This window comes from Schistocerca serialis, chromosome 7 (genome assembly GCF_023864345.2).
Source record: "Schistocerca serialis cubense isolate TAMUIC-IGC-003099 chromosome 7, iqSchSeri2.2, whole genome shotgun sequence".
Lineage (NCBI taxonomy): Eukaryota > Metazoa > Arthropoda > Insecta > Orthoptera > Acrididae > Schistocerca > Schistocerca serialis.
This window is the reverse complement of record NC_064644.1, coordinates 259,286,912-259,863,627: the sequence shown is the minus strand read 5'-3', so window position 1 is coordinate 259,863,627 and position 576,716 is coordinate 259,286,912. Positions and strand designations below refer to the sequence as shown.

Below are 576,716 nucleotides of genomic sequence, written 5' to 3'. Positions count from 1 at the left end.
AATCTGGCGTACTATTTCGGATAAGGAGATATTTTATTCTGCAGATCTACCACAGGGCGTCCTCCATGGCTGTGCCGTCCCTAGCATAGAGGTGGGCAAAAACACGAATAAGAAATCGAGAACTTAGTTCTCGATGACCGAAACGATTCGCATATATATTCAAAAACCGAGAACTTTAACAGGTACAGCAACCCTACATATTTGTTAGTAACCCAGTTACATTCTGGCGCGCCTTTGTGCAGTTTAAACTAGGATGTGTGCCGTCCATACGCTAACTAGATACTGTAGTGCTACAAACGGGCAATACTGTTAGATTAGAATTAGTGTTCAAAGAAAGATAGATTGTAATATTCCCGCGTCGAGCACTCAGTTCGACTCCAATCAATATCCATTATTTTGATGTGTAATTCAATAAAAATCAATTGACGAAGGTAATGCTTCTTTATGATTTGAAATTATGTATCTGGACAGAGATTACTCATACTCACACATCTTATTTGTGCATAAAGGGTGGTCCATTGATTGTGACCGGGCCAAATATCTCACGAAATAAGTGTCGAACGAAGAAACTACAAAGAACGGAACTTGTCTAGCTTGAAGGGGGAAACCAGATGGTGCTATGATTGGCCCGCTAGATGGCGCTGTCATAGGTCAAACGGATATCAACTGCGTTTTTTTTAAAATGGGAACCCCCATTTTTATTACATATTCGTGTAGTACGTAAAGAAATATGAATGTTTTAGTTGGACCACTTTTTTCGCTTTGTGATAGATGACGCTGTAAAAGTCACAAACATATAGCTCACAATTTTAGACGAACAGTTGGTAACAGGTAGGTTTTTTAAATGAAAATACAGAACGTAGGTACGTTTCAACATTTCATTTCGGTTGTTCCAATGTGATACATGTACCTTTGTGAACTTATCATTTCCAAGAACGCATGCTGTTACAGCGTGATTACCTGCAAATACCACATTAATGCAATAAATGCTCAAAATGATGTCCGTCGACGTCAATGGATTTGGCAATACGTGTAACGACATTCCTCTCCACAGCGAGTAGTTCGCCTTTCGTAATGTTCGCACGTGCATTGACAATGCGCTGACGCATGTTGTCAGGCTTTGTCGGTGGATCACGATAGTAAATATCCCCCAACTTTCCCAACAGAAAGAAATCCGGGGATCTCAGTTCCGGTGAACGTGCGGGCCATGGTATGGTGCTTCGACGACCAATCCACTTGTCATGAAATATGCTATTCAATACCGCTTCAACCGCAAGCGAGGTATGTACCGGACATCCAAGATGTTGGAAGTACATCGCCATACTGTCATGCTGTGAAACATCTTGCAGTAACATCGGTAGAACATTACGTAGGAAATCAGCATACATTGCACCATTTAGATTGCCATCGATTAAATGGGGCCAATTATCCTTCCTCCCATAATGCCGCACCATACATTAAACCGCCAGGGTCGCTGATGTTCCACGTGTCGCAGCCATCGTGTATTTTCCGTTCCCCAATAGTGTATATTATGCCGGTTTACGTTACCGCTGTTGGTGAATGACGCTTCGTCGCTAAATAGAACGCGTGCAAAAAATCTGACATCGTCCCATAATTTCTCTTGTGCCCAATGGTAGAACTGTACACGACGTTCAAAGTCGTCGCCATGCAATTCCTGGTGCATAGAAATATGGTACGGGTGCAATCGATGTTGATGTAGCGTTCTCAACACCGACGTTTTTGAGATTACCGATTCTTGCGAAATTTGTCTGCTACTGATGTGCGGATTAGCCGCGACAGCAGCTAAAACACCTACTTGGGCATCATCATTTGTTGCAGGATCTGGTTGACGTTTCACTTGTGGCTGAACGCTTCCTGTTTCCTTAAATAACGTAACTAGCCGCGGAACGGTCCGGACACTTGGATGACGTCGTCCAGGATACCGAGTAGCACACATAGCACACGCCCGTTGGGCATTTTGATCACAATAGCCATACATCAACGCAATATCAACCTTTTCCGCAATTGGTAAACGGTCCATTTGAATACGGGTAATGTATCACGAAGCAAATACCGTCCGCATTGGCGGAATCTTACGTGATACCATGTACTTATACGTTTGTGACTATTACAGCACCATCTGTCACAAAGCGAAAAAGTGTTCCAACTAAAACATTCACATTTCTTTCCGCACTACACGAATATGTAACAAAAAAATGGGGATTCCTATTTTAAAAAACGCAGTTGGTATCAATTTCACCTATGGCAGCGCCATCTAGCGGGCCAACCATAGCGCCATCTGGTTTCCCCCTTCACGCTAGACGAATTTCGTTCCTTGTAGTTTTTTCGTTTGATGCTTATTTCGTGAGATATGTGGCCCGATCACTATCAATCGACCACCCTATATATGTAGGAAGATGGATGATTTCTCAGAACACAATAAAGTAGAGAAATTACGTCTTGGGTTTCAGTTCCTTATAAAATGCTAAAGAGTTCAGTTCTTTCCTAAAAAATTTCAGTATCTTATAAAGAAAGTTCTAACAATATGGCATTTAATTTGGGCTTGTATTGTGCCATGGACCAAGTGGGTAGAAGACGAACCACAGTCGTTTCTGGGTGGAGAACAAATGTTGATTAATAATACAATAAATTCAGATGTGGAAATAACACTGTGGCACTGACTTTGTGGATTCACCGCGTATTGCAGCAAAGGGTACAAAGACTGAATTGCAGTCAGGGTTTTGGTGTTGTGGTAAAATACTAGGCTGTGATTGGGAGAGCAAAGCACGAGTGTGTGTGTGTGTGTGTGTGTGTGTGTGTGTGTGTTGGCTTAGAAGCTCTCTTATTGGTATTTCTGGGATACAGAGATCGAAGTACCAGAAGAAGATCGCATATCTGAAGTACATATTGACTGGCTGTTTCATTTTTTATGGCAATAAAAGACTGTAAATGGGTGAGCAAAATATTTGTGTGCTAGCTTAGAAGTTCTCAGAATGGCCTCTTTTGGGTACAGAGGTCGAAACACAGTTAGGTTTTGCCGCGAAGTGTACCTTAACCGGTGTGTTATACCAGTAGTATTAACAAAATGACTGTGTGTATTTTGTACTGTTATAGAACAGTAACACAGCATTAGGACATTTAATTTGAGGGTCCATTGTGCCCTGCACCAAGTGAGTACAAACATCGAAATACAGTCGGATTTTGGTGCCAAGTGAAGGTGCAAAGAACAACATGACGAGCTCTAGGTTACGTAGTAATTGACTGTCTCATTTTTTATGACAGCAAAATACGAGACTGTAATTGGGAGAGGAAACTTTGCAAGCATATGCGCCATCTCCCATCCCCCGCTGCTTCCCTCGCCGCCGCTGCATCTTGGTGTAGGCAATACGAGCATCTGACGACGTGAGGATGGTACGGAATTTAAAACACTAACCTGGTATATTTAAAATGCTGTTACGTATGTTGCAGTAATGCTACATGATCATCAGAGCTATTGTAACCTAAGTAATGTTACCAGTTTATAAGATTAACGGAGAGTGATAGTGCTCCTAAGGAGTTGAGTGTTTGGACTATGAATTTAGTTTCCTGACATAACTAACTTTAATAATAAATACTACACCAATAACGAGAATCGATCAAATGTTTGTTAAACAATAGCATACTGTAAGGGTCAAGATAAACAAAAATGGCCGCCATCCCAAAAAGAACAAGTAATTTCAAAACAATATTTAGTGACTTTCAAGCTCCATTGATCAAATGTAAGCTTTTAATTCAACCAGCAGCATCAAACGTAAGCTGGCACCTTGCTTTTGTCCATTGATGAGCATGAATAAAGCAATAAATTTTGTCAGACTATCATGTACTAGCTGACAAATTACACTGAAGTGAGGAAATCCAGTAGCATCGTGCACACAAGGTATTAGAGGGCAGCGTATTGGCAAAGTAGTGGTGTGTACTCAAGTGATTCATGTGAAAAGATTTATAACATTACCGTCCGCTACTGCTTTACCATAACCTTAAAGTTGGAGGCAGGTCGTGAAACAGAACTACCTTGTTAAAGCAATCATGGTATAAAGCAACAGAGCAGTGTTACCCTCTGAGAGGAATTTTGTTATGTTGACCGTGTTGTACCTGACGGAGAGAGCCCGCATCTCGTGGTCGTGCGGTAGCGTTCTCGTTTCCCACGCCCGGGTTCCCGGGTTCGATTCCCGGTGGGGTCAGGGATTTTCTCTGCCTCGTGATGGCTGGGTGTTGTGTGATGTCCTTAGGTTAGTTAGGTTTAAGTAGTTCTAAGTTCTAGGGGACTGATGACCATAGATGTTAAGTCCCATAGTGCTCAGAGCCATTTTTGAACCTGACGGGGATGGCTTATCGGAAGTGAAAGTCAGAATTACGTAAATATTTAAACAGCAATAAACAATCTACACAGTTCAAAGAATAAAGAAAACGGTCGCTAGCCTAATTAGGCATGAGAATGATTGATATTCTTGTTCAAGAAAATAGGTATGAGTAGCTTTACCGGAGAAACACAACCTATACTTTGCCACGCGAGTGCAATGAACTCTGGCACCTGCATACAGTATGTTCACGTTAAGGTTGGAGCTGACAGATCAGAACAAACTAGTGGAGGGGGCCCCTTAATCTTCACCACTGTAGCTGAGTAAATTAAATACACTTTCAATACACTAGAGAATCAAGCCCTTATCAAGCATGAACATGTAATTTTCAACAGTAATAGTTCTCAACTTTTACTGCAGTAGAACACAACTTGACGTGGTTATAAGACAATAGCTCACCTTTGGGTGATTTTCAACAGGTTGCATGTGATCATTTAATTTGCAAAACTCTATAACCACAGTTTTGAGAACATTCACTTTAGAAGTTGGCAACAAAATATTAATAAACAGTTTTAATAGAAAAATTACTTTCAACAAGCATCATTTACTATATTACTCAGTTTTGCTACGTAAACTTTAACTTTATTTTTACTATGTTCAAATGGCATTAATTAGTAAAACACTGGGCTTTCCTTTTTTCACAATATGGACACTCGGTAAGCATTTTTGACATAGGAAGGACCCTAAGTGGTTGTGTGACTAGGAATAAAAAGTCAAGGTAGGTATAAGAATTCGCGTATAAGTTACCTTATATTTGCGCACACTAAAACATCCAATGAGCTGATCCTTCACTTTGCATATTTTCAATCCCTTGGTTCCTTTTCAGTGATTGCGCAGTGTGGTGGCGATTGTATGTGGGTAGGTGGATTTGCGGATAGAACTGCTAGACTCTGTCATTTCATGGTGGCGATAATAGGTACCAATTCCAGAATAGTTCCAGCTCTTTATCCGTCCATCCGAGACATTGGAAAGTGGCACGAAAACCCTCTCTCGGCACCAGCACAATACACAACTTTTACATGAGCAGTTGACAGATTGCATGGTCCCTCACCATGGACAACGCAATGACCGACGGGCCTCACTTAATGGCAGAGATCAGTGGCATTTGCATAGCGTTTCAGTGCTAACGGACAAGCAACAGTACATGAAATAACAACAGCAATCAATGTGGGACGTACGACGACTATATCTGTTAGGACAGTGCGGTAAAATTTGGCGTTAACGGGCTATATCAGCAGGCGACTGATGTGAGTGCCTTTGCTAACAGCCCGACATGGCCTACAACGCCTGTGCTGGGCTGCTGGCCATATCGGTTGCACGCTAGACGACTGGAAAACCGTGCCCTGGTCAGATGAGGTCCTATTTCAGTTTGTAAGAGCTGATGGTAGGGTTCGAGTGTGGTGCAGATCTCACGAATCCACGGATCAAAGTTACCAACAAGACATGCTGTTCGTGGCTCCATAATGCCATGGAATGTGTTTACATGGAATGGACTCGGTCCTCTGACTGAAAATGTGTTCCGCTACTTGGAGACCATTTGCAGCCATTCATTACCTTCATGTTCCCAAACAACGATGGAATTTTTGTGGATGACAAAGTGCCATGTCACCAGGCCCCAAATGTTCACGATTGGCCTGTAAAACATTCCGGAAAATTTGAGTTAATGATTTGGCCATCCAAATCGCCCGACATGAATACCATCGAACATTCATGGGACGTAAGTGAGTGGTCAATTCGTGCACAAAGTCTTGAACCGGCAACATTTTCACAATTATGGATGGCTATTGAGGCGGCTTGGCTAAGTATATATACTGGAGACTTCCAACGACGTGTTGAGTCCATGCCACCATAGAGTTGTTGCACTATGCCAAGAAAAGGAGATCCGACACACGGTGTGTGGTTTATGACTTTTTACATGAGGAAATTGTGATTGTGGACAGAATGTTCATATAAGCGCATGTGTAGCCTGTAAAGAACATGTACGCAGGGGGCCGTAGTGAAGGTAATGAAAAACAGCGAGAGAGATGGATTTCAGGCTGTAAATGCTGGTTCCAGGGACCTGGCTGTGCAGATGATTATAAGAAGCAGCATTGTACCTGTAGAGAGACTTCAGGCCATGGCACTCCCCTCTCTACAATTAGGGTCGGAGCAGGAGGGCTCTGGTTTGCAAAACATTTTACTTGGACCAGGCGACAGTCCATCGCGGAGATGGCCAGTTGGCAAAAAGTCGATGGAGGAAGCCATTTAAGAGACACTCTTATAATCTGAGCTTTTATGCAAGTGGCGTGAAAGTTATAAAACTCTGTGCGTTCTCATGTTAGAAATTGAGATGGTACAGATAGAGTAGCTGGTGCACGTGTGTAGTGGAGGCGACACTGTAACTCCCCTGACGCCAGGAAGTCGGCAGCTTCTTTTAGTGAGCGGGAAGAACATACATTTCACGGGCTTGACTGTCTGGGAAGCTTAACAGCCCTGGAAATGGTTGGCCTGGGAAGATTAGGCCTGCAGTCTTACATAAAATTAGATCTCTCAATAAATGAGGGACTGTGGTCTCATCTAGATATTTTGCTGAAACATGGCCTTGCTTACCACAGAACGAAGCCTCCCTAGTCTAAAATCCTCTTTTTTCAGACGAGTGAGATTTTACGTCACTGATTGACTCCTCTCAGGATATGCAAAGCAGAGGCTTGCTCCCCAGTGTGCAAACTGAGTGGTGTGTCTGTATTGGCTACCAGGCCAACAGGACAGTCAGGAGGGGAGTTTCAATGAGTAGAGAATCGTTCGATAGGTTTGTACAATGTGGAGGCTGTTTCGTTTTTGCTAATTTGGCTACCATACTAATGAGGAGGTATTGAATGGAATTGGGGAGAAGAGAAATTTGTGGCACAGGTTGACTAGAGGAAGGGATCGGTTGGTAGAACACGTTCTGAGGCATCAAGGGATCACCAATTTAGTATTGGAGGGGAGCGTGGAGGGTAAAAATCGTAGAGGGAGACCAACAGATGAATACGCTAAGCGGATTCAGAAGGATGTATGTTGCAGTTCGTTCTGGGAGATGAAGAAGGTTGCACAAGATAGAGTAGCATGGAGAGCTGCATCAAACCAGTCTTTGGACTGAAGACCACAACAACAACAACAACAACAACCGAGGATTGGTGGAAATTGGTTGTGATTATTGCTTTCTTCGTCTTCTGGTCCTCCCCTAGTGGACAACTTCATGTCTTTCACCAATGGGTGAGACTTGCGGCCTGGAGCTTGTGATGGACTAAGAGCCAGTGGCAGTTTCCAATTCTGGAACTGCATATCATTTGGACATATCATGTATCATGAGGGTGAACCTGTTCATCCTGAGTCAGCCGTCTGATTTTTGACAATTCCATCACACACCGTCGTGCCTGTGAGTCAAATTGGTTTGGCCATACCAGCGAACGGGTGCACCTTACACTGAAATCTGCCGGGTTTTCAGGGTGTTTCCCGCGTTCTAATAGTCAGAACGCCAGTCCATGTAATTTGCAAATTTTCGAGAACGCCTCAGAACATTGCAGATCCTGCAACGTGCCACTCATCGCCAACAGCGGGGCCGTTTTCTGAATCGAGGTGAAAGGGCAAAGTATTGCTGTACTGGCATAGGGTAATTAAATGGTATCCACAGCTCCCTGTTCTCTGGTGATACATAGTTTGTTGTGTGCTTGGTCGTAGTTGAGTCCATTTGAATAGAACTGGGCAACACCGTGGCTTCATGTAAACAAAGTCATTACGCGTTGTAAGAGGGGTTAATTCAGGGGAGAAATTGTATATCTGCCACTCCAATAAATGATTTGCCAATCAAGCACCATCCCATTTGTCATTTGTGTTTCTCTTTTTTTTTTTTTTTTTTTTGCAAGATTTGTCAGCTCGTTGTAGTTATAAAAGGATTAGTTAAAACTTGTTATTATTTTGGTAAAAATTACGCCACTGCTTTGATTCATAATCACTCAACTATTCAGTGTTTTTATTTTATTGTGGTGATGCATGGGTACACTAGAAATTCAAGGTTCAGTCTCATTAAATTAGTTCATTCCATTATTGTTTTTTTTCTGAAAGTGACCACAGACGTAGGCAACAAAAGTTGTTGCTGTTGTGGTCTTCAGTCGTGAGACTGGTTTGATGCAGCTCTCCATGCTACTCTATCCTGTGCAACCTTCTTCATCTCCCAGTACTTACTGCAACCTACATCCTTCTGAATCTGCTTAGTGTATTCATCTCTTGGTCTCCCTCTACTATTTTTACCCTCCACGCTTCCCTCCAATACTAAATTGGTGATCCCTTGATGCCTCAGAACATGTCCTACCAACCGGTCCCTTCTTCTTGTCAAGTTGTGCCACAAATTCCTCTTCTCCCCAATTCTATTCAATACCTCCTCAGCCTGCCGCGGTGATCTCGCGGTTCTAGGCGCTCAGTCCGGAATCGCGCGACTGCTACGGTCGCAGGTTCGAATCCTGCCTCGGGCATGGATGTGTGTGATGTCCTTAGGTTAGTTAGGTTTAAGTAGTTCTAAGTTCTAGGGGACTGATGACCACAGATGTTAAGTCCCATAGTGCTCAGAGCCATTTGAACCATTTTTCAATACCTCCTCATTATTTATGTGATCTACCCATCTAATCTTCAGCATTCTTCCGTAGCACCACATTTAGAAAACTTCTATTCTCTTCTTGTCTAAACTATTCATCGTCCACGTTTCACTTCCATACATAGCTACACTCCATACAAATACTTTCAGAAACGACTTCCTGACACTTAAATCTATACTCGAAGTTAATAAATTTTTCTTCTTCAGAAACGCTTTCCTTGCCATTGCCAGTCTGCATTTTATATCCTCTCTACTTCGAGCATCATCAGTTATTTTGCTCCCCAAATAGCAAAACTCCTTTACTACTTTAAGTGTCTCATTTCCTAATCTAATTCCCTCAGCATCACCCGACAAAAATAGCGTGAGTATATTCACTAATTTCATATATAATAATTAGGGGTGTAGCTCACGATTTGAAGGTTAGAAGGTAATACTTTTCTTTATGTACTCGGACGTATATTTACGGTTAAAGCAAGCGACGGCCTGCATCATGTATCGCTATCTGATATCAATTCATTTCACAGCCAGCATATTTTTCCCATTTTTACGTATGTGGTGTATTGGGCCGTGTATTGGGAGACAACCGCTTCACATCCAGCTGGTATTCACAAGATGAACTGGTGTCCTGTTTTAGCGACAGAGGGCCCGTTAGTGACTCTCATTGCGTCAACCAAGCCCCCTCTGTGGGTGGGCCAGCCTTTGCGTCACTCTGAATACGGCACTCATCGCCTAACCGTGTCGGCGAGTGGCGCCGAGGTTGGCGGCGACGTCGCACTTGCCAACCACCAGAGTCAAAGTGGGTACGAAAATGCGATACTTACTGCCTGACGTCCTGGTACCAGTAGAAGCTGATGACGCAGCAGATGCGGCAGCTCAGGGTGCCCCTGTCCATGCAGTTACCTCTCTATTGATACACGACACCGCGCGTTCTTGGGAGGAGGTTCAGAGAACGTGTTGATTTCCGTGAAACCAACAACACGACGCTGGCGTTTCTCCTTCCGACCACTAAGTCGGAAGCAAATACTTTTAACCCATCTCCCATCAGAAAGGGGATGGTGCTTAATTGGCAAAGCATTTATTGGAGTGGTAGCTATACAAATTCTCCCCTGAATTAATCCCTCTTACAACGCATAATGACTTTGTTTACATGAACTTTTAACACTAATGCATGGATTCCACCTTCTGCAGGAAGTTCCAATAGTTTGCAGTGCTTGTGGTGTACAGGTTTCTGTACGCCACATTTTAAGTGAAAGCGTTTCATCTCACACCACGTGGGCCACAACCCACTTATGAACTGACCTGCCCTCTATTTGAGGTGATGATGAATCGAATGTGATTCGCGTTTTAAGATTCTGTGTGATGTCTGGTCTTCTCAATAGTGTTTTAGGTAGAAGGTTTTAATATGTTCCTAGGATGCTTGTTTCAACTGATCCAACTGATCGTGTAGGAACAGTTTCGTGTTCCACTGTTTTAGATGTTGTGTGGTTATAGGCTATGTATTTTACTCACACACTGCTCTGAGGTATCCGTCTTCTGCTGTTTTGTGTAGCAGCGTGAGTGAGAGAGTCGCAGGATGACTGCGGAGTCCATTTCTTAATTTACGTTTTGTTCCATCTTTCTAACAACTCATAACCACATTTGTTCGGCCGCTGATGTCCTCGCTGTTGAGCGCCCTACACGTATCACCACCACCATCACCACCACCAGCAGAAGCGGTAGCAGAAGCTATGCAGCGGCAAATCTGTTCTCGCTCCAAAAATTTGTTTTAGTCAATGAGTTTGCTTCACTTCGCTTAAGGCAGGGATTGGACGAACCGAGCAATCGAAAATAATTCGGTTTCTGTCCAGTACTAACTTCGTTGAGATTACACGTGCTTTTTGTATATAGAAAGGGGGAAGATTTTTTTCCCGATTTTTCGAAAGTTTTGTGGCTTTTCCTCGCCGTGACATTGGGAACAGTAAAGTGTAAGGCCTTCCACTTGTGGCTTTTGAGAGAGTGTCAGTTGGGCAGGAGAGATAAATTTTCTGGGGAGTCGGGGACGGAAGTTCGAGACACGCGGTCAGAGTGCAACAGGAAAGGCAGCTAACGGCACATGTGGCTGTTTTGCAGCGCTTTGTTGACCTGGATCAGAGGTAAGTTTTCGCAGTCCGCGTTAGCGCGATCCGTAATCGGAGCAGTTCACCTCTCATTGGGACGTTGAAACAAAGTTGCTGACTTAACCCCAGTTTGAGTATACGGTTCTTTAATCTTGCATAGCGAGCTGCACAGATAGGGATAGCCTCCATGCAATCTCCCTTCCATAGTGTTCCTCCCGCAGAGCTAGTCTCATCCATTTTGGTGACCCTAATTCGAGGTTCAGTTGATTTTATTTCATCACTAACTTTTGTCTAATATTTGCGTTATTTAAGAGGAAATGAGATCCTGGAAAAGGCAATTCAAAGCAAAAATTAAAAATTCTGTTAAAGGCAACCAACTTTTGATTCATCTCGCTCAACTTTACAGTAAATAAAGACTTCGTTAAAATCAGACTTGACCTCCATTACAACTTGTCCCATAACTTAGGTAGGACGTGCGGCATGTTTACACGCAACGTTAGAGTAGACTTGTATAACAAATCACTGTGAAAACTAAAGCACAACTTCACAATGTGAACATCAACACTCTACTGCCGAGATTCGATAAATACGCTCACAGCAACCCATAGCAACACACGAAACGGAAATGCATTGAACTCAGCTGTATCTCTGTCCTCAACGAAACTGGAATACATGTTATATGGCATTTTTTATTGCAATTCGGCTGCGCTACCACTCCTAACATATTTGCGGCCTCCTCCGAGAGACCCCGTATAACGCAGGGGGCCCTGACACTGTTATGATACAAAAATTCGCTTCGAGCCAAACCTTGACTACGTACATGTGCGTAAAGCATAAGCAAGATATTCTTTAATGAAATTTGACTGATTAATAATGTGTACTATGCCTAAAGTGTGAGGACCATCAAACTGTTACACTCTACTACACACTGTTCAACAGGTACTTTTACTACGGACCTACTTGTAAAATACAGCCACGCAGCTCTATAATTAAAGTTCGCTGATGGTAAGCCTGCACAGTACGTAGAACATGAGGGAGGCCCTTAAACTGGTATGGCACACAAACTACTCCGCAAAACGCTTTTAAGGCTCAAACTTGCACAGCAAATAAAATATTCTCACCATTACTTCTTTAAGCAAAAATAAGTAAATATAATTTGGTATTGACCGAACTTATTCACTTTGATGAACTCATACAGCACTTCAAATAGCATTATCGTTCAGATTAGGAAAGTAGCATCACTTAATATTTAACGAACTTTCACTAATAAATTGTTAACTTTTTAAATAGCAGTTTTTGACTTTTAGTGGCATTCGGAACTGTTTGTGGGTAAGGAATAGGATTCTAAAGCAGGTGAAGCTATGCAAGTCAAGGATGTATGCCTGCCACAAATATTCTCAAGGAAGACTTACATTGAGTAAATGTTACGCAACACTGGTTGAAGCGTAATATTATGATTATAATTCATTACAGTGCCTGGAGATGATCGAAGAGTTGAGGTACTCTGACGCCAGTACTGGACAAACCTATGCAACCATGGCTCATGATGTAACATGTTTTACAAAACCTCTTCTTGGCTACGAGGTTATAAAACAGACCATACTACTATTTGGGTCTTGGCCATGAGTAAATGTCAATTCCATCTGACGCTGATTTAATACAGTTCATCTCTAATTTTGTCTCGCCCTCCCCTCTTGCTGCTTCCACATCAATGGCTGGCCACAGGTGGCTAGTTGTTCTAGTATTGGCGCGTAACTCAGCGTCCTGCCACAATCGTCGCTCTCACACGAGGCATAGTGGGACGCCCCTCCACCTTTTCGTATCATTACAATTCTGACTCCTTAAAAAGGAACCAGCTATATTACATACTAATTTTATCTATTTAACATAAAAAAGAACATAGAATTCCAAATGACATCCAGCAAAAATAGACAAGCGTGAAAATATACAAATCTAAGAGCACAGTCCCTATAAATACAAGACAATGTTCTGGCTGACTGACTCGTCCAAACCGCTATGGACAGAAATTTGAGATTTGGAGAGGGTGTTGATCTTATACTAGAGGCATCGCTTAGAAACGTATTTTCCGTAATTCCATCTCTAAGAAGAATTTTTGAAAGTATATCGCTATTGAGGTAATTTTGAAGCTAGAACTTCGGAAACTCGTTTCTCGGTCAGAAATAAAATCTCTAGTTGCCAGAGTCACTTTTTGGTGAGAAGTACATTCGGAAAATACCATGCTTCTGTGGCCTTATTTATTCTAGAAGATGGTGAAATTTCCGAAGATCACAAAAATTTGATTAAAGAAAAAGAAAAAAATATCCGTGCAGACCACACAGTCAATGCAAGCTAAACAGCGGGTGCTAATATATAATAGGTGATGGGAAAATAAGATACACTTTCTGCGAAGCTACGAACACAATTTATTGTGTCCACATGTTCAAGGAGAGCACGCAAACTTGTGAGTATGTGGGTGCTATTCTGTCATTCTGCGCAACGGATTAATCTGAGATGTACCCTTATCCCTGTGGCTCCTGCAAGATGCAATTTCCACCCCCACTCTACTACAGAAGTCAGACAGACGCTCCTAACGTTCTAAAGAGAATTGTCTGAAAAACTTTCAGCAATAAATATCTTCTGGAGTCGTGCGTTGTAAGGAACTGACACAAAAATTCACAAAATTTCTTACGTAACTAGTGGGATTCTTGGGTACTGGAGTAGAGCTAGTTAGTGTAAGAAAAACATGAAACTAACGAAAATTATTATTTATTTTGCAAAAATTCTGAGAAATCACAATGGCACTGTTAGTTATGAACTGAACACGTTATTTCCGGGTTGTTTTCGTAATGTGAAGTTACCTCTCAAGGATAGGATTCGCTAATGAAATTTCTAAACAAAGTTTAAGACTGATATTGACTTGGCAGAATGGCTGAGAGCCGCGTCTACTCAACTTGAATAATTATCCGGCAGAATGTTGCTAGGTACGGTCGAGGCTGTCGCTTGTGAAATGCAGTGAAGTGTACTGTTGTGGAGGAAATATGGGGCTCGCAAGAGCTGTAGTGCACAATACCGTAAGCTGCGATGGCTGCTGTCTGCGCCGCTCGCTGCTGACAAATAAGATAACTCTCGTTCTATCTGGATTGACCTTCGCCAATCAAACTCTCCCTACAACTGGATGAAATCAAGGACTCCTATTTGCCCTTAGTCTAACTATTGGCGTGGTACACCGGTCAGATAACTAATCCACCGCAATGCCACTCAAAAATTCGCTTGCAGGCGTTTAACTGTAACTCTGTCCATTTACACCGCACAATAAGTGTGGCGGCCAACACAGTGAACTACGTTTAACCGCAAGCACTCAATATAGAGTCGCACTTCGATTCGCTCTTGACAGAGGTGCTCTCCCAGTGAAGTATTGAAGAGAGACTTATTCCTCACTCTTTGAGTACACATACGAGTGCAGACGCTCTCGTTACGTGTTCTCGCTCCAAGAGCGACACCGGAACGGCCCCTCACCGCGCCAGACGTGAAGAGGTATATCTTTCGGTCTCTTCCATTACTCCTTCAGCTCAAGGCGTCAGAGATATCGTCTGCCAATCAGCATTGCTCTTCTAAAACGGGAGAATGATGTTTCGTTTAAGGCGACCAATCCGGAAATCCGAAGCATTGGCGTTTGGCGTTTGCTGTAACCCTGTGAAAATCTCTGAAGCTGCGTGCTATATTTGTAAAGAATGTGTAGCCTGGGCGCTCCCATACAATGTAGCGGAATTTGATTTTAAGCCGAACAAGGGGTCGTTCCTCCTTTCACTCGGGCAAACGCTGTCCGCTCCACGGGCGGCCGCCGGCCGACATAGATAGCTCCCTGTGAAAACCTCTGAAGGGACCGGCGTCCTGGCGTGTGGTGTTAGCCTCTCCCGAACTAAAAGCTTTTGTGACCGTCGTATCTTGAATGTGTGTGTGTACGCTAGCCTCGAGTATTTCAACCACGGTGCCCACTTGTGATTCATTAGTTATTTGCATATTGTTTACATGAATTCATACAACATCGACTTTATCTTATCGAGTTTGGGTTCGAATGAAGCGTCTTGATGTGCGGAATATGACTGTGAGGGCGGAATATGTCAGCAATGAAGGTCAGGAGACCACGACGTCTTACAAACTGTCATCTATAAAAGCCCGATACGTCTCACCAGACAGTGTACTTGTGAAGTAGTGTGGACCCGTGATTCCAGCCCCAAGGATTCCGCACCATACATTAATAGACCACCGACGTTGTTGTTCAACAGGTCATACCCACCGAGGATTGTCTGCGGCTACAAAGTACATGTCATGACCGTTCACGGCATCATAATTTGTGGTCGTGGACTCTTCAGAAAACATAACACATTGTAAGGAGTTTAGAGAGAAATCACACATGACCCACTCACAGTCAGCAACTTTCCGATTGAAATCGTTTCCACGCAACTCCTCAGTCAGTCGCACTCGGTATGGGTGAGACTTGTGGCTCTGCTCTATACGCCACACAGATGTAAGGCCGAAACCAGCGACTGCAGCCCGCATCTCGTGGTCGTGCGGTAGCGTTCTCGCTTCCCACGCCCGGGTTCCCGGGTTCGATTCCCGGCGGGGTCAGGGATTTTCTCTGCCTCGTGATGGCTGGGTGTTGTGTGCTGTCCTTAGGTTAGTTAGGTTTAAGTAGTTCTAAGTTCTAGGGGACTGATGACCATAGATGTTAAGTCCCATAGTGCTCAGAGCCATTTGAGCCAGCGACTGCAGCAAAGTCTCGTAGCTGACATGGGGATCGCGGTGTATCTCCTTCTCCTCACTTCTTGTAGGTCTTCAGGTGTTAGTTCTGCGCCTTCCCAAGCTATCTGTTTCCCGACGTTGTTGTTCAGCATGCAAGGACGTAATGGCTGCCGGAGCTCTTCTCCTAGAATATCTCGGGTTTTATGCCAGGCTGCTTAAGTCACAATGTGTCGGCATTCTCTGAGCATTAGCAACATGTCAACGTATTCGTTGTAAGTACAGGGTGATAATAATTAAAGTTAAACTGTCAAAAGGCTGTAGAAATAACACCACTGCTCAGAATGACGTCAAACTGCAACGGAATATTGTCGGAGAAGGGGGCAAACGAATGGTAGAAGAAAAAAAATAGTGTGCAAGTTGATCAATAGATAGCATTGTATGAGTCAGAATACGTAAATGAAAACACCTGTCATGCGCGCGACCCATTGAAGTTGGTATAAACACGCTGGATACACGACTTTTCCTCCTTTCGTGTCTGCGACGTTCGTCACGACTGTCTCAATGCAGGATCGCGCTCTGCTTGTGAAGCAATATTATTATAATGATGACTGTGCACACGTCGCCCTGCAGAAATTGCGGACACTGAAGTGTTTGAAAAAAGGCGTTGGTCCGATGACTGCCGTGGGTCTGGAGAAAATGATTCGGAAGTTCGAAAAGACGGGTTGTTTTGGTGTGAAACCTGGTAGAGGCAGGAAACGAAGTGATTCGACGTCAGTGGGAGCAGTGGTCAGCTCAGTGCAGGAGGAGACGAGTGGTGGTGTGCAAACGAGTAGTGCACGCAGAATTGCCTGAACATTGGACACACCCGTGCGCCCGTGCGTAGAATCCTACGAAACATCCTTCTTTGCTATCGAATCAAAATTACCCATGTGCGCGAGTGGCTTCATGTTGACCTGCCAGGAAGAGAGAACTCTGCTTTAGAATTTCTTGCTAGCATGGAAGTGGACAACGACTGGCCGTGGAAGATTTCGTTGTCAGACGAAGCCCATTTCCATTTAACAGAATATGTCAATATACAGAATTGTCGAATACGGGCAACGGAAAATCCACACACAAATCAACCAGTACCACTTCATCCTGAAAAGGCTGCTGTGTGGTGCGGGTTTACGGCATCAATTATCATAAGGCCATATTTTTTTCGAAGAGACAAGTGCTTCTGGTCCTGTTACCTGTACCGTCCCTGGTAAGTGCTAGGAGTGTCTTTTGCGTAAGCACGTCATTCCAGCGCTCCGACAGCGTGGATGTGTAGATGGGATTATTTTTATGCAAGATGGCACCTTCGCACATTGCAAATCCAGTTAAGCAGCAACTGAAACTTCATTTCGGAAATGCTAGAATTGTCAGCCGCCATTTCCGTACAGCCTGGTCGTCGTGATCATCTGATCTTAATCCTTGTGGCTTCTGGCTGCAGGGCTATCTGGAAGATGCTGTGTTCATTGTTCCGACTGCAAACTTAGCTGCATTGAAGGAACGCTTTGCGCAACACATTCTGAACGTGATCTCAGAAACACTTCGATCAGTTGTGGAACATGCTGTTTCTCGATTTAAACTTGTTGCGGAAAACGGTGGACAGCGTATTGAACATGTTTTGCGCTAGTCACACTGAAATTAATAATCTGATTTGATTTTGATTGATGCTTTTTGTGCCGTTTTGGCCTCAGGAGAGTTAAAAATCGATGTGATTGGTGCTTTTTATGCGGTTTTTGGCCTCAGGATAATTGATGCTTTTTATTCGTTTTTATGCGGTTTTTGGCCGTAGGACAATTAAAAACCGATTTCTCTCATCTGATGTGATATGACCTTGCTGTGGTAGATGGGCTTACGTAACTAACGGTATCACACGTGTACACCCATGCACACTGAGTAGTAGAGTTTGTTTAATGTCAAACGTACACCTTAGGTATTGTTATATGGTTTATTTGTCATTTGTAGTCGATCACTATTAAGTTATTATACTTACAGAACCATCTATTGCTACATCTACATCTACACCTACATGACTACTCTGCAATTCACATTTAAGTGCTTGGCAGAGGGTTCATCGAACCACAATCATACTATCTCTCTACCATTCCACTCCCGAACAGCGCGCGGGAAAAACGAACACCTAAACCTTTCTGTTCGAGCTCTGATTTCTCTTATTTTATTTTGATGATCATTCCTACCTATATAGGTTGGGCTCAACAAAATATTTTCACATTCGGAAGAGAAAGTTGGTGACTGAAATTTCGTAAATAGATCTCGCCGCGACGAAAAACGTCTTTGCTGTAATGACTTCCATCCCAACTCGCGTATCATATCTTCACACTCTCTCCCCTATTACGTGATAATAGAAAACGAGCTGCCCTTTTTTGCACCCTTTCGATGTCCTCCGTCGATCCCACCTGGTAAGGATCCCACACCGCGCAGAAATATTCTAACAGAGGGCGAACGAGTGTAGTGTAAGCTGTCTCTTTAGTGGACTTGTTGAATCTTCTAAGTGTCCTCCCAATGAAACGCAACCTTTGGCTCGCCTTCCCCACAATATTATCTATGTGGTCTTTCCAACTGAAGTTGTTCGTAATTTTAACACCCAGGTACTTAGTTGAATTGACAGCCTTGAGAATTGTACTATTTATCGAGTAATCGAATTCCAAGGATTTATTTTGGAACTCATGTGGATCACCTCACACTTTTCATTATTTAGCGTTAACTGCCACCTGCCACACCATACAGCAATCTTTTCTAAATCGCTTTCCAACTGATACTGGTCTTCGGATGACCTTACTAGACGGTAAATTACAGCATCATCTGCGAACAATCTAAGAGAACTGCTCAGATTGTCACCCAGGTCATTTATATAGATCAGGAACAGCAGAGGACCCAGGACGCTTCCCTGGGGAACACCTGATATCACTTCAGTTTTACTCGATGATTTGCCGTGTATTACTACGAACTGCGACCTTCCTGACAGGAAATCACGAATCCAGTCGCACAACTGAGACGATACCCCATAGGCCCGCAGCTTGATTAGAAGTCGCTTGTGAGGAACGGTGTCAAAAGCTTTCCGGAAATCTAGAAATACGGAATCAACTTGAGATCCCCTGTCGATAGCGGCCGTTACTTCGTTCGAATAAAGAGCTAGCTGCGTTGCACAAGAACGATGTTTTTGTAATAATTTATTTTTCTGCTGCCATATGTTTTCCCCCTTCTCCGATAATATTCCGTTGCAATTTGACGTCATCCTGACCAGTGGTATTATTTCTACAGCGGTTTTAAAGCTTAAGTTTAATTATAATCACCCTGTATATGCCATCATCCTCCATCGTCAGTAACCGTGGCACACTGAACCCTATGTGTGTGTGGTTCGACCTGTCGCGTGTTGGCGACAGTCGGCAGTGTAACAACACATCGAGGAAGCCTGCACTCCGTGACACCGGCGCCGTCACATGTCGACCGCAGCACCTTCAGAAGGCGCTCTGTGTTACGTACAGCGTGTGGTATCCGCCCCTGAAACTTTGGAGGGTTGTAGCTCCCAAACAAACGTGATAGGAATGTGATTCAAAATGATTTGTACACAGCTGATTTCAATGATTCCGAGGCATGACAGAAACAACTATTGTTCTGTTTGAAAAATTCTGTCCCTTTGCTGTAGATCTTTGGAAAATAATACAATAAACTATTTAACGTTGAATAACAAGTATACCATTTTTCTTTTACTGCTATTTGTTTCCTTCGAGCTAGTTTTCGGCTTGTTAAGACATCGTCAAGAAGTTGGCTTCCAAGATGCTACTCCGAGTGGGTGTAAAATGAACGTGTGCAACGGAAAATACTGGACGCGAAAATGAAGATTTGGCTCTGTTATACTACCCCTGAAGCGGGTATTGGGATCTCTTAATGGTGATATTATCTCCTCCTTCTTGCTCTTTAACATATAAATTACAACATAAGCATAAATGAATGATAAGGGAACTAGTGACTAAAAATGATAAATGCTGTTTCTGCTTATACATTTATAGTACATTTAAACCCCTTTATATATTACAAATATTTATATATCAATGTTCAATGGATATAAAGAGAAACTAATCAATTTTCTAACTAAAACGATTCATCAATTGCCCAAATCTGCCCCTTTTTATGGCTACGCGATCTAATATAAATAACGCGAGATGACTAATATCATCTACGTACCAAACACTAGAAGACAGTGGAAATAAAATTTACGTGATCACAGCTGTTTAGCTTCATAGCTTTAATGGTTCAAATGGCTCTGAGCACTATGGGACTCAACTGCTGAGGTCATTAGTCCCATAGAACTTAGAACTAGTTAAACCTAACTAACCTAAGGACAGCACAAACAGGATTCGAACCTTCGACCGTAGCGGTCTTGCGGTTCCAGACTGCAGTGCCTTTAACTGCACGGCCACTTCGGCCGGCTCATAGCTTTAATAAGCCGAAGCAATTAGCAATATCACCATATGTACTGCGTCTGGTGCGTCGGAGTGATGGTTCTCGTGCATATTCCTTGAGTGCAATAACTTAATTGCTAACTACATACAACATACTTTACTTTCGCCATTCAAGATCACTTCAATTCTTCCTACTCATTCTATAAATGGCTTGAGATGGCTCACATGATGGAGTCCCAAAGATTTTCCTGATGTCACAGACTCAATTTCAACCGCATTTGCGTGCACTAGTCTTCTTATACGTACAGGGCCGCTGTATCTCTCGGAGAACTTTTGACGCAGCTTCATTTGTTTGTTGGACAACCTATAAGACTTAAATTCCCTTACGTCCTCCTTTTGGTCTGCGCGCACCTTGCACTTCTCTCTAACGACCCGAATACGGCGCAAAACCTCCTCCACTATGACTTTATGTTGTCGGCGCGTCCTTTGTGGAAAATCTATCACTCCTCGAATTTTATCTGGAGGGTCCCTATTCTTCATAATCATCATAGGTGGCATCAATGTAGTACTATGGGGCAGCTCGTTTATCACATCCTGAAAATCTTTAAGAAATAAATCCCAGCTAGCGTGATTCTTCCCACAGTAGATTCCACATAAATTACCCAAATCCTTCATCGTTCTCGCCGCGGGGTTCGAACTAGGATGAAATCTACTATAAATATGGGCTTTATTTTATAATTTCTTAGTGTTCTTTTCCATACCTCAGATTTATATTGAGGTCCATTAACTGAGATAATACAATCTACAGTTCCCAATTGGTTTATGAAGTCTCTGCACAACGCTCTACTCACATTTGCACCAGCCGCCCAATGTCACGAATTTGGATGTCAGCTCCAATACTACCAATATATATTTATGGCCCCTCGGTGTGTTGGGTAATGGTCCCATTAAATACGTTGCTGCCATATGCCTTAGTTTCTCAGGAATAATTGGGTATAAAGGAGTCTGGATCTCTGCAGTTATGGATTTTGCCTTTTGGCAGTTTTTACCGACGGCTAGTACTTTCCTTATACGTTTCTCCACGTTTTTAAAATGGCAAACACTACTCATTTTCATAAAACATTTTCGTGGACCGAAATGTGCGTAACGTAGGTGTGTATACCACATAAGCTTATTTATTAACTCATTTGGTATGCACAGCACCCACAACGAATCATTAAACAGAATCCCTTTTCTCAAGAGGGGCCTGCGTCCGATCCTTCCATTTTTCCTTTATTTTGACTAAATCTGGGTCCTTTTCCTGCTCATTCTGGACATTCTGCATCGTTACAGTGACGAAGTTTTCAAATGGAACCCCTTTTCGGTAGACCAACGAAAACAGCTAATGCTTCAGCCGTCTCTTTTGTTATACCAATAGGTGAGCGGGACAGGGCGTCAGCAATGACGTTTGTCGGACCACGCATATAGACTGTTGAAAACTGGTATTCTTGAAGCACTGCTACCCATCTCGCTAGACTTCCATGCGGAAGTTTGGTGGTTAGGAGAGATTCTAGGGCCCTATGATCCGTATAGACTTTTGTTTTTCTACCGAACAGAAATTATCTGAACTTTTTAAATCCCTATACTATTGCAAGGGCTTCAAGTTCGGTAATTCCTTTCACTTTTGGATAGTACCCTGCGACCAAAAGCGATTGTTCTGTGTACTAATTTGGCGTCTTGTTCAAACTCCTGAAACAACATAACTCCCAGAGCGGTCTTCGCGCTGTCAGTGGCCATACAAAAATCCTGTGACAGTTCAGGATGTGATAAAATAGGAGCATTGACGAGTGCCGCTTCAAATTATTGATTTCTCGATCTGCACACTCATCCCACACCCAGAGTGTCCCTTTCCCATCAATTGACAGAGTTGCGGACTAGCTAAAGTTTCTACATAGATACTTTTTATAAAAATTTATTATTCCTAGAAATCCTCTCAGTTGTTTTCTGGTTGTAGGAGTGGCAAACATTGCAATTGCTGCCGTCCTCTCTCGGTCGGAACTAATCCCTTCTCCTGTTATCAAGTGTCCTAGAGAGCTAACCCTACCGCTCCCAAAACAAGACTTATCAGTATTTGCAGTCACCCTATACCTTCTCAAACTGCCTAACACTCCCTCTAAGAGTTCGTTATATCTATCCCAGGTATTTTCTGTTGTCAATATAAAGTCTACACAACATGTGAGCTTCTCTTTTAGCTCTTCACTCAATATTTTGCTAAAAGCCCTGATAAATGCAGCTGAAGATATATTCAATCCAAATGGGAGCCTTTTGAATGGAAAACACCTTCCGAAGCCAACAAAGGCCGTGTATTTTCGACAGTCAGGATCAAATCTGATTTTCATTTTATTCTCTTTCCCTAAAATTAACTCCCCTCTTCCTAGATCAATGATAGCTTTCTGCGCTGAAAGAAAATCTTCACCGATTATTATATCAGTTGTTAGTTTCGGTATTATGAACAGATTTGCAGTCATCAGGCGTCCTTGGCATTCAAAAGCTAGACGTGTTTGTTGCAACATTTCCATACCGTTTCCAACTAACGCACCCCGTACCTTTGTTTTTTGTACTGTGAGCGTCGGTGGATTGGTTCAAATGGCTCTGAGCACTATGGGACTCAACATCTGAGGTCATCAGTCCCCTAGAACTTAAAACTACTGAAACCTAACTAACCTAAGGACAGCACACACGTCCATGCCCGAGGCAGGATTCGAACCTGCGACCGTAGCAGTAGCGCGGTTCCGGACTGAAGTGCCTAGAACCACTCGGCCACCGCGGCCGGCTGTCGGTGGATTAACTGAATCCTTGCGCTTAGCGAACAACCTATCTGAAATAGCTGAGGGTTCGCTTCCACTATCTATTACAACAGTACCCATAGTTCCTCCAATTTGTACTTTTACCACCGGATAGATTACCTGTTTGGATAACTTTCCTTTTCAAAAATCAAATGGCTCCAAGCACTATGGGACTTAACATCTGAGATCATCTGTCCTATAGACTTAAACTACTTAAACCTAACTAAGCTAAGGACATCACACATCTCTATGCCCGAGGCAGGATTCGAACCTGCGACCGTAGTAGCCGCGTGGTTCCGGACTGAAGCACCTAGAACCACTCGGCCACCGCGGTCGGCACGTTTCCTTTTCTTCAAGTAATATCTCCCTCATGTCCTCATATTCTATAGTATTTATGTTATTACTACCGAGACGGCTTACGGGCGCATTTTCTCTAGTACCCGTCGTCTGGCCTAGTCATTGTCCACTTTATATGTCATTTTGGCGTACTCTCCCTGGGTAAGGTGGTCTAATTTCAATTGTTCCCGACTTCTGTTGCCATTCATTCCATCCCATCCTTGGTCAGGCCGTTGACGTGTTTCTTTATTGTCGCCCCATGATGCGCCATTATTTTGTGGCTCCCATCTGCTTTCATTTTGTTGCCTGTATTCTCTGCCATAGTTCTTCCACTGTACATTGTTCCCACTATGATATCTATGGTCCATGTTTTGATGAGGCGGCCGATTTACGTTGTTTTACCAATTATGGCCTCTATTATTCCCTCTGTTGTTCTCCCTTCTTTCACTTTGCGTGCCTCTCTGTCTACGTTTTTCTCGCGCATGCTGCTCGTTGAAAACAAACCCCAGTTCTCATAGGATACCCTTGAATCCTTCTACGTCACTTCCACATCGGCCAATGAGCGTTTGCTGGTAGGAAATTGGCAACTTCATGTAACACAATCTTATGATCTCAGCTGGTGTGCATGGGTCGTAATGCGTGTAACTGACGCGGAACGTGGGGACCAGCCCGGTATTCACATAGCGGGATGTGGAAAACTGCCTAAAAACCACATCCAGGCTAGCCAGCACACTGCGTCGTTAATCCGCCAGGCGGATTCGATCCGGGGCCGACGCGCCTACCCGGGTCCAGGAAGCAGTGTGTTAGCGCTCTCGGCTCAAGTTTCGTACAGAGATAAAATGTTTAAAATAGAAAATTTCTTTAGTATTTCTTCCCGCTCGGCCTACCACATTCTCACTTGGCGCTAACGTTTCATGTCTACCATTTCCTTGGACGTCCTCTCTTCTACTCCCTGTCACGTTTTCATCATTGGAAAACTGTCTCATGGTGCGCATTATTGGGTAACAATGCATATGAAATATCTCGTTGCTGTTCTCCGTATTCGTAATTTTCGACCCAGTCGTGCCCTGTGTAGACGCGGGAGCCATATCTTTAGCGATATTCCGTTGCTCTGCAGACACGCTTTCAGTCTGTAGTTGACGAGCAGCTCTTACATTCGAGCACATTCTAGTATCGTCTAGGCTTGGACATGATCGTGTAGAGTTTGAACTGATTCTTTCGGTTTCTGTTATTTCCAAGTCGCCTACTATTTCTTTTCTGAGATGTGATTTTTGACTAGGTAGCGATCTGACTTCCTGAGATAATTGTATAATTTTGCTTTCAATGTTTTGTTTAAATTGTGAGATCTCCAAGGTCAGTGCCTTATTTGCTTTGTTTCAAGCGTCTCTGCAACTTCGTTAATGCACCTCAACCTATCTTTGTCGTGTTTTCTGTTTTCTCTAATGTTTCAAGAGCAATCCGCTTTGCGCCCCTCGCTAATAGTCGCGCCTGGTTTGCACTTCTTCTGACCTCCGCAGTCTCTCGCTCTAGTTTTGTTCGCAGCGTCACTATCTCATTTTTCACATCCCTCGTTTCATGTTTTATCGACTGAATCTCGACACTAACGTTTTGAATTTTACTTCCCATTTTGTAACGTACTTCATCATTCCTCTTTTTTATTTGGCTTGCCAATTCAGAGCTGACCTTTTGAATTTTATTTCCCATTTCTGAGCTGACTTTCTGAATTTTACTTCCCATTTCACTTTTCATTGCTTTTAGGTATACAAGGATGTCCAACACACCTGTGTTACCTAAATCTCCTCTCCTATTGTGACATTCTCTTCCAATACTCTTAGGTGATCTTCTCCCCTTTTCCCTTTCCATTTATGCTCCGCATTCACTTGGACTTCCAACATTATAGTCCCGTATCTTTATGACTGCCTCATTGTGTCTCTGTTGCTCATCTTCGTTATCAGATTGCCTACCACGGGCTTGACTGTGTCTATCATCCTCTAAAACTTCCCTTGGATCAGTATTCTCAACACCTGTGCCTTGTGTTGCCAGCAAAGCTAACTCTTTCTCATCCCATAGGCTTTCTTAACTACCCCGCGTATCTGCCATTTCTATATTGTTACAACTAGTGATCTATTGTGCTACTAAGCGCACTGTCGCTCTAGTTGTCATGGACTGATCCTTGATAACATTTCACTCTTAAAAGCACTCACAATTTATACTACCATATTTATTACGTAACGGGCATGAAACATAAAATGTCTACAACAAACAAGCAGAGCTAATGGCAAAGTCGTGAACGAGCAGTGTCGTTAAAATACAAATAAAATATAACGACAAATGACATAACGTAAATATCAATAAATTACAGCCAGTGGGCTGAAGCGTAACTCCTCTGAAAAGAAATACAATAAAATAGACAAATATTATTTTTTAATATTATCGCGTCACATTACCACTGCAAAGTATACACCTAAACGTTATGAATGGGAAAAAAATTTTGGAAAATTTCCCAGGTTTCAAACCACTTTATGGCTACTGTCGGAAGACTCTAAATATGATCCTGGTAGGGTAAGCCATATCCATGCTACTGCAGGCGGGTGTAAAATGAATGTGTGCAACGGAAAATACTGAACGCGAAAATGAAGATTTGGCCCTGTTTGACTACCCCTTGAAGCAGATCTTAGGATCTCTTAATAGTGATATTATCTTCTCCCTCTTGCTCTTTAGCATATAAATTATAACATAAACATAAATGAACGATTAAGGGAACTAGTAACTAAAAAATGATAAATGCTGTTTCTGCTTATACATTTACTGTAGATTAAAACCCCTTTATATATTACAAATGTTTATATGTCAATGTCCAATGGACATAAAGAGAAACAAATCAATTTTCTAACTAAACCGTTTTATCAATTGCCCAAATCTGCCCCTTTTTATGGCTATGCGGTCCAATATAAATAACGCGAGATGACTAATATCATCTGTGGTGTCACCGCCAGACACCACACTTGCTAAGTGGTAGACTTTAAATCGGCCGCAGTCCGTTAGTATACGTCGGACCCTCGTGTCGCCACTGTCAGTGATTGCAGACCGAGCGCCGGCAGGTCTAGAGAGACGTCCTAGCACTCTCCCCAGTGGTACAGACGACTTTGCTAGCGATGCTACACTGACAAGTACGCTCTCATTTGCCGAGACGATAGTTAGCATAGCCTTCAGCTACGTCATTTGCTACGACCTAGCAAGGCGCCATTACCAGTTTATATTGAGATTATAAAACATGTATAAACAAGAGCGATGTACACCAATTATGGATTAAAGTTAAGTATTACATCAACTACGTACTTTATTTGCTACAATTAATTCCCTTAACTGTTCCAGACCTCACTCCAGTTTGCGTGAGCTTAAACGCGTGCCTTTCGGCTACTTGTCACTGTGGATTGGCTGTCTTGCCAGTCCACAACATCATCTACGTACCAAACACTAGAAGACAGTGGAAATAAAATTTAGGTGATCACACCTGTTTAGCTTCATAACCCTAATAAGTCGTTAGCAATATCATCATATGTACTGCGTCCGGTGCGTCGGAGTGATGGTTCTCGTATAAGTCTGCGACAACGGAAGAACTCCAGCCACAAAATATAAAAAAAATCCCATTCAAACACTAGAATGGCAGAAGACAGTCCTCTGACTAGTATAACTTAATACTGTCTTCTCTCTGTGTTCTACAGACGAGAAATGCGAACTCCCAGCCACAAGGACGTAGTTTTTTTTTTCACTCCGGGACTTAACTGCTGAGGTCATCAGTCCCCTAGAACTTAGAACTACTTGATCCTAACTAACCTAAGGACATCACACACAGCCACCTGCGACCGCAGCGGTTCCAGAGTGCAGCGCCTAGAACCGCTCGGCCACTCAGGCCAGCGGACGGAGTTCAGATAACTTCTCAACGTGAGTATAGGCATAAGAAGTCCTCTCAATCACTAAACGCTGTGCACTCAATGACGACTTGCTACCTGGAGGCGAAGTCCAGAATCATATGAGTTCACAACAGTACAGTGCCTAATCGTTCTAACTATAAAATCTCCTGAGAGCAAAGACAGCAAGTCCGCCTGTACCAACAAAAGTTGACACTAAGTGACCGTCAAACACGGGCGCTCAATACCGAAGACCCTTACTCTCCACCACTTGCTTCCAGCAAAGCTCGGCTCCCCTGTCTTTTAACTGCAGAAGGCGTATCATATTCGCGAAACCGCGGAATATTCTCCCTCTCTACAGGTTCTTCCAAACGCCGACCTACCATATTTTTGTCTTTTGTCGTCCAGCACGGAACGTTTGCGAGGAAATACCTATCCTCGTTGATTGGGAATACATACAATGGTACGCTTCTCAGAGTAAAAATCCTCGGAAATATCCCAGCCTGCGCCATTTCCGAGGTAACGCTTCCTCGTTCCTCTCTGATTTTCAGAGTTTCCGAAGTATTATCCGGTTATCCTTCTGGCCGGCTGCCGCTATATTGTGCTTCAGCGCTCAGGTGCCCCGACCTTCCGTCTTGACTACGTCCTGTGTCAAGCAGGACCAACACTCCTGTGCGGACTTTTCCACCCAGGGCTTCAGTTACACCTGCTGTTTCATTTCCACTGGCGTTCCAACCTCCAATAGTATAGGCAATCATTCATTAGTCCGTTTTAATAATAAAAACACTTCGTCCCCTTTCATGCAATAAGCGTTAACAACTATTTACAAGGTGTACGTGAGAATGTCAGTCCTCTATAAATGTTCATATATGCGATGTACAACCTATTAAATAATACCTAATTCCGGTTGCAAATTGCGGCAAAGTATGTAGATGAGTGCTTGTAAGGTGCAAGATTATAGCCACCTTACAGGCCTAATAAGCCGATAACTAGTTCGAAAGAAACAAAAAGTTGCAGGGGCAAACACGTTTTGTGTGTGTGTGTGTGTGTGTGTTTGTGTTTGTGTGTGTATGTGTGTGTATGTGTCTAATGTGAAGTGTCATTCATGTTATATCATAGGTATACTGTGCGATATAATACGTGGACCAGAATCTCCATAGATACGTTACTGTGAATGGATAGATGATTTCTGTTTTGAAGAAGAAATAAAAGTGGCCATTTAAAGATGATTTTGTAAAAAATTTACAGTCTTCCATGTGAAGAATGATGCATTGTACAATTTAATCATAAATTTCACCTTGGCCAGCAATAATTTTAGTTTTCTCCAGAGAAAAATATGTAAGGTGGTCAACAAGACGGCTATTTTAAATTCCCCATTGTTGTCAAATGACCAGTGGTGACAGTTTTTGCTATATCGTGCACTACGCACAGTGGAACCTGGTGTTAGTTTGACGCAGGATGCCACACTACCCACCTGGATCACTATGACCGAAAGTGGAAGTCGCGGCGCGCTCGTGTGGCGTCACGCAGAACAGGTCTCATCTGGCGAGACGGTGCGCTCACAGAGTCGAGGCACGTGCTCTGCAGTCTTTCTCAAACCGTTTTACAGAATCTATTCGGTAAAAAACAAATTCTTCTGTACTTGTAATTTTATGTGTCAGCTTCATGGTGATGTATCCTTCATTTCGTTAATGGTCATTCCTTTTCACATATTATACAAGCACGAAATTCGAAAACATTGAAATAAAGAATAGAAGTCGGTATGAATTTGTGTGTGGTGCATATTGGACTATATATTTCTGTGTGTAACAGGTAGCTAAGATTTCGGATTTTCCTTTAAAGCTTGGGTGGGGGGTGGGGGGTGGGGGAGGGGGAATCGACATCTGCCTCGTCTCGAAAAATATTCGTAACATCACTCACATCTCGTAAACCGTTCTAGACATCGAGACGAGATTTTGGCAAACGATAGCACTTATAGAGGACAGCATTTTACCATGCGGTTAACATACGGAACCTCCTTATTTGGAGCGATATAGCGGAAGCTATAATTTTACTTTATTTTTTGCAAACTAGGACCATAATATTTTAAGAGTCACTGACAGCTAGTGAAAAGTGAATTCGCTGTTATTAAAAACATGAAATTTCTTCAGTTTTGTTACTAAAAGTTCGATAGAAAGAAAGTTATCATTGGGTTTTCTTTTCACACATATGAAAAATTACAGTAAATAACGTACCATCTTCCCGTTCCTATACTTGCACGGACTGAGGGAGTGAAACTTTACTACAAATATTTCTTAATTCATTAGTGATATTGACTTTGATGAATAGTTGGTAAGCTTCTGCAATCTGTAGTGTGTTCAGAGTTTCAGACATATGAAAGAGTTCGATTGGGTCAGTTCTGGTCTGCAGTAATAAAATAATTCAGAGTTGTACCATTAGAAATAATAGATTTGTGGCCTGTTGATAAGGTTACGGAAACATGATAGTTGTTACTTTGTGTGTCTTTAACACATCTAAAGACAATTAGGGTGAAGACGTTCACTGTATCGCTCTGAATGGTGATGGAAAAAAATCGATGGTACACTATTTGCTGCGAATTATTTTCATATTTCTCAGATGAAGAACAGGAAGAAAATCCTTTGGGTTTCAGTCCCAGTTGTTCACTATTGAAAATACTGTGGATAAAGGAATTCCCCCAAAGTTGCAAAATATATGGCGATTTATTTTTGTCGAAGTTGTTAACCATTTCTCATTTGAAGCAGCATCATCAGTTGTGAGTAGTGGCTACATTTCTCTGTTCATAGCCACAGCTTAATTTGCAAAAACTCATCTTGCGGTAGCCATGGAACGGCATTGCGAAACAGAATGTCTTACTAAACAAGCAACTGGTGCCAGAGAGGTCAGTAGCTTATCAGTAGTTTACGGAAAACCACGTTGTGTCGGTTTGCAGAAAAATGACAAAAGAAATTTCATATATTTCGTACTAGGAAATATTTTTTCCCTAGCTGTCGATGACTATCATAAAAATTATAGTGCTGGATTGAAAAAATAAAATAAAAACTATAGCTTGTTCTATATCTTCCCAAATAAGAACGCTGTGTGTGTGAAAATACTCTCCTCTTTGTGTGCCAAAATCTCGTTTGATATCTCGAACGGTTTAAGAGATATGAGGGATGTTATGAATATTTCACTCTCACGCACGTGCGATCGCAAGAGACCGCGCTACATAAAATCCATTTTTTGAGACTGGTGGCAGATATTGATTCACCCCTCTTTCCAAGTTTAAACAAAAATTGAAGATGTTAGTTACATGTCACACTCAGTAATATATTGTCTAACGTAAACGCAAATTTGTAGTGACAGCTATTTGTCACTGCAACATATTCGAATTTCTTGGTTAAATGTGAAGTATCGTAATAACTATGACCATCAACGAAATATTGGGCATTTGAGCATGAAGCTGATGTATAAAAATACAAGTAATGTAGAGATCAATTTTTTTGCCTAATAGATTCCGTAAAATCGTTTTAGAAAGACTGCGGGGCGTACGCCTCTTTTCCACCAGTGCAGCACCCCGCCAAACATGGCCCGCTCTGCATGACGAGCGCGCCAAGACCTACTCTTTAGGTTGTGATTTGTGGACATATGACTTACTGCATATGAGGCCGCTTTCTGTCTCAAGACCCATGATGGGCGAGTGAGCAGTATTTTTGTCCTCTCGGGTGCTAGTCGCGTGTGGATCTTGAGATCCTGCTTGTCATTGATTATGGCCATCCTAAACATATCGGCTCCATATTCGCATTCAGTAGTGACATCTCAACCAACTGGAGGAGCAGTATCATGGAAGGATAAAATGCTGTCTCGATATGCATGAACAGCATTTCAGAGGGTGTTCTCCAGCAGGATAACACTCGCCCACATACCGCTGTTGTTATTTAACCTGCTCTTCTGAGTGTCGAAATGTTGCCTTGGACTGCTCGATCACCAGATCTGTCTGCAGTCGAACACATATTGGACACCATCGGACGAAAACTCCAGCGTCACTCACTACCAGCATTAAACGTCCCTGTATTGATCGACCAAGTGCAACAGACATGGAACTCGGTCCCAGAAACTGACATCTGGCACCTACAAAACACAATGAATTCATATCTGCATACTTGCATTCGACATTCTGGTGGTTACACAGATTATTAATGTACCACCATTTCACATTTGCAATGGCTTATCTCGCGCTTGCTGCGATCTTGCAGTGTAATTACGAGGGTCGCTCCAAAAGAATGCACACTATATTTTTTTAAAATCCATCTTTTATTCTATATGTTTGAAAGTCTTACAGTGTGTAGATACATCCTTCAGGAACAATATTTTCATTTCTCCACATAATTTCCATCCCTCTCAACTGCCTTACGCCATATTGGAACCAGCGCCTGTATACCCGCACGGTAAAATTCTGGACCAACCTGTTGGAGCCACTGTTTGGCATCGTGCACAAGGGAGTCATCATCCCGAAACCTTGTTCCACGAAGAGAGTCTTTCAGTTTTGCAAAGAGATTATAGTCACAATTCTTGCAAGAAATTCATCTCCACCATTCTCGTACTGTTCCAAAATTTTCCTTTGCACCGTTTTTCTTGTTTCGTTGTGAGCCACTGCCAACATCCTGGGAACCCACATGGCATAAACCTTTTTTAATGCCTACATTTTCAGTATTCTGCAAACACTTCCCCCATCCCAAATGTAGCGTGACAATTCGTTCACTGTGATGCGTCTGTCAGCATTCACCAATTCGTTAACTCTCTGCACATTGTCTGGAGTGTGTGCAGTACGAGGCCTGCCACTGCGAGGACAGTCCTCAATATTGCCGTGCCAGCTTTCATCACGTAACCTGCTTTCCCACCGACTAACTGTACTGTGTTCGCCAGCAGCACCTCCATACACCTTTTTCAACCCCTTGTGGATGTTTACCACTGTCTCGTTTTCACAGCACAGGAATTCTTTGACAGCACGTTACTTCTGACGAACGTCAAGTGTAGCAGTCGTCTGCTATGAAGACATGCTGTGACGGCGCCACTCACGGGAACAGGTTGAACTATAAAAAATGGCTCAGAGAACTTAGAACTACTTAAACCTAACTAACCTAAGGACATCACACACATCCATGCCCGGGGCAGGATTCGAACCTGCGACCGTAGCGGTCTCGCGGTTCCAGACTGAAGCGCCTAGAATCGCTCGGCCACAAAAGCCGGCACAGGTTGAACTAAGTTTGAAAATAAGCGGGAAGGATGTATCTACACACTGTAAAACTTCCACACATGCGGAATGAAAACTGTATTTTTACAAAAATAGTGTGCATTTCTTTTGGAGTGACCCTCGTATTTAACTGTGTTTGCTAGACAAATTGATTCCCGAAATTTCATTACTCTACATTATTTTTTTTTTTTTAGGTGTTCCATTTTTTTCCCATCACTGTACTTTGTGTGGGTGTGCTAATATGCTAATCAACTGCATGTCCAAACATGTTGTACATTTCATGCTATTGAGTCGTCTGCTACACTCCGCCTTCATGAAGTTGCAGTTTTAGTAGCCAGCAGTGTAATTTAATTTTAGCATTTTAAAGAGAGATTGGTGGCTGCAGTATCTCGTGTCACGTTTTGGAAACGGGATTTATTCGAAAAAACAAATTTTAAATACGTATTTTATTTTAGATAACGGCATAATGATTTTTTTTTTCAAAGGTTGCAGCAACGCTGCGTCGCTGAGTTTGTCGCTCACGGGCAGGAGAGACTGCGATGTGCAGCCGCGCAGCTGTAACAAAAACAGGACGAGGCGGGCGCGTTGAATAGACAAAGCGGGCGAAACCTGCCGGACAAACAGTCCATTGTGCGCGGAATTTCGCTGCCAGAGAAACAAGTGAGCCACGTTTCACAGGGGCAAGCGGCGCCGGGGCCGAGCAGCCGGCAGGCTGTGGTGTAGTGACTGCGTTTGCCCGCTCCTCTCGTCTCGTCGCTTCCCGCGCACGCCAACTTTTCGCCCAAAACCTGTCGAGTCAGCCAAGGGTCGTTCCCGTGTTTTCCACGCAGCGGTCAAGAACGTATTTTGAACCTCGTTCATAATGTACTGTAATTTAGAAACTGAGACTGAATATGGTAAAACGACAAGTTAAAACAACTTTCTGCATCATTTTTTTTTTGTTTAGTCTGGTAAGGACCACATGAACTAATTTATGTCTCCTTTTTCCTCTTTCTTTTTTTCCAGCAGGTTTTCATTCTTTCTCTTCTTATTTCTGTTCGTATCGCATGTGTCATTTTCTTTGCTTTCTCCTGTAAGCCCTTGAAAGTGATTTTTTCTCTTTCTCCCATTTCATCCTCCGTTATTTCCTTTTCTGACAGACCTGCTTGAAGTTCCTTCATCCACGTCATTGTCGTTTTGGGTTTGCCTTAAAAAGTTAAAAATTCATTTTACTATCCTCTTTTCACCTGGTCTTTGTGAGGTGTCCATGGAATATAACTTTTCTCTTCCTCATCGTGTGTGATATTAGTTCCATCTTTTCCTTAACTTATTGCTTCTTAATTTGACTTTCCTGACTGTTTCTCTTCCCTTCTTTCCTGTTTCACCTGTAGTTAACGACAGGCAATCATAAGCATAATGGCATTTTGGTTAAATGCCAGTTTAATAGCGCTGGAGTTCTGCATTTTTGGAAATAGATTTCTTGTTATACAGGCTTTTTGTTAGCTGAAAAGCCAACTCAATTTTCCTTGTTCTTGTTAAGTTAGTTTCTTTCTCCAAAATATTTTTGTGTATTTCACCTAGATATTTAAAAATTTGTAGTCTTTTTTCGTCTTCCACGGTCAGTTTCCAAGTAATCAGTGCCTATTTCGCATCTGTCACATTGTTTTTTCCTAAACATATACATATGTCTCCTTTTGAAGCTGTCTCTAATAGGAAATTCATCTACATTGTTGCAACTTCTATTAAATCAGCTAAGATGGCAAAATCGTTTGCAAAAAGCAAACAATCAAAACTCAGATTATCCCCTTTTCTCCCAGCAGTGATTTTTTGAATTCCTTATTCTCCTGCTCATTTCCTCTAATCCCCAGTCCCAACCGGAATAATGTTTGCTTTCATTTTCATTTTTTCCACAGCTCATTTAACGCCTTGCACCCTCATAATCAGGTAGATCAGTGGTTTCCATTAGCTTGTAACATCAACAGCAAAATTAATGAAGTTGTACCTATGTCCGGACACGCTTTTTCAGAGATAGAGGACGGGTAGACGTTTCGACATCTACATCTGCATCTACATTTACATGGATACTCTGCAAATCGTAATTAAGAGCCTTGCAGAGGGTTCATGAAACAATCTTCACAGTAATTCTCTATTATTCCAATCTCGAACAGCGCGCAAAAAACGAACACCTATATCTTTCCGTGCGAGCTCTGAGCCCTTTTTTTATTGTGATGATCGTTTCTCCCTATGTAGGTCGTGTCAACAAAATATTTTTGCATTCGGAGAAGGAAGGTGATGATTGACATTTCGTAATAAGATTCCGCCGCAACGAAAAACGCCTATGTTTTAATGATGTCCACCTCAAATTCTGTATCATGTCAGTGACACTCTCTCCCCTATTTCTCGATAGTACAAGGCGTGCTGCTCTTCTCTCAGCTTTCTTGATGTACTCCGTTAATCCTACCTGGTAAGGATCCCAGGCCGCGCAGCAGTACTCCAAAAGAGGACGGACAGGCGTAGTGTAGGCAGTCTTGTCTAAGGGTCCTGCCAATAAAACGCAGACTTTGCTTCGCCTTCCCGACAACATTGTGTATATGTTTTTTCCAATTTAGGTTGTTCGTAATTGTTTAGTATTTAGTTGAATTTACGGCCTTTAGATTTGAGTGATTTATTGTGTAACCTTTTAGCACTCACGTGGATACCCTCAAACGTTTCATTATTTAATGTCAATTGCCAATTTTCTCACCGTACAGATATCTTTTCTAAATTGTTTTGCCAATTTTTGCAGCATACAGATATCCTTTCTCCATCGGTTTGCAATTGGTTTTGATCTTCTGATGACCGTACTAGACGATAAACGACAGCATCATCTGCAAAAAACCTAAGACAGCTGCTCATATTGTCTCCTACATCGTTTATACAGATAAGGAACTGCAAAGGGCCTTTAACATTACCTTGGGAAACGCCAGAAATCGGCGCACGCACTGATGTAAATACATTGTATAGCGCATCTCACTTGAGAAGTTATTAACCGTGGAACACTAAAGGAGAGAAAATCTTACATTGTCACTAAACCATCACTAGAGAAAGGATGACGTTGTTTTCGAGGAAAACTATTGAGAAAATTTGGAGAGTCGGCATTTGAAGCTGACTGCAGAAGGATTCTGTTGCCTCCAATATACATTTCGCGAAAGACCACGAAGATAAGATCTGAGAAATTAGGGCTCATACGGAGGCGTATAGACAATCGTTTTTCCCTCGTTGTATTTGCGAACGTGTCATTCCTCTGAAGCAGGTTGCTTACGGACTCAATAACTCCATTGGGGGTTTAGTGGATATTGTGCTGAACGATGTGTTGTTGCTGAGTACTGTGGCAACTTTCAGGTGAAAATAAAGCCTAACTAATGAAGCTGTCTCTCCAGAACTTGGTGCGGTATCAGATGGAAGATCCTCGTATCATCACTGGGGACGAAACTCGGGTACATCACGTGTCACTTGGGACGAAGAAAGCACAAGATGTTGAAAACAACAGTGTCTGCGACGAAAGTTACAGCTACAGTCTCTTGCGTCTGCTGCTGGTTGCTTTCTTCACGCATGAAGAGATCGTGAATGCTATCAGTGCCAAGAATGTAGACTAACATATGAAGAAAACGACCAGGATTGGTTTCGAAAAGTGTCGTGTAGGTGTATGACAGTGCCTGTCCACTGTAGTTGTTGGATGTATAGTGAGCGTTACAGAGGGGTGGAAACTTTTTATTCTGATTGTCAGGATGGCTTTCGGTTCACCCACTAGGGATTGTGGGTGTCTAGGTTTTGTGCCTTTGGATGGGCGAGGGCCTTGGTTCTGAGTTGGTCCAGCAATTCCGATTGCCTGGGGTGGAACACCCAAAGTGCAGCCTGTATCTCGCACCATGAGCTTTTCACCTTTTTGGACGCTAATGGAAGGACTTGGCAGGTCTCCACTTCAGAAGTGAGTCTGATTGCATCCTGGCTAGCTGGCAGTTGATGGTTGGAGTGCTGACACCAAAGTTTTCAGATAGTCTGCGTAACCTATTCTATTGTCCACTGATGCGGTATATGTAGGGATCGTGTCAACCTCTTCAACATTAACTGCACCCTGAAGACGGCGCATTGAAGCATTGTAGCTACAAAATAAGTAAAATCATAAGGACGGCTGGAGGCGTTTCATTTTCTTACAACAGTAAACGGCAGTCGTCCCCAAGACCTCCTGTCAAAAGAATGGAAATACTGAAACCCGATTATATTAAGGCGGTTTTGACATACTATCGATGGGTAAAATTCTCAGGCAAATAAATAGACCCTACTTGGAAAAGTACCAATGCTTTACTAACTTTTTGTATCTCGTTGATTCAAGAGGACTTGCTTCCTTAATTTTTAAACTGATACCGGATAACAGATAAGTGGGAGGCCTTGGCTGATTTCATGCAGGATACTTTACTATACTTATTTATTAAAGATTAATCTCAATAATTATAATACTTATGCTGAGAGGTGACTACGTTTCTTATTCTGGTGGAAAGATATCATTATTCATTTGCAGTTGTTGGTTTTAAAAGTTCATTTGCTGGTATCATTTATTATCGGAACATATACTCAAATGGCTTGGTACAAATGGCTCTGAGCACTATGGGACTTAACATCTGAGGTCATCAGTTCCCTAGAACTTAGAACTACTTAAACCTAACTAATCTAAGGACATCACACACGTCCTTGCCCGAGGCAGGATTCGAACCTGCGACCGTAGCGGTCGCGTGGTTCCAGATTGAAGCGCCTAGAACCACTCGGCCACACCGGCCGGCGAACATATACTCTCCCACTTTAATGCGTCTAGGAGCATTTCGCACAGGTAGGAGATGTGGACTGTGGATGCTATTGAGGTCCGCTCAGTGATCTGCTCCCATCAAAATATTGACTTTTATGCGAAAAAACTCCGTCCTATCTGATTATAGAATTCCACTTACTTATAGTGGGCACCAGTTTAGCTATGCAACAGATAACGCTAACATGGAAATCAAGTGAAGCAATGCAGTGAACTGCTCAATAAATATGACCTACAGATCGTCGATATTCCACTTATGTATCCCAAAATCTTACATATTGGCGACTGAATTTTGGGACTGTGAACAATGTGGAATTGCGGGACAAAATGGCGGGCGGGTAAGGATCTATTGTGACCAGAGGACAAACAATATGGACGCCAATCTCTTCTTATTCTGAACGACTTGGCGACTTATTCAGCTTGGTAACCAGGTATATTTTGCATGAAAAGGATGTGCCAGAATAATAATCTAATCTTGGATAGGACATGGAAATATCGCTCCAATTTCAACTAATAATTTCATCGCCAATTACTACCGAAATCTTTCAAATACAGATCAAGAGAACACTGGTCAGGACTTGCCCTCATTCTTAGATGATGGAGACTGTTCACTCCCTCCTACACCCTCACATACATTCTCACATACTTGTACTGAATCATGCGTTAATAAAATGCATTCATAAAATATATTAAGTCCCACCTGTATATGTAATCAAAAGGCTGGCAACCCATTACTTCCATGAGTCCCATGAGTCCAATGATTAACTATAGATAGTGAGCAAAAATTCTTTCCCCCAATTAAACAAACCCCTTTCACACGTTATAAATCCTAAAACTATGTAAGATGGCAAGAACTATGCCCCTTACATGAAGTCATTAAAGATCACCTAACTCACGTTAAACGAACAGTAGGCCTCAACAAAATGACTGACAAGACACAATGCATCTTGTAGAGGGTATAGTATGGACGTATTGCAATAATTAATGTCGGGTGATGGCTTTAAAGTAATTCACACGACATGAAAATTTTGTGGAAACGAGTCGATTTACTGGAAGCTAGTTTACTCCAGGGAAGCATTTAGAGTTGACTGTGGCCGGCTGGGAAACGGCAAAGGGAAGCGACAATAGGCAGCTTAGGGTGGCTCAAGCTCTGAGAAAGTGGTAATGCGGCGCGGCCTCCAGCCGCCTTAAGATGAGTGGCAGTGAGTGGGTGGTTGACCCCGACTCCATGCTGGTGTACCGGGACGGAGGACTTGTATGCCTGTTGATAAATGTCCGTCGTCCCGTTTTCTGTGAAACATCTGAGAAAGCCGCGCAAAGCTACGGTGGAGCGGTCAACAGAGCTCAAAATATGCGTGTTCGTGACTATAGCGACTTCACGCTGAATTCATGGTCCGCAGAGCCTGAAGTAGATCAGGTGAAGAGCGACAGCATGAAATACACCGGCCTCCGATGGGAACGTAAGACCAAGGAATTTTAAGTACTCTCAGAATTCCGGAAAAATTAGTGTTTGTGCAGACGCTAACCTTGATGGGTGGCCTGGGAGGAGCTAAATAACAGAAGTTGAGAGGAAGGGAAATTTTGTGGGAATTTGTTCACTTCCCAGAGCAGGCATTGGCCGGTGCTGGGAAGTGAAGCATAATTAACGCGACTTGCGCTGCCATTGGCGTAAGTGATTCTGCTGGAGGGGAAACCAAGGCGAAGAGCAGACTGGAAGAAGTCCCTGTAAAGGTCTTCCGTTCCCAGCTTGCCTAGAGTGCGGATGTGGCGTTCTTGACTCAGCTTGCCTGAGAAAGAGTGAGCATCTCTGCAGTTTAGGACTTAGCAAAGGGAACGATTGAGCTTGGAGATAGGAAGTTTTGGTTCAGCTATGTACTGAGCAAGATAGCTAGGAGTGAATAGACGAGCGCAGCCTTGCAGCACCACAAGGTCGGCCCACATCCACACAACGACGCCGCTCCGCCACGCTGTATTCGGTGATATTGCGCCCGCTCCGGCCACTGATTAATTTGTTGGATCATGTCGGGAAAGTTTCCACGAGGGTTTCATGGGCCGTGTATTCATCTACATCTACATCCATACTCCGCAAGCCACCTGACGGTGTGTGGCGGAGGGTACCTTGAGTACCTCTATCGGTTCTCCCTTCTATTCCAGTCTCGTATTGTTCGTGGAAAGAAGGATTGTCGGTATGCCTCTGTGTGGGCTCTAATTTCTCTGATTTTATCCTCATGGTCTCTTCGCGAGATATACGTAGGAGGGAGCAATATACTGCTTGACTCTTCGGTGAAGGTATGTTCTCGAAACTTTGACAAAAGCCCGTACCGAGCTACTGAGCGTCTCTCCTGCAGAGTCTTCCACTGGAGTTTATCTATCATCTCCGTAACGCTTTCGCGATTACTAAATGATCCTGTAACGAAGCGCGCTGCTCTCCGTTGGATCTTCTCTATATCTTCTATCAACCCTATCTGGTACGGATCCCACACTGCTGAGCAGTATTCAAGCAGTGGGCGAACAAGCGTACTGTAACCTACTTCCTTTGTTTTCGGATTGCATTTCCTTAGGATTCTTCCAATGAATCTCAGTCTGGCAACTGCTTTACCGACGATCAACATTATATGATCATTCCATTTTAAATCACTCCTAATGCGTACTCCCAGATAATTTATGGTATTAACTGCTTCCAGTTGCTGACCTGCTATTTTGTAGCTAAATGATAAAGGATCTATTGTAGAATTCTTCTCACACTTCGCATTACGCCTGGGTCAGTCGATAGGAATTACTTTTGAGTTATCACGCTTTACTCCACGCAAACGCAATTTATTACCACTGCCTGATAGGAGAGTCTTGTAATGTGATGATTGAAGGTCAGGAGTTAAAATAAAATTGTGCTAATCGACTGCATCTGTTTTCAATCAAGTAGTTGAAATCCCAAGTCACTTTATTAATTAATTTTGGGTCCAACATTTGCATCTGGTGTTCAATAGCTGAATATAACATCAATGTGCACCCCTTTTCAATTAAAAGGGATCAATTCTGAATAAATTGATGTCAACACTGCCACCATAGTTCAGTCAGGATCACAGGGCCATATTACTTTTTTGCGTTATCCGATATTGCGGCAGTTTTGCACTCTGTGTTGATCTGTTAGTCAATTAGTTGGGGTGAACACACGCCAAAACCAGCTAAGTGACAGGTGGGGTGTTACATATGGCGTCCCTGCCAGGATATGATACTTTGGGATTTGCTAGGAAGTGGTCTTGAAAAAGGAAATTTTTCCACGTGATCCATTGCTTAGCAATTTTTTAATTAAAAAACGGGTAGCAGTAGTTACAATATGTTACATTGTCTTCTTCATGTGCTGTCCTTTCAAACTGAAATTTATAGGTGCCTGTGCATTGTATTTGTGATTCGTTGGAGTACTTATGATGTGCAGTGCCATAATCAGCCGATGCTGAGCACACAGAACAATCATTGGTATCAGCCATTTTGCCTTGCTTAGCCATTGTTAATTGAAAAACGGGTAGCATTAGTTACAATAAGTTACATTGTCTTCTTCATGTGCTGTCCTTTCAAACTGACATTTATAGGTGCCTATGCATTATATTTGTGATTTGTTGGAGTACTTATGATGTGCAGTGTCGTAATCAGCCGATGCTGAGCACATAGAACACAATGATTGGTACTAGCCCTTTTCGGGGAATGCTTCATGAACTATTTGTCGGGTCACTGCTCATACCCAGTGTATCAAGTTGTGTCCAGATATATGTTTTGCGTTATCTAATTATTGAGTGTAAGGGGTACTAGGGTTTTGAGTTTTCGTGTAACATAAAAGTGGAAATGACAACGAGGGGAAAAGCCAAGACAACGGCAGAATATAATCAGACTGTTACTGGGGAGAACATGGGTGATAGTAGGGAAAGCTCTACCGATAAGCGTGACGAACGCGAGTTGCAACTTCCTGAAACTGCGTCTCATGACTGGTTTAGTCCGCTGAATAGCAAGGACGTTGATTCAGGCAGTGGCTCGGGGGATGCAGGGAGTACAGGATTAATCCATAAGTATGGAAGATCCAGCCTAAGAAGCCAGAGTGTGTTGGAACGAAACGGTGTCCGACGAATATCAAACGATTCATTCACAAGTGATCCGACAGGGGCGCTGAGACGGTTCCTCAGAGCAGAGGAGAAGAGTCGCATTTTCAACCACAAAAGAACGAGGATCAAAATGCGGCTATTCTCAAAAACATACTGGACCTGTTGCAACAGATGCAAACGGTGAACTTAGAGCAGAGCGCCAACCTTAATGCCGAAATTAAAAAGGTGAATACGGAACTGAAAGAGCAGAGCGCCAACCTTAATGCCGAAATTAAAATGGCGAATTCGGAGCTGAAAGACAACCTTAATGCCGAAATTAAAAAGGCGAATTCGGAGCTGAAAGACAACCTTAATGCCGAAATTAAAAAGGCGAATTCGGAGCTGAACTATAGGCTCACAGAAGTTCATAGGGAAGTAAAAGAGGAAGTAAAGAATCTCGGCGTCAAAATAGAGAAAGAGATTGCCATCATCAAACGAACGGCAACTGAAGCCAAATTAATTGCGAAAGGTGCAAGGAATATAGCGAGAGAAACTCGGGACTCCACGCAAAGCACGGCAAAAGCAGGAAAGGTCATGTTATCAAGGCTACAAAACCGGATAAAACTTGTCGAAGAAAAGCAACAAGAGCAACCGGACATAGGGCCTAACGAGATGTTGAAAGAGGAGGTGGCGATATTAAAAAGAAATTTAGAGGACGAGGTAAAACGTCTCATTACAGAGACATTAGGAATGGAGAAAGGTGTAATTACTGCGTCGACTGAACCGTCACTTGCCGGAACACAGATAACCGCTCCACGGTGTGACAAAGTTGACACTATAAGCAACGGGAGCCACGCCTTCATTCACAGCTCTGAGGCAACGACCGAGGTAAACACGGACAGCGCGCAGCAGTCCAGTGAGCACAATTGCTGTCGGCTGATTAGATGTACCGAACAACTGTCGAACAAACAGAAGGGGAGAGATGACGATAGCGTGTCGGAACGAATTAGTCCACGTCCCGAAGTTCATACGAATCGTAAGAACGGGCGAAATAATAACTGGAATGATGACCGGTTTGACTACAAGCATTTTGTATCAGTCCGAAAGTTCCATCACTACAAGGACGAAGGTAATAGCTTGCATCCAAAAACTTATATGGGACAATTCGAGTTATCTTTGCCCCCACACTGGCCATTGATGTACCAGCTGGATTTTGTGTGCTCCCATATGGAGGGCGCGACCGCTGAGTACATGAGAAATGTAGCGAAGACGAGCGTCTCGTTCGAAGAATTCAAAAATGCCTTCTTGGGCAAGTATTGGTCTAGAGAAACCCAAGAAAGGATCAAACAAGAAATTATGATGTCCAGAGATATGGAAGGGGCAGGGTACCGGAGTCCGGTCAAATTTTTTGAAAATATGACAAAAAGGAACCGGTACCTAGACAACCCATGTAGCGGTGCGGAAATCATCAGATTATGCTACATGAAACTTCCCATCTCGTATCAACAATTACTTGCCGGTCGTTGTGGTAGCGATACTGAGGTATTTAAGGGCATTTTGCGCGAACTGTAATTCGCATTTCAAGAGGAACAGGCGCGGGAGAAACGCCGACAGCGTGAACAAAATAACAACCGTCGCAATGATGGACCTCAGTGGGATAGTAGGCCAGTGCCGAACTACAACGGCCACAATCAAGATAAGAGTAATGGAAACTCGAAAAGAAGGTACACGCAAGAAGAGCGACACTCTCCGGTAAAACATAATAAATTACAAAGGACTTGGGGCGGTAACCAGCAATCGGGAAGGAACAGGAATAATGGTTACCAAAATAACAACCAGGAAGGGGTCGAAGTCCGCCCTCCGAAGCCTGCTCCATTCCACCTTAACGGACAGGATTACGAGTGACTAGACCAGAGCGCGGACGTAGTAAATATAGACTTAGAATAAAGATTTTTGTTAAAGTGTCTTGTTTGTTTGTGTATATAGTGATCTTAGTGGTAGAATGTCTCGTTTATATGTGCCGATATTTTGCGTTTTTATTATTAACCATGATATCTCGCCTCTCGATGTTGCGAAAGTAAAGTCCACTAGAGTATTTTGTAAAGACACATGATTAAAGAATGGAAAACAAGTATTTCTGGGCGTATCCCTAGAGAAAGATTGATTAGGAGCTCTGCAAATTACAGAAAAGTTCCCCGTAATTGTATGTCCGTCATTGGAGAACATATTTAAGGTGGCCAGTCCCATAGGTCGTTACGAGAACGCACCGACGCATCTCGTATGCCCCTAAATACGTAAGGGATGGACAGCTATGCGCAGTTGCGTGAATTATCGCACCCAGTGCATGTTGAAAACAACCGGATATAACCATTTACAAGGTGACCATTGGTACGCCAGAAATACTTGTTGATACCAAGATAGTGTAACAACTGCGAGTGTGAGCAGTGAGCTATATTTGTGTTGTGCCATTGTGACATTGCTAATCCGAAACATGTTCACAGACCTTATAAAACCATTCGTGACAAAAGGAGAAAACGGGAAGAAAATAGAGGAGAAAAGAAGTGTCGCAATAGCACACGATAAAGGACGCTATCCAAACTTCCAACAAAAATCTTGGTAAGACTGACACATGTCTAAGTTTGTTGTGTTTTATACATGTTCGCAGGCACAATAAGGGGGACGTCTGTCACATAGGGAATCAGAAGAAAAAACAAGATTAGAGATAAAAAGTAGTAAATAGTAAATATGTAGTCGGGTTGGCCAACACCGTGTTAGTCGTAGGAATTGGTAGTTAGAAATTGTGATGGGATCCTGTCCAGATAATCTTGATTCCCTATCCCTTGATCGTGTGTGTGTGAATGACTGTGAGCAAGTTGTCTTGTACATTTTTTATGTTTATGTATAAAAAAAAGTTCTGTTTCATTTCAATTTTAATTGATCCTAAAGTTGATTTACAAACAAGAAAATCATTCCTTTTGTAATGAAACAATTTCATTGTCTTCAGAAAAAATAAATGTATGGTACTGATAGTTAAACATCAGCACTTTCCATGTACTGAAATTAGTTGTCTTAGTGCGTTAAGGTGGCGTAACTGAGCAAGAGGGAGTTGAAGCTACGACACCTGGCACACCACACACGAGCAAACAAGGAATGAGGACGACAGCAATGAGGGGAGCACACAGCTGACGATGATGATGGCATGCAGACCACGCCCTGAATCGACGGGGACGGTGGTCAACTCAGCAGTCAAGGAGAGGTGACATACAGCACCTCTGTGTACGACAAAGAGGTCGGTCCTGATCTCTGAACACGGTACGGATCGGGGGCAGCAATGAAGAGGTCCAAGAAGGTTTCTATATTTGTTGCTCGCCACGTCAGGTGGAGCGACAGCCCAGATGACACCGACTTTGAAGGCCTGAGCAAAAAATAGGCTCTTGTCTGATCACGGTCCCTCCCTTGCCCTAAAACGTCTATAGAACGAGCAATGACCTGTGGCTGAGCCGCGAGAGGTCACCGATCATAGATGCACCGATGGGGTCTTGTGCCTGTCGGACAAGATTTCGACAACGAGCCCTTAGGTGAGAACCATCCTGCCTCAAGAAGATGCGGGCGCCTGTGGCGCCATCTCCGTATTCGACGTTGCTCTCTTCTCAGCCGTTAGCCATCCCTCAACTTGCTAGTCAGAACTAATGTCACCTCCGTTCCTGCAAGAAACTTGTGCCGTGTGTGTGAGTGTGTCAGTGTGGAGTCAAATGAATAACATGCGCCTCAACGAAAGTACTCATTTGTCTGTTTTTGAATTATGTTATAAGAAGGTTATGATTTTATAAATGTGCTATTTGTTAAAACGTCATATATTTGTCATGCCACGTCTCTTTGTGTTAGAATAAGATTTCATACTTATACCTTGTTACAAATACACAACAGTGGTTGCTCAATGCGCAATGATTCTTGTTATTTTGGTTGTGTTTTATAGATATGTATATATAAAAAAAGGTACATGTGTGTACACAACCCCAGACACTGGACTGGGCCAGACCTTGTTGAATTGTGTAAAGATGACACTCACACCATGCACAATATAAACGTCCAGAGACAGTGAGACACAAAAAAAACCTTTATTTATAAAATGTGAAACGGACGTTCACATGTAATTGAATGAGAGCAACCACTATAAACTTCACAAAATGTTACACTCGAATATTGTCCATGTGTGTTTTTAGTTATTTAAGTCGAGTAGGGATGGATAACTCAGACAGAATGGACCTTAATTTATCATTGCGGGTCTTACCATTCAAATGACAAGCACAGAGGTGTTTAAACATGTGTATTTGTCCTTTGCGACGTGTGCCCTTGTAATATAATTGTAGTTTTCTTTTGAGTACTCTGACCAATAATTGTCTCAGGAATCGGCAGAGATAAAAGTAAAATTAGACTAAATAATGACCACATCTTTAACAGTAAATCCAATCATTGAAGGCAGGTACCCTAGGAGTGAGTGGGAGTTTGTATCAGAGAGGAGGCAGTGGTAATCAATCGCCCGTAACTAACCATGTGAACGCATTAAAATAACAGTTATGGAGATATTAATTTTGTTCCACAGGTGGTAACACCATAGGAGTCATCATCTGTACTACAAAACTGAATTGAAGAGAGGGGCTATGTAAGATGGCAAGAACTATGCCCCTTACATGAAGTCATTAAAGATCACCTAACTCACGTTGAGCGAACAGTAGGGCTGAGCAAAATGACTGACAAGGCACAATGCATCTTGTAGAGGGTATAGTATGGACGTATTGCAATAATTAATGTTGGGTGATGGTTTTAAAGTAATTCACACGACATGAAAACTTTGTGGAAATGAGTCGATTTACTGGACGCTAGTTTACCCCAGGGAAGCATTTAGAGTTGACCGTGGCCGGCTGGGGAACACCGAAGGGAAGCGACAATAGGCAGCTTAGGGTGGCTCAAGCTCAGAGAAAGCGGTAACGTGGCGAGGCCTCCAGCTGCTTTAAGATGAGTGACAGTGAGCGGGTGGTTGACCCTGACTCCATGCTGGTGTACCGGGAAACAGACGGAGAACTTGTACGCCTGTTGATAAATGTCTATTGTCCCGTTTTCTGTGGAACATGCGAGAAAGCTGCACAAAGCTACGGTGGAGCGGTCAACAGAGGTCAAAATATGATAGTTCGTGAATATAGCAACTTTACGCTTAATTCACGATCCACAGACCCTGAAGTAAATCAGGTGAAGAGCAACAGCATGAAATATGCCGGCCTCCGATGGGAACGTAGGACCAAGGAATTTGAAGTACTCTCCTGGGAGTCAGAATTCCGGAAAAATTGGTGTTTGTGCAGACGCTAAACTTGATGGGTGGCCGATCGTGGTTCAGCGATGCCGGAGCCTGAGCATTATTGTATAAGGTAAAAAGCAGCCTCGCGCATATGTAGTATTGTTATCTCAAGTCCCATGTAAATGTTTTAAAAATGTCCTAATAATAATCTTTCTCATAAAAAATAACTTTTAACAACCATTCATTTCAATTTAAAGAATTTACTAATTTCTCCAGTCCATGATCATCCTGATTATTGCAAAAGAAAAATCAGTTGTTTCCTTTCATAAATGACAAATCTATCGGCCAGCATTGCACACGACTGTGCCAGAAAAATTTATTGTAAGAGCAGATATATATGCGTTATCCGGCGACTTCATTGAGGTAAGAATTTTTCTTTTTTATTGAGAATGATCTTTCAGGGCCATGACGCAGCACTGCTGATGTCCAAAATTTACCAGGTTTAATTCGCAGTCAATTATTGAAAAGTTATAAGTGAGTGACAATTTAAGTGAGAGGCTAGTTACATTGTATTATTACCAGGTTACTGAATTTATTTTTTTGTTGAGACGTTACATTGAATGTGAACGACATAATTATAATTTTTTACTGTTGAGAAGTTTAGGAATTTTTCTGTTTTGAGGTTACGCTAAATGAGAATGATTTTTTTGGGAAAGTTACACTTGTCGACAACTGGCCAGGATCGTATTTTTGTGAATTTCTGAGAAGTATTCAATTATATATCTGCTCTTATTTACTTAAATGTAGTTTGCATCTGGCGCAAAGCATTTACTAATTTGTCACTCTTTCTTTCACAGATCATCGGCAATTTATTGCTCTTTGTTGTAATTGTGTTTGTTCCATTTTTGCTTTGTCTTTGTTTCATTTTGTGCTTAATTTTGATTTGTGAAAATGCCACGAAAAACTGTTAACAGTGCATCACGATGTGCAATGAGTGAAATAACTGACTCGAATAATTTGACCGATAATACTTGCGACACTCAGTGCAATAGTGATAATCCTCTAATTACAGATAATCAGTGCATGCCGATCACTAGCATTGATTTTGATCCTAATGATGAGCAAACAAATCCAATTATGTCCAGAGTAAATGTAACAATTGATGATGCAGCACATTCCGTTACAATGAACGCTGTCCAGTTTGACATGCCTAATTTGCAAAACTTACATAGCGAACAGATAATTGTTTCTAACGAAGGTGAATAATGTACTCAAAGTATGTCAGATTTATTTGATTCTGGTGTAGTGACCAACAGTGCACATCCAATTGGCAAACCTTTTCTAAAATCACACAATGACCAAATGGTTACACAAAACGTGACGCAAGCAGATACACCATCACACAGCACAGAGAATAGAGTAACTAATTTTGGCATGGATCAAGTTATGGCATTATTGCTACAAATTAATGAATCATACAAACAACTTAATGAAAAACAGGACAAACTTAATGAATCGTACAAACAACTCAATGAAAAATATGACAGGTCAATCAAACAATTTAATGAAAGTTTCAAACAGTCGAATGAAAAACGCGACAACCTTAATGAACAGAACAAACAACTTAGTGAACAGATTACAGCCATTGCCGTGCAACGACATGATACTAAAGAACAATTACGTGAGGAAATTAAGGCTTGTGCTAGGAACAGTAGTGATGAAATTAGATCTGTTGCACCACGAAATTACTTAGAGATGAAATTAGTGCAGTCGCTAAACCATGTTCTGAAAGCACAACACAGTTACGCGACGAGTTTAAATTAATGTCAGCAGAACTTCCACGCACTCTGGATGTGAAAGTCAATAAGAAATTTGAGCAACAGATCAGCCAAATAGACGAACGTTTTAAAGTGACAGGAATGAAAAATGTTTCAGCCTTTAACACGTCACAACATACGCCACATTCCGAACATTTGTCACATTCACACAGTCAGTGCAACTTAAATAATTTACAGAGAGTACGTGTCTTAGATTCCGAACAGACACAGACAAATAGATTCTCATACAATCCTGAATCTGTTCAGACATTCAGAGACGATAATTTTGATTACAAGCACTTTCTATCCGTGAGTAAATTTTTGGTGTTTAAAAATGACAGAGCATAGGTACACGCTTTGGACTGGATACGACAATTTGCTTTTGAATTTTCACCTGCATTGCCTGTAACGCAGAAACTAAATTTTAATTCCAGCGCGTAATCGACCTCAGGGGATTCATTACACTTCGATGGATATGTGCTGTAGCGTGCACAGGGCCCCGAGCCGTAGTAGTGCTGTTTCCTCTTTAGTTTTCTGCACTGCTGCCTTCTCTTTTACTATTCTTTATATCTATCAAAACAACTCTTCAACTTTCGATCTATCTAGAATTAAGAATGAGTAAAGAAAACCCGATATGACAAGTTTTACCGAAAGTGACAATTTTCATTAGACACTCCAGAACTACCAGCGTAATTTTAATAACAGACAAAATTTTAATCATCAGTATGTACAAAATTTCAGCTATCGCAGACGCATTTTGGCAACAATAGAGGGTTTTCCCCGCAACAGCATCAAAGCCAGCCGGTTAGCATACCTAACCAACAATGTAATGTGCAAGGTCAACCAAGCTTTAATGTTTCGCCGCCTACACGTATAGCGTCGGCTCCACCAAATAGTAACGCACAACAACAAGGAAACCACTATGTACAGAAGACACATCATTTTAACTCCTATCGCAACGCGCCGTATAGTAATGACTATCATGATAGACGTAAAAGTAATGAGCACAGTTTTCAGCGTAACAGTCGGTCTTACCAGCAGCAGAATCAACCACAACAACAGATAGTCATGCATGAACCAGACAGTAGGTATCATCCAGAACCTAATACGTCAGGACGAAGTAACAGAACAGTACAAATAGTTGAAATGTCACAGCATCCTCCAGCAAACAATACCACGTCAGAAAGAATTTGACTAGATACAGTACAGGTTGCATCTTCTAACAATGTAAGCACTACTTTTGACACTCAGAATGTTATTCACGAAAATGTTATTAGTTTTGACGACATCCGATACACACTTTTGCATGAAAGACAGAATCACAACGTATGTAGACGACATTCTTATTGCAGAAGCTAACTGGTCTGAACACAATCCGATTCTTGAACAACTGTTGCAAACTTCTCGTGCACAAAGACTCACAATTAATCTTAGCAAATCACACTTTGGCAAGACTTCTATAAAATTTCTTGGACATGTAATTTCAGCAGAAGGCATTGCGCCTGACCCGGAAAAACTTCAAGCTTTACGTGACATTGCTGTTCCTACGACGAAGAAACAATTACGCAGCATTCTGGGATTAATTAACTTTTTCCGTAAATTTATTCATTACGCTGCTTTAGACACCCCTAGATTATGCCAGTTGACGGGTAAAAACACTATTTGGTCCTGGGATAGCCAAGCACATTCTGAATTTGTTAATCTAAAACAAGCTTTGTTGAACGCACCTCTTTTATCACACCCTGATCCTACCAGAAATTTTTTCATTGCCACCGGCAGTTCCAACACAGCTTTAGGCGTACACATTTTTCAGGAAATTGAAGAAGACGGCACTACAGTAATTAAAAACATCGCCTTTGCAAGTCGCATTCTATCACTGCTGAACGCAATTATTCCGTCACAGAACTTGAAACATTATGTGTTGTATGGGCATTTACGAGATTCAGGCATTTTCTTTATGGAAGACATACTACCGTTTACACAGACCATAGAGATATCCAGTTTTTACTTTCAGCAAAATTTACACATGACAGGTTTAGCAGATGGAAACTTTATTGACAGGAATTTAATTTTACAGTTGTTCACATTCCCGGTACACAAAATATTGTAGCAGACGCACTATCCCGTTCTCTCAGCAACAATCAGCAAGACATCGCAACCAACTTCTGCCAAGCAAATTTTAGCGTCATGTACACTCCTGGAAATTGAAATAAGAACACCGTGAATTCATTGTCCCAGGAAGGGGAAACTTTATTGACACATTCCTGGGGTCAGATACATCACATGATCACACTGACAGAACCACAGGCACATAGACACAGGCAACAGAGCATGCACAATGTCGGCACTAGTACAGTGTATATCCACCTTTCGCAGCAATGCAGGCTGCTATTCTCCCATGGAGACGATCGTAGAGATGCTGGATGTAGTCCTGTGGAACGGCTTGCCATGCCATTTCCACCTGGCGCCTCAGTTGGACCAGCGTTCGTGCTGGACGTGCAGACCGCGTGAGACGACGCTTCATCCAGTCCCAAACATGCTCAATGGGGGACAGATCCGGAGATCTTGCTGGCCAGGGTAGTTGACTTACACCTTCTAGAGCACGTTGGGTGGCACGGGATACACGCGGACGTGCATTGTCCTCTTGGAACAGAAAGTTCCCTTGCCGGTCTAGGAATGGTAGAACGATGGGTTCGATGACGGTTTGGATGTACCGTGCACTATTCAGTGTCCCCTCGACGATCACCAGTGGTGTACGGCCAGTGTAGGAGATCGCTCCCCACACCATGATGCCGGGTGTTGGCCCTGTGTGCCTCGGTCGTATGCAGTCCTGATTGTGGCGCTCACCTGCACGGCGGCAAACACGCATACGACCATCATTGGCACCAAGGCAGAAGCGACTCTCATCGCTGAAGACGACACGTCTCCATTCGTCCCTCCATTCACGCCTGTCGCGACACCACTGGAGGCGGGCTGCACGATGTTGGGGCGTGAGCGGAAGACGGCCTAACGGTGTGCGGGACCGTAGCCCAGCTTCATGGAGACGGTTGCGAATGGTCCTCGCCGATACCCCAGGAGCAACAGTGTCCCTAATTTGCTGGGAAGTGGCGGTGCGGTCCCCTACGGCAATGCGTAGGATCCTACGGTCTTGGCGTGCATCCCTGCGTCGCTGCGGTCCGGTCCCAGGTCGACGGGCACGTGCACCTTCCGCTGACCACTGGCGACAACATCGATGTACAGTGGAGACCTCACGCCCCACGTGTTGAGCAATTGGGCGGTACGTCCACCCGGCCTCCCGCATGCCCACTATACGCCCTCGCTCAAAGTCCGTCAACTGCACATACGGTTCACGTCCACGCTGTCGCGGCATGCTACCAGTGTTAAAGACTGCGATGGAGCTCCGTATGCCACGGCAAACTGGCTGACACTGACGGCGGCGGTGCACAAATGCTGCGCAGCTAGCGCCATTCGACGGCCAACACCGCGGTTCCTGGTGTGTCCGCTGTGCCGTGCGTGTGATCATTGCTTGTACAGCCCTCTCGCAGTGTCTGGAGCAAGTATGGTGGGTCTGACACACCGGTGTTAATGTGTTCTTTTTTCCATTTCCAGGAGTGTATATTCAACAAGTCGCATTTGAATACTTCATTTCATCGTCATTACGAGACATGGCACAAGAGCAGAGCAAAGACAGCGTATGGAAAGAAATTAAACGCCTTTGGCAAGATAGAAATAATGTTACCATCAGATACCATTGCACTGTACGCAATAACATTCTGTTTCGCCGCTCTCACCCTGACAGCAACAATTGTTTATTATGTATTCATGACGAGCTTGTTAACAAATTAATTTGGTATACTCATTTAAGTTACGCACATTATGGAGCCAGAAAATGTTTTCTTATACTGAGAACATGGAGAAACGTATACGACGAGTTTTAGCGTCATGTAAAATCTGCCAGAAAGCTAAATCAGACACGACTTCACATATTCCTCCGTTACATCCTATTGTACCCGTTAAATTGAGACACATGGCCGCTGTAGACATTTTTGGTCCGATTCCCAGAACTAATAGAGGTTTTTGCTACATCTTTGTCGCTGTTGAACTCACTTCGAAATTTGTTACCTTCACTCCGTTACGCAAAGCTACTGCTAAATCTGTTTCGAATGCATTTGTAAAACATTTTTTATTTCATGTAGGGCATGTATTGAAACTAATTTCCGACAATGGACCAAAATTTCGATCTGCTATGTAGACACGTATGCTACGAGCTAGAAACATTTCTCCGATCTATATATCCAAGTATCACGCTTCTTCAAACCCTTGTGAACGACTAATGAAAGAAGTTGGTAAACTATGTAGAACATACTGCCATAAAAAACATATTGATTGGGACACACACATACTCTCATTCCAGGCTGTAATTAACTCCATACCAAATGAATCTACTATGCTATCTCCGACTGTTATATTGAAAAATGTTGAACCACCTAACAAAATTAAAGAATTAGTATCCTTTCCTACGTCTCGTCGACTACGCCACCATGAAATAATTGACATTGCACTCAACAACATCAAACGTGCCGCAGAGCGCCGGAGACAACAGCAGAAACAGGTTTGCACACGTCGTGACTTTCACGTTGGACAGAAGATATTAGTACGTACACACTATTTATCCAACAGAGGAAAGAGTAGATGCATTAAATTTGAGCTTCTATACGAAGGTCCATATAGAATACGCAGCATTCCTCACCCCAATGTAGTACACGTCGAAACTTTGAGAACCAGAAAAAGCAAGGGTAGTCACCATGTCTCCAATATTAAACCCTTTATTGAGTGAATATACTTTATGATTTATCACATTGTAATGCCATTTCCAGATATTTATGTGACTACTTCCTGATTATGATCGTATTTTTTTCTTGGCAAGTGCCCGGCAAGGTAAGGTTAGCAGGTCGCTTTTCTTGTCGTTACACATCAGAGCGTGCACATTTTTCCAGATAAACTTACATATTTTATGACCACTTGTGCAATTCTATCTATGTGTTTACTTACTGATGACGATCATATTTTTCCTTGGCAAGTGCCCGGCAAGGTAAGGTTAGCAGGTCGCTTTTCTTGTCGTTATATATCAGACAGTGCACATTTCCCATTTTTGGTGTATGTATGATTGTTATCCTATCGAAAGTAGAATTTTTGTCTGTATGCACCATGTAATCTTTAAGATATAACAAACACCAGTTGACTTTGACATTTTTTTCTTATGATATCTCAATATCTTGACCATTCTACACTTTTTGCCACTACATTATGATACTGTGTGTACATTTTTTGCACTTGAAAACTGTCTATGTTTTGACCTAATACGTTTTCTGTCATGCTATGCTGTATGCTTAGTTGTATCACTAGAAACAAGTTTTTATCGAATGGGTATATGATTTAAATGCAAGATATTAATCCCTATTCATCATTTTCAGAAAGCAATGACGTGTACAAGAAATAAATTAAACAAACCACAGTGGTTTACTCTGAAATGGGAATTTTACCATCGGAATGAACGAAAGAAAATGCAATACCTTGTCATGAAGAGTAAATGGATCAGAATTAACAAGCATTAACCAGAATATACTATACACATTGTATGATAGCAGTCTTGACTAATTATTTTTCTTTCAGAATACGAGGCGATTGATGCAGGCTGTCAGACAGAACTACACATCTTAGTTTTAATGATGAAATGTGCTAGAAATAAGAAACTCTATAGTATGAATAGTTGTATGAAGTAAATGGTAATATGAATAAAGAAGTGTCTATTTTTTGCAGATGATAATAAATGATTATGAATAGTTATATGAAGAATATGGTAATATGAATAACGAAGTTTTTCTTTGCAGATGATGAAAGTGATGACGTTATGGTAATATGAATAATAAAGTTTTTCCTTGCAGATGAGAATAATGATGAAGTTTATAGATTTACTATTAGTTAAGAGATGCTATGTAGTTATTTAAGTATTTGTTGCAGTTCGTTTTGACAGTATGTCTTATGTGGCATGGTATAATGACTGAATGTTTTGGAAAGGACAGCTAGAGTAAATACATATTGAGTACACGTTTCATTACCTGTTAATTCGAAGTTCACTGCTTTTCAGTATAATATGCGTTTCTTCTTTCAGCTCAATAATCCATTTTGTATTTTTCCCAGAAGAAGCTATTCATGAAATTAATGTGCTATAAGCAGTAAGTCATTAAACCTGTTCTAGTACTTGCATTTTTTTTTACCCAGTTGTGTCTGTCATTCATGAATGTGATCACATATACGGTACTTGTTTCATAATTTTGCTACAGCTGACTCATGACGAATGACGTTATTAATCCTTATTTCCAGCAATAAGTCAAAAGCAAAGATTTTCATGCCCCAGCAATCAATCATCGATCCCAACGCAATGCATTGCTAGCAAAAAGAAAAAAAAATATTACCAGTCCCAACTATTACCAGTATACAACCAAATAGTGCTACCAGTTTAAGATATATTTCTAGTTCTAAATATAATGCAAATTTCTCAGATGTATTGAATCCATTATATCTATGTATATAGATATAATGGATTCAATACATCTGAGAAATCTGCATTATATCTATGCCTCCCCCCCCCCCCATGAACCAAGGACCTTGCCGTTGGTGGGGAGGCTTGCGTGCCTCAGCGATACAGATAGCCGTACCATAGGTGCAACCACAATGGAGGGGTATCTGTTGAGAGGCCAGACAAACATGTGGTTCCTGAAGAGGGGCAGCAGCCTTTTCAGTAGTTGCAAGGGCAACAGTGTGGATGATTGACTGATCTGGCCTTGTAACAATAGCCAAAACGGCCTTGCTGTGCTGGTACTGCGAACGGCTGAAAGCAAGGGGAAACTACAGCCGTCATTTTTCCCGAGGGCATGCAGCTTTACTGTATGATTAAATGATGATGGCGTCCTCTTGGGTAAAATATTCCGGAGGTAAAATAGTCCCCCATTTGGATCTCCGGGTGGGGACTACTCAGGAGGATGTCGTTATCAGGAGAAAGAAAACTGGCGTTCTACGGATCGGAGCATGGAATATCAGATCCCTTAATCGGGCAGGTAGGTTAGAAAATTTAAAAAGGGAAATGGATAGGTTGAAGTTAGATATGGTGGGAATTAATGAAGTTTGGTGGCAGGAGGAACAAGACTTCTGGTCAGGTGACTACAGGGTTATAAACACAAAATCAAATAGGGGTAATGCAGGAGTAGGTTTAATAATGAATAGGAAATTAGGAATGCGGGTAAGCTACTACAAACAGCATAGTGAACACATTATTGTGGCCAAGATGGATACGAAGCCCACACCTACTACAGTAGTATAAGTTTATATGCCAACTAGCTCTGCAGATGACGAAGATATTGAAGAAATGTATGATAAAATAAAAGAAATTATTCAGACAGTGAAGGGAGACGAAAATTTAATAGTCATGGGTGACTGGAATTCGAGTGTAGGAAAAGGGAGAGAAGGAAACATAGTCGGTGAATATGGATTGGGGCTAAGAAATGAAAGAGGAAGCCACGTGGTAGAATTTTGCACAGAGCACAACATAATCATAGCTAACACTTGGTTTAAGAATCATGAAAGAAGGTTGTATACATGGAAGAACCCTGGAGATACTAAAAGGTATCAGATAGATTATATAATGGTAAGACAGAGATTTGGGAACCAGGTTTTAAATTGTAAGACATTTCCAGGGGCAGATGTGGACTCTGACCACAATCTATTGGTTATGACCTGTAGATTAAAACTGAAGAAACTGCAAAAAGGTAGGAATTTAAGGAGATGGGACCTGGATAAACTGAAAGAACCAGAGGTTGTACCGAGTTTCAGGGAGAGCATAAGGGAGCAATTGACAGGAATGGGGGAAAGAAATACAGTAGAAGAAGAATGGGTAGCTTTGAGGGATGAAGTAGTGAAGGCAGCAGAGGATCAAGTAGGTAAAAAGACGAGGGCTAGTAGAAACCCTTGGGTAACAGAAGAAATATTGAATTTAATTGATGAAAGGAGAAAATATAAAAATGCAGTAAATGAAGCAGGCAAAAAGGAATACAAACGTCTCAAAAATGAGATCGACAGGAAGTGCGAAATGGGTAAGCAGGGATGGCTAGAGGACAAATGTAAGGATGTAGAGGCTTATCTCACTAGGGGTAAGATAGATACTGCCTACAGGAAAATTAAAGAGACCTTTGGAGATAAGAGAACGACTTGTATGAATACCAAGAGCTCAGATGGAAACCCAGTTCTAAGCAAAGAAGGGAAAGCAGAAAGGTGGAAGGAGGATATAGAGGGTCTATACAAGGGCGATGTGCTTGAGAACAATATTATGGAAATGGAAGAGGATGTAGATGAAGATGAAATGGGAGATACGATACTGCGTGAAGAGTTTGAGAGAGCACTGAAAGACCTGAGTCGAAACAAGGCCCCCGGAGTAGACAACATTCCATTGGAACTACTGACGGCCTTGGGAGAGCCAGTCCTGACAAAACTCTACCATCTGGTGAGCAAGATGTATGAAACAGGCGAAATACCCTCAGACTTCAAGAAGAATATAATAATTCCAATCCCAAAGAAAGCAGGTGTTGACAGATGGGAAAATTACCGAACTATCAGTTTAATAAGTCACAGCTGCAAAATACTAACACGAATTCCTTCCAGACGAATGGAAAAACTAGTAGAAGCCAACCTCGGGGAAGATCAGCTTGGATTCCGTAGAAATACTGGAACACGTGAGGCAATACTGACCTTACGACTAATCTTAGAAGAAAGATTAAGGAAAGGCAAACCGTACGTTTCTAGCATTTGTAGATTTAGAGAAATCTTTTCACAATGTTGATTGGAATACTCTCTTTCAAATTCTAAAGGTGGCAGGGGTAAAATACAGGGAGCGAAAGGCTATTTACAATTTGTACAGAAACCAGATGGCAGTTATAAGAGTCGAGGGACATGAAAGGGAAGCAGTGGTTGGGAAGGGAGTAAGACAGGGTTGTAGCCTCTCCCCGATGTTGTTCAATCTGTATATTGAGCAAGCAGTAAAGGAAACAAAAGAAAATTCGGAGTAGGTATTAAAATCCATGGAGAAGAAATAAAAACTTTGAGGTTCGCCGATGACATTGTAATTCTGTCAGAGACAGCAAAGGACTTGGAAGAGCAGTTGAACGGAATGGACAGTGTCTTAAAAGGAGGATATAAGATGAACATCAACAAAAGCAAAACGAGGATAGTGGAATGTAGTCGAATTAAGTCGGGTGATGCTGAGGGAATGAGATTAGGAAATGAGACACTTAAAGTAGTAAAGGAGGTTTGCTATTTGGGGAGAAAAATAACTGATGATGGTCGAAGTAGAGAAGATATAAAATGTAGACTGGCAATGGCAAGGAAAGCGTTTCTGAAGAAGAGAAATTTGTTAACATCGAGTATAGATTTAAGTGTCAGGAAGTCATTTCTGAAAGTATTTGTATGGAGTGTAGCCATGTATGGACGTGAAACATGGACGATAAATAGTTTGGACAAGAAGAGAATAGAAGCTTTCGAAATGTGGTGCTACAGAAGAATGCTGAAGATTAGATGGGTAGATCACATAACTAATGATGAAGTATTGAATAGAATTGGGGAGAAGAGGAGTATGTGGCACAACTTGACAAAAAGAATGGACCGGTTAGTAGGACATGTCCTGAGGCATCAAGGAATCACAAATTTAGCATTGGAGGGCAGCGTGGAGGGTAAACATTGTAGAGGGAGACCAAGAGCTGAATACACTAAACAGATTCAGAAGGATGTGGGTTGCAGTAAGTACTGGGTGATGAAGAAGCTTGCACAGGATAGGATAGCATGGAGAGCTGCATCAAACCAGTCTCAGGACTGAAGACCACTACAACAACAACATATCTATGTATTATTGGACCACAGACCTTGAGTAATAGTTACAGTGTGTTACATTTTAAATATGTCCTATGACACTTGAATGATGAGTTCTGAGTAATACTGAATGATTTTTTGTAATAATGTATAAATGCTATGCCAATAATTTCTATATATAATATTTTTGTTATACTCTATAAATGCTATGCCAATAATTAACTCATTTTGAATGATGACTTCTGAATAATGCATAAAACAATGCTTTGTAACTGGCCGATGAGTGCCAATAATTACTATATTGAGATAACTTATGAGTAATGTTCTGTAATACTCCATACATACTACTTAAATGGTGTGTAAATAGCCAATGAATGCCAATAATTACTCAAATCGGTTGATAGAGTAGTGTAATTCCCAATGATGACTAGCATAAGACATAATGTCCTTCACCTTCTGACCTAATTACCAGAAATTACTGCAATATCAGTTTGTCCTGTCCATCCTCATGATCATGGAGCACTATATTTGGTTTTTGCACTAATTCTACGTTGGTGAATTAGTATGGATTCCAAAAGAATGTGGTGTTGACACATCATGCTGTCCACCACATTGAACGATGGAGATGTTATTATGGTCCTACTGTTTGGTGTACCTAATGTACTACATGAATATTAATACAACATTTCAGTGTCTTGGCTACACTGATAAATACTTCAGGGAAGAGAACTTCAGATTGTCTCACTTGGTGTTGTGCTTCTGTAGAAAGATATGGACTTTCGGTGCAACTACGTGCAACCTACTGTGCTACAACCATGATGCAATCCTTCTCATTCCTTTCCTAGTTCTTGAAATATGCTAAAGATTTTTACAGTGCTTGTGCTCTTTATTTTATTTGTTAATAAGATTAGTTGTCCTAAAATACTAAAGACTTATACAGTGCGTGTGCACTTTATGTCATTTGTTACTATATTTTGTATTCAGTGCGTGTGCACTTTATTTCACTTCATGATATGTTCTGTAAAAATGCTAAAGACTTATACAGTGCGTGTGCACTTTGTCATTTGTTAATATCTTTTGTACTCATTGCGTATACTTTTTGTCATTTCTTGATATATTCTGTACTCAGTGCGTGTGCACTCTATTTCATTACTTAATATGTTCTGCACTTATCAATAATGTACATGCTCTGTGACTGTAGACTTAGTAACTAAATAGATGTTAGAAAAATTTGGTGCTCATGGCAAGTTCAATTGACTCACCATCGCTGCCAAATTTTTGCCCCCCCCCCCCCCCCCCCAGTGGAGGGTTATGTAAGAGGTCCGAGCAGATGTAATTTCGATATATTGCTCACGCGCTGCCTGCGATATGTAAGGTATAAGAGAATCTCAGACCAGAGAGCAGTGTTGACTGCAGTAGGAACTGTGTAGCTGTAGCAGTAAGTTGTTGCTAGCGAGCAGTCCGGTCTGGTCTGGTGTATCGCGTTGGCTGTGCCGGTCGTGGTGCAGCGATGCCGGAGCCTGAGCATTATTGTATAAGGTAAAAAGCAGCCTCGCGCATATGTAGTATTGTTATCTCAAGTCCCATGTAAATGTTTTAAAAATGTCCTAATAATAATCTTTCTCATAAAAAATAACTTTTAACAACCATTCATTTCAATTTAAAGAATTTACTAATTTCTCCAATCCATGATCATCCCGATTATTGCAAAAGAAAAATCAGTTGTTTCCTTTCATAAATGACAAATCTATCGGCCAGCATTGCACACGGCTGTGCCAGAAAAATTTATTGTAAGAGCAGATATATATGCGTTATCCGGCGACTTCATTGAGGTAAGAATTTTTCTTTTTTATTGAGAATGATCTTTCAGGGCCATGACGCAGCACTGCTGACGTCCAAAATTTACCAGGTTTAATTCGCAGTCAATTATTGAAAAGTTATAAGTGAGTGACAATTTAATTGAGAGGTTAGTTACATTGTATTATTACCGGGTTACTGAATTTATTTTTTTGTTGAGACGTTACACTGAATGTGAACGACATAATTATAATTTTTTACTGTTGAGAAGTTTAGGAATTTTTCTGTTTTGAGGTTACACTAAATGAGAATGATTTTTGTGGGGAGGTTACAAAGTCCCCGTAGAGGTCTTCCGTTCCCAGCTTGCCTAGAGTGCGGACGTGGCGTTCTTGACTCAGCTTGCCTGAGAAAGAGTGAGCATCTCTGCAGTTTAGGACTTAGCAAAGGGAACAATTGAGCTTGGAGATAGGAAGTTTTGGTTCAGCTATGTACTGAGCAAGATAGCTAGGAGTGAATAGACGAGCGCAGCCTTGCAGCACCACAAGGTCGGCCCACGTCCACACAACGACGCCGCTCCTCCACGCTGTATTCGGTGATATTGCGCCCACTCCGGCCACTGATTAATTTGTTGGATCATGTCGGCAAGGTTTCCATGAGGGTTTCATGGGCCGTGTATTGTAGAATTCTTCTCACACTTCACATTATGCCTGGGTCAGTTGATAGGAATTACTTTTGAGTTATCGCGCTTTACTCCACGCAAACGCAATTTATTACCACTGCCTGATAGGAGAGTCTTGTAATGTGATGATTGAAGGTCGGAAGTTAAAATAAAATTGTGCTAATTGACTGCATCTGTTTTCAATCAAGTAGTCGAAATCCCAATTCACTTTATTAATTAATTTTAGGTTCAACATTTGCATCTGGTGTTCAATAGCTGAATATAACATCAATGTGCACCCCTTTTTAATTAAAAGGGATCAGTTCTGAATAAATTAATGTCAACACTGCCACCGTAGTTCAATCAGAAGTCACAGGGCCATATTACTTTTTTTTGCGTTATCCGATATTGCGGCAGTTTTGCACTCTGTGTTGATCTGTTAGTCAATTAGTTTGGGTGAACACACGCCAAAACCAGCTAAGTGACAGGTGGGGTGTTACAACTAACACAGTCAAGGGCGGGCATATTCTATAGTGCGTCGACCAGCGAGCCAATTCTGTTCTATCTCACTCACCTTGTCGTGACACAATTTATTTCTTACGTATGTGACACTCGCACGCTGCCCACCCACTATCATTCTGTGCATGCCCCAAGAAGGGCGCTTCACATTGCCTCCTGTCATGCCCGTCTATGGGTTGTGAGAGCAATGACATTTACTCACCGCGTGTCCGTCGTGGGAGTTCGAAAGAAGTCACTGGCAATCTTTACAACTTATAACTACACAGGAAAAAAATCACATTGAATGCAATTTTTAATGACCTCCGGAGGCAATGGCTCAGTTACTACAGAATCGAGCTCGCCCGCGCAACACTTACTTCAAATGCAGTTCTTTGAACTTATTACAATGCATTCTACCTTGAACTAGGGTGGAGCGAGCACGCAGCCTTCACCTTGTCTGTCCAGACGCCGACTACGAGGTCTACTACAGCCAAAGTAATCCATTACTCACCTGAAATTGTGCTTGTCCCGGCAAAATATTTCACACGCAAATTAAATCTAGGACTTATTCTACCACACGCAATATATAATTCAAACTTATCTCTACCCACAATGGATGGCGCCGCTCACCATGATGCTTGTCACTTGCCGTTGTGGGCGAATGTATTTTGGAATATAACTCTTCAGGCTTTCCCGGCGATCTAATGACATCTTGGGTTGTCGGGTGTTCTGCCGGATATCAGCGTCGTACCTGAAGGGTCTCCTGGCTCCATATGTGGGGAAATGTATTCACCACATCCGCAACTCAGAAGATTTCCTGCAACGCCTCAAGCAACTGCACATCACAGATTCGGACATCATGGTTAGTTTTGATGTGGTATCGCTGTTCACCAGGGTCCCACTGAAGGACTCACTAGAACTGATTGCAGAGAAATTTGATGGTGCTCTGTTGGACCTGTTCAGTCATACACTGACATCCACGTATTTCCTGTACAGAAACCAATATTACGAGCAAACTGAAGGTGTAGCTATGGGCAGCCCACTGTCCCCTGTGGTTGCCAACATGTTTATGGAGAGTTTTGAGGAGAGGGCATTGGAGACAGCCACATTTAAACCCACATGCTTCTTTAGGTATGTGGATGACACCTTCGTGATCTGGCCACATGGGATGGACAGGCTCAATGAGTTTCTTGAACATCTTAACTCATGCCACCCTAATATCAAGTTCACCATGGAACTGGAGAAGAATGGCCAGCTGTCATTTCTGGATGTACTAGTCCAGAGGAAAGCAGATGGATCAATTGGCCACAGTGTGTACCGAAAACCTACACACACTGATTTATATCTGCAGGCCAGCAGTTGTCACCACCCTGCACAGAAGAATGGGGTTCTGAAGACTTTGGTCCACAGAGCACGTGCCCTATCAGACCAAGAGAATCTACCCATAGAGATAGAACGTCTCAAAACAGTTTTCTCCAAGAATGGATACATGGACAGACAAATTGAGAGGGCACTCCGACCAGCCACTATACCACAGGTTCCTGAAGAAGACCAAGATGAAGCAAGGAAGGTGGCATATCTGCCCTATGCTGGCTCTATTTCTGCCAGAATCAGTAGGATCCTGCGTAAACACAATATCAAGTGTGTTTTCTGTCCATCCAACAAGATCGGGGTACTGCTGGGGAATGTCAAAGACGACCTGGGGTTACGAAAACCAGGGATTTACAATATACCTTGCCAATGTGGCATGTCCTACATTGGCCAGACGACAAGAACTGTGGAGATCAGGTGCAAAGAACATCAGAGGCACACTAGATTAAGACAGGTGATTAAGTCAGCCATTGCTGAACACTGTCTAGAGCTAGATCATGCCATGAAGTATGAGGATACCAAGATTCTAGCACAAACACCCAGATTTTGGGACAGTGTCATAAGAGAATCGATTGAGATTAAAATGGCTGACGATCTTATGAATCGTGACACAGGGTACCAGCTAAGCAGAGCCTGGGATCCGGCTCTGGAATTGTTAAAGGAGCAACGGGGCCAGCTGCAACACAACACAAACAGAAGAACCAGAGACATGGAGATGGTAAACGAGCCCCTGACGGACTGCCAGGAGCACCAGACCGAAGATGGAACACCCAGAAGTGGGACTGGTGGGCGCGGACCGCAGAGGGAACATCCAGAGCCGCAGCAGATGAAAAACAGAGCGGCAACGCTCCAACAGGTCGTGGTGAGCGGGCGCGGACCGCAGGGGGAACGCCTGGTACCCCAGACCGTAGATGAAACCCCCAGGAGCGGGTTTGGTGGGCGCGGACCGCAGAGGGAACACCTAGAACCGCAGCGGACGGAAAACGGAGCAGCAACGCTCCACCAGGTCACAGGGAATGGGCGCGGACCACAGAGGAAGCGCCTGCAGCCGTTGGTGGAGGGGGAAGTCCATAGGCATAAATACTGGACCAGATCCACTCGAGGAGCAGTCTCAGGTCGCACCTGATGAAGGTCTCGAGCTACGTGACCGAAATATCGTGCAAGTACGACGCTGATATCCGGCAGAACACCCGACAACCCAAGATGTTATTTTGGAATAGGCTGCTCACGAGGTCTTTTTCACACATATGTATGTCCATCACTCGTCTACGTAAAGAACCTTCTCTCATCACTGAAGACAACGAAGCACTTTTCCACTCTCCAGTTGCTGCAAGCAGACGGTTGTCTACGGCCCCTGACGACACAGCGTGTTCAACAAGTGTCCGTATCTCATCCCTGGATGATATTCGCTCGATAATCGCTGCTCGGACAATGGGTCGACCTTGACGTTGCGCCCAACATGAGCAGCAATCCGCCAATATGTCCATCTAGTTTCCCGCAATGCGAGTCCGTTAAAATTGCTGAAATTGTTCAGCAGGACGACGCTTCAAACCAACATCCGGCTGTCCAGATCTAGGTCATCCGTGATTTCCCTAAATAGCTCCAGGCGAATGCCGGGATGATTCCTTCGAAATGGCACGGCCTATTTCCTTCCCCATCTGACACCCTCCGAGCTTGGGCTACATCTTTGATCACGTCGGGACGTTAAATCCAGTCCTCCTTTTTTTGTTCAACAGTAGAACGTACTCGTCGGTGGGGAGTGGTTTTATCGAAGAATGAATGTAGCAAACGCTGTTGAACTCTAAACTCAGCACAGATACTGCTTACAGAGTCAAAACAGAAGGTGAACAGACAAAAATGGTTCAAATGGCTCTAAGCACTATGGGACTTAACTTCTGAGGTCATCAGTCCCCTAGAACCTAGAACTACTTAAACCTAACTAACCTAATGACATCACACACATCCACGCCCGAGGCAGGATTCGCATCTGCGAACGTAGCGGTCGCGCAGGTCCAGACTGAAGCACCTAAAACTGCTCGGCCACTCTGGCCGGCATGAACAGACAGGTGAGCACACAAGCCTCCGAGTACCATCTGATCTCCGGTGACTGTGACAAGTGAATCACTGACTCTTCAACCCCTCAGTACGCATATATTATACTCTGATGCTGCTGAACACAGTCATTGAGGATATTGCAATATATCTTGTCCAACGAGCTTGGAACTTATCTGTATAAGTAAAATCATACTGAAAGTTATCTAAATAAATAAAAATTTGTCTGTAGTACTCTGAGTAAATAAATGTATGGACTGAAGTACTCAGTGTCTGATTGCAAGCTAGCTGTAATGTCTCTTCCTGCTATAAGTTATATGAGGATTCTATTAACTTCGCGGAGTTAAATTTCGTAAAGCTATCTTTCATAAAACCTCGTAAGAAACAATTACAAATGCGCAATATTATATTTGCAGGTTGCCAAATTATACTTTAAATTCTGATTGAAAACGAGCGCCAGGCTCCCTACAAATAATATCTGATGCGTTAGCGCAATAAAATTTATGCAAAGAGGCATCTGACCTATAATAAATTGTGTCACAGGAAATAGTCATTTATGATAAAATAAATCTTGTGATTTGATGCTAATTAATTTTGATATTATTTTCAAATAAGTTCTTCTGCTCCGGCTTCGTAGTATTTCCTGTGGAAATAAAAAGTTTAAATGCGCCGCGTAATGGCGGCCAACTTTCTCAATCAAAGATGAGCGCAGCTAGCTCCGCAGCAGCTGCAAATAATGCTACACAAACTCTTGTTTTATAACAAATGTGTCGTGGGTTCCTTAAATGATTACTGTGCACTCCAGATTAGCTTATTATATTTTCATAACTCTTATACACCTCAGTTATGTTCTAGTAATTAAACGAGAGCAAGACAAAAGCTATCGCAATACAATCGTATCTGGCCGCTGTGGCCGAGCTCTTCTAGGCGCTTCAGTCCGGAACCGCGCTGCTGCTACGGTCGCAAATTCGAATCCTGACTGGGGCATGGATGTGTGTGATGTCCTTAGGTTAGTTAGGTTTAAGTAGTTCAACGTTTAGGGGACTGATGACCTCAGATGTTAAGTCCCATAGTGCTTAGAGCGATTTGAACCATTTGAATACAATCGTACTTTCTACACTTAAACAATAGCTAAGACACAAGAAAACATCAGAAGACGACTAAGTTCATTGTCTTCCAGTACTTTTATAATATAACAAAGATTATAATGTTCAGTTCTTTAGTTTACACTTATGATCTTATATCACGGAGAATAATGTCTTTTTTCTATTATCAGAATCGATAAATTGTCTTTGAAGTTATTTCGTCACTTTTTCCGTATCACAATTAGGCATTAAAGTTCACACAACATTACGCATGTATAGTTCTTTTGTAGTTATTTATATTGTTCATGTCAAATATATGGAAAGGGACACATACCAGCGCTGTGATAATAAATGAACTGTCGTAATGAAACTAGTACTATCGTAATGTAAAATACAAGCTGCACGATAACACTAATTAATTGTCGTAATTTAAACGGAAGGGTTTCATACTGTAAAAGTTTGTAATCTGACTGCAAGAATTTTGAACGGTATAAACTGCCTGAATAATTAACTTGGACATGAAACCTGGAGTAATTGGCTTTGCAAAATTTGATCACAAAAACTGTCTGTCAATAACATAATATTTTATGGTTACCACTATTCTGCGCAAATCTGGATAACGCGCTGCAGTTCTGCTGCCTAGCGCGCAGCTATGCTAGAGCTGCAAATTACTGTATCTGCACAGAGGCACTCGAGAAGTGCAATGAATTCTCTGTTAATTGCAAATCGATCTGTTTATCGAACAAGAATCCATTAAAAAGAATCGTAAGAGAAAGGTTGGTAAGAAAATGAAATATGCCCGTCAATGACAACACTATGGTTTTTTGTATACTGAGAGAAAGTGCTCAAGGCAGATTTTAAATTTAGTGAACTTCTCAACATCCAAACAATACGCTTTCCTATCTCTCAAATCTAACATTTTTCCGTGCAATAACCAAGTCAGTTCGATGGCGCAGCAATAGCGAAAAAAAGTAACATCATTATTGTATTTAACTGACATTCCATAAGATTTCTTTCCTCACAAATGATTTTCATAATCACGTTGATTGAACAAAATGATAAATTGAAACATTAGATTGGAATCATAATATTGCCATAGCTTCCTAACTAACACTGATGAACATTATCAGCCTAACTATAACACAGCTGAACTTCGACTCTTCTGTCTCTATAAAACTAACCATTGTCTTCTTCCACTGCACCCTCGCGCAACTCCTAGATACTCACTTAACTTCTGCGATACAGCTTACAACATCGCTTCTCGCTCACAATCGATTCAGATACCAAAACTTTATATAACAAAATAATACATGAGACCTACCAATCTTATGTACGCATTATCTGTCATTCAAACTTTAACTCTTGCCCAATACTTTAACAAAAATTTTAGACTTTACGTTTTCTGTGTCAATATTCCACACCCGTAAGTGGATCGTGCGTGATCCACCAACTGACAAGAGGCGTTCCTGTTGGGGTCTTGCAAAGGCACTGCGCTGCCATCACTGGGGGCTTAGAGCGCGTCTCGCCAGGTGGGATAGGAACGCCCACACCCTTTGGTAGTGTTGTGGAGTGCTGGCAGCGTGGACAAGGCACAGCAGCCGCCGGCCGTCAGGCAGCGAGCCGGCGCTGCAGTGGTAAGCAGCCTCCGCTTTCACTTGCAGAGCGGCCAGCAGGACCTGCATCGATCGCCTCTGTTCAAGGTCACCGCCGGGTTTCGGCGGTCGTCGCACCCCTGACGGACAGATGTGGCCGCGACGACTTCCGCTTACACTCTACATCTCGCTGTGTGGCGTATTCCGGCAACTCCAGTACAAACATTCGAATGCAGAGAGAAGGTACGGCACACGAAAGAGAATACAGGGAATGACAAACTGCCTGTTGGCTTCTGTCTCGGATTCTTTGGCCGACGTATGTCTGATGATCTTTCTGACGTTTCGCAAGCACCAGTGGCTGGCATTGTCAAAGCTTCACCCTCCATTACTAGTGGAGCACTCGAGCCGAGCTCACGGCTGCAGACTATAAGCACCTGGCGCGCCAACGTCCAAGGGCTTCCTCTGAGGTCATTTCCGGTGCAGTTCTCCTTTTGCTACATCCTTCGTTGCAGCACGAGAATCCAGAATCCGTTTACCTTGAGGTTTTCTTCTTTCTTGTAGAAGCTATTCTCGTGTTTGTGTATTTCTGTAGCTTCTCTGAACAAGCGATTGTGACAGCAGTTCTCTACAGCTAGTACTTCCGTGTCGGCGAATTTTACTATGTGTTCGGGCTCACACAGCACGTACTCTGCCGATTTACCCACCTGCCCTAACCTGCAAAGTCGCTTACGCTGTGATTCTGGTGCTGAGGGACCATCCAGTCATTCTAAAATAAATTTTTCCGCATGTGTGTGGTACACGGTATATTCCTCACGTTGCAAGACGTCTCTTTTCTTCTTTGCGAATCTGAGACACTCTTTGATCTTCTTTGTCGGCTTGTAAATAGTCTTTACGCCGTGTTTGCGCAAGATACAGCCAATTCTGTCAGTCATTCTAGGAACGCACGGCAGAAAGGCCATACACAACATTTCTTTTGCCCATATGTTGCATGGGGGCTTAATTAAAAGAATTAATGAATAAATCCAATAATTTTAGTAACTGTGTGACCGGTTACGAAGTCTCGTAACCGGTTGGTCTTGACTAGTATTAGCACGCAAGCTGACTGCATAAAATAAAAATAATGAATGACAAGGAATTTCCATTAACACAATTGATTAATTAAGTCCCCTGCAACTAAAAAAGCTACGAAACAACAAAGCACAAGTGTAACTGTTCTGTGTGTGGTAGTGCGACTCAACGTACATGTATCAGGATCGGTTCTTTCTCAATACGACAAAATATTTTAAACACCATTTACAATGAACTAACTGAAAAACCAGAAATACTATAATTGCACTAGAAACCAGAATTATGAGTCTATTAAATGAACATGAGCCAGATGCTTTGTTGACTGTACCTGTGAGCAAGAGGCATTGTCATTAAAGAAAACTGTAATACCATTTTACCTCATTATATATTGACGAAAATTTTCCATTACACCAGTATCATAAATCAAAAGCCCATCTCCTTTCTCAAATACACTGTGACAATTGCAACTTCTTCCCTCTACACATTACACCAACCAAACAGCATCTACTCTCTCGCCCAACACAACAACCGCCCTCGACATCGTCTGAACTACTACTGCACCAGTGGAGGCGGCGGAATAATAATCTTCGGCGCAATCTCTGGCGCTGTGACTCAGTGTAGCCACCTTTCATATGCCCCTCCTCCATGGGCTAGAATTTGGTGGTATTTTGCCAGCATTGGTGGTGAAAATACCACCAAATGCGTCCAAAAAACACAGACAAAAATAAAAGATGACATTAATAAGGAAATATCACATAACTAAATAAATTCTGGCTTTGCACTGATCCTTCAATAACCTAATATACAAAAATACAGTAAGGAATACAAATGCTTGCATAAATGTGATTTTACATAATAGTTTAAGCAAGTATCATTTCTCAGAGTAGTTAAACAGTTCAATCAATGGCACCAGCAATGACGAATAGGTGCGGATAAGTGTCTCATAACATTTCATAAACAGTAAATACACAATAAATAAGTTTACACAAATATTCACATAAAATCTTTTCAATAGTTCAATAAACAAGTAGCACTCCTCAGAGTAGTTGACAGTTCCAACAGTAGCACCCAGCAATGGTCAACAGGTGCAAATAGCAGCCCCATTACATTTCATCAGCAGTATTTGAAGAGCTCCAACAGCAGCACTCAGCAGTGGCGAGCAGGTGCAGATAGCAACAAGTGACAACTCATCAGTGGTAGAGCAGTTCCAACAGTGGCATCCGGCAATGTTGAACAGGTGCAGACAGCAACAAGTTACATCATTTCAGTAGCAGCAGTTCCAGCAGTGGCACCCAGCAATGGCGAGCAGGTGCGGATAGCAACAAGTGACATCTCATCAGTGGTTGAGCAGTTCCAACGGTGGCACCCAGCAATGTTGAACAGGTGCAAACAGCAACAAGTTACACCATTTCAGTAGCAGCAGTTCCAACAGTGGCACCCAGTAATGGCGAGCAGGTGCAGGCAGGAATGAGTGTCATCACATCAATAGTAGCAGTTCCAACAGTGGCACCCAGCAATGTTGAACAAGTGCAGGTAACAGTCCATAATATTCAGCGGCAATAATTAAACAGTTCACCAGATTTCATCAGCAGAAACTAAACATTTCCAAGTGGCACCCATCAATGATAACAGGTGTAAGCACGAACAACAGTTTGAATGCACACACAATTGCTTTTACAAAATTATTATCAATGCTCTTACACTAAACATACAAATTATAATAAACACACAAATGATATAAGATAATTGTCATATTAATTATTACAAATACACAAATATCAGTAAACCTATAATATTTATGGGTGTCAGTGCAAGCCACACAAATAAGTAAAATAATATTTAGGAGGTAGGTCGGTACCAATTATTTGGGATTAGGACAGGAAAACACACAAAACACACTCACTCATCTTTCTAATTGAATAGTGTTAACTGTGTAAATGCAATTCTGTCAAAATTTGTTGTTCAACATGTGTATCAATTAGTAGTGGCAGCAGTGTATAATAGTCAATAATAGTTAGTCAACGTCATAGTCATTATGTCAAGACCAATGTTTGCCAAGCCACATCAAAATGTACGGTTGCTAAACAATTGTCAGTTTGCCAAGATACGCAAATACTTCCTCCCCCCCCCCCAAAAAAAATTATATACTGCTTATTGATTTTACAATGTGCGTGTGTAGACAATCTCCATTCCACTGGAGTGTTCTAGTCTGCCATCTTCATCCTTCTTGTTCCATATAAACAAAACAGGAAAAAAAAATGCTTTACCTCGTATCCACCAAAACTCCAATAATCATCAGCGTTACATAATCTCAATACTTCAATAACACCTCTTCAATACGCCGATACATATAAACCTTATCACCAATATCATTTCACTTCCATAACAACTCTTTCTTCTAGTCAGTCTCGTCGAACAAGTACAGATAAAATCCTAGTGCATCCCATACAATCCGAAGACACAATGTCCACACACAACCTCTGTGTAATTCACCTGAGCCAAATCTTCTACTCATTATGAATTATAAAATACATTTTGGTTATCTTGTCCATCATAAAATAAAAGAAATGCATACATAACATCTAACAGCCTTCAGTTTGAATAACTTTCACTAAGTAGGTGCGAGTACACAGTGTTAATGATCGCATAGGAATTTGAATGAATAAATCGTAATATTTGACAGTGTGTAAACCACTTCAAGAATCATGGCAAAACAGAAGCAAACATGTGGAGTATTTCTTTGTTTCAAGTGTCACTTGCTGTGTCAATTGCTCACGAAGAATGCACTGTAATAAATGTCAATGGTCTAAAGGTAGTGTTGGTATTTCATGTCGTCAGCTTCCTTTCTATTATAATGAATTTATACAGCTTCCATAAAACCTCCAGTTCATGTGACTTCAATGAAGTTTCTTGTACCCATGTACCTCGTACAATTATAGCAGTTCATTTTCTTATCTTAAAATGTAAAGCACTGAGCGTAAGCAAAACATGCAACAGCGAGTAAATATACCAGTAGGGAACAGAATGTCAACGAGTGGATGCAGCACAAACACTACAACGAGGCTCTGGCAAGCGAACAATCTATAATTAATACCATAGTGTAACCTAATCTCTATCTTTGTACACAGTATATAAGTATTTCTCTATACTAAATTAAAGAGTAGTCATGACAACAAAACAGGAATGTGTAAATATGCAATCCATACGGAGAGCAGCAAGTATATATCTTACATAATAAATGGGTCATTAGCATCATATCAGCATAAGCAAATAATGTTCATATGTAAGCTCAATAAGTAAACATGAACCCGCAAGTAGATAAATCACAAAGTATAACTTACATACATAGCCATATCAGCGCAGCTAATCAGGTGACAAATATAATTTAAATAAATAGGCCCAGCAGGCACATAATAAAAAATATGACATCAGTGAAAAAGCATAGCAGCCAAGCGATGCATAATGTACACAAGTAACAACCCCGTTCATTAATAAAACATTGTCAAAATCAGTAAATGTACGCAAGCATGTCGTTTCACAAGTAAATTCATAGAGCATAAAATTTAACACAAAGTGTAAATCACGTAATCGCGAGCAGCAAATTACGTATACAGTACATACCTAAGTAGAAATATGTTACCTGAAAAATAAACTCAATTAATAGTTACCTTTTTAGTTTATTACTTTCTTCCTCGAAATTACATTCTTCCTGAAATTTTCTCGATATCAAGTCTTCTTAATGTCGGACACGCCGAGAATTTACCTGTAGTTCTCAAAGATTTTATACAACTGTATCCTGGAAAAACTGAACGTTAATAGCATAAGTTATCAAGTCACTATAGCTTTATACTGAATTTAATCGGATAAATTAGACTGTGTATTTGTCTACGGCTGTCACAGCATTCGCACTGAGCGCTGGATCAGCTGTAGGTAAGCGTGACGTAGGAAGTAATTGTTTGCGGTCAACGGCTCTTGTGCGGCGCGCGGACTGACTGTCGCTTTGTGTATGTGCTGCCGCTAGAACACGGCGCGGTGTCCCTGTATTCTCTACGTGTCTACGTGTAACTCTTAATTTCTCAAAAGTATGTCATTGCACAAAAATTTTAACGTTCGATATATGATGTATTCCCTCAGAGCGCCGTGATTTAAGAGTTTCTACCTCAACAGTGTTATCATGAATAATTTTGCGAACTCTATATGGACCGTTATAAAGCAGAAAAAATTTGCGACACAAGCCTTTTCCTTTGTGAGACAAACGATGAGACTTAATTAACACCTTTTGATCAACTGACAAAGTTTTTTAAACGGCCAAGACGTTTAGCTGATATCTCTCTTCTAGCAGCTGCAGATGCAATATTTTGTAGAGCCAGGTTGACAACTTCAGAATGCCGCAGTTTCCGTGTAGGCGGAAAAGGAACGATTTCAGAAATACGATTTGTCGGTGCTTTATTTTTTAATATCAATATAGGCGGTAAAGACGTTGAATCATTAGGGAGTTCATTCAGAATGTTTTGAAAAATTGAAGATACTGATCCCACGTTCTGTGATTATGATGACAATAAAGACGACACACTTTATTAATTTCCTTCATCCATCTCTCTGACGCGTTATATTGAGGGTGGAAAAGTGAAATGAAAATTGGTTTAATCTTACAACGCCGTAGAGTACGAAGCCAAATTTTAGAGCGAATTTGTTATCCATTATCTGATATAATTTTATCAACATGACCCACTTCTTAAAGAAAATGTTTGATGAAAGCTTTAGATACTGAACGAGCTGTTTCTTTGCGTAAAGGTGTAAAACACACATATTTTGATGTCAGGTCCACTACTACCATAATGTATGCAAAACCAATGTACGCAAAACCATTAGGAGAACGAACCACTGGACCTAACAAATTGACTGCAGCCATCTCCTTTAATCTCGCTGGAATGATAGGAAACATCGGTGCACTGTGAGGAATAGTTGGCGGCTTAGCCTTTTGAAATAATCTGCATTTAGCAAGAACAAATCGAATACGTTTTTCCATATTACTGAAGTAGCAGTTTTCTCGTAATTTATGAAAGCATTTTCTGGGACCAAAGTGTGCATAGCTGAAATGGGTATACCAAATCAATTTATCAACCCACTCATCAGGAATGCAAACTAACCAAACAGAGTTGTCAACCGATTTTCGTTTAAAAAGAATATCATTGCGAACTAAATAATACTGTCTAATCGCTATGCTTTCCTTTGTCATACGGCTGGTATCTATTGTCCTGTCTGTTTCGTATGTCATTTTCAAAATTACCGCTATAACGTCCGTTCCGATCATTATCCCTTTTCTCTTAAAATCTATTGCAATTACCGTTACTGAAAAAATTATAAGAAGTTCCGTCGTCGTTGTCATACTCAAGTTCTTGTAGCAAAGTCTTAAAAGTTTCAATGTCGTCTTTACATCTTCCGGCTAAAGCCATGTGTCTTATCGATTGTGGCAGCTTAGTTAAACAAATACGAATTAATTCAGTCGGCCTATTTGCAGAAAATTGTCAAACCCGTATACGACACATCAAAAATTAAATTCTACAAAAATGCCATCAGATGATTGACAAGACAACTACAAATGTTCACTTACAAAATACACATGTGCAATATAGACTACAACCACTAAACTACAAATTACTACAACAATACTACTGTCTACTACTTTTACTATCAAAAGAATTCCAAAGGACGATCCGAAGCAGCGGTCGCCACGTGCATGGGGCTTATTATAAATATTAATGAATAAATGCAATAATTTTAGTAGCTGTGTGACTGATTAAGAAGTCTCGTAACCGGTTGGCCCTGACTAGTATTAGCACGCAATCTGACTGCATAAAATAAAAATAAAGAATGACAAGGAATTTCCATTAACACAATTGATTGATTAAGTCCCCTGCAACTATAAAAGTTACGAAACACCAAAGCATAAGTGTAACTGTTCTGTGTGTGGTAGTGTGACTCAACGTACATGTATCTGGCTCGGTTCTTTCTCAATACGACAAAATATTTTAAACACCATTTACAATGAACTAATTGAAAAACCAGAAATACCATAATTGCACATAGAAACCAGAATTACAAGTCTATTACGAGGTGCATTCAAGATCTAAGGCCTCCGATTTTTTTTCTCCGGACTGGAAACATGCGCATTGTTTTAAAATGAGGCCGCATTCATTGTCAATACGTCCCAGAGATGGCAGCACAATACGGCAGATGGAATTTTACCGCCAGCGGCGAGAATGAGAACTGTTTTAAGTACTTAAAATGGCGACGTTTTCCTTACTTGAACAGCATGCAATCATTCGTTTTCTGAATTTGCATGGTGTGAAACCAATTGAAATTCATCAACAGTTGAAGGAGACATGTGGTGATGGAGTTATGGATGTGTCGAAAATGCGTTCGTGGGTGCGACAGTTTAATAAAGGCAGAACATCGTGTGACAACAAACCGAAACAACCTCGGGCTCACACAAGCCGGTCTGACGACATGATCGAGAAAGTGGAGAGAATTGTTTTGGGGGATCGCCGAATGACTGTTGAACAGATCGCCTCCAGAGTTGGCATTTCTGTGGGTTCTGTGCACACAATCCTGCATGACGACCTGAAAATGCGAAAAGTGTCATCCAGTGGGTTCCACGAATGCTGATGGACGACCACATGGCTCCCCGTGTGGCATGTTGCCAAGCAATGTTGACGCGCAACGACAGCATGAATAGGACTTTCTTTTCGTCGGTTGTGACAATGGATGAGACGTGGCTGTCATTTTTCAATCCAGAAACAAAGCGTCAGTCAGCTCAATAGAAGCACACAGATTCACCACCACCAAAAAAATTTCGGGTAACCGCCAGTGCTGAAAAAATGATGGTGTCCATGTTCTGGGACAGCGAGGGCGTAATCCTTACCCACTGCGTTCCAAAGGGCACTACGGTAACAGGTGCATCCTACGAAAATGTTTTGAAGAACAAATTCCTTCCTGCACTGCAACAAAAACGTCCGGGAAGGGCTGTGCGTGTGCTGTTTCACCAAGACTACGCACCCACACATCGAGCTAACGTTACGCAACAGTTTCTTCGTGATAACAACTTTGAAGTGATTCCTCATGCTCCCTACTCACCTGACCTGGCTCCTAGTGACTTTTGGCTTTTTCCGACAATGAAAGACACTCTCCGTGGCCGCACATTCACCAGACGTGCTGCAATTGCCTCAGCGATTTTCCAGTGGTCAAAACAGACTCCTAAAGAAGCCATCGCCGCTGCCATGGAATCATGGCGTCAGCGTTGTGAAAAATGTGTACGTCTGCAGGGCGATTACGTCGAGAAGTAACGCCAGTTTCATCGATTTCGGGTGAATAGTTAATTAGAAAAAAAAATCGGAGGCCTTAGAACTTGAATGCACCTCATAAATGAACACGAGCCAGATGATTTGTTGACTGTACCTGTGAGCAAGAGGCATTGTCATTAAGGAAAACTGTAATACCATTTTACCTCATTATATATTGACGAAAATTTTCCATTACACCAGCATAATAAACCAAAAACCCATCTCCTTTCTCAAATACACTGTGACAATTGCAACTTCTTCCATCTACACATTACACCAACCGAACAGCATCTACTCTCTCGCCCAACAGAACAACAACTGCCCTCGACATCCTCTGAACTACTACTGCACCAGTGGAGGCGGCGGAATAATAATCTTTGGCGCAATCTCTGGCGCTGTGACTCAGTGTAGATACCTTTCAATGTTGCTTCGCCGAGTGATTGACTCTGTGACTCTTCTAATATAAATTCTACCCATTGCTCCTCAGAACCTTTTTCAGATGTTACATTTCGCGTCTGAGGTACTGTGGCTCACACATCCATCTTGCTCGCATTGTTCTTGTTGTGGTCTTCAGTCCTGAGACTGGTTTGATGCAGCTCTCCATGCTACTCTATCCTGTGCAAGCTTCTTCATCTCCCAGTACCTACTGCAGCCTACATCCTTCTGAATCTGCTTAGTGTATTCAGCTCTTGGTCTCCCTCTACGATTTTTACCCTCCACGCTGCCCTCCAATGCTAAATTGGTGATCCCTCGATGTCTCAGAACGGGTTCTACCAACCAATCCCTTCTTCTAGTCAAGTTGTGCCACAAGCTCCTCTTCTCCCCAATTCCATTCAATACCTCCTCATTAGTTATGTGATCTACCCAGCTAATCTTCAGCATTCTTCTGTAGCACCACATTTCGAAAGCTTCTATTCCCTTCTTGTCTAAACTATTTATCGTCCACGTTTCACTCCCATACATGACTACACTCCATACAAATACTTTCAGAAATGACTTCCTGACATTTAAATCTATACTCGATATTAACAAATTTTTCTTCTTCAGAAACGCTTTCCTTGCCATTGCCATTCTACATTTTATATCCTCTCTACTTCGACCATCATCAATTAATTTGCTCCCCAAATAGCAAAACTCCTTAACTACTTTAAGTGTCCCACTTCCTAATCTAATTCCCGCAGCATCACCCGACTTAATTCGACTACATTCATTTATCCTCTTTTTGCTTTTGTTGATGTTCATCTTATACCCTCCTTTCAAGACACTGTCCATTCCGTCCAACTGCTCTTCCAAGTCCTTTGCTGTCTCTGACAGAATTACAATGTCATTGGCGAACCTCAAAGTTTTTATTTCTTCTCCATGGATTTTAATACCTACTCCGAACTTTTCTTTTGTTTCCCTTATTGTTTCCTCAATATACAGATTGAATAACGTCGGGGATAAGCTACAACCCTGTCTCACTCCCCTCTCAACCACCGCTTCCCTTTCATACCCCTAGACTCTTACAACTGCCATCTGGTTTCTGTACAAATTGTAAATAGCCTTTTGCTCCCTGTATTTTACCCCTGCCACCTTCAGAATTTGAAAGAGAGTATTCCAATCAAAATTGTTAAAAGCTTTCTCTAAGTCTATAAATGCTAGAATCGTAGGTTTGCCTTTCCTTAATCTAGCTTCTAAGATAAGTCGTAGGGTCAGTATTGCCTCACGTGTTCCAACATTTCTACGGAATCCAAACTGATCTTCCACGAGGCCGGCTTCTATCAGTTTTTCCATTCGTTAGTAAAGAATTCTCATTAGTATTTTGCAGCTGTGACTTATTAAACTGATAGTTCAGTAATTTTCACATCTGTCAACACCTGCTTTCTTTGGGATTGGAATTATTATATTCTTCTTGAAGTCTGAGGGTATTTCGCCTGTCTCATACATCTTACTCACCAGATGGTAGAGTTTTGTCAGGACTGGCGCTCTGAAGGCTGTCATTAGCTCTAATGGAATGTTGTCAACTACGGAGGCCTTGTTTCGACTCAGGTCTTTCAGTGCTCTGTCTAACTCTTCACGCAGTATCATATCTCCCATTTCAGCTTCATCTACGAGCGTATTAATCATGCCTCTTTTCTGGCTTGGGTAGTGATTTAACAAGTGAGCACATTTGTAGTATAGGGAATTGTACAAGGGGAGGAGGGAGGGAAGATTGCTACAGTTAATTAGTTATGTGTTTCATAGATCATATTCACAATAAAAGCTATGATGTGGAATGTGTTAACTAAACAAACTTAGAACATACTTTGTGTCTAAGTACTGGCCTTTCAGAAACTTGGAAACTCTTCTTGTCGTCGCCTCGGTGCTTCCGAGGCGTCGCGTGACATCACACTAGCGACCACAGCATGGATTAATGCTCAGCTCCGCTAATGTTCCTGTCATTCTAAATATGTGTCACCAGCCTCCCTCTGGGACTTGAGAAACTATCATATGCTACTGTAGACTGTCATAAGTAAGTGTAATAGTCTTGCTAGAAGCTTTGGTCAGTTAAGATAGTAAGCGTGTTATCTGTACATTAGGTGTGTTGCATACTTATCAAGTGTTACCTCTTATCAATCACATTGTTTGGGTACGCGGTCAGTGTCTTAATAGATTTCACTAGAAAGTGGTAACAGTCTAGTAGCTGAATGAGGATGCATAAAGGGCCACGTAACTTACGAAACATTTTTCTTCTACATAGTTATCCTTCTGGCTGTTCCATAACAATAAACAGTATTTACTAACAAAAAATTGTCAGTGCTTAATTCAGTTTTTATCGGAAAACTGCATATTTTTAAAGTGAACAGGTTTATCATACAGCTGTAGAAAACTCAGTTATCTCAAAGAAAAGTAAAACTTAAAAAAAATATATATATGTAAAACAAAAATGTATCGGACATTGCTTTATAGAGATTATATAAAGCATTTTTTCTTTATTAATAAATAACTTTCACTTGTATCAATAATCACAGCTAACTCTTGCCTTTGATCATGGTGAAGAACGTTCTATAGAGTACAAAATAACAACAATAATTATGTAGTTTTTTTCGAGTTAGTGCATCGAAAGTAACTGCTTTAGTTGAGAGGTGGCACGAGCCCCCTCTCATATTTCTGTCTTACTCTGAGAAATTCGATCTTCCTCTCTAATTGCATGCGGTGAAAAGTCGCTATTCCTTCACACATGGACTTCCCACGCAGCGTCTCTCGTCACTCAGGTGGTCCGGTGACAGGCGGGATCTGCTGATCTTGAGAGGGTTAAGCCGATGGGTGTGAGCGAGTCGAGTGAACGCTTTGCAGATGCCGACATTGTCATAAGAGCGGCGGCGACACGCCCACAGGGGCCTCATGGGGTGGCTGGGCTAGAGATTCCGTTACTTCGCAGAAACTTAGTGAAAACCGTTTCTGGCGGGCTACCAGCGAGGCGTGGGAAAGACTTTTGTGTTCCCAGGCAGTCTTGGCGGGCGAATTCCCGCGTTTTCTGAAAAATCGTAACTGTGATTGGCTTGGTCGGGGCATAGCTCCGTGACGTAGCAAAATCGGCGCAGAAATTGGCGCCAAGAATCTCCACTGGTGGAAAGGTAGTGCTTCGGCAATAGAGTGGAATTTTCCGCCGGGTTTCGAGTTGCTGATTGGAACGTTTAACCACAGCCACTGTCGTGGGGGCGGGAATGTTCTGTGTTCGGTTTGTACGGGTGCTCTTGTGAGGGTCGTCTTTCGCCTTTTCGGACGGAGTAGGTTGCAAGACTGAGCTCTCGCTGCTCTGGACAGCCTGCCTTCCGTTGGCTGTCTAATATACTTTTATTTAATTGTAACTGTTTGACGAAGTTGCTGGAGTTTCGACTTCAACGTAAGTTTCCGAGTACAGTTGGCAATTGAGCGTTCTGCGTACAAGCGGCCCATGTTGCTGTCTTGAGCAGTTTTGGATAAAGTTGACTGTATTGGAGTTACTGTGTGACTTCGCTTGTTAAAATCAATCACTGTACCGTCAGTGATTGTGTGGCGAGCCTTCTTCGTCTCCCTCAGAGGCGCATTTGTTTTGCTAGGAAGTCTTTAGTCGGGAACAACCAGACCTGGATAATTTGTTTCGGGCTATACTCGCGACATTATCATCACCATGACGGGATGTCGAAGCAACCAGCCATCGCCTCCGGTACGCCAGTTCGTGTTCTTGCAGTTAAGGAGAGAGCTTGGTAGTGTATGTCCGCAGCACCGGCAGATCAGGGATTTTCCTAGGTGATAATCAGAGCTCAGCAGAGCGCGCCTGTTCGTCTTTTTCTAACTTCGTTCTGTCTTGGGTGTTCATTGTCTGAGTTCTCACTACTGTAGCAGCAATTATGTTGCGTTGGCTATGTGTTTCTCTTAAGATTTGAGTTGCAAGGAATTGGCTCCACATACCACTTCATCATAAATGTCACAATCTAGTTTAGGGACAACTTTACCTTCACGGCATTTATTTGAGCATTCAATTTGAGCCAATTTGATGTATTGTAAATGTTTAATGTGTTTTGTTTATTATTTTGAGTTTAGTCACAATAAATCATATTGTTATTTTGGACAGAACTGCCATTCTGTTAATCGGTAGAGCAACCCTTTCATTTCTCACTACGTTAATGAAACTTTCCTTTATTTAACTTATTTATCAAATTAAATTATTGCCGGTGCCAAACTCTTTTCTACTCCACTTGCAGGGTCGATTACAGTCAGCTCGCGTTTCTTTTAAATCCATGTGCAACAGCAAAAGTCGGAGTGCTTAGAGCATCATTTATATATGAAGATTGTAGAAGAATTTAGTGTTAAATACACTGCTAGCCCCGGCACCTTGCATAGTTACACAAAAGCGCAAAAGTTACGCAATCAACTAATTTTTATTAGTTATAAAATGCAACCTATATTTTGCAAGGTTTTAAAAGACACAACTATGTGCTGTTTTAATTACGAGCAAGACAAATAAAGAAAGAGAAATCGTCCGCTCCTAGTTTCCCTAATAACGCTACTGATACTTCCAGTAATCCTATCATTTATTACATCGTTTATGTACTGCACCAAAACTACCGAAATTTATCTTTGGTAGGACGCAACTCTTCCTGCGAATCAGGGTTGAACTATTGACCAATCGAAGTCAGTCATTATAAGTGGAAATCGAAATGTTTCCGTCTTAGGGTGTTTCTGCAGCAGTTACTGCGTGTGAGATCGCTCTCTAAGTTTTCATCTATTTTTAGTTTTCAGATATATATTTTAACTGTTTTTGTGATAATATTTACTATATAAGTGACTTATTAGTGGTTTCTTCATTCACCTCTGCATTTCGTGTGTTGTGGCCTGATATTTGTGAGTGTTTCGTATCGAGCAACTTAACCTCTTACCCGTGTTTACATTCCGCGCTGACCAGTTGCAGCTGTAGCGGCGCATCGAAAGCTAAGTACTAATTAATTGTTTGTGTATAGTAGTTTATTTAGGAACTTTAGTAGTCTTCAACCGGTGTTCTTGGTGTTTTCCGGTGAAATAACTTCAGAAGAAATTTTTGCGAACTGCTTTCAGTTTCGTTACTGTCATTAGACGTTTGATTTTCTTTCTGTGTTAGTATTTTGTTATATTCTCATTTGTTGTTGATTAATACTGTCAATAATAGTAGTTACTTCCCTTGTAGAGCAAGTTTGTGATAATTGTAGTCAGTTTTTAACATCTTCTTATTGTAGTAGCGGAACTTAGATAAAGTTGTTTTCTTGTTTCAATAATTGTAAATTTTACCATGAGTGAGAAGTGTGGGCTTTGCCGTAGGTTCGTGAGTAGTGGATTGCGGTGTGAGACTTGTTCGAAGTATTTTCACTGGGGGGAATGCAGTGGGGAAGCCAGTGGGCATTCTGGTGAGATCCTCTCCTGGAACTGCAGGTTATGTAGCAAGAGTAAGTTGATAGAGGAGCAGGAGCGTAAGATCTGTGCCCTTCAGGTGCAGTTGAAAAACGCACAGGAGGAGCTAGATAGGATGAGGAGGGAGAAGGGGGTTGGGGAATGGGAGCTGGCTGTTGGCAAGAGATCTGCTAGGAGAAGGAGATTTTCAGATAGTTTTACTATTGGTGTTTGTAATAGATATGACCAACTGTCAGAGTCTAGTGGAGAGGAATCTCTAGTAGCTGTAGATGTAGGAAGTATGCAGCAGACCTCAGCAGTTACGGTGGCTAGGACAGTTGCAAAGTCTAAGAGAAAGAAGAAGGTTCTGCTGTTAGGTAGTTCTCATGGTAGAGGTGTAGGCCAGCAGTTGCAGGAAGTTTTGGGGAGTGAGTACCAGGTCACCAGCATTGTGAAGCCTAATGCAGGATTGGCTCAGGTGACTTTTAACATAGGGGGGTTATGTAGGGATTTTACTAAAGAGGATCAGGTAGTGATTGTGGGTGGGGCTGGTAATAGTATTGATAGGGATGGGAAGTATGACATAGATGGTGACCTGGAAAAGATAGCCACTCAGACTGGCAACACGAATGTGCATTTCGTGGAACTGTTTCAGCGTCACGATCGGCCTCATCTTAATATAGCCGTCAGGCGTAATAACATGAGACTTGGGGGTGCGCTGATGACAGAAGGCATGAGTCACATTTCAGTGGTGTCGGTGGAGTCTATCAGTAGGACGGGTTTCACTAGACATGGTCTGCACCTCAACAGGTATGGGAAGGGGAGGTTGGCAAAACTTATAGGTGACAGCATAGGTGGGGGTGGTGGGATCACTCATGGGAAAATTCCGGTAGTTGTGGGTGTTAGAGCTGTACCTTTTTTAGATTGAAGTCAGCTGATAGGTATTCCTGCTTAAGGGAAGTCTCTCTAACAAAGAAACCACTTTCTACAAAGCTTGGGTATCCGATTAATGAGGGAATTAGTATATTTCATCAAAATATACAAGGTATTCGAGATAAAGTTAGTGAACTGCTTATAGATGTTGACTCTGAAATTATTGGTATATCTGAACACTTCTTAAATAAGGAGATAATTCAGAGGCTTCCTTTACCAGGATACAGGTTGGCTGGCAGCTTTTCTAGGAGCTCTTTGCGGTGTGGGGGAGTAGCCATGTATGTGAAAAACGGTATCCCATTTGAGTCAATTGATGTTTCAAAGTACTGCACTGAAAAGGTGTTTGAATGTTGTGCAGGTGTAGTTAAATTTAGTGGAGCTAAACTTCTTACTGTTGTTATTTATAGATCCCCAGACTCCGATTTCACAACATTTTTGCTAAAGCTAGAGGAGGTTCTTGGTTCACTTTATAGGAAATACAAAAAGTTAGTTATATGTGGTGACTTCAATATTAATTGTATAAGTGATTGTGCAAGGAAAAGGATGCTGGTAGACCTCCTTAATTCATATAATCTTATGCAAACCGTATTCTTTCCAACGAGAGTGCAAGGGAACAGTAGAACAACCATAGACAATATTTTTGTTCATTCGTCATTATTAGAAGGGCATTCTGTTAGCAAAAAAGTGAATGGCCTTTCAGATCATGATGCACAAATTTTAAGTCTAAAAGATTTTTGTGCTTCAACACATGTTAAATATAGTTACCAACTTTTTAGGAAAGCTGATCCAGTTGCTGTACAGACTTTTGTAAACCTTATCAAGGAACAAGATTGGCAAGATGTTTATAGTGCTGATACAGTAGACGATAAATATAATGCTTTCCTCAAGACTTTTCTCGTGCTCTTTGAAAGTTGCTTTCCGTTAGAACGTTTAAAACAGGGTACTAGCACAAACAGGCAGCCTGGGTGGCTGACTAAAGGGATAAGAATATCTTGTAGAACAAAGTGGCAATTATATCAAAACGTTAGAAACAGTCAAAATCTAAATGCAGCAGCCCATTACAAACAGTATTGTAAGGTGCTTAAAAAAGTTATTAGGAAGGCAAAAAGTATGTGGTATGCAGATAGAATAGCTAAGTCTCAGGATAAAATTAAAACCATATGGTCAGTCGTAAAGGAAGTGGCTGGTCTGCAGAGACAGGTCGAGGATATAGAATCAGTGCGTAGTGGGGATGTCCGTGTTGCTGATAAGTCGCATATATGTACAGTACTTAATAATCACTTTCTGAATATAGCAGGTGAACTAAATAGAAACCTAGTCCCAACAGGGAATCATATAGCGCTCTTAGAAAAAAGTGTTCCGAGACTGTTACCTGAAATGCTCCTCCATGATACTGACAAGAGGGAGATTGAGTTAATAATTAAATCACTAAAGACCAAGAACTCTCATGGATATGACGGGGTATCTAGCAGAATACTGAAGTATTGTTCTATGTATGTTAGCCCAGTACTTAGCCATATCTGTAACTTTTCCTTTAGCAGTGGTCGGTTTCCTGACCGATTAAAGTACTCGGTAGTGAAGCCACTTTATAAAAAGGGAGACAGGGATAATGTTGACAATTATAGACCTATTTCTATGCCATCGGTGTTTGCTAAAGTTATCGAGAGGCTTGTATATACAAGGTTACTGCAGCATTTAAATTCACATAATTTGCTGTCAAATGTACAGTTTGGTTTTAGAAATGGCTTAACAACTGAAAATGCTATATTCTCTTTTCTCTGTGAGGTTTTGGACGGATTAAATAAAAGGTTGAGAACGTTAGGTGTTTTCTTTGATTTAACGAAGGCTTTTGACTGTGTTGACCACAAAATATTACTGCAGAAGTTGGAACATTATGGAGTAAGGGGAGTAGCTTACAATTGGTTCGCCTCCTACTTTAAGAACAGAAAGCAGAAGGTAATCCTCCGCAATATTGAGAGTGGTAATGATGTTCAGTCCCAATGGGGCACTGTTAAATGGGGCGTTCCCCAAGGGTCGGTGCTGGGGCCACTGCTGTTCCTTATTTATGTAAATGATATGCCTTCTAGTATTACAGGTGATTCAAAAATATTTCTGTTTGCTGATGACACCACCTTGGTAGTGAAGGATCTTGTGTGTAATATTGAAACATTATCAAATAATGTAGTTCATGAAGTAAGTTCGTGGCTTGTGGAAAATAATTTGATGCTAAATCACAGTAAGACTCAGTTTTTACAGTTTCTAACCCACAATTCAACAAGAACTGACATTTTAATCAGACAGAATGGGCATGTTATAAGCGAGACGGAACAGTTCAAGTTCCTAGGCGTACGGATAGATAGTAAGCTATTGTGGAAAGCCCATGTTCAGGATCTTGTTCAGAAACTAAATGCTGCTTTGTTTACCATTAGGACAGTATCTGAAATAAGTGACATTTCAACACGAAAAGTAGTATACTTCGCATATTTTCATACGCTTATGTCATATGGTATTATTTTTTGGGGTAATTCTTCTGATTCAAAAAGGGTATTTTTGGCTCAAAAACGGGCTGTTCGAGCTATGTATGGTGTAAGTTCGAAAACCTCTTGTCGACCCCTATTCAATAGTCTGGGAATTTTGACATTGCCCTCACAGTATGTATTTTCTTTAATGTCGTTTGTTGTTAGCAATATTAGCTTATTCCCAAGAGTTAGCAGCTTTCACTCAGTTAATACTAGGCAGAAATCAAATCTGCATGTGGAATGCACTTCCTTGACTCTTGTGCAGAAAGGAGTGCAGTATTCTGCTGCATCCATTTTCAATAAGCTACCACAAGAACTCAAAAATCTTAGCAGTAGCCCAAACACTTTTAAGTCTAAACTGAAGAGTTTCCTCATGGCTCACTCCTTCTATTCTGTCGAGGAGCTCCTGGCAGAGATAAAAAATTAAGCAAATTCCAGTGTTACATTCTTGATTTTCTTTATTTAAACTAACGACTTGTTTCATTTTATCTGTTTCTACAATCGTGTTATAATTTCATGTATTGACTCGTTCCATGACCATGGAGACTTCTCCTAAATGTGGTCCCACGGAACAATAAATAAATAAATAAAATAAAATATAATCAACATACCGCTGTTCCGTTGCGGGTATATAAGCACTGACATGTAGGCGTGTGGCATTCGTGTCTTTCTAAGGCGTCTACGATAAATGCGGAAACCTGCAGTAAGGCCACGTTACCAGCAAATGCGTCCAGACAGGATCAAGGTGCTGTTATTCGTTTCCTGGCACTGGCAGACATCCATTGGAAAGTTATGAATTATCTTTGGTAGGATGCAACTCTGCCTCCGAATCAGGGTTGAACTATTGACCAATCGAAGTCAGTCATTATAAATGGAAATCGAAATGTTTCCGTCTGAGGGTGTTTCTGCAGCTTTTAATCAACATACCGCTGTTCCGTTGCGGGTATATAAGCACTGACATGTAGGCGTGTGGCATTCGTGTCTTTCTAAGGCGTCTACGATAAATGCGGAAACCTGCAGTAAGGTCACGTTACCAGCAAATGCGTCCAGACAGTATCAAGGTGCTGTTATCCGTTTCCTGGCACTGACAGACATCCATTGGAAAGTTATGAATTATCTTTGGTAGGACGCGACGCTGCCTGCGAATCAGGGTTGAACTATTGACCAATCGAAGTCAGTCATTATAAGTGGAAATCGAAATGTTTCCGTCTTAGGGTGTTTCTGCACCTTATAATCAACATACCGCTGTTCCGTTGCGGGTATATAAGCACTGACATGTAGGCGTGTGGCATTCGTGTCTTTCTAAGGCGTCTACGATAAATGCGGAAACCTGCAGTAAGGTCACGTTACCAGCAAATGCGTCCAGACAGTATCAAGGTGCTGTTATCCGTTTCCTGGCACTGACAGACATCCATTGGAAAGTTATGAATTATCTTTGGTAGGACGCGACGCTGCCTGCGAATCAGGGTTGAACTATTGACCAATCGAAGTCAGTCATTATAAGTGGAAATCGAAATGTTTCCGTCTTAGGGTGTTTCTGCACCTTATAATCAACATACCGCTGTTCCGTTGCGGGTATATAAGCACTGACATGTAGGCGTGTGGCATTCGTGTCTTTCTAAATCGTCTACGATAAATGCGGAAACCTGCAGTAAGGTCACGTTACCAGCAAATGCGTCCAGACAGTATCAAGGTGCTGTTATCCGTTTCCTGGCACTGACAGACATCCATTGGAAAGTTATGAATTATCTTTGGTAGGACGCGACGCTGCCTGCGAATCAGGGTTGAACTATTGACCAATCGAAGTCAGTCATTATAAGTGGAAATCGAAATGTTTCCGTCTTAGGGTGTTTCTGCAGCTTATAATCAACATACCGCTGTTCCGTTGCGGGTATATAAGCACTGACATGTAGGCGTGTGGCATCCCCCATTCCGCTGCTCGACTCGCTGCGACTCACATCGTCACCGCGCAACGCCATGGCTGGGAAGCAGATTGCCGCCGCACTGGAAGCCTTCATCAATGCGATGGGGTTTACCGGCGGCCGTCAACGGCAGCCAAGGCGCAAGCGAACGCAGCGGAAGAGGACGATGCTCCAGTGCTACAACTGCCAGCGGCTGGGGCATACTGCGCGCGGGTGTAAGAACGACGTCGCGTGCTTGAAGTGCGCGGCGTCTCACGACACCCGCAGCTGCACGAAACCTCGTGGGGTGGCCTGCAGCTGCGCGAACTGCGGCGGCCACACGCCGCCAACTCGCGTAGCTGCGGTTACCTCCGCGAGTCACGCCGTCTACCAGCCGCACCACGCCCTGCGGCGACGTCATGCGCCTCGACGGCTGCCCCGCCCCCCCCCCCCCCCCGCTCCGGCGAGGGGTGCGAGCCGCACCGCCTTGGGGCCACCACCGATGAAGCTATGGCCGGCTTCCTAGCCGCCTTCGCGGCCGAAAGGGCCGCACTGAAGGACGAACTCGCAGCTGTGCATCGCCAGCTCCAGCAGCTGCGCGACGAGCTGCGGGCTATCAAGAAGAAGCCGCCAGTTCCCGCCGCCACCCCCGCCGTGAGTCGTTCGATGGGGGTCGACGCGGCCACGCAAACCACCGCTCCCCCTCCTGCAGCAATGCAGGAGGTGGCGCCCATGGAAACAGAGGAAGTGCCGCCTGGGCTGCCCCCCTCCAAGGTGGCAGCCACAAGCTAGGGTGCTACCGCGCCTCCTGACTGTTCGCAAGTCGAGCAACCAAAGAAGAAGAGGAAGGTGCGGCTACTATTTCCAAGAGTGGACGATGTGCAGGAAATCCTCAAGTACACTGCCGCGTCACCGAAGAGCGGGTCGTACCCCCACTCACACCTCCCATACCCCTACACCCCACCCGGCCAGCCTAAGCCTCCCCTCCCCTATCAACCGCTCGACCTACGGACATATAGATGGCGTACTATACTAGCGGAAGCAGCCACGGACAAAGAGTTAGCCATCATTAACTCTTACCCAATATTCACGCCCTCCCAATGGGACAACCTGGTCGACGTCATTGAATCGTGGGTGTGGGAAGAGGCCCGGTCAGGTAGGAGAGAGAAGAAGATTCCCGATGACATATTTCTCAGGAAGAAAATGAAATCAATGGGCCAAGTTCAGAAATGAACACACACCAGGCAACCACCAGGCGTAGCGGAGACTCCTACTATAACCACCGGCCAGTCACTTAGGCCGTTCGTTTTCCCTTTCTCTCACTGTCCCTCTCACTATCCTTTAATCTTTCTTTTATCTATACGGAAAAAAAATTGCACAAAGAGTCAAAAAATTGCACAAAGAGTCAAGCAGTACGATAAAGCCATGTAATTTCCCTAGCCAAACCGTCACGCCAGAAGGTGAAGCGCCTTGTTGCGCTAGTACTTCGCCACCAGTCGAGGCTATCTTCCTCATTCAATTGTGCAGGTGCGTGTGGCATTCGTGTCTTTCTAAGGCGTCTACGATAAATGCGGAAACCTGCAGTAAGGTCACGTTACCAGCAAGTGTGTCCAGACAGGATCAAGATGCTGTTATCCGTTTCCTGGCACTGGCAGACATCCATTGGAAAGTTATGAACGTATGGGGGCTAAATGATTGTAAATGATTAAATCACGCGTTTCTTTTTTTTTTTTTTTTTAATAATGGACTTGTAGTCCGGGGTGATAAGTTACATTACAGCATCACCGGTCTATTGCGGTCTAACTGTGTCGGTGAGGCAGTAAATTTCCACAGGGCAGTGACTGCGTCACTGCAATTCACTTTGGAGGTGTGGCGGTGGGACTTGTAGTCCCGTACCACCCTCTGACGGTGATAGTACTACATGAGTCAGGCAGAAAAATTTTGCCTAACATGGGCAGGTGAAGGTGTGGCAGTGGGACTTATAGTCCTGTACCGGGGACGATGTGCGGGCAGCGAATTATTAATCCTGAAAGTACTATAACCCGCCTGCGAGAATTGGACGTTCCGTGCTACGGACGCATTTCTCTGGAATAAGTAACCAAAGATGTATATCTGAGGACTCTGTGTGAAGCGATTACAGAGATCGGACGTGTTTCATGTTGGAGAGATTTTGCTATTGTTGTGCGACGCTGATAAGCTCCATTGTGAATGTTTAGCTAGTCGATGGCACAATAATCGAATACAAGAAAATAATACGCATTCAAGGTGTGTATTTGTCAATTTATAAAAAGATTTGACAAACATTCTTCAGATATCACGTGACGTAGATCGATCGGAGGTGGAGTGTCTAATGATAGTTCGAGCCTGCATCTTTACACGGTCAGTTTTCTTCGGGAGTTATCTCAGAAGCAATAAACTTTTCGTTGATAAAAAGTTGGACACATCAATCCATACGCATCATACAACATAGCACCTAGCCGTGCCGAACGATCTTCGTAGCGAAATAAACATTTTAGAGATTTCAGGTGGAGCAGTTCCAATGAGGAGTATCAGCGAGATCGACGCTGCGGGACATATATCTAGCTATCCTGTGGTATTTAAAACTAAGGACTTATATCCTTTAGCTTTTAAAAGACTGAAGCAAAAACCTAAATAAAACCACTAAATAAGTAAAAATGCTAAAATAAATAAGAAGCAGAGAATTATCTTATACAAATTTGTAATAAATAAATTAATTAAATAAAATATAATAAATGGGGCAGCACGTCTGTCGAAAACCATCGTTGTGGTATAGTGCGGCAAGTTCCGTGCTAGTCGCGATTCGACACAAGATACAAGACTTAAATGACATAATGTATGAAGATGGCATCTGTTCTTTCGGACATGTCCGAAAGAACAGATAGCATCAGTGACCATGCAGCGCTCTAGAATGAAATGTGGGTCTCACGGGGAGCGGGCAAAGGATAAATCCCTGCAATCGCACTATCCTCTGTGCCCTCGGTGGCTCAGATGAATAGAGCGTCTGCCATGTAAGCAGGAGATTCCGGGTTTGAGTCCCTGTCGGGACACACATTTTCAACTGTCGCCGTTGATGTATATCAACGCCTGTCAGCAGCGTAGGGCCTTGATTTAATTATCACTTCAACATGACATAAGGTAGAAGTTAGGCAAACTCAAGTGGGAGACATTCGAGCACCCGCCCTGTTGCCCTGATCTCTCGCCATGCGATTATCACATCTTCAGTCCCTTGAAAAAGGCCTTGAAGGGTCAACGATTCCTATCGGACGAAGATGTGCAGCAAGCAGTTACGGACATCATTGAGTAATATCGATTCTGGATTGTACGACCTTCAAACGGAAACTTGTTGACTGCCCATTTTAAAAGTTCTGCATAAGTTCGTATCTATTTTCCATAAGTTCAATAAACGCAACAGATACACGGAAAGAGACTTTATTCGTCAATAATATATTCTCCTTCACTATCTCCAACACACTGCCAACGCTGGGATGAATTCTCGATTCCGCGACTGTAGAAATCACGTAGTTTTCAGGCGAAGAGCACGTCGAACCGTGTTCGGAGCACATTTCCATTCGGAAAGGAAGTTCCCTGAAGAGTGTTCAGTGTTCGATAGAGAGCAGAAAAGGTGAACATCTGAGGGTGCAAGATCAGGTAAGTAAGGTGGGTGCGACATGAACTCCCAACTTCTGTATAGTGTTTTTTGTCGGTCTAGCAGAATGCCGATGGTGTTTATCGTGGAATAGCATCACTTCACGCAGGCCTCCTGGTCGTTGTTCTTGGACTGCGTATGCAAGGCATCTCAGTTGTTGGCAATAAATCTTAACAGTGATGGTTACACCTAGGGGAAGCAATTCGTAGTATATCGCACCACCGCCGTTCCAGCAGACGCATACTACATTACTGGCCACTAAAATTGCTACACCAAGAAGAAATGCAGATGATAAACAGATATTCATTGGACAAATATACTAGAACTGAAACGTGATTACATTTTCACGCAATTTGGGTGCATAGATCCTGAGAAAGCAGTACCCAGAACAACCACCTCTGGCCGTAATAACGGCCTTGATACGCCTGGGAATTGAGTCAGACAGAGCTTGGATGGCGTGTACAGGTACAGCTGCCCATGCAGTTTCAACACGATACCACAGTTCATCAAGAGTAGTGACTGGCGTATTGTGACGAGCCATTTGCTCGGCCACCATTGACCAAACGTTTTCAATTGGTGAGAGATCTGGAGAATGTGACGGCCCGTACAGGACCTGCAACATGCGGTCGTGCATTATCCTGCTGAAATGTAGGGTTTCGCAGGGATCGAATGAAGGGTAGAGCCACTGAAACTCCAAATAGAACGCTCTCTTTTGAGAGGAAATGCCAGCAAACGAGCGCCCACTCATTCTGTGGACTAGAGTGAAGCTGCAAACAGATAGTGTTATATATTGCGTTTGTTTTCACTTGAGATAACTGTATCAAAAAGAACGCATCGTACGAAAAAAATGTTGTAGGTGTAAAGTTTTTACTACTAAAGGGGACATCTGCTTGTGTTACAACTGGCCACCACCTAACCATTCCTCCTGATTTGGTCGGGTCACCTTTGTCTTTTCAAATGGGAACCACTCCTTTTTTTATTACATATTCCGATTAAACGCCAAAAAATACGTAAGGTTAACTCAAACCTTTGTTTTCCACGAGGCAGTTCTGGCTCAACGAACGTCCAAAAATACCAACTGCGCAAAAGTTGTTCAAATGTTCAAATGTGTGTGAAATCTTATGGGACTTAACTGCTATGGACATCAGTCCCTAAGCTTACACACTACTTAACCTAAATTATCCCAAAGACAAACACACACACCCATGCCCGAGGGAGGACTCGAACCTCCGCCGGGACCAGCCGCACAGTGCGCAAGAGTTTCGACAAGCGCAGATTTAGTGGATATCTTTTTTCTAATTTGGGAAAGGTGCTGGGAACGTATAGAATTGTGATAAAGCAAATTTGGCTCATGGTACTGGTAGAAAAAGGACTATCACTCGAATAGGAAGAAAGTACAAAATAAATCGAAGGTGTGAACTTCTGTCATGGTATGTGGAAAGGTTGCTGGTGAATTCCTCCAACTAAAGTACTTCAAGCCCTACTGAAATTTAATCTTCTGACGATGACAACGGAGAAAGTCGTCTAAAGCTCTAGACTGGCAAGTCTAAAGCGCCAGGAATTCCCCGAAGAATTTATTCAAGAATGTATCCGTGAGAAACATCGATCTCGTAGTTAGCAGAAGTGTTTTCAAATGAATATTACACGTATTTCTCCTTGCATCTCCTTTTTCGTCATAAGGTAACTCTTGAATAGAAATAATTAGTTTACACAGAACAAGCTGTAACACTTCATTTACCCGCAATACGGCGGCTGAACCCCGAAGGGGATATCCCGGCCAATAAATGCCATACGATCATTTCATTTACTAGCCACCTATGTGTGCTAGCCCTGTTTGCCGCTGTTCTCGCCTAGGGAAGTATCCAGATACAGCGGGAGCGGTTTCTTTTTCCGCTGGAGCTTAGGGGCTGATCTTCCCTAACCCTCCTAAATTCCTAAATGGGATGTGGATAAAGTCCACATACCTGGAATACAGGGAAAATACTTTCTCGTGGCGGCCAATGTTGCCAACATGCGTTGCAGAAGAAGTTCTTAATGTCCTGCCAAAAGACAGGATCCTACAGAAGTGTGCAAGCAGGAACAGGAAAGAGTAATGTCTACATTCCGCTCCTGATTTAAAGAATTTGTCGAATAGGTTTGGATCTTGGAAAATCTAGGTGGCGGCTGACGAACTTCTTGGGGTGTTCACTTCATGAGAACGTATTTTCCCTGTACGCCAGTCATGAAGGCCGTTGCCCCTGGCAAGTACAGAAGCAACCAGAGCTAGCACACATGGCTGGCTAGCAAATAACGTGTTACAGCTTTTTTTGTATAAACTAATTATTGCCATTCAAGAGTTAACTTATGACGAAGAAAGACAAAAATGTTGATGGAGAGGTGTGGCCCTCTGGGGCGGACTCTGTGTTTTAAGGCGGTTACCATTTCGGAGGTTAGTGATCCTTCGTGATCATCAAGGTTACTTTTCCGCTACAGTAAGCCTTCCAAGCATTCCAAAGTGTATTTCCGTGTTCGGTCGTCTGTTTCTGCCGAGGCACTCTGTTGTGCACGGCGTGTGTTGCGGGATAGAACTTGTCGTGAATTTCAGTTGTTATACAAATGCTTCATACGATGACGTGACAGCAACTTTGGGCCTGAAGATGACAAAATGAAATGCCGAAACTAGCTACTTTCAGAATAAAATAAATATCTTAAAGTATACGGCTGTTGGTGAATTTTATTGTCATTGAAAATTAGTCACCAGCCGATGTCCCTTGACCATGATGGACCAACAGAGATTGAAGTATAAGGTTGGCGCATAAGTTCGTAACGTTTTTGTATTGCATGTTGGCATTCCTGTTACTGTGGTTTATTTATTGACTGTCATTTTTTTTATTTGTAGTTCATTGTTGCTATTTGAATTGACATACTATCATTTTGTCATTCGGGGGAAGTGAGTGGAGTTGTGGGAGCTAGGAAATTGAGTACCAGGTGGATAAATCGGAACATTTCCGACATATTCTTTTGGTTGAGTTCAGCAGGGAGGTGACAGCATTTGAGGACCCCAAACACATTTGCGCCGTGTATGTGGATAATGCTACTGGACAGAGCGCAGCAAGAAAATGGTTTTCTGGTTTTAAGAAGGATCATTTTGACATTAGTTACTCTCCACGTTGAGGAAGACCTTCAGGGTTTCATGAAGATCGTTTAAAAGCACCAATCCACAATGATCCATTTCAGTGTACTCGACAACGGTGAAATGAGATGAACTATGATCATTCCACCATAGTGCGACGTTTTTATGCTATATAGAAGGTTCAAAAATCGGATGTATGGGTATCGCATGCTCTAAGCCGAAACCACAAAAATCAGCGGATGGCCATATGTGCATCTCTGTTGCTCATGAACTCACTAGTGAACAAAACCGACCCGTGTTACTGGCTTTGAGAAATGGTGTCTTTATGCTGATATAAAGAAAAGGAAGGAATGGTTGAGGTTGAACAAAGCAGCAACTCCCCGTACAGAGACCTGCGCGCAATCACAAAAGATACTACACTACTGACCATTAAAATTGCTACACCACGAAAATGATGTGCTACAGAAGCGAAATTTAGCCGACAGGAGGAAGATGCTGTGATATGCAAATGATTAGTTTTTCAGACCATTAACACAAGGTTGGCGACGGTGGCGACACCTACAACGTGCTCACATGAGGAAAGTTTCCAACCGATTTCTCATACACAACCAGCAGTTGACCGGCATTGCCTGGTGAAACGTTGTTGACATGTCTCGTGTAAGGAGGATAAATGCGTACCATCACGTTTCCGACCTTGATAAAGGTCGGATTGCAGCCTATCGCGATTGCGGTTTATCGTATCGCGACATTGCCGCTCGCGTTGGTCGAGATCCAATGACTGTTAGCAGAATATGGAATCGGTGGGTTCAGGAGGGTATTACGGAACGCCGTGCTGGATCCCAACGGCCACGTATCACTAGCAGTCGAGATGACAGGCATCTTATTCTCATGGCTGTAACGGATCGTGCAGCCGCGTCTCGATCTCTGAGTCAACATATGGGGACGTTTGCAGCAGCTTGGACTATCAGCTCAGAGACCATGGCTGCGGTTACCCCTGACGCTATATCACAGACGGGAGCGCCTATGATGGTGTACTCAACGACGAACCTGGGTGCACGAATGGCAAAACGTCATTTTTTCGAATGAATCCAGGTTCAGTTTACAGCGTCATGATGGTCGCATCCGTGTTTGACGACATCGTGGTACACGCACATTGGAAGCGTGTATTCGTCACCGCCATACTGGCGTATCACCCGGCGTGATGGTGAGGGGTGCCATTGGTTACACGTGTCGGTCACCTCTTGCTCGCATTGACGGCTCTTTGAACAGTGCTGTAGTGTGTAAGCTTAGGGACTGATGTCCATAGCAGTTAAGTCCCATAAGATTTCACACACATTTGAACATTTGAACAACTTTTGCGCAGCTGGTATTTTTGGACGTTCGTTGAGCCAGAACTGCCTCGTGGAAAACAAAGGTTTGAGTTAACCTTACGTATTTTTTGGCGTTTAATCGGAATATGTAATAAAAAAAGGAGTGGTTCCCATTTGAAAAGACAAAGGTGACCCGACCAACTCAGGAGGAATGGTTAGGTGGTGGCCAGTTGTAACACAAGCAGATGTCCCCTTTAGTAGTAAAAACTTTACACCTACAACATTGTTTTCGTACGATGCGTTCTTTTTGATACAGTTACCTCAAGTGAAAACAAACGCAATATATAACACTATCTGTTTGCAGCTTCACTCTAGTCCACAGAATGAGTGGGCGCTCGTTTGCTGGCATTTCCTCTCAAAAGAGAGCGTTCTATTTGGAGTTTCAGTTGCGACTTCTTCGTTGAGCTGATTGCACGTTACGAGCGCTTAATTAAGGGGGTCTAGCGCAGCTGCAGCGCAGCCCCCCCGGCGCAACACAGCGTTCCGCTAACTGGCGCTTTCCGCTGACATTTGATCCGGCTGGCCACGGCAACACAGCGAGACTGGACGCAAGTCAGCGCTTCGATCCTGGCTGTAATTGGACGGCTCTGATTCGTGCACAGACGTTGTAAGAAGAGGAAGGATCAGAGCGGATCCTCCGCGTCGGCTTATGCTGTACTCCAGACTGTATACTTTTCTTGAAAGAAATCACTTCCCTGCGTGAGGCATTTTCCTATATCATATAAAGTATTCAATTTCATTCGAGTCTACTTCATTTCGCCCCCTTGGGCATTATCAAGGGACAACACACAAAAATTATGATATACGCTTACAGAACGGTGTGAAAACAACAGCATCATGTATGGGCGCCCTTGCAAGAATGCTGCATAAACGTAGTGGTTAGGAGTCTGTCACAGCTCTGCAGTTCTATATGAAAAACGAAAATTGCGATTCTACAATTTTTATTTATTTGCTGCCATTTAATGAGGACCTATCCCGTTGAATTTTGTATTGCAGATCATATTAGACACAAGAATACATCAGTTGTTATTCAAATTATAATCATAACTTTATTTGAACAAAATAAAATTTTTAACGGTACATACAGAGTTACGTGAACCTAAACTGGTAAAAACAAAGACAAAAAACACCATCTCTATACTACTATTAGCCTATATTTTTGTTTCTGCAAACTGTCTCCATCCTAATAAGTTTCTATACTATCTATATTATTGAACGGCTAAAATCACCCAATTCACTAGCAGGTTGTCAATGTAGCGGCTTCCGGCAGCAACAAAAATTTTATCTAAATTGAAAATTTAGAATGCTATCATTCAAAGACATAATTTTACGTTAAATATTTACAGGAAATAATACAAAAACGTAAAGAATATAATAAACAGATTGCTTTTATTGATTTTAAAATTTTCACGTCAATAGTCAGGAACTTTTAAAATAATTAGGAATCGAGGATATGTGAAACATCTAACAAATGCGATAAAAAATTTATATCGAAATACTACTATCATTCTTGTTTTCAACGAAAAATGGTTCATGAGATACGAAGTAACAAACGAGTACGACTAGACTGTCATCTCTTCCCAACTTTGTTCAACATTTACATACATAAAATGGCGCATTTTTGAAAAAAAAAGACACGAGAATTCTTTTAAATTTTTCACTATATGCGGGCAATCTAATTACCCTGGCAGAAAAAGGAAAGGACATTTAGAACGGAATTTACTTGCTGAAACAAATAAATGCGAATCTAACATGGAGTGTCAATAGAAATACTGAGACAATGGCTTTCATGGAAAAGATCACATTATAACCAAGTTTAGATTTTGAACAGTAAACCATTTCAGTTAGCTAAGATACAAGGTTCAAATGGTTCAGATGGCTCTGAGCACTATGGGACTTAACTGCTGAGGTCATCAGTCCCCTAGAACTTAGAACTACTTAAACCTAACTAACCTAAGGACATCACTCACATCCATGTCCGAGGCAGGATTCGAAAGTGCGACCGTAGCGGTCGCGCGGTTCCGGACTGTAGCGCCTACAACCGCTCGGCCGCTCCGGCCGGCAAGATAAGAGGTGTGATATGGCTACAGCAAAAATACAGAAATTAAGTTTAGTAAATTCAGCCGAATATGTGGAGCCGGTCGATGTGGCCGTGCGGTTCTAGGCGCTTCAGTCTGGAACCTCGGGACCTCAACGGTCGCAGGTTCGAATCCTGACTCGGGCATGGATGTCTGTGATGTCCTCAGGCTAGTTTGGTTTAGGTAGTTCTTAGTTCTAGGTGACTGATGACCTCAGATATTAAGTCGCATATCGCTCAGAGCCGAATATGTGGAACGGTTAACAGAAAATTTAAAAATAAAACTACCGAAGGTGCTCAAATTAAATTCTACAAAACTGTTGACTGCCCCATATTGTTCTTTCGAAGCGAGACCTGAATGATTATCAACAAGGAAGAAAGCCGTATTCAGGTGTAAGAAATGAAATTCATGAGAAGAGTTAAAAGTTACTCAACTGAAGGCAGACTAAAGAATCAGGACTCCAGAGAATAACTGTAAATTTTGAGTATAAACAAGTCTAGATTATACAGGGAAATGGAAGGAAAACTTCGAATGACTGGAGAGTGGGTCACGCCCCTTAAAGGCTAGACATTATAATTATCAAGGAAGAAGAGATAGAGCAAGAAACTTGGAAAGAAGGGTACCATAACAGGCAATTTTACCTAAAGAGAAGTACAAGACGAAGAAGAAGGAGAAGAACAGGAAGAAGGTTTGACACAATACACTAACGTGAGAAATACATGGGATAGCGGTATGCACATAAGCAGATGGTTGTCGTCTTACGTATTCAAGGTGTAAAAGGACAGCACATTGGCGGAGCTGTCATTTTTACCCAGGTGATTCATTCGAAAAGATTTCCGACGAGATTATGGCTGCATTACGGGAATTAACAGACAATGAACGCGGAATGGTAGCGGAGCTATGGAGCTAGATGCTTAGAACATTCCATTTCGGAAATCGTTAAGGGAATTCAATATTACAAGATATACAGTATCAAGAGTTTGCCGGTAATACCGAATTTGAGGCAATATTTCTTTCCGCGGACAACACAGCGACCGACGGCCTTCACTAAACAACCGAGAACAGTGGTGTTTCAGTTGCATTGGTTGCCGATTTCGGGCTGACACGCCTATTCTCAGACCACACACGAAAAAATTGCAAGATTCATGTCTTACGATAGTATGTACAAACAGCATGTGTGTCTATATTACAGGTAGGCATATGCTTGTAGACATAACTTGCTGTAAACCATAATTCGTGCAGTATGGTACAGTGCCAAAAGACATGAATAGCTTCTGTACAGCCAAGTATAGAGTGGGCAGCAAGTTAGGTCATTGATTTTAGCCTGTGTGTTCGTTGCGACTGCCTGACACGACCAAAGTGATAAATATTAGCTACAGTACCAACGGAACACACTTATAGGTATCGCCCTCATTTCAAAGCGCACGCGCATATGGCTGCCTACCAGTTTTCTACGGTGCTGCGGCAACCTTTATAATTTATTGATGAGTTTTAAAAAGTAAAGATGTATCAAATTTACATCATATAAAATGCTGACAATCTTGTTTTACAAAATACCATAGACTTCAAATGAAATACGTCGGACGAAGTCAAAAATTATCCAATTTCCTCACCGCGTGAAATAACCGAGGAAATCAATGTGGGACGTTCGGCGAACACATTCCTTAGGACAGTGCGGCGAAATTTAACGTTAATGGGCTGTGGCAAAAGACAACCGACATCAATGCCTTTGCCAACTGCATGATATAGCCTGCAGCGCCTCTCTTGGGCTTGTGACCACATCTGTTGGACCCTAGACGGTCAGATGAGTCCCGGTTTCAATTGGTGAGAGCTGATGATAGGTTTTGAGTTGTCAGAAATGCATTGTACAAGCTGTTGGTGACCCCTAATGGTATGGGGTGTGTTTACATGGGCCCGCCTCTGTGACCGAGCGGTTTTAGGTGTTTCAGTCCGGAACCACGCGACTGCTACGGTCGCAGGTTTTAATCCTGCGTCGGGCATGGATGTGTGTGATGTCCTTAGGTTTAAGTAATTATAAGGTCTAGGGGACTGATGACCTCAGATGTTAAGTCTGATAGTGTTCAGAGCCATTTGAATTTTTTTTTTCATGGATTGGAGTGGGTTCTCTAGGACCAACTGAACCAATCATTGGCTGTAAATGGTCATGTTCGGCTACTTGGAGACCATTCGCACTCATTCATGGACTTCATGTTCCGAAACAACGACAGAATTTTTGTGGATGGCTATGCGCCATATGATCGGTCCAAAATTGTTCGCGATTGCTTTGAAAAACACAGCGTACAATTCGAGCGAATGATTTGGACACCAGATCGGCCAACAAGAATCCTATCGAACTTTTATGGGAGATAATCGACAGGTCAGTTCGTACACAAATCCCGCACTGGCAACACTTTCGCAGTGATGGATGGCTGTGTAGGCAGCACGGCTCAATATTTCCGTAGGGAAGTTACAGCGACTTGTTGAGTCCATTCCACGTCGAGTTGCTGCACAACTCCTGTCAAAGGGAGGTCTTAAATGACATTAGGAGGTATCCGATGACTTCTATCAACCCAGTGCAAGTCAAATATTTAAGTTAGAAACTGTAATTGAGTCAACATATTGATGTTACCCATTATACGTCTTACTAGAAAGGTTTCTTTCCATTTCACTTCACTCTCCCACTACTAGAAGCCGACCTCGGGGAAGATCAGTTTGGATTCCGTAGAAATATTGGAACACGTGAGGCAATACTGACCTTACGACGTATCTTAGAAGAAAGATTAAGGAAAGGCAAACGTACGTTTCTAGCATTTGTAGACTTAGAGAAAGCTTTTGACAATGTAGACTGGAATACTCTCTTTCAAATTCTAAAGGTGGCAGGTGTAAAATACAGGGAGCGAAAGGCTATTTACAATTTGTACAGAAACCAGATGGCAGTTAAAAGAGTAGAGGGGCATGAAAGGGAAGCAGCGGTTGGGAAGGGAGTGAGACAGGTTTGTAGCCTCTCCCCGATGTTATTCAATCTGTATATTGAGCAAGCAGTAAAGGAAACAAAAGAAAAATTTGGAGTAGGTATTAAAAACCATGGAGAAGAAATAAAAACTTTGAGGTTCGCTGATGACATTGTAATTCTATCAGAGACAGCAAAGGGCTTGGAAGAGCAGTTGAACGGAATGGACAGTGTCTTGAAAGGAGGATATAAGATGAACATCAACAAAAACAAAACGAGGATAATGGAATGTAGTCGAATTAAGTCGGGTGATGCTGAGGGAATTAGATTAGGAAATGAGACACTTAAAGTAGAAAAGGGAGTTTTGCTATTTGGGGAGCAAAATAACTGATGATGGTCGAAGTAGAGAAGATATAAAAAGTAGACTGGCAATGGCAAGGAAAGCGTTTCTGAAGAAGAGAAATTTGTTAACATCGAGTATAGATTTAAGTGTCCGGAAGTCGTTTCTGAAAGTATTTGTATGGAGTGTAACCATGTATGGACGTGAAACATGGACGATAAATAGTTTGGACAAGAAGAGAATAGAAAATTCCGAAATGTGGTGCTACAGAAGAATGCTGAAGATTAGATGGGTAAATAACATAACTAATGATGAAGTATTGAATAGAATTGGGGAGAAGAGGAGTATGTGGCACAACTTGACAAAAAGAATGGACCGGTTAGTAGGACATGTCCTGAGGCATCAAGGGATCACAAATTTAGCATTGGAGGGCAGGGTGGAGGGTAAAAATTGTAGAGGGAGACCAAGAGATGAATACACTAAACAGATTCAGAAGGATGTGGGTTGCAGTAAGTACTGGGAGATGAAGAAGCTTGCACAGGATAGGGTAGCATGGAGAGCTGCATCAAACCAGTCTCAGGACTGAAGCCCACAACAACAACAACTCCCACAGGGGGACTTCCAGCGTTTTGTTGAGACCATTCCACGTCGAGTTGCTGCACAACTCCTGTCAAATGGAGGTCTTAAATGACATTAGGAGGTATCCCATGACTCTTATCAACCCAGTACAAGTCAAGTATTTAAGTTAGAAACTGTAATTGAGTCAACATAGTCTCACCAGAAAGGCTTCTTTCCATTTCACTTCACTCTCCTACAGTCAATGAAGATTAGAAATGTTTTGATTTTATCATTTAAATTCTAAAAGTTCTGTGGTTACATATGAAGTGCCTTTAATGCAGTGGTTTCCATCGCCTGCTGTAAGCTCATGCCGTTGATCGCTGATGATTCTTCAGACTTTTAGGGCCAGTTTTCCCTTCCAATACCAAGCGGTTGGCGTGAACCTCTTTTCGCTCCTTCGCCCTTATTAATAAGGCCATTGGATGCTTTAACCGGAAACCTTCGCCTGCCCTTATCGGTGATTTTCCTTAAAATTTTACGAAGTGGGTTGGGGCTGGGATTGAACCCGAGACCCAGGCAGATTTTACACTAGTCAGGGATGCTCATACCCCTACACCAGTGACCTACATAACAATGATTTAAAGTTTAACATTTACTTTTGGCGGAAAAAAAGAAGAGAGAGTTGAAACATCAGTGTTGCAATAGCTATTTGTGCCCAATACAAACGTTGTTTTCTCAGTTCTGCAACTCTCTGTTTGTTGGCGAGAGCGAGTCAGGGCGGTAATCTGACGCGTCCTCAACTGGGCGGTTCCCACGTTCTCCTCTGCGTCATTGCTATCACCGTCCGGTGATCTGGCGGGTTCTGTGGGCAGACCTGCCCGTGTCGGAGCGTTGGCTTTCTTCTCTTACTCGTACTTTATGCCACAGAGAACTAGTTAATGTGATCCATCCAACAGAAAATTTGCATCGAGAAAGTGGCTACAAAACTATTTCAACTTCGAAAGAATCCACCTTATTTCTCCGAAACTTCTTCTTTTAACTTTTTCATGGCACTTTCTGCAGGGTGTGTAATCACAATTGACTTATCGATTAGGAGCTTATGATTAGAAACTTGGGTGTCGTAGGTCCTAAGAGCATAGTGATTTCATTCTGAATAACATTGTAGATTCAGGATGCCGTCCTTCTACCGATATTGTAATTTACCACGTGACAGAGCAGAACAGGAAAAGTGAAAAACATTCAAAAATTGCTCCTTCAGCGCGATACTATTTTCACAGAAATGTGTGACACCTTTTTTAAGACTTTTTAGTAAAGGATATGCAGTTGTGTCCAAAAATAAAGCAACAAACTGCTTAGATGGCATTCCAGTCAACGAACAACCAAGTCAACGATAATGCTAGTGCCGGGTAGTCCCTCATCCACAATCGCTGTGTACATTGTCAGTACGGCACGAAGCTGTCAGAAAGTAATGACGCAGGACAGTCGCAAACTGATGTGGCCCGATGGCTTAGCGTGAATCATTCTGTTTTTTTCCGGATGTGGTGACATTTTATAGAGACGGATACTGTATCACAAGGATCAGAGCAGGGCCGATCATGTTTGACGTCAGAAGAGAGGACCGTTATCTGGCTGTAAGGACATGACAGTACCGTCTTAGTATAGCACGGCAATTGGCATGGTAGCTCGCAGCGTCCATTGGACGTGTTGTATTGAGGCAAACGGTGTGAAGAAGGCTTCGGAAGAGTCGCCTTTATTGTCTGAGCCCTACTGTACGTCTACCACTGTCGCCTCTTCAGAGAAGGGAACGTCTAGGGTGGAGTCATCAACATGCCACCTGGACGGTCCAATAGAGGGCCAATGTTGCTTTCAAAGATGAGTCTCGATTTGGTCTGGAGAGTGATTCTCGATGGATTCACATCTGGAGGGAACGTGGAACACGATTTCGGGACTCAAACATTGTGGAAAGAGACCGATATCGAGGATTCCTAATAGTGTGGACAGGGATTATGTTTACCACTCGAACCCCTCTTCATGAAATTTTACTGGTGAATCGGCAAGGTTTAAGAACTGTCATGTATCGTGACGAGATCTTGTGACCCCATTTGCGTTTTTTGCCAGGTACTGTTGGCCCAGACTTCGTGTTGATGGACGATAATGCTAGACCTTATAGAGGACGAGTGGTTGATCTTTTGTTGGAAACGGAAGATATAGCACGCATGGCGTGGCCTGCACGCTCTCCCGATTTTAACGCCATAGAACATGCCTGGGATGCACTTCGTAGACGGGTAGACGGCTTGCATCACGTCAGCATCTACCAACCACTCTCCAAGACTGCAACCAGCTCTGCAAGAAGAATGGGCGCTATTGCCTAAACACAAGACTGATGACATCATTCACAGCATGCCCCGTCGTTTTCAGGCCTGTATTGCTGCTAGAGGTGGTCACATCCGATACTGAACGCACTAACCAGTATCGTAATGTGTGTGCAAATCCATTAAGTTGGAAAAAACGAACAATATTTTTGTCTACCGTTATGCATACTGCAGTTGTTTACGATCTGTATTCTTTACATTGTTTCTACTTAACTATCACCTGTGAATACTGTACTTTGGGAAAATAAAAGCAACTTGAGAAATTTCCGTTTTCTGTTTAATTTTAGACACCAGTGTATTTAGGCGAATAGAAGCGAATGTGCAAACTACAGGGTCTGGTGAACCCAGCATACAGCATCTACTCCAAAAGCTTGAACAACAGAATAACATTTATAGCTGAGACAGTTTGCCAGAAGTTCGGAAGGTATCTGGAAAATGTCGTATGTGTAGTGTCAATAATCCTAGAATAAAACGACTCATTTAACCGTGAAATTCGTATCGCTTTTATAGATTTTTGTTTGGGGGGGGGGGGGGGTGAGCCCAAATTTACATCGAGTTGATCTAAATAAATTATGAGCAATAATGAATGACACTGCTACGGTCGCAGGTTCGAATCCTGCCTTGGGAATGGGTGTGTGTGATGTCCATAGGTTAGTTAGGTTTAAGTAGTTCTAAGTTCTAGGGGTCTTATGACCTAAGATGTTGAGTCCCATAGTGCTCAGAGCCATTTGAACCAATAATGAATGACAGTGGCACCCACCACATCTCGCAAAGGAAACCAAAAACTTATATCGTGGAAGAAAACTGTTAATAAATACTGGAAAGAAATGGGCAAGTGAGGTATCAATCAATTAAGGAGTGAGACACGTGTGTTCTCTTTCACGTGTTCATTTTAACATTGAATTAGCGACTCACTCAGCTTCGCACGGGGAGCACTAAGTATCTACGTTGAGATAATTTGTCTGGCATAGCAGTAATGAATTATGTACTCTCCTCGTGAATCAGTCTATGTATTAGCGAAAAGTGTATCAAAATGTCTACAGTAAGTTCCTGAAATTAGTCTGAACATACAAATCGAAACTGAGCCACGGGATTTAAATTTATAATATGCATAGATGAAGATAAGTACAGATGTATAGACTGTGTTAAAAATTACGTGTGACTCGCTAGCTGGTGCAGGCTTTTAAACGGACAGCACTTCGGCAATTTGTGTGTTCCCAATCTACCCCAGCTATCCAGCCAGGGAAAAGCGACCTACAGTTTAACATTGAAGCCAAACCACGTTTCGTTGCTGGCGAATCTCTAAATCACTGAAAGGTGAAAGCTAGGTTAAAACGCAGGGTGAAAGATCCGTTGTCCAACGGGCATTCGAGCCTGCCACTTTTTAGTTTTCCTTCCAGACACATGCTAGACCACCAAGTCTAAAACAGGTTCACAGCTCTCTGTAGCTGCGGCGGCTGTTTGCTTTACTGCTTTTCCCAGCAGATAAGACCTCCTCTGTGGCTGACCAGCTCACGGTTCCCGTAATTGCCAAGAGATGTAATTACAAACGCGAATTAAACCTTTTTTAGTCATCAGACCCCCCCCCCCTCCCCCCTTGAACCATGGACCTTGCCGTTGGTGGGGAGGCTTGCGTGCCTCAGCTATACAGATAGCCGTACCGTAGGTGCAACCACAACGGAGGGGTATCTGTTGAGAGGCCAGACATACGTGTGGTTCCTGAAGAGGGACAGCAGCCTTTTCAGTAGTTGCAGGGGCAACAGTCTGAATGATTGACTGACTTGGCCTTGTAACACTAACCAAAACGGCCTTGCTGTGCTGGTACTGTGAACGGCTGAAAGCAAGGGGAAACTACAGCCGTAAGTTTTCCCGAGGGCATTCAGCTTTACTGTATCGTTAAATGATGATGGCGTCCTCTTGGGTACAATATTCCGGAGGTAAAATAGTCCCCCATTCGGATCTCCGGGTGGGGACTACTCAGGAGGACGTTGTTATCAGGAGAAAGAACACTGGCGTTCTACGGATCAGAGCGTGGAATGTCAGATGCATTAATCGGGCAGGTAGGTTAGAAAATTCAAAAAGGGGAATGGATAGGTTAAAGTTAGATATAGTGGAAATTAGTGAGTTTCGGAGGCAGGAGGAACAAGACTTCTGGTCAGGTGAATACAACATCTAATAGGGGTAATAAAGGAGTAGGTTTAATAATGACTAGGAGAGCAGGAATGCGGGTAAGCTACTACAAACAGCATAGTGAACGCATTATTGTGGCCAAGATAGATACGAAGCCCACGCCTACCACACTAGTACAAGTTTATATGCCAACTATCTCCGCAGATGACGAAGAGATTGATGATATGTATGATGAGATAAAAGAAATTATTCAGATAGTGAAGGGAGACGAAAAAATAATAGTCATGGGTGACTGGAACTCGATAGTAGGAAAAGGAAGAGAAGGAAACGTAGTAGGTGAATATGGAATGGGAGTAAGGAATGAAAGAGGAAGCCGCCTTGTAGAATTTTGCACAGAGCATAACTTAATCATAGCTAACACTTGGCTCAAGAATCATAAAAGAAAGTTGTATACTTGGAAGAAGCCAGGAGATACTGGAAGGTCCCAGACAGATTACATAATGGTAAGACAGAGATTCAGGAACCACTAAACTGTAAGACATTTCCAGGGGCAGATGTGGACTCTGACCACAATCTATTGGTTATGAACTGTAGATCAAAACTGAAGAAACAGCAAAAATGTAGGAATTTGAGGAGATGGGACCTGGATAAACTGAAAGAACCAGAGGTTGTAGAGAGCTTCAGGGAGAGCATTAAGGAACGATTGACAAGAATGGGGAAAAGAAATACAATAGAAGAAGAATGGGTAGCTTTGAGAGACGAAATAGTGAAGGTAGCCCAGGGTCAAGTAGGTAAATAGACGAGGGACAATAGAAATCCTTGGCTAACAGAAGAGATATTGAATTTAATTGATGAAAGGAGAAAATATAAAAATGCAATAAATGAAGCAGGCAAAAAGGAATATAAACGTCTCAAAAATGAGATCGACAGGAAGTGCAAAATGGCTAAGCAGGGATGGCTTGAGGACAAATGTAAGGATGTTGAGGCGCATATCACCCGGGGTAAGATAGATACTGCCTACAGGAAAATTAAAGAGACCTTTGGAGAAAAGAGATCCACTTGCATGAATATCAAGAGATCATATGGAAACCCAGTTCTAAGCAAAAAAGGGAAAGCAGAAAGGTGGAAGGAGTATATAGAGGCTCTATACAAGAGCGATGGTCTTGAGGACAATATTATAGAAATGGAAGACAATGTATATGAAGATGAAATGGGAGATACGATACTGCGTAAAGAGTTTGACAGAGCACTGAAAGACCTAAGTCGAAACAAGGCCCCGGGAGTAGACAAGATTCCATTAGAACTACTGACAGCCTTGGGAGAACCAGGCTTAACAAAACTGTACCATCTAGTGAGCAAGGTGTATGAGACAGGCGAAATACCCTCAGACTTCAAGAAGAATATAATAATTCCAATCCCAAATCAAGCAGGTGTTGACAGATGTGAAAATTACCGAACTATCAGTTTAATAAGCCCCTGCTGCAAAATACTAACACGAATTCTTTAGAGACGAATGGAAAAACTGGTAGAAGCCGACTTCGGGGAAGATCAGTTTGGATTCCATAGAAACGTTGGAACACGTGAGGCAATACTGACCCTACGACTTTCCTCAGAAAATAGAGTAAGGAAAGGAGAAAATACTTTTCTAGCATTAGTATACTTAGAGAAAGCTTTTGACAATGTTGGCAGGAATACTCTCTTTCAAATTCTGAAGGTGGCAGGGGTAAAATACAGGGAGCGAAAGGCTACTTACAATTTGTACAGAAACCAGATGGCAGTTATAATAGTCGCGGGGCATGAAAGGGAAGCAGTGGTTGGGAAGGGAGTGAGACGGGGTTGTAGCCTATCCTCGATGTTATTAAATCTGTATATTGAGCAAGAGCAGTAAAGGAAACAAAAGAAAAATTCTGAGTAGGAATTAAAACCCATGGAGAAGAAATAAAAACTTTGAAGTTCGCCGATGACATTGTAATTCTGTCAGAGACAGCAAAGGACATGGAAGGGCAGCTGAACGGAATGGACAGTATCTTTAAAGGAGGGTATAATATGAACATCAACAAAAGCAAAACGACGATAATGGAATGTAGTCGAATTAAATCGGGTGATGCTGCGGGAGTTAGATTAGGAAATGGGACGCTTAAAGGAGTAAATGAGTTTCGCTATTTGGTGAACTAAATAATAATTGATGATGGTCGAAGTAGAGAGGATATAAAATGTAGACTGGCAATGGCAAGGAAAGCGTTTCTGAAGAAGAGGAATTTGTTAACATCGAGTATAGATTTAAGTGTCCGGAAGTCGTTTCTGAAATTATTTGTATGGAATGTAGCCATGTATGGAAGTGAAACACACACGATAAATACTTTAGACAAGAAGAGAATATAAGCTTTCGAAATGTGATGCTACAGAATAATGCTGATGATTAGTTGGATAGATCACGTAACTAATGAGGAGGTACTGAATGGAATTGGGGAGAAGAGAAATTTGTGGCACAACTTGACTAGAAGAAGGGGTCGGGTGGTAGGGCATATTCTGAGTCATCAAGGGATCACCAATTTAGTATTGGACTGCAGCGTGGAGGGTAAAAATCGTAGAGGGAGACTAAGAGATTCATACAATAAACAGATTCAGAAGGGTATAGGTTGCAGTAGGTACCAGGAGATGAAGAAGCTTGCACAGGATAGAGTAGCATGGAGAGCTGCATCAAACCAGTCTCTGGAATGAAGACCACATCAACAACAACAACAGCTCATTCTCGTACCAGGAAAGTTACTCTTGTCTCTTCTTCTTGTCAAGAGTTTTTCGCATATTCCTTTACTCGCTGGCTCTGCGGAGAACCTCCTTACCTTATCAATGTGTGTGTGAAATCTTATGGGACTTAACTGCTAAGGTCATCAGTCCCTAAGGTTACACACTGCTTAACCTAAATTATCCTAAGGACAAGCACGCACACCCATGCCCGAGGGAGGATTCGAACCTCAGCCGGGACCAGTTACCTTATCATTTAAATATGGTACGTATAACAATTCATATATTACAAACTCATCAGTAATAAGCTTGTATAAACAAATCATCAAAAAAATGGTCAAATGTGTGTGAAATCTTATGGGACTTAACTGCTAAGGTCATCAGTCCCTAGGCTTACACACTACTTAACCTAAATTATCCTAAGGACAAACACACACACCCAAGCCTGAGGGAGGACTCGAACCTCCGCCGGGAACAGTCGCACAGTCGATGACTGCAGCGCCATAGACCACTCGGCTAATCCCGCGCGGCAACAAATCATCCTCAGGAACCAGTCTCTTAGTGAAAACCTGCGAAAATCAATACATTAGTTCCTGAGATTAGCCCGAATATAGAGGCAGAAATCATGGCGCAGGACTTTATAATATGTATAGAAGATATAGATATAAGACGAATATAGCAGAAGAAGATATATAACAGATATAACTGGAGTAGACCGAACATACATAGAGGATGACTGAATTAAAGTATCAATTTTCTTTTTCGAATTCCATAAGTCCCATCCACTGTGACGCTTAAGTTTGAAATCTGACTCAAAGGTGCATACAATTCTCATACAACCCTCCTCTGTGTAATGGTGGAAGAACGTGGCGCCCTGCGATGTCATCCTTGGGCTCGACAACGCTTTAAACAGCGAGGTGCCGACACTTGCAAAAAAAAAAAAAAAAAAAAAGTCTCAGCTTAGAAGTTCATGCGGCGTGTAAGGTGGGTTATTGATGCCACATTGGGAGCAGATTTCACCACAATGCTCTGCCCATTGTTATCGTGGACATATCACACGACGAGAAGTTTGTCAAGTCGCCCTCTTATCCACATCTCACCCCTTGTTTTGGCACCTCTGCGTTGAAGGTTAGAACCACGACGCCCAGCGTTGAAACCCAGCAGTTTCCTCATCGGTGACCGAGGAAAACATTCCTGCTATACCGCTGCTTGAAATCGTCACGAAAAGGCCGTAGGGGGTGCCATACATGGTGTCAACGAAACCACTCCTTTCTCAGGGGCGGCCGATATTGTTCGTAGTGCGATGAACAACAGGAAGAATTTCTTTACAATCTTTAACGTTGCTGACACCCTCGGGCGTTTGAACTTTTTTCTATGTACATTTTGGAGCTGAATACCCATCGAAGGTGAACACATCCATGTGGAACGCAGTGCGACGGAAATTTTTGCTCTCGTGTAGGACTACAGGTTGGAACCACTAGGGACCGTTTAAAAGCATTCGACAAGATTCGAACGTGATCCAGAGCAGCTAAGGGTGCTTATGGTTTTTCACAGTTCCTATTTTGCGTCATCGTGTGGCGTGATCGTGGAAGGCTGTGACATTAGCATACACTATGTGATCAAAAGTATCCGGAAACCCCAAAAAACATACGTTTTTTATATTAGGTGCGTTTTGCTGCCACATACAGCCAGATACTCCTTATCAGCGACCTCAGTAGTCATTAGACATCGTGAAAGAGCAGAATAGGGCGCTTCGAGGAACTCACGGACATCGAACGTGGTCAGATGTTTGAGTGTCACTTGTGTCATACGCCTGTACAGGAGATTTCCATACTCCTAAACATCCTTGGTCTCACTGTTTCCGATTGACAGTGAAGTGGAAACGTGAAGGGACACGTACAGCAGAAAAGCGTACAGGCTGACCTCGTCTGTTGACTGACAGAGATCGACGACAGTTAAAGAGGGTCGTAATGTGCAACAGTCAGACATCGATCCAGACCATCACACAGGAATTCCAAACCGCATCAGGTTCCACTGAAGATACTATGACAGTTATGCGGGAGGTTAGAACACTTGGATTTCATGGTTGACCGGCTGCTCATAAGCCACACATCATGCCGGTAAATGCCAAACGACGCAAGTCCCCTGCTGTTTTGCGTGGCACTACTGCAGCACAGGCCAACATTGATGTTTTAAGCACCTTCTTGCTTCCGACTGTTGAAGAGCAATTCGGGGATTGCGATTGTATCTTCCAACACAATCGAGCACCTGTTCATAATGCACGGCCTGTGGCAGAGTTACACGACAATAACATCCCTGTAATGGACTGGCCTGCACAGAGTCCTGACCTGAATCATATAGAACACCTGTGTAATGTTTTGGAACGCCGAGTCCTCACCAACCGACATCGATACTTCTCCTTAATGCAGCACTCGGCGAAGAATGGGCTGCCATTCCCCAAGAAACCTTCCAACACCTGATTGAAAGTATGACTGCGATAATGGAAGCTGTCATCAAGGCTAGTGGTGGGCCAACACCGTATTGACTTCCAGCATTACCGATTGAGGGCGCCACGAACTTGTAAATCATTTTCAGTCAGGTGTCTGGATACCTTTGCTCACATAGTGTATTCGTGAATAAAGCTGCAAAGGGTCTCTTAAGATCTCCCAGTTTGGCAAAACCCTCAGTGGCGCCCACTTTCTCAGACTAAACCCATGACGACATCTTAGGCGCTTGCAAACCGGCAACTCCTTTGACACATTCCGACTCTGGGTCGCCTATTATCAGGCGCAAGTGCAGCATTGTAGTTGCGAGAGCAGCAGCACAGTCTGGAACTGACTGTACAGGTGCATTTATAAAATTCTCAATAAAGGTGGGCAGTTGTGGCTGAGGTTTTGCCAGACTGAGGGGTCTTTAGTGGGACCCTTTGCGTTTTATTCATGACTGTGTCTATGTTGTATTCTCCCCTGGTCACGCCACAGTAGGACGTGAGGTAGGAAGTGTGAAGAAATATGAGTACCCTTAGCTGCTGAGTATCATGTTCAAATTTCGTGGAATAGTTTTGAATGGTCCATAGTAGTTCCAGCCTCTACACGAGAGCAAAAATTGCGGTTGTGCTGCTCTCCAAAAGGGTGGTACCACATTCGACAGGGTTGCAGCCCCACCATGTCCTTAGACAAGAGCTGAAATGCCCGAGGGTGTCAGCAGAAAATTGTAAGTTTGCCGAAAAATAAAAATCGATCTCAAACCAGATTTAAATATAGAGTCCTCTTTTCTTGGCACAATGTAGTTTCCCTATTTGTGTGCCTGTACATCTAACGTGCCCAGTGACGCCTCTAACTTGCAGAACCCAAAGAAGGAGCTTTCATTCCGCGAAACTTCTGAAGCATCATACTCTATACCACTTACTGGCGTGGAGGAAGCTGTGAACTGTCACTTTTATAACCGAGTTCTGGAGGAGCCCTGTAGATCTGTTATGCTGCCATTACCCGGATGGTCCTAACCACCTAAGTAACTCCCAACATATGTATTGCTGCACTAACAGCTTCCACTGATTTACCATCTTGGCGAAAGTTTGTTGTTGCAAAATGGGGAGACTTACATTAAAATTAATATCATACAAAAGTACTTGCATAAGTAACGTAAATATAATCTTTGCCAATTTCAGCTGTTCACTCTTACTAACTCTCTATCCCTCCACCCCTTCGAACTTTTACTTTGCTTCACGGAGACGTACGAGAAAACACTGCACAGATGTTTTTTATACAACAATAACTTATTTTCTAGACAAATAGTCGCATTTAAATTTAATCGAGTGTCCTTATCTTTCAGTTATAGTACAATTTCCATCTCTTTTGGTGTCCTGAGCCAACTCAGTGAAATTTTGTGGTTAGATTTTGACAAGCTACATCTTACGTTAATGTAGTAGCTATTTTTGCGAAAAATGAATGTACATTATATAAGGTTGTACGTATAGCCACTCGAAACTGTAATTACAAATATTATTGTTAGAAAACGTAGATTTTGCGTAATAGACAAATTAGTTAATTGAAAGGCAAATAAATTGTAATCTATAGTGACAACAGCAGTATTATGCAGTTTTGACAGGCAGGTAGGAAATCTGTGGGTGCTAAATTTGTGTAGGACAGCTCAAACGTTTGTGGAGGTTTTGCACTATATAAAATTTGCTACCGTAATATGATCTCTGCAACAATCTCTTGTTAAAAAGTAGAATAAATATTATGTCAGGCGTTTTGGATGTGACTCGGAGCCCTGGTGCAAGTCTTTCAATTAGACGCCACTTAAGCCGCTAACCTACCATGCCTTATCCAACTGGGGAAAGGGGGCCTACAGTTTAATGTGGAATCCGAACCACTTGTTATTCCTGGCTATGGCTCATAAAACATAAAAATCATATTTCGTACATTACTGCTTACATTCACTGTGAACGGAAACTTAACTAAACTTAACTATAAGTTTTATAAAGAGTATTTGCAACATTTCCAATAATGTTGTTAATATTTACTTAAAGAATATACAGGGTGACACAGGCATAAACGCAGATATTTTTATATGTGGTATCTTAACGTGTACACACATCACTGTGGTTAGTTTTTCTTTGTGTCAGACAGTCTTCCCACAAACATGTCACATAATTTAGTACCTGACGTTTTTTGTTTCGTAGGTGGACCACTAGGTGAACTACTCCTGTCAGTATAGACTAATCACTTTGCACTCATGCGTCCACACTTCATTGATGAGAACCAGGAAGTGTGGCAATAATTACCGTTGCATTTATTTTCTCCTCACCTTAAACCATTGAAAGACAGAAATTAAAATTAAAAATGTGTAGTCACATACTCATTCACATAGGAAGTGATATATATTGTTAATTCACTTAACAAAATGCTAGAGCTATCCAGAAAGCAGCAGACGTGATCTGTCGCGGCGATTTGGATGGGCAGGAATACAGACGCCATATTGGTGCCGTAGCGTCCCTACACTCAGTAAGCATCCAGCGGTGGTAGCGTGTGGTCTGCGTCTCTGTTGCTTTGCTTTCTATTCAAAATGGCTCTGAGCACTATGGGACTTAACATCTGAGGTCATCAGTCCCCTAGAACTTAGAACTACTTAAACCTAACTAACCTAAGGACACCACACACATCTATGCCCGAGGCAGGATTCGAACCTGCGATCGTAGCAGTCGCACGGTTCCGGACTGAAGCCCCTAGAACCGTTCGACCATCGCGGCCGCCTTTGATTTCTGTGGCGTGTTGAAATGTGCGGTGCAATAGAACATCTCGCTACTTGTGAAACGCGTTCTGGAATTTGGTTTTCGTTGGAAAAAAAAAAAACTGCAAAGCAATCGAAATTTTTCGTGATGTTTTTGGTGGGTGCGGAAAAGGAATAATGAGTGAAAGCCGACTGAGGCAATGGTGCACTGGTTTTAAAAATGGCTTTTCCAATGTTCAAGATGAGGACCGCAGTGGTGGACCTAGCCTTGTGACTGACGAACTGGTGATGAAAGTTAACGAAAAAGTTCGTGAAAAGCGTCGTTTCACGATTACGGAACTTTCGCAACGTTCTCCCAAATTTCACGGAGCTTTGTACATGAAACTGTGGCGGAGAGGCTTGGTGACCACAAATTTCGTGCTAGGTGAGTTCCCAAAGTCTAGTCGCAGACGGTAGATCTGTACAGAGATTGTAATGTGCCACGGTATGATAAGTGTCTCAGGAGACTATGTAAAAAAAAAAAAAAAAAGCATAAGAGTTTACCTTTAAAGTGTATATAATAAAATTTGGTAGTTTCCATATTGTTAATTTTTTATTTCAAAACGTCGATTATTTTCTGAACAGCCCTCGCATATTTTGAAAGGTTGATATTTTTATATACCAATTGGTTACTGAGCCGTGATGCGGTCGACTTTGCTTCGGGTTTAGTAGACGTTCGATATCTCGCTTTGGCAGCTCTGATATTAGAGAAACTATGGTGTCACTAGCCTTAAAAGGGGCGCGCAGGGGGAGGGGGGGGGGGGCTAGGGGAAGGCAGACAGGAAGAGGAAGAAGACAGGAACACACACAGAGAGAGAGAGAGAGAGAGAGAGAGAGAGAGAGCAAGCGACCACAGAGAGTGTGCTCCTCTCGTAGACGAGAAGTGGAGTCAAGTGCAACTAACCGTACGTAGAGCCGTGGTGTGTGGTGACCTTTGTGGACAGGCGGTTGTATATGCAGGTTGGCTTCTGCCGAGCTGAGTACGTAGTGTCACCGTGTCTGCAAGCGGGGTGCGTTAGCCTGGCTCAACTCACGAGTGGGTCTCACTTTCAGCAAAGTAGTTTCTGTTTACTTCTCACTGAAGGCACTGTTCCGAACATAGCATGGGAATCAAGTTGTTGATCGTAGTGTGTGCAACGCGCTCAGCTTTAGATGCATCTTGTAGTATGGCTAAAGTATATGAGAATGCTATTCCAGCACTAGCGAATCAGGACGCAGTGAAAGTTGTACATCTGATAAACACTCATCCTGCTCTAAAAATTTGTACTAAAGCAAACCTATGTGAAGTTCGCCATACTGGTTACCATGTATATCTTTAGTTCCAGTACCCGCGCAGTAACACTATGGAAAGACATTCTCAAATTTAAAGTGTGTAAAGTACCAAGCAAATGAGGTGCTGTTTATTCACACACATGACTTTGCCTAGCTCCTCGTTATGTAAATTTTTTAGTTATTTAATTCTCTCGCTTTAAATTGCACCAAGTAACTGAGGTGCTATGTTGTGGTTTTAATATTTGAAGGTGTTTTTTGGTTTGGGGATTAACTTGTCTAACTCTTTCATTGATTAATTACCATTTTGGGGTAAATTAAAAGTCTGCTCTTTAAAACAGCTAACTACGCTAAACTCTGATCTTATTAAGATCCAAGATATTTTATTCACTTTGCTTGGTTATTATAAGTGCTTAACAGTTGCAGTGTTGCAGGAGCTATTATTACTACGTGCGGAAATTGTGTTGAAGTAGGGCCAAACTAACAACCACAGAGGTGGCGTGCAAGAGCGTTGCCAGCCGACCTCCCAGTCTAAAGTTAATTCGCGATGTAAAAGGAGTTCTTTAGCAAACGAGGCGCTTCATGTTCATTTTTTGTAAAACGGACTGGCATATTTGCCATGGCATTGGTTGCGTTTTTTAAGTGATTGAATTTGTTCATAATTGTGAATATTTGTCCCCTTCAAATTTATTGTTAGGTTTACCTAAAGAAATTTTAAAACTAGTTAATGCTTTTTAGGTTTTAAAGTTAATGTTTTGATCTATTTTAAAGTTATTTAGATTTTTCGATGTTTGGATTTATCCGAGGTCTTGTGTAAAGTATACCTAAAGAAATTTTAAAACTGGTGAAGGTTTTTTAGGTTTCAGAGTTAATGTTTTGATCTGCTTTAAAGTTACTTAGGTTTTTTAATGTTTGCGTTTATCGCGAGGTCTTGCGTAAACACAGACTGTCATAATAATTAAATCAAGGCCCTAAGACGAATCATTTACAGAAGAATGAAAAACTGATAGAAGCCAACCTTGGGGATGATCAGCTTGGATTCCGGAGAAATGTAGAAACACGCAAGGCAGTACTGACCCTACGACTTCTCCTAGAAACAGGTTAAGAAAAGCAGGCCCACACTACAGCATCTGTAGACTTAGAGAAAGCTTTTCACAATGTTGACTGGAATACTATCTTTGAAATACTTGAGGTAGGGAGCAAAAGGCTATTAAAGATTGTACAGAAACCAGACGGCAGTTGTAAGAGTCGAGGGGCACGAAAGGGAAGCAGTATCTGAGAAAGGCGCGAGACAGGTTTGTAGCGTATTCCCGACATTCTGTCTGTACATTGAGCAAGCAATAAAGAAAACCGAAGAAAAATTTGGAGTAGGAATTAACGTTCAGGAAGAATAAATAAAAACTTCGAAGTTTGTGGATGACCTTTTAATTCTCTCAGATACAGCAAAGGAACTCGAAGAGCAATTTAACGGAATGGACAGCATCTTGGAAGGAGGATATTTGATGAACATCAACAAAAGCAAAACAAGAGCCGTCAGGGTGGCCGAGCGGTTCTAGGCGCTTCGACTGGAACCGCGCGACCGCTACGGTCGCAGGTTCGAATCCTGCCTCAGGCATGGATGTGTGTGATGTCCTTAGGTTAGTTAGGTTTAAGTAGTTCTAAGTTCTAGGGGACTGATGACCTCAGATGTTAAGTCCCATAGTGCTCAGAGCCATTTGAACCAAAACAAGAATGGTGAAATTTAGTCGCATTACATCAGGTGATGCTGAGGGAATGAGATTAGGGAACAAGACACTGAAAGTAGTAGATGTGCTTCGGAAATTGCCAGCGAAATAACAAATGATAGCCCAAGTAGACAGGATACAAAATGTAGACTGGTAATGGCGTTTCTGAAGAAAAGAATATAGACTTCAGTATTAGGAAGTTATTCGTCTAGAGTGTAGCCATGTATGGAAGTGAAACACGGACAATAAACAGTTTAGACAAAAAGAGAATCGAAGCCTTTGAGATGTGGTGCTACGGAAGAATGCTAAAGATTATATGGGTAGATCATGTAACTAATGGGGAGGTACTGAATAGAATTGAGGAGAAAAGAAATTTATGGCAAAACCTTACTAGAAGAAGGGATCGCTTAATCAGACACATTCTGAAACATCAACGGATCATCAATTTGGTATTGGAGGGCGGTGTGGGGAGTAGCAGTCGTAGAGGGAGACCGAGAAATGAATACAGTAAGTAGATTCAGAAGGACGGAGGTTGTAGTAGTTATTCGGAGATGAAGAGATCTGCACAGGGTACAGTAGAGTGTGGAGGTGCATAAACCAATCGTAGCAGGGAGGAGATTAGTGTTTAATGTCCCATCGACAACGAGGTCATTAGAGACGAAGCACAAGCTCGGAGCAAGGAAGTATGGGAGAGGAAATCAGACGTGCCCTTATCACAGGAACCATCCTGGCATTTGCCTTAAGCAGTTGAGTAAAGTCACGGAAAACGTAAATCAGGGTGGTCGGACGCGGGTTTGACCCGTCGTCCTCCCGAATGCGAGTCCTGTGTGCTAACCACTGCGCTACATCGCTGGGTCAAACCAGTCTTCGGCCTGAAGACAACATAAATGTGTTCCTATGGTTACTACAGGTAATGTGTGTAAGTGTTGCTGCGTCATGTAGCAACTTTTAAATCCATCAAAAATCGTTTCTCCTGCATAACTCCTACTATTCCATGGACGAATTTCTATTTAAAACTGGTACCCTTAAAAAAAGAACAAGTAACTGATGAGCAAAACTAAAAAAATCTTTCTCTGATCTTAACGCCAGTCATGTTCAAATATGTGTGGATTTCTAAGGGACCAGGCTGCTGAGGTCATCGGTCCCTAGACTTGCACACTACTTAAACTAACTTATGCTAAGAACAACACAAACACCCATGCCCGAGGGAGGACACGAAGCCGGCCGAAGTGGCCGTGCGTTTAAAGGCGCTGCAGTCTGGAACCGCAAGACCGCTGCGGTCGCAGGTTCGAATCCTGCCTCGGGCATGGATGTTTGTGATGTCCTTAGGTTAGTTAGGTTTAACTAGTTCTAAGTTCTAGGGGACTAATGACCTTAGCAGTTGAGTCCCATAGTGCTCAGAGCCATTTGAACCATTTTTTTTTAGGACACGAAGCTCCGGCGGGAGGGCTGCGCAATCCGATACATGGCGCCCTAAACCGCGCGGCCACTCCGCGCGGCTGCTACTCATAAGTACATATACTGTAAACCGAATCGTTCCACATCATTTCAATAAAAGAATCGTTTAAATGATTTATGGAACGTGTGACTAACTAACTAGGAGCCTTGTAAACGTTCAGTGTACACTGTTAGCTTCATCGCCTCCGCGGCTTGGACTGCATTTTCCCCGAAACGGCGCCCACCCCTCCTCCCCCCCACCCCCGCCACCCTTGCCACGACGGCCCTGATGGAGCGGGGTGGGGGTCGCACAACTTGCCACTTGGAACTTTACGGCCAGCGAGTGACGCAAGTGCTGCGTGGGCGGCCGCTGTACCCGCACTTTGCATGACACCGTCTGCTTTCGTCCGTTTTGGTCGGTCTGTGTAATTTTCCAGGCCGTCCTGGTACTCAGTACGAAATAATAAGTCTCACAGATGTGGTATGGGTTTATTGAATTGTATTATGGCTTACAGAATTATATTTTAAAAGTACATGCAGTTTAGTTGATATAAAATAAAATGTTATGAATCAGTACGTGCAGATACATCTATAGTTGGTTGATTAGTTAGTTTCTTGTTCCACGGATCATGTGGAATACGTCGTTTTACATTCATATTGCAAGTTAATTCGTACATATAATTACAAGCTGAACATTTGTAGGTTTACTTTCTTTTTCTAAAAAGGAAAAACGAAAGTAGGTACATAGATATAAGTTACTAGTTCCTACCTGTCATCTCTTACACATTAAAACAAAAAACTCTTTTTGCACTGTTTAGAAGGAGTTATCAACGAGAAACTTTTTTAGTTTCTTTTCAAATTTTTTTCCGTCTGTCAGACATTTTATATCATTGGGTAAGTGATTAAAAATTTTTGTTGGAGCATTGTGTACCCCTTTTTGTTTTAAAGACAACCTTAATCTGGACTAATGAACGTCATTTTTCCTTCTGGCACTGTAATTATTCACAGCATAGTTCTTTTTGATCTGAAACGTATTATTTGGAACAAACTTCATTAGGGAATAAGAATGCTTAAAGCAGAAGTCAGAATGCCCAAGTCCTTAAAGAGATATCTTCAAGATGATAGTGGGTGAGCACCATATATTTTCCTTATAGAACGTTTTTGAGCAAGTAAGGCTTTCTTTCTTTAATTTGAGTTACCCCAGAATATTATTCCATATCGCATTATATATGCAATATACGCCAACTTACTGATTTGCGTCTTTCCAGGATTTTCGATGATTTTAAGTGCAAATGTGGGTGAATAAGCTGTTTTAGAACTTCCAAAATGCACTTTCTCTAATTTAAATTGTCATCGCTACTGACACATGAGAACTCTGAAGTTTTCACTCTGTTTATTATTTCCTCACCGTGCGCTACATTTATCATTGGTGTAGTAACCCTAGATGTGCAGAACTGAATAAATTTTGTCTTTTTAAAAGTGAGGGCGAGACCTGTCAATGATAATTTTAAGAACTTAGTTTACTATTCTGCTTGTTGTATTTTGGTCGGAAGAAAGTTTACATACATGAGGTACAATAGTGGACCTAAGATTGAGCCTTGGGGAACTCCATATGTGATATTTCCCAACTCAGAATTATGTCACCAGACTCTATTGGTTGACTTACTAAGTACAATTTGCGCCATTCTTTTATGGATATGGCATTACCCGTTGGCTGGCTGCACCATCAAACACATAAAACGTCAGTTTATCTAGGAAAATACTGTGATTCACACAGTCAAATGCCTTATATACATATATAGACCTGTATAGGTAATAAAGGTAGTTGGAGAACCGGCAATGGATAAAAGAAATTGAGAGACCTATTTTTCATCATAGTTGGATATTCAAAGACTCCAACCAGTTATTGGCTACAGGTGTTGCGTCTACACAGTCTGAGTTGTTAGATCCTCAGACACAGAAAGACAATTACCTGCTATCTATTCCAGCATTTATATTGCAACGTTTCTGACCTTGAATATCGTTGCAGCGATTATTGTTTACACTAGGATGAGAATTGTTATAAATAATGGCTGTCTGTACTTTGTTACTCTGTACTCGCGAGAAACGTTCATTCATTTGCAGTGATCATAGTTGGCGTGTTCATCTGAGTGCATCGGAAACACTCTGGAACAACGAGAAAGACGAGGAAACCCTAACAAATCAGTGAACCAAGCAATTAAAAAAAATGATGTGTGTTCTTCTTCTTAGCGTGTCGATGACAACAATTTGGATAGCATTTAGAGGAAATGCAGCACCTGAGCAAGGTGCACTGCTGTTGGGATTGCTCATGCGAAATGTTCTTGCAACACGATGGCTGAGGAGATGGTAAATGGGGCAGTGAAGAAAATGGCTCATGCTCTCCTTAGCCTCATACGCAGAAGAAACACATTGGTAACCACAGAGTACCCATTTTAACATGGTAGTTTTATCTCGCTCTATTTCTACACGATAACGGTCAAGCTAACCCACACGCCTGCCAAGGGGGCTATTTTGTGGAGGTAGCTACTCTATTGGCGGCAACGAGTCACGGGTAACCCTGACCTGTTAGCGTTGAAGTTTCTCGTCTGCCTGTGACTTCACTATGGGAGCAATACTTGAGGTAAAATTTTTCCTGTTGGGTTGAGCAACAGGTTCATGCCTTTGAAGTGGTTGTCTGTAATCAGTGTGTGTGTAATCCTTTCGGATTTGTCTGTTACTATCCATTTGATGTCAGATGGTACTATTCCGGTCACAACTTGGATCTTCTAAGTTTCAATTGGTGTCAAGCACCCTATCACCTGGAAGCAAGTTTGGTGAAGTGCAGTGTCAGCGTGTTTCGAGTGATAAGACTGGTATCACATAGGATAGGCATATTCTCCCGCAGAGTAACTCAAGCCGAAGGATACTTGGGCTTGCTACCCAATGTTTGCCTTTGAGTTCTTCAAGATATTGTTGCCAGCTGCGACCTGCATTCTCAGTTACATTGCTCCTTCACTGTCAGACTCCTGTTAAGAATAACCCCGAAATATTTAGAAGTATAGCTGTGCCTGACAGGAGTTAACAGCCTTGAGACTTTGAACTCGGCATATTTGTCATGGTTGTGGGCTTGACTTCCGGCTGGTCGCTTCGTAATACTCTCCTAAGTCTTCAAGAGCGGACAAAAGTTGTCTTTAGAGGCCTAGAACTGTCTTTTGTTGGAGGGAGGCGATCCGACCGTCGTCATAAATAAATGAGGGGCAATTCTTGTTCCACAGTTTGTCGTTGATGTACAAGTTTAGTGTATTTACATTTGTCCTTCCAAACACCTGTAACATTTGTTCCAACAAATTGAAATTTGATCCATTACTGGTAATACACAACGTAACGATTTATTATTAAAAAGAAAAAGGATTCAGCAATTAGTCGCAAATCCAGTCTTTTTCTTACTGCAGATCAGATCTCTTACTTTTTAAAAACATAGTTTACAGTTGGTGCGCGCCACGGTTCCATTGGAATCAAATTTGGGTACGATTTATTCCGTTTTTCCTAGAGGCTCCATTTCTGAACTTCCAACAAAAGCACACTAGAGTTTGCAAACAGTCATTGTGTTAATGCCAAGAACTGCTGATATATATATACATATATATACACAACAGGTTTCGATCTGCAGAACCTTAAATTTATTTATTAAAACGTTTGCACCAAATGACATGAAAGACATCCTGCGTTAACTGTTAATCTTAGTATACATTTTACCAAAGCGATAGCGAGTTGGTTGGGTTGTGCAAGGGGTACTGGGACTACAAAATCGAGTATATATATTAACAACAATTTATTAAAAATAATCAACACAAATTTTAAAGTTCAAAAAACTTGCAGCACAAGCAGTGAATGAAGCGTAACCCGCCAAGAAAAATAAATAAATAAACTGCTTAAGGACAAATGACAAGAGTCTTCCACAAGTTCAGTAGAAACGAGTTATAAATCAGGTCCAAGGCGCCGGCAGGTACGCAACCATGTGAAACACACCTCTGACACCTGTCGCTTGGCTGCAGGTGCCCAGGAGGATTAAGCAGGTTTTCTTTGCAAAGGCACATTTTTAAAATTCTCAATAAATGCTGGAAGGCGCCAACGAAAGTTTTGCTGAACTGGGAGGGGGAGGGGGGTCTTGGATAGACATTTATCAGTCTCATTCAAACACCTGACAATGTTCCACCCCTCTGTGTTCACTCTACTGGAAAGCACGAAACAGAAGAATTGAATAAGCATAAGGAACCTTTGCTACTTCGGATCACATTCAGATTTCGTCGAATGATTCTGAACGTTCCCCAGAGGTTCCACACAGTAAACGAGATCAAAAATTGCTTTCACACTGCGTTCCAAAGCCGGCCGAAGTGGCCGTGCGGTTAAAGACGCTGCAGTCTGGAACCGCAAGACCACTACGGTCGCAGGTTCGAATCCTGCCTCGGGCATGGATGTTTGTGATGTCCTTAGGTTAGTTAGGTTTAACTATTTCTAAGTTCTAGGGGACTAATGACCTCAGCAGTTGAGTCCCATAGTGCTCAGAGCCATTTGAACTGCGTTCCAAAGGGGTGAGATCATGTTCAGCGTGGTTGCAGACCCGTGGTGACCTTCGTGAAGAGTTTAATCGCCCAGGTGGTATCAAAAGTGCCAGAGGTTGCCAAGAGCGTCATTCTTTTGTTCACCACACTGCAAACTGTCGTTTCGGCAGTGAAATTTGTGGATATCTGTGTTCAAAGGAAAGAGGTGGTATCACTTGTAATACTATTATTTAATCAGTCATCGAATTTGTAAATTCTGTTTGCCTTTAAATTTTGTCGTAATATAACTGTGATATGAAAAAACTATACGGAAAGTGTGATATATGTGATGTTAGAGTGTTTTGTTAATGTATGTTTGTAACTTACGTAAAGAAATATTTGAAATGCATAATTTACTAAACAATATTTTCTAGAAGTTTAATGAAATGTTAGTTAGTGTACGTAATTTTATATATTTGTGCAAATTGCCGTTTGCATAACATGATACACGTTTAGAGACAATGTTATGTAACAGATGGAGTGCTTTCCCACTGTACGAAAGGTAATCTGGGAAGCATAAAAGGGGGCTTGGGTTTTTGGGGCGTTACCTGTAGAGCGAACGGGAACGAGAAGGCACAGTCTGGGCAGCAGTGAAAGTGGCAACACTCGGACGGAGCAGGCGATGTCCTACCTGGGAATTGTTGCACAGTAGTCTCCGACGACGACTGCTGAATCGTTACGACTTTGGTACAAGTTGCTGGGCTATTTTATGGACGTTAAAACGACACCAAGAAGAATTAATTAGTCACACTTCAAGAAACTTCTACACCGTACCATAGGTAGTGTAGCCGCGATTGCCATCCGCAACACACAACGAATACAGTAACAGGTTACAAATTGTGTAATTAGAATTGTAGAAGCGTTAACCATTAAATAAAAATTAACGTTTTTTGAATAATTTCTGTGTTAAAAATAAAATTTGGTTCACCCCTGTTATTTTATTCGTAATCATTCACTTGTATTGAATGCTTTCCTGATGTTTGATTATTCCAGTAAACCTATTATAAAAACATTTGAAGTGATTAATTCAGTATCTACAAGCACTAATATTCATCTTTGAATAAATGTTCCAAAATAATTTTCCTGGACTAACTTTTAAAGCGCAGCTAAAAGTACTGTCTCATTTACGTAATGGAAGTGCTGCAGTGAGATTATGATTAAGTACTAAAGTAGAAGTTTTCAGACAAATTTAATGATTTTAGTATTCTTACTCTGTTTCTGGTAATAAGTAAAGAGAAGACGAACTTGTCGTACATAAATACTGAGGTTTTGGCAAGTTTGTTTTGAGTAAAATTAAGATAAAATTTTTCATTTATAAATGAAATTCGTAAAGTACAAAATGCTGCAAAAGAAAATTGCTTATGTGGTTCAGTAACATTGAAGTAGGATTTCATAAAAATACTGAAAGACAATATAGAGTGGCCACACCCTACCTATGGCTTTTGACAGATCATTTTTTAAGAGAAAGGTATAAACAATCCTTAATAAATTTAAACATGTGTATTATGCTATTAGAACATTTAAATATTTAATTTGTTGGTTATGCAAAATGCAAACATAGAAGTCCCCCCTGGCCATATTCTTTTTTAGAATTGTGGCCTTTCTAGATCAAAACTACGACAGTTGGAACTTAAACAGTGGCAACTATTTGTTCACAACCGATACAAAAGAGTTACGTGTTTGCACTTGTTACTGTCCTTCAAAGTAGTCACCGGCATTGTGTAGAACCCGTTGCCAGCGATGTGGAAGGCGTAGTATACCGTTGGCAGAACCTGTTCTGTTGAGAGTGCGAATGGAGCGGTCTAAAGTTACGGTGATTCTCGTGTATGACTGTGATGGTGTTATCCTAATGGATTACTTTCCTCCAAGGTAGACAGTCAGTGCACAGTAATACTGTTCGTTTTTGGATCATCACCTGCGACCAGATTTTCGAAAGAAGCGGCGGCACTTTCTGCGCAACACACCGATCATTTTGTACGACAATGCGCGGGCTCATACGGCGCAAGCTGTGGCTGCTCTGTTTGGTCGATGGGACTGGGAAGTACTGTACCATCCACCATACTCCCCAGACTTACTTCCTTGTGACTTTGATTTGATTCTGAAGACGAAGGAACCACTTCGTGGGATACGCTTCAGAATTGTTCCAGAGATGTGACAGGCAGTAGACAGCTCCATTCTCACCATCAACAGAACAGGCTCTGCTAGCGGTTAGCACGCCTTCCACATCGCTGGCAACGGGTTCTACACAACGCTGGTGACTACTTTGAAGGACAGTAACAGGCGAAAACATGTAACCCCTTTATATCGGTTGTGAATAAATAGTTTCCAATATTTAAGTTCCAACCTCCCGAATACAGGGTGTTACAAAAAGGTACGGCCAAACTTTCAGGAAACATTCCTCACACACAAATAAATAAAAGATGTTAAGTGGACATGTGTCCGGAAACGCTTAATTTCCATGTTAGAGCTCATTTTAGTTTCGTCCACCTACGCTCAATGGAACACGTTCCATGATTTCAAACGGGATACTCTACCTGTGCTGCTAGAACATGTGCCTTTACAAATACGACACAACGTGTGGTTCATGCACGATGGAGCTCCTGCACATTTCAGTCGAAGTGTTCGTACGCTTCTCAACAACAGTTTCGATGACCGATGGATTGGTAGAGGCGGACCAATTCCATGGCCTCTACGCTCTCCTGACCTCAACCCTCTTGACTTTTATTTATGGGGGCATTTGAAAGCTCTTGTCTACGCAACCCCGGTACCAAATGTAGAGACTCTTAGTGCTCGTATTGTGGACGGCTGTGATACAATACGCCATTCTCCAGGGCTGCATCAGCGCATCAGAGATTCCATGCGGCGGAGGGTTAATGCATGTATCCTCGCTAACGGAGGACATTTTGAACATTTCCTGTAACAAAGTGTTTGAAGCCACGCTGCTACGTTCTGTTGCTGTGTGTTTCCATTCCATGATCAATGTGATTTGAAGAGAAGTAATAAAATGAGCTCTAACGTGGAAAGTAAGTGTTTCCGGACACATGCCCACATAACATATTTCCTTTCTTTGTGTGTGAGGAATGTTTCCTGAAAGTTTGGCCGTACCTTTTTGTAACACCCTGTATACATACGTGCCTGTAGTAGATAAGAGTCCTGTGTCTTTCTGAGAACTACAGTCTGAAAAGTTATACTTGTTTGTAAAATGACGTTAGGGAACAGTAGGAATGTAGGCTACATTTACTTCTTCCACTTTAATGAAACCTAACCGTTTCTTTGCCTAGACCATAAATCCATTAGAAAATCCATTTAATGAACTTCGTACATAAAGGTCTAGATTCAGTATTATTTCATTTTTACTGCGTTTCTTTCTAACTCGTAGAAAATGAATTAAGTCTGATTTCCATATCCATTAGTCATACATCAAGATAAAATCCTGTAAAAGGGATAACATTATATGACAATCGTGGGAACTAGGCACGTTTATGACGAGTATATTGGATTCACAATGCCCCGTATAATAGTGTTATACGTGGCTTTTCTCGTGATAGGACTATTTTTTCCTGTGGGTGGTATAGTGTTATACAATGGCGCCATTTATGCCACCTCTTGAGGCCCTTACGTTTCGATTATGATCGGCGGTGTGTCTGAAATGTTTTCCTCGGCACGCAGGAGAAAACTGCGTGATTTTAACGCTGGGCTTCGCGGTTCTGACCTCTATCGCAGAGACGTTAAAATAAGGTGCACGATGTGCTTATGAGGGTCTGCGACCATCTTCTCATCCTGCGACAAATTGGCAGAATTGTGGTGAAATTTGGTGCCAATGCGACGTCATTAATTCACGTTACACGTCACACGACTGAATTCTGGCCTTTTTGTCACGTGTAGCTCGTTGCTGTTCGACGCGTTGTCGTTCCAACGTGACGTCGTAGGTGATGATGATGACGATGATGTTTGGTTTGTGGGGCGCTCAGCTACGCGGTTATCAGCGTCCGTACAAATTCCCAACCTTTGATCAGTTCAAACTCGCCACTTTCATGAATGATGATGGAATGATGAGGACAACACAAAGACCCAGTCATCTCTAGGCAGGTGAAAATCCCTGACTCTGCCGGGAATCGAACCCGGGAATCCGCGCTTGGGAAGCGAGAACGCGACCGCAAGACCACGAGCTGCGGACTGACGTTGTACGGTGCCAAGCTTTTGCACCATTCCAGAGAAAGGTTGCAGCCAACCTTGAGCTAAACTTACGCGTTGGAATGAGAGACGATTACTGGGTTTCGGAAAAGCGATCCTCTGAGTCGGTTGCGCAGTGTAGTTTGACAAATTTAGCAACTGTTAAATTAAAGGTATGCTTCTTCGGTAAGCCAAAAAAACTTTATGTTATAAGCAGGTGTAGTAAACTACAGCACAGTGCAGACAACAAGGTAACGGTACAACGCAAATCGAAAATTATTCTTAGCAAATGCACCAACTGCTTGTCTCCGTGAAGTAATAGATTAAGGACGTAAATACAAAAACTAAAAACAGAATTACTTCCTTTATGTCAGCCAGCACGAATTCCGAAAACTTAAGTTACGTGCAACTCAACTCGCGCTTTGAGCCATGAAAGCCATCGGCTAAGGCTGTTACGTGAATGCAATATTTATTGATTTCCGAAAAGCATTCAATTCGGTACTACACCAACGTTTATTAAAAACTCTATGATCATACTAGGTATCATGAAAAAATTGGAACTCGTTGGAATATTTCTCCGCAGGGAGCACGCCGCTTATTATCTTGGATGGAGAGTGATGGGCGGGAGTAAAATAAGCTTCATACTTGGGCCAGGAAGGTGTACTGGGAGCCTTGCTGTTCGTGCTCTTTGTTAATGTCAGACAATATTAACTCTAACTTCAGACTTTTAGCAGATAATGTAGTTGTCTATAACGACGCACTGTCTTAAAAAAGCTGTATAAACATTGGAAGACCTTGTTAAGAAATGTTTCAGTGGGGTTCAAAGATGGTAACTTGCTTTAAGTATTCTACAATGTAAAACTGTGCACTTCACAGAATTATTAAACATTGTACGCAGAACTACAGTACCCATGAGTCACAAGTGCAATCACTTAACTCTCACAAATACCTTGGTGTGAAATGTGTACGAATATGAAATTTAATCATCACACAGACCCAGCTCTTCATAAAATTAATGATAGACTTCGGTACGTACATAAGACCCAGAAGAATGCAGTCATTCTGCTAAGGTGACTGCTTGCGTAACACTGTGAGATCCATCCTAACAATGTGTGGGGTCCATACGTAAGAAGACTAACAGGGTTTATTGAACGTATACAAAAAGCATTATTTGCTGAAAAATTTGAATTGGCAGACGCCTGAAACCTACTTACACTGTATAAAAAAATCAGAATGAAGTCCCGTACTGCGTGTGAAGACAATATTAGACTGATCATTCTTCTCGCACTCCACACAATAATGGAACAGAAAGAAGCCTTGATAAGTTTACGCGGGCAGGACACACAGACACGCACTACAGGCAGTTCTGAAGAGTGTGGATGTGTACTGAGACAAATGCCACGGGGTGTCTCCTGGTGTCTTGTCGGATTGTCTTCTGCCCGGCATAGCGCAGCAACTCGACGTGACATGGACTCAACAACTCGTTGGAAGTCCCCTGCGGAAATATTACGGCCTCCACAGCCGTCCACAGTAGCAAAATTTTGCACGAACTGACTTGAAGATTAAATTCCATACATATTTGATGAGGTTGATGTTGGGCGATCTGGGTTTCCAAACCATTAGCTCAAAATGTCCAGAATGTTATTCAAACGAATCGCAAACAATTGCGGCCTGGTGACAATTCCATCGTTGTTTGCGATGAATGGCTGCAAATGGTCTCCAAGTGGCCAACCGTAACCATTTCCAGTCAATGATGGTTTCAATGGGTCTAGAGAACCAGTCAATTCCGCGTAAAAACCGCAATTTAAACATCATGCAGCCACCACCAAGTAGCACAGTGCCTTATTCACAACTTGATCCATGGGGTTTTCACCACACTCGAACCCCACCTCAGCTATTACCAACTGAATTCGAGACTCATCTAAGAAGGTGACAGTTTTCGAGTCGTCTAAGGTCCAACGATGGGGTCATAAGCCCAGGAGAGGCACTGCAGGCGACGTCGTATGGAACTTTTAGCCGCTAAACATGACTTAATTTATACAATCTAATTCTTATCTAATGTAAATAATGTCTAATGTAAATAATATATAATGTAAATAATGTAAATCTACTGTCACACGCTTGGACTGCGACCCGTGGGTGTAACTGTGTGTGTGTGTGTGTGTGTGTGTGTGTGTGACCGCGTGACTGCTACGGTCGCAGATTCGAATCCTGCCTCGGTCATGGATGTCCTTAGGTTAGTTAGGTTTAAGTAGTTCTAAGTTCTAGGGGACTGATGACCACAGAAGTTAAGTCCCATAGTGCTCAGAGCCATTTGAACCTTTTTTGTGTGTGTGTGTGTGTGTGACTGAATAAGTCTTTTAGTTACTAAAATAAGTTTTACTCACTATTATTTGTAGCCTGTCATGTATTGGAATCTGCCTGAGCAAATCACGTCCGATGGGCGCAAACAAGGGAGAACTGCAAAATTGCACCACCTCTGAAATTTTATTTATTACAATCTACATAGTAAGTTACAGAATTATTCAGTTAATACCATTTCCTGCTGCAGGATGTTGTTCGTGGTTTACCACTTAAAAAACGGAAATCCTGAGAAAAAGAAACACACTACACTGACTTGTCTAAACGTCTGTTAGTGGTACGAACTGCGATTCTGATTTCCTAATTTGTACCAGTGGAAATGGAAGTGAAGTCCCTTGCTTCTTGACAGAGCGTGGGGGAACGATGCGGGAGACCCGCACCGGCGTACTAGGCGAGGTCCTAATAGAGGTGGTTTGCCGTTGCCTTCCTCCGACCGTAACGGGGATGAATGATGATGATGAAGATAACACAACAACATCCAGTCATCTCGAGGCAGGTGAAAAGCCCTGACCCCGCCGGGAATCGAACCCGGGACGCTGTGCTCGGGAAGCGATAACGTTACCGCGAGACCAGTAGCGCGGACTAATTTGTACTAGTGGGCACATAAATTGTACCACCCTTAAAAACTATGCCCCTGAGCTGGAAAGTATGTGCTAGTCTAAGTAAATGTTCCATATGTTACGTCACTATTTGCAGGCACTACAGTATAGCTTTTCGACTCTTTTGTCCACCCCTGCACACCTTCTATGACTCCACATTCTGCATTTCCTGTATGTGATAACTGTTTTCCCACTTCTCCCTCGCAAGCTCGGAATACTACTCCTCTGCGTTACGAATGACTTTCTGTGATAGCAAACCCCGCTGTCTCCAAAACATTTCCTTTTCACAGGTGGAACTGTAGTTTTGGATTTTTTATGCTTTGCTTCGGTTAACTTTTCTTTGTTGTGGCATAGACTGCTGATCAACTCAGAGGCTCCATTGCTAGGTTCTGAAATTTTGCTTGGAGCACATTTCATTTGGATTCGGCTTCTTGGATGGACACCTTTAGTTTTCCTTTTGGCTCCTATGGCTTCTTCTGAGTTGAAATTATCTGGTAACCCATTTCGTTCCGCAACATCGAAAGTTAGTTTTTTTACGTCCAATGTGCATGAGCTGGAGAACACCTTTTCAAATGTAAGAATATGCTCCTCCGTTTCGATTTCAACACTTTACTATGGCCACAAATTTTTATATCGTTCGCATATTTATTTTCAGCATGCCTCTCAATGGTCGGCTTATGCATATTGTATATGTGTACGAGTTTATTTAATCCATGATCGCCATTTAGATGTACCGATACAAGTAAACGTTATTCGTTATTGGTCCACCTCCCATAACGCGTTTCTGTTGCCATATCGTGATACAAGTTAATTATTTGCTCAATAATTTATGGTAAAGAACGCAAAATTCACTACATTTTTTCTAAAAATTAAGTTTTTACTGGGAATGCTAAACGCACTTTTGAGAACTCACGATGCTAGGAAGTTTCTTAAATTGTATCGGTACAATATTAGAAACTTATAGCAATTAATTATAGTAAACGCCACTATTTTCTTTTCGTCTGTTTTCTACGAACGAATCACATGGAGTACGAATTTGTGACTGAAGCGTAAGGTTATCTCATGTACATTTACCTATAAAAACATTATCTTAGCACGTACGTTATAATAATAATTAGTTGCGTACTCAGCGTTACCCGGGTATTACTAATTCCAGTCTTTTACTAATTCAGCTCCTGCTTCCCCCTCTGTCTGTTCATCTCCACCACCCCCTCTCTCTGTCCATCTCCTTCTCGTCCTCCTCCTATCTCACGTTATGACATTAACCCCAGCAGGAGGCTGGTGGGGCTTACCCCAACGGTATTTGTTTCCAGACTGTGATTGACGTGTGTACCAAATTTGATTGGAATCGATCCAGGGGATTAGGATAAGCTTTTTATCCGTGGCTTTGCCGCATTCCAAAGTGTCAAATATATTTCAGACGTATTTAACATACTTCACGCGTATTTGTGCTTATATTTCACCTCTATGTCTATGGAATTTCGCCCTGCAGTTTCATTTTCACATAGCTCAATGTTTATGACGTCGTATCCTCTGAATTATGAGCTATACAATGATGTAACTGTGCAGCTAGATCCAGTGGTGTATGTGCCTACTGTCTGCGAAATGTGTTGTGAACAGAGGTGCCGCTAAAAAAGTAATAATGCGGCAGTTTGTCAACTATTCCATAAATTATGACGGTATATCTCCTGAACTACGTGCCGTACAATGATAACCTTTTGCAGGTGCAGTCAGCGGCAGATGTGGGTACTGTATGAGAAAAATGTTACGAATAGAGTCAGTAGCAATGAAGTAATAAATTTAAACGTGTTGCATGATGTGGTAGTGTTTCACGAATCTCAATGTTTATGATCTCATATCTCCTGAACTAATGTCATACAATGATGTAATTTTTCTGCTGCATTTAGTGGTATATGTTAGCTCAGTCCGCAAAATGTGCCAGGAATTTAGTTAGTAGTAAGGAAGTAATTAATTAAAACGTCGTGCTTCATTTTACAGTTTTACTGCATGAATAGCAAAAATGTAGTAAACGAAAAACTGTTTTCCTTTTATCATCTTGTGGGGCTCGTCAGCGAGAAAAAGTTTAGTAAATGTTTGACATTATGTTTAAACTTCGTTGAAAGTCTCTAAGTGCTCTCATTCCCAAATACTGGGTGACTAAAGTATGGGTATTCTCGCGTCGTGGACTACACTGCTTTTTCACCCCCACCGCTTTGATAGGTGGGTGGTTCTCAACCCCAGAGTGATTCTTTGAAGAGAGTAAATGACCTGTGTACCAAGTTTGGCTGAAGTCGTTCCAGTGGTTTAAGTAGAGATGTGGATCGAACATAAGTACGTACATCCATTTTTATAGTATGTATGGTTTCTCTTCGCGGCGCACAGAAAACGTTAGAGGAAAGCTATAACAAAATCAACAATGTCTTCAGACAATCTCTTCCTCACGCAGATCTCATTGCTGACAAAATGGCTCCTGAAGTATTATACGCTACTGGCCATTAAAATTGCTACACCAAGAAGAGATGCAGATGATAAACGGGTATTCATTGGAGAAGTATATCATACGAGAACTGACATTACATTTTCACACAGTTTGGGTGCATAGATCCTGAGAAATCGGTACCCAGAACAACCACCTCTGGCCATAATAACGGCCTTGATACGCCTGGGCATTGAGTCAAACAGAGTTTGGATGGGGTGTACAGGTACACCTGTCCATGCAGCTTCAACACGATACCACAGTTCATCAAGAGTAGTGACTGGCGTATTGTGATGAGCCAGTTGCTCGGCCACCATTGACCAGACGTTTTCAATTAGTGAGAGATCTGGAGAATGTGCTGGCCAGGGCAGCAGTCGAACACTTTCTGTCTCCATAAAGGCCCGTACAGTACCTGCAACATGCGGTCGTGCACTATCCTGCTGAAGCGTAGGGTTTCGCAGGACGCAGGGATCGAATGAAGTGTAGAGCCACGGGTCGTAACACATCTGAAATGTAACGTCCACTGTTCAAAGTGCCCTCAATCCGAACAAGAGGTGACCGAGACGTGTAACCAATGTCACCCTATACCATCACGCCTGGTGATACGCCAGTATGGCGATGACCAGTACACGCTTCCAGTGTGCGTTCACCGCGATGTCGCCAAACACGGATGCGACCATCATGATGCTGTAAACAGAACCTGGATTCATCCGAAAAAATGACATTTTACCATTCATGCACCCAGGTTCGTCGTTGAGTACACCATCGCAGGCGCTCCTGTCTGTGATGCAGCGTCAAGGGTAACTGCAGCAATGGTCTCCGAGCTGATAGTCCATGCAGCTGCAAACGTCATCGAACTGTTCGTGCGGATTGTTGTTGTCTTGCAAACGTCCCCATCTGTTGACTCAGGGATCGAGACGTGGCTGCACGATCCGTTACAGCCATGCGGATAAGATGCCTGTCATCTCGACTGCTACTGATACGAGGCCGTTGGGATCCAGCACGGCGTTCCGTATTACCCTCCTGAACCCACCGATTCCATATTCTGCTAACAGTCATTGGATCTCGACCAACGCGAGCAGCAGTGTCGCGATACGATAAACCGCAATCGCGATAGGCTGCAATCCGACCTTTATCAAAGTCGTAAATGTGATGGTACGCATTTCTCCTCCTTACACGAGGCATCACAACAACGTTTCACCAGGCAACGCCGGTCAGCTGCGCTTTTGTGTGTGAGAAATCGGTTGGAAACTTTCCTCATGTCAGCACGTTGTAGATTTCGCCACCGGCGCCAACCTTGTGTGAATGCTCTGAAAAGCTAATCATTTGCATATCACAGCATCTTCTTCCTGTCGGTTAAATTTCGTGTCTGTAGCACGTCATCTTCGTGGTGTAGCAATTTTAATGGCCAGGAGTGTACGTAGTTCACGCTTACCTTAATAAATGTCGTACGGTACAAGAGCTGCTTATTTTATAGCTGTGGTACAAATTAGGAGGTGGTGCTACGTAAGCAACTCTTCCCTAAAATAAAACAAAAATCTATTCTCCCGTTCCGCTGAACGCGCCAGGAAGCAGCTTCCCCACCGCGCTCTCCTTCCACGGTGCAGACGGTCAGGGTGACAGGGGACGTGAGCAGCTTTCTGAAACGGGGCTGATGGCTGGGAATCCGGCTGCCGCAGTACCTCACCGGCTCGGCCAGTTGTGCACACGGTGAGCCGGCCTGCAGCGGCTGGCGGTAAAAGCGCCAGCCTGACCGACTGGTTCCTGATCCATCTCTGGTGCGACCGACGCGGCTCTGCGCGTTGAACTCCACTTTCCCTGCGTTGCGGCACCGGAATTTCGCACGATCTACGAGGGGCCCTACAGTCTGCAAGCGAAATAGTCAAATCGCGAACCAAACTCGCAGCTCGTCTTCGGGCGTCCTGCTTTTGGTAACTGGGTGTGAATCATCACATTAGCTGCCCCTAAACGAGACTAACTTCCATCCATTTTAATTCAGTGACAGGGAAAAGCGTTTCTGCAAGATGTGATCCAGTTTGAATCTTTCACCCTGGACGAGGAAAACATTTCAGAACACCTTGCCACTCGGAACAGGCAGGAAAGGGCCCGAGGATACGGTATAAACGGTGCTATTTACACACATTTCGCGGTGGAAACTGACAGTTTCCAGTGCGATGTGCAACTGTACGACGTCCTTTACAACCCTAGAAACTGCTGACGTCCCCAAGACGATTCAGACTTTCTCTAAAATCCGGCTGTTGTGGCCGAGCGGTTCTAGGCTCTACAGTCTGGAGCCGCGCGACCGCTATGGTCGCAGGTTCGAATCCTGCCTCGGGCATGGATGTGTGTGATGTCCTTAAGTTAGTTAGGTTTAAGAAGTTCCAAGTTCTAGGGGACTGGTGACCTCAGAAGTTAAGTCCCATAGTGCTCAGAGCCACTTGAACCATTTTTTTCTCTAAGGAAAATCTGCGGTTTCAACCCCATTCCACACGATGTGACCCCTTTGGAGTGGAGTGCGACTACAAGTTTTGTACTCTGCAAACGAGTACAAAACTTGTAGTCGCACACCACTCCAAAGGGGTCATATATAAGGGGTGACACACACACACACACACACACACACACACACACACACACACCGCTCCCCCTCTCCGCCAGTTTGGCAAAACCCTCGGTTCCATCAACAAACCTTTGTTGAGCGCTTCAAATACGAACCTGTGCAGAGACAACCCTTGATCAGTTCCTAGGGGTCTGCAGGCCTCTTCAACACAAGCTGAAGGGTGCCGTCAACACACCTTTGCTGAGTACTTTAGAAACTTCCCTGTACAGAGACAACCCTTGATCAATTCCTAGGCGGCTGCAGGCCTCTTTATCTCAAACTGAGTGGTGCTATTCTCCTGCAGTTGCACCGTTTTTGGGCACACAGTTTCTGGGAATATGGAATGGATTTTTTGCCCACAGGCCCCTAAAAATAATGGTTGCCTCTGTGTGGGTACTTTTTTAAAGTGCTCAACATAGGTGTACAGGTGAAACCAAGGGTGTTGCAGAACTGGGGATCTCTTAGAGCGATATGTTGCCATTTTATTCATGCATGTGTCAATGGCACTCCACCTCCCTCTTGACGAAACCATAGAAGTGCGACAAACAGCAGGGGAGCTGAAAAAACATATGAGAGGTGGCATGAGCCCCCTCTCATATTTCTATCTTACTCTGAGTAATTCGATTTTCCTCTCTAATTGTATGCGGTGAAGAGATGCTATTCCTTCACATGCGGACTTCCCACGCAGCATCTCTAGTCACCTGGGTGGTCCGGTGACAGGCGGGTTCTTCTGATCTTGAGAGGGTTAAGCCGACAGGTGTGAGGGAGTCGAGTGGATGCTTTCCAGACGCCGACATTGTCATAAGAGCGGGGCAGCCGCCTGACAAAGTGGCTGGGCTAAAGATTCTGTTACTTCACAGAAACTTTGTGAAAAGACTTTCTGGCGGGCTACCAGCGAGGGGTGGGAATGTTTTGTGTTCCCAGGCAGTCTTGGCGAGCAAATTCCCACGTTTTCTGCAAAATCATAACTGTGATTGGCTTGCTCAGGGGATAGCTCCGTGACGTAGCAAAATCGGCGCAGAAATTGGCGCCAAGTATCTCCATTGGTGGAATAGTGGTGCTTCGGCAATAGAGTGGAATTTTCCGCCGGTTTTCGAGTTGCTGATTGGAACGTTTAACCACGGCCACTGTCGTGGGGGCGGGAATGTTCTGTGTTCGGCTTGTACAGGTGCTCTTGGGGGGGTCGGCTCTTGCCTTTCGGTCGGAGTAGGTTACAAGACTGAGCTCTCACTGCTCTAGACAGCCTTCCTACCGTTGGCTGTCTAATATACTTTCATTTAATTGTAACTGTTTGATGAAGTTGCTGAAGTTTCGACTTCATCGTAACTTTCCGAGTGCAGTTGGCAAGTGAGCATTCTGCGTACAAGCGGCCTATATCGTCGGTCTTGAGCAGTTTTAGCTAAAGTTGACTGTATCGGAGTTACTGTGTGACTTCGCTTGTTAAATTCAATCACTGTATCGTCAGTGATTGTATGGCGAGCCTTCTTCGTCTCCCTCAGAGGCCCACTTGTACTGACAGGAAGTCGTTAGTCTGGAACAACCAGAACAGAATAATTTGTTTCGGGCTGTACTCGCGACATTATCATCACCACGACTGGACGTCGAAGCAACCAGCCATCGCTTCCGGTACGCCACATCGCGTCCTTGCAGTTAAGAAGACAGCTTGGTAATGTCTGTCCGCAGCACCGGCAGATTAGGGAATTTTGCTCTGTGATAATCAGAGTTCAAAAGAGCACGCCTGTTCCCATTTTGTCTTATGTGGTTCTGTCTTGGGTGTTCATTATCTGAGTTCTCACTACTGTAGCAGCAATTAATGTTGGGTTGGCTAGGTGTTGAATTGCAAGGAATTGGCTCCCCATACCATTTGGTCATAAACGTCACAAGCTAGTTTACGGACAACTTCACCTTCACAGCATTTGTTTGAGTATCCAAATTGACGTATTGTAAATGTTTCATGTGTTGTGTTTATTATTTTGAGTTTAGTCATAATAAATCAAATTGTTATTTTGGACAGAACTTTCATTCTGTAGATCGGTAGAGCTACCCTTTCATTTCGCACCACATTAATGAAACTTATTTATCAAATTAACTTCTATCAAATTAAATTATTGCAGGTGCCAAACTCTTTTCTACTCCACTTGCAGGGTCCATTAGAATCAGTTCGTGTTTCTTCTTAATCCATGTGCAACAGCGAAAGTCGGAGTTAGAAAAGGGGGGGGGGCTTAAAGTATCATTTCCATGTGAAGATTCCAGAAGAATTTAGTGTTAAATACACTTCTAGCCCCGGCACCTTGCACATAAATACCATTTGGTGCTTCGCATCATGTTCAAATTTCATCGAATGGTTTTGAACGGTCGCTACTGGTTTTGCGCCGTAGACCCGAACTAACATTGTGGTCGCACTCCATTAAAAATGGATCATATTACATAGAATGTGCTTGCGGCCCCATGACGTGAGAAGTGTTGAATCGCCGAGGGGGGTTGGGGGGTGGGGGGGGACGGGGTGAATGTCAGTATTGTCTGCTGTTGCCAAGAACGACGTTATGTTGCACTCCCCAATGCAAAATATCCGTTTAAACTGCGAAATGTGTGTAAAAGAACGCCCAGAGAGAAGGGATAGTTTCATTCACGTCCTATTTGCCATCCCCCGAGGCCTTTTCGTGTTAACTCTGAGCGGTGGTGTGTCTGAAACACTTTCCTAGGTCAGCCGTAAGAAAACCGGATTATCTGCAAGTATACCTCTAACACACTGTGTATTGCTTCCTTCTACGTATCTCGTGTAAAGGCGATGAAGATAATAATAGAAATATTCGAGACAACACGAAAACTTGCTGCCAGTTGTTCTTACTTGAAACTATTCGCGATTGAAAGTTGGGAAGTGGCAGTAGTACACCAAGTATCCTCCGCCACACACCCAAGGTGGCTTCGAAAATTTAGTTGCAGATGTAGATGTAGGCACCTTTGAGCAGTTTCACACTTCTGTGTCGCAGTGGGAGGTGGTGACATGGTTTCAAAAAAGTGACCTTTTAATTCTTTTGGGCAGTGTAGTTTACAATCACGTTGCTCGATGATCTCAACAATTACACATATATGTGGGAATTACGATGGTAACTTCCAATCACGGACGCAGCTAGGCCACAGACGCCTGTATGCTGTCGCTAAGGTTACCGTAGATCTTCTACCTCCGCCTCCCATACGCGCTCTCATTTGATTTCTGTATACGTATGTGTTTCGATATTTGTTTGTGGTTTTTCCCTATTGACCAAACAATTGTGTCAGTCGATTTTCTACGGTAACAGGACTTTTACCGCTCATTTTAATTCTTTCAAGTTTGTTAAATTTATGAGCATTATTGTAAATTTATTACAGGTCTCTATGAAACAATGTATCTGATTATTCTGTAGCCGACTCTTATTTGAGCAGTGTTGTACTATCTGCCGTTTCGCTTAATTTTAATCTTGTGTGGCCACTAATCACTGCGATCAAGCATGAGGCCAATGCAAACTAAGCCTTCAGTAGGAAAAGAAGCCGACACTTAGGAAATCGTCAAGACAGCTAGCTGGGATAATGGGATGCCAGATTAAGCCTCGCCATTTGACACCGGCCCCGTTTCCACAGTCGTTAATGCAGCTCTCGTCGGCACTTACCTCCCGTGCAGTGCCTCTTCTAGCCCATTCTCCCAAGTCTTTCTTAAACGTGCTTACTCACTTTCTACACTTACCTTCTTTATGAAAGGACGCAGTCTTCTGTCTTTCGCTAGGCAACTCCAAACCCCTTTAGCTGTTCCTCTTAAACGGGCTACTTTAGAGCACTTGCATTTCGTTGTTTTTTTTTTTTTTTTTTTTTTTTTTTTTTTCGAAGTGCCTATGTTACGGATCCTGTATCTTCTACTCTTGTACTGTATTTTTACTCGCTCTGTTTATATGCTCACATTCCTAGTTGTAAGGGACTTATTATTCAAACATTCAAAGTAGATATACTCGCAGCACCACGAATATCTAACAAAGGCAGGCTTCGGACCATTACATCGTTCTTTTAGGACTGACGTACATTAAAATTTTTTTTCGAAAATTAATTTTGATGCATACCGCACACTCAGTGACATCGCCTGAACAAGTTAACGGTGAAAACGGACGGTGAATGATGCATCATTATTGGGTCCACGCGGTTGTGCGATTCCAAGTGGGTTTCCAGAAGTGAGTTACAACCCTTCTTGGAAGAAATGTGACGATGTGTAACAGAATGACTTAAAAGAGCGGTTGCAAAACGACCAGGGTTAGAATTCAAATTTGCACTAACCAAACTGTTTGAGAAATGTATTTACGTAATTTATTACATTCCTTGTTTTCAACATAGGGTTATACAGCCAACCGGTTGCAAATAACTGTTAGATACATTGACTTAGGTTTCGACACCTACTAAGTGTGTCTTAAGCAGAATGAAATTTTGATAAATACACTGAAACGCCGAAGAAACTGGTATAGGCATGCGTATTCAAATACAGATATGTAAACAGAATACGGCGCCTACACAAGACAAGTGTCTGGCGTAGTTGTTAGATCAGTTACTGCTGCTACAATGGCAGGTTATCAACGTTCAAGTGAGTTTGAACGTGGTGTTACAATTGACGCACGAGCAGTGGGACGCAGCATCTCCGAAGTAACGATGAAGTGCGGATTTTCCTGTACGACCATTTCACGAGTGTACCGCGAATATTAGAAATCTTGTAAAATATCGGGTCCCGACGTAGCTACGGCCAGAAAAAGGTCCTACAAGAGCGGGACTAACGTCGAATGAAGGGAATCGTTCAACGTGACAGAAGGGCAACCCTTCCGCAAATTGATGCAGATTTCAGTGCTGGGCCTTCAACAAGCGCCTTCGACATGGGCTTTTTGAACCGAAGGCCCACTCGTGTACCTTTGATGACTGCACGACACAAAGCTTAAGGCCTCGCCTGGGCCCGTCAGCACCGAAAATGGACTGTTGATGACTGCAAACATGTTGCCTGGTCGGACGAGTCTCGTTTCAGATTGTATGGAGAGGATAGACGTGTACGGGTATGGGGACAACCTCATGAATCCATGGATCCTGCATGTCAGCTGGGGACTGTTCAAGCTGATGGAGGCTCGTAATTGTGTAGTGAGTGTGCAGTTGGAGTGATATGGCACCCGTGATATATCTAGATACGTCTCTGACAGGTGACACGTACGTAAGCATTCTGTTTGAACACCTGCTTCCATTCATGTCCATTGTGCATTACGACGAACTTGAGCAATTCCAGCAGGACAATGCGACACCCCACACGTCCAGAATTGCTACAGAGTGTCTCCAGTAACACTATTATGACTCCAGGACACTTCCGCTCGCCACCAAACTCGCCAGACATGAACATTATTGAGCATTTGCCTTGTAACGTGATGTTGAGAAGAGATCTGAGCCTCTTCGTACTCTTACGGATTTATGAACAGCCCTGCAGGATTCATGGTGTCAGTTTCCTCCAGTATTACTTCAGACATTAGACGAGTGCATGCCACGTCGTGTTGTGGCACTTCTGCGTGCTCTCGGGGCCCTATACGGTATTAGGCAGGTGTGCCAATTTCTTTGGCCCCTCAGTGTAGCAAAAATTACATTGCTAAAAAGCAATGGTCAGAATTTAGAGCAACTATCTTCGTCAAAAGTGAAACAAAACGTTCCAGCTATTTCCATGTGTGCCTAGCCAGTGACAACATTGTTTTGTATACCTTATTAATCCACTAATTTTGATAAGAACAAAAATGTATGGAAAAAAATGAAAGAAAAAGAACCTGCAAAATGCTTTTGTGTATAGAGCACAGATCGTTTGATCCACAGCCAGACTCTTTGGTCAGTGTCAGTGCCGCTTGCGTTCAGAGTTGTTTATCTCATTGACAGCATCAAAAATGGTTCAAATGGCTCTGAGCACTATGGGACTTAACTTCTGAGGTCATCAGTCCCCTACAACTTAGAACTACTTAAACCTAACTAACCTAAGGACACCACACACATCCATGCCTGAGGCAGGATTCGAACCTGCTACCGTAGCGGTCGCGCGGTTCCAGACTGTAGCGCCTAGAACCGCATTTACAGCATCCTGCAGTAAGACGTCCCGTATTTGGAGAGGTCGCTGTGCAACTGATGTTGGAGTTATTGACTTGGGGGAAGTATCGTTCGATAACGGTGTAACTGTCGTTTTTATCAGGCGCAGTCACTTGGCTGGGTGAGCATCATGCGTTTGTTATGAAGGAATGGTGCTTCTGCGAGCATTTCACATTTGGTTCGAACTTGGCCGACATCATTCTGTTCGTGATAGAAAAACTATTCGAATTTCGGTATCAGACATTAAAGTATCAAGTTCTGCACTGACAAGAAAATCTACTACCCGACCTCGAACTGTAACAACACCGGGAAATGTACGCGTGTGAGAGTTCGTCCAGCAACCTCCAATCATCTACTAGATGATGTTTACCCAAGAATGAAGCTAGACAGATTTAGAAACTTGCAGGGCTGTGTGTGTGGAAACTCGTCAGAACATTCCCACCATTGCTTTTTTGACCTCCTGAGCCCACTTCCAATGGTCAGGTACCGTAAATAAACGTAATTTCCACTACTGGGCAGCAGAAAACCCTCAGGAATTACAGCGACCACATCACAGCCAAAGTTTGCTGCACCGCTGAATTAGATGTATGCATTCCGTACTTTTTTCTAAAAAATAGCGTAATGGTAATGGTTAATGTAGACTGTTACTGTCACATGATAGAGATCGAAGTCAAACCATTTGTTAGGGACCACGAAGAGGGAGAAGTCTCGAACGGGCAATATGGAGCTACAGCTCACATCTCTCGGTCATCTCTAGAAATTTTGACAGGGTTCCATTACTCACCCTTACTAAAGTAGCAGCAGCCATTCATTATTTCCCTCACCATTAGGTAACAAGCTTGTTATAACTGTTCCACAACCAAATGACATAAACTTATTTCTCCCCCCCCCCCTCCCTCTTTTCCAGTCTGTTCATCACGTTTACCAGTTTATACATATGACATACGAGGTAGCCTGGGCAATCATTCACTTCTACAACAACATGTTTGGCTCATACATTCAAATAGTTTTAATATGTGAATATATTGTAATATAAAATATTTTTGTTCAGAGTCTCTTTAGGCATTGCACTATTTTTGTATTTTGTATCAATATAGTAGACACAAAACGTCACATCTTGGAACAGCAATCTCTGTACAGCTATGAATTCTCGCTGAAATTGTATGGCTTCTATATTTAGTATTAAGTTATCTGACGATGGCCTTAGAAGCCGAAAGCCGATTCAAAGTGAACTATTAAATAAAAATTATTCTGGAACATTAGTACTGTGTATTCAAACTGCTAATATATTTATGTTCCTCCGAGAACTGACGGAATATGCCACAAATGCTTTTATTTTAAGAAAATGCAGGACTCCATGATATTTTGGCTCACGTTTGGTCTGTGGAATCGATTCGTCAGTATTTGATGTGGTTTACGAAATATATCCAGCGGTAATGTTAGGTGACTCACCCTGTATATCATCCTCAAATGCATGTTTTCCGAGACATCGATAAAAGATTTTACGACTGTCGCTTCTGTATCCACCAGTAATCGCCCCACCTTCAATTTCTTACAGAATCGAACTTCTATGTATAAATCTGTTTCAAACATGGGGTTACTTTACAAATGAGTGATTGTGCTAAGTACGGGACGTTCAGCAGGTTAAACCTTTGTGGCTGAAGGCACAAAACCATAATTATGTTCGTTCCATTAGTTACGTATTATTTATCAAGAGACTAATGAAAGTCAAAGTGCTCTCATTATAGTATCTCGAATTGGTACAATCTTGTTAATTTGCGCTGTTTTAAGAAAAGCTAACTTTTCACATATCTCAATTATTACGACGTCTTCTCTCCTGAACTTCGTGTCGTACAGTGATAAAAATTTTGTAGGATTGTTCAGCGGTTTACTGTTGGCAAAATGTGTTGCGGCTACAGTCAACAGTAAAGAAGTAGTAAACTGAAACGTTCAGTCTATTGCTGAAGTTTTACTCCACGGACAGTCAAATTGTAGTAAGTGGTAAACTTTCTCCTTTCGTCATTTTATGGAGGATGTCAGTAAGAACAAGTTGTGAAATGTTTGAAATTACACGTAAATGTTGCTGGAAGTTGCTAAGTGCTCTCATTGTCAAATGCTGGCTCTAATTTTTTTTTTTTAAATTTCAAATGGCTCTATGGGACTTAACATCTGAGGTCATCAGTCCCCAAGACTTAGAACTAGTGAAACCTAACTAACCTAAGGACATCACACACATCCATGCCCGAGGCAGGATTCGAACCTACGACAATAGCAGCAGCACGTTTCCGGACTGAAGCGCCTAGAACCACTCGGCCTCAGCGGCCCGCGTCAAACGCTGCATGTGTATAGTGTGGGTAATTTGTGCTCCTCGAGTTACAGTGTCTCAAAATATATACTTGGTTTCTAAATTTTATATCTGACTTACTGTGTTATATTTCAGTGTAAGATTACACCTCTTGATGAAGAAATCGTAACAACGTTTTCAATTTTTAAATTCGGTCAATAATTATATGAAACATTGAAAATCAAATGTTTGTTGCCCCTGGAAACCGCAAGATAGCAGCCTGCAAGTAGCATATGGTGATCTGATGGTCGTCTTGGGCGTTTAGTAATATACAAGGTCCAGGAAAAGACCTCCCGCATTTCGAAAGATAGTTACAAACAAGCAAGGAAAGACACCCAGAGAAAATACTTTTATTTGTTAGCTACAAATACTATGCCATTTTACATCAGCTGGTTTTAAAAATTGTGTTCTGTAAATAGACTCTCCATGGTTTACACATTGACGAAGCCTTTTCCCGAATTTGTTCATAGGTTTTCGCGTCATTTCCGGTGGAATGTCAGCGACTCCCTGGTTGATTGCTTCCTTACGTGCTTGCAGGCTTGTGAAGAGAAAAGACGTGAAGGAAAGAGCTCTCTCAAATATAAGTGCGTAGGCTTCCGCGACGAGAGTCAGCTGTCATATAAGTTTTCTAAGTGTCGTGCCTCATCACAGAGCAAGAAACAGTACTGGAGAAACCGACGTTTCGGCTATGGTTACAGTGACCCAGAGGGAGTCCACTGTAACCGTGGCTGAAGGGTTTGTTTCTCCAGTATAGCTTTGTGCCTTCAGCCATAAATGTTTTACGTGCTGAACATCACGTACTTAGCACGATCACTCATTTGTAAAGTAACCCAATGTTTGAAGCAGTTTTGTACCTGGAAATTCGATTCTGTAAGAAATTGAGGGTAGGGGGATTACTGGTGAATACATAAGCGGCAACCGTAAAATATTTATATCGATGACTCGGAAAATATGCGTTTGTGGAGGTAATATATGATGACGAAAAATACATAGTTGTCAATCGATTCTTTCAGTTTTGATTGGATTAGGCGTGGGTTTCTCAAACACGAAAACGGGAGAGGGGTTGGGGAGGAGGCTGGTGATTCAAAATACCATGGAGTCCTGCATTTTAGGTGGTACATTAGTCACCTGCCTGCCATATACAAGCCGAATCGGCTTGCCGTATCTAGGGCTTGCCCTTTGCCAGTTGGAATAGATCTTTCTTTTTTTTTTTTAAAAAAAAAACATCTTTTTGGAATATTCCGTCGGTTCTTGGAGGAAGATAAACATATTAATAGCTTGAATTCACGGTTTTAATGTTCTATAATAACATCTATTTAATAGTTCGTTATGAATCGGCCTTCGGCTTCTAAGGCGATCGTCAGATAACTTAATACTAAACAGATAGTGCATACAACTTCAGCGACAATTCATAATTATACAAGATTGTTGTACAAAGATATGTGACTTTTGTGACTTTATCGATTCAAAACACAAACTTAGTGTAATGGCCAAAGAGGCTCTGAACAAAAAAATCTTATATTACAGTATTTTCAGATATTAAAACCACTTGAATTTATAAGCCAAGTATTTTGCACAAGTGAGTAATGACACAGGCTACTATGTCAAATGGAGAAACTGATTAATGTGGTGAACAGAGAAAAAACAGGGGGGGGGGGGGGGGAAGAGAAATAAGTCTACGGAATTTGGGTTCAAATGGTTCAAATAGCTCTACACTCTATGGGACTTAACACCTAAGGTCATCAGTGCCCTAGAACTTAGAACTACTTAAACCTAACTAACCTAAGGACATCACACACATCCATGCCCGAGGCAGGATTCGAACCTGCGACCGTAGCAGCAGCGCGGTTCCGGACTGAAGCGCCTAGAACCGCGCGGCCACAACGGCCGGCGGAATTTGGGTGTGGAGCAGTTATAACGAGCTTGTTATCTAATGGTGAAAGAAATAATAACTAGCTATGGTTCTTTAGTAAGGGTGAGTAAAGACTACGTCAGGATTCTTTGACTGGTGTTTATTACTGGCCAGAATTTCAAGTAATGTTAGTTTCCTGCCTTTAGTTCCTTTACGGAGAATATCACATTTCACATCATATAATGACATTCAATTCATTCAGGGCATGTTCTACAAAGGTGGAACCTTTCTTTTTCATTCTCCAACTCCTTTCATACTCAGTCAGTCTAGTAGTTACAGCCCTAGCGGACTGACCCACATATAATTTGTCTCACAGATTGCAGGAAATTCTATTAATTCCACCCTTTTCTGAAGGTAGAATCTTATCTTTAATGTTGCGTAAAACGTGGGCAATAGTATTCACAATATAAAAAACTGGAGAATATTTCCTAGATTTTAGTTTCCTGGCAACAACCTGTAAAGTACTACCGACATATAGCATAGGGGCCCATTTATTATCAGTGTGGTTTTGGCTGTCTGAAGTAGATAAAGGAGGGCTGTTATCCTTTGCCTCTTCTTTTTCTGAATTATGTTGGCAATTATTGTAGAACTATAACAAATGTTGTATGGTTCAAATGGCTCTGAGCACTGTGAGGCTTAACTTCTGAGGTCATCAGACCCCTAGAACTTAGAACTACTTAAACCTAACTAACCTAAGGACATTACACACATCCATGTCCGAGGCAGGATTCGAACCTGCGACCGTAGCGGTCGCGCGGTTCCAGACTGTAGCGCCTAGAAACGCTCGGACACCCTGACCGGCAAATGTTGTATGCCACTTCTTTAATTATTTTCAGTTAATTTTCTAAATCTGGTTTGATTTGTGCTATAGACAGTACGCGGTGCACCATGGAGTTGAAGGCTGCATGTTTCTTTTTTCTTTTTTTTTTTTTTTTTAAAGTTTATTGGCTGTCAAGATGTGCCCGTAGAGCCATCTCAAGAGGTGAATGTCAGTTATAACTATACGAATATGAGGATAGCACAACATCCAGTCCCCGAGTGATGTCAAATCTGTTTGGGAATCGAACGCAGGAGCCTTCAGTTAGCAACCCGTCGCGCCGACAGAGCAGCTGCTGAGGTGGACATGCAGATATTGCCTTCCCACAAGGAGCATGTGGCGAGAGACGGGTACACAATGTCAATAACATACCAAGTGTTAAGTAATACAGTGACTTCAGTTTTGCATATTTCTTGTAGCAGATTTGCAATGCGTAAGTGGCTTCTCCATCAGTAAGCGTTTTGGATAGCAGTGTTGTCGGACAATTCGTTCTGTGCACCCTGAAAATTCACCGTTTGTGCTCTTAGATTCGCCTCTGCTCGCAGGTGACGTCCCACTGTTGAACTCGGGCGAGTGTCCTTTGCGTTCCGGCGCTGGACGCAGTGCGGTTACGACGCGCGCCGGCCGCCTGGCCCCCTCCCACGTCACACAAAGGCCGCCAGCTGCTCGGTTCCTCCTGAACTGTTTCGCAGGTCCCGGGGCGGGAATTGCGAGCACCCAATCCTATGGAGGGATGGCCGGCGCTGAATCGAGTTACGTCGCCCTGCGCGGCGAGGGCCGCGTCCACCTCAGAGAATCCATTTCCGCCCGGCGGCGCCGAAACAGACCTTTATCTCTCAGTCTTCTCGAGCACCGGCTCTGTCCGTGACTAAATCGTGTCTTCTCCAGGCGAGGTTTTCCGCGGTCGTTTTGCATTCCCTTCGGGTCGCTTTACCTCCTATTGCTTTACGTGGCCTGTCGATTTCGAACCAACTCCCATAGCTCTGAGTCTCATATCTCTAAACCTTCTATTAATTTAACAACAAATTGGAAAATGTCTAATAAAACTAGAAGTCTGCTTTTAATTTACTTGCTCTTAAACGTCGATATGCAACAGGATTTTGGAACATATATTGTATTCGAACATTATCATTCCCTCAAAGAAAACGGCCTATTGACACACAACCAACAGCCTATTGACACACAACCAACACGAATTTAGAAAACATCTGTCTTGTGAAACACAACTAGCTCTTTACGCAGACAATGTGCTGCGTGCTATTGACAAGAGATTTCAAATTAATTCCGTATTTATAGATTTCCAGGAGGCTTTTGACACCGCACCACACAAGCAGCTTATGTGCTTATGCAATACCTTCTCAGTTACGTGACTGGATTCGAGATTTCCTATCACAGAGGTCACAGTTCGTAGTAACCTGCGGAAAGTCACTGAGCAAAACAGAAGTGATTTCTGGTATTCCCCAAGGTAGTATCACAGGCCCTTTGCTGTTCTTTATCTGTATAAACGATTTGGGAAACGATCTTAGCAGCCGTATTAGGTTGTCTGCAGATTATGCAACAGTTCATCGTCTACTAAAGTCATCAGAAGATCAAAACCAATTGCAAAACTATTTAGAAAGGAAAATCGTATGGTGCGAAAATTGGAAAAACGATTTAGAAAATCGGCAGTTGACCCTAAATAACGAAAAGTATGTCATCCACATAAGTGCTAAAAGGAATCCGTTAAACTTAGATTACACATAAATCAGTATAATATAAAGGACGTAAATTTAACCAAATACCTAGGAATTACAATTACGAACAACTTAAATTGGAAGGAACACATAGTAAATTTTGTGGGGAAGGCTAACTGCGTTTTATCGGCAGGACACGTAGAAAATGTAGCATATCTACTAAGGAGACTGCCTACACTATGCTTGTCCGCCCTCTTTTACAATACTGCTGCACGGTGCGAGATCCTTAGCCGATAGGGCTGACGGAGTACATCGATAAAGTTCAAAGAAGGGCAGCACGTTTTGTACTATCGCGAAGTAGTGGAGAGCGTGTCACTGAAATAATACAGGATTTGGGGCAGACATAATTAAAACAAAGGCGTTTTTCGTTGCGGCAGAATCTTCTCACTAAATTTCAATCACCAACTTTCTCCTCCGAATGCGAAAATATTTTGTTTACGCCGACCTACTCACGAAGAAACGATCATTATAATAAAATAAGGAAAATAAGAGCTCACACGGAAAGATATAGGTGTTCGTTTTTTCCGCGGTCTGTACGAGACTGGAATAATAGAGAATTATTGAGAAGGTGGTTTGATAAACCTTCTGCCAGGCACTTAAACTTGATTTGCAGAGTAGCCCTGTAGATCTAGATGTAGATATAGATGTAGATGCTGCTCCTGCAGCTCCGAACATCGGTGACAGATGTCGTATATCGAGCTTTTACTGATGCATGCCCTGTTGAAAGAACCAAGGTTGTAGAGAGTTTCAGTGGGAGCATCAGAGAACTATTGAAGAGAACAGGGGAAAGGAATACAGTAGAAGAAAAATGGGTAGCTTTGAGAGATGAAATAGCGAAGGCAGCGAAGGACCAAGTAGGAAGGCTAGTATAGAAATCCTTGGGTAACAGTAAATGAAGCAGGGAAAAGGGAATATAAACATCTAAAAAATGAGATTGACGGAAAATGTAAAATTGCTAAGCAGGAATGGCTAGAGGGCAACTGAAGGTTTTAGAAGCATATATGACTAGGGGAAAGATAGATGCCGCCTGTTGAAAAATTAAAGAGGCCTATGGAAAAAAGAGAACTACCTGTGTGAATATTAAGAGCTGAAATGGCAAACCAGTCCTAAGCAAAGAAGGGAAACAAGGTGTACGTAGAGGGTCTATACAAGGGAGATGTACGTGGGGGCAATATTATGGAAAGGCAGAAGAAAAGGACGTAAATGAAAATGAGAGGGATATAATGATACTGCGTGAAGAATTTGACAGACCAATGAAAGACCTAAGTCGAAACAAGACCCTGGGACTAGACAAAGTTACGTTAGAACAACTTCTAGCCTTGGCAGAGCTATCCATGACAAAACTCTTCCATTTGATGAGCAAGATGTACGAGACAGACGAAATACCCTCAGACTTCAAGAAGAATATAATAATTCCAATCCCAAAGAAAGCAGGTATTGACAGACGTGAAAATTACCAGACTATCAGTTTAATAAGTCACGGTTGCAAAACACTAACACGAATTACTTACAGAAGAAAGGAAAAACTGTTAGAAGCCGACCTAGGGGAAGATCAGTTTGGCTTCCGGAGAAATGTAGGTACACTAGAGGCAATACTGACCCTACGACTTCTCGTAGAAGAGAGGAAAGGCAAACTTACGTTAGCATTTGTAGACTTAAAGAAAGCTTCTGACTGTGTTGACTGTAATACTCTCTTTCAAATTTTAAAGGTGATAGGGTTAAAATGCAGGGAGCGAAAGACTATTTACGATTTGCATAGAAACTAGATGGAAGTTACAACAGCCGAGAGGTATGAAAGGAAAGCAGTGGTTGGGAAGGGAGAGAGACAGGGTTGTATCTTATCCCCTCTGTTATTCAATCTGTATACCGAGCAAGCAATAAAAGGTAACAAAAGAACAAGTCTTCTCCAGGAAGAAGAAATAAAAACTTTGAGTTAGGCCGATGACTCTGTAATTCTGTCAGAGACAGCAAAGGACTTGGAAGAGCAGTTGAACGGAATGGACAGTATCTTGAAAAAGAGCATTTAAGACGAACACCAACAAAACCAAAAAAAGGATAATTGAACGTAGTCGTATTACATCGGGTGATGATGAGGAAATCAAATTATGAAATGAGACAATTAAAGTAGTAGATGACTTTTGCTGTTTGGGCAGCAAAATAACTGATGATGGTCGAAGTAGAGAAGACATAAAATGTAGACTGGCAATAGCAAGGAAAGCATTTCTGAAGAAGAGAAATTTGTTAACATCGAGTGTAGATTTGTTAGAAGTCTTTTCTGAGAGTATTTGTAAGGAGTGTAGCCCTGTATGGAAGCGAAACATGGACGATAAATAGTTTAAATAAGAAGAGAATAGAAGTTTTTGAAATGTTGTGCTACATATTCTGAACATTAAATGGGTAGATCAACTACAGAAGAATGCTGAACATTAGATGGGTAGATCATGTAACTAATGAGGAGGTACCGAATAGGATTGGGGAGAAAAGAAATTTGTGGCACATCCTAATTAGAAGAAGGGATCAGTTGGTAGGACACATTTTGAGACATCAAGGGATCACCAATTTACTACTGACGGGTAAGCGTGGGGAGTAAAAACCGTAGAGGGAAACCAAGATGTGAGTAAAGTAAGCAGATTCAGAAGGATTTCGGTTGCAGTAGTTACTCGGAGATAAAGAGGCTTGCACTGGATAGAGTAGCATGGAGAGCTGCATCAAACCAGCCTTCGGACTGAAGACCCCAACAACACTCCACTTACATGTTACAATTGTTTTCTTTTGTGCGGAAAACACGTACTCTCTACGAGTAAATTATTTCTAGCAGAAAACTGACATCTACATATATAGCGATACTCTGCAAGTCACACTTAAGTGTCTGGCGGAGGGTTCATCGAACCACTTTCACGGTAACTCTCTATTATTCCTATCTCAGACTGTGAGCGGAAAAAAAACACCTATATCTTTCGTGCGATCTCTGATTTCCCTTATTTTATCATGATGATCGTTTCCCCCTTTGTAGGTCGTCGCCAGTAAAATATTTTCTCATTCGAAGGAGAAAGTTGGTGTTTGCAATTTCGTGAGAAGATTCCGTGCAACGAAAAACACCTTTGTTTTAATAATGTCCATCCCAACTCTTGTATAATGTCAATGAGACTCTGTCCCGTATTTCACGATGATAAAAAATGTGTTGCTCTTCTTTGAACTTTCTCGATGTACTCCGTTGATCCTGTCTGGTAAGTATCCCGGACCGCGTGGCAGTACTCCAAAAGAGAACGGACAAGCGTAGTGTACGCAGTCTCTTTACTAGATCTGTTACATTTTCTAAGTGTTTGCGTTTTAATAGAACACATCTTCTTCATGTAATATGTAATGTAATATGTATCTCCCTGATGCTCCAAATTGTGATTCAGACCACTATGCTGTAAACGACGTAGTGAGGGGGAAATTAGCGGTAATCCACAAAACCTGAATGGGAACAAAATTGGAATATAGCAATGTTGAATGATCTCAAATCTGTGAAAACATACCAGCGAAGAACAATGGGAAATCAGGACAGATGAAATAGGATCCAGAAAGTGGTTAAAGAGGCAGCAGAAGAAACAGTGGAGATAAGAAGAAAGAAAAGAAATGAATGGTGTGATGATGAATATAGACCAGCAATACAACATAAAAATGCAGCAAGACAGAGAATGCCGCAGAAAGAGACAAGACGAAATGTGGAGATGTGTAAAGAATTAAGGTCTAATGCTCATATCATCTGTAACAAAAAGGAAATAGAATGGCTGAAAGCGAAGTTCTAGGAGATAGAACTATAGGAACAGAATGAAACAAAAAAATTCTGTCATGCAATAGGAAAGATGAGAAAATATTTCAAACATCGCAAAATGCATGTAAAAATAGAAAGGGTGAAACAATCAGAGAACAAAGAAATTGCAAATATGGGCAGGTGACTTTGAAGATATTCTCAGTACCAACTCAGACATGGTACGAAGAGATCCCAAGTACAGAATACAGAGGCAAGAGAGGATGAAAGCGAAGAAGCAAAGAAGACTGATAGTGGAGGAGTGGAATCAGTAATATATAAATTGAAAAATAACCGTGCATCTGGTGAAAATGGGGTAGTGTCAGAGGCAAGGAATATAAACACCCTTTAAGAAATCTACGAAATAATGGAAGCAGAAGGAAGAAAAATTGGACTTAAGGTAAACGAAAAGAAGATCAAATACATGGTAATGACCAATTCTAAGGCAAGAAGAACATCACATAACCTGGACGCCTCTAACAATTATTTTAAAGCTGTCAGCTGCTTCCATTAGTTAGGTGTCCTCTTAACCAGCGATGTTAATATGAAGCAGTACATCAAAGAAAGGATACAAGCAGGGAACGGAGTCTATTACGAAAAGTTACAGATATTACGGCGTTCTCTAATTCCTTGTAATTAGACAAATTAAAATTATACTATTCCCTGGTGCGATCTGTTGTTAGATATGGTTCAGAAATGAGGACGTTGACAGAAGCACATACGAACAACCTAAGGGCATTTGAAAGGAATATCCGACGAAAAGTTAATGGGCCCTTGAGACAGGTAGAGGTTTGGAGAATAAGGTAAAACCTAGAAATACAAAAGCTTATTTGAAGGAAAGAATACGTTGGTCAGGACATATTAAGAGGTTGGTGGGTGACAGGATCCCAAACGTATAACGAAAATCAGATTTTATTCCACTAGAAGGAAGGGCCGAGCACGACCTATATGACTGGACAAAGTACTAGCTGACCTTACCAAGATGTAGCTCCGAGGATGGAAGAGTAAAGCAGAGAACAGAGGTATATGGAGGAATATTATTGACGAGGCAAAGATCAATCAAGGGCTATAGTGCCAAAGAAGAAGAAGAATATTCTGCGCCATATTTAGTTCCAAAATTCGATACTAAAGTTTATTTTCATTCCCCATCACAAAAATTTCTGCATACGGCAGTCTCTGGAGAGATCTATTTTAGAAGTTCTGTATCAGGTAGCGATCTATATTCCAACAATCTTGTTACCTTCTGTATAGAACAGCACACCATTGTACAAAACAGGAGGGTAAAATACAATAATCATTAGACACATTGGGGGTGAGCTTTTGTGTGACTTTGTTACATGTATGCACTGAAACAGTCATAATGCTTAACTGTCATTAGTCTGATAACATTAATTTGTTCGTGTGTGGTTTAGAACTAATAGTGTTCAGTTTTAGGCGTGAAGGCTGGAAGTACATATAATTGTCCGATCCCCGTGTCCAACTTTGCTGTGATGTCCGTGCTCAAAAGTCGATTATCCCCGCTTTTGCTGCCCTTGTTTACCTTGATGAAGATCTTTTGGGCGAGTACAGTTTCAGCCAATGAGAATAAAGACTATTGCGCTGACCGCATGGCTTGCGGGTTTCAAGGTGAACAAAGATTCTTTGTATGTTTTTTCTGTTCTGGCTCTGCTGGTGTTCACTTCTTGTATGTTTTACAAAGTAGTAATAAGCGTGCCTGGTCTGAATTATGCTAAGAAGGAAAGACAGTGAAGTATGAAAACAACCTGGCTTTGTATATGTGAAGTTACGACGAGAATTGTGTACAACATTTCTCTGTGTTCCTGCGCTGGAAAACAAGGTGGTCTTGACGTGCCATATTGGAACGAGAGATTCCTGTCTGTACTGCACCAGCATGAGTAGCTAAGGGGGACTAGCAGTTACAATTAACGTCAACCAGCATCCGTTCGTTTGTACGGTGTATAAGGAGCAGTGAAATGCAAACCGATAACCCTCCGAATGGGACCATTGAATGGTACCATTCAAAAGTAAGCACCACGTGCGTTAATACGTGTATCCTAAAGGAAGACGAGATGATAAATTCCTGTTTAGTAGAACGCGGTCGGCCGCTGACGGATCCACAACCGTACTCTTGCACTTGCCACTTGCTCGTCTGATTGAAACCAACGTCTACGCATGTCTTTCTTCAACTCGCCGAAGATGTGAAAAGGACGCGCGGACTAAGCGGAGGCTGTTGCAGTGTTTGCCAACCAAATCGCTGAAGCGTACCCTTCATCAGATTGGCCGTGTGGGGGCAGGCGACATCGTGCAACAGGAGTCTTCTGTCCGACAGCATTCCCGGGCACTTTGGCTTTATGTCGCGTGGCAGTTTCTGCAAAGTGCCTTCATAGCGCCGTAAATTGATTGTGGTTCCATGCTAGAGGAACTCGACAAGCATAAAGCCCCTGCGGTCGAAGAAGAAGTTCATCATGTACCTAACGGAACTTGTGTGAACGGCGTTGGATTTCTTTGGCGAGGAAGATGTGGGATATTAACACTGCTGGCTTTACGGTTTGCGCTAGGGCTGTCGGGATGCTGTCGGACGGAATCATCTTGTTATACGATAACGCCTGCCCCCACACTGTCAATTGGACTAAGGCTACACTTCAGGGATTTTGTTAGGAAATACCACAACATCCTCCGTACAGCTCAGATCTTTCACCCTGTGATTTTCACATCTTTGGCTACCCAAAGAAAGACACTTGTGGACGTCAGTGTCAGTCGGACGAGGAAGTGCAAGAGTTGGTGCTGTTGTGGATTCGTCAGGGCCGACTACATTCTACCAAACAGGAATTGATCGTCTCGTCTTCCAGTGGGATAAATATCGCTTGTGGTGATTACTTTTGAACGGAACCTTTCCATGGTCCCGCTGTAGCGGGTGTTCCGTTTTCATTTGACTGCCCCTCAAGTTCCATTGGTACTCGGTTACAGAAAACACCTTCTTCATTCTCCTAAAGTTCCTTGCATTTTCTGTTGGTTTCACAAATAAGTTGTTGATGAAGTCTTTGCCTTATCGCGACTATGGGTACTACGTGGCTGTTGTGACAAGAATCGTGGTGTTATTTGTAAAGTGTTTGCACCTGGTGAGCTTCAGTAATTATCTACCTATATAACATCTTTTTCATCCACTGACAGCTCCTTTACTCAAAAATTACCTTATAAAGTTATTTGTCTTTGAAGGACGCTAAGGCTACGTGAAAAAGCACCACGCATTAAAGACAAGTACCATAATCTTGTGCCATCAACAAGACTATTTCTTCTATGAGAATTATATCCAATTCGTACAGCCTTTTCTACGGTGTGATTCAGTTTCCAGAAGATATGTTTCTGTAGTGAACTTAGGATCAGAAATAGTGGTGCCATGTTCCCTGAAAATGAGTGTTCTTAGTTTCTTTACAGAAAACTGCTCTGAATCACAGCCGAGAGCCAAGCATGGTCTTTGGACATATTTTCCCTTTAAGAGATAACATAGAAAATTTTTATATGATCAAGTGTTAGTTTCTGTGATAAGACGTTTTTTTCTTTATAAAACAATAAGTAATTAAGAAATATAATTTTACCGTTGCGGTTTATATGTGTACCTGTTTGAACTTATTCCTGAAGAATAGTCAGACTGGATTATGATATTGTTTTTGAGGGTCAGTGTAAATAAAACAAGGAGGGCATTTTCATCAAGACAAATTTCTCTAGCACTTCAGTGTCCACTAATTCATTTGTACAAAAATCACAGATAACCTATACAGATTACCTTTAATATTATTTTAGTTACTAAGACTATTAAATAGAGTATCTTTTTGAGTTGCGAGAGTCTTCATTAGACCTAATGAAACGTTTCGAGCCACTAATTCTCGTGGCAAGACGTGCAAACCACTTCTTCTTTCATCATGGTCTTGGCCTAGGATTAAGTATCCAGCCATCTTTTCTTGGTGTTCCTAAGGATCTTGTTCCTAAGGGTCTGAAATTTAAGGTTTGGTTAGCTACTCTTGAGTCTGGCGTTCTTCGTAGATATTGTACCGAGCTTTGTCGATTAGACTTGATTTTCTCATTTATAGCATATAACCCAAGCTCTGCTCTTATGTCTTCGTTCCTTAGTCTATCTAATCTTTTACAGCCCTTAACCTCTCTAAGAAATTTCATTTCTGCTGCTTAGACTCTACCTACTTGCTCTTTAGTAACCGTCCAAGTTTCACTTCCAAATAGCAACGTGAGATTGGCCTTTACCTTATAAAACATGATATTTGTGTCTTTTCTCACTTTATTTTTTAATGTTCTATTGACTGCTCCTCATGTCATTTGATATTTCTGCAGTCTGTTGTCAATGTCGAGTTCATTCTGGTAGCTTGCAATATTTCTCAGGTAACTGAAGTGACTAACTTGGTTCAAACGGCTCTAAGCACTATGGGACTTAACATCTGAGGTCATCAGTCCCCTAGACTTAGAACTACTTAAACCTAACTAACCTAAGGACATCACACACATCCATGCCCGAGGCAGGATTTGAACCTGCGACCGTAGCAGCAGCGCAGTTCCGGATTGAAGCGCCTAGAACCGCTCGGTCACAGCGGCCGGCTGACTAACTTGTTCAGTGGTTTGTTTCCTTTTGCGATCTTAGCCATCAGCGGGTCTTTCCCTCTGAAAGTCATCACTTTTGTTTTGGGAATGGATATTTTCATATTATATTCTTTAAAAATTTGGTTAAGTGTGTAGGTGGATCTTTGTAGCGAAGTCTCGCTATCCTGTACAACTGAAAGTCTTCTGTAAAAAGCATCATATTAAAAAATATGTCATGTCATAGTCTCAGGTCCATATCAATTTGTTGTTTCCATGTTTCAATTACATCCTCACCGTCTGTTTGTAGGACACCTTGGTTTATCGGTATGTCTTCTGATAGGGCATTGTTAAATATGAAATATCATAATTAAATATTAATAGTAATTAATGTATAACTTACGGGAATGCAATCGGGTGATGTCTTCGACAAAAGTCGATATTTCGACAAGTGGACCCCCTGATATTTTCAAGGAACAGATCCAACGAGAAAGCTCTGTGAAAGGAAATGTAAAAGCCCGGTATCAGGAGCTTATGTAGAAACATAACACGCTCATGCACGCGCAGACCTACACACCCACCCACCCACCCACCCACACACACTCACACACACACACACACACACACACACACACACAGAGAGAGAGAGAGAGAGAGAGAGAGAGAGAGAGAGAGAGAGAGAGAGATGACTTGAAAACAGTAGCACCACAACACAACCAAAGATGAGCATAGAGATTATTCCCTCTGTATTTAACATATGTTTATATTAATTTTTACAGTATGTGTGTGTGTGTGTGTGTGTGTGTGTGTGTGTGTGTGTGTGTGTGTGTGTGCATGTCTGTGTTTGTCTGTGTGTGTGTGTGTGTGTGTGTGTGTGTGTGTGTGTGTGTGTGTATGTGCGTGCTTGAATGTGTTATGTTTCCGCATAAGCTCCTCATATAGAGATTTTAAATTTCCTTGTACAGCGCTTTCCCGTTGCGTTGGGGCACTGAAAATGGCTGGGTGCGCACGTGTTGAAATATCGGCAGCTGTCGAAGATGTCAACCTGTTGAATTCCCGTAAGTTATTTAAACTTTTTATATTTTATGAAAGAGGAAAGTTTCACACTCAAATATTGCTGTTTACTAAGATTAGCATCACTAGGTTGTTGCTAGCGTCGTAACTGAACCCAACGACTCATCATAAGGCACCAAGTCATGAAAATCATCTAAATACTTTGTATTTTACCTACTATAGGTATCTTAATGCAGAGAGAGCCGACTATGAGCCAGGAAGGTGCGAGGGGCTGCTTGAGGCGAGGTAGGGAGTCCAAGAGGCCCCGGAGGAAGGCAGTTACAACTGTAACCAGTTCTGTACTACAGATCTGCACTGCTTGATACACCAGGTCAGTGGCTGGCTGCCGGCTGAATTCTGCTGGGCTGGCAGCTTGCAGGCTCCGCAGTGCTGGATATGCCTCGTTATCTACGCCTGCCGTGCGGTTTCCGCGCCACTGGCATGATCTCGATGACGTCGTATCTGCTGCAGCCTCTGTGTCACAGCGGGCGATACCCACCCAGCGGAGACACCCGTCCACCGACGGAGGTCGATGGCTGGTGTGTGCGGGGAGTGTCAGCTGCCTCCTGTCGGGAGTCGACCGTGCTGCTGGCCAGCTGCACAGTGGCTGTAATTCCAGGCATGGACTTAGTGTGTAGAGCTGCTGCCGTGCCATGGCCTCCAACCGGTGATTTCTACTGCCAGGTTCATGTGGCCTCCTCTTCCGGCTCAGCCCCGTCGTCCTGGTAGAGCTGTGATACTAAGAATAATCCTATTACAAAAATGACCAGTACCAGTACTGAAACAAGGCCCCGGGAGTAAACAACATTCGATTATATCTACTGATAGCCTTGAGAGAGCCAGCCTTGACAAAATTATACCATCTTGTAAGCAAGATGTATGAGACAGGCAAAATAGCCTCGGACTTCAAGAAGAAAATAATAATTCCAATCCCCAAGAAAGCAGGTGTTTACAGATGTGAAAATTACTGAACTATCAGTTTACTAAGCGACGGCTGCAAAATACTAACACGAATACTTTACAGACGAGTGGAAAAACTGGTAGAAGCCGACCTCCAGGAAGATCAGTTTTGATTCCGTAGAAATGTTTGAACACGTGAGGCAATACTTACCCTACGACTTATCTTAGTAGCTAGATTAAGGAAAGGCAAACTGTTATATAGCTAGGGAAGGCCGAAATGCACGCTATAAGCTCACGCAGGATGGCGTGAGGTCTGAAACAGGATACCTAATGAATGCTATAAAGAAAAGTACGTAGCTGCTGGAATACTTAACTTTAATCCATCATTTGTATACATCGTTCTTGTTGAGACATGCTTCATACGATAACTATCGATTGCTATGGCGCCTTGCTAGGTCGTAGCCATTGACTTAGCTGAAGGCTATTCTAACTATCTTCTCTGCAAATAAGCGAGGCTTCATCAGTGTTGCATCGCTAGCTAAGTCGTCCGTACAACTGGGGCGAGTGCTAGTAAGTCTCTCGAGACCTGCCGTGTGGTGGCGCTCGGTCTGCTATCACTGACAGTGGCGACACGCGGGTCCGACATGTACTAATGGACCGCGGCCGATTTAAAGCTACCACCTAGCAAGTGTGGTGTCTGGTGGTGACACCACACAAACCTATGTTTCTAGCGTTTGTAGACTTAGAGAAAGCTTTTCACAATGTTGACTGGAATACTCTCTTTCAAATTCTGAAGGTGGCAGGGGTAAAATACAGGGAGCGAAAGGCTATTTCCAATTTGTACAAAAACCAGATGGCAGTTATAAGAGTCGAGGGTCATGAAAGGGAACCAGTGGTTGGGAAGGGAGTGAGACAGGGTTGAGCAAGCAGTAAAGGAAACAAAAGAAAAATTCGGAGTAGGAATTAAAATCCATGGAGAAGAAATAAAAACGTTGAGGTTCGCCGATGACATTGTAATTCTGCCAGAGACAGCAAAGGACCTGAGCTGGACCGAATGGTCTTGAAAGGAGGATATAAGATATAAGGTGGCCAAAAGTAAAACTAGGATAATGGAATGAATTAAATCGGGTGATCCTGAGGGAATTAGATTAGGAAATGAGACGCTTAAAGTAGTAAATGAGTTTTGCTATTTGTGGAGCAAAATAACTGATGATGGTCGAAGTAGAGAAGATATAAAATGTCGACTGGCAATGGCAAGCAAAGTGTTTCTGAAGAAGAGAAATTTGTTAACATCGAGTATAGATTTAAGTGTCAGGAAGTCGTTTCTGAAAGTATTTGTATGCAGTGTAACCATGTACGGAAGTGAAACGTGGACGATAAATATGTTAGACAAGAAGAGAATAGAAGCTTTCGGCGGAATGTGGTGCTGCAGAAGAATGCTGAAGATTAGATGGGAATATCACATAACTAATGAAGAGGTATTGAACAGAATTGGAGAGAAGAGAAATTTGTAGCACAACTTGACTAGAAGAAGGGATCGGTTGGTAGGGCATATTCTGAGGCATCAAGGGATCACCAATTTAGTATTGGAGGGCAGCGTGGAGGGTAAAAATCGTAGAGGGAGACCTAGAGATGAATACACTAAACAGATTCAGAAGGATGTAGGTTGCATTAGGCACTGGGAGATGAAGAAGCTTGCACAGGATAGAGTAGCATTGCGAGCTTCATCAAACCAATCTCTGGACTGAAGACCACAACAACAACAACAACTAGTACTTACAGTTGGCAGTTCAAGCTTGTGCATATGCAAGTTCCGCACTGTTGCTTGCTCCAAAAAGTGCGCGCTTACGACCTATCCGATGACATATGCAGTTGGATAGATAGTTTTCTAACAGACAGGCAGCAGTATATCGTCTTGAATGGGGTGACTTCAGCAGAAACAAACGTAACTTCAGGTGTACCCCAGGGCAGCGTAACACGTCCGCTGCTTTTTACGATTTTCTAATCAATCTGGTTGATGGTATTGACAGCGGCATTAGACTGTTTGCCGATGATGCTGTAGTCTACAGGAAAGTAGTATCACACGAAAGTTGTGAACAAATCAATGAGGATTTGCAGAAAATAAATGCGTGGTGTAATGACTGGCAGTTATCTCTCAACATTAGCAAGCGTAACCTAATGCGTATAACGAGGCGAAAATCCCCATTAATGTACGAGTACAAAATAAATTCCCAGTCTTTGGAAGCGGTAACATCAGTCAAGTATCTGGGTGTGACTATTCGAAATGATCTCAAATGGAATGATCATATTACACAAGTAACGGGCAAGGCGAACTTTACATTGCGGTTTATTAGTAGAATGCTGAAGCGATGCAGTCCTTCAACAAAGCAAAATACTTACAATACGTTAGTTCGTCCAGTCTTAGAGTATTGTTCGTCTGTATGGGACCCTTACCAGCTGGGTCTGATTCAAGAGATTGAGAAGGTCCAAAGAAGAGCGGCAAGATTCGTGACTGGTACATTTAGCCATCCCGAGAGCGTTACAAATCTCATAGAAAGTTTGAAGTGGGACCCACTTGCAGATAGATGGCGCGCTAAGCGGAAGGGGCTGCTCACTAAATTCCGAAATCCGATCTTCGCCGAGGATGTAGAGCATATATTATTACCACCAACTTTCAAATCACGCAATGATCACCATTCAAACATAGGGAAATTAGAGCTCGTAGTGAGGCGTTCAGACAGTCGTCTTTCCCTTGCGCGATGTGCAAGTGGAACAGAGGGGGGAAATATGACTTTGGCGGGAACTGTGCCCTCCGCCACACGCCGCTTGGTGGCTAGCGGAGTATACAGGGTGTTTCAAAAATGACCGGTATATTTGAAACGGCAATAAAAACTAAACGACCAGCGATAGAAATACACCGTTTGTTGCAATATGCTTGGGACAACAGTACATTTTCAGGCGGACAAACTTTCGAAATTACAGTAGTTACAATTTTCAACAACAGATGGCGCTGCGGTCTGGGAAACTCTATAGTACGATATTTTCCACATATCCACCATGCGTAGCAATAATATGGCGTAGTCTCTGAATGAAATTACCCGAAACCTTTGACAACGTGTCTGGCGGAATGGCTTCACATGCAGATGAGATGTACTGCTTCAGCTGTTCAATTGTTTCTGGATTCTGGCGGTACACCTGATCTTTCAAGTGTCCCCACAGAAAGAAGTCACAGGGGTTCATGTCTGGCGAATAGGGAGGCCAATCCACGCCGCCTCCTGTATGTTTCGGATAGCCCAAAGCAATCACACGATCATCGAAATATTCATTCAGGAAATTAAAGACGTCGGCCGTGCGATGTGGCCGGGCACCATCTTGCATAAACCACGAGGTGTTCGCAGTGTCGTCTAAGGCAGTTTGTACCGCCACAAATTCACGAAGAATGTCCAGATAGCGTGATGCAGTAATCGTTTCGGATCTGAAAAATGGGCCAATGATTCCTTTGGAAGAAATGGCGACCCAGACCAGTACTTTTTGAGGATGCAGGGACGATGGGACTGCAACATGGGGCTTTTCGGTTCCCCATATGCGCCAGTTCTGTTTATTGACGAAGCCATCCAGGTAAAAATAAGCTTGTTCAGTAAACCAAATGCTGCCCACATGCACATCGCCGTCATCAATCCTGTGCACTATATCGTTAGCGAATGTCTCTCGTGCAGCAATGGTAGCGGCGCTGAGGGGTTGCCGCGTTTGAATTTTGTATGGATAGAGGTGTAAACTCTGGCGCATGAGACGATACGTGGACGTTGGCGTCATTTGGACCGCAGCTGCAACACGGCGAACGGAAACCCGAGGCCGCTGTTGGATCACCTGCTGCACTAGCTGCGCGTTGCCCTCTGTGGTTGCCGTACGCGGTCGCCCTACCTTTCCAGCACGTTCATCCGTCACGTTCCCAGTCCGTTGAAATTTTTCAAACAGATCCTTTATTGTATCGCTTTTCGGTCCTTTGGTTACATTAAACCTCCGTTGAAAACTTCGTCTTGTTGCAACAACACTGTGTTCTAGGCGGTGGAATTCCAACACCAGAAAAATCCTCTGTTCTAAGGAATAAACCATGTTGTCTACAGCACACTTGCACGTTGTGAACAGCACACGCTTACAGCAGGAAGACGACGTACAGAATGGCGCACCCACAGACTGCGTTGTCTTCTATATCTTTCACATCACTTGCAGCGCCATCTGTTGTTGAAAATTGTAACTACTGTAATTTCGAAAGTTTGTTTGCCTGAAAATGTACTGTTGTCCCAAGCATATTGCAACAAACGGTGTATTTCTATCGCTGCTCGTTTAGTTTTTATTGCCGTTTCAAATATACCGGTCATTTTTGAAACACCCTGTATATGTAGATGTAAACGTACAACTCACGTACCCTAAAACGCTATTGCCTCCGTTACTGTGAAAATCTGCTGAAATGCCGCACTGGTCTCCGCAGTACCACTGAGTTCTCTGTTCCAGCAAGCTGACCTGATTCACAGCATTGCCCAGGCCATGTTGTATAATTACGGTGACATCTCGCCCTCGCCAGCCGTCAGCGCTGCTGCAATACACTGCCCAGGCTCGCACTAATACGTCCGTATATGGCCGCTGCGCTACATAGCACTGGTAGCTAAATTATTGCTAGTTTAAGTTGCCACACATGGCGTATGGATGAACGACCGTAGCCACGAACATAACATGGTCCTGAAGCAAACGAACAGACGACCATAGTTGAAGAAGAGAAGATATAAACAACGCTTCTGTGTAGTTACTTTATCCGTACGACTTCCAACGCGTTCAAGTTCTCATGCTACGAGATCGCCACGCCAGATCACAGTCCTGCTAGTGAATTCTAGGTCTAAGCATTGAAGATCCATAGTTTAAATCTTACATATCATTTACGGATAAGATGGGATGCAGGCAGAGTGCGATAAGAAATTGCCAAAAGGACTAAGTCTGGTCAGGGCGGATACAAATCATCGAGCAATGATGGAAGCAAGACATCAAATTCGAATGTTCAGTAAGGTGTGGACACAATCTGTGGATGAAAGTCATACGTCCATGCCTTTTTTCGGAACAAATTAGCAGGTGCTCTTTATCAACAATTTCCGCGTACAGTGTACGCTTACTTTTGGAGAACGTTACACCTGTAGAGTGCTAATGCAACTGGTTTATAGGCGAGAGAGCACAGTCCTATTTCTATCCCTCGTACAACAGTACCTAAGACAAACGTTTAATGAGTGGTGGGTTGATCGACCATGGACAGTCACATGAGCTATCCGTTGACGTGGCCCTAATGGCTTAGATTTTTCGTTATGCGGGCATTCAGTGGCATCCATGTTCACCACACCCACCGAAAACTGAACAGTTTCCAAGAGCGTGCGTCCCATCCACTTGATCAAATGGAGGGCACCCAGGGGTATTCACATGAGTGTGTGATTCTTCGAGGTGAGTAACTACAGTGGGCAACTACTGTTTTAGTAACAGACAGATGTCTGTCATAGGACAGATTGGTTCATATCTCATATTTTTCATGCGAATCGTTCTTTGTGTTCGGTAGATACCATTAATAAGGAAGAAAAATATCGAACGAATCGACGTATGCATTGATAAAACACAATGTAGAATCTTAGTCTGTGTACTGTATTTACAATAAACTGTCACTATAGCTAATGGTTTTGAGGCTTAGGCCTGGTAAATTTAATCCAGTACATTAGAAATAAGGCAGCTACTTCGAAACTGTACCAAATAGCTGCAGTTTATTTGCTGCTGGTAGCTTAATATTAACTACATAACAACGGCTTTTTCATAGAAAATATATCTGTAAATACTGAGACCTGTTTACGGTTCGTTGATATTTGTAGTGCGGCTTTATAACAAATACTGCTACTAGCTATATAGCTAATACAGGTTTCCAGTTCTGAATCCAGATATTCAGATAATATGTAGAAGGAGGGGCTATGAAGGCTGCTTTTAATTTTGTTTGGAACTGGTGGGAATTTCCAGTTCTCTTTTCTGTTTTAGACGGAAAGCTGTTGAATATCTTCCCACCAGAATTCCATTCTGAACGGTAGACGAGAAGGCAAAGTGTGGATGAAAATCATTTTTGCGTCGTATTGTCACTGAGTAAATCACCGCCAATTGTACCTTCTTTGCCAACGACGACAACCATAAAGAAACGAGTGTAAGAATTACAAGGATTCTGCACAATTTACGGTTATCTACATTACATTCTTATTGCTTGGGCTTCTGCTGAATAACTACTTACTTTAGGTTCACCGCTCCACAAGATAATTCGAACACGAGAACGATGATATGCAAAATAAACCAAACTCCTATTCTGGCTCTACAGAATGAGAGCTACCTGTAAAGGGAAAACACGCTAAAGTGAGCTTCTTAATAAGTTTATTTACGTGTTGACTCAATTTTAAACATTTAAACAAATGGACCCCAATGAAGTTAAACTGTATTTATCACTTAGTGTACGACTATTAATGTCCACTTCTGGTACTTTATTCGTGCTAGCAGTCTTAAGACTGGTGATGCGGACCACCACAAATTCCCTTCCTGTGCTAACTTCTTCACTTCAGAATAACACTTGCTGCCTACGTTCTTAATTATCCCTCTACACCTCCCTCTACTACAATAGAGGCTATTCGTTGATATATTAACGCGGGTTCTATCAACCTGTCACTTCTTCTTATCAGTGTTTTCCATACGCTTCTTTCTTCACCGATTTTACGGAGAACCTCCTCATTCCTTGTGTTATTTGTCCACCGAATGTTCAGAATTCTTCTGTTGAACCACATATCAAACCCTCTGATTCTCTTCTGTTCCAATTGCACCACTGTCCATGATTCACTTCCATACGATGCTATGATAAAGCAATACATTCTCAGAAATTTCTTCCTCAAATTAAGATCTGTGGCTAATACCAACAGATTTCTCTTGGCCAGATATGTCCTCTTTGCTAGTGCTAGTATGCTTTTTATGTTTACCTCGCTTCGTCTGCCGTCATGCCCACCTTGCTTCGTCTGTCATGGGTTATGGTGCTAACATTACTTTTGCTTGCCTTGAAAGTCGCGAGCTCTATGTGTTCTTATCTCGTGTTTTCTACTGAAAATCTCGTTCTTGTACTCTTGTTAACTTTACTATTACAGAGATCGCCTGAACTTTATTTTTTTTATTGGTCCTGTGCGCAACAAATAACTTACTTGGTCTTTCTGCTGCCACTGCTTGATCTGCTGCATTCCATTATTTAACAAAAACATAAGAAAACCTATTATTCATGCTGAGTGCATTGCATATTCTGTATGGCGGCTCCTGCTGTTGCTGCGACTGCTGCTACTTACTACAACTACATATAATTCAAGAGAAAGGGTTTGGTCAAATCTAAACTCGATAAATGTTAACCCAAACAAAAAACTATATTCTGAAAGCGATTCTTTCTCATTCAATTAACAAAACGCTAGAAGCTCTTTGAACAATCGCTTCGTTTGTAAATCTGCCTCCAGTGCCATTAAAGCAATATTACAAATTAATCAAACTCTTGAGACAGACTGAAATACTTCTCAATTGAATACATAGTGAAACAATTCCCTGACAAGTACAAAAGAAATCAAAGACAAAAATCAAAACTTAATCTAACGATGGTTTCCCATAAGAATTCAACTCCCATCATTATCAAAATTACCGTCTGCTGCTACGCACATACACAAACCCTTTTCTTTAAATTAATAAGCGCGCTGCAAATTGTAAAAAAATATCAACTCACTACCAAATCCTGTGTCGCTGCTGGCGGACACGGCAGTACGGCAGCTCGGCGACGACCCCTCGCCCAACACAGGAGCGCACCAGAGCAGGCGGGCTCCTACACTGGCCTCCAAACAGCCACTAGTTAATTCGTGCGCTGCGAGGCGCGACAACAATATCTTAGTCCGCAGCTCGTGGTCGTGCGGTAGCGTGCTCGCTTCCCACGCCCGGGTTCCCGAGTTCGATTCCCGGCGGGGTCAGGGATTTTCTCTGCCTCGTGTTGACTGGGTGTTGTGTGCTGTCCTTAGGTTAGTTAGGTTTAAGTTCTAGGGGACTGATGACCATAGATGTTAAGTCCCATAGTGCTCAGAGCCATTTGAACCAATTGTTGAACCATTTTTTGAACAATATCTTAGATTACAGAGCTTGTGTATGCGTGCTGTAGCCAACCTTTACATCCTAAGATAGTATTGCCAACTCTCAGCCTGATCTCACGTGATACGAATCAGTGGGGGATTGAGATTTAAAATGTTAGCTATGAATCACTTTGAGGCCTGTTCAGCTATCGTTAGAGCTGTGCCCTTTAAAGTTGAGTTTGGATTATTGATCAATATACTTCTGTCATCAGCAAACATTGCAGTTTTGAACCTGCCTTTGAAGTCATTTTAAGATCATTTATATAAGTTACGAACAAGAGTGGACCCAATACTGATTCCTGTGGGAGACCGCATTTCATGTATCCCCTTTACGACTGTCACAGTCTGTCATTGAAATCTTCTGCTCTCTGTTACGAAGGCAAGCCTATCAATGCAAGAAGGATGTCATTAACGCATAGCACTTTAATTTGAGACTTTGAATTTTGTCACCCACACAATCGAAGGCTTTGGCAACCTCACAAAATATAACAATAGGATATCTTGTTAAATTCTAAAAACACATCATTTGTGAGGTTTTTGATTGCTTACTCAGTGGAGAATTGTTTGCTGGCACTATGAGGAAGTAGTCACTGAACTTAGTGACCAATAAATTGAAGATTTCACCATTTCTGCCAGAGCTATAATCTGGTAACTCAAATTTATTTCGATCGTTACTTTTCTTTGTTTCTCATTTAATGACGTACGAAACTCTTTTTCTGTTATTCTTGGAGTGTTTGACTTTGTGAGCAGAGTACATGAATTTCGCTTACTTAATAAGAGACTAAAGGTTTTTACAATACTGGCGACAATGGTGTTTCAACTACAGCATGTCCTCTGAATTACGTGTAGCTTTCTCTTCCTACCACAAGATACATATTCCAGGCGTTATCCACACATTAAACCTGGTTCTGTTAGATAAAACACGACCTGAAGTGCTATAGGAATATATTTAAAAATGGGTTAAACTTTCCCACAATTACTCTCTATACACTACAGTCGTGCCATTGTTAATGATTTTGCTATAAATACGTTTGTTCTATGATATTGCTAGCACTTGTCCTTTATGGTCAGAAAAACTATTGATTAGAGGTTTTACAGTTAAATAGCTGTAGATTGTTGAGTTTGCAAAACAAATTATTAGTGGCTGTTACACTATGTTCTTCAATCACCGTAAGGAATTTTACCGTGGGAAATAATCCAAAGCTGCTCATCAACAAATCCAGGTGCATTCGTTCATGCTCTCTGGCTGTCTGTCAATATTAAAGTATCCACAAAAAATGATTCTCCACTTAAATCTGCTAACGCTTGTTAAAAGTGCTCACTAAATGCAACTTCTTTAACTTCCTTGCCTTTATTCAAGCTGTTTTGCTACAACTTGAACTGTATGTCTGTTTATTCTTCAGTTATCTTTGGGCTGAATTTACGCTAAACAGGCTTAGGAGACCCGTAAGAAAACACTGGTATAGGATGGATACTGCTTCGAACAGACTGGATGCTCAGCATTTATTTCTTTCGGGACCAGTACTTCCTCCTGATATAATATGAAACACTTTGGTGAAAACAAAACCCATGTTGGAGCTACTTGCGCATATCATTGTCCTGTGTTGCCGATAGAGGAAAAAAATCATTGCAAAAAGTAAGTACTGCATATACTGCAGAAATAATTGCAGTTAGAGATGTAATTATGTTTGGCAGCGAAATGTGGATTAATCACTGATCCATCCAGTTTTCTTACAATGGAGGTTCAGGGGATTACAGAGGTTCTGAAATTTTTTTTCTAAATCCTTGGAAAAAATAATGCACGTTTTCAGTGAAATGCTATCTCTTACCATATCACATAAAGACTTGTCAATAAAATAAGATGGTCCACTAAATGAATAAAAACATCCAGTTCTAGAAAAAGCAACACAGGGAGCTAAAGCACAACAAAAGTAATGTCATCGTTATCTAAGTCAAAGATTACAAAATTATTTTTAGGAAGCCTCTAAAGAAAGTAAAAGATGTAGTAAATGATTAACAGATTTATTTTGGAAAGTAAATAAGCCAAAGGCACAATGGTCAGTCATGAAAGAAAAGCAGGTGCTACAGCTATCGATCATGATATTTCTGAAATCAAGGTACAGGACAAAGCAATTGGAAATCCCTTTCAAATAGAAGAACTATTTAATGGAGTCTACCTAAATGTACATAAAACAGACAATGATGTAGAAAATTACACAGATGAGGTTGATTTTCTTGACACTGAACAATCTGAAGGTAAACCTTCCAAAAAATTTAGAGATGAAGGTGTAGAAAATGAAATACTATCACTAAAAAATAAAACATCAGTAGTTTGGGACAGAATATCAACCAAAGTGTTAAAAACAGTCTCTAAAATAAATGTGTGGCCACTAACCATGATAGTTAATGAGTCCTTTGTAGTGAGTTGTTTTCCTGATATTCTGGAGGTACGTGGAATTAAATCACTAATAAAAAAAGTGCGCAAGAAACATATAGCAAAGTTTCATCCAATCTCTCTTCTTCCATTATTCTGTAAAATATTTGAAAACGTTGTTACAATGCAAATTCAAAACACATTATGTGTTTTTGAAATTATTATTTTTATGCAAAATTTAATATAACTTCAAGAAATCAGTATTTGTTTCAAGGAGGCAAAAGCATGGTATTTATAATTAACAAACACATACGCAAAATTTGGTCCACTCTCGGCAGCTCTTTGTATGCCAAAGGTATTTTCTTGTGACCCTGTGACCTAACAAATGCATTTGAAACTGGGAAACACTGCAATTCTTTAAATTGTAAAAATATGGAATTATGGGCTCTGTATTAGAACGAATTAGGCCTTGCCTAACTATCTAATGAAGGAGAGTGACTATAATGTTATAGAGAGGTAATTATGCTCCAGAATGGAAAACTGTTTCACAAGAAATCCTCACAGGATTCAATATTCTGTTTTGTATAAATGATCTACTGCTCAGTATAAGTTTTATATGTAGGTGACACATCTGTAATGATTTAAACTAAGTTCACTGACCAAATTCATCAAACTATCACAAATACCCTAGAAAAACTAGATAAGTAATTGAATCTAAATTGACTACATTATAGAAGAACTCAGCAATAATGTTTAAAGCAAATCAATGGAAGATAAGATTAGTAGGAAGCTAATAGGTGTGTGAAGTTCCTAGGAACGTAATTAGATAAAAAACTTACCAAGGGTCTTGCACATACAGTATTTCACAAATAAATTAAATAGTCTGGTATTTGCAGTAATGATTATATACAGTGCAACCAGCATGAAAACCAGGAAAATGGTATATCACAGCTAATGCAAATCATTAATAAGGTACACAATTATGTGTCCAGAATATTCACACATACAAAATCATCATTATAAATATGCACAACGTGAAGAAAATCAAGTTATCTACTTCTTAAAAAAATCTATATATACTAAGCATTCCCTTGCAGTACAACTATGAAATGAAAATCTTCGTTTGTAGTAGCCTTGGCTTATTTGCAGCAAATATAATTTCAGTGTGATTACAAGACCATGAATCAAAATAATTTTTTGCTATATACATATCATTTGGAACTTTATGATCAAACTCTGCAGATTATGGGTCCAAAAATCATTACCAAGTGCAATAAAACGATTTGTTCGATATTAATTTAAATCACTTAGGAAAGTCATGAGACAAATGGGTACAGAAGTATTGTTACTCAGTCTAAAAGTTCATGAAGGACAGTCAGAGAATTTGAGCAAGAGAACATATACTTCCGATTAAAGTTTGTTTCTTTATAAAGTCATCAATTATTATCCAGTACAGCACATTATACCAACGAAATATTAAGAAAAACAGTAAACAAATTTTTATGTCTTGGAAGTCTGCTCTACATTAAGTTAGTGACTTGAAATATTGTAGTCAAACCATAAACCTCTATCATATTCAGTTCTATTATACATGGCGTTCAAGGAGGAAAGGCAAATAGCCAAGGATATGAGAGAACGATCTTTTTAAGCAAAACATCCCAATAAACACAGACTCTACAATGCATCCTTAAGAGCTAGCTTCGAGCACATCTTCTATACTTTGAAATAAATCTCTTCTACTACATGCTCTTCACTTCCCATATGTTGAGAGGTAGTATTATGGACCAAAACATGAAGAAAATGTCTGGTAAACATGGGCTCTAAAGTGTATACATTCAGATCCGTGAGCAGTTTATGTGTAACACATAAATTTTACTGAACATGTGCTGATAGCTCGTAAGGTATGCATTTATAGGCCATCTTTACTCGACAAATTTTTCTTGTTTTCGTCCATACCACATTCTCCCAAAATATGGCAAGCAAAGAGCTTGTGGTAGAAAAGATTTGTTTAACACTACTGAAGATTAAGAAGCGCTCATAGCTGAGAAGGTATGCATTTTAGAGCTCATGTTTACTAGACGTTTTTGCTTTGATCTTTCCTGTCATATCCCTCAATGTTCACCATTTCTCTTGGGACACCCTGCTTAAGAGTGAGCAGCCCAAAGCCGACGGATATCTTAATCCTAGATTACTAAAACCTCGTAAAATTTACTATTGCAGTAGGGTATGAAACAGCACATTTTGTTCTTGATTGGTCTGTAGCAGACCACTGGGTACCTAATTATGCCATTTACTAATACACTTCCTATAAATTATGACTTATTTTGAATAAAATATGGAGTAGTAAACTTTGCAATGGTCTTGTGGCAATATAAAAGTTTTATCCCTTCAGTGTCCTAGGGTTAACAGCGTCATACATAGACTCCCCAAAAGATAAACCGTGGGAAAACCTTGCGAAAATGCGAATTCCCTTGCCGACAAACATTACAATGATAATGAGTGCGAACATTTCAGAAATTCTCGTTGAAATAGCACATTGCCTTCAAGAACTGGGCATAAATTTCTGCCATGTGAAATGCCGACCTTTCTAAAGCTATAAATGTATAAAATAACAATACATTTACCACTCCACTGTCTTAATTAGTCTCGAAAAGTACTTGTAAATGAATGCAGTGTTTCCAGCAGAAAAACAGTAAAATTTAATTACGAAATATCTCAAGAAACGAAGGGTGTATTTGCTAAGGGAAATAAGGAAGTAACGGCAGGAATCTTTCTTAATTAGCAGGCGTCCTGTAAAAGCCTTTGCTTCTCTTAGCTGGAGAAAAATTAAGGGCCTTCCTTATAGGCAACTGAGACTAAGGACGAGAGAATTTGTCTCCTGATTACCCAGAACACATGACAAATTGTGGGAGACTCTAGCTGACAATCATATGCATGACAGTTTTTATCACTGAGTGGATTTTCTTTCTGTGGACTTTCTGCAGAGCGGAACCGGGAGCTGCAATCAACGCGGGGCAACCGCGTGGAATGCTGTGTGTTTGCGGTCCCGGCTGGCGAAGCAAACAAACACAGGGAGGAATGTAAACAGTGCATCTGCGCCAGAGATACCGGCCGTATAGCGAAATGACGCGACGCCGGGAGGCGGTGGTGGGAGGGCGTGCCCAGCGCGCGTCTTCTGGACGACGTTCCAGCGACGTCTCGTCTTGTTTAAAACGGCAAATGTTTAATAGTGCTTTTTAAAAAGTCCAACAACGTATAATTGCGCAAGTTGTGCTAAATTCTAAGCAAAATAGGCGTAAGCTGATGGGAAAGGCGGGTAACATACAGTATCTACAAGAACTAAGTGGGAACAAAAGGTGTGGAAGACCAGTGCTCGGATTAAAAAGGTGTAAGATGGGGATTTAGTCTTTCGCCCTTGCTGTTCAATATATGCCTCCAAGAAGCAATGACTGAAATAAAAGAAAGTGTCAAGAGTGAAAATAAAATTCAGGGTGAAAGGATACCAGTGGTATGATTTGCTCATGACATTTCTATCCTCAGTGAAAGCGATGTAGAATTACAGGATCGGTTGAGTGGAATGAAGAGGCTAGTGAGTACAGTATACGGACAAAGAAAATGTAAAAAAAAAGACCAAAATGATGGGAAGTAGCAGAAATGAGAACTCGAGGAACTTCACATCAAAACTGGTGATCACGAAGTAGATGAAGTTCAGGAGTTCTTCTACCTAGACAACAAAATAATACATAATGGACAGAGCAAGGGGTTATAAAAAGCTGACTAGCACTGACAAAAAGGGCGTTGTTGCCCATTAGAAGTCTAATAGTATCAAATACAGCCTTCCATCGTTTGAGCACAACATTGTATGGTAGTGAAACATGGACTGTGGAAAAATCGAAACGGAAGAGAATCGAAGCATTTTTTATTTGTTTAAATACATACATACATGAATAAGCACACAGTTAACATTTTTGAAGAATAAGTATTAGATTCACAAAGGAAATATTTTTGTAGCTAAATGTGCAAAGTGCACCTTAGTTTACTTTATAAGAAAATTTTCTTTGTATGTGAACATATACTTATGCGCTAAATGCAAAACATTTCACATTTTGTATGAGAATTATGTACTTTCATCAAAATTACTTTTTGCACTTTATCCAATAATTTTATGCTAAACACTACTTTAAGTGAAGATTTCCTTTCATTGTAGTAAACTGTGGACCACAGGATAAATTAATCACTAGTATACAGATGGCAACACAAGGATGTTATGAAATAGCCTTTTTGAAATCTTTAATATTCCTCACACCACTGCACTAAACCACAATGGGCTGTTTAGTTTTCAAATCTTGAAATATTCTTGTTGAAAGTTTATTAGTTTTGTATATAAACATAAGGTACTGGTATTTGTAATGGTAGAGACAGGAGCTATCAGATTTCAAGCAATGCCCTGCTATTGTTCACAAAGTAGTCTTCTCCTGGATAGTTGAAACAGAAATTTTTCTTCTTTGTCTTCTTGTATTTTTCTTACCCTTTTCCGTAAATAAAAGAATGGTACCACGTTTGTATGACAAGTGATACCTGTCTTCAGATAGATGACAAGTAATCTTCTGATGATTTAAAATGTCTTCTTGTAGAACCTAAAATTGGGTCCTTGCCAAATAATGGAAAAAACAAGCCATAATAATTACTCCAACATGGGATCGTTCCTTAACTTTTGCATGGAGATGTGATGCTTCAGAAGAATGTTGAAAATTAGGTGGACTGTTAAGGTAAATAATAAGAAGGTTCTACGTAGAATCTCCGAGAAAAAGGAATATATGGAAAATACTGACAGGAAGAAGTGGCAGGATTATAGGTCATGTGTTAAGGCATCAGGTAATAATTTCTGTCTGTGGTACTGCAGGGAGCTCTAAACGGTAAAAACTGCAGAAGAAAACGGAGACTGGTATACAGTCAACAAGTAATTGAGGACATAGGTTGCAAGTGCTACTCTAAGGTGGAAAGGTTGGCACAGGACTGGTATTCTTGTCAGGTCACACCAAACCAGTCAAAGGACTAATGACATAAAAAGAAAAAAAAATTTCGTCGTAAAGACCGGTGACAGCGCTCGTGTTGATGGTTAAACCTGTTGTAGAAACGATGTCGTGTAACTCCTTAAGCTGCTGTTCAGTGTACTCTTTGCTGTGCGACCGGTATATTCCAGTACCTGTTATACGCACGTTATAGATAAAGGAAAATTTGGGATGAAAGTGTGTTTGAAAGTTGCACTATAAATGCAAGAAATATTACAGATTTTTTAACAGCAAGAGTTACATACATAATCTTACATCAAGAAGAACAATATCAACAGTATGGTATTTATAAATAATGTTTAGTCATGCAAAGACAGATGCATAGAGTGTCGATTACAGACAACCATCTAAGTAAAACATAAAGAGAACGGCAAAAATTTGTGACTAACCGTTAGTGACTAACCGTTAGCGTAAAACATTGCCAATCTGTAAATGTCATAGATTTATTTCTTATCAGTTGGCCTTCAATTTATTCAGCATACTACATCCAACAAAGCGATCTTCACACACACGGTCAATTTCTCGGATGTTTCTCTTTATGCGTACCGCTTTATTTCTCTTGCTTTCCTGATGAATAAGCCGATTCATCATATTTGTAAAATAACCATTGTTCAGATAGAATGAGATTTTCACTCTGCAGCGGAGTGTGCGCTGATATGAAACTTCCTGGCAGATTAAAACTGTGTGCCCGACCGAGACTCGAACTCGGGACCTTTGCCTTTCGCGGGCAAGTGCTCTACCAACTGAGCTACCGAAGCACGACTCACGTCCGGTACTCACAGCTTTACTTCCGCCAGTACCTCGTCTCCTACCTTCCAAACTTTACAGAAGCTCTCCTGCGAACCTTGCAGAACTAGCACTCCTGAAAGAAAGGATATTGCGGAGACATGGCTTAGCCACAGCCTGGGGGATGTTTCCAGAATGAGATTTTCACTCTGCAGCTGTGAGTACCGGACGTGAGTCGTGCTTCGGTAGCTCAGTTGGTAGAGCACTTGCCCGCGAAAGGCAAAGGTCCCGGGCACACAGTTTTAATCTGCCAGGAAGTTTCATTGTTCAGATAATTTACGGGAACGCATTCGGGTGAGATCATCGACAACCGCCGGTAATTCAACGGGTGCGGAGACTTTCATTTTGATTTAAAACCTCGGTTTCAAGAGCAGTAAGTTAATACGCACGCACACACATGCACACACACACACACATACACACACACACAAACACACACACACACACACACACAAATGTCGCGAATAGGATAGGGTTTGAAGGTGGATCCGCCACGCGCAATGTACGAAGTGGTGTTGGGATGCAGATCCACAGTATACCACATCCGAGTTAGCGTTCGAGTGTGGATCTGCTGCGTACTATATATCCAGAGCTATGTTCAGAGACGAATCCACCACACACCACATCTGCGATAGGGTTCGCGAGTGGACCAACCACGCGTTGCGTCCGGACACGTATTCTATGTTCAAAGTTTGGTCCACCAGCGGAGGGGGCTAGGTCCTAGGAGCCATCCACGAGGCGTGTATATACACAGACATACAGAAAACATAGCAAACGCTCTCCGGATGTGGAGGTGACTGGATACAGTCGGGTACGTGCCTGGACAATGTTGTGCAATAACAATTTCCTCGACTGTTGTAAGCGAGTGGGACTCTTATTCTCAGTACACCGTTCCTCCACAATGGTGATAGTCTGACAGATACACGACGTGCCACAACTGCACGGAATGTGCTAGACACCTACCTTACTCAAACCAAGATCATCATTTACGAAGCCTAAATGGATGCTAATCTTAGACGGTGGTCGAAAGGCAAATTTCACATCATATCTCAACGAACTACGACCAATCCTGTTGGAAGTGATCCCTGCGTGAGGTAAAAGGGCCGTAGACTTTGGTGTCACCTCGGTATTTCCATCACTTGTCCGGTGTACGGTTGGTCGATAGCGCAACATGCGTCTGATATGTCATTCAGTACAGCTATTCTGACGAAGGCTGGCCGAAGGTGGGCTAACTCAGTTACAACCTCACAGGTTCCGATACGAAATGTGCCATCTGAAGCAAAGTACGAAGTACTCCGCCACTCTGAGCCGTATGGTGACAACTGTCAGCAGATACTCGTACAAGGTAATGTGAGTAGGCTTCCTATAAACGTCACGTTCCAACGTCATCAAGGAATGGAAAGCAGCCATCCTTTTACATCTGCATCCTGAAATATATGTTCGAGTGGATTGAATTCAGCAGTTCTAAAATGTCATTAAATTTCTTGTTGCCATGAGGCCAAACGACAATAGTATCGTCCACATATCTGAAAAGACGCGCAGGTTTCAAAGTTATCGTTTGTTGGGTAGGTTCCTCGAAATCTTCCATCAATACAATTGGCCTCCCATCGCAACTCCGTGAATCTGCTCATAGTACTGGTCATTGAATAGAAAGTGAGTGGTAGATAGTTGTCATCACTTGGCCCAGCGTGAAGGGGTACTTCGTACCTTGGTTCACAGCGCCCACGTCAACTCGGATCTGATAGTTTTACAGCTGAATTAGTCCATCTTGACGTCATCTTTCGTCAGCATCATTATAGAGAAAGATAGATCAGACGCAAGTTGAGCTGACGACCAACCGCTCACAGGGCGAGTGATGATAATACCATGTTGACACCAAAATCCACGGCCTTTTTGACTCAAGCAGGGAACACCTCCAATAGGACTGGTCGTAGTTTGCGGAAATCTGATGTGACAAGCGTTTTTCGACCACGATTTAAAATTAGGGTCCATTTATTTTCCGTAAAGGGTGATTTTCTTTTGCGTGACACTGAAGATGTTAAGGAAGTATTTTTACTTTCAGGTATTTATAAATACGAATATATTATTTTTACAGTGAAAATGTAATGTTTTATTTAAACTATATAAATTGTAGAAATGTTAACGGAGTTTAACCGCTAATATAAAAAGTTAGCATAAGGCAGGTGTCTACCGTATTCCCTATAGCTGTGGCATAGCGTATATTAGTCAGACTATGCGGACAGTGGAAGACAGATGTACTGGGCATAAGCCTCACTCACGCTAACAACAGCCGAGAAAAGCTACTGTTGCAGAACGTTGTCTTGGTACCGGTCGTCAAATGGAATATAACAACACGGAGATTCGGGCACACTTTCTAACTGTTGGGATAGTATTATTAAGTCAGTTGAAATTAAATTAGGAATAAACCTTATAAACGAAGATGAAGATTTTTGTTTAAATAATATTTGGAATCCTGCTCTCTGCCTTGTCAAAAGAAAAGGAGGGACAGAGTTAATGCTACCTCATCCGATGGTGATTAATTTTCACTATCAATGACATGCGACGCTGATAATCTTGGGCTGTGTAATGACGCTAGTGTTTATAGTGTGTGTGTTTTTATTATCTTTCCGGAATTGTTCTTGAAACCGGTTTTAAATTTCCTTGCGCAGCTCTTATTGCTGCAGTTTTCCTTGAAAATGATAGTGTGTGCACCTGACGCAATAACGGCGGTCGTCGACGACGTTACCTGGGCGCGTTCCCGCAAGTTATCTCAAAATTTTTTCTACACCAGTTTCGGGTGAAAATATGTGGAATTTGTTGTGGGACGTTGTGGAATATTCCCGCTTCAGCCCCTACAGTTTCATGAAATTCCGATTGGTGATGGAGCTATATGTAGTCTTCAAAATGGCCTGTGACAGAGGTGCATTCCAAGCAGAAAGCTGTCGTATTTCTTTACGTACTACACGAATATGTAATAAAAAATGGGGGTTACTACTTAAAAAACCGCAGTTGATATGAGTTTGACCTAAGGCAGCGCCCTCTAGAGCGCCAACCATAGCGCCATCTGGTTTCCCCCTTCAAGTTAGACAAGTTTCGTCCTTTGCAGTTTTTTCGTTTGACGCTTATTTCGTGAGATATTTGGCCCGGTCACGATCAATGGACCACCCTATTTGTATATACAGTGTGGTCAGAAAATGTCTGAAACGCTTGTAGGGATGTTGCAGGGCACGCTGTACTGAGGTATAAATGTTAAGAAACAAATTCAATACGTTGCGCCGTTTCCTAGTTATTATCATTGAAGTTAGCCAATCAGGTCGTTGCGCGCGCAAATCCAAGTTTGATGTATCCAAACAAAGCACTCGTTGGGCAATACCGCCCCTTGCACGCTGCTTGAATGTGAGAGCACGATGCCCCCATTGGCTAGTTTGAACGCTAAATAACTCTGAAGCGGCGCAACGTATTGAATTTGTTTCTTAACATTTATACCTCAGTACATCGTGCCCTGCAGCATTCCAACATTTTCTGACTACCCTATATATATATAGTTTAGGTTCACCGGCTATTTGGCCATCTTCTTCTGTGCGGATGCACTAACAGTGCCCGAACTCTTACGGGAATCGGCAAAAAAACCCGAGTAATGAGTATAATGGACAGGGGCACTAAGAATATAGTGTGGGACAATAAGTTGGGAATGTGGGTCTCACGGGAGGCGTGGCAGATAAGTCTCTGCAGTCGGACTATCCTCTGGGTACTCGGTGGCTCAGGCGTCTGTCATGTAAGCGGGAGATGCCGGGTTCCAGTTCTGGTCGGGACACACATTGTTAGCTGTCTCCGTTGACTTATGTAGACGCCTGTATACTGCTAGGGGTATTCATTTCATTGTAGTTTCCTAACCTGCTAACAATCTGAATTATATCTCGAAGTTAATGCGATTTTATAACACTCCCAATATGAGGTGATACGCCTGAATACGGCTCCGAAATGAGATGCAAGTGGAGCGTAACACAGGCGGGAGTGTCAGGGTAGGTCGCACACTGGAGCTGGGAGCGTGGCAACCGGTGGGGAGGCTGGAGACAAATTTGACAGCTGAGTACCAGGAGACTAGCGGGAGGTGGATGCGGGTTGGCAGGTGCGGAAAGCAGTGCTTCCAGCGAGTCGGCAAAATCCAGCCGTGGGGTAACCGACTCATCCCACGGTAGCTCGTTTGACCTCGCTGTCAGCCGAGGCACTGAACTCTCTACAAATATTCAAAGGTCATGCTAAAAGTAAAGTACCTCGTTTCCCCAAACATTTTTATTCAAGACAATTAAATAAAGCTTATTTTGTAACATATTTTGATATTCTTCACGGTAAATGATAACAGCCAAACAGTTGCAGAATAAAGATTTATTGAAATCCTTTACCACGCTTTCGGTATATCTAAATATACCTTAACCAGAAGCAGAAATACACCTGAACAGGAAGACACCTTCATTAGCAAAAAACATTGCAACATAACTGAGATAGAAGAAAAAAAAAAGAATTATAGCTTTAAGTAACCACGAATATCACCAAAGTATTACAAGCACAAAAACTTTTAGCCACTTACTAAAATCTCATCCTGCAGTGGAGATGCATAAAACAATTGTGCCAAAGGCGTCGTCAGTAGTTAAAATTAAAATATCACCTCCATCTGTACAGCATAATTATAAAGAGATGGTCGATGCGAACACGGCATACTATCAGTATTTAGCCTGTGAATAAGCGTGAAAGGGGTGTTGAAGCACTGGGGCAGACAGTTTCACCGCCCTCTGTCTGAATAAATAAAACATATCAGAACCATTTAAAACACTCGCAAACATAGAAAATATGAACACCAATTTCATGGTGTCCTAGTGTCAAGCAGGTGAAGCTTGCGCTAAGAAATATATCCCTTTAGCACGATTGTTTTATGCATCTCCACCGCAGGATGTGATTTTAGTAAGTGACTAAAATTTTTTGTGCTTGTAATACTTTGGTAATTTGCATAGTTACTTAAAGCTATAATTGTTTTTTTTTCTTCTATCTCAGTTATGTTGCTATGTTGTTTGCTAACGAAGGTGTCTTCCTGTTCAGATGTACTTTTGCTTCTGGAAAAAAAAGTGTGTGAACTCTTATGGGACTTAACTGCTAAGGTCATCAGTCTCTAAGCTTACACACTACTTAGCCTAAACTATCCTAAGGACCAACACAAACACCCATGCCCGCGGGAGGACTCGAACCTCCGCTGGGACCAGCCGCACAGAATAGTCTACATTCCCGGAAAAGAGAACTTTGTTGCCGACGCACTGTCACGCGCACTGGCTGCGCTTGAGAAAAATAACACAGAAGGCGGCAACTTCGAAAAAAAATTCAGTATTCTTTACATTCAGAAAGTTGCCTTTGAAAACTTCATCACCACATCTTTAAAGGACATTGCTCATGAACAAGATAAAGATCCGATTTGGAAAGACATCAAAAGTAAATGGCATGAAAAGACACACACACACAGATTCGGAATTATTATCTCGTTAGAAACAACATACTCTTCAAATGCTGCAGTCTTGATGACAAACTATGGGTACTTTACATCCCTGACGATTTTGTTAATAAGCTCATTTGGTACATTCATTTCAGTTACGCACATTTAGGTCCACGAAAATGTTATCATATTCTTCGGACGACTTGTTATTTTAACAATATGGAAAAGAGAATTCAAAGTCTTGTCTATTTGTAAACTTTGTCAAAAGGCTACACCATCTACTATCTCACATCGTGCTGCGTTGTTTCCTATCATTCCTTCTAAATTAAAAGAATTTGCTGCTGTTGATTTCTTGGGACCCCTTGTCAGAACATCGAATTGATTTTCATACGTTTTAGTCGCTGTTGAACTTACTTCAAAATTTGTTTCTTTCACATCGTTACGCAAAGCCATTGGACGGTCTGTATCCAACGTTTTAGTTAAAAATTTCTTACTGAAGTTGGACACGTTAGTAAAGTCATTTCAGATAACGGACTGCAATACAGATTTGCTGTTTGGTCACGCATGCTGCGGAATCATAAAATCAAACCTGTTTTTATTTCATTGTACTCACCACATTATAGCCCATCTGAGCGGATTATGAAAGAAATCAATAAGCTTTGCAGACTTTATTGTCACAGAAAGCATTAGTATTGGGACAGATATTTACACTTATTTCAAAATGTGCTGAATGAAATGCCTCATGACTCAACTGCTTTACCACCTATTCTTGTACTGAAGAATGAAGAACCACCAAACAGAATCAGAGAGCTTGAACCTTTTCCAAATATACGTAAACTTCGACAGACAGACATAATGAATTTGGCTATTAAAAATATAAATTCTGCTGAAAACAAAAGGAGAAAACTACACAGTAAAGCAAATGCAAAGAAATTATACATTGGTCAGAAAGTTCTCATTAAAGCTCATTCATTGTCACATAAGAGGAAACACTTGAGTCACAAATTCTTTCTGGTTTACAATGGACCTTACAGAATCCGACGTATACCACATGATAATTGCGTTGAAGTTGAAACTCTGCGTACTAGGAAGAGTAAAGGTTTGCACCACATTTCACATGTAAAACCGTTTATTGGAAGATAATCTTCTTTTTAACTTAGTCTTTGCCATAAAATTTTTCACTTCACGTTACTAGTACGCTTTGTCACACTTAGAAACTGTTAACATGCAACAATGTTTGAAGTTAACTATCTAGTCAAGAACCAAGAGAACTTATTTAAACATAAATTTCGAATGCATTGTTATAGTGAACAGACGACACAGTGTTGTTGTTTGTACATTCTTGCTTGTTAGTTGCACGATTAGGTAACGACTATAAGACTTACATACTTAGAACGTATACTGCTAATGAGATTTTAATGCAACATTTTGGTTTACTTGAAGAGACATTGTTTATTTGAAGTACTTTCTGTGAGGTTAAAGATGACTTAGTATTTGGTTTATTTGACTGCTACACGATTACATCACGATGCTACTAATGTGTGACACAATTTACATTGTTGCTTTTGCGGTATATCTGTTTTATATCTGCACAGTTTTTCTGTATTATTCTGGAAAGTAAAACATGTTTAATAGTAACTTTGTTGTATAGCTACAATGAGATAACCTTTTCCGTAGCACAATAGTACGTTAAAGTACAGTAATTTCTTCATCATGGCAATAAGCGTAATAACTACGATATCTGTACGCAAAGCATTTCACTTTTGTTTATGATGAGGTAAGTACATTGACTACTGCAGAACTTTGCTTACAGAGGACGATAACTGCGATATTTCCACAGAATTATCTTACAGGAAGAAGCACATTTAGAGCTACAGGACATGTATTTGAATGATTAATTTTTGCACTTAAAACATTTATTTTTAAGATTTTTGAATCACAATGATACAAAGAAGATTTTCGGTGATACATTTCATTCGATTGCTGTAATCTGTAACACATGAGGGTATAATTACATTAATCCTCAGGGGTGTACACGCCTACTTTGTCGGATATTTACTGAAATGCCTAATGAAATGATGAGAAATATTATTGTCTTGCTAGTTGAGAGATTTTTTTATATCCTTAGGAGATGCCACATGGCTAGTGAATGACGTTTCGTGCCTTGCTTTATGTATATATTTGCCTATTTTGTTTAATATCTAGTTTCTAGTTGCACTGCACCATTAGTTAAAATAAAATGTAATAGATGTACTAATATCACTATTTTATGCCTACAGATCCATTAAATAATAATTATGTGGTCTACTTTTTTTTAAAAAAGGGAGGAGCACAAATAGACATTTCCCTTCACAGGAATTGTATACATAATTTTTCAACAATTTGGTAAAATTTTTGTCACAGTAAGTTTTTGTGATGCATCACTCTAGTGTTAAGATCTGACATAGATATTAGACATGTCCTATCTTTACTGTAATATTTTTTCTGCTTGAGCTTTGTCATGTTTAGGTTATACGTTATTGTATTTGCTGCTGCTGTTTGTCAGGTATTGTCCTACTGAATTTTACCTTGTGTTAAGCCAGTTTTACTACTGATTTATTTTTCTTGTTGCTGCACATTGGCTCATATTAGTTTTAATGTTGCATTTGGTTTGCTAATTTATATTTATTGGTACTAACTTTGCCAATTTGCATATTTTTGTTATAGCTGTTTGTGTTAATTGTTTTGTGCTGCTGCATTGCCTCGTCCCTTAGTTTATGCATCTGAGCTCAGTAGATTTAAGTTACCTTAAGTGGGGGTAGGCTATATAAGAGAATGAGCTGTGATGAATTGGAAGAAATGCATTGAGAAGTTATACGAAAAAAGTTTGCAAAAAAAAGGTACTGTACAATGAAGAATAATTATTTTGAAAGAGGATATGAATAGAATACAGAAAGCAGGTATAGATAGGACTTTTTGGGAATAATGATGAACGAAGGGAGATCTCCAAGAAGTAAAGAAAGTTTTGTTTGCAAAATACTGCAGTAAAACAAACCCTGTCCTTTCCTTTTGTGTTATTCCGCTATGTGTTTGTGTACCCTTGTGTATTTGTGTTCTTCCTGTCTTTATGTGTTTATCTGATAAGAGTTATGTTGTAGTATTTTTTCTAATGATACGTTTTTTACTTTGTAAAGATGTTTAGACATTATTTATTCTGTTTTGTTTTAATGTTCATGTGTAAAGTTGATGTTTCGAAAGTTATTCTGATATTTTATGTATGTATTTATGTCATAATTCCTGTAACACTGATGTATATGTTATTTCGATTCTTTTGTAAAGCCTGTATTACTACAAATGTTATCTGTATTGTTATGTTCTTTAATGATGTATTTTGTATCTTTGTAATTGTATTGTCATGTCGTAAATATATAATTGTATAGACACCAGTTCTTCACATTAAGTTTCATTTCACTGCACATGTTTCTGTTGGTCATAGTATGTCCACAATACGTAAAAAAAAGGGACTGTTAGTGCTCACACGTGTGTTGATAATTCAGCAAGGGACTGGTTTACAGCATTGCTGGTTCTAAGGACATACCAAAAAGTTTATGAGTGCACAAGTGGTGGTTTATGGACTTGCTATATTGTCTGCAAGACCCTTTAATGGTGATTGTGCACCCGCACAGTCGCAACAGATGGCTGCTGGCCATCTCTACAAGGACTACAGTGGGTCCACACCTTTGATGACCCACCAAAAGCATTATTTCTAGAAGCACGGCAGTGGGTCTGCACCTCTGGTGGCCCACCAATACCATAATCTCTACCAGGATTACAGTGGGTCTGCTCTGTGATGACCTACCTACCAATATTCTTCAAAACTTCGAATGACTCTGCTGTGGGTTTGCCCTGTTGTGGCCCACTACCTGTCTGCATGTCAAGAGTTGGCATTGTCTTTCTGTTGGAAGGACAACACTCCTTCTTCAAGACTGCATGGAAATCCACTACTCCCGTGTGCATTTTCTTTTACTGCTCAGATTTTGAAAAAAAACAAACTACAATTACTACTGTGATGTTCGAATATTTGCTATCGTAGTGTTGGGCAGTTGGATGTGAACAGCGCGTAGCGTAGCGCAGTTGGAGGTGAGCCGCCAGCAGTGGTGGATGTGAGGAGAGAGATAGCAGAATGTTGAGAGCGTGAGAGCGGACGATCTCGACGAATACTGTATATCATGAACTTATATATATATATATATATATATATATATATATATATATATATATATATAATGACTTTTGAATATTATTAAGGTAAATGCATTGTTTGTTCTCTATCAAAATCTTTCATTTGCTAACTATGTCTGTCAGTAGTTAGTGCCTTCAGTAGTTAGAATCTTTTATTTAGCTAGCAGTTTTGGCGCTCGCTGTATTGCAGTAGCTCGAGTAACGAACGTTTTTGTGAGGTAAGTGATTCATGAAAGGTATAGGTTATTGTTAGTCAGGGCAATTCTTTTGTAGGGGTTATTGGAAGTCAGACTGCGTTGCGCTAAAAGTATTGTGTGTCAGTTTAGCGTCGATCAGAATAAGTAAAGAGAGAAATGTCCGAGTACGTTCAGTTCTGCTCAGCTGTTTGAAAATCAGTGAACGTAAGAGGTTTATCAGCACAGTAATTCAATAATTATTCTAAGGGGATGTTTCAAAGAGTCCTAATTGTCAATACCTGCGCTTCCCTAGGCTCGTAAAGTCTAACAGAGCGAGTAGCAGGTACTTGTGGAAAGAAGTTTTATTAGTCAAAACCACAAAGACTTCACATGAACAGATGGGTGCCCATCATAAGCTATAAAATTTTCTTTAAACCGTAAGCGACACTTCGTATTCTTCTGGATAAAAAATGTCAGCTTCGTCAGACTTTCTGCACAAACAGTCCAGAAAAATATTTTCGAGATAAATTATGCGGGATGTTATGGATCGACCCCACAAGTTGCCAAGCTCCATCGTGTGTGGGAAAACTGAAGTCAGGCATAAACGCTGTCGCCGCATAGGCCACTAAATTAAGCAGAGCAACTTCTGAACGATTTACAAGCAACAATAAGCTGTGATTAACGACCTTAGCTGCAGGACTGACCCATCGGTTAAGCACCATTTACTTAAGACGACACTTTGCCGATAGGTGAAACTTTTCCCTTCCAGAGGCGTACACAGTATCGGTGTTAGAAAGTAATCTGGTAAAATCTTGTTTTTCAGAATTCAGAGTTTTACAATTAAATCAAGCGATTACATTAAAGACAATGTTAACACGAAAATATTACTGGTAAGAGCTATTTTACTCACATACAACTTTTCGAGGTTCAAGGGTTTATCGTCAGGCAGTTTAACTGAAACACAGTGCAAAGCGAACGTTCTTCCCCCTCTTTCTCCCTTTGTGCGTACAGATCATGTGCAAGATGATCATGTCTACAGAAGCTGCTGTGAAATGTGTACTGTTTATGATATGTGACATATACTTGAGATATGGACTCCAATACAGCATCAGTTTGTGGTATGATATTTTTTGACGCACTCGCAGGTCGGTGACAAATGGCAGTATTGTACGAGGGTGGTTCGAAAAGTTCTCGGAATCCCCACGAGAGGTCAGCGCTGGCGCAACACGTTGTTCACGTTATATTCATTGGCCTGTTGCCTGTAAACGCATGTCACGTCAGAGCTCTTGGAAGAGAGCTGTGGTGGTGACGTGACTATGTTTTGTTCCCGCGTAGTGATTTGCGAAGATGGAAAAAAATCGAAATTCGAGCACTGATTAAGTACTTCGTAAAGAAAGGTATGAAAGCAAAGGACATTCACGCTGATTCCCAGAATACATTGGGGGACTGTGCTCCTTCATGTTCAACTGTTGCCAAGTGGACAAATCAATTTAAATTTGGTCGGTAGAGCTTAGATGATGATCCGCACAGTGGTCGGCCAAGATGTGTTACTACTCCAGAAATCATTGCAAAAGTGCACAAAGTGGTCACGGAGGATCGCCGATTGAAAGTGCGTGAAATTGCTCACGATTGCCAGATATCATCCGAAAGGGCGTATCACATTTTAACTGAAGAATTAGAAATGAAAAAATTATCTGCAAGATGGTTGCCGCGACTCTTGACGCTGCGCCCGCACACATGTGCCGTCGCCATGGCAAAATTACGCGAACTAAGGTATGAATTGTTGTCACACCCGACTTATTCACCTGATGTGGCTCCGTCAGATCTTCATCTCTTCCCAAAACTGAAAATGTTTCTGGGTGACGAAGATGCACTTGAAACGAAGTATTGCTAGCTGGAGTTGACAACTATTTTGTAGGCCTGGAGGAAACTCATTTTCGAGATGGGATCAAGGCACTGGCAGAACTTAGGACCAAGTGAATTAATCTGCAAGGAGACTACATTAAAAATAAAAAAGTTTCAGTGTTGTAAGTACCTTTTTTCTACTGTAATCCGAGAAATCTTCAAACCACCCTCGTAGCGACTGAAAAAGATGAAAGTTCCTGTATCACTCTGTCACAGTTTCCATGATTCCGCAGGTGTCTGTGGGAAAGTCGAAAGAGATTAAAGGGATCTCTAATGTACTCTATCAGGCTTTCAGGGCATCATATCTGGAATGTTTGAAAAAGAACAGTGATGTGAATGGAATCGTGGCGCACACTGACAATCTTGTAGTAGAAATTTCGGTGAACTTGTAAATCTTCGTTATAGCCTTTCCCTAACTGTCGCTTCTTTCATCCCCCACAGATAAGTAAGCGTCGGAGTTCTTGTCTTCCTACAGGTATTTCTGCCGGAACGTGCTATATGCGCGTACTAAGACAGGTAGGTCGGCTACAGACAAATTTTGAACGTAGCTGAGGATATATATTTCAAAAAGAATGATAGCTGAGGAAGCCACTGACCCACAATTAGTAGTGAGAGGTGGATAGTTATTCCGGTTGGCAACATCTCATTCATGTACGAGATGATGGGGTGAATTGGTGTGTTCGTGACGAACTAGATAATCACACTTGTAATTAGAATGGCGGATATGCCAGTGAATACAAAGGCGCTCGTAACTTTCTGTGCTTTTTACATTCAGATTCGATTTCCTGCATGCAGTAGTAATTGTGTATTGAAATGAACAAGAGGCCGTTCGGGGCGAGCAGGTGCTCGAGGAAAGACACCGATCGCAATGAAGATCGACCCAAAATGCGGGCAGCGGCTTCCTTTTAGACTGGACACCACTTGGGGCCACGTAGAGGCACAAGGATGGGGGCACCGGGCAACGGGACCTCCAGAGCCGCGGGACAATATGCGAAGACTCCGTCACTGCGTTTAAGACGCAGTCTCTCCCCACTTTTCTCCTAGTTTAACTTGCCGGCAGTAGCAAATGCCCTCAGGGTAACGTGAAAAACCTTCCTGGTGGAGCGACAGATTGTTGTTGTTGTTGTGGTCTTCAGTCCTGAGACTGGTTTGATGCAGCTCTCCATGCTACTCTATCCTGTGCAAGCTTCTTCATCTCCCAGTACTTACTGCAACCTACATCCTTCTGAATCTGTTTAGTGTATTCATCTCTTGGTCGCCCTCTACGATTTTTACCCTCCACGCTGCCCTCCAGTACCAAATTGGTGATCCCTTGATGCCTCAGAACATGTCCTACCAACTGGTCCCTCCTTCTTGTCAAGTTATGCCACAAACTCCTCTTCTCCCCAATCCTATTCAATATCTCATCATTAGTTATGTGATCTACCCGTCTTATCTTCAGCATTCTTCTGTAGCACCACATTTCGAAAGCTTCTATTCTCTCCTTGTTCAATCTATTTATAGTCCATGTTTCACTTCCATACATGGCTACACTCCATACAAATACTTTCAGAAACGACTTCCTGACACTTAAATCTATACTCGATGTTAACAAATTTCTCTTCTTCAGAAACGCTTTCCTTGTCATTGCCAGTCTACATTTTATATCCTCTCTACTTCGACCATCATCAGTTATTTTGCTCCCCAAATTGGAAAACTCCTTTACTACTTTAAGTGTCTCGTTTCCTAATCTAATTCCCTCAGCATCACCCGACTTAATTTGACCACATTCCATTATCCTCGTTTTGCTTTAGTTGATGTTCATCTTATATTCTCCTTTCAAGACACTGTCCATTCCGTTCAACTGCTCTTCCAAGTCCTTTGCTGTCTCTGACAGAATTACAATGTCATCGGCGAACCTCAAAGTTTTTATTTCTTCTCCATGGATTTTAATGCCTACTCCAAACTTTTCTTTTGTTTCCTTTTCTTCTTGCTCAATATACAGATTGAATAACATCGGGGACAGGCTACAACCCTGTCTCACTCCCTTCCCAACCACTGCTTCCCTTTCATGTCCCTCGACTCTTATAACTGCCATCTGGTTTCTGTAGAAATTGTAAATAGCCTTTCGCTCCTTGTATTCTACCCCTGCCACCTTCAGAGTTTGAAAGAGAGTATTCCAGTCAACACTGTCAAAAGCTTTCTCTAAGTCTATAAATGCTAGAAACGTAGGTTTGCCTTTCCTTAATCTTTCTTCTAAGATAAGTCGTAGAGTCAGTATTGTCTCACGTGTTCCAACATCTCTACGGAATCCAAACTGATCTTCCCCGAGGTCGGCTTCTACCAGTTTTTCCATTCGTCTGTAAATAATTCGCGTTAGTATTTTGCAGCTGTGACTTATTAAACTGATAGTTCGGTAATTTTCACATCTGTCAACACCTGCTTTCTTTGGGATTGGAATTATTATATTCTTCTTGATTTCTCACGCATCTTGCTCACCAGATGATAGAGTTTTGTCAGGACTGGCTCTCTCAATGCCGTCAGTGGTTCCAGTGGAATGTTGTCTACTCCCGGGGCACTGAAAGACCTGAGTCGAAACAAGGCCCCGAGGACAGATTGTATTGAATCATATTATTTTTTCGTTCTTATAAACATAATGAGTTATGGACACGGCCAAAGGTAAATTAACGAGTTGTGTTGTGGCAAGGATAATGTTTTGAGATATCGTTAAATATCTGTATGAAACAAAGTAAAACATTCGCTCTTCAATTTATTAATTCATGTATTTTCACCCTTTTGTTTCGGGAAGTGGTAGCGTACGGACGTATGCTTGTATCTGTCGTTGTTAAAAATGTGTATTTTAACCGTTCATTAAAAGTTATTAGAAAAGGAATATTTGTTCGCAAGGTTATGAGGTCAACTCCTATTTGTTCATCATTTCACTCGACGCCGAGATCCTGCATCAAGAACTTCGGTCCAGGCAAGAATACTATACATGGTATCCGAAGGAGCGTTCCTGCATCGGCATTTTCACAATCAGGAATAAACATAATGGAATTAATGTGAAGGTAATGACTCAGACTTGATAAGCACCTTATTTTCTGTACATGAGTTCGAGCATCATTCAAAGGTGCGTCGAATGTTTCGACAATATATTTCCTTACTTTTACACAAATAATTTCACAAAAGATTTGAGTTTTATTGAAAGGTTTTTTTAATTTTTAAGTTTTTTTTTCAGAAAGTATGAAATACAATATATTTAAATAGTGATCTACATTCTACTATTTCATTACCTCCCCTGATTGCTTTCAACCAGTTAAATATTTTTATTTATTTATTTATTTTTTGCAAGACTACACCTCACGCTATTCAGTTTCTTCCCACATTTGCAAGTCCCACTTTCTTCTTTTGGCTACGAAAATTCGGACAAAACCCCACTGAGTAATTTCTAGGGAGTCTAATCTTCGCTCCGCTCAAACGTTTGACCGACAAAATCTACTCTGTGTATAATGTAACGCGATGGCCCAGCCAGGAGGATTAATGGCGCTTGCTAACGCGAGAAAGGCTTTATTAGGTTCAAATGGTTCAAATGGCTCTGAGCACTATGGGACTTAACTTCTGAGGTCATCAGTCCCCTAGAACTTAGAACTACTTAAACCTAACTAATCTAAGATCATCACACACATCCATTCCCGAGGAAGGATTCGAACCTGCGACCGTAGCGGTCCCGCGGTTCCAGACTGTAGCGCCTAGAACCGCTCGGCTACCGCGGCCGGCAGGCTTTATTAGATCAAGAGGCTGTGGGCACTCAAGGTGTCTTCTGTGCTCGGGAGTGGAAAAGTTCTCGCAAATTTCGGAAACTTTAATCTGGTTGTGGGGGAATTTTATGACAGTACCGTGTATGAGCCGGGGATTATTTTGAAAAATATGGAAGAGAAGATCTGGAAAGTATTTCGGTGAACTAAAACGGTTTGGAGGCTAGAAATGCGATCAGCGTGATGCCTAGTTATGCAAATGACGAAAAGTTCCGTTATTAAAAGAGACCAACCTTGGTAATTTAGACCGCGGATCGGGACTGTGAGAGAGGAAGGAAACCAAGTAGGACCACGTTGAAGAGTGTGAACAGTGACATAAATGCATTGAACGGCGTTTGACTGTGACCTCAGAAATAGAGGTATAGGAGAATGGAAGAAGCAAACGATTAATAAATACGAGCACAATAGCAGCAGACTAACATTACAAACGAAATTTTAAGGTCCCTTCACAAGTTTTGTTTTGTGACGAAAGACTGAATAAAAGCACTTCTCGAAAAATATCAACAGGAAGCGGCCACGTTTACATATAAACAGTGTTCCATTTGCATTTTTGACTTCACAATCCCAACCCGGTAATTCTTGTCACTATGGAAATATGAAGCGCGAGTGGAAGAACGCAGTCAACTACTTTACAGTGTGGAAGGGCAAAAACTAAATTTCATACGTTATTAATACGCACAAGTAGAAAAACTTCGCCATTGTGGTCGATCGGCATATTTTATGATCCAGCTTAAGAAACAGGGGTTTTTGCAGTATCAGAGAGCTGACTCCCAACGCAGACGCATGGGACGTACCATATGGGGAGATGGCGCTACAGACTTCAGCTGGGCGTTGCTCTGATGCCGGCGCCACCACATTAGGGGTTCCAAAACATTACCACAGTACCGTCTACCATTTCTTCTCGTTCTTTATCTCTGTCGTATGCAAGCAACAGTCGTCTTAAACGGAAAAATGTCAGAGCGCTTTCGAGAGTAACGCAGCTTCAGGAAGGCATTTTCAGACTTCTTTCTGGTTTTAAATGCATATTTGGTTCAGTAACACGACGCATTTCGTATCATTAATGCAGCTTTCTTTTTGTCATGCTGAGCCGTGTGGCTCGATCAACGATATTCCCGCCGTGGTGGCGCCTCCTATCGGGCAGATCGGGGAGCGAGGGGGAAGCTCTAGCAAGTAGCGAGGCTTTCGCTTTGGGACGCCTAGCAGCAATGTCGTTTGGGAAGTCTGGCGGACAGTACAGGTACCGTGCGAGGCAGCAGGAAGAGCACATCTGAAAGGGGCTGTTTACCTGTGTGACGGCGCCGTAGGACATATCGTCGGGGTGGAAGCAGTCACTTTATTGGGAAGCCGTTGGTGTATTTCGCTTGCTATACATCTCCTGGCACCGGGTTCTGCGGCGGCTGGCCTCGTCGAACAAGCAAGAGGGTGAGGGCCCTGCATGTGCTGTAAGTTGTGGCCGGAATCGACTGCTCGGTTCTGTGCTGTTGACTTCATTTTCTTGGCCGGCCGTTGCTACTCCTACCGAGTCTGTCCTCAAATGTGTTTAATTTCAACTTGCTTAGTGCGCAATTTTCTAGTGAGAGCTGTATGTGATGTGATGATTAACATTTACTAGGTCCTGGAGTGCTGCTACATTCTGTTCGTAGATTGCTACTGTCAGTGTTTAACCGTCATTGAAAACAGTTTGGCGAGTCCTTGTCTAAGTGCCGCCTGGTTATTGTATTTATATCACACGACGGAGTTAAGCTGGCCAATTGCTACAGATATACATGGAAAGAAATTTTCCTGGATATATTTTGCCGTGAATTGCAAAACGTTACTCTTATGTTTCTATTTGAAGTAATAGTGTGTCTGAAAGACACGGGTCTAATTCTGAATGAGTAGTTTCATAAATTCCTGACAGTTACTGAGAGGCCAGTTATTGTGTGTCTGAATAGTTTGAAACTGATTCTAATAATGAAAGTAAGACTTCCTTCAATGACAGTACGTGGATATTGTAATTAATTCTGATTTAATCATAAATTTAAGTGTGGCTATTTGTTATAAGTCGCTTTGTGTTTTGCATCGGGAGGGGGGGGGGGGGGAAGGGAGGGGGGGGGGGGAGGCGAGGCGAACTCGGTAGATATACCGTTAGCCTTCACGCTAGTTACTTGCATTTTGATTTCATTTTATCGGTTTCTTGTTTGTCTTGGCAGTGGGTGCGGAGTCCTGGGTTGTGTCCTGCTTGTACTGTTGTGTATTTTCCGCCCCTTTGCCCACACGTAACGGCTGGCCATGTATCTAGTTCGCTCGCGGCTTAATGTACACTCCTGGAAATGGAAAAAAGAACACATTGACACCGGTGTGTCAGACCCACCATACTTGCTCCGGACACTGCGAGAGGGCTGTACAAGCAATGATCACACGCACGGCACAGCGGACACACCAGGAACCGCGGTGTTGGCCGTCGAATGGCGCTAGCTGCGCAGCATTTGTGCACCGCCGCCGTCAGTGTCAGCCAGTTTGCCGTGGCATACGGAGCTCCATCGCAGTCTTTAACACTGGTAGCATGCCGCGACAGCGTGGACGTGAACCATATGTGCAGTTGACGGACTTTGAGCGAGGGCGTATAGTGGGCATGTGGGAGGCCGGGTGGACGTACCGCCGAATTGCTCAACACGTGGGGCGTGAGGTCTCCACAGTTCATCGATGTTGTCGCCAGTGGTCGGCGGAAGGTGCACGTGCCCGTCGACCTGGGACCGGACCGCAGCGACGCACGGATGCACGCCAAGACCGTAGGATCCTACGAAGTGCCGTAGGGGACCGCACCGCCACTTCCCAGCAAATTAGGGACACTGTTGCTCCCGGGGTATCGGCGAGGACCATTCGCAACCGTCTCCATGAAGCTGGGCTACGGTCCCGCACACCGTTAGGCCGTCTTCCGCTCACGCCCCAACATCGTGCAGCCCGCCTCCAGTGGTGTCGCGACAGGCGTGAATGGAGGGACGAATGGAGACGTGTCGTCTTCAGCGATGAGAGTCGCTTCTGCCTTGGTGCCAATGATGGTCGTATGCGTGTTTGGCGCCGTGCGGGTGAGCGCCACAATCAGGGCTGCATACGACCGAGGCACACAGGGCCAACACCCGGCATCATGGTGTGGGGAGCGATCTCCTACACTGGCCGTACACCACTGGTGATCGTCGAGGGGACACTGAATAGTGCACGGTACATCCAAACCGTCATCGAACCCATCGTTCTACCATTCCTAGACCGGCAAGGGAACTTGCTGTTCCAACAGGGCAATGCACGTCCGCATGTATCCCGTGCCACCCAACGTGCTCTAGAAGGTGTAAGTCAACTACCCTGGCCAGCAAGATCTCCGGATCTGTCCCCCATTGAGCATGTTTGGGACTGGATGAAGCGTCGTCTCACGCGGTCTGCACGTCCAGCACGAACGCTGGTCCAACTGAGGCGCCAGGTGGAAATGGCATGGCAAGCCGTTCCACAGGACTACATCCAGCATCTCTACGATCGTCTCCATGGGAGAATAGCAGCCTGCATTGCTGCGAAAGGTGGATATACACAGTACTAGTGCCGACATTGTGCATGCTCTGTTGCCTGTGTCTATGTGCCTGTGGTTCTGTCAGTGTGATCATGTGATGTATCTGATCCCAGGAATGTGTCAGTAAAGTTTCCCCTTCCTGGGACAATGAATTCACGGTGTTCTTATTTCAATTTCCAGGAGTGTATAATTGGCCTTACGCACATACGATAATAGATTTGTACTGCTTAGCTGATGTTCATTAATAAAAGAAAATATGTAATCAGAATGATTAATACACCCAGAAATGACGCAAGCTGGCATATTTTTTTTTATCAAAACACTTACACCAGGAACTGACGTTTGGGACAAGTAACAAAGTTGTGACATCTGCAGGACTCGGCATGAAGGTGTGTGTATGAAGTTCCGTGACTTCCCTAGAGCCAGCGGTTTCACCAGAAACATAACCAGTTATAGGAAATTTATCAGATTTAAGATGAAGGCTTAGCAGCTAGTGAATGACTTTTGATTCAAGAATTAATTATAATATCCTCATTCAGTTAAAACACTGTAATCTATTGTAAAGTGGAGGAACTTTTATAATTTTGAACACAACAAATTAATTTAACTTCACTAGGCCAAAACATACAGTAGCAGTGTATACATAGTGTCATACTTCAAACATTTTATTCAATTTTCTGAGGTGACGGTTTTTCATCAAATAAGTAATTATTGACAGGCATTTTCTCTTCCTAGATAACATATATTTAACGGACACGGTAGCAGATGGTAGAATTTTACAAGAAAATTCTTTTAAAACACGCATTGCTGCTTCAGTTACACACAGAATGATTATTTAATCTGCTTGGTAACAAAGCAACTCGTATCAACAGTTTTTAATATACTTTTCATTAAATGAATAAATTTTAAAAATTGGTATTGTTTCAATACTTATTTCATCAATTTTTTTACAACGTCTTACATACTAATATCACATCCGAGATAATCGTAGTGGGATACTTCTTCTCAAATCTTCTCATTTATTATTATTTTCGATCTGATTGAACTCTTTCCTTTGAAAGAAATTAGCTTTGTCACATTTGCAGGTATCGTTAAGTTGTAATGTATTGCATTTTGGCTCAATCTGTCCGCTGATCTTTGTAAATTGTTATCTGTTTTCCATATAACTATCTGGTCATCAGCTTATAACAGTATTTAATGGTACACTAGATACTTTTTTAATTCCGAAGGGTATTCCATCTTTCCACTTTATAACCAGGTCGTCAATATATAAGTTAAATAAAGTAGGTGATAGACTGCACCCATGTCGTACTTGATTTATAACTATTTTTGTATTTGCATAAAGACTCTTTATGGCATTAATAAGATGTTTATGAAAACAATTTATTGCCAGCATTTTCCACAAAATTGGTATTTTTATGTTGTCAAAGGCTTTCTCAAAATCAATAAATGCTAAATGCTCTTCTGTGCAAAATTCCTGAAGTTTTTCAGTAATTTGTCTTGTTATAAACATATCATTATATGAAGGTTTCTTTCTGAAACCTGATTATTCCTCTGAGATTATTGTATCAGTCATACTTTGTACCCTTTAATTAAAAATTTTCTCGTGAATTTTATATCATGCAGTTTGCAAACTTATTCCTCTAATTTACTGTATCTTTCCTATTGATTTCCTTAGATATAACAATTACTTTAGGTGCTGTGCTGTTCTTCTAATACATATTTAAAAGATGGAGGAAGAAAAATTCTAAAATGTTTAATTTAATATTAATGGCATCTAGGCCAGCAGCTTTTTTATTTCTTGTTACATTTAAGGCAGCTTTTAATTCTTTTATGTCTATTAGCTGCACAGAGTTATCACCAATTTTCATAGAATTGTTTTCTTCACTGTCTTCATCGTACCATAAATTTCTATAATGGTGCATCTATTGATTTTCTGTGATTATACTAATGTTTACACTATCATACTCAGTATTCATTTATAGGAACACCTACCCCACTCACTGCTCGTTTTGTTTGTTGGCCTCCACTGTAAATGAATGTATAAATACTCAAATATTTTGTTCCTCTCAGTTTCTTCTTTTTTTTCTATTATTACAGAAGTGTTTATACTTCTTTGTTTCAAGTCTTCTGTAAGGTCTAATTCCTTTGTATTAAAACCTCGTCTTTTATTCCAAGTACCTACATATTATATATCTTTTAATCTTTAACACCAACTCGTTTTCCTTTATCATGATCTTGTGATCGATTTTGAGAACTGCTCAGCTTATTCCTTACACATTGAGTTATGATTTTTTTGTGTGGTTGGGTAACTAGCGCATCGCACAAACCCCCACCTTGCGGGACCGGGTTTTATATCAAAGTACCATCTCCTAGGTAGAATATCTGAACAGCCTTTCTTCAAAAAGGATTTCATTATAGATAAGTCCATCATATGCAAAACGCCTGGTGTTGCTATTAATGCTGTCTGATGGGTCACTGACATACAACATGAACAGCGAGGGTGCCATTAAACTTGCCTGGGGGATGCCTGAAGTTTCTTTCCATCCAAGATAACATGCTGTGTCCTCCCAGTAAGAAGTCCTCAGTCGAATCACGAATTTTGTTTTATACCCTGTATGTCGTACATACGTTGGTGCGGAACCGAGTCAAACGCCTTAAGGAAGCCAAGAAATACTACATACACGTGATTGGTTTGATCGATATCCTTCAGAACGTAAGCCGAGAAAAGTCGAGTTGGATTCCGCATGTTGCAATTGAAATTAAGTTTTAGATTGCCCATATAATGATGCTCCAGCAACAGCTGAAGAGTAATACATATAGTGACAGTGGTTGTCATGTAGTAACCGAATGTCTGAACCCGTAATAGGGTAATTTCCCGTTTTGACGGTACTCGCGATCTGGGGTCGGAACTGCCTGTGCCTCTTGCTCATCCGCCCAGGCCTACGATCAGAGACTTCATACGCGCACTAGTACTTTCTCTGCTACTGCATCAACGTGTTGCTTTCAGTTTCTTGAAGTTGCAGAGTTTTCTGCAGATCGACAGGGCCACCAACAGGGAACGCCTCTGCTTTGCAAAGTGAGTACTAGAAGTTACGTCTAACTAGAATCTCTTTAATTTCCTGCTGCTGCGATTTGTCGCAGCCTTTAAGTTGCCTTCACGAATGGCACCGGATTTCTTCTCCAATTAAGTGTCTGTAGACTCAGTTTGCGGAAAATGCGCGGACTGCGTTTTGCAGCAAACGAGGTCCAATTAGAGGCGAGGTTTCCGGACCCGCTCGCCGGCTGAGAAGAAGCTACCGGGGGCTGTTTCCGTCTTACCTTTGTACGGTGCCCGCAACAGAGGGCTGTTTGGATGTGCTGACGTTCTCTTATTTGTCGGCCTCCAAAAGAACTGGCAAGACCCGCGGAACGGATTAATGTGGCGCACGTCGAAGCCTGTTCATATAGTTTTCTTATCAAAAAGAATGACGTCAAAGTTTGTAAATTCCGTGAGCGTCTCACGAACGCTGCTTTATAGTGACAGTTGAGGGGAGGTGGCTGACAATAATATCTCCATGCTGTCTGAAGCCAGTAGGAAAGCTGCACGCCTTCCCTAATGAGGTGCCTCCCCAAATAACAAATCTTGAATTACAGCAGCAAAATTCCTTTTCCAAAGACTCAGCACGTTTCCTAGGTTACTGCGAAAATGTTATCAACTGGATTTTGAAGGAGGAGCAGTATACAATAGTGGTAGAATGGAAAATATCGAGAGGTAATGACAGTTTGTGAAAGTCATTTCAGATTAAATATTTTTGGATATGTAACATCTTCTTCGGAAGAAGAAAAGTACAAACGTTTTGGCTGCTGTTAGAAGTATACTGTCGTTTAGCTTGCGAGGTGCCGGGGCTAACAGTGTATTTGACACTAAATTCTTCTAGAATCATCATATGGAATGATGCTTTAAGCCCCCCCCCCCCCTTTCCTAACTCCGACTTTTGTTGTTGCACAAGGATTAAGAAGAAATGCGAACTGACTGTAATCGACGCTGCAATTGCAGTAGAAAAGAGTTTGGCACCTGCAATAATTTAATTTTATAGAAATTAATTTGATAAACGAAAGTTTCATTAACATAGTGAGAAATGAAAGGGTTGCTCTACAATTTAACAGAATGAAAGTTCTGCCCAAAATAACAATTTTATTTATTATGACTAAACTCAAAATAATAAACTAAACACATGGATCATTTACAATACATCAAACTGGATACTCAAATAAATGCTGTGAAGGTGAAGTTGTCCATAAACTAGATTGTGACATTTATGACCAAGTGGTATGTGGAGCCAATTCCTTGCAACTCAAATCTTAAGAGAAACACCCAGCCAACCCAACATTAATTGCTGCTACTGTAGTGAGAACTCAATGAACACCCAAGACAGAACCACGTTAGAAAAGACGGGAACAGGTGCGCTCTGCTGAGCTCTGATTGTCACATAGCTAAATTCCCTAATCTGCCAGTGCTCCGGGCATACATTACGAAGCTGTCTTCTTAACTGCAAGGACACGATCTGGCATACCGGAGGCAATGGCTGGTTGCTTCGATGTCCCGTCGTGGTGATAATAATGTCGCGAGTATAGCCCAAAATAAATTATCCAGGTCTGGTTTTTCCAGACTAAAGACTTCCTAGCATAACAAATGCGCCTCTGAGGGAGACAAAGAAGGCTCACTACACAATCACTGGCGGTATAGTGATTGATTTTAACAAGCGAAATCGCACAGTAACTCCGATACAGTCAACTTTAGTCAAAACTGTTGAAGACGGACATCATAGGCCACTTGTACGCAAAACGTTCAATTGCCAACTGTACTCGGAAAGTAACGTTGAAGTCGAAACTTCAGAAACTTCGTCAAACAGTTACAATTAAATGAAAGTATATTACACAGCCAACGGAAGGCAGGCTGTGCAGAGCAGCGAGAGCTCAGTCTTGTAACCTACTCCGACCGAAACGCGAGAGCCGACTCCCCCAAGAGCACCCGTACAAGGCGAACCCAGAACATTCTCACCCCCCATCACAGTGGCCGTGGTTAAACGTTCCAATCAGCAACTCGAAAACCGGCGGAAAATTCCACTCTATTGCCGAAGCACTACTATTCCACCAATGGAAATACCTGGCGCCAATTTCTGTGTCGATTTTGCTACGTCACGGAGCTATCCCCCAAGAGAGCCAATCACAGTTATAATTTTGCACAAAACACGGGAATTTGCTTGCCAAGACTGCCTGGGAACAAAAGTCATTCCCACGCCTCGCTGGTAGCCTGTCAGAAAGTGTTTTAACAAAGTTTCTGCGAAGTAATGGAATATCTAGCCCCAGCTGCTCCTTCAGGCCCCTGTGGGCGTGTCGCCCCCGCTCTTATGACAATGTCGGCGTCTGGACAGAATCTATTCGACTCCCTGACACCCGTCGGCATAACCCTTTCAAGATCAGCAGTACCCGCCTATCACCGAACCACCCGGGTGACGAGAGGCGCTGCGTGGGAAGTCTGCGTGTGAAGCAATAGCAACTTTTCACCACATGCAATTAGAGAGGATAATATTCATATCTTCTGAGTTCTCAATATTAGCCTTGTAATGACAATACTCGGCCATACTTCCCCAGATCGAATTACTCAGGTAAGATATAAATATGATAGGGGGCAAGTCACTGTGTGCATCTAAAGGCAAGCCACCTCTCATAGCCCCTACGCCATTTTAGATTGTAATTGGTAAGTGGTTGGCTCACTTAGGTGCAAGGTAGTGAGTCAATCGCCCAAGAACAATCTTGGTAACTGACTCCACATACTGCACTGTATAAAAAAAAAAAAATCACTGCAACAGAGGATGCAGCTCAAAGGAGGAGGATTGATTATGACGTGGCCAACTTCACCTTCTTAATATGGAAATCTAACACTCACATCACTTATCTATACCCAGGGAGCCCCTTCCAAACACCGATTTACACAGATATTCACAGTATAAATATGTTACGCGCATGTGAGCCCAATATGGAGCCATTTATTCTTTACAATCAGAGTTGGAGTGCTCCGCAATTAAATGTCCAAGACGTTACAACTGTTTCAATCATTAAACTAACCTGAACTCAATCACACATGATACTATTTAAGTTAACAATCTCTTTGTGAGCTTTCAGAATCTAATTACAAGCCCTGATTCATTCTGTCTCCCTGCACCAAGAATAAACTTTACAGAATGTTCTCTGAACTACTAGACAAGCTGCACCTATAGCACTAGATACGAAGATAATTTGCTAATTGGATAATTGTAACCGTGGGCATCCCATCTTCAGGCGTTTTAGATAGTACAACCTCTACACAAATCTAGTTATGTGATTTATTGTGTCTAATGTTAACACAAAAGGGTTTCTTTGTAGAGTACATGTAAAAAACTTCATAATAAAGTAGATTTTTTCCCCAAAATAAACATTTTCACCAGTGTGGCGACGGGAATTAGCTCTAGAAACAAGGCTGCACAGTAACAGTTTCAAATCGTAGCTGTTATGGACGTTACGTGATGTAAACATGACGTTTCAATAAACTATGAATTGAAGTTTGCTTAGCAAGATGCTGTCATTGCATCTCTTACCACAATTAAAACTATAAACTTATAAAAGAAACGAATTATTACTTCTTATGACTGATACATTTCTGTTAGTTTCAGAGAATGGATGGAGTAACTATTTAATTACGGATTTTGTTCTTTATCCAATGTGTTTAAGAATTTAAAGCACGTCAATGAGCAAAAATGCTGACAAAAAATAGTTACTGGGAAATTCAGGCTTTACATTCAACAAATTATCATGTTGTTTTGACTTTGTGTAAATGAATTTCTAATCTGTCCGCGCATTCACTGAAAGGAGAACACAGAAAAACCCGACAGAGTGTTAAATCGTGCAGTAAAGTAGGAAACTCTTCAACAGGAGATGCACTTCTGAAGGTTTCGGATTTTATGAAACAGAAATAGAAAGAGCATTTTTTCTCATAATTTTTCTTCAGGGACGTTGCATAACCGTACAACAATTCTGAAATGATAACGCTTCTGTAATTATTGTTTGTTTTTCACTATTATCGAAATTCGGCCTCTAGAGCGCTGCAGTCGTGGACTGTGCGGTTGGTCCCGGTGGAGGTTCGAGTCCTCCCTCGGGCATGTGTGTGTGTGTTTGTCCTTAGGATAATTTCGGTTAAGTAGTGTGTAAGCTTAGGGACTGATGACCTTAGCAGTTAAGTCTCATAAGATTTCACACACTTTTTTTTTTTTTTTTTTTTTTTTTTTTTTGAAATTCGGCCATTATGCTGTTATCAAGGTCAAACTACAAAGCTGGCCAGGATGTCAAATTAAATACCTTTCAGCCGTCTAGTCTCCAAACTTATTTTATTTGGCTACCAGTTTCAGCGTTTCATTACGCCATTGCAGGCACCTGACCGACCTGTAGGAAGGTTCTACTTCGGTTCTGATCAAAACAAGTGTTAGTCATAATGCTGTTAGCAGATTTCTGCCAGGCGGCAGATGATCGCTATAGCAAGCAGAAATCTACTAACAGCAGTATCACTGGTCCTTGTTTTGATCAGAACCGCGGAAGAATCTTCGTAAGCGGCGGTCAGGGGCCTGAAGGTGGAGAAGTAAAACGGTAAAACCGGTAGCCAAATAAAACAAGTTTACAAACCAGACGGCTGAAAAATATTTAATTTGACATCCTGCATCGAACAGCCGAGACCCGCAACAACGTCTAAAACGATGCACAGACAGAGACAAAGCTGGCCAGTCACCAGCATATTGCAGACAGATAAAATTAACAAGTATCCCAAATGTACGTACGACTACTTGTTGAATGTTTTATGTTTGCCCTTCGTATGCTGATGGCTAAACAGCCTGATGGTCTATACTCATGCTTGTCAACTACCGCCCTAAAATGGCGTAAAAGCGGAAACTTACGCATAGTGAAAAAACCATATCTATAATACCACATAAAGGCAAGACGTTGTATAACCTGATTTCCAAAAATGTCGAAAAGGTTATTGAACGATTTATGTAAGTTATCACATGTTACTCAAAAAACACTCGAACGGGCATGAGTTATCTATCTTTTTAAACGATAATGTACAAGCTTTCTACAGCAAAGAAAATATTGTGTACTGAAAGTGTGCAGTTCCGTTTTCTTTCCGAAGCCTGTTTCAACTCAGATAGTAGGGTACTTAAATTACTACACAAATTATTTCTCTCCTATATACACGGACGTGGCTTAACTCATGGGATAGCGAAATGCACATATACAGATGGAGGTGGTATCATGTACACAACGTATACAAGGGCAGTGCATTGGCGGAGCTGTCGTTCGTACTCAGGTGATTCACGTCAAATGGTTTCCGACGTGACAATGGCCTCAGGACGGTAATTAACTGACTGGACGCGGAATGGTAGTTGGAGCTAGAAGCATGGAACACTCCATTTCGGAAATCGTTAGGTAATTCAATATTCAGAGATCCACAGTGTAAAGAGTGTGCCGAGGATACCAAATTTCGCCATGCGGTGTGGCCGCCCGGTTGGACGGCTCCATGTCACGGATCGCGAGGCCCTTCTCGCCGGAGGTTCGTGTTCTCCCTCGGGCATGGGTGTATGTGTTGTTCTTAGCATAAGTTAAAGTAGTGTGTAAGTCTATGCACCGACCACCTCAGCTGTTTGGTCCCTTAGGAATTCACACACATCTGAACATTTTGAACAATACCAGATTTCAGGCATTACCGCTCACCGCGGACGATGTAGAGGACGACGAGAGCAGCAGCGTTTGCTAACAGACAAGCAACACTGTGTGAAATAACCGGAGAAATCAATATTGGACGTAGGATGAACGTATTCGCTAGGACAGTGCGGCGATATCTGGCTATGGCAGCAGACGACTGCAGCGAGTGTCATTGTTAAAAGCACATTGCCTGAAACACATCTTCTGGGCTCGTGACCATAACGGTTGGACTTCTAGGCGCGCAGTCCGGAACCGCGGGACTGCTACGGTCGCAGGTTCGAATCCTGCCTCGGGCATGGATGTGTGTGATGTCCTTAGGTTAGTTAGATTTAAGTAGTTCTAAGTTCTAGGGGACTGATGACCACTGATGTTAAGTCCCATAGTGCTCAGAGCCATTTTTGAAATAACGGTTGGACCCTAGACAACTGGAAAACCATGGCTGGGTCAGATGAGTCCCGACTTCAGCTGGTTAGCTGACGGTAGAGTTCGAATGGATGCACACCCACAATGCCATGGACTCAAGTTGTCAACAAAGCACAGTGAAAGCTGGTTGTGGCTCCATAGTGGTATGAGCTGTGTTTACATGGGATGCAAAAAAAATGGTTCAAATGGCTCTGAGCACTATGGGACTCAACTGCGGAGGTCATTAGTCCCCTAGAACTTAGAACTAGTTAAACCTAACTAACCTAAGCACATCACAAACATCCATGCCCGAGGCAGGATTCGAACCTGCGACCGTAGCGGTCTTGCGGTTCCAGACTGCAGCGCCTTTAACCGCACGGCCACTTCAGCCGGCTACATGGGATGCACTACGCCCTCTAGTCCACCTGAACCGATCACTGACTGGAAATTGTCGTGTTCGGCCATTCATAGACTTCATGTTTCTATACAACGATGGAATTTTTGTGGATGACAATACACCACGTCACCGAGCCCCAGTTGTTCGCGGCTGGTTTGAAGAACCTTCTGGACTGTTCGAGCGAATGAGCTGGCCAACTATATCGCCCGACATGAACCCTAACGAAGTTTGCACACAAAGCCTGCAGCGGCAACACTTTCACAATTATGGACGGCTATAGCATGGTTCAATAGTTCTGCAAAGTACTTACTACGACTTGTTGAGTTCATATCACGTCGACTTCTGTCATATCAGTGTATTCTTACCCCCTTATATACCTGTTTAATTTTAGACCAAACTTGCATACGCAACAATGTGCTGTTTTGTTTTCTGTCTCTCATTCGGTTTTAACAGAAAACGAGGGAGTTATATGTCTGATCGGGTTATTATAAGAATAATATTACGGGATCTGAATCGTTCAAAACTTCATAATCTTACCCGTTCGCAAATTAAACCTATATGAAGTAAAGTCATTGATGCTACTATCCTCATAGACCCAGCGGATAGAGAGATCTCTCTCATATCGCGTAGACCAATGATCACAACCGATTTATCCATGCCGCGCGAAATTAGCCGAGCGGTCTCAGACGCTGCAGTCATGGACTGTGAGGCTGGTCCCGGCGGAGGTTCGAGTCCTCCCTCGGGCATGGGTGTGTGTGTTTGTCCTTAGGATAATTTAGATTAAGTAGTGTGTAAGCTTAGGTTGGTTGGATGGTTTTGGGGATCAAAGGGACCAGACTGCTGTAAGCTTAGGGACTGATGACCTTTGCAGTTAAGTCCCATAAGATTTCACACACATTGGAACATTTTTTTGATGTATCCATTCATTTTCAGCGGCTTCAGTTCCAAATAAAACTTTTGTCTGCAAGAACAACAAACAAGGCTAGGTCAGAGAGGAGGGAAGGGGCGAGAGACAGAGATGGGAGAGCAAATGTTCATAGCGAGGGGGTAAGGAAGATGCAGACAGAGAGTGGGGGAGGGAGAACATGGCGAGAAAGAGGGGAAAGGAGGTGATGCACAAAGACAGGAGGAAGTACGTGATGGACAGAGAGTGAGAGAGAGAGGGGGGAGGGAGAAGGAGGAGGAGATGGACAAAGAGAGGGGAAGAAGGAGGTGGATAGACAGAGGGGATGGAAGCAGATTAGATCGTACAAGTAATTCTCATACATTTTTAGCAATTGCGATGCATTGCCGAGTTCGCTAGTAAACAATAATTACAGTGGAAGGCGGGAGTGTTGTCATTTCAAGATTTCTCTGTAGATCAGTAATTTAATCGCGTTGCTCCATTTCAATTATCAGTTTTAGTGTGTGCTTGTGGCATAATGTGAAGGAAGTGCGTTAAACTAATACAAACCATTATCAGTAATAAACAGGATTTGTTATTCTGTGTGCTGTTTGTGGCTGAGCAGTTCTAGGCGCTACAGTCTGGAACCGTGCGACCGCTCCGGTCGCAGGTTCGAATCCTGCCTCGGGCATGGATGTGTGTGATGTCCTTAGGTTAGTTAGATTTAAGTAGTTCTAAGTTCTAGAGGACTGATGAACTGAGGAGTTGAGTCCCATAGTGCTCAGAGCCATTTGAACCATTTTTTTGTGGGGTGTTTCTGAACAAGTCGGCAGTCGAGAAAATTTATTCCGCGGTAACAAAGAGCAATGGTAAGAGGATGGGAAAATTAGCAGCTAAAGCACAGCTATTCTACTGTTTTCCGGCCTGGTAGCTGTAATAACTGTGTACTCGGGTGGCTGGGCAACTTGTCGAGTGCGGCGTCGCGCTTATTTTGATTATGCAAATCAACGGAGCAAGATCACCCTCTCAGAGCGTGAACATGCGCTACTCCTGCGCAAGAATACCAAAGCAACGCCCGAGCATCTGACTGTCGGATCTCCATTAACATGCTACGCTCTCATTCTGACTACGTAAGACACTGCAGAAATTTATGAACTTCATCCGTGGAGGGCAGTAATGCTGGTATCCACCGACTGATGAAGTAAAGTTGAGTTGATGCGTCGTATGTAATTGCGGAAAATTTGAGCATAAGCTTTATACTTTTCTTGAGACCGACAATAAATTATTAATACATAAGTAACAACTTAATGTTAAAGAAATAAGAGAGAAACTCTATACCTACATACTACTTCCCTCACAGAAATTAGGACCATTTAAAATTTCACACACTGAAGAATGACTACGAATATTGGTGACGAAGTGACAGAAATTCATAATCCAATAATAAAATTGAAAATGTGTGGGATTTTGTGAAACAACTGACACGTCAGCCAGTCAATGTAGAAGACATCACAACAATTAGACTAATTGAGAGTGCTGTAAGTGATAATTTACAAGTTTCAAGTACAGGGAGACAATTATTGAACGATGTGTAAAAAAAAACCTCAATTACTTATAAAATACGGCCTGTGCACACATTATTCAACATGTAAACGTCACTAGAGATATTCGGATTTAGGTTATGACATGTCCGATATGCCTGCCATCATTGACGATGATGTGGAGTAGACGAATAGCGAAATTTTGCATGACCCGCTGACGTGTCGGAACATCGATGCTGTCGACTACCTCCTGAGTGATTGTGTTCGGCTCAGCAATGGTTTTGAGTTTGTTGCTGTACACCTTGTCTTTAATATAGTTCCACAAAGAGGTGTCGTATGTGTTCAGATCCGTAGAATATGGCGGCCAATCGAGGCCCATGCCTGTGGCTTCTGGGTACCCCAGAGCCAGAATGCGGTCCCCAAAGTGCTCCTCCAGGACAACAAACACCCTTCTACTTCGATGGGGTGGAGCTCCGTCTCGCATGGACCACATCTTGTCGAAATCAGAGTCACTTAGGATAATGGGGATGAAATTACGTTCCAAAACCTCCACATATCGTTCGCTAGTCACCGTGCCATCAAGGAGTATCGCACCCATTGTTCTGTGACTGGTCACTGCACACCCGCTGAGGGCAACGAGATTACTCGATCGCAAAATGCGGGTTCTCAGTCCCCCCAAATGCGCCACTTTTGCTTGTTGACGAACCCATCCAAATGAAAGTGGGCTTCATCGCTAAATCAAACCGTGCATGCGCATACTAATTCCTATCACGCCCCACGTGCAACCGTGCAGTTTGAACGTCCGAACGCAAACCGTTCAGATGTTATGACAATTTTATTTCATATTGTTCAACAAATGTCATCCTGTATTTTTAACAGTCGCTTCCTAAATGTAACAGCAAAAGTAAGATTCAATGTTTCAGTTGAAGAGGCAAGAGAATGTACTTCAAATTCCATTCCACTAATCTTTAAGCATCTAGAAACATCCTTCACAGTAATTAATAACTGCTAAAAATTCTAAACAGCAAAAGTAATTTCAAACAAAATTATGAAAGTTATTCTAAACAAGTGCCAGTATGGGCTTAGTAATCACAAACTCCTTTTTTAAACATAAGAACATTCACCGGTATACTTGGGAAGGCAGGGAACCAGATCTGTCATTGACTATATAATAACAGATCAGGAATTCACACGTGTATTCAGGGATTCTTTGATGACACTGATCATTATTTAATCTGCAGCGAAATTGGTATTGTGAGGCCGAAAGTGCATGAGGTCAGGTCCATATGTAGGAGGATAAGAGTGGAGAAACTTCAGGATAAGGAAATCAGGCACAAGTAGATAACAATGATCTCAGAAAGATACCAGTTAGTTGAATGTAGTCAATTACAGTCATTGGAAAAGGAATGGACAAGGTACAGGGACACAGTACTAGAAGTGGCTAAAGAATGTCTTGGAACAGTAGTGTGTAAAGGTAGGATGAAGCAAACAGCTTGGTGGAATGACACAGTCAAGGCAGCCTGTAAAAGGAAAAAGAAGGCGTATCAAAAATGGCTACATACTAGAACTCAGGTAGACAGAGAAAGTTACGTTGAAGAAAGAAACAAAGCCAAACAGATAATTGCAGCATCCAAGAAGAAATCTTGGGAAGACTTTGGAAACAGGTTGGAGCTGCTGGAAAACCATTCTGGAGTGTAATTAGCAGTCTTCGAAAGGGAGGTAAGAAGGAAATGACAAGTATTTTGGACTGGTCAGGAAGACTGCTTGTGAATCCTGTGGATTCCTTGGGCAGATGGAGGGAATATTTGGAAGAGATGCTCAATGTAGGTGAAAATACGATCAGTAATGTTTCAGATTTCGAGGTACAATGGGATAGGAATGATGATGGAAATAGGATCACATTTGAGGAAGTGGTGAAAATGGTCAATAGATTGCAGTGCAATAAAGCAGCTGGGGTGGATGAAATTAAGTCGGAACTCATCAAATACAGTGGAATGTCAGATCTTAAATGGCTATACAGGATAATTGAAATGGCCTGGGAGTCGGGACAGGTTCCATCAAACTGGACAAGAGCAATAATCACACCAATCTTTAAACATGGGAACAGAAAAGATTGTAACAACTACAGAGGTATCTCTTTAATCGGCGTTGTGGGTAAAATCTTCTCAGGTATTGTTGAAAGGAAAGTGCGAGTATTAGTTGAGGACCAATTGGATGAAAATCAGTGTGGGTTTAGGCCTCTTAGAGGTTGTCAGGACCAGATCTTTAGCTTACGGCAAATAATGGAGAAGTGTTATGAATGGAACAGGGAATTGTGTCTAAGCTTTATAGATCTAGAAAAGGCATATGACCGGGTTCCTAGGAGGAAATTATTGTCTGTTCTACGAGATTATGGAATAGGAGGCAAACTTTTGCAAGCAATTAAAGGTCTTTACATGGATAGTCAGGCAGCAGTTAGTTGACGGTAAACTGAGTTCATGGTTCAGAGTAGTTTCAGGGGTAAGACAAGGCTGCAACCTGTCTCCACTGTTGTTCATATTATATATGGATCATATGTTGAAAACAATAGACTGGCTGGGTGAGTATAAGATGTGTGAACACAAAATAAGCAGTCTTGCATATGCGGATGACTTAGTTGTGATGGCAGATTCGATTGAAAGTTTGCAAAGTAATATTTCAGAGCTATATCAGAAATGTAAGAACTATGGTGTGAAGATTAGCATCTCCAAAACGAAAGTGTCAGTGGGAAAGAGATGTAAACAAATTGAGTGCCAAATAGGAGGAACAAAGTTAGAACAGGTGGACAGTTTCAAGTACTTAGGATGCATATTGTCACAGGATGGCAACATAGTGAAAGAACTGGAAGCGAGGTGTAGCAAAGCTAATGCAGTGAGTGCTCGGCTACGATCTAATCTCTTCTGCAAGAAGGAAGTCAGTACCAAGACTAAGTTATCTGTGCACCGTTCAATCTTTCGACCAAATATGTTGTATGGGAGCGAAAGCTGGGTGGATTCAGGCTACCTTATCAATAAGGTTGAGGTTACGGATATGAAATGCAGGAAGATCTGCAGCGGATAGGCACTTGGTGCAGGGAGTGGCAACTGTCCCTTAACATAGACAAATGTAATGTATTGCGAATACATAGAAAGAAGGATCCTTTATTGTATGATTATATGATAGCGGAACAAACACTGGTAGCAGTTACTTCTGTAAAATATCCGGGAGTATGCGTGCGGAACGATTTGAAGTGGAATGATCATATAAAATTAATTGTTGGTAAGGCGGGTACCAGGTTGAGATTCATTGGGAGAGTGCTTAGAAAATGTAGTCCATCAACAAAGGAGGTGGCTTACAAAACACTCGTTCGACCTATACTTGAGTATTGCTCATCAGTGTGGGATCCGTACCAGATCGGTTTGACGGAGGAGATAGAGAAGATCCAAAAAAGAGCGGCGCGTTTCGTCACAGGGTTATTTGGTAACCGTGATAGCGTTACGCAGATGTTTAATAAACTCAAGTGGCAGACTCTGCAAGAGAGGCGCTCTGCATCGCGGTGTAGATTGCTCGCCAGGTTTCGAGAGGGTGCGTTTCTGGATGAGGTATCGAATATATTGCTTCCCCCTACTTATACCTCCCGAGGAGATCACGAATGTAAAATTAGAGAGATTAGAGCGCGCACGGAGGCTTTCAGACAGTCGTTCTTCCCGCGAACCATACGCGACTGGAACAGGAAAGGGAGGTAATGACAGTGGCACGTAAAGTGCCCTCCGCCACACACCGTTGGGTGGCTTGCGGAGTATAAATGTAGATGTAGATGTAGAAAGTAGCTAGGATGATTGCAGGTACTAGTAGATGGGAACAATGGCAGGAGGGTGTCCGCAATGAGGAAATCAAAGAAAAACTGGGAGTGAACTCTACAGATGTAGCAGTCAGGGCGAACAGGCTTAGATGGTGGGGTCATGTTACACGCATGGGAGAAGCAAGGTTACCCAAGAGACTCATGGGTTCAGCAGTAGAGGGTAAGAGGAATCGGGGCAGACCAAGGAGAAGGTACCTGGATTCGGTTAAGAATGATTTTAAAGTAATAGGCTTAACATCAGAAGAGCACGGAATAGGGGATCATGGAGGAATTTTATAAAGGGGACTATGCTCCAGACTGAACGCTGAAAGGCATAATCAGTCTTAAATGATGACGATGATGATGATGATGATTCTAAACAAGTAATTTCCTTAGTGATGCACGTAATGCGTCACTGGCACAGGGAATTTTTCCAGATGAATTAAAATAAGCAATCGTTAAGTCTTTTTATAAGATTGGTAACAAGTAAGGCTTAAATTATCGCCCAGTTTCTTCACTGGAATCACTTTCCAAAATATTCCCAAAATTAATATACACGAGAGTAGTCTCACAGCTAATAAGAAACAATTTACTAAGCACATCAGAAATGGGAACCCAAAAGCGTTGCTCGATTGAGGAAGCTATTTATACATTCACTCACCAGATATTACAAGGCTTAGATCACAAAATATCGCCAGTCGGTTCTTTTCGTGACCTTTCCGAGATATGTGACTGCATAGATCACGTTACACTCCCAGAAAAACTTAAATGTTACGAGATTTATGGTTCGTGCAATTTCCGTAAATTGCTCCAGAAAAATGCCATGATGGTTCTTCTGAAAGGACACTGTCGATTTCCTTCCCCATCATTGCAGCTATCCGATTTTATGCTCCGTCTCTAATGACATCGATGTCAATGGGACAATAAAACCTAATCTTCCTTCCCTTCCTTTAAACACAACTGGTTTGATGCATACTTAACAGAATACAAAATTATTGTGTTGAATAATTTAAACAGTGGAACAGGAGAGAAAATTTTAATGACTGGGGAGAATTCACAAATGGACTCCCACAAGGTTCAATTTGGGGTCCCCTCCTATTCCTTATACACAGGGGATATGCAAAGTATTGCGAACAGTGGCAGTAATGGGATGGTTGTGTTTGACAGTCAACAACGCAGGTAAGGGACGTGTCACGCTAGACTGTGCGTGTTCAGTACGGACTAGGCATCAGTGCAAAATTGTTTAAGAATAGTGCACACTTCGTGTTTGCATTCACAGGTCGAGGTCGACGTCCAATGAAAGACCTAACAAACATGTCGGATTTGGAATGGCCATGTAAGTGCCTCACATATGTCGGTGTTGTTGACGGCGAATGCAGTCAGTCTGCGCTTGGGCGCTTTCAGCTGTCTTCACTTCAAAGACTAGTAGCAACAGTTTTCCTCGCCAATCTATCCTGTGGGTGCCCGTTCATCTCTGCTTAACAATTGCAACCTACACCCATTGGAACCTGCTTACTTGCAGTCAAGCCTTGGACTTCCTTCATTTCTGCAATACATCTTCCGTGCACGACTAAACTGCCAGTTCCTTGATGCCACGTGAAGTGTTCTGTTACCCGATTTGTTCTTTCAGTCAGGTGTGCCATAAATTTCTTCACAAGTCCCCTTTCCCCAACTGAATTTAGTATGTACTCAGTACTTATCCTATCTATTCAAGCAAATCTTCAACATTTTCCCGTAAACCACATTTCGAAAGCTGCTATTCTCTTCCTACCTAAAGTATTTGAAGTATCCGGACACCTGGCTGAAACTGACTTACAAGTTTGTGGCGACCTCCATCGGTAATGCTGGAGTTCCATATGGTGTTGCCCCGCTCTCAGCCTTAATGGCAGCTTCCACTCTCGCAGACATACGTTCAGTCAGGTGTTGGATGGTTTCTTGGGAAATGGCAGCCCATTCTTCACAGAGTGCTGCACTGAGGAGCGGTATCGATGTTGGTCGGTGAGGCCTAGCACGAAGTCGGCGTTCCAAAACATCCCATAGGTGTGCTATACCATTCAAGTCAGGATTCTGTGCAGATCAATCTATTACATGGATGTTATTGTCACGTAAACACTCCGCCACCGGCTGTGCGTTATGAACAGGTGCTCGATCGTGCTGAAATATGCAGTTGCCATCCCCGACGAACTGATTTCAACAGTGGAAAGCAAGTAGGTGCTTGAAACATCAATGTAGGCTTCTGCTGTGATAGTGCCACGCAAAACGACAAGGGGGCAAACCTCATCCATGAAACCATGAAAAACACGACCGCACCATAACACCACCGCCTCCGAATTTTACTGTTGGCACTACACACGCTGGCAGATGACGTTCACCGGACATTCGCCACACCCACATCCTGCCATCGGATCACCACGTTGCGTACCGTGATTCTACACTCCACACAACGGTTTTCCACTGTTCAATAGTCCAATGATTGCGCTCCTTTCACCAAGCGAGGCGTCGTTTCGCATTTACCGGCGTGATGTGTGGCTTATGAGCAGCCGCTCGACCATGAAATCCAAGTTTTCTCACCTCCTGCCTAACACATTACCATCGTCTTCAACTATTGACGGTTTCTGTCAGTCAACAGAAGAGGTCGGCCTGTACGCTTTTGTGCTGTACGGGTCCCTTCAAGTTTCCACTTCACTATCACATTCGAAACAGTGTACCTAGGGATGTTTAGGAGTGTGGAACTCTCGCTTACAGACGTATGACACAAGTGACACTCAATCACCTGGCCACGTTCGAAGTCCGTGAGTTCCGCGGAGCGCCTCATTCTGCTCTCTCATGACGTCTTATGAGATCGCTGATATGGAGTACGTAGCAGTAGGTGGCAGCACAATGCACCTAATATGAAAAAAAGTATGTTTTTGGGAGTGTCTGGATACTTCTGATCAAAAAAATGGTTCAAATGGCTCTGAGCACTATGGGACTTAACAGCTGAGGTCATCAGTCCCCTACAACTTAGAACTACTTAAACCTAACCTAAGGATATCACACACATCCATGCCCGAGGCAGGATTCGAACCTGCGACCGTAGCGGTCGCGTGGTACCAAACTGCAGCGCCTAGAACCGCTCGGCCACAACGGCCGGCACTTCTGATCACATAGTATATATATCTGTACCTCGGGTATTATCACTTATTTTTCAGACAAAATAACAAAACTCACGTAATAATTTCAGTGTTTTATTTCCTAATCTGATCCCCCAATATTTTCCGGGTTTATTTTGTCTGCATTCTGTTACCCTTTTTATTTTTTGATGTTCGCTTCTAACCCTTGTTGTTGTCAATTCCTCTGAAGTTTCCCAACTACGCCCTTTGTCGTCTTTGATAGAATTAGTGTCACTGGTAAACTTGTACTTTCTTTCCTCTGAGCTGAAATTCCCTTCACAAATTTCTCCTTAGTTTCTTTCACAGACTGCCCATGTCCAGACTAACACCAGAGCTAGTCTAAAACCCTCCCTCAATTCCTTCTTAGTTACTAGTTATCCTTCATGTCCTTTGATGCACATAACTGCGTTTTTTTGTGCTAGCTGCAGATTACCTTTCGCCCCTGTGTTTTAACCATGCTACCTTCAGAATCCGAAAAGCGTTTAATCCATTCAGCATTGCCAAATGTTCTCTAAACCTACAAATGCTATAAATGTAGATTAGTCCTTTAACCCAGCTTGGAAGTTCAGCCATAAGGTCAGTGTTACGTCGCGTGTCTATAAATTTTTCCGGAATCCAAACAGTTCTTCACTGAGGTCGGTTTGTATTAGTTCTTCAATTATTCTGTAAGTAATTAGTGTCTTCATAAGCTACTGAACTGCCTTTTGTATATTTGAAATTTTCTTTTAAGTCTTAGGGTATTTCGGCTCTTATATGTCTTGCTTACCAAGTGGAAGAGTCTTTTAGTAGCTAGCTCTCTCACGTAGCTCAATAATTCTTGATTTAGGTTTTCCAGTGCTCCGCCAAGTTCTTGTTGCAGTACTGCATTGTCTGTCTCATCGCCGTCTACTTCCTCTTTCCTCTTCCCTTTATATTATATAGCTTGCAAGTTTGTTTCTTTTATACAGTCTATCTACACCTATTCGGTCCATCTTTCAGCCTTTGCCCTCAAGTAAGTAACTGAAAAGTGGAATTTCTTGCTATTATCTACATCCTCAATTGTCATACTGCCTTACTGATGTTTGGGCAAAAAATTTTGGAAGCTGTACTCATGTCGGATCTCTAGCTGGAACGTATCGTCATCTGGACACAATATTTCGGTGGTCCACCTGGCCGCCATCTTCAGCTGAATAGCCCGTCGCACTATCACGCCGGAACTACAATCAAACACGACGCGGCGCCCCCTTCATACACCGACCGTGGGTCCACCGCGCGTGCGGCAACATAACTGCCCTCTAGCGCAAGGCACAACAGCGCACCGGTGGTGAAAGCTCGAGGAAACGATAAATCGATATCAAACACTACTGACATCTTTTCATGACCGAAACAAGGACCGTTGTTTCTTAATGTCAAACAGAACAGGGTTCCAACTCTTGCTTGAAGGAACAGAACACGATTTCAACTCTTACTTACGTATCTCTATTTATAATATTGTCAGATAGCCGGATTTCATTGGCTTCTTTCACTGCGCAATCCCAATTCCGCGAAGCAAGGACAAGCACTTGTGTCTGATCGTACAAAATTTTATGTTCTTCAGTAAGACAATGTTCGGCCACAGCAGATTTTTCTGGCTGAAATAAACGCGTGTGGCGATGATGCTCAACGCAACGATCCTGGTCCATACGAATCGTTTGTCCAATACAGGCTTTCCCGCAGTGGCAGGCAATCTTGTAGACTCCGGGTTTCTCAAACCCAAATCATCCATCACTGAGCCCAGCAGAGCTCTGGTCGTAGCTGGCGGACAGAATAGAGTTTTAGTATCAAATTTCTTTAAACTTTCCAGAATGAGATTTTCGCTCTGCAGCGGAGTGTGCGCTGATATGAAACTTCCTGGCAGATTAAAGCTGTGTGCCCGACCGAGACTCGAACTCGGGACCTCGGGCACAAAGTTTTAATCTGCCAGAAAGTTTCATATCAGCGCACACTCCGCTGCAGAGTGAAAATCTTATTCTGGAAACATCCCCCAGGCTGTGGCCAAGCCATGTCTCCCTGATATCCTTTCTTTCAGGAGTGCTAGTTCTGCAAGGTTAGCAGGAGAGCTTCTGTCAAGTTTGGAAGGTAGGAGACGAGATACTGGCAGAAGTAAAGCTGTGAGGACCGGACGTGAGTCGTGCTTCGGTAGCTCAGATGGTAGAGCGCTTGCCCGCGAAAGGCAAAGTTACCGAGTTCAAGTCTCGGTCGGGCACACAGTTTTAATCTGCCAGGAAGTTTCTTTAAAATTGTTCCTGTTTTTGAAGATACGCTCCCCGCAAAAGGTAGGAATGCCACCAATTTGCTTGTTATCTTCTCTTCGTTCCCTCGAAGGTCCAGTATACAGAACACTACGGATCTGATTGCCAGTATAACGACCGAAACAAGGACCGTTGTTTCTTAATGTCAAACAGAACAGGGTTCCAGGGTTCTGCTTGAACACAGCTTTTAGATGATCCAGTTCTTCTGTCAAACTGTCTGCATTTTTGTTCTTTGTTTATTCTTGACATTTACAGTCTGTTAACTGAGAAGCTAAAGAAGGCCATGCGATTCACATTTTCGTAGATTATAGTAATTATATGTGTGTTAATTATTTATTTCTGGTAGTTAATTAAAAAAGAAATGATAATATTGCAAACATTCTGATTCTACAATTGCTTTCTACCACCACAAAACTACGGTAGAAACCCTTAACGAATTAGCCAGCTAGTAGTGCCACTCTTAATACTACGGAATCCATTCAGTTTCTGTTAGTATATTAGGATGTATTTAAACTGTAGATGGTTGTTTCCGATTAGAGGGTCTGGCACGTCAGTAGTGTTTCCACTACAACAAGCTATTGCGCAATCCATTATAATAAAATAATCGTGATAATCGTAATAAAGTAAGGAAAATTAGTGGTGGCACGGAACGATATAGGCGTTCGTTTTTTTTCGCGCGCTGTTCGAGGCTGGAATAATAGAGAATTATTGTGAAGGTTCTTCGATGGACCTTCTGTCAGACACTTAAGTGTGATTCACAGAGTGTCCTTGTAGACGTAGGTGTACAATGAAACTTCTTAGAATCGACACTTGGGTGATCACTTGCACCAACGGAATGAAAATTCTTAAAAACCATTCCATTCAGTGGTCTCCGCCTTCAGCTGTCTTCTGTCTATCTGCAGAGTATGTTGTCTATCCGGGAGGGCAGCGTGCTGACGTGTTTTCGCATGCTTCGTGAAGTCTTTCTTGGCCTTCGTACATACAGTGGCGGCAGTACCGTCCAAGATGCGCCAAGTTGACTCGTTCCTAAGTGCTGATAGAATCCAACATCCTTAATACCTGACACCCATTGTCCGTCATTGCCGGCCGGAGTGGCCGAGCTGTTAAAGGCGCTACAGTCTGGAACCGCACGACCGCTACGGTCGCAGGTTCGAATCCTGCCTCGGGCATGAATGTGTGTGATGTCCTTAGATTAGTTAGGTTTAAGTAGTTCTGAGTTCTAGGGGACTTATGACCACAGCAGTTGAGTCCCATAGTGCTCAGAGCCATTTGAACCATTTGTCCGTCATCGTAGAGCACACAGTCCTATAATGTGTGCTCTGGAGTGTCCAGACTTGCCGCAGGCGCAACTACCATTCATCTGTCTTTCGATTTTGTACATATATATAGTATACCGACCATGATTGATGAGTTAACATATCACTACTCTCGACGGGTTAAGAAATATCATTTTTAGTCTCTCCCTGATATTAGGGAGAAATTCGCAGTTCTCCTAGCTATAACTGAAACGTCCCATTAATTTTGCCACAGTTGTAATGTGCAGTCCTGTATTATCTTTTCCGTTTTGGCCTCAGTTCAAAGTATCCTTCGTACTTCCAATTGACTGCATTTCTTTAACCAATAAAGGGCTCCCTCTTTCCTGATTTCCAAGTCCAATGGGCATATTCATAGAATTGCTAACAATGCATGATTCGGGGTAGTGCAGCAGGCGCTCGTTAATCTTCGTAGAATCTCTCTCTCACTTCTGACTAAAGAAGCTGCTTTCACAAGCTGAAATCTATGAACCTAAACGTTCGCGCCATGTCCTACGACAGATGCTAATAGATTTGCGGTATGCTCTCCTTGTTTCCAGTTGAAGTCGATACTGCCTATTTGCGATGGTTGTAGTTTTGTTCACCACTTTTGTACACTTTCTGCCTGCCTCCTCAAGAAGATGAGCAAAATTAAGATGTTCGTCCTGACTCTCAGATATGTCATTACTGCGCTTCTCCTAAGGGTTATATAGTTTGTTTTTCTTTCAGGAGTTCTTGCTGCGTTCCCTCTCACCACGAGGTACATAGGTGCTACAGACAGACAGTCATTCAAGTTTGCGGAGCCCTGCCTTACAAATGTCTTCCGTAATTCTTCTGGAGTCACCACTTACAACAAACAGCACGTCGCCTGCAAATGCCACCAGTCCACTTACGCTTTCGCTGTCGTGTAACTTCTGTAATATGAACCACTCTACATTCCAAAACTCTGGACAGTACACTGATCCCTGTGGACAGCCTTTTGTTATTGTATTCGTTATTTTCTTTCCTGGCCATATTAAAGACGCACGGTTATACAGCGCCTCTGGACACTCCAGCTGTTTCAGGCGACCAAAGAAAGGCAGTCGCTACGGGTTGTCGAGAGAATAAATGATTTTAGTGAACTGTTCGGTGTCAGTCATGATCCCATGAGCCCTCGCTCGGACAAGCGCGCGGACGTGCATAAGACGCTGGTGGAGTGGCCAAGCCACGCCCATTTCGTAAAAGAAAGGCAGGCGGAGCAGAGCAGAGCACAAAGGCAGCGAGAGAGACTGCGGGCCGGCGGTGTCGCGTCTCATGCGGGGCCAGCTCTGGAGGCCCGCATCCTCGGCTGCCGCCTGCCGGCTGCCGGCTGCCGCCTCCTCAGGTAACTCGAACTCCTGCAGAGTGGCCGCACCCGCTCCCACAGGCCGCCTTCCGCTGCCTGCATGCAATTGTAGACGGCCCAGCTCCGCCGTCGGCCGTTACACAATACTGGAGACGGCCGAGGCGCAAGCGGGCCGCGTCCACGCATCGTTACCCACACAACTTATAACCTCGTCACAAACAGGTCATTGGCCTCAAAGCGGCGAACGCACAGGTAACCGCTGGCGGAGGTCTCTATTTCCTTGCATCCGCATTTTCCGTTTGGCTTGGTTTTCAGAGCAATTATGCACACTGTAAGACGCAGTATACACCGATGAACCAAAACATTACGACCACCTGATGACCGGATGACATTGCTGCTGGTAAACATTTCGGCAAAACTCGAGGAGGAGCAACGCCTCTGAAGATGTCCAACGCATTTCTGGACGAAACGGTAGGAACAGCACTGTTTGGTGGACCATGACCTTATATCCCGAAAGGTTTACCAGCAGCATGATGACCATCTGTTTAATAGCGTGTTATTCCACTTTTCAAAGAGAGTACAACAGAGGTTCTGCGTGGCATGAATTCTACAGGTCCTTGACAGGATTCCAGAAGTATGGGGCACCAGATGTCTAAGCACAGGTCAAGGTTTAGGGGCATCCAGCTGGTGCCCTGTATGTGTTCTAATGGGTAGAGATCAGGCACATTTGCTGGACAAGACATCAATGTGAGTTCACTACAATCCCCCTCTAACCGCTGTAGCACGATTCTGACTTGCGACACTGACAGTTATTCTACAGGGAAATTTCATCGCCATAGGGGAAGGCTTCAAGCGTGAAGCCATGAAGGTGATCCGCAATAATGTTCACGAAGTTCACTGCTGTCGTGATGCATTAGCACCACACATCCCACCAGAAACACGTAGTGCTTGATATGGAGCTCCAAGTTCAACAATAGCTTGAAACTTCTTTATTTAAATGTGTGAATCTGTACTTAAAGTGCTGTATAACTGAGAAGATGAAACTTCTATGTTATTTTATTCTGAAACAGCTACGTAAAACTGAACGTACTGAGCCTACTTTCTCTTTACTTTTTCTTATCATGTCAACACTGCTCCACAATATTCTGGCACAACGCAATCTAACTTCAAGTAATTAATACAAAAAAATGGCCCTGAATATGAAGCAATCGCCGGCCGAGTGGCCGAGCGGTTCTGAGCGCTTCAGTCTGGAACCGCGCGACCACTACGGTCGCAGGTTCGAATCCTGCCTCGAACATGGATGTGTGAGATGTCCTTAGGTTATTTAGGTTTAAGTAGTTCTACGTTCTATGGGACTGATGACCTTAGATGTTAAGTCCCATAGTGCTCAGAGCCATTTGAACCATTTTTTAAGAAACAACACTGACAATAACCTATACATTTCATTAAGCACTTACCTCACTAAAATCTTCATTACACGAACTACTGCAATACAGCGAGCGTCAATACTGCCAGCTAAATAAAGGATTCTAAGTACATGAACTACTGCAATACAGCGAGCGTCAATACTGCCAGCTAAATAAAGGATTCTAAGTACTAAAGTCACTAACTACTAATAGACATGTGGTTAACAAACCAAATAATGTATTTTTTACCTTAATAATATGGCATCAAGTTCAAACACGAATGCAAACCGTCATTGACATCTAGGACATAGGTATATAATCATGAATAATATTCAATCTCCATTCGAACATGTACAGTTCGTTAGCCTACGCTAACACTTCACACCTCTACCCTCCATCAATGCTAACTTCTCACATCTAACATCCATCACTGTTGGCCGTTCACCTCCAACTTCCCAACACTACTTCCATCACTGCTGGCGACTAACTTCCAACTGCCCAACAGTACTGGCGATTAACTTCCAACAAGAAGTCCGACCAGCCACAGAGTCTCTTACAAAGAAAGCGCAGTCATAGATCCAATACAAAGTGCTACACAGCGCTGCCAACACAGAAGCAACCCACTTACAAGCTTTTGAACGCTGTGCTCCGAAACACTTGTGCCTGCACTGGATTACACAGTAGGGGATCTTCCGACGTCTACGTTTGGTGATGAGACGTGGGTGTCTAATACCATACAGCCTACTCGTGGTTTCACCGTCCTTCAACCACTTTTCATAGGTGTTCACGACAATAGTACATCAACAGGGGTCGGCATCGCCGTTTCAGATATTCTAGTTTCCAGCCGCAGCGCCACATCAATGCGCCCTATGTCAAAACCGCTTATATCGGTGGACTTCCACATTTGCGGGCCATATCTTTGCTATAATGACTTTCAATTGTTTCTCTTTCGCTCACATTCTTTCCTTACTGTGTATATACACGAGCGGTTTTGGCACGTTTTGTGTATTTGCATCTTTGCCTACTCGCGCGATCCGTCTCTGTCTAGTCGCCGGATGGCACTTCTGTCGCCTGTTAGTTGAGTCTTTGAATGTAGTTCCTTGGAGTAGCTTATTGACGACATCGGCAGTCAGTCGGTCGAAGACAGCGAGACACAAGGGGCACATGTGACGTGCGGTGAGCCGCTCACGGAGTTTACGGGCGCACGATTGTCTAAGCGGCCGGTGGTGATAAAGTGGTGTTGGTCAGCAATGCTTGGGCCCAATGTCGACGCAGTCAGTTTACCCTGTGGTAACCAGGCATAGTTGCTGGTGTGAGTGTTGAAGTGCTTTTAATTTTCTGATCCCATCTGTTCCGCCCTTTGGGGGTAAGATACTTTTTAATTGGTTGACACATCAGCTCCCATGTTGAAGTTGCTCTCGCTACAATGAATTGCGTGAGGTTCTCCATCACTGTGTATCGTGTTAAGTTCACCCTTTGGTGCCTCTGTTTGAAATTATCTGAGTGCCATAATTGAGTGTTTTAAAATTTCTTTTAGTTACAACTTGTTCAAAGTCTGCTTATCTCTCTGTTGCACCTGGAATTACTTGTCATATGTTCTAGGCCACCACATGTGTTAGTGACCACTGAGGTCGAAATTGAGTCTTATTTGTGTTGGAAGTTGTTGCTTCCCTGGATGATGTGGCGACTATAAGATTGCCTCCGGCTGTGGTAAGCAAACACTAGCGGCCTAGTAAATCTTGGCTCATTTGGGTAATTAAGTTCCATAACTCTGGGCAGATTTTTTCCCCTTTCAAGAAAATTAATATTTATTGTTTAAAATATAACTACTATTGTACTTGTTTGAGTGTTGGCCCTCAAGGTTGGCCTGTTACTTTTTAAGCCACTTCATGTGTTTGAGTACCTTTCGGTTTTCTGGTTACCACGATAACTTGTTACATTTTATTGTAAGATTAACCGGTTGACATTTTCAGTAAGTCTTAGTGTTCGTAAGGTTTGGTTGGGGATTGAAGACACGCTCACATTGAGCTTCTTGTCCTGGTCTGAGCATTTTCAAACGTTCTATGATAATTATGCATGAGTTATGTTTGTTTGTTTGCTCTCGGCCTTCCGAGCTGTTCGTAGTGTTTGGAGACGCTGCCCCGGGATGTCACACTACGTCACCAAAAGTATCCCGACATCGGGCTGAAAATGACGTACAAGTTCGTGGCGTCCTCCATCGCTAATGCTGGAATTCAATATGGTATTGGCCCACCCTCATCCTTGATGACAGCTTTCACTCTCGCAGGCATACGTTCAATCAGGTGCTGGAAGGTTCCTTGGGGAATAGCAGCCCATTCTTCCCGGAGTGCTGCACTGAGGAGAGGTATCGATGTCAGTCGGTGAGGCCTGGCACGGAGTCGGCGTTCGAAAACATCTCAAAGGTTCTATAGGATTCAGGTCAGGACTCCGTGCAGGCCAGTCCATTACAGGTCATATGGCGCGCTCCGCTATCCTGTGATCTTGTTTAGAGCGCGCGCTATAATCGATTATAGTTCGCTGTTCTGGTGCGGATGGCGCTCCGGTGGTGATTTGCTATTACGTCGCTGGCGTGTGTTTGCGGTGGCCGGCGGAAAGCGAGAGGGTAGTCGCTTTCCGGGTGTTGCACGGAACGTGAAGTTCGCTTTGGCTGACCTGCTGGTGACTAGCTCTAAGGTTGATGTGCTTCGCAATATGAGCAGAGTGGCCTCGGGCAGAGGCGACTCGCCGCTGTGCTGGCCATGCGGTGGTGATTAATTGGAGTCGGCGTACTTATTCTGCCTGCCTGTCTGATGTGGAGGTCCGATGGGGTCCTGCGATACTCTGGCCCGGAGACAACTAGTTGCTGAATTTTGGAGTCGTCTGCCAGGTTAGGATGTGGGATCGGTTGGCTTGTCAGATTTTCCGCTGGAAGCTCCAGCAGCGGTTTCTAAACTTCATTCTGATGTGGGACGGCATTGTTGGAAGCTTTTGCTGTGTGTGTGTGGCACGTTACAATATTTGTTGGCCGGCCGGTGTGGCCGAGTGGTTCTAGGCACTTCAGTTTGGAACCGCGCGACCGTTACGGTCGCAGGTTCGAATCCTGCCTCGGGCATGGACGTGTGTGATGTCCTTAGGTTGGTTAGGTTTAAGTAGTTCTAAGTTCTAGGGGGCTGATGACCTCAGGTGTTAAGTCCCATAGTACTCAGAGCGATTTTTGATATTTGTTGGTACTAATTTATGTGCTCAACTGGAGTATCTTTTGGTTATCCCGCTGAGTGGGTCGCTGCCCACCCGGTCTGCTCGGCGTTACCTTTGGTGGTGTCTGTCTGTTCCCTTTTGAAGGAATTCACGTAGGTGGTTCCTGCTACCCACCAGGAGTTGCGTTCATGTATGGTATATTTGGCATTTGATGTGTTAGGTAAAGTCTGCCTAAGAAAGGCGGTTTTGGACAGTATATGCAAGTGAATTACTGCTGCTTGGTATATGTGGTCTTCTGGGGCGTGAACAACATGATCTCGTCAATTTGGTTTGTGTAACAGCATTTAGTGGTATGTCTGTATTTTTATCTCATTGTGTTATTATTAACTTGGTGGAATAGTCGCGTTTGGTGTCGTTAAGGCACTTCTAAGACTGTGGTTTGACTATTCGTGTGTGTGGTTGGCTTTTATTGTTTTAAGAAGCGAGATTAAGATTTGTGTGTGTTGGCTTCCGGCACTTGTTAAGAGCGCCCGAGTTAACGGCGCCTTGGTTATCATGTGCTGTCGGGATGTTATACTGTATTTTTGAATTTTATCTTGTGTTGATATTATCTGTCGTGTGTTACAGAACATAACCAAGGTGCGTGAGTGATGGGCAGTTGTGGGAGGCATGTCGGGGAGCTCTCAGCGATTTATTTCGGGGACCGTATCTAGTGGGAAGGCTCCCAATTGTTGAGAGCTCGCTCGTCTGTGATTGCGTTGGGAGTTTTCCTTGCCCTTTGGTTGTATCAAATTATTATTATTATATTTATTGGTTGTATGTTGCGCTTCTCTGATTTTATGGTGCCAAGCGCCATTACTTTCTTAGTTTTTTTATATAAATGATTTTAAATTGTAATGCGGAGTTAACATATTATTGGATCTTGGTCTGTGGAGTAAAATCTTTTAAAGCACCATTGTAATTTGTTCTTGCAGAAGAAATTTCTCTTATTTTACGGTGCCAAGTTGCCATTATTATTATTATTATTATTATTAGTTTATTACTGCTCTTAATGTTTTCCGATTTTATGGTGCCAAGTGTCATTGTCATTCTTAAGTTTTTGTAAATGATCTTTAGTTGTATTGCCAAGTTAACGTATTATTCGATTTTGAGTCTTGGGTAAACTCTAAAAGCACTATTGTAAAAGATTCTTTGATTGTATGGTGGCATGCCGCCGTTATTGTTTTTAAAGCTCATTCTTTTAACCATTTGTTAAGTTTTGTAAGTTATATGAATTTGTTGTTATTTAAAAGAGTTTAGTATTGGCGATTTAATAAACTGTGTACAGAGTCTGCTGTTTGGATATTATTGAGTGGAAATCCTAGGACAGTTGTCCTACAAGATCACACATTCCAAATGGTAGCAGAGCGTGGTTGTGATCCACATACCTCTGGGTTATGGGCCCAGCACGCTTCCACCAACTCCTGGTGGGTAACAGGAACCACCTGCGTGAATTCCTTCAAAAAGGAACAAACAGACGCCACCAAAGGTAACGCCGAGCAGACTAGGTGGGCAACGACCCACTCAGCGCGATAACCAAAAGATACTCCAGTTGAGCAAATACATTAGTACCAACAAATACGTAACGTGCCACACCCACACAGCAAAAACTTCCAACAACGCCGTCCCACATCAGAATGAAATTCAGAAACCGCTGCTGGAGCTTCCAGCGGAAAATATGACGAGCCAACCGATCCAACACCCTAACCTGGCAGACGACTCCAAAATTCAGCTACTAGTTGTCTCCGGGCCAGAGTATCACAGGACCCCATCGGACCTCCACATCAGACAGGCAGGCAGAATAAGTACGCCGACTCCAAATAATCACCACCGCACGGCCAGCACAGCGGCGAGTCGCCTCTGCCCCAGGCCACTCTGCTCATATTGCGAGGCACATCAACCTTAGCGCTAGTCACCAGCAGGTCAGCCAGAGCGAACTTCACGTTCCGTGCAATACCCGGAAAGCGACTACCCTCTCGCTTTCCGCCGGCCACCGCAAACACACGCCAGCGACGTAATAGCAAATTGCCACCGGAACGCCACCCGCACCAGAACAACTAAGTGATTTCCCTAAATCGCTCCAGGCGAATGCCGGGATGGTTCCTTTCAAAGGACACGGCCGACTTCCTTCCCCGTCCTTCCTTAATCCGATGAGACCGATGACCTCGCTGTCTGGTCTCCTTTCCCAAATAAACCAAAACCAAAACCAGAACAGCGAACTATAATCGATTATAGCGCGCGGTCTAAACAAGATCACAGGATAGCGGCGCGCGCCTTATGAACAGGGATGTTATTGTCGAGTAACCACTCCGCCACAGGCCATGCATTATGAACAGGTGCTCGATCGTGTTGAAAGAAGCAATCACCATACCCGCACTGTTCTTCAAGAGTGGGAAGCAAGAAGGTGCTTTAAACATCAATGTAGGCCTGTGCTGTGATAGTGACACGCAAAACGACAACGTGTGCAAGCCCCTTCCATGAAAAACACGACCACACAATAACACCACCACCTCCAAAATTTGCTGTTGGCACTACACACGCTGGGAGATGACTTTCAGTGGGCATTCGCCATACCTTCACCCTGCCATCGGATCGCCACATTGTGTACCGTGATTTGTCACTCCACACAACGTTTTTCCACTGTACAATCGTCCAATGTTTACGCTCCTTACATCAAGCGAGGCGTCGTTTGGCATTTACCAGCGTGATATGTGGCTTATGAGAGGCGCTCGACCATGAAATCCAAGTCTTCTCATCTCCCACCTAACTGTCATAGTACTTGCAGTGGATTCTGATGCAATTTTGAATTCCTGTGAGACGGCCTGGATAGATGTCTGCCTATTACACATTACGACCCTCTTCAACTGTCGGCGGTCTCTGTCACTCAACAGACGTGGTCGGCCTGTATTCTTGTGTCCTGTACGTGTCCCTTCACGTTTACCACTTCACTATCATTTCGGATGTTTAGGAGTGTGGAAATATCGCGTACAGACGTATGACACAAGTGACACCCAATCACTTGACCACGTCTTCAGTCCGTGAGTCCTGCGGAGCGCCCTATTCTGCTTTCTCACGATGGCTAATGATTACTGAGGTCGCTGATATGGAGTACGTGGCAGTACGTGGCAGTAGGTGGCAGCACAATGCACCTAATATGAAAAATGTATGTTTTTGGGGGTGTCCGCATACTTCTGATCACATGGGGTATCTGTTACCCGCCGGTACATCGGCGTAGACTGTCCACGTCGGACGGGTACGTGCGCTAGGGCGGCGCGTCGCTTCCAGTCTCACCGTAGCCTCTGAGACGTTGCGGCCTTCTGGCTTGCTACGGCGTCCCTCGTAAGATGAGTTTCTATCTCGTAGCAGTCGGATGTTAATTTACCCAGTAGTGCCCGTTGTTCTAAACCATCTTATGCATAAATGGCCTGACGTACCTGTCCCTCCCATGTTTTCTCTGACTGAAGTTTGGTTTTTAAAGTAATAGTTTTAGTATGCTCAATTTGTTAAATGGTATTTTATTATTCTTCCACGTCAGTATCTTGAATATTCCAAATGCACTTCGCTGATTAATCAGATATTGGATATTTATGTTGATACCTAGGCTCGTCTGTGTTTTGAAAGCAATATATTAAAAATAAATAAAGATAGAGTGAAGTAACGGTATTTGAAGAGACAAAGCGATCAACGGGAATATCACTTTGAATGGAGAGCCCCTCAAAGTGGTAAACAGTTTCACTTATTTAGGGAGTGAAATATGTTGTGATGGAAGAATAACCAACGAAATTAATAGGACGCTACAGAAGGGAGGCAATTTCTACCAAACAATGAAACACCTGATTTGGAATAAGGAAGTTTCAGAAAAAGCAAAACTCCTTATGTATATGAGTTATTACTTCCCTATTGTCACCTATGGAGGAGGAACATGGACATTGACAGAAAGGAGCAGACTGCAAGCAGGGGAAATAAAATTTCCCAGAGCAGTTAAGGAAAAAACAAGAATGGACAGAGTAAGGAATCTAGATATTAGAAAGTACCTTAAACAAGGAAGTAGGAGAGAAGAAATCGAAAAAAAAGATATTAAAATGGTACAGGCATGTTAAGAAGATGTGTGGGCAGAGACTTCAAAAAAATTATGGAAGAACTAAAGATGGATGGGAAAAGATCTAGAGAGCGCCCAAGAACACGGTGGAAAACGGGAGTGAGAATATCTGTGGAAAGGAGAGGTGTGAACTGGCAGCAACTAGAGGAAGAAAATGTGGTGGGAGGACCGAGCCAAATGGAGAAGACTCGTCAGCAAATGTTGATACCAGACTTTTGTAAATTTGTGCTACTACACTTCTGTATGTTTATTAAGCACTTTTTTGGCCAGCCAAATTTCTGGACAGTCAGATTGTAATCTTCAGCGTCATTGCTGTCATTGATTGACCAGAGCTAAGTGCATATTTGAGGTATACTTGATTGTACTATTTTCTTGTTAGTCCTTCCTAAATTGGTACATTTTATTCGTTTAAATTAACTGAATAATCATCTGTTGGTTCAATTGAAGAAGTTGTATTTTATCAGTAGTCTCTGTACCGGTGTAATAAATGATTGTTGTTTTGGGAAGTAACAAATGATATGTGATGAATGGCCTGCACCTTTCTCGTGCCTGTTTAGTTATTTCGTTACCGAGGGCGTCCGCTGGCGTTTCAAAACGACGCACCACGAAAGAATATTCCGAACGGGACGGAAATCTGTAGATGTGATGTGCACATATTTACAAACAAAGGATTATGATTTCAGAAAAAATTAGATAATTTATTCAAGAGAAAGAGTTTCACAAATTGAGCAAGTCAATAATATGTTGGTCCATCGCTGGCCCTTATGCAAGCACTTATTCTGATTGGCGTTAGTTGAAGGAGTCTTTGGATGTCCTCCTGAGGAATATCAAGCCAAATTCTTCTTATTTAGTTCGTTCGATCTCCAAAATCCCGAAGTGGCTGGAGGGCGCTGCACGTAATGCTCCAAACGTTAGCATTTGGACCATTTGGAGAGTGATGCGGCGACCTCGCTGACCAACGTAGGTTTTTGCAAGCACAAAGACAAGCAGTAGACACTCTCACCGTCTGCGGGCGAGAGTTGTCTTGCTGAAATTTAAGCCCAGGGTCGCTTGCCATGAAGGGCAACAAAACGGAGAGTAAAGTAGACGTACCATTGTGCTAAAAGGTTGCCACGGAAGACAAGCCTAGGGGTCCTGCTATGAAAAGACATGGTAACCTCAGACCATCACTCCACCGCCGTATGATGGGCGATAGTCAGGTTGGTATCCCACCGATGCCTGGGGCGTTATCAGACACGTCTTCGACATCGAATCTCATGGACTGGAGCAGCATTGATTTCAGTAATGAGTCACGCTTCCAACTGAGTTCCGATGACCGCGAAGACTTGTCTGCAGATGCCGTGGGCAGTGGTGGAATACCGACCTACCTGTCGCCCGCCATACGGCCTGACAACTAGAAGTGATAGTCTGGGGTGAAATTTTTTCCTTAGCATGACACTTTTGGTTGTCATTCATGGCATCATCCATGGCACCAAAATGTTCAAATGTGTGTGAAATCTTATGGAACTTAACTGCTACGGTCGTCAGTCCCTAAGCTTACACACTACTTAACCTAATTTATCCTAAGGACAAAGACACACACCCATGCCCGAGGGAGGATTCGAACCTCCACCAGGACCAGCTGCACAGTCCATGACTGCAGCGAATATGACCGCTCGGCTAATCCCGCGAGGCTCCATGGCACCCTTGCAGCACAACGGTACATCAGCGGCATTCTAGGCCCCGTTTTGCAGCCCTACATACGAAGCAGCCTGGGCTTACATTTCAGCAAGGTTGCACATGGCGAGAGTTTCTACCGCTTGTCTTCGTGCTTGCCAAACGATACCTTGGACAGCTAAGTCGCTGGATCTCTCCCCAAATAAGAGAGTTTGGATCATTAAATGTGGGGCCCTCCAGCCAGCTCGGAGTTCTGACGTTCTGATGTGCCAGTTGGACAGAAGTTTGCACAGCATATCCCACGAGGATATCCAACATCTCTGTCAATGCCAATCCGAATAACTGATTACATAAGGGCCAACGAGTTATTGATTTGCTCAGTCTGGGAAGCTCTTTCTCTTGAATAAATCGCCATACTTTTCTGAAAGTGTAATCATTTGTTTGTCTGTAGATGTACATTACATCCACAGACTTCCGTTCCATTCGGATGATTCGTGTACGGTCCGTCATTTCCTTCTTTCCATTTTTTTGTTTTTCTTTAGAGTGCATTTACAATCTTGATTTTTGGGTAACTTTCATTCTCGTTGGTAGAGTGTTGATAATTATAAGGAAAAGATGTGTCCCACATGGTACCTGTGCCGGATCGACGAATATTACGTGAAAGAAATCATTTTACTTTATTAGCCAGTTTTATTCGAACATGCGCTTTATTTGAGGTCATCAAGATCCAGCAATGTTCTCAGCTTGGGTCGACATGTGTAACTTACGTTCCGAAGTTCGCTCGCTCAGCTACATCTAAAAATACATTCCTCAAGCCACTGTACAGTACATGGAGGGGATTCGTCGTAAAATATTACCAACTATTTGCTCTGTCTACTCACGTAATGAGAGAGGAAAAATGTCCATATGCTTCTGCAGGCATGTTAATCTCTTATTCCCACGATCAATCCACTAGACATACAACGATGCTGCATATTGGTCGAACGGTACCGTCGAATACAATCTCTCGAAATTTACCGAACAGGGTTTCTCAGAACTATATCTTCTCGTTTAAGATTCCGAGCATATCTGTTAAACTTTCGCTACGATCCTAGCTGCACGTCTCTCACCTCATCCGATGTTTGTTGTTAGGCCCACTTGATAAGGATTCGAATCACTGAAACTCTAGAACTGGTAGCACAAGTGTTTTGCATGCAATTAGCTGAGTCTTGAGTTCACCTTCCATAATCCTATCCCACTTCATATCGATTCTTAGAATTACCCTAAATGCTTTTATCATGGGATATGCTCAATATATTCTCTACTAACTGTTAATCGGGTACTTTTTTGTTTTTTGCGTCGTCAGTCTTCTCACTGGTTTGACGCAGTAGATACGGTCCGCCATAAATTCCTCTCCTGTGCCAATATTTTCATTTCAGAGTAGCACTTGCAACCTATGTCCTCAATTATTTTCTGGATATATTCAAATCGCTGTCTTCTTCTACAGATCTTACCCTCTACAGTTCGATCTAGAACCGTGGAAGTTATTCCCTGATGACTTAACACGTGTTCCTTCTTCTTGTAAGAGTTTTCAATATATTTCTTTCCTCGCCGATTCTGTGAAGATGCTCATCATTACTTATCAGTCCACCTAATTTTCAACATTATTATGTAGCACCATATCTCAGATGCTACTATTCTTCTCTGCACCGATTTTCTCTCAGTCCATGTCTCACTATCATACGATGCTGTGCTCCAAGCGTACATTCTCAAAAATTTCTTCCTCAAGATCTATATTTGATACCAGCAGATTTCTCTTGGCCAGGAATGTCCTTTATGCCAATGCTAGTCCTTGCTCCTTGTATGATAGGTCTTTTGCTGCCTAGTAAAATGAATTTCTTAACTTCATCTACTTAATGCTCACCAGTTACGATGTCAAGTTCCAAGATGCTACTCCAGGCGGGTGTAAAAATAAATGTGCGCAATGGAAAATAATAAACGCTAAAATGAAGATTTGGCCCTGTCTGACTACCCGTGAAGCAGATCTTAGGATCTCTTAATTACCTTTAACATATAAATTACAACCTAAACCTAAATGAATGATTAAGCAGCTAATACTGCTAAATGATAAACGTTGTTCCTGTTTGTATACTTATTGTAGATAAATAGAACCTTTATGTTACAAAGTTTATATATACTAAATGAAATTACTAATCAATTGCCCAACTCTGCCTATTATTATGGCTGCGCGATCTAATTTCAATAACACGAAATGACTGACATCATCTACGTACCAAACACTAAAAGACACTACTTTCAAAGATGATCTACGGTGGTGTGGAACCTCAGTAGAAATGAACTAACGTGATCACAGCTGTTTAGCTTTTATAGCTCTAGTAAACCGAAGCAATTTGCGATATCACCGTATGTACTGCGTTCGGTGCGTCGAAGTGATGGTTCTCGTACTCGTCTGCGACGATGGAAGGATTCCAGCCACAAATAAACGATTTCAAGCACTAGGACGGCAGAAGGCGATCCTCTGACTAATATACTCTAATACTGTCTTCTCTTCTCTGTGTTCTACAGACGAGAAACGCGAACTCCCAGCCACAAGGACGGAGTTCAGGTAACGTCTCAATGAAAGTATAGGCAGCGGAAGTGCTCTCAATTATTGAATGCTGTGTACTCAACGACGACTTCAACGCGGAGGTGAAGTCCAGAATCGTATGGGTTCGCAACAGTACAGTGCCTAACTGTTCTAACTATAAACTCTCCTGAGAGCAAAGACAGCAAGTCCGTCTGTATCAACAAAGCTGATATCAAGCGATCGTCACACACGGGCGCTCACAATGGAAGACCTCTTCTCTCCACCGCTGGCCTCCCAGCAAGGCTCAGCTCCCCACCGCCGTAATTCCGAAAACGAATCATATTCCCGAAACCACGGAATATTCTCCCTCTCTACAGATTCTTCCAAACGCCGACCAACCGTATTTCAGTCTTTTGTCGTCCAGCGCGGAAAGTTTTCGGGGGAAAAACCTATACTCGTACAATGGTACAATTCTGAGTAAAAATCTTTGGAAATAACCCAGCCTGCGTGGTTTCCGAGGTGCCGCTTCTTCATTCCTCGCACCTGCGTCCAAGATTTTCGTAGTTCCCGAAGTATAATCCTTCTGGTTCGGTTACAAAACCGGCCGGTCGCGACTCTATTGTGCTCCAGCGCTTAGGTGCTACGACGTCCGTCTTGCTACTTCCTGTGTTTAAGCAAGACCAACACACCTGTGTGGACCTTCCACCCAAGGCTTGAGTTCCGTCTGCCGTTTAATTTCCACTGTCGTTCCAACCTCTACAAGTATGATAATAAAGACCATCTGTCACCTTTCATGCAATAAGCGTTAACAATTATTCACAAAGCGTATGTGACAATGTCAGTCTCCTTTAAATATTCATATATACGATGTACTATCTATCAAATAACACCTAATGTGGTTGTAGATCACGGTAAAGTATGTGGATGAGTGCTTGTAATGTGCGAAATTGTAGCCACCTTACAAAGTTTCTCGTTATTCTCGGTTTCGCTACTTATTATTGCTTTTGCCTATATTCAGTTTACTCTCAGTCCACATTTTATACTCATTAGACTGATCAGTCGATTCAGCAGATCCTGTCATCCATTTCTGCTTTCACTGAGGGTATCAATACCGCCAGCGAACATTATCATTGATATCCTTCCACCTTGAATTTTAATCCCAATATTTAACCGTCATTGCTTCTTCGATATATTGTTTGAACAGTAAGGGTAGCTTACTGATTCCTCTTGATTCTTTTACCTATTTTTTGTTAGTCGTCTTTCCGTGTCGCTTACTACTATTATTGTCAGGATTCCGAATATTTTGCACCATTTTACACTGTCGAATAATTTTCCTGAGTCGACAAATCCTATGAAGATATCTTTATTTTTCTTCTGCCTTGCTTTAATTTTCGACTCCAACGCCGGAGCTTCCTCTTGGTGCCTTTACCTAAAGCCAAACTGATCGGCTTCTGACAGAACCTCAGTTTTCTTTGCCATTCTTCTGTACGTTGTCATCAGCAACTTGGATGCATGAGCTGCCAATGATTGTGCGATAATTCACGAAATCGTCGGGACTTGCATCTTCGGAATTGTGTGGATGATGTTTTCCCGAAAGTCTGATGATATATCGCTAGTCTCGTACATTCCACATACCAACGTGAACAGTCGTTTTGTTACCACTTCCACCAATGATTTTAGAAATTCTGATGGAATGTTGTCTATCTCTTCCGCCTCATTTAATTTTAAGTCTTCTAAAGCTCTTTTAAATTCTGTTTTTAATACTGGATTTCGTTGCACCTATAACTCCGCAATCAGAGCTGACTCGCTCTTTTTTTATGGAGTACAGACTATGACCTGCCAGAAAGTGTACCAGACTAGCTGATGGTTTTACGTAACCCATTTGGAATCTATTCCTGACGTTTGGGGAGAAACGTAGGTCCGCCTCATGGTGGTCGAAGAATATCTTTCCTTTTAATATGCTCTCTAGCTGAGACACTTATCATTATGAGTAACAAATACTTTATTTTGTGGCCTGCTTGTCTTCATCTAGCTGACGGCTCTTCCTTCTGTGATACGCAGACCAAGAGGCAGAATGCCAAACACTACTTGCAGCGCGTTCGTCGATATGCCCGACGCGCTCATATGCTTGCACCATAACCCAATGTGGCTGCATAGCGTACCACCTTCCAGTCCAGAGCTAGATATGAAGAACACGAAGCCGAGGAAGAGAGGGACTCTGCCGATTAACGGCAGCGGAACATCTAATGTTACCTGGATGACTCCGCGGTTTAATTGCGGTCTTACTGTCGAACTATCATTTTAGTACACATTGATCGAGTTGCTAGTTGCGAACAACAACTTGATTGAAAAGTCTGAACCCATCTCCTGAGTAGAAGACGCGGAGACACCGCCCCTTCTGAGAACCTAAGTCGGCCGTGATAGCCGAGCGGTTCTAGGCGCTTCAGTCCGGAACCGCGCAACTGCTACAGCCGCAGGTTCGAATCGTGCCTCGGGCATGGATGTGTGTGATGTCCTTAGGTTAGTTAGGTGTAAGTAGTTCTAAGTTCTAGGGGACTGTGCACAGCATGTTCACGCACCACAGCTCGAACCCTCCTGCAATGCTGGCCACATCTTCGACAGATGCCGGATAAACTGGTTTCCTCCCTCTACCACCTGCTTTTCAAAAGAACATGTTTTTTAGAATTTTGTATAAATTTTCTCCAGACTCATAGCAGCCGTCAGGCAAAGCATTTCTTCCCACTTTGGAGATTTCAGAAGTTCCGGGTGGCTACTGACACACAGTCACCATTCTTATAAAAGATCTTTACCAGCAGCGCGCAATCCTTCACGTAGTCACGTTGGGCGTCTCGGAGGAAAACTGAGAAACAGCCGCGGGCCGCACGTTAGTTGGTGTGCATACTCTGACACCTATAAACGCCATCTATTGGTCAAATTTTCGTTAAATTTGTTTCATGAGTTTTTCCACTGCGTCAATAATATGCTAATCAAATTTGACGTCATTTTGAGCAGCGATTATCTCTCTACACTGTTTCGAAACTGCAGCTTTTAATATTATGACCATCTTGTACATTCAGCACAACATCGTACCTTGGGTCTGTCAAGTGATTCGATGAGGATCCGAGACACGAGAATAATTTAATTAAAAATTAATCTGTCGAGGCCTGGACCTTGCCTTTCATGTACAGTAATTCTGATCTCCTCAAGCACGACTCACGAATCGCAACAGCAGTTTTTCTGGCAGTTTCTATTTCCTTAATTTCACACTTTACAGAAACAGTTCAGTTATAGCTTGCGGGACCGGACGTCCTAGAAGTAAGGTTGTTGCGGAGAAATGGGTTATGCGCAGACTAGCGGATTGTGTCCCGGCCCACCACACAGTTTAAATCTGAAGGGAGTTTCTAAGCAGCGCACATTCCGCAGCAGAGTAAAGACTCATTCAGGGACAATTTCATGAGCTGTGACGGAGACCCGCACGTTATGCAGCAGCTTTTCTGTGCACTCTGGAAAGTAGGGTAGAGGTGCTGGTAGAAGTAAGGCTATGAATGCGAGGTGTAAAGTCATACCTGAATACCTGATTCGTGAGAGCATTGCCCGCGGTAGCTAAGATTCTAGGTTAGAGTCCCTGTCATTCATACAGTGTTAATCTGCCACACCATTTCACAAGAGTGGATTTCAAATCAAACACCTTTCAACCGTCTCATTTCCAAACGTACACTACTGGCCACTAAAATTGCTACACAACAAAGTTGACGTGCTACAGACGCGAAATTTAACCGACAGGAAGAAGATGCTGTAATATGCAAATGAATAGCTTTTCAGGGCATTCACACAAGGTTGGCGCCGGTGGCGACACCTACAACGTGCTGACATGAGGAAAGTTTCCAACCGATTTCTCATACACAAACAGCAGTTGACCGGCGTTGGCTGGTGAAACGTTATTGTGATTCCTCGTGTAAGGAGGAGAAATGCGTACCATCACGTTTACGACTTTGACAAAGGTCAGATTGTAGCCTATCGCAATTGCGGTTTATCGTATCGCGACACTGCTGCTCGCGTTGCTCGAGATCCAATGACTGTTAGCAGAATATGGGATCAGTGGGTTCAGGAGGGTGATACGGAACGCCGTGCTGGATCCCAACAGCCTCGCATCAGTAGCGGTCGAGATGACAGGCATCTTATCTGCATGGCTGGAACGGATCGTGCTGCTACGTCTCGATTCCTGAATCAACAGATGGGGACGTTTGCAAGAGTACAACCATCTGCACGAACAGTTCGACGACGTTTTGCAGCAGCATGGACTATCAGCTCGGAGACCGTGGCTGCGGTTACCCTTGACGCAGCGTCACAGACAGGAGCGCCTGCGATGGTGTACTCAACGACGAAGCTGCGTGCACGAATAGCAAAACGTCATTTTTTCGAATGAATCCAGGTTCTGTTTACAGCATCATGATGGTCGCATCCGTGTTTGGCGACATCGCGGTGAACGCACATTGGAAGCGTGTATTCGTCATCGCCATACTGGCGTATCACCCGGCGTGATGGTATGGGGTGCCATTGATTACACGTCTCGGTCACCTCTTGTTCGCACTGACGGCGCTTTGAACAATGGACGTTACATTTCAGATGTGTTACGACCCGTGGCTCTACCCTTCATTTGATCCCTGCGGAACGCGACATTTCAGGAGGATAATGCACGACCGCATGTTGCAGGTCCTGTACGGGTCTTTCTGGATGCAGAAAATGTTCGACTGCTGCCCTGGCCCGCACATTCTCCAAATCTCTCACCAATTGAAAACGTCTGATCAATGGTGGCCGAGCAACTGGCTAGTCAGTTACTACTCTTGATGAACTGTGGTACTGTGTTGAAGCTGCATTGGGAGCTGTACCTGTACACGCCGTCCAAGCTCTGTTTGACTCAATGCCCAGGCGTATCAAGGCAGTTTTTGCGGCCAGAGGTGGTTGTTCTGGTTACTGATTTCTCAGGATCTGTGCACCCAAATTGCGTGAAAATGTAATCACATGTCAGTTCTAGTATAATGTATTCGTCCAATGAATGCCCGTTTATCATCTTCACTTCTTCTTGATGTAGCAATTTTGATTTGGCTACCAGTTTCGGCGATTTACTATGCCATCTTCAGGTCCCTGATCGACGAGTAGGAGGATTCCACTTCGTTTCTGGTCAAAATGGGGGCTAGCATTCGAAAACTGGGTTTGATCAGAACTACCAAACCAGAACCGATGAGGAGTCTTCCTACACGTCGGTCAGGGGTCTGAAGACCGCGTAGTAAGTCACCGAAATACAATAAGTTTTGAAATTAGACGCTGAAACGTGTTTGGTTTGACATCCTGTAACGAAACGTCGAGTCTCGCAACCATCTCTGAAAAGATGGAGATACAGAGATATCACGAGAGTAGTTTCCTGGTTCCTCAACCCACAAGTGCACGGCCGTATCAAGTAGGGCACAGCTAATGGCCAGTTGGATGTTCATACTTGGTTCCCGTAGATCGGCAATCGGGTGAGCAGTGAAAGATCAGAACAATTCTGCAACGATTCCGCGGTTAGAGCTTCGATGACCGTGCTTGTAGATAGATAGGTAATAAGATACGACTGCGGACAGCAGCATACCTGCTCAGTCTTGGGTAATGAAAGCGGAGAGAGGCGCGTTAAAGGGCCGGTACACGTACAGCCTGTGCTCACGCCCGTTCCGGGGGCTGACTGCAAGAAGCGGCCGGCGACCTTCGAGGCAAGGTCGTGGCGCGCAACTCACTCTCCAGTCGCGAAATCCAAGGCCGGTTGTCGACTCCTGGAGCAACGAGACTGGCGCGCTCGGCCGCCGTGCCAGGGAGAAAGTGACGTGGCAGGCGGCGCGACGCCGCGCTGTTGGGGCCCAGGAGGCTGCCCCCCTCGACCGCCCGTGGCTTTGGAACCTTTCAGGGTTGGTTTCAGGGGCTATTGAATTGAACAGCGGATTACTGTCGTTTAAACAGCAGTTTAATTACCGGTGAACTTCTTAGTTTGCAATGTTTCGACTGAGTAGCACTTGCAACCTTCGTTCTCAATTGTTTGCTGGATATATTCCAGTCTCTGTTTTCCTCTACGGTTTTTACCCTCTACAGCTCCCTCTAGTACCATGTAAATCATCTTAACAGTTGTCCTATCATCCTGTACTTTCTCCTTGTCATTGGTTTCCACATACTCCTTTCCTCTCCGATTCTGCGCAAAACCTCCTCATTGCTTATCTTACCAGTCCACTTAAATTTCAACGTTCGTCTGTAACACGACATATAAAATGCTTCGATTCTCTTCTGTTCTGGTTTTTCCACAGTCCATGTTTCACTAGACCCTAATCTCAATTTTGTGTACAGTGTCAGGGCTCATAATTTTTTATGTTACTATCTACCCGGCCGTGCTTCTGACAGGAAGCATTAAGTATTTATCATTCGGAAGGACGACGGTTCAATCCCGCGTCCGGCCATCCTGATTTAGGTTTTCCGTGATTTCCCTAAATCACTCCAGGCAAATGCCGGGATGGTTCCTCTGAAAGGGCACGGCCGACTTCCTTCCCCATCCTTCCCTAATCCGATGAGACCGATGACCACGCTGTCTGGTCTCCTTCCCCAAACCAACCAACCAACCAATTAAGTATTTATGGCCGGACAACGTGACTGGCGTAACGTATTTTGTTTGCGGGCTACGGAAGCAATTGCTCAGACAACAAGTAAATGTCACTACTTTCATAACTTACGCGATGTAAGCATCGCATGACACAAAGTTGTCTGGAGACATAAATATTGTGTGTTCCGTTTAGAATTGGCGTTTGGACTGACAACTCGTGGCAATGATGGAAACACATCGTGATGTAAGTAATAAGTTTACAATAAATGTAAATATCGTATGTAAATCGTGCGGACGCTCGTGTGTGTGTGTGTGTGTGTGTGTGTGTGTGTGTGTGTGAGAGAGAGAGAGAGAGAGAGAGAGAGAGAGAGAGAGAGAGAGAGACTGACGCAATGTGTATCGCAGGCTTGCTGTGATAGCACAAATAAAAGAGAAAATTAAAAACAGTACCACATGATGTAAACTTTTAGGTCGTGTTACGGCACACTTCTTGCGAAGCTTAGTATGCACTGTGATGCGTTGTTGCGACTTACTGCCGAAATCCTTTGTCGTGGACGCTTTAGGCAGACTTCTTCGCCGTGCCACGCCAAGAATCGTGTCAACATTTAAATTTTAGTCAAGGAAAACAGAAAGCTGAAAGTTATCTGCTAGGCTGTTTAAAGACATAATGCTTGTAAACGAAGCATAGTTGCTGAAGTACTTTTCCGAGAACGTTTTAGTTGAAGCATAAAATATAAAACACTATATATTTTGGATTCACATGTTCTTTCACAATGCAATCTTTCTCAAACTATTGCAGGGAAGCAATTGATTAAAAATATTCTGTTATTCCAAGCTGTAAGTCTCACCTCATATGATGAGGTGGCTGCCTTTTCATTTGTGGTCATATTTATTAGAGTACTTCAAAGTTGTGTAACACGCTACCAGCTGTATGAAGAATTTGCAATGAACTGAGAGTGCGAATTTCAATCACTACTGCGAGAGAAACAGAAATTGGCAGACTGTTACTGTCATTATTCGAAATGTGTCCATCTACAATCTATAAAAGTACTTCGAACTGTTGTGTATTCATCGGAACGAATTTTCTGAAACCCACTCAAGGATAACGTGCTCATGTCCTCATGAACTTTAAAAGGTCCAAATCTCTTTCTCGCTAGTGGAGATTCGTTTACGTCTTCTACACAATTTGAAAGTACCCTAACAACTACACTACCGGCCATTAAAACTGCTACACCACGAAGATGACGTGCTACAGACGCGAAATTTAACCGACAGGAAGAAGATGCTGTGATATGCAAATGATTAGCTTTTCAGAGCATTCACACAAGGTTGGCGCCGGTGGCGACACCTACAACGTGCTGACATGAGGAAAGTTTCCAACCGATTTCTCATCCACAAACAGCGGTTGACCGGCGGTGCCTGGTGAAACGTTGTTGTGAAAGCCTTGTGTAAGGAGGAGAAATGCGTACCATCACGTTTCCGACTTTGATAAAGGTCGGATTGTAGCCTATCGCGATTGCTTTTTATCGTATCGCGACATTGCTGCTCGCGTTGGTCGAGATCCAATGACTGTTAGCAGAATATGGAATCGTGGGTTCAGGAGGGTGATACGGAACGCCGTGCTCGATCCCAACGGCCTCGTATCACTAGCAGTCGAGATGACAGGCATCTTATCCGCACGGCTGTAACGGATCGTGCAGCCACGTCTCGATCCCTGAGTCAACAGATGGGGACGTTTGCAAGACGACAACCATCTGCACGAACAGTTCTACGGCGTTTGCAGCAGCACGGACTATCAACTCGAAGACCATGGCTGCGGTTACCCTTGACGCTGCATCACAGACAGGAGCGCCTGCGATGGTGTACTCAACGACGAACCTGGGTGCACGAATGGCGAAACGTAATTTTTTCGGATGAATCCAGGTTCTGTTTACAGCATCATGATCGTCGCATCCGTGTTTGGCGACATCGCGGTGAACGCACACTGGAAGCGTGTATTCGTCATCGCCATACTGGCGTATCACCCGGCGTGATGGTATGGGGTGCCATTGGTTACACGTCTCGGACACCTCTTGTTCGCATTGACGGTACTTTGAACAGTGGACTTCACTTTTCAGATGTGTTACGACCCGTGGCTCTACTCTTCATTCGATCCCTGCGAAACCCTACATTTCAGCAGGATAATGCACGACCGCATGTTGCAGGTCCTGTACGGGCCTTTCTGGATACAGAAAATGTTCGACTGCTGCCCTAGCCAGCACATTCTCCAGATCTCTCACCAATTGAAAACGTTTGGTCAATGGTGGCCGAGCAACTGGCTCGTCACAATACACCAGTTACTACTCTTGAACTTTGGTATCGTGTTGAAGTTGCATGGGCAGCCGTACCTGTACACGCCATCCAAGCTCTGTTTGACACAATGGCCAGGCGTATCAAGGCCGTAATTTCGGCCAGAGGTGGTTGTTCTGGGTACTGATTTCTCAGGATCTATGCACCCAAATTGCGTGAAAATGTAATTACATGTCATTTCTAGTATAATATATTTGTCCAATGAATACTCGTTTATCATTTGTATTTCTTCTTGGTGTGGCAATTTTAATGGCCAGTAGTGTAGAATCGCCCGTTATACCACGTAGAGAATCATGTTCGCGTATGTTTGTCCCGAGGAAAGCAGAAATCTGAAAGCTGAGTCATATGCTGCACTGCCGTACGACTTTATGTAAGCGAATCAAAGCTGCGTCCCGTGCTGCGTTTTACTTTTTGCACAAAAAACTGAAAACCACAGTTTCGAATACACACTTTTTTACGCTATGCAGTTTTTCTGAAACCATTGCAATGAACGACATGCCACTTTGACTTCCATGTTCCTTACCATTTATCCAAATGGGGAAAGGCTGCAGTGCAAAATGGAATCCGAGCCACGCTTCATTTCTGGGTAATCTCCACCTCACTGCAAGGTGAATGCTAGGATAAGACTGAGTGAAGAAACTGGGATTTGTAGATAGAACCTTAGCCAGACGCTCTCCCTTCCTTTTTCTTTTTTCTCTTTTTTTACTATACAAAGCCGAATTTTTTATTAACAATATAGCATGACTATGTATTTATGAAGACCGTTTTGCATTAGTTTGCAATTTTTTGGTTATTTCTCTTTGGGTTACAAAGAGCGATTCAGCTGTACTTACATCTAGATTTTATGCAGCATACGACGCCTTCAAATATCATGACAAAGATTTTCGATGTTCTCTCCTATGCTACATGTAAACTATTAGTCTCACAGGAAAATGAACATGTCGTTTTTTAAGAAACTCAATATAATTAAGTACTGTACTGGAATACGCTTCCGTCTTCCAGTACAGTGTGATTCAAGAAAGACGAATTTGGAGGTTACTTTCGTACATTTTTCTTAAATAATTCGAAGACTAGGGCCTCTAGCGAAAACGCATCCCGGTACGAAATTTAACTACATTAAATTTCCTGCAAAAAGGTTCTGTTCGTTTTTTGTGTAGGACTAACAGTTTTCATGTAGCAAGTGACAGCACGTGAAAAGTTTGCACGTGGAACTTGAAGGTATGATAAGTTGCATAAAATCCAGCAGTAGGGGCAGCTGAATTACCCCACAGAAACATGGTGACGTTAAAACATATTGTGTCTTTGTTTAGCCATCTCAGTTCAATATACTACTCCGGACTGTTACACTGCAGTTAGGTAATTGTAATGACATACAGCATTTCTAACAGTGACTCACAAATAATACTACAAAAGTAAGAACCATGTCTGTCATGACTTCCAGTAATACTAGCATGATACAAGTGTTAATGTCTGTAGATGGTAACAATTTATTTTCGCACGACTGCTTTTGCTGTTTGGATATTCAAACTCAAGGCAGTAAATTCCTTTCTAATAACAAATTACCATGAATATGCATGAAATACCTTCAGAATAAATGAAGTATCCGCACATGCTTACCTTCAGTGGTTGCTTACTGTGAGTGAATGTAAACCCATGTGCAGGTGATTACTGTGCACGTATGAGTGTGTATAACATGCAAAATGTGCAATATCACAATGAATTTGCCAGGGATACCACGAGACATTGCACTTGATCTACATAATGTTCTTACAGGACTGCCATCTGACGATCAGACTGCATTTAGTTGAATACTAATTATTGGTACACAAAGTAAATGTTACTAAAAATATTAAAAAGCGACTGTATGCATTTAATACCCAAATATATTGCCAATTGTCAAATGATCTGAATGCATCTTGTGTTCAAAATAATTGTGCATAAAAATTCAACAAAATAGCTCTCCAATATTCACCAATTCCGTACCAGCTGAATTTCAGTCAGTCATCTCAATGATGTTGACTTTTCCGTATCAGCTGAATCTGAACTAATCAGCCCAATATTATTGACTTCTATGAGAAGTCATCTTATTTTGGAAGGATAAATGATTCATTATCATTAGAAGTCTATTTGATCTATCACTTGTTCCGTTCCACGTACTATTCACTATGTAATGATTATTATGTTATACACAGTTCATCTGAATAACTGTGCAATGCAGTTAGAGCACAAGAGATCTTGGTCCAAATCCAAGGTGTAGTTGTTATAGAAGGACAAACATCATTCACTAGCTAAGTAGGAATTTAGTGTAAAGTCAGCCTGATTTAATGAGAAACTATTCTGTGCTTTCTGTCATAAGAGATAGATTCCATACTGCATTTTACCATAAGTAATCTTTCTAAATAAGCTGCTTCGCTGAAGAGACCGTTGTGAACTAGACGATCAATATTTTTTAGGCTTCCATATCTATAACAAGATAATTTCAACAGACCGTAATAATTATGCGTTAATTTCTTCTTAGATGTACACTGACACAACAGTAATCGTCGATAAGAAAGTCGTACTACTTTAATTTTCTTTATATGTTATAGAAGAAATATTTGAAGTGTAACAATCGTTGAAATTACATAAAATTGACACATCTAAACTCTCCCTTTTTACTATAAATCTTTGTGCAGCCTCCACCTTATTTAACCGGTAAGGTACTCCATATTACACCCACATTATGTCGTCACAATGCTTTGAAAAATGGCACATGACAAGTGCCAATCAAACATTCTGCAAAATGATGTTAGTAAAAACAATCTTTTTTGTGATTCTTAATTAAACAATTCTACTATTCAGTATGGTCATACTAGCACTTTTCTTTGATTACAACGAACTATTATCAGAACAGACGTATAGCACCTTGTTGCATGATACACTAATATTCTTTATGTCTGAAATATGCAAACATTTTTCCTCTCAACAGCAAATACTTGGCGAGTTCACAGAAAGTATAGAAAGTTTTAGGTGAAAGAGAACATAGAGAAGAAACTGCTAATTTCGCATCAAAATGTGGAAGATTCAATCAACAGAATCTTCTGATTGAACAATTAATGATTCACTAACAAATATAATTCACAACCTTCTTTCCAGCAAGAAAGAGCAGCTGCCAAACTCCCTCGAAGTAACAGTCATTACACATGCGGCATGAATGTACTGTAACTAGGTAGCCTACTGTGACATTAAGCTATAAATACACGGGAGAAACACCTATTAAACGTTGATCTTAAAACCATGAAACGTCCAAAGGATGAAAAAATATTAGCATCTCCCATTATTGTAAATCATCGCACAAAGTGGGGCCTTGAAATTGCTGGCTGCTTGCTGCTTATGCAAGTGCATGAATCTTGAAGCCATACATATGGGAGACAAACTGGTTAAGCGGATGCTTTAGTCGGTATTTCAGATGCGCCATAAAAAGTAAATGACGAAAACTACTTTCGAAATAAGCACCACCTGCCTGATGGTTGCGTGACGACTCATAATCTCTCGTAATCCGATAGGTGACATGGGTTGTTTCTCACAGTACACCAACGGCCAGTGGCCAAAATCTCCCGTCTGGTCAATATGTAAAGAGCGTGTAAGAACTTGCTCGATCACATCTGATTGGTTCATATTCTCCTCCAGCTCTTAGTCTGGCTCGAGTTCCAGTATCATGTCTAGAGCCTGTCGATAATGGGGCACTTGACAGCTCAAGGCAGTCAGATGGAATGTAATGCTCGTTCATCTTAGAGGAACACATTGCCCATTAAGCCACAAAATCGAGAGATTCAGGACACCTCTACTGAACCAGTCATCTTCAGTTTGTATTTGCTGCTGGGTTGTCAGGAACTCTGTTCTCTCATGAAGAATACCACCTTCGTAGATTTCCACTGAGATAAACTTCTGCAGCATCGTTAACGGTAACGCCCACAAAAATCTATGCGACACACAAACCAGTAGACCACCACACTCCATGCAAAGTGGATCACGCTTGTTTTAAGTCGCTATTGCTCTCTCAAGTCATATCGGCTACTCATTAGGTGGCAATGGAGTCGTTTTCAGAACTTAACTTTAACTGACCATAATTTAGACAATTTGTACGAAATGCTTATAAATTATACACAAAAACCTTCTACGTCAATATCTTAGTGTATCTTAGTCAAAACTGGATCAAAATCTCTACAACAATTCCTGAGATTAGTCTACGGCATCTGTATATTTCTTCTCAATTGCAATTTCTCACTGTGCCATTGTTTCAGCTAACCCATTTCCTATAGCGTAGTTTGTACAAAAATGCTGCTATCTCCATAGCAGGCTTTGTTTTCGAGGGAGATTGTTGGACGATAATAACCTGTGAGGACCAGTGCTATCAAGAACAATTTTCTTAGTACGGGGATCCTACGCCACCTCCCAACTGGCAGACTTCTACTCACCGCTAACAAAGGACATAATGCTTAGCTTGGCTGCAGCTAAGTGCTCATTAGTCACGTCACGTTTCGAAGCAAGTCGCCTTAAAAGGCGAGTGTTAGCCGTAAGCCGTAAGTGTGTTAGGCGGCACAGTTGACTGTTGGCTAGCTGGAAGTTGATAACAAAATGTCCGCTTCAAGTACAAAACATTTGTTAGAATAACTGGAATTTATCTCAGCACATAAGAACGCACAAGTAGTCTATTCAGGGTGCGATCAAAATCCTGCTCCTTCCTACAAGATTAACTGACCTCGTTGTACCACTTTATCGCTGAAGCGCCGCAAAAGAGCATATATCACGTCCCTTACTCATGCCGATGGTCACATACTGACATCCCAGCGTGACATTTCCACAGCGATCTTTATGATGAACTTGCTACTGATACGATTGTCCCTGATAAGTTTGCTCCTCCCCTCGATTGCGTGGTTACTCCCGCAGTAAATGATGACTTTTAAGTGACTTTACTTACGATGATGTATATCGCCTTATAGTTGATTCACCATCGCAAAAATCGCCGGGACTGGACGGTGTTCCTAAGGAATTTTATGTGCTTTTTGGCCTCTTATTGCTGGTACCATTACTTCACAGGTAAATGAGGTGATACAGGGGCGTTTGACTCCTGACCCCCTTCAAGGTTGGTAAAATCGTTCTAATTCTGAAGACAACTGGACATATAGACGCTGATAAATCCCGCCAGATCACACTAATTAATTTCGATTACAAAACTGTCATCCGGGTGGTTAATAGCCGTATGCTGATACTGCTAGAGAAAATTCTTGCTGTCCACCAAAGCTGTATGCCTGGGCGCACGATTATGACTTCTGTAGTCGAATGCCACGACATTGTCTCGGTCGCTGCAGCGACTTCGGCCTCTGGAGCCTCGCTTTTTATTGATTTTAAAGAGGCTTTTGATCGAGTTAGTCGCGGTTTCTTGGAGCAGGTGCTCAAGGCAACCGGTATCAATCATACTGCGTGACAGGTATTATCCAATCTTTTTGCTGGTATTGATGCATCTGTCGTAGCGAATGGACTACTTACTCACCAGATCACCATCATACGGGACTTACCGCAGGGGAGCCCCCTGTCCATGTGGGTTTTTGTCTTTTCCTTAGAACCTCTCCTTCTCTGTATTACTGATTAATCAAGTGGCTGGAGGATGTAAGGAGAAACCTTCTGGGTACGAGCGTATGCGGATGATGTTATGATATTGCTACGTCACGTCGATGATATATCCTTGCTAAGGACTTATTGGATTTCTTTTGTTCTCTCTCTCTGGGGCCCGTATTAATGAACGGAATTGTACCATGTTACCATTGCAGGGTTTTCAACACGTTGTCATTCATGGGCAACGGTTGTTGCTCGCCACAAATCGTTGGGAATTACAGTGGATCGCTCTATACGATGAAAATGGCTGCAATCAATTGGCGAGAGGTGACGCATCAAATTCCAAGGGGCAATTCGTGAGCACGAACGCCGTTCCCTTAGTCTTCTTCACAAAGTGCGGATCTTAGATTTCTACATTTGCAGCAAAGAGTACTATGTTGCGCAAATATTCCCGCTCTCCCCGACGAGGGCACACAAATTGATAAAAATCTCCAGGTCGTTTTCTTTGGAAAAGTAATAGTTTTAGACTTCGGTAAGAAGTGGCTGCAAGGACCCGTACTTGGAGAGTTGGTGCTTCACAATATCAAAGTGCAAGCTTCACTACTGTTTATACGGTGTACCGTTTTAACATGTAATCGAGCAACTCATTCTATTACATCTCGCTTGTTTACGTCTGACTCCACCTGCCTATGTTGGCCGTATCAAGTCTAAACTGTGGCACGTACGTATATTTTAGATTGTAATAAATTTTCTGGGAGCTGACATTTTCTCAGTGACACACTTTACAACCAGATCCTTCCTTCCCCATTGGGGAGTACAATCGCCCCTCTCCCCAGTTGAAATGGCCGCGCAGTTGGTACGAAACCAGTGTCGTTTCACGTTAGTCTTCCTATTCTCCCGATGGAAGTCACCTCATCGTGGTATAGGATAATTCTCAGTCTGATCCCGACCAACGAACACCTCCATCGCATTGGTCTTAGTCCGACTGGTCTTTGCGATACATCAACGTGATACTTCACTACACAAGTTTGTCTCTTGTGGACGAGAACACTGGCCCTGGAAATGCCGACAACTGGCTTTCCTTACCCGATCAGCTGAAGCTGCTTTCTCGGTTATCTTCTTCTGTGTCCAGACTTCCGTTTTCCCCTCTTACCAAGACTAATTCTATCGTATTAGTCAGGAGTGACAACGATCCCGACCCCCTTGTTTTCCACCAATACATGGTGAAAGTCCGTTGGAAGTGGCAGTCTTCCATGTTATCGCGCTTTATTTGCAAATATGTTGCACCTTGTCTTTAATCGTCAAGGAATTGGATAGCTTTCCTTTTTTTTCCCTCTCTGGAGTCTTCTCTTATTGTGGTCTTCGTACAGAAAAAAATTGTTTCCTTTTGAATCCAGGAACTGTGGAATTTTTGTTTATCAAGTTTTCTTTTCAGAAAACAAATAACAAAAATGAAGAACAAATTTAAGAAAATAAAGTAAGAAAGTGAACTAAAAACAAAAAATCTCCCTAGTACCTATGTGAGGGACCAGCACAGTGACAGGCGGACAGGCGTGGGGCGGGGGAAGGCATGAGTGTTAAAGCGTCGTTTGCGGGACGAGAAGTTGCACCAGCCTCTGACTAAAAAAAAAAAAAAAATTAAAAAAAATCAACAGCAAGAGAAAATGGTATAAGGGATATATGATTCGTAGGCTAGGGCAGAGAGTGAGTTACTGAGAACAGTTCAGTGATAGTGTTGTCCTCATCAGAATTGACAGTAGACCGACATCGACAACGGTCCTGCAAGTATAAAAGCCGACTCCGTTAGCCGAAGATGAAGAGATCCAGAAAGTATATGAGGATACTGAGCGGGAATTCGGTACGTAAAGGGAAATGAAAATCTAATACTCTTGGGGATTGGAGTGCAGTTTCAGGGGAAGGAGTAGATGAAAGAGTTACGAGAGAATATGGGCTTGGTAGCAGGCATGAGACAGGAGAAAGACTAATTGAGCTCTGCAATAAATTTCAGCTAGTAATAGCGAATACTGTGTTCAAGAGTTACAAGAGGATGAGGTGTACGGGAAGACTTCAGTTACATTACATCATGGTTAGGAAGAGATTTTGAAATAAGATACTGGATTGTAAGGCGTACCATGGCGCAGATATAGACTCACTCAAATCACGTTGTAGTAATGAAGAGGAGTGGGCTGAAGTTTAAGAGAATAGTCAGGAAGAATCATATCTCTAAGAAGTGGGATACGGAAGTACTGAGGGATGAATAAATACGCTTGAAGTTCTCTGGGGGAATAGATACTGCGATAAAGAACAACTCAGTAGGCAGATCAGTTGAAGCGAAAAGCACATTTGTTAAGGTGGCGTTATTTTACAACTTAGAAACCACATTCAAATCCAATACGACATAAGTAATCCCCTTCAATGATAGAAAAGACAGGTTTGTGCTCGTTCATTAAAAACATGTACTGTATGTGACTGTGCACTGGTCCGTGACTGGCAGTACCCGAGATCGATTGACGACGACAAGGGATCGTACTGTACCAACGTCTCTATGCCGTTACTGCAGAGTATCCTGTTGCGCAAAGTACTTAGGCCACCAGTCGACCACCACACCTTTAATTAGGTACAGTTTCTTAATTTTAAATAGATGTTAAGACTGCAGAACGCTAATTGCAGAAGATTCCAGTTGGAGAGGAGCCTCTGATGACGACAGGAATCTAGCCCGCGCCGCAATCACACTGGTAATGAACTAATCGGACACGAAATCAGCCTTAGTACAATTAATATTGCAGCCACCTCAACCGCTGACCATGCAAACAGCCTGTCTGCCAAATAATGGGAACAACACCCTGCCTAGACACGACGCCGAAATCGTACCAAGCAACGATAGAACTACGAATAATCACTTAACAATATTCACACACCAATGATTACTGAAGTTAAGCAGTAGTGAATAAATGGGCCTATTTAATGAACCACTCTCGTTGTCTACGATACTGATCTCGTCAGAGCAACGAATTACTTTAATTTCCGTAACTGATTACCTTGCGCGATGATAAATGCGACATCCAGCTAGCAATTGTCTTTCGCAACGAGCTTTTCACAACGCAGTACGTACACTCTGACATAAACTCGGGATTATTTTATTACTTGTACTAAAATGCCAATCTGTCTACCGTCTTGAAATGATTATTCTGTTTATGGACACTTCCATCACGTGTGTTAGGAATTAAAACATTTTTAATTCTCCCTTAAATATTTTTCCAACTCGACGCAGCGATAATATGTAAGTGACTTGACTTCGCATGCGTCACAGAACAACGAATCTTTCTTAGTACCAAAATCTTTGGCCTTTCCGTAAATAATTCAATTACTTCAATTAAACTTATTCATCATTTAGAAAACTTTTTCCCTTAATTGAAATCTTTTCTTACTATTGAGATGATCTACTTTCAGTAGATTATTTATAATTTCATTCTCTCAAGAACCTTTTACCAAGTACATTTAAAAACACCACATTATATGTGATATCGACTCCACTGTATCAATATCTCTGAATTTCACCCTTTATACTTCCGAAAATTATATAGATATATTCACACTATATACCAATTAAATAGACTGGATGGTTTCCTTTAACCCCAATAAAATTGGATTTATTTTCCATGTAGGTATGTCAATACACGTTGGTTTTCACCAGTGAACGAGTGCCAGCAAATATATTATCATTCCCCACAATACGGAAACAAGTAATAAAAAATATCAAACAAAAATCCTAAATGTCACCGCCACTTTTCATCTAACCTTAAGTTACATTTTAAAAGCAAATCTTGACCGCTTCAGGCGTTGACCACACACGACCCGCTAAGTTGCCTAACATTTAAATCGGCCACTCGTCGCCTTGATGAATCAAGTTTTGGTTTAGCTACGTGTAGCTAGTTAAATGGTTCCTTCAATTTACTATCGCTTGTCTATTCAGTGATACGTGCACACCATCACCGTATAGTGAAACAGTTCGTCGTTCTGTGAGCCAATTCGCTGTCTGCTGCAAGCTAGTGGTCTTGAAAATACAACTACCAACACGCGTTCGAGGCTTCCCTTCTCGATACACACACGCGCAATACCCAAACCACCTCAATAAAAACGAAAAGCAACCCAATTACCTCTGGGCGCGTCGCGACCACTCTACATACAATGCAGACGGGATATCGGTCACACCGATTCCACAAAACTCAGCACCAATCAAATCATTTTCTCAATAAAATCAGGCTCACGCGGGACTCACCCCAGCAAATTTTACGAACGAAACTGTTCCCACAACTATAATCGACAAAATTCCGTGCACTCTCCCAAGACTTAGGTGTCAACTGAGTAGCCTTACTACACCACGCAGTGAAACGCTATAACATCAGACCTGACATACACCACTACCACCACTTGGTCGGTGAGAGGTCTATCCGGGAACTAACTAACCCTTTTCGTTGTACAGTAGGAACCATTTAAAACGAACAAACACGCCACGCCAACTTTTAACAATTAATGTAATAATAATCGATGTTGTCGATTCTTTGCAATAGCCGGCTGCTACGCGTCGCTCAGGCGGCATCTCTGGATGCAGCGAGGGTGATATGGTATATCGCTGCTGCCGCGCATGCTCGCCACCTGCTATTCCGTAGACGCTCTCATATCATCTAGAACACAATTTGATTTTGGTTTTACCACATCATACACGTATATTATGGTGACCACCAGGTGTTACCACTGATGTATCATGCAGGACGCTCAGCACCAGCAGGGGCGAACGTACCCCGTGCGTTTTGACACAGCGCAACTAACATCGTTTAGTACACTTAGTTTATTGTTTAATGTCTGCATGTTGGGTAACTGGGGAACAAGCACAGCTGTGAAACTTTTGGTAGAACGGAAGGACACAGGAAGCTCACACATTCCTTCGGACAATAGGACGGCACAGCCGCTTCCGGCGCTAATCCCGAGATCCGCCCGTGAGCTGGACCACCTGCAAAACGGGAACGTGTGTCGGGCGGGCAGGCGAGAAAAGGCGGCCTGGCTTGCCAGTAACATATGGCAGCAGGTATTCGCGTTCTTTCCTATGGACATATAAAGAACTTCCAGAAACTTCGATCTGGATTCTAAACTGCCATTGGTCGGCATTCAGAAAAGAACGGTTTCCGGAAAGATTATTCACCACCCAAATTTAAGGGGGAGAAAAGACTTTGAGCAGCGAAAAAAGGAGGGAAGAAAGGAGAGTCGTTGCGGGGTCGTGGAGCAGGCGGGTCGCCTGGGAGGTCCACGGCAGTCGACGGATGTCTTCGACTGTAATTTTGGTGAAGCACAATTTTGCTATTATCTCGGTGAGGTGAAAGGTTCTGAGGTTATAGCTTCTGATCATTACGGTGATCTTACTTATGTACCGGCGTGTGGGAAAGTGAATTTTTATTGGTGAATCACGTGTTCTACTCCGTTCTGCACTGAGGTTTCACACTGCTCATTGAGATAGTAATTCGTTCTTGCTATTTAGTACACGGGGGATGTCAATTATTCCGCGCCTAATCATATATCGCGAGTACATCATAGGGCAGAGCCAGACAGTTTAAGGGACAGTATTAATACAGGGAGAACCTGAGATATGTAATCCTTACTTAGTTTGTTTTGATGATGAATAAATGATGAATAAATATATTAAAAATCACAGCATTTATCCTTTAGTTCATAGTATTTTCCTGTAAAACTTACTCTTGTCTCTTGTGTACATTTTATAACTTATTCATCAAAAGCGGGACAGGATTTTGTCGGCTTATCCTGACACTGAATCGTATCCACAGGATAAGATTAGGAAACGGCTGGGTTATCATATGACAATTTAGATAATCAATGAGAATAACGTACTCCTACTGGGGTACGTATAAGTGTCAGAGTGACTTCAGTAGCGTTAAAATGTCCACTGCGCAAATTATCACTTGTACGTACTCATGGCAGGTTTCCGCCATTAATAGCCAGTAGAAGTAGTGGAGGTACTCTAGGCATTTCTGAAAAGGAAGATGGTAAGAAAGACATAGTTACAAAGAAAGTAACTGCGAAGAAACCATGGATAACAGAAGAAATACTTCAGATGATCGATGAAAGAAAAAAGTACAAAAATGTTCAAAAAATGGCTTGGCTCTGAGCACTATGGGACTCAACATCTATGGTCATCAGTCCCCTAGAACTTAGAACTACTTAAACCTAACTAACCTAAGGGCAGCACACAACACCCAGCCATCACGAGGCAGAGAAAATCCCTGACCCCGCCGGGAATCGAACCCGGGATCCCGGGCGTGGGAAGCGAGAACGCTACCGCACGACCACGAGATGCGGGCAAAAAATGTTCAATGACATTCGCAAATACAGAAATACATGTCTATTAGGAATGAAACAAACACAGGTGCAGGGAAGCTAAGACGAAATTGCTGTATGAAAAAGTGAAGAAATCGAAAACGAAATTACTGTCGGAAGGACTGACTCAGCATACAGAAAAGCCAAAACAACCTTTAGTGAAATTAAAAGCAAGTATGGTAACATTAAGAGTGCATCAGTATTCCACTGTTAAATGCAGAAGACAGAGCGGATAGGTGGAACGAATACATTGAAGACCTCTATAATGGGGAAGGTTTGTCTGATGGCGTGATAGGAGAAGAAACAAAGAGTTGCGGTAGAAGACGATTCACGTTGGTGGGCAGAATTTACGAGTCTGGCTGTGTATCATCCGACTTTCGAAGAAACGTCATCCTGAAAATTCCGAAGGTTGCAAAAGCCGACAAATGCGAGAATTATCGCACAGTTAGATGAAGAGCTCATGCATCATAGTTGCTAACAAGAATAATTTACAGAAGAATGGAAAAGAAAACGGAGGATGTGTTAGATAACTATCAGTTTGACTTTAGGAAAGGTAAAGACACCAGAGAGCCAATTCTGACGTTGCAGCTGATAATGGAAGCAAAACTAAAGAAAATTCACCACCCGTTCGGTTAAGCTATAGGGAGAGATGGGTAATATACAATATGTACAAGAGCCAAGAAGGAACTATAAGAGTGGGAGACGAAGAACGAAGTGCTCGGATTAAAAATGGTGTGAGACAGGATATAGTCTTTCGCCCCTACTGTTCAATATATACGTTGAAGAAGCAATGACTGAAATAAATGAAAGGGTAAAGAGTGTGATTAAATTTCAAGAAGAAAAAATACCAGTGACATATTCGGTGATGGCATTGCTATCCTCAGCGAAAGTGAAAAAGAATTACAGAATCTGTTGAATGGAACGAAGCGTGTAATGAGTACGGAATACGGGCGGAAAGTAAATCGAAGAAAGACGAAAGTAACGAGAAGCAGCAGAAATAAGAACAGATAGAAACTTAACATCAGAATTGGTGATCACGAAGTTGATGAACTTAAGAAATTCTGCTTCCTCGGCAGCAAAATTATACATAACGGACGAAGCAAAGAGAACATAAAAGTCAGACTAGTACTGGCAAAAAGGTCATTCCTAGCCAAGAGAAATCTATTAGCATCAAACATTGGGCTTAATTTGAGGAAGAAATTTGTGATAATGCACATATGGATCACAGCTGTGTTTGATAGTAAAACATGCACTTTGGGAAAACCGAAAAATAAGAGAATCGAAGCATTTGAAATGATCGCAGCATTTGAGATGTGGCGCTACAGAAGAATGGTGAAAAGTAGTTGGACTGATAAGGTAAGGAAAGAAGATGTTCTCGGAAGAATCGGCGAGGAATGAAATATGTAGAAAACATTGACAAGAAGAAGAGGCATAATGGTAGGGCGTCTGTTAAGATATTACAGAAGAACTACCATGGTACTAGGAGAACCTGCGGAGGGTAAATCTGTAGAGGAGGACGGTGACTGGATTACATCCAGCAAGTAGCTGAGGATGTAGGGTGGGAGTACTAAAGTGAGGTGAAGAGGTTGATACGGGAGAGGAATTCGTGGCGGGTCACATTAAACCAGTCAGAAGACTGATGGAAAAAAAATGGAACAACTCCTCCCTCTATACTTCATGCTTAAATTAGAACAATAATGCTTTCTCTGCTTCACTTGGAGAAATCGGCGGAAACTAAGAGGAATTTTAAAGTCACATTGATAGATAATAAGTCGTGGGCTTACGTGACTAACTTCATGGTTAAGGATATGTTAATTAATGGTGTTCCGTACTGAGTGCCAAGCTTTTTTTCTGATTAGTCTCCAATGCGTTTCTGGGCAACGATTCCATTTTCAAGGATTTTATGGGAATAATTGACGTCATATCTGCTTCAGTTATTCACCTAACAGTAATAGAAAGACAGAGTTGTTACATTTTACTAGAAAACTGACTCAAACGTGAGTAATAAGAGAATTCTAAAGAATTCGGGGAAACAAAGGGCTGTAACATATTACTTGTGTTTCAAGACATGAAATTAGTCTTTTACATTGGTGAAAAACTTCCAGGTTTGCACATACGTTCTGAACCATTGGAGATGGTTATGACAGTATTTTGTATGACTTAAATGATGCCTAACTTACCTATGTCACAGTTGCTGAATCCGGACACACCTATGAAATGTGGAATTGACCGTAGGTGTCACGAGAATTGGACCAGCCAATAGAAAACCAGGCGGGGGTATTGTGTTGTCAGTAGAGAGGCAGTAACAGCAGAATGGTCGTCAGGGGAGTTTGGTGACTTGGAACGTGAGCCTGTCAAGGGACGTCGCCTGAGACGTTTTCTCTGTACTACAGCCGTCCGAGTCTACTGTTGGTGCCTTGATTTGAAGTGGAAATGGGAAGGAACAGACAAGCTAAACCAATAAGAGACAGTCTTCATGTGCTGACAGAACGGACCGACGAGCACTGAGTGACTGTAAAATGTCACATAAAATCTGAAGTTATCGCTCGTAGATTCCAAAGTGCTAACAGCAGTCCAGCCAGCATTATGGCTGGGCTTTTATTGTTTTTAGTCATCAGTCTTCTGACTGGTTTGATGCGGCCCACCACTAATTCCTCTCCTGTGCCAACCTCTTCATCTCCGAGTAGAGTTTACAGCTTACGCCCTCAATTATTTGCTGGGTATATCCCTACGTCTATCTTCCTCACAGTTTTTGACATCTACAGCTTCGAAGCATTCTGCTTCTTCTCCTTGTCAGTGTTTTCCACATACTCCTTTCCTCGTCGATCCTGCCGCGAACTTCCACATTCCTTACCGTATCAGTCCACCAAATTCTCAATATTCGATTCCCTTCTGTTTCGGTTTTCCCATAGTTCATGAATCACTGCCGTACATCTCTGTGGTCCCAATGTACATTCTCAGAAATTTCCTCCTCAGCTTAAGGACTATGTTTGATACTAGTAGACTTCTCTTGTCTAGTAATGCCCTTTTTTCTAATGATGGTCCGCTTTTTACGTCCTCCTGTTCCGTCTGCCGTGTGCTGTTTTCCCGCCTAGGTAGCAGTATTCCTTAACTTCATCTACTGCGTGATCACCGGTGCTGATGTTAAGTTTCTCGTAGATCTCATTTCTACTATTTTTCATGACTTTCATCTTTCTTCCATTTACTCTCACTCAGTATTCCGTACTCATTAGACTGTTCGTTCTACTCAATAGATTTTGAAATCTTCTTCATTTTCACTGAGGATAACAATGTCATCACAAGATATTGATATCCTTTCACGTTGAATTTTAATTCGTTTTGAACCTTCCCTTTATTTCCGTCATTGCTTTTTCAACGTGTAGATTAAACTGTAGGGGTGAAAGACTGCATACCTGCCTTAAATGCATTTTAATCCGAACACATTGTTATTCGTCTCTCACGCTTACTGTCCCCTCTTGGTTCTTGTACATACCATATTGTATATTACCCGTCTTTCCCTACAGCTTACCCCTATTTTTCTCACAATTTCGAACATCTTGCACCATTTGACATCGTCGAATGCTTTCTCCAGGTTGACATAACCTACGTACGTGTCTTTAGTGTTGCTTCCATTATCAGTCGCAACGTCAGACCATCTGATGGTCACGTTCCAATTTCAATTCTTCATTATTAGTTCTTTTAGTTTCTGTCTTCAGACCATTTTGAATCAGTCTTTTTAGCTACCTTACCTTAGAATCCTTCCATTTTCTATTTTCTTTCCCGAAAGGCCTCTCTGTTGTTTATATCATCTGTTTTTATATTGTTTCTTTCGAAATCCTTTTTCACATTGTTAACCAGGCTTGTTGTGGAATTCTTAACCCACAAATATTTGAAAATTTTATTAGGTAATCTACTGTCTCGCATTCGAAGTAATGAGTTTACTTTCCTCATAACGTTTGAAATATTTTCTATATTTTGGTACATTTCAGCATTACTTCGTAATTTCCAACCTCTGCTGTGTTTTGTGGTTCTAATATTTTCCGTATAATTCCCTTATCAAGTACTTCTAATTTATCTAACTTATAGTTTAATGTCAGGCATTCACTTGCATATAGGATTTCTGGCTTCACCGCTGTGTCATAATGCCTTATTTTTGCGTTTTTGGATAGCCAATTTTTATTGTAAAGGTCTCTGGTGATACCATATGCTCTCCCAATTTTAGGCAACCTTTCCTCTATTGCAGATTTTTCCAACACAATTTCTTGGATAATCTTCCCTGGATATTTGAATTCCCTCCTTGTTGCTTTTACCTTTTCTAAATCCAAACTGACCGTCAACTAGCTCATCCTCAGTTTTCTTTTCTATTCTTTTGTATATTATTCTTATCAGCAACTTGAATGCACGAAGTGTTAACCTGATTGTGCGATAATGCTCGCAGTTGTCGGTCCTTGCAATCTTCGGAATTGTGTGTGTATTATTTCAGAATCTTTTATGGTATATCGTCAAACTCATACAGTATACACACCAGCATGAACAGTCGTTTTATTGCCACTTTCCCCAACGATTTTTGAGTTTAGGGAGTGAGAAGGAATGTGGTCAATAGTCGATTCGACTCTGATAAGCCACACCATTGTGTAGCCAGTACTAAGATGTCATAATAGACATTTAGAGACACAATATCGTTGTTACAGTTTACGGAAACAAGTTCATAGTGTTGGCCACTGATGGAATCCTGTGTACGATTGGAATTAACCCCCTCAGCGTCAGTTAAATTCTGAATATGGTGTTGTGAATCACCGAAACTGGTAGCCACATAATAAGTAACACTGAAAGGAGGAATGTAGGTGTTCCATTTTATTACACTGAGAGTCTTGTCCGACACTGAGATAAATGTATTAACAGATATGTCGATTACTTTTGGAATAATAATCAGTTTACTTATTTTTTTCCAACAGTGCCTTTTTCATTTGACTGGCCATTATATACTGTGTGGAATATAATTTTGAGGACTTGTTACTCAATCACGATTTCAAATAATAAACCCGTTATTCGGCACTTTTTCCGTCAAGACGCAAATGATGGGAACGTCAGACATTCTCAATTTTATCGAATGACGGTAGAATTATGCGGACTATTGGGAGAAGAACGCCGAGGAGAGAATAAACGAATAAGAAGTGCGGTTCGATCTTGAGAGGAAACGACCTCGTCAGAGAAAATTCTGTTAGCGACAGGAGCCGCTCCAAATTTGCAGAATCGCGTTAGCTCGCTACGGACGTCTAACTGCGTCAGGCCAGAAGATACGGCCGCGGCGCGCGTTTCTCGGCTGCGGCGCTAAAGGGCAGTGGGCCATCTCCAGGGGCGGCGCCTGCCGTCAGCACGGGGACGGGGGGAAGGGTTTTCTGCACTGCCGGGGGAGAGGTGTGGACATTCCAACGACACCATATACCGGAGATTAGTTGTTTTTGTCTGGAAATGCACTGTGATGTCACGCTCTTCATTGGTGGAAATCTCTTACCGTCACATCAGAATTAGGACAACTAGAGACAAACAAGCCTTTGAGACTGGTTCTGTATGCCATAAGTAATTTTGAATTCGGTCTGGTTAGTGATTTTACACTGAGGTGAGAAATGTCATGGGATACCTCCTAATACACTACTGGCCATTAAAATTGCTACACCAAGAAGAAATGCAGATGATAAACGGGTATTCTTTGGACACACATATTATACTAGAACTGACATGTGATTACATTTTCACGCAGTTTGGGTGCATAGATCCTGAGAAATCAGTACCCGGAACAACCACCTCTAGCCGTAACAACGGCCTTGATACGCCCCGGCATTGAGTCAACCAGACCTTGGATGGCGTGTACAGGTACAGCTGCCCATGCACCTTCAACACGATACCACAGTTCATCAAGAGTAGTGACTGGCGTAATGTGACGAGCCAGTTGCTCGGACACCATTGACCACAAGTTTTCAATTGATGAGAGATCTGTAGAATGTGCTGTCCAGGGCAGCAGTCGAACATTTTCTGTATCCAGAAAGGCCCGTACAGGACCTGCAACATGCGGTCGTGCATTATCCTCCTGAAATGTAGCGTTCCGCAGGGATCAAATGAAGGGTAGAGCCACGGGTCGTAACACATCTGAAATGTAACGTCCACTGTTCAAAGCGCCGTCAGTGCGAACAAGAGGTGACCGAGACGCGTAACCAATGGCACACCATGCCATCACGCCGGGTGATACGCCAGTAGTACACGCTTCCAATGTGCGTTCATCGCGATGTCGCCATACACGGATGAGACCAGCATGATGCTGTAAACAGAACCTGGATTCATCCGAAAAAATGACGTTCTGCAATTCGTGCACCCAGGTCCGTCGTTGAGTACACCATCGCAGGCGCTCCTGTCTGTGATGCAGCGTCAAGGGTATCCGCAGCCATGGTCTCCGAGCTGATAGTCCATGCTGCTGCAAACGTCGTCGAGCTGTTCGTGCAGATGGTTGTTGTCTTGCAAACGTCCCCATCTGTTGACTCTGGGTTCGAGACGTGGCTGCACGATCCGTTACAGCCACGCGTATAAAATGCCTGTCATCTCGACTGCTAGTAATACGAGGCCGTTGGGATCGAGCACGGCGTTCCGTGTTACCCTCCTGAACCCACCGATTCCATATTCTGCTAACAGTCATTGGATCTCGAGCAACGCGAGCAGCAGTGTCGCGATACGATAAACCGCAATCGCGATAGGCTACATTCCGACCTTTATCAATGTCGGAAACGTGATGGTACGCATTTCTCCTTCTTACACGAGGCATCACAACAACGTTTCACCAGGCAACGCCGGTCAACTGCTGTTTGTGTATGAGAAACCGGTTGGAAACTTTCCTCATGTCACCAAGTTTTAGGTATCGCCACCGGCGCCAACCTAATCATTTTCATATCACAGTATCTTCTTCCTGACGGTTAAATTTCGCGTCTGTAGCACGTCATCTTCGTGGTGTTGCAATTTTAATGGCCAGTAGTGTATCATGACGAACCTCCTTTTCCCCGCGTAGCGCAGCAACTCAATGTGGTATGGCATTGAATGGACAAGTCGTTGGAATTCCCGGGCAGAAATACTGAGCTAGGCTGCATCTATGACCGTCCATAATTGCGAAAGTGTTGCTGGCACAGGATTCTGTGCACGAACTGACCTCTAGATTATATCCCATAAATGCTCGATGGGCCTCATGTCGGGCGAATTGAAGCTTTTAATTTTCACCAAGATGGCTTTTTCCTTTGTGAGTCCTCATATGCTAGGTGTGCACGGTCCTTCACACATGAGTACACCAGAGAGGCGGCAGATAAGAGGTTCTCGCCGTTAAAAGAAGTCAGTGTCTGCAGCCTAACGTAACTAGGTAGGCCGCCCAAAACCCTGAAAAGAACAGAGTTAGGCTGGCTCTGCGCAACTGCCGCTCTACAGTAAGAGTTCTGCCTCACTGGGAAGTTGGCTGGTACAGTTCGTACTGAAAACACATGGTTCCCCTGCTTAGGCGCCATGTTGAGACAGTTTAACTGTGTTCTGCAGATATCGGAAGGTCGGTAAAAGGGAGTCGTTTAATTGGGTGATCAGTTAATTATCTTGTTGCTCTCTAGCAGCAACAATCAGATCTTCCGGAATTACAATGGCAACTCGTAATTACTGACGCATTCACACCACGTTCTACGGCCATACGCCATCCTTAGAATCTCTGTCGCTCGCTCACAATTATGTGTTTTATTTTTCTTCATTTTATACACTGACGAAAAAAATCACAACTCCAAGAAGGAGTGGAGCGACATAACGAAATCTGGTAAATGTGTGTCTACATCTGAAAGATGATGTTTATTCAGTTTCCGCGCCAGCAGCATAAGAGTGGCGCTAGTGCCGCCCGATGTGGCCGAGCGGTTGTAGGCGCTTCAGTCTGGAACTGCGCGACCGCTACGGTTCAGGTTCGAATCCTGCCTCAGGCATGGATGTGTGTGATGTCCTTGGGTTAGTTAGGTTTAAGTAGTTCTAAGTTGTAGGGGACTGATGACCTCAGATGTTAAGTCCCATAGTGCTCAGAGCCATTTGAGCCAGTGGCGATAGTAGCATCACTATGAGGACGCAAGTCAGGCTTACTTTAAATACAGGCTGTAACGGTCGTGAGCGTTAGTCATCTTTGAATTTGGACTTGTTGAGCTGATGTTAGACAAGCCTTTAAGATGACCAAGTCGCTAGTATCAACACTTCACTGAATTTGAACCAGAGCTACGAGAAGCTGGATGTTCCTTCTGCGACATTGCAAAAAGACTTGGCAGGAATGTAGGCACTGTACGTGACAGCTAGCAGCGATGGTCACCGGAATGGACGGCCACAAGAAGAACAGGCACCGGCTGGCACTACCGAAAGAGAAGACCATCGTGTTCGGCGCACGGCTCTTGAGCCATGGTCGCCTCGCGCTGATGCCGTTTTTCTTCTTTGGAATTTTGTTACCATCGAGTGGGGTTTTACTGCTCCCTCAGTTACAACCTGTACGAGTTTCTCACTTGCCTCAGTCAGTGGCAGCAGCAGCGTTTATCGATACTAGTACTGCTGTACCTTCTTGTGTGTGGCCGCTATGTTTCCATGTCATGATGTGTGTGAGGCAGCTGGTCGGTTGCGACGATGCAGCGAGGAAGTCTCCGTCCCATGAGGTCAGCCCGGGGCCGCTGGCGGCGTGCACGCGCGGTCGGAGTTGTGAGGCACTAGCTGCGAGAGCTGCAAAATTCGTCGCCCACCGAACCTGGACACTGGAGTGAACCTGATTGAAACCTCAACTGCTGTGACAGCTCTTCGTTGATTGCAGGTTGTTGCTCCCTGGGCTGTTCCCACAATCAGCAACGTGATGATGTGCTGGAGTCGGCAAAATTTTGCAGCCGTCTTCCTGTTTGGTGTTGAATTTTTGAAATGATTATAATTTGTGAAGTGCATCAGCGATATTTTCTGCCTTGTGGTCGTTAACGTTCCTGTTACCTGCCCTGGTCTTCAGCGTAGTTTTCCAGTGTTGTGTTTTCCTCGCCATGTTGATGCTGTCCGGCGCGGCATGTAGTTCGACAGTTTGATGTTGTTCTCTCTCTTTTCCTTTGAGTGGTTGTTGTGCCTTGACTGTGTTTAGAAGCCGATTATTAAGACATAGCCCTGCTGCGATCCTCGTCCTCGCTGATATTTTTGGTTGTCGTCCTGTTGGTCAGGTGGAAGGGAATTGATTAGGTTGTTGGTTGGTTCTTCAGCCGCCCCTAGGTCGTGCTGCCACCCGATTATTTAGTGTTATGGTTGGCTGCCTGTCTCACCTAAACTGTTGTTAGAGTTTCATCCCCAGGCTGACCCTCGGAACACTTCCGAGCACAACTGTTCTGTTGTTTGTTATTGTGATTTTCTTTTGTTGCAAGTACTATGCCAGGCATTCAGCTGTGTATTAATTTTGTCTGTTTTATGTTCAGTATATGGCCTTCAGCCGAACCTTACGTGAAGTATTTTAAGATTAGGCTTTCAGCCGAGTTTTATTTAAAAATTTTGTTTGCTCTGTATTTAGGCCTTCGGCTGCATTTATTTTAAAATCTGTGGCTTTCAGCCATAATGTGGAAATTCCTGTCTGTAAGGTTTCTCTTTAATTATCTTTAATTCTTAAAATGGCCTTCAGCCATACTGAGTAAATGCATATCTTAAGGTTTGTCTTTAATTACTTTGAATAATTATTTGGCCTTCAGCCGTGAAGATGTTTCATGTTTTCTTAAGATGGTTTTCTGTTGTACTGTGTCAATGCTTGCCTTTAAAGGATGTCTTTTAGTATGTTGAAATATTATTGGGCTTTCAGCCGAGGAATTAATTTAAATTTTCCTTAATATGACTTTTACCCCAAATTAGTAAATGCTTGCCTTTTAAAGAATTTCGTTTGCTGATCTGAAATATTATTTGGGCCTGTAGCCGAGAAGATAATTTAATTTTACTTAAGTAAGACCTTCAGCCATTTGTCTAAATCCTTGTATTTTGGCCGTGCGGTTCTAGGCGCTTCAGTTTGGAACCGCATGACTGCTACGGGCATGGATGTGTGTGATGTCCTTAGCTTAGTTAGGTTTAAGTAGTTCTAAGTTCTAGGGGACTGATGACCTCAGGTGTTAAGTCTCATAGTGCTCAGAGCCATTTGAACCATTTTGAACCTTGTGTCTTAAAAGAAATTATTTAACTTTATTATTGAGAATTTACTTGGTCCCTCAGCCGTGAATTGATCCTTGTTGTTTTAAAGAGAAAACTGTGCATTGTGTTTTGGAGGAATTAAGTTTTGTGTTCTTGTCTAACAGTAACTGGTCTTGGCCCCTTTCCACAACCTGATCCGCTCTGTCCTGCGAAACAAGATTTCAGCTCTGTCGAGATTTCAGCTCTGTCGCCCAATGCCTCAGCAGCAGCAATCTGAGCAGCTGTTGGCACCACAGTGAAACAACGGACTGTTACAAATATGTTACTTCAAGAACAACTCCGAGCCAGACGTCACTTAGCGTGCATTCTATTGCTGCACCATTTACGACTTCAGTGGTGTCAACCGAAAGCTCACTGGAGGGCAGGGTGGAGGTCGTGATAACAACTGGTTCTGCCTCGGTGGCAGTGATGGTCGTGTGTTGACTAGGAGGAGGCCAATAGAGGACCTGCACACAACCTGTCTGCACGCTAAAAACTCTGGACGTAATCCTTGAGTTATGGTCTGGGGTGAGAGTTACTTGACTGCAGGAGCACTCTCGTGGCTGTCCCACACACTCTCGTTGCACAACTGTACATCAGTCTGGTGATTCGACTTGTTGTGCTACCATTCATGAGCAGCTTTCCAGAGTGTTTTTCCCAACTTGATATCGCTCGCCGACATACCGCTGTTGAAACCCAGCGTGCTCTACAGTGTCGACATGTCGCCTGGGCCTACTCGATCACCAGATCTGTCTCCAGTCGAGCACATACGGTCATCAGAGGGCGAAGTCCAGCGCCATCTACAAATAGCATTAACCGTCTCTGTATTGACCGACGAAGTGCAACAGGGATGAAAGTCCATCCCACAGGCTGACTTACAGCATCGTTACAACACAATACGTGCACGTTTGCATGCTTGCTTTTAATATTCTGGCGGGTACACCGGTTATTTATGTACCAGCATTTCACATTTGCTATAGCTTCTCTCATGCTTACATTATGTTGTGATTTCTAAATGTTAATTACTTAAATACATTACCTAGACAAATGTACTCCAGAAATTTCATTACTCTACATAAATTATTTTTAGTGTTGCAATTTTTTTCTGTCACTGTGTGTATCCTCTTATTGCCTATGTGTGTTTTTTGACTTAGCGTTTCCTTTCTTCCCAGTACAACTATCTCGCGTCGAGGCAGTTTTGACTCCTATTTCAGCACCTTTGTAACTTGTTCAGTTGTGTGAGCTAAATAGTTATTATATATGGTCACCATTATCTTTGAGTCTGTAGTCAGTTCTTATACACAGGTATTACGAGTACAGACACAGATTTTGTGATATTTGGTACCTTAATATGTACCAGCTTCAGGATGATAGTTTTTTTCTCTGAATCTGACAATTTTCCTGAAAACACTTCACATAATTTACTAACAGATGTCTTCTGCATGATCGCAAATCCGCTGTGAAGTGGACTACGCCTCCCATATAGACTAACCGTTCTGCGTCCATGTCTCCACACTTCAGTACCTGACCCGCTACCCATGGAAATACAAACATTTATGACATGCTTGCACCACACGTACTAGGAGGTACTAACTAATCTAAACTCGTTCTAGCAAGTTTAGCTAACAATGTAACAACTTTATCTGTAAAAACACATCATCAGAAATTTTGATATTTTTAAAACAGTCCTACTTGTAGAATGAAATATTAGTATGGTTCGCAAATTTTTTTGTACAGCAAAAGTCTGTACATAAGGTCTTGACTAAAAGTACTACAGCAAAGAAATAAATGTTTACTTCCTAAACCCCATTCACCACACTATTTAAATTTTGCTTTACATGCAATGGCGTCATGTAGTGCCTAGGGTGGAAGTATAATGCCCAAATCACGTGGCTGTTTAACAACAATAATGTTCAAAGTATTATAATTTCCACTTTCCCTTTGTTTGTCTGCAAGGCTACAACATGTGGAGGTTCTTACAATCTTCAGCTCTTTTTACTACTTGTCAAAGACATACAAGGTACTGTTCACTCTGCCTAAGCTTACGCTCACAGACATGGAAGCACTACGTCTTACAGTGCTATTTTCCTGTTCATAGTCGTCGATAACCGGTTTCGTTTTCTCGCAGGTCCAGTTGTTAAAGACAAGAATAAATTGGCTTATATCGCGGTGAGATGTGGTTAATGTCAGAGTCAGCTAACACAATGGATAGAGTCTTGAGAAGAGATTGTAGGACGATCATCAACAAAAGTGAAACAACGGTAATGAACCGTAGTCGAATTAGATTAGCTTAGGAAATTAGGTACTGGAAGTAACAGCAAGACATGCTGTTTGGTCAGTAAAATAACTGACAGTAGCCAAGTAAGGATGAGATTGAATGCCGACTTGCAATGAGGATGGAAGTTTTGGAAAGTAATGCTACAAACGAATTAGATTATGTGAGTAGGTAGAATTATGAAGCACTGAAAGAAATAAATTTACTACAAGTAAGGATCTATTAGTGGGACGTCCCCTCACGTAACAAAGAATAGTCAGTTTGGTAATGGAAGGAAATGTGGAGGGTGAAAACTGTTGAGGGAGATCAAGTCTTGAATATAGTAGTCAGGTTGAAATAGACTATTGCAGTAGTTATAGAGACATAAAGACGTTTACACAGGAAGAGCATTGAGGGGAGCTGCATAAAACCAGTCTTTGGACTGAAGAATACAGCACGAAACAGTGAAGAAGAGAAATCAGAAATGGTATGACAGTTACTCTCGCAGTAATGATGGTTACGATTCAGAACTTAAGTTGGCACCATTGGAACTACAGTGTCAGTAAGACTACAACTATGCGATTATCTTGTTGATATTTTCATGGTGACTGTGCCATTCCTGTGAATTTTGCTTAACAAGTGGGTGGTTGATGCCATTCGTAAAAAAAATGTTCAAATGTGTGTGAAATCTTATGGGACTTATCTGCTAAGGTCATCAGTCCCTAAGCTTACACACTAATTAACCTAAATTATCCTAAGGACAAACACACACACCCATGCCCGAGGGAGGACTCGAACCTCCGCCGGGACCAGCCTCACAGTCCATGACTGCAGCGCCTTAGACAGCTCGGCTAATCCCACGCGATACCATTCATAGCTTGGCATCTTGAAATAGCGATAGTGGCGTCTCGTTTCCTTAGTGTGTTCACTAACACCACTACGTTTGCTCGCCTTGTCTATCCGTGAGTGGCAGCTGCAGCGCTTATCGATGGGACGTACTGTGGTACCATCTTTGGGGCGGCCTCTAGTATTTCCAGCTCATCCTGTGTCGAGCGAGTTTGAGTTGGGACGGAGCAGTAGTGAGATCCGGACAGCCAGTAATCGCCCGACAGCTGGCGACACACATGCACTGTCTGACGGAAGGATGTGGTCGCGAGAGTGCACGACCACGTCAAGAACCGCATTGAGCGAGTTTTAGTTGAATGGACCGTGATATTCGAGTAGTGCAACTTCCACTGATGTGTGTATCTCCGCTCGTCGAAGTGACCTCATGGCGATAAGTTGCCAGTCCACAATTATACTGGGATCTTTCCCGTGTCTGAGCCGGCCAGGGTGACCGAGTGGTTCTAGGCGCTACAGTCTGGAACCGCGCGACCGCTACGGTCGCATGTTCGAATCCTGCCTCGGGCATCGATGTGTGTGATGTCCTTAGCTTAGTTAGGTTTAAGTAGTTCTAAGTTCTAGGGGACTAATGACCTCAGCAGTTAAGTCCCATAGTGGTCAGAGCCATTTGAACCATTTTTTTCCCGTGCCTGACTTGAGTGGGGAAGACCGTTGGTTGCTCGTTCGGTCGGTCGTCGCAGCGGACGACGTGCATTTGGTCATACGACCGCTTCTGGCTTCTCTGTGATTGTGCCAACTTATAATTCGTCATTGTTGTTTCACAGTGACTGGTTTTAGTATTGTGAGTTGTTGGTGGAACTGTTTTCCCGGATCCGTGTGTATCTTGTGGTTTTAAATGAGCAGTTATTTTAATGCTGTCTGCGTGTTGGATTTGGTGAGGAGTTGCTAACGGACATCAGTTCGGCTTCGGACGGAGCAGTGAGGAGGTCCGTAGAGTGAGGACATGCTGGGACCGCTGGTGGCGTGCAGGCACTGTCGGGCCGAGGGGCTGTAACCGACGACCGAACCAGGGCATTTGAAGCTGAGTGAACCGTGTCCAGTACTGAAACCTCCACTTTTTGAGATCTCGCTGTTGTTTGCATTTTGCTGTCTGGTTAGCAGAAGCTATTAGCCGCCTTCTACTCCTTGATGTTAGTTTGGATTTAGTATTATCATTATTAGTGAAGTGCAACTAGCGGTACTTCCTGCATTGCGGCCGCTAACGTCACAGTTACCTGTCCTGGAGGGTAGTGTACTTTTCCGGCAGTGTTCCTTTCTCGTCGTGTTTAAATTCAGAAGCCAATCTGTAGCAATTCTGGACGTGTGCAGGCGTCGCATTGTCCTTCTGGAATTGCCCAAGTCCGTCGGAATGCACAATGGACGTGAATGGATGCAGGTGATCAGACAGAATGCTTATGTACGTGTCACCTGTCAGAGTCGTATCTAGACGTTTCAGGGTTCCCATATCACTCCAACTGCACACACCCCACACCATTACGAGCCTCCACCAGTTTGAACAGTCCCCTACTGCCATGCAGCGTCCGTGGATTCCGTTGTCACCATGCCCGTGCACGTCCATCCGCTCACTATAATTTGAGACGAGACTCGTCAGACCAGGCAACAAGTTTCCAGTCATCAACAGTCCATTGTCGGTGTTGTCGGGCCAGGCGAGGTGTAAAGCTTTGTGTCGTGCAGTTATCAAAAATGGTTCAAATTGGTCTAAGCACTATGTGACTTAACATCTGAGGTCATCAGTGCCCTAGACTTAGAACAACTTAAACCTAACTATCCAAGGACATCACACACATCCATGACCGAGGCAGGAATCGAACCTGCGACTGTAGCAGCAGCGCGGTTCCGGACTGAAGCGCCTAGAACCGCTCGGTCACAGCGGCCGGCAGTCATCAAGGGTACACGAGTGGGCCTTCGGTTCCGAAAGTCCATATCCATGACGTTTCGTTGAATGGTTTGCACGTCGACACTTGATGATGAACAACATTAAAATCTGCAGAAATTTGCGGAATTTGTGGAATTTGCGAATTAGATTATGTGAGTAAGTCGAATTATGAAGTACTGAAAGAAAGAAATTTACTACAAGTAAGGACCTATTAGTGGGACGTCCCCTCACGTAACAAAGAATAGTCAGTTTGGTGATGGAAGGAAATGTGGAGGGTGAAAACTGTAGAGAGAGATCAAGTCTTGAATATAGTAGTCAGGTTGAAATAGCCTATTGCAGTAGTTATGGAGACATAAAGACGTTTGCACAGGAAGAGCATTGAGGGGAGCTGCATAAAATCAGTCTTTGGACTGAAGAATACAGCACGAAACATGTGTCATGTTGAACGATTCACTTCAGCCGTCGTTGGTCCCGTTCTTGCAGGATCTTTTCCCGGCCTCAGCGATGTCGGAGATGTGATGTTTTGCCGGATTCCTGATAGACACGGTATACTCGTAAAATGCTCGTACAGGAAAATCCCCACGTCATGGCTACCTCGGAGAAGCTGTGTAACATCGGTCGTGCGCTTATATAACACCACGTTTAGACTCACTTAAATCTTGATAACCTGCCATTGTAGCAGCAGTAACCGATCCAACAACTGCGCCAGACACTTGTCTTATCTAGGCGTTGCCGACTGCAGCACGCTGTTCTGTCTGTTTACGTATCTCTGTATTTGAATATGCATGCCTGTACAGGTTCTTTGGCTCTTCAGGGTGATCTATCCTTCATGTTGTACGGTTTGAATGTTGCTGGTAAGAAAGTAAAGAAAATAAACTGAGAAAGAACTGATTACATTTGAGTGACGACAGCGGAAAAAAATCGGCGTAAGTCGTGGTACTCGTTCCGTCGTTAATAAGCTGATGCAAGACCGTGAAAAGACAGTTAAGAATTTCAATGTCAGTGTTGACTTTGAAAAAAAAAAAACTCTAAAAATAATATCGGATTTCGCAGAAAAATTCTGAGTGACAGCAGGCTGTAACACCGATCCTGCGATAAGCAATTAAAGCCGCTACAACGCGGCTCATCAGTGGCTTTACCGTACTAAGACGTCGACTTGATTCACGATCTCCAACATTAATTGGTGAAAAATTATTTAGAAAATCAGGTGAGGACAAGGAATCGTTTAAAATAATATCCAAGCGCTGTATGTATCTCATCAAATGTGTAATTAGTATAAAATATACATCAAAGAATGAAGTCACCTTCTACCTAGTTTGCAGTCAGGAGGAGCAGCAAGAGATGGGAGACAGTAACAGATGCTGCCTCTACAGCGTACGTTCTTAAACAAAATACAACGGAAAAGATATCTCAGAATAATTCTAAACTATAGCATACGTTCGATCATGTCATCTTTGGATTTGGGAAACTGTGTATGTTTTATTATAACCTCCCAACGATGTGAGGCGTCGCCAGGGATGAAAAGTGATTCGTATTTCACGTAACGTGTCGGTCTACTTTGCCCAGTTGGATAACTGCGGTAGATTAGAGACACGCAGGCTGCCGAAGTGGCATCCAACTGAAATACTTGCAGCTGGCTATTGAACACACGAAATAATGATAATAATAATAATACGCAGCTGGTCATTTAACTCACGAAGTAATAATAATAATAATAATAATAATAATAATAATACACATAAGACAATCCCTTAGTATATCTGTCCGCATAAGTAGTTCTACGGAAACAACATTTTTTCTTGATTGCTCACTGTATATTAATATCACCAATGAATTTTAGACGTTGGCGGGCAGTGTTACGACACGTTGCGACACACACATTTGTCACGCTTCCACGTCCACCCCTGACGGTGCGACCGCTCCACGTAAGCAGCGCCAGACTGCCGCCGTTTCGGCGTTGCACGCGAGTGCCCTCCACAGCTGCAGCTCAGCGACGCGCTAAGGTCTTTCTTTGATGGCGCACTGCACCTCCGTGCGTCACACCGTTGCACCCTCTGGCTTTGTGCTAAACGTCTCCTCCAGGGTCGTCAATGGTGAATCGCTTTTCTCTTGTCTTTCTTTCCTCTGTCTGCCGGGGTACGTATTTTAATTTCACATCGATAATTTTTTTATTGTGTTGAGGTATGTTGCACAACATCGTAAATAAAATATAAATCTGTGTCTCTACTCTGAAACCAACCGGACGATATATGGTGGAGTGTACAAAGTGTATCACCCCCAGTCCTCCATTTCACTCTCTACTGCAACCGCGAATGGTATACATACGAGGGACGTTCTGTAAGTAATGCAACATTTTTATTTTTTACTCGGTCAATTTCGGCTGAAGAAAGGCGAAATTTGTTGTGGGGCTACGTGCAATGTTACCACTTCAATCTCCATATTTTTGCGAAGTTCCGAATGGTCGCGTCGCTATATGTGATCTTCAAAACGGTGTCTGTAACGGAGGTGCGTTTAAAGCAGAGAGCTGTCATTGAGCTTCTTTTGGCGGGAAACCAGAGCGTCGCAGATATTCATTGGTGCTTGCACAGACTTGGCAGTGAAGAAAAGCACGGTGAGTCGTTGGGCGAAGAGTCGGTCTTCACCGCAACACGGTCGCGCAAACCTGTCCGCTCTCCTTCATGCCGGCCGGCCATACAATTTTCGAACAAGCGGACTCACTCATTAGAGGTGATCGACGGATCACGGTCAAACACCTCGCTGCTCAGCTGGACGTCTTTGTAGTGCTGTAGTGCCGACACTCTCGCCCACCAGCTGAGCTACTCTGAGTTGTATGCCCGCTGGTTTCCTCGCCGCCTAACAGAATACCATAAAGAGCAACGAAGGACCATTTGTGCAGGATTGCTTGCGCGTTACGAGGAAGAATATTGATGCATCAAAACGTTGGTTTCGACGTCGACCAGCTACCACACTGGCATACAGGACCTCCCTGTTAGGTGGCGGAAGGCCGTCGCATTGAACGGAGATTATGTTGAAAAACAGGATTTTTCTGCCAAAAGAGTGGGGAGTAATATGGTGAATTGGAATCGTTGATAAAACCAACCAGCTTCTAGAAAAAAAAAAAAAAAATCTGTTGCATGACTTATTGAACGCCTCTATCACATTCTATAGGGGGGGGGGGGGGGGGGAGGGTTGGGGGTTAATGTTATGATTGCCTGCTATACGCTTTTAATTTAACACGAAGTACACTCCTGGAAATTGAAATAAGAACACCGTGAATTCATTGTCCCAGGAAGGGGAAACTTTATTGACACATTCCTGGGGTCAGATACACAGGCAACAGAGCATGCACAATGTCGGCACTAGTACAGTGTATATCCACCTTCGCAGCAATGCAGGCTGCTATTCTCCCATGGAGACGATCGTAGAGATGCTGGATGTAGTCCTGTGGAACGGCTTGCCATGCCATTTCCACCTGGCGCCTCAGTTGGACCAGCGTTCGTGCTGGACGTGCAGACCGCGTGAGACGACGCTTTATCCAGTCCCAAACATGATCAATGGGGGACAGATCCGGAGATCTTGCTGGCCAGGGTAGTTGACTTACACCTTCTAGAGCACGTTGGGTGGCACGGGATACATGCGGACGTGCATTGTCCTGTTGGAACAGCAAGTTCCCTTGCCGGTCTAGGAATGGTAGAACGATGGGTTCGATGACGGTTTGGATGTACCGTGCACTATTCAGTGTCCCCTCGACGATCACCAGTGGTGTACGGCCAGTGTAGGAGATCGCTCCCCACACCATGATGTCGGGTGTTGGCCCTGTGTGCCTCGGTCGTATGCAGTCCTGATTGTGGCGCTCACCTGCACGGCGCCAAACACGCATACGACCATCATTGGCACCAAGGCAGAAGCGACTCTCATCGCTGAAGACGACACGTCTCCATTCGTCCCTCCATTCACGCCTGTCGCGACACCACTGGAGGCGGGCTGCACGATGTTGGGGCGTGAGCGGAAGACGGCGTAACGGTGTGCGGGACCGTAGCCCAGCTTCATGGAGACCTCACGCCCCACGTGTTGAGCAATTCGGCGGTACGTCCACCCGGCCTCCCGCATGCCCACTATACGCCCTCGCTCAAAGTCCGTCAACTGCACATACGGTTCACGTCCACGCTGTCGCGGCATGCTACCAGTGTTAAAGACTGCGATGGAGCTCCGTATGCCACGGCAAACTGGCTGACACTGACGGCGGCGGTGCACAAATGCTGCGCAGCTAGCGCCATTCGACGGCCAACACCGCGGTTCCTGGTGTGTCCGCTGTGCCGTGCGTGTGATCATTGCTTGTACAGCCCTCTCGCAGTGTCCGGAGCAAGTATGGTGGGCCTGACACACCGGTGTCAATGTGTTCTTTTTTCCATTTCCAGGAGTGTATTATTATCTGTGTTGCCTGCTACTCGTGACATTTTTTGATCTCATTCGGTTTTCCAGCATGGTAAGAATGAATTTCAAAGCAACGATTTTCTTGATCAATCAGCCAGAAATACTATAAAAAAGATAAAAACACGAAAAGCAATAGTTTACGTACACACGAAAAAACTGAGCTATTACATTTTGAGGATTCCACGGTACGATACGGAACCAATAGTTTTATTAGCTTACACGCGGGGAAGGCAAGAGAATGTTTTTGTGGATAATCACGTATTTGTCATCGTCTTGGCCGACAATCGAGGAAAATATTCTGAGCAGTATACTGCGCAGCTAATTGCTTCCCATGTTGTAAAGTAGTTCAGGCATAAATCCTCCTTGTTACAGGAGAGAATACTGATGAATTTGCAGTTACATTCTGTTCGAATTCTGCTAATAGCCCCAGGACAGCGACCTGAAACAGAGTTGAAATGAATTAAAAACAGCAAATATCAAATTAATGTGAGCCGGCAATGGGGAATGAAATTATCGCAACGGGGCCGCTTTCAACACATACATACACGAAATTGATCAAGATCTGTATCTCATTTTCGTCTTTATTTCCACTTTATTTGTTCACATTCTGTCTGCAAAATTACTGAAATTTGATTATTCGTCATCATGCCTTATACCATTTGCTTGACAAAAACATCGACTGTAATGTATAAATGGTGTTGTTGAAATTTTATTTTGTGATGTTCTATATATTTATTTTAATAATCTATTGAAATAAAGCTCTTTTTCTTGAAATATTGGTATTCTCCTAATCTGTCTGTTGCTTACATCAGAAGTTTCTTGTACATTTCACTATCAAGACCGTGCTTGCATTCTTCATAACACAAGGTTCTGTGCCTATTTTATGTATGCCAAGCATGTAGTGCTGTTTGCTGGTTTCATACACACCCGAATTCTGTTATAACGTTAAATGGGTTGGAAAAAAGAAGTAGGGCTGAGCTGCTTGAGATGAGGAAGTAATGGGCAGAACTTAAATATTAGTTTGTATTGACACAACAACTTGCAACTTATAGCAGCACCTTTAGCTGATAACTGGTCGAAGGGATCGCCTTGCGTCTCACTGCGTCCATTACAATGGCTCATAAAATTTTGCCCCACTATCAAATATCCCTACTGTCTGTTATACATTGTTGTACGCAGCTAGGAAACTATCAATCAGTTCTTCTTGAATCATACACCACAGGCGTCCACTAAATTCAAAGGAAACAATCATAGGACTAGTGTCCAATGATCAATCTGGAAATGGTACAGGAGTTCCTCTCCCAATCCAAGGATGAGCATATCTGTTGTTTAGTTTTTTATGAGTATTAATATCGAAGAGAAGAGAAAATTCAAGTAAATGGTTGACAAAAATTAGCCCTATATTAAAAAAAACACTCGACATACAAAACGGAATATGAAATAATTAACAATATGTACAGAAAGAAAAATCAGATCGAGGAATGCAAAAATAACACATTATATTAGTGTACTGAAATTCCAAAATGTCTCTATTCTAGCGAATACAAAACACTGAATTATAAATAAGACAACTGGAAGTATTGAAAAGAAGTACAACAAGGAAGATTGGCCCAACATCAGGCACGGAAATCTAAAAGTTCAGGAGATATGATGAAAATTATCATGACACGGAAAACGAAAGACTAAAGACAACAAAAAGAAAACATGTCTTTCAGCTCTCCTGTTAATAAGAATTAAAAAAAAAAACTGAACCCTAGAAGCAAAAAAGATTTACTAGTACAGACAAGAAGAGGAAGAAGAAGAAGTAGCAATACGAAATGTTTACACAGAATATCGGTTTCTTAAGTAGAAACGGTAAATCAGGTACAGGTAACTGATACATATACACTATAAGGCAAAAATATTGCGCACCACGAAGGAATTATCCGAATAGGACGAAAATCTGTAGAAGTGATGTACATATACAGAAAAACAAACGATTACAGTTCCATAAAAATTGGATTATTTATTCAAGGCAAAGAGCTCCACAACCTGAGATGGTCAATAACGTATTGGTCTACGTCTGGCCGGCCGGTGTGGCCGAGCGGTTCTAGGCGCTTCAGTCTGGAACCGCGCGACCGCTACGGTCGCAGGTTCGAATCCTGCCTCGGGCATGGATGTGTGTGATGTCCTTTGGTTAGTTAGGTTTAAGTAGGTCTAAGTTCTAGGGGACTGATGACCGCAGATGTTAAGTCCCATAGTGCTCAGATCCATCTGAACCATTTTTTTTTTGTCTACGTGTGGCCCTTATGCAAGCAGTTATTCGGGTTGGCCTGATTGATAGGATGGCCGCACAACTCAATTTCGCTCAATATAATCTCCAAAACTAATAAAAATTAATAGCTATTCCAATTATTAATTTTTATTTTTAATATGTTCTGATTGAACTGTAACGTAGAAATAGCTGAAGTAATGTACAGATGCAGACTACGTAACGTGCACAGCAGCAAAAAATATTGAACTTTTTGAAACTAAGTAAACTTATTTCTGAACTGTTAAATAAATACATTATTTATAAAATATTTTTATTAGAAGACACATTTATTGACAGTGAGGAATGACTGTTTTAGTAACATACTAGCATGACAAACTATTAGTTATGAAAACAGTATAGAAAGACAATAAACTGAAATAAAGTTTTAATTTAAGACATTGCAGCACACGTCAGCCACAAGTTTGTCAAAATCTTGAGTCATATTTGACGTTGAAGTTCTTAGTATATGTTCTAAATGTTCATCAGTTCAACAAGAGCGAAATTTGCCTTTATTTAAGACCAGAACAGAAAATGTTTCTTCACATGTGTAAGTGCTGCCAAACATGCTGAATGCTTTTACAGCTGCATCTCTTACTTCATTAAATTTATTTTTGTCCACGTTCTTACCGAAATTAAGAAGACCGATTCTTTGTGCCTGGTTTTATGTATTGGAGAACACCGAATTTCTATGATTTACAGTTTGCGATTACAAAAAAAGGGTCTTCTACCACATGTAACACTTCTTTGGACAGTGCAAGCCTCTTGTAGAATTCTTGAACTAATTTATCAACGTCGCGAGAAAATTTCCTTCCTAGCACACCATTTTTATATGAAGATATTGTCCTGCAAATAGGAAAATGTGCCATGTCTCCTTTCAATAGTTGGTTTTTGAAGAATTTTATATTGAAAACTCTTACTGTTGCAAACAGATGGAAAATAAACAGTGCCTTTCCCTGTAGTTTTGATTTCAGCCCGTAAGTGAGCCATGTCATTGGAGAGTTTTACATGAAATCGACTATTTCTTCCCTAAGTACAAAAAAGTGGTGCTGTAGTTCCCCACGACGTAGCCAACGAATGTCCGTATGACACAATAAATCTCAGAATTTCGCGCCTACTGTTTCTTCAGGAAATTCACGAAATGTTCGGTGTTTAAGCCCTCTTGACCGGATGTAGCTGATAACAGAAACCACTGCTGACATGATATGGTCGTATCCCAGAACTTTGCTCCATAGCACTTGTTCATGAACAGTTTAGTGGAATTTGCTTATTGTTTTTCCGGCGTATTCTTCCAGTAGTGAAATTACAGCAAATTTCTTTCCACACATAATTACTCTACCAGTGCAAATGGTCACAATATTTTCAGAAGTGGAACACAGTTTCTTCGTAACAAATTGTTTCACTTCGTTAGAGAGTTCTCCACCGGGTGTTCACCCTTTCACATAACACAATGTTTCCAGTATTTCTATGGTACTAAAGTTGTTATCGATATTACTGATGAAAACCAAAAGCTGTGCGGTATCGTTTATGTCATCCATGAGAAATGAGTAATGAGTAGTACTCGAGTTCTTGGTTTATGGTTTCAAAAATTTGATACCTTTCTGGACATAATTCTGATACAGCGAACATCATGCATTTTTCTAAGAAATGACCTTCCGCGATAGGTTTTCTGTAGCAGTAATTTCTGTAGAAATTAAAAATCTTACGTTTCTAGCCACTTAAACCACTGTATTTGCTTTCTTGAAAAACTGCTTTTGACTAGACAAAGACTCTATCAAACCTTACGCCTCTCGATTTTTCTCCCGTTATCATTCAACTTAGCCAAATCAGCATGCTTCGATTCAAAATGACATCCGATATTATATTCTTTTACGACTGTGTTTGATGCGCAGCAAAGGAAACAAACTGCTTTACCGTTGTACAGTATAAAAAAATACCTACTTGTCCAATCCGTATTAAATACTCTGCGTTCAGACAATTTTTCGCTTGTGGTTGTTGTCACCCATTCTTTCCACCCACCTTGAAGTGAAAATTAATAATTAAAACTCTTACATTACCGTTCACCCAAAGCAGAGGGCTCGTGAAGATTGACACGAGCTGTAAGAAAAAGTAGTATGTTCATCTCAAGACATTTGAATGTGTACTTCTCACCAATAATTTTCTTCTTTAATCAAAGCTATACCAGCAATATTAATTCCACAATAATACAACCAATACATAGACGTATGTATGACTCAGTTCAGACGGTAAGATATAAACATCAGTCAGAAATCAAATTCAAATACAGTGAGACGACCTTACCATGGGACACATACAGTACAGTACCCTGGCAGTTTTTCCTCTTTCAAGAAGTATTAAGTACTAGAAACACTTGAAACGTCGCTTGAAAGCGCAAGAGTCGGGTGCAGTGTTTGCTTGTGCATGTGTGAAGTAACTAATTAGCTTATACCCAGGACTGTGTTCAAATGTGTGTGAAATCATATGGGACTTAACTGCTAAGGTTATCAGTCCCTAAGCTTACATACTACTTAACCTAAATTATCCTAAGGACAAACACACTCACCCATGCCCGAGAGAGGACTCGAACCTCCGCCGGGACCAGCCGCACAGTCCGTGACTGCAGCGCCCCAGACCGCTCGGATAATCCCGCGCGGCCTATACGCAGGACTCTGCGCGCTTGAGGTAGTAGGCGATCGAGCAGCTTCTCTCACCCAAGTTCACCATCTGTTCGCCACTTGGTAGGTGCGCATACAACCTGTTTAGTGGAGCGTGTTAGCAGCGCAATTTTGTTCCGACCGCTGTTTCATGGCAGCGCCACTGGACGCAATCCGAGAAGTGCTATCTTGTCGCAAACACTTCCATTACTAATAAATTTAATAATTTTAACTAATTTGCATCTAGCTGTCGTAGAGACTGTCTTTGCTACAAACAATTTTAAAATGATACCTAGATGTATTAGATTCGTGTAAAAATCACTGAATTATATAAAGAAATATGGAACCGATCATTTTTCAAAGGTTCTGCCGCGGACCACAGCGGGAGACGCAACGGGCCGTACGTGGACCGCGGACCGTATGTTGTGCACTCCTTATTGAGAGAGTTGTTGGATGTCTCCTGACGGATACCGTGCTAAATTCTACCCAGTTGGTGTGATAAATTATCAAAATTCCGAGATGGTTGTAGGGTTTTGCCCATGGTGCTCCAAACATTCTCAATTGGGGACAGATCCAGCGACGTTGCTGGCCAAGATAGGATTTGGCAAGCACGAAGACGCACTGTAAAAACTCTCACTGTGTGCAGGCGCGTATTACCTCGCTGAAATGCGAGCTCAGGATGGCTTGCCATGAAGGACAACAGACGCGGAGTAGAGTATAGTTGACGTATCGCTGTTCTGTAAGGGTCCCGCGAATTACAACCAAAAGAGGTCCTGCTACGAAATGGCACTCCAGACCATCCTTCTAGCCGGCCGGAGTGGCCGACCGGTTCTAGGCGCTTCAGTCTGGAACCGCGTGACCGCTACGGTCGCAGATTAGAATCCTGCCTCGGGCATTGATGTGTGTGATGTCCTTAGGTTAGTTAGGTTTAAGTAGTTCTAAGTTCTAGGGGACTGAAGACCTCAGAAGTTAAGTCCCATAGCGCTCAGAGACATTTTCGAACCATCCTTCTGGTTGTCGGGCCTTACGGCGAGTGACAGTCAAGTTGGTATCCGTCCGTCCCCAGACAGGTCTTTGGCCAGGAATTTCAATGACTGAAGTAGCATTGTCTTCAGTGATGAGTCCTGTTTCTAACCGGGCTCCGATGATCAGCGAACACGTGTTTGGAAACGCCCTGGACAGCGGCGGGATACCAGTCTGAATGTCGCCCGCCATACGACCTGAAACCAAGAGTCTTAAGAGCTTATGCATTTGTATCAGGTACATCTGATGATGAGGCTAGAAGCCTCGAAATGGATCATAGCTTGATAAATGAACATAATTTAATTGCATTCTGAGAATATTTGCTTTATTTGTAGTGACAGAATATTTTTCTAGTTGATTTTGTGATTTGGCAAATTTATTTTTCACTTTAACTTCGCTTTAACTTGGTGAACAGATTCACTTCGTGTCACCATAGTCATAAGGTAACACTTGAAAGTAAACGTAAATTACCCTGCAAAACGCTCCTGACCAAGCTTTACGGAGGAGGAGGATATTAGTGTTTAACGTCCCGTCGACAACGAGGTCATTAGAGACGGAGCGCAAGCTCGGGTTAGGGAAGGATGGGGAAGGAAATCGGCCGTGCCCTGTCAAAGGAACCATCCCGGCATTTGCCTGAAGCGATTTAGGGAAATCACGGAAAACCTAAATCAGGATGGCCGGAGACGGGATTGAACCAAGCTTTACGGGTCAGCATTAACTAAGGACACGACAAGATTAGAATAACTATAGCGATCACAGAGACATCTAAACAATCATTCTTCCCACTTTCGTAAGAGAGTGGAATGGAAAAAAAGCTGAAATAAAGTATCAAGAAATAAAAAAAAGTAAACCTGGAAAGAGGACGTCGATTTTGACCCGCTGACGGCATATACCATCTGGGGGATAGCAGATGTACTGATAATGGTTTCAACGTTGTTCGCCAACAGAAACCGTAGTGTCATAGCTAACAGAGTGCCATCTGCATCTACTCTTTGGTAGCGAATGCTCACTCCCAGAAGGCTCAGTGTGGTGCGAACTTGTGAAGCAAGCAGGCAACCATGCCACAGAGACGCATTCGTGCTTTCTACAGCCAACAGGACGAGTTTGAAAGGGGTCAATTTGTGGTCGTCCGAGTAGCGGGATGGTTATTTCGGATAACTACCACACAAGGTGGCGTGTTGGGTGTTGTGCAACGATGCTAATACGAGTGGTCACATGAACGTTCTCTCGCCCGTATACGAGTTTCTGGACGTCCACACAGCACAGACATCCTCTAGGTTCGTCGTACTGTAACGGCAGCAATGGCAGACCGCACAGCTACCACACCACAAGTAAGAGGGCTCGTGAGCCCAGAAGTGCAACGCGAACTGTTGCGAACCGGTTATGAGGAGTGGAACTACGAGCATGCACACGTCTATCCCGTCTTGTGCTCAAGCCACAGCATCGACGTGCACGGCTCGAGTCGTGCCGTCAGAGGATCACTTGGAAGATCGAATGGAGCGCGGTGGTCTTTAGCGATAAAGCAGATTGTGCCTGCACGAAAATGACGGTTGTTTGCTCGTACGACGTAGATCAGATGAGCGGTGTCTCGTGGAGAACATTCGTCCAAGACACACCGGCCTGCATAAAGTTGTTAGACCCATTCTTTTATCATTCTTGCAATAGGAAGGTGATGTGCTGTTCCAACTGGATAATGCACGCCCACAGACTGCTGGTGAAACTAAACGTGCTTTACAAGACGTGGAGCAACTTTCCCGGCCAGCACGATCTCCGGACTTCTCTCCAATCGAGCACGTGTACACAACATGATGGGACGAGGAGTGGCCGTGCGACTCGTCAACCAACAGCTCTTACAGAGCTACGTGAACAGGTCGAGCAGGCGTGGTATAAAGTATCCTATGACAGTACTCGCCATCTGTGGAATCGACTGCATGCCGCAGTCAGAGCCTTCACTGCCGCACATGGAGGCTACACGACGTCCTAATATAGGTGTTTCAGCACGGGTCGATGTCTTGTACCTCAGAACCACTTATACCATTGATCTGTGAATGTAATCATTTCATGTACTCCATACGCACTGTAGCAACACTCAAACTTGAGTGAACTGCAAACTTCTATCAGGCTGCACTAACTTTTTCCCGCAGAGTCGTTAATTCGACAGTGGAAGGAAGTGTATACAGGGAGACCAACTCTCAACCACTGTAAGCGGTTTAGATAATTATGGGTGAGATACTACAACCTATAGGAATGGTAAACATCATTGCTACGTCAGAATTAGGTCAATCGGAGGCCAACAAGCCCATCAGGTTTGCAGTGATATTGATTGATATTGAACGTAATCTGATTCACGGTACTGTATGTTTGGAGGCCGAACGAAAGATACCAGATAGTGAGTGATGAAGCCCCACAGCCGGCCGGTGTGGCCGAGCGGCTCTAGGCGCTTCAGTCTGGAACCGCGCGACCGCTACGGTCGCAAGTTCGAATCCTGCCTCGGTCATGGGTGTGTGTGATGTCCTTAGGTTAGTTAGGTTTAAGTAGTTCTAAGTTCTAGGGGACTGATGACCTCAGCTGTTAAGTCCCATAGTGCTCAGAGCCATTTGAACCATTTGGAGCCCCATTATAGAGGTACAGTCCATAATTTTTGCTACGCGTATTTGCAGTTAATTCAGGAGTTGGTAATTCTCGCCAAGATAATGTTTTCCTTTGTAAGGGAGGCAGTTACGCTAATTTCGAATCCTTCTTTGCTCATGAATACACAGAAAGACGCCACAAATCTGCTGTGGCCATTAGAAAGCGTCAGTGTATGCCAACGCAATACAAATAAGTAACCTGCACAAAACTGTGCACATGTGCACAGTTACGATATCTGCGAAAAGTCGTGTCCGCCGCACGGTCAGCCGTTTTCTCGGAAAGCCCATGATTTCAAAAGGTCCCACAATCACAATGGGATCCAAATTCTTCTGCCATCACGAGGCGTTTCCTTGGCTGGTCCAGTGAGTCTTCAGTCCATATGACTAGGCATGTTGAGACAGTGTAACAGAATTCTACAGGCCCAGAAGGGGCGGTAAAAGATTGCCGTTAGAGACGGTGAAACAGTTTATGATTTTAAATTTCTACATGTCGTATGGAACTGGTTAAGGTCGGCGATAGTATACGGAAACAGGTAGTTAAATTTTGAGATAGATAGTAACAGTATCATTTTCTTCATAAATTTCTCAATTGTGGAACGCTTGCTTTATTGTTATAAAGAGTTAACTGGAAAATAGTCTTAAAATACTGAAAAACCAAGAAATGCTAGACATATTGTTTAATATGTCCCATGACATAAATATGCTTGAAAAAATAGTTTTTTCATTGTTTGTATTTTCTTAGCAACTGCATCTTAGCCCTGATCAGTGTTTGGAATGTAAACAACTGAATCTGAGAGTGTGAAGTTACGATGCTGTGTGTGCCAGACAAATACATATGCAGCCAAAATATGAGTAAAAACATCACTGAGATGACTTAAACATACAAATCACATAAGGTATATACTGAAATAAATGAATGTTTCTGCGCAAGGTTAGATTTCCGTACGTAACCTTAGTGGCACACATAGCGAATAATCCGCAACACACTTTAGATTAATGTACTTATAACTATAATGCATCTGATGATCGTAGCATGCTGCTGAAACCCATCGCTCTAATAAATGTTAGTAAAAATTGACTGAAGCACAGAAAACTATTTCACGAAGTTAATGACCTCGTTGCTCACTAGGTGTGATAATCAGATCATCAGCAATTATGCTGGCGGCTCGTAATTACGATGGCATACTCTCCACCGATGCCTCATTGCGGCTGATAAGGTAATAACATTCGCTGATGGCACTGCTATCCTCAGTGAAAATGCAGAAGAATTACAGAATCTGCTGATGGAAAGAACAGTCTGTGGAGTTCAAAATATGGAGCGAGAGTAAAACTAAGAAAGGCAGAAACAGTAAGAATTAGCAGAAATGAGATCAGATAGGAACTTAACATTGTAACTGGGGATCACGAAGTAGATGAAATTAAGAAATTCTGGTACCTAGGCAGCAAAATATCCCATGACAGATTGAGCAAGGATGACATAAAAAGCAGACTAGCACTGGCAAAAAGGGCATTCCTGGCCAAGACCAAGAGAGGTCTACTCATATCAAACATAGGTTTTAATTTGAGGAAGTAATTTCTGAGAATGTACGTTTGGAACACAGCGTTATGTGTTAGTGAAAAATGTACTGTGAGAAAACCGGAACCGAAGATATTCGAAGCATTTCAGATGTTGTGCTACAGAATAATGTTGAAAATTAGGTGGACTGATAAGGAGGTTCTCAAGAGAATCGGAGACTATATGGGGAAAAAGGAGTATCTGGAAAAAAAGAAGGGACAGTATGGTAGGACATCAGTTAAGACATTACGGAATAACTTGCGTCGAACCAGAAGGATCTGCGAAGGGGAAAAAAATGTAGAGGAAAACCGAGGGTGGAATACATCGAGCAAATAATTGGGGACGCAAGCTGCAACTGTTGCTCTAAAATGAAAAGATTGGCACAGGGGAGGGATTCGTGATGAGCCGCAAAGGAAACTGTGGCAAGTACTGCTGCCGTGTCCCATCATTAGTATCTCTCTCAAAAATATGGCTGTTGTGAGTCCACCTTGATGCAAAACACTTCGTTATTTATTTACTTATTTATTTCCCCAGACTAGTTTCGGTGACAAAAATCACCATCATCAGTGTGTTCTTTAATCTTATTTATTGCACGTCATAGTACGATTTAAGAATTATTGTTGCTGTTTGGGGCATACTTTGTGCTTTTTCTGTTGCCCTTTTTTTTCTCTCTCAGCATACATAATGACATCCGCAAGTTCGTTGGACGGTAGGTAGCTGAATCTATACACAGAAAAACAAATATTTCGCACTTCTTTTATGGTCCAGAACATTACGCCATGCCGGCCGGAGTGGCCGTGCGGTTATAGGCGCTACAGTCTGGAACCGCGTGACCGCTACGGTCGCAGGTTCGAATCCTGCCTCGGGCTTGGATGTGTGTGATGTCCTTAGGTTAGTTAGGTTTAAGTAGTTCTAAGTTCTAGGGGACTGATGACCACAGTAGTTAAGTCCCATAGTACTCAGAGCCATTTGAACCATTACGCCATCTTGCTGTTGGCGCGTGTCACGAAAGATGTATCGCATGTTGCGATCATGTTATTGTTTTTCTATGCAAACAAGGACCAAATTGAATAGTTCCAAGCTAAAGTTATGGTATCTGTCTCGTTCGACCTCAATTACGTTTTCTCTGTCTCCATTTCTTGTCCTCTAATTACTTGTGTCAATGGTTTTTCTTGGCTGACCGGGGAATTTCTACCGGTTCAGTAGTAACTCTCTGGTATGCAGGCTCTACTTCACAACTTTTGTACCCTGTTAAATCCGTGAGCTTCCTTGTTAATGTTATCGTGGGACTTCATGAGGATACAGATGCTTAATTGAGTGTGTAGTCGACTCTTTTTCAAGCAGAGTTGTGCTCTCCCTTTCTGTACTTTACCCACTGATAACTGTGAAGACTAAGTCCAATCGCGCCTGTAGCAGGAGAAGAATTCGAAGCTTTACGCAGTCAGGCCAAGGAGTTGGGTAGAGAGGTGGTGGTTGCCAAGCCACACAGATGCAAACATAGTTACATCCATTCACAAAGATTGCGGTAGTTGAGGAGAGATGAAGGGGCTAACGCAAGACAATTTGGCATGGAGAAAAGTATCAAATTAATCTTCGAACTGAGGACCACAGTGAGCCTGGAAAACAGCCTAAAAAACACACTCGGTATGAAAAACCAATGGCCGTTACACCGCTGTCCAGCTTCTATTCTCTGTCTCTCCTACCTGTTTCGCAAGCTAGCCTGCTGCCGTTTAAGCTGCACGGCTAGTGAAAAAAAGTGAAAGAACCTGGAGGAGAATATGTCAGCAACTCATCGTAGAATGTTTTATTCGATATCAGTGACTACTGATAAACTATCAGTCAATGACGCACTCATTTGCATCAAGATAGGATTGCCGACTGTACGAGGCAAGTCCTTATTGGCGCGAGGAGCGGCTAGGATAGGAGCGCAGGCGCCAGCCTCGTCATGAGCGGAGCAGATGGCCCGGCGGCGGCAGTTACTCATGCGAGGCGCCCATATCGATCCATCGCAGCTCGTGGTGAGTCACACCGGCGATCGATTTGCTGACGTCTTCCCCAGCGAGGCGCCCGCGATCAGGGGAAGAGGTCGCGACGACCACTGCACCACCTCCTCATCTCCCACGCACGCTGACGCTAGTAAGTGGCCCAAACAGGAAGGTCTCTAGTCCACTGAATTAGCGTGCGTTGATGTCTTGCCTTGTATCTGTTTATTTTCGTTTAGGATTAGCAGCAGTGTGTGGCTGACGATGCTCTTGGTAACAAAAATGTATTTCTTGTACGGTGGTAAGGACTTGCAGAAGAACTTGGAGAACATATATTTAGGCGTAATGAATGGCATCTGTCTTTAAATAATGTAAAATAATGACTAAAACGTTAGTAAAATTAGTGGTGAACACTTTGAGTATGTCACACAGGGCAGGTATTTCAGAAGTGATATAAAATGTGACAATCATTTAAAGTCAGTATTCAGTGTTCTAAGGGTTCTGAAAACATGTAGTGCATCTGTAATGGAAATTGAGAACAATCACGGACCAGCTATAGGGTAATGTTCCTATGTTTGGAGTCCTTATCAATTAGGCATGACAACGGACATCAAATAAATCAGGTAGGCACTATCAGAATCCCAACAGATCGGTATAAACCATAAGAGAATGTACCATATATGCTCACGAACTTAAATGGGAATCCTTGGAAGAAAAGCGACGTATTTGATTCATAACCCTGTTATATCAGTTTAGAGAACTGCCTTCACAGTACATTGTGTGACAATTCTGCTGTCACCATCATAATGTCGCCCCGTGGAGCCAAGTACAAGATTAAGAAGCCTATCCCGTTAATGCAACAAACACAGAAGGAAGGAGTGTTAAGCAATGATCAAGCCAATGCAGCAAAACGATGTCATAGGAAGAGAGGTTCCATCATTTTGGTGACTACGTACAGCTGAGCAAGAATGGATCAGTCGGAGCACCAGTAACCATCCAGCACACTAACACTGCAGATTACACCTACCAGAGCGCCTGAAACGTAAATCTGCTACATCACGAACTTCAGGAAAGCTGACAAGATGGGAAAAGTAGGCCAAGTGATATCTTGCCTCATAGTAGCAAGACGAAATTGGGCCAGTCTCGCATGAATATTACTTATTTCCAGTGGGAGTATCTCAGTCTGCAGCTGACCAACCTGGGGGAGGGATCTATGGCGCTCTGCCATCTACACAACTAGCTGCCTTTAAGCTTCTTCGATACTGTTAGCCACACTGCCATCATCCACGCAGAGTCCGACGAGAACAGCTTGTGTGCCTTTGACTAGTAGGCCATTGGAGATCTACTATAACTACCTTCCATCCTTAGGTTGTCGGGTCCCTGTCCAGGTATGTGCAGTTGCTCTTCTGTCATGAGGGCTGAGCTGTTTTGGTTGCCCATCCCCCACACCTGAAGGCAGACTCTGCTGTCAGTGGCTGTCCTGTGTGTTGTCTACAGCGCCGTTCCCTGGTCAGCCAACTCCGAAGCAGCTAGCTGCCTTGGACAGAGCTGACGAAGCTGCGTGCTGGCTGCGTTGGACTGAGCGCCTCATTATGTCACTGGAGTTGATGGAACAGCCACCGCTGTGAGCCACACCTTGGTCAGCACATGCATGGTGGCAACCTTATTTCGGCACACCTGTCAGTGCTACACGCCTGGAACATCGATACTTCAATTGTTGTATTTTATCGACAATAAATGTTTGTTGTCTTAACATTGTTTTGCTAGTGCCCCTTGCTGAGTATCCAGGTATAACCACACTCCACACTGCACCAACGCAACCGACAACAGTAGAGGTCACAGCTCCAGTCTTTACATTTGATGTGAGAATGGTTATCACAACATATTGGTGACGGGGGAAGCATGCCTGCTGGATCGCTGAAGAAGATGGCCTTATTACTACTGGGTTGCGGGTTCATCGACATGCTGTTCGGTGACTGCAGGATTTTTTTTCTTGTTTTCATTTGACTGCAAGGATCATGGAGACTCAATTGGTTATTTTCCAGGTGGCCAGTTGTAACTGCATATGTAAGCGAAGGAAGTGAACTCAGATGATGTTCTAAGTTTGTGTGTGTCAATTTGTACTGTTTGCAACAAGCACTTCAATTTGCTCTGAGTAAGTGGTGTGGCTCACTGTATTTGCGTATGAGGCAACGATATTGATAAGTAGTCATTTGGGCAGAACATTATATTGTAATAACTACACTCCTGGAAATTGAAATAAGAACACCGTGAATTCATTGTCCCAGGAAGGGGAAACTTTATTGACACATTCCTGGGGTCAGATACATCACATGATCACACTGACAGAACCACAGGCACATAGACACAGGCAACAGAGCATGCACAATGTCGGCACTAGTACAGTGTATATCCACCTTTCGCAGCAATGTAGGCTGCTATTCTCCCATGGAGACGATCGTAGAGATGCTGGAAGTAGTCCTGTGGAACGGCTTGCCATGCCATTTCCACCTGGCGCCTCAGTTGGACCAGCGTTCGTGCTGGACGTGCAGACCGCGTGAGACGACGCTTCATCCAGTCCCAAACATACTCAATGGGGGACAGATCCGGAGATCTTGCTGGCCAGGGTAGTTGACTTACACCTTCTAGAGCACGTTGGGTGGCACGGGATACATGCGGACGTGCATTGTCCTGTTGGAACAGCAAGTTCCCTTGGAGGGCCAGGAATGGTATAACGATGGGTTCGATGACGGTTTGGATGTACCGTGCACTATTCAGTGTCCCCTCGACGATCACCAGTGGTGTACGGCCAGTGTAGGAGATCGCTCCCCACACCATGATGCCGGGTGTTGGCCCTGTGTGCCTCGGTCGTATGCAGTCCTGATTGTGGCGCTCACCTGCACGGCGCCAAACACGCATACGACCATCATTGGCACCAAGGCAGAAGCGACTCTCATCGCTGAAGACGACACGTCTCCATTCGTCCCTCCATTCACGCCTGTCGCGACACCACTGGAGGCGGGCTGCACGATGTTGGGGCGTGAGCGGAAGACGGCCTAACGGTGTGCGGGACCGTAGCCCAGCTACATGGAGACGGTTGCAAATGGTCCTCGCCGATACCCCAGGAGCAACAGTGTCCCTAATTTGCTGGGAAGTGGCGGTGCGGTCCCCTACGGCACTGCGTAGGATCCTACGGTCTTGGCGTGCATCCGTGCGTCGCTGCGGTCCGGTCCCAGGTCGACGGGCACGTGCACCTTCCGCCGACCACTGGCGACAACATCGATGTACTGTGGAGACCTCACGCCCCACGTGTTGAGCAATTCGGCGGTACGTCCACCCGGCCTCCCGCATGCCCACTATACGCCCTCGCTCAAAGTCCGTCAACTGCACATACGGTTCACGTCCACGCTGTCGCGGCATGCTACCAGTGTTAAAGACTGCGATGGAGCTCCGTATGCCACGGCAATCTGGCTGACACTGACGGCGGCGGTGCACAAATGCTGCGCAGCTAGCGCCATTCGACGGCCAACACCGCGGTTCCTGGTGTGTCCGCTGTGCCGTGCGTGTGATCATTGCTTGTACAGCCCTCTTGCAGTGTCCGGAGCAAGTATGGTGGGTCTGACACACCGGTGTCAATGTGTTCTTTTTTCCATTTCCAGGAGTGTATATGCTAGCAGTATATTTGAGTGCTACATTGCGCTTTTAGTATTTTTGTCTCTTTTTTGAGCTTTATATAATTCTTTGAGGGTAAATCACATCCGAGTCGGAAACGCAGGGAATTTTTCAAGCTTTAGTAGTGGAAGTAGCTGAGTTGCGGACGAGCCATGCTTGTACGTTTAAGCATTTATGGGCTACGTATACAGACCTAGAAGCTTTAGATGAGGAAAATAGTACTGAGTGGGTCATTGAAGGGAACAGCTCTGGTTTTACGAGTAGTTTACCTGTTTCCATAGTATATCCAAATAACTAACCTAGATAGACCTGTTGACACCGCAACAAGTAACAAATAGGGAGGCGTCTGGTGGATCATTTCATGACACATTGGAATGAAAATATTAGAGCTGTCATTGTGGAAGTTCGGGTAATTTAATTTGATGCTTGAAGTACGAACTTTGTGAAAGTTATTGAGAGTAATGTAAAAGCATAAGCTCCAATATCTTGGAACATGCAGAGTGTGAAGTACCTGTAGCGTAATTTCATTTGATGCGTGAAGTACGAACATTGTGGAAATTATGGAGAGTAATGTAAAAGCGTAAGCTCCAATATCTTGGGAGACGCAGAGTCTGAAGTAGCTGTAGTGCCAAATGGAGTAAGTGCGTGCTGTCTAAAGTAAATGAATATATGATTAACAAAATGGATGATACTGATTTAGAAGCAGTAGTTTCTACGCCATTCGGTGATAAAGGTGTTATTTTGAGGCCACAGAAACTGGGCCAGGTGCACAGGGCAGCACAAGTGCCACTGATTCTTGTATTGTGCAGACTGCAACTGTCAAACCCAGGAAGATAGTGTTGCGACCAAATGAGTCAGATGCATGTGTTGTATCGTCGAAAGGGTCTATTATCTCGGAAGTAGAACAACCTAAATAGTGTTTGGTATCTGTAGCATTCGATGCGCAAGGTACAGTGGCGAAGAGGACAAGGGAGTTGATCGTGAAAAGGTATAAGAAAGCACGACTTGCAAGGCATAGTCAGTCTGTTGGCAGCTGCAAAATAAGGGAATTAATTAGAGTTACGGACCAGTATGTAAGTAATATTTGTGTAAGAGTAGTTTTAAAAACGCGTGCTCTAGAAAAATGTGAGGGAAGCGTTAGGTTCAAAGGCAAATTTTTAGATGGTGTACGGAAACAGCAGGTTAAAAAGTCAGCAGATAGGCAAAGAAGATGCCAAACATGATAAATAACTAGTAGAAACATTTTCTGTGTAATAATTTGCTGAGGAGGAAGAGTTTTTGCAATCATATTGTAGCGGATATTTATATAATTATTTAATGTGGTGTTATTTGTATGTGGAAATGTGATAAGCTTATCAGTAGAAGTAAGTATTAGCTAAGTGAGAGAATAATGGATTACCTGTTAAGCAAGAAGTAAATTTGCTATACTGTTTGCGAGTTGAGTGGCGTGAGGAATGATTACACTAGTACACAAGTAAACGTTTAGAGGGAAATTTTCAGTAAAAATATGTGACTAAACTAGAGAAAATAATGCCTTAGATCTAAGTGCATAGCTGATGAACCATGTGAATCAAACCAGAGTAGAGTAAGAAAGAAAGCAATAACATTGTGTATAACTGCTTATTTATATGTGTGTTAAGGCTTTTTTTTAACATATCTTGACTAGAGTTTTTGGAGAAGAGAGGAGTACTGCGCAGCAAAATAACATATTGGTTCAGCAAAGTAAAGTATCTTCCCTGGTAATGTAAAAAGTCATGGAACGGAGAAATGTTGAGCAACGCCCATGTCTAGGGCATTGAATCATCTGGAGCCAGTGCAGCAAAACAGCGTAACAGGAAGAAATGTTCCATTACTTATGCGAAAATGTTTGACTGAGAAAACTAGCCCAAGTCGGATGTAAGACTATTAGCACATTGATTCTTCAGAATACACTAGTCAGAACGCCTGAAACATGAATTTGGAGCATCATAAAGCGTACAGGAAAGCTGAGCAAACGGGAAAAACAGGCCAGGTGACATCACGCCTCACACGTGCGTAACAAAAGTGGCCCAGTCTCCAATAAACAGTGCTCCAGCCTGTAGGAGGAACCTATGCCAATCTGTCGTCTTCTGAACTAGCTTCCTGAGAGCGGAATTTTTTTTCATCAGTTTTCGACTGGTTTGATGCGTCCTAAATTACATGATGTGTATATTCCAATCTCTGTCCTCCCCTACAGTTTTTGCCCTCTACAGTTCCCTCTAGTACTACGAAAAATAAGTCTTAACACATGTCCTATCATCCTGTCCCCCCCTTTTTTCAGTGTTTTCTATGTATTCTTTTTCTCCCCGATTCTGCGGTGAACCTCCTCATTCCTTACCTATCAGTCAGCCTAATTTTAAACATTCTTCCGTAGCAGCACATCCCCAAATTCTTCAAATCTCTTCTTTTCCGGTTTTCTCACAGTCGATGCCTCACTACCATACAATGCCGCGATCCAGACATACATTCTCAGAAATTTCATCCTCTAATTTAGACCTATGTTTGATACAGCAGACTTACTTTTGCCAGGAATGCCAGCTTTAAATAGCTAGTCTGCTTTTTATGTCCTCTTTGTTCCGTCCGTCGTGGGTTATGGTTCAAATGGCTCTGAGCACTATGGGACTTAACATCTCAGATCATCAGTCCCCTAGAACTTAGAAAAACTTAAACCTAACTAACCTAAGGACATCACACACATCCATGCCCGAGGCAGGATTCGAACCTGCGACCGTAGCGGTCGCGCGGTTCCAGACTGCAGCGCCCAGAACCGCTCGGGCACCAGCGGCCGGCCGTCGTGGGTTATTTTGCTGCCTAGGTAGCGGGATTTCTTAACCTCAGGTACTTCGTGACTACCAGTCCTCATGGTAACTTTCTTGCTGTTCTCATTTAAGCTACTTTTCATTGCTTTTGCCTTTCTTCGGATTACTCTCAATCCGTATTCTGTATTCATTAGACTGTTCATTCCATTATGCTGACCATGTAATAATTCTTTACTTTCACTGACGATAGCAACATTATCAGCGAATCTTATCACTGATATACTTTCACCTTGAATTTTAATTCCAGTCTTGAACCTTGTATTTGTTTCCGTCATAGCCACTTCGATGTGTAGATGGAACATTACGGGCGATTGACTACACCCCTGTCTTACGCACTTTTTAAAGTGAGCAATTCGTTCTTGGTCTTCCACTCTTATTTTTCCCTCTTGGTTCTTGTACATATTGAATAACACTCGTCTTCACTTACACCTTGCTCCAGTTTCCCTCGGAATTTCGAAGATCTTGCACCATTTTACACTGTCGAACGCTTTTTCCAGGTTAACAAATCCAATGAAAGTTCTTGATTTTTCTTTAGTCTTTCTTCCGTTATCAGCCGCAACGTAGAACTGCCTGTCTGGTACCTTTACCTTTCCTAAACGTAAACTGATTGTCATCTAACACGTCCTCAATTTCTTTTCCATTCTTCTCTATATTATTCTCGTCAGCAACTTGAATCCATGAGCTTTTATGTTGATAGTGCAATAATTCTCGCACTTGTCTGCTCTTGCTGTCCTCGGAATTTTGTGAATGTTTTTTACAAAGTCAGATGGCATATCGCCAGACTCATTCATTCTACACAACAAAGTGGACAATCGTTTTGTTTCCTCTTTCCCCAATGATTTTAGAAATTCTGATGGATTGTTATCTGCCCCTTCTGCCTTATTCGATTACAAGTCTTCTACCACGTTATCAGACAAGTTTTCCCCTTCGCAGAGGCCTTCAATTTTCTGTTTCCACCTATCCAATATCTCTCTTGCGTTTAGGAGTGGAAATCGTATAGTACTTTAATGTTACCACTCTTGCTTTTAATTCACCGAAATTCGTTTTGATTTTCCTATATGCCGAGTCAGTCCTTCCGACAATTATTTCGTTTTCGGTTTCTTCACATTTTTCATGAATCCGCTTCGTTTCTGTTTCTCTGAACTTCCTGGTTACTTCATTCCTAAAATTCGGAGTAGGTATTAAAATACATGGAGAAGAAATAAAAACTTTGAGGTTCGCCGATGACATTGTAATTCTGTCAGAGTCAGCAAAGGACTTGGAAGAGCAGTTGAACGGAATGGACAGTGTTTTGAAAGGAGGGTATAAGATGAACATCAACAAAAGCAAAACGAGGATAATGGAATGTAGTCGAATTAAGTCGGGTGATGCTGAGGGAATTAGATTAGGAAATGAGACACTTAAAGTAGTAAAGGAGTTTTGCTATTTGGGGAGCAAAATAACTGATGATGGTCGAAGTAGAGAGGATATAAAATGTAGACTGGCAATGGCAAGGAAAGCGTTTCTGAAGAAGAAAAATTTGTTAACACCGAGTATAGATTTAAATGTCAGGAAGTCGTTACTGAAAGTGTTTGTATTGAGTGTAGCCATGTATGGAAGTGAAACGTGGACGATAAATAGTTTAGACAAGAAGAGAATAGAAGATTTCGAAATGTGGTGTTACAGAAGAATGCTGAAGATTAGATGGGAAGATCACATAACTGATGAGGAGGTGTTGAATAGAATTGGGGAGAAGAGGAGCTTGTGGCACAACTTGACTAGAAGAAGAGATCGGTTGGTAGGACATGTTCTGAGACATCGAGGGATGACCAATTTAGTATTGGGGGGCAGCGTGGAGGGTAAAAATCGTAGAGGGAGACCAAGAGATGAATACAGTAAGCAGATTCAGAACGATGTAGGCTGCAGTAGGTACTGGGAGATGAAGAAGCTTGCATAGGACAGAGTAGCATGGGGAGCTGCATCAAACCAGTCTCAGGACTGAAGACCACAACAACAACAACAACAACAAGTGACTTGCATTTCTCTGTTCCTGAATTCCCCAGAACATTTTTGTACTTCCTTCATTCATCAACAGAAGTATTCCTTATGTTACCCATGATTTCTTCTCAGTTAGCTTCTTTGTACCTACGACTTTTTTTCCAACTTGTGTACTGCCCATTTTAGATATGTCCATTCCTCTTCAACTGAACTGTCTACTGAGCTATTCTTTATCGCAATATGTGCAGACTAAGAGAACATCAAGCGTAACTCTTCATTCCTTAGTTCTTCCGTGTCCCTCTTATTTGCAAAATCATTCTACCTGAAAAGTCTCTTAAATTTCACTATACTCCTTGTCAGTACTAAATTGTGATATAAGTCCATATCTGATACTGGATTCGCCTTACAACCCCGCGTCTGATTTCAGAATCTCTGCCAGACCATGATGTAATTTAACTGAAATCTTTCAGTTTCTCGAGGCCTTTTCCATGTTTGCCTCCTCCGCTTTTGATTCTTGAACAGAGTATTTGCTATTATTAGCTGAAATTTATTGCGGAACTCAATTAGTCTTTCACCTCTCTCATTCCTTTTCCGAAGCCCATATTCTCCCGCAATACCTTCTTCTGCCCCTTCCCTTGCAACCGCATTCCAATCCCCCATGACTATTAGATTGTTAAAAATGGTTCAAATGGCTCTCTGCACTATGGGACTTAACATCTGAGGTCATCAGACCCCTAGAACTTAGAACTACTTAAACCTAACTAACCTATGGACATCACACACCTCCATGCCCGAGACAGGATTCGAACTTGCGACCGTAGCGGTCGCGCGGTTCCAGACTGAAGCGCCTAGAACCGCCCGGCCACTAGCGGCCGGCCTTAAATTGTTATTTCCCTTTACGTTCTGAATTACTCGTTCAATGCGCTCATAAACTTTTTTTACCTCTTTATCTTCGGATTGCTATGTCGGCATGTATACCTGAACTAACGTTATCAGTGTCGGTTTGGCGTCGATTCTGATGAGAACAACCCTGTGACTGAACTGTTCTGAGAAACTAACTCTCTGCCCTACCTTCCTATTCGTAACAAATCCTACTCCTGTTACATTTTCTGGTGCTGTTAATACTAGCCTGTAGTCATCTGACCAGAAATCCTTGTCTTCTTTTCATTTCACTTCACTGGCCTCCACTATATGTAGATTGAGCCTTAGCATTTCCCCTTTTAGATTTGCTAGCTTCCGTACCACATTTAAACTTCTGATAGTCCACGCCCCTATGCGTAGAACGTTATCCTTTCGTTGGTTCTTCAGTCTTTTTCTCAAGGTCACCTCCCCCTCGGCCATCCCAATCTGAAGATCCGAATGGGGCTATTCCGCAATCTTTTGTGAATGGAGAGATCAGCATGACACTTTTTCACTTACAAGCCACATGTCATGTGGATAGACGTTATGTGTCTTTAAAGTAGCGGTTTCCACTGCCTTCTGCATCCTCATGCCATTGATTATTGCTGATTCTTCGCCTTTATGGGCGGTTTCGCACACCCAGAGCAAAGAGTGTGCCCCGCACCTCCGTCCGCTCCTGCGCCCTCTTTGACAGGGCCGTTGGGTGAATGAGGACGACTTCTTATGCAAGAAGTCTTAGTCCGTCATCTCTTGATTTTTATTCAGAATGTAAGCAGATGCGGGGTTCGAACCCGGGACCAAGGATCTCTTGACTATTAACCCAAGACGCTACCACTAGCAAGTCCCATCCTAGGGAACTTCGGTGGTATCGTATCTTATCAATACTGCTGGAGCCGGCGCCGCGCTGATTCCTGCCAACGCCGCGAGCAGCGCTTTGAACATCACCGACAATGAAGAAACTCCAGGCCGCCGACCAATGAAGGCCCACATTGCGGCACTGCAAGAGGCGGACACCTGGGCACCAGTTCTAGTTCAAGATACTCCTGTTTGCTAGCTGGTGCCGAATGGTACTCCGAGTTGCTGATATTTAGCTATTCAGGCAAACATTCAATGTACTTAGATGCACATCTGCTTATAGCTAGCCACGTCTGCCACAGGTTATGAACAGGGTAGCATTTCTTCACCCAAAAGCAGAGTACAATACATTTATTTACAGTGCGCTTGTCTCAACTAAACGCCGGCCGGTGTGGCCTAGCGGTTCTAGGCCCTTCAGTCTAGAACCGCGCGAGCGCTACGGTCGTAGGTTCGAATCCTGCCTCGGGCATAGATGTGTGTGATGTCCTCAGGTTAGTTAGGTTTAAGTAGTTCTAAGTTCTAGGGGACTGATGACCTCAGATGTTAAGTCCCATAGTGGTCAGAGCCATTTGAACCTCAACTAAGCTTTTGCTTATCTGTCCAGATACCTACGGGGACAGATCCCTTTGGCCACCTTCCACCTATTTATCATTGGCTGCAAGGACGTGACATTTAGCTCCTCGTAACATAACGGTTACCGACTCGTATGATTACAATTTCGAAGCTGTTAGTAATAGCGCTGTCGTCCAAGCAGAGTCCAATGAGAAGAAGTTAGACGCCTTAGTCCAGTGGACAGCTGGAATGCTCTGCTACAACTGCCTTCCCATCAGGTTCAGCTGCTCTTCTGTCACCACGAGCGGTGAGCCGTCTCGGCTCTCCACCTCGTGCTCCTGAGAGCCGACTCTGCTGGTTGCATGGGGGTCAATGATCTCAGAATGTAGCTAGACTTTTGCCGTCGCCTTGGGTGCGAGCCAAGGCACATACCTGGTGGACACCTCCGGCCAGTGCACCTGTCAACATTAACTGCCTGGTTCGTCGATAGCTTTATGAACAATAAACATTTGGTGCCTTGGTATTTCTTTAGTAGCTCCCCGTGGTAGGAGTCCAACAGGCATCAAACCACTCCGTACTGTAGCACTGCAGCCCACAACAGTAGAGGTCACACCAACAACCTCTACAATATATCTTGCATACGTATCATGAGAATAAGGGAGACAAAAATACGTACAGACGCACAAAGCCAATTTTCCATTGCTCAGTAGGCAAATTAAACAAGAAACGAAATCGATTATATTGGCATGATGTTTTCTCTGTTATCCGACGTAGAGTGGCTGGCGCCGTGTGGATGCACAGGGTAGACCAAAAGTCACAAAGGGCTTAGAACTGAGAATAATTTACTTATTTATACTTTTAAGCAATCTTTTGTTTCATGTTGTGACAAGAAGGACGAGAGACAGGGTTTACAGGGCGTTCAGAAACAGTTTGTAAGGTTTGTAAGGGTGTTTTAGGGTAGATTTTGCTGAGAAATAGCTCTTAAGAAAAAGATTCGATACATCGTGCCGTTTTCGAGTTAATTAGCATTACCATTAGTCAATCATGCCGTTGTACGCACAAATTAAGGCAGCCCATCAGATAAAATTAGTAGCAGTTGTTTTCATAGCATAAATAATAACACACGGGACTGCACAGTCTTTGGCTCTGGTTCGATCCTTACTTCAGTCCAGTGTCCAATTTTCGTATCGCTCAGTTGTTCGGTTTTAGGAACCCAAACTAAGAACACGTTTGGCGACACCGTCTCTGGCGGGCCGCCTGAATTTGCGCATGTGCAGTGGCCTTATTGGCTAACTTATATGCTAACGGTGCAATGTATCGAATTTTTTTCTTAAGAGTTATCTTCAGCACAACCTAGGTTGCAACATTCTTACAAGTCTTTGTTTCTGACCACGTTGCTGTGTCGTTCAAAGAACAAGGTCCTATGTGAAAGAACGACTGAATGACAAGTAAGGGCAATCGCTGCCTGACACAGCAACGATAGGGATGTCGGCATACACACATCCTCAAGAATTTGCATACATCGCCACAGCCGGAAGATTAGTTACGTCAGAATGCAGTGCCGCTAACCGCACTCCATGATTATCGCCTTAAACGACAGCTACGTCTTACTTCAGCCAGAACTGTATGTCAAAGTTAGTCAATTATACATTCAGAGGTGACCATGTAGTATTGTATCAAGTGATAAGTTAGCGATCAACAACAGTAACAAATGCCTGGATATTCCTGTGAACGTCGATTGTTTCCAAGTTAAATATTTCAAGCTGTTCAAGTTTTAATAAAGTGATGTAATATTTTGTGTGTGTTTAGTATCTGCTAGGCCTCTTCCAGAACTAAACCTAGACTTCGTAGGACCCGCTACAGTGCCGAAGCGCATGTCTGGAGTGTTATTTCGTCCGGCGCTACAAAGGCGACAAGGATGGTTGCTGGTATATGATAGTGTGTGTTCCTTCACCGTATGTCTCACAGCGGCAACAATGGTGTGTGCACGTTTATTCCAGTGCATTGTCACCCACCCTGGTTCTTAGTGTTCCGCTAGTCACAGCGACCCAATTGATATTATTTTATTTTTTCGTCTATTATAAAGTATTTAACAACGCCTGAGTCCCCGCGAAAAATGTCTCTGAAGGAAGTTATCGAGTTTCAGACGTAGCAGATTGAATGACTGCTGCTCAGTGTACAACAGATGGCAATCTTATTGTCGCAACAAGCAGCTCCACAACCGGTTGGAACTGCCAAGTTCCGCTAGTTTAGCAGTAAAGAAGAGGACTGCTCACAATATCGCACCTAACTCAAAGTCAATTTCACTGCATACAAAATTCAAGGTATGGCGCGCTTTGCTTACAATCTATCAACTATTGGTGCCAACGTGTACAGACAGTGTCTTAAATTGTGCTCTGTCTCTCATCCGGGAGATATTACTTATGAGGAACTTGTTCGTAAACTCGACGAACATTATGAGTCATTGCTTCGTGTGGCTGTGGCGAGATTTGCAATTTTTGTCTTAGGAAGTACCCTGAACAGTCATTAAAACAGTGGGTTGCTGAACTTAACTGCCCACAAGATATTGCAGGTTGAAGTACGAACCCATTCGTGCTGCTATCCTAAAATTCGGATCTGAAAACGGTTTTATAAATTGTATAGCCTCAAAGTATCATGGATGCAAATGTAGTTGACTTTTAGGATCCCTCTGTGTCTCTTGTTTATAGTGCACAAGGCACTCAGTGTAAAGTTCAAGCCAATGTTAAAGTGAATAAAATCAGGCCTCAGATTAACGGTAAAAGTAAAGGTAAAAGTTTTCAGTCATGTGGTTTGCAAGGTGTATTCAAGAATAAGATGAGGAATTGTTCCCAGTGCTTTTCAAATCATGATAGAAAATCTTATCCTTATTGGGACGCAAGGTGTTTCAACTGTGGTGAATAATGTCATACCCAGACAATTTGTTTACTGTGCAAGAAACAAGTCTCACACACAGCTTCAGTGTAGCTTTGAGAAGTGAGTGTCATGTCGGCACTGCCATTACAGCAGCACACACAAAGGCTCGGTTTCTCCGTCGCAGAAACCTTCTTCTGTAGCCCACAGACAGAATAACAAACTTTTTGTTCAATTAAGAGTGGCTCAAAAGACAATTAATTTTCAGTTAGACGCAGGTGCGTCTCTTTCCCTCATCAATAAATACACCTGTCCAATGATCGGTAGCTCAGTAGTGGTAGTTCAGTAGTGGTACATGAAAAATTAATCTTGCATCCAACAAATGTGATTGGACCAGTGAGTAGCTCCTCTTGAGAAACATTATTCGGCTGCAAGGTTAACACTTGCTTTATCACTACCTCGTACTACAGCAAGTGTTAACCATGAATTACCAGGAACAAGTTCAGTAGTGGTACATGAAAAATTAATCTTGCATCCAACAAATGTGATTGGACCATTTTCATTATATACAAGAAATAGGAGACGTGTTAATGCTAACGAAAGAGTGAATGTTTGGGCCAAGATTGATGGTACTTTATCAAATTATATTAAAGTACAAGGTGACATTACTGTATATTATCATTCCTAATAAAGAGAACCATCCTTATCTATCCCGTGAAATTTTTTTTTTTTTTAAATAAAAATACTAATTCAGCTACTGAAGCATCTTTCTCTTCTGTGGGTTGCAGGGGTTACGACCCCTGGGGAGGTGGGTGGGTCTTTTTATTTGCTGTGTGCATAATGCGCTCTAAGGCGGGTGACCTTGAAGGGGACTTAGCCGCTGAGCGAGGCAGCCGGGCAACACGGGCCCTAGATTTACTAGGCCCGTGTTGCTGGATATAATAGACATGAAATGCCAGCATTTGGCACGTGCAGGTTACTAGCAAATTTTCCTGACGTTACAAAGATTGTTTAATATCAGGTGCTATGTCCTCCAAACAGTGCCGTCATATGTGATTTAGATTTGTTTGATTGTTCAAACTGTGTGTTAGACGGTTTCTTGCCCTGGCTGCACCGTGAACATATTGTCTGGGTATGATCTTACTTACCATAGTTGAAACACTTTGTGTTCCAACAAGGATAAGCATACGTGAGAAGGTATTACAAATCAGATTTTCAGACCCCATACTAGTGTTTCAGACCTCATACTAGTGTAATAAGTGAAGTGAGATTTTTAAATCAGGGTTAGGAAGGGCTAAAGATTTTGAGGCCACAGTGCTATTAAAGGCTATGAGAAATCACGATTTTATCATCGTCGACCTCTCCCCCATGCCACACATGAGCAGGTGATGAGGAACTGCAACTAGGGAGAGACAAAGGCGTAATGCAATCCATTTCTGCAAGTCATTGGGAACCCCTCGTGGTCATTCTCAAAAAGCCATCAATAATTTTAGCCGGCCGCTGTGGCCTAGCGGTTCAAGGCGCTTCAGTCCGGAACCGCGGGACTGCTACGGTCGCAGGTTCGAATCCAGCCTCGGGCATGGAGGTGTGTGATGCCCTTGGGTTAGTTAAGTTTAAGTGGTTCTAAGTTTAGGGGACTGATGACCTCAGATGTTAAGTCCCATAGTGCTTAGAGCCATTTGAACCATCAATAGTTTTATGCAGATGGGCTGATCTGAAAGCAACAGCAAACTATTAACTGTTACGGATTCATTTCCTGTCCCAGAAGAATTAATGGACACATTGGAAGAGGGCAGTTCCGTTTTTGATATGGATGAGCACTGTAACCAATATTTTGTGATTGGCACTCACCTGGGATTGTTCCAGGTTCAAAGGCTATCAATCACAAGTGCTGCAACTCTTGGTATTTTTCTAATTGTCCTGGAACAATTAACAGCCCAAGTCCTTTCTTGTACAAACAGCCTGGACGATAGTGTTGTCATGGGTTGTATGCTTGCCAAACATTGGGCAAGTTCAGAATTATGCTTGAAGTTCTTGCTGTGGCTGGCCTAAAGCGTAACAAGGAGGAGTGCTCCTTCTTCCGCGAAGTACTTGAATGTCATAAATGCACAGACATGTATGTTATTCACGCTTGTCTGCAATTAAAGATCTACCGGTGCCCCATCACACCAAGGAGCTACAGGCAGTTATGCGGAAGATCATTTACTGCATTAAGTATATTGCAAACGCTGCGCTGACTGGTGCTTCTCTAAACCGGCCTTCTTTTGTAATGTCCCGAGGCTATCAGGATGCATTTCAGCGGTTAACAGAAGCATTGTTAAGTCATCATTGTCTGATTCATCTTGGTCCAGCTGAAACTGATGTGTTAGCTGTGGATGCGTCTTACAGGTTTGCAGCTGGGTTCTCCCATAGAATTGGTTCATCAACTCTATCTACTGCGTTTTTCCTCTAAAATTCTCAACAAATTGCAGTGGAATTACAATCAACTTGAAAAAGAGACGTTCGCTATTTTCTATGGTGTTACCCTCAGAAGTTCTATATGACTACGATCACCGGCCTTTAACGGTTTTCTTCAATCCTACTACGCCTGTTCCGCCGTTAGGCTGCTGTTGCCTAATTATCAGTACGAGTTGTTGTACACGCTCACTGCACAACATCCGAATGCTGACTTGTTGTCTCGATTATTGACCGGTACTGACACAGTATTTGATTCGTCTGAGGAATCACGTCATCAAATCGATACTCAAATTCAAATGGTTCAAATGGCTCTGAGCACTATGGGACTTAACATTTGAGGTCGTCAGTCCCTTAGAACTTAGAACTACTTAAACCTACCTAACCTAAGGACATCACACACATCCATGCCCGAGGCAGGATTCGAACCTGCGACCGTAGCAGTCCCGCGGTTCCGGACTGAAGCGCCTTGAACCGCTCGGGCACACCGGCCGGCTCGATACTCCAGATTCTGAAATTCTTCGAAAGTTTCCTCCCGATTTTCGGCGAATTGCTACCAACTTCCGATCCAGCTCTTCGGGTAATTTTCAAATAAGTGCTCCATGAGTGGCTATATATAATTTGAAACATATTCCCCATCCAGTGGTGTGTCGCTCGTTTTCTCATCATCAGGCACTATCTGCACGGTCAGGTGTTCTGCTGCTGCATACAGAGAATGACGATGCACAGGTTTGTTTCCTTAATCCCTCCAGCTCGAAGTTTTGTTTTTGTTGCATCAAGGTCACTGAGGTGTAGCTCGCACAAAGCAACTCACACGACGGACTAGGCAGGTCGTGGACGCCCAAATTCAGCAAATAACTTCTCGTTACAATGAGTGTGCGGGGCATCAGCTCGCTTCGCCGCACCGCTTCCCTTCAGTGGCCACATCCGTCTGGACGATTACACATTAATTTCGTGGGTCCATTCTGGAATACACGATATTTGTAGTCCCCATGACATCCACCACTCCTGTTATTACTGTATCGGCATTATCTTCTACAATGAGAGAAAAAAATCGCAACACCAAAAAACTGTAGGATAATGAAATTCCGAGAATACATTTGTGTAGATAACATATATGTGCCGGATATCAATTTGTGGGATGGAGTTCCGTGTCTGTCGCACTTTGTCTGTCTATAAAGGGACGATTAATGCTGTTGTTGGCTGACGCTGAAGTTGTCGTCCGATGATGTCCCATATGTGCTCGATTGGAGACAGATCTGGTGATCTAGCAGGCCAAAGCTACATGTCAGTACTCTGTAGAGCACGTTGGGATATGACAGTGGTGTGTGGGCGAGCGTTAGCCTGTTGGAAAACACCCTTTGGAATGCTGTTCATGAATGGCAGCACAACAGGTCGACTCACCAGACTGACGTACAACGGGTGCACGGAATAACCACCAGAATGCTCTTGCTGCTATACGAAATCGCACTGCAGACCACAACTCCATGTGTAAGTCCAGTGTGCCTAGCACGCAGACAGCTTCGTTGCAGGTTCTCAACTGTCCTCTTCCTACACAACACACGGCCATTACTGGCACCGAGGCAAAACCAGCTTTCATCAGAAAGCACAACAGACCTCTCCTCCTGAGCTCTAATGAGCTCTCGCTTGACACCATTGACACCACTGAAGTCGCAAAAGGGGGTGGTTTGGGGTCAGTGGAATGCACGCTACAGGGCGTCTGGCTCGGAGCAGTCTTTGATGTAACTGACTTGTAACAGTTCGTTGAGTCACTGTGGTGCCAACTGCTGCTCAGATTTCTTCTGTAGATGCAGCCACAGCCATACGACCAACACGATGGTCTTTCCTCTCGGTAATGCCACTTAGCCTTCCGGAGTATGGTCTTCTCGCGAACGTACGTTCCACTGACCATATACAGTGGCGACATTCCTACCAAGTGTAAAGTTTCTTTATTTCAGGCATATAGTCACAAATTTTCATCATCAGACAAAGTCTTTCTACAATATCGCAGAAGGAACATCCATCTTCTTGTAGCCCTATTACGCAATCTCGTTCAACCTCAGTGAGGTGTTCATAATGGCGTCTTTGTCGCCTTAAAGGCATTCTTCTCTAACAGCTCACCACAGCCAATCTCAAAGGTAACTAAAACTCACGATCCTTACAGCGTGTACTTAAAGCAAACCCGATTAGTATCCTCGTAGCATCGCTACCAGCGCCACTGATATGCGACTGGCGCGAAATCTGAATAGTCATCATCGTCCAGATGTAGAAAGACGCTTACCAAATGTCATTTAGCTGTTACAACTCCTCCTTGGTGTTGCGATTCTTTTTTCCACCTGTCTAGTTTTGTCTTTAACGCTTTCGTGGGACCCTTGTCCCGGACGATGGACCACAATTCATGTCAGCCGTTTTTCAACATACACCCTGTAACTATAGCACCTTTTCACCCTCATTGTAAAGGCGAAGCTGAACGCTTCGTTCGAACGTTCAAAAGTCACATAGAGAATCTCTGTTCCTCCTACTCGTGCGAGCAAGCTTTAGAGATTTTTCTTTCCTTCTGCCACTTCTTAGCACGTGGTGGGAAGTCTTCAGCAGAATTATTACGCGGTCTTCGCCACCGCACCCTGTTGCATGTTCTGCTGCTGCCTCTGAAACAGTTCCTTCCGGCGGGTGAGACAAAGTCTCAGCCACAGGGTAAAGTTTTCTTAAAAGTTTTTGGCAAGAAACAGCGTTAGGAACACGGTGTCACCGCACTAGTTTTCGGCGTTTGTCATACGTCGTTCACGGCACCACTGAGCTACATCCGCATGACCAGAACCAGCTGTGACGCTTTTACGTCAATGATTCTGCCGCAAACTTTTTGCCCGCAGGCCAAGCGTGCGGCTGGGATGCGCAACAGCAGTCATTTCCGCTTCTCCGAACGTCACGGTCGTCTCCGTCCACCGTGGTGCCGATGAAGACCGATGTCGTGCCGCCGCCGTCGCCGAAGCCCTACAGCCTGAGCCGGTAGCCCTCGAGGCACCGCTCCCCGACAACTATCTCGACGCCCCTGGAGTTCCGCTTGCAGTCAGTCCAACCACAGTGTTTGCGTCACCCGACGTGAGCGTGCAACCTGTGGCGGACTTTACCTCCGGTGTTCCCAGTCACTCAAAAGGTGGATACCGGAGCGCAAACAGGGAGCTGTCGTTGGCCGTCGTTTCGCTCCCTGTCTCCTGCCGGAAGATTACTTACGTCAGAACGCAGCGACATCCTATCCACTCTCTAATTGTCACTTAAGACGACAGCATCGTTGTACTTCAGATCTTCAGATGCAGCAGCACGAGCTGTATTAGAAGCCAGAACGGTACACCAAAGTTTGTGATCAATTATACATTGAGAGATGACTAGCATTCTGGATAGTATAAAGTGATAAGTTAGTATTCAGCGACAGGAACAAATACACAGGAATTCCTATTGACGTAAATTGTTTCCATGTTATGTACAAGGAATGTTCGGAAAGCAAGGTCCGATCGGTGGCGAAATGAAAAGCATAGGGAAAATCAAAAACGTTTTATTCGCAACAGTTAGCGACACCTTCCAACTACCTCTCGAAATAGTCGCCTCTCCGACTTAGACATTTATCGTGGTGTTATACAAACTTTCTGGTGCCCTCCTCACAGAAAGCAGCCTCCTGTGCTTTCCGCCAGTTCTCTACGCTGGTCTGCCTTTCGTTGTTTGTGCCAAAATGTTGCCTTCGTAGCCAGCGGTTCCTGTGAGCAGAGATGAACAAGGGAGGGAGACAATTAAGGGCTGTATTCAGGGTGATAAAACACTTCCCAACGAAAACGATGCAGGACCGTCTTCACTGCCCCTGCATAATGCTTGTCAAAATTGTCTTGAAAATAGAAACGCAGATCATTTATGGTCTGTGGGCTGCATAGCTTCAGGCGAAATCCCTCATCAGATCCACATACTTTACAGCAGACACTGTTGTTCTAGGCATTGCTACGTGATCACTTTGCGCTGTGAACTGAAAAGAGCGTCGTGAGGCGATCGACAGGCACACTAAACACACTGCCCAACACATCTGTTCAAAGTTTCAACGGATTTTCACAGTGGTTTCCATTTCGCGCCTAATCGGACCTTACTTTCCCAATACGGCAAGTATTTAGATTGTTCAAGATTTAATAAAGTGGTTAATTATTTTTTGTGTGCTGTTGCTTCTGCTCAACATCCTGCAGAATGAAATCTAGGCTTGCTAGGAAGCATTACAGTGCCAACGCGAATGTCCCAATGGTTTCTTCATTCGGTACTACATATGTGGATGTAGCTTTCGTATTTTCAAATAATAAAGCCTTTGTGAATGGTATGAAACTCCTCGTTAAATGCCACATGTCATTTCATTTCTATTTTATTTATAATCTTAACACTGTAACATCCAAATTCTCAACATAACATCCATTGCAAGCGGTTACTCGCGACCCAGGTTAAGCCAGTTCGAATCCCGATGGAGGCAAAAATTTTCCATTGTCAATATTTGGCCAACAAGGGGAGGTGAGGCGGTGGCGTTAAGTTCACAAGACTTCGCGTCAGTGTCCTGATTTAAATACCAAATCATTCCGATGTGTCTCATAAAATGAGACCATGTGACACAGTTGATGGCGAACCGTCCGTCGGATGGAGACGTTAACCTTGGTGGCTGATTTGGTGCTATTCGGAAGGCTGTGGTGCCAACACCTGGTTCGTGTGCTAGCACCTGGTTAGTTTTAGCGCTTGCTCCGTTCACCACTACCGCCTACCATCATGATATGAGATCTGAAGATGGTCTAAAACAGACCGCAACCGGTATCTCTCTCTCTCTCTCTCTCTCTCTCTCTCTCTCTCTCTCTATATATATATATATATATATATATATATATATATATATATATATATATATATATCGGTTCTGTGTGTTTATGTTTATTTTTAACTATTAGATGTGCTGGAAAAACTTTCGTAAAGCATGTCTACGCATTACGAACTGAAAGATGAAGTTCCTGGGAAAATAGTGCTCCAGTGACTCAACTAAGCAGAAGAATATAGTGACAGCAATTGTTGTACCGAAACAACTGATACTGTAAAAACTCGCGTGGCAGTGGAAACTCTCGTCGCTGAAAGAGCTTATCGTGTGTGTCAACCATCCCCAATTGCGGATTTCAGAGAGCATGTTGCATTTCACGACATTCAACGCAATACACCTGCGCATATGTTTCATGTAGAAGTTCACCATGTGCTGTGTCGCCAGGCTCCGTTTGTCGCTCTGCGCCCGTGAAGTTCACCAGAACCCGGCGTACTGAAAGGAAGGGGGAGGCGTGGGAGGGACTTGAAGGGACACTTTCCCCCTACCCTGGATTCTGGGGAATACACTTTCAGTTTGCTGTAGAATTCTCGCGCATTTCGAGAAATGCTTTCTGCTAGTCTACACAACCGTAGATTCAGCATTGCTGAGTAGTACTACAGATTTACCAATCGCTGTATAATTTGGATTTGTTAGATTTTCACGCTATTCACGGGAAATTACGCCACGTTTATCCGTAAGGGTGGTTTTTGCGCTGTCCAATAGTGAAGATGGATCCGTCTGTACCTTTACATCCGTGGAGACAGTAATTTATCTGATTTTTTTCAGGTATTCAAAGTATCCTTTAAAAATTAGTTTCGTTTGATTTTGAACTCTTATTGACGACGATAGTTCAGGCAAACGTGACGTCACAAATCGAACATGAAGAGATAGAGAGAGAAAGTATAGGACGATATTCAAAGGGTAATACAATACGTAAAGGGAAATGAAAATCTAATAGTCATGGGGGACTGGAGTGGAGCTATAGGGGAAAGTTTAGAAGAAATGGTTCCAGAAGAATAAGGGCTTGGAACAAAGAATGAGAGAGGGGCGAAAGCCTGAGATCTGTGATAAATTTAAGCTAGTAAAACCATATACTCTGTTCAAGAATCACAAGAGGAGGAGGTGTAATTGTAAAAGGCCGGGTGATACGGAAGATTTAAGTTAGATTACGTCATGATCAGACAGAGATTCCGAAAAGAGACATTGCATTCTAAGCCGTACCCAGGAGCAGATATAGACTCAGATTGCAATTTAGTAGTGATGAAGAGTAGACTGAAGTTTAACATATAAGTCAGAAAGAATCAATATGCTAAGAAAAGGGATACAGAAGTACTAAGGAATGGTGAGACACGCTTGAAGTTCTCTAAGGCTATAGATACAGCAATAAGGAATAGCTCAGTAGGCAGTACAGTTGAAGAGGAATGGACATTTCTAAAAAGGGCAATTATAGAAGTTGGAAAGGAAAACATAGGTACAAAGAAGGTAACTGCGAGGAAACCATGGGTAACAGAAGAAATACTTCAGCTGATCGACGAAAGAAGGAAGTACAAAAATGGTCAGGGAAATTCAAGAATACAGTAATAAAGTCGCTGAGGAATGAAGTAAAGAGGAAGTGTACGGAGGCTAAAACGAAAAGGTTGCATGAAAAATGAGAATAAATCGAAAGAGATTGCTGGTTGGACAGACTCAGTATATAGGCAAGTCAAAACACCCTTCAGTGAAATTAAAAGCAACGGTGGTAACATTAAGAGTGTAATAGGAATTGCACTCTTAAATGCTAGAGGAGAGAGCGAATGGGTGGAAAGAGTACATTGAAGGCCTCTATGACAGGAAAGATCTGTCTGATGTGATAGAAGATGAAACAGGAGTCTATTTAGAAGAAATACGGGATCCAACGTTAGAAACAGAATTTAAGAGAGCTTTGGAGGACTTAAGATCAAACAAAGCAGAAAGGAAAGGTAACATTCCACCAGTATTTCTAAAATGTTTGGGGGGAAGTGGCAACAAAACGACTATTCACGTTGGTGTGTAGAACCTATGAGTCTGGCTTCATACCATCTGACTTTGGATAAAAATATCATCTACACAATTGTGAAACTGCAATAGCTGACAAATGCGAGAATTATCGCACAATCAGCTTAAGAACACTTGCATCCAATTTGCTGACAATAATAATATACAGAAGAATAGAAAAGAAAATTGAAGATGTGTTAGATGACGATCAGTTTGGCTTTAGGAAAAGTAAAGACATCAGCAAGGCAGTTCTGACGTTGCGGTTGATAATGGAAGCAAGACTAAACAAAAATCTAAAGATTTTCGTAGGATTTGTTGACCTGGAAAAAGCATTCGACAATGTAAATTGGTACAAGATGATCGAAATTCTGAAAAAAAATAGGAGTAAGCTATAGGGAGCGTAAGGTAATACACAATGTGTACGAGAGCCAAGAGGGAATAATAACCGTGGACGACCAAGAACGAATTGCTCGGATTAAAATGAGTGTAAGACAGGAGATATGCCTGCTAAACCGCTGGGCAGAACAAGTAACAGGACTGTGGAAAGCACCAAAGGTTGAGGTCAGTTTCTCCTTCTAATTGTCATTTATTGTAATTTAATAATCTTTACAACCAAAGCGGCACATAGCAGGACCATTACCGAATGCAACTCTTTCACGGCTGAAGGCCTCCACACAAAAAATCTTAATAAATCAACAAGATAAAAATCCAATTAAAATTGCAATAAAATATTTTTTAAAAAAAGCAAACATGTGCAAAGTGCAATACAAATGGCTGAGGGCCACAATTAAATTTCAAAATTTTAGAATATATTACCACAGACTTTTAAAGGCAGAAGGCCAGAATGTTTAACAACAAGCAATCTTAAAAATCAACAAGATTAAAATGCAATTAAAGAGGTAAATCAGATAAATAATGAAAATGTATCACGGCTATGTGGAAAGCCTTAAGGCTAAGGAGATAAAACATACATATGTAAGGTGCAATACCAATGGCTGAAGGCCACAGTTAAGTTTCAAACTTTTAAAATATATTACCATAATCTTTTATAGGCAGTAGACTGCAATGTTTAAGCTTGAAAGATATTTTAAAAAAATTAAAATTCCAAAATTTTTAACAAAATAAAAAATAACCATAAGCCTTGAATTTAAAGTAGCTGACAACAGACAGTTAAACACCGGTGGCACTCAGAAGCCTCCAGGGAGGTCGGTCTGCCCTCTTTCACTTAGGCGTGGCAGGTGGTGAGCCAAACTAACTTGATCCGTTGAAACCCAACCAGGAGAAAGGCACGGACTGACCGACACGACTTGCTTCCCGTCAATCAGTACTTGAGAACTCAAACCGGAAATGTTACAAACGTGATAATCCCCAATGGAGTGCGTATTAGCCGTCAAAATTACACACAATGTTGGACAGCGAGACCAGGTGAGAAAAGGACGCTGCCTGAAATTATGTTAGTGGCCAAGGCAAGTAACAGGAACACTAACGGCCACTGGGCAGAAAATTCCGTTGGTACACTTGAATTTGAAACTCGGTAATATGGTTAACTTCACTCAAAAAGACATTGCCTGAACTTACGTCAGTGCCTAGGGCAGGTAACCAGAACACTAACGGCCACAAGACAGAAAATTCCACTGTTGTTGTTGTGGTCTTCAGTCCTGAGACTGGTTTGATGCAGCTCTCCATGCTACTCTATCCTGTGCAAGCTTTTTCATCTCCCAGTACCTACTGCAACCTACATCCTTCTGAATCTGCTTAGTGTATTCCACTGGTGCACTCAAATTGTAGCCGACCAAAATGGGTAATTGCACCGCACGGCGGCTAAATTTCAGCAGTAGAAACACTCGGTGTTGCTCACCGGAAAACCTCCCCAACAACAAACCACCGAGACGAACCACCACAACATGAATGGATGTGGCTTGGGTAGTTGAAAGCACTACTCAACTTTGAAGTCCTAGGTCGGTGAACCACAGCTCGTAGCGATCGGACAGCTCCACACACGCTCAGACACTGCGCAGAGGCTGCCAGCGGCCCCAGCCGACTGCACCGCGCGGAGAACTTCCCTGGTCCGCAACAACCGTCCGACTGCCTCCAGACCCCCCTAGCCGGAAACTATATGCACCAAACCAAAGATGGTACACGGCGCAAATATCGATACACATCACTGCTGCCACACGTAGTAGGAAGAACCACAACGTAACCGAGACAAGGTCGGGAAACCAAACACAGGTATATAGCTAAGTTCACGAAAACGCATAGTTGGGAGTGGGCACGGCTCAACATGGAACTAGTCTTTCGCACTTACTGTTCAATCTGTACATCGAAGAAGCAATGATGGAAATAAAAGAAAGTGAGATTAAGATTAAAATTTTATGTGAAAATATATCAATGATACGATTCGCTGTTCATATTGCTACCCTGAGTAAAAGTGAAGAAGAGTTATAGGATCTGCTGAATGGAACCCACAGTCTAATGAGTACTGAATATGGACTGAGAATAACTCGAAGAAAGGCCAAAATAATGAGAAGTAGCAGAAACGAGAACAGCGAGAAACTTAACATCAGGATTGATGGTCACGAAGCAGATGAATTTAAGGAATTTTAGTACCTAGGTAACAAAATAACACATGACGGACGGAGGAAGGAGAACATCAAAAACAGACTAGCACTGGCAAAAAGGGCATTCCTGCCCAAAAGAAGTCTACTAGTATCAAAGTAAGGCTTTCATTTGAGCAAGAAAAATTTTTGGGGGTGTAGGTTTTTGAGAGTGTACGCTTGTAGCACAGCGTTGCGTGGTAGTAAACATTGACTGTGGGAAAACCAGAAGAGAGTCGAAGCATTTGAGATGTGCTACAGACGAATGTTGAAAATTAGGCGAACTGATAAGGTACGAAACGAGGAGGTTCTGCACTGAATCGGAGAGGAAATGAATATATGGAAAACACTGACAATGAGAAGGGTCAGGATGAAAGGACACCTGTTAAAGACCAGTGAATGATTTCCACGATACTAGAGGGAGGTATAGACGGCAAAAACTGTAGAGGAAGACAGAGACTGGAATACATCCAACAATTAATTGAGGATGTAGGTTGCAAGTGTTACTATGAGATGAAGCGGTTGACACATGAGAAAGAGAAAAAAAATGGCTTTGGTTCTAACTTCGCTGTTGTTTAGCTTTGTGTGCCTTTGATCGTTTCCAACTGCGAGAGAAACTAAACATATCTGTCTGCGAGAATACAACATGAATTTGTCAATGTCTTTAAATCTATCCAAAAATGTGCAAAGTGATTTAAACCTGAACTTGACTTAATCTCTTTAATTAAACAAAGTGATCCCTGTGCGCGAATTATCTGCCTAATAATACTGTTCATGAAATGGCCCCTGTGCGTTAATAATTTTCGTAGCAAACTGATCCTGAAATTCGAAGTCTTACATCGTAATCCTTCCCCCATGAACCATGGACCTTGCCGTTGGTGGGGAGGCTTGCGTGCCTCAGCGATACAGATAGCCGTACCGTAGGTGCAACCACGACGGAGGGGTATCTGTTGAGAGGTCAGACAAACGTGTGGTTCCTGAAGAGGGGCAGCAGCCTTTTCAGTAGTTGCAGGGGCAACAGTCTGGATGATTGACTGATCTGGCCTTGTAACAATAACCAAAACGGCCTTGCTGTGCTGGTACTGCGAACGGCTGAAAGCAAGGGGAAACTGCGGCCGTAATTTTTCCCGAGGGCATGCAGCTTTACTGTATGGTTAAATGATGATGGCCTCCTCTTGGGTAAAACATTCCTGAGGTAAAATAGTCCCCCATTCGGATCTCCGGGCGGGGACTATTCAACAGGATGTCGTTATCACGAGCAAGAAAACTGGCGTTCTACGGATCGGAGCGTCGAATGTCAGATCCCTTAATCGGGCAGGTAGGTTAGACAATTTAAAAACGGAAATGGATAGGATAAAGTTAGATATAGTGGGAATTAGTGAAGTTCGGTGGCAGGAGGAACAAGTCTTCTGGTCAGGTGAATACAGGGTTATAAACACAAAATCAAATAGGGGTAATGCAGGAGTAAGTTTAATAATGAATAGGAAAATAGGAATGCGGGTAAGCTACTACAAACAGCATAGTGAACGCATTATTGTGGCCAAGATAGATACGAAGCCCACGCCTACCACAGTAGTACAAGTTTATATGCCTACTAGCTCTGCAGATGACGAAGAAATTGAAGAAATGTATGATGAAATAAAAGAAATTATTCAGATAGTGAAGGGAGAAGAAAATTTAATAGCCGTGGGTGAATGGAATTTCATCAGTAGGAAAAGGGAGAGAGGGAAACGTAGCAGGTGAATATGGATTGGGGGTAAGAAACAAAAGAGGAAGCCGCCTGGTAGAATTTTGCACAGACCACAACTTAATCATAAAAGAAGATTGTATACATGGAAGAAGCCTGGAGATACTGACAGGTTTCAGATAGATTATATAATGGTAAGACAGAGATTTAGGAACAAGGTTTTAAATTGTAAGACATTTCCAGGGGCAGATGTGGACTCTGACCACAATCTATTGGTTATGAAATGTAGATTAAAACTGAAGAAACTGCAAAAAGGTTGGAATTTAAGAAGATGGGACCTGGATAAACTGACTAAACCAGAGGTTGTACAGAGTTTCAGAGCATAAGGGAACAACTGACAAGAATGGGGGAAAGAAATACAGTAGAAGAAGAATGGGTAGCTTTGAGGGATGAAATAGTGAAGGCAGCAGAGGATCAAGTAGGTAAAAAGACGAAGGCTAGTAGAAATCCTTGGGTAACAGAAGAGATATTGAATTTAATTGATGAAAGGAGAAAATATAAAAATGCAGTAAATGAAGCAGGCAAAAAGGAATACAAAAGTCTCAAAAATGAGATCGACAGGAAGTGCAAAATGGCTAAGCAGGGATGGCTAGTGGACAAATGTAAGGATGTAGAGGCTTATCACACTAGAGGTAAGATAGATACTGCCTACAGGAAAACTAAGGAGACCTTTGGAGGAAAGAGAACCACTTGTGTGAATATCAAGAGCTCAGATGGAAACCCAGTTCTAAGCAAAGAAGGGAAAGCAGAAAGGTGGAAAGAGTATACAGGGTGTTACAAAAAGGTACGGCCAAACTTACAGGAAACATTCCTCGCACACATATAAAGAAAAGATGTTATGTGGACATGTGTCCGGAAAAGCTTAATTTCCATGTTAGAGCTCATTTTAGTTTCGTCAGTATGTACTGTACTTCCTCGATTCACCGCCAGTTGGCCCAATTGAAGGAAGGTAATGTTGACTTCGGTGCTTGTGTTGACATGCGACTCATTGCTCTACAGTACTAGCATCAAGCACATCAGTACGTAGCATCAACAGGTTTGTGTTCATCATGAACGTGGATTTGCACTCAGTGCAATGTTTACAAATGCGGGGTTGGCAGATGCCCATTTGATGTATGGATTAGCACGGGGCAATAGCCTTGGCGCGGTACGTTTGTATCGAGACAGATTTCCAGAACGAAGGTGTCCCGACAGGAAGACTTTCGAAGCAATTGATCGGCGAAGACATTCGAAGCAATTGATCGGCGTCTTAGGGAGCACGGAACATTCCAGCCTATGACTCGCGTCTGGGGAAGACCTAGAACGACAAGGACACCGACGATGGACGAGGTAATTCTTCTTGCAGTTGACGATAACCCTAATGTCAGCGCCAGAGAAGTTGCTGCTGTACAAGGTAACGTTGACCACGTCACTGTATGGAGAGTGCTACGGAAGAACCAGTTGTTTCCGTACCATGTACAGCGTGTGCAGGCGCTATCAGCAGCTGATTGGCCTCAACGGGTACACTTCTGCGAATGGTTCATCCAACAATGTGTCAATCCTCATTTCATTGCAAATGTTCTCTTTACGGATGAGGCTTCATTCCAACGTGATGTTGGTGATGATTGTTCCCCATGTTCTTCCACCTACGCTCAATGGAGCACGTTATCATGATTTCATATGGGATACTCTACCTGTGGTGTTAGAACATATGCCTTTACAAGTACGACACAACATGTGGTTCATGCACGATGGAGCTCCTGCACATTTCAGTCGAAGTGTTCGTACGCTTCTCGACAGCAGATTCGGTGACCGATGGATTGGTAGAGGCGGACCAATTCCATGGCCTCCACGCTCTCCTGAACTAAACCGTCTTCACTTTCATTTATGGGTGCATTTGAAAGCTCTTGTCTACGCAACCCCGGTAAGAAATGTAGAGACTCTTCGTGCTCGTATTGTGGACGGCTGTGATACAATACGCCATTCTCCAGGGCTGCATCGGCGCATCAGGGATTCCAAGCGACGGAGGGTGGATGCATGTATCCTCGCTAACGGGGGACATTTTGAACATTTCCTGTAACAAAGTGTTTGAAGTCACGCTGGTACGTTCTGTTGCTGTGTGTTTCTATTCCATGATTAATGTGATTTGAAGAGAAGTAATAAAATGAGCTCTAACATGGAATGTAAGCGTTTTCGGACACATGTCCACATAACATATTTCATTTCTTTGTGTGTGAGGAATGTTTCCTGAAAGTTTGTCCGTACCCTCTTGTAACACCCTGTATAGAGGGTCTATACAAGGGCGATGTACTTGAGGACAATATTATGGAAATGAAAGAGAATGTAGATGAAGATGAAATGGGAGATACGGTACAGCGTGAAGAGTTTGACAGAGCACTGAAAGACCTGAGTCGAAACTAAGCTCCGGAAGTAGACAACATTCCATTAGAACTACTGACAGCCTTGGGAGAGCCAGTCCTGACAAAACTCTACCATCTGGTGAGCAAGATGTATGAGACAGGCGAAATACCCTCAGACTTCAAGAAGAATATAATAATTCCAATCCCAAAGAAAGCAGGTGTTGTCAGATGTGAAAATTACTGAACTATCAGTTTAATAAATCACAGCTGCAAAGTACTAACGCGAATTCTTTACAGACGAATGGAAAAACTAGTAGAAGCCAACCTCGGGGAAGATCAGTTTGGATTCCGTAGAAATATCGGAACACGTGAGGCAATGCTGATCCTACGACTTACCTTAGAAGCTAGATTAAGGAAAGGCAAACCTACGTTTCTAGCATTTGTAGACTTAGAGAAAGCTTTTGACAATGTTGACTGAAATACTCTCTTTCAAATTCTGAAGGTGGCAGGGGTAAAATACGGGGAGCGAAAAGCTATTTACAATTTGTACAGAAACCAGATGGCAGTTATAAGAGTCGAGGGGTATGAAAGGGAAGCAGTGGTTGGGAAGGGAGTGAGACAGGGTTGTAGCCTCTCCCCGATGTTATTCAATCTCTATATTGAGCAAGCAGTGAAGGAAACAAAAGAAAAATTCGGAATAGGTATTAAAATCCATGGAGAAGAAATAAAAAATATTGAAGTTCGCCGATGACATTGTAATTCTGTCAGAGACAGCAAAGGACTTGGAAGAGCAGTTGAACGGAATGGATAGTGTCTTGAAAGGAGGATATAAGATGAACATCAACAAAAGCAAAACAAGGATAATGGAATGTAGTCGAATTAAGTCGGGTTATGCTGAGGGAATTAGATTAGGAAAAGAGATTAGGAGATGAGTTTTGCTATTTGGGGAGCAAAATAACTGATGATGGTCGAAGTAGAGAGGATATAAAATGTAGACTGGCAATGGCAAATAAAGAATTTCTGAAGAAGAGAAATTTTTTAACATCGAGTATAGGCTTAAGTGTCAGGAAGTTGTTTCTGAAAGTATTTGTATGGAATGTATCCATGTTTGGAAGTGAAACATGGACGATAAATAGTTTGGATAAGAAGAGAATAGAAGCTTTCGAAATGTGGTGCTACAGAAGAACGCTGAAGATTAGATGGGTAGATCACACAACTAATGAGGAAGTATTGAACAGGATTGGGGAGAGGAGAAGTTTGTGGCACAACTTGACTAGAAGAAGGGATCGGTTGGTAGGACATGGTCTGAGGCATCAAGGGATCACCAGTTTAGTACTGGAGGGCAGCGTGGAGGGCAAAAATCGTAGAGGGAGACCAAGAGATGAATGCACTAAGCAGATTCAGAAGGATGTAGGTTGCAGTAGGTACTGGGAGATGAAGAAGCTTGCCCAGGATAGAGTAGCGTGGAGAGCTACATCAAACCAGTCTCTGGACTGAAGACCACAACAACAAGAACAACCACCTCGTAATGTAATTGCTTGGAAACGCGGTGCTTGCTGTCTGTGTCACCCAGCTGCAAATTACTAACTGCAGTTGCTGGCAGCTAGTGCAATGCTCCTAACACAAGTGACCCATTTTACACATATCTTTGAGTGAGACACTCCTTAAGTGAAAATGACTTGGATCGAGGATATGGACAACGCTCTTAAGTGAAATATTTCTTTAACAAACTGTTTATAATGTGTATGAAATTTATGTTACAATATTCATTAACAATGACAAAGGCAATATTAATACCAAACTCTTACTCTCACAGATGTTAGACAAATAATTGATAAACATGGAAAATACTTTACAGTGAAAATTACTCAATCTTTAATGAAAAATGTGATGTTCCCTAGTATGGAAGTCTCATTCGATAATGGTTCCGAGCGATGTGCGACTTCAATGCGCCTAAATAAAAAGTATTACCTTTATTCCTCCCCATATACTTTTCTAATCTCATTACATCTCACTTCATTCTAAATCACTAATCGAATCTTTATCCTCTGTTTCATAATGCTGAAACACAAATAATTTTACTTAAACACAGGTGCACTTCACGTCTACATTGCCACCACTCCTCTGCTCGACGTCTGTCTCACTACTCCTCTAACGATGGAACTCACGCGCTCCTCGCTACCAAGCAGTGATGATCATGCAAGTACATCTTCCAGCGACAAAGCTACTCTAACCAAAGACTGCGCGCAAATAATAAGCAATTCAAAATTGTCGCTTCGCGATTGAGACATCCAGAGCATGTACACATTCCAAAAATGTAACAAATACACTCCCAATAGACCTGCTTCAGTACCCGCCCTTATCTATCTGCAGAAAAAGGACCAGTCGAACACCCTTGCGCTCTGGAACTGCAGTAGTGTTCTGTACATAACTCCCTCAAACAAATAAGATCTCTGGCGATTTGGTAAGACTAGATTCAGCTTTACGCTACTGAGGGGGCTCTAAGTAACATGAGTTTGCTATGCTGCAGGTGTGTATATCTGCTTCACCTCTCTAATGGTATCGTCTGGAAAATACCATGTTTTGCACTAGAAGAGAGGAAACAAACATTGCGAAATATAAAGGTGAAAAAGTGTCCTGTCCAGAATTTGGGGTTTTATCGAGTTACTCGTGCAACACGTAGCACATACAATGGTTTAGTTACAAGTTATGCTACCCAGATAGTACAGCTGCTCAGTACAGACGAGAACCACGTTGGTTCATCCCTAGGCTGTTAATTGACAGTGTCAAGTGACTATAAATAATTAAAAGTGTGAAGTCACCCACATGAGTACTAAATTGCGTCTGTTAAATTTTGGTTAAAAGACAAATCACATAATTTTAACAGCTCTCATTACAACTAAATACCTAGGGATTATAATTACTAATATATTGGAACGATCACACAGTTACTTTTGTGGGAAGGCAAACCGAAGACTGCGCTTGTTGTCAGAACAGTTGCTGTTAGAAGATGCAACAGGTCTACTACAGAGACTATCTCCGGTATGCTTGTCCGTCCTCCTTTTGGAATATTGCTGCGCGGTAAGGGATCCTACCAGGTAGGATTGACGGACGACATCGAAAAAGTCCAACGATACACAGATCGGTCTCTATTATCGCGAAATAGAGGAGAGCGTGCCACAGATGGCAGCATGTAATTGCGCTAGACTCGCTATGGTAGTTTCTGACACGGTGTCGCGGACGGGAAGCATTTGCTGGGGCACATCAAGAGCCCGGTTCGCCTGGTGACCGTGTCGAGAAGAAGGCGCGCCAACATCCATCTTCTGCAACAGCGACGGCCGACAATGAGTGACTGTCGCCGCCTCCCCGATCGACGACTGCAAACCTTCAATTAACCAACAAGGAAGACCAAAAGCACGTGAAGTTTTATAACTGTATGGCAGACCTCAGCTTTTAAAACTGTTGCATCACAAAAATACAGCAACTTAGCATGAATCTTTGTTGCTGATTGTCCCAATTGCATTACCAAGCAGGGTCCCTTCCTTTTCCGAAATGAACCCGAGTGTCGTTGAAATTCAGACGCCAGCGTTAAAGTAATATTCCATTTCACTGCTTTAATTTCAGAGTTCAGTAAAGGTATTCATAGCTGGCTACAATATTTAGATTACACAAGTACAAATTAAGAGTGGGAGTTTTGTTAGCATATTTTAGCTTACCTGTGACTGCAGCTCAGCTTGGTACGTACTAAATGTTACTGTTGTTAATTGTTCAGAATCATTTAATTCAAGTTCAAAGTTAAATCTCTTATTTCTAAATTGCGTAGATTCAAGTAGCTTTTGAAATGATTGTTGAGGTAGCCCGAGACTAACCTTATTTTACTGAATTTCGTAGTGCTTGAGAAACAAATCTCACTATTAATTTCAGTCACTAAATTAACTTTCAATTTTCCGGTTTTATTAATTCTTTTGCTAAATTAAGTCAGAGTGTAGCGAAATTTATTACTTCTGACAAACTTTCAGTTTTCACACACGTGTCAACCTTCAGTTGCCACGCTTTTAGTGCTAATTATATGTGCAATAACCTTTCTTTTTCAGTTATTAGAGTAGTTGTCCATAGGACTGGCGACCGTAATTTTCCCCAAATCTCTAATATCTAATTAACGCCAGTTAATTGTTAACGTAACGACCGCACATTTACTTTCTTTATTAACTTTACCCCTTTTCAAAAGCAATTTTCACCCATTTCATTTGCGGTTTTCCTTTCATTTAGATGTAAACCTTTCCTCCCTCTTGACCGACAAATTAACTTCGGGGACGATTGCTTTTCCCAAATTTCCATTAGGTGCACGCGGTTTAATTTTTCACTGTCATTAAGATCGATAACTGAGGGGGAGGTTACAAAGTCATGACAATAATGCAACATGCCCATTAACGCGATCATTCTGAAGTTTAGTAAGGAAACGTAGTTTGGCATCAGAGTTGCGCAAGCGCTTTATTAAAGTTTGCTTTACGTTTTATAGACTTCGAATAGTATTAATGAATATAAGTTTTTCTTGGTTATTTTTTATCATATGCATCAGAGGGTGAACATTTTCGCCTTCATTTCCTCACTCGTTCGATAAACTGGATTTAATCGTAGATGGATATAATTTATGATTCTTAACTAAACTTGTGGGATACCATAATCACATTTATGACATAAAAAGACTTACTTCGTTCATACTAATTAAATATTCTTGCCTTCTAGGTTTTAATCTATGTCGATCAGTCTCAACCTATTGAGATCCAATACGTTTCGTGTACCTCGGGTCAAACATAATACTTCCAGCAGAATACATCTTGAAGAACACCGCACCAGTTACATCAAAAATGGCCATTTTAGAGGTTGGGTTGGGTTGTTTTGCGGAAGGAGACCAGACAGCGAGGTCATCGGTCTCATCGGATTAGGGAAGGATAGGGAAGGAAGTCGGCCGTGCCCTTTGAAAGGAACCATCCCGGCATTTGCCTGGAGCGATTTAGGGAAATCACGGAAAACCTAAATCAGGATGACCGGACGCGGGATTGAACCGTCGTCCTCTCGAATGCGAGTACAGTGTTTAACCACTGCGCCACCTCGCTCGGTACCATTTTAGAATCTTGCCGTCTCTTCGGTAAATTTCTGTGGAAGCCCATGTCAGGACCTGTGATTTACTACCGGTTACTAGGCGGGGCTGACTCGTACGAATTACAGTAACTAATCTCTGGTAAATGCTGTTCATTTATTCAGTGAAGAAGTTGCACTGTAGTTGCACTGTCCAGAAGTAAATAATCAACACTGTGAACGGCCACATGTTACAAATCTGCTGGACGCTGTCGCCACGAGTGCGCAGTTCTTCAACTTTGCTATTTTTGCGCAGGCGATGTGACACTGTACTGATCTGAATAACTACTTCAGCACTAAAGATCGCAATCAGTCGTTGCTGCTTCACTAGGAATTTTCATAACCAGATCGCACTTAACAGGTCGTGACCTAGCCGACTGCTACTACAAGTAACTCTTTACTCGCAGTAATGTTCATACTTCCACAATCAAAGAAACCTCACTCTACCATTTTTGACACAGCATCCGTACTAATCAGTCTTAGATGCTACGAGAGTAATGACAGATTAATTATCTCCTGAAAACATAAAGTGATACAGTTAATGGTTTATTTGCAGATGCATATCTGCAGTCCTGGTACACCAGTTACGTCAAAAATGGTCACTTTAGAACCTTGCCGTTTCTTGGATAGATTTCTGCGGACTCCCGTGCCAGCACCTGTGATGCTCTTGAATGCCCGCGCACCAAAGCAAGCCATTAGTGGAACCGAAACAATACGTCCCATTGATTATGTGGAATAATATAGTCATTCGTTTTCTGCATTTGAAGAGCAACAACACTGCAGCAACGCATGCTGTCTATCTGGGAGTTTACGGCAGCTATTCATCATATGACGTAGTGATTAATGGGCTGAGCCACTTCCACTGTAGTCAACAAATATGAATGACGAAGAACGAAGTGGCAGATCACAACGATTATTACTTTATCTGCCACACAGGCTGTTTTAAGTAATTTTGTGATGTTTCAAATGAATTAGATAGTCGAAACGATGTATAATAAGAAATTATTTCCTCGGCAGCTCTTGGTGGTTCTGAAATATAACTTTTTTTCAGAGACGAAGTAATATTTTTCTTTCAAGCAAGTCAATAAATTCTTCAGATCAATGTACAAATGAACATCAATCCAGAAGATACCCACGTAACGGTACAGTTTGTTGTACGCAAGCAAATGGTGACACCAAAGTAAAAACGAAGGTCTTTTCTGAAGTTAGTGAAGAAGGCTTCGACTGTATCCAGCCTCTTCTGAAACTTCTTGCGTGGTCAGCAATAAGCGAATCTGCAGTGGCAGTGAAATTCGTAGACCGAGCGAAGTGATGCAGAAGCTAAGGCACGTGTTCACAGTTCGGCAGAAGCCGAGTTAAATCCCTGTCCGGTAATGAAAATTTCAGGTTTTCTCTGGTTGACCTCTGAATATCGGGTTGGTCCCGTGGAACAAACCTCTTCCGCGTCTATCTGACCTATCGTTATTATTAAATACACAGCGAGATACGCCTGTGTAAATAGGATTGCTACGTGTGTTAAGATGGTCAAAGACCACTTAAAAACCTGTTAAATAAGTCGAAGGAAAAAGGTTAGGCAAAAATAAAGCTGAGGAAGGAATTAAAAAGGTAATCGACACTGGGCACCATATCCTTTATTATTCATCAACCAAGTCGCCTACATATACACTAATGGTCATTAAAATTGCTACACCAAGAAGAACCGTGCTACAGACGCAAAATTTAACCGACAGGAAGAAGACGCTGTGATATGCAAATGATTAGCTTTTCAGAGCATTCACACAAGGTTGGCGCCGGTGGCAACACCTACAACGTGCTCACATGAGGAAGGTTTCCAACAGATTTCTCATACACAAACAGCAGTTGACCGGCGTTGCCTGGTGAAACGTCGTTGTGATGCCTCGTGTAAGGAGGAGAAACGCGTACCATCACGTTACCGACTTTGATAAAGATCGGATTGTAGCCTATCGCGATTGCGGTTGATCGTATCCTGACATTGCTGCTCGCATTGGTCGAGATCCAATGACTGTTAGCAGAATATGGGATCTGTGGGTTCAAAAGGGTAACACGGAACGCCGTGCTGGATCCCAACGGCCTCATATCACTAGCAGTCGAGATGACAGGCATCTTATCCGCATGGCTGTAACGGATCGTGCAGCCACGTCTCGATCCCTGAGTCAAGAGGTGGGGACGTTTGCAAGACGACAACCATCTGCACGAACAGTTCGACGACGTTTGCAGCAGCATGGACTATCAGCTCGGAGATCATGGCATCACAGACAGGAGCGCCTGCGATGGTGTACTCAACGACGAACCTGGCTGCACGAATGGCAAAACGTAATGTTTTTGATGTATCCAGGTTCTGTTTACAGCATCATGATGGTCGCATCCGTGTTTGGCGACATCGCGGTGCACGCTCATTGGAAGCGTGTATTCGTCATCGCCATACTGGCGTGTCACCCGGCGTGATGGTATGGGGTGCCATTGGTTACACGTCTCGGTCACCTCTTGTTCGCATTGACGGCACTTTGAACAGTGGACGTTACATTTCAGATGTGTTACGACCCGTGGCTCTACCCTTCATTCGATCCCTGCGATACCCTACGTTTCAGCAGGATAATGCACGACGGCATGTTGCATGTCCTGTACGGGCCATTCTGGATACAGAAAATGTTCGACTGCTGTCCTGGGCAGCACATTCTCCAGATCTCTCACCAACGGAAAAAGTCTGGTCAATGGTGGCCGAGCAATTGGCTCGTCACAATACGTCAGTCACTGCTTTTGATGAACTGTGGTATCGTGCTGAAGCTGCATGGGCAGCTGTACCTGTACACGCCATCCAAGCACTGTTTGACTCAATGTCCAGGCGTATCAAGGCCGTTATTACCGCCAGAGGTGGTTGTTCTGGGTACTGATTTCTCAGGATATATGCACCCAAATTGCCTGAAAATGTAATCACATGTCAGTTCTAGTATAATATATTTGTCCAACGAATACCCGTTTATCATTTGCATTTCTTCTTGGTGTAGCAATTTTAATGGCCAGTAGTGTATTTACTAACAGGTTACACATTCACTTAGAACATGCAAAAGGTTTGCGTATGTTGTTTATGACACAATCACATTTTCGTTAGTGTGATATAATAATCCAACAGTCTGGGTCCCTAGCTTTTGGCCTGTGCCTCTTTCATTTTTATTGTGCACATGAGACTTATTTGGTGAGAGTGGGCCGGTAAGTGATATGTAATAACAATGTGTGGGTACCGACGGCTCTGATTAATTTAGGTGATGGAACATTGCTTCGTTTCTCTGTTCCACTTCCGCTTTGTGCAGCCGAGGCTCGCTACAGACAGGTGCTTTCGCCAGATTGGTCTTGAGACGAATTCTCGGAAGGATGCGGTCCTCAGACAATGAGAGTGGCTGTGTGCAGCTGGAGCAGGCACAAGCGCTGATGTGAGGTCGATGGCTGACCGACCGCAGGGCGAAGCTAAGGGCAGGCTGTCGCTGTTGTCCTGTAAGTGAGAAGGGACCACTTCCCTTTCAGAGTCAGCCACACGCGTTGGGCCGCAGTGAAGTGCATTCTGGCTGTCTCTCTATGTTTGTTAGCAGAAACGGCCAGGGGTCCACCCGTGAAACTACGGGCATAATCTGTGTTGCTCTTCCTAGGACTGCGTATTCAGGACAGCAGAGAGGGTGATATACAGGCGCCCACGTAGGAACTCTTGTTTCGCGTATTCCATTTGCGTCTTCTAATGCCTGTGTCTTCGCGCCTGGGCTACAAGTGAGCACGCTGACTGGAGGACACTCTGACGTCAGTTGAGGCAATGAGGCGCTGCTAGCTTTTGGCGGCAAGTCACTCGATTGGGAAAGGATGTTTCGTTGTGCGTTAGTGGGAATTGTTATGCGGAGTTTTTGTTTATGCAATTGGCGTAGAGATTACCGCCCGACTGCTACTAGAAACCGGCCGGGGTGGCCGAGTGGTTCTAGGCGCTACAGTCTGGAACCGTGCGATCGCTACAGTCGCAGGTACGAATCCTGCCTCGGGCATGGATGTGTGTGATGTCCTTAGGTTAGTTAGGTTTAAGTAGTTCTAAGTTCTAGGGGGCTGATGACCTCAGAAGTTATGTCCCATAGTGCTCAGAGCCATTTGAACCATTTTTGCTACTAGCAGTCATGCGATTTGGTGGGATCGACGTGCTCTACTGCACAGAAGAGAGGTCAAGTCGGGTTTACAATCCCAACTGACAGAAAGAAAACTTTAATTTTCTGACACGAGATTCGTATGTGCACTCCAGTTGGAGTCCATACCTCGAGACTGACGACAGCTTTCCTGATCACCAGCTTGCAAAAATACACGGTGCCAACTGTGGGCTACACATGACGATGTCATCTGTATCTGGTAATGTGTTCGCTGCTCCGGCACGTTAGGAATTTTGTTGAATTGTTCTGTCGTCCGCAGCAGCATACGAATCCGCATAGTGGCAGCAACATAGGTCATCTGCATTAAGCACTGTAATTTGCTCCTGGGGTGCTGATTCACTTTTAAGCGATATTGCAGTGAAGCAGTCCGTTAGGGTTACTGTTCTCCTCATAATCGATAGCACAGTATACCACAGACAAAATTTGGCCATTAGTTCAACATCGCCTCCCGATGTGTTCCATTAATATCTATCTGCGATACCCATTCATTACTTTGTGTGTGTGTGTGTGTGTTTTCACATCTATGTATTTTTATATAATAAACCTATTGGTGCTATTGATACCCTCTATGATTTCAGTAGCAAGGACACCTAGTTATGTATCCAGTACATAATCGGATTTCTTGTGCGATATTAATATCAATACCAGCACGTGTTATATGTGTACAATGTAAGTTCCCTTAAAAACTCAGAAACGATCCCCGGTACGATCAACTCAGTGTTATGGTCTGGAAGCCCTCTATCCTCATCCATGAAGAAGGTCCTCGTTTTTACTGGAAGGGCGTGCTATTGAAGATATAATGGTTGAGAAATTTCGCCCTCTAGAAATTTCTAAAACATTCCACAACATTCGAGAACATCCCAGAACATTGGGGAGTATTTGAGAGCTTTCCACAACATTCCAGGATGTTCCGTAACGTTCCACAATGATCCTGGATGTTCTGGAATGTTGGGAATAGTCTAGAACATTCGGGAAGATTCCAGAATGTTCGGGAACATCCTGCAACATCCCAGATCCTTGCGAAACATTCCAGAACACTCTAGAATGTTGTGGAATGTTCTGGAATGTTGTGGACTACTCGAAGTCTTCTTGGAATGTTCCGGAATTCGCCACTGGTGGAATTACCCTTTGGTAGGAGTATCTAAAGCAGGATCCGTTGTAGGTTCGAACGTCAGTCTCTTATCAGCGACGAAGGGAGAAACCGAAAAAGTAGTGCAGTGAGTTAATAAAAACAAACAGTGAAGTGTGGGTAGTCAAAGCGATACAGTAACTGAATATAAATCGAAAATAAAGTATATAAAGTGTACTTAGTGTATTTGTTAACAAAAATTTGATTTGATTTATATTTTAGACAATGCCCAAACGTAAAAGCGGAGGAGATCATGCAGTTCTGAAGCAAATGGCGAAAACAAAAAGAACAGCGGAGAAACGAAACAGACGAACAGCGCGAAGCCGTTTAAGTTCCAAACGAACATGAATGAGCACCGTGAGAAGCTGAAAAACCGAAGAACAGGGAAATAAACGGACTGAAGAATCAAGAATTGCGACATAATCTGATAATAAAAGACTGACAACTCAAGCCAGTCATGAAAAGATTACCCTACGAGAAGCGTGGACGAGGACAAGTAAACAGTACAACCTAACAAATGAAGCATTCCACTAAGACCTGACGAAAGAATATAACAAGCATAAACACGTAGTAATCGAAAAAATGGATGACATTTGCCAATTTTGCATCGCGAACAAATTCGGTAGACAAACACCAGGATTCTGTTGCACGAGCGAAAAAATTCGATCACCACCACTGGAAACACCTCCGCAGGAATTTTTACATTATATGACCGGGAAACTCCAGAATTAAAACATTTTCTTCAAAATATAAAAGCCTACGGCGCCTGATTCCAAATAAGTTCTTTTGGTGTCACTTCGATCAACACTATCAGAGCTGAAATCGATTATGTTTTTTCCATTCAAGAACAAATCTATCACAACATGGAATCATTACTACCACTACCCAACGGCGACTATAAATTTCTGCAAGTATATTTCATCGGAAATGAAGAAACAGAAACTGATCAAAGAGGCACAAACATCAGTGAACTGGGAAGAGAGGTAGCCCAAGATGTACAGAGGATCTTACACAAATACAATCAACTGATTCACATATTCGAAACAACACTTGACTGAATGATTTCTGATGACTATAAAGTTATAATTCGAGCCAACAAAAGACCACTTGGAGAACACGATAGTCGATTTAACGCACTTCCGATAGACGAAGTCGCCATCGTAATTGTGGACAATTAAATCACAAGCCGTGACATAACTGTACAACGGAGAAGAGAATGACTACAACGTTCACATGATTCCCTCCAAGATCCATTAATATTTCTGCACGGAGAGGACGAATATCATTTTAATGTGAAACAAATACCCAAAACAGGCGTAGAAACAAAGAAAAAATTCACCTCCAACAAGTTCTATATTTACTGCTTGATGATCGGACACAATGAAACATACAATCACGTTCTGAACACTCGCCATTTATTCCAATAATTCCTGGTAGATATGTATGCAAACATAGAAGCGGAACTGGTGCTATACCTAAGACTGAACCAGAAGAAACTATGCACGGAAGAATACATCCGCCTTCGAGACACAATCATAAATGACGGAAACATTAACGAGATTGGAACAATTGTAGTCTTAATTGTTAAGGCTTTCGTGGCCACTTGTTGACAAACTGCCTATTGGCTTCTGTCTCGGGTTCTTCGGCTGTATGGATTACCCAAGATCCATAACAACAACGTTCCACTGAGACCGATCGTTAGCGCTCCTGGCTCACCAACGTATAAACTGGCAAAACACTTGGCCTCTCTGCTCCAGCCACACGTGGGGAAGACCGACACATACATTAAGGACTCAGGACATTTCATTGAGAAGCTGAAGGAACTGAAGCTTGCACCAAACGACATACTGGTCAGCTTTGATGTTGTTTCGTTATTTACGAAAGTGCCACTCAGTGACGCTCTGGAGCACATCGGTTCCATGTTCCCGTAAGACATCAAAAAGCTCTTCCATGCATGTCTCACCACGAGCTATTTCACGTGGAATGGTGATTTCTACGAACAGCTGGAGGGCCATGGGTAGTCCTCTCAGTCCAGTGGTGGCCAACTTCTTCATGGAACAATTCGAAGCACAGGCACTGGACTCGGCGACTTGCAAACCTAAGGTGTGGTACAGGTACGTCGATGATACTTTCGTGGTGTGGAGCCATGGTGAAGAACAGCTCGGTGACTTCCTGAGGCACTTGAACAGCCTCCATGCCAACATAACATTTACCTTGGAAGTAGAAGAAGACAAGAAACTGCCATTTCTAGATGTGCTGGTCACAAGGGACGGCGAAAACCTGGGACACAGCGTGTATCGAAAACCGACACACACGGACCGATACCTGCACAAACCGTCAAACCACCACCCGAGCCAGAAAAGAGGCATGATTAGTACGCTTGTAACGAGAGCAGGACGAATATGTGAGCCGCAACACCCCAAACGAGAAATGCAACACCTGGAAACTGTTCTGAGGAGCAATGGGTACTCCACAAATTACATTAGAAGTGTAACAGAGCCAAACACTCGGCGAAGTAAGGAACCAGAAGAAGAAATGTCGGGTACGGCCTTTCTGCCATACATTCCCAGAGTGACGGACAGAATCGGCCGTGTATTGCGCAAACATGGCGTAAAGACGATTTTCAAACCGACAAGGAAGATCAAAGAGTGTCTTAGATCGGTGAAGGAGAAAAGAGACCCACTTGCAATGTCGGGAATATACCGTATACCATGCACATGCGGAAAAGTTTATGTCGGAATGACTGGACGATCCATTAACACCAGGATCAAAGAGCATAAGCGACATTGCAGGTTGGGGCAGGTGGAGAAATCGGCCGTGGCGGAGCACGCACTGAATGAGACCGACCACGTAATAAAATTCGCCGACACGGAAATTCTGGCTGTAGAGAAGCACTATCACATGCGCTTGTTTAGAGAAGCTTTAGAAATACAAAAACACGCGAACAGTTTCAATAATAAAGAGGTAAGCCTTAAGGTAAACGGATCCTGGCTTCCCGTACTGCAGCGAACGACCGCCGCAGGTAGGAAGAGGAGAACCGCACCGGAAATGACCGCGGAGAAGCCCTCGGACGTTGGCGCGCCAGGTACATATAGTCTGCGGCCGCGAGCTCGGCTCCAGTTCACCACCGGCAATGGAGGGTGAAGCTTTGACAATGCCAGCCTTTCGTGCTGGCGAAACGTCAGAAAAATCGTTAGATGAACGTCGGCCGAAGAACCCGAGACAGAAGCCAATAGGCAGTTTGTCAATTGTAATCATACCCCCATCATACATGGAAAGTATGAGAACATACATGAATACTTTTAAGATACCATGACCCACATGAGGAAATATGGATGACCTGACCTAATTCACATGCAACTCGTCGTGGCCAGAAGTCATAGAACAACTAAGGTACGAACAAGACCCCACACATCGATATGACACAATAGCCCGTGTTTCCTACAAAAACAAATGAGATTAAACAAAGTTATCACAAAACAGCATGTCTTTGGAACCGTTAGACTCTGGATGTACACAATCGAATGGCAAAAACGAGAACTGTGTCTCACACAATCTCATATAGCTACACTACAGAATTCATCCCACGGATATCGACAAAATCATCCATGCTGAATTTTCCAATTCACAGGAAGATCTAGAACTGTGGATGTAGTAGTGAAAAACATGTCTCATGGACAATGCGGGTCATTAAACCACAGTTCACCATGTGTGAGTAATGGAAAACGTACAAAAAATATCCCAAACCATACTTGGACGACACACAAACCGGAGTTGATACAAATAGAGAAGACGATCACCCAAATGGGTGGCTTCACAGCAAAAATACGAATACGAGGCAGCGACGAACTGGAAATAGATAATGAGTGGGTAGCACCTTATAACACACAACTTACCAAAAAGTTTCAAGTACACATAAACATAGAATTCTGCAATACAGTGAAACCCATCAACTATGTCTGTAAGTATGTGAGCAAAGGGAGTGAAAAAGCAATATTTGACATAGCAAAAGACAGCGAACAACAAAAAAGGAACCATGAGATCCTCATGTACAAACTGGAAGATACGTCAACAGTACCGAAGCAGCTTGGCGGATTTTCGGTTTTCCCGTACATGAACGCGAACCAACTGTGCAACATCTAGCAGTAGATTTGGATAGTCGACAGAATTTACTTCACAAAAGACACGGCCAGAAAAACTGCCAGCAAACCACCTCAGAACACAACGTCAACAGCTTTTTACCAACTGTGCTAAATGGATCCATTGGCGAAAACATTATTATATGTCGACGTCCCTATAGTGGAACACAACAAGAAAAACGAAAAGACGAAAACAAGGAATTCCAGTAGAAGACCATCCAGGAATCATGACAAATGACAACTGGCGACATAGGTCGAGCATACACCGTACATCCGGACAACGCCAAATGTTTCTATCTCCTGATGTTGCCACACGAAATAAGGGGACCAACAAGTTTCACAGATCTCAAGACTGGTTACCGACACCAGTCGAACAGAGAAGCATGCCAACGCTTAGCACTACTGGAAAACGACGACCACTGGGATGTACAGTACAATAAGCCTCACTTACAGCCTCAGCTGGACAAATGAGAGACTAATTCGCCCTAATTCTAACAACATGTGATCCATCGAGTCCACAATAGCTATAGCACTCCTTCAAAGAGAATGTGAGTGATGACATACCGTACCATATCCGACAAGCTCACCCTGAACTGACCATCGAATTCAACGATGACATCTTCAATGAAACACTCATTCGCCTGGAAGATAAATGTTTAGCAGTAAACAACGAGACGTTAGTACAACTTGGGATTCAAGCACTACGAAAAGATGCTAACAGTGTGCTAAACTTCGAAATTACAAAGGAAAAAAAGCTACAACATCGACGAAACACTTCAATAAAATGCTCACAGCAAGCCACTCCTCGACGACAATCAAAAGGAAGTTTACAACTTTCTGATTTGCCGGATCAACACAACACTGGCGGAATTATTTACTTGGACGCACCGGGCAGCACTGGGTAAACGTTTCTAATAAATCTATTGCTGGCTGAAATATGTGCTAAACAACCCCACGTAACTGCACTGACATCATCCGGCATTGCAGCCACACTTATGGAAGGAGAAGGAACCGCCCATTCCGCGCAACTACTACCATTGAATATAACCAAAGAACAGTTCTCGGTACGTAAAATCTCAGTAGTATATGGACGGGGTGAACTTCTAAAGCAAATTAAAATTATTTTCTGCGACGAATGCAGAATGGCACATAACAATCCACTCGAAGCCATGGACAGAACATTATAAGACTTGCGAGGAAACTCTTAAGTGATGGGAGGAGCTCTACCCATACTCTTAGGAGATTCTCTACGAACGCTACCTGTTATCCCCAAGTCAACACCAGCAGACGATATCAATGCATAGCTAAAAAAATCACATCTCTAGCCACATTCACCTTTTAAAAATAGGTGAAAGCACATATCCTACTTACTAGACGACCGACCTCATTAAACTCAACAGCGATTTCTGTAACATAGCCACTGCCGAAAACGAACTCATCGACAAAATTTATCCAAACATTATTCACAACTATACCAATCCGGATTGGCAGTTCTGGCAACTAAAAATAATATTGTCGACGATATCAACTTTAATATTAAAAATAAAATTTCTGGTGAGGAGAGAATATATAAGTGGATCGAGACGATAGTAAACAGCGAAAGAACTGCGAATTTCCCTATAGAATTTCTAAACTCTTTGAAAGTGTCAGAAATGCCATTTCACGGCCATCGATTTAAAATGGGTTCTCCGATCATACTGCTCAGAAGTTTCAACTGTGTAAAGGAACAAGGATGATCGTCAAAGGGCTATCGAAAAACATCATCGACGCCAACTTTATGACAGGAAAACACAAATGACGCACACTATTTATCCCCAGAATACCACTGATCTCTACTAACTGCCACTCCAATTTAAGAGACTGCAATTTCCAGTCAAATTAGCCAACAGTTTTACAATTAACAATTCACAAGGACAAACTTTACAATATTGCGGCGTCAACGCCTGCTTTTCTCACCGTCAACTATACGTTGCTTATTCTCGAGCAAAAAATACGAAAAAATTGTACCTCAGATAAAAAAATGATAAATGTTGTAAATAGAATATGTTTTCAATAAAAATTGTTTACCTCTTATACTTTAACATGTATTGGAAATAGTTAGAATATGTTTCCAATAATTTTTTTTACCTCTTATACTTTAAAGTTTATCCTTTTATTCCAACTACAACTCATCTCATGTCAACTGCCTGAGCGAAGCCGGGTACCCCAGCTAGTTGACTGATAACCTACGACAAGGAGAAAACTCACGACACACTGCTAGGATCCGTACAGACTAATTTGCGTTGCTAAATCCACTATACAAACTTAAAATTGGTGCTGCTTCGGGTGATATGTATCGTGAGGGGAACTCTAGCACAAATTTTATAATATCCGGTTGTGCAATGCTCTCTCACCATTGGTACCTAGCAAGCGCTAGTGTTAAGTAGTATAGCAGATTTTCATATCAAATTTTTGAGAGCAATAAATATGACTGAAGTGGTAAGAAATGCTTTCTTTTCTTCAGCATAGGAAACAGTTTTCCAAACAGCTGTTTTTGTAATGAGTGATTAAAACTATCTCACTTAACAGGACCTGCAAAAACTTTTTATTTGGAAGTGTGATAGTAATGCCTGAGTCAAGGTTAATACAGATGGAGCACTAGGTTTACTGGGCAAGGCTGAGATTGTGGCGTCTGATAGACACCTACGCTGCCATTCTCGTAAAGTAGTTCAGATGAAACCATCAGTAATAAGAGAGCCATGAGAACCAGGCCTTTACAGAACACAAGTGTGGATCACTGCTGTGCCTCACACTGTAAGTTGGAGACTCGATCTCAGAACTTTATCTTTTCCGGGAAGCCACACATTTCAGTCCGCCAGTAAGTTACAGAGCAGAGCAAACTCCACTACAGAGTGAAACATTGTTTCTCTAAGCAATCACCTAGGCTGTAGGACAGCCACTTCTCTATAATATCCTTGCTAGGAATGCTAGTCCTGCAAGATAGACGGGAGTGCATCAGAGAGGTTTGGGAGGCAATAGAGAGGTACTGACGGAAGTAAAGTTGTGAGGGCAGCCTGGGTGTTCAAATGGCTCTAAGCACAATGGGACTTAACATCTGAGGTCATCACTCCCTATACACAGAACTGCTTAAACCTAACTGACCTAAGGACATCCATGCGCGAGGGAGGATTCGAACCTGCGACCGTAATAGCAGCGCGGTTCAGGACTGAAACGCCTGGAACCGCTCGGCCACAGCATCCGGCCAGCCTGGGTGTGATTCCTGGGTAGCTCTGCTGGTAAGAAAATTGCCCGCGAAAGTGAGGTCCCGGGTTCGAAGCCCAGTCCAAGTAGTTTTAACCTTCCAGGAAATTTCACAACTTGTGTACCTGGAAGTAATGTTTATATTTCGATTTAATTCCTGATCAGTTTTTGTATAATTCATTATTTAATAATTGCGTACGTATTTAGGTCATTTTGAATGGTACGTTATTTTCCGACGCATCAAAGGTATTGCATCCATCGTATTGGCCCGCAATAAACGCCTAGATTATAACTCTTATGGTGTGGCTTAGCTTGCTCACCGCCGTGCTCCGAACACCTGTTGCGACCCACCTGTTCGTGTCCTACGGTCCCCAATCAGGGTTCTCTCGTCCACTACGCAACACATTGCTGTAATTGTGATAAACATAGAAGATTCTAGTTCTCACCACACTTGAAGAGAAGAGGTAATGCCGAGGGGAAGTCTCTTTTCTTCTTGTCGTGCCTTTTACCCACATCGGTACAGAGTCGACATGGTTATTAAGGGATTTAGTGCGGCTGATTTAAGAAGTTGCAGGGAGCCCTTCCTGTCGCCACGCTGGAATCGTCTGGACGGAATATTTGCAGCATCTGGCTGTGAACAGTGGTGTTCATGTGAAAGTAAGCGGAAGTATTTAAAATGTTTGCGAATCGTGTAACTGAGGCAGGACTGAGGTATCGTACTGGTGTCCACCTGGAGGGCTGCGGGAAACCGCTGAAAAACCACATTCAGGCTGTCCGACATACATATTCCGTCGTTAATCCGCCAGATGGTTTCGATCTGGAACCGGCTTTAACACGCACGGCTATCTGAGCGGGTCGTAATGCTAACTGGAATACTGCCATTTTCACATTACTCTAGTGAGAAATGCAGTTTAAATATATAGTTGAAGCAATTCACTCTAGTTTCTGCGCACATGGTATACATGCGTTCTCTTTGTTTGTTTGTGTGTGTGTGTGTGTGTGTGTGTGTGTGTGTTTTGACAGAAATTATCAGGGTGAGCCAATAGATGAGTCACAAACGACAGAATATCGCATTCGTTTCACATTTTTGCGCTTACACTTATCTAGAAGGTGGCATCACTTGTCGTGTTGAAGGCAGCTGACAGACAGTATTTCGCGGCCAATGGCTAACGTTCTTGTTGTGTATTTAGTTCCGCGTAGTCAGTGCGTACACAACTTTCCCACTAGAGCGCGCCCCACTAAGCACAACAGCGCAGGCGCAGCTCTCGACCGTCTCCGCACTACGAGATGGCGCTGCCATAGAGACGGACCAAATTCTGCTTCCGCCGATCCGCGTATTAATATGTAACGCAGCCAATGAGATTGCTGCAAACGTAGAACCTTTGCTCCTCGCGGATCACACTCACGCAGTGATACATGAATGCCCGAGGTATTATAGTGAATATACAGACCTCTGATTAGTCAGTCTGCATTTGTCTGTACCAGTCTATAGTCAAGTTTCACCTAATAAAATTACCATATTCCTGTACATAGCCATGAAGACAAAAGTATAGACACTTTTGGCAAGTATCAGAGATATATGTGAGAATAAGATTAACGTACCAATACCAAAGGAACTTCAGATTGTCAATTATAAATAGCATCCAGAACCAAGTTAAGTAATTTTTATGCTTGTTATTATTTTCGTAAATGTGTGTGAAAATTAATCAAGTTCTGTTTAAAGTTGGTTACCGTCAATCTGCTACTCTAAGCGTGCAAGTGGCATTTCTATCGTCTGACCTAACAACAGAAGATAAACACGCCACGATAAGACCACGATACATAATTGCTGACACTCGCCTACTTCGTTAGAGCGACAAGTCAAATAATCTGATGGTGTGTTTACTGAAGGTCTTACAGTACGCACACCACAGTTCTGCAGCCAGACCAAAAAGACAGATGTGCAACGAGTGTGCACCCGACTAGAGCAACACGATTTTTGTGACGTGAGACTGTACACAGTGTATGTTCATAGTGAAATTTCGTCCCCTGTATGGTTAGAATTGTATTTCATTGAAATTTGTGTTTGATTCGATACAGGAGTAAGGCAAAGAACGAAAGTCACATACGAGGAGCGTCCTGGTCGCCCTGGTTCTCCAGTGTTGGCACGTTGTTTCCCCGTCTAGGGGTATTTTGCTACCCGCAGCACACATCGTTCTTGTGGGTTGCAGCAATGTAAGGAACCAAATAGACTTGCTATATCCCGAGGTTCCACTCGTTAGATGCGAACTCTGCCACAAGAATTCTATGTTGCAGGCTTTTAACGCTTTGTCAAACGATGGGATCATTAATTAGATTTACAAGGAGAGTATGTCGAAAAGTAAAATAAATTTCGGGCTGGTACACGCGGCTCTCATCTCTACCCCAGTTTGCAACTTACTTATTTACTCACCCTCGTACTTTCGTACGAGTGAAATTAAAGTGGTATAGGCCTAAACTTCTTTCAAACGTAACCCGTACATACTGATGACGAACATTTCCTGTAGGTAAAATGGCAACAGATGTCATTTTCCATAATATACCGTATGTCCTCACAGATGAAAGACAAACACCAGTAGACAGCTTGAAAAATGTCCAAGCATCTGTAAAATGCAGCGCAGGTGGACAATCGCCCGCGGCAAACGGCATTTTCACCGAATTTTGTCTTTTTTACTAGGTTATCACTGCTGACAATATCTCACACAAATGGAGATGAAGAAACAGGGGAAGTAATCGCAAGAAGTAACAAAATTCTGTTGCCAATAGAAAAGCCATGAACCGCAAAATGGAAGAGATAGGACTAACAATGGTGCCAAATGCTACCTACAAGATAGTGGCGTGAGGAAATTGGATATTTTTTTATTATTTAGTCCTTCTTAGTTGCACTGATATAAAATGCAGCTGTAGTGGTTACCGGTTTCGGGCTTACGCGGCCATTTTTAAATCTCACATCTTGCTGTTAACCACAGTTGCTCACACTATATGGTGCCGAAAGGCTCAGCGAAGTATACAGTGGACAACAAGTATACTCACTGATTTTAGACAGTGTCCGTTGCTACTGACTGACTGACACAACTCCAAAATAACAGACAATATTCCACGTCTGGCTTCACTTGCACGTATATGACAGACCGAACTGTCTCAACTTGAACAACCCAAGTATCACTTTCGCTACTTGTGGAAACCCCAACTCAACTATATTCCGCCTTACATCCTCTAGAGGCCATCACTCATATATATGTGTTATTAAGAAGTACGATTGTTCCTTTAGCTGAACGGGCTCGAGTTTAGGTGCGGCACAAACTTTCATGTCGTCATTCCCATACACAGCCGATGGAGTAATTGCGAATACATTTCCTGTATGTGTGTATATAATTTATTTTTGCTCCACTGGACAAGGCGTCCAGCTTTAGATACTTACTGCAACCCGTCCAAAGCCGAGGGGTGCCGCTACTGAATTTCTATATCAATATGTCATATCATTATGACTTTCCCTGAATTTTGTGCTTCTGAATTGCGAACGTTTTTAAATATAATGGTGAAAATAAATGTTGCGTATTGCTTCATTGTCACTACTGGACATAACAGGAAACAAAAGTGGTTCAAAAATGGTTCAAATCGCTCTAAGCACTAAGGGACTTAACATCTGAGGTCATCAGTCCCCCAGACTTAGAACTACATAAACCTAACTAACCTAAGGACATCACACATATCCATGCCCGAGGCAGGATTCGAACCTGCGACCGTCGCGACAGCGCGGTTCCGGACTGAAGCGCCTAGAAACGCTCGGTCACAGCGGCCGGCGAAACAAAAGTGATTTTTCTTTGTCAGGAAAGTCATAAGAAAACAAAAATAAAGAAGATGAACACCCTTCCCTTTTCCACTTGACAAATACAAACAAAAAACCAAAAGCGAAACATTACAAAAATTCCACATCAAACACTACAGTTTCTCTCACTGTCATCTAGCATAACATGTTGTTTATTAACCAATTGGCCTACCTCGTAATTGGAAACACTTCTGAAAGCAGTTAAGACTCTACTTATCTAAATGTCCAGATATGTCTATGGGATATTGTCCCATTCCTTCACAGCGGCCTCTATGATACCCTGTAAGATTTCTGGTGGTAGGACGACTGCAAACCTCTCGTTTCTAGGCATTCTCAACGCAGCTGACATCTGGAGAATATGGAGGCCATTCCATCCGACTGATTCTACGCTGTACTAGGAACATGTTAACAGAAGTGTAATGATGGGATAGTGCATTGTCTTCCATCACAGCGGGTCCCGCTTCAGTTAGTTCACCAGATAGAGCCACAATGCATGCAAGGACGTCGTCGTCCTGATACTTCACACCAGTCATCCACCCGTGAATTATCACGTGTCCTGCGGCAATACCCCAAAATGCGACTTATACGCCTTTATAAGGATGACGCCGGCGATACAGTTAAGGTATAAACTTAGTCGTCGTTGTTTCCACACATATATTGTCAGAGCAGAGACTGATACAGGCCTCATGAGAAAAGAACTTGTGTTCCACTGCTGCGAAGCCTACAAGGAGTGGTTTCGTACCCATGCAATACGAGACCGTCTCCGAATCCGATCTGAAAGACGAACCTCTAGAGGTCTTCTGGCACACAATCCACGTTTGTGAAGCGTATTTCATATAGTTTGTACTGACACCTGCACTCCTGTAGCTGTTTGGAACTGCCGCCGTAGACATGTAGCAGTGTGTTGCGGGTCTCGGCTTGCTGCGGTACACAAATATCGGCCTGTACACTTTCCGTGGCCACTTCTATGACGGTCCACAACTGATCCTGTCGCGGAATTGTACCAGATTCTAGAGACATCACTCTGATTCACAGCGGCATTCACTGCGACGTACACCTATAAAAATCCCTGCTCCACTGGAATGACTATACAGTCTCTGATCCTGCGTTATTGTTGTCCAAACCATCCTGACACATCATAAGTACTGCAATGTTTACAGGTGACACGCCATAGGCTCCACTTACTGCCCCTCATGTAAGAAACAGACTATTACAGGTAGAGCTGCATATCAAATAAACCAATATAGTGGGATCATAACACACTTTTATATCACGAAGTTCAGTATTAAAGTTTCGGAAATATGGAACATTTATTTTGACTATTGTGTGATTACATTCATGTCGTTAGGTCCCTGGAGGCTGAGGCTACTGCATAAGGTCCAATCGGAACTTGCGTGTCTCAGCGCACATTCCCGGCCACTGCTACCTTCCGCCACATTGGTGTTGGTAGCTCACCCTGCGCGCGATTTTTTAAATGACACGCTTGCTTGTGCTGAAGGCTTCACCCAGTGCAAAAACATGGAAATTGATCTGGTGTGTCCCAGATCTGAGTCGAGGGGCGTAAGTGCAATGCTCGCTATGAAACAAATCTTTAGTCATAGAAGACGAGCAACTGCGATACTCATTCTTTTCTCTGTAATCTTAATTTAACACATCACTGAGTTCCGTCACTGTACACGACGAAAACAGCCACCAGTGAGAGCAAAAAATTGGAAGTACAAAAGGCAGTTTTTTTGGTGACGAAACTTGAAATTTAAGTCAAGAATGACATGAACAGTTATTTATTTGCTTTAATGATTGACATAAATCACTTAAAATTAACAGAGAGAAAAATTCTCTAAAACTATGATCAAATTACAAAATGACTTACACAGTGGGAAGGTATCGAAATGTGTGGAAGGCTGTATGCAGAAAGCGCGACAAGATTTGCTCATATGGGCAACCAGCAAAATCGAAGTTAACGATACAACAAAATGCCACATATGTATTATAAGGAATTTGAACAGCACATGTTGCATGGCGAAATATGCAAGTAGTAAGTGGCTGAGAATGTAGGTCATACTATAGCAATTTGCGACACTTACGTTTCTCCAAATCAACTAACATGTGCCAATATGCACCATAAAGAGGCTGGAGCCAACTCACTCAACAATGGCCATCAGACGAATGGCCAAAAGTTAAGTTCACAGTCCATTCTATTCTTTCAAAAACCTCTACATGAAAGAGATGATTTCATGCTGGTGCCAAAGCGATTGACAAGAATGTCGTTTATTTCAGGCAAAAAAGCAGTAGATGACTTCATGCTAGTACCAATGTAATGGACAAGAATTTCGTTTATTTCAGGTAAAAAAGCAGGGGAACCCAGCAGACACGTCCCACTCTTGGCATAAAACATGAACATTACCAAACACGAGGTTGGTACGAGCCTGGAGCAGTGATTCCTTGAATGGTAGGTGTGGGATCCTGCCCACTCGTGTAATATAGGGTGCCTAGGGAGCTGTTTTCTCGGATAGCTGGACAACACACAAGCAAACCATATTAACGGGGTTTATTACAGTAATCTAATTGGCAAGTATTGAAGTAATTTGGCGACATGGCAATAATCAATGTCCTTCGATACGCAATGTCCATGCAAGCTAATCACACAAGTTCATAAGTCACTGCTATCGTTAATATCACTACTCGTGTTCTAGTGCGACTCTTCTAGTGCGGCCGACGATAGGCGGCGCATCGCTTTTGTTCTCTTCGTGTAGATTCCGCTCCTGTCGTGGTGACGTCCAAGTCAGCGTGCTATTAGCTGACGTCGTCTCACAGCCCCCTCTGCTCTATCGTTCTTGATCTTCGTGTCGTTACGCCCGAACAGTAGGACTCTTCACGCCAAGCGCTGTGGCTGGGCTACTCGATTCGACTGAATAACCAAAATTTTGGAGTACATGCAAATATCGCTCTCACGTTACCCTGGTAGTGCCTTGGTGCTTCTGCCTCTGATGGGCAAGAGGCAAAAATGTCAAACTCAGTCATTCTTTGGGGACAGCTGTGGCGACACGGTACCCCCCGCCAGGCTCCGGTCTGCCCCTCCCTGGTTCTATAAAGCCCTCCAAATCCTCGAACGCCATGCGCTCCGCCTCGCCTTCCGCATCCGCCTTCCGTCCCCCACGCGTATCCTCTACGACCTCATCCCCTTCCCCCACCTTCTCCTTTTCCTTGAATACGTCTGCACACTATATATTGTCCGCCGCCTTGACCCCCCTCACCCCCTGGTGTCTCCCTTCCTCTCCATCCCCAACCCGTTGCCGCGCCTTTACCGTTGTGTCTCACCCTCTCTCCATCTCCACACCCTCTGCCTCCTTTCCCAACGCAAATTCCACCATCTACCTCTCCCGGATGATGAGCTTCGCGCCGGCCGGTGTGGCCGTGCGGTTCTAAGCGCGTCAGTTTGGAACCGCGTGACCGCTACGGTCGCAGGTTCGAATCCTGCCTCGGACATGGATGTGTGTGATGTCCTTAGGTTAGTTAGGTTTAAGTAGTTCTAAGTTCTAGGGGACTGATGACCTCAGTAGTTAAGTCCCATAGTGCTCAGAGCCAGCCAGCCATGAGCTTCGCCCTGACATCTACCCTTCCTACCAACTTGAACCCCATCTTCCTGCCTCCTCCTCAGGGCTCCCTCTCCTCCCCCTCCCTTCTCCTGAGCGACTTCCCCCTCCTACTCCCCCTCCCTCTCTTGTGCTCCCTTTCAGTGTCTCTGCACTCCCTCCTGCCATGTCTTCCCTCTTCATCTCCTGCCCCACGTGTCTCTTGCCTCTTAGTGTACCCCTACTCTCTTCATCCCGCCGCCTCCCCTGCTGCCCCTTGCTCTCCCCTCCTTTTCCATCCTTCTGACCTTTCCCTCGGCAGGTCCCACCTGGCAGTTTATTCTTCATCGTGTATGCTCCAAGTAGGTTTTAAGTGTGTTGTTCTGGAGCGTTTTTAATACTGTGGCCGACTTTTAACCTGTGCATATGCATACAGTGTCTTCTTTGTATTTGAAGAATCGCCAACTGAGTTTTTTAACTTTCTGGCGACTTTTTTAATTGTCTTTCATGAACGTCTCCATGTCAGTGTCTTTTTACCTCCATTTTCTCCCTTTACTCTGTTTTATGTTCCCCTTTTTTATCGCCTTATGTATGTAGCATTTTCTTCTTGTTTTAGTTGTCATGTCACTCGGCTGAAGAGCGGCGGATTGTGCTGCTGACAGCTCTCCACTGCCCATATGGAGCAGGAGAATGAAATCACAATAAAGAAAAAAAAAAGTCTCCGGCTCTGTCCACAAGAGCAGAAAGAAGGCAGCAGCGTCACTTCCCAGAAAATTGCCTGTCTCGCTATGGAGGCGCGGCTCATCTAATGAGATTCACTGTCTTCCTTTCATCAGCAACAGAACGCTTAGACTGCGTCTGTAGGGTACCATCCAGCGCAAAGAAACACAAAGCTCTTCTTGCAAGCACACAGGTCCAGTACTCACAAATTAATAACCTTGTAACAGTGGCAGAGAATGAAACAATATCACATAGTAATAGGTGAATGTAATGCCACAAACTTTTAATAAAAATCGGAAACTACCATGACACAGGCAAGCCTTGTTTCAAAAGCCAAGGTTCACAATCGAGCCACTACTATGGAAAGTGTGGTTCCTGCCTAAAGGAGACGCAGATGACTACCTCCTCCGGTGTGGCGAAATTCCCACAGTAAGTGCACCATGTGCGTGAAGTGCGTGCCCAGTATGCAAGGAGGAGCAGAGCGCAGGATTGACCTGCAGGAGAAATGTGCCGCTCTGCTGATCCACCGACGGAGTACCACGCTCTAAACCAGTGTGAACTTTCTTCCTGCTGCTCTGACAAACATTTACCAGCCAGCCTGGAAAAGCTCCAGATTAAAATATTCCATTCTGTTAGCATACATTTTCGATAAGGCTAACAAGCCCCACACAAGTACCACTAAGAAGCTATGCATCAATGGACAACTAAATAGCCATGCACTGATCTACGAGGGAAGGTGCCAGGTACAAAATAAATCTAAAGGAGCCGAGTCGCCGGTGGAAACAAGTGTGGCGCTTCTCAAATAAGGGGGGACTTGGTATAAAGTGGTAACTAACAGTGCACCCATCAACACCAAATTCATTGCTATAAAACTGTGTCCTTAAGAGAAATGCTATACCTGTAGTGCATCTGACATCATTATACATCAATTCAAATGTTATGACAACCATATGGAAGACCTGCGGACAGATGCTGGTTCTTGTCAACAAAATCCGCCCTTGCCGACATTAACATCCATAAGTAAAACCGTTTCCGCGACAAAAAAAGGTAGGGAACTGTTTGAACTTGGGACAGACCTTCCAGCATTAAAATGCAGCATAAGGAGAGTATAGAGTACTTTTTATAACTATAGGTTGAACAAGAAAGCGATGACTTTCAAAATGTACGGAAAATGAATGAGATGGACAGTAGATTGCAGTTTGAGGGATGAAATAAGAAATGAAGACATCGGAGATAAGTTATGAATTTATTCAACTAAGAGAGTAATAAAACAGGAGAGTAATATACTAGAAAATATCGATAAGATGCTAGAAAATTGAATAAAAAAAACAAGTACTGAGCTACAAGCCACAGGCAAACGAGATTCCTGAACATCATGTTAGAGATGCGTAGACATCGGAACAGGGAAGGGAAGGAAGAGACAAAACTGAATTTGTGATGTTCCTACGTAAACCTCCCGAGGCAGAATTTAAGAATATGATCACGTTTGCGCAAAGCACCAAACCCTCCTCCGACTTCACACCTATCCCCCCGCCCCCTCCAATCGCCAACTAATCCACAATGTCCCACTCCTCTTCAAACACCAAGATAATAAAATAGGGTCCTGTTTAAACTGTGTCGTGTCTGTGTTAGTTCTTAGAAGGAAAGGTAAAAATTTACTCATTACCATGTTTATTTGGGCATCGGTGTGTGTGTTGTCCATATAGTAAGTTAGTTTAAGTTAGATTAAGTAGTGCGTAAGGTTAGGGACCGATGACCTCAGCAGTTTGGTCCCATAAGACCTTACCACAAATTTCCAAAATTACCATGTTCATTTTTCTGATTTCTCTCCGTTAGTTGAATTAAAAGATGTACGAATTTTGATCAAATTAGACGCAGAGCAAAAGCCAATGTTGTTTCCTTCACTGTGAACGGAGAAAGAAAGGCAATCATAATAAAGCATACAAACTGCGTAGATTGCGAAGTGAGTCAAATTTAATGACCTGGTACAAGTCATAAAGCCGTTGTTCCTTGTATCGCTTTTCCTATGTTTTTCTGCAGTCATTTCAGTATTACCATTTTGTTTATGTTTCCATCTATTTCGTTTAGTTTTCATTTAATCACGAGTCCATTTAGTGCTAGTAAGCTTCGTGTATCCTTCTTGCTTGGCCTGTGATCCGTTCACTATGTGGCCTCCAAGTTATCACTGATCTCTTACTGCATTACTTTCGTCTTTCTCAGTCCATATTATCGCTCATTATACTGTTCATTCCATTCAACAGATTACATCATTCTTCCTCACTTTCACTGGAAATGGCAGCGTCATCAGAGATCTTATATATTTTCACAACAAAATTTTAATCGCTCTGTCGAACTCTTCATTTATTTTCACCACAGGGCCGTCGATGAGTATACTGAACAGTAGCGGAGAAAGGTTCCATGCCTGACCTTTCTCTTGGTTTTCGCTTCTTATTTTTTCCTCCTGGTTCTTGTACCTACTATGTATCAACCGTCTTTCCCTACAGCTTATACACATGTTTTTTTTCTGAGAATTTCTATGCTCTGTCATTTCATTTTGTCGAATGTTGTTCATAAATAGAAAAATTCTATGAAAGTATCTGGATTTTCCTGAATACTACTTTCATTATCAAGCGTAACGTCAGAACTGTCCCTCTGATGGCTTTAGATTTCGTAAAACTAAACCAAGTCATCTTACTGATAATTTTCTATTCCTTCCTGCTGAACATTATTTACGTCAGCAGCATAAATCCATTCGAGTGGACGACTCCACGTCCGGTCATTCATATTTACGTTTCCCGTGATTTCCCTAAATGGTGCCGGGAAAATACCAGGGCGGTTCCTTTGAAAGGACACAGACGATTTCCTTCCCCACCCTTGACATTTTCCGAGCTTGTGCTCCGTCTCTAACGACTTCGATGTCGACGGGACGTTAAACCATAATCCCCAGTGCTTTCTTGAATCTACGAGCCCTTAGCTCCATGCGCTATTAGGCTGATTGTACGTTAGTTCCCTTATTTATTTTCCTTTTGGTCGAGATTGCGTGAACGTTCTTCCGAAAGTCCACTTGTAAATCACTAATTTCATAGATTAGACACAATACCTTGATAATCGTTTGGTTTCCATTTCCCCCAAATGACGACGTGGTCCCTGCTGTCTTGTTCGTTTGCAATTCTTCTGAAGGTCTGGTATCTCTGACTACAACTGGATCCCTTAACTCTTCAATATCCATACCCATCATTTCCTGTATCGCGTCATCAGTAATTTCCTACCCTTCGTAAAAACCATCATTGTACCGTTCCACCTATCTGCTTTCTCCTCAGCGTTCAACAGTGGAATTCATCTTGCACTACAGTCCCCTGAAAATTATTTTGACTTTTCCGTATACCGAACTTGTTGTTATGATTACTTCTTTCTCATTCTCTTCTTCTTTTTCCTGCAACAATTTAGCTACATCTATATCTACATAATTACTCGCAGAGTACGCTATGGTTCATAGCGGAGGGTGCCCTGTACCACCATCAGTCATTTCCTTTCCTGTTCCACTCGCAAACAGAGCGATGGGAAAACGACTGTCTATATGCGTACTTACGAGCCTGAATCTCTCTAATCGTATTTTCATGGTCCTTATGTGAAATGCACGTTGGCAACAGTAGAATCGTTCTATAGCCAGCCTCAAATGCCAGTTCTCTAAATTTTATCAATAGAGCTCTTCGAAAAGAACGTCGCCTTTCCTTCAGTGGTTCCCATTTGACCTCCTGAGTAATTCTCCGTTATACTTACGGGTTCTTTCAACCTACCAGTAACAAATCTGGCAGCCCGCCTCTGAAGCGCTTCGATGCCTTCCTTTAATACGAGTCCTTGCGTATCACCATCACTTGAACAGTACTCAACAATGAGTCGCTGTGGTGTCGTATACGTGGTCTCCTTTACAGACGAACCAGTTTCCTAAAATTCTCCCAATAAAACTAAGCCGACCATTCGCCTTCCCTGCTGCAGTTATGCTCATTCCATTTCATATCGGTTTGCAGCGTTACGCCCAGATATTTAACCGATTTGACTGAGTTACGCAGTACACTAACACTGTATTCGAACATTACGGGTTTGTTTTACGTATTCATTAGCATTAATTTACGTTTTTCTACATTTCGAGCTAGCTACCTTTCATTACACCAAGTAGAAATTTTGTCTACGCCATTTTGTACTTCCTGCGGTCCCTCAACCTTCCCACACACCACAGTATCATCCGCAATCGGTCACAGACTGTTACTCACCCTGTCTGCCAGATCATTTATGTATATAGAAAACAAGAGCGATCCTATTACACTTTCCTGAGGCACTCCACACGATGCCCTCGTCTTTGATGAACACTCGCCGTCAACGATAGCATATTGCGTTCTGTCACTTAAGAAGTCTTTAAGCCACTCTTATACCTGGGAATCTCCACATGCCTGCACCTTCGTTAACAGTCTCCAATGTGGCACCGCGTCAAATCTTTACTTAAATGTAGGAATATGGAATCCACCTGTTGCCCTTCATCCATGGTTGGCAGGATCTCTTGTGAGAAAAGGACAAGCTAACTTTCGCATGAGTGATGCTTTCTAAAACCGTTTTGATTTGTGGACGGAAGGTTTTCCTGAGCCATGCTGTGGCTCGCGTTTGTGCTGTTTGTAGGTTTCCGCTCTCTGTTACATGCCTGACGGTATCGTTTCGTTGGCATGGTTACGGTTGTTTGTCTTCTTTTCATGCTGACTGGCGCCATTCGGTTTCGCAATCGTTGCCTGTCCGCTAGTGGCAACAGCGTGGGTTATCGATGTGCAGTAACTGTTGCCCTGTCTTTGGGCGACTTCGTTGTTTTTCCGGGTCGTGTGAGTGTGCCAGTTCGTCTGTGGACTAAGGAGGAGCCAGGTCCGCGCAGTGCCAGAATACGCCGGGACCGTTGGCGCCACGCATGGACTGCCGGATGCAAGAGCTGTGGTCACGAGGGTGTACGACCTCCTCGTAAACCAGATCCCGCAAGCTTTAAGATGAGTGCATTTCAATACAAGTAGAGAAACCTCCACCATTGTGATATCTCGCGATTCTCCAGTGACTTGGTTCAAAATGGTTCAAATGGCTCTGAGCACTATGGAACTCAACTGCTGAGGTCATTAGTCCCCTAGAACTTAGAACTAGTTAAACCTAACTAACCTAAGGACATCACAAACATCCATGCCCGAGGCAGGATTCGAACCTGCGACCGTAGCGGTCTTGCGGTTCCAGACTGCAGCGCCTTTAACCGCACGGCCCCTTCGGCCGGCTCCAGTGACTTGGGTTCGTGGTGCTGCTCATAGTGTCGCTGAGGCGAAGAGCAGCGAATGGAGTGCTTGGGGAAGGCTGATCTGATTAGCTTTCCTTTACTTCTTATTGCTGTTTACTTCGTTCAACTTGTTACAATTTGTCAAGTTCAACCAGCGGTAATTTTGCTTGCCTGGTGGCCGCTAACGCCCGTTACCTGCCCTGGAGGTTAGTGTATGTAACGGCAGTATACGTTTCCTCACCTTTCCGCTGCTGTGCGGTAAGGCGTGTAGTTTTGACAGCTTTCTTGATTGCAGGCCGATTGGTGATCCTTCTACTCTGGTGGTAGTGATTCCTTCCTCGGTCCGGGCGCTCTAAACACGGTATTCCGGGGACGTAGTGCAGATCGCCGGTTCCGGCTTTGGCGTATTGTTCCATCGTTGCATTTGGTTTATCGGACGTCAGGTAGCTTCAGCAAGATTATCTTTAGTCATTCGTTAGACTGCCACTAGTCTGAGTTACCATCTTGCGTAGTGAATGCAACTCTTGACTGCGTATCTCATCGCTCGCGAAAGTGTTTGTTGGCAGACCTTCTCAGAGGTCGGTTCCTGGAGCACCGTCTGTTGCCCCTTGGTTCTGTAAGACATGTGTGTTCTAAAAGGAGGTCTGATGGCCAGTAGTTCAGTGTAACGCTCCTTCAGTCCACGCCTTCTGCGGGTATAATCTGCCTCAGTACCCTTTAGCGAACTTATGCACTGGTCCTTGTGTTTTATTAATGTATTATTTATTCAGTGCCTTGTAATGCCTACAATAAAAGTTGTATAAGTCTAGTTAAAAGTTCTGGTCGCCTTTTGGAATAAATCTATCAGTGTAGTGTTCAGTAGATGTTAAGGGTTGTGTTACAAAGTTTATCATCATCTTATTTCATCCGTTTGGTGAGCAGTTGCTTGTTTTTTTAATTAACCTTTGCTACTGTATTTGCTGTTTTACAGCAGATTTCTAAATTTTTATGTTATTGCCGTTCCTGGCGTGTAAGGCCTTCAGCCGTGATTGTGGTCACGTGCCTTAAAATTCTAATTTGGTATTTTTATTTATGCAGTAAGCCTTTAAAACCTTATTTACTGCTATTCCTGGCGTCTGATGCATTCTGCTGTGTTTGTGGCGACTTGCCTTTAATATTTAAATACCTGTCATTTGTAAGTTGCAGCGAGTTTGAAACAATTCTTAATTTATTGCCATTCCTGGCGTGTAAGGCCTTCTGCCCAGATCACAGTGGCTTGCTATTAAAAAAATTATCTGCTTTATCTGTGTTTAATGGTGATTTGCTAAATTATAACTCACTCAAACACTATTATTTACACAGTTGTTTATTCCTTCATTAATAACGTGTGGTATTTTTATTTATTGTTGAGTCTTGAATTACTGGTTTATGATAAATTGTGCGTAACTGTAAAAGGCAACGAACAGTAACTGATTACGCCCCGTCCACAATGGTAACCGAATCCATCCCTCAAAAATGTTCAAATGTGTGTGAAATCTTATGGGACTTAACTGCTTAGGTCATCAGTCCCTAAGATTACACACTACTTAACCTAAATTATCCTAATGACAAACACGCACACACCCATGCCCGAGGGAGGACTCGAATCTCCGCCGGGACCAGCCGCACAATTCATGACTGCAGCGCCATAGACCGCTCGGCTAAATCCACCCTTCCCTTGACTACCAGGTTTCATTTTCCTCTCAAGAAATTTATTACATTCGAACTGAGAACATGTTCTAGTATTCTGCAGAAAACAGATGTTACAGATATTGGCCTGTAATTTCGCGGATCCATTCTTTTACCCTTCATATAAACAGGAGTCAGTTGTGCTTTCTTCCAGTCGCTTGGATCCTTGCGATGGGCGAGAGATTCGCGATAAATGAAAACTAATTAAGGGACTAATGCTGTTTACTCTTTGTAAAAACGAATTGGGATGCCTGTTGATTTCTTTGTCAGGTGACTTATACTGCTGCATTCCTTTCCTTTATTGAAGTGGTTTGCACTTACATATTTCGTCCATCAGCTGACATATTTCCAATTGCTTTTATTTATGTATTCGTCTATTTTACCAACTTTTCTGCATTTTCTTCTTTCATCGATTAACTGTAGCATTTCTAAGTGGCTTATATTGCTAGGGTCCTTTCTTTTAGTCAATCTTCTGATTTCCTTCTTTGATCGATCAGTTGAAGTATTTTATAGTAGCTTACATTACTGTATTCCTTTGTTTAAGTGAACTTCCTACATTCCTTTCGACAATCAGTTCCAGTATGTACTCGTATTCCTTCTGTTACCGGAGCTACAAGTGGGAAGCATGTGGCCAGCACGGCACACTACAGTAGTGTAAGAGCGGCCCGCGCCGCTGACCTTCCAGTGACCGGCGCAGCCACGGGCCGGGCCGTCTGGGCTGCGTGCGTTCCCACACAGCCCGCCCAAGGTCGCCGCGCCTGACCGTCTCAACAGCCGCGCGGGCGCATCCCGGCTGCACACAGGCCGCGCCGAGCCCAGCCACGAGCGGAATGTACAGTCGCGTCGCGCCCACAACCTGTTGCTCGCTGCGCTCCACGCGTGGCGGACCAGACCGTACGCACGCACACACACACACACACACACACACGCAAAGAGAGAACGAGCTACAGAAAGAACTGCATCAAACAAAAAATGTCAACCAAAATCGATTACTAAGATTTCTGCTTTAATTTTACTTCAATAATTATGCTGACACTACATGCGGAAACCAGCAATCTACAGAGTAAAATTTGATTTGTGGAACATCCACAACTGTTCTGCAACATATTCATGGTAAACAAATCCGTCATACCTGTAAAATATTTTATTGACCAAAGTGTTGCACGACGACCGAAGCAGCTAGCCCGCACCCCTATGTGGGTTAGGGCTAGGTCTGGCTACCTTCTTTAACGTGGCTAACATGTACCTTATACACTGAAGAGCCAAAGATACTGGTACACCTTCCCAATATCGAGTAGAGCCGCCGTGGGCGCGCAGAAATGCCGCAACACGACAACGCATGTACTCGACTAATGTCTGAAGACGTGCTGCAGGGAAGTGACACCATGAATCCTGCAGGGCAGTCCAGAAATCCCTAAGAATACGAGGGGGTGGAGATCCCTTCTGAACAGCACGGGCAAGGCATGTTCATGTCTCGGGAGTTTCTTGGCCAGCGGAAGAGTGTTCCTGGAGCCAACCTCCAGCATTTCTGGACGTGTGTTCTGCTGGAATGCACAATGGACATGAATGGGTGCAGGTGATGAGACAGAATGCTTACGTACGTGTCACCTGTCAGAGTCGTATCTAGACGTATCAGGGTCCAAATTCAAATGGTTCAAACGGCTCTGAGCACTATGGAACTCAACTGCAGAGGTCATAAGTCCCCTAGAACTTAGAACTACTAAAACCTAACTAACCTAAGGACATCACACACGTCCATGCCCGAAGCAGGATTCGAACCTGCGACCGTAGCGGTCACGCGGTTTCAGACTGTAGCGCCCAGTACCGCTCGGCCACTCCGGCCGGCTATCAGGGTCCCTTATCACTCCAACTGTACACGCCCCTCACTACTAAAGAGCCTCCAACAGCATGAACAGTTCCTGCTGACATGCAGGGTCCGTGCATTCATGAGGTTTTTTCCACATCTGTACACGTCTATCTGCTTGACACAATTTGAAACGAGACTCGTCCGACCAAGCAACATGTTTCCATTCATCAACAGTCCAATGTCGGCGTTCGTGGGCCCAGGAGAGGCGTAAATCTTTGTGTCGTGCAGTTATCAAGAGAGCCCGAGTGCCATTATCGACGTTGTATCGTTGGATGGTTCGCACATTGTCACTTGTTGATGGCCCAGAATTGAAATCTGCAGCAATCTACGAAAGGGTTGCACTTTTCCCACGTTGAACGATTCTCTTCAATCGTCACTGGTCCCGTTCTTTCAGAATCTGATATTCACGGTACACTCGTAAAATGGTCGAACCGGAACATTCCCAATTCATCGCTATCTCGGGTATGCTGTGTCCTATCGCTCGTGCGCCGACTATAAAACCTGCCTTCGTAGCAGCAGTAACCGATCTAACAACTTCGTCAGAGACTTGTTGTCTTACATATGCGTTAGCGACCGCAGCGCCATATTTTTCGTGTTTATATATCTCTGTATTAGAATACGCATGCCTATATCAGTTTCTTTTGTCTTCAGTGTATGTCTTCCCGGTGTTAAGACTACGTACGAGGAGATTAACCAGGCGTAATAATTACAGAGCCTTGCAAGAACCCACAAGAAGGGAAAGTAATTTACCAGAAGGTTCCTTCCGTTGCCCCCTGCCCCCTGCATTTTCATATGAAAATATGGTCACCTACCTCTATTGTAATCTGACGTCTGCCTAGTTAAACCTGAGACGGTGTCTAGAATGGGCTAACTCGATATTTTTCCTTGCTTTCTTCCAGCTACAATCAATAACTCCCAGACTGACCTCCTCAAGCGAGACATCATGAAAGGACCACAAATTGCCAAGGAAAGAGTTAATGGAAGAGGACAACTTTAAGGAGACGGGGCTAGTAGCTTCAATGCCTTCGTGTTGAGTGGTGTTAAAAAAAAAATTAAGCCCAGGTATACAGGGTGGTCCATTGATAGTGACCGGGCCAAATATCTCACGATATAAGCATCAAACGAAAAAACTACAAAGAGCGAAACTCGTCTAGCTTGAAGGTGGAAACCAGATTGCGCTATGGTTAGCCCGCTAGATGGTGCTGCCATAGGTCAAACGGATACCAACTGCGTTTTTTTAAAATAGGAACGCCCATTTTTTATTTTCATATTTGTGTAATACGTAAAGAAGTATGAATGTTTTAGTTGGAGCACTTTTTTCGCTTTGTAATAGATGGCGCTGTAATAGTCAAAAACGTATGAGTACGTAGTATCACTTAACATTCCGCCAGTGTGGACGGTATTTGCTTCGTGATACATTACCCGTGTTATAATGGACCGTTTACCGATTGCGGAAAAGGTCGATATGGTGTTGATGTAAGGCTATTGTGATCAAAATGCCCAACGGGCGTGTGCTATGTATGCTGCTCGTTATCCTGGACATCATCCAAGTGTCCGGACCGTTCGCCGGATAGTTACGTTATTTAAGGAAACAGGTAGTGAAAAGTCAACCACGACCTGCAACAAATGATGATGCCCAAGTAGGTGTTCTAGTTGCTGTAGCGGCTAATCCGCACATCAGTAGCAGACAAATTGCGCGAGAATCGGGAATCTCAAAAACGTCGGTGTTAAGAATGCTACATGAACATCGATTGCACCCGTGCCATATTTCTATGCACCAGGAATTGCATGCCGACGACTTTGAACGTCCTGTACAGTTCTGCCACGGGGCACAAGAGAAATTACGGGACGAGACAGACTTTTTGTACGCGTTCTATTTAGCGACGAAGCGTCATTCACCAACAGCGGTAACGTAAACCGGCACAATATGCACTATTGAGCAACGGAAAAATCCACGATGGCTGCGACAAGTGGAAAATCAGCGACCTTGGCGGGTTAATGTATGGTGCGGCAATATGGAAGGAAGGATAACTGGCCCCCATTTTATCGATGGCAATGTAAATGGTGCAATGTATGCTGATTTCCTACGTAATGGTCTACCGATGTTACTACAAGATGTTTCACTGCATGACAGAATGGCGATGTACTTCCAACATGATGGATGTCCAGCACATAGCTCACGTGCGGTTGAAGCGGTATTGAATAGCATATTTCATGACAGGTGGATTGGCCGTCGAAGCACCATACCTTGGTCCACACGTTCACCGGATCTGACATCCACGGATTTCTTCTGTCGGGAAAGTTGAAGGATATTTGCTATTGTGATCCACCAACAACGCCTGACAAAATGCGTCATGTTCGCACATGCATTGTCAATACATGTGCGAACATTACGGAAGGCGGACTACCCGCTGTTGAGAGGAAGGTCGTTACACGTATTGCCAGATGCACTGAGGTTGACGGACATCATTTCGAGCATTTATTGCATTAATGTGGTATTTACAGGTAATCACGCTGTAACAGCATGCTTTCTCAGAAATGATAAGTTCACAAAGGTACATGTATCTCATTGGAACAACCGAAATAAAATGTTCAGACGTTCTGTATTTTAATTTAAAAACCCTACCTGTTACCAACTGTTCGTCTAAAATTGTGAGCCATATGTTTGTGACTATTACAGCGCCATCTATCACAAAGCGAAAAAAGTGGTCCAACTAAAATTTTCATATTTCTTTACGTACTACACGAATGTGTAATAAGAAATGGGGGTTCCTATTTTAAAAAAAAGTATCCGTTTGACCTTTGACTGCTGCATCTAGTGGGCCAACCATAGCACCATCTGATTTCCCCCTTCAAGCTAGACGAGTTTCGTTCTTTGTAGCTTTCTCGTTTGACGCTTATTTCAAGAGATATTTGGCCCGGTGACGATCAATGGGTCACCCTGTATACAATCAATATAAAGTTCGCCCTTCGGATGATCTTCATGAGTTGAATGGAAAAAGTCTTCCCGAGTATTGGGGTTAGATTTGGCTATTTTACGTTTTTCGCAATTCCCTACCAAACGCCGGACATCCTTGTGCAAAGAAGACCACCTAAGGCGTTCCCTAATTTTGGGAATGGTTTCATAAGTTCCCAAATGCCTCCTTCCCTCTGCTATAGTATTGTGGAAATAATGGAATACAGCAGGTACACTATGTGGTTAAAAGTATCCGGATACCTGGCTGAAAATGACTTACAAGTTCGTGGCGCCCTCCGTGGGTAATGCTGCAATTCAATACGGTGTTGGCCCACCCTTAGCCTTGAAGAAAGCTTCCACTCTCGCATTTATATGTTCAACCAGATGCTGGAAGGTTTCTTGGGGAATGGCAACCCATTCTTCACGGATTGTTGCACTGAGGAGAGGTATCGATGTCGATCGGTGAGGCCTGGCACGATGTCGGCCATCCAAAACATTCCAAATGTGTTCTTTAGGATTCAGGTCAGGACTCTGTGCAGGCCAGTCCCTTACAGGGATGTTATTGTCGTGTAACCACTCCGCCACAGGCTGTGCATTACGAACAGGTGCTCGATCATGTTGAAAGATGTCATTGCCGTCCCCGAACTGCTCTTCAACAGTGAGAAGCAAGAAGGTGCTTAAAACATCAATGTGAGCCTCTGCTGTGATAGTGACATGCAAAACAACAACGGCTGCAAGGGCCCCTCCATGAAAGACACGACCACACCATAACACAACTGTCTCCGAATTTTACTGTTGGCAATACACACGCTGGGAGATGACGTTCACCGGGAATTCGCCATACCAATACCCTGCCATCGGATCGCTACGTTGTGTACCGTGATTATCCACTCCATAAAACGTTTTTCCATTATTCAGTCGTCCAATGTTTAGACTCCTTACAGTAAGCGAGGCGTCGTTTGGTATTTACCGGTGTGATGTGTGGCTTTTGAGCAGCTGCTTGGCCATGAAATCCAAGTTTTCTCACCTCCCCACTGTCGTAGTACTCGCAGTGGATCTTGAAGCTGTGTGGAATTCCTGTGTGATGGTCTAGACAGGTGTCTGCCGATGTCTGCCTGTTACACATTACGACCTCTTCAACTGTCGGCGGTCTCTGTCAGTCAACAGACGAGGTCGGCCTGTAAGCTTTTGTGGTGTACGTGCCCCTTCACGTTTACACTTCACTATCACATCAGAAAGAGTGAAAATAGAGATGTTTAGGAGTGTGGAAATCTTGCAAGCGACACCCAATCACACCTAGAAAATCGCGCACACAATTGTGGCGATCCGGCAAGGGAAGGAATTCTCAGATAACCGTCTCATCGAGAGCCCATCTTCCACAACTGCTCGGAAATCGCGTACTTACTTCTTAGAAACCAAGAAAAGTGGAGAGGCATAGGGAGAGGTAGACGCCATATTAACTCCCTCACGGAACATGCCATTGATTAGTCCCCTCAGAGCTTCCATCTTGGGTGGAAATAACCTATAAGGTACGTTATGTTTCAAGCAGATCTTATAGTCAACTATTAGTTACACCAAGCCTATCGGCTAACGTGTTAGGGAACCCCTGAAGAAGCTGTAACACTTTCTTGCCCTGCCTGCTCACCATGCTGACAAAAAGAAATTGCCCTGGCAGGAACACAGGGAAATGCGTGCGCTCAGACAAAATTAAAAAACAAAAAGATAAAATCGTGTTACCACCACAGTCCAGAACGAAGCCAGCATGTAGTATAAAATCACGGGCGAACAATAACTTAACGGTAAGACACTCAAGCACCAAAAAATTAATCGGCTGTGGAAACCCCCGGATACTAAATTTGCCCCGCACACCCCAAATCTGAAGCAGAATCATATAATTCGTCGCAGAAGACCTCTGATCGGATGCACGTAAGGATGGCAACTTACAAATACCCTGAAATTCACTAATTATGACGAAGGGAAAAGGTACTACCTATATCAAGTAGAGCAAAGACAGGCTCCTGATTAAGCTGTGCATAAACATAGGGCAGTATTCCACCTACGACCAGCCTTATGTGAGAACGGTGTTTAGTTGGCTTGGAAGCACTAACCCACGCTACGCTTCTCCCGACATCAACTGATCGGACGGGAACCTCGCTTCCAGCAAACGCCCTCCATCGCCACAGCTATAACATCTATTAGCTGAGAGGAAGGGACACTTTTCGAATGTATGACACCCTAGTAAGCACGAGGGGCATGATTACTGGTTTCCTCACGGCTTTCATCGGCGAACCGCAACCCCACGATACAAACTACTAGTTCATCCAGTACCGGCTGGGAAGTAAGCTTATTGGAAAATACGACCCGTGGACAATCCTCGGGTTTCATGCCCCCTAAAATACTCTGAACAATATCTAACTTTGTAGTGGAAGCACTAAAGAAGCCACGGCGATGCGAAACCCCTCTATACAATCGCAAGTCCACTGTACACACCAAAAATGCTTGTGCTGAAGCTTCTATTTAATACGAGGAGGCTATTTAAGCTGTATCACTCGCTTCCTCGTCACTCAACAAGCCTTTATTTAATAACACGTCCAAAAAATCCTACTTAACTTTCCGCAGATTAATGGGTAAAGTACTTCCATAATGACTCTTTGCGAAACGCCTAACGCGTTCGCATGATATTCAAAGCGAACTGTTAACCACAATAAGCTTCCGACTTGGGCAAGCTGTTCAACAGAAGGATCAGCAAGTCCCCGCAACAGAATTGTAGAGGGGCGTGATTAGACAATATTTTGAATAGGAACCCATGTCCGAAAACTTACCTTTTTCGTTGTACTACGGTTTCAGATCAGATGTTTAACTTATCCACTTCCGCTTCTAACAATACCACCACTTGCAAAGTAGGTTAGAAATCAGGTTAATACTGTTGCTCACGCAGCATATGTTCACTTTATCGGGCAACAAGAAAATTATTGACTGTGGATGGTATCGTCAGAACTGAAATAATGAAGTCACTGTAAAAAAATCATTAATTTTGGCACTTATCTTGAATGGATTCCCACGTAGATTTCGTCGAAGTTGTTATGGCTCATCTTGTTGATTCTAGGGTGATTCCATTTTGACTGCTAGAAGGTCCAGATCTGTATTTTAGCAATATTTGCAGACCTAACAAATGCGTTTTTCAGGAAATTCTTAATGATCAAACAATCCCATCTCAGAACAATGGTATGGTAGAAATAATTTTTGACTTGGTGTTCACGATGCGCATTTTTATTAAACTTCTTGTAAATTCACATATACTTCTTCTTAATTGTCACATCGTCAAGAAAACAGTTTTGTATCAATCTTCATATATTTAATTTCCACTTTAACCAAACACAAGACTTGACTGTTCTTTTACAAAGCGAAAAAACAACTTAACTTCTGCAAAGTGAAAAAATGACTGCTCTGTGCGCATTCGCGCCAAAACGGTTACAAGGAAGTCAAAGATTATGACAATCTCACAGAAATGAATACACACAAGAACCATATCACTGTAATATATCGATACATCACAAAAATATGTCTGTTACTTCGCAGAAAGGTAGTACGATATTACTGGTATCGAGAACTGGGGTTGGAGTGGCGTAATGGTCACGTAAATAAAGAACCATTACACGCTTCAGGAATTGAATTAGGCGTGACGGAGTACAATTATTAGGAAGAATTCGAAAGGAAACATAACGAAGCATCCAGTTATCACTTAAGCAACTTTGTTTGTATTAAAACTTAAAGATTACGCGTTTACATGGTTACAAAACAAAAAAGGACCCAGAGTACCTTACGTACAGGACAGCACTGAAGCGTTACAACAGTGTCTCGATATGGTGACCAACAGCATTGTTACACACTTTGTACCTTCGAAGCAAGTTCTGGTACACACTCTCCCATCCCGCTTGGTGCAGCGGCCAGAACTCTGCCAGCAGGGCTATGTCTGACTCTACAGGAGTCTTGCAGACGTTAAGTAACACCAACTAACCGTCTGACGTGGTACATTTCTTCTCTAGCATACTGCATACCAAGCCAAGCAAGTCTGAGACTTTTCTCTTTCCTTCAGAACACGTGGACGCGTTACACACCTGAACTGAAACCACCACGTTTCCAGACATGGGTTCCTATTCAAAATATTATGCACCCACTGCCCTCTACAAGACCTACAAGTTTGTAACGGGAATTTCCGAACATTCTGTAGACTACTGAAGTTGTTGTTGATGTGGCATTTTATATTGAATAACCAAAGGCCCACAACAATCGTGTTTAAGCATGGACATACACAGACTTGATTAAAAAAAGTATTTTATCTAGCAGCAGTAGGACGTCACGTCCATGCCCAAACAACTAGTAGGTGGACATAGACCGTAGGTAGACCGTCAAACAACATCCCAAATTGCGACTGCAAAGAGTCCCAACTTTCAATCGCGGCCTGGCGGAATGCCTTTTATTCCAAAATTGCCACTGTCAGTGCATGCAGTCTATAAAAAACTAAAGCCACCATACGACATAAGCTGGAAGTCACGCGGTAGGCGCTACAACCCTGCGCTGCTGAAAGCGCAAATCAGCTTCTTACCTGAGATGGTGAACTATATGAAACCGTCTACATTTGAGGTCAACACTTATCGAACGTTGATACAACGCGCATTTGTGAGCCGTGCGGCTACGGGAAGCGGACTGAGCAGTAACTCTGGTGGCTTTATTTTTAAGGATTGCACGCATTCACAGTAGCAATCTTGGGACAAGATCCAATTTTCCCAGGCCGTGATTGAAAATAGGGGTTCTTTGCGGCCACAGTTTGGGATGTAATTTGACAGGCCACCTACGGTGTATATCTGCTCTACTATTTGTTTCAGCGTGGACATGACGTCCTTCTAATGCTAAATAGGCTTGTTTTAATCATTTTATCTGATTTTTCAGTTTATAAAGGTTAACTTTTAACCCTTTGAAATTTCTTAAATGTTTAATGAAGTTGGTTACAACTATCGTTTTACTTCAGATTTCAGATACACCTGATGATGGGGCTAAGACCCCCAACCGTGGTGGTGTACAGCGACTTTTGTCGTGCAAGATTCTGGTCAACAAAATATTTTGCAATTGTAGCCGATTTGTTTACCATGAAAATACACAGTGGATTTAATAAAAGTGTCGTATTCCCACAAAATGTAGGATTGCTCAAAACTAGATGAAACATTCGTATAACGATATATCTGAAAACCAATACTTAACAACCATTCAAAAGCCAAGATCGCATAAAATATTTTTTTGTTCAAGACAACCTCTTTCAACAGTCTTGGCTGTCATCTTCAGATCCTAAACAATTTTTTTGTAGTAAAACGTGTTCATTTTACGAAGAACTTCATGCACAGGATGTCAAGTGAATAACTGTTGAAACAGGTTGTCTCGAATTTAAAAAAAATTATGTGATGTTGGCATTTTAGTGTTTTTTAACAATTAAATCAGATCGCCTTTCAATACTCTCATAATGAGAAAATTAAATCAGTACTTGTTGAGACATAGGTCAAACCGTCCTCTGTCTCCCATCTGTTATGTGGAAACAGACACTATAGGTAACGCTGCATGTGGCTACCACAGATCCGGATGTATCCTTTCACCCTTCTTCGGAGTGAATCATTCATAATTTCAAATGCTGCCGGCTCCATTCGGTTTGCGTCGCATGCGTTGGTCAGGCGCCTCTGTAACGTCTGCACATTGTCGGCGGGTTTGGCACACACCAACTCCATTAAATGTCCCCACAGCCAGAAATCAAGGGATTTATGTCGGGTGAAGGTAGAGGGCCTGCTACCGCACCCCCTCGGGCAATCAAACGCTCATGAAACGTTGCGTTGAAGTACGGTGGAACTATCCGTAGAAAGAGAAATGATGCCCCGTTGTGCATAAACCAAAGTCGTTGTCTTTCTGCATGAGAAAATTTATCTAGAACTGTTGCTAATACATTGCACAGAAAATGTTCAAACGCAGCACTTGTTAATCTGTTTGGTAAAGTGTATGAGACTATGAGTCTGTCACCATCAACTTCCGCCCATACATCGATAATGAAGCGATCCTGATGCTCGACCTCCATGATTATTCGAGGATTTGCACCTGCCCACACTTTCGTATTGTGGTAATTTATTCTCTTCTTAATCCTGTCTCACCTGTAAATGAAATGCTGGCTGTCAACTGCTGATCTTCAACGACCTATATCTCAACAGGTGCTGGTTTCCGCACATATCATTATACGGGAACTTTTCTACTAGTTTTGACCGGTACTACCTCCTGGAGGCACACGTGATGCTTTTTTTTATTCATCTTGTACATCTACAGACTCTGTCTTTAATATTAGGTCAGGCACTGTTTCTAACAAATTTCGATGCCAGTTGAGTGATTACGTAGAAAATGTACACAAAAATCCTCCGCATCGATAGAGAGACAGCTGTTAACTGACAAAGCTTCACTGAATAATTGTTAAATGCTGATACTAATTATCTTGAAAGGAATGCTTCTCCAATACAGGTGCTGTCCAAGCCTGTTTCGGCGTTGTCATGATTCTTCCCTCCCTCCCCCCCCCCCCTCCCCCAGAAAAAGACCATTAATGTGTTTTTGGGTGATGGGGCGGGAGAGAGACAGTAGGACTGTCGTCTCCCCCCTCCAGAACCCAACTTTGTATCTGCACCTAATTCAAATACTCGTTCATGTTGAGTTGGCTTGCGCTTCCTCGTATAAATGCGAGTTGCGTGTGGTACTGTGGTACAGTGCGGCGTATTCCTTCCTGTCTGCTCACTCTTTATTGTTTCATCTTTCGGTATGATCAAGGTCACAGTGGGACGCAAGGGAGGTAACACAACGATCGAACCGTGGCAACCTCTTATCTTTCAGCCTGAGAAAGATCACAGCCACAGGAAGTATTATCTAGTTTGATGAATGAGGAGGACGATTGCATAGAATATATCCCTCAAAAAGGGCAGCCGGTGAAGCTACATGAAAGGGTAAGGCGATTAATGGTAGACTTAAGTGTGAACACCGACTAAGTGCATGTATAGCTGCAATCCAGCTGTTGCAAGAATGTGGTAAGCAAAGAACTGAATAAACTGGAGCAGAAGAGTACAACGGAGGAGTCCAAAAGTAAAAAGTTATCGAATAACAAAGTACATCAAGGCAAAAGGCTCCAGAAGTTAAGGCATCAGGTTAACGAAGGATCACAGCCGTGGAATGATGTGATATTTGCCAATGAGGAGAAATTCGTGTTTTCAGCAGACATGACAAGCAGCAGTTTAAAAAATTGCAACGTGTTCTGAAACACGGCGGAGGGGGAAAGTGGGTGACTGCATTGGTATTTTGATAACGTAAATATCCGAAGCATAAAAATACTTCGAAAAGTGAAATCTATATAAATGGTTCATACTCAGAGTCGATCTCGGTAGCCTGTGCTTATTTAATCCCCCATAAAATTTATGGGACGAATTCCATAGGAGAATAACTGCACTCATCTGGCAAGAAATTGTGAAAACAATGAGAACAAAGAAAGGTAACTACTTGGGCATGAGTACACTGCAGAGTTCGTCGTAACATGCAAGTCGTGTGGAAGTGGATATGAACCACAAGAGAAATTCCACGAAGTGTTGAAGGCCAGTAATATTACTGTATTGAAGAATAATTGTATTGTGACCAAATATTAAACATATTATAACGTTAAGCTGTGAAATATTAAGTAAGAAGATATTAACTTACATTGCTCAGAAAATTTTATTCCATAGCACACATTTATTGAAACACTTCATTTTCATTTATTGAAATTATGTTTGCTTGTTAAACAAGTATCTGAAAATAAAATCCATACTACAAGGAATAGACGACAGCCACTGCACAGCCGTACTCTGACGACCACTGTGAAGTGTAAGCAGACAGCAGTTCCCATTCTACATCACATTTGATTTTCTTCCCGTTCCATTCACTCACGGAGCACGTTAGAACCGTAACACTGACAGGGAGTTCTGAATGATACTAGTCTTCTCTAACCTCTTCATTTGAAAAAACGCTAACTGGGTAAATATGATTTGAAAATGAGTATAGTGCGAGTACACAAACACTCTTCAACTACATATTGTTCTGGAATAAATACAGTCACCTCGTATCTCCATGTCTGGAGCACCGCCGATGCCAGCTGATCCCCAGCAGATATCACACACACACACACACACACACACACACACACACGCACACACATGCACATTATATGATTTTCAAGGTCACATCGAGTGGCAGGCACTACTATTGTATATTCATGCAAGGTATTTGTCTAGAAAGAAATGGGATCGTAGCATGGCATAAACATATTCCGACTTTCGATAGCTGTAGCTCATCTACAATAATGTTTTTAAGTGTGAAACATGATGCTTGGAGAATGAAAGAAAATCGTGGAAGGATCGCTAGCCTTATACTTGATTGCTGTCTACACTATGGTTGAAGCACAGAAGTATGTCTTTCCCCAGAAGCATTTCCACATCCTTGTGTGAATCGCTACAATGAGTAATGTACAACTGGCGTTCGGCTAAAATTGGACAATTTGTTTGTGGTGACACGCTGATGTGTAGCGTAGCCTGAGGACGAGGATAGGTTGAAAGCTGGTAAAATGGTTGTGGGTTGGTGAAACCAACGAATGTGAATGCTAAATGGAAGTCGTGCTAAAAGACTGATCAGTAATGCAGCTTAATGTTTATTAATATTTAACAAATCAGTTCCAACCAAACGCCAGTTGTACCACACTCATTTTAGTTGCTCCTTTGCTTACGCTCCCTGAAGACCTTCCACAAGTCATGCGACTGTTTTTCTGGATTATTTTTGTAAACGTTATTGGAGATATCAGCGAACAAAACACATCTTGGAAAATACTAGTAACAGTCTAGACCGCAAGGCACATTTATGGAAAGGTGACGGGTTTCGATCATCACATGGCCATTTTCAGATCTGCAGTCATATAGATGTACAATGGCTGTACACGGAGTAGGAACCACTGAATGACGACAGTCAACTGTCAGCATTTGATCTGTGATTGTACACCAAGCTTGACTCCCGGATTGGATTGGATTGGATTGGATTCTTTGGGGGAAGAGACCAAACAATGTGGTAATCGGTCTCATCGGATTAGGGAAGGACGGGGAAGGAAGTCGGCTGTGCCCTTTCAAAGGAACCATCCCGGCATTTGCCTGGAGCGATTTAAGTAAATCACAGAAAAGCTAAACGAGGATAGCCGGACGCGGGATTGAACCGTCGTCCTCCGGAAAGCGAGTCCAGTGTGCTAACCACTGCGCCACCTCGTTCGGTATTTGACTCCCGGGACGGCAGTACAAAAGGCTGTGCGATTTCCGTGGGCTATTGACCCTCGCCTCTCCTTCGGGAGGCTTTCTGTAAAATGGCTCTAATGATGGCAGACAACTCTTACTATCCCTGCCCAGCCAGAATGTTTTGAATCCTCTCAGTTCTACAAGGCAGGCAAATTTGAATCAAGCGTAAATGAAGAGTAATGTTACATTACTCAGTTACGAACGATTACAGAATCTGCTGTGGTGCTAGGCTTTGCCCGAAACGTTTTACAACCTGGGAGTGGAGTGAGAAGGAACTCCTTTTAGCGGTAGGCACTATTGTGCTCAAATATAGGAAGCTGACTTTTTCTCTGGACAGCACCAGACGCCACAGCTAACCACCACGAAAATGGAACGGGGACCCAGATTTTTGGTCCTCTGAAAACATGAGTCATTGCTGGATGTACTGATAGGCTTTAAAGAAGTGAGATAGAGAGAGAGAAACATAAGAATCTCAAGGATTGGTTCACTTAAATAAACTGCAGGCTAGACAAAGAACTTCGACTGCTCTGATGAAAACTGAATAAATGAAAACTGTATTATCGGTCACAGAAAGAGGTAGACAGAGAAGGAGTGAAGAGACTATTTTCTGTGTAAAATGGTAGGATTAACGTTATCGGTTAACCAAAAAGAAGAGAGACGGAAGGAGAGTAGCACGTTCTAAGGAGCATTTTCATCAGTAGGCACCCAAAGACCCAGAGCTCAGTCAACCTGAAATCAGTAGAAAATGCAAATGTAGCCCACTGAAAGCCGCAGGCCTGCCACCGATAGAGCTGATGTATCGAGCGAGATAGAAAAATTTCGGGCTGATTTGCACTTTGCCACTGACGAGGTCGTTAGTGTCGCCAGTGACTGATTCTGCAGCCACTTCAGCATTCACCTACAATACTATGGCGAAATGGAACCACAATCATGAGACGATGTATAGAGAAACTAAATTCGTTTGATAACATTTCAATCAATTCAAGCTTTAGGTTTGAAGACTTACATTTCGAACCAATGAACATTCTGGTTTCAACTCCACCCACCAGTATGAAGTATCCGCGTCTGCAGCGACTGAGGTGACAAAAGTCATGAGATAGACATATGCACGTATACAGGTGGCGGCAGTACCACGTTGGCGGAACTGTCATTTGTACTCAAGTGGTTCACGTGAAGAGGTTTCCAACGTGACTATGAGCGCACGGCAGGAATTAAAATACTTTGACCGCGGAGTGGTAGTTGGAGCTAGACACATCGGACATTCCATTTCGGAAATCATTCTGTAATTAAATCTTTTGAGATCCTCGGTGTCAAGAGTGTCCCGAAAATATCAAATTTCAGGTATTACCTCTCACCATAGACAACGCAGAGGCTGACTGCCTTCACTTAAGGGGAACCGGAACGTCCTGTACCTCCAATGTTAAATGTAAGGAACATTTTGTTATGAACTATTAACACCAGAATGATGAAACTTTTACAGTATAATATTATATATATTTAATACCATGTACCATATGGATTTTAATTTATTGGTGTTTTTTTGGGAAGATATTAATTATTTTGTTACTGAAAATAATTGATACATTTTTTGGCATAATATCTTTGAAATAAAATCTGTTCTCAATTATGTATCACAAAAAGGCTATGATACAAGATGTATATTGGTACTGTTTACATTCCTTGAAAATTTTAAGGCTTTGTCTCTAATAGTTTGGCAGAAAATGTTCCTTATATTGCAAAAAAGTGAGCTTGTGGAAAACGAGTTTCAAATTTTCACTAACATTTTAGTGGAGTCCAGCACCATAAGAGGTGTTTTCACTGTCACTAGACATCTCCCCATCTAGCCTTCTTTTCACACCTTTCATTCTTTGTCTGGCTTGCCTCTCACATTCCTTTTCTTTCCTTTCAGTATCCCGTTTCCTCTCATTGTCTATCGGCATCATTGCGCTCACCATGTACTTTCCGGGCATCACATCCAACATCTGCAGCACATTGCACTTTATAATGTTACCTTTGTTGTACGTAGCAATGGCATCATATACTCCAAAATGAAGATTATAAATTTCCACAAACACAGTTTTTGGGATTCTGGTCCAAATTACATTGTTCACACTCTCATTTTGATTTTCTGTACGTCCATGGAGACATCTCTTCAAAAGTTGCAGAAAGATCTCTGAAAATTCATGAAAATTCATGACAATTTCTGGTAGACTGTGATGATGATTGTATACACGTTCAGATCCCTGATATTTGTTGTACTTGGAATTGGATCCCTGTGGACATAGTCCATGTAGTGGTTCCTCGTCAGTCGATAAGGTGTGGTAGTAAAGTGCCATTACAGCCTTTTCCATTGCATCAGCACTGTGAGTATTTTGTCTTATTGCCAGTCCATAGTCTCTCTGCAATCTGTTGATTACCTCGTCTGTCAATCTTTTAGCTCCACCCAAAGGTTTTCCATCACTGAGTACTTGACCTTTCATTGTGGTCTTCAGTTGACGCAGCGTTGTTCCCATACGTTTCTGAACCTGACCTATGCACCTCTGTTCAGTAATGGTAACATCATTTCCATAAGGTTTCGGCTCAGATACAGCAGAAAAAGACTTCGAATCACCATCACCCAGGAACTGTAGGTATCTGACCTTGTACCACAGGAGAGAGCGATTGAAAATGTCTTTCACACCGGAAACTTCCATGGCCCCACTAGACCCACTGTAATTCCTTCGACAGTTTTCCGCATGCTCATCCCTCATTCTTTTAGGACACCTACAGTGCTTGGATTTAATTACAACATCTATAACTTTTGTAGTATCAGCACTTGTTGCCGTTATTACCCCATTATGGAAGTGTGCCCGCGCTTCTGCCACGTACCATCTAGTGCGACAGTCAGGTCCCGAGGATTCTGAACATCTGGAATTTCTTCATTCACCGCCACAGCCTCCTCCACTGCTTCTTTCATGAATTGTTGGGCAATATCTTCAACACATGATCCAACAACCGAGTTATATTTTGAGAATTCACACAAAACACTTGACCAGCAGAGTATCCCTTACCGATTGACCTTACCGCATAAACACATCTAATATTTACACCATAGTACTTGCTTTTCTCACTATCAGTTTCACCTTGGCCTATTTTGACATATTCTTAGTTCCAAAATGAAACACTGTAATGCCAACTAGTACAATGGAGACAGATTTCTGCTCCAAGTCCTACGTGTCGCTTGACGTTTACTGACATACTCAATTTGCAACATTCGTTACACAGTACTGAACTCTCAATCACCTTTGAGAGCAATGAAATGTTAATTATTTCGTTCTCCAATAAACTGCAGTAGTTTTCAGTTGATTCATGCAACTTCTTGCTTGTGCTACAAACAGGAGTAGATTTCACTTCACGAACAACCTCACTATTTTCAGAATCATTTCCCAAGGTCGGAGAAATTGTCACTGTTCCATTAGTGTACCTCGGAGGAGGCTTCTTCCTCTTGTAAACTCTGTTACTAAATCGAGGCATATTTGGAAAGTTCCAGTTACGCTATAGAGATACAACACAAATCGTGCAATAACAAACAAATGCTCAATGTAAACAACAGTATCCAAAGACTACAATACGCAGGCAAAACAAATGCCTATCAAATCGTGTTGCCAACATAATATAAAGTCTTTGGAAAGACCGGGAGTTTTGAAAAACGATGTTTTCAATGAACATGTATCCATGGAAATTCAATGTAGCGACATGCCCTCTACAGCACATTATTGAAAATAATATTTTCAATACTTGGAGTTGAACTAGAGCTAAGATTAATATGTCATTTTAAAGAGGAAGACCTGCAGTATTTTATTTCACAATAAACTGAAAACCCAAAATTTCATCATTTTTAGGTTCCTGGTTCCCTTAACGACCGGGAGCAGGAGCATTTGCATAGAGTTGTCAGTGCTAACAGACAAGCAACTCTGAGTGAAATAACCGCAGAAACCAATGTGGGACGTACAACGAACGTATCTGTTAGGACAGTGTTGCGACATTTGGCGTTAATGGGCTATAGTAGGTGAACGACGCGAGTGCCTTTTCTATCAGCACGACATCACCCGCAGCCCTCTCGTTGGCTCGTGACTACATCGGTTGAACCCTAGAAGCTTGGAACCGAGGTCGGGTCAGATGAGCCCCGACTTCAATTGGTAAGAACTGCAGGTAGGGTTCGATATGGCGCAAACCTCAAGAAGCCATGGACCAAAGTTGTCAACAAGGTACTGTGCAAGCTGGTGGCTGATCCTTAATCGAGTGGGAATTTACGTGGAGTGGTCTTGGTCGCGTGGTCCAAATGAACCGATCTCTGACTGGAAATTGTTACAAATTCAAATGGCTCTGAGCACTATGGGACTTAACATCTGTGGTCATCAGTGCCCTAGAAATTAGAAGTACTTAAACCTAACTAACCTAAGGATATCACACACATCCATGCCCGAGGCAGGATTCGAATCTGCGACCGTAGCGGTCACGCGGTTCCAGGCTGAAGTGCCTAGAACCGCAGGGCCACACCGGCCGGCGGAAATTGTTACATTCCGGTAGCTAGGAGACGACATATTGGCGGAATTAAAGCTGTCGTGCTTAGGTAGTTCAGGTGGTAGAGCATTTGCCCGCAAATGCCAAAGGTCCCGAGTTGGCATCTCGGTGCGGCACACACTTTTAATCTGAAAGGAAGTTTCATATCAGCGCACACTCCGCTGCGGAGTGAAACTTTCATTCTGGAACCCCCTCCCCCTAGGTTGTGGCTAAGAAATGTCTCCGCAGTACTCTTTCTTCCAGGAATGCTAGATCAGCAAGGTCTGCAGGAGAGCTTCTGTGAACTTTGGAAGGTAAGAGACGTACTGGCGGAATTAAAGCTATGAGAACGGGCCGTGAGTCATGCTTGGGTGGCTCAAATGGTAGAGCACGTTCCCGCGAAAGGCAAAGGTCCCGAGTTCGCGTCTCGGTGCGGCACACAAAGTTAATCTGCAGGAAGTTTTATCTTGCAATGTTGTTAACAAAATGTAGAGGCTACAACAAGGAAGATCAATATTTTGAAAAGAATTGCAAAGAAAAACAGGACTTGTAATATCTGACAGAAAGCATACATAAAAGGGGTTACGAATCTGTTGAACTCAGCTCAGGTAAAGATTCAAAATTTCGTGGATTTAAATACGTTGACAAGGTAATACAAGAAGTAGGGACATGAAGTATAGGGCACTCAAGGCAAGAATGTTGGAAATGGTGTATCAGTATTCAGATAGGAACAACAATAGATATAATTCTTCTCAAGCAAAGCCAAAATTGGAGAAGTGGAGCCATCCAACGCATTGGAATCCGGCTGTTTTATTCCATGACATACAGCCTTTCAGCGGTTTTTTTCTAATGAACAACGAATGCTTTATGCTATTTTGCTCTAATGTTTTAGTCATACACTGAAGAGCCAAAGAAACTGGTACGCCTACCCAATATCGTGTAGGGCTCTAGCGAGCACGCAGAAATACCGCAACACGACGTCGGATGGACTTAACTAATGCCTGAAGTAGTACTGGGGGGAAATGACACCATGAATCCTGCAGGGCTGTTCATAAATCCGTAAGAGTACGAAGGATTGGAGATCTCTTCTGAACAGCACGTTGCAAGGCATCTCAGATATATTCAATAATGTTCATGTCTGGGGATTTTGGTGGACAGTCGAAGTGTTTAAATTTAGAAGAGTGTTCCTGGAGCCACTCTATAGCAATTTTGGATTTGTGGGGTGTCGCATTGTCCTGCTGGAATTTCCAAAGTCTGCACAATGGACGTGAATGGATGCAGGTGATTAGACAGGATGATTACAGACTTGTCACCTGTCAGAGTCGTATCTAGAGCCCCTTATCACTCCAGCTGCATGCGCCCCACGCCATTACAGAGCCTCCACCAGCTTGAACAGTCCCCCGCTGACATGCAGGGCCCATGGATTCATGGGGTCGTCTCCATACCCGTACCCGTCCATCTGCTCGATACAGTTTGAAACGAGACTCATTCGACCAGGCTGCATGTTTCCAGTCATCAACAGCGCAATGTCGGTGTTCACGGGCCCAGGAGAGGCGTAAAGCTTTGTGTCACGCAGTCATCAAGGACACACGAGTGGGCCTTCGGCTCCGAAAGCCCATTTCTATGGTGTTTCGTTGAATGATTCGCACGCTGATACTTGTTGAAAGCCCAGCATTGAAATCTGCAGGAATTTGCGGAAGGGTTGCACTTCTGTCACACTGAACGATTCTTGCAGGATCTTTTTCCCGGCCGCAGCGATGTCGGAGATTTGATGTTTTATCGGATTCCTTAAATTCACGGTACACTGGTGAAGTGGTCGTACGTGAAAATCCCCACTTCATCGCTACCTCGGAGAAGCTGCGTCCCATCGCTCGTGCGCCGACCATAACACCACGTTCAAACTCACTTAAATTTGATAACCTGCCATTGTAGCAGCAATAACCGATATAAAATCTACGGTAGGCATTGCCGACCGCAGCACCGTATTCTGCCTGTTTACATATCTCTGTATATGAATACACATGCCTATACCAGTTACCTTGGCGCTTCAATGAGTGTTCACCTGAAGGTGTGACTTTACTGCCACGAAAAAGTAGTGATCTAAAAATAAAGGGCTAAATACAGCTGAAGCGGTTTATGAATACCTAAGACAAAACACATTACATTACAGTGAGAAACCAGAATGGTTATACGCAGCTTAGTGCATGGGTAGGACTAAGAAGAAACAGAGAACATGGAGAAGTAAGAGAAAAGAGCTTGAGCCACCACGAGTCCAGTTAACAGATAAGGAAATGCAATGAAGAACTGTATGTGAAAACTGGTCAACTCAGCGTGACCAAGAAAAACGATGGGAAAAGATACGAAAACTTGGTTCGAATAAATGAAATCAACTTATGCAAGGAAATTTTCGCCCATATCAAACAGAGGAAAGTCTCCCTGGTCGAAATGGCTATAATAAATCAGAAATGAGTGACAGGAAGATTTTTAGAATCCTATCTTCGGAGAACTTGAAAGAAGGGAACAGGGCAAGGTAGTCCGGAACTCAGACACGACAAGAATTGATCGAATTAAGTGCTTTTAGAAAACCTGAAATTTAGATCAGAAATAGCTATTTACTCGGGCCATGTGCTGCCAGAAATATGAAAGTTTCACGTACACATTAATTAGTCTCATTTAGCTTTGTTGTCCTCAGAAAACTATTAACCTGTTTCCAGCAAATTAAGTAATGTGGGCTACAGCCTGATGTTCTCTTGTCGTCAAAGCCATTACACAAGGCGTACTAACTGATTACAATAAGGATGCGCGTTATACTGGACGAACAGTCATTCGTTGGTACCGGAATGGTTTCGGGTGTATCCCAGAAAAGTGTGATATGCACGCTAGTGTTTGCGTCACATAGCGCAACTTAGCTGCAGCATTTAACAGCTGCTTCAAGCAAGACACCAAAACAGGGGTTTTTGACAGGGAAAAGTGTGAGCATTTTGTTATACAGTTTACACTGGAAGCTTTTTGATTTTATGATGTATATATGATGTATATAAGCAACCCCGTTTAAAAACAATGTAAGATCATTATATATCTCGTGTAAAGAGGGGTTCTGTAACATAACATATCTTTATTTTCCTATCGAAATATTTCTATATTCTAAAAATCTGAAGCTGTGCTAGATATAAGGCTGAAGTTTGCTAGCAGTTTTTTTCCACAGCACTTTCCTGTCTGCGTAGAACAGCTCTGAAAGAACACTTCGGCCTCACTTTTAACACATTTCCCTGTTCATTCTGCGAAATTTTACATATGACATATCACTGTATTCTTTTTATCGTGTGCTTTGGAATCCCCATCAAAAAGTAGACAGATCTGTAAAAGAACTAAGTTACTTTTGTATCTTAGTAGCTATTGAAGTTTCGAGTGTTAGTAATATAGTGAAATACTTGCCTTGTAATTTCAGCACACTGGACCGGTAATGAAAGAATTAAATTGTTGTGACTGAAAGATTATATTAGATGTTATCCATATCGTCCTGCAAAATATGTGATTGTCTATGACGAATGGATTTCCCATAAAAGTCGTAGTAGTTTTCAGTCTGACCTTGACAAAAAACATCAGGGTGCCGAAAAGACCGGTAACTACCTCTTAATGTAAATATATCCAAAGTTGTTCAGTTTGAGGAACGTGAAAAAAATGTGAGATACTTTGCACCAGTATTGATAAGTGTGTGAGTTAAATATATGGCCGAAAGAGTCAGCCTACAGGAATTGTGAAACGAACCCTGTCGTCCAGGACCGCGTGCCACAAAGGGCGCAGATTCACCACGATATGGCGAAGTTCACAGGCGTCTATTGTCTATTGAGGCCTAAGCGCTGCAGTGTGCGAATAAGACAGACGAGAACCTACGTGATAGGGAAACCCAGCAGAAGCCGTTTGTGGCCAAGAAGATGAAGCAGTGTTAAATATGGCGGACCTAAGATCGGCCATAAAGGGAAACATTTATGAAAAATATTTAATTCTGTAATAATGCAGGGAATCAAGCCACAGATATTTTAATCTGCCACCCTCCATTAATTTTCATGGTGATCCCAATAAAACTTGAATATTGATCATATCTATAATAGTTTAGGATTTACTGTTAAAGTGAAATTCACAAATTTTGTAACAAAGACCTGAATGCTAAAATCTGAACGCTTTAGTCGATCTTAACGATCTACATTTCATACAGAAGTGCATCATTAAATTGACAAAAGTTATAAATATCAACTCTGTAGCTTTATTTGTTTAAAAGATATAGTAAATTTTAATTAGCAGTATTTATAGTTAAGCAACAGATCATCATTTCCTCCACACATAACACATTGAACGATGACAGCATGGCATCTTACTGATTCATTAGGTAATATAATATTTGTGGTAAATTTTAGTGCATAATAGTTACTTTTGTTCTTTATGTATTTATCAGAAAGCACATTGGTGCAAGGGTACTGGCCGTGGCATTCAAAGCTAAGAAGGAAATAGTACTGGTTTTATGGTAAAGAATTTAACGTTTATTATGTAATGGATATTATTGTTACTTTATTTAGAACGTGTATGTGGTCAAGCTTTGATTATTGAAATATGTTAAAATGTAAATAATGTAGAATAAGCTGTATCCAATCAGATGGGCGGCTTCAGGAAAGGGAACTGTCCTAGTCAGTTGAACGAAGATATTCGGCGCTCGGGAGACCCGGCCGGAGACGGGCAGAGGGACAGTTCGACTGGAGACACCAAAGAGGACAGTTCGCCTGGAGACACCAAAGGGAGTGTTGGGATGCAGATGCGAAAGCAGACGGTCGGTCTTAGGCAGCTAGGAGTGAGCGTCTCTGAGCGGTGAGCAGCCGTAGATAACTTGTATTTTACGATGAGATTGTGAATGATCGAACTGTGTAGAATGGATATGCGCTCGAGTCTAACAGTAACTCTAAATACGACCACTTTCGCTATTAGTTTGCTTTCTGAATAAAAGTTATTCTAACCAAATCGTAACTGTCTGGCCTACATCATCTATGGGTCGATGGGTCGTTAATTTAGTTCCCGATATTATTATTACTTTTATTATATGTTATGATAACTTTGTAACTTGCCATCAGCCAGACAATTTAACCAAAGGGTCACAAGTGTCTCATTTAGGATATGTAATGCGATACGTGCGGTTCAACCCCTAGACGAGTTTGAGCCAAGACATTTCGACGAAGAGGAACGGCATGTGAGACCGAACATCTTTGGGGATGTTAGCTCGCAAGTCTCCAATGTTGGGACGGTTACATCATAGAAATATCTGCGGTGAAGAGTACTTATGGATAGGAGGTTCGTGCGATTGGCTCAGTGGTAGATAAAACAGATACCACTCTTTGAATCATTGGTAGAATACACGCAAACTACGAAAGAAATTGTGGGAAACTTTGTAGATTTACGAAAGATACTGTGGGAAGTTGCAGTACGCCTACGAAGGGGACTTCTTGTAAACACATTAACAACGGTCTTTCAATTTCATTGGATACGTATTAGGTACTTCAGTCGAGAACGACAGCAAAGGACTTCGAAGAGGTATTGAATGAAGTGGGTGGTATCTTGAAATGAGGTTAGAAGATGACCTTTAACAACAGTAAAACAAGGGTAATGGAATGTAGCCGAATTAAATCAAACGATGCTGAAGTAATTCCATTAGGAAATGAGGTGCTAAAAGTATCATATGTTGTTGGAGGAGCTATATAACTGATTATAGCCGTAGTAGAGAGGTTACAACCTAAATACTGGCTATAGCACGAAAAGCGTTTCTGAAAAAAAGAAATATTTCAACGTATAATATAAATTTAAATGCCAAGAAAATTTTTCTTAAGGTATTTGTCTGGAGTGCAGCTCTGTACGGAAGCGAAACGTGGACAACAAGCAGTTCAAACTAGAAGGGTATGGAAATGTTTCAGATGTGCTGCTAGAGGGGCATGCTGAAGATTTAATGGGTAGATTAAGCAGTTGATGCGGGGATACTGAGTCGAACAGAAATGTATGACAACTTGACTAAAAGAAGGTATCGGTTGATAGGACACATCCTTTAGCATGGTGTAATTGTCAATTTGGTACTGGAGGGAAGCCTGCGGCTCAAAAGTTGTTTAGGAAGAACAAAGATTGAATACAGTAAGCAGTTTCAATTGGATATATGATGTGGTAACTATACCGAGATGAAGAGGCTTGCACTGCGTAGGTCTAACATGGAAGCCTTCGAGCTGTGGACCACAACAAGAACAAAAACAACTACAATAACAGCCAGTACAACAGTACTATTGGAACACGATATTATTGTACTTGGCTTCCCGCGGGCGTTATTGGAGACACACGGTGGTTACAAGACAGTTGCGAGTATACTATCAAGCAATCCAGCGCTTCCAGGTGAAATTACACGATAGAAAGTACAATAAGCCGACTAAAGCGCTCTTACTTTCAGGCACAATAATACTGTGTTCGACTAATTCTAACGAGGAAAACGAGCTTATACATAGAAATGAAGGGATAAATATCTAATAAAATATGCCTGCAGAGGTCAGCAGTCCGCGTCCTTCTCTTCCCCCTCTTTCTTCCCCCCTTTCCCTCCCTGCTCCCTCATTCTACTGCCGCCCACTCCCTCCGCAATTACATATATGAGCGTAAATGTCAGCATAGCAGGGGCTGGAATGAGCTGTGCACGTTGGGAGATAAAGTTTCCTTACGTGATAGTTTCCTTGAGTGATCTTAACATGGGAGCCGTCAGTTAATGGAGATTGAGCGACCGGACTCCCAGGGACGTTGAGTGATGTCCTTGCAATGGCTCCCATGTGAGAGATTAACGAGTAATTTGTTTTCGAAAGCACGAAGGGCTGCCATTTAGGCTTATACATAGAAGTGCGTTACTAATACATCATAGTCAACCACTTAACACAATAATATATAAACGTCTTTTGGAGACGGCTTTTTTATGCATTTTTCTTAAGTTAGCTCTTAAATTTTATTACATGGGGCCAACTGTACCAAAACTACATTATTCGATTGTCTTCCATTTTGACGACGTTTTAGCAGGTCAGTATTTGAGCTCTAACTCATATTGACGCTAATTTCGCAATAAACATACACTGTGTCCCTGGAGGAATGGGTAGTATTCAGGGAAATGAACGGAACGCTCATTTCAAGCAGAAAACATACGCTCTGAAATGCATGCTTAACAACTCAAAGCGCTTCCTCATCTTAGAAACTGTGAAACAAATCTCTTCGACTGCAATCTCTTTCCTTTCCATATTTTGTGAAGAGGTAGTATGGATCAAAACAAGAAAAAATTGCCTGGTAAATATGTGCTCAAAGAAGTATACCGTAAAAGCTGTGAGCTGTTGTTCAATAGAAGAGATGTGTTTCACAATAGCGAAGACGAAGTGCTCACAACTCATTAGAGGTGATATTTAAAGGACTTTTTCCTCGTTTTGATCCGTGCTACTACCTCTCAAAATATGGATAGCAAAGGGCTTCGCGCAGAAGAGACTTGTTTCGCAGTATCGAATATGAAGACATGCTTCTAGTTCTCAAGGTATGCATTTTAGAGCCCATGTTTACTAGACTTTTATGACTTGGATGATCGTTCCTGTCATGTCCCTGAACATTGGCCACTCCTCCTGATACACCCTGTATGCTCACCAACGATTGTATAACAGTGGCGAAACAAGTTGGGGGGAGAAGAAAAGAAAACTATTTCTTAAAGGCGGACTTGATCTCTAAAAATATTGCTGTGCAAATACGATACAAACTTTGAGTTTTCTACGGCACAGTAAATGAATATTCATGATAAACGTCCCAAACTAGTCGTCAATTAACACTTATTCCTAAACTGAAGTCTTTTATTGCCAGTCATATACGAATTTCTTGCTAAGACGACGCAGCTCGAACTCCATCACTCGTTGTGTGAAGTGGCTGCAGGGGTTTGAAATGATATGAAGACTTCATATCTCGACTGTGTTGACGTGCAGTCTGTTATTTTGAGTGTCATGCGAACCTCCAATAGTGCTTCATCATACTGATACGGGTCGGGTAGCAGTCGGCTGAGCTCTCTAGAGATGGTATCACGGCTTCAGCCTAAAATTAGAGGAAACGGATGCGACTATTAGTCACGCTAAGGATAAAGTCCCTGTATTCTGGTGCTCTGGTCACTCACTCGGTAGCTTTCAGTTTGTTGGGGACTCTACTGATAACTTTTCACATGCTCAGCAGCAATACTCTTCATGGAATAGCAGACACCAAAGTGACATCTACGCCACGCTTAAGCTATCTCCAAACGATAGGTGACGTATTATACAGTTATGCTCCGACACATTTTACTATTATTGTTAGGGAGTCCGAGATTACAGCCTAAGATGCGTTCCCATCCTATAGCAATGGTCACGGGATCATAGAGATTCGATAATAGACTAATGGAAACGTGTCGCATGGTCGGACAAATTAAATTTCTTGTTGCACCACGTCGGTGGTCGTGCCCAGATACGCCGCCATCCAGTCGGAGTTTTGAAAACCACATTTAATTTGCAGACAGGGAAACACCCTCTAACGTCAAGACGTTGATTACACTCACAAAGTTAATTGCACCGGAACGAAATGTTTAACATAGCATAATGAGCACAACGAAATGAAACTGATGTGAAAATAACTAGGAACTACAAAAATATTTAAATTCAGTCTATCTAATTTTATTTTGTTTTTATTCTACAACCGTCCGAAGTTTCGTAGGTACAGTTATATTCCTTTTCTACGTATGTTCATGATGTTATGGCTTTGCGTCCCTTTTCTGGAGCTACAACATTTTTTTGGTCAGTCTTCTCACTGGTTTGATGCGGTGCCCCAAGAAGTCCTCTCCTATGATAACCTCTTGACCTCAGTCTAGCATTCTCGCTCAACGTCCTGAAGTATTTCTTGTATATATTCCCCTGAATGTCTAGCCTCTTCAGACCCCTCATGTACCACAGAAGCTATTGTCTGATTTCTGAAAATATGTGCTGAAGTCTTGTGACTTTTCTTATCAATGTTTCCCACAGGTTCCTGTCCCTGCCAGTTCTGTGGAGAACCTCCTCATTTCTTACCGGTCCACATAACTTTCAACTCTATAGTACTACGTCTCAAACGCTTTTATTACTTTCTTACATGGTTTTCCCACTTCCGTTATTACCCTCAGTACAACACTGTGCTTCAAACGCACGTTCTCTGAAACGTCTTCAGATGCAGATAGGTGATGCTACTGCACTTCTCTTGCTCTCTTTTCCTGTGCTAATCTATTTTTATATCCTGTTGGTTCATCCATCATACGTTACTTTGCATTCAACGTAGTAGAATTCCTTAAGTGCGTTTAACTCGTGTTCTCAGTATGATCCTAAGTATAACGCTAATCTCATATGTGCTACTCATCGTTAATTTCTTCTCTCGTCGGTTTCATATCAATTCACGGCGTGTGCCCACTACTTTCAGCAGGTACCACAATTCTCCTTCACTTTCAGTGAGGAGAGCTATGTTATTAGCGACTCCACTGCCTTCTATATATATGTGCCGTTGATTCTTCTGCCTTTTTGCGCTGTTTCGCACCCAACGGTAAGAGGGTGTCCTGAACCTCTGACTGCACCTCCATCCTCTTTGTCGAGGCTGTTGGGAGAACAATGCTAGGTCATTATACCGGGTATCTTCGGCCACAGTTGCTGAGGATTTTTATTCAGAATTTAAGCAGTAGTTGAGACCCAGGCTGTGACTCTAACAGTAAGAGGGCGCCCTGAACGTCTGCCCGCACCTCCGCCCTTTTTGTGTAGACTGTTGGGAAACACTGCTGTTTGGGAAACACTGCTGGTTCATTACACCGGGTATCTTCGGCCGCAATTGCTGATGATTTTTATTCAAAATTTAACCTGTGGTTGAGACCCAACTCGGGATATAAGGATTACTACATCACGGTGACACTATAATTCATCAATTCGATCCCTTCCAGCTGTTATGTGTGTCGGCAGAACTTGAGTCTTCATAAGGCCACGAGGGGTTGCCACTATCCTATTTCTGATACCAGATCCTATACACTTACCCTGAAAGGAACAACCAAAGACGTACTGGTAACATTTACATGCAAAGTAACACATATTTTTGGATCACGTGCATTTGTGTACAGTGATGAATTTAGTTCAGGGTCTCTCAGAAAGTTGTGAAGCTCTTGATGAGGCAATCAAATTTATCCCTTTTAAATGATGTTTTCGTGAAGGTAGTAAAATACCTTGAAACCATAAAAAGACTGGTTCAGGGAAAGAAAAAAAAACAACACGCACACATACGTGCACGCGAGCACGCACCCAATCGCGCGCGCATACACACGCACACAGATAGACATTACACTTAATAACAGTGTACACTCCAACACAACTTGAAACTAAAAGTTAGTTCCTGAAACACACCGTGCTATGTCTCGAAAGAAACGTAACTGGTCCAATACCTCATCATTTAAATCACCAGAAAATTTATAAAAGTTAAAAAAGAATTATGCAAAAAAACTTTTAGTGGACAGGTTCGCAAGATTGTGTGTTACAAGATAGCTCTCCCTTGATGATACTTTAACATCAGTATTGTCTTGCTCTGGTTGTTTTTTTAACATTTTTGATACGAATGCATGTTTTTGTATGATTTTCACCACTGAAACTGTTGAATTCATATTCAGCTGCATTTACGAATTGAGCAATCTGAATATGGTTGTTACACACATGTTTTAATTGTCTAATGTAAACTGTAATCTAGAGAGTAAAACCTTTATGAATATTTTGTTTTGATTTTAATAAATGACGTTAAGACTACTGTCTTTTTTCCTGATAATATCAGGCTTCGTATTAGAAAATTCTTCCCTCACATCTGCCATAACTGGACAAAGTTATACTAATTGTCCTGGAGTCTCGACACAGCCGCAGTGTGGTACAACTTTCTGATTTCTGTTTCCCAATTTTTAACACATATTGCACTTAGGGACCACGACCACTATTAAGATGTGGGATACCTTAACTTGGATTAAAGAAGATGAACTCTTATAACTTGTATAAATTCGCCTCGCTCACTCAGCCACGCATTTATCTTCTAGGTTTAGGTTACCTTTGTTAGTTATTCTGGAACCCGTAATTCCATAACCCCGTGCAGGTTTTGATACCGTAGTGGGTACGACGCTGCCATATAGCACACAGCTGTATCGACCAGGCACACGCCAAGGCTCACAAACAGAGCTGCAGCTGTTTTAGGCCTAATCCTGCTCTGGAGGGTCTTTATTTGTACACCTCGTCGCTGTCGCCTCAGTATGGTGCTACATCTTCTCAGTTGCAATCTATGAGCCCTTACACACTCTCGAAAGCTGACTATCGAGTTGCAGATAGCGTTATGTGCTTCATGCACAGCATTCAGCAGTATTTCGTAATCTGTAGTCGTGGCATCAGGTATCACGTGCATGATCTAGGCTACTTTCTGCAGCTTAAGCGTCTAAAATTTCTGTTTTCATCTAAGTTGAAACCTAGACAATTACATACGGTAATGTTTTTTATTGACATGCCATGTGGCATAACAGTAGGGCTCTCCGTAACTGAAAACCTGCCGTCGAGCAACGGCAGGTAATTTTTTTTTTGCTACTATTTTTGATTTGTTTCCCGCACATCACTCCTGTATCATCGCGAGTGGATCATTCGCTCTCCTCTGCACCTTCCCTCTGGAGTCAATATACACCACAGTGAGAATATTATCAGTGTAAGCAACTGTTCTGTCTACTTCATTACCACCATATAATAATTTCCCCCCCTTCTCCTCATGAACCGTGGGCCTTGCCGTTGGTGGCGAGGCTTGCGTGACCAAGCGATACAGACAACCGTACCGCAGGTGCAACCACAACGGAGGGTTATCTGTTGAGAGGCTGTTCCCGAAAAGGAGCAGCAGCGTTTTCAGTACATGCAGGGGTAACAGTCTGGATGAGTGACTGATGTGGCCTTCTAATATAAACCAAAACGGCCTTGCTGTGCTGGTGCTGCGAACAGCTGAAAGCTCCACTCTCGCATAGCGCACGCAAAGAAGGAACACTTAAATCTTTCCTTGTGAGCTATGATTTATCTTACATTACTTTGATGGTCATTCCCCCCTGTATAGCTTGGTGCCAACAAAATATTTTCAGTCTCTAAGGAGAAAGTTGGTGATTGAAATTTTTCATTGTGGAGAATCTGCATCACAAAATTTGACGAGCCAATGTTCCAAAATGAGTCAACAAACACGCTACATAATTTGACGCACATCTCGAGTAACGATTACGATACTCAAATGCCGACGGACGTTTTCTCCTGCTTTCCATTCTTGAACTGTATAGGAAAAATGATACTGGTACTGTGTGTAGTGCCAGCGCTGTATGATGACGTGCGGAATGCAAACATAGGTGCATAACGTAACACGAAGCTGGCTAGCAAGCTGTGGAAGTCCTTTGGGCGAGACCTTCTGTGCAACAGTTCGGAGTGAGAAAGTTACGCTATCTTCCGAAAGGGAGTTACTGTCAACTTCTGACCGATGTCACCTCCAGCGTCCACCATCTTCAGCCACCATTGACATCTGACCTGTACAGATCCTGCTACCCTGTATGCCTTGAAGTGCCGTTGCCAGTAAGTACTATGAGGACGCCTCAGGAAGACGGAGGACCCTGTTGAAACAACAGGTAGCAGGGTGCCCCTTGCTAAAGTTCTGTTCGCTACCCGTACGGTCGAAGCGCGTTGTGTGCAGCCTAGCAGTGGCTGCCACTGCTTTGTGACGATGAACAGTGACGGCGGCGTCCTACCGGTACAATTACGCACTGCGTCTCTAAAAAAATGTGACTTAGGCTGTACCACTGGGGAGTGTTATACGTCCATTACTTTTCACTATATGTTATGTTATGTTATGTTAACCGGGCACCTATAAGCGACGGAGAGGCTTCGTCCCCGTCGCAACCGCAGTGGTCCGCAACCCCACGACGACTACCGCAGTCCACTTCACCCCTCCGCCGTCCGACACCGAACCCAGGGTTATTGTGCGGTTCGGCCCCCGGTGGACCCCCCAGGGAACGGCTCACACCAGACGAGTGTAGCCCCTGTGTTTGTGTGGTAGTGTAATGGTAGTGTACGCGTACGTGGAGAACTTGTTTTCACAGCAATCGCCGACATAGTGTAGCTGAGACGGAATAAGGGGAACCAGCCCGCATTTGCCGAGGCAAATGGAAAACCGCCTAAAAACCATCCACAGACAGGCCGGCGCTCCTTCCCGCCTGGAATTTCACTATATACTAGGATGATGCATAAGTTCGTAGCGTATTTGTTTTGCATGTTGCTATTCTGGATACGATGGAAGTATTTATCGATTGCCACTTTTTAGTACTAGTTGACTGTTGCTGTTTTGCTATTTGAGGTTACATATTGTCACTTGGAGACAGATAGTGGAGCTGCAGATGCTAGACAATCGAGAACAAAGTGGAGAAATCCGAGCATTTCCGGCATATTCTTGTGTTTGCGTTCATTCCCGGGATGACACCGGTGGAGGCAGCCAGAAACACTTGCGCCGTGTGGGGGGGGGGGGGGGGTAATGCCATTGGACATAGTACGGCAAGAAAACAGTTTTCTAGTTTTGAGAGGGATCATTCTGACGTTAGTAACTCTTCGCGTTCAGGAAGACTTTCAGGGTTTGACGAAGATCGTTTAAACGCATTAACTCAAAAAAGACTCACGTCATGGTACTCGAGAGCTGGCAAATGTAATGTAATACTATTGTAAATATAATACCGCCATTAATCTGTATATTTTAAAATTTTTTGTTCCATAATAATTTTGAAAAATTAAGAAAATACTATAACGAGATTAAGCTTTTGTTAAGTGTAGTTTATCTATTTAAAATAACCTCTTTGACATAGGGGGGCCGGCCGCGGTGGTCTCGCGGTTCGAGGCGTGCAGTCCGGAACCGCGCGACTGCTACGGTCGCAGGTTCGAATCCTGCCTCGGGCATGGATGTGTGTGATGTCCTTAGGTTAGTTAGGTTTAAGTAGTTCTAAGTTCTAGGGGACTGATGACCACAGCTGTTAAGTCCCATAGTGCTCAGAGCCATTTGAACCATTTTTGACGTAGGCGGAATAAATGTATTAAAACATATTTTGTAAATAATTATGTAATATTTCAAGTATAACTGTAATTAATTATGTCAATTTTGTATGTATATGTTGTAATGCAATTGTAGATGGTTCATACTTAGGGAGAACGGAACTCCATCTGTGGTAGAATGAAAAAGGTGGTGGGGCGCGCGAGTGAGCATTGACGCGCAAGTGACCTGTATACTCGGTAGCTGTCCTGCAAGTGGTGAACACGCATTACGTTGGTCAATCACTAGAGGCCCCAGATTTACCTGCAAGACTGGGTTTTTGGCCTCGGACGTGTTATACATGATTGGCGCAGTACGGCAATAAATTAATACCTCAGAAATTTGCAATTTTATCGTCGCCACCAAGAGGACGACAGAGCTATTGAGAGGCACCCACATGCCTTGCTCATACTGTGGCATCAAGCAGTCAGGCCTGCAAGATGAGTGGTCTGCCAAGCGAGTGGACTCATTCTTATTTATCGAGTAATATGAACTCTAGTACTCACAATTAAGTTACAAGTTATTCTCCTGCTTGAATATTACGCAACGGAAACGCACATCTGACTATTAGTAATTTACACAACTCTGACTTCACTACGCACTGTCAATACCACATTTTCTTTTTTATTTAATGGCTTTGATCAACACGTAGCCATCGCACTGAATATGAATGGCGCACACATAATAAATTCTGGATATCATGACAACATACAATTCGAAGGAAAAGGCCACCAATCTTTTTCTTTTCACTATCTTATTTATTCCGATAAATTCTATAACCTAAACACAGAAATTCTATAACCTACAACAATAACACATGAGAAATTCCGCCCAGTGGGAATGGCTTTACATTGGTGATTCTCTATCCTATGGTCTCGTAATTATTTAACGCTACAGTGCACTTTCTGGATAGGATGGTGGATCTTTTGGTATATCTCACAAGTCGACTCTCACACCTATCATTACGAAAATTTCCTCCAGACCGAGCGGTACAAAAAGGAACATGCATAACCCACTGCCTCTGAAACTATATTGTTACTCTCCCATGCCAACCACACATACTTAAAGTTCATGAAATACATCACACTGGCAACATACAATACAAAGAATAGTCACAACGTTATAATCACATCACTTTCAGCTTTCCCACTTCAATTAGCATTTATCCCAGTTTCACACGACACTGCCCCACTTCGTAATTTTTCTTTCCTACTATGAACTCTGGAGGATATATGCACGTCTTCCTGTACAATGAAAGCCAAGTGGCGTTGCTGGATAGACGGCTGACTCATCTTGCTTCTCTCTCAGAGTATTATAGTTTGAATCAAGCGTCACACGGAAACATAACACGCAAAGTAATATTAAGAACATATTCATCACACACGCGAATCCTCAACTGATAAAATGGATGAGTACTTCTCTTTATCCTTTGTCTCGTACACAGATTGAGACTCATACATTACTCACCACGTGGAAGTAGTCGTCTCTAATTTCAAGTCCTGCACACGCCATTTCTTAAATATTTCCAACTTATAGTACACACGCTAGTAATTCAGTTTAACTTAAGCACTCGGAAGTATTTCAACTTATTGCTACATATGGTTTCATTGTGACCGTTGGTCACTTCCGAAGATTACTACGATCCCCTTAATATTACCTGCCTGACATTTAATTCTCCCCACAAAAGTTCCTGAAATAGAGAAATTATTATTCCAAACTACTCTTAAGTATTTCACCATGTCTACACTCTTTTGTCTTTACGGAGCACACCTAAGACAGGTCTTACCAACACTAGATCCAGCGGCAGAGTGCTGAAACATGGCCGTTCTTCAGGTCATCTCGCACCTCCGTCGAGGTGGGGGAAGACCATGCTACCCATTGGTCAGCCACATTTCAGGCGCTTAAAGCTCCGGTAAATTTCATCTCTTTGGTTCCACCAAAGGTGACCAAAAGATCGTCTCAAAGATGATCATATATTCACATTCACTATCTGCGGTTAGCAGACGACCAAACATTCATTCATTTCGCAGATCTCACCAAATTGGATGTAGGGATTTATTTTGTGGGAGTGCACATGTGATCAATTAAATAAATAAATTGTCATTCTTTCCTACACTGGTATCCGGCTTCGCTGTATTAATTGAAATTGAATTATTATTAGAAAAATATGTTGTCCTGACAAGAATAACGAAGAATGTTGTACCTACTTTCAACGTCGGGCGGTACTGTACCCTTTCACCACCGGCTACCCATGCAGAAAAAAAATGGCGCGGTACTATCCTTGCTATGTGAGGGTACTTCTGAACATTTTTTTAAGAAAACTGTATTAGAACAAACGTAGAAAGTCATCAAAATAACCAGGAGGAGACCTTAGCCCCTGGTGACCTCAAATAGACGACCAAATGCTGTTACTTTACCAAATTATTGACACAGTTGTTGCATTATTGTACTCTCCACAATCCGGAGTAACGTACACATACAAGTTTACAGCAGTCCACATGACAAATAAAACACTACATCATACAAATAAAAAATAATGTTGAGATAAAAATTTGCTTAGTTACTGGGATCTTCGTTATTTTTATGAGTAATCCAAACTTCACTAATGCTATAACAAACAAAAAAAACTAATTGTACTCATGAAATTTTAAATAGCTCACCGTCCAAACACAGAGCAAGTAATCTGACATTCATAAATTGCGGAGTAAAAACATTTACACAGCTAAGTCTAAATACAAAACAAAATCAACAAAAGAAAAACTGCGTACACTAGTTACATGTAGAATGTCAGGCTCCATACCATTACTCTAAAATATACATCAAACCTACAGAGAAATAAAACTGAGAAGAAAAAAAATGAAATATACCACAAGCGACATACTGGTTACGTAATATAGTTCATCTAAGACATCATGTCATACCTCATTAACTATCATGACTTAAGCAATTGCCACCACTACTCGGCTGTGAGTTTAACCTTATCCTTGTCCACCAGTACAAATACCTGCTGCTGGGCTAGTCAGTCCATCAACTTTGATCAATACACGCAGTAAATAGTTACCAATAAGTGCTTGAATCCACCAGTAGCTCTCGTATCTTACTCTACTGCTGTTGTTACACATTTAGACGACAAGAACTTGCATTTCGACTAGCCTTCACTACACTTTAATGTGAAATATCACCACTGTGATAATGCAAATAAGTGGCTTCAGTCAACACACCAACAAGATCGTTACTGTCCATGACATCAAAATGCATCAGTTAATTCCGATATTTGTTGTGCAATGCAAACTCTTGTCCCCTGTGACAACCTTACTGCCCAATGCAACAAGAGCCGCTACGTTAGTATTACGCCACTGGCTAATAATTAAAGCATCAGTGTACCAAATATTCTAATAAACATGCTACGTGAACTTGATTACCCAGAACAAACAAAAACAACACTAACTATTCTAAACACAAATGTTAATGAAATACAATTACACTTGCTGTCCCTTCTGGAATGAAACATATAAAAAAATTGACACAATTACAAGTACAAATACATTATTCCCTATCTTGCGAGTCACACGGAGTCATTTCATTCTGTGATTTTCTTGGGGTCAAAAAGTTGCTGATAGTTTTCCTAGAAACACTGTCTCGGTGTCAAAGCTCTCCCATGGTTACCCGGACGAAAGTCTTTAAGTCACTCAAATCAGCATTTTGAACACATTAAACACAAATGTCATAGTCACTCTCAGAGTACCATCCACACAAATCTGGTCGTCCAGAAATGGCCCTACAACTACTATTACCCACGGTTCTGTCCTTTCAGTTCATGGTGTAATTAAAAGTCGTAAGTTCCAATAAACAGCACTTATTCCCACACCAATTAAAGAAATGTCTCCTACTACAAATGCAAATGTCGATGTCTCACTTTAGTTTCTTGCATTCAGAGAATAATTAGTCACCATACAACAACTGTCTTCTTTAAGTATAACAAGCGTCCCACGTACAATTTACAAAGCACACTTAACAAGTCACTGCCAAAAGTTTATGGATCCCACCGTTCAGTGGTCAAGACAAAACAAGACAATCGTCCTGTCTGCTAAAGACAAAATCTTTTCCACCACTCACAACGTGGAAACACCAGTCCTTCACTATCCACCTTATGGAGACATACGAGCAGTCATCTTGTTTCACGGTTCCACAGTCCAGTACTAGCTAATAGTTGCTGTTAAAAAATGCCCGCCGGACTCTGCCACGCGTCGTTCATTCTGTCATCGCGCCGCCGCCGCCCGAGCCGTTTACCAGAAAAAAACCACCCGCTGTTGCCTCCGCGGGATACTGTATCCAGTCGTAAGGGTGGCGGAACTTATGAATGACCGTGGTACGTGCGTGTCGCCCCAGGCCATTGACCTGCTGCAGTGGGCGCGTGGAGTGTACCTCGACCAGCAGTGGAGTGGGGAGTGCCACGGCTCTGTCGCCTCTCCCATGGCGACGTCAGCTTGGCCTCCCGCTAGCGGTATGGGTGCGTTCTGCGTAGCACCTCAGCGCTATGACACCCAATCAGTCAGACCCTTCCATGCATCTCGCAACATTACAGACAAAAGGATATTCTTACAGTATTTAAATACTCATTGATTACATGTATGATCTATTAGATACATTGGTAATAAAAGAATCTTTGTTCTAAAAAACAAAAAAGTCATACACCCTAGTTTTCTACACATACAACATCAACATTTATCCCCTTTCTATATACAGCCCACACTTGTGCTATTGATTGTACCTGTCATCCCTCATACAAAACATAAAAGTGTCAACAACAAAAATGAATAAGAAACAATCTATACATCTCATCATTACAATATCAAATAGTAGACTACTCTAATATCCTATCACAGTGAAAATATTAGAAACTGTTGATTCTAAAATTACAATATACAATGAACATTTGTGCTTGTGACGGACTGAAGTTAATACCCCTTGAAAGCGTTCTAACAAAAAAATAAGAAATAATCTACACAGCTCACAATTACCTACCACATGATGTTAAATAGTAAACTACTTTAACATCCTAACACAATAAACATTTTAGAAACTGATGACTCTAAATCTGCAACATACAATGCACCTTTGTGCTTGTGACAGATTGAAATTAATATCTCTTTATATATTTTACCTTTTATTATATATAACAACATTTCTAAGACATGTATGTACCATCCACATGATGTCAGATCCTGACCTGCAAATCGAGGTTCATCCAAATCAAACTATAAAGCACAATATTGTTTTAGTTATGGATCGGTAGCATCCCCTTTACAGGAGTGTGCGCATTGATCACACTACTGACACCACATTTTCCTTTTCATGCAATCCATTAATACACTAACAGAATAGGTCTAGAAGTCGGCTAACCTTAACACCACCACACTCACGTCAATATACCATACCTTTGCTCCCTTATACTCAACCACATAACACATGGTGTTGTTTCGGAGATAGCATTCCAGGCTCCAATTACATCCTTTCACTCTGGCACCTCTCTCCATCGGCTTACCTCTGCATTCACTTTACTGATTATTCATCCTGCTAAATATCACTTTAGAATTGCGACATTTCATCTAAGAACAAAAAATACACAAATTATTCATCCTGCAAAATAACTGTACACATTCTTGGTACCATTTTGATTAGTTATACTGGTACCAGGCTTCAACAACAACAAAAAATATTATTTTTGCCATATTGCAAATGTTATGGTAAGAATTAGATTTACACTTATATTACATCTTACGTCAGTATTCCACAACGTTCACCATCTGGATCTCATACTCCCTTTATGTCCTTTCACGTTGTGCAGTTGTCCTCCTCTCTTCATTCGTATTTCGGCTCTCCGTCCGTCAATTACTCCATCATTTCCTGGTCTTCCTTCGTCACTGGCATCAATCTCGATTGGAGCATACACAGGCCTCTCTGTAACATACATCTAAGACATCTCCACATTATTACTTCTACTCACCTTTATTTACCACTGTTTCATCACGTCGAATCTCTCTTTATTAATCACACTGCTTCACGTCGCTTCTCTCCTTAAAATCACCTTTATCCACTACTATTTATCACGTCGCTTCTCTCTCTATCTACCATCTTTATCCACTCATTAATCATCACGTCGTTTCTGCTTGATCCTTATTCATATGACAAAAAATGCGTACATACACCACTCTGTCGACTCCTGTTCATGACTCATTCGACCAGTCTATTTTGTCATACTTCCTGACATCCCGCCTGAAAATTCTTATGTTCGATTTGACCCTGCACAACGTTACACACAACAAATAAATACACTGACTATCTACCATAACTTGCCTACTTTCGATATATCCTTAACTTTTCCATAATTTGATGTTAGAAATGTGATGAAGCCCACGCAATTGTTTTCCCTCGATCGTCTCAATCAGTACAGCATTTTCACGGACAAGGACAATCAGCCTCACTCTGAATGGTCCACTTTACACAGCAAAGAATTTGCCAGTTAGGAATCTGTGCTTACATGAAAATTAAATGTGTGCAGAGAATATACAAGTTGGGAGAAAGGTACAGCACAAGTGTTAGAAACTTTGGTGCTAGTGGCCTCTTTCCCTAACACCAGATTCCGAACAACCATACACAACACTTCATTATAACTGTCACCACGACAATGTCATACTATAGATCAGATGGCATCTAATTTAAAAACTTCGATCACGTTACTGATGTTACCTTTAACAGCAGTATAAATTTACCCCATGCCATACAGATCACAATGTTGACTTTTTACATTACGTGTTAAGTACCTGTAATAGTCAAATCGCACTAATTAAACTGAACTTATTGGCATTATTACATAACATTTCTAGCAACTGGTTTTTGAGGAAATTGTCCTTTTACTTTAGTGTTTGAAATAAAAATTTGCTAATTTTTGTAAGCCTTAATGTCTTTTTTCTCTGAGAGACCAGCCTAACAGATGCCATTACTGTTTTTTTTTTTTTCTACGATCAGAAGTATGGTATTTGCATTCCTACATATCAGTCGAGTATGTCTGCTACATAGACAATTTTCAGTGCCAGCGGCATGTGTTTTAGGGCAAGATGCTAAGGGCTGATATGTTGGATTAGTTTCTCCTATCCATCAATCCATTGTGACAAGAATGAAATGCCAGAATTCCATGCTCTCTCGTCAGTCTGATAGTTTCTGCCGTTCCCATCCTCGACACTGTCTGACCTATGAGTCGTGTCTCCGTTCACGATGTTGCTCTCATTACCCAATTCTTGTAACAAGTGCTGAAATGACGCAGAATCGTCTAAGCCTCTGCTTGCTATCGCTATATCTCTGCGCAATTTCACTGGCAACTTCTTTTTAGCGATCCTAATGAGCTCCCCAGGTTCGTATGTCACATCCAAATACCTATTTTGACTCAGCACTTCCTGGTAGCACGCCACTGGATCTCTTATACCACCTTCGTTACAATTTCACATCATCAATATGCTTTGCTTAACCTGGTCCTGCTTACTTTTCGACCAGAATTCATTTAAAAACTTGTCACAAAATATCTTGTAGCTACTACAGTCTTTAATAGCTTCCTGCATTTTCGCTCTAGCCTCGTCCCTCAAATGATTACACACAAACTTCATTTTGAGGAGCGGTCCTCACGATGAAGGTAACGAATCTTGAAATTGAGACAGCCTTGGACTATTCCCAGTTGGGTTTGCCACCTGTTTTATCCGACACAACCGTTCTTCTTACTCTCTGAATTCGTCTTCCTCTTTCTGCCTATTTTCCTTTTTTGAATTTATCTCACTCTCCGTCTGCAATCTACCTAGTTTTGTGTCACCTTCACTACTGCACGCTAATTGCAACTGTGCTAGTTCTTCCCTATGTTTCCTACTTATTTCTAATTGCACCTCTTTAAGCTGTAATAGTGATTGTATCTCCTCCTGGTCGGCATAAACCTCTCGCTGCGTACTGCCAGAGCCTGTCTCGCCTCTTATACCGATCTTATCCACATCTGCACTAATCGTATTCATTCTGACCACTACCTCTTTGATTCGCTCATCCAGCAACACGTCCCTACGTTCTGTAGTATCACTCTCTATTGCAAATATTCGTACCTCCAAATTATTGGCTTTTTCTTTCACAGCGTCACATACTTGCTTCAACACAACCCAGATTCTTCTCCCCCTCATCTAACCGATTATTAACTGCAGACGGACGCTCATCGATAACTGTGTGTAGCTTTCTCATTGCCTCTTTATTTCCCTTATCCATTGCCTCCAATCTTTCCTTACTATCTTTATCCATCGCTTCCAATCTTTCCTTACTATCTTTATCTATCGCTTCCAATCTTTCCTTATTCGCTTCCAATCTTAGTTTCCCTATCTCTCTCCTTATTATCTTTATCCATCGCTTCCAATCTTTCCTTCTTATCTCTATCCATCGCTTCCAATCATTCCTTATTATCTCTATCCATCCTCTGTAAAAACTGCAGTAGCACATTGTCATTTGCTGCTTTCGGTGCGCTCACCTCGCTCGCCTGAGAAACCGTAGCTTCGCTAAGGGTAGCTACACTTTCACTGCATACCGGACCCGCATCGTCGGGAAAAATCCCGCTGCCTAAAGGGTCACCTAGCCGCGGTCTGCTGACAAATTCAGCCCCTTCCGAGTGTTTGGTGTTCTCGCTCATTAACCCAAGGTCAACACCTACTTCCTGTTCCACTGCTTCGTTCACCCCAGAATCACTCTCCTCCATGGTGACTACACTTTTCGGCTGCGACCTAGTTACTACGGACATTACACAAAAAAAAAATATATACATATATATATATATACAACGATCTTCCAGCCATGGACGATATAGCAATTAATTACATAAAAAAAAACATCCTCACCAATCCAGAAAGAAATTGCAAACATAAAATTTGACTTCTCAGCACTATCACAATATATTCCATCAAAAAAAATCTTAATAGCAACCCCTAACAGCAAAATCCTGGCAGGGTCGAAATTATGAGAGGCACCCACATGACTTGCTCATACTGTGGCATCAAGCAGTCAGGCCTGCAAGATGAGTGGTCTGCCAAGCGAGTGGACTCATTCTTATTTATCGAGTAATATGAACTCCAGTACTCACAATTAAGTTACAAGTTATTCGTCTGTTTGAATATTACGCAACGGAAACGCACATCTGACTGTTAGTAATTTACACAACTCTGACTGTTCACTACGCACTGGCAATACCACATTTTCTTTTTTATTTAATGGCTTTGATCAACACGTGGCACTGAATATGAATGGCGCACACATTATAAATTCTGGATATCATGACAACATACAATTCGAAGGAAAAGACCACCAATCTTTTCTTTTCACTATCTTATTTATTCCGATAAATTCTATAACTTAAACACAGAAATTCTATAACCTACAACAATAACACATGGGAAATTCCGCCCAGTGGGAATGGCTTTACATGGTGATTCTCTATCCTATGGTCTCGTAATTATTTAACGCTACAGTGCACTTTCTGGATAGGATGGTGGATCTTTTGGTATATCTCACACCTATCATTACGAAAATTTCCTCCATACCGAGTGGTACTAAAAGAAACGCGCATAACCCACTGCCTCTGAAACTATCTTGTTACTCTCCCATGCCAACCACACATACTTAAATTTCATGAAATACATCACATTGGCAACATACAATACAAAGAATAGTCACAACGTTATAATCACATCACTTTCAGCTTTCCCACTTCAATTAGCATTTATCCCAGTTTCACACGACACTGCCCCACTTCGTAATTTTTCTTTCCTACTATGAACTCTGGAGGATAAATGCACGTCTTCCTGTACAATGCAAGCCAAGTGGCATTGCTGGATAGACGGCTGACTCACCTTGCTTCTCTCTCAGAGTATTATAGTTTGATTCAAGCGTCACACGGAAACATAACACGCAAAGTAATATTAAGAACATATTCATCACACACGCGAATCCTCAACTGATAAAATGGACGAGTACTTTTCTTTATCCTTTGTCTCATACACAGATTGAGACTCACACAGTACTCACCACGTGGAAGTAGTCGTCTCTAATTTCAAGTCCTGCACACGCCATTTCTTAAATATTTCCAACTTATAGTACACACGCTAGTAATTTAGTTTAACTTAAGCACTCGGAAGTATTTCAACTTATTGCTACACATGGTTTCATTGTGACCGTTGGTCACTTCCGAAGATTACTACGATCCCCTTAATATTACCTGCCTGACATTTAATTCTCCCCACAAAAGTTCCTGAAATAGAGAAATTATTATTCCAAACTACTCTTAAGTATTTCACCATGTCTACACTCTTTTGTCTTTACGGAGCACACCTAAGACAGGTCTTACCAACACTAGATCCAGCGGCAGAGTGCTGAAACATGGCCGTTCTTCAGGTCATCTCGCACCTCCGTCGAGGTGGGGGAAGACCATGCTACCCATTGGTCAGCCACATTTCAGGCGCTTAAAGCTCCGGTAAATTTCATCTCTTTGGTTCCACCAAAGGTGACCAAAAGATCGTCTCAAAGATGATCATATATTCACATTCACTATCTGTGGTTAGCAGACAACCATACATTTATTCATTTCGCAGATCGCTCCAAATTGGATGTAGGGATTTATTTTGTGGGAGTGGACATACGATCAATTAAATAAATAAATCGTCATTCTTTCCTACACTGGTATCCGGCTTCTCTGTATTAATTGAAATTGAGTTATTATTAGAAAAAATATATTGTTCTGACAAGAATAACGAAGAATGTTGTACTTATTTTCAACGTCGGGCAGTACTGTACCCTTTCACTATGTACATTAAGAGCTGTCTGATAAAAGGTTTCCAAAAGTAATTATTCTCACTGCTTTTCCCCCAAACTGTATGATTCGGAGAAAAATAGTTCGATACTTTATCAGTGTGTTGAACACGATTAAAATCTCTCTCCGAGAGTCGATGGTTTGGAGTGTTAGTGCTGCGTGATTTTGTGGTGGTTTTCCTGCCGCTACTTACTACGCAGTTCTGACATTCCGAATCGCGGATCTTCCGACTTTACAGTGGTAGAACTTAAACGTTCTGATACCGTATTGACGAGAACGCGAAAGTACCGTTGCAAACTGAGATCATTCCACGGTGTTGGTAAATCCCATCGTCCACTCACGACGTACTACTTGGAATCTCTCTCTCTCTCCATTTCCAGGCATTAATCCCGACTTGCGGGATCTGCTGGTTAATCGGACGTGGTATGTTAATTTTAAGGGTTCGCCGGATACCCTTCCTTTCGCCAGACGTAATTAACTAGCAACTCGCACTGCACTGAAGGAACACATAACCACACTTTAGCAAACATAAGAATATCGCATCTATCTGAATGGTACAACAAGCATCGGTGTAGAAACTTTGCACAATACGACACCTCGTAAACGACTCACTCTACACTCCACCAACAAACATGACCGACATTATAATTTACAATACTTTTAGTTTATTAATGTCGATAGGCAATATTACATTTAATGAAGTGTACGTTTGCACAAACAGTTGCAATCTGCCGGCCGGAGTGGCTGCGCGGTTCTAGGCGCTACAGTCCGGAGCCGAGCGACCGCTACGGTCGCAGGTTCGAATCCTGCTTCGGGTATGGATGTGTGTGATGTCCTTAGGTTAGTTAGGTTTAATTAGTTCTAAGTTCTAGGCGACTGATGACCTCAGAAGTTAAGCCGCATAGTGCTCAGAGCCATTAACCATTAGTTGCAATCATCCTGTCTATACACTCCTGGAAATGGAAAAAAGAACACATTGACACCGGTGTGTCAGACCCACCATACTTGCTCCGGACACTGCGAGAGGGCTGTACAAGCAATGATCACACGCACGGCACAGCGGACACACCAGGAATCGCGGTGTTGGCCGTCGAATGGCGCTAGCTGCGCAGCATTTGTGCACCGCCGCCGTCAGTGTCAGCCAGTTTGCCGTGGCATACGGAGCTCCATCGCAGTCTTTAACACTGGTAGCATGCCGCGACACCTTGGACGTGAACCGTATGTGCAGTTGACGGACTTTGAGCGAGGGCATATAGTGGGCATGCGGGAGGCCGGGTGGACGTACCGCCGAATTGCTCAACACGTGGCGCGTGAGGTCTCCACAGTACATCGATGTTGTCGCCAGTGGTCGGCGGAAGGTGCACGTGCCCGTCGATCTGGGACCGGACCGCAGCGACGCACGGATGCACGCCAAGACCGTAGGATCCTACGCAGTGCCGTAGGGGACCGCACCGCCACTTCCCAGCAAATTAGGGACACTGTTGCTCCTGGGGTATCGGCGAGGACCATTCGCAACCGTCTCCATGAAGCTGGGCTACGGTCCCGCACACCGTTAGGCCGTCTTCCGCTCACGCCCCAACATCGTGCAGCCCGCCTCCAGTGGTGTCGCGACAGGCGTGAATGGAGGGACGAATGGAGACGTGTCGTCTTCACCGATGAGAGTCGCTTCTGCCTTGGTGCCAATGATGGTCGTATGCGTGTTTGGCGCCGTGCAGGTGAGCGCCACAATCAGGACTGCATACGACCGAGGCACACAGGGCCAACACCCGGCATCATGGCGTGGGGAGCGATCTCCTACACTGGCCGTACACTACTGGTGATCGTCGAGGGGACACTGACTAGTCATCGAACCCATCGTTCTACCATTCCTAGACCGGCAAGGGAACTTGCTGTTCCAACAGGACAATGCACGTCCGCATGTATCCCGTGCCACCCAACGTGCTCTAGAAGGTGTAAGTCGACTACCCTGGCCAGCAAGATCTCCGGATCTGTCCCCCATTGAGCATGTTTGGGACTGGATGAAGCGTCGTCTCACGCGGTCTGCACGTCCAGCACGAACGCTGGTCCAACTGAGGCGCCAGGTGGAAATGGCATGGCAGGCCGTTCCACAGGACTACATCCAGCATCTCTACGATCGTCTCCATGGGAGAATAGCAGCCTGCATTGCTGCGAAAGGTGGATATACACTGTACTAGTGCCGACATTGTGCATGCTCTGTTGCCTGTGTCTATGTGCCTGTGGTTCTGTCAGTGTGATCATGTGATGTATCTGACCCCAGGAATGTGTCAATAAAAATTCCCCTTCCTGGGACAATGAATTCACGGTGTTCTTATTTCAATTTCCAGGAGTGTACTTCTAATTGCGGCGCGTTTGAGATTCTACCATACACACATCAAAAAAGTTTTCCATCAGTCCGGTTCCCAGAACACCAGAAGATTGACGTTGACTGTGGATATTGTTTCACAGACACAGTCCCTTTGACTGTTCAGAGATGTCACTAAACCCGCCCAAAGATGTAAACATGCATGCATGAGCAGTGCCTATTAGATGGAGGGGGTCCGCCAGCCGATCAGTTCCAGTCACTCCACCAGGAAGGAGGTACACGGCTCGTGTTGTCTGTAGTTCAACCATGCCTAGACGGTCAAGACCGCAGTTCGTTGGCGTCCGCATTGTTATTTTGTGCCAGGAAGGGCTCTCATCAAGGGAACTGTGCAGGCGTCTAGGAGTGAACCAAAGCGATGTTCGTCGGACGAGATACAGAGAGACAGGAACTGTCGATAACATGCCTCGCTCATGACGTGCAAGGGCTACTACTGCAGTCGATGATCGCTACGTACGGATTTTGCCGCAGAGGAACCCTAACAGCAATGCCACCATGTTGAATAATGCTTTTCATGCAGCCGCAGTACGTCGTGTTACGACTCAAACTGTGCGCAATAGGCTGGATGACGCGCGACTTCACTCCCAACGTTCATGGAGGGGGCCATCTTTGCAACCACGACACCATTCAGTGCGGTACAGATAGGCCCAACAACATGAGTGTCGCATATGCCTTCAATCAGGCAATTGTTGGAGACGTGTTTGGAGGCAACCCGGTCTGGTTGAACGCCTTAGACACACTGTTCAGCGAGTGCAGCACGGTGGAGGTTCCCTGCTGTTTTGGGGTTTCATTATTTGGGGCCGACCTACGCCGCTGGTGGTCTTGGAAGGCTCCGTAATGGCTGTACGATACTTAAATGCCATCCTCCGATCGATAGTCCAACCATATTGGCAGTATATTGGAGAGGCATTCGTCCTCATGGATGTCATTTTGCGCCCGCGTCGTGCACGTCTTGCGAAGGACTTCCTTCACGATAACGACATCAAATGTTCTAATGTGTGTGAAATCTTATGGGACTTAACTGCTAAGGTCATCAGTCCCGAAGCTTACACACTACTTAACATAAATGATCCTAAGGACAAAGCCGGCCGCGGTGGTCTAGCGGTTCTGGCGCTGCAGTCCGGAACCGCGGGACTGCTACGGTCGCAGGTTCGAATCCTGCCTCGGGCATGGGTGTGTGTGATGTCCTTAGGTTAGTTAGGTTTAAGTAGTTCTAAGTTGTAGGGGACTTATGACCTAAGATGTTGAGTCCCATAGTGTTCAAAGCCAAGCCAAAGCCTAAGGACAAACACACACACCCATGCCCGAGGGAGGACTCGAACCTCCGCCGGGACCAGCCGCACAATCCATGACTGCAGCGCCCTAGACCGCTCGGCTAATCCCGCGCGACATAACAACATCGCTCGACCAGAGTGGCCAGCATGTTCTCCAGACATGAAACCTGTGGTGTCACCACCAGACACCACACTTGCTAGGTGGTAGCCTTTAAATCGGCCGCGGTCCTTTAGTATACGTCGGACCCACGTGTCGCCACTGTCAGTGATTGCAGACCGAGCGCCACCACACGGCAGGTCTAGAGAGACGTCCTGGCACTCGCCCCAGTTGTACAGCCGACTTTGCTAGGAAAGGTTCACTGACAATTACGCTCTCATTTGCTGAGACGATAGTTAGCATAGCCTTTAGCTACGTCATTTGCTGCGACCTACCAGAGCGCCATAGCATTGGATATTATTTTATATTGTGGTTATAACATGTACTGTCAAGAGAGATGTTCTACAATTATGGATTAAAGTTAAGTATTACAGCAACTGCGTCCGTTTTTCTAAGTTCTCATTTCCTTGTAATGTTCCAGACCTCACGCCAGCCTGCGTGAGCTTATAAGCGTGCATTTCGGCCTCCTCTAGCAACACAGTGTTGGCTCTTCTGCCAACACTTCATATTGGCGACGAGTATCAAAAGGGTCTTCTTCTTTCTACTTGCTTAATTTACTTGTGTCATGGCTTCGCCACAATCTCCAGATGTACTGTCTGAATTTTATCCCTTGCAGAATCAGCAGACGCAGGCATTATTGGATGCCCTTGGACAGCTTGTCCAGGGTCAACGTGCAATGCAAAACGATGCGGCAGCCGCCGCTTCACCGCTACCGCAGCCACAACACGCAGTTGCACCACCTTTTCGTCCTTTTGATGCGACACTGGAAAGCTGGACAGAGTGGTCACGCCAATTTGGATTCCATCTCGCCGCCTACAGAATTCAAGGTAACGAGTGGCAGCCTTTTTTGTTAGCATCCGTCAGGGTGCACACCTACCGAGTGATAGTGAAATTGTTTCCCCGACACGACATAGCAACTCTGTCCTATGACGAAATTTTGTTTGCATTAGATGCATATTTCAAAGAATCAGTCAATGTAGTTGCAAAAAGGTATACTTTCTTTCGTACAAAACGTATGGCCGGTCAGACTAATAGGGAGTGGGTTGCAACCTTGCAAGGCCTTACTAGGGATTGTGCTTTTGAGTGTGAATGTGGACTCCCTTATTCAGATACAATGGTACATGATGCAATTACACAGAACGTTTCTGATGTTCGTATAAGGGAACAGATTTTGAAACTAGTCAATCCCTCCCTTCAACAAGTGATGGACATATTGGATAGGCAAGACACACTTGACTTTGCTCTGGAATCGTTTGAAACTTCGCCAGCCGTGTGTCACATTAACCGGCCCGCCGGGCGAGCTGCACGGAACAATAAACAGCCCTGGCGCCCGTCCGCGCAGCTGCCGCCAAGCTCTCCGCTAAGTGTGCCGCGCAAGCAGGCAAATGCAGTGCTAAAATCATGCCCACAGTGTGCTACTAGACATTCGCGTGAGAATTGCCCGTCACGCCAAGCTATTTCCTTTTTCTGTAATAGAAAAGGACATGTTCAAAGTGTTTGCCAGAAAAAGCTCAGAACGTACACTCACAACCATTCCAGGCCCTTTGCTTCGCGCCGGAATCGAAATCGAACCAAGAATACTCAGGCTCGTGAACCGTCGCCCATGGAAATTCATGTCGTTCATTCCTCTCCCCCCAGTGCCACTCTCTCTAACAGTGACTGTGTTCGTCACACAGACAGTGTGCATCGACGTCGTAGGAAATCACGTCAAGTAGCAAGTGCTTCTGTACCAGTGTCAGTTCACGTTGCACGAGACAGTCGCTCTTGTCCTCAGCAGGACAATAAACTTTTTGTAGACTTGGACATTAATGGCAACGTGATACCATTCCAGCTTGATACCGGAGCTGCAGTTTCTCTGATCAATCACTACACGTACAAACAACTGGGCAAACCTCCGGTGCGTGCCACAAATGTTAAGCTAACTACATATTCAGGTCACAAGATACCTGTGTTAGGACAGTGTAACCTTCTTGCAACATACAAGGGACAAACAAAACTTGTGTCTTTTTACGTCCTTCGTTCTTCTTCTGCAGTGAACTTGTTTGGTTTAGATTTATTTCAGTTGTTTAACTTGTCTATAGTAAATCAGGTCCTATCAGTGAACCAGACTGTTCCTTCAGCCAGTGTTTCTCGTCTATGTGAAGAATTTGCACACATTTTTGCACCGGGCCTTGGTTGCGCTAAGAACTATAAATCACATTTGGAACTGAAAGTAAACACGCAACCGAAATTTTTCCGAGCGCGCAATGTTCCCCACGCATTGCGTGATGAGGTCGCAAGAACATTACACGATTTAGAATCACAAGGTGTAATTGAACGTGTACAGGCTTCTCTCTGGGCATCACCCTTAGTAATATTGCCGAAACCTTCCGGAAAATTGAGACTTTGTGTGGACTTCAAGGCAACGGTGAATCCACAACTAGTGATTGCAACTTTTCCTTTACCCCGCCCGGAAGATCTTTTTGCCAAACTGTGCACGGGTACATATTTTTCGAAATTGGACCTAGCAGATGCGTACTTGCAAATACCAGTGGACGACGAATCCCAGCGCGTTTTGTTGGTTAACACGCATCTTGGTTTGTACCGATTCAAAAGACTGCCATTCGGGTGTGCATCCGCCCCTGCATTGTTTCAACAATATCTGCAAACTGTTTGTGCGTCGGTCCCTACTGCAGCAAACTATCTGGACGATATTGTGATCTCCGGAAAGACGGAAGAAGAACATTTAGCCAATCTCAGAACATTATTTCAGGTCTTGCGACAAAATGGTCTTCGCTTGCGAAAGGACAAATGTGTGTTTTTTGCTCTTGATTTACCATATCTGGGACATGTAACCAATGCCCAAGGCATACATCCCAGTCCAGAGCACCTCCGTGCCATACAAGACTTGCCTTCGCCGCAGAATTTGAAGCAGCTACAGAGTGTGCTGGGAAAAATTAATTATTACAACCGATATGTGCGCCACGCCTCTTCCATTTCAGCTCCGCTTCATCGCTTACGCCGTAAAGGTGTTCCGTTTGTCTGGACGACGGAATGCGAACGCGCCTTTCGTCAGTTGAAATCGGCGTTGCTTTCAAATACTTGCCTTACGCCATTCGATCCCCAGAAACCCCTTTTGTTGATGGTAGATGCATCGGATTTCGGGATCGGTGCTGTGCTTACGCACAAAGATGGATTGCATGATCGCCCTATTGCCTTTGCGTCCAAATTGCTTTCGTCTGCGCAAAGACATTATTCACAGATCGAGAAAGAAGCTTTGGCTCTGGTATTTGGTGTTACGAAGTTTCATGATTTCTTGTATGGTCGTCACTTGACCATCATCACAGACCACAAACCTTTGACATCGCTTTTTCATCCGAACAAGCCTGTACCTCCACGTACAGCGCAGAAATTCATTCGCTGGTCTATTTTCCTCTCGCAGTACCGCTACGATATCTTGTATTGGTCCACTGCTAATCACGGAAACGCCGATGCGTTGTCCTGTTTGCCTGTTGCTGAGGATAGAGCATTCGATTCTTCCGAACTTGGTTGCATGTTCATTGATGCGGAAACAGATGACGTGGTCGAATCGTTTCCGATTGATTTTCGTCGTGTAGCTACAGCCACAGCTGCTGACCCTGTCCTTGCTACCGTTTTGCGTTTTGTTGCTACGCAATGGCCCTTGTCAAAGTCACGGATCGAGGATCCGTTGGTTCGCCGATTTTTTGCTCACTGTACTTAAACCAATAAATTAATACGATTTTTTCTCTGCGGACTATTGATGAGGCCCACGCCATCTAAAAATGATACCACCATGACAGTTGTTCAAAAACACGCCTTACTAAACCAGGAGCAACGACAAAAGTGCCCGATCAATTAGAACACTGTGTTCTCCCCGTCGTGGTTAACTGTTCTTGCTACTAATTTATTTCAAACGATAACTTAGGCTCCATCTTCATACATCGAACTGTCTGTCTTGTCATGCTCTGCATTCTGGAACACCGTTTTTCTAACATTTATTCCAAAACACAAAGTATCTAAAATGGTACCTCATTTAGAAAAAGCCGTCACGTGCGATTATATGCGCAGCAAGTTTATTCGCACAGCATATTTGCATGATATTTCAATGTTTTCGTTTCTTCTTTTCCTATGACCACTACAAACGGCCAGTCACCATTGTTATTTCTTATTAGATACGCAATGAAAAAGTGCCTTCACCAAAATGTCGCAGGAATCGTACAGGAATTAGCGCTCAATCACATAATTTTCAACTGCAATTATCACAACTCATTATTAAGATTGTTTACAATTCTGGGTTACGATTGTTCCACAGTGAGACATATTCTTTCGAGGATCGTATACAATCCTTATTGGTGCTCAAGAGACATGACAGTAACGCAAAGCCACGTTAAGAGAACGACGCCCATATGTAGTACTGAAATATCGGCTTTCTGTGTTACCATGGAATTGGGATAACAAGAAAGTCCCTACTTTCAGTCATAGAATGTTCTTATGAAATAAATGCGGCATGTTAACATAAATATCAGTTTCGCCAAAGAGGTAATAGTTTGTTGAGTATTGCTTTTTTTCCACAAGAAACGATAAACATAGCTTTGACAAACCGATTCGTCGGTATAGAGCGTAAGAGGAAGCATGCGATATGGAGATCGGATTACAGACCAATACGAACTCGTTCGTCATGACAGAAATTCGTATTAAATTGAAAAGCTATGGCTCCCTAATAGGACTTAATGGAAGTCGTCGCAGCAGAAGCTCGTTTGAAATTTGTAATCTCACTCTAATTTCAGTCCGAGTACGTCATTCCCTGCTTACGAAATTCACAGTTACGGACATGCATTTTACATTAATAAAAATGAAAAGAAGGAAAACACGATTTAGCTTATAATTAGATGATCTGTCCACTTGAAAACGAATTTAAGTTTTGATTCACTTACTTCCCATGTTGCAAATTTTTCATATTGAGACACGTTTCCGTTATACACCTTTTAAAAGTTATTGAATCCTGTTAGTTACATCTAATAACTGAAACCAAAAAACGTTCAGAAATTAGCATTCAATGTAATTGTGACCTGTTTGATGTAGGTTAAAGCGAGTACATTCGCAGCAGGTACATTTAAAGACCAATTTTCATCTTCCATTTCAATTTCAATACAGTATTAGCATGGCATACATTTAATGAAATTCCACTAATTGACGGTTACAGGGCGATGACCTGGCTCGCTGTAACGTTAAACGGTATTGTCTGAACAAATGAAGTCTCTGACCTGTCTCACCAAATCCGGGTAGTTCATCTTAACTGCGTTACATGTGGTGCAATTTTTAATTAATCTTGAACTCTTCAGCTAATTACGTCCAACTACAACCACAATATTGGCCTTACACAGGGTTAATAACCTAACCATTGCACTACAAATATTGTGGAAACGGAATGTACTATTCATGTGCAGTTTTCACAGAAATGGTTGGTAATTAGGGCTTTGCATTGTCAGCCAATATAGATTGTAATAGTACTTGTAAAGTGTATTTTTTTCCAAACAGACTTTTACAAATGGAAAAATAGCTATTGGCTCTAACAGACTAAAAGTAGGGTAATTTAGAATGGCAGAAGTGTTTGTTGTAGTGCGAGTCGTGCGAGTCGTTTACGAAGTATCGTATTTTGAAGAATTTCCACACCGACCTTGTCTGTGCCATTAGACCTCTGTTGTTGCTAGGTACTATGTTGTTATGTTTGCTTACAATGCGCTTATGTGTGTTCCTTGAGTGCATTGCTACTTGCAATGTGACAGTCTAAGAAATAGGTAGTGAGTGGGTGATGGGATTTATTAATGCGGAAAAAGCCGTCCGGGATTTTCTCCGGGCTGTTTTTGTTGACAGTCTCTCGTGATACCAAGGGACACATTGGGCTTTCTCCTGGTTTGAATACAGGTTTTTTGCAAATGGTGTCAGATTCCGCTGTTATCTTGTAACAAACAAAGGAACAGTAAGTACGTTTGTACACAGAAACTAGTCAATGTGTCAGATTTTGTGCCTTGTGAATGCTTGCAATCAGGAAAACACTTCTGGGACACCCTGTATCTCTTCAGTTTATTTTCTTTGATTATAAAATTTTAAATCCAGTTTGAGGTAACTTCACACCCGTCTGTTTTTTTATGCTCAAAAAGTACATGTGTTTAATTTCTTTCATACCTTGCATGCACTCTCTGTATTCGATTACCACGGCGTGCGCAGAATGAACCAACTGATGGCATTGCCTTAAAAGAAGAAGAATAATAAAAAGCTAGTTCCCACCGTCTCTTTTACCTTATTTATTACATATTGAAGCAAAACTCTTACACTTCAGGCGTAACACTACACACCATTACCTCAAGTAAATTGGTTACAGTAAATGGTTGATACTAGAAGCAGCCCTTTCTTTATGGCGAAAATAATGCTGTTCATCGTTTCCTGCAGTTTCAGAATATCAACTCGTAAATCGGGTAACAAAAGCTATTTCTGTGTTACGCTCAATACTATTAACTTCATACAACAACTCGAAATATCCGGAAAACATGAACAGTATCGTCCACGTCACCATCAAAACACACTGCAGTGCCAAAGAGACTGGTATAGGCTGGCGTATTCAAAAAATGGTTCAAATGGCTCTGAGCACTATGGGAGTTAACATCTATGGTCAGCAGTCCCCTAGAACTTAGAACTACTTAAACCCAACTAACCTAAGGGCATCACACAACACCCATTCATCACGAGGCAGAGAAAATACCTGACCCCGCCGGGAATCGAACCCGGGAACCCGGGCGTGGGAAGCGAGAACGCTACCGCACGACCACGAGCTGCGGACTGTATTCAAATACGGAGATATATAAACAGGCAGAATATGACGCTGCTGTTGGCAACGCCTAAATAAGACAACAAGTGTCTGGCGCAGTTGTTAGATCGGTTACTGCTGCCAATGGCGGCATACCAAGATTTCATTGAGTATGAACGTAGTGTTATAGTCGGCGGACGAGCGATGGGACACACCGAGGTAGCGATGAAATTGGGATTTTCCCGTACTACCATTTCACGAGTGTACAGTGAATATCAGGAATCCGGTAAAACATCAAATCTCCGACATCGCTGCTGCCTGAAAAAGATCGTGCAAGAACGGGGCCAACGACGACTGAAGAGAATCGTTCAACGTGGCAGAAGTGCAACCCTTCCGCAAATTGCTGCACATTTCAGTGCTGGGCCAACAATGTTATTGGCGAACCATTCAACGAAACATTACCGATATAGGCTGTCGGAGTCGAAGGGCCACTCTTGTACCCTTGATGACCGCACGACACAAAGCTTTACGCTCGCCTGGACCCATTAACACCGTTATTGGATTGTTAATGCCTGAAAACATGTTATCTGGTCGGACGAGACTCGTTTCAAATTGTACTGAGCGGATGGACGTGTACGGGTATGGAGACAAACTCCTGAATCCATGAAGCCTGCACATCAGCAGGGGACTGTTCAAGCTGCTGGAGGCTCTTTAATGGTGTGGGATGTGTGCAGCTTGAGTTATATGCGACCCCTGATATGTCTAGATACGACTCTGGCAGGTGACTCGTACATAAGCGTCCTGCCTGATCACCTGCATCCATTCATGTCCATTGTATATTACGACGGATGTGGGCAATTCCAGCAGGACAATGCGACACCACAAACGTCCAGAATAGCTACAGCCTGGCTACAGAAACACTCTTCTGAATTTAAACACTTACGCTAGCCACCAAACTCCGCGGACATGAACATTATTAACCATATCTTGGATGCCTTGCAACGTGCTGTTCAGAAGAGCTCTCCACCTCTCGTACTCTTACGGATTTATGGGTAGCCCTGCAGGATTCATGGTGCCAGTTCCCTCCAGCTCTACTTGAGACATTAGTCGAGTCCATTCCAAATGTTGCTGTGGCACTTCTGCGTTCATGCGGGGGCCCTATACGATATTAGGTAGGCGTACCAGTTCCTTTGGGTCTTCAATGTATATTAAGACCATTCCAGTACTCAAAACAGGCTACATCCACAATATCACAAAACGGAAACCACTAGCATCTGGTCTATCCTACCATCCCCCAAAGCGTTTGCTATTCGTCCTGAATCACCTCGTATACTGTGAAAGGCAACGATCTGTCACACTCCCCGAAGTAACTTTTATTTATGATCATTTCGCCTCGTTAAGAGCGCCATGTTGAGTTCTAATAGCTAGGAAGTCCTGAATACAGTCGCAAAACGAGCACGATAGTCCGTAATTATGCGTTTCGTTCATAAACCCTTAGATTATCATCGGGACGTATGTGTCCCAAGATAATTTTTCAGTCATTCGATTGGAATTTATTGCATGTTACTGCTATGTATCAATGTCCCACAGATAAAGGAAAGCCTACTAATGGTTAGAAAAATTCTTATACACTCCTGGAAATGGAAAAAAGAACACATTGACACCGGTGTGTCAGACCCACCATACTTGCTCCGGACACTGCGAGAGGGCTGTACAAGCAATGATCACACGCACGGCACAGCGGACACACCAGGAACCGCGGTGTTGGCCGTCGAATGGCGCTAGCTGCGCAGCATTTGTGCACCGCCGCCGTCAGTGTCAGCCAGTTTGCCGTGGCATGCGGAGCTCCATCGCAGTCTTTAACACTGGTAGCATGCCGCGACAGCGTGGACGTGAACCGTATGTGCAGTTGACGGCGTATAGTGGGCATGCGGGAGGCCGGGTGGACGTACCGCCGAATTGCTCAACACGTGGGGCGTGAGGTCTCCACAGTACATCGATGTTGTCGCCAATGGTCGACGGAAGGTGCAAGTGCCCGTCGACCTGGGACCGGACCGCAGCGACGCACGGATGCACGCCAAGACCGTAGGATCCTACGCAGTGCCGTAGGGGACCGCACCGCCACTTCCCAGCAAATTAGGGACACTGTTGCTCCTGGGGTATCGGCGAGGACCATTCGCAACCGTCTCCATGAAGCTGGGCTACGGTCCCGCACACCGTTAGGCCGTCTTCCGCTCACGCCCCAACATCGTGCAGCCCGCCTCCAGTGGTGTCGTGACAGGCGTGAATGGAGGGACGAATGGAGACGTGTCGTCTTCACCGATGAGAGTCGCTTCTGCCTTGGTGCCAATGATGGTCGTATGCGTGTTTGGCGCCGTGCAGGTGAGCGCCACAATCAGGACTGCATACGACCGAGTCACACAGGGTCAACACCCGGCATCATGGTGTGGGGAGCGATCTCCTACACTGGCCGTACACCACTGGTGATCGTCGAGGGGACACTGAATGGTGCACTGTACATCCAGACCGTCATCGAACCCATCGTTCTACCATTCCTAGACCGGCAAGGGAACTTGCTGTTCCAACAGGACAATGCACGTCCGCATGTATCCCGTGCTACCCAACGTGCTCTAGAAGGTGTAAGTCAACTACCCTGGCCAGCAAGATCTCCGGATCTGTCCCCCATTGAGCATGTTTGGGACTGGATGAAGCGTCGTCTCACGCGGTCTGCACGTCCAGCACGAACGCTGGTCCAACTGAGGCGCCAGGTGGAAATGGCATGGCAAGCCCTTCCACAGGACTACATCCAGCATCTCTACGATCGTCTCCATGGGAGAATAGCAGCCTGCATTGCTGCGAAAGGTGGATATACACTGTACTAGTGCCGACATTGTGCATGCTCTGTTGCCTGTGTCTATGTACCTGTGGTTCTGTCAGTGTGATCATGTGATGTATCTGACCCCAGGAATGTGTCAATAAAGTTTCCCCTTCCTGGGACAATGAATTCACGGTGTTCTTATTTCAATTTCCAGGAGTGTAATTACAGAAATGTCTTATTCATGATCTATGGAACAAGTGTTAATGCAATGTAATAAGACCGAAACAGCGAGAAATATAGTTACTTTCGACTAGGACATTAATTAAAATAACCATAAATTAATGTTTTTGAAATAAAATTGGTAGTAAAACGGTTACTTGACACTGCAAACTGCATGAAATACCTTCGGAAAACAACGGAATATTTTATTCCTATGGACGTATGTTCTCGCTCATGCATCACATTTAACATTCTCCACCGTTGCATCCTTCAGCAGGACGGCCGCACGACCGCTACGGTCGCAGGTTCGAATCCTGCCTCGGGCATGGATGTTTGTGATGTCCTTAGGTTAGTTAGGTTTAACTAGTTCTAAGTTCTAGGGGACTAATAACCTCGGCAGTTGAGTCCCATAGTGCTCAGAGCCATTTTTTTTTTTTCAGCAGGACGGCGGCGAGAAGTTGAGTGCAAAGGCTACGGCGGCGTGTGTGTGCGTGGCGGGTGCCAGACGAGTTGTTGACGTACAGACAGGCCCGGCGGCAGCGGAACTGCGCGAGCAGCGTTTCGGCCAGTGGCTATTGGTCTGCTGAGGCAATCAATAAAACACAGCTGTTGCGTCAGCGCTCTCTGCTGCTGCTCCCCCAAAAAGTGAAACATTAAAGCGACCCGCCCCCACCAACGAAATGTCACCGTGGCGATGCCCACCCCTGCAATACTCACTGCAGTTAATGGCATTGCTCTCTCCACCGCGTTCCCTGCATCACATAAAACACGCACGCTCTTTCGTGTTCGCTAATAGCTTACGGAATGTATGAGCCCGCGACGACTTGAAAACGAAATGTTTATTTATCCTTTGATAAAGGAAATACACAATATTCAGCTTTGAGCTAACGATTCGGTATCAGCCTACTTTGGCATTTTTTCCATTTCTGATAATTTTTAGCACTGTCAAAAGCTTCCTCTAAATCTACAAATGCTACGAGAGCAGATATGCTCTTTCAATGTATTGTCAAAGGCAACTCGTAGTTTTCTATTTAGAGGGTTGGAACTTAAATAAGTGGTTCAAATGGTTCTGACCACTATGCGCCTTAACTTCTGAGGTCATCAGTCGCCTACAACTTACAACTAATTAAACCTAACTAACCTAAGGACATCACACACATCCATGCCCGAGGCAGGATTCGAACCTGCGACCGTAGCGGTCGCTCGGCTCCAGACTGTAGCGCCTAGAACCGCACGGCCAGTCCGGCCGGCGAACTATTTATTCACAACCGATAGATGTTACATGTTTGCACCTGTTACTGTCCTTCAAAGTAGTCACCAGTGTTGTGTAGAACCCGTATCCAGTGATGTGGAATGCGTAGTATACCGTTAACAGAGCCTGTTCTGTTGATGGTGCGAATCGAACGGTCTACTGCCTGTCGAATCTCTGGAACAGTTCTGAAGCGAATGCCACGAAGTGGTTCTTTCATCTTCGGAATCAAATCAAAGTCACAAGGCCTTAAGTCCAGGAAGTATGGTGGATAGTACAGTACTTCCCAGTCCCACCGACCGAACAGAGCAGCTACAGCTTGCGCTGTATGCACCTGCACATTGTCGAGCAGACTGATGGGTGGGTTTCGCAGAACGTGTGGCCGCTTCTTTCGCAAAGCTGGTCGTAGGTGATGCTCCACAAACGAACGGTAATTCTGTGCATTGAATGTCTGCCGTGGAGGAACGTATTGCGTTAGGATAACACCATCACTGTCGTACACGAGAATCACCAAAACTTTCACCATACTGGGGCTCTGACGCGCTTTCGGCTTTCTCGGCGACCCATAATGACGACATTCGTTGGATTGGTGTTTCAGTTTTGGCTCGTACGATGTGGCCCATGTCTCACCCAGTGTTACGATGCGGTGCAAGAAAGCCTCTCCTTCGCGCTCAAACGGCGTCTGAGCAGCGTCTTAACGCATCCATTTCTACATTTCCGTCAAGTCATGCAGAACCCATCATGATGCAATTTTTCGCATGCCCAGGCGTTCCTTCAGGATGCGAAGCACAGTCGTATGCGCTAATCCGGTTTCGTGGGCGAGGTCATGAATCGTATGGCGTCGACCACTGTCCACTAACGCGGCGACAACATGTAGTCCTTCTTCAGAGAGGCTAGGACGACGTGCTCGATGTATGTCTGCCACAGTTTGCCGACCTTCGTTGAAGGCTTTTATCCAATGTGCCACTGTTCTTTATGGCAATGCCAATTTCCCGCACGCCTCGTGCTATATGACCTCTGCCACATTAAATCTTGATTCAACTCTGTTATTCCTGTTTAGAAAGCATAGTGACTCCGTTACGTTAGACCGCTCGCTCACAAGTGACTGTTTTCCTCGACTGTGCGCACGCCGGTGACGTGGGATGGGCGAGTCCATTTGCGCGCCACGCAGGATTAGCCGAGCGGTCAGGGGCGCATCAGTCATGGACTATGCGCCTGGTCCCGGCGGAGGTTCGAGTCCTCCCTCGGGCGTGGGTGTGTGTGTTTGTCCTTAGGATAATTTAGGTTAAGTAGTGTGTAAGCTTGGGGTCTGATGACGTGAGTATTTAAGTCCCATAATATTTCACACATTTTTCTTTTTTCCATTTGCACGAAGGTACGGTAGGTATGTCAACAACGTGTGCTATCAGCGAAAATAGTAAATTTTATTGCATAGTGTCTCCACAGCAGTGCTGCCACTATTCTAGTTACAGCCTACGTATTAGCTGTACCCAAACCATCTTTCGCGACAAAGGTCCGTAGCATCTGTCCGATTTTATTCAGTCTGTAAATCCAGAATAAAGTAAAGGAAACCAAACGACATCTGGAAAGGGGATTAGAACTCAGGGGGAAAGAGAATAAATTTTAAGGTTTGCCGATGACATAGTATTTCTAACTTAGACGCCCAAAGACTTTTGAGATCAGATGAACGGAGAGGATAGTGTCTTGGAAAGGGGTTTTTACACGAACATAAAAACAAAAAGAGCTGAAGAATGTACGCAAAATAATCAGTTGATGCTTACGGAATAAAATTAAAAATTGAGATAATAAAGGAAGTAAATGACTGTATTCATTTGAGGAGCAAAACAACTGACGGTGGTAGAAGTCAAAGGGATATGCAGGTTATCCCAGAAATGATGCAACAAACTTAAAGAGGCTGTATAGTGTCTCTTGAGGAACAAATCAAGGATAGGAACCCGTGTCCAGATACGTCATCCAACGACGCGACCGAGCATCGAAGTTATAGGCACCGGTGCCTGCCCTAATCCACCCCTTCGCCAGCAACCGTGACTGTATGTTGACGGACTGCTGGTTGCCGCGATCGCCAGTGGAGAAGATGAGGCTATCTGCTGCGCAGAAAAAAAAAAAAGACTGCACCACGAAGGATTTATCCGAATGGGTCGCAAATCTGTAGATGTCACAAAGAAATGATTAGAATTCACAAACTGAGCAAGTCAATAACGCGTTGGTCCATCTCTGGCCCTTACGCAAGCAGTTATTCGACTTGGCATTTATTGATAGAGCTGTTGGGTGTTCTCCTGAGGGATATGGTGCTAAGTTCTGTACAACTAGTGCGTTAGATTGCCAAAATCCCTAGCTGGTTCGAAGAGCCTGCCTATAACGCTCCAAACGTTCTCAGTTGGGGAGAGATCCGGTGACATTTCTGGCCAAGTTAGGGTTTGGCGAGGACGAAGAGAAGGTGTAGAAACCGTCACCGTGTGCGGTCGGATATTACCTTGCTGAAATTTACACACAGGATAGATTGTCATGAAGGGCAACAAGTCGGCCTAGAACTGTGTCGACGTACCGCTGTGCTGAGTGGCCGCCATGCGTGACAGCCAAAGGAGTCCTGTTATGAAGAGAAATGGAACCGCACACCGCACACCATCGCCATATGGTGGGCGACAGCCAAGTTTATATCTTACAGCTGTCCGGGGCGTCTCCACACAGGCCTTCGCTGGGGCTCAGTTCAAAGCGGAACTCATCACTGAAGACAAATCTACTCCCCTCAATGACATTCAGTCCGAAGCGTGTATGTTGTTTCTTTATTCGTAGACTTTATTGTATCCTTTTCTTATAATTCAAACATTAGAATTCATCTCTTTATAGGATGTTTGCTATGTCAATGTACATTCCAAATTCACAGCTTCTCCATCAGGGCATTCTTTTCTCAGGCACAGACTTTCACTGTGATATCAACACATCAGAAACGTTTAGCTGTGGATACTGTTGATTTCTTCTGTTTATGCCATCACAATGAAACAACATGTTCAGTAACTCAGTTTTACAGTGTTTTTGTGTGTTGAACATGGATCTGATTGTGGAGAATATCAGGATGTCTAACTTCTCCTGATTATACTGTCACAGTAAATATACTCTAAATGATATTTTGAAAGGAAGCAATGAAGTACGGGGAGTAGACCAATTTTGGGTTGTAAAATAACCATCTGTAGACACGAAAAACCAAAGTAAGACTCTATACGAAAATTTTCTACTAATCTGAGATATTATTTTATTCACGACTGAAAATTTCAGCAATTTTCAGAATAAATTTCAGTCATCAGTTGCAAATAAATTTTTATTATCTTTCCTGCTTTCGCCAAATTAATTTGTCATCTTCAGAAGCTTAGTTTAGCTGACAATCAATGTCTTCTTCATAGAAGGATAATATCATGGTATGTTCAGAAATGTATGGATAGTATGTGATTGTTCTAAACATTGTTTGACAATTTACGATACGGAATCACATATATGTATCTGTTGTGCTAGCAGCAACAGATATGTTTCTTGATGCTAGCACAACAAATGGCTCTAAGCACTATAGGACTTAACATCTGAGGTCATCAGTACCCTAGACTTAGAACTACTTAAAACTAACTTAACCTAAGGACATCACACGCATCTACGCCCGAGGCAGGATTCGAACCTGCGACCGTAGCAGCAGCGCGGTTCTGGACTGAAGCGACTAGAGCCGCTCGGCCACAACGGCCGCTAGCACAACAGATACATAGATCTGATCGAGTTACTGTAAAATGTCAAACAGTGTTTAAAACAATCACATACAATAGGTAAATTTCTGAACATACCATGACATTTTCCTTCTGTAATGAAGACATGGACTGTCTGCTCAACTAAGCTTCTGAAGATGACAAATTAATCTGGTGAAACCGGTAAAGATAATAAAAAAATTATTTGCAACTGATGACTGAAATTTATCCTGAAAAAAAAGGTCAGAGATATCCTTCAGTGTAGGTGTGGTCACACGTCACAAGAAGAAAGGATGGTTGAAAACAAGGACAGAGGGAGCATCAGGGTTTTCAAGTGCCATCCTCTCGCAAACAAGTTACTGTGCTTCCACCACACCACGTAGATTCGCCACAGCTCGGAGCCCTGGCTTCAGATCCTGTTGTGCCAATTACTTAGATGCCACGCTGTCTCCTCTGCGAGTGGTGTTTGGTGTTGAATTAATTAATTATTTACGTGAGCGTGCAGTGCTGTGACAAAGCGGGAAGCACCGACCAGCGCCGCTGTTCTGATGCGCTGACTCACAAGCCCGCTGCGGACCGTGTCCGTTTCGGTGAAACATTTTAGGCAGAGGTCGCATGACGTAACACCGTGATAACCGGTTTCTGTAGAAAATGTTTGTTTCTGCCAAGAACATGGCTCTGTCCTCCTCACAGGGAAAAGCACGGATGACTCATCCGCACGTCAGGTTCTAGAATAAAAGAACCGTGGAAACCTCTACACCACCGAAATGAAAATCTACACTGCTACACGCAAGTAAGCAATAGTATAAAAAACTGTAAGATTTTTGAAATTTTTGGGATAAATGGCAATCAAACGATTATTCAAATTGGTGTGAGGAATCTGTGAAACTGGAGACGTGCAACAACTGCGAGAATTATTGCACAGAGTGAAAGCTCGTCATCAAAATTGCTTTCAGTGTAACGTGCAGAAGAGTATTGCAAATATATTTAAATATTCCATTCTATAGTAGAGTCTTTAGCAAAATTCAGTTTGGTTAGTGTGTAAATATTTTCCGAAATTATTGGAGCACCGACATGCTTGCCAAGATCTATAGCACACGAGATACACTCGCACTGTTTGAAAAACGGAAGCTCGCTATACAATAATATGTATAGAGAAAACCTTATTAGCGAATATGTCAAGTTCTTTACCGATTTACTTCAAATACTCTAACAAACATTGAGGTGGACGTAGGCTGTACATTGTTATTTAAACGACGATGTACAAGTTTTCTGTTGAAACTGACTACTATGCTATGCTGTGTGTGAAAATGTGCGGTTTCGTTTTCTTTCCCGCAGTAAGTTTTAACTCCAATAGCAGACATCTTTAGACATATTGTTTCTTCCATGTGTATTCTTCCTCCTTACACATAATTTTAAACACAACTGTGTGCACAACTAAACACATCAAAAAAAGTGTTGCATCTCCCCGGTTCCCTGAACTCCTGAAGATAGACGTTGACTGTGGATCACAGGCACAGTCCCTTAGACTATTCAGAGATGTCACTAAACCCACCCAAAGATGTAAACAGCCATACATGAACAGCGCCTATTAGCTGGAGGGAGGGGGGGGGGGGGGTCCGACAGCCGATCGGTTCCAGTCATTCCACCAGCAAGGAGGTACACGGCTCGTGTTGCCTGTAGTTCAACCATGGACGGACAACACCGCAGTTCGATCGCGAACGCGTTGTTACTTTGTGCCAGGAAGGGTTCTCAAGGTGTTCAGGCGTCTCGGAGTGAACCAAAGCGATGTTGTCGGACGTGGAGGAGATACAGAGAGACAGGAACTGTCGATAACATGCCTCGCTCATGACGTGCATGGGCTACTATTACAGTGGATGACCGCTACGTACGGATTTTGCCTCGGAGGAAACCTGACAGCAACGCTGCCATGTCGAATAATCGACTAATGCTTTTCATGCAGGCACAGGACGTCGTGTTATGACTCAAACTGTGCGCAATAGGCTGCATGATGCGCAACTTCACTTCCGACGTCCGTGGCGAGGTCCATCTTTGCAACCATGACACCATGCAGTGCGGTGCAGATAGGCCCAACAACATGAGTGTCGCATATACCTTCAACCAGACAATTGTTGGAGACGTGTTTGGAGGCAACCCGGTCTGGATGAACGCCTTAGACACACTGTCCAGCGAGTGCAGCAAGGTGGAGATTCCCTGCTGTTTTCGGGTGGCATTATGTGAGGCCGAAGTACGTCACTGGTTGTCATGGAAGGCGCCGTAACGGCTGTACGATACGTGAATGTCTTCCTCTGTCCGATAGTGCAACCATATCGGCAACATATTGGGGAGGCATTCGTCGTCATGGACGACAATGCGCGCTCCCGCCGTGCACATCTTGTGAAGGACTTCCTTCAGTACAACGACATCTCTCGATTAGAGTGGCTAGCATGTTTTCCAGACATGAACCCTATCGGACATGCTTGGGATAGATTGAAAAGGGCTGTTTATGGACGACGTGACGCACCAGCCACTCTGAGGGACCTACGCCGAACCACCGTTGAGGAGTGGAACAATCTGGACTAACAGTGCCTTGATGAACTTGTGGATAGTATGCCACGACGAATACAGGCATGCATCAATGCAAGAGGACGTGCTATTGGGTATTAGGGGTACCGGTGTGTACAGCAATCTGGACCACCACCTGTGAAGGTGTCGCTGTGTGGTGGTACAACATGCAATGTGTGGTTTTCGTGAGCAATAAAAAGGGCGAATAGATGATTAAGTTGATCTCTATTCCAATTTTCTGTTCAGCTTCCGGAAGTCTCGGAACCGAGGTGATGCAAAACTTTTTTTGATGGTGCATAAATTCTTAAGTACTCGTAATTACAGAAGGTTTCCAGTCAAGGTTGTTTAAATTGTAAAAAAAGATTTTATTCCATCTTTATGTGTTCTACACTGCTTGCAAATTCTGGTAGAACAAGCAACTCTATTTAAAATTTTGAATTTACCAGGAATCGAACAAAGAACCCCCGCGTGACAGGTGTGGTTTCTACCACAGAGCCACGGTTCTTTTTACAAAATTGACCTTACTTAAGCTTAAAAATACGCTTGGTAAGTATTGAGATAATCAGCACCCAGTTGCATAAAGGAAATCTTATTTCCTGAAACAGTTTGAGGCAGTTAGTGCCCATCTTCGGAAGGTTATGACTGTCACGTTATTTGAAAGTGTCAACAATAACATGCATGCAGTATGTTGCCGTGATCATGTGGTTCATAGTGATTGTACAAAAATGGCACAAAGAAATCAAATACCCTTTTTGTACAGGCACTATGCACCACATGATCACAGAAATATGCTGCGTGTATTTTGTTGTTGACATTCGCAAATAAAGCGAACCTGTATCCGGTTAAGGAAATAATATTTCCGTTATGCAAATGGTTGCTGATTATTTCGATATATAAAACTATAATTGCTGAAGATGGATAAAATACTAAATAGTTCTAAAACTTCGAAGTCGATTTTCTGGAGAATTTTTGAGATTTGCGTCTAACTGCTTTGAAAGAATGTTATATGAGTTATGAAAAAATGCAAAAATGCTATTGCCGTGTAGTTTCTTTGTCAGTTACTACAGTTTTCAGTTAAGAATTTCCTAAACATTCTCTGCAGCCAGGCACAATAACACAATCCGTTATAAAGTCTGTGTCCAAATGCTCAACTGATCGTTTACACTGGCCAATCACATTAACACAATCAGTTATGGATTTCTTTACTTAACGACAATCTTTCATGAAGGCTAACAAAACATCACCACGCAGTACCTGCTGTAGAGCTACCTTTCTTAGCACAGATAGTCACATTTGCATAATGGTCATTCCATAATGTACCGTGCCCAAAACAGCAGCAAACACACATCTAGCTGCAACCCGGACTCGGGGAGCCGTACGTTCCACTACTCCAAGTGTACACACAGTCCACTCGGCCACGAACAGCTCCGCTACGGTCAGCAGCCATCCTCCAACATTAACAAGTCAGCATTCAGCCTGCGGCAAACTTCACTGCCGCCTTAAGTGCTCCACAGTCAACAAACTCGCCATTCGACTCACAGTCCACTCTCCTTTCCCCATTCGGTGACGCCAAATATCACTCCTACCAACAGAGAAGGCTTACGGTCACTGTTCACAAGTGAAACTTCCCCTCGCATCCCCTTGGATTTAGTGGTAAAACGGGCCATTGAATAGGCCGTCAAAAACTGAGCACAAATCAACCATGAAAACAGGAAGAAGATGTACTGAACTGTGGAAAAAGCAGCAAAATCGAAGTAGTGAACGCCCCAAGCACAACATCGCGCGAAGTTAAATAGCCCCGTTGTTGTGGTTATGTAGTCACAGTGTTGGATGGTGGCCAGGGAGACCTGTTTTCTTCATGTTTTTTTTTTCATTCCTTTGCTACTGTTAAAGATTTGTTTTTCAGGAAGCCTTTGATCTACAGAACTCGAAGAATGCTATTTTGCTTGTTTGGCATCAACGTAAAATCTGTGTCTGAAAACTGTTGTCTTTTCTTACGTTGCTTATGGTAAAAAAAAATTCTAATTCTTAACTCAAACGCAATCAACAGATCTTGTCGTTTTTCCTATTGGCCGAAACCAGCACACGAGAAAGAATGACGGTTACCAAATCGCTCAGAGCTCATAGAGCTTTTGAATCTCCCTCACTAACCCTTCATGCAAGCTTTTCTTTCTGGGGCACTCCCAGAACTTCCCTCATTTGACGTGGACCTATGCTTTGTTGATAACTGGCAACACTAGTATAAAATCTTTATCTTTCTCTCAGTATTTCTATATCAACACACGGACACTGAAAGTTAGGTCTGTTGTTGAACTTTTTGGCCTGAATCCGTATTGCTTCTGTTCTAACTGTGGCTCCATTGCTACTCATAATATCTCCTCCAGGAACTTCTTGAGAAGTTTCAGGCTCTGCCAAAGAACTCGTACAGCTCGATAGCTACTTTCGACACTTTCTTGAACAGCTCCTAACTTCTGGCAAGCCATTTCCCTCTAGACGGCAATCAGAGCTCTATGCATCCAATGTAGATCTTGGATCACAGGCTTCTCTTTCTTCAAGTGATTTGTTGCGTTTATGTGTCTCTCATTTATGTATTACATGTCTGTATTTTATCTAATACACTAAGTTCAACAAAGTGTTTGATGTCTTTCTTGTTCTCGTGGTCGAGTGCGGATCTACTGTAGCTTTCATGAATGGGCATAGAATTGTTAATTTACAACCCGCAGTTGATTTAAAGATTATTCTAGAGAACCACGGCTCGACTTGTGTGCAAACAAATCGCGCGCGAATTCTCATATATCGCCGCGGAGTTCAAGATACGCGGCTGGACATCGGCCGTTATCGTCGCGTGTGTGATTTAGTAACATTAACCGCAATTTACGGACATTAGCTTGATAATAACTATCAAAGACTTATATGAGCGGCATAGTAATCGTCTTTATGCTTAAAGCAAGCGAGAAGCGATTTACTGTCGGGGTACGACAAATATTAATCATTGCATAGTCAGCTTGTTGATACGTTGCTTAGCAACTCATTAACGGACAGTGATAGAGTTATTGAAACGATCCTTTAAGTATTAATGACCACTACACATACATCAGAAACTAATTACTCTAACTGGGAGTGACTTCTGGATTGGATGAGTTTTTTGTTATTTCAGCTAATGGTATTAATAAACTTCTTTCGAGGTTGAAACTTCATCAATGGTGTCGCGCTCATTCAGTTTAGTAGAACAATAGATAGTAATAGCTTCGCTACTATTTATAGTTTTAAAGGAAAAGAAAGCACATACCTGTTTTTCTTTTGAGAAATGTGCGCACATCAGTTTCAAACCAGAGGCACGAGTGATGCTCCGTCAGAGCACGACGATATCGTGAACCACCAGACACATGGGCCCTTTCTCTCTACATTTCTGCATTGAAAACCCTGAGATATAGCCACGGTACGAAGGGGGAAGAAAGAAGAGGAAAGATCAGCGAAAGAATCGGAGCAAAGAGAGAAGGGGAAGTCACAAAGTGCAATGGAAAGGATTTACGGTCAGAAGAATAAAGAACAATGTCAACAGCAGCAGACAATTCAGCAGACAATTGTATAACGGGAGTATTATTTGTTATGAATAGCAAACTAAGGCATAGAGCGAGTTGCTGTGATCAGTTCAGTGAGAGGGTTATTCTAAAAAAAAATCGACAGCAAACCGACGCCTACAACAACACTTTAGGTACACATGCCGACGTCACAAGCAGAAGATGAAATTACGTGAGAATATTGAACGGGTAACTCGGTATGTACAGGTAGATGATAATCTAATACTCATGGAGGATGGAACGAGGTAAGAGGCGAAAGAATGGAAAAAAGAGTTACGGGGAGTATAGGCTTGGTGGTAGGAATGACAGGGAAGAGAGACTAATCGAATTCATCAATAAATTGGGACTAGTAACAGAGTATACACTGTTTAAAAATCACAAGGGAAGTAGGTATATTTGGAAAAGACCTGGAGATACGAGAAGATTCCAAGTCATTGGTCAGATAAAGATTCTAGATCAGATAGTGGATTGTAAGGCGTACCCAGGGGCAGATAAAGACACAGATCACAATTCGTAATAATGAAGAGCGCACTGAAGTTAAGAGACTCTTCCAGAAAAATCTGCGTGCATAGAAATGGGATACTGAAGTAATGAGAACAGATGAGATGGGTTTATAGTTCTCTGAGGCTATATGTACTGAGATAAAGAATATGCCTTAGGCAGTTCAATTGGAGAGGAATAGACTTCTCTAAAAAGAGCAGACAAACAAGTATAAAGAAAGTACATGCGAAAAACCCCGGATAACAGAGGAAATACTCAACTGATCGACGAAAGAAAAACGGTAAGTACAAAAATATCCAGTAAAATTCAGGAGTAGGGAAAATGGACAGTAGGGAGTATCCCATCGATCTCCACAGCACCACCTCCCGGACGTCTAGGTGTCCATTGGAAAGCAATAGCACCGACAGCAAATAGCTGAGTGAGATGCGTCAAGAGGAGAAGGAACGAGACAGTGGTAAAGGCTGAAACCTGGTAGTCAAGGGAAGGCAGGATTCCGTTACGATTGTAGACGGGGCCGTAATCGTTACTGTTGGTTGCCTTTTACAGTTACACACAATTTATTTTAAACCAGTAATTCGAGACTCAACAATAAATAAAAATACCACACGTTATTAATGAAGGAATAAACAAATGTGTAAATAATAGTGTTTTCAGTGAGTTACAGTTTAGCAAATCGCCATTAAATACAGATACAGCAGATATTGTTTTGAAAGCAAGCCACTGTTATTTAGGTAGAAGGCCTTACACGCCGGGAATGCCAATATATTAAGAATTGTTTAAAAGTTGCTGCAACTTAGAAATTAAGTATTGAAATATTAAAGGCAAATCGCCACAGACACAGCAGAAGCCATCAGACGCCAGGAATTGCAGTAAATAAGGTTGTAAAGGCTTACTGCGTAAATACAAATACCAAATACGAATTTTAAGGCAAGTGATCACAATCACGGCTGAAGGCAATAAATTAAGAATTGTTTAAGAACTATTAACTTGACATATATAACTTTTAATGTAGGCATTACAAGATATTGTAATAATTAATGCAATAATAGAACACAAGGACCAGTACACAAGTTCCTGAAAGGGTAGGGAGGCAGATTATACCCGCAGAAGGCGTGGAGTGAAGGAGCGTTACACTGAACTACTGGCCATGAGACCTCCTTTTAGAACACACATGTCTTACAAGAACCAAGGGACCTCTGAGAAGGTCCGGCAACAAACACTTTCGCTAGCGATGAGATAGGAAGCCAAGAGTTGCTTTCACTTCATAAAATGGTAACTCAAACTAGTGGCAGTCTAACGAATAACTGATGATAATCTTGCTGAAGGGCCGGCCGGAGTGGCCGAGCGGTTAAAGGCGCTACAGTCTGGAACCGCACGACCGCTACGGTCGCAGGTTCGAATCCTGCCTCGGGCATGGGTGTGTGTGATGTCCTTAGGTTAGTTAGGTTTAAGTAGTTCTAAGTTCTAGGGGACTTATGACCACAGCAGTTGAGTCCCATAGTGCTCAGCGCCATTTGAACCATTTGAACCATCTTGCTGAAGCTACCGGACGTCCGATAAACCAAATGCAACGGTGGAACAATACACCAAAGCCGGAACCGACGGTCTGCACTAAGTTCCCAAAATATTGTGCTTAGAGTTCCCGGAACGAGAAGTAATCACTACCACTAGAGTGGAAGAATCACCAACCGGCCTACAATCAAGAAAGGTGTCAAAACTACACCACTTACTGGATAGCAGCGGCAAGGCGAGGAAACGTACACTGCCGTTATATACACTAACCCCCAGAGCAGGTAACTGGGGCGTTAGCGGCCACCAGGCAAGAAACTTTACCGCTAATTGAACTTAACAAATAGTAACAAGCTGCACGCAGTAAGTTCTAGGCGCGCAGTCCGGAACCGTGCGACTGCTACGGTCGCAGGTTCGAATCCTGCCTCGGGCATGGATGTGTGTGGTGTCCTTAGGTTAGTTAGGTTTAAGTAGTTCTAAGTTCTAGGGGACTGATAACCACAGCAGTTGAGTCCCATAGTGCTCAGAGCCATTTTTTTTTTTTTTTGCATTCAGTAAACAGTAATAAGAAGTCGAGGAAAGCTACTCAGATCCGCTTTCCGCAAGCCCTCTACTCGCTGCTCTTCCCCTCGGCGACACCACGAGCAGCAACACAAACCCAAGTCACTGGAGAACCGCGAGATATCACAATGGTGGAGGTTTCTCTACTTGGATTGAAATGCACTCATCTTGAAGCTTGCTGGATCCGGTTTACGACGAGTTCGTGCACCCCCGTGACCATAGCCCTTCCATCCGGCAGTCCATGCGTGCCGCCAGCAGTCCCGGCGTGTTCTGGAACTGCGCGGACCTGGCTCCTACTGAGTCCCCAACCGAACCCGCCCACACACACGACCCGGAAAAACAACGACGTCGCCTCAAATATATGGCAACAGTTACTACATATCGATGACGGCCGCTGCTGCCACTAGCCGGCAGGCAACGCTTTCGAAACCGAGTGGCACCAGTCAACACGAGAAGAAGACAAACAACCGCAACCACGCCAACTAAACGATACCGTCTCGCCTCCAACAAAGGGCGGAAACCTACAAACAGCACCAACACGAGCCGCAGCACGGGTATAAGGCCTTACTCTAGAAGTACGCTGTAAACTGTATTAATAAATACCCGAATTCTGGATCAGCTGACATACAGGTAACTGTGCAACGGTGAAGTTCTAAGATACGTAAGAAGCATTATCAGAAGGGTAGCACAAAATAAACCAGGTCTCATAAAAAGCAGTCTTATAACAATTAAATAAACATGGACTAATAGACCACACTATGAGAAAGAGAGAAGAAATAATACAGTTTCTCCAAGAGAGTTATGTTTGTAGATAATTCTAAATATAATTCGTTTTGCAGTGACTAGTAGAAATTTTAACCATGCATGAAGGATATACATAGCACGATAATAAGTGTCCAGACCCTTGAAGACAAAGAAGGCACAGAAATAACTTATAGCAGAAATATTGAATTCATCCTTCAGATGTTGCTTCACAACATTATAACGTTTTTGTCGGGTCAGAATAATCCTGTATCGTATGTGATAGTAGACGGTGCTCGCTGTGATGGTCTGGCGGAGTGTCAGGCAGCCATTACCGATCTACACAAGTTAAGGCAGGTACAACGGAAGTCTCTTCAAGTCCAAGTGTTGGAAATGGTACATAAATTCAACAAGAGTTGCTCGTTGCACGTGGTACAGGAGGCTAAGAAAAGTCAATGGTGACAGAAAATCCACTCTAGTGTCGGGCGCAGCAAGCTAGCGTGGGGAACTGAACTGCTTCATTTCTCAGGTGGAACGAGCCGCGGAACATTTAACTCTCGACTAGAAAACAGTACCCGCAGACACACGGTAGGGCTTGCGTTGGAGCAAAAACCACGAAGAACACAACGCACACGAATATAGCCAATAAATACGATATTTACTGAGAAATGTTATAAAATGATTAATTTCAGTAATAGGAGTGAGGTACCATTTCTCGGACTGAATGATTCGATGGGCCCGCCACGAATTCATAGCTTGTGCTAACCTCTTCTTATCAGACCAGCACTTGCACCCTGCGTCTTCAGTTAGCTGATCATATGTATTCCAATCTCTACCCTCCCCTATAGTGTTTAACCTCTACAATACTCTCTACCGTCGTGGAGGTTATTGCCTGATGTCTTAACACATGTCCTGCCATCCTCTCTCCTCTCCTCGTCAGTGTTTCTCGTATGTTCCTTTATTCGCCGATTCTTCGGAGAACTTCTTGATTCTTTACCTTATCAGTTTCCCTAATTTCCACCATCCACAGCCCATGTTTTTCTACCACCCAGTGCCGTGGTCCAGATGTACGTTTGATATTAGGACACTCCTCTTGGCCAAGATCCATGTTTCTCTACAACGCACTGCCGTGGTCCAGGCGTACATTTGGTATTAGGAGACTCCTCTTGGCTAAGAATGCCCCGTTTGCCCTCGCTGATCTGCCTTCTCCGAAAGCCAAACAGATACTATCTAGTAGTTTCTAAATTTTCTTTTCCTTTCTGTATATTATTCTTGTTAGCAACTTGGATGCAAGAACCGTTAACCTGATCGTGCGGCAATTCTCTCACTTTTTGCGGTATTTGGGATTGTGTGGATGACATTTTTCCGAAAGTCTGGTTGTGTGTCTCCAGACATAGATTCCACACATCATCTTGACTGGTCGCTTGATTTCCACTCTCCTCGATGATTACAGAAATTCAGAAGGAGTGTTATCTATCCCTTCTACCTTATTTGATCGCAGGTCTTTCCAAACTGCCAGGCACTGTCTCTAATACTGGATCCCTTACGTCTTCTATATCGTTTCCTGTTTCTTCCTCAGGCATCTTACAAGTTCCTCCCTCGTAGAAGCCCTCAATGTACTCTTTCCATCCATCCGCCTTCTCCTCTGCGTTCAGAAGTGAAATTCAAAATGCACTCTTATTGCTGACGCCCTTACTTTTAATTTCGCCGAATGTTATTTTGACGTTTCAAATATGCTGAATCAGTCCTTCCAACGACGATTGTTGTTGCTATTTCTTCAAATTCTTCTTGCAGCCGTTTCACCTTGGCTCCCCTGAACTTTTGCAGTGTGAGTATGAATATATTCATGGAAGATTCAAAATGTTGTTATGGAGAAACAATGGACAAGTATTTCTAGTTATCGTTTTGTACGTCCAGTATATGTGTACTACCATCAAGCACTGAGGTAACCCCATTTTCGAGGAAAGAAATCTCTATAAATACTCACTTCAATACATGTCTCCACGTCGTGTGTGTGTGTGTGTGTGTGTGTGTGTGTGTGTGTGTGTGTGTGTGTGTGTGTGTGTGTGTGTTGAGTTGCAGTTTACAGGACGAGCTTCATCTAGACTCAATTTCTGCAACCTGTGGACCTAATTGCGTCATCATTTGGTTTCATGAACCACAAAAGATTTCAATACAAACAAGTCTAATCCGAAAACATGTGAGGCAGCCAACATAAATCACACGGTTTCGACAACAAGGTGACAAGTCGTGGGACAACGATATGCACATATGCAGACGACGCTAGTTTAGCGTACACGAGGTATAAAAGGAAAGTGCATTGACGGAGCTGTCATTTGTACTAATGCGGAAATGTTTCTGACGTGATTATTGCCACACGACGGGATTAAGAGACTTTGAACGCGGAATGAGAGTTGGAGTTAGATGCATGGGACATTCCATTTCATAAAAGGTTAGAGAACTCAGTATACGAAGATCCACATTGTCAAGAGTGTGCCGAGAATATATAACGACGGAGAGTAGCGGCGTTCAGTAGAGTTTCAGTGCTAACAGATAAGCAACACTGCTTGCAATAGCAGCAGAAATCAATGTGGGACGTACGAAGAACATACCAGGACAGTGCCGCTAATGAGCCATGGCGGCAAACGACCGACGCGAGCGCCTTTCCTAACAGCACGACGTCGCCTGCAGCGCCTCTCCTGGACTCGTCACCATATCGGATGGACCCTAGACGACTAGAAAATCGTGCCCTGGTCAGGTGAGTCCGGATTTCAGTTGATGGGAGCATACATATGGTTGGGCTCCAATGTGTCGCAGACCACAAGAAGCCATGGATCCAAGTTGTAAAGAAGGCGTTGCACGAGCTGGCGGTGGCTCCGTAATGGTGTGGGATGTGTTCACATGCAATGGTCTGGGTCCTCTGGTCCAACTGAATCGATCATTGACTGTGAATGTCCATGTAAATACGTCAATCCGCCCATCCGTACCTATGTTATGTGTGTGTTTTTCGTGTTTCGTAGTGTTGCATTTTGCAGGACAACTTTCATCTAGACTCTGTTTTGCAGCCTGTGGTTGTAGTTCTGCCATCATTTGGTTTCACTAGCCGCGGAACATGTTGAGTACAAACAACTCAATCCGGAAATAGTGTGAAGAGGCAGTAGGAAAAAAACCCGGATCCTTTGTTTCCTTGCTCTGCTACACGTAACATTACACCAGTCTGCTGGAACAACACGTGTAGGTTTTTAAGTCTGACTTGTGCTGAAGTAATATCTTTTGGAGCAGCACTTGATAATGACCCACAGGCCGAAATCGCAGTTGTGAAATAAACGACTGCTACAGTCAACGGCTTATATGATATCCTGTAAAATATTCTATAGGACTGTGAACTCCCACCCTGAAAAGTTAACACGTGCAGTACTTGTACTGTAAATTAAATCTGAAACGAGTCGATTTAAACTAAGGCAATAATTTCAACTTTCATCGATGGGCCACACAGCCGTTAACTCAATAGTATGAAGGAGGCAGTAGGAAAAAAACACGGATCCTTTGTTTCCTTGCTCTGCTACACGTAGTGTCGGAAGTTCCATGCGGCTTTTCGCGGATGATGCTGTAGCATACAGAGAAGTTGCAGCGTTAGAAAATTGTAGCGAAATGCAGGAAGATCTGCAGCGGATAGGCACTTGGTGCAGGGAGTGCCAACTGTCCCTTAACATAGACAAATGTAATCTATTGCGAATACATAGAAAGAAGGACCCTTTATTGTATGATTATATGATAGCGGAACAAACACTGGTAGCAGTTACTTCTGTAAAATATCTGGGAGTATGCGTACGGAACGATTTGAAGTGGAATGATCATATAAAATTAATTGTTGGTAAGGCGGGTACCAGGTTGAGATTCATTGGGAGAGTGCTTAGAAAATGTAGTCCATCAACAAAGGAGGTGGCTTACAAAACACTCGTTCGACCTATACTTGAGTATTGGTCATCAGTGAGGGATCCGTACCAGATCGGGTTGACGGAGGAGATAGAGAAGATCCAAAGAAGAGCGGCGCGTTTCGTCACAGGGTTATTTGGTAACCGTGATAGCGTTACGGAGATGTTTATTAAACTCAAGTGGCAGACTCTGCAAGAGAGGCGCTTTGCATCGCGGTGTAGCTTGCTCGCCAGGTTTCGAGAGGGTGCGTTTCTGGATGAGGTATCGAATATATTGCTTCCCCCTACTTATACCTCGCGAGGAGATCACGAATGTAAAATTAGAGAGATTAGAGCGCGCACGGAGGCTTTCCGACAGTCGTTCTTCCCGCGAACCATACGCGACTGGAACAGGAAAGGGAGGTAATGACAGTGGCACGTAAAGTGCCCTCCGCCACACACCATTGGGTAGCTTGCGGAGCATAAATGTAGATGTAGATGAAGGGGATTTTTTAATACAAGAATCACGCAAACACCTTTGCACTGAGGTGCGGAAGCGCTTTGCGCAAAGTGAGAAAGAACCCGGTAATGCATGAAGCGCGGGCATTCTTTGGTGAAAAAGTCAGACTGGATAAAGACAGCGACGCATAGTTATCACTAACGATCATTTCACAACTTTTCATTAGAGAGTTATGCTTCACACTTGTGGTAGTACGGTGTGTCAGAGATAGACTATGGCTATAAACAGCACGTGTATTAATAGAGAACCGCTTAATTTCAAATTTGAATATACACTGCCTGACAAAAAAGGGAGGAGCCTAGAAGACTTGATCGAATGTCAATGTAACTTCATACACGAACACACCATCGGCAGGTTCAGATGGTTCAGATGGCTCTGAGCACTATGCGACTTAACTTCTGAGGTCATCAGTCGCCTAGAACTTGGAGCTAATTAAACCTAACTAACCTAAGGACATCACACACATCCATGCCCGAGGCAGGATTCGAACCTGCGACCGTAGCGGTCGCTCGGCTCCAGACTGTAGCGCCTAGAACCGCACGGCCACTCCGGCCGGCCATCGGCAGGTAAATGATGTCCGACAGCACAGACACCACTCAAATACATCTACACAGGGTGACCATTATTGTGCTTTATGAAAAAACGTAAATTAGTTTCAAACTGTGGCGTGTACGCAGTTTATTCAACATGCAAAGGTCACTACAGGTATTCGGACTTCGGTTATGACATGTTCGATATGTCTGCCATCATTGGCGATGATGAAGCGAAATTCCGCATGAACCGCTGAAGTGTCGGAACATCGATGCTGTCGATGACCTCCTGAATGGCTGTTTACGTCTCAGCAATGGTTTTTGAGTTATTGCTTTACATCTTGTCTTTAATACAGCCCCACAAAAAGGAGTCGCATGTGGTCAGATCCGTAGAATACGGCGTCTAATCGAGGCCGATGCCAGTGTCCTCTGGATACCCCAGATCCAGAATACGGTCCCTATAGTGCTCCTCCAGGACATCAAACATTCTGCTCTTTCGATGGTGTCGACGTCCGCCTTGCATGAACCACGTCTTGTGGAAATCAGCGTCACTTTGGATAATGGGGATGAAATCATCTTCCAAAAGCTTCACGTACCGTTCGGTAGTCATCGTGCCATCAAGGAATATCGCACCGATTATTCCGTGACTGGATTTTGCACACCACACAGTCACCCGTTGAAGGGGAAGAGACTTCTCGATCGCGAAATGCGGATTCTCAGTCCCCCAAGTGCGCCAATTTTGCTTACTGACGAACCTACCCAAAAGAATAAACCATACTAATTCCCATCATGCCCGCGGTCAACCATATAGTTTGAACGTCCTAACACAAACCGTCCAGTACATTTCTGTAAGAGCGCAACGGCTCGCTGACGTTTGTTTCAGTGTGGATGCACTGACATCGGGCGAACTCCAACGGGACTTTTAAGGTAATGGTACAATAAAACATGTCGAAACCTGGCCTGAAATTTTTTACACAGGAAGAAGACAATGAAAGAAATGCACTGCCAAAATTTTAGCTGATAAGAGGCACTGCAAGTATTTTGTAAAAAATGTTGAAGCTACACATTTTTGCCACGAGAAGAACAGCTTATAAAAGCAGTTTGTACAGCCCTGTCCGCCAAATGCGTGACTCGGAGAATCATTCACGCACCGCCGCGTAGAGAAATTATCCGGATTTCACCAAGACACGAGTTTTAAGCACCTTAAGCCTGGTTTGCAATGGAGCATATGGAAGCGAACACGTGCGAATGAGTATCTGCAGAAAATTCACTGCCATTCGCTTGTATATGGGTAAAATCGTTTATACTAGAGGGAATGGAAGGGAACACGATGTAGCGAACATTGCCTATTAGTTTTTAATTTTTGGAGCTAATATTCGGCATACAGGATACAACTCTGTCTTATTAGAACCGCAGTCCTAAACTTTGCTATTCAGTGAGGATTATTTTGCATGGCGGCCGCACTGTTCTTGACAGAGCACGCGAAATGGCGCAGGGAAGGAAGAATTTAAGTATCTCAATTTGTATGGAGGCGTGACTAGTGTGGAAATCGTGCACTTAACACGGAATTGCATCTCCATCTCTCCTCACCACCGGTCTAAAATTTTTCTTGTTTCTCGGCTGCCATTTATCCCTGGCTTCTCGTTACCATTGAGGGGAAATTCATAAACAGAACACTAATTACCCACGTCGAGCACCATCTTAGAGGTGACGCAGCTAGCGTTTCCACTACGCGTGTAAGGTCTAATGGTCATATCCTTTTCTGTGTTTTTTTTCCTTCTAAAACAAAATTGGTCCAGTGGCAAAGCGCGCGCTTCGTGATCTAGAAAGCGCGGGATTAAATCCCCTTGAGACCTCAACTTTTTCACTATGATTTTTAAGCGATCATTCACTCTTCACAAGTGTTGGAGTTACCATGAAAGACATGTGGTTCGGATTCCACGTTAAACTGCAGGTCCCCATTTTCCGATTAGGTAATGGGAGAAGATAAGGGACACGCAAGTAGCTGCAGTGGCGTCCCGTTGAGAGACCTGCAAGAGCACTACGGGGTACACCAGACAGAATTCTCTTTTGCTCGTGCTTGTTAGCTTGTTTGCTTCGGTGAAAACCTGGCTTAAACTATACAAACATTTTTTTCAATAACTTCATATCGACAGTTCGGTTTTTGCACACGTAATTCTGATAAAAGTGGATAGAAGAGAAAATAAAATCATGGGAGTGTTTGATGTCAACGACGCCTTTCATCAATGAGGACTTGTAATTTGTCGACCGGCGTCGACGTGTATGGCGGCGTGGTGGGAGACATGTCCCATTATTCCAGGATTTTGGAGAGGCACAGCGTCATGATGCGGGATACCATCGGGTATGACTACAACTCACGGCTGCTAGTGATTGAGGGGACTTTGACGACGTAGTGGTGCATCATGGACAGTCTACGTTCTCACCGTGTTACCTCTCATGCTACAGCATCTCGGTGCCATTTTTCAGCAGGACAATGCTCGTCGACACAGGGAGCGTGTCTATACAATTTCTGCATCATGCTGAGGTACTCCCGTGGGCAGCAAGGTCCTCGTATCCGTCCCCTGTAGAACATGTGTGAGACCTAACCGGATGTCAACTTCGTGCCAGTGCAGCATCCAGGGTACCAAGGACCAGTTACAACAGTTGTGGGACAGCTTGCCACGGAAGAGAGTACAACGTCTTTGTGACACCATTTCCAACCGAATCAGTGCATGCATCCAGAATAGTTGGGGTTCATCGCCACAGTAGTAAGGGGGTTTATTGCCAGTTTCTTTGCAAATTTGACTATATTTTCTAATCACGAAAATAACATCACATACCATCTCAAACCTTGAAGTTTCATTTCCGTTCATCGTCCCCTTCTGGGTGTTAATTTTTTTTTAGTATTTTTTATTTTATTTTACTTTTTTGTCAGGAAATGTATTTGTGTGCCTTTTAACAGTGGCCGCGCACATAACGTACTGTGGAGGTTCGTAAATGAACGTACATAGTGCTACCGGTAACACTATTTATTTATTTAATACGTTACTATGCATTTCGAGCAAGATTCCCTCAAGTACTTTTTATTTCATTCGTAAGAAAAGTAATGTTACTTCAAATAATTAAAAAATAACTATTTGGTAATTTATATGCGATGTCTAATGTAATCTTGACATTGTCGTTTCTCGTTGGAAAATAACGTGCAGGGGTGTGAAGGCGTTCATTGTTGTTGCTGTCGTTGTTGTTGTGCTGAATCTTGTTCATTGTGTGTTGGACGAACGCGATCTTTTGCCATAATTTAATATGTTACACTATTTGTGTGACATTCTCTCTCCACTTCTGTGGCTTCACTTACAATTTTTGCGTCCCAAGCTTCATTCGTTTTTACTTATTGATGGGACTATTACACAATATTGCAGAATTGTGTCTCTAAAATATAAGCACTAAGTAATGCATTGAATAAATAATGTGACTGGCAGTAGTAAAAACAAATAATTAAGGAGAAATATGCTTGAAAAGAAATTGAAGAGGTTGAAAAATCAGCCACCTAGTTGCAAATAAAGGTTTATCAGCCCTTGACCTAGATTTCGATATTTGTAAAATATCTTCTTCAGAATTAGAGGGCCCTAAAGCTGTGTGCAACCAGTTACAAAATTATTTTTACAAACATACAAAAATTTTCATAGAAAAATATTTGTGTGGTAAGCGTGCTCACTTGTTACATCACATGACGGTACTTTATATTATATGAAGCCGAGCGTCTCTTGTCATAAACAAAATTAGCAAAACAAGAATTATCGTAAGCTATGACTTTAGACAGCAGTCAGATTACGTACATTGTTTTTGAGAATAATATATTATTATGTTTGCAAAATAATTTTGTAACTGGTTGTATACATCTTTAGGGCCCTCTACTTCTGAAGATGATATTTTTACAAATATCGAAACCTAGATCAAGGGCTCATAGAACTTTATTTGCAACTGGTTAGCTGATTTTTCAACCTCTTCGGATTTACACAGTTGCTTTTTTGCAGCCATGTTTACGATTTTGAAAGTTCTAACTGGGAAATGAAATAAACTCCGTACTTGCTTTCTTAGGCGGGGACAAAATAACGAGGACACAAATTCGGGTGAGTAGTACCATTGTAGATGGCACGCCGACGACATTCTTTCTCGATAAATTTGGACAAAGAGAAAGCAATCGTTCAGAGGTGCCTAAATTCGTAAGCTTGTAGTAATGGTGCTTTATGTTTTAAAAATTATTTTCCGTAAGTCGAGTTTTACTTATGACTGTACAGTACCTTTGGAGTGCGTTTGTATTTTCTGATTATAAAATATCGGCAACTCGCACAGAAAGCTGAAGTACATTACACTACGCGCAGATAACTGCGCATGTGTGACGCCAAACTGCGGCATTCTACATATTCCTCCTCCCCCTGCACACACGTCACGTAATATCTGAACTATAGTAACCGTTGGAAAGAGAAAATGGTACTTAAGACTAAGGTTTTCTTCACATGGTGGTGCTCGTCGATAATAGTGCCCTATTGTAATATTCACTTCAACTACACTGAGCAGCTATGTGAATGTCACCTACCGACGTAGGGAGTAAGTTATGGAAGAGAGCATGGAAAACTGGGACTACAATACGGTAATGACTGCACAATCACCAAACGTTTGACGCTTGCTCAAAAATTCAGAGGTCTGCTTTTTTGTTTCTGACTCCGTTTTTCTTGCTTCATCACCAACAGCGTGCTCGCCATACAAAATGATCCTATCTGAATACCAAATCTTTGCATCGTGACCATAATTTGCGTTGTGCTGAATGAAATCTATATTCCAGTGCTTCAGCGAGAAAAAAAGAAGACGTTGACGTTCATAATGTTCACACACACTCACACACACACACACACACACACACACACACACACATCGATGCTCATTTCATTGGTGTCAAAACTTGCTCGTAGGTATAAGCGAATTGTTCTGTGAATGCTCCGTCGTTTGAATTAGCTTCCATTCACGACAGGGTAAACGACGTTTAGCGGACTGTGTGTGCTTCTGACAGAATCTGAGGAACTAGTTGCCGTGTTCAGTATCTTCACGAAAGAAGGATGGTGGGCCGATACGGGGAGAGGATGTGCTGTGGTGTAATTCTCCCCGGGCTGTTCTGGGACCGCCCCCAGACCACTGTACGAGAGAGCATCTGGAGATTGGTTTCCCTCTAAGGTCAGAGGTCAATAGCGTCTGAGCAGCGGGCATGTTACCTTCTCCACGTCACTAGTAGATAGAGGCAGGTGGTACTGAGAGAGAAGCGGGCGTTAACGGTTTCAGAAGGTAGGAACTGGAGAGAATTATGTGGTCTCTGACAAACCTACTCTAGGACTTGTGCACATTGTGAAAGCTCTTCTACGACAGAGAAAAATCCTGAGTACAATTGGGGTTCATACTGCGAGTAATATTAAACAGGTGGTAATAGTCTAATTCCTTCGCCTATTTCCTCAGTAGACACTGTTCTCCGTACGAGTGTTACGAACTTTTAAGTCACGTAGAATGCCACTCTTGGCGAATGCCTCGTTCTGACGTCATTGCCGGCCGTAATAATAGACATTCAGCTGAGCGTAATGGCACGCGTGTAGTACAAGAAAGCGAATGAATAATTTTACAAAAGCGAAGATAAACTTTCCAATGTTTCTTATAAATGTGACCGTAACAGAGTAACCAAAAGTTAGGAACGTATCTCGATATCGATCTATGGTTTACGCTGTCGAAGGTACACAGTGTAGTAATTTACGTACTCTAACCGATAGAAGACTGTACTCGTAGGTTCTTAAAGATGTGATGGGGAAAGGAACAGGTGATCAGAAGCAAGAAGAGCAGGCAGGATTCCGAGCAGGAAGATTGGACTACGCGGTAATGCATAACATCTTCACAACGAAATTTACTTACGTTTGATGGCTTCTCCACTCTTCAACAATAGCCCCGTATTGCCATTCGCAAGCATTCGCGATCACTGCAGTCTTCCTCTTTCAGACCTCTCTTCCTCATCATTTCCAACTATTCGCGATATCCATTATATTTTTGGTCATCTGCGCTTCCTCAATCCAGGTGGGAGCCATTCCAGGATTACTTTTGCATTCGTCCTAGATCCATTCGTCGAACATGACCATACCATTTAGGAACTCCTTCCTCAGTTCTTTGCGCGGCTAGTTGTTCCACATCCATTATTTCCCGAATTTCCCAACTTCTTTTCCTCTCTATTCTGCATATCCTGTCTGCCATCGTTATTACACTCATCATTATTAGCAATATCTGCTTCTTTTCCGTTCCTTCAGGGTCCATAGCTCTACACGAAATGTTGGTGTGCTTTCAACTACTGTTAGTGTAATCATCCTCTTTGTTTTTTTTTCATTATTCTTTTAATATTGCCCTGCTCCACAGAAAACCATTTCGCATCTTAATTACTCCTCTTGCCTCCTGTGTCCTCCGTTCCACATCTACTTTACAGCTTCTCGCTGTGTGGATAATGGATCCTATGAATTTAAACTGTGTTAGTGCTTTAATAGTTCCTTGCGGCAGTACTTTATCCCTTCCATCTCCTCCCACTGTTAGATATTCTGTTTTTCTCATCTGTATTCAAAGTATGCGGCTTTAAAAAGTTTATATTAATTCTTGATCATAAACTTGACATCCTTCCTACTTTGAGCTATCAGTATATGATCATCGGCAAATAATAACGAGTAGATGCACCCGTGCTGGAAAGGAATTCCCATACCTCCGCACAGAGAAACTAATTTGTGAAAATTTCCAAAGGTTGGATCGGAGATGCATTTTGCATTTATTGGCCCAGAAAAAGCATATTCTAATGTACCCACCAACAAACTGAGGGAAAAGTTGAAAGAGATAGAGTTGAAGCAATAAATATGAAATAATACAGCGAGAGTAAGGATTGGGAATAGTTGGGCAGAAGAATTCGAGGTGAATAGTAGTCTGCGGCAGGTGATGTAGTCTGTCACCGACCCTCTTTAAGCTATATCTAGGAGAAATCCTGTAGGCTTTCCACAGAAAATGCCGGGTTATTGGAGTGGCCGTAGGGGACAGTAAGATATACGTACTCCAGTGCTGCTGGTTTTCTACTGGTAGTCGCAGCAGAGTTAAGAAACTTACATCCTTCGATACCTTGAACTATTCTGTCCAAGTACAAATCATCCTGAAACTTCCTAGCAGATTAAAACTGTGTGCCCGACCGAGACTCGAACTCGGGACCTTTGCCTTTCGCGGGCAAGTGCTCTACCATCGTGCTACCGAAGCACGACTCACGCCCGGTCCTCACAGCTTTACTTCTGCCAGTATCTCGTCTCCTACCTTCCATTCTGGAAACATCCCCCAGGCTGTGGCTAAGCCATGTTTCCGCAGTATCCTTTCTTTCAGGAGTGCTAGTTCTGCAAGGTTCGCAGGAGAGCTTCTGTAAAGTTTGGAAGGTAGGAGACGAGATACTGGCAGAAGTAAAGCTGTGAGGAGCGGGCGTGAGTCGTGCTTCGGTAGCTCAGATGGTAGAGCACTTGCCCGCGAAATGCAAAGTTCCCGAGTTCGAGTCACGGTCGGGCACACAGTTTTAATCTGCCAGAAGTTTCATATCAGCGCACACTCCGCTGTAGAGTGAAAATCTCATTCCACAAATCATACTGTTCACTCGCCCTTTCTATTTAGTTTAAATTACAATGAATAACTACGTGTTCAGGAGTCCTATTCCTCCGCAGTCGCAGAGAGCTGTGCGCGTCTCTCTACTTTGTTTAAATGGACGAAGTAATAAGGCCCATGTCTAGCAGTGAAGTGCACTATGCTCTTAGTTAAACCAATGAGGTACACAGGAAATCTGTCTTTAATACTTGAGGAAGAAGTTGTACACAAGCCCACGGGGGTCGTAACGTTCCAGTCGCGCTGCCATTCATTTCTGTAAGAGTTTCTACATAACATCTTACTTGCTGATGAAATAACGTTTGCATGCCATGGGAAATCTTCCAAATACTATCCGCTACTGGTCAGTTTTTTAATCCAGGCCGGCTGTGAGAAGTGGATATATAACGACCTTCAATTAAAGACGTTGGTGCAAGCTTTATAGGAATCGCCTCATAAGACTCTATTTTCTTTGACATCGGTTAGCAGCAAAATTCTAAATCATATTCTGAGTTCGACCATAGTAACTTTCCTAGACACCGAAAAGCTTATGTCCACGAATCAGCACCGTTTTAGAAGGCATCACTCTTATGAAAATCAGCTTTCCCTTTTTTCATATGATATATTGTGAACTATGGTTGAAGCACAAAAGGAAGAATCACTATTCCTAGATTTCCGAAAAGCATTTGACACGGTACGCCACAGTAGATTGTTAATAAAGCTACGAGCATAAGGAATAGCTTCCCAGATATGTGATTGGCTCGAAGACTTCCGAGAAGCCAGGACGAAGTCCTTGACGGTGAGTATTCATCGCTGGTAAGGGTATCATCAGGAGTGTCTCATGAGAGTGTCATAGGATCGCTATTATTTTCCATATACATAAAAAATCTGGCGGATAGGATGGGCGACAAACTGCGGTTGTTTGCAGATGATATTGCGGTGTACGGGAAAGTGTTGAAGTTGTGACTGTATGATGGTACAGGTTGAGGTAGACAACGTTCCTAGTCGGTGTGGTGAATGGCAGCTGGCTCTAAATCCTCGAAAAGCTACATATGGACGAGTACCAAAACGATCCCGTAATGTTCGGATGCAGCAGTACAAGTGTCCTGCTTGACAATCACGTCGTCTAATTATTTGGGCGTAACGTTGCACAGGGATATGACGTGGAACGAGCATGGGAGGATTTTGGTAGGGAAGGGGAATTTATTACGAGGATTTTAAGAAAGTGTAGCTCATTTGTGAAGCAGACAGCATACAGAGCGCAGCGCGATCTATTCTAGAGTACTGCTCGAGTGTTTGGAATCCGCACCAAATCAGACTGAAGGAAGACATGGAAGCAGTTCAGAGACTGACTGCTAGATTTTTTACAGGTAGATTCGAACGCATGGGACTACCTTACCATCAGTTTAATGAGCCAACTGCTAAAACTGTTTCTTAAAGTGATCCACAAGCTGATATACAATATTTGTGAAGACCAAATAGCGTCCAACCAGTTCGGGTTTCTACATGCAGTTGGCACAAGAGAAGCAGTATTTAGTGAACAGGTATTGTTCCAAAGATGTAGTGACATCAGTTGTGACGTATTTGCTTGCATCATTGATTACCAGAAGGCATTTGATCGTGTGAAGCATGAACAAATGATAGAAGTACTAAAGAAAACAGGAACTGATGGGAAAGATCTAAGAATAATAGCCAGTTTTTACTGGAACCAATCTGCAGTCGTGAGAATAGATCAAGACCAATTAGAACAAGTGAGAATACGAGGTGGCGTCAGGCAGGGCAGTATAATAACACCGATACTCTTTAACCTGTATCCAGAACACACATTCAAAGAAGCCTTACTTGACGTGGAAGAAGGAATCTCACTGAAACGGGGCCATAACAATTTTCGTTTTGCAGATGACACCGTGATGTTTGCGGATACAATGTAAGGGTCTGCAGAAGCTGATAAACAAAATTTCTGAGACAAGCAAGAAATACGGCTTGGACATAAACACAAACAAAACAAAATTTATACTCGTCAGCAGGAAGAACATTCAAGGTGTGAATCTGTACATCAATGGTACGAGCGTAGAGCGAGTTTCACAGTACCCGTATCTGGGCACCATCATTAACGAAGCGTGGGACAACTCGCAGGCGATAAAGCGTCGCACCGGAAAGGCGAGGAGTGTTTTCAACTCGGGGAAGGTCATCCCTCAAAAGTCACGATGTCACAAAAATGCGGCTCCCAGGTGCTGTGTGTTCTCAGTTCTCTTGTATGGTGTGTAAATATGGACTCTTACAAAGGTAACCACTGCCAGACTCCAAACCTTTAAACTCTGGCTATACAGAAGAATGTTGGGAATACTATGGACTCAAAAAGTGACAAACGTCGAGGTTCTACGTCGAGTTAACAAAAGCCCAGAGCTGATCAACATCATCAAATGTCGCAAACAATACCTTGGCAATTTCATGAGCAATCAAAAAATATATGAGCTGCTTCAACATATCCTGCAAGGAAAAATCGAGGCAAAGAGACCTCGGGGACGAAGAAGAATTTCCTGGCTTGACAATCTTAGATCTTGGTTTAATACTGGCTCTGAAGATCTGTTTCGCATTGCAACTGATAAAGACAGAATACCCATGTTGATAGCCAACGTCCGAAGTTGACAGGCACGCTAAGAAGAAGAAGAAGAAGAAGAAGGTTCGAACGACATGAAAGTTTTATGGGGATACTTCGAGTTTCAAATGGGAATCCGTGAAGGGAAGAGGACAGCGTATAGAGCGCAAGTGCGACCTGTTCTTGAGTACTCCTCTAGCGTTTGGTATCCGCACCAGATCGGATTAAAGGAAGACATCGAAGCAGTTCAGATGCTGACTGCTAGATTTGTTACCGACAGATTCGAGCAACATGCAGGTTTTACGGGGATGCTTCGGGATTTAAAACAGGAATCCGTGGAAGGAAACCGAAGTTTTCTTCGAGGAACGGTATTGAGAAAATGTAGCCAACCGGCAGTTAAAGCTGATTGCAGAATGTTCCTATAGCCGTCAACAAAGATTTCGCGTAAGAGCCACGAAAATAAGCTACGATATATTAGGGCTCATACTAAGGCATACAGTAGTCGTTGCCGCGCGGAGTGACCGCGCGGTTAGAGGCGCCATGTCACTAATCGTGCTGGCCCTCCCGACGGATGTTCGAATCCTCCCTCGAGCATGGGTGTAAATGTTCGCCTTAGCGTTAAGTTAGTTTAAGTAGTGTGTAAGGTCTGGGGACCGATGACCTCAGCAGTTTGGTCCCTTAGGGATCCACACAAATTTGAACATTTTGTGATAGTCGTTTTTCTCTCGCACTATCTGCGAGTGGAAACGAAAAGGAAATAACTAGTATTGGTACAGGGTACCATCGTTCATGCACTGTATGGTGGCTTGTGGAATATGTACGTACATGTACATATACTGAAGTGACATTAAATACCCACAAGTATCTGCAGTTCATAATATACATGCTGCTATTGGGATAAAGTCCCGCTGTACATAAGGCAAGCTATCTTGTGCGCACAAATAATTAACGACTTCAAACTTTCTGGCAGATTAAAACTCTACGCCGGACCGGGAATCCAGCCCAGGACCTTTGCCTTTCGCGGTCAAGTGCCCTGCCAACTGAGTTACCGAAGCACGATTCACGGCCCGACCTCACAACTTTACTTCCATCAGTACCTCGGTAACGATTTTCTTAACAGAATGTGTGTCTGAAGATCGTTGGAGCGGTCTTTCGGAAAATATTTGTACAAAACAGCCTGCACGTTCACTAGACGTGACCCTCTCGACTTTAATCTGAGGCAAAGACTGAAACAACCGGTGCACTAAGAGAGACCTAACGATGACTGGAGACATGAAATGCCGTATTTTGGTGCGATAAATGTTCTACTATCTCTTAAGGTTTTTTTTGTCATGAATCGTCTGACTGATTTAATCTGACTCATCACAGATTCTTTCCTGTACCAACTTGTTCATCTCAGAGTAGCATTCGTACTCAAAGTACTCAGTTAGTTGTTGTCCATGTTCCAGTGTCTCTATTGTCCTACAGTTCCTACGTTGTACAGCTCCTTCTAATACCGTGGAAGTACTTCGGAAGTTATTCTCCGTTACTTTAAACGTGCTCTTCCTTCTTTTAGTAAATGCTTCCAGCGTACTACTATCCTCGTAGATTCTGTGGAGATCTCATTTTTTATTCTGTCACTTTTCAGCATCCTTTTATAATATCACACTCAAACTCTTCGTTTCTCTTTTTCTCCCGTTTGTCCACGATTCAATTCCATGCATTGCTTCCTCTAGATCTTCTCAGAAGCTTCTTCCTGAAATTAAGGCTAGTTCGTGAGCACCAGTTTTGATGTGAAGTTTACCGTTAGTTTCATTTAAGCTACTTCTCAGTACTTTCGTCTTTCTTCGATTTGCTCTCAGTCCACAGCGAGTGTTCATTAGACCATTTCATTCACAGTTTCTGCAGCTCTTCTTCGCCTTCAGTGAGGACAGAGAATGCCAGCAGTGGCTCCCTGAATTGTAATCCCGGTCCTCAATATTTTATCCAGTAATACAATACTAATAGCCGTTATTTAGGTTTTATTTTTAGGTTACCAGTTTCGACTTTACATTAAGTCATTTTCAGGCCTATATAGTGAAGGTTATAACAGAGCAATAAGCACATATTAAAATACAAAGGGTGTGCCTCAAAGATGCAAGTGCTACGTATTAATTTACATAATTGAAATAAATAATTAAAAGAAAACATTCTTAATTAAAATCTACATGATACAACGTAGTATGTACTATTCAGTTATTCATGCATACTGTGAAACAATCAGTAACCTAAGGGAAGTATTCATACACCAGAAGCGTCAAAGTAATGCAACCATCAGTCCAGTATGTCCATTGTCTGTAAATATGTATAGTTATACGTGACAGACTCTGCTGGTTTTTGTGCAAAGTAAAAGAGGCAGGTAGAGGGACCGACTAATCATATGTAAAGTAGATAACAGGATCATATATCAGGTAAAGGGGGTACACTATAAGCAATGGTATTCTTTGTAGTATACAAAATGGAAGGATACATTAAAAAGGAATTACGGTTATTGAACACCATAGCTGTACTCTATGGTTATTAGAAAATACTCGACAAGCAGCACTGTAATTGGTCTCGTCGAAATTATTCTGAAGAGAGAAATCAACATGAATAATAAAATAAAGAAGAATACATACAGATAAGGTCTGGTACCCTCGCAAATACGTACTCACACGGGCATGCGAGCTCCTTGGACAGCTGTCAGCAACTGTCAAACCATCCACTCAAATTAGGGGGCAAATTATTGGGCCAAAGATGACATAACAACCTGTTCCACATTGTATGGAAGAACCTACTTAAGACAAGTCGATACATCGCAGTTCAGTCAATGGCATAAGAAGGAGTTAGGATATATAACAAGAAGATGGACACAAACTTGACAAGGAAACAGATGAAGGAACGACAGAGCAATAACTAGTGTCCACCTAAACCCACACATCAGGTATACCATCGTCAACCTCTAAAAGTAATCATTAAAGATATCAGGGTATGCGCATGGTATAAAAACTCGCGAAAAGTTTATAGGACGATATTCCATTACTATTAGCACTTCTGTGTAACAAAGGTTGTCAGAAATAAATATGCATTACACAAAATCTAAATGTAATTGATAACATTAAAAGTAGTCACTAAATGTTTCAAAGAACTGTTTATTTTTAAAAACTATCTGCTTGTTTAACAGTTTTTTTTACTTTCTATTTTTATTTTTGTACTTCTCACAGCCCTCCTCCTAGAGTGCTTTTGGGTCCTCCTTGTAGAGTATTGTGTAATAACCATAGAGTACAGCTATGGTGTTCAATAACTGTAATTCCTTTTTAATGTATCGTTCCCTTTTGTATCCTATAAAGAATACCATTGCTTATGCTGTACCCCCTTTACCTGATATATGACCCTGTTATCTACTTTACATAGGATTAATCGGTCCCTTTAAGCGCCTCTTTTACTTTGTACAGAAACCAATAGAGCCTGTCACGTATGACCATACATATTTACAGACAATGGATATACTGGACTGATGGTTGCATTACTTTGACACTTCTGGTGTATGAATACTTCCATTAGATTACTGATTGTTTCACGGTATGCATGAATAACTAATTGATTTCTGTTAGTATATAGTACGTTGTATCACGTAGATTATAATTAAGAGTGTTTTCCTTTAATTATTTTTTTCAATTATGTCAATTAATATGTAACACTTGCATCTATTAGGCATACGCTCTGTATTTTAATATGTACTTATTGCTCTGTTATAACCTTCACTGTATAGGCCTGAAAATGACTTAATGTAAAGTCGAAACTGGTAGCCTAAAAATAAAACCTAAATAACGGCTATTGGTACTGTATTATTGGAAATTGACCAGCCGTAGTCCCATACACCAAACAGAGGATGGAGTTACATTCATTCAGTATTTTATATCCTTCATTCCTTCTTCGACGTATAATTCGAGCAGTATGAGCGAAAGATTTATCTCTCTCTCTTACATTCTGTTTAATTCGAGGAGTTCGTTCTTAGTCTTGCATTCTTAAATTTCCCCCTTGTTTAATGTAAATATTTGAAATTATTAGTCTTTTAGCGTATCTTACACCTAATTTCCTCAGAATTTCGGTTATCCTGCTCTATTTTATACTGTCGAAAGCTTTTTCTTGGTCGACAAATCCTATTTTTCTTACGTCTTGCTATATTATTAAACGCAACGTCAGAACTGCGTGTCGGGTGCCTTTATCTGTCGTGTAGCCAAACTGGTTTCTGTCTAACAGATCCTCAGTTTTCTTTTGCGTTCCTCGGCATTATATTTTGATCATAAACCTGGATGCATGAGGTGCTAAGCTCATTGTACGGTAGTTTTAGCAGTTATCTACCTTTGATATCTTCAGGATTTTCCTAAACTCTGCTGATATATCTCCAGACTCTTGGATTCTACAAACCAATTTGAATAGCAAAATAGTTTTACTGCAGTGTCAAGGTATGGTCCTCCTTCGCAGCATTTGGATCTGAAGGTGACCTTTTGAGACATTCGAAACCGATAAAATGAAAAGGTGATTATAATATTGCGGGAAAATTAAAAAAATAAGATGTTGAATAGTTTTTAGACTACCAAAAAGAATGAAACAGAGATGTCATTTGATGCACCAAAGAAGGAAAAAGAGGAGGTGTCAGTGGATACGCTAGAAACATCTATCCATGTTAATGTTACATTGTATAAAAGCGGAAGTGGATTTTTTGAGATAAATATACCCTTGGGTTACGAGAGACCTGGAATTAAGCTAGCTATGAGGTAACAACAGTGGGAGGTGAGCGGCGTCGGTTATGTTTGCGCGCTGCAGGTGGCTCTAGCGGTCCAGCGCATCACCTCACCCAGGCCCCTTTCACTTTTTTTCGTTCGCGGAAGCGCCTGCCAGCCGCCACCTGCACGTACGCTTTCCTCGTCAACTGCTGTCGCTTTCCCCTCATGAGAACGGTATAACGGGCCGGATGTCGGCCTCTCGTTCCCTAAGTTTCCGATAAGTGCGATATTTGGAATTTGTCAATCACATGACTACAAATATAAAACGAAGTCTAACAACGTTACAGGACAAGTACTGGGTGATTATAATCGAAGTACAGCTACTCAAAGACGCCCAGTGTGGGCTGTTATTATCGTATTGCAGCGAAACTTGGTAGAATTATAATGTGTTAATTCAAAACTGCTTTATGCTGGAATAAAAATAATTCCAATTTTGGCCGTTGGGTGCAAATCTGGTGCTTTACAGCATCCCTTCAGCATCTCCGATCAGCGAATTGAACAAATTGTGTAAGCGGCGGCACTTTTCCTAATCCATTACACATGCAAACATTTCTATTTGTCTTTCTTGTAGTCACACCGCCAGATTTACACTAGGTGGCCGAAACACGACCTTTTTTTTCAACATAGATCGGTTCCTCTTTAAAACATTAGAATATCTACCAATTTTCGCTGCAATACAATAATTACTGCACGCACTGGACCCCTGTCAGTAGCTGCACTTTGATCATAGCCACCAGGAAAACTGGCGAGTGTCCCATCAGACTTCAACTTACGCGTTAGTAAAATTTGTGGTCACTGAAACTATAAAACATTTCTAAAAAGGGCAATTTCACTCGAGGATGCGGCTAAACATTCAAGCTAGGCGGCACAGCAGCCTAGATAAGACAACTGCGTTTGTAATAAGCCGGGTTAAAATCCTGTCCTTCTGTCTGCCTAAGTAATGTTGTGTTCATTTTTTATTTAATATGTTTATTTATCTAACAGCGAATGACAAGATTATGCTGCTAGCACCGGAGAAAAATCATTTGCGATAATTCGTTCTTCACCTCAAAACACTTGGCAGGAATCCTATACTGTCTGTGAAATTTTGGTCCTTCAGATTCTGAACACACCGAGCACACTTACAAGAGGTTGAATTAGAGACACAGCAGCACATTCCGTGCTGGTAACAGCAGCGACAAGGCTTGGCACTGACACCACTACATAGAAGAAGTGTTAGGGGCTGATCACATCACGGAGACTCGTCGGAAATGTATTGAAAGAGAACTCACCTCGATCAATGGAGTCCCAGAGGCCCTAAGTCCATAATAGCCTCCCTGACATTGTCATCCGTCTCCTGACTGATAGCCCTTCGTACCTTGTTCAGCCATCTGTTATCATCCATTCATCCTAAGTGCTGCTTCTGTCTCTCAACTGCTTCCACTAAGTTGCCTTCCACTTCCATCATTTTTTGTGATGTCTTCATTTCTGATGTTGGCTACGCTAGAGATTTCAACATTCCGTCTGCAATAATCCATTTCCATGGATAGCAGTTGATGTCTCTCTCTACACCTCATTTTCAAACTTCTAACCCACGTATACGTGTGTTTTCTACTGCGGTTCTCTACATAATCTTTCTAGATTTTTGATCTTATTATTCCTAAGAATTTTGTTTACACCTGGATATTTGAAAGAAGAATGGCATTTAATACTAATTTTCCCAGTATCTAAATCACACTGTTCGTCAACGCTATTTATCATACGCTCAGTGTACTTTATAATTATTTTGAAGCCTCACTTGTCTTTTCTTCTTCTTCTTCTTCTTCTTCTTGTTCTTATCGAAACAGCTTAGTTTACAGTTAGAATCGGCGTTATCTTCGGCGATTATCACCTGGTCACCAGCGAACACCAGTTTATCATCTCGCGCTTACATTGCCACCAGGCTACATTTCTTTTTCCATGTCTTTAATAACTCTTCCAGATAAATTTTGAACAACAGAGAAGACAGAGGGCAATCCTAAAGAAGCCCTTTCAGTTATACATACTGAAAAGAACACTCAAATTGATTAAAATATATTGAGATGTTGAATTGCTGGTAAAACTGATTGAGAGTCCAATTTGCCGCTTTAGCTGTTTTCTTGTAGTCGCTCAGAGACTGGTATAATCAGTTTCGTATAATGCAGTTACATCCTCGGGTGTGTTTCGCACGTAACAAACTTTTTAATGCCCGTCTAAAAGCTAAAAATTAAAATCCTGGCATGTGAATTAATAACGAAAGGCATGACTTGCTATCATAAAATCGCTTACAATGTATAACGCCTCTTGTTATCTAAATGACTTAATGCGTGTACCAAGGTGCAATTAGGAGCACAGCCGACGCAACCACCAAAGGAAGTTAGACTTATAAAGCCATTTGTCACTGATAGTTTGCGTTCGGAGAGCGCCAGATGGCCCTAAAATAAAATTATTATAAAAGCAACGGTGAGGATGGTCCACCAGGAGCTATAAGTAGACCCTAGACCCAAATAAAAAACTGATTAAAACAACAATGTCGCACTCAGCTGTGGTAATGAGGAACCGTCAAGACTGTTGAACATCTGATTACCGAGATGACATCGCAGAATACACCAGTGTCTATCGCCACCATTTTGACTACACCTGTATTACGTCAGAAATGGTATGTTACTGAAATGAAAGTTAACGTGAGACGAAATTTGGCACCGTCCTAAATAATACAAACAAAACAGGACTTAAGAAAATCACTTACCAGAATGTGCTGTTATACACGTGTTTACGGCATGAATGTTCATTCCGCACAGTAATAAGATCGTCAGTATTGGTTTTCTGGGCTAAAGGACGACCTTGCTTCCGTGACGAAGATGTGGAGTCCAGGTAACAATAGAACACTAAATACTGTAGACCGGGGTGGTGAGCGGATGACAGAGTGCAAAGCATGCGTGCCATCTACCAGTCTGACCTGCACCCATTCACGTCCATTGTGCATTCCGACGGATGTGGGCCTTTTTAGCAGGACAATGCGACACCTCACACTGACGTGAACTTAGGACTCAATTACAGAATAAATTTGAACATTAGTGTTGCCTTAGATGATGGTAAAAATATAAGAGATGTTAAAACTCCATTGAATGTAAGGGATGAATTGAATGTATAAAGTACACTGAAGGTCCAAGGAAACTGGTATAGGTTTGCGTATTCAAATACAGAGATATGTAGAGAGGCAGAATACGGCGCTGAGGTCGGCAACGCCTATACAAGGCATGTGTCTGGCGCAGTTGTTAGATCGGTCATTGCTGCTACTATGGCAAGTTATTAAGGGTTAAGTGAGTTTGGTGTTATAGTCGGCGCACGAGCGATGGGACACAGCAAATCCGAGGTAATGAAGAAGTGGTGATTTTCCCGTACGACCATTTCACGAGTGTGCAGTGAATATCAGGAATCCGGTAAAACAGCAAATCTCCGACATCGCTACTGCCTGAAAAAGATGCTGCAAGAACGGGGCCAAAGACGACTGAAGAGAATGGTTCAACGTGACAGAAGTACAACCCTTCCGCAAATTGCTGCACATTTCAATGCTGGGCCATCAATAAGTGTCAGTGGGCGAACCGTTCAACGAAACATCACTGATATGGGCTCTCGGAGCGGAAGGTCCACTCGTGTACCCTTGATGACTGCACGACACAAAGCTTTTCGCCTCGCCTGGGCCCATCAACACCGACATTGGACTGTTGATGACTGGAAACATGTTGCCTGGTCAGATGAGTCTCATTTAAAATTATATCGAGAGAATGGACGTGTACGGGTATGGAGACAACCTCACGAATCCATGGACCTTGCATGGTAGCAGGGGACTGACTGTTAAAGCTGGTGGAGGCTCTGTAATGGTGTGGGACGTGTGCAGTTAGGACTCCAGGTACGTCTGGATACGTACATAAGCATCTTGTCTGATTACCTGCACCCATTCACGTCCATTATGCATTCCGACGGATGTGGGCTGTTCTAGCAGGACAATGCGACACCCCACACGTCCAGAACAGCTACAGCGTGGCTACAGGAACACTCTTCTGAGTTTAAACACCCGATGGCCACCAAACTCCCCAGAGATGAACATAATTGAGCATAAGTGGGATGCCTTGCAACGTGCTGTCCAGAAGAGCTCTCCACCCCTCGTACTGGATTTATGGACAGCCCTGCAGGATTCATTATGTCAGTTCCCTCCAGCACTACTTCAGACATTATTGGAGTCAAAACCACGTCGTGTTGCGGCACTTACCGCGTTTTCACGGGGGCTCTACATATATTAGGCAGGTGTATCAGTTTCTTTGGCTCTTCAGTGTATCTGAAACACTTATAAGATTGTTTGCATATTCACTCCGCTGGTTATCCACAACATCGGACTCTAACTACATTGATTCAGGGTTTTGACCCACCATTGTTCCTCATTATTAGAGACGTTTAATGAGACTGTGTCATACGTCTTTCCTAGATCTATGTACGTTAGATAAACTGATTGCCTTGAGCCACAGTATTTACCATTTTTTCTGACGGTTAACACTTTGCCTCACTTGTTACCTGTTGCACACAGTTTTACTTCGGCTGAAGTGGTTTACAACCTCCTATTGTCGTGTGCCAACATATTCCACGGTCCCATGCTAGTATCTGTGCCACGTGACGTGCGGTATGTATGTGCACGTTTTTGGCGGTAGCTTCTGTACTCCGATGACCTTATTCTACATTGATAGAGTCTGCTCCCCCTGTTATTCATCCATGCTAACATCTGTGCTACGTGACGTGCGGTGTGTATATGCATATTTTGGGCGGTGTCTTCTGAACTTTATAGAGAGGAGATGGTACTGGACGGTATGACCGATCAGCGGTTGTTGTTGCTGCAACGATACAATGCTCTCATACAGCTATTGGATTTTATGCGTTGGGTCCTCTGTGCATTGGGGAAGGGGTTACCAGGTGTTGGCGGTAACACTTCTAGCTGAAAGCCAGCGCGCGTAACTTCAGACTTTGCACCATGTAGTCAGAATATTGGCCGTCAATGAACATCAGCGGGTGGCTAGAACAGCTAAGGGTGCTTCTGGGGATGGCTAGCCTAGATTGAACGCTAATGCAGTAACCGGAAATCAAACATATTTACAGTCTTACAGCAACAATTGCAATTAAACTTTCTAGTAGAGAAACAGTAATTTGTCACCAAATAGTGAAAACAAATATCAGAAACAGCGTGAGAAGGCAGGAAGGAAGTTTGAGGTTTAACATTCCGTCGACATCAAGGTCATTAGAGAGAAATAGCTCAATCTCGGATTGGTGCAAGAACGAGGAAGAAAATCGTCCGTGCCGTTTCAAAGGGACCAACTGACATCTCCCGGGAGCAATTTAGGGAAATTACGGAAGACCTAAGTCTGAATGGCCCGTCGCGGATTTGAACCTTCGTCCTCACGTAGGAAATGACTGCACTGTGATTCGCCAGGGCCTGTCAAGAATTGTTTACGAAATAGGACGTGCCATCTACCCATAATTCTCTCTCATTGCTAGCAAACTTGGTGACACTCACTTTCAGTGCACAGCGAATGAAGTGAATAGGCTGTGTTTTACCTCTTCTTGTTAACTGACAGTGTTGTTGGAGTCTGTTTCTGCCGGGGAAACTTAAATCTCATTTATATTTTAGCTGCAATTGTGAGATGTTAGTCCACAGGATTGCTATGAGACCCGTGTGTCGTTACCCGCAACGTTTGAAGCCTGCCAAAGTTTGTAATAAGGTTCCAGTGTAAGACTGACAGCGTTGGAAACATTTAAGTAGCAAACAGTCATAAAAATATACCTAATCACATGTTTTTTGGAGTGTTCACATTCTTGGCGACCGCTGTCATGATTTATGAATCTTGATGTAATTATCCTGTTTTTAGCCAGCTCTCTTTCCCTGCTTGTTGGCCGTTTCTTACTTGGGGACAACTTAGTTATGCGCGTATATAGGGTGATTCAGAGTTTTTATTTCACAGTTACAGATGTAGAGGCGACTCAGGACCGCAATATTTGGTAATAAACCAATGGCCGTAAATACGCCATTTGGAAGAGAAACGATTTTTAAAGAAGGTCAAAAGATATGCTGCACGTGCATCAACCAATCCGTACCTATGTGAACTACAACATTCAAGTACGTTCGAAGTCATTTCCTTTCATTTTACGCTGGCACATAGAGCGAGGGAAAAATGACTGTCTATATACCTCCATAAGGACCCAAAATCCTCGTATCTTATCTTCGTGGTGCTACGCGAAATGTATGTTGGCGGCAGTAGGATCCGTCTGCAGTCAGCTTCAGTTGGCGGTTCTTTAAACTTTCTCAGTAGTGTTCTTCCAAATGAATGTCTATTTATTTATTTACACGTCAAGTTCGGTAGAACCAGATTGGAGAGCAAATCTCCAATGCCATGGAATGTCTCAATACATGAAATTACAACATAAAAGTAATAACAGATAAAAATTATATGTTTATGAACCCGAGAAAAGTCAATCCATAAGTTTAAGTTAACGCAATCAACAATACAACAAGAATTAGCTTAATTTCTCAAGGAATTCCTCAACAGAATAGAAGGAGTGACCCATGAGGGAACTCTTCAGTTTCGATTTGAAATCACGTGGATTACTGCTAAGATTTTTGAATTCGAGTGGTGGCTTATTGCAAAGGGATGCAGCAGTCTACTGCACACCTTTCTGTACAAGAGTTAAGAAAGTCCGGTTCAAATGGAGGTTGAATTTCTGCCGACTATTAACTGAGTGAAAATTGCTTATTCTTGGCAATAATTTAGTATCGTTGACAGGAAATGACAGTAAGGAATATAAATATTGCGAGGTCAATGTCAAAATACCCAGACTCATGAACAGGGGTCGACAGGAGGTTTTTGAACTTACACCACTTATTGCCCGAACCACCTGTTACTGAGCCTAAAATATCCTTTTAGAATGGGAACAGTTGTCCCAAAATATAATACCATACGACATAAGTGAATGAAAATAAGCAAAGTAGATTAATTGTCGTATCGAACGATCATTCACTTCAGATAACTTTCGAATAGTAGAAATGGCAGAATTAAGTCTTTGAACAAGACCCTCAATGTGGGCTTCCCACGACAGTTTACTGTCTATCTGAGAACCTAGAAATTTGAACTGTTCAGTTTCATTAATCATTTGCTCATTCTGTGAAATTGAAACGTCAGGTTTTGTTGAATTGAATGTCAGAAATTGTAAAAACTGAGTCTTACTGTGCTTTAGCATTAGTCTATTTTCTACGAACCATGAACTTAGTTCATGAACGGCACTATTTGAAACTGAACCAGTGTTGCACACAACAGCCTTTACTACCAAGCTAGCGTCATCAGCAAACAGAAATATTTTAGAGTTACCCGCAATTTATAGAAGTAAGGAATAGGAGTGGCCCCAACACTGATCCCTCTGATCCCTGGGGCAACCCCCCCCCCCCCTCCCCCCCCCTCAGACCCCGCATAACAGCCATTCTGAACATGGTAAATAATGACCTTTCGCTGTCTGTTGCTAAAGTGAGAGGTGAACGTACTGCGAGCTACTCCCCGTATTCCGATACGGTCCAACGTCCGGAGCAATATTTTGTGATAAACACCATCAAACGCCTTAGTTAAATCAAAAAATATGCGTAGTGTTCGAAACCTTTTGTTTAACCCATCGAGTACCTCACAGAGAAAAGAGAATATAGCATTTTCGGTTGTTAAACGGCTTCTAAACCCGAACTGTACATTTGATAGCAAATCGTGCAATATAAAGTGATCAATTATCATTATACACACAGCCTTTTCAATAACTTTAGGAAACACTGATGGCATAGAAATAGATCTAAAATTGTCTACATTATACCTTCCTCCTTTTTACAAAGTGACTTTACTACTGAGAACTTGAATGGTTCAGGAAACTGACCATCCCTAAAGGAAAAATTACAAATATGGCTAAATACAGGGCTAACGTGTGCAGCACAGTACTTTAATATTCTGATAGACACTCCGCCATATCCATGAGAGTCCTTAGTCTTCAGTGATTTAATTATTGACTCAATCTCCACCTTGTCTGTATCACAGAGGAGTATTTCAGACATCAGTCACAGAAAGGCATTTGCCAAGGAAGTTATACGTTTCCCTGTAGAAACTAAATTTTTATTTAATTCATTTAATTCACCAGCAAATGATTGTTAAATACTGTACATATGTCTGATTTATCAATAACAGAAATATTTTTACTGCGACTGACTTTCTATTGCCGACCTTGTGCTGCTGTCCAGACACTTCGTTCACAACTGACCATACGTTTTTAATTTTATGCTATAATTTTTCATCTGTGTTATCGACACTATAAACATCCTGCGAGTCTTGTTCCTTGACAAAGTTTGAGAAACTCTCTATTGCTGTTGGATTAACTTTCCTACATAGTTTGTAATCATGTGACATTCGTTTGAGTACAAAAGCCTTTTGGTGTTAAAATTTGTGCATCATGGTCTGAAAGGCCATTCACCCTTTTACTAACAGTATGTCCATCTAGTAATGAAGAATGAATAAAAATTTTGTCTATGGCTGTGCTACTGTTCCCCTGCACCCTAGTTGGAAACAACACCATCTCCATCAGATCATATGAATTTCGGAGATCTACCAACATCCTTTTTCTTGCACCATCATATACAACATTCATATTGAAGTCACTACATATAACTAATTTATGGTACTTAAGTGAATCAAGAACCCTCTCTAGCTTGAGCAGAAATGCTCTGAAGTCAGAGTTAGGGGTCCTATAAACAACAACAATTAGAATGTTGTTTCACTAAATTAAACCACCCCTGCACAACATTCGAATATCTGTTCAGTGCAGTGCCGTGATTTTCATGTGACGGCCTTCTGTACGTTCATCAAACACTGGACGACAGGTGGACATGTGAACCGATTCGTTGACCATCAGTATCACCCGATTTAATAACTATGAACATTTCCCTGTGACGCTACATAAAGAGTTTTGTTTACGAGACTTCTGTGTAGTCACAGCACGATATCCTTGCCCGTGTAATGCCAGCAGCGGAGGTCATTCAGGAAACCAAGCACCTTGCGGTGTCTTTGCGGGGTATCTATGTAGATGTGGATGAGATGTAGATGTAGCCAATGGTACGGCCTAAGGCGCTGTAGTCATGGACTGTGCGGCTGATCCCGGCGGAGGTTCGAGTCCTCCCTCGGGCATAGGTGTGTGTGTTTGTTCTTAGGATAATTTAGGTTAAGTAGTGTGTAAGCTTAGGGACTGATAACCTTAGCAGTTAAGTCACATAAGATTTCACACACATTTGAATTTATTATTATTATTATTATTTTTGTAGCCAATGCTGAGAAGTTGCTTGTTGAAGTCTGCATTTTGGCTGTGCTGGTATCGTTCCATTTCGCCGTCGTTCTGAAAATGCCTGTAGCGCAAATGTTCCTTCATGCAAGGGAAGAGTCACTGTGTACACTGTCAGCAAAGTATGTGAAGAGTAGACAAAATCTGATATCCCAAAGAAGCAAGCGTGGCAGTGTCCTGAGCAGGATGAGCACGGGCGTTGCCGTGGTGCTAAAACAACCCTCGGACAGCTACGCGCGACGCTTCATCTTGACAGCTTCCCGTAATCTCAGCAGGAGATTTTGGTATATGATCCTGTGACGGTTTGCCCCTTACGATCGTAATCTCTTAACACCACACCACGACAATCACAGAAAACACTCGGCCTTTTAACCAAAGCCGTTTCTTGGCAGTGATGAATCCACACGGTTCTAATGCTTCCTTTGCTCCTTCGTCTCGGGGCTGTGCTGATACACCCAGCACTCATTCATGATTAGCTGGCTAAAGACGCCATCTGCATGGGCTGACAGAGCATCATTTCCGTCGCTATCCCCATTCAGCGTTTTTTGAGTGGGTGAGAGCAGTCGCGGAATCCGACGGACGTTAGCCCCTCTCAAGTTCAAAATGTCGGGCAGTATGTTAAAAATTGTTCCAAGACTGACCTTTTCAACTATCGCCATGATTGAGGTACACCGGCCTTCGAGCGCCAGCGCCTCGACTCCTCTTGAAATTCCCGAAGGATCGTCTGCCAATTCGTTGTTCAGCAGTCAGACTTACACTCCTGGAAATTGAAATAAGAACACCGTGAATTCGTTGTCCCAGGAAGGGGAAACTTTATTGACACATTCCTGGGGTCAGATACATCACATGATCACACTGACAGAACCACAGGCACATAGACACAGGCAACAGAGCATGCACAATGTCGGCACTAGTACAGTGTATATCCACCTTTCGCAGCAATGCAGGCTGCTATTCTCCCATGCAGACGATCGTAGAGATGCTGGATGTAGTCCTGTGGAACGGCTTGCCATGCCATTTCCACCTGGCGCCTCAGTTGGACCAGCGTTCGTGCTGGACGTGCAGACCGCGTGAGACGACGCTTCATCCAGTCCCAAACATGCTCAATGGGGGACAGATCCGGAGATCTTGCTGGCCAGGGTAGTTGACTTACACCTTCTAGAGCACGTTGGGTGGCATGGGATACATGCGGACGTGCATTGTCCTGTTGGAACAGCAAGTTCCCTTGCCGGTCTAGGAATGGTAGAACGATGGGTTCGATGACGGTTTGGATGTACCGTGCACTATTCAGGGTCCCCTCGACGATCACCAGTGGTGTACGGCCAGTGTAGGAGATCGCTCCCCACACCATGATGCCGGGTGTTGGCCCTGTGTGCCTCGGTCGTATGCAGTCCTGATTGTGGCGCTCACCTGCACGGCGCCAAACACGCATACGACCATCATTGGCACCAAGGCAGAAGCGACTCTCATCGCTGAAGACGACACGTCTCCATTCGTCCCTCCATTCACGCCTGTCGCGACACCACTGGAGGCGGGCTGCACGATGTTGGGGCGTGAGCGGAAGACGGCCTAACGGTGTGCGGGACCGTAGCCCAGCTTCATGGAGACGGTTGCGAATGGTCCTCGCCGATACCCCAGGAGCAACAGTGTCCCTAATTTGCTGGGAAGTGGCGGTGACGTCCCCTACGGCACTGCGTAGGATCCTACGGTCTTGGCGTGCATCCGTGCGTCGCTGCGGTCCGGTCCCAGGTCGACGGGCACGTGAACCTTCCGCCGACCACTGGCGACAACATCGATGTACCGTGGCGACCTCACGCCCCACGTGTTGAGCAATTCGGCGGTACGTCCACCCGGCCTCCCGCATGCCCACTATACGCCCTCGCCCAAAGTCCGTCAACTGCACATACGGTTCACGTCCACGCTGTCGCGGCATGCTACCAGTGTTAAAGACTGCGATGGAGCTCCGTATGCCACGGCAAACTGGCTGACACTGACGGCGGCGGTGCACAAATGCTGCGCAGCTAGCGCCATTCGACGGCCAACACCGCGGCTCCTGGTGTGTCCGCTGTGCCGTGCGTGTGATCATTGCTTGTACAGCCCTCTCGCAGTGTCCGGAGCAAGTATGGTGGGTCTGACACACCGGTGTCAATGTGTTTTTTTTTCCATTTCCAGGAGTGTATTTGAACACAGTGAAGGCCTCTGCGCCACTTGTCCACAGTCATATGCAAGCACGGATTGTAGCAGCGCCGTTCCCCTTCAGTTACCGAATAATACTCCACTTTTTCATTCAGCTGCGCCGTTTCGATTCCGCACCTTAGCGAAGTGCTACTACACTGTGAGGTCACGGTCTCAGTGAGCACGCGAAAAGATGTTCTTGGAATAAAAATAAATAAATAAATGATTTATGTAACTTCATTTTTTCTAGGTCATAAAATTTTATGATTATCCTCACACGCAGTATGGTTTTCTCCGTGAGTAACTATCTTTTATGCTGAATAGCTATGAATTCGGGAGAAATTTACTGCTATCTACCTGCTGCTACAAACCCGAAATCCTGCCACTCGGAGTATACCTTGGCACGGTGGCACGTGAAAATCCCGGCGCCTGTGTGGCCTCGGTGTTTGGCCTCGGTGTTCCCCATGCGTCAGGCAGCAATCTCGTGACGCTGACATGCGCTGATATTAGGTGCTTACCTGTCACGCTGAAATGAGTCTCTCTCTTCAACAAAGCAGCCATGTAGTGAATATTGGAAAGATACGGTAGATATCATATGGTGGTAGTGTGATTATTTCCGTAAAAGCCGTACTCGTTGTTACCGAGATAACGCTGATTCGGTATGTGATATGGTCCGGATTAATACAGCCTTCACAGGTGAGCCGAAATGACTAACTGGGCCAGTTGAAAATATCGATTTGGCCGAACTTTCCTGGAAAAGCTTAGAGTGGTGTAGAAAATTTCTCAGAATCCTCTACGGAAATAGGGGATATTGAAATTTGACTGCAATATACTGCGAGATAAGCGCCTTAACAAGTGAAACGAACTGGGCGGTCTTACTAGATTAATCTAAGAAGTTCAACACACTCATGACAGAGTAGTATGTAAGATTTTTCTGACATCAAACTTCTCAGAACCTTTCGATTCAATGAGTGTAGAGGTAGCAATATATATATATATATATATATATATATATATATATATATATATATATATATATATATATACTCCTGGAAATTGAAATAAGAACACCGTGAATTCATTGTCCCAGGAAGGGGAAACTTTATTGACACATTCCTGGGGTCAGATACATCACATGATCACACTGACAGAACCACAGGCACATAGACACAGGCAACAGAGCATGCACAATGTCGGCACTAGTACAGTGTATATCCACCTTTCGCAGCAATGCAGGCTGCTATTCTCCCATGGAGACGATCGTAGAGATACTGGATGTAGTCCTGTGGAACGGCTTGCCATGCCATTTCCACCTGGCGCCTCAGTTGGACCAGCGTTCGTGCTGGACGTGCAGACCGCGTGAGACGACGCTTCATCCAGTCCCAAACATGCTCAATGGGGGACAGATCCGGAGATCTTGCTGGCCAGGGTAGTTGACTTACACCTTCTAGAGCACGTTGGGTGGCACGGGATACATGCGGACGTGCATTGTCCTGTTGGAATAGCAAGTTCCCTTGCCGGTCTAGGAATGGTAGAACGATGGGTTCGATGACGGTTTGGATGTACCGTGCACTATTCAGGGTCCCCTCGACGATCACCAGTGGTGTACGGCCAGTGTAGGAGATCGCTCCCCACACATTGATGCCGGGTGTTGGCCTTGTGTGCCTCGGTCGTATGCAGTCCTGATTGTGGCGCTCACCTGCACGGCGCCAAACACGCATACGACCATCATTGGCACCAAGGCAGAAGCGACTCTCATCGCTGAAGACGACACGTCTCCATTCGTCCCTCCATTCACGCCTGTCGCGACACCACTGGAGGCGGGCTGCACGATGTTGGGGCGTGAGCGGAAGACGGCCTAACGGTGTGCGGGACCGTAGCCCAGCTTCATGGAGACGGTTGCGAATGGTCCTCGCCGATACCCCAGGAGCAACAGTGTCCCTAATTTGCTGGGAAGTGGCGGTGCGGTCCCCTACGGCACTGCGTAGGATCCTACGGTCTTGGCGTGCATCCGTGCGTCGCTGCGGTCCGGTCCCAGGTCGACGGGCACGTGAACCTTCTGCCGACCACTGGCGACAACATCGATGTACTGTGGAGACCTCACGCCCCACGTGTTGAGCAATTCGGCGGTACGTCCACCCGGCCTCCCGCATGCCCACTATACGCCCTCGCTCAAAGTCCGTCAACTGCACATACGGTTCACGTCCACGCTGTCGCGGCATGCTACCAGTGTTAAAGACTGCGGTGGAGCTCCGTATGCCACGGCAAACTGGCTGACACTGACGGCGGCGGTGCACAAATGCTGCGCAGCTAGCGCCATTCGACGGCCAACACCGCGGCTCCTGGTGTGTCCGCTGTGCCGTGCGTGTGATCATTGCTTGTACAGCCCTCTCGCAGTGTCCGGAGCAAGTATGGTGGGTCTGACACACCGGTGTCAATGTGTTCTTTTTTCCATTTCCAGAAGTGTATATATATCTTGGTGCAACCCAACAATAACGTTAAATATCAAGTGAGTCCATGAAACACGAAAGGAAGGAGTACTAGAAAATCAGTCTATGGAAGACCCTTACCGGAATCGGTAACAAGGTTAATGGGAAACTAGCAGGTGTTCCAAGGAACAGAAGATGGAAAAATAGCAGACGCTGATAAACCTACAAAATGCAGAATATTGAATATGTATACTGTAATACTTACGGAGAGATGAAAACACTGCTGCAAGATAGGAAATGAGTTGGAGAGCGTCAAACTAGTTGGAGGACTGATGGCTTTCAACAAAAAACGCTGTATTTCATTTAATGTTCTATAAGATGTTGACTTTTACTTTCAGAATTACCATTGATTATCTCAATAAACAATTCACAAAAAACTCATCTCTGTGTAACAAATAGACGAGGGTTTAAGACATTTCAGAGTAACTTGTAAGCTCGTAGGCAGTCTACTGATGATGACAGGGTTCTACAAGGCTGGGAACTGTAGGTAGTTTAATGGTCGGGCACATGTAGATTACTCTCTATGCGAAGGAGAAACAGATAAGGGTGGTGCAACTCCCTTGTCAATCTACATACATTACCAGATCAAAAGCATTCGGGCATCCCTATGTAATGCGGAATTGACCCCTCATGTCGCCAGAGCCGGACCCGCCTGTGTAGAGGAAGGCGGGCAGTATCGTGTTGCCAATAGAGAAGTATTAACAGCAGAGTGGGTCACTCAAGAGATCTCATTGACTTCGAATGTGAACTAGTCTTTGGATGTCATCTGAATGACACGTCCATCAGACACTTTCAAACCCTTCTAAAGCTGCCCAAACAGACTGTTGGTGATGCGACTGTGAAGTGGAAATGCGGAGAAACATCCACAGCTAAACTAAGAGCAGCCAGATCTCGTGCAGTGACAGACAGGGGCCATAGAGCATTGTGGAGTGTGATTATAAGAAAGTGCCACAGCAGTCCAGCTATCATAATGAATGTCGCGTAGGGAGCCAAAAAGAAAGGATACAATGGCCGAGTAGCTCCTCATAACCCACGCATTTCTTAGTTAGTGCTAAGCGACGCTTGAGGTTGTACGGAGAACGACGCCACTGTACAGTGGATGACTGGAAGCGACTGATTTTGAGTGATGGACCACACTTTACCTGTATAACCGTACCACTACTATTGTAATTTGGTATGCTTTTATGCAAATAACAGAAAACGCTGTCTCTATGTTGCCACGTATAATGCTCATACTAAATTTAGCATAGTTTCCAAATAAAGTACTCTATGGGAGGATAGTCCTATTAAGAGAAAAAGCTAATCAATAGAGCTACCCTTTTTACAGGATTTAACCAAATGTGGTGTGTAATGGACAAGTAAATCACACTATTCAATTCTCTTCCTGAGCCCTTGCCCAGCCGTTAGAAAGAAACGCAGTATGAATAGTATTAAACTGAAGCTAAGACGCCTCGGTTCCAAGTTCATTTAGTTGTTTAAAATATGTACTAACGGTCGCCAGCCTATTCAGGCCATAAAACAGTGAAGGATTGGAAAAGCAGACGTATGAATTTTGCCTACTTTCTTGCTACTGTTTAAGTTGCTTCTTCAAATAAATGTTACTCCACGTAAACAATGTTGTTGCAGACATTGGAATATCTTTTTGACTACTACACCTTTATACATTACGTTTTTAAATGAGAAAAAGCCCGGTAGATAACTTAAAGGAAGTTAAAAATTTCTTTGCCAGGGGGGGAAATTTAGAAAAGCACTTTCCATAACCAATAAACTTAAATACCAAAATACTTAGATACTAAAGCACACACTTTTTATACTGAACGTTTCACTTCAAGAAAACCTCCTTCTTACAGGAATTTACATTCAAAAGCTATTACTCTAATTATGTACACAAAAACAATTTAAAAGGTGCCTCTTTTATTAACTTCGCAGTTCATAAGTCTGTAAAACAGGATACTCAGATTAATGAAACACCAGGAAGGTGTATGACTCGAATCAAATAAAAGGGTTAAACATTGTCTTTAAAGTTCAAGAATGTTCAAGAATGATTATTCACTAACAAAACACAGTTTAAATTAATGGTCCGCACTGTATAAAAGTAGAATTTAAAAAAAAATCTTGTCTGATGGCTGTAGGCTTAGGTGTAGTGAACAATTATAGCGGCTGCACTTCGCACAGTACGGCTTACAAGTATCTTGCTGTATGGGCTCAGTTTCTCTTACTGTTGTCCCGCGCTTGCTCTACGTAGCGCGCCAATTCGCCCTTGCCACCTTCTCCAATCCCCACAGCCACTTTCGTTTCAAACAAAATCACACTGACTTTTAATTATCACCTATTTCTTACACTGTTCCTAAGCGTGACCATTGCTTACAATTGTCAAATTTTCATCAACATGAACAGTTAATACACTCAAATAATTTTGAATGCAAAATGTTATCAGAAAATTATTTAACGTAATAAACAATTTACATAGTATTTTACATGCATTACCTACATACAACGCAAAGAACTTAAATCTCCAGTATAGCAGACTTTATTTTACATATACAGGAAATATAGAAACAATAATGAAAAATTTAAAAGGAAAAAATTATAAAAAAATTCAGATGAACCATAAACATATAGTGTTAGACCTGAACCAATCGGATGGAAGAGCTTCGATTTGCTGAATGTCTGGAGAACGTTACTTGCATTTATGCATAGAGCCAACAGTAAGGAAGAGACTAATGTTACGGTATGGGTGTGGTTTTCGTAGTTAGCGAGTCTCCCCCTCCCTTAATGCTAAAGGATATGAATACGTTTTACAACAGAGTGCACTTCATACAGTAGAGAAACACTTCGGAGACACTGACTGTATCACCACATAGTGCATCCTATCATAAAGTAGCATCTTTGAGGCAGTGGTATGTGAACAATAAAATCGCTGAAATAGACTGGCCTGCCAAGAGTTCCTACCGGAACGCAATGGAACACCTTTCGGATGAGTTAGAATGTCGACTTTGCTCCAGACCACAACGTCGAAAATCACGACATACCCCGGTTTCGGCTCCATTGCGCCAGACATTCAGACACCTCATTGAAGGTATCCCAAGCAGAGTTCAAGCTGTAGTATTAATGTCCACTAGCAGGAGTTCGTATGCTTCTGATCAGATAGTGTGTACCGGCAAAATTCCCCGCGTTGTAAATTTAATCTTGAAAGGTATGTTTAGCTCACATGCCGCTTATCATACGTATTCTTCTTATGGGAAAGTAGCATCGAGAGATCTACATTATTTATAATTTGCCGATATAAGCCTCTAGTCTCTAGCTTCCATGGGAATGGGTACCACACTTACACACACTTCTTATTAGATGGAGGCTACGTGTTATGAGCGTGGATTGTAACAGATTTCACTAAAAAATAATATCGGGATGCGATTAAATACATTTATTATGGCAAAAGGATATGCTTTGGATAGAAAGCACCAACATTTCATGCACAAATAAAAAATAAAAGTAAGGTCTTATTACAAATCTTATACATCTGGATGTTGGAGCTGTGGCCGTTCCAAGGTCGTGACGTCGACTGAGACTAACACTACTACATAACTTCGAACAACTTCGTCCACAATCCCCCGTCTTTGGGTGATATTTACGAAGGAAACAGAAATAACAGAGTGAGAGTGTGGCAGTACACATTACTGCGCGTATCTCCCTCCCTCCACTCATGTACCCTACTCATTACACTACTGCACTTCTTACATCGTTCTTACATATATTCTAGTCGATTCAAATACAAATGTCATAGACATTAAAAAAAGATCATATCAACAATTTTTATGTCGGGAATGACTTCCAAATTAAGCCCATGCAGGTTTTTCTGCATGTTAGGAAATATATGGCAGTCTGGAGTGGCCAGGTCAGATGAATAGTAGACTGTGTACCAGTTGGAGTCTCAGCGTTTTCAAACTGCCCACTGAAACTTAAGAATCCCTTTGATCAGCCTTCAGTGGGGTTTCACCTTAATTCCCTCCTCCATCTGTTCAACGAGTCTGATGTATTACCATCTGATTATATTACAACTCTGAAGTAAGTAATCCACGTACAGAATATCAGCTTTGTTCTAAAAGCGGACAGCATTACTTTTTTGGCCGATTAGTGGCTGCAGAACATCTTTGGCCGAAGGGGATCCATGGTGGCGCCATTGACAGTTCATTGATTTCAGGGTCATGAATGTAGAGGCAGGTTTCAAATCTGGTCGTTAACCTAGTCAAAACGATTTTTGTGGAATAAAAATGGGACAAAAATGGTTTTGGAAGTCTCAACTGGTGTTTTCTTCTATTCGATGCATTACACAGGGCTACTATAAATGATTCATTCGTTTTCAGAGATCTTTATTTTCCAATGTACAGGGTGATTCAAAAAGAATACCACAACTTTAGGAATTTAAAACTCTGCAACGACAAAAGGCAGAGCTAAGCACTATCTGTCGGCGAATTAAGGGAGCTATAAAGTTTCATTTAGTTGTACATTTGTTCGCTTGAGGCGCTGTTGACTAGGCGTCAGCGTCAGTTGATGCTAAGATGGCGACCGCTCAACTGAAAGCTTTTTGTGTTATTGAGTACGGCAGAAGTGAATCGACGACAGTTGTTCAGCGTGCATTTCGAACGAAGTATGGTGTTAAACCTCCTGATAGGTGGTGTATTAAACGTTGGTATAAACAGTTTACAGACAATGGGTGTTTGTGCAAAGAGAAAAGTTCTGGACGGCCGAGAACGAGTGATGAAAATGTAGCACACATCCAGCAAGCATTTGTTCGCAGCCCAGGAAAATCGACTCGCAGAGCTAGCAGAGAGCTGCAAATTCCACAATCAACTGTATGGAGAGTCCTACGAAAAAGGTTAGTTATGAAACCTGAACGTCAACTACCCGAGGCGATGGATCGGCCGCCAGGCAGCCCGTGACAGAGCACTTCATCACTGGCCTCCAAGAAGCCCTGATCTTACCCCCTGCGATTTTTTCTTATGGGGGTAAGTTAAGAATATGGTGTTTCGGCCACCTCTCCCAGCCACCATTGATGATTTGAAACGAGAAATAACAGCAGCTATCCAAACTGTTACGCCTGATATGCTACAGTGAGTGTGGAACGAGTTGGAGTATCGGTTTGATATTGTTCGTGTGTCTGGAGGGGGCCATATTGAACATCTCTGAACTTATTTTTGAGTGAAAAAAAAACCTTTTTAAATACTCTTTGTAATGATGTACAACAGAAGGTTATATTATGTTTCTTTCATTAAATACACATTTTTAAAGTTGTGGTATTCTTTATGAATCACCCTGTACTGCATTGACAAATATGATTGATGCATGAATAAAACTATAAACTCACAAACTTTTGATTTTTCACTATAAAAATATTCTATGAGCGTCCCTCTGGTCACACGACACACATTCAAGCGGTAGTCAAGTTTTTTTCATTCCTTATGTACCAACAGCCCACCACTTCAACAGTCGTCACGGCAGCGTTGATGCTTTTTTTGAGCTGTTACTGTGTTCTTGCCTGTTGGGGTACGTAAACACAATATGTCCCCAAAGGTAAACGTTACAACGTGTTCACGGCACTCTCTTGTCCTTGGAGTGGGCGGAAGAATCAGCAATGATTAACGGCATGAGGGTGCAGAAGGCAATGGAAACCACTGCGTTAAAGACACGTAACATGTATCCACAGGAAATGTGGCCTGTAACTGAAAAAAGTTTCATGATGATCTCTCCAACGGCAAAAGATTCCGGAATAGTCCCCAATTCGGACTGCCAATGGGTAGGTGACCATGAGAAAAAGGTTGAATAACCATTGAAAAGATAACGTTCTACGAGTCTAGGCGCGGCATGTCAGAAGCTTAGACGTGGTTGGGAAGCTAGAAAATCTGAAAAGAAAAATGCGAAGGTTCAGTCTAGATATATTAGGAGTCAGTGAAGTGAAATGGAAAGAAGACAAGGATTTCTGGTGAGATGACTATAGGACAATATCAGCAGCAGCAGAAAATTGTGTAACGGGAGTAGGATTCGTTATGAATAAGAAGGTAGGGCAGAGAGTGTATTACTGCGAACAGTTAAGTAACAGGGTTAGTATCAGAACCGACAACAAACCAACACCGACAACGATAGTCCAGGTATACATAGGCATGACTCAAGCTGAAGATAAAGTGAAAGTATATGATGATATTGAAAGAGTAATACAGTACCTGAAGGGAGATGAAAATCTAATAGTCATGAGGGACTGGAATGCGGTTGTAGGGGAAGGAGTAGAAGAAAAGGTTAAAGGATAACAGGGGCTTGGGACAAGGACTGAGAGAGGAAACAGACTAATTGAATTCTATAATAAATTTGAAGTACTAATAGCGAATACTCTAATCGGAATCACAAGAGGAGGAGGTACATTTGGAAAAGGCCGGGTGATACGGAAAGATGTCAATTAGATTACATCATTGTCAGGCAGAAATTCAGAAATTAGACACTGGGTTGTAAAGCGTACCCAGGTGCAGATATAGACTCAGATCACAATTTAGTAGTGATGAGGTGCAGTCTGAAGTTTGAGAGATTAGTCAGGAAGATTCAGTATTCAAAGAAGTGGGAAACAGAAACACTAAGGAATGACATGCTTGAAGTTATCTAAGGCTATGGACACAACAATCAGAAATAGCGCAATAAGCAGTAAGTTGAAGAGGAATGGACACCTCTAAAAAGGGCCATCATAGAAGTTGGAAAGGAAAACATAGGTACAAAGAAGGTAACTGAGAAGAAACCATGGGTAACAAAAGAAATACTTCAGGTAGTTGATGAAAGAACTACAAAAATGTTCAGGGAAATTCAGGAATACAGAAATAAAAGTAGCAGAGGAATGAAATAAACAGGAAGAGCGGGGAAGCTAAGACGAAATAGCTGCATCAAAAATGTGAACAAATATAAAAAGAAACGGTTGTCGGAAAAACTGACTCAGTATACAGTGAAGTCAAAATGACCTTCAGTGAAATTAAAAGCAAGGGTGGCAACATTGAGAGTGCAAGGGGTATTCCGCTGTTAAATGCAGAGGAGAGAGCGGATTGGTGGAAAGAGTACATTGAAGGCCTCTATGAGGATGAAGATTTGTCTGAAGTGGTAGAAGAAGAAATAGGAGTTGATTTAGATCCAGTATTAGAAACAGAATTTAAGAGACCTTTGGAGGATTAAGATCAACTGAGACAGAAGGGATAGATAACGTTCCATCAGAATTTTTAAAATCATTAGAGGAAGTGTCAACAAAACGACTATTGGGGTGTAGAATGTATGAGTGTGGCGACATACAAGCAGACTTTCGGAAAAACATCATCCACACTATTTTGAAGACTGCAAGAGCTGACAAGCGCGAGTATTATTGCAAAATCAGCTTACCAGCTCATGTGTCCAAGTTTCTCACAAGAATAATACACTGAAGAATGGGAAAGAAAGTCGATTATGTGTTAGATGACGATCAGTTTGTCATTAGGAAAGATAAAGACACCAGCGAGCAATTCTGACGTTACGGTTGATAAAGGAAGCAAGACTACGGAAAAATCAAGACACGTTTATAGGATTTGTTGACCTGGTAAAACCGTTTGACAATGTAAAATAGTACAAGATGTTCGAAATTCTGAGAAAAATAGGGGTAAGCTACAGGGAGAGACAGGTCATATACGATATGTATACAATATGTACAAGAGCCAAGAGTGGACGACCGAGAACAAAGCACTCGGGTTAAGAAGCTGTAAGACAGGGATGTAGTCTTTCGCCTCTACTGTTCATCCTGTACATCGAAGAAGCAATGAGGTGATAAAAGAAAGGTTTAGGAGTGGAATTCAGATTCAAAGTGAACGTATGTAAATGATACGATTCGCTGATGACACTGCTGTTCTTCAAATGGCTCTGAACACTATGGGACTTAACAGCTGTGGTCATCAGTCCCCTAGAACTTGGTTCAAACGGCTCTGAGCACTATGGAACTTAACATCTATGGTCATCATTCCCCTAGAACTTAGAACTACTTAAACGTAACTAACCTAAGGACATCACACACATCCATGCCCGAGGCAGGATTCGAACCTGCGACCGTAGCGGTCACGCGGTTCCAGTCTGAAGCGCCTAGAACCGCATGGCCACACCGGCCGGCCACACTGCTGTTCTAAGTGAAAGTGAATAAGAATTACATGGTCTGTTGAATGGAATGAACAGACTAATGAGTACAGAATTTGGATTGAGAATAAATCGAAAAAACTAATGAGTAGTAATAGAAATGAGAACATAGAGAAACAAAACATCAGGAGTGAAAATAAATGGAGTTAGAGAATTCTGCTACCTAGGCAGCAAAATAAGCAATGACGGACGGAGCAAGGAGGACATAGAAAGCAGATTAGCACTGGCAAAAAGGGCTTTCTTGGTCATGCGAAGTTAACCAGTATCAAACATAGGCCTTAATTTGCAGAATTTTCTGAGAATGTACGTTTGGAGCACAGCATTGTATGGTAGCGAAACCTGGACTGTGGGAAAACCGATACAGATGAGAATCGAAGCATTTGAGATGTGGTGCGACAGACGAATGTTGGCAATTAGGTGGACTGACAAGGTAAGGAGTGATTAGGCTCTGCGCGGAATCGGAGAGAAAAGTAATATGTCGAAAACACTGACAAAGCGAAGGGACAGGATGATATGACATCTGTTAAGACATCAGGAGAGGAAGATAGAGATTGGAACACATCCAGAAAATAGTGGAGGACGGAGGTTGCAAGTGAAGAGGTTGGCACAAGACGTTCGTGGTAGGCCCCAACAAACCAGTCAGAAGACTTATGAAGCCCCCGCCCCCCCCCCCCCCCCCCGCCCCGCAAAAAAAAAAGAAAAGGTCAGATGACGCGGGAGACGCAAGGAAACAGAGCCACATCATCTTCACCACTACGCACAATCCAGAATGTTGAAGTTTGTTGTTTAGGTAGCGACAAATATCGATGCTCCATTGAGGGTTGCCCCTCTTGTCGGAGGATGAAACTCTCGGTAACAGTAGTCAGTTGTGGAAATAACAACTTCAAGATATCAGGGTAAGAGGTACCCGTCACAGTCTTCTCACAGAAAGAAAACGGCCCATACAGCTTCCTCTGTGACACAACACAGGTAACATTAACCTCTGGCGAATCTGGTTCATGCGTCACAGTTTCTTGCGGGTTTTCACCGTCCCACACTTTCCAGAAGGCTGCTTCGTTGTCGAAAATCAGCTTGGGGGGCGAAATGTTGATCATCAAGTGCATTGTGATGCAAAACTGAAAGCGCCGGCCATAATTACCCGGTTTTAATTGTTGCACTCGCTGCAGACGCTATGGTCTGAACTGTAACCGCAGTCGCAAAATTGTCCACGTAGTGCTGTAGTATTCCAAGTGAGGGACTTATGCAGACCGTTGATTGTTTTGGATTGCGTTAGAAACTTTCCCTTACCCTCTCCATGGTTGGCTCTGGCACACTTGGTAAACCTTTACTTTTCTGTTTACAGAGACAAACAGCGTCCCTAAAAGTCTATACCAACGACCAGTGCTACGTCTACATGGTGCTTTGTTTCTATAACTCCTTCCGAACGAACCTTGCACTGTTGCAACATATAAATATATGGCATATTCCAAAACATAAAAGCTCTTCTCTTGCTTTGTCGTCATTTTGTTAAGGCACTGCACTCCCGGTGCCAGTTGGTGGGACAGTGCAAATTCGGTGAGTTTTACGGTCTGCTCAAGTATAAGTCATATTTATGCACGTAATACTTCGGAAAATGTAGAACTTTGAAAACGAATGAATTATTTGTAGGAACACTGTATAGCTAACAACGAAACTCTCATTAACCAGGGAGATGTAAAGAAAATCGAATACCTTTCTGGCGACTATCTGCCAATCTTTCCAGCTCATGGGAGGTATGGCTTGTTGCTAAGTATGTTGAAGGCTACAAGGTTAATAGTCAATAGTGAAATTTGCGATCTTGAATCTCTCTACTCTTTATTCTCGTGTTTGTTATATACCCCATAGTGAATGTTGTTTGCCGGCCGAAGTGGGCGAGCGGTTCTAGGCGCTACAGACTGGAATCGCGCGACCGCTACGGTCGCAGGTTCGAATCCTGCCTCGAGCATGGATGTGTGTGATGTCCTTAGGTTAGTTAGGTTTAAGTAGTTCTAAGCTCTAGGGGAATGATGACCTCAGAAGTTAAGTCCCATAGTGCTCAGAGCCATTTGAACCATTTTTTTGAATATTTATTTACGGACTTTTGCTAGAGAAACAATAGCTAGAACGCTATAGATAGGAAAATTTCTCGTGCCTTTGCCATCTCACGTTCTACCTGATTTTAAAACTAGTTAGAAGAATAGCAATCACGAGATATTTTCACAGTTAGACAGTGCCAAATTCGTTACCGAATTATAACTGGAAGGAACCAAAGTCAGTAACTACGCAACACCGATGTCACATGTAAGTCCACTTTAAAGAGATAAATTGTAATCTGTCAATCTTAATTTAGCGCACAACCAGCGTCCTTTTGCGCCTAGGTCTGACGCCCTCCAGTGCTACCGCGAGACGGTGATCACATTAGCCGTGCCTCACCGTGGAAGTGTCTGATGGTGTTATTCTCATGTGCAGTGCCGAATCACATCGTTATGATCATCCATTAGAACCCACGGGGCTGCTGATTGTTCCCTACGGATATCTGGAGTCCTGTTGGCTGCGACGCTTCTCACAACTTCAGGAGGGTGAGCGGAGAAGGCTGTGTGTGCTGAACACGACGCACGAAGTGGTCCGATGGATGTGATTAGGACAGACCTGATCAAATGGTAAGGAAGTGAATTATTTTGGGTTATTGGGTGGGTTCTTCAAGCTGTTACTTTAGCCCTGTTCCAAGGTGCATTGCCGGCCGCGGTGGCCGAGTGGTTCTAGGCCCTTCAGTCCGGAACCACGCGGCTGCTACGGAAGTAAGTTCGAATCCTGCCTCGGGCATACATGTGTGTGACGTTCTTAGGATAGTTAGCTTTACTTAGTTCTAAGTCTAGGGGACTGATGACCTCAGGTGTTGTCTCATAGTGCTTAGAGCCAGTTGAACCAAGGTGCATTGGCTTCCTGAAATATCTCTCTCCTCGAGGAAGACAATCATTAACATGATCTTTGAATGCACTTCCGTAACCTAACGAATAGGAACAGTTTCCACAAAGCTCAATTTGCTAGAGAATGTCACGAAAACACAAAAAGGCATACCGTCCCCAACGAATTGTGTTTTTGCTGCAAGTGTTAGAGAGAGCGTTTCCTCATATATTTTCCCCCAGTTGTGGTGCAACGATGCACGTAGAACGATGTGCTCCGAAACATTTGAGCCTGCACCAGCGCTATACTCTCCTGTTAGGTCTACTACAGATCGCTGCCTCTCCCGCTTAATAGAGCGGGCAAGACTCTGACCTTCACGTTCTGTGAACGGCCAAGACCTTGTCGCCTCCTCGTTGTTTCGCCGTCCTTCAACCACCTTCCGTACATTCCCACGGCAGTAGCACGCAAACAGCCGACCACTTTGCGTTTACGAGATACCCGTTCCCAGTCACCGGCCCACGACAGTCTGTCGACGTCACTCATGTCGGTGGATTTCCCCATTTGGTGACCGTCTTGTCGTTGGAATGATTTCCACTTTCCTTTTCTGTAGGACTGAAGTTCGAAAGGAAAAATCTGGCCAGTTGAGAGTGGAACGCGCGCACTGACAGTTCTGTACAAGTTTAATTACACTCCTGGAAATTGAAATAAGAACACCGTGAATTCATTGTCCCAGGAAGGGGAAACTTTATTGACACATTCCTGGGGTCAGATACATCACATGATCACACTGACAGAACCACAGGCACATAGACACAGGCAACAGAGCATGCACAATGTCGGCACTAGTACAGTGTATATCCACCTTTCGCAGCTATGCAGGCTACTATTCTCCCATGGAGACGATCGTAGAGATGCTGGATGTAGTCCTGTGGAACGGCTTGCCATGCCATTTCCACCTGGCGCCTCAGTTGGACCAGCGTTCGTGCTGGACGTGCAGACCGCGCGAGACGACGCTTCATCCAGTCCCAAACATGCTCAATGGGGGACAGATCCGGAGATCTTGCTGGCCAGGGTAGTTGACTTACACCTTCTAGAGCACGTTGGGTGGCACGGGATACATGCGGACGTGCATTGTCCTGTTGGAATAGCAAGTTCCCTTGCCGGTCTAGGAATGGTAGAACGATGGGTTCGATGACGGTTTGGATGTACCGTGCACTATTCAGTGTCCCCTCGACGATCACCAGTGGTGTACGGCCAGTGTAGGAGATCGCTCCCCACACCATGATGCCGGGTGTTGGCCCTGTGTGCCTCGGTCGTATGCAGTCCTGATTGTGGCGCTCACCTGCACGGCGCCAAACACGCATACGACCATCATTGGCACCAAGGCAGAAGCGACTCTCATCGCTGAAGACGACACGTCTCCATTCGTCCCTCCATTCACGCCTGTCGCGACACCACTGGAGGCGGCCTGCACGATGTTGGGGCGTGAGCGGAAGACGGCCTAACGGTGTGCGGGACCGTAGCCCAGCTTCATGGAGACGGTTGCGAATGGTCCTCGCCGATACCCCAGGAGCAACAGTGTCCCTAATTTGCTGGGAAGTGGCGGTGCGGTCCCCTACGGCACTGCGTAGGATCCTACGGTCTTGGCGTGCATCTGTGCGTCGCTGCGGTCCGGTCCCAGGTCGACGGGCACGTGCACCTTCCGCCGACCACTGGCGACAACATCGATGTACTGTGGAGACCTCACGCCCCACGTGTTGAGCAATTCGGCGGTACGTCCACCCGGCCTCCCGCATGCCCACTATACGCCCTCGCTCAAAGTCCGTCAACTGCACATACGGTTCACGTCCACGCTGTCGCGGCGTGCTACCAGTGTTAAAGACTGCGATGGAGCTCCGTATGCCACGGCAAACTGGCTGACACTGACGGCGGCGGTGCACAAATGCTGCGCAGCTAGCGCCATTCGACGGCCAACACCGCGGTTCCTGGTGTGTCCGCTGTGCCGTGCGTGTCATCATTGCTTGTACAGCCCTCTCGCAGTGTCCGGAGCAAGTATGGCGGGTCTGACACACCGGTGTCAATGTGTTCTTTTTTCCATTTCCAGGAGTGTATATATACAGACAGTTCATCCATTCAGGGAACCGAGAATCTCGACATCTTTTGGCTGTTATCGAAATTGATACTGACAAGATATCAGTCCAGGGATGCCAAGATTTTCGATACTGTTATAATTTTAATAGTACAGATATGAATAAATGAGACAGATCAGCAGTCAGACAGATAGAAGTACCCAAAGAGTGCGCAGAAAAAGTAGGGCTACAGATCTCCTTTCGGAAAACTGAGTTCTTCTATACGAAATTAAACATACCAAATTTGAACACAAAGTATGGCAAGAGCAACAGGGTCACACACTTTAAGTACCTAGGTGAAGTGCTCGAACCGACAGGAAAGGAGAAATTTGCTCAGAACACTAGGTTATTAAAAATGAAGGGAGCCTTGTACAGGACACAGTGTATTTACAAGAAGAAATGTCTCTCCACATGCAACAAAATTCGTCCCTATAACACTGTAATCAACCCTGAGTTGCTATACGCCAGTGAGACACCGACGTCACACACAAAGGCCAACCTCGAGAATATTCTCAAACAGGAAAGAAAAATCATTAGGAAAATTATTGGACCAAAACTCACGGACGAAGGAGTCACGGACACCAGGAACACCACAGAGAAGTTCTCCAACATCGCAGAGGACATTAGAAAGACGCGGCTAAAATTTTTTGGACACGTCAGTAGACTCCCACTGACCAGACTCACAAACAGAATCTTCAGGTACACCCAAGTACTCAAGACCACTACACCCTGGATGACACAAGTCAAAACCGATCTGGAAAAAGCTCAGATGGATTCAGCAGACGTCATGGGAAAAGGTGTCTATTGACACAAGGTGTACAAGTGGTGAGTGATGTCAGAGAAAACAGCACCTAAAATCCAAAGGCCAAAGTGGACTGAAGAATAGAAGAGAGCCTTTAGTAAACGAATGAAGGAGTACTGGAGGAACAGGAAGGACAAGTAGTAATGAATGTTTCGCGTGGTCTGATAAAAGGTCTGTAACGTGTGTAATAATAATAAATGTAACATAAAGTAATGCATGAGGCAGGCGATAATTATCATAATAATCTGCATCTACATCTTCATGGATACTCTCCAAATCACACTTAAGTGCCTGGCAGAGAGGTCATCGAATCACCTTCACAGTGTCTCTACTATTCCACTCTCGAACAGCGTGTGGGAAAAACGAACACCTATATATTTCAAAGCCACCTCTGATTTCCTTTATTTTATTGTTATGATCATTTCTCCCTATTTAGGAGGGCGTCAACAAAATATTTTCGCAGTCGGAGGAGAAAGTTGGTGATTGAAATTTCGTAAGAAGATTCCGCCGTAGCAAGAAACACCTTTGTTTTAATTCTGTCCACCACACATCCTGTATCATGTCCGTTACACACTCTCCCCTATTCCACAATAATATAAAACGTGCTGTTCTTCTTTGAACTTTTTCCGTTAATCCTATCTTGAAAGGATCCCACACCACGCAGCACTACTCCAGACGAGGACGGACAAGCGTAGTGCAGGCAGTCTCTTTAACAGATCCGTTGCACCTTCTAAGTGTTCTGTTAATAATTAGCAGTTTTTAATTCGCCTTCTCCACAACATTCTCCAGTTTAAATTGTTCGTAATTGTAATTCCTAGGTATTTAGTTGAATTTACAGCCTTTAGATTTGACTGATTTATCGTGTAACCGAAGTTCAACGGATTCGTTTTACAACTCATGTGGATGACCTCATACTTTTCATTATTTGGGGCTATTTGCCAATTTTCATGCCGTACAGATATATTTTATAAATCGCCTGGCATTTCCTGTTATCTTCTGATGACTTTGCTGAAGGATAAAAGACCGTTTCATCTGCAACAACCTAGGACGGTTGCTCAGATTGTCTCATAAATTGTTTATATAGATAAGGAACAGCAGGGACCTACAACGCTACCTTGAGGAACTCCAGAAATCACTTCTATTTTACTCGACGACTTTCCGTAAGTTACTATGGACTATGACGTCTCTGACAGGAAATCACGAATCCAGTTGCGTAACTGAGATGATATTCCATAAGCATGCAATTTCACTAAAAGACGCTTTTGAAATCATTGTCAAAACACATCTGGAAACCTAGAAATACGGAATGAATATAAAGTCCCTTGTCAATAGCACTCAACACTTCCTGTGAGTAAAGTGCTAGACGTATTTCTAAATTCGTGTTGACTTCGTGTCAATATTCCGTTCTCTTCGAAGTAGTTCATAATGTTCGAACACAATATATGTTCAAAAATCCTGCTGCGTATCTGCGTTAATGATATGGGCCTGTATTTTGGCGGATTACTCCTGTTGCCTTTCTTGAACATTGGTGTGATCTGTGCTACTTTTCAGTCTTTGGGTAAGGATCTTTCGTCTAGTGGGTGATTGTATATGATCGTTAAGTATGGGACTATTGCATCAGCATAATCTGAAAAGAACCTAATTGGTTTACAGTCTAGACCAGAAGACTTGCTTTTATTAAGAGAGTTAAGTTACTCCACAAGTCCGAGGATATCTACTTCTAAGTTAGTCATGTTGGCAGCTGTTCTTGATTCCAATTCTGCAATATTTTCTTCGTCTTCTTTGGTGAAGGAATTTCGGAAGGCAGTGTTTAGTAACTCTGCTTTAGTAGCTCTGTCATCGACAGTAATTCTATTGGAGAAGACATTGATTGCATCTTGGCACTAGCACACCTTACATACAACCAGAATGTCTTTGTATTTTCTGCCAGTTTTTGAGATAAAGTTTCGTTGTGGAAACTAGTATAAGCATCTCGCACTAAAGTCCGCCCTAAATTTGGAGTTTGTGTAAAAGATCGCCAATCTTGGGAATTTTGCGTTCGTTTAAATTTAGCATGCCCTTTTCGTTGTTTCTGTAGCAGTGTCTATGGGGATCAGCTCCGTCATTTGTTAATGTTAACTTATTAGGTGTAAACCAATTAGGGTCCATGCCATTTCTTTGAACTGAAACTACAGGTGGTCTACAATTACATTGTCAATTTGTAGGAGATGGAGATTTTCCCTCAGCAAGGCGTCAAGCGAATTTTTATCAGCTCTTTTGAATACATATACTTTTCCTTTATTTTTCGAGGCTTTGGGAGTTGTGGTATTCAGTCTCGATACGACAACACAGTGTTCACTAATCTCTGTATCTGTTTTGATGCTCGTTACTAGCTCAGGATTATTTATTGCTGAACAGTCAAGTGCGTTTTCATAACCGTTTATTATTCGAGGGGCCTCATGAACTAACTGCTTGAAATAATTTTCAGAGAATACAAATAGTACAATTTCGGATAGTGTTTTATGCGCACCTCCAGATTTAAAAATGTGTTTTCGTCAACATATAGAGGATAAATTAAACTCACCACCAACTGTAATCGTATGAGTCAGGTACTTGTTTGAAATTAGACTCAGATTTTCTATGAACTTTCAGCAACTGCATCATCTGAGTTGGGAGCTAGATAAAAGTATCCAGTTGTTATATTACTCCAGTTGTCAAGAATGAAATACACCCATAATAGCTCGCAGGAAGTATCTGCTTCAATTTAGCTGCAAGATAAACTACTCCTAACAGCAACAAACACTCCACCACCAACTATGTGTAGCTTATCCTTTCTGAGCACCTTTAGGTTCTTCGCAAAAATTTCAGCTTAACTTGTCTCCGGCTTTAGTCAGCTTCCAGTGCCTGTAACGATTGGTGCATCAGTGGTTTCTGTTAGCGCTTGGAACTCTGGTACTTCACACAGCTACGACAATTTACAACTGCTATACCGATGGTTTCTAGATTTACGTCCTTCTTGTGTTCGACCTGCACCCTTTGAGACCGAAGCCCTTTTTGAGCTTCCCCAAGAACTTCTAACCTAAAGAGCCGCCCAATCCACTGCACACAGCTCCTGCTACCCGTGTAGCCACCTCCTGCGAGTAATGGACTCCTGACAGTGGAACCTGAAAGCCAACTACCCTATGGCTTAAGTCTAGGAGTCTGCAGTCAACACGCTCGCAGAATCGTCAGAGCCTCTTATTCAGACCCTCCATCGGCTCTGTACCAAAGGTTCGCGATCGGTCCTGTCGATATGCTGCAAATGGCGAGCTTCCTTTCATCTCGAAGCATGACTGGCAGCTTTTACCACTTCTGATAGCCGCTGGAAACTAGAGAAAATCTCTTCCGATCCAAAGTGACACACATCACTTGTACCGATATAAACCACGACCTGCCATTGGCTGCACTCTGTGCTCTTCATGATATTCGGAAGGACTCGTTCCACGTCTGGAATGACTCCATCCGTTATGTACACAGAGTGCACATTGGCCTTCTTCCCCTCTTTGGCCGCCAAGTCCCTAAGGAGCCCCATACCGCCCCTAACATTGGAGCTCCCAACTACCAATAATCCCACCCTCTGTGATTTCCCAGATCTTGCAGACTGAGAGATTTTCTCTGAAACAGATAGCTGAGAAACCTGTTTGTCAGCCTAACCAGGGAAGCCTCATGTTCGGCTCTCTGGGAAGTCTTTCGCAGCCTGCCACGTCCTGAGACGACCTCCTGCTCGACCATGGGTGAGAGGTCAACCTTAGGACGAGCAATAACTGGGCTGGCCATCGGCGCAGACCGATCGGCGTACTCATGAGTCATGCTGGACGTCCGTTGCATCCTCACGGCTGGCCCACAACAGTGATGCCCATCCACTGTAGCCTCAAGCCGTGTAACTGAAGCCATCACAGCCTGGAGCCAGGAGCGAAGTGTCACCAACTTGGCTCACATCAGAATACAGCAGTTACAGTCCCTATCGGTATTGAAGACCGTTTAAACTACACTACTCCGACAAAGGACTACTGACACACACTACAGAACTCTACTGTAGATTTTGACAAAAACACAAGAACAGTGTCCAACAAATTAGATTAACAGGCAGAGATTCAGAAACTAAACGGACAAAACACTCAGGTCAAATTAAATAACTCAGTTCTGATTGGGAACTTGTAATTTGTCACAAAATCGGTTTACTTTTCGACACAATCGTAAATGCGAGAACTGTATCTATTAAATATTAAATTAACACGCAGAAATTCAAGAAACTTAACTACCAAACCACAGAGATGAAACTATATAATTCGTACATGGTTAGGAACTCGTAAAATGTCATAAAATCGGTTACTCCCCTGTTCCTGCTCATGTCTCGGTTGGCTGCTGCTGCCTGACTGGCTGACTAATCAATAGTTTTCCATTCAGGCTGACTGGGTCGCAATGGTAAAAGTCAAACACCAGGCAAGAATTACTTTATTGCTCATATAACGCATTTTGGAATTTATTCATCGTCAAATATCCAGGAGTGATTAGCACGTAAAAACAGTATTTCACATACAGCTTGAAAGCCATATTTACATGCACTAATAACTCCTGGATATCTGATTATGGATAAATTACGAAATGTTCCATATGGGCAATAAAGTCTTTACCATTGCGACCATGTCAGAATTACTGACTGTTTTAATTTCAAGCTTGACATCAGATAACCAATGACAAATATTTTTCTCATATGATATAGCTATAAATTTACAGTTTTCTAATTTTTCCCTTTACTTGTACTCTGAAACCTTACTCCTTGTCAAATTTCATCATTGTTCATCAATGGGAAGTACCTTATAGGTTTTGATTGTTGTGTCTACAAATCCTGCCTCCTCGGTTCGGTAGACAGACAGTCAAACAACTCCTATTAATGAGTTTTCCTACAATAAGAAAATTGCAATACATAACTTTGATGGATGTGTCGCAAGTGAAGGGCGATATACAAAATAATTCAGTTTTCTTCAGAATCTTTACAGCCAAGATACCATACCTCTTAGTATGTGGCATAAATTTCAACTTGATAGGTCTACATGTCCCCCCTTTTTTTCTATGTCCCCTCCCTCCATCGGCTTCTCCCTTTCTCTTTCCTATCCTCTCCTCCCCCCTTTTTCTCCTTCATCGGCCCGGGTTACCCCCCCCCCCCCCATCTACCGCTGTGTCGCCTCTACAGTGCTGGTGTAAGTGAGTGTTTTGCGTCCCCTGTCAGTGTTGCGAACAGCCACCATACTGTCACTAGTTGTGATTTTATCTTATGCGAACAGAAACCAGACTGTCTCCTTCCTGTGTATCTTCATCCGCATCGTCAACGCCGTGTTTTTGTATTTTACGTTCCCCCATTTTAACGTTTTTCACGGTCACCGTTTTATCACCTTTCAATATATTGTTTGTTCTCTCACCATTAATTGTAAAACTTTTCTCTCGGCTGTAGAGTATTAACCAGCTGTCAGCCCGCCCCTCCCCAGGTGGTGGGGAATCGAAAATCAATAAAGAAAAAAAAAGTCTATAGGCCCGTGAGAAAGAAACGGGTCTTAACAGACGGAGGAACAGACAGACAGGCAGATAAGAAATGACAAAACATTTTCTTTCCTGTGATATAATTACAAATTGACAGTTTTCAGATTTTTTCCTTTGGTTGTACTGTGAAACATTACTTCTTGCCAAATTTCATGATTCTAGGCAAACAGAAAGTACCATATAGGTTCTGACGAGTATTTGTGAACACTAAAATACATGACATAAATGACCGTATTTTTCGACTGCAGTTACTTAGTAGTTTCAATGCACAAATCGCCAAGGGATCATAGACCTCAGCATGTGACATAAATATCAACTTAACACGACTCCCGTTCCTAAGGAAAAGAGATTTTAACAATCAGTCAGACAGAAAGACTAGAAAGTGGGTCTGTAAGGGTTCCATTTTTATCAACTAAGGTACGGAACCATAAAAAGGAAGGAAGAAAAGGTTCGACGAGAGTTCAGCACTCAGAGTCCTGTCGATGACTGTCATCGGAGACGGAGGACAAGTTCCGACTTGAAAGGATGAGGACGGTAAGCAGTCGTGTACTTTTCAAACGAATTCGCCCCAAGACTTGTAATGACACCACAGAAAACCTTAATCTGAGTAGCTTGACAGCGCCTTTATCTTCTCTTGATATCACCAATATACGGTATCTGGCATCCGGGATCGAGTTGTCCACTTCACTGTGAACTAGATAGCCTCAGAGGCTATCGTCCGGTAACTGTTAATTTAAATATTTCGGTAGCACCTTAGCGATTTAGTTCTTTCTCGAATTGTTAAGATTTAAATGTCTGCAGTAAATTCTTGCAATTCCGGGTTGTTTCTAAAATTACAGGTACTTGTCTATGGTGATGCTCAGATTAAGTGACAGTATCGGTCTTCACTTTGGGGAGGCCGTTAAACAGAAGCACGAGTTTTATAATAGTCCACCATTTCAAATCGAAAGTCTTATCCGTGGCAATTATTTTTATTTACGCATAACATGTTACAGAAATTAGTGAAATCATGAATCATTCGGTGGAATCATTGGGTGTAGGTTCGTCTTTAATAATTTTACCTTAGCTGTCCACCACAACCTTGATGTAGTGAGTGTACCCTTATAAACTGATTTCTCTAAAATCTGTTACCGAGGTGTCCTGCAGATCGTATCCTAAGCCCGTGAAAGCCAGCTCCCCGTAACCCCTGGGTAATGCCCTTGACTTAGCGGACAGAAGCTGCAAGAAAGTGAAAGGCAAATTTCTCGCGCGTGAAAAAAACCCGCTACCTTTCGCTTCGGGCGGTAAAAACCGGACAAAATCCCACGCTCTTACCTACGACGGGAGCTACACGGAAGCTAATTCTCGCACGAGCAGCATTCAACGTCCAGTGAATGCAGCTCCGTCTCCCAGTGTTCAGAGTTGGTGTCAAGGGGTCAGATATACTTCGTTACGATGTTCTAACGTAATTCCCCCATTTCTCCTCTATTTTGTGCAATCAGTGGTATGTGCTACACGAACAGTTAATGGACGCATGCAGATACACACACGCACACACGCACGCACACACACACACACACACACACACACACACACACACACACACACACACACACAGTTAATGCAGTTGTAACTATATTCTACACCAATCTGTATTAAAACCAGCTACAACTAAAAATGTTTATGACTTTCTCCTTTTTAAATATTATTAATTATATATTAATAGAGATATTAATAAAGATACTTATTATTTAAGATCCTCAGAAACTCCTGATATCTATACTTTTACCCTTTTAAAATACCTAGCCATGAAAGTGACTTTAGAATCCGGAGTCTACGAAATGGTAAAGAAAGTACAACATTTTAGACGCTATCTGAAAAACTGCGAGGAATATGCTGTTTTCGTGAGTGACTTAAACCTAATGACGCTATAAACAACTAATTATTATGGAGTTTCTGATTCTGAAATAGAAAGCTACAAACTAGTTTTTATTTAACAACGAATTTTTTGAGCAGACGGCCGGAGTCGCCATGGGTAGTCCCTTATCCCCTCTGGTGGCCAATTTATTTATGGAGGAGAAGGCGCTTGAATCTGCTGACTTGATACCCGCGGTATTCTGGAGGTATGTTGATGAACCTTTATAGTTTGGTCCCATGGTGAAGACAACTTGCAAGACTTCTTAAGATATCTGGACTCCCTCCACGATCAAATAAAGTTCACAATGGAAATTGAAAAGGAGGGATGCCTTCCATTCTTGGATGTTTTGGTTCGGCGCAGAGAGGATGGCACTTTGGGACATGAAGTGTATAGGAAGCCGACACACACCGATCTGTATTTACGTGCAAATAGCTGCCACCATCCTGCCCAGACAATGAGTGTTCTCCGAACTTGGACTCACAGAGCGCATATTATTTCTGACGAAAGCAGTCTCCAAGATGAACTTTCCCACTTACAAAGAGTGTTTGAAGACAATGGGTACTCTCCACAACAAATACAGAGGGCACTGAAAATAAAACAGAAAGAGGCCACAAAGAAAGCAGAAGAAGATGAAGAAAGCTTTAAATCGATGGCTTTCTTGCCATATGTGGGTAGCCTCTCATCAAAAATATGACGCATTCTCGGCAGACACAAAGTAAAAGTGATTTTTCGTCCTCCACCTAAGACAGCTGCACTCGTGGGCTCCGTCAAAGATGATTTGCTGCTCCGAAAATCTGGAGTTTACAGAATTCCATGTGAATGTGGCCTTTCTTACATCGGACAAACAACTCGTACTGTCCAAGAAAGATGTACTGAACACCAGAGGTACACACGACTTTTACAACCTAACAAGTCGGCAGTGGCAGAGCACTGTATTGACAACGTCAAAATTTTGGCAAATACATCGTCCTTTTGGGACTCGATAGTAAAGGAGGCAATTGAAATTCGCTTGACGACGAACTTAATTAATAGAGATAGTTGTTTCAATCTTGGTAAATCCTGGAATCCAGCACTTGCTGTAATAAACTCGCAAAGACGCCGTCACAGTGCAGCTCACAATGATATATCGATATGCCAACAAAGATCAACTGCGGAGTCATAGATACAACTCGCGCATTATGCACGTCTGTACCGCCGACCAACGAGCTGGCGCATTTGCATCTGTGGCCGCATGCGCAGTCTCGCGGTACAACAGTATAAAGGGACGAAGCGAGCACTGGAGCGGCAGTCTTGCGGCTCACTCTGCAGATGGCTGAACGTTATACAGCCGAAATATTAGAAGAAGAAGGAGATTTCTTGCGGCTGCACACCCGAATCTTAATGGAACAGCTACAAACTAATTTTACATGTAGAACACAGAGGTAGTGAAGAATAGTACTCACAGAAGACTGCTTTGCTACCATGTAAATAGAATCTGTGTGTTTGTCAACTTACGAGTAAGTCTCAAGGAAATTCGTAATAATAATTCGACAGTCACATAAAGTACAGTAACTTTATTGAACATGTCAACTTACGAGTAAGTCTTAAGGAAAATCGTAATAATAATTCGACGGTCACATAAAGTACAGTAAATTTATTGAACTTTTACTATCGCCCCATGTTCCCCAGTTTAAAAACGAAAATCTTCATAAAAGCGGCAGGAACACTGTCTGTCTCTAATTAGACATTGTAATTGACAACTATCCATTTAGCAACACATATTTATCAAAATCACAAATATTTAAATTAAAATTAAAACGTTGGAATATAATAGTCGAGATGTTGTCTTCTAACCAATTCCAACGTAGTTCTTTATCGATGTATGCAGAAATCACTTCTGTTTTACTCGACGACTTTCCGTAAGTTACTATGGACTATATCGTCTATGAGACGAAATCACGAATCCAGTCGCATAACTGAGACGGTATTCCATAAATACGCAACTTCACTAAAAGCCACTTGTTAAGTCATTGTCCAAAGCCTTCTGGAAACCTAGAAATACGGAATGAATTTGAAATCCTTTGTCAATAGCACTCAACACTTCGTGTGAGTAAAGAGCTAGATGTGTTTCTAAATCCGTGTTGAATGAGTGTTAATATTCCGTTCTCTTCGAGGTAGTTCATAATGTTGAACACAATACATGTTCCAAAATCCTGTTACATGTTTACGTTAACGATATAGGCCTGTAATTTAGTGAATTACCCCTGTTGCCTTTCTTGAACGTTGGTGTCACCTGTGCAACTTTCCAGTCTTTGGGTAAGGATCTTTCGTCTAGCGAGTGATTGTATATAATTGTTAAGTACTGGGCTATTGCGTCAGCGTACTCTGAAAGGAACCTAATTGGTTTACATTCTAGACCAGAAGACTTGTTTTATTGAGTGATATAAGTTCTTTCAGGACTCCGAGGATATCTACTTCTAATTTACTCATGTTGGCAGCTGTTCTTTATTCCAATTCTGCAATATTTACTTCGTCACCTTTGGTGAAGGAATTTCATAAAAGCGGCGGGAATATAGTCTGTCTCTAATTAGACATTGTAATCGACAACTATCCATTTAGCAACACATATTTATCAAAATCACAAAAAATTTAAATTAAAGCGTTGGAATATAATAGTCGAGATGTTGTCTGCCAACCTATGCCAACGTACTTCTTTATCGATGTACACAGAACGTAAAATACTAGACATGAAAGATTGAAAGTGTAACTAGCATTAACAGGAAAAGGACACAATGAAGAACGTTCAGTGTAAATCTTGAACCATACTATAAGAAATATTACGACTGAACTTCTTGTCCGGCTCAATAAGGACGCCAATAGGGTTTTTTTAAACTATATTTTCACCTTATCCAAGGTTGTCATTAAGAAATATTTTTGCAAATTACCTCGTGTCATTATTAATGACCACAGTGAAACAAATTTCCATCCACCTATCTCTGTCCCTTCCATGTGATCCTCGTTTCTCGTCACAAACTATTTTTTCAGTCTGTACAATTTACCGTACTCTACAGAAATGAAGAACATTTTATCTCGAACACAAATAAATTCATAAATTTACTGTCCTGCTTTCTTTCAATGGTTTATCATAGTCTTTTCTTCAAGCTTTTTTCATTGTGAAAAGCGAATTTTATCTCACATTTTTTGAAATATTTCACAATATTGCATGAAATTGTTTTCTTTCATTTCGCGTCATGTGTTTTCTTTCCATTCTAGGTTTACAAACAAACCAAATCACGTTAAGAAGTTTCTCAGTCTCTTCTTTAGTGACGACTTGCTTGAGTACCTTATGTTCTTTTATTCTTTCAGCATCTTTCACTTCTCCCGAATTGCACACGTGATGTAATAATTTTTATACTGATGGGAAAGAGATGTCCTGTCACCCGCTACTACGCCTGTACATGAGGGACACTGTATACTCATAGTTTGCTTCATCGTTTCGTACAGTAAAATGTAAAATATTTGTGAGTCCATGTCCTGCATGATTTAGTATGTTCAGCATTAACATTTTGATGCGTATTGCTAGTGTATCGATTGTAATAATAATCGGGTTTTGGTGAATATATGGCAAATAACCTATCTCATTCTGAAATTCTTCGTTCATAAACACGTGAAACACCGACGCTTGAAATGTGGAAACGAGGCACTATCGCACAGACGTGACATCAGCTAGTGCGAGCGAGTACTAGAGGACTGAAACCTGCCTCCACTAAATTTCAAATTTCAACCAGTTCGCTGGAACTTATTCACTGTTATCGAAACTGGATCTCGGATAAATGACTTCATTCTCTGGCTCTGAGCACTGTGGGTCTTAACTTCTAAGGTCATCAGTCCCCTAGAACTTAAAACTACTTAATCCTAACTAATCTAAGGACATCACACACATCCATGCCCGAGGCAGGATTCGAACCTGCGACCGTAGTGGTCGTGCGGTTCCAGATGGTAGCGCTCAGAACCGCTCGGCCACACCGGCCGGCATCATTCTCTGTCATTCAGTAGCTGAGCCCTTCAAGATTCAATACGACAGTTACAGCGAAGGAAGTGTCACTTATTCTTTTTGTGACATATCGGAATTTTCAAAGTATCAGGTGTGTCCTCATCTTCACACAGCCACTTCTCGTTTTGTAGTTGTGGTACTGCAGGCAAGGTTCGACTCACGAAGCAGTGAAACATAGCAACACAAGCCGTCTTCTCCATTGTCATGGATTGTGGTATCCACAAAAATCAAAACCTCAGTTTTAATGTGGTTTTACAAACGGCGCCTGTGATATTAGCAGGGAAAGCCAATCGTATTACAGTCGGATCATACTACAAACACCGGTTGCAACTCCTTAAGACTCAGTGCCACATCACACTTGTTTCACGTAAGCGGTGAAGTTTCACCTGAGCCTGGAGCGTCGTTATAGTTACCTCCACCCTTTTCTATGGGCGTTTCTAAGCACCTCACTGTAGCGAGTTGAGCCTTTCCTACGGGGCATCTCAAATTAAAAAACTTTATTTTTCCAGTTCCAATATTACACGCATGCTTTTACGCATAGACAGACGTTAAGTCACATTTGATTCTCAACTCTGATACTAACAGGCGTACCGCAACACGTCATGAAGACGGTTGTAAATAAGTACTAGCTCGTAAAATGAACCACAAATCATACCAAAAGAAGAGTTATATAAATGAAATGACGTAAATGAAATCCAGGGGCTTGTAAGTAATCGAATAGGTGACAAAATATCCTAACAGCATTATATAATGGGTAAGAATCTGGTAATTAGAGCTCGCACAGTCACTGAGAGAAAATTACATTGAAAATCAATGGTCATAGTCATAGTAGTAAGGCAACAAATTGCTTTTTAAGGCCAATTCTTTGTACTCCATGATATACATAAGATTTAAAGGTAAGATAAACTTTTGAATCTTTATGGGAAAGGTTGCTAAATATAGAAGAGACTATTTTTCAGCGTAACAATCTCCGTTAGTGAACCAGGCCAAGGGAACATCCAAACCTTACACCGATTTTTCTGGCACTAGGTGAATTGAATGACAACAGTGAATAAAACGCTACGACGAACAGGCTACTGTTAGTTCAGTTTAATGGAAAGCTGAACACTGAATTAATGAAAATATCAGAGCATCTACCGAAAATGTCGTGGCACACTGCACGTATAACGATGAATCGGAAGCTCCCAATGCGAAACCTAATTTTTAGTGTTACTTAGATTCACCACAGAAGGTTTGCAACGAAACAATCAGTAACATAGGCCATGTAATACCAGAAATAACCCTCTCTGAAGGCTAAAATCATTTCAGGAAAAATATTACACATTCCCTTGATGTACTGACCTTCAGACAGTTAACAGAGTAAAAAAAAATGAAGCAATTAAGTTGATATTACATATGTAAAAACCTTGCATAGTTCATTAGGGGATGTGAACGTCGTCAACAGCTTCACAACGTTACACAAAGTCTTCAGAGTAACATATATCAATCGTCTAAAGATAAGAGATTTGCGAAAAGTGTCTAGAGACAGAAGTGCGACATTGGATGGCTTATCGCTGACGTATTTTAAGGTTACACAAGGCAAGGAAAATGAGAACTGAAATATCATGTTGTTCCCAGCGTTATTGCAAATCAATTGACGTGACATTATTTGCCCTGCTACCGTCATGAGGTTTCTCCAGAATGAATTACAGATTACTTACAGAAGACAATGACTATTCTAAGCGAGTTGTGAAGCTATGACTTGCGTTAATCTGTTACAGTTTTTAATCAACCGTTATAATGTCGCGACTCTATAGAATCCCATCAAAATTGCGAAGATGTTTCTCTCATGAGATTTTGTGAGCGCAATGCCATCACACTACTCACAGTAACTCCACATTTAATGTCGCCAGCTGACGCTAGTAATATGTGTTTGAGGCGCTGTTGGCTGTGTTGGTCTTTATCGTCTGCACGAAAGCATGACAGTTACTTGGAGGCTGGGCCCGTAGCGAAACTAAGGCGGGTCGTAATAAAAACGCGTTATGTGGGAAGTCGAAACGCTTCTGATTATGCTAAAGTTTTGTTACTATATGAATTATGTAAATAACAGTGCGATCGTTATTTGTATTAGTGTATTGTAATCAACAAAAATGTAAAAGCACTGTCACATGAAGATATAACGCGTATGAGATCATCTCACAAAATTGTGCTACCTACCTCAGTGGTTTTCGAATAGGAAACGTTAAGGATTAGTGTCTTAAAGCAGAGAAAAATATTTTCGAAGCGAATCAAGAACTTTAACTTTTCTGAGCCTATCCCCCCGATATTCTTCAAGCCATTGTTGGCTTTTCCTCTTCCATTTTTTCTTTTTTTTATGACACACTCGAAATGTGCTTGATGGGAGCGGATCGATTAAGGTCATGGAAAAACATGTGATCGGGTACTGAGAGCTTTAACTACATTTGCTCCTAATCGGGTTACAGCAAACAGATACAACTTTTTAAATGGGGCAATAGCCTTTTCTATCATGCACTGCAATCATTGAAACCAGCTGTGTACATATCAATTTAAATCACATTCCTATCACGTTTCGTTTGGGAGCTACAACCCTTCAAAGTTTCAGGGGCGGATACCACACGCTGTACATAACTCAGTACGTCTTCTGGTGGTGCTGCGGCCGAGACGTGGCGTCGCCGCTGTCACGGAGCCATAAGATTCCTCGAAGCGCTGTTACACTGCCGACTGTCGCCGCACACGTCCGTACACGCAACAGGTCAAACCACACAAACAAAACGGGATTCAGCGCCCCGCGGTTACTGACATCAGATGAAGAAGGCATACACGCACAACGAGTACGTTGACATGTTACTGACGGTCGGCGGACGCCGATACTTTGTCACCGTAGTAGCCGTGGCGAATACTGTGCGATATCATAGAGGAAGAATTCCGGCAGCCATTGTGTTTTTGTGTGCTGAACAACGACTTCAGGAAAAAGGTAGCTTGGGAAGGCACCAGCAACAGACGAAGAGCTGCAAGAAGTGAGGAGACGGAGGTGTTTAGTTTAGCTGCAATACACCACAATCACCGTGTCAGCTTATGTGACGCTGTAGTCGCTAGCATCAGCCTTGTATCTGTGTGGCGTATTGGACAGGGTCACAGGTATCACCGGTACTGCCTTTCAATGATCCAGGAGGTGCATGTGAAAGATTTCATTTGCACAGCAACTTTCTGCGAATGGGTCATGCATAATTTCACTCTGGACTCTTTACAAAGTGTTGTGTTCTCTGATGACTCTACGTTCACAAATTATGGTGCAGTGAACCGTCATAACAAGTACTACTGGGCTGCAGACAATCCTCGGTTGGTACGACCTGTCTAACATCAACGGCGGTGGTCTACTAATGTATGGTGTGTAATCGTTGGGGATGAAATCATCGGTCCACACTACTTTACAGGTACCCTATCAGGTAAGATGTATCGGGGTTTTATAGAGGACAGTTTGGGTGATCGTCTTGAACATGTGTGTCTAGACATTAGAGACCATATGTGGATGCAGCACGATGGTCACCCAGCCCTGTTATGGAAGAACTGGACAACAGATTCGCTGGAAGACGGTTGGGGCGCCGTGATCCTCATGAATGGTCCACAAGGTCTTCCGATTTAGCACCAGTAGATTTATTTTTGTGGGAATATCTAAACAATAGTGTTTTTGTCACGGAACCGACAATCCTAGATAATCTAAAACGGCGCATCAAGGAAGCATGTCGCCCCGTCACACCGGGGACGTTACATCTCGTCCACGGATCCTTTACAAGGCGCACTGCATTTTGCATTTAGGAATATGGATACACTCATTAAAATCAACATTCCGTTGCCAGAACATCCATCACCACACGGTCACGTATTATGTACAGCGTGTGATGTCCGCCGACCGTTTGTACCTCCCAAACTAAATTTGACCGGAATGTGATTTAAACTGATTTACTCACAGCTGGTTTCAATTATTACAGTGCGTACTAGAAATATCTGTTTTTACATTTAAAAATTGTATTTCTTTGCTGTAACTCTCTGTAAAATAAGACAATAAACCATGTTCATAGATCTGCAGAAAATGTAACGTTTCTTATATTGACCTACCACAATAACTTTTTCCCGTCAGCTATTACTTTGTAGCTTAGAGAGGGAAACATTTCTACTGAAACACCTTATTAGCCCCCTTATTAGACCCCGTGAAATCTCCCAGGGCTGGCGAATACTAATAATACATATATATGTTTCAAAGCCTTTGTGTCAGACGCCTAGCGGTGATGGATCACATCTACGGAGCCACAGAAAGTAAAGAGATAGCGAAAGTAGTGAACGGGTGATTTGGTACATAAAAGAATATGATGATTAATAAACATGGAAACCGGAATGCGGTAGTTTTGGAAGGAACAGAAGAAAGAGTTATTGTTCAATACGGGCTTGGTGGTAGTAGAGACGGCAAGGTTCAAGGTGAATTACGTCATGATCAGACAGAAATCATGAATCAAATACTGGATTGTAAAGCGTGCCGCCGGCCGTGGTGGCCGAGCGGTTCTAGGCTTGAGTCTGTAATCGCGCCACCGCTACGGTCGCAGGTTCGAATCCTGCCTCGGGCATGGATGTGTGTGATGTCCTTAGGTTAGTTAGGTTTAAGTAGTTCTAAGTTCTAGGGGACTGATGACCTCAGGTGTTAAGTCTCATAATGCTCAGGGCCATTTGAACCATTTTGGTAAAGCGTGCCCAGGAGCACACACAGACCCAGATTACGATTTATTAATGATGAGGAACAGATCGTAGTCTAAGGATTGTCGGAAGAATCAATGCAGAAAAAAATGAGACACTGAAATATTGACGAATGTGCATTTGAAGTTGTCCAAGGCTGTAGAGACTGCGATAATGAACACCACAGTAGGCAGATACTTTATGTGATCAAAAGTATCCGGACATCCCCAAAAACATACGTTTTCCATATTAGGTGCATTGTGCTGCCACCTACCGCCAGGTATTCCATATCAGCGACCTCAGTAGTGATTAGACAGTTAGGCGGGAGATGAGAAAACGTGGATTTCATGGATAAGCGGCTGCTCATAAGCCACGCATCACGCCGGTAAATACCAAACGACACCTCACTTGGTGTAAGGAGCATGAACACTGGGCGTTTGAACAGTGGAAAAACGTTGTGTGGTGTGACGAATCACGGTACACAATGTGACGATCCGATGGCAGGGTGTGGGTATGGCGAGTGCCTGGTGAACGTCATCTGTCAGCGTGTGTAGCGCCAACAGTAAAATTCGGAGGCGGTGGTGTTACGGTGTGGTCGTGTTTTTCATGAAGGGAGCTTGTACCCCTTATTGTTTTGCGAGGTACTATCACAGTACAGGCCTACATTGATGTTTTAAGTACCTTCTTGCTTCCCACTGTTGAAGAGCAATTCGGGAATGGCGACTGCACCTTTCAACACGATGGAGCACCTCTTCATAATGCCTGTGGCGGAGTGGTTACATGACAGTAACATTCCTGTAATGAACTGGCCTGCACAGAGTCCTGACCTGAATCCTACAGAAAGCCTTTTGAATGTTTTGGAACGTCGACTTCGTGCCACGCCTCACCGACCGACATCGATACCTCTCGTCAGTGCAGCCATTTCCCAAGAAACTTTCCAGCACTTGACTGAACGTATACTCTCATCAAGGCTAACGGTGGGCCAACACCATATTGAATTCCAGCTTTATCGGTGAAGGGTGCCACGAACTTGTAAGTTATTTTCAGTCAGGTGTTCAAAAAAGCTTCAAATGGCTCTGAGCACTATGGGACTTAACTTCTAAGGTCATCAGTCCCCTAGAACTTAGAACTACTTAAACCTAACTAACCTAAGGACATCACACACATCCATGCCCGAGGCAGGATTCGAACCTGCGACCGTAGCAGCCGCGCGGTTCCAGACTGTAGCGCCTTTAACCGCATGGCCACCCCAGCCGGCTCAGTCAGGTGTCCGGATACTTTTGATCACATAGTGTAAGTTGAAGAGGAATGGACATCACTGAAGCGGTCAGTCATATAAGGAGGACAGACGACTGTAGGCACAATGAAAGTAAGTGACAGAAAACCTTGGGTAACAGAGGAAATATACTATCTGATGAAAAGTATCCGACTTCCATGTGTAATGTGGAATTGACCACTAGATGGCACGAGAGGCGGACCTGCCTGTATAAAAGAAATGGAGAGTGTTGTGTTGTCAGTAGAGATGCCTTAATAGCAGATGGGTTGGGGAGGAGAGTTCAGTGGCTTCGACCGTGGACTAGTCATTGGTTGTCACCTGAGTAACAAACTCATTAGAGGCATTTCAACTCCTGTAAAGCTGCGCAAGTCGACAGTTGGTGATGTGTCTGTTGAGGAAGAGGAGGACCTCATGTCCTGATAGACATGGAGTGTCGATCATTCCGGAGGCTGGTTGTAAAAAATTGCATGAAAAAGACATGCTTGAGGTCCAGAGTGCCACCAGCTGTACAACTACCACAATAGCCGTAAACAGGGAGGTAAAAAATTTTGGAACCATGGTCTAACAGCTCCTTATAAGCCACACGATTCTGTAATCAGTGATAAGCGATGCCCAAGCTGGAGTAAAAAAGCAACGGCGCTGGACACAGGGTTCTGGAAACGAGTGATATGAAGTGATAAATCATACTGTAACCTGTGGCACCTCGATGAATGAATTTGTTTGGTGCATGCCTGAATAAAGTTACTTGCTGTTATGTGTAGCAGCAATAGTGAAGCACCGAGGAGCTGATGGTACAGTATGAGGATGTTTTTCTTATTTAGGCTGTGGACCTCTTATTGGTTTTACGAAAATCCTAAATGTAAAAAAATATGTACACATTTTTCAGCGCTATATGTTGTGTAGAGTAGAGTACAGTTTACGAGAAGATGACTGTATCAGCATTACAATCCCCTCCGTCGTAAAGCAGGATCATTAAGTCAATGGTTTGTGAACAATAACGTTCCTGATCCCAGTTTCACAATTTGGGGATGAGTAAGAGCGGCAAATTCGTTCCAGATCCCAGCGTCAACAACACTACCTTCTCTGGTTTCAGCTCTTGAGGGATAATGGTTGCAATTCTTCCATAGGCATTCAGACATGTCGTTGAACGTGTCCACAGCAGAACACAATTCCTTATAAAGGAGAAGGGTTGACAGGCTCCATCTTACACTGGGTAACGAAGTCATGCGATAGCGATATGCACGTACACAGATGGCCCTAGCGTCGCGTACACAGGGTTTAAAAGGGCAGTGCATTGGCGGAACTGTCATTTGTATTCAGCCTTCCGACATGAGTTTGACCACACGACAGGAAGACTTCGAACGTCGTAAGGTAAATGGAGCTAGAAGCATGGGACTTTCTACTTCGAAAACTGTCAAGAGTTTCAGGACTTAACTCTCACCATGGACGACGCTGTGGCAGGCGGCCTTCATGTAACGACCGAAAGCAGCGGCGTTTGCACAGAGTTTTCAGTACTAACAAACAAGCACAGAGTGTAAAAAAAAAAAAATAAAAATAAAAAAAACTGCTGAAATGAATGTGAGACATACTACGAAGGTATCCGTCAGGACAGTGCGGTGAAATTTACGTTAATGGATCATGGCAGCAGATTTTCGAGTGCTTTTGCTAACGCCGGTCGTGGTGGCCGAGCAGTTCTAGGCGCTTCAGTCCGGAACCGCGCGACTTCTACGCTCGCAGGTTCGAAGCCTGCCTCGGGCATGGATGTTTGTGATGTCCTTAGGTTAGTTAGGTTTAAATAGTTCTACGTTCTAGGGGACTGATGACCTCAGATGTTAAGTCCCATAGTGCTCAGAGCCATTGGAACCATTTTGAGTTTTTGCTAACAGCACGACATCTCCTGCAGCGCCTCACTTGGTTTCGTGATATATCGGTTGGATCGCAGACGACTGGAAAACAGTTGGTAAGCTGTTGACCAGATTCAAGCGTGGAGCAGACCCCACGGAGCCAAGGACCCAATTTGTCAACTAGTCACAGTGGAAGCTGGTGAAGGCTCCATAAAAGTGTGGGTTGTGTTTATATGGAACGGGCAGGGTCCTCTGGTCCAACTGAAACGATCATTGACTGGAAACTCTTATGCTGGACTGCTTGGAGATCATTTGCAGCCATTCAAGGACTTTATGATCCCAAACAACGATGGAATTTTTATGGATGACGATGCGCTATTTCACTGGGCCACAACTGTCCGCGATTTATATGAAGAACACTGTGGTCAATTGGAGCAAGATCGCCCGACGCAAATCCAATCTAATATTTTTGAGCCATTATAGAGAGATCAGTTCGTGCACAAAACTCTGTACCGGCAGTACTTGGCAATTTTGGACGGCTATAGAGGCAGCATGGGTCAATATTTCTGGAGTCCATGCCGAGTTGCTGCACTATGCTGGGTAAAAGGAGGTCCGCCACGGAATTAAGGGGTATCCCGTGACTTTTGTCGCCTCAGTGTAGTGTCCAAAAAAAAGTGTATGAAATCTTATGGGACTTAACTGCTAAGGTTATCAGTCCCTAAGCTTACACACTACTTAACCTAAATTAACCTAAGGACAAACACACGCATCCATGCCCGAGGGAGGACTCGAACCTCCGCCGGGACCAGCCGCACAGTCCATGACTGCAGCGCCCTAGACCGCTCGGCTAATCCCGCGCGGCAGTGTAGTGTCCATTAATACATGTCCGGATGAGCCGTGAGTGGCTCGTGTTCGTGCCATCTCATACTTAACATCCTGTTTTTGACCATTCTGCAACCTATTTACGTTAAATACTATTACTGGTGTCACTGAGTTGCTGCCTTGCCTGGCCGTGAGCGGCAGCAGCAGCACTTACCGATATAAACGCTGCCGTATTATCTTTGCTGGGCTGCTATTACTTCCCGGTCGTCGTGTGTCGACCAATCACCTGGAATGTGCCAGCAGTTAGTTCGGACCTGGCAGTGTTTGAGTTGGCACGCGGCACAAGTTCAGTCGGGGCGCAGCAGCAGTGGGGTCCGGGCCGCCATAACTCGCCCGACGGTTGCCGACACACATGATTGGAGTGGCGACGACTTTGGTTGGTCATGCCAGACGATGTGTATTTGGCCGGCGATCGCGTATGGGTTGGCTGTGTGTGCCGGCTAGTGATTCGTCCCTGTCATTGTACTGTCACTGCCGTTAGCGTTGTCTAGTTCTTAGTGCAAGTGTTCGTGAAACTGTGTGTAGTTTGGGTGATTTTGGCTGACAAGTTATTTTAAATGTTGTCGGCGTACTGGTTCTGAGGAGTCAGTCGGATGGCATGGAGCGGTGAGGATTTCTCAGGGTGGCGTAGTTTGGCCAGCCCCGCTGGCGGTCTCTACGCGGTGTCGGAGTGCGTGGTTCTGTTCCCGTTGCTACGAGGTCTGTAGTTCACTGACCCTGGACATGAAAACTGAGTTTTTATTTAACTTACCAGCAAGTGAAGACTGCTCACATTGTGTCGTTTGGAGTTCGTTGTCGGCTGTTGGGATATTCCCGCGAGAAACAATTCGGTTTTCAAGTTGGAAAATTCTAGCCACCCTCCTGTGGAGTTTCACTGTATTTGGTTATTTGAACTGAAGTGCACCAGCAGGATCTTCTGCCTTGTGGCCGTTTACGTTCTAGTTACCTACCCTGGCCATTGACGTAAATTTCAGGCAGTGTAGTTTCTTCATCGAGTTCTTGCTGTCCAGCACGGTATGTAGTTTGACAACTCCATATATGATTAGTTGTGGGCGCCAATATCTTCTACGTTGTTCCGTTGAACTCCCTGTTGTGATCTGGTCGGGTGAAGTGGAAGTTATCTTGTCGGTGGGTCAGTTGACTGTCGGTCGGTTGGGTTGTCGTCGGATCGTGAATGGCTGGCCCGACTGCCTGTCTCACCTAAGCGAGTGTTAGTGTTTGAATTATAGGCCGACCGTCGAACATCTGAGCGCCCTTGGGTGTACTGCCCTATTTTTTTCATTTGTTCTTGTTGTTTGTACTTGTATGGCTCCTAGCCAAATTTTTTTAAAAAAATTTAGTGTTGTTTTGCTCTTAAGGACTTCAGCCTAGTTTGAAGTACTGTTTCATGTAAGGCCTTTGGTGTTTAAAAAAGATTATGATACGAAGTTTTAAGTGTTAGGCCTTCAGCCGATTTCAATTAAACACGTGTGTCGCGTCCCAGCACAGCCTCACTATACCAGAATGAAGTAATTGCGAACTGCGTAGCGCAATCGGAACGTTAACGACAATGGGTTAGTTATAAATTGTAGTCAACCTTTATATCGGAGATAAGAGGGAGAGAATCTCCTTGGTTTGAAGCAAATAAGTTTCCTGAAAATAGGTTACAGAATTGCAATAGGCAGAAAAGTTTGGTTAGTTTCTCTCAAGTTTATTCTCACATATACTTATGTGAGGTGTTGGACCATAAACCCCTTAGTAAGGTTCAGTCTATTTATTCGGACTTGCTACTTCAAAGCTAATTGCCGGTACATATAAGAAACAAGAACAAAGCAGTCACTTGTTCTTGGTTAGCACTGAAATCTCTCTAAGTAATTGAGACAAAGACTGACAGCCTCTGCTCAACACTATTCCAATGAAACACTAAAAATCCTACTTGACCTGCAGTTCTTGAGTGTCCACCAGAGTCTATCACCGTCTTCTCGTAGTTGAAGTCTTTATCAGCTGTATCAGCTGCTATGGGCCTACTCGGCCCCGCTGGCGTCTCGCTGCGGAATCTCCAAACTGTCGGCACTGACTCTGAATCTGCATCTAAATCCCTGCTTCTAGCTATTCCGCTGCCTGGCCTTTTATTTCGTTTCTCATGTACTTGGGTGCACACGAGTTAATTTGTTTCATAAGACCCTTTCTTTTCTACGTGATTGGATTACACAAGAATGCCTATGGCTCCACACGACACTCCCGTTTCTAATTGGTCGGCTTGCCCAAGACTGCCTTCGGTTCCACACGACACTTTCGTTTCTAGCTGCACACAACTTAATTTGGTTCCACACGAGTCTTTTCCGCACGTGACTAACACTCTCTACGGCCGCGGGTTCGAGTCCTGCCTCGGGCATGGATGTGTGTGGTGTCCTTAGGTTAGTTAGGTTAAAGTAGTTCCAAGTTCTAGGGGACTGATGACCTGCTCAGAGCCATTTGAACCAACTAACACTCTCTCTTTCTGTATCATCGCCCTGGTGTTTGCGTCTTCCATTGCTCAAGTTTGATTCATACTGCTTGATCTGGAAGGAAGTCAAACACTAAGTTATTTGATCAACAAGCCATACTTGGCAGCCTCCGCCGCTTATCTTGTCCCTACGTCCTGGTGGACTATTTCTTAATGTGGGCTGGCTGTTTGCCTATGGAGCCTCAACTCTTATTATGGTCACAAAAGCAAGAATAAAAATAAAAATTTTCTACAGTCACAACACTTGTTTACTTCAGCCTAACTATAGAACTGTTTTAAGATAAGGCTTGCCTGTTAAATTTCTGATTATGTTTGCGTTTTAAGTTATTGGCCTTCTGCCGATTTTAAATTAAAATGGCTTTCAGCCTGTAGTTAAGTCCCAAGGATTAAAGCTGTCAATTTTTTTCTATTTAAATTTTTGGGATCTTGTAATGTTTGATCAAATAATGAAGTTGTATGTTCAAGTGTAACTGACAGCCCCTATTTTTGCCCCTTTCCACAATTTATTTTATCTACCGTGTAATGCGGGATTAGCAGGGCGTCTCACCGGATACTTATTATCATTTCGAGTACAACACTACAAAATGCGCTTACAGCTTGTTGGCGAGGGTCGCCCGCAACTTGCTCTGAGCACGCGTGAACAGGTCTGTGGCCCCCGGACACGTGTTTGCTGTCACCACCCAATACAGTTTCGATGCGTGTAGCGTCCGAGAGCTGCAACTCCTCCGGGAGCAGATAATGCATTCACAATCAATTGCATGTTGCCGGACCCGTCGCTTATTTGACAGGGTAGCACTATGTCGTTCGATCTCGTTCATAATTCAGCGACGGGACACGCAGTAGCAACGTAATCCTTTCAACGAACACGTGTCGACGGTAGGGCTTTGTTCCTCATTATACTCGATTCTCAATTCTATTTCCACAGCTTTTGATCATTAATAACTGCCTGTCGTTGGATTCAGTATCGTTGGTACAGACTGTCTCTGCTAGCTACCGCATCTGTACTTGCTCTCTATGCCACTTCATACAATACTGGCTTGTTTATAAACTGTTATCGTCATTTTCAGAAGCTGATGTCTTCTTAACTCACGAATTTAAGCCTAAATTTAGAGTTGTCAGTGCTTCTGACCCATCTACAGCAAGACAGGTGAGGATGACATTGCTAAATCCTTGGAAATATATTTGATAATAGTTTCAGTTGGGAGGAACACTGCCAGAAAACTGACAGAATAAAGTAAATGTGCGGCTACCGTCCTAATCCATCTGTATATATACAGCTACGAGTACACTCCACTAGTCAGCTTACGGTCTGTGGCGTAGGATATTGCTCGTGTGAATTCCTGTTCCCCGCCCTTTTCCATTCGCGAATGGGATGTGAGAAGGAGAATTATGGGTAAATCTCCGAATTGGCTCTATTTCTTGGATTTTCTCGTTATGCTCATTTGGAGAGACGTATGTGAGGGGAAGTAATACACTCCTGGAAATTGAAATAAGAACACCGTGAATTCATTGTCCCAGGAAGGGGAAACTTTATTGACACATTCCTGGGGTCAGATACATCACATGATCACACTGACAGAACCACAGGCACATAGACACAGGCAACAGAGCATGCACAATGTCGGCACTAGTACAGTGTATATCCACCTTTCGCAGCAATGCAGGCTGCTATTCTCCCATGGAGACGATCGTAGAGATGCTGGATGTAGTCCTGTGGAACGGCTTGCCATGCCATTTCCACCTGGCGCCTCAGTTGGACCAGCGTTCGTGCTGGACGTGCAGACCGCGTGAGACGACGCTTCATCCAGTCCCAAACATGCTCAATGGGGGACAGATCCGGAGATCTTGCTGGCCGGGGTAGTTGACTTACACCTTCTAGAGCACGTTGGGTGGCACGGGATACATGCAGACGTGCATTGTCCTGTTGGAACAGCAAGTTCCCTTGCCGGTCTAGGAATGGTAGAACGATGGGTTCGATGACGGTTTGGATGTACCGTGCACTATTCAGTGTCCCCTCGACGATCACCAGTGGTGTACGGCCAGTGTAGGAGATCGCTCCCCACACCATGATGCCGGGTGTTGGCCCTGTGTGCCTCGGTCGTATGCAGTCCTGATTGTGGCGCTCACCTGCACGGCGCCAAACACGCATACGACCATCATTGGCACCAAGGCAGAAGCGACTCTCATCACTGAAGACGACACGTCTCCATTCGTCCCTCCATTCACGCCTGTCGCGACACCACTGGAGGCGGGCTGCACGATGTTGGGGCGTGAGCGGAAGACGGCCTAACGGTGTGCGCGACCGTAGCCCAGCTTCATGGAGACGGTTGCGAATGGTCCTCGCCGATACCCCAGGAGCAACAGTGTCCCTAATTTGCTGGGAAGTGGCGGTGCGGTCCCCTACGGCACTGCGTAGGATCCTACGGTCTTGGCGTGCATCCGTGCGTCGCTGCGGTCCGGTCCCAGGTCGACGGGCACGTGCACCTTCCGCCGACCACTGGCGACAACGTCGATGTACTGTGGAGACCTCACGCCCCACGTGTTGAGCAATTCGGCGGTACGTCCACCCGGCCTCCCGCATGCCCACTATACGCCCTCGCTCAAAGTCCGTCAACTGCACATACGGTTCACGTCCACGCTGTCGCGGCATGCTACCAGTGTTAAACACTGCGATGGAGCTCCGTATGCCACGGCAAACTGGCTGACACTGACGGCGGCGGTGCACAAATGCTGCGCAGCTAGCGCCATTCGACGGCCAACACCGCGGTTCCTGGTGTGTCCGCTGTGCCGTGCGTGTGATCATTGCTTGTACAGCCCTCTCGCAGTGTCCGGAGCAAGTATGGTGGATCTGACACACCGGTGTCAATGTGTTCTTTTTTCCATTTCCAGGAGTGTATTTTGCCCGACTCTTCCCCTTAATGCACTCTCTCAGAATTTCAATAGTAAAATTCTCTGTGATGCACAGCGCCTCTCTTGTAACGAGACTGAGCCGTAGATCTGTGGAAACTTGTCGCCTAGTCAAATGAATCACGTTTCTTTCTGCACCTGGTCGATGATTGTGACTGGTGACTGGCTGCTCGGAACATGCGCAGAGCCGTGGACGCAGCGGTACAGGTAGTCTGTGGGGACATTCAAGTGGTCTTTTATGTGACCTATGATAGTAATTTAGGGTACCATGACAGTTGTCGACTGTGTGAACGCTATTGAGAACTGCCTGAACTCCTTGATGTTTTCCAACAGCCTAACTGTCTCTATAAGAAGGACAGAAACGGCCACAGGATTTGAAAAACACGATACTGAACTCATGCTGACATGTTGGTCTCCAAATTCGTCTAATCGAAACCCAACGGTTTACTTCTGGGGCACTATCGAGCATCAGCTCCGCATCCACAAACCATCGGCTCGTAATTTACGGCAACTGCGTGACCTGTGAGTAAACCGCTGGTGCCACATACCTTCAGAAACCAAGCACTTGTCTAATCCATGCCACGCAGTAAGGCGGACCAACGCGCTATCTAAGAGTTGGTCTTAATGTTTTGGCACATCAGTGTACAAAGTCTACCATGGCAGTAGAAGCTGTTGCTACAAATTAAGTCAGAGACACTAACGAAGCTAAGATAATGAAACAATATCTTTAACTCACAGTACACGAAAGGTGCAAAAGAACTGGACTGAACACATGAACAGCCGGTAGGATTGTGGTTAAGCCACGTCCAGCCATCCAGAGTTAAGTTTTGAGTGGTTTACTAAAACTGATTAAGAGGAGACGAAGGCAAGTGGACTTCAAAAATTCGATTTTTAGATTTTAGTATATTTGAAATGCCTGGTCTCTTCTGCGTGAAACAGTTTTTGTTTCATATAAATACGACAATTTTTTCGTAAGATATGATGGTTTTCCCGACGCTCTGTGCAATCTGGGGACGGTGACAGCAAGGCTTATGACTGGGTATGTGCAGAACAACCCTATGGTCCTAATGTCACAATTTCTAAATTAGAGTGCATTGGGCATGTCCAGAAGAGAATGGAGTCCAGGTTGAGAAGATTATTGAAAGAAAAGTCAAAAACAGTATTGGAAGATGGTAAGAAGATAGGTGGTGAAGGCCGCCTGACAAATGTTGAAATAGATAGATTGCAGAATTATTATGGCTTGGACATAAGAAGAAATGTGGGGAATTTAGAAAACATGAAAAAAGCTGTATGGGTTATCTTTTTCCATAAGCTTTTCACGGTCTTTGCCCGAATGATCCTGACACTTGGTACAAGTACAGGAGAAGTGCCAGATATGACCACAAACATTCTTTACCCGCATCAGTAATGAATGAAATTAAACCCACATTTAGAGACCTTTGTAAAGATACCTTGTTGAAGAAACGTTTTAAATTAAACCCAGATTTAGAGACCTTTGTAAAGATAGCTTGTTGAAGAAACGTTTTAATCGGAAAACCCAAAATTTACATGAATGTGTGAATTCTGTCATTTGGAACCGGTTACCGAAAACTGTATTTTTTCCGCTTACAACCATCAAATTTGGTGTTTATGGTGCTATTTTGCCAGTCGGTGTGGCCGTGCGGTTCTGGCGCTGCAGTCCGGAACCGCGGGACCGCTACGGTCGCAGGTTCGAATCCTGCCTCGGGCATGGGTGTGTGTGATGTCCTTAGGTTAGTTAGGTTTAAGTAGTTCTAAGTTCTAGGGGACTGATGACGACAGATGTTAAGTCCCATAGTGCTCAGAGCCATTTGAACCATTTTGATGCCATTTTATGCTTCAATGATGTTGTAATTAGCAAACTGGATGTTTTGGAATTATTGGGCATAAAATGTAGTGGAAATACTGCAAAATCCTTCGTGCAAATAGATAAAGAGAGAATCCGCAAAGCAGATATGGCTAATTTAAAATGCACAAAAGAAGCCAGACAGAAAAGGAGAGGGACCGAGAGAAGAAAAGAAGATCAGCAAGATTCAGATGATGCTCGGTGTAGTGCAGGAAAATATTAGTGGTAAGTAATTCACATCGATAACTATACTAGAATTGCAATATTAAACTTTAAATTGATTTTTCTCAAAACAACATTTTTTTTTACCTTCAGGCACCATTATCTGATAAACTAATGGGCTTAGAAACATGAAATTTGGTCAATCTGTACTGCAGATGCTAATAAATTACTGGAAGTAAACTGAGAACCACCAAACAATCAGAAACTGTTTTATAATAATTAATGTACAAAAATAGTTAAATTTACTAGTGAAAGAATAAAATTTTTTTCTTCAAAATCATAAAAGGTAATACGATCATTTTTCTTGTAAATTGAGACATATATATATATATATATATATATATATATATATATATATATATATATATATATATATATGTGCAGTAAAACTTTCATTGCTTTATCACTTATACTTCTTTAGAAAAGTGTACCTATTCAAGGGGTAAAATAGCATTGGCAGAATAGGGATGAAAATTGCCTTCTGTCTCCCCTTAAGGCGAATACGGCCATGAGTTTCGTTCCTATTATAAGGAAATTAAAAGTCGGAGGAACATTAAACCATAAACGTATGCTCCTGAATCAAAAAAACAAAAAATAAACATGTTACAATAAACTGTTTGTCTCGCTAGGCTAAAGCGTTACCAGATAAACTGTCCTTTGTAACTCGGTTAAGGCTTCGGCAGGGGGCATGATATAGCAAGGGCAGAAAGGATTTCTTACGTTTACGCCCGGCTGCATTGGAATCGCGTTTCATGTTTGAAAAAGTACAGTGAATCGTTCAATACGAAACATATAAAACAAGTCCCACTGATCCGTTGTGATATTCCCTGCTCAGGTCAGTTAGGCTACATCGTCCAGTGATGTAATTCCGCGATTCGGAAAAAGGCGGTACGTAAATTGTAGTTGTAAAAAAAAATGGACCCACAACAGGAGGAAGGAACAAACAAAATGAAACTTCACCTACTGAGAGAGTACGTGTTGTTATTTCAGTGATAACAAAATCGATCGCAATTTACAAAGAAATTGACAGTATCACCCACTTATCACTAGGACGTTGTTCCCTCTCTGGCCTGGATGCTCGCACTAATTCAGTTGGGAGTGGTGTCACAAAGCCGTTGTAGTCTCTCCTGAGGCAAGCTGACCCAAAACATTTGTAACTGGGCCTTGGTATCCTTGGGGCGGATTTGACGTCAGAGCTGGTCTCACACATATTCCGTTGGGGACATATTTTGGGAACTGTTTGGCCACAGGAGTTCCTCAACATCACGAAGACAGTTCGTAAACTCGCCACGTGTCGATGAGAACTGTAGGAACATGGCACAACGATACTGTTACATGAGAGATATTGCATGAGGATGCGGGGTGTCCGTAAAGCGTAGTTGTGGCGTCAGAGTTCCATCAGTCACTATCATCCGTGACCTGAAGTCACTCCCGATGGCTCCCTACACCTCGACGCCAGAGTAACACGCTGTGCCTCTCCAAAACTTTGGAAGAATTGGGTCTCTTCCCGGGTATCTGCCATATTCGCCGACGATGATCATCCAGGGCAGTGCAGAACCGCAGCTCATCGCTGAACACACTGCGACGCCATTCGTCAGCAGTCCATGCTTTCGGAACTCGACACCACTCAAGATGCGGAAGTTTTGATTGTTATGTTAACAGCAGCCTACTGGCCATTACTAATGTATTAACAGCCTCCACTATACTGACTCGACTCGATCAGATCTACTATTCACACACAGAAACTGTCGAACTACAATTTATCATTCGAAGATTACCTTTATTCGTAACTTCATTCACCAGAGATGACCTATGGTCAGAACGTATTATCTCTGAGCACTAGAAATGGAAATAATATTGAACTTCTGTAAAATCTTGACGTCTGAGAATACTGAAATTTGACACAGCCTTCTCAAATTACTTCACCAAACAAGACGAAGTAACTATTCCAGAACTCGAATCAAGAACAACTGCTATCATGAGCAACTTAGAAGCAACTCAAACCGCTTAATAAGAGCAAGCCTTTTGGCCCAAACTGTATACCAGTTAGGTTCCTTTCAGACTATGCTGATAGAATAACCCAATATTTAACACTCATATACAATCTCTCATTCGATGAAAGATCCATACCCAAAGACTGCACAGGTCACACTAATATGCAAGAAACGCAACAGGAGTAATCCAATACCGCACAGGCCTATATCATTAACTTCTACATGCAGCAGGATTTTGGAACATACATTGTGTTCGAACATTATGCATTATCACGAAGAGAACGATGTATTGACACACAGTTTCTCGGGAAACACAACTAGCTCTTTACTCACACGAAGTGTTTAGTGCTATTGACAAAGGATTTCAAATTGATTCCTTATTTCTAAATTTCCAGAAGGCTTTTGGACACTGTACATCAGAAGCGGCTTGCAGTCAAATTGCGTGCTTATGAAATTTCGTGTCAGTTATGTGACTGGATTCGAAATTTCCTGTCAGAGAGGTGACATTTCGTGGTAACTGGAGGTAGGTCATCGAGTAAAAAGGAAGTGATCTCTGGCGTTCCCAAGGTAGCGTTATAGGCTCTCTGCTATTCCTTATCTCCATAAATGGTTTACGTGAGAATCGGAGCAGCTGTCTTAGGTTGTTAGCAAATGATGCTGTCGTTTCTCTTCTAGTGAAGTGGTCAGAGGATAAAAACACATTGCCAAACGATTTAGGAAAGATTTCTGTGTGGTGCAAAAATTAGCAATTGAGCCTAAATAATTAAAAGTTTGAAGTCATCCACATGAGCACTAAAAGGAATCCGTTAAACTTCGGTTACACGATAAATCAATGAAATCCAAAGTTCGTAAATTCAACTAAATACCCAGGAATTACTTCCATTAGAAAGAACACCTTGAAAATGTTATGGGGAAGGCTAACCAAAGATTGCGATTTATTGGAAAAACACTTGAAAGATGCAAAAGATCTACTACAGAGACTGCCGTCCGCCCCGATAACTGAGTGGTCAGTACGACGGACTGTTATGCCAAGGGGCCCGGGTTCAATTCCCCGCTGGGTCGGAGATTTTCTCAGCTCAGGGACTGGGTGTTGTGTTGTTATAATCATCATCATCTCATCCCCATCCATGCCCAAGTTGCCTAGTGGTGTCAACTCAAAAGACTTGCACCAGGCGACTGATCACCCCGACAGGAGCTCTTGCCACATGACATTTCATTTCTTTTGAAAGAGACTGCCTACACTACGCTTGTCCGTCCTCTTTTGGAGTACTGCTTCGCGGTTTGCAATCCTTGCCACACAGGATTAACGGAGTACATCGAGAAAGTTCGAAGGAGAGCAGGACGTTTTGTATCTTCGAGAAATGGAGGAGAGAGTGTCGCGAATATGAGACAGTATCTGGAGTAGACATCATTAAAACAAAGGCGTTTCTCGTTGCGGTGGGATCTTCTCAAGAAAATTTCAGTCACCAGCTTTCCGTACCGAGTGCAAAAATATTTTTTTGTTGGCGACCTACATCTGGAGAAACGATCGTCACATTAAAATAAGGGAAATGAGAGCTCGTTTGGAAGGATATAGGTGTTCGTTCCTTCCGCACGCTGTTCGAGAGTGGAATTATAGAGAGTTACTGTGAAGGTGATTCGATGCCCCTCTGCCGGGCACTTAAGTGTGATTTGCAAAGTATCCGTGTAGATGTAGATGTAACGAAGTGTGCTACGTAAAAATTGTAGAGGTAGGATAGGCTTTAATTGAGTAACCATGCTTAAATGGTTACCCGAGGCAGTAGTTATGCAGAGCTGAAGACTCTTGCACAGGACAGGCTAGCGTGGAAAGTTTCATCAAAGTAGACGTCGTTCTGCAGATCACAACAAGACAGGAAGTCTCCACGGTTACCGGATATTACCCGGCAGAGGTGCAATGTGTGTGTGTGTGTGTGTGTGTGTGTGTGAGTGAGTGAGTGATCAGGAAGACGCGAGACGGATCGCGTAACAATTAGCAGGAGCTGCGGCCTCTCCCTGGACGTGAGTCAGCTGGCGGCGCCCGGGCGTTACGGCAAGACGCAGTCCGGGCGCCCACCGCACGCCACAGCACGCCACACCACACAGCTCTCTCCGCCGCGCCGCCGCGGTACTTTCGCCAGCGCAGACTCCGCTGCGAGAGCCGCTTCGCCGGCAGCGGGGGCGGCGCGGCGGCGGGCAATTGCGCAACTGCCGCGCGGAGAAGACAAGCTGAGGAGAAAGAGAAAGCACCGCCGGCTGGTGCCGGCTCAGCCGCCCACGCAGGCCGACCCTCGCGGGCCTCCCGCCTTGCTGCGAGCGCTCGGTACCTCTCGCCGGAAATGGGGACTACCTCAGGTATCCGCCTACAGTACCCTGGATTTACTCTGCAGGCTATAAGTATACAAGCGACCCATTTCCGCTGAAAGTTGTCTCTTTCCTTTTGCTTCGTTGCCCGGTTTGTACATTACGGTTTAGGGTGTCCCACTTGGACAGTTGCAGATGTCACATCTATCTTAAAAAAAAAAAAAAAAGCAGTAGAAGTTAATGCAATAATTGCTGTGGTATAAGCCCGCCCGGCTAGCAGCGCGGTCTAACGCACTGCTTCCCCAGCAGGAAGGAGCGCCTGGTCTCCGGCACGAATCCGCCCGGCGGATTTGTGTCGAGGTCCGGTGTGCCGGCCAGCCTGTGGATGGTATTTAAGCCGGTTTTCCATCTGCCTCGGCGAGTGTGGGCAGGTTCCGCCTCAGTCACAGTGCGTCGGCGATTGCTGCGCAAACACTGTCTCCACGTACGCATAGACCATAATTACTCTACCAAACAAACATTTGGGCTACACTCGTCTGGTGTGAGAAGTTCCCGGGAAGGGGAGTCCTCTGGGGGCCGAACCGCACAATAGCCCTGGGTTCGGTGTGGGGCGGCGGTCGGGTTGGTGGACTTCTGAACCACTGAGGACTAAGGCGGGATGAAGCCTCTCCGTCGATTCTAGGTCCCCGGTTCAATACACAATACACACACACTCTGTGGTATAACGTTAGTGGACACAGCTTATAAGATTTATACAAAGATAATAAACGAAAGGCCGGCCGTTGTGGCCGAGCAGTTCTAGGAGCTTCAGTCTGGAACCTCCCGACCGCTACGGTCGCAGGTTCGAATCCTGCCTCGGGCATGGATGTGTGTGATGTCTTTAGGTTGGTTAGGTTTAAATAGTTCTAAGTTCTAGGAGACTGACGATCTCAGATGTTAAGTCCCATAGTGCTCAGAGCCATTTGAACCATTTGAATAAACCAAACTCTACAAATTATTGCCGAAAATCTGTTATCCTAAGAACGAAATGGTTTCAGAGAAGCAAGACCCTGTACTGACAATGTTTTCACATTTAAATAAATTATAGGAAAACAAAAAGAGTTCAATAGGAAAACACACATTGCATATTTAGACTCAGAGGAAACCTTCGATCACGTTGTTAATGTATAAGATCCCACTTCTGTACCAATATTCATGTATAAGGGCAGGGAAGGGGAGGGAAGGTTGTTACATATGTCTCGTGATGACAGTGTGTAGGAGGTCGAGCGATCAGGATTTGAGAGTGGGAATCCAGGGCTGCCGTTAAATGACAAAACACAAATTAGGTACAATAAGGAGGATATATTTCAATGTACAGTGTACAACGGGCGCGCCTAGGGTCGGAAGTTACCAGGTTTAGGCTAGTATAGGAGGTCGAACAATTAACTGAAGTGGGCAACGAAAGGGGAAGCGGTTCATGTTAATTTACGTTGGTGCCTTCCGAAAAGACGGCTGTTCTGCTCGAGGTCTGGATTACAAGAGAGAGAGGCACTCTCTTCCGCACCGCAGAGCATTCCAGCGTCCACACATGTGACCTGTATCCTACGCACACTGTAAGACTATGCTATTTCACAACGCATACCCGTAAACCAAAGAGCCCGACAAAGTTGTAGCTTATCACCCACACTTTTTAATATATACACTGACGATATGACTGAAACATGTAAAGAACAAATTGATCCAGACTTGAGATTATCACACGACATATTTTTAATACGGTGCTTTTTGCTGACGATCTTTCAATTGTACGCCATAGCGAGACTTTGCTGAAAAGATCCATCTACTGAATGAACCAAATTTCTAAACAGTACAACATGAAAATATCAATCCAAAAACAAAAGTGATGGATTTCAAAGAGACACAACAGCTGAGGGCTAAGATCATAATAGGAAACAAAACCACTGAACAAGTCAGTCACATCAGTTACCTGGGGAATATTATAAGCTACCAAAATGAAATTGACATTCGATACATACTGCGGAATCATCGAATGATGTGTGAAACAATCAATAGAACAGTGAGAAATAAAGTGATAGAAGACACAAAAACCAAATTCTGTGATGGCCACACTGCCATTTCGAAGTGAAACATGGACAGTTATTAAAAATCGAGAGGGTAGAAACCAAACTGCAGAAATGAAATTTAATGGAAAGTTAAGGGCTGCACAAGACGAGACAGGCTAAGAAACTAAATAAGTGCAGAACTTGAGATATATGTTGCAAATGAGAAGTTCAACTCTAATCGGCAAAGCCGGCTAGCACATCTACACACAATCCCAGACTTATGACTTACATTTCAGAACTTTAGGTAGAACATCCACAGCAAGACGAAGAAAAACATGGTGGGATACGTAGAAAACGGAACAGGCCTATTGCCTAGATCATGGTGAAAGAAAAGAAGAACTTTTCTTGCGTCTGACGTTGTCAGTTTCCTATAATATTAAGTTCACTGTTATTACTCTGGATTCGTCTAATTGCACAAAAAAATTTCGTGGCATACGAGATCGCCTTTGTTATTTGCAAAGCATCATCAGTGGCCTGAATTACGAGGGGCGTTCAGAAAGTAAGCTCCGATCGGTCGCGAAATGGAAACGACTATGAAAATCCGATAAAGCTTTGCACAGATGTGTTGGGTAGTGTCTCTAGTACAACCCCAGTTAGCATCACGTCGCTCTTCTCATTTCTGAGCTCGCAGTGAGTGCGTAAAGATGTCTAGAAAATAGTGTCTGCCGCCAAGTACGAGGGCCTGGTGAGAAATTTCGCCTGAAGCTATGCAGCTAACATTACATAACTGTCGTGCTGTTTCGTCTTCACGACAATTCTCAGCTGCATTCTGCAGGGGCAATGAAGATGCTCCTGCATCGTTTTCAAATCGAAATGTTAGATTACCCACAATACAGTCCGCAATTGTCTCCCACTGAGTTTCATCTCTGGTCACATGAACCGCTGCCTATGAAGACAACATTTTGACACAGACAACGAGGTGTAGGCCAGCGTGGAGAATTGGCGGAAAGCACTGGCGGCTGCCTTCTATGATGAGGCTATTGAAAAGTTGGTACAACGCTATGACAAAAGTCTAAGTCAGAACGGCGACTACGTAGAGAAGTAGCTGAAAGGTGTAGCTAATTGTTACAAGCGAAACATTTCTGATGTTCACTGTGGTTTCAATTTGGCAATCAATCGGAGCTTACTTTCTGAACAGGCCTCGTATATACATATTTGTTTGTACTATTTTGTTTTACATTTTGACATTATAAATGAGAGTTATAAACAGTTTTGGTATTTTCCGCTTTCCTAAAACGTATCAATAGTTTAAATTTCTACAGATCACTAATATCACAATACACATTCGATAGTTGTAAATAACATTTAACAGTTGCTAACGACATCAACAAATGTGCTCTGCAAATAAAATTTTGAGAGACAGTAAGCAGAAGAAGGACAGATGTAAAACGTGAAAAAGAACTGACATGGAGCAGCATCTACAATTATTGTCAGTAGAAATTTACAATATCATTGCGCCATAGAAAATCAAAAAGTGCCAGCGACGCTTCAACCTCGGTGTATAATGATCAATAGATAAAGCAAAAGACTATAAACACAAATGTGTACCGGTATATATTCCAGGCCCCTTGGATATGCCTTATAAATAATAAAGCGAAACGCTTGTGTCACAAAAAATTTGCTTTATACGGTTGTTATTGTACTGAGACAAAGCAATAACTCTCAACATGATGTCCCATTTCTCTCGACGCAAAATAAAAAATGTATCAAATGCAATTTTTTTGAGTCATCGATCTTCTCAATGGATTGATGCGGCCCGTCACGAATCCCTCTACAGTGCCAACCTCTTCACCTCAGAGTAGTACTTGCAACTTACGTCCTCTACAGCTTCCTCTAGTACAATGGAAGTCGTTCTCTGATGTCTTAACAGATGTCATGTCATCCTGCCCCTTCTCCTCGTCAGTGTTACCCAAATATTCCTTTCCTCTCCGACTCTAAACAGAACCTCCTCATCCCTTACCTTACAAGTTCGATCCATATAATTTCCAACCTACTTCTGTAGCACTACATCTCAAATGCTTCGATTCTCTTCTGCTCCGGTTTTCCCACAGTTCATGTCTCACTACCATACAATACTACACTGCAGACATGCATTCTCAGACGTTTGTTCCTCAAATTAAGGCAAATGTTTGATACTAGTAGACTTCTCTTGGCCAGAAATCCTTTTTTTGCTATTCTACTTTTTATGCTCTCCTTGCTCCGACCGCCATTGGTTATTTTGGTGGCTAAGTAATAAAATTCCTTAACTTAATCTACTTCGTGACCATCAATCCTGATGCTAAGTTTCTCGCTATTCTCATTTATGCTCCTTCTCTTTACTTTCGTCTCTCTTCGATTTATTCTCAGTCCATATTCTGTATTCATTAGAGTGTTCATTCCATTCAGCAGATCATGTTATTCTTCTTCACTTTCACTCAGGATAGCAATATCATCAGCGTATCATATCATTGATATTCTTTCACCTTGAATTTTAATTCCACTCCTGAACCTTTCCTTTATTTCCATCATTGCTTCTTCGATGTATAGATTGAACAGTAGGGGCAAAAGACTACATCCCTGTCTTACACCCTTTTTAATCCGAGCTCTTCGTTCTTGGTCGTCCGCTCTTGTTATTCCATCTTGGCTCTTGTACACATTGTATATTACCCGTCTCTACCTATAGCTTAACCCTATTTTTCTCAGAATTTCGAACGTCTTGCACCATTTTACACTGTCAAACGCTTTTTCCAGGTTGACAAATCATATGAACGTGTCTTGATTTTTCTTTCGTCTTGCTTCCCTTATTAACCGCAACGTCAGAATTGCTTCTCTCGTGCCTTTAACTTTTCTAAAGCCAAACTAATCGTCATCTAACACACTCTCAGTCAAAGATTTTTGAAATTCTGATGGAATGTTATCTATCCTTTCTGCCTTATTTGATCTTAAGTCCTCCAGAGCTATATTAAATTCTGATTCTAATACTGGATCCCCTATCTTTTCTAAATCGACTCCTGCTTCTTCTTCTATCACATAAGACAAATCTTCCCCCTTATAGAGACCTTCAACGTACTCTTACCATCACTGCGCTCTCTCCTCTGCATTTAGCAATGCAATTACCGTTGCACTCCTAATGTTATCATCCTTGCTTTTAATTTCACTGAGTGTTGTTCTGACTTTGCCTGTCATATTTACAAGGAATTTGGCAGTACGAACCCCATTCCCGGTGAGCCGTGTGTGGCTCACGTTCATGCTGTTTGTTCTTTGGCATTTTCTCACTTCAAGTGGCGTCTTCTTTCTTCCTTACTTACTGGCGTAACGAAGTTGCTGGCTTGCCTCCTTGCATGGCATCAGCAGCGCTTATCGATACTAGTGCTGTCGTGCTACCTTTGGTGGGACCGCTAGTATTTCCGGATGGTGGTGGTGTGTGGTGGTCAGTCGGTTGGGATGGAGCAGCGAGTAAGTCTCCGCGGCGCTCGGCCAGGCAGGGACCGCTGGCGGCATGGACGCGCTGTTGGATCATAAGGCGCTAGCTGCGAAAGCGACAAAGTTCGTTGACCACCGAACCTGGACGCTGAAGTTGAGTGATCAGATAACCTGTTATGAAACCTCAACTATTGTGACCTCTTTGTTCGTTTGGGGGTTGTTGCTCCCTGGGCCGTTCAGGCTAGCAGCAACGTATGATGTGTTGGAGTTGTCGAAATCTTGCAGCCATCTTCCTATATTGTGATTAATTATTAAATTGGCTGTTACTTGCCAGTAAAGTGCACCAGTGGTATTTTCTGCCCTGTGGCCGGCAACGCCCCAGTAACCTGTCCTGGTTGTTAGTGTGGCTTTCCGGTAGTGTGCCTTTCCTCCTCATCTTGATGCTGTCCGGCACGGCGTGTAGTTCGACAGCCTTTAAGTTGTTTAATTCATATTTTGATCAGAGTGGTTATCGTTCCCTTGGCTGTTTTTAGACGCCAATTTCTGAAGACGTAGTGCTGTTCGTATCCTCGTCGTCGGCCGATATTTTCCATCGTTGTGCTGTTGGTCAGATGGAAGGGAATTGGTAAAATTGTTGGTTGGTCCTTGAGTTGTCCTTAGTTTGGGTTGCCATCCGTTTATTTAACTTCAACTCCTGACTGCCTGTCTCACCTCACCGTACATTTGAGCTACCTTCTCAGGCCGAGCCTTGGTACACTTCTGAGCACCACTTGTTCTATTTGTATTAGATTACGATTTTCGTTTTCGTTGAAAGTATTGTGGGAGGCCTTCGGCCATGTACTAACTCAGTTTATTTTAAATTTTTCATAAAGGCCTTCAGCCATGTAAATTATAATCTTGAAGATCGATTTTATTTTTAAAAAAGTATTTTTCCTTAAAATTTGTTCTGTCTGAAATTGTTTGTAATCCAGGCCCTACGCCGTTAGTTGTTCGATGTGTTATGTGTGGCAGCCGGTCGGAGTGGCCAGCGGTTCTAGGCGCAACAGTCTGGAACCGCGCGACCGCTACGGTCGCAGGTTCGAATCCTGCCTCGGGCATGGATGTGTGTGATGTCCGTAGGTTAGTTAGGTTTAAGTTGTTCTAAGTTCTAGGGGACTGATGACCTCAGAAGTTAAGTCCCATAGTGCTCAGAGACATTAGAACCATTTGTTATGTGTGGCATTCAGCCGAGGATTTACGTGAACCACTTTTAATAAGGCATTCAGCGGAGTGTATTCTTTAAAGGAAAACCTTTTATAAGAAGGAAGGGGTTTATTTTAAATTTTTTGTCTGACTTGTTGTTCAGGCCTTGGGCCGTTGTTTCAAATTTGTTTGTGGCCTTCAGTCGTGCAATAAGTTAATATCTCATTAATTAGGATTTCGGCAGTTTTGTTATAAGTTTAAACAGAAATTCCTTAGTGAGAAAAATTGTTTATTAATGTGTTTTAATTATAGTTGTCCTTCAGACGTGTAGTGTAGGCCTTCAGCCGCTAATGGTTTTCAATTGCATGTTTTTTTAATTACCTTCTATTTTTAATTGCTTTTGATTTCGAAGCCAGGCTTTCAGCCGTTCTTGTTTTTGATATGGTTTCGGGCCTTCAGCCCAGAAAGCATCTCAAGTTTTCTTTAACTAGGCCTTCACCCGTATTGTCTAATTGTGATCTTTAAGACAATGTGTAAATGAGTGGTTCGTAGAAAAATAAAGTTGTGTGTTTTTTTGTGCAACTCACAGTAACTGTTTACGCCCCCATCCACAATCGTTACCTTATCCTGTGCGCTCTCTACGTACCTACCAACCAGGTTTCACCCCGTTTCCGGTCTGGACGCAGGCACTGATTTTTTGGATAGGATGTCGTAAAGCCGTTACAGGACTGTTGTAACTGGTGTTTGATATCCTTGATACTGGGCCGATATATATTCTATTGGATTCAGATCTGGGAATGCTGTTGACTACGGAAATACCTAAAAGCAGACATTTGATAAAGATATGTGTCATATGCGGAGCAACAAGTCGTATTTTGAGTTCACCCTATCTGCAGTATCTGCTTTCAGAATTCACCCAATGAAGATGGCCCACCAATATACGCCGTATGATTTAGTACCTCCACTCCTCCGTAAAAGCACAGAAAAGACCTAATCACATCTACATCTACATCTACATCCATACTCCGCAAGCCACCGATGGTGTGTGGCGGAGGGTACCTTGAGTACCTCTATCGGTTCTCTCTTCTATTCCAGTCTCGTATTGTTCGTGGAAAGAAGTATTGTCGGTATACCTCTGTGTGGGCTCTAATCTCTCTGATTTTATCCTCATTGTCTCTTCGCGAGATATACGTAGGAGGGAGCAATATACTGCTTGACTCCTCGGTGAAGTTATGTTCTCGAAACTTCAACAAAACCCCCTACCGAGCTACTGAGCGTCTCTCCTGCAGAGTCTTCCACTGGAGTTTATCTATCATATCCGTAACGCTTTCGCGATTACTAAATGATCCTGTAACGAAGCGCGCTGCTCTCCGTTGGACCTTCTCTATCTTTTCTATCAACCCTATCTGGTACGGATCCCACACTGCTGAGCAGTATTCAAGCAGGGGCGAACAAGCGTACTGGAACCTACTTCCTTTGATTTCGGATTGCATTTCCTTAGGCTTCTTCCAACGAATCTCAGTCTCTCATCTACTTTACCGACGATCAACTTTATATGATCATTCCATTTTAAATCACTCCTAATGCGTACTCCCAGATAATTTATGGAATTAACTGCTTCCAGTTGCTGACCTGCTATATTGTAGCCAAATGATAAGGGGTCTTTCTTTCTATGTATTCGCAGCACATTACATTTGTCTGCATTGAGATTCAATTGCCATTCCCTGCACCATGCGTCAATTCGCTGCAGATCCTCCTGCATTTCAGGACAATTTTCCATCGTCACAACCTCTCGATGAGGTTGGTACCAAGACAAGACATTGTCAAATTAGAAGTAGCACATGAGCACGTAGGATGTCCATGACGTACCGTTGTGCTGTCAAAGTTCCCTCGATTACTACCACCACTGCCTGAACTAATAGCCAACGGCTCCAGGAGCAGCACAGCTGTGTCTCTGCAAAACAATAGATTGGGAGCTCTTCCCACCTGACTGCCACACTTGCCATCGATGATCATGTGGAGTAGTGTAGAACCGCTGTTCATTGCTGGACACAGAGCGACGGCAGTCATCACCAGTCGACGCTTCCCGGCCACGTCACTCCGCCAAACGCTGCCGGTAGTGTTGTGTTAACTGTAGACTGGGAATGGGATGGCAGTTCCCTAGTGCGGCTGTTGCTAGTCTGTGATCAGTGGTTTGGGATGACACAGAATTTTGCAGGAAGTCCCTTACTTGATGTCGGTTGGCAGACGTAGATCTGAAAGGCCTATGATGTAATTAGTGCACAATACGATGATCCTCGGGGTTTTGGCGGTCAGACATGGTCGACTGTTGTGGTCAGAGGTGCTCTACTGGATCCTGGACGAGTATGCGTGCCCTCACGTCCTCATGCAGTTCAAAATCGGGCTCGCAAATCTGGAATTCGGCCAGCCGGCCAATGCAGACTCATGATAAGGCCCCCCTTTCAAACTTTGCCAGGCGCCAAAGACGCTATGTCACATGAGTACGTGCACTGTGCCGGAATTTCCTCCTAAAGCTTCACATAACTAGCACTGTTATTAGCAGACACAACCCCGCCTCATAAAAGAAGAAACTGAGATAAAAATATAAATAGTTTTAAGAATTGTGCATTTTTGGAAGGTGACTGTCAACAGCCGTGGTGTAATGTATAAAATGCATGTTTGACCATCAGCTGCTTTTATTTTAAACCCAAATGTCGACAGGTTTCAGTCACAGACCATCTTCACGGATTAGGGTCAAAACAGTTTAAGCCACAACATCACACCTGTCATAACTTAAGCAATGGCGACATCTCATGTGTAGAGCATGTCATGAATTCCACTACACAACACAGGACTTTTAGAAGCAAACATACTAATAACAAGCGTAAACAGAACAGTACTGAAGAGAAGATCGGTATTATTTTATTATGATTTTGACAGCTAAAAGGTATTTAAGTGAAAATTCTTTAAACTGCAAATACTTTGGATTACCTATCCTGCGTTCGTCACTCAGGAATCTCTGACTTCTGAACTTCTCTTTAGTGCTGCGCTGTTTACTTTTTTTATTAGTATCTTTGCTTCTAAAAGTCTTGTGTTGTATACTGGCATTCATGACTTGCTCTACACATGAGACGTCGCCATTACTTAAGTAATGAGAGATCTGATGTTGTGGCTTAAACTGTTTTAACCCTAATCCGTGAAGATAGTCTATGACTGAATCCGGTAGATATTTGAGTTTAAAATAAAAGCAGATGATGGTCAAACATGCATTTTATACATTAACAATTAGAATTTTAATGTTAAGGAACGCAGCGGTAACACTCTCGCTACACAGATGTTCAGATTCTGGGAAATTGCAATGGAGCACACAAACGGCAGCTGTTTGCGTAAACTATTATCGAAATAGTTTTTAAATACCTTTCTGTTATGGATTATCATTATGTCAAGTTCAATAGCAGTGACTTTTGACAGGTAGTTCTCCCAATAATGACGTCAACACACTAACGGAAAAATGCGATTGCGTATCGTATACTGTCCAGTAATACCAAAGATTAATTACCATAAATTGCTCAAATTAATCTGAAATTATTTTGTCTAAACACATAAAAGGCAGTGCTATAGAACTGTTCCTAAAACAGAAACACTTTAATGTTATTACTAATAACCTTTTAGACCAGCGAAGAATCACGCTAACAATATACACGCAAGACCGCTATTTAACGTACGTCACAGACCTTAAATGCAATAGCGTCCCTATTGAGCCTTTAGTAAAATCACAGTGAATGCTGATATATTTTGCTAACTTCTTACTTAGGCGTACTACATTGGCAAAAAATCAAAAAATATGTTTAAAATGTATGAACTTTGACAGGTTCAGTCAGCGATCTGTTTTGTTTCTAAGGAAACGCCCGTCAATAATATAAACAATGTCTGTTTTGTTTTGCGAAACTACGTTCACAAGCTTTCAACTTCAGAATAAATGTAGACCAGCCCTCCGTATTTTCAGTATTTTAAGTCACTCACTCACTTTTAAATTCTTTTAAATACAAACTATAGCCACAATTATTTTATTATGGTTTTTATCAAATAAAAGATCTTGAAGAGAAATTTCTTTAACTCGTAAATACTTTCGATTACATGTCTTGCGTTCAACTGTCACTCAAGAACCTCTGAATTTGACGGCTCGTTTCTTCTAGTTAATATTCCACAATTTAAGATCTCGCTTGTTTATATCGTAACGAATGATGTCTCTCAAACAGCAGTTGTTTAGTAACTTTGGGCTGAATGAGAAATCGGGGATTATGTTTTGACTTCTAAACAAAATGACAATTTATTTCCTTCTCTTTACTAACTACGTACAGAGACAAACGGCAACGAGTCATCGACTGACAGACAAAACTAAACGAAATGAAATAATACAAAAAAGTCAACCACAAATCCTAGGTGCTACCTCCACTTTGTAATTCAGTTTAAAACCCAAACTGCAAAATTCTCAGCCACTTCAGAGGTTAGCGATCCGCGATGCCACTAACAGAAACTCAATGAAAATGTCACTCATCACTATTAACTACAGGAGTGATGGTTGCAGTAGAATTCCGCCGAAATATGGTTCAGCTAGGGTCTGGATCAACACGAAACGTTACTATCGCAACTCTGTAAGCTTTATCAGCATTTAAGAAAAAGAAAAGAAGAAAAGAAAAAAACACCGATCTGCGTGTTCCGGAAACAATCTTCAAATCTTCACAAAAATCGAGAACTCCGCTCGACAATAAAATAATTCAATAGCCATAAAATCTTATTCACATATCACCTCAAACACCAAATCCTTTTAATACAGTCGCGGCCGTTACTCTGTGCCTCAGAGAATGCCTTCGTCAACTGTTACAACTAATCACAACAACCGCTTTATAGACGTGCTACAAATACACCATAGCCTGAGCCCCGACTCAGATAGCTTGGTACAATCACTGAAATCAAACAATACTTCTTTGATTCACGATTCACAATCCTCAGAAAACCCCGTTACAAGTACAAAACTTAAATGCCACTCAGTTAACTCAAGAATGCGACATTGCTATAATTCTTCAGAATAAATCGAGAAGCACAATAAAATTAAATTATCAAATTAAAGTAAATTATTTCTAGGCTTTGATAGCCAGTCCTATGCCCTTTACCGCAATCTTTCACCGAATTACACACTTTCAACCATACTTCTAGAATGCGGAAACTTTCTACCTACACAATAAATCGATTCAACCGGTCGATTAATTACTGTCTATAGCTAAACGCATCAGCTCAAGTTAGCGAACAAGCAGCAACTAAATATTCGGTCCTTCTGAACCTCTGCACACAAACCTACTTCCTCTTAAGTGTCTCTAACTGCTCCTCGATGGTAACTAACGTTGCTCGGGCAGGAAACCACAGATGAATCATTCCGTTGACAAAACTGCGGCGCTACGATTATTCTTTAAATATTATGAGTGACAACATACAATGGTCTGCCATTCTTCTAGTGGCCAACTGGTACACGATTGTCTCTGGATCCAGTGCTCTGTGGTTGTCACTGGGCTGACAGATGATCTTTGGTGCCACCTCCCGAATGTGCTGTACAAGGTACTCGAATATCTGCACAAATCCACAAGACTTACATTGCATGCAGAAAGTTACAATTTTTTACATGTTACTTTCCCCATATATTATTCGTCTAGTACCGTTTCAGTAGAATGAAACAAACCCTAAAAAGTTACGTCGCCAAGACTTCGTAAATCGTTCTTTACCAGCACATACGCAGTATTTACGTGTCCTGGATAGTGATACCTCAACATATGACGCTGTTCACGCCACTTACATACCCTACCAAGCCTGGTAACAACACTAAACATGAAAACACTAATGCATCTGGTGGCCGATCTACCTGCCGCAGAGAATAGGAAGCCTAATCATTTACAAATCTGCCGATGGTGTGTACACGTACGTATGTGTACACTTACGGAGTTACATTGACATTTCACCATGTCTTCTCGGTGCTTATTTTATTTATTTATTTGGTCAGATGTTTATTATTGATTTGAAAATAGCTACAATTAATATTAGAGTGCTCAAAGAGGATGGCGATAAGTGAATCGGGACAGCCAGAAGTTTGTGTTATGCACCGAACTCACGGCTGTGTCGGACTTGTAACAAGTGTTTTTGTTCATGTAAAGGAAACGACAGTACGTTTCCAACATTTAAAAGGTGTGTTTTGACTTCCTAAGTAACAGAACCAATATGTTGACCTCGACGGCTAGTGCTCAGCAGAGACAAGGGTATCGCCATGAGTGGCCTAGGGAAGTGTGATAGGACCGTGATTAATTCTATATAAATAAATGATATGGTGAACAGGGTGGACAGCAATTAGCGGTTGTTTGCTGATGATACTGTAGTGTACGGTAAGGTGTCGAAGTTGAATGACTGGAGAAGGATACAATTGGATTTTACACCTAGCTTCAAATGCAGAAAAATGGAAGTTGATACTGACGAGTAGAAAAAACAAACCCATAAATTCGGACACAGCGTTATTAGTGTCCTGTCTGACACAGTCACGCCGTTTAAATATCTGGAAGTAACGCTGCAAAGCGATAAGAAATGAAACGATCATGTGAGCACTGCGGTAGGGAAGGTGAATGGTCAACTTCGGTATAGTGGGAGAATTTTAGCAAAGTTTGGTGCCCCTATAAATTAGACCGGACATAGGACGCTGGTGAGACATCTCCTTGAATACTGTTCCAATATCTGAGACCTGCACCACGCCGGATTAAAGGATGACATAGAAGCAATTTAAAGGAAGCTGCTATACTTTTTACCGGTAGGTTCGATCAACACGTAAGTATTACGGAGATGCCTCGGGAACTGAAGTGGGAATCTCTGGAGGGAAGAAGACGTTATTTTCGAGGAACACTATTGAGAAAACTCAGAGAATCGGTATTTGAACCTGACTGCAGAATGATCTTAGTGCCGCCAACATAAATTTCGCGTAATGACCACAAAGGTAAGATACGAAAATTTAAGGCTCATACGAAGGATTACAGACAGTCGTATTTCGTCTCTGTTTGCGAGTAGACCGGAAAGGAAATGACTAGAAGTGATACACGGTGTCCTCCGCCACGCACCTTACGGTGGCTTCTGGAATACGTATGCAGATGCATATGTAGATGTAGATTTAGATATAGACGCAGAATGCCTTATTTAAGAGCACAGCTAGGTGGCGTTTTGTAATCAGGCACTTACGACGAAGAAGGTCAGTTTCTGGTGCACAGTACACTCCTTTGTTCGGAACACTGCCTGACTCCTGAAGCTCAGTTCAGCTACCCTCAAGACAGAGACCACAAGCCTCTTTCCAAGACTTGGCTGTGGCAAAAATTCATTTCCTGGCAGACTGGGAACATCTCCGACACGGAAATGGAGGCGCCTGCGACCTGTGCGGGAGCACCAGCGAGAATCCCGCCACCCCGCTACACCGCGTCTCCCCCCTCCGTGGCTGGAGAGATTCCCTGAGGGCAACGTTTACGCGAACGCGTCGGAAACAGATTTCCGAATGTGTTTTTCTTCGCTCCGCTCGCAGTCCTCCTTGTTTTCGGTCGTTTTTCGGAGATCAAAAGACGACACCGCGAGGCAGAAGCCGCCACAGCTCGCCTGCAGCGATAGGAGACGGCAAATGAAATTCCGGTTACAGGGACTGTTTCTACGGTAGTTGAACAATTCTGTAACAAACAGAATTTGCGAACACGATCATCAATAAACCTTATTCCCTTAGGACTACACAGCACTTAACCCGTTTTACAGACGTGCTGCTCGTTTCAAATTGCAAGATTAGACTTTCTAGGTACGGAAACTATTTTGTAGATTTAAAACTGAAATATCGGGTCAAATTTGTGTACGGAGTTATGATTCGTGTTCTACATATGTCTCCTATCACAAATTATTTGTAATTTCTAAATACCTGTTTACTTGAATGTAATTTACATTTACTATGTACGCCATTTTTACTGTTCATCAGCCTTCTGACCAGTTTCACAAACCCCACGCAATTTTCTCTCTTAACCCAGCTTCTTTATCTAAGACTAACATCTCCCAACGGCTTCAATCATTTGTCGTTACTTTCTCAGACATCAGTCTTCGGACTGTTGTGATGCGAACCGCTACGAATTAGTTCCATGCGGCAACCTCTTCACTTGCACCCTACCTCGCAACTATTTGTTGGATGTTCTCCAAACTCTGTCCTCCCCTACAGTAATATCGTCTGAAGCTCCCACTAGTACCATGGAGGTTACGCCCTGATGTCTTAACATCCGTTCTATCACCCTCTCCTTTCCTATTACCAGTGTCTTTCGTATATTCATTTCTTCGCCGATTCTGAGAAAAATCCCTCATTCCTGATATTACCAGTCCACCTAATTTTCCACATTATTGTGTAGCAGCACATCTGAAATGCTTCAGTTCTCTTCTGTTCCGCTTTTCTCACTGTCCATGATTCACTACCATACAATGCTATGCTACAAACTTGCATTCCTCAAATTAAGGCCTATGTGTGATACTAGTAGATTTCTCTTCGCCTGGAAGTCTCTCTTTATCCGTGCTAGTCAGCATTGTATGTCTTACCTGGTAAGTCCATCATGGTTTTTTTTGCCACCTAGATAATAGAATTCCTTAATTTCGTCTACTTCCTGACAGTCAATTCTGATGCTAAGTTTCTCGCTGTTTTTTTTATTATTTAATTATTTACACGTCACGTTCCATAGGACCAAATTGAGAAGGAAATTTCCAAGGTCCTGGAATGTGTCAGTACATGAAATTACAACATAAAAATAATAACTTATAAAAATAAAATGTTTATGTACCCGAAAAATGTAAAGCCATAAGTTTAAGTAAACACAATCAACAAAACCATAATCAACTGAATTTTTCAAGGAACTCCTCGGCAGAATAGAAGGAGAGAACCATGAGGAAACTCTTCAGTTTCCATTTGAAGTCGCGTGGATTACTGCAAAGATTATTGAATTCTAGTGGTAGCTTGTCGAAAATGGATGCAGCAGTATACTGCACACCTTTCTGCACAAGAGTTAAGGAAGTCAGACCCAAATGCATGTTTGATTTCTGCCGAGTTTTAACTGAGTGAAAGTTGCTTATTCTTGGGAATAAGCTAATATTGTTAACAAGAAATGACAGTAAGGAATATATATATTGAGGGGCCACTGTCAAAATACCCAGGCTCGTGAACAGGGGTCGACAAGAAGTTCGTGAACATACACCACTTACTGCCTTAACCGCCAGTTTCTGAGCCAAAAATATCCTTTTAGAATGTGAAGAGTTACTCCAAAATATAATACCATACGACATAAGCTAATGAAAATAAGCAAAGTAGACTAATTTTCGTGTCGAACGATCACTCACTTCAGATACCGTTCGAATAGTAAAAGTGGCTGCATTAAGTCTTTAAACAAGATACTGAACTACAGTTTACCATCTATCTGCACACTTAGAAATTTAAACTGTTCAATTTCACAAATCCCATGCCCATTCTGTGAAATTAAAACGTCAGGTTTTGTTGAATTGTGTGTTAGAAACTGTAAAAACTGAGTCTTGCTGTGATTTAACGTTAGTTTATTTTCTATAAGCCATGAACTTAAGTCATTTACATATATACTCCACTAGCCACCAATCGATGTGTGGCCGAGGGCACAATTCGTGCCAAAGTCATATTCCCTCCCCACCCCCCCCCCCCCACCCCTTCCCCACTGTTCCACTCGCGGATCGCACGAGGGAAAAACGACTGTCTGAACGCCTCAGTACGAGCTCTAATTTCCCTTATCTTTGAGTGGTGATCATTGCGCAATTTAAAAGTTGGTGGTAATAATACACGCTCTACATCCTCGACGAAGATTGGATCTCGGAATTTAGTGAGCAGCCCCTTCCGTTTAGTGCGTAGTCTGTCTGCAAGTGTATCCCACTTCAAACTTTCTATGAGATTTATAACGCTCTCTCGATAGCTAAATGTACCGTTCACGAATCTTGCTGCTCTTCTTTGGACCTTCTCAATCTCTTGATTGAGACCCGACTGGTAAGGGTCCCATACAGACGAACAATAAGCCTGGACGAACTAACGTATTGTAAGCAATTTCCTTGGTTGCAGACCGTCATGTGAAATGCTTTTGAACAGGTTTTTTTGTAAAATGTCTTGAGCAGCTAGCTCGGCAACCTACACGCAATCGAAATATCTTAGACTTGGTAGCTACAAATAGGCCGGACCTTATCGACAGTGTCAGTATATAAACGAGGTTAGCGAACATGATGTCAATATAGCAACTATGATTGCGAAAGTTAACAAATCAGACAAGAAGGCTAGGAGAGTATTTCTGCTAGATAGAGCAGATAAGCAGTTATTAACATCTCACTTAGGCAGTGAATTGGCATCACGTAGTTCCAGTAAGCTGGATGTAGAGGATTTATGGGCAAAGTTTAAGCAGATTGGAAGAGTGGTCTGGAGAGTTACGTGCTTAGTAAGTGGATGAAGGATGGGAAAGACCTACTGTGGTTTAACAACGAAATTTGGCGGATGCCGAGGAAGCAGAGGCTGTTGCACTCTAGGTTCAAAAAGGGACTCACAAATGACGACAAGCGAAGGTTAGTAGAGATTCGTGCGTCTGTGAAAAGATCTATGCGCGAAGCATACAACAATTACCACCGTCACATCCTAGCAAAATATCTCGCAGAAACCGGAAAAATTTCTGATCGTACGTAAAATCGCAAAGCGGATCTAAGGCTTCTATTCAGTCCCTTGTTGACCAGTCTGGCGTGTCAGTTGAAGGTAGCAGAAAGAAAGCCGAAATTTCACGTTCAAGAAATCGTTCACACAGGAGAACCGTACAGACATTCCGTCATTTGACCATCGGACAGACTCCCGTATAGACGACTTAGAAATAAGCATACCTGGCGTAGAGAAACATCCGAGTTCGCTTTTACAAAGAGTACCCTACGGCATTGGCCTCTTACTTAGCTTGCATTTATCGAGAACCTCCCGCTCAGCACAAAGTCCCAAGCGACTGGAAAAAAGAGCAGGTGACTCCAGTATACAAGAAATTATAGATTTCCGGAAGGCATTTGACGGGGTGCCCCATTGTAGGTTGTTAATGAAGGTACGAGTATATGGAATAAGTTCACAGATATGTGAATGGCTCGAAGACTTCAATAATAGAGCCCAGTGTGTTGTCCTCGATGGCGAGTGTTCATCGTAGACAAGGGTATAGTCCCGAGTGCCCCAGCTAAGTGCGATAGGACCGCTGTTGTTCTCTACATACATAACGGATTTGGCGGACAGGGTGGGCAGCAATCTGCGGTTGTTAGCTGCTGATGCTGTGGTGTGCGGTAAGGTGTCGAACTTGAGTAACTGTAGGAAGGTACAAGACGACTTAAACATTTCCAGTTGGTGTGATGAATGGCAGGTAACCCTATATGTGGAAAAATGTAAGTTAATACGGATGCGTAGGAAGAACAAACCTGCAATGTTCGGACACAATATTACTACTGTTCTGTTTGACACAGTCAAGTCGTTTAAATTTCTGGGCGTAACGTTACAAAGCAATACGAGGTGGAACGAGCATGTGAAAACCATGGTAAGGAATGCAAATGGCTGACTTCGGAGAGAATTTTAGGAAAGAGTGGTTCACTTGTAAAGGAAACCGCATATAGAACGCTGGTGCGATCTGTTCTTCAGTACTGTTCAGCTGTTTGGGATCCGTACCAGGTCGGGTTGAAGGAAGACATCGAAGCAATTCAGAGGCGGGATGTTAGATTTGTTATCCGTAGGTTCGAAGAGCACGTAAGTGTTACGGAGATGCTTCGGGAACTCAAATGGGAATCCTTGAAGGGAAGGCGACGTTCTTTTCGAGAAACGCTATTAAGAAAATTTAGAGAACCGACATTTGAAGCTACTGCCGAACGAGTCTACTGCTGCCAACATACATAGCGCGTAAGGAGCACGAAGGTAGGATACGAGAAATTAGGGCTCATAGGGAGGCGTATAGACAGTGGTGCCGGCCGAGGTGGCCGAGCGGTTCTAGGCGCTACAGTCTGGAACCGCACGACCGCTACGGTCGCAGGTTCGAATCCTGTCTCGGGCATGGACGTGTGTAATGTCCTTAGGTTAGTTAGGTTTAAGTAGTTCTAAGTTCTAGGGGACTGATGACCTTAGAAGTTAAGCCCCATAGTGCTCAGAGCCATGTGAACCATGAGACAGCAGTTTTTCCCTTGTTCTATTTGCAAATGGAACAGGAAAGAAATGACAAGGAGTGCTAAAGGGTACCCTCCGCCACGCAGCGTACGATGGCTTGCGGAATATCTATGTGGATGTAATTGTAGATTTCCAATAACGAAGGTCTTGCATGGATTCCTGGGGTTACTTTGGACGCTCATGGAGTTAGAGAATCTGGAGAGGGATCCTTGCAGTCTTTTGTAATCAAATGAGACGCTCTTGTCTGTGCTGCATGGTCAGCTGTCGTGGATCTTTTCGCCAAACGTTGCACGAGACCGTGTGATTGGCGTGGATTTTCCCCTCACCTGTGAACGAGTTCGCAGTAGAGAACATTATTCAAACATTTCAACATTTTCAAGAGCTTCTATGGACGGAAAAGTAAACAAGGGGAGCTTAAAGCCTGCAGTTACGGCTGTTGCAACTGTGCTGCTGGCCTGTTGCATCTTTTATGTGTAGAGTTACGGCAGTTTCTACTTCTGCGAAACTGAAGGCATACATCAAATAACAGGCGAAAGACTCCGCGAGGAAGTTTTCAATTTCTAGCCAAGCTCAGCAATCGAGTGAAGTTATTCCGATGTTCTGGAACGAGTATTGATTGTTGTAGAAAGTTTCATGGCGTACCACGCAATTCATTTCTGGAGATGAGTTTTGAAACACTTATTTTGGTGTAAAGTAGTTACTCATAAGATTATGGAGACTAGTCACGTTTAAGTCAACCTCTTCATAGGGTGCTAGTGCCTCACAGTTTCAATTCGAATAACGATATTAAAAAGTCTTGATAGACAGAAAAGGGTGGGAGGGTGGGATTGTGTTTGAACTGAAGCAATTACTAACAGACTAAAAGTGATATTTTTTTCTCAGCTTACAAGAATAATTCCTTAGCTCCTTCTAAAGTTGTCTCTATTAGAAATGTTGTCTCTATTAGAAGTCATGACAATGAATTACCAAATAATAACGCGCTACGGGATGTCTCGCTGCTTTTAGATGGCGCTCTTCTTGGTAGAACTATTTTCCTTGGTAAAAAAAGTAGTGCTGTACAAAAATTAAAAATTTATTTCGTAAAGGTGGTGCCCTACGTACGTCATTGTTCAACGATCAAGAGCTGCTAAAAATACATCTTTATTTACAACCTGTTTCAATCATCACCACTTACCCTGTATATTAAGGTTATTTATAGCAACTCACATGGCAACATTAAAACCTATCTTCGTTACCGCTGCCAAGTAGTAAAGGCATTACATTGACGATGTTAAAATGTAGTGAATACAGTTAATCTTCATACTAAACTCTAAGACGGCGTAATTCGAAAAAACTATATAAATGGGACGGAAATAGTTCAATGTGGCGTACATGCACCGGATAATGAATGAACACAATTACAGATAAATTGATTCAAGAGAAAGAGCTTCACAGACTGAGCAAGTTGATAAAGCGTTGGCCCATCTCTAGCCCTTATGCAACCAACTATTCGGCCTGACTTTGATAGAATTTTTGGACGTCCTCCTGAGGGGTATCGTGCCAAATTATGTCCTACTGGGGCATAAGGTCGTTAAATTGCCGAGTTGGTTGGAGGACCCTGACAATAATGTTCCAAATGTTCTCAGTCTGGGAGAATTCGGTGGCTTAGCTGGCCAAGATAGAGTTTGGCAAACACGGAGACAAACAGTAAAAATTCTCGCCATGTGCAGGCGAGCATTATCTTGTTGAAATGTAAGGCCAAAATGGCTGTCCACGAATGGCAAGAAAACGGGGTGTGGAATATCGTCGACGTACTGCCGTGCTGTAAGGGTGACGCGGACCACAGCCAAAGGGGTCCTAGTACGAAACGAAACGACACCCCAATCGCCACTCCTGGTTCTCTGCCCGTATGGAGGGCGACAGTCAGGTTTGTAACCCACCACTGTCCGGGGTGTGTCCATGCACGTTGGTTCAAATGGTTCGGCGCACTATGGGACTTAACAGCTGTGGTCATCAGTCCCCCAGAACTTAGAACTACTTAAACCTAACTAACCTAAGCACATCACACACATCCATGCCCGAGGCAGGATTCGAACCTGCGACCGTAGCAGTCGCGCGGTTCCGGACTGCGCGCCTACAACCGCGAGACCACCGCGACCGGCTGTCCATGCACGTCTTCGACCTAGAATGTCATTGACTTAGTAGAACTGTCTTCAGTGATGAGTCCTACTTCGAACTGAGCCTCGATGACCAGCGAAGATGGGCCGGAACACGCCCCGGACCGCGGTAGGATACCAATCCCATTGTCGACCCCTACGCGGCCCAAAATACAGAAGTTTTGGTCCGGAATGTCACTTCTTTCCGCTTGTTTGTCTGTACTTCTACCTAACATCTACTGCTGCCGTTCCATTCGCATAATTTCTTTCCTTGAGCGTCGTTTTTATTCTCTTTATTTTCACAGGATAGTTCCAACACTTCGTGTAGAGGAACGCTCGTAATGATCTGAAGAATTAAGCTGATTGAAAGTAAATTAATATTTCTTAGCAGCTCTTGGTGGTTGATATATTACATTCATCGAAAAGTTATTTTAAACTCGCTTTGAGATACTTTTAACTCACCGCGCACATAAAAATGCTGCGATTTTGTTGTGTGTGGTGTTCGCAAGCAACGCTGACCATTGTAAAGTCTGTTCTGGCGAAACCACAAGCGCCAGAAAGAAGAGGAAGAACGCAAGATCAGAGAAGGCAGTGAGGAAACGTCAGCCAATAGCCCGATGACAAGGACCGACCTCTGCAAAAAGTGATTATAAGCGCCGCTCCTGCCAGCCTCGGTTACTCAGGTCGGCTCCGTGCTCAGTATAGGCACAGTCGTAGACCGGCACTCGCAGATCAGTTGTCAGTGGCGTGTGTCAATTTGCAAGAACTCGGACTTTTGCTTTATGTCACCCATCGTTTTCGACACCTTTGCGAATGTCGTGTAGCTAGGTCCTCCCGTCGGGCAGACCGTTCGTCTGGTGCAAGTCTTTCGATTTGACGCCACTTCCGCGACTTGCGCGTCGAAATGATGATGATTAGGACAACAACACAACACGCAGTCCCTGAATGGAGAAAATCTCCGACCCAGCCGGGAATCGAACCCGGGCCCTTAGGATTGACATTCTGTCGCGCTGACCACTCAGCTAACGGGGCGGATACCTTTGTAAATACAAGTAAAGTATTGTCAATTTTCTTTATAGAAATAAAACTACTAATGTTATTTTCTTGAACTGTTGTATGGCAGCCGGCCGGAGTGGCCGAGCGGTTCTAGGCACTACAGTCTGGAACCGCGCGAACGCGTACGGTCGCAGGTTCGAGTCCTCCCTCGGGCCTGTATGTGTGTGATGTCCTTAGGTTGGTTAGGTTTAAGTAGTTCTGAGTTCTAGGGGACTGATGACCTCGGAAGTTAAGTCCCATAGTGCTGAGAGCCATTTTTTTATAGCAATCCCAGAACGCAGCATCCCTTAGGCACCCTATACGAGACGAGTGGGCAAGACCCAACAAAGCCTAGAAACATAAATGATATATCAAGTCACTACAAAATTTTTTTTTCTCTAATTCAAAAATGGCTCTGAGCACTATGGGACTTAACATCTATGGTCATCAGTTCCCTAGACCTTAGAACTACTTAAATCTAACTAACTTAAGGACATGACACAACACCCAGTCGTCACGGTTCTCTAATTCCACCTGCACTGCGAATTCTCAGAACATATCTGTCTCAAAGCACTCTACATAAAATTTTGATCCTAAGGGTTTGCGACATCATGAATATCCAGAAGCGCGAAGATTCCAGTTAATTTCATTCATGCCAAGCAGTTCCCAGCGCAGTACATTCATATCGAGGGCACGGTGCCATATGGGTTAAGGGATGTGTTCAAACTGGGACCCGCATCTGTGAACATGATTGCACTGTAAGTGAAGGTGCCATATTTGTTAACGTATCCATGCGGACCCACCAACGTGGCTACAAGGACTGCGCACCCCATGCAGCCATGTAACACAGCTTAAGAACACTGGACATAACACCTAACCGACAGGATTCGGAGACGTGTGTCACGCCTTGTCAGAGACGGAGGGATTAGAAATCAAAGGGAAAAAATATCAATGATAACACTCACTAATATCACTGCTATCCTCAGTGAAAACAAGGAATAATTACAGGACACGCTAAACGGAATTAACATTCTACTAAGCTCGGAATATGGAATAAAAGGAAACGGGAAAGGTGAAAGTAGTGACAAGACCCAGTGCTACGTCTTGTCAACGATGATCTGTGTCCAGCAACTGCTCTTGTCTTTCAATGAACGTCAGTTCCTTGAAATATTGGAAAACGAATGCGTGCAATGCAAAATTCGGGTGAGTTCCTTTTACTCACACCAGCACAAGATTGTACACATTTATGGGTCAAACAACACAGAAACTGGGCAGTGACTAAGTGGATTTGTGTAGTGTGGTCGGACGAGTCACGAATTTGAATCTTTTCATATTGACGAACGCGTCAAGTACATCGACAGCCTGATGGGACTTATAATAAACAGACTAAAAAGGGTGTGGTCGAGACCGTAGGTTATCCTGTGATGATTGTTTTTTGAGTAATCAGTCCTCTGACAGGTTTACTCCGCCGACGGCGGCTTCCTCTCCGTGTCAACCTCTTCACCAGAGACAACATATGTCGTCAATTATTCGTGGGATGCATTCCAATCTTTGTCTCCATCTACAGATTTTAGCCTCTGCACTACGGTGAAAAAAGTGATAGGATGGTGACAGTATCGCGTACACAAGGTATAAAAGGGCAGTGCTTTGGCGGGGTTGTCATTTGTACTCAGGTGATTCAGGTGAAAAGGTTTCCAACATGATCGTGACCGCATGACGGCAAACAGACCTTGAACGCGGAATGGTAGTTGCAGCAATATGCATGGGATATCCCATTTAGGAAATCGTTACGGAATTCAAAATTCCGAGATCCACAGTGGTCACAGTGTGTCGTGACTACCAGATTTCCGGCATTACCTCTCACCGCAGAAGCGGTGTAATACAATTTAATATAAACATGGACTATACATAAATACAGTACAACACAGCTTCTGCAGTACATTCCACTGAACCTTGACCAGGTACGTCTTATATCGTATCGTATCACAGAACTATATTACATGAATATGAGAACAACAGTATATCAGCAAGTCAAGCATAAAATAACTATTACATAAAACAACGTACATACTGCACTGATTACATACGCTCACGTTCGTACATCAGCAGATTGAAAACTGAGAGTCTCAAGTAAATATCAAAGACGTTACAATCGGTCATCAGGTGTAACTGTGGTAGAAGTTAAACACAAAAAACACGTCGTGTCATATAAATTACAAAGACAAATCAACGATAGAAGAATGTTACACTGCAGGCAGACAGTAAATAAATTATCGAAATCAGAGTGCGTTATACTTATTTTGTTATAATACTTATAAATTAATGTTGTATAAAGCTTAAAACCACATTTTAAAACTACATCAAAATATAACAGGAAGCACTGCACATACAATGTATCGTTTAATACGCAAGTAGTGAAGTCAGTCATTTAGCATGTTCGTATTACAAAAACAAATACGATAAAAACATACATGTCATAAAATTCATGCTGCATAAAGCCTCAAAAACCATACACTTTTGTTCGGTACCTCGGTGTAGTTAAGTAACCATGAAGGAATTACAAAGGGAACATCAAATGTTCCACTTACAACTACCATACACGTCATTATAAGTACAGAAGCAATATAATGAAATCACTTAACTGGCTTTATACAATCACAGTATTGCTCGAGGTCTTGATGTGAAAGACACGGACGACAAGACCACTGGAGTAAATAGTGTGATCCTGCAACTTGTTAGGTAATGCAATAAAAATAAATTTGCTGTACAACATAGTGATGACAGCTACACCAACAGGACCGTGTAACCTGCTACACACGATTCAAACTACATCAAGCTATCAACTTGTAGTTCGAGGTTTAGGTCAAAGCATAGTATTCGAGGACTAGATGTGAAATAGAAACTGACAAGGACAAACTTGTCATGGCATAAAGTTTAATATTTCTATACACTTTCTAATTTATTGAATAACAAAAACAAACTGTGACCAGAAATGTCACAACCTAAAAGTGTGTTGCGCAATGTCTACGTGATATGTGACGTAAGTGCAGAAAATAACGTTCAAGGCCAAAGTGTTACGATGAATATCGCCAAACCAAGAGGGAAAACGATGTCTTTCCAGTGTGGACTTTCCACAGTTCTAATGTATGAGCGTAAGGGGATCAATATCGAAGAACCAAGGAGACCTCAACTTCCCTGAAATTATGGAATCACATCATCTTCAAAAGTGAAATTTTATAAAAACAAATCACATAACCAGCAAAATGGTAAAAAAATTCTCATTAGATTCTAGCTGGTCATTCAATAAATTACTCAGAGATCTTTTCTTATAACTATAAATCTGTAGATTTTCTAAAATATCAAATCTTTTTCCCTTTGGGTAATTGTGCAAGACTGTTATGTCACGGTACTATCTAAAAACCACTGCACTCACCACAATGTAATCTTTAAACATCCATTCTGTTATATTTGTCGTCATTCATCTCCGTATTGTGCCTTAACTTAGAGTTTAGCTGTTGGAAATTTTAAATGCAGAAATTACATTTGACTTCCGGAAGTGGCGTCTAGTTTTGTCCGATGACTTACCTCTAAATTTCATGGGAATGTATTTCAATTTAGCTTTTTGTCTTGACCTGAAGTAACATTATGCTTGTTATTTTTACTTAACTTCCTTTTTAGTTTTTCGTAAAGATCTTCGACTAAGCCTTGAGAATAGTCATTAGCTACAGCATTATGTTTAATGTTTCCAATAGCCGTTCTACACTTTTGGTGTAGAACGGTAACCTTAACATTCTGTATAACATTGTGTTAAAATAAGCCGTCTTATAAGGCAGTGGACGACATGAAGAAGCGTTAATAATTTTCTCAGTATTCGTCGGTATGCGAAATATATTGAAAACATGCTTAGCTTTCTGTTTCTTAATGGTAATATACAAATAATTTATGGCATTATCTACTTCCATTTCTAATGCAAACTATATTTTCTTATGTTCTTTTCAAAGTTATTATATAATTCTAAACATCTACTTCACATCCCACTATCCGGACGATAAATTCATCTGCGTAACATTTAAAATATATGTTCTTTTTTTCATTGAGTTCACTATTCGGACGAAAACAGTTATTTTCTAAATAGTTGATAAAGTTGTCTGCCATGGTTACAACCAGGCTGTTACCATGGGCAGTCCATTTTGCTAACAAAATTTGTTATTAAGTTGGAAATACGTGTAAGTCAGTGATAACCCAAGCAGCTCAACGATTTCTCAATGACTTAACTTACGATGAGTTCGTAAATTATTCTTTATTATTTCAAGACGCTCCCCAATTGGTGTGTTCGTATAGAGGTTCGTTATAACAAAGGATACTAACACCGATTCATTGGGTATCTGAATGTCCTTCAAAAATGTGTAAGTTCCGGATTATTTTTTGCATTTGTGAGGTTTTCAAAAACAAACACCTCTTTTAAATTCTTGTTTAGTAAGTTATTTAGCTCGTAATTTGGTGATGATTTGTCATCAACATTAGACCTTATCGGTTTATTAGGTTTATGTGTCTTAACCTGTCAGTGTAACTTTGGTATACTCGTATTTATCATCTTCACATACCGTTTGTCTTTTTCAGTTAACATGAAATTACATTTATCGATTTTGCTTCTGATGGCAGATTAAGAGTCTCAGTGGGATCCTTAACAATTTGTACAATATTACTCTCCTTGAAAAATTTCTCAGTTTTATTAATGTAATTTTGAACGTTAGTAATGACCATAGCATTACTTTTATCGACTTTTGTAGCAGTAGCTTTACTACCCTACAATTTTACATTAATAGATTTTAAAAGTTTGGTCTCATTACTACCATGTAATAACGTATTTAATTCACTTTATAAATTTTTGCAGTAATAACAGCACTAGCAGTGCCCTGACTCTTCTTCATTCCTGACGCATCTACAGCAAACTTAGTATCTGCTGTTACTTCATGTTACGTGTATCTGTGAGATTTTCAACTCTTTCTGCAAAAGGACACTGTACTCTTATGCTCGGTATTAACTGGTTAAAAGAACTCTACTCGTAATCTTCCAATTTTTTACTATGTCTAGGCTGAGTTAAATTTGCCATTTTACTACCAGAATTACAAATAAAATTTTTCATATCTAAAAACTGCTCCTTTGAAAGCTTTCCTTTTATAAAAATTCAATACTGTTAGCGTCATCAAATAAAAGTTTAATATTTTTATAAAACTCTCTAATTTGTAACTTCACCCATATAACCTCTAATTTGGATTTTACAGTTTAAACAAGTTCTGAGGTATTTTTAATATTAATTCTGACATACTAAGGAATAATCCTAAACTTTACATATTCTTTGTTGAAAAGAAAATGTTTGAAATTTACTTGTTTTCATTTCAATTTTCAACAAAGTAAGAAGCTTCCCAATAGCCTGGCTATTCAGAATATCATACATATGAACCAAAGAAATATCTCGAATAGGAATTAAAGTTCAGGGACAAGAAATACAAACTTTGAAGTTTGCCGATGGCATTATCAATTTGTCAGAGACAGCTAAGGACTTGGAAGAGTACTTGAAAGGAATGGACATTGTCTTGAAAGGATGATGAGAGACGAGCGTCAACAAAAGCAAACCGACGATAACGGAATGTAGTCAAATTATGTCAGGTGATGGTGAGGGAAACAGATTAAGAAACGTGACACTTAAAGTAATGTATGAGCTTTTTATCTGGGTAGAAAAATTACTGAAATAACTGATGATGGCCAAAGTGGAGAGGATATGAAATGTAGATTAGCAATGGCAAGAAACGGTTACTGAAGAAGAGGAATTTGTTAACATCGAATATAGATTTAAGCGTTAGCAATCTTATTTGGAAGTGTTTGTGTGAAGATAGCCATGTATGGAAGTGATACGTGGACGATAAACACTTGAGACAGGAAGAGAATAGGAGCTCTTGAAGTGTAGTGCTACAGAAGAAAGCTGAAGATTAGACGGGTATCTCACGTAATTAATGAGGAGCTACTAAATAGAACTAGGGAGAAAAGAAATATGTGGCGCTACCTGACTAGAAGAAGGGATTGGTTGGTAGGACACATTCTGAGACACAAAGAGATCACTAATGTTGTACAGGAGGGAAGTGTGTGGAGACCGAAAGATGAATACAGTAAGCACATTCAGAAGAAAGTAGGTTGCAGTAGTTACTCAGAGATGAAGAGGCTTCCAGAGGACAGAGTAGCGTGGAGAGCTGCATCAAAACAGTCTTTGGACTGAAGAGCACAACGAAAACAACAACAACAACAGCAGCAACAGCAGCAGCATGGTTCTCAGGAAAACCATTTATTTATCTGCTACACCAGAAGAATAAGCTAACAGCAATAGGTCACTGTTAATGGAAACGACCGACGTTCTTAAGAGGAAACGATCATCCCAGAACGTAAACGATGATGTACGAACTGTTGTTCAGAGTGTGAAGTAGGTATACGAATAAGAGAAGAACTGGATGCTATGTGTCGTGGGCGGAATGTGACCGCCATTGTCTGAACATTTACGGACACTCGCAGTGGGTGTGATGCCAAATAAAAATACAAGTTTCTAAGATCGATTTTCTGCACGTGAGTAGTATAATATTTACCTCATGCTTAGCTATCTGTATGCTTGTTTTCGCCTATAGGCAGGCTACATGTGAGGAAGAAGAGGGTGGCTCTTTCTCAATCGTCTAACATGTGTGAGACTGGTTCTGATCTATCTTCCTACCACAATTGCGCAAGGACGCCCTGCTCTGTGAGTGTTTTAGGAATTTATGTCGAACCTACAGGCTGGAAGGCAGGAAGACACCAGCTCACCATGCAGAGTTCAGAAGAGTGCAGCAGTACGGACAGTGATGTAATCAGACAATGATCACAATGTCGGTTCCAGTACACTCCCTGTAAAGGAAACGTTACCGCTAACAGAAATTAGTGCACGGGTTCGGGCGTAACTATACGTTAGCAAAATTGAAAACGTTAGATTTTCGTTATTAAAGTTTATGTTTTAGTCTAAGTATCACTCTATGTCATATAAATCATAATTGTAATACATACAGGCTGGTAAAATATTGATATTGCGTGTTCACTACTGTGAAGCGAAATCCCTAACTACAGGGTTATTACAAATGATTGAAGCGATTTCACAGTTCTACAATAACTTTATTATTTGAGATATTTTCACAATGCTTTGCACAGACATACAAAAACTCAAAAAGTTTTTTTAGGCATTCACAAATGTTCGATATGTGCCCCTTTAGTGATTCGGCAGACATCAAGCCGATAATAAAGTTCCTCCCACACTCGGCGCAGCATGTCCCCATCAATGAGTTCGAAAGCATCGTTCATGCGAGCTCGCAGTTCTGGCACGTTTCTTGGTAGAGGAGGTTTAAACACTGAATCTTTCACACAACCCTACAGAAAGAAATTGCATGGGGTTAAGTCGGGAGAGCGTGGAGGCCATGACATGAATTGCTGATCATGATCTCCACCACGACCGATCCATCGGTTTTCCAATCTCCTGTTTAAGAAATGCCGAACATCATGATGGAAGTGCGGTGGAGCACCATCCTGTGGTACGTTTAGCTCCCTGCTTGCTTTATTCGTCGACTTCCGCGGGCTACGCGTGAAACTTGCCCGCACGCGTTCAACCGTTTCTTCGCTCACTGCAGGCCGACCCGTTGATTTCCCCTTACAGAGGCATCCAGAAGCTTTAAACTGCGCATACCATCGCCGAATGGAGTTAGCAGTTGGTGCATCTTTGTTGAACTTCGTCCTGAAGTGTCGTTGCACTGTTATGACTGACTGATGTGAGTGCATTTCAAGCACGACATACGCTTTCTCGGCTCCTGTCGCCATTTTGTCTCACTGCGCTCTCGAGCGCTCTGGCGGCAGAAACCTGAAGTGCGGCTTCAGCCGAACGAAACTTTATGAGTTTTTCTACGTATCTGTAGTGTGTCATGACCATATGTCAATAAATGGAGCTACAGTGAATTTATGAAATCGCTTCAATCATTTGTAATAGCCCTGTATTATAATGGTCTTTAACTGTAAGATGGTTGATGGCCATGTCTGGGAGTCGATAAAAATGCAGTCAAATTAAATACAATTGGGGCCAGAAATATTAATTAAGGTAAAAATGCACAATGAAAATACTCAAAATGGAGTCTGTATAGAGTACATAAACATCACGGCAAATACAATTGCACAATTAAAATAGTTCAATAACTTCAGAATATAAAGCATTCTGCAGTGGCTGGCCAACCTTTTCATCAGATCGGATATCTTGCGTTTCTGCTTCAATTAAGCCCGGCAATCGTGAATATGTTTAACTACAGGTCATGGTTGAAAGTACGAAAAAGTAGGAGAGACGGAGCTGATTGCAGTTCTGAGTATTAACTGAATATCACTCTGTGGCTAGCATGAGCGCGCGAGTTTACCTTTCGTCTGCGGTGGCAGTGGCTGTTCTCAACGCGAGCTGTGAACCTAAGAATCTATTCTAAGTCTCTCTCGACTGTTAAACACCGATTTAATACATTTCCTACGTCTTCGGTGAAGCCAAGACTCCTAGTTGTTCCCTAGCTAATTTAATTGGCATGGTACATGCTATTGACTAATACGTACGTAATTGCCATAAAATCGCTCGCAAGTGTTAACTGTCAGTGCTTGATGCAATTTTCCATACTAGGAGACTTTGCAGTTTAACTTCTTACGAGTTAAGACGAAGCTATGAACATAGTTAGTCTCGCAATCATCTCAGCACGGAGCGAGTCACCTTGCTCAAACACTCGACGATTTGTTTCAGGAGAAGAACCATTTTTTCTGTCTGTATTTGCCTACATCAAAGCTGGTGGCCACGCGTTTTCTTTCTGGCCAATCAGAGCATTCGTACTTGTTATAACTCCACCCACTAGAGTTTCTGTAGCCTATCACAGGCATCGTTTCTTTCGTAGGGCACAGTTTAACTTCGTTAACATCGTTAAAAGCAGGGACAAGGGTGGCTTTTGCCGGCGGTCTGCACAGTGGCTACGGCATCGCATTGTGTCCACTGGATGTCCCACTGTGAACGTTTCGGCCGAACATGGGACGGACGTTGCCGTGGTAAAGCTCTCCTTTCCTCAGAACTGCAACTCGTAGCTCAGTTTTGGGATATTATTGCGTGCAATTACTAGTATGAGTGTTAGTGGATATATTCACGAAATGTCGGCTTGTTCATTCGATTTGCGTATCAATAAAACTCGTAAATTTTCACGTAACTATGCTGTGTGACATATCAATTTAACCAGAATTGTTTCAGCTATTGCCGGACGCTGTGGCCGAGCGGCTCTAGCATTTCAGTCCGGACTCGCGCTGCTGCTACGGTTGCAGGTTCGAATCCTGCTTCGGTCATGGATGTGTGTCATGTCCTTAGGTTAGTTAGGTTTAAGTAGTTCTAAGTCGAGGGGACTGATGACCTCAGATGTTAAGTCCCTTAGTACTTAGAGCCATTTGTGTGACACCTTACAATCACAACTCCACCATCTGCCACTAGGTCACCTGACGTAGGTCAATGGTATGGTAAATGCAGTAAATACTCTGTCCATGGAATCAGTCTAAAATAGTGGCAGTTTTGTTCCCGGAAGTACTATCATTCTTAAAAGTTGTATGTCTACTAATAATACGAGGGTTGGAACTTAAATAGTGGCAACTATTTATTCACAACGGATAGAAAAGAGTTACGTGTTTGCACCTGCTACTGTCCTTCAAAGTAGTCACCAGCGTTGTGTAAGACCCCGTTGTCAGCATTGTGGAAGGCTTAGTACACCGTCAGAAGAGCCTGTTCTGGTGATGGTGCGAATGGAGCGGTCCAAAGTTATGGTGATTCTCGTGTACGACTGTGATGGTGCTATCCTAACGCATTACGTTCCACCACGTCAGACCGTCAGTGCACAGTATTACTGTTCGTTTTTGGAGCATCACCTGCGATCTGCTTTGCGAAAGAAGCGGCGTCACTTCCTGCGCAACCCACCCATCATTATGTACGACAATGCGCAGGCGCATACAGCGCAATCTGCTCTGTTCGGTCGATGGGACTGGGAAGTACTGTACCATCCACCATACTCCCCGGACTTAAGTCCTTGTGACTTTGATTTGATTCCGAAGATGAAGGAACCACTTCGTGGCATTCGCTTCAGAACTGTTCCAGTGATTCGGCAGGCAGCAGACAGTTCCACTCGCACCATCAACAGAACAGGCTCTGCTAACGGTATACTACACCTTCAACATCGCTGGCAACGGGTTCTACACAACACTGGTGACTACTTTGAAGGGCAGTAACAGGTGCAAACATGTAACTCTTTTGTATCGGTCGTGAATAAATAGTTGCCACTATTTAAGTTCCAGCCCTCGTATCTCTTAGCTTTAGCGCTGTCTCGTGTCATTGTTCTTCCTGTTTCCTTAGTGCTAGTGTTGTCTTTTGCAGGCCATGGTTCCAAGGTACATGAAATCGTGAATTGTCTCGAATCTTGCTTAAGTATATGATTAAAATAGAAGTAGCGGTGAACCAAAAAGTATAGTACAGGTTATACTCTAGTTTCTCCATTCCTTCTAGTACATCTAGTAAGATTCTTCACAGTGGCGATAATATTCTGCAAAACGCTGCATGATGCAAGTGTGTCGTCTTGAAGTCACTAAAGTGTCGATACTGCAGAGAGCTTCCCTTGAGGGCTGACAAGAATGAAGAAATCCCTTTCCAGTCGTTCTCGTCATACGGAAAAAAAGGAAATCAATGGGAATCGACCTATGTCGTCAGTGTCCCTAGCTATCAAAGCTACCCTCTACACCACTTATTTTGTTTTCAGTCATATGCGAAGTACAACGATCAATTTCATAATCAGCACTATTCAGTTTTTTGTTTTACATTCGTGTCTGTTCTTCTTCTCATTCACTTTTTTTCAGTGTCCATAGTTTTTGACAGAGGTGGCAAGTGATGTAGCATACCTCAACAGGAGCAACAGTGCTTAACGGTTCACAGAGTCAAAGATGACAATAGGCAATTTATTCAACATTTCTTTTAGCTCGAGACTTTCTCCCACTCTGAAAGAACCTCCATCTTCCAACACACACACACACACACACACACACACACACACACACACACACAGACGATATAACACGAGTCCGAATGAGACGGAAATCTGTAGATGTGACGTGCTCCTATGAAAGTAAACCACACCCCAGACCATCTCTCCTGGTTGTCGGTAAATACGGCGGGCGACAGTCGGCTAGGTATGCCACCGCTGTCTGTGGTGTGTGCAGACGCGTCCTCGCCCTGGACTCTCATTGACGGGGGTAGAATTGTCTTCAGTGATGAGTCCCGCTCCGAACTCAGCCCCGATGACCGGCGAAGCAGGACCGTTTTGGTTGTCATCCGTGGTACCGTTACAACACAGTGGCGCGTCGACAATATTTTACGACTCGTTTTGTTGCCCTTCATGGAAAGCCATTCTGGGATTACATTTCAGTAAGAAAAAGCCCGCCCGCAGACGGGGAGAGTTTCTACTGCTTGTCTTCGTGCTTGCGAAACCGCCGGGTCTCTCCCCAGTTAAGGATGTTTGAAGAGTTACGGATAGGGCTCTGCAACCATCGCGGGATTTTGACTATCTAACGAGCCAAATTGGACAGGATTTGGCACGATATCGCTCAGGAGGACATCCAACAGCTCTTTCAATGAATGCCAAGCCGAATGTCTGGTTGCATAAAGGCCTAAGGTGGACCAACGCGTTATTGACTTGCTCTGATTGTGAAAGTCTTTCTCTTGAATGAATCATCCAAGTTTTGTGAAATTATAATCATCTGTTTGTCTGTACATGTACTACATTACATCTACCGATTTCCGTCCCATTCGTATGATTCCTCCGTGGGCGTGTTTTTTTCCTTAGGATGTACGTAATCCATGAATCTGACAACACATCAGCCATACCTACACAACTGCTTTGACAGTAAAGGTTTTTGCTACATAGTCGATTAAGCAGCAAATCTCCTCTCGTATCTCATTCCAAGTTCTGGAAGCTGCAGTACATTACTGCTGTTTAACAATCCACTTCTACAATACTGCCCATTAAAATTGCTACACCACGAAGATGACGTGCTACAGACGCGAAATTTAACCGACAAGAAGAAGATGCTGTGATATGCAAATGGTTAGCTTTTCAGAGCATTCACACAAGGTTGGCGCCAGTGGCGACACCAACAACGTGCTGACATGAGGAAAGTTTCCAACCGATTTCTCATACACAAACAGCAGTTGACCGGCGTTGCCTGGTGAAACGTCGTTGTGATACCTTGTGTAAGGAGGAAAAATGCGTACCATCACGTTTCCGACTTTGATAAAGGTCGGATTGTAGCCTATCGCGATTGCGGTTTATCGTATCGCGACATTGCTGTTCGCGTTGGTTGATATCCAATGACTGTTAGCAGAATATGGAATCGGTGGGTTCAGGAGGGTAATATGGAACGCCGTGCTGGATCCCAACGGCCTCGTATCACGAGCAGTTGAGATGACAGGCATCTTATCCGCATGGCTGTAACGGATCGTGCAGCCACGTCTCCATCCCTGACTGAACAGTTGGGGACGTTTGCGAGACAACAACCATCTGCACGAACAATTCGACGACGTTTGCAGCAGCATGGACTATCAGCTCGGAGACAATGGCTGCTGTTACCCTTGACGCTGCATCACAGACATGAGCGCCTGCGATGGTGTACTCAACGACGGACCTCGGTGCACGAACAGCAAAACGTCATTTTTTCGGTTCTGTTTACAGCATCATGATGGTCGCATCTGTGTTTGGTGACATCGCGGTGAACGCACATTGGAAGCGTGTATTCGTCATCGCCATACTGGGGTATCACCTGGCGTGATGGTATGGGGTGCCATTGGTTACATGTCTCGGTCACCTCTTGTTCGCATTGACGTCACTTTGAACAGTGGACGTTACATTTCAGATGTGTTACGACCCGTGGCTCTACCCTTCATTCGATCCTTGCGAAACCCTACATTTCAGCAGGATAATGCACGACCGCATGTTGCAGGTTCTGCACGGGCCTTTCTGGATACAGAAAATGTTCGACTGCTGCCCTGGCCAGCACATTCTCCAGGTCTCTCACCAATTGAAAACGTCTGGTCAACGGTGTCCGTTCAATTGGCTCGTCACAATACGCCAGTCACTACTCTTGATGAACTGTGATATCGTGTTGAAGCTGTATGGGCAGCTGTACCTGTACACGCCACCCAACCTCTGTTTGACTCAATGCCCAGGCGTATCAAGGCCGTTATTACGGCCAGAGATGGTTGTTCTGGGTACTGATTTCTCAGGATCTATTCACCCAAACTGCGTGAAAATGTAATCATATGTCAGTTCTAGTATAATTTATTTGTCCAATGAATACCCGTTTATCATCTGCATTTCTTCTTTGTGTAGCAATTTTAATGGCTAGAGTGTATGTACATACGACTCAGTAACTTTCGCACTGCAAACGAACTCAGTAAGGGAGACAATCAACTCGCGTGGCGTCTAAGTACACCAGAGAAAATTTTACTCATTCCCCAAAGAGACGGTGAGAAAATTAATTTCTAAAGATGACAGAACCATCTCCAGCCTGATCTAAACATTTCAGATTCTGCGATGTGAACACTTTATAAGGCTATCGGCGCACTTGTAGCCTGGCCAACTTGCGACTCTTCAGAAGACACAACCGCCTCCTTTCTGCTGCTGATAACTTTCTGTGTTGTTTGGCCCACTGGAGTCGCACAGCTTTGTGCCGCTGTCAGTAATGGCCTTTCACGAGGTCCCTAATTTGCCCGAGGTAAACTGCGCAACAGAATTAAGAGATCACTTTTTCGAAACCCCGTTAACGTCCACCAATGCGATGTGTAAGTTTTAATTTTGGTCCAAAGGTGCATACAACCTTCCTCTGTAATGGTCCACAAACGTGTCTCTGTGAGACGTCACCTCGAGGCTCGACAACGCTTCAAACAGAAACGTGTCGTCACATTAGAAAAAAAAAAAGACCAGTGTTGAGAGGCTCGTTTTACATGTGAGGTGGGTTACTTACGTCACATTGGCACCAAATTTCACTAAATTCTGCCAACACCACTGTGAACGTTTCACACGATGGGAAGGTCATCACAGCCCCTCTCACCCACATTTCATCCCATCTTCTGATGCCTCTGCGAGGTCCATCGTTGAAATCATGCGGTTTTCTTAGCAGCGGCCGAGGAAAATATTTCATACATACTGCCGATCAGAACCGATACGAAAAGCCCCCAGCGGGTGGCATAAAGAGCGTCAACGAAAATATCTATTTCCCCGGGAAGTTGATTCCCACACATTTAGTACTCGAAAACGATAGTGCGATGAGCAACAGCAAGACGATCTTTACAATGTTTGATACCTACCTGAGGCTTTAACCATTCTCTATGGGCATTTAAGACTTGCAGCGCCAGTTGACTTGACGTCACCCCTTTGGAGTGCAGTGCTATCGCAATTTTTTCCCTGTTGAACGGAGTGGAACCGATAGGTATGGTTCAGAACCATTCAACGGAATCCGAACAAAATCCGAATCACCAAATTATGCTTATGCTTTTTCAGTGCTTCTGTTTCACGCCATCCTGTAGGGTGATCATGTACGATGAATAGAAGAACAAAGGTTCCCTTTAAGGCCCCAAGTTCGGCAATACGTAAGTGGCACCCGACCACATTTATTGAGAATTTTAAAAATGTACCTTCACAGAGAAAAGCTGGGAAGCAGTCCTAGGCCCCTGGCAGGCAAGCGATTGCCATCGGAGATGTGTTGTTGTCGAAGTTCTGACCCCCATCGCAGAGTTACCAGACGAAGGTGGCAAACGTGCATAATATGGGCTGTGACGACCTTTGCATCGTGTGACACGTTTACGGTGGCTTTGGGCAGAACTGTAGTGAATTTTGGTTCCATTGTTACATCATTACCCCAATACACGTCACATGGACTCTTGAGCTCTGGCCTTTTCTTCGTATGTGTTGACACGTTGGTGTTGGAAGCATCGTCGATCCCAAGAGTCACGTCGTAGGGCGCCATGAGTTCTATCATAGAGGAAGGTCCTCCTACAACATTACATCTCAAACGCTTCGATTCTCTACCGTTCCTGTTTTGCTGCAGTGTTCACTTCCAATACAATGCGGCCCTCCAAAGGTATATCTTTCACCCAAATTTCAAACATTCTTCCCTATGGGAAACTATTACGTCGTTTAGAAGAAAATGATCCTTGAATTTTGTTGTGCAGTGTAGTACACCATTCCTCGTAGTCACGTTGGACTGCCCGCCTTGATAGGACAACTTAAGTCACGGCTTGGTCCTAGCCACATCCACACGTGATGCCTCCTTTCGGACATTCTGTCGCATCTCTGAGCTGATTACATACAAACAACAGGTAAATACTCTTAATAGCCTGGGTTAGGTCGGCCGTAGAGGGTCACGTGACGTCTACATACAGTTCTCCAAGCTGAACATCGTGCTGCTTTAAAGGGGTGACCAATATTTTGTCCCGTGAGATGCTAATGTAGTGAAGAAAAGAGGCTCAGTCGTGGGCTGATGAGACGAAGTTCAGCGTTTTACGGTTCTGGTGTTGGTCGGCGGTGCGACAGCGACTTGTCCGTCTGCGGCGGCGGGGGCGGGGGCGGCAGCTGTCGGCGTCCGTTAGTTGCTACGCTACGGAAGCGGAAGCGCCGCCAACGGACGGGCGGCTGGGGAGCCAGCCAACTGCTGCAACGGTTGCCTCGCGTCCGCCAGCGCCGCCGTCTGGCCGGAAAGCATCAATATCCGAGCCCTGCAGGGCTACCTGCGAGCCCCCGTCGCTGTAATAAACCACTGCACACTCACGCTTCGTGGGCACGGACCGTTTGGATTGTTACTGTGGCAAACCGATCGCCTACACGGCACCATGTCCAATTCTATTCTGTAGCTTTTCGGTGGTGTAATTCAGAGTTTCCTTTTCCTCATAAATATTCTGACTAGTTTGAAGCAGCCGCCACGAATTCCTCTATTGTGCAAACTACTTCACGTCAGAGTAGACTTACACCCTTCATCCTTCCTTTCTTGTTGCGTGTACTCCAATCTACGTCTACACTCTGCGAACCACTGTAAACTGTATGGAAGAGGGTATGTTGCCGAACCGCGCTGGTGCTACGGTCGCAGGTTCGAATCCTACCTCGGGCATGGTTGTGTGTGGTGTCCTTAGGTTAGTTAGGTTTAAGTAGTTCTAAGTTCTAGGGGACTGATGACCTCACATGATAACTCCCACAGTGCTTAGAGCCATTTGAACCATTTGGTACGTTGCACTGCCAGTTATTAGAGCTTTTTCCCGTTCCATTCACGTATGGAGCTCAGGAAAAACGGGTTTTTAAACGCCTCTGTGTGTATTTTAATTACTCTTATCCCTACGATCCCTTTGGGAGCGATATGTAAGAGGTATAGTATATTCCTAGTCAACATTTAAAGCCGGATCTTGGAACTTAGTAGACTTTCTCAGAATAGTTTCCGCCTATCTTCAAGAGTATACCAATTCAATTCTTTCAACATCTCAATGACACTCTTCTGCGGGTCAAACAGACCTGTGACCACTCGTGCTGGGCTTCTCTTCGTAAGTTCTACACACCCTGATAGTCCTAATTTGTATGGGTCCCACACACTTGAGTATTATTCTACGATGCGTCGCACAAGTGATTTGCAAGCGAGTTCCTTTGTAGACTGTTTGCATTTCACTAGGAGTAAACCGAAGTGCGCCGTCTGCTTTACTCACTACACAGCCCACATGGTCGTCTGTACTGTTACACTCAAGCATGTGTTTAAAGATTCCACTTGTGACTCACTGATGTTATATCCCTTGGACACTATGTTTTTTTTTCTTTTTGAGAAGTGCACAGTTTTATTTTTGTACATTTAAAGCAAGCTTCCAATCATTCCACCATTCGGAAAACATATCAATGTCTGACTGAATATTCGTACAGCTTCGTCCATACTGTAGATAAATGCATCACCTGCGAAGAGTCTGAGGTTACTAGTAATATTGTCTGCAAGATCATCAATACATGGCATGAGCAGCAAGAGATCCGACATTCTTGCGTGGGGTGCACACGAAGTGACTTCTACGTGTGACGACGACACTCCGTGCAAGACATGGTGCGTCCTCCCTACGAAGAAATCCTCAATCTAATCACATATTTCGTCTGATACTTCACATGATGGTACCTACGATAGTAAGCCTAGGTGTGGTGTGTGTATGTGTGTATTGAATCGAGACCTAGAAACGACGGAGAGGCGTTGTCCCGGAGCCCTCAGTGGTTCAGAACCTCACAACAGGCTACAGCAGTCCACTCACCCCGCCGACGCCCCACATCGAACCCAGGGTTATTGTCCGCTTCGGCCCACAGTGGAACCTCCCTCCCCCCCCGGGAACGTCTCATACCAGACGAGTGTAACCCCAAATGTTTGCGAGGTAGAGTAATTTCGGTGTACGTGTACTTGGAGACAGTGTTTGCGCAGCAATCTCCGACATGGTGTAATTGAGGCGGAATAAGTGGAACCAGCCCGCATTCGCCGAGGCAGATGGAAAACCGCCTTAAAACCTTCCACAGGCTGGCCAGCACACCAGACCTCGACGAGCCTTCCCGCTCGGGAAGCAGTGCGTTAGACCGCGCGGCTAGCCGGGTGGGCTTAAGTGTGTTACTGGGTCAAATGCTTTTCGGAAATCGAAAATTACTATATGTGCCTCATTTACTTGACCCATGGCTTTCAGAACGTCATCTGAGAAAAGTATGAGGTGGGTGATCTGTGTTGTCGAAATCTATGCTGGTTGGCATAGTTTTAACTCTCTATATTTCTAGTGTCATTGAGATTATTTCCTGAAGTCTTAACGTATGTCCTATCATCCTGTCCCCTTCTCTTGTCAGTCTTTTATATATGCTCCTTTCTCTGTCATTTCTGCCGAGAACCTCCACATTCTTCACCTTATTAGTGAAATTAATTTACTACATACTTCTGTAGCGCTACATCTCAAACGCCTCGAATCTCTTCTTTTCCGGTTTCAACACAGACCATTATTCACTTTCGCACATTCCACGTACATTCCAGAAACTTTTTCAGTTTGAGACCTATAATTACGAGTACTAGATTTCATTTCATCATGAATGCCCATTTCTCCTGTTGCAATGTGCCGCTGGAGTAAGGCTCTAGTCGACATGTTTTGCCACTGTCATGCACTGAGTATTCACTCTCAAGGCGCAAAGTCCTCCACTACGGCTCAGATGAATATAAAGAAATTGCGATAACGGAAACGGAAGGAAATGTTTGGCCCTAACATGTGTTGCTGTGTGCCTTGAGTAAACATTAATAATTCCGAAGTAGCGATGGGAAGTATCAACTACTATAATGAAACAAGAGTTATAGATTACGCACGTTTACTGTTACGACTTCAGTAACTGCTCAGAACTAACAAGGATCAAATACTCACCACGGGAGAATGAGTACGAATGAAACACACGCACACACACACATTTATACTCCGTACAGTAGATCAAACTAAGATTTACTATCTGTTAATTTACAGCTACAGTATCATACTTCTAAACTATCATACTGTAGACGAACCTTTTCTCGACACGTCTTTCTCATCATCTCCACTAACACGGTTTCGGTGTAGCTCACCTACAGTGCGTCGACTGTTGCGTCCATAATTAGGGCACGCGAAACTCTTGCGCGTTCCATTCTTTTCTTCATTACGGCGGATCGAATTCGCGTCGCCTTCATCACATACTTGCATTCGACTATCTTCGCCATAGCTATAATGATGCAGACTAGTTGTTTCACACCGTCTCATTGCCTTCCGTACCCCTGTACTGAAGGTGACAGATCCTTTCGTCCACTATTTTAGCTATTTTACAATAACGTGTGGTCTAGGGGCAGCATCTTTGGTTAGTAATCAGAACTTCCTCCGTCCCGGGTTAGAACCTCACCACATCTTAAATTCTGGATGAAAAACATCATCAATAGCGGCCGAACACTTCCGGCATATGAAGTCACTCACACTCAGCCAACGCCGTTATCGAGGAGGTCTAAGGAGCGGACAGAGATTTAGGGCACTCTCTTACCCTTACCACAACGGCGGAAGAATCAGCGCTGATTAATGGCATGAGGGTGCAGAAGGCATTGGGAACCATTGCATTAAAGGTACATTTTTACGTGTATGCAAAGGACATGTAGCCTGTTACTGAAAAAGTGTCGTAACGATCTCTCTGCATTGGTAAAAGATTCAGGACTAATCCCCCACTCGGATCCTCGGGAGGCGATTGCCAAGAGGGAGGTGACCCTGAAAGAAAGATTGAATTACTAACGAAACGATAATGTTCGATGAATCGGAGCGTAGAAAGAAGTTTGAAGCTATAAAATCTGAAAAAGGGAAATGCTAAGGCTCAATCTAAATATAGCGGGGGTCAGTGAATTGAAATGGAAAGAAGACTGGGATTTCTGGTCAGATGAGTAAAGGCTACTATCAACAGCAGCAGAAAATGGTGTAAAGGAAGTAGGATTCGTTATGAATAGGAAGGTAGGGCAGGGAGTGATTTACTGTGAACAGTTCAGTGATAGGGTTACTCTCATCAGAATCGACAGCAAACCAACACCGACAACGATAGTTCGGGTACACATGCCGACGTCCGAAGCCGAAGATGAAGAGACACAGAAAATATATGATGTTGAAAGGGTAATTCAGTACTTAAAGTGTGATGAATATCTTATTTGTGATGGGTAACTGAAATGCTGTTGTAGGGGAAGGAGTAGAAGAAAGGGTTACGAGAGAATATGGGCTTTGTGCGAAAACGAAGAGAAAGACTGAGTTTTGCAATAAATTTCAGCTAGTAACAGCGAATACTCCGTTGAAGAACCACAAGAGGAGAAAGTGTACTAGGAAAAGGTCAGGAGATACGGGAAGATTTCAGTTAGCTTACATCATGGTCAAACAGAGATTTCGAAATGAGATACTAGACTGTAAAGCGTAAGAAGGAGCAGATATAGATTCAGATCACAATTTAGTTATTATTGCACACATTACAAGCATCGATAAAAATCTAGAAATTTGCGCATAAAAGGAAGCGGATAAATTACTAAATGGACGGCACTAATTCACCACGGGCGCGTACTTCAGCATACAGTGTACAATGACGTCCAGCTACAGAGAGTAGCCCAATAAGCAATCCTGCTATTCTGGTGCTCCTGTCCTGCTGCTGGTGCCTGCGAGACTCGGCTAACTACGATGTAAACAAGCCAACAGTCAGAGGTGACCTCTAGTGGGCCTTGACCAACTATGTTGCAACATTTTACGAATTTTATAATATTTATATGTAAAAAGGAATAGGAGGCAAGTATGTAGTAACAAAAGATAGAATCTTAATGCTCCTCATTTTAACGAAGTATTTAACACACGTATTGTACGTATTGTTAAAACGTCTCCTCAGAAAAATTACTGACACACAATATTTTTTGGCGCAACGCAATCTGACTTTCAAAAATCCCTACAAAAGAATGGCCCTGACTAACATTAACCTATACGTTTCACAAATCACTTACCTCACAAAAATCTTGGTTACTCGAATTACTGCAGTACAGCGAGCGCCACTACTGCCAGCTACATAAAAGATTCAAACTACGGAAGGCACTAACTACTGATAGGCACAGCTAGCAAATGAAAGATTTTAATAGAGAATAAACAATGTATTTACCTTAATAGTCATCAAAAGTCATAATACAGGGTGTTTCAAAAATGACCGGTATATTTGAAATGGCAATACAAACTAAACGAGCAGCGATAGAAATACACCGTTTGTTGCAATATGCTTGGGACAACAGTACATTTTCAGGCGGACAAACTTTCGAAATTACAGTAGTTACAATTTTCAACAACAGATGGCGCTGCAAGTGATGTGAAAGATATAGAAGACAACGCAGTCTGTGGGTGCGCCATTCTGTACGTCGTCTTTCTGCTGTAAGCGTATGCTGTTCACAACGTGCAAGTGTGCTGTGGACAACATGGTTTATTCCTTAGAACAGAGGATTTTTCTGGTGTTGGAATTCCACCGCCTAGAACACAGTGTTGTTGCAACAAGACGAAGTTTTCAACGGAGGGTTAATGTAAATAAAGGACCAAAAAGCGATACAATAAAGGATCTGCTTGACAAATTTCAACGGACTGGGAACGTGACGGATGAACATGCTGGAAAGGTAGGGCGACCGCGTACGGCAACCACAGAGGGCAACGCGCAGCTAGTGCAGCAGGTGATCCAACAGCGGCCTCGGGTTTCCGTTCGCCATGTTGCAGCTGCGGTCCAAATGACGCCAACGTCAACATATCGTCTCATGCGCCAGTGTTTACACCTCTATCCATACAAAATTCAAATGCGGCAATCCCTCAGCGCCGCTACCATTGCTGCACGAGAGACATTCGCTAACGATATAGTGCACAGGATTGATGACGGCGATATGCATGTGGGCAGCATTTGGTTTACTGACGAAGCTTATTTTTACCTGGACGGCTTCGTCAATAAACAGAACTGGCGCATATGGGGAACCGAAAAGCCCCATGTTGCAGTCCCATCATTCCTGCATCCTCAAAAATTACTGGTCTGGGCCGCCATTTCTTCCAAAGGAATCATTGGCCCATTTTTCACATCCGAAACGATTACTGCATCACGCTATCTGGACATTCTTCGTGAATTTGTGGCGGTACAAACTTCCTTAGACGACACTGCGAACACCTCGTGGTTTATGCAAGATGGTGCCCGGCCACATCGCACGGCCGACGTCTTTAATTTCCTGAATGAATATTTCGATGATCGTGTGATTGCTTTGGGCTATCCGAAACATACAGGAGGCGGCGTGGATTGGCCTCCCTATTCGCCAGACATGAACCCCTGTGACTTCTTTCTGTGGGGACACTTGAAAGACCAGGTGTACCGCCAGAATCCAGAAACAATTGAACTGCTGAAGCAGTACATCTCATCTGCATGTGAAGCCATTCTGCCAGACACGTTGTCAAAGGTTTCGGGTAATTTCATTCAGAGACTACGCCATATTATTGCTACGCATGGTGGATATGTGGAAAATATCGTACTATAGAGTTTCCCAGACCGCAGCGCCATCTGTTGTTGACAATTGTAACTACTGTAATTTCGAAAGTTTGTCTGCCTGAAAATGTACTGTTGTTCCAAGCATATTGCAACAAACGGTGTATTTCTATCGCTGCTCGTTTAGTTTTTATTGCCGTTTCAAATATACCGGTCATTTTTGAAACACCCTGTATATATATAGCAGTTCATGTCATCCAGTCTTACAAATTTCAAAATTCCGCCATTTCTCTCCCCACATCCACCACTGCTGACGGCTCACCTCCAACTGCGCAACGCTACGCGCTGTTCGCATCCAGCTGCCCAACACTACAATGGCAGACAACAATGCAAACTAGCCACAGACTGCACACAGCACAGCCAGTGATTTTCATACAGAGCGCTACGTAACGTTTACAATAAGAAAACATAAACAGCCTACTTACATAGCCCCCATGCTCCCCACAAAAAATTTTACAAATTGTTTTGGGCATTGGCCAATAATGATTTGATAAAATTTTTCATAATTACAATAACAAAGATATCAAATGCACACACTTATTGATACAATGTTGGTCACAAGCTAAAATTTTCTCACAATCCATAAAGAAAGTCCTGATCATTCATCACAGTAAAATTGCAGTGTTTTTCTAAAAGTCTGAGCAGTAAAAGAAAATGCACATGGAAGTAGTGGATTTCCATGCAGTCTTGAGGAAGTAGTGTTGTCCTTCCAACGGAAAGACAGTGCTGACTCTTGACATGCAGACAGGTAATGCGCCACAACAGAGCAAACCCACCGCAGAGTCAGTCGAAGTTTTGAAGAATATTGGTAGGTAGGTCATCACATAGTAGGCCCACTGTAGTCCTGGTAGAGATTACGGTATTGGTGGGCCACCAGAGGTGCAGACCCACTGTAGTCCTTGTAGAAATAATGGTATTCGTGGGCCATCAAAGATGCAGACCCACTGTAGTCCTTGTAGAGATGGCTAGCAGCCATCCGTTGCGACTGCAGGTGCACAATCACCATCGAAAAGTCTTGCGGAGAATATAGCAAGTCCATAAACCACCACTTGCGCCCTCACAAAGTTTTTTTTCTAATTGCCCTTAGAACCAGCAATGCTGTTAACCAGTCCCTTGCTGAATTATTAAAACACGTCCAAACACTAACAGTCCCAACTGCTCACATACTGTGCATACATTATGACCAACAGAAATGTGTGCAGTGAAATGATACTTAATTTGAAGAACTGGTGTCTATACAATTATAAATTTACAACATAAGAATACAATTACAAAGGTACAAAATACATCATTAAAGAACATAACAATACAGATAACATTTGTAGTAATGGGGGCCTTACAAAAGAATAGAAATAAACATATACATCAGTGTTACAGGAATTATGACATAAATAAATAAATAAAATAATGAGACTAGTTTTTGAAACATTAATTTCACACATGAGAATTGAAACAGAACAGAAATAATAATGTCTAAACATCTTTAAAAAGTAAATAACATATTATTAATGCAAATTATATTTGAGGATAACGGTATGTAGCTTAGTACTAGAAAAATTCTACAACATAAGTCTTATTAGCTAAACACATAAAGACAGGAAAAACATAAATGCACAAGAGTACACAAACACATAGCAGAATAACATAGGAGGAAAGGACAGGGTTTGTTTTCAGTGTAACATTTGGTACTGCAGTCCAACCGAAAACTTCATTCCATAGATCTTTAGTCTTATTTCAACATTTGTTTCCACCAAAAAAATCCTATCCAAGCATGCTTTCTGTATTTATATGTTCACATATTTCTTACCTCATTATTTATTTTCTATTATCTTACCTCATCATTTATTTCCAAGAAAATCCTACCCAAACCTATTGTCTCTGAACCCTACTTTTTTGTTCATATCCTCTTTCAAAATCCGTTTTTGGACAAACCATTTTCTTATAGCTTCTCAATGCATTTCTTCCAATTCATCATAGTTAGTTTCTTATATAGTCTACCCCCTCTTAAGCTAACTTAAATCTACTCAGCTCAGATGCTAAACTAAGGGACGATGCAATGCAGCAGCACAAAACAATTAATACAAACAGCAATGAAAAAAGTGGAAATTGTCAAAGCAAGCAGCAAAAAAATATAAATTAGCAAAGCAATTGCAATATTACAACTAATATAAGGCAATGTGCAGCAAACAAGAATAATAAATCAGTAGTAAAACTGGATTAACAGAGTAATACAAAGTGAAATTCAGTAGCACTTTGCCTGGCAAACAGCAGCAGCAAATGCAATAACTTATATTTAAACATGACAAAGCCCAAGCAGAAAAAATAGTACACCAAAGACAACAATGTAGAGAAGGGAAATGTCTATTCACATCTTAATATCTATGTCATTAAAATGGTGCACCACAAAAAACCTATTCTATGAAATAAATTACCAAATACTTGAAAAGAAAATTATGTATGCAGTTCCTGTGAAGGGAAATGTCTTTTTGTTCTCCCTCATTTTTTTTGTAAGTATCACAAAATTATTATTTACTGGATCTGTAGACAGAAAATATCTATATCAGTACATCTATAAAATTTTATTTTAACCAATACTGCAGTGCAGCTAGAAACTAGATATTAAACAAAATCAGTAAATAAATACATAAAGCAAGCCATATGGCATTTCTCTCAACTAGCAAGACAATAGCCGTGAAATGTTTCTCATCGTTTCATTAGGCATTGTAGTAAATATCATAAATTAAGAGCTCCACAGTATAATCATATGTTTTCAAGTCTGAGTGTGTCGTATTTGCAATGCTTTCTACAAAGAAATGTCAATAGCGAGAATAATGGCCTTCCTTTTTATTTCTCCACCTGTGCCTCTCAAAGGCACACACTAATGGCTTTTTCCCAGGCGACTATCGCGCAGCTGGGTGCCCACCACGCATTACGTGAAGGTCACTTAACTTTCCTACCGAAATATTTATGACAGCAGTTTCCGCTACAGTGGCAGTCTCATATAAAAAATTTCACAGGTCGAGAATTTGCGTTACAAATGTGTAGAAACAAAATCCTATAAATACAACTGTGTACAAAAAATTTTCAGTGGCATTGTGATACATTCACACATGTGCACACATTTCATAATTCTAAAGTACGATTCTTGGTTTCCAACATCCTTTTCCACAAATCAGAGTCCCTAACCACTACTCATTATTCCTTACCTTATTATACATATACATATTCATCGACACTTCTTCAATATTTCATCATAAGAAATACACAGCATAATCAAATTCCTCATATATGATATCATCATCTTATTGATCATAAACATACCTCAACAGCATAATACACATCGTCGTCGTAAAAATAACATCATAACAGATCAATCACATCACAGAATCGTCGCAGCTTCTTTCAATAATTTTAAGACCTTCAATAAAGTCATCTACCTCAAACGTACTTCAAAAATCATGATCCCATACCAAATATATCATTCAAAGCTCTCATAGTATCACAATGGTTCCGAAAAATATATGAACAGTTCACAAAGTGCATACAAAATACAATTTCATAAGTGTGAAGTTATCCTACTGTGTAATTGCGTAAACATCTGTCACTGCTGTAGTAAAATGAATGTTTGTCTCTCTGAGTTAAATGATCAGATAGCTGTGTAATTTATGCGTTAGAGAAATATGGTGTCAATGTGTAAAGTTGTATAAGCAAATACCATATTAGCTAGGGCTCCTTGTGCTTGCCAGACACATGGTATACAAAGTAGGCGTGTACCCCCTGAGGATTAATGTAATTATACCCTTAGGTGTTACAGAATACAGCAATGGAATGAAATGTATCAAGGAAAACTTTCTTTGTAATTCAAAAATCTTAAAAAATAAATGGTTTAAGTACAAAATTAATCACTCAAATGTGTGTCCTGTAGCGCTAAATGTGCGTCTTGCTGTAAGATAATTCTGTGGAAGTGTCGTAGTTATCGTCCTCTGTAAGCAAAGTTCTGCTGAATTCAATGTACTTACCTCATCATAAACGAAAGTGAAATGCTTTGCGTATATATATCGTAGTTATTACGTACCTTACCGCGATCAAGAAAGTACTATAATGTGACGTATTGTTGCGCTACGAAAAAGGCTGTCTCATTGTGGCTATACCACAAACGTTACTACTAAAACATGTTTTACTTTCCAGAATAATACAGAAAAACTGTGCACATATAAAACAGATACACCGCAAAAGCAGCAATGTAAATTGTGTCACATATTAATAGCGTCGTGATATAATCGTGTTGCTATCAAAGAAACCAAATGCTAAGTCATCTTTAATCTCACCGAATGTACTTCAAATAAAGAGTATCTTTTCAAGTAAACCAAAATGTTGCATTAATATCTCATTAGCAGTATAAGTTCTAAGTATGTAAGCCTGATAGTCGTTATGTAATCGTGCAACTTGTTGCAAGAATGTATAACACTATGTCGTCTGTTCACTATAACAATGCATTCGTAATTACTGTCTAAAAAAGTTGCCCACGTTCTTGACTGGATATTTAACTTCAAACATTGTTGCATGGTAACAGTTTCTTAAGTCTGACAAAGCATACTAGAAATGTGAAGTGAAAAGTTTTATGGCAAAGACAAAGTTAAAAATCAGATTATCTTTCAACAAACGGTTTTACATGTGAAATGTGGTGTAAACCTTTACTCTTCCTAGTACACAGAGTTTCTGTAAGGTCCATTGTAAACTAGAAAGAATTTGTGACTCAAGTGTTTCTTCTTATGTGACAATGAATGAGCTTTAATGAGAACTTTCTGACCAATATATAATTTCTTTGCATTTGCTTTACCGTGTAGTTTTCTCCTTTTATCTGCTGCAGATTTTATATTTTTAATAGCCAAATCAATTATGTCTTTGTGTCGAAATTTACGTGTATTCGGGAAAGGTACAAGCTCTCTGATTCTGTTCAGTGGTTCTTCATTCTTCAGTACAAGAGTAGGTGGTAAAGCTGTGGAGTCATGAGGCATTTCATTCAGCACATTTTGAAATAAGTGTAAATATCTGTCCCAATGCTGATGCTTTCTGTGACAATAAAGTCTGCAAAGCTTATTGATTTCCTTCATAATCCGTTCAGATGGGTTACAATGTGGTGAGTACAATGAAATAAAAACAGGTTTGATTTTATGGTTCCGAAGCATGCGTGACCAAACAGCATATCTGAATTGCGGTCCGTTACCTGAAATGACTTTAGCAACGTGGCCAACTTCACGTAAGTAATTTTTAACAAAGGCGTTGGATACAGACCATCCAGTGGCTTTACGTAACGGAGTGAAAGAAACAAATTTTGAAGTAAGTTCAACAGTGACTAGAACGTACAAAAATCCATTCGATGTTCTGACAAAGGGTCCCAAGAGATCAACAGCAGCAAATTCTTTTAATTTAGAAGGAATGATAGGAAACAACGGAGCACGATGTGAGATAGTAGATGGTTTCGCCTTTTGACAAAGTTTACAAATAGTCAAGACTCTTCGAACTCTATTTTCCATATTGTTAAAATAACAAGTCGTCCGAAGAACATGACAACATTTTCGTGGACCAAAATGTGCGTAGCTGAAATGAATGTACCAAATGAGCTAATTAACAAAATCATCTGGAATGCAAAGTACCCATAGCTTGTCATCAACAGTGCAGCGTTTGAACAGTATGCTGTTTCTAACCAGATAATAATGCCGAATCTGTGTGTGTGTCTTTTCATGCCATTTACTTTTGATGTCTTTCCAAATCGGATCTTTATCTTGTTCATGAGCAATGTCCATTAAAGATGTGGTGATGAAGTTTTCAAAGGCGACTTTCTGAATGTAAAGAATACTGAAATTTTTCTCGAGGTTGCCTTCTGTGTTACTTTTCTCAAACCCAGCCGGTGCGTGTGACAGTGCGTCCGGGAATGTAGACTATTGTGAAGTGGAATTCTTGCAGAAACAATGCCCAACGTTTTAACCTGTCATGATTGAATTTTAAAGACATAAGAAATTGTAGTGCACGATGATCACTTTATACTTTTACGTGCTTACCAGAAAGAAAGAAACGGAATTTGTTAAATGCCCAAACGATAGCTAAAGCTTCTAATTCAGTAGCGGAATAATTTTTTTCAGATTTTGTTAGCACTCGGCTAGCAAAAGCAATGGTTTTCTGAACAGTAGTGTCATTTTCAGTGGCTTCTTGAAATAAATTGGCACCAAGACCGACTTTAGAAGAATCCGTGCTAAGGCAGAAATCTTGTGACAGATCTGGATGAGCTAGTATTGGCGCGTTAAGTAACGCTTCTTTCAAAGAATTGAATTCCAACTGTGCTTGTTCGTCCCAGTTCCAAATAGTATTTTTTCCAGTGAGAGAACAAAGTTATGGTGTAACTAGAATTTGCATATTCAGAAAACGACGGTAAAAATTTACGAGACCTAGAAAACTGCGGACTTGTTTTTTTCTGGGTGGAACTGGAATGGCTCTGATTGCTTCTAGCTTTTCAGGATCCAGCTGAATGCCTTCAGAGGAAATAATATGTCCCGAAAACTTCACCTTTGTCCTACCAAATTCCGACTTTTCCAAGTTAACTGTAATTCCAGATTCTGCAAAAATATGTAACACGCTGTTGAGGATGCGATTGTGTTGTTCCCAAGAGGCTTCTGCTATCAGAATATCGTCCACATATAAGGTGATGTGACGTTTTAAGAACTCAGGTAATATGGAATTTAGCTCGCGAATGAATGCTGCCGAAGAAATGTTCAAACCAAAAGGATGTTTCCGAAACTGATAACAAAAGCTGAAACAAAGGAAAGCTGTGTATTTTCTACATTTTGGATGAAGTTCGATCTGATAAAAGCTGGATCTGAGATCAATAGAAGACAACACTTTTACACCATTAAAATTTTGAAGAAGTTCTTCCAACGTTTGCGGCCTGTCTGTTTCAAGAATGATGATAGTATTGATTTGTCTCGAATCTAAGACAAGCCTGATCGATCCATTTTTCTTCTCAACAACATGTAATGGATTGTTGTATGAGCTTACTGCAGGCTCAATAATGCCCTCGTCAAGCATAGATTGTATTTCTGTTCTAACACGGTCCCTATAATGTGCCGGAATTACGTATGGTCTAACACAAAATTTAGTATGCTCACGCACGCGAAATTGGTATTGAATTCCTTTGATTGTTCCTGTTTTGTGAGTAAAAACTGTGGAATGTGCTTGTAAAATCTCAAAAAGGTCTTGCCTATCAGTGTCATTACAATTCTCAATTGTTTGAATTTTATTCTGAATTAACTCATTAGTATCAAATGCGCCATCGATATCATCCCTGTCAGTATTTGCAGAGTGATTGTTAGTGTCAAGTTCCGTCGAAAATTCCATACTGTTGTCTAACAGGAGGTAAAGCCGATTAATTTCTTCATCATGGTTTGAGAGCCAATCTTCAAATTTCAAAGCTATTGACTTACCTTCTTTCTCTAAACTTATTTCAGCATCGTGAAAGTTTAAGATTGCTTTGTGTTCATTAAAAAAGTCTACTCCCAATATAATTTCCGTCGACAATAATGGGACAATAAGAAAGTGTTGTGAATTGGCAAGACAGCCAAGCCACTGTGAGGTAGCCGAAAGGCACGCGTTTAAGCTCACGCAGGCTGGCGTGAGGTCTGGAACAGTTAAAGGAGTTGAGTCTAGTAAAAAAAGTACGTAGCTTCTGGAATACTTAACTTTAATCCATAATTGGTGAACATCGGTCTGACGGTACATGCATCACAAGATAAACAGCAAATGATAATGGCGCCTTGCTAGGTCGTAGCAAATGACGTAGCTGAAGGCTATGCTAACTATCGTCTCAGCAAATGAGAGCGTAATTTGTCAGTGAACCATCGCTAGCAAAGTCGGCTGTACAACTGGGGCGAGTGCTAGGAAGTCTCTCTAGACCTGCCGTGTGGCGGCGCTCGGTCTGCAATCACTGATAGTGGCGACACGCGGGTCCGACGTATACTACCGGACCGCGGCCGATTTAAAGGCTACCACCTAGCAAGTGTGGTGTCTGGCGGTGACACCACAGAAAGTTCATAGAGAAGCTGTTGCTTTGACAACAGAATTCTAAGTTGGTTTGTTGGTGTACATCTACACCTTTTCCAAAGATTGCACCTTCTAATTTAATCTTACGTAACGGAAGAGTGGGGCAATCGTTCGATTTGTTGCACTTGCTAAAGACTGTTTCACTAATTACTGAAATGGGACTGCCAGAGTCAAGTACTGCTGTAAATTTTACGTCATTTACTGTAATGTGAATCACAGGATATGCAATGTTGTTATGATTTACGTCGTGTTCCTGGAGTAAGATGTCCCTAATGTCTTCCATTTTTACGTAACTACTAGCTACGGTAGCTGCGTCGTCAGTTTCATAAGTACGTTTTGTGGCTACCAGCGGTATGAGTCATTGCCTATTGTCTCTTTGATGGCACGCGTCGTTATTGGGATTTGGAGACCTAACTTCTACAAATTCACCTCCTCGAGAGGGCCCTGCTCTGTTTGAATCCTGCCAGTTCTGGTGCAATTCAGGTCTGTAGTTACGATCATATCGTCTGTCGCCATGTCGGTAGATTCCGTAGTTTCTTTCTTGTCGGTCACGTGGTGGAGAATTTCTCCCTGAATCGTAACTGCGCGCTGGACCGTTGCGTCTATTCTCTCTCCCTTGATAAGAATTGTTTTGGTTCCCATATTGTCTGTTTCTCTGATTGTCTCTGTGATAGTCACTACCCCGGAGAGGTGATCTTTCCCTGTAATTATTACTACTGTGCCCATTGTTGTCATACGGGTGGTGTCTGTTTTGGTCACGATTTGTGTTGTGAGAATAGCCTTGTCGTGTCCAGTTATTATTTCTTTCATCGCGGAGTTGCGACGGATGTGGCCTGTAATTGTTGTGTTCCTGTTTTAGCGTTCCGCGATTATCAGTGTCAATTTCTAATTCTTTTAAGAGTCCCTGAAAAGCTTCACTGTCGTCTTTGCAACGTCCTGCCAAAATAATATGTCGTAAATGTTCAGGTAATTAGATTAAGCAAATGCGGATGAGTTCTGAGGGGCTGTATGGGTTTGACAGGTACTGAATCTTGTGCAACATGTCTTCAAAATATTTCACAAGACTGGAAAATTCAGATTGTTAGAAATGTTTCATCATTATGATGCTATGTTTTACTCGGTCTTGTGTAGCTTGAGACCAATATGCTGAGAGGAAGGCATGATAAAATTCTCCTTCACTGTGGCAATCGTGAATGACTGATCGCATTCTTACAGCTGGTTCATTCTCTAAATAGTCACACATAAATTCTAATCTGTGCTCTAATGACCAGTTGGGAGGAAAACAATGAGAGAATTGATGAAGCCATGCTTGTGGATGAATGTCGTTGCCAGAATTCTTAAATGTTTTGAATTTACGTGTAGTAATGAACAGCTTATAGTCAAAATCATCATGTCGGCGAGTCGCATGTCGGTCATTGTTATGTCGTTTCGGCGGTTCCATCTCAAAATTCGGTGTACCTTGCCCAATTTCTTTCATAATTTCCGAAGTGCCCTGAGTTATTATTTTGTGGCTGTTCCGTATTTCTATGTCCCTCTTCCTGTATTGGAGCACGAGTGGCCTCTAAAATATGTAATTCCTGTATTACCTGTGTCAACTGATCTTGTACTTCCCGGATTTCTCTTTGGTGTTGCGTATTAATTTGATTCTGATTTTGTTTGAATTTCCTAATTTGTTCGCACTCTTCTGTGTCATTAAAGACTACCGGTTTTGTGTCATTCAGATTATCATCTACCATCGTAGATAAATTATTTAGCTGATCCGAAAGTTCAACTACTTTCTCTGATAATGAACTAATTTCCTCCATGTGTCTTTCTGAACCAATTTTCAGGGTATCTACTGTGTCCTTTAAGTTTTCCTGAGTTTTTGCAAGTTGCGTAACCGAATCGGTAGATGCAACTGAGTCAATTTTCGCTTGCAAGGTGTCGTGATTTTCATGAACTATAGTTTGCAATTCATTTATGGCTGCTTCATGATTCTGTAATGCATTTTCATGACGCGAAAAAATAGGTTGGAAATGCTCACAAATTTGTGTTTTTACGTCATTACAGACTTTTTGACATTTCGATTCGATTTTATGTAACTCAGTAGTTAAATCTTCACGTGTTTGTTCAAGTGTGGTGTCTAACTTTTGAAGATTTTGTTCCACTGTGTCTAACGTTTGAAGATTTTGTTCCATTGTGTCTAACTTTTGTAGCCTTTGTCCCAATTGTTGCATTAACTGTAATAACAATGCACTGGTGTCTGAAACATGTTCCTCAGTGCTTTTCGGCAGTGAAGTTGCACCGGCAACATTCACGTTTTGACAAGCAGAAAATGTGTCTTGACTTATTTGAGAAAACGGTGAGGACCCAAAACCTGAATCTGCAGTATTTGCAAAATTGTGTCCTGTCATTTCTGATTCCTGAGGCGGGCTGTTGCCGGCCGATCGATCGATAATGCTTCCCTGTTCACTAATTGTTTCACTGTCTTCACCATTATTTGCCGCCCGCTCCGTTTCCCTATGCACAATTACCAAATTACTACTTTGAACATTAGTTAATTCACTACACGATGGCGCTAACACACTGCTTTCGTCTTCACTGTCATTTCTCAGTTTACTTTGGAGCCTAGTATTACGGTTTTCACACGCCATTATTGTCACAATATTTCACACGACAACACAGAAAAGCACAATTTGAAGAGCAAAATACATCTACATCTACATCTACATTTATACTCCGCAAGCCACCCAACGGTGTGTGGCGGAGGGCACTTTACGTGCCACTGTCATTACCTCCCTTTCCTGTTCCAATCGCATATGGTTCGCGGGAAGAACGACTGTCTGAAAGCCTCCGTGCGCGCTCTAATCTCTCTAATTTTACATTCGTGATCTCCTCGGGAGGTATAAGTAGGGGGAAGCAATATATTCGATACCTCATCCAGAAACGCACCCTCTCGAAACCTGGCGAGCAAGCTACACCGCGATGCAGAGCGCCTCTCTTGCAGAGTCTGCCACTTGAGCTCGTTAAACATCTCCGTAACGCCATCACGGTTACCAAATAACCCTGTGACGAAACGCGCCGCTCTTCTTTGGATCTTCTCTATCTCCTCCGTCAACCCAATCTGGTACGGATCCCACACTGATGAGCAATACTCAAGTATAGGTCGAACGAGTGATTTGTATGCCACCTCCTTTGTTGATGGACTACATTTTCTAAGGACTCTCCCAATGAATCTCAACCTGGTACCCGCCTTACCAACAATTAATTTTATATGATCATTCCACTTCAAATCGTTCCGCACGCATACTCCCAGATATTTTACAGAAGTAACTGCTACCAATGTTTGTTCCGCTATCATATAATCATACAATAAAGGATCCTTCTTTCTATGTATTTGCAATACACTACATTTGTCTATGTTAAGGGTCAGTTGCCACTCCCTGCACCAAGTGCCTATCCGCTGCAGATCTTCCTGCATTTCGCTACAATTTTCTAATGCTGCAACTTCTCTGTATACTACAGCATCATCCGCGAAAAGCCGCATGGGACTTCCGACACTATCTACTAGGTCACTTATATATATTGTGAAAAGATGGTCCCATAACACTCCCCTGTGGCACGCCAGAGGTTACTTTGACGTCTATAGACGTCTCTCCATTGGTAACAACATGCTGTGTTCTGTTTGCTAAAAACTCTTCAATCCAGCCACACAGCTCGTCTGATATTCCGTAGGCTCTTACTTTGTTTATCAGGCGACAGTGCGGAACTGTATCGCAAGCCTTCCGGAAGTCAAGAAAAATAGCATCTACCTGGGAGCCTGTATCTAATATTTTCTGGGTCTCATGAACAAATAAAGCGAGTTGGGTCTCACACGATCGCTGTTTCCGGAATCCATGTTGATTACTACATAGTAGATTCTGGGTTTCCAAAAACGACATGATACTCGAGCAAAAAACATGTTCTAAAATTCTACAACACAGTGACGTCAGAGATATAGGTCTAACACATAATAAGAAAACACATTAACATAGCATTGAAAATGATATCTCATTAATTGCAAGCGCAGCTGCGAAATACTTGGTGCAAATCTACATGCATGCCACAACTGTTTTACTGTACAAGAATGAAAAACTACAACTACAAAGGAAATTCTCTCTACAATTACGCGCTAGCAATAAACAAAAGCTACACTAATAACACAAACTACAAGAAAAAATCAGAAGATTTCAGTGAGGTAGCCTCGGCTAAGGGGCGACATATAAAACGTCCCCTAAGAAAAATTACTGACACACAATATTTTTTGGCGCAACGCAATCTGACTTTCAAAAATCCCTACAAAAGAATGGCCCTGACTAACATTAACCTATACGTTTCACAAATCACTTACCTCACAAAAATCTTGGTTACTCGAACTACTGCAATACAGCGAGCGCCACTACTGCCAGCTACATAAAAGATTCTTACTACTGAGGGCACTAACTACTGATAGGCATAGTTAGCAAATGAAAGATTTTAATAGAGAACAAACAATGTATTTACCTTAATAGTCATCAAAAGTCATAATATATATAGCAGTTCATGACATCCAGTCTTACAAATTTCAAAATTCCGCCATTTCTCTCCCCACATCCACCACTGCTGGCGGCTCACCTCCAACTGCGCAACGCTACGCGCTGTTCGCATCCAGCTGCCCAACACTACAACGGCAGACAACAATGCAAACTAGCCACAGACTGCACACAGCACAGCCAGTGATTTTCATACAGAGCGCTACGTAACGTTGCCAATAAGAAAACATAAACAGCCTACTTACGTTGTGAGTGACCACTGCATGGGGGCTTAATTATTATGCAATAATTTTAGTAGCTGTGTATACGAAGTCTCGTAACCGGTTGGCCCTGAGTAGTATTAGTACGCAATCTGACTGCATAAAATAACAATAAAGAATGAAAGGAAATTTCCGTTAACACAATTGATTAATTAAGTCCCCTGCAACTATAAAAGCTACGAAACAACAAAGCACAAGTGTAACTGTTCTGTGTGTGGAAGTGTGATTCAACGTACATGTATCTGGCTCGGTTCTTTCTCAATACGACAAGATATTTTAAACACCATTTACAATGAACTAATTGAAAAACTAGAAATACTGTAATTGCACATAGAAGCCAGAATTACAAGTCTAATACATGAACACGAGCCAGATGCTTTGTTGACTGAACCTGTGACCAAGAGACATTGTCATTAAGGAGATGTGAAATAAAATTTTTTTTTGCCTCCATATATATTGACGAAAAATACACTGTGATCATTACAATATCTTCCATCTATGCATTACACCAACCGAACAGCATCTACTGTCTCGCCCAACAGAACAACAACTGCACACGACATCCTCTGAACTAATACTGCTCTCGACATCCTCTAAACAAATACTGCTCACGGCAACCTCTGAACTACTACTGCTCCAGTGGAGGCGGCTGAATAATAATCTTTGGCGCAATCTCTGGCGCTGTGACTCAGCTTTCACCACTAACAAAGAAGGAAACCCCAAATAAATAATAATCAGTTCATACTGCAGACTCAGGACCCATTCGCAATGATTGACACGCAGGTGAACCAATTACCGGGTTACCAATTTTATTTCAAAGCTCCGCAAGTATTAACCTCAAATTAACACCCCCCTCCCCTCCCCTCCCTTCAAACAAAAATTCAGAGAGAAAAGAGGCCGTAGTTCACGGATTCTTTACAGATTGAGGAACGGTGTTCCTGAATCTGAATTCGGACGCTAACATTTTGAGAGGATTTAATTACTGGCCCAAAATTGTGTCAGATGTTAAATTCAGATAAATATTCATCTTGGAGGCTCAATGGTACAAAGACGACGCTGTTTTGACGGTTGGAGTCAAGGCAGGATATGAAACGTCTTTTTACAGAAGATGTCGGTTTTGTAAGTCGCAACGGGCTGTCATCGACCACTTTCACTCCTATAAGTCGTTACTGGCCCTATTTTCTGAGATTGGAAGCTCACCTGAGTGCCAGCCTTCCGAAGTCATAAAAGCTCAGAGTGCAGCTTCCCAGTCCCAGTTTCCTGGCTTCTTTTCGGTCCAACGGTTGCGGCAAAACGACTCAGACGTGGTGCTCAGACGCGAACGTGCTATGCTCTTAGCAATTGTCGTCTTGAGGCAGATTACAGTTTGCCTGTTCGTTACTTTCAGCAGAAGATAGTATTGTCGCTCTCGCATAAGCGTCCCGTTTCAAATCGCCACACACGACTACGCTGAGTTGTTGCTGCGAGACGACACCTCCTGCCACGTGACAGGCAATCATCGTATCGCAAAATCACAACCCCTCCTCCCCCAGCGACACCCCACCCTCGTTTTCACCTCGATAGCTGTCTCATGGTCTCAGCTCTCTCTATAGTATGTTAGGATATTTACACGAAATCAGCTTTCTCTAGCACATTCCTACGAATCCAGGTCATAATGAATGAAAACATCGCTGTCAGATAGTTAAACTTCCTTTTTATGAACCACACTACCGGTTTCACAGTTTATACTGGCATCTTCAGATGAAACCTATATTTTTAAGAATTAGACATAGTTCATTACAATAGTTAAAGGCGAAATAGTGCGCGGCCATAGGTAAAAAGTGGAATAAACAAGGTGCGCTGCTTTTTTTATCTATCTCAAACCAGACACGGAAGGTGCAGCTTGCAAAGATGGACCCTGCTTTCTCTGGCCACCAGAATATCATGTACGCTGTGTCGCCATGTACACGTGACTAAGAGCACTGGGTCGCTCCCTTACATTATGAATATTATATTGAATATTCTTGCTTATGCAGTCAACGTGTTCTATTTTCTACCTTTCTTCGTACATAAAAATTTTCATTTCCTCCAATAGACTGAGATTTGACCATTTTCTTTTCTGTGGCGGATTTCAAGGTTTCCAGCTAAACATATGGCACTATACCCTTCTTCCCGCAGATGCGAGGTATTTCTGAAATTAAGATGTTCTTGGAACCTATCAGCTTGCCCTATGTATTTTTTGGGGCAATCATTGCATTTTATACAGCAAACACCCACTTGTAGGTTCTCTGGTAAAAAGTTCCAGGAACTCCAAATCTGGATTAATATCGTACCTACGGGAAGACGAGCGTAGTATCACAAGTCTAGCTGAAACTCGTGTATTTTTCGATGGGAAAGGAAAAGGCTATATTTTGAATCTGTTGGAGGAAGTGGAAATATTTAGATATAAATAAATAAAGGATACAGAACACGCTGAATAGTTATTTGTGCTTGAAGCATCATAATATTTTGTGCTTGCTTGTACAGTTAATTATATCCAGGAAAAAATACTCAGTATTATCTTTTTAATATAAGGGAGCGACCCAGCGCTCTTAGTCACCTATACATTACAACACAGCGTCGACATGACAGTTATTACTCACCTGAGCAGTCAGTGTTTCCTGGTGGCCGGTGAAGGTAGGGTCTACATTTGCAAGTTGCACCTTCTGTGTATGGCATGAGATAGGTAAGAAAGCAGCGCACCTAGTTTATTCCACTTTGCTCCTAAGGTATTACACTATTTCCACCATTAACTGTGTTATGAACTCTATCTTCAAAATCGGTTTTAGCATTCAGCAGCGTTTCTTTTTCTTGTAGACATTTGTACGTGCAACGAATCACCAATACATCGGTTCGATCTACCCGGCGACATTATTAGTGGGTATTACACGGACCACCTTCTCAATTGTCCTTTGCTCATCAATTTTTTTAAAATATCGATAATATTATCAGAATCGGAATACCGTAACTAAATCGTTGAATTAACATTTGATGGATTCGTGTGATAATTTTTATGAGTATGTCTTCTATAGCAGCAGAAATTTGTACAGTTTATAATTACATTTCAGTTCTTAAAATTGTAGACTGCACCTGAAAACGTGGCTGTAAGCCGTGCAAAAGTTAGTGTGGTTCATTAAAACCAAATTTTACCAGTTTTCAGCGATGTTTCCATTCATTATTACCTTCAGCAGCTGCGGATGCCCTGCATATAAAATAGTTTGTGCGTATCCATATGTCGTTTTAAGTCCGTTTCGTAATTATATATGTTGAATCCTGCATTCATTGATTGCTGTCTCTCTAAATAAGTAGTGTTAAATTGTCAATGAAGGCAACTCTCGTCTATGTGTTTATGCATTCTAGTAGAATACATCTCACTGTTCGACTTAAGTCTTTTTATTATAGTTGAACCGCCGTCCACTTCCTCAGCCTCCTATTTAATTGAGATTTCCCGTAGTTTGGAACGATGTTTATTGCCTTCCACGAAAGAGACCGAGTTAGATCTACATTAAATTTATGGCTGCTTGCAAATTTCCACTCCAAAATGCAGAGCCAGTTGCTACGGTCTGAAGATTCGCTGGAGAGAAGTTTTCGACCAATTTACGTTTATGACACAGCTGGTGGTGGGGAGTAGGGGGGGGGGTAGGGGGGAGGAGAGAGGATGGGTGAGAAAAACATGTTAAGTATTCTGCACAATCAGCACTACTTTGAGCTTGAACAACAACCTGCTTATCTCTCAAATGTATGAATATATCAGTGAGGAGATATATATAAACGCAATTAGAACTTATTCTTTTTTCTTTTTTTCTCTCTTTTTTTCTCCATCGTATTGCATGCATTTTAGTTCTCTTCCTAAGCTTTGTTTTTTATGCAAATTTGCTAATTACTAGAGGTGTAGGATACATAATCGACAACACAAAGTTGCAATAAGAGATAGCATAAAGCCTAATACGCCATGTCATAAGGCCAATTTCAGGGCAACTACAACAACAGTAAGTGTCCAATTTACTATATTACAATGACTTCTTTTTGTCTTAATATACTTTTTTCAAATGTTGCAGCTCTTAAAACAAAGAATCGATGTTCATATTTGTACTCTCTGTTAAAGAAAAGAAAGCGCAGCCTGCAAATTTTTTAGAGACGGGTAGGAGAAGCCTGGCTGTTAGGTCTTTCTGCCGTCATCCTCCACAATGTAAACATCGTGGGCTGTAGCTATAAATGATCTGGTAATATACGAACTTATTTTGAGTTACTTAAGTGTTTTCTTGTTATTAATCTACCAGTTCACATGTTTGTATGAATACCTATTGAATCATGCGTTTTATTGTTCAACATTACTAGCAGGGAAGACGCCACACTTCAATGTAGCACAGATCCACCATTGAGGTAATATCATTATAAATTTTCACTGTCCATTGTTTCGTACTGAATGTGCGGAACGTGTAGTAAATCAGAAAAGAAGTCCAATTTTCTTTTAAATCAATCATACAGCATGGAGCGACTACCAAATCACAATATCGAAATTACAAAATGGTTCAAATGGCTCTGAGCACTATGGGACTTAACATCTGAGGTCATTAGTCCCCTAGAACTTAGAACTACTTAAACCTAACTACCCTAAGGGCGTCACACACATCCATGCCCGAGGCAGGATTCGAACCTGTGACCGCAGCGGTCGCGCGGTTTCAGACTGAAGCGCCTAGAACCGCTCGGCAACAGCAGCCGGCTCGAAATTACATTTTCTAAATTCAGACAGTCCACATTCTCTGTTGCGCCGCTCCCAACACCAGTCTGCGATCACGATTTACATTCTGACAAAACATTTTAAAATATTCGAGTCGGCGGAGGCGGAGCCAACTCACATGTAAGTTTGTAGCAGAAAAACAAACACTAAGGATGCCGCAATTGTCCTGAAACATGCTTGGATGAAGTGAAACATACAACTTTCTCTAGAACGAAGAAACTGAATATATTATCAAATGTTCTATCATTTCATCCTTAAAATACGTCTTCTGTGTGGCGCCTATGATGTTAGTGAAAGAGTCGTTGTGTGAATGCTTAGATCGATCCTCACATCCTCCTGGCACATCGACGGCGGACACGGAGGGCGACCCCGTGACCTTTCAGGACATAAGAGCTCAGAACGGACGCCCTATCGTGCTTCAATTCTGCGCGAAATTCGGCTCCGCGGAAGCCAGCCGATGGCCACCCTCCCTGCTGCCAGCGCCCTCTTCAACCCCAACTCCGATCGTATTCTGTCTTTCGCACAGCTCGCCTACCCGCACGCACACACACACACACACACACACACACACGCACACACACACACACACACACACACACACGCACGCACAAACACACTACACGTAACATTACGTATGAAGCAAATGCATATGCGCAAATTCTTTCACGTGCTGAGATACGTGATTTTCAACCTTAGTACGACAGGGAACTCTAAAAGGGTACTGAGCATTATAAACGAACGATAAAAATTAGCACAGGGTTAAAAAGTTCAGAAAAAGAAATTAATCTGGATGACAAAGTACAAACTGACATGAGAGCAGCAACTGAATGGGTTGCATTGGCTCCTTACTTAGCTTGCATTTATCGCGAATCTCTTGCCCAACGTAAAGTCCCGAGTGACTGGAAAAAAGCTCAGGTGACGCCTGAATATAAGAAGGGTAGAAGGACGGATCCTCAAAATTACAGACCAATATCCTTAACATCGGTTTGTTGCAGGATTCTAGAACATATTCTGAGAATATAATGAATTTCCTTGAGAGAGAGAAGTTGCTGTCCATGCATCAGCACGGCTTTAGAAAGCATCGCTCCTGCGAAACGCAACTCGCCCTTTTTCCACATGATATCTTGCGAACCATGGATGAAGGGTATCAGACGGATGCCATATTCCTTGACTTCCGGAAAGCGTTTGACTCGATGCCCCACTGCAGACTCCTAACTAAGGTACGAGCATATGGGATTGGTTCCCAAGTATGTGAGTGGCTCGAAGACTTCTTAAGTAATAGAACCCAGTACGTTGTCCTCGATGGTGAGTGTTCATCGGAGGTGAGGGTATCATCTGGAGTGCCCCAGGGAAGTGTGGTAGGCCCGCTGTTGTTTTCTATCTACATAAATGATCTTTTGGATAGGGTGGATAGCATTGTGCGGCTGTTTGCTGATGATGCTGTGATGTACGGGAGGGTGTCGTCGTTGAGTGACTGTAGGAGGATACAAGATGACTTGGACAGGAATTGTGATTGGTGTAAAGAATGATAGCTAACTCTAAATATAGGTAAATGTAAATTAATGCAGATGAATAGGAAAAAGAATCCCGTAATGTTTGAAAACTCCATTAGTAGTGTAGCGCTTGACACAGTCACGTCGGCTAAATATTTTGGCGTAACACTGCAGAGCGATATGAAGTGGGACAAGCATGTAATGGCAGTTGTGGGGAAGGCGGATAGTCTTCTTCGGTTCATTGGTAGAATTTTGGGAAGATGTGGTTCATCTGTAAAGGAGACCGCTTATAAAACATTAATATGACCTATTCTTGAGTACTGCTTTTGGGATCCCTATCACATTGGATTGATGGGAGTACATAGATTCAATTCAGAGGCGGGCTGCTAGATTTGTTACTGGTAGGTTTGACCATCACGCGAGTGTTACGCAAATGCTTCAGGAACTCGGGTGGGAGTCTCTAGAGGAAAGGAAGCGTTCTTTTCGTGAATCGCTACTGAGGAAATTTAGAGAACCTGCATTTGAGGCTGACTGCAGTACAATTTTACTGCCGCCAACTTATTTCGCGGAAAGACCACAAAGATAAGATAAGAGAGATTAGGGCTCGTACAGAGGCATATAGGCAGTCATTTTTCCCTCGTTCTGTTTGGGAGTGGAACAGGGAGAGAAGATGCTAGTTGTGGTACGAGGTACCCTCCGCCACGCACTGTATGGTGGATTGCGGAGTATGTATGTAGATGTAGATGTCGATGTAGACAGGAGCAGTGTCCAGTCGTTCCAACGATTGTCTGCCAGATGACTAGCAGCATGATCAGGCCAGGCACTAAAAGACGAATCACAGGGTGGATACTCCAAGGTGGTTGGGGATGCGCGGTGGCTCATCAGACAGGGGAAGCAATAAGGGCTGCAATGGGAAGAACTTTTTCTTGAGTCACCAGTCTTCTGTCTGGTTTGTTGTGACCCGTCACGAATTCCTGTCCTGTGGCCACCTTTCCATCACAGAATAGCAACTGCAACCCACGTCCTCAATAATTTGCTGGATGTATTGCAGTCTCTGTCTTCCTCTACAGTTTTTACCGTCTACAGCTCCCTCTAGTACTGTGGAAGTTATTCCATGATGCCTTAAGGAATGTCCTGTCAACCAGGCACTTCTTCTTGCCGGTGTTTTCTGTATATTGCTTCCCTCGCCAATTCTGCGAAGAACTTCCTCATTTCTTCGCCTATCAGCCCACCTTATTTTCAACATTCTTCTGTAGCACCACGTCTTAAATGCTTCGATTCTCTTCTATTCTGATTTCCCTAGTGTCCGTGTTTCACTTCCATACAATGCTGTGCTCCAAATATACATTCTCAACAATTTCTTCCTCAGATTAAGATCTGTGTTTGATACTACTAGACTTCTCTTTGCCAGGAATGTCCTTTTCTCCAGAGGTAGTCTGCTTTTTATATCCTCATTCCTCCGTCCGTCGTGGGTTATTTTGCTGCTCAGGTAGCAGAATTCTTTACCTTCATTTACTTCCTGATCGCCAGTTATGACGTTAGGGTTCTTGCTGTTTTCATTTTTGTTACTTCTCATTCCTTTCGTCTATTTATCAGATCCAGAAATTCTTCTTCACTTTCGCCGAGGATAATCATGTCATTAACGAATCTTATCATTGATATCCATTCACCCTAAATTTTAATCACGCTCTTGAAGTTCTCTTTTATTTCTGTCATTGCTTCTTCTATGTACAGGCTGAACAACAGAAGCGGAAGACTGCATCCCCGTCTAACACCGTTGTTCATTCGAGCACTTTCTTCTTGGTCTTCCAGTCTTATGTTCCCTCCTGATTCTTGTACGTATTGTTTGTTACCTGTCTTTCCCTATACCTTACCACTAATTTTCTCAGGATTTAGAAATTCGCACCTATTTACGTTGCCGAACGATCTTTCCAGGTCGACGGATACTATGAACGTGTCTTAATTTTTCTTCAGTCTTGCTTCTGTTACCAACCACAACGCCAGAACTGCCTCTCTAGTGCCCTTACCGTTCCCAAAGCCAAACTGATTGTCATCTAACAGATCCTCGATTTTGTTTTCCATTCTCCTGTATATGATTCCTGTCAGCAACTTGGATACTTGAGCTGTTAAGCCGGTTGCGCAGTTGTTCTCGCACTTATTGGCCCTTGCTATCTTCGGAACTGTGTGGATATTTTTCCAAACGTATGATGACATACCGCCAACCTCACACACTCTACACACCAGACTCCCTGATGGTTTTGTTGCCACTTCCCCCAATGATGTTAGAAATCCCGATGGGATGTTACCTGTCCCTTCTGCCTTACCTGATTTTTAAGTCTTCTAGATCGTTTCTGAATTCTGAATCTAACACTGGGTCCCCTCTCTCCTCCCTATCGACTCCTATTACTTCTTCTATAGCATCAGATAAGTCCTCCCTCTCATAGAGGCCCACAATGTACTCTTTCCACCTATCCGCTCTCTGCTCCGCATTTAACAATGGAATTCCCACTGCCCCTTAATGTTACCAACCATAGTTCTATATGCTGAGTCAGTCCTTCCGACAAAAATTTCTTATTCGATTTCATCACATTTTTCATGCAGCCATTTCAATATTTACAAAAAATATCCCGATTTACCTATGAAACGGTCATTTCCGATCGTACAGGAACATATCGTAATGCTTGTTAGCTCTCGCCTCGAGATCTTGAGCCGACGTTTAATGATTGTTATACCCTTCATCGTTGGTGGCCGACAAAGGTTAGCCAAAGATTCGCTAAACAAAGGCCACGAAAGCCTCAACAATTCTGTAGTGCGCGAAGCTGTAGGACCTGTTATTCGACACTTGGAGAGCAGCATGCTCTAGGACAAGGTATGTCAGATATTGCTCTGAGATGATCGTGTTAACACCTCCGCGTCTGATAGCAGTGTGTAAGGCGGTGAGCAACACTTAAAGGACGCAGAGTGCATTAAGCCACGCGGCAGTGTCATGTCTCGTAGTAATTTTGAATTTGCAGTGATGAGGAAACGTGTTTTTGTACGTCGAGAAACTGTTTATTGTTGCGATTGACCAAGGATCCACCACAACGCTGTGTCAGTAGCCCAATAGTTTGTACAAAGCAGCGAGTAATGGTAAACACCGGCTATTTACATACAAGATAATGGAAACAGACATTCCGAGCACTACTTCCTGCAGTGGGAGCTCGAGTCACGGCTTGCAGGAAGTATCAATATGCCAAAACCTGATTGGCTAGAGACATCTATTTAGGGGCTGGAACCATCCCCGAAGTTTGGTTCACTCCGGATGCCGACCTCGTTGACTTCAGCTGCTGAATATTACGTCTGCGTCTCTGAATTGGACTTTTACTAGTTTGTGTGTGTTACCACGAACCTTTGTGGAAAATTAGAAGTGAAATTTTTGTTTGCCTCAATTAGGAGACTTTTACTGGCATCGTTATTCTTACCTTTCTTTTGTTGTTCAGTCATCAACCTTATAAACGTGCATAAATAAAAGTTGTGTTTGTGAAACATTGCGGATTGTCCGTCACTACAAAGGGGGTTGCCGGCCCTCTGGGGCTACCTTGGCTCCGGCATCTGGTATCACTTTCTATTCCCACATTCGTATCCATAGTGTTTTTGGATACCTCAGACACTCTCTCATATATCGCAGAGCTTTGCGAGACTTCATTTGCTTGGCGAAATGAGGCCACTTGGACCTGCGGATGAGAGAATGTGACCTTTGTACCAGGTTAGATTACAAATTTCAGTGTCTTGGTGACATTATATTGTACCTGTTGTTTAATTTTTATGTCGATATGGTGTTATATATGGAATGCCAACAGTTACTTCAACGTCTTCTTGTTTACGTCGATTTTGCGTCGCTTTAGTAGCGTTGAACTTCGTCGCGTAAAAAATGTCCACTGCAGTTGCTACTCTCCATTAATCAGGTTACTGGATCCTGGTAACAACATATCGCGTTCTCTAAACCGTTTTCACACCGGTTGCGCCGCGCGGAGCAGTGCAGAAAATCACAGCCCAGGAATCAGCGCAGAATGGAGCGGAAGGTTCATAGAGGCGCAGCAGTGTTGCAGAGAATGCGCACGGGAAGGCGAGAAAAAACGCCCTTCAAACAGAGTGCTCTTGAGCGAACCGTTTCCTTTGATGTACCGACACTGTGAGGAACTCGTTAGTTGCCGCGCAGAGAGGCGCGGTTTGACATCCACACCGGAAGCGACGTACTGCGTGGACCTCTTTCCTTGGTTTTGCGCTATACTGCTGATTGAATTTAAATACTTCTATACTGACTGCATAATGCTAATTATTGCCTAGGTGCCTCTTAATACACATGGCCACATCATTCTCGTCTGTCACGTCTGTTTTCCAAATGTCGTCCAACATGCGTTACATTAGTAGTAGTAGTAGTAGCAGCTTTATTCATCCGTAGATCTCATTTTACAAGGATATAGGACATGTCAAAGTATTTTCGAGTTTAGACCAATTTAAAATAAGCTAATTCGTATACACATACATTTACAGACTTCTAGTTAGAGACCATCGTTAGGTTTACTTCCCATTTGCTATCCTGTAAAACTGAGTCAGCATCCCTCCACAATGAGTGAGATGTTGAGCTCAGAAAGAGGATGAGGTGTTAGTATTGTGATATGCATAGCTTGGGGGTAAGTATTTCTAGAAAGGAAAAAAGAAGGAAAAAACATATAGTGAAGGTGTTATGTGGAATATTGGATGTTTCACCATCATTCTTGTTTTTATTTATTTGTATGACATTTTTTATCAAACCCCTACTCTGTTTTATCTAAGTAACTCTTCAACGTACAAAATGTATTGCATAACAGGTACTTTTTAGCTGCCTTTTTAAGTGCTATTTTTGCAATTTCTTTATTCTCTTTGGGTAATTTATTGTAGATTTTATTCTTTGGTAGAAAATGCTGTTTTGAGTTTTACTTTTATTTTTTCTTAGTAAATGTAAGTTGAGCCTATCTCTTGTTGCATGGTCATGAACAGAGCTGTTTTTGTAGTAATTACCAATGTTATTTTTGATGTCTACAACTGAGTGGTAAATGTATTCACATGGAGCAGTTAAAATCCCCAGTGTTTAGAACAGTTCTTTACAATCAGCTCGATTAGTATTTTTGTTATTATTCTTATGGCTCTTTTCTCGAGTTTGAAAATTGTGTTCATATTTTGTGCGTTTGTTCCCCAAAAAAGAATGCCATAGTTAAGAATTGAGTGTACATATGAATAGTATGTAACTAAAAGAGACTGCATATTACGAACTGATGATAGGATTCTAAGGGCATAACATGCTGATGCCATTCTGTTTGCAAGTGCCTTTGTGTGTTCACAGCACTTCAACTCCCTGCCGCCTTTGGATAAGCAGCAGCCAGCAGCAAGTCGCGCTCTTAGCTCACTCATTTGTTTTATAGTTTAATTCTTAATTTCTTTGCGTGATTTTGTATACTTGCATAGTTTAATTCACAAATTTCGGGCGTATTATAGTATTTGAGAGTTGCAGCATCGCGTTTTAGTACCCGTATAGTGTAAATTCGCGTAGTCGTCAGGCATCTGTTTGTTTTGAACGGCTTGTGAGATAAAAGACAGGAAAAAAATTGTTAGGGTTGGATAGGGGCTGCGCCTGTTGTGTACGGATTCAGGGGGAATTGGCCACCGTCCGTAAACAGCTGAAGCTGTGTTGGCCGTGGTCGAAAGGCTCCAGGCTTTGCCCTGGGCCGCGGTGACATTGGGACGCCCGAGGCGAGCGCTTTGGCGCCTCTGGAACCTGTAGCATCGCCTGGGATCTCTGATGCCACTGTGCTCTCGGATTCGGACACTCCTGCCGGCTATCACTTGCCTGACGGTGATTGGCGAACCGTGGCGGGGTCGCGAATCCCTGGGCGGAAGGCGAAAATTAGTGCTGGCCGCAAGGCTGTACCCTTACGCCTCCGTAACGGGTTTGAGGTACTGCCCATTGCTGAAAGTACTTCTGAGCCAGCAAGGGCGGCCTCGCCTGTTGCGGCAGTGGCCGGTCTTCCTGAGAGGTCCGGACAAACGCAGAGGGTGGCATTGCTTGTCATTGGGAGTTCCATTGTTAGGCGGGTGACAGAGCCCCTTAGGGATATGGCAACTAAGGACGGGAAGAAAGCCAATATGCTAAAGCCGGAGATAAATTCTGCCGAAATTTTTACAGTGGCGCAAACCGTGTTCCGAAAGGAGAAATTATATAAAGTAGGTGGTGGTGTGTTTGTGTCTGTTGGTAGTAGTTTATCTTGTAGTGAAGCTGAAATAGATAGTTCCTGCGAATTACTATGGGTAGAGGCTATACTCAACAGCCGTACCAAAATAATAATTGGCTCCTTCTATCGAGCCCCGGACTCAGATGATATAATAGCTGAACGGTTCAAAGAAAACTTGATTCTCATTACAAATAAGTACCCCACTCATACAGTTATAACTGATGGAGACTTCAGTCTACCCTCGATTTGTTGTCGAAAATACATGTTCAAAGCCGGTGGAAGACAGAAGACATCTTCCGAAATTGTACTAAATGCTTTCCCTGGTAATTACTTTGAACAATTAGTTCAAGAGCCCACACGAATTGTAAATGGTTGCGAAAACACACTTAACCTCTTAACCACAAATAATACTGATCTAATAGAGACGGATAGAGAGATTAGTGAACACAAGGTCACTGTAGCGAGGCTTAAAACCATATCAACCAAAACGACTAAAGATAAACGCAAAATATATCTATTTAAAACACCAGATAAAAATTCGTTTGATGCCTTCCTAAGAGAGAGTCTCCATTCCTTCGAAGCTAATTATGTAAGCGTAGACCAGATATGGCTCAAATTCAAAGATAGAGTATCGACGGCAATAGATACATTCGTACCGCATAATAAGAGACGGGACTGGTCCACCATGGTACACAAAAAACGTCAGAACACTGTTGCAGAAGCAACGAAAGAAAGCATGCCAAATTCAGAAGAACGCAAAATCCCCAAGACTGGCTAAGTTTCACGGAAGCTCGAAATTTAGTGTGAACGTCATTGTGAGATGCTTTTAATAGTCTCCACAATGAATCACTGTTTCAAAATATGGTAGAAAACCCATAGAGATTCTGGTCGTCCATCTCGGGATATTTTGCCTCCGAGGTTGCAGAACTCCTTCACGTCATATACTTCGTGGTCGCCAGTTCCGATGTTACGATGATCGCTAATCTTATTTCTGGTACATCTCATTGCTTTCTTCGGTGTGCTCTCAAATCATAGTGTACGCTCATTAGACAGTTCATTTCACTCAGCAGGTCCTGCAATTTTTCCTCGCATTCACTGAGTATAGCAATGTCATCAGTGTATCTTATTGTTGATATCCTTTGGCACTGAAATGTAATTCCACTCTTGAAATTTTCTCTCAATTCCATGAATGTTTCTTCGATGTGTAGAGTGAATAGTATGTGTAAATTACTACATTGCTATATTATATCTTTTGTAATTTGAGTACTTCGTTATTGGTCTTCCATCGTTATTTTTCCTTTTTGTTTCTATTTATAAAAAGTAAATTCATCACTTCCAGTCTCACGAAATGTACACTGCTGAGAACTTCTGGCGGCGGCTTTCCCGCTACCGTGTCGCCTATTACTCCACAGCTGCCGCCAACCACTCGTAACTCTGTGTTCGGCTATGTGGACACACTTTCTGCTCGCGCGGCCGCTCTCCGTCTTTCTCGCCGGTGCTCTGTAATCTCGGGCTAATAGCTATTGCGCTCGCGCGGGAGTAGCGTAACAATTTCGCTTTGCTATTACACTACAGGCGGCGGAATTCTGCTCGCTACTCCACGTTGCTGTCTCGCCCCGTGATCTGTCTGTCCTCAGCGCAATGAGCGCCATGGCTCACAAGCTGCTTTCTTCGTTTGGAATGCAACCAAGCGGCTGCTCCAACTACGAGGAGTGTTTTTTAAGCAAGTATCGTTATGAAATTTAAAGAAAATGTCGTAAGATATCTCAATAATTTTACTTTTAGATGAAAGCCAGTACCTTAATCTACTTTTCTACATAATTTCCGTCAATATTGAAGCACTTGTCATAACGTTGTACCAGTTTTTGAATACCCTCCTCATAGAAGTCTGCCGCCTGACTTGTTAACCACTGCATCACCACAGTTTTGGCTTCGTCATCGTCTTGAAGACGCTGACCGCCCGGGTGTTTCTTCAAGTGCAAGAACAATGGTAGTCACTGGGCGCAAGATCGGGGCTGTACGGAGGATGATCAAGAGTCTCACATCGAAAAGATGCGATGAGATCTTTGGTCTGATTCGCCACATGCGAACGGGCATTGTCTTGCAGCAAAACGATGCCCTTGCTCAACTTCCACGGACTGTTGCTTTGATTCTGGTGTGACGTAGGCCACCCATATTTCATCGCCCGTAACAATTTCGCTTAAGAAATCATCACCGTCGTTGTGGTACCGCTCAAGGAAAGTCAATACACTGTCTAAACGTTTGGTTTTGCGCACGTCCGTCAACATTTTCGGTACCCAACGTCCGCACAATTTTCGGTAATTCAAGTGATCGGTAACAATGCCATACAAAACACAACGAGAAACACTAGGAAAGTCATCCCGCAAGGAGGAGATCGTAAAGCGTCTGTTTTCTCTCACCTTATTGTCCACTTCCTGTACCAAACTTTCATTAACAGCCGAAGGACCCCACTACGTTCTTCATCGTGTACATTTGTGAGGCCATCTTTAAATGCTCTCACCCATTTTCTTACCATTCTATAACTCATAATGATTTCTCCGTAAACTGCACTGATCTCACAATGAATATCGATCACTTTTAGGCTTTTAGCACTAAGAAATCTTATAACAGCCCGTACTTCACAGTCGGCGGGTCTCCCGATTATCGGAAGCATCTTAAATACTCAGTACACAACGTAAACAGGGAAGAATCAGACTGTAATGGCGTCAGTGCGTAGATTGAGGTACAGGCTTTCATGTAAAAATAAAATTATTGAGATATCTTAGCACGTCTTTTTTTAATTTCAAAACCGTGCTTACTTAAAAAACACGCCTCGAACACTGACGCAAAAAATTCGCAGCACCAAGGAGTTATACAACATAAACGAAAGTTGCTAGGCGTGTTTCTGCATCTGAAAGATAACGTCTACTCATATTTAGCGACAGTCGTAAAAGAGGATACAAATCAGATTTCCCTTAAAGACACGCTGTAATGGTTGTGAGCGTTAGTTTCCTTTGATATTGGACTTGGTGAATTGATGCTAATGCCTTTAAGGCGACAAAGCGCCGTTATCAACACCTCACTAAGTTTGAACGTGGTCACGCTACGAGAAGCTGCATGCTTGCTTTGTGTTATTTGAGAAAGAAAGGGCAGAAATGTAGCTATCGTACATGATTGGTGGCAGGGGCCAATCACAAGAATGTACGGTTGCAAGAAGACCAGCATACGGCCATGTGGCTCTACTGAGAGGGAAGACCATCATGTTTAGCGTATGGCTCTGGCGCATCGTACTGCATCTGTAGTAGCAATCTGAGAAGCAGCTAGCATCACAGTGACACAACGAACTGTCACAAATCGGTTACTTCGATGACAGCTCCAAGCCAAATGCGTTATAGCGTGCATTCCACTCACCACGAACCACTGCCATTTCCGACTTCAGTGGTGTCATGCTCATATAAGGTGAAACGTCCCCTTTAAACAATTATACATGACTGTGCTTAAACTGGCACACAATATTTTGTTAGCGCAACACAATCTGACTTTCAAAATTCCCTACAAAAGAATGGCCCTGACTAACATTAAACTATACCTTTCACAAATCACTTACCTCACAAAAATCTTCGCTGCTCAAGCTACTGCAATACAGCGAGCGCCACTACTGCCAGCTAAATAAAAGATTCAAACTATGGAAGGCACTAACTACTGATAGGGACAGTTAGCAAATGAAAGATATTAATAGAGAACAAACAATGTATTTACCTTGATATCATCATATATAAATATAGCAGTTCATGACAATTTTCAAAACTCCGCCATCTCTCTCCCCACATCCACCACTGCTGGCGGCTGACCTCCAACTGCGCAACGCTACGCGCTGTTCACATCCAGCTGCCGCTGCCAAACACTACAATGGCGAGTATTACAACAATGCAAAGCACCCACAGACTGCACACAGCACAGCCAGTGATTTTCATACAGAGTTGGCGTTACCAATAAAAAAACCTAACCAGCCTACTTACATAGCCCCCATGCTCCCCACAAAAAATTTTACAAATTGGATTGGGCAGTGGCCAATACAGATTTGAAAAATTTTTTCATAATTACAATAACAAAGAAATCAAATGCACACACTTATTGATACAATGTTGGTCAAAAGCTAAAATTTTCTCACAGTCCATAAAGACAGTCTTGATCGTTCATTACGGTAAAATAGTAGTGTTTTTCTCAAAGTCTGAGCAGTAGAAGAAAATGCACACGGAAGTAGTGGATTTCCATGCAGTCTTGAAGAAGTAGTGTTGTCCTTCCAACGGAAAGACAGTGCTGACTCTTGACATGCATACAGGTAATGGGTCACAACAAAGCAAACCCACAGCAGAGTCAGTCGAAATTTTGAAGAGTATTGGTAGGTAGGTCATCACAGAGCAGACCCACTGTAGTCCTGGTAGAGATTACGGTATTGGTGGGCCATCAGAGGCGCAGACCCACTGCAGTCCTTGTAGAAATAATGGTATTGATGGATCATCAAAGATGTAGACCCGCTGTAGTCCTTGTAGAGATAATGGTACTGGTGGGTCATCAAAGATGCAGACCCACTGTAGTCCTTGTAGAGATAATGGTATTGGTGGGCCACCAGAGGTGCAGACCCACTGTAGTCCTTGTAGAGATGACTACTGCAATACAGCGAGCACCACTACTGCCAGCTAAATAAAAGATTCAAACTATGGAAGGCACTAACTACTGATAGGGATAGTTAGCAAATGAAAGATATTAATAGAGAACAAACAATGTATTTACCTTGATATCATCATATATAAATATAGCAGTTCATGACAATTTTCAAAACTCCGCCATCTCTCTCCCCACATCCACCACTGCTGGCGGCTGACCTCCAACTGCGCAACGCTACGCGCTGTTCACATGCAGCTGCCGCTGCCCAACACTACAGTGGCGAGTATTACAACAATGCAAAGCAGCCACAGACTGCACACAGCACAGCCAGTGATTTTCATACAGAGTTGGCGTTACCAATAAAAAAACCTAACCAGCCTACTTACAAAGGGCAAGGTACCGGTGTGTAGTGTTTTCTGATGAAAGCCGGTTCTGCCTCGGTGCCGTATCTTGATTAGAAGGAACCCTGTTGAGGGTCTGCAACCAACCTGTCTGGAGAGCGATTTCGTATGACAGCAGGAGCACTCTCATAGTTATCCTAAGTGCCCTGACTGTAAACGTTTTACGACCATATGGCGATTCGACCTGTTGTGCAACCATTCACGACCAGCATTCCAGGAGCTGTTTTCCAACAACATAACACTCGCCCACATACCGCTGTTGTAGCCCAACATGCTCTGCAGAGTGTCGAAAGGTTGCCTTGGCCTGCTCGATCACCAAATCCTCTACAGTCGATCACTTATGGCACATCATCGGATGACAACTCCATAGCCACCCATAAACAATGTTAACCGTTCCTGTATTCATCGACCAAATGCGACAGCCATGGAACTCCATCTGGTAGCTGTACAACACAATTCATGCACGTTTGCATGCTTGCATTTAACATTCTGGCGGCTACAGCGGTTATTGATGTACCAGCATTTCACATTTGCAGTGACTCATCTCGCGCTTACATGAACCTGTGATCTTGCAATGTTATTCACTTAAATATGTTATCTAGACGAAAGTATTCCCGAAATTTATTTACTATACGCTAATTATTTGTTGGTGTTACGATTTTTTTCCGTCAGTGTACATAGGTCTTACAGTACTTTAATTTCTATGATACTGTCATGGTGGTTACTTCGCGAGATGTACGTAGAAAAGAAAATTGAAGATCTGTTTGATGACGAATGGTCTGTCATTGGTAAGGTGCCAGACCACGAAAAAACACAGCTCTTAATCCAGATGAAAAGGACACATTTACTAAATGAAACTTTTTCCAAACTGTTACTATGAATTTTTTTAAACATGTCAAATTTGACAAACACAAGTAAATGGAAGAATATTACGAATAAGCCAATGATATTTGAAATTTAATCACTTTTCAAAGGTTTGCGGTCTCGTCACACTAAGTTGATCTTCTGTCTCAAATAAACACGATAAAGCACAATATGATTTCAGATCTTACTGAAACAAACACAAAATTTTTCAGTTTTGGTCATACTTTATTATTTCTGACTCTCATTAGGCGTTTCAGCTGTCGTCATATCTGGCATGAGGCAAAAAGTATAAAAATTGGATATACAGTCCTTTGCACATATTGAAAAATTATTTTTTCGTAAAAAAATTTCCATGAGATGCACGTATCAATATATATGAGAAGAGCCCATAATGAGCAGCCTACAAATACTATATTATACATGACTAATACATACCAAATGCTTTTAAATACAAAAAGTGTTTCGTCAAACAGTATTGTGAAGATATTGCAAACTATTATGGATAAATTTTTCTTCTGTCTTTTCTTGTGCTTTCTTTTACTCTATACGTATACTCTGATGGTTTAGAGTATTGGTTTTTGTTTTATAATATGAAATTTCACTCTGTTTTGCTTTATTTTTATTGTTGCAAGAATCTCCTTTTAACTGAATACACAAAATTATAGCTGCATCTTTCATTTTCTTTATAATGCTTCTGAGTACAGCAATGTGTGAAACTAAATGTATTCTGCAGCAACGTTGTATGAAATGAGATGCGAGAGCGATGTCGATAGCTGTCACTCGAACAGTGAGTCAGAAAGTGTACAGTGTCGCGTCACGCACGAGGTTTATGTTGTGTAATCGCGCTACACAGAAACACACGAAAAATCACGGCCGCGTTCTTCTTTTGCGGTCATGGCATAAACTAAATTTCAACGTGGACAGTGTGAAATAAAATGTTAGACTGTGGATACTGTGAAGTTGGAGAACTACAAACATCAGTGACAATGCTGATGTGAACGAACTGTGATTCTGGTTGTGAGAGCTGAATTGTTTGCACCTAACTGAACCGCACGGACTAATGTACTTTGAATTTATTATTTCGTGTGCAACTTAATACGTTGCCGCGCGTGGTGAAACATTCACTGTCCCCGCGGACACTTGCAGGCTGATTGTGGCGTGTGGCTCTGTTTTCGCCAGAACTGTAAATTCGCGATCACGAATTGTGCGGACTGTAATATCGCGTTCTGCGGTTGGTATTGAACACTGTACTGTTTTAAAACTGTGTACGGGACATTGATAACGGAGACGTTGAGTGTGAGTGACGTCATTGACGAGCACACACGAACATGGATGTACATGACGAAAACTACGTCCAACCGGTTGTGACGAAAGGAATTTTACAGAGGATAATATTATCACCGGGAGAATCATTAGTTAAGCTAGAGGATGTTTCCATGGTATTTCCACGATTGATGAAGCCACATAGTTGCGCCGCTACTGTTGCGAAGCACACTATCGGTGGAAAATTTTAATCTGACAGCTGTCGACTACGTGAACTATGTTTATATTCAATAAGAAGTCATAATACGGTATTCTTATTATCAATAGTGAGTTTATTTTGTACAGTTATAACTACACTGAAGTGCCAAAGAAACTGGTATAGGCATGCGTATTCAGATACAGAGACATGTAAACGTACACAAAACGGTGTTGTGGCCGGCAACGCCTATATAAGACAAAAAGCGTATGGTGCAGTTGTTACATCGGTTATTGCTACTGCAATGGCAGGTTATCAAGACTGTAGCGAGTTTGAATGTCGTGCTATAGTTAGCGCACGAGCGATGGAACACAGCATCTCCGAAGTAGCGATAAAATGGGTATTTTGCCGCATGACCATTTCACGAGTGTACCGTGAATATCAGAAGTCCAGTAAAACATCAAATCCCCGACATAGCTGGGACCGGAAAAAGAACCTGCAAGAACGGGACCAACGACGACTGAAGACAATCTTTCAACGTGACTGAAAGGCAACCCTTCCGTAAATCGCTACAGATTTCAATGCTGGTCCATTCAACTAAACATCATCGATATGGCTTTCGGAGCCGAAGGCCCTCTCATGTACCCTTGATGACTGCACGACACAAAGCCTTACTCGTCGTCTGGGCCCGTCAACCCAACACCTACGTTGGACTTCGATGACTGGAAACATGTTGTCTGGCTGGACGAGTCGCGTTTCAAATTGTATCGAGCGGATGGACGTGTACGGGTATGGAGACAACTTCATGGATCCATGGACCTTGCATGTCAGCTGGAATTGTTAAAGGTGATGGAGGCTCTGTAATGGTGTGGGGCATGTGCAGTTTGAGTGATATGGGACCCTTGCTACGTCTAGATACGAAATCTGACTGGTGACACGTACGTAAGCATCCTGTCTGATCACCTGCATCCATTCATTTCCATTGTGCATTCCGACGGACTTGAACAATTCCAGCAGGACCATGTGACAAACCACACGTCCAGAATTGTTGTACAGTGGCTCCAGGAACACTCTTCTCAGTTTAAAAACTTCCGTCGGCCACCAAACTCCCCAGACATAAACATTATTGAGCATATCTGGGATTCATTGCTACGTGCTGTTCAGAAGATCTCCACCCCCTTGTACTCTTACGGATTTGTGGACAGCTCCGCAGGATTCATGGTGCCAATTCCCTCCTGCACTACTTCTGACATTAGTCGAGTCCATGCCACGTCGTGTTGCGGCGGCACTTCTGTGTGCTACTGCCGCCTGGAACCGCAAGACCGCAACGGTCGCAGGTTCGAATCCTGCCTCGGGCATGGATGTTTGTGATGTCCTTAGGTTAGTTAGGTTTAACTAGTTCAAGTTCTAGGGGACTAATGACCTCAGCAGTTGAGTCCCATAGTGCCCACACCCATTTGAACCATTTTTTTTCTGTGTGTTCGGTGGGCCAT

At 42.8% G+C, this 576,716-nt stretch overlaps 1 pseudogene; it reads right to left on the bottom strand.

Annotated features, from left to right (window-relative positions):
- Positions 1-242,949: 242,949 nt before the first annotated feature.
- Positions 242,950-243,485, bottom strand: LOC126413005 (casein kinase II subunit beta-like; annotated as a pseudogene).
- Between the last annotated feature and the right edge of the window lie 333,231 nt (positions 243,486-576,716).